At 38.5% G+C, this 576,716-nt stretch overlaps 2 protein-coding genes across 9 annotated transcripts; one reads left to right on the top strand and one right to left on the bottom strand.

Annotated features, from left to right (window-relative positions):
* Positions 1-132,676: 132,676 nt before the first annotated feature.
* SPATA17 (spermatogenesis associated 17) lies at positions 132,677-376,686 on the bottom strand. Of its 4 annotated transcripts, none has more exons than XM_027564451.1 (11): positions 376,551-376,685; positions 344,240-344,329; positions 342,134-342,215; positions 327,940-327,990; positions 310,964-311,067; positions 270,310-270,433; positions 228,366-228,569; positions 222,820-222,968; positions 196,605-196,740; positions 148,414-148,496; positions 132,677-133,473 (listed from the first exon to the last, which is right to left on the bottom strand). In XM_027564451.1, the coding sequence occupies exons 1-10, from the start codon at positions 376,616-376,618 to the stop codon at positions 148,416-148,418; spliced, it is 1,089 nt and encodes a 362-aa protein (XP_027420252.1). In that variant the 5' UTR covers positions 376,619-376,685; the 3' UTR covers positions 132,677-133,473; positions 148,414-148,415. The 4 variants fall into 4 exon arrangements, with proteins under 4 accessions (XP_027420252.1, XP_027420251.1, XP_027420254.1 ...); XM_027564450.1 differs by lacking the exon at positions 132,677-133,473 and adding an exon at positions 144,248-144,549 and having other exon boundaries at positions 376,551-376,684; XM_027564453.1 differs by lacking the exons at positions 132,677-133,473; positions 342,134-342,215 and adding an exon at positions 144,248-144,549 and having other exon boundaries at positions 376,551-376,652.
* A 229-nt stretch (positions 376,687-376,915) lies between these two features.
* On the top strand, positions 376,916-574,328 carry GPATCH2 (G-patch domain containing 2). Of its 5 annotated transcripts, XR_003514874.1 has the most exons (11): positions 376,916-377,091; positions 389,922-390,641; positions 396,291-396,352; positions 399,383-399,565; positions 400,030-400,109; positions 491,126-491,193; positions 512,065-512,104; positions 520,646-520,716; positions 552,874-552,962; positions 565,314-565,387; positions 570,394-570,465. XR_003514874.1 is itself a non-coding variant. In XM_027564445.1 (10 exons), exons 1-10 carry the CDS (start codon positions 377,036-377,038, stop codon positions 570,612-570,614), a joined length of 1,590 nt encoding a protein of 529 aa, XP_027420246.1. In that variant the 5' UTR covers positions 376,916-377,035; the 3' UTR covers positions 570,615-574,328. The 5 variants fall into 5 exon arrangements, 4 of the variants coding, with proteins under 4 accessions (XP_027420246.1, XP_027420248.1, XP_027420247.1 ...); XM_027564445.1 differs by lacking the exon at positions 565,314-565,387 and having other exon boundaries at positions 570,394-574,328; XM_027564447.1 differs by lacking the exons at positions 552,874-552,962; positions 565,314-565,387 and having other exon boundaries at positions 570,394-574,328.
* The last annotated feature ends 2,388 nt before the right edge of the window (positions 574,329-576,716 follow it).

Raw genomic sequence — 576,716 nt, 5'->3', positions numbered from 1 at the left:
GATCTGGATGCAGGGGTGCAGCAAGGAGCAACAGAGTCTTTAGGGAGCTTCCGTTTCAGTGTGGAAAACAGATCCTAAATGAGCGAACAGGAGCATAATCGCCTACACTGAAGAGCAAGGTTGTTCTGCCACTAATCCGCAGTGGTCCTCTAGGTGGCCATTTCATCTTCTAGGAATCCTTCTCTTCATCTGTGAATTAGGAATTATAATATCTGTGCTGCTTGCCACATAGGGCACTTGAAGAGAATCGAGTGAGATGAATCCTAAAGTTGTTAGAAATACTACACATTTAGGGTGATAACGTCTGTGCATATTCAAAGTGTACCAAGCCCATGGTTCAATAGAAATGTAAACAATGTCTTGAAGTTTCCATGCATCTGGCACCAGAGACTTGTTCTCATTCCCATTTCTCAGTTCTGTGCTAACTTTCAGTAATGGCGCTAAATTGAATATTTTATCAAAATAGTCACGAGTATCCTTCAAAATAGTTACAGAATTTTTCTCCTAACTAAATATGTTTATCTATTTATAAACATATAAACTAAATATAAACTTATATAAATATAAGTTTCTTAAATTACCTTAAGAAACAGAAGGGCTTCCCATGAGCCAAATGAAATGATCTTTTTTGAAAATTTAATTTTTAATTTTATATTGGAGTTGATTTTCAATGGTATATTAATTTCATGTGTACAGCAAAGTGATTCAGTTCTTCATATACCCATTCTTTTTCAAGTTCTTTTCCCATATAAGTTATTACAAAATATTGAATAGCATTTCCTGTGCTATACAGTATGTCCTTCTTGGTCATCTATTTTATATATAGTAGTGTGTGTATGTTAATCTCAAACTCCCAATTTACGAACTAGCCTTTATATTTGAGGTACTCCCTTAGAAAATAATAAAGGAAACAATTTGCTAAATTCACAGGTTTTCCATCTTAGAACTTTGTATGGAAAGTTTTCTCACATGGGCCATGTTTAGGAAAAAAACACATCCATCCTTAAAAAATTAAACATAATTTTTTTTTTATTGGAGAAAGGAAATTTGTATAGTTTTACAGTTTATCTCTTGGGTCTATTTAATCTTTTGGAGTTTAAAAATCATTGCCCTGGACACACCTGTTCTCTTTTTGGGTTCCTTTATTTAACCTTTGAATTGAGTAAAAAGTTGTCTAGGTTTTCTGACAGTTACAAAGATTAAAGCTGACCTTTACATTTTCCTTTTGCAAATTCAAAGCTTTGGTCACTTTGCCTTTTTAATATGAGATGATCACAGAAGATTGATCCAGCTACAAATGATGTAGGAATTTAAGAATCTCATTGAGGTTAGTTTCTATTAATTAATTATCAGGTGCATTAATTACACTATAAATGATAATTAGCCTTTTCTGTGACCTATTACTGGTTTTCTCATTGGTTTCATAATTTCTGCAAATGAATATTTAAGCTCGAAACTTTGAAAAGCTACCTGTATTAGTAAAATGTCCTACATTACTCAAAAGTTTTAAAAGTGCTTGATAAGCTGTCAAATGATGATATGACTATACATTAATAACAGCATTACTATATATTCAATTTTGTTGTTTGCTGATTTCTCTCCAAACAGCATCCTCACTGCTAAATCATGAGCTTTGCACTATTCCTCCATTGTCTCCTAACTTCTTTTTCTTGAAATTCTCTTCCACTTTCCTTTCTGAAACCCCCTTTGTCTATTCTGATTTGAAAACATGCATGTGCTCAATATTCTGTCTTCGGATTATCTCTCTTTTTTTGTTTGTTTTTCACCTATTCTTTTTTAATGACCACTTTTATTTCCTAATAATGTCTCTTGAAATATTTTATTTTACATGTAATTCACTTTTCTTATTTATCAGTTCAGGGAGTTTTAAAGTATCATTGGTGTGTAAGGTGAATCTATAATCTACAGTCCTACAGTAATCTTCATTACTTCAAACTCTAATCTCACATTTCCTCGTGTGCTCCAGATGACATTTTGGGTATGCCTGGATAGGTTCTATCTCATTTCACAAATCTGACTCATAATCTTTCTCCCTAGTCTAGTTCTTATTCATATTCTCATTTGTATTCCACATCCTAACCTTAGCACCCGGGGGTGATTTTGCCTCTTTCCTTTCCTTCACACTCTATATACAATCTCCAACTTCTCTGTGGACTCAACTGCTGAAACACCACTTTCTTTACGTCCTAGAAAACTTCCCTGTATCTTTAAAAGTGAGAAGGGAAAGTGTTAATTGTTTACTCACACCCGACTCTTTGCAACACCATGGATGGTAGCCTTCCAGGCTCCTCTGTCCATGGAATTCCCCAGGCAAGAATACTGGAGGGGGTAGCCATTCCCTTCTCCAGAGGATCTTCCCAACACAGGGATCGAATCTGGGTCTCCTGCATTGCAGGCAGATTCTTTACCATCTGAGCCACCTTAAAACCCTCCTTCATACTTGCCTGGACTTGTTGCAAAAGGCTGCTAATTGGTATCACCTTTGCAACATCCGAATTTCTTAAGCTGGCCTTCTAATCTTGTTCATGATCTTGCTTCAACTGACTTTCCAGACTTCTTTCCCATTCATTTTCTATGGTCCAGCCAAACATAGTTCACCTTTTCTTAAAACATTTCAAGATCTGTGTTTCTTTGCTCATCCACTGACCTTTGCCTTTAATGTGTTCACCACTCTTTCAAACTAAAATACCACTTTCTTCAAGTTCCACACAAATACTACCACTTTCACGAAGCCAACATGCTCTCCTCTCACTTTGAATTCCTACAGAAACTTATATGTTTTCAATGGCTCTCATTCCATACGGACTAATACAGTGGCCACATGTATGCATAGCATCTCCCCCTTTGCCCTTGGGGACTGTGTCTCTCACTAGCTGACTCCATACTTTGCCCCCGAAAGGCACACAGTACACAATTGTTGAATGACTAAATCTCTTAATCATGTCATTGGGTCTAGATGTGCTTATCTTAAGACAATTAGTCATCAGGCCAACTTCAGTGAACCTTCCCATTGGGTTTCCCGGATCATCCGTTCCTAAAGATGAAAGGCTGAGTATTCAATAATAGTGCTCATATTTTCCTGGACCACATACATTGAAGAGAGAAGTGGAAATAGCCCTCTAGGGAGTTTTGAAATGTTCTTGAAGGATGTTAAATGAATATAGGTACCTCCAGGCTTTTAAAAATTGTCTTCTGATATATGAAAAATGCCCATGTAAATTAAAAATCTATCATTCAGGGGATACTAATGGGAGCAAGACCTGTGAAGGTAAAACACACAATGTAACGTTGCAAGAGCCTTCATAGCAAAATGCAATGGCACCTTGGGACCTGAAGCAAATAAACTTCAGTGAGAACAATTACGTCAAGACACACTTAGCCATTATCGCTCCTCTTTGCAAGGACGGGACACGGACTGCTGGGTCTCTCTTTGAGTTGGATGATTGCATTTATCTGAGGTGGTCATACACTTACTTGTTAAATATGGCCCCATTTTAGAATATTAAAAATAATGTTATTTCTTGTTTTCAGACGCATGCTGTCCTTTGTACCTGATATGTAGGAGATCAGCTATTATTGAAAAACTGCAGAGAGAAGATAGGCATAATACAAACCCCGAGATGTGGAAAATACCACATGGGACAGGAATTATATTAAAGTCCAGTTTATAGGGGAAAAAAGGCAAAAGTGAGGCAGGTGGGTGCTTTCAAATGATGATTCAGATAATTGGCCTCACCATACTTTAAGTTTTTATGATTGACTATTTGAAGTTCCTAGTCTTATTTGTGTAAATCTATATATGAGAACGGAAGTTAAGCCAACTTTGTCTTTTTGTACATGAAAGCTCAGTTGTCGATAACCTCAAAGACCTGCTGCCAATTACATTAACTCCCGCCCCAATCTGATCCCTAAGGTGTATTCCTGAGAATCACGAATTCTTTCTTGCACGTTTATGGTTGGAAAATAACTTCTCATATCTAAAAGGAAATTAGTTCTAGAGTATGTGACTTAGAATATATACTACAGAATTTTCTTTTTTAGCAATTTTATGATGTTTTCCACATACCATAAAATTCATTCATTTAAAGTGCACAATGCAACGGATTTTAGTATATTTACTAAAATGTCTATGTGCAATCATCAACAGAGTCAGTTTTAAAACATTTTCATCATCTCCAAGAGAAATGTATACCTTTCAGCTATCATTACTCCATCCACCTCTTCCATCTCTCCTCCATCCCTAAGCAATCACTAATTTACTCTATGTTTCTATAGATTTCTCTATTCTGGATTTTCATTTGAATAAATCATAGAAAATATGATCTTTTGTGGCTGGTGTATTTCACTTAGCATGTTTTCAAGTTTCTTCCAAGTTGTAGCAAATATAAATACATTCATTCCTTTTTATAGCTGAATAATGTTCCACCGTAGGGCTTCCACTGCAGTTCAGCTGTCAAGAATCTGCCTGCAATGCAGGAAGCACAGGATATGTGGGTTCAATCCCTGGGTTAGGAAGTTCCCCTGGAGGAGGAAGTGGCAACTCATTCCAGTATTCTTCACTTTTGGCTATTATGAATAATACTGACCTAAACCATAATCTACAACTTTTTGCGTGGGTATATTTTCATTTCTCTTGAGTATATAGGCAGACCTTGGAGATACTGTACGTTTGGTTCCAGAGCGCTATAATAAAGTCAATATCACAATAAAGCAAGTCACAAACTTTTTGTTCTCCCAGTGCATATAAAAGTCATGCTTACCCTGTACTGTGGGCTTCACAGGTGGCACTTGTGGTAAAGAATCCACCTGCCAATGCAGGAGACATAAGAGATGAGGGTTCGATCCTTCTGTTGGGAAGATCCCCTGCAGGAGGGCACGGCAAGCTACTCCAGTATTCTTGCCTAGAGAATCCCACGGACGAGGAGCCTGGTGGGCTACAGTCCATATGGTTGCAAAGAATCACACACACTGAGCAATTGAACAGTGGCACCCTGTACTGTAGTCTATAAAGTAAAAGTGCAGACTAACACCATATATAAAAAAGTACATACCTTGATTAAAAAACGCTTGCTGCTAAAAAATGCAAACTGTCATCTGAAAATGCGGTGCAAAATAATGAGGTCTGCCTTTGTACATCTAAAAGTGGAATTGCTAGCTCATATGGCTTCCCTGGTAGCTCAGACGGTAAAGCGTCGGCCTACAATGCTGGAGATCTGGGTTCGATCCCTGGGTCGGGAAGATCCCCTGGAGAAAGAAATGACAACCCACTCCAGTATTCTTGTCTGGAAAACCCCATGGACTGAGGATCCTGGTAGGCTACGGTCCATGGGGTTGCAAAGAGTCAGACACAACTGAGCGACTTCACTTTCACTATGGTAAATCTATGTTTAATCATTCAAGAAATCACCAGAACGTCATCCAAAGCAGCGGCACCATTTTGTTTTCCCATCAACAGGCATGAGGGTAATGGTGTCTACTCATTCTCGACAACCTTTGTCATTGTTTGACTTTTTTGATTCTAGCCATTCCTATGGATGTGAAGTTATGTCTCACTGTGCTTTTGATTTGTAGTTCCCTGACAACTAATAATGTTGAACTGTCTTCACTCACAATGCTGTTACAGTAAAATGTATGGGTTTTCCCCCATATCAACCAATTCTCCAGCTCTCCAGACACCAATTCAATTCTGACACTAATTACCTAGAGATAACACAGGCTAAGGGCTCAGTCCCACTAGACTGCCACCACATCGGACAGCTAATCACAAGTTTCACATTGCCAACTGTACTTCTGACCAACTGGCTATAAATCAGGGGTTCCCACAGCCCACTTCTTCTCTTAAACAGTTTATTAGAAAATGGCTCATAGAACTCAAGGAAACACTTTACTTACTATCACTAATTTATTAAACAAGATGTTGTAAAGTGTATAAATGAACAGTCAGATGAGGAGATAGATAAGATGAGATTCAGAAAGGCCCCAAACACAGGAGCTTCTATTCTGTCTCAGGGATGTGTTCATCAACCCAGAAGCTCTTTAAAGCCTGTTGTTTAGGGATTTTTTATAGAGTTTCCATCTTGTAGGCATCAATGTCTAGCTCCACCCCTCTCATCTGAGGTTGGGGATGAGACTGAAAGTTCCAAGCTTCTAATCAAGGTTTGGTCTTCTTGGTGACAATCCCCCATGCTGAAACTATCAAGGGATCCACCAAGAGTTGCCTCAGTAGAAACAAAAAACACTCCTATTCTTCCTATCACTGAGGAAATTCCAAGGGTTTTAGAAACTCCTGAATCAGAAACGAGGACAAAGACTAAAATATATATATTTTGTTATATCACAATATTTCTGATATGAAGCATCTTTTCATCTGCTTATTGGCCATTTGTATATATTCCTTGGAGCAACGTCCATTCAGATGCTATGTCCATGTTTAAATTAAATTCTTTTTATTATTGAGTTTTAAGTGTCCTATGTAATATTCTGCATGTCAGGCCATTAATGGTTATATGATTTGAGAATATTTTCTTCCTTTCTGTTGTTTTATTTTAGTTTCCTGATATTTCCATTGAAAAAACAAAAGCTTTTAATTTTGATGAAATTCAGTGTATCTATTTTTCTCTTTTTTGCACATGATTTTGATCTTGTATCTAAGAACTTTCTGACAAATTTAAAATAATTAAGATCTACTTCTATATTTTCTTCTAAGAGATTTTATAGTTTTAGTTCTAACATTTAGTTCTTTGATCCATTGAGTTAATTTTTATATGATATAAGGTAAGATTCTAACTTCATTCTTTTGCATATGGCTATCCCATTGTCTCAGCACCATTTGCTGAAAAAAAACTAATTTTTCCCTATTGAATAGTCTTGTCATCCTCATTGAAAACTTTACTTATGGACTTTCAGTTCTATTCCATAGATATATATGCCTATTCTTGTGCAAATACCACAGTGTCTTGATTGTTATTGCTTTGCATTAAGTTTTGAAATCAGAGAGTGTAAGTCTTCAAACTTTGTGCTTCTTTTTCAGGATAATTTTGATAGGGATTGAGTTGAAGCTGTGGGTCAGTTTGTAGCATATTGTCATCTTAACAGTGTTAGTTTTTCACTCCATGAACATGAGATGTTTTTCCATTTATTTGGTCTTCTTAATAACTTTCAATATTTTTTTTATAGTTTTCAGTGTATAAGGCTTATGCTTCTTTTATCAAATTTATTCGTGAGCATTTCACTCCTTTTAAAAGCTGTTGTTGGGACTTCTTTGCTTGTCCAATGGTTAAGAATCCACTTTCCAATGTAGGGGACATGGGCATGACCCCTGATTAGGGAACTAAGATCCCACATGCTGCTTGGAAACTGAGCCCATGTGCCACAACTAGAGCACCTGTGAGCTGCAAAGACGATCCCACGTGCTACAACTAATAACTGATGCAGTCAAATAAATAAATATTTTAAAAAATGTTTTACAAAAAGAAAGCTATTGTTAATGAAATTGTTTTCTTAATTTAATTTTCAGTTCACTGATATTTCACTGAACTGAAATGTCATTGCTTGCTGTGTATTGATCTTATATCCTACAACCTTGCTGAACCATTTATTAGTTCTAATGGTTTTTTAGTGGATTACTTAGGACTTTCTGTGTACAAATGTATATATGTGTGGATAGAGATAACTGTGCTTCTTCCTTTCTAATTGGAATTCTTTCATTTCTTTTTCTTGGTTAATTACCCCAGCTGGAACCTCTAGGACAAATGTTGAATAGAAGTTGCAAGAGCAGATATCCTCATCTTGTTCCTGATCCAAAGGGAAGAGCACCAAGGCTTTCATCATTAAGTATAATGTTAGCTATGGATTATTAGTCTGGAGAATTTTTATCATCAAAAAATGTTGCAATTTGTTAAATATTTTTCCCTGTTTATTGAGATGACTGTGTAGCTTTGTTTTTTATTCTGTTGATATGATATTTCACACTGATTGATTTTGGATGTTAAACCAACATTTCATCCCTGGGATTAATCCTGCCTGGTTATGGTACATAATTCTTTTTATATGTTGCTGAATATACTGTAGACTTTACATTGGGCTTCATCCACTATATCAGTTCAGTTCAGTTCAGTCACTCAGTTGTGTCTGACTCTTTGCAACCCCATGGACTGCAGCATGCCAGGCTTCCTTGTCCATCACCAACTCCCAGAGCCTGTTCAAACTCATGTCCATTGAGTCGGTGATGCCATCCAACCATCTCATCCTCTGTTGTCCCCTTCTCTTCCTGCCTTCAATCTTTCCCAGCATCAGGGTCTTTTCCAATGAGTCAGTTCTTATATATAGAGTGAATGTGTGTATATATATATTCTCTTGTGCTACAAGAGAAACATAGAAATTACGCTAAAGGTTCTGAACTTTATATTTATTACACTGTTAGCATTGTTTATTGACTTGAACCCTGATCATTATTGAAAAGACTTGGAATCCTTAAGGATTACAAAGGTGCTCACTTAATGGTCATTTACTGCCTCTTTATCAATTCAAATCTCAAAATACATATGAGTAAAAAAGCCTAACCTACAGCTTGCTAGAACATAGTAGATCCTCAGTACATATTAGTAGATTAATTAATTGATTAGTCTGTGTTTTTGCAGTTGGGTCAAGGAACAAGCAAGCATCTTGAGCACATCCATCAACTTTCCATATAGAAAGCATTAGACTCGACAGGGAGTGGTAGGCTCAGAGTTGACTCAGAAAGCTAGAAGGGAAACAAAGTAAGCATGCCAAGTTCAGGTAACATAGCTTCAAACTTCTTGGGTAGTAGATTCATGGTGAGCTGATGTGACAAAGGAAATACAGAAACAGGAAGCACAACTTTAATTCCATCATGGATAGATGCCCTTCTTTGAGTTTCCACACTGTATAAGCCTCAGTCTTAACATTTACCACACCTCTCTGCTAATTTCCTTGCCACTATAGAATGTCTGCATATCAGAAGTGCTTAGCATATAGAAAAAGTGAAAGTGAAAGTCGCTCAGTCATGTCTGACTCTTTGCGAACCCATAGACTATACAATCCATGGAATTCTCTAGGTAAGAATACTGGAGTGGCCTTTCCCTTCTCCAAGGGATCTTCCCAACCCAGGAATCAAACTGGGGTCTCCTGCATTGTAGGCAGCTTCTTTACCAATTGAGCTGTCAGGGAAGCCCTGAAATACAGAAAGTGTGTGATAATTACTCTCTGAATAAATGAATAGTAATCTGGTTGATGCATTGGGTAGGCAACAGTCAGAGAGTGGCCCTGACCAAGTAAAGCAAAGTACTTCCCAGAGAAAGAGTCAGACCTTTACAAATGATTGTTTTTAAAATAATAGCAGCTACTGTGATCAAATAATAGATTTTGATGAATTTGGCCTAAGTAGAAGTAAAATTTACCCCCTCTATCAGATTGTGTAGATAATATGAGCAATACCGTTTTGTAGTCCAAAGATCACACCTCTGGGCTGCAATCTTTTCCTCCCATTTTTAGAAAACAAAAACCAACTCGCATCTAACCCTCAAAAACTATTTTTCAAGGTTAAAACATACACACAGAGATCAGGATTAAAGAAAGGATGCTTACACTTTCAATTAGCTCACTATAGTTTCCCAATTCTAGGACACCTTCAATTATAACAGATTTTTCCAGAATTAAAATATATCTACATATATATGTGCTTCCCTTGTGGCTCAGCTGGTAAAGAATCCTCCCACAATGCAATTCGGGAGACCTGGCTTCAATCCTTGGGTTGGGAAGATCCCCTGGAGAAGGGGATCTTCTTTTATATCTAAATATAAAAAACAATTGCAAGTTGGATCCTCATTTTGGAAATATCCACATGCATTTTAAAAGCAAAGAAATGTGGTCTGTCTTCACTTTTCACTTCATGAGATCCCACTAGAAAATCAAATAGCATTTAAAACATGTGTTTAATGTCGTGTGTTTTTATGTAATGTCATATTACTATGGCAATGAGGTACTTTAATGATAATACTGATGACCACAGTACTCTTTAAATCTCACTTGGATACTTATCCAACAGGGTTTAACTTGTGGGTAAATAAGATGTCTGATTACATCTATGCAAACCAGTAGCAATTATTTTTGCCCTTCAGAAATAAGAGCTTCCCAGCTTTGTGTGATTTCAAAGGAAAGCATTTTGGTCTTTTAAACACAATAATCAGCAGGCAGAAAATAGGAAAACAGCATTTAAATTTCTGGGGAAAGGGGTTATCTGTGTTACACGGAGTCAGGGGAAGGATAGCATAGGGCTTCCAACATGGGTGGCTTACAATCTTGGTTCTCAGTTCTTTTGGTTTCATAGTTTTATTTTTAAAAAATCAATAGATGGAAATGTTTATCCTCTAAATACACTGTTCAACTTAAGAAGCAGGGAGAATCCATTTGGGCTTAATAATATGTATAAGAGATTTTCATTTCATTCAATGACTTTATAGCCTAAAACCTAAGGTAGTGAACCCTTTGCATTTAACGTATCTGAAAGTCCAGTGAAATTTTCATAAGTATCCATTCCTACCCCCACATATCTACAAGAGATGTTCTAGTTAATCTTCTTTAAGGTCTTATTCACTTAATGGAAATGCTTAGCTGCATAATTGCTTTGAGCCTATTGCTATTCGGAATTGAAAATATAATAATCTAATGGTATTGTCTCTATAAGCGAATGAGAATTTCAGGAGTGGCTGTTGGTGCCACCCATGTGATCCAGAGAGGTTAATGCAGTTAAAGTTATTTCACAGTCCATTAAGGAGCTTACGGTGACCTCGCGACCTTTGCGCCAACAACACAGAATCCATTATCATCACAATGGAGGAGCAGTGGGTTCGGCTGACTTGACAATGGGCCCGGGAAATCCCAAGTTAGTACTTAGTTTAAAAAAATGCACTTTTCTTTCTGCTTCTTGGGTATGGCTATTAATATGCCCTCCTATAATTTGTAACATTAACATTGCTGAAGGTACAGAAAAGGACATTGAAATGAAGATGTCAAAACTGCTGACTTAGTTCAGTGCATGATAATATTGGCTATGCATTGAAGTAGTAGATATCTAACAGGAAAATCAAGATGAAGAAAGTCAAGAACTCAGTTAAATTAATGATAAATTATCACAGGTTGCGGGATTCACTTAGGCAAATCATAGCTTTCCTCCGTTTTTAATGCAACAATCTGAGATTGAATATATGAAGAGAAACACTTTTAATTTATAAGTATGAATGTTATGAATAGCATGAGTTAAAACAACATTAAAATATTTACTCTATCAAAATCCAAATTTCAGAGAAATATGACACACCACATATTCTCAAGAACATGTCACCGTGACAAATCATATCACTCTACAGAAACCAATCATTAATCCTTCTTCTGTACGTAATTTGGTGAAAGACACCCCTGTCATTCACATGTAAAAACAGATTTCAAGCATGGGGTTAAAAAATGAAGATTTTTATCAAACTACTGGTTGGAATGAAAGTGTTAATTAGCATTTTTGCCCTCTACAATGAACTTGACTGCACAATAGTCTCCTTTGAAGAAATAATAAGCTAGAAATTTGAATCAGGTATTGCAGTACTTTGTATCAATAGAAAAGAAATGCTAGATCAAAGAATCCCCATGCCCCCCAAAACTGAGCAAGATAGTCTCTACAGAATTGTTTCGATTGTAAATATACATGAAAAAAGATCCATTGATATTTCCAGAAACTGAAAAGGCAGCATTTTAAAATAATTTAAGGAAAGCATTTAAAGGTAATTAAAGAACCCAGCAGTACATTTCAAAGATAGTTATTGCTGATGGAAGCTCACACATCTTAGCTCATTTAAACACAATAAGGTTTCAACCTTATTACAGCTCCAAATGCCTGTAATATAATCACACTAAAAAACAGAAGCCAAGATCTTGAGTTAATTTTCAGGAGCACATTGTGATGATGTCTTTTTATGGTTTGCTATCCGAGAAAATAACTGAAAAAAACAAGTATCACCTACTTCTGGTAATTCAAAAGAAAATAATATGATCAAACAGTGTTTCTTAAACATAGCTCTATTTGAGATCTATTTTAATTATTCAAAGAATATATTCAATTTAGTATTTGAAACTGGTATTAAAAACCTGTTTCAGAGTATTTAGAGGTAAAATAGAAGTGTCTCATCAGAGGTTTACATCAAGATAGAATAAATATTCTTCAGAAATAATGTCATAGTAAGTATTTAATCATTTATTATTAAAGAAGTTTTACAGAAACTGTAGTCACTAAACATTAAGTTTTCCAAGATGCTGTTCCTAACAGAGAATATAATAGTATTCAGTTTTAAATCTTTATGTGGTTTTTAAAATTCTTCAATGTCAAAACCAAGCAGAACTTTGTATTTAAAAAGTCGTTGAATTTAATTCTTCAACTCATTGCATAATTTACAAAGCAAAAATGGCTAGATAATACACTTATTTAGCAGCTCTAGTTTATTAACCTGAAACATGTTGCATGATATTCACAGTTGTCAGCAAATGTGTTTTTATTTATGAAGTTCTAAGATATTTTAGAACTTCTTTCTCCCCAGCAAATATTTGTTACAGTGATTAATCTAATTTCCATTGTAATACATCTCCTAGTAAGCATTTTATTCCTTAAATGAGGCAGAATTCCAGACAAGAAGAGTAAAGATACAGGATGAGAAATTGACAAATAGAAAAATAAAATACAATAAATGGATTAAAAACAGTGTATGTATATATATATACACACACACACACACAGACTGAATATATATATATGCCTATATATATGTGTATATATATATAAAGGTGAAGAGAGAATACCAAGTAGCTTCATAATTTCATGTGAGCAAACTATGTCTAATTTTGATGGGGTCCTAAGATACAATATATAAATGATTCTTTACAATTTGCAAAACATAACATTAAAAATCATTCAAAATACATTAAGACATACAATGTACTTGCCACCAAAAATGTGCATAACCATTAGGCCGACTGTCTCATATTGTGATTGATGTTGTTATCGTTATTGGTATCAGCCTGATCAGACACTGAAGATTTAAACAATTCTTTAACTTTTCTTAGAAAATTTTCCCGGAGTGTTGTTGGATAGGAGACTTCTCCTATCAAGAAATCTCTCTTCATGAAAGGAAGAATTAATAACGGAAGAGGAAAAAAAGCATCAAAACTCTGTCAAAACATAAACCAAGGCTCTCTGGTAAGGGATATGTGGCAGAGTTAATATGCTGTTATGATGCCTCTACTTGACTGAAGAGAAAGTTGTCGCTGAGAGGCTGGCATAAAGCATGAAAAGTGTAAACTGTGGCTCCAAAGTGAGTCTCAGACTTCAGTAGCCAAAAATAAACTGGTTCTTGGCTGAAAGACATAAGTGCAATTGTGAAATTGATATCCCTCCTTGGCCGAGTCCCAGACAATATGTTGCCTTTCGGGGGCTGATCAACGTGATTGATGTGATCTGTGAAATCCAGGGGGGGCACTCCCCTTTAATCAAACCCACCGTCCTCGACAGAAAGGCAGCTGTGGGCTAACAAGTTCTTCAAACTTCCTCCCTCTAGGTCTCCTTAGAAATCTGACAGTCCAGAAGGAGAAAAAGGTGGCAAAAAACAGCCACAGGATGACAAACTCCACCCTGGAATTAGAAGAGAGAGGGGAAAAAAAAGACAAGCTATTTGGTAAGACATAAGATGGCAGCAACTGAACAGTTTATTGCTTTTCAAAGAGAAATTCAGACCTCTCTTTTAATGTCAAAACCAACTCACTAAAGACATTCAGCTAAGGTGTTTTTTTTTTCCTAAGAATATAGATTTTTTTTTTTCTGTTTCTCTCTAACAAGGATGATCAGTGTGTTAGAGTTCACATCCTATTTTTTTTTTTTAATTTCTCCCTTCAGTTTTCATGTTTGCATCATGTATTTTAAGACTTGTGGTAACTGGTCCCCAGAATAACCTGTGAAGATAAATTCACAGAAAAACAGCCTACAGTCTTCCAGGGAGCAACATGAAGCTTGCAGATCTGCCATGGGTATCAGTGTGGTGGATTCTAAACACAAGTTTCCTAGTCTTATAATCATGATCACTTATTCACACTCTCCTCAGCAGCTATCAGTGAAGGAATAGGAATATCAAACTGGAGTTTTTGCATTTCCTATGGTAAATGTTTCTAAACCTATAACAAATTGGTACTGATCGTTTCTTCTAGAATCATCGTAATGACTCAAATTGATTTTAGCTTAAAAGATCAACACCAGGGTATAATTTACTTTTTCAGGGTTTCCTTTCATGTTGAAAGGCTTCCAAATTGGTTAACCTTACCACCCTCTCTCGCCCTGTTGTCCTGTTTGCGCATAATATTCTGGTGCCAGATTGTCAGCTAATTATGTCACAAGCAATCAGCTAACAAAGCACAGGCCTCCTTGCCTGGAGAATGAACCTTGTTTCATAGATACTCCAAGGGAACAAAAAAAAATAGACTCCTTTCATTAAAGAAATCTGGAGTGAGGGTTTTATTTAAGCAAACACTTCATGTCAGCACAGCTGTGGTAGGGATGTTGATGGTTGGTTATTTCTTAAGCAGCTGCGTTGGTGGGGGTTGGGGGGAGTTGGGGGGAGTGGTGCCCTGGAGTGCCATGGAATCCATGGTTCATCTTGAAAGCACACATAGAAGAAAAACAAAGAAATGACAATGATGAGAATTTACTTTCAAGGTCTTTCACTAAGTGGGATAAACTAAAATTATAGACGATTCTTAGGAGAGTCACGGAAACATGAAGGGATGTTCAGATTAGGTGTATGGCAAAATCTTTAGAGGGCTTCCCAGGTGGCGCTAGTGGTAAAGAACCCACCTGCCAATGCAGGAGATATAAAAGGAGCAGGTTTGATCCCTGGGTCGGGAAGATCCTCTGGAGGAGGGCATGGCAATCCACTCCAGTATGCTTGCCTGGAGAATCCCATGGACAGAAGTCTGGGTTTCCCAGCTTGGTGACATGAAAGCCAAGAAACGACTAATATTCTCGAATATAAGACTTAGAAGAAATTAAAGAAAATGTGATCAACAGTTATAATTTCTACCATTATGGGGAAAATAGGGGGTAAATTTAAAGTGAATGAAAGGGATTGAGGGTAAAATCCTGATGTTGGCCTAGACAGGGGAGAATCTTTGTAATGCTAAAGTTTATGATTATTAAAAATCTGAAACTATTTTTCCCTGGGGAGTTCTGAAAATAGAAAAATTCATTTTGGTCCAGAATGATTGTACTGTCACCCTGCCTAAAGTCAAAGGAAGAAGTAACTAAAAATGTCCCTTCCTGCCTTTGCAAACAAGGTTATTGTGATGTTAGCTTATATTCTTCCAATGAAAAAATATCAACTGGGAAAGGACAGTTTGATTTTTGCTGATTGAATAGTGGATAAGTCTAAATTTTCCATTTGTAAGTTGCACACTCCATAGTATATTTTCTTCAAAGGACTCTTCCTCTTTCCTCTAAAAATTAAAAAAGTCAACAGAGACACAGGAGCTAGACTCAGACCTTCATGGGCTTCTCAAATCTGTGGTTGGGTAGCTGTTGTAGGGAGAAGGCAATAGCACCTCACTCCAGTACTCTTGCCTGGAAAATCCCATGGACGGAGGAGCCTGGTGGGCTGCAGTCCATGGGGTCGCTAAGAGTTGGGCACGACTGAGCGACTTCACTTTCACTTTTCACTTTCATGCATTGGAGAAGGAAATGGCAACCAACTCCAGTGTTCTCGCCTGGAGAATCCCAGGGACGGCAGAGCCTGGTGGGCTGCCATCTATGGGGTCGCACAGAGTCGGACACGACTGAAGTGACTTAGCAGCAGCAGCAGCAGCTGTTGTAGATGTTCATCTTCATGGGGCTCTTGAGGTCTGATGCTTGGGAGAAAATCTAGGACTTATAAGACATTGAAATGGTGTAATTATTCCTACTTTAGCGTAAGTTTGGGGACTTTCTAGGCATTATAGATTTTTGTTCTCTTTTGAAAACAGAATGGAGAGAAGCAAAGATGATCCAAAGTATTATAGTAGTTCATAATTCTATCTAGTTTGAGGCTGGAAATCTTTAAAGAAACAATGATCATTTTATACACTTTGCACATACGATGGCAATTATATTTTATTGCTGTTCTATTTGAGAAGCTCAAGAGGACAAGGCATGATTGCACATCTACAGTACATAAATTTTGAAATGAAACTTTTTAAAGTTTTACCAATTACAATATTTACATATACATATTAAACAGGTGTTTATATTGTCACACTGTAGGCAATACTCGAGTTCCTGGACTTAGAAACTCCTTAGGGTCCCTCAAAGACTCCCAGTCCTCGACTTTGTTGTAGTTTTAGGCTCTAAGTCACGTATGACTCTTTTGTGACCCCATGGACCCCAGGTTCCTCTGTCCATTGGATTTCCCAAGCAAGAATACTGTAGGGTGCTTCCATTTCTTTCTCAAGGGAATTTTCCTGATTCAGTGGTCGAATCCACACCTTCCTCCTTGCCAGGAAGATTCTTTACCACTGAGCCAACAGGAAAGCCCCAGTCCTCAGCTTAGGAGTCTCTGTTCTAAAGAAACTAGCAGTTGTCCTTTCAGGCATCTTCCATTCTAGAAGGCACCATTGTCTTTGGTGTAGAAGAGAATCTGTTTTTAGGATGAGTTCAAATTTGAAATAAATAACTGCAGTGATAGGAGATGGCTGGGAGTATAGAGAAAAATAATATGTTATCTGCAGTGATAAATTTCACAGTTGTTTAACTTTGACTAATTTTAACCATTTTGGGGAAATGTATTTATGCAGCCACTAAAATTAGAGATGAAGAAATCAACATCTAGAATCACTGAATTTATGGTTTTTCATAAATAAGCGTCTTTTAAAAGATGCTTGCTCCTTGGAAGAAAAGCTATGACCAACCTAGACAGCATACTAAAAAGCAGAGACATTATTTTGCCAACAAAGGTCCATCTAGTCAAAGCTATGGCTTTTTAGTAGTCATGTATGGATGTGAGAATCAGATTATGAAGAAAGCTGAGTGCCGAAGAATTGATGCTTTTGATTTATGGTGTTAGAGAAGACTCTTGAGAGTCCCTTGGACTGCAAGAAGCTCCATCCAGTCAATCCTAAAGGAAATCAGTCCTAAACATTCATTGAAAGGCCTGATGCTGAAGCAGAAACTCCAATACTTTGGCCACCTGATGCAAAGAACTGGTTCATTAGAAAAGACCCTGATGCTGGGAAAGCTTGAAGGCAGGAGGAGAAGGAGACGATAGAGGATGAGATGGTTGGCTGGCATCACTGACTCGATGGACATGAGTTTGAGTAAGCTCCAGGAATTGGTGATGGACAGGGAACCCTGGCATGCTGCAGTCCATGGGGTCACAAAGAGTCAGACACGGCTGAGCAACTGAACTGAACTGAACTGATGTTTTTTCAAGATATCTGTTTTAAAATAATTTATTTGTTTTTGGTCGCACTGGGTCTTTGTTGCTGCGCATGGGCTTTCTCTAGCTGCAGAAAGCGGGGCTACTCTCTTATTGTGTTGTATGGGCTTCTCACTGCAGTGGCTTCTCTTGTGGCAGAACATGGGATCTAGGGCATGTAGGCTTTAGCAATTGAGGCGTACAGGCTCAGTTGTCCCGTGGCATGGCATGTGGAATCTTCCCTGACCAGGAATCGAATCCGTGTCCTGTGCATTGGCAGAGGGACTCATCCACTGTACCACCAGGAAAAGTCCTCAAGATGTCTTTTAAAAAGCTAACACCGTATTTATTGCCTAGGTTCTACATCAAAGCTTAAAAGGTCTTCCTTCAGCCTCTGTCAGGCAGGCTTATTAGGAAGTAAGTAAATTTAATAAACACACAACTGCACTAAGTATGCGTCACCTCATTTGCATGTGTGTGCAGGTACCAGTGCAGTCAGGGTGGGCAAACAGCTGTCTGCTGTGGGGTTTGTGTGGGTATGTAAATGAGGTTTTCAGAAAACAGGTCTCTATCCAGAGAGCAAACCGCAGGCTGGCAGGGAGTTTCAGGAGCCACCCAGGACATCCTCAGGCACACCCCACTTAAAGCAACCCAGAGAGCGTGGTTAGTCTGCTTGTGAAGATCTTTAGACAAGGCTAAAGATGTCTCGAGAGAGAGTGAGACATACACATATAAGGAAAAATGGCTTATGGTGTAGGTTTTTAAATTTGTAAATCTTCAGTCTGATAGAAGACACAGCATTCATTCTGGAAGGCTCATTGTTACAAAAACTGGAACCAAAAGGGAAAGAGCGGGGGAGGGGGATGATAAATTAGGAGGTTGGGATTAACATATACACACTACTTCATAAAAAATAGATAATCAAAAAGGACCTACTGTATAGCACAGGACTTATACTCAGTATTTTGCAATAATCTCTAAGGGAAAAGAATCTGAAAAAGGATATAGATAGAGAGGTAATTGAATCACTATGCCGCATACCTGAAACTAACTTGAAATTGTAAATCAACTATATTTCAATTAAAAAAAAACTGGATTCAAAGCTCATTTTGCGGCAGAATGAAATATCTAAATCAATTAGCTGCTATCTTTGCTTTCAACGGTAATAAATATTTGCCACGTATATCATGTGGAGTATAATACCAAATAGGACCCCAATATCAGGAAGAGTAAGCAGTGTGGGGTCCTGTATATTATTTACACTTGATCTCCTGAGATTAAACCAGCTTTGAAAAAAAGGGGTTAATCCTCTAAGAGACAAATGTATAATTGAATCCTATAAACTTACCCTATTTCTATAGTTGGTAATAAAGTGAAATTGAGCCAGAGAACTGTGTTTTCTTTCTGTAAAGAAATAAATAACAATGGGCAGGGTTTTGTTTGGTTTTGTGTCTTCAAACCACACACCCTTTTACAGAAGAAAAAAAAATAGCAAAGTGTTAGAGTCTGTGGGGGATGGTGGGAGCTATCTTTATCTTTAATCTGAGTGAGCAGTTTCATAATGTTGTTATACCAGAAAAATATAAGATAAACATTTCTAATATGAACCAGTTCAGCAAACCACACATGTAAATACATTTGCAATGATCATACATTAATAGGAATGTTCACAGTTCTGCTAGTGTGCATTCACTGGAAATGCTTTCTCAGTGAATATTCCATTTAATAGTCTCAGTAGTGCCACACTCTGAAAGGTTTCGCATTCTGTTATGAGGGGGGAATCCTTCAATAGCTGTTACAGACACTGTCTGATGCTTAGTAGCTGAACGGGGCATATGCTGCCAAATTCCTATTTGTCCTTCATGTGAAGTCCATATTGACTGCTGCAAAAACTCTTTGTATGAGCTATTATTTTCAAATTGTTTCCCAACTTATACTGCAATTGAAAACTGGACAGCTTTTCAATTGCTCTCGCATTCCAATTGATTACCAATACAGTTGCTCAGAATTAAGAATATCAGTCTCTTCTCTTCCCTGGAATCATGTTGACTCCATGTGGCTTTCATTTAAATATTACAGGACAGATTGTGCCTGACTCTGTGCTCAGAGATTGTCCAAGGCAGTCAATTAGATTTATTATCTCTTCTCTCAACTCTATGGTATGTATCGCTGTGAAAAATACCAAACCCCAAACATGATGTTGCCTTCGCTCCAAGGTCTCCTAGGATTGGTATCTGAGGTTCATTTCTGCTGCAGCTCAAGGTTTGTGATGTATTCTTAGGGATGAGGTAGTTGTAATGATCAAATGACTAACACATTTCCTGAATAAATGCATTCTAGAAATGTTAGGTTATCAGATCAAGTGAATAAATATTTATTGAGTGATTACTATGTATAAGGCACTCTGTTAGGCCCTGGAGGATGGGGTCAGGAGGGCACATTGAAACATTTGAAATTCTCAAAAATACTGAAAAGTGAAATCAATAGAAGAGAGGGAGTTCTTTAATTTGTCTAAGGTGTTTCTGAGTGCTTTCAAAAATCACTTTGGAAGTCCTCAGAGGTCCTGTGATCATTAATAATCGTCACCATTTTCAGATGGAACAATTCAAGAAAGGAGAGGTTAAACACTTTTCTCAAGGTCACACAGCAATACAGATGCAAACGGGGAAACTGCTACCCCAAGCAGCTACCTCCTGGTTTGGTGTTTAAACAGGTTGGGAACAGTTGTTGGTGCTGGGGGACCAGGGAGGTCACGCTTTGGCTTGGCTGTGATTGCTAACTGGCATTTATGACATAATTAATTGACCTAAAACTGCTGGCATTTCAAATTACCATAACATAACTAGCCATAATATAACTATGGGGTGCTTTCTGAGCAAATGCTTCTGATCCCTCTGCTTTCATAAGACTAAAGAAGAATAGTATAGTATCTTCTTAATGTGTACTCCCCCCAACATTTTCTTGTGAAGATTTTCAAATACACAGAAAATTGAAAGAATTTTACAGCAAATATCTGTATACTCATGACCTCAATATTATCATTTATATTTACTATACTGGCTTTGTAACATATCGATCCATTTTTCTATTCATCCATCAATCCGTCTTCATTCTAGAAGCATTTTTAACATAGTCACTTGGGAGGTGGTATATTCAAGAACAGATGCCTTCTACCAGCTCTTGGATCAATGACCTTCTCACTAGATCATGCCATCCACTCTCTTGTCAAAAGCTCAAGGTAAGTTTTTAATGATTACTCTAGTAACTAGTGGGCTTGGGTTTTTCTTGTGGCTCAGTTGGTAAGGGATCTGCCTGCAATGTGGGAGACCTGGTGTTCTATCCCTGGGTTGGGAAAATCCCCTGGAGAAGAGAAAGGCTACCCACTCCAGTGTTCTGGCCTGGAGAATTCCATAAACTATAATACCCATGGAGTCACAAAGAATTGGATACAACTGAGTGACTTTCACTAGTAACTAGTTCCTAAAATGTGCATTTTAAATAGCTGAATATATGCCACAGTCACTACACTAACACCCTTAATCTTTTTTTATTTGGTTGTTTTGTTAAACCTGCCCCCAAATCTTTTTCTCAGAAATAGCTTGAGGTCTGAGAAGCTGTTACATCAACTTCCTGATACTGCTAATGTCTTAGCAGTCCATGGTTATATGCTTCTAGATATCCAACTACATTTCTATATTTGACCTGGTGGCTCAGAAGGTGAAGAATCCACCTGCAATACAGGAGACCCAGGTTCAATCCTTGGGTCAGGGAGATCCCCTGGAGAAGCCAATGGCTACCCACTCCAGTATTCTTGCCTGGGTAATTCCATGTACTGAGGAGCCAGGCGGGCTACAGTCCATGAAGTCACAGAGTTGGACCACAACTGAGCAACCGACATTCTATGAAAATTTAACTAGGGAAAAACTCATTTATAATTCCATATATGAATCTTCACTTACCTCCATTTTGCCATTCATGTTGAAACTGAGTCCTCCTAAAATCAAGTTCCTATGCTGATTTTGTAATTAACCATTCTATCTAACACTTTATTTCTTTTCTTGTCCCACAACTCTTCCCCCTCAACACTGAGGAATATCCAAGAAAAGGGGGCATTATAACTGAGCAGGACCCTATAGTGGCTTCCCAGGACAGACCCCTTGACTATGTCCTCCACTTGCCTCTTATTTGGAGGAAAAACTCTAGCCTCCTCAGCCTTCTCCAAGTTCCAAAGAGTAAATTTAATCAGAGAAGTGAGAAAATGCAGAAACAAAGGAAAACAGCCAAGCAAGACAAAATAAAAATAGTTCAGCCCCTAAGCAAAGTCAAAGACCTTTTAGTTCTTCCTCAAGGGCCAAAGATAATATTCTGAGCCGTATCCTTTGAGCTGTTTTGCAGGTACTGAAAACTCCACCAGATAGAAGGAGTTAACTGCATGATGACCACAAGTATGGTGGCCACCCCAGACCTGATAAAACCAAAAGATTGAAAACATAAACTCCCAAAATATCACCTGGTTATTCTCACAATCAACCAATCAGAGGATGCCCACAGCTGATCAAGTACCCCAAAACTCTCTCCTTCATCCTGTTTTTAAAATCCTTTTCCTGGAAGTTATCAGGGTGTTCAAGGCTTTTGAGCACTAGCTGTCCATGCTCCTTGCTTGGTACTCTGCAATAAATGCTGTGTTTTTTTTGTTTTTGTTTTTTCCACCACAACCCAGCAAATTGGCTTTACTGCATGAGACTGAGCAGACCCAAGTTTGGTTCAGGAGCATTATTTTTTAGTTTTGTTTTTAAATCATAAATATGATAGTGCTTCTCAAAAAAAAAAAAAAAAAGAAAACTTGAACAAAACAAAAATGCACAAAGCACTTACTTTAGAAAGCTTCTTTCAAAGGAAAACTTTCCACTTTCCATTTTGAATTGTATTCTCTCTGCCTGAGATTATACTGCTTTGCAATTGTGCTTTTTCACTTATTAGTAAATCTATTTCATGGTTTGTAAAGGATTCATGGACTTCCCAGGTTGTTCAGTGGTAAAGAATCCACACAGGAGACATGGGTTCAATCCCTGGCTCAGCAATATCCCCTAGAGAAGGAAATGGCAGCACCCACTCTAGTATTCTTGCCTTGGAAATCCCATAGAGAGGAGTCTGATGGGCTGCAGTCCATGGGGTGGCAAAGAGTCAGACACTACTTAGCGACTAAACAACAACAAAGTATTCATAGTTTTCCATCTAATGAGTGCATCATGTTTAATCAATCTCTTGTGGCTCAGCTGGTAATGAATCTGCCTGCAATGCGGGAGACCGGGGTTCTGTCCCTGGGTTAGGAAGATCCCCTGGAGAAGGGAACGGCTACCCACTCCAGCATTCTGGCCTGGAGAAGTCCACAGAGTGTATAGTCCATGGGATCTCAAAGAGTCAGACATGACTGAGCGACTTTCACTTTCACTTCACTTATGATGGATATTTAGTTTGTTTCTGTTTTTCAATTATTATGAACAATGTCAAGTAGACATTCTTGTTTTTCATATTTTGACCTTTTTTTGCTACATTTACAGAGGACAAATTTCTGAAACTGTGTGTGATGGAGACAATGAGAAGGGGGGATAGAGTCACTGGGGAAAGAGAGGCATCATTCATGAAGATGAGGACTGAACTGAACTGAACTGAACTGAAAGCCTTGGGGTAGGGTGAGATGATATCATCCAGGGAAGAGCATGAAAGCGAATAGTCAAAACCCATGGAATGTTCCAACATTCAGGGGATTAGCCAAAGCAGAGAGGGTAAAGGAGCCCAAGCAGGACAGGACAGATTGTGAGCTGAAAGTCTAGGGCTTGTGATATCTAGAAAACCTGTAGAAGAAAGTGTTTCAAAAAAGAAGTGGTCTCAGAGGAAGCTTGTTCGCGAGCCTCAGAAGATTTCTTAAACTTTCTGGCAGGCTGTGGTTACAAGGCATCAAGAGAAAAGGCTCAGCTTTGTCAACAATCAGTTAGATATCTGAGCCTAATCATATCAGAAGGGACTAGGGCCATAGGCCCTGAGAGAATTAAACCTATACTAAATCACCGCCTACCTATGACTTTAAGACAATTGAGAGGATTTTTGGGAATCACAGGTTACTGTCACATTTGTATTCCGGGTTATGGGGAACTTACCCGGCCTTTATATAAACTTATAGCTGAAACTCAGCAGGCCCAAACCGACAAACTGGTTTGGTCTCCAGAAACTCAAAAGGCTTTTAAGGTTCTTCAGACTGCTCTCCTGCAAGCTCCAGCTCTGAGCTTGCCCACAGGGTCAGAATTTAATTTGTTTGTCACCGAAAGAAAAGGTGTGGCATTGGGAAGTTTTGACACAACCCCGAGGGCCTCACCAGCAATCTATTGCTTATCTAAGCAGAGAATTAGATGTAGTTTCACGTGGGTGGCCCCACTGCCTAAGAGTAATTGGGGCAGCGGCTTTATTAGCACCTGAAGCTTTAAAAATAATTAATGGACGAAACCTTACTGTACTGACTTCTCATGATGTGAGTGGAATCTTACATTCTAAGGTTAATATTTGGATGACAGACAGTAGGCTTCTTAAGTATCAGTCGTTGTTAGAAGGACCAGTAACTAAGCTTAAAGTTTGTGGAAATTTAAATCCTGCCACTTTCCTTCCTGAGAAGGAAAATGAAACACCTGATCACGATTGTTCTCAATTCCTAACTTTGAACTATGCAGCTCGGGAGGGTCTAAAGGATACCCCATTAGACAATCCTGACATGGAAATATTTACAGATGGCAGTTCTTTTGTTCAGGATGGAAAGCGTAAAGTAGGTTATGCCGTGGTGACTGCTGAACAGGTTTTGGAAGCAAAATCTCTCCCCTAGGGAACCAGTGATCTGTTAGCGGAGCTTGTGGCCCTGACCCGAGCTCTAGAGTTAAGCAAAGGGCAGCGGATGGGCCTGATAACCTATGTGAGCTTACTTCTGCTGACTCCAAATATCCTGAGTCTGCTGTTGTATCCTCAAGACAATATATTCCTGTCCTGGGCTCACTCCTATGCTGCATTCCACAATCGGTCTAACTGCTGGGTCTGCAGAGAGCTCCCCTCTTCGTCAGTGGAAGGCTTCCCGTGGTGGACATCCCCATTTCAAGAAAAAGACTTTCTCCAAGTCTGTGAATACCTTCGACAACAATCACATGTGATGCCTCTTCTTCATCTGATGACATCTACCAACCCTAAAATGGACTGGTGCAACTTTGTACTTTAACTATGGACATAATGTGACTTTTAATTTTGATTCTGAATGTTGTGTTTTTGCTGTTTGCTCCCTGCATCTGTAATTGTATAACTGGATTTGTTTCTAGCCGCATGAAAGCTTTTAAGTTACAAATGGTTGCTCAAACTCGTGCTACTGCTGTAGCTTCCTCCAGCTACTATTTGGGGCCCCTGGATCAGATATCCTCAATATGAGGATTAGGAGAATATGTTGCCTCACCAATTTAGGGACAACGCCCCTTGTCAGCTTGGAAGTAGTTATGGAACGAGAACGACGCCCCTTTTCCCTAGGCAACATAATTCTCCTAAAAGAAAAGGGGGGAATGAGAGAGTCAGTTCCTAGGCAGGTTGATAGGGAGTCTAGGGGTCCTCAAAGAGAGAGGGGTCTGGAATTCTCAAGGAGGAAGAAAGGACAAACTTTTTTTCTTTCTCCACATTCCTTAGGATTATATAACAATAATGTATCCTGCCTGAGGACAGTCTCGGGATTAAGGACAGTCTTTGGATTAAACCTTCTGGCTAATTCTGTTATCTTAAAATGTAAATTATGGGAGTAGGTCTGATGAGGTCTTTACAACCTCCAGACATTCTTTGGATTCACTGGAGAGTATATAACTTCATTGTTAACACTAGCAAGCGGGTACTCTTTCTACCCCCTTCTGATGCCTATATCAGAAGCTTTCTCTATCTCCTTTATACTTTAATAAAACTTTATTACACACACACACACACACACACACACAAAAGAAGTGGTCTAAGTGTCCAGTGTTGCTGATGGACCAATTAAGATGAAGTCAGAATTGACTACTGAATTTGCTATGCAATTTATTTTTAAAGCTGCAAATGTCAAATACATATATGAAAGAGATGACTGGTCCTTCTATTATTCAAATAAATTAAATTCGAAAGATATAAACTTTTTGTTTACATATCACCAAAAATGGCAAAATTTTGGTGCTGTCACTTCAGTCTTGTCTGACTCTTTGCAACTCCATGGGCTGTAGCCCACCTGGCTTCTTTGTCCATGGGATTCTCCATGCGAGAACACTGGAGTGGGTTGCCATGCCTTTTTCCAGAGGATCTTCCTGACCCAGGGATTGAACCCATGTCTTTTATATCTACCTGTATTGGCAAATGGGTTCTTTACCACTAGCACCACCTGGGAAGCTCCTAAAGTAATAATATATAATATTAATAAGAATGAGTGGGAATAAGCAATTTTATACAGCTGTTGCTTCCATTTTTTTGAATGTTGACAATATCTAGCAAGATCTTTCATGTGTATAACTCAACTGAGTTTCTTCTTTAGGAATCTGATCCAATGCAGGAATGAGTCCAATTTAGCCCCTTTTTCTACCCAACTACTACATCCACCTCCTAATTGATCCCTCAGATTTTGCTCTTAGCTTCCTGTAGCCCATTCCTCGTATTTCAGACGGAGTGATCACTTGAAAATGAGTGTCAAATCCTCTCATTCACCAGTCATTTTCAATGGTTTCCTGATGTAGATAGTATAAAACTCAGGCCCTTTCCCATTACCCATATTAATCAAAATTTTAGGAATGAAGACTTAACTGAAATAAAAAGGTGTTTATGTCAGATTTGTCATGTTGGCAGCACAGGAGACAGATTCGAGAAGCATTACTGTTACGGAAAGGTGTGTGGGGTCTGGCTGCGTGCCACTCAAGAGCCAGTAAATAGGCCAGGTTGGTGGAGAGGAAAGTTTGCTTTATTTCAAATATCGGCAACTGTGGGTGGGTGAGGGGAGGAGAGTGGACATCCATCCAAAGGCTGATTCCTCTGCACCGGCAGCCAGTGGGGCAAGAGCTTTTTATAGACAGAAGCAGGAGGATACAGGCAGAAACAGCACAGTCATCTCTAACAGTCATCTTCAAATGGGTCATTGGTAGTCTGACCAGCGTCATCTTGATTGTTTTAGGCACAGTTAATCTTTAGTTCCAGGGTCCATTTGTTCACATTTCTCTGAAGCCAATTCTTGGAATTATGGCAGCTTATGTCATGGATATAGTCTGATCATCATGTAATTAACTTCTTCCACCTGGGCTTTCAGTATCTATAAGACAGCTCACCGTATATGGCTCAGAATATTATCTGTAGCCCTTAAGAAGGAACTAAAGGTCCTTGACTATGTTTAATGACTACATTATTATTTAGTCTCCTTTGACTGTTTTTCTTTGTTTCTGCCTATTCTCATTTCTCTGATTAAACTTATTCTTTGATTAGAGTCTTCCACAGACAAAGGACATGGGGCAGAAGTGGCTAGTGTCCTGCTCCCTTTCACTACAAAATGGGGGGAGCTTATCAAGGAAAAGGCTACAGTTAGTTACATGAGACAGAGAAGGCACTGGCACCCCACTCCAGTACTCTTGCCTGGAGAATCCCATGGCCGGAGGAGCCTGGTAGGCTGCAGTCCATGGGGTCACTAATAGTCGAACATGACTGAGCAACTTCACTTTCACTTTTCATTTTCATGCATTGGAGAAGGAAATGGCAGCCCACTCCCGTGTTCTTGCCTAGAGAATCCCAGGGATGGGGGAGCCTGGTGGGCTGCCATCTATGGGGTTGCACAGGGTCGGACATGAGTGGAGTGACTTAGCAGCAGCAGTTACATGAGATGTTTGTCCAGAACTATATCTGGAAGTGGTAAGAAGTAAGGGTACCTGTTAAGTAAGGGTTGATTGGGGTCCAAAAAGTTTGCATAGTTACAAGAGGAGACCTTGGGACCGTAAGATAGTAGGCTAGTAGGTGTTGTTCTGAATATGGCTAGTGGTGTTCTTAAGTCTGGGACAGTTCAACAAGGGTGTAAGTTCAGGTTCAAGAGACATGTCTGAGGCGAAATTCTCAAAGTCTCCCCAACTCTGTTTTTGTAAGCTTAAATTGCAACTACTCCATTATAATTTCAGTTCATCACCATCTAACCAGTCCTATTTCCCAGGACTCACTTTTTCTCATTTTCTTCTATAGTTATCATTTTCTTGAGAAATTTTTTCTATTTGACATTTCCTTGCAAAAGCCACACACTTTATTCAAACTTATGTGAAACTGTAAAGAGCAATTTCTCATGTTACAAAAATATTTTGGAAAATTTATTATCGCTTCTCTTGTATTTAATGTCATTTATTATGCTGTGCAGTTTGTTATATATAGCTATACATGTGTATATGTAGATTCTCTGTTTTCCATATAAGGGCTTATTAGAATGTTAACTTACTGATCCTTTCAAAAATGTTAGCTCTTTCTATTATTAATCAGTTTTACTGATTTTTCCCCCCAAATAACCATTTGCCTGCATGCATGCTTAGTTGTTCCAGTCGTGTCCGACTCTCTGTGACCCCATGGACTGCAGCCACCCAGGCTCCTCTGTCCATGGGATTTTCCAAGCAAGAATACTGAAGTGGGTTGCCGTGCCCTCCTCCAGGGATCTTCCTGACCCAGGTATCGAACCTGCATTTCCTTCACTGCAGGCGGATTCTGTACTGCTAAACCACCTGGGAAGCCCAAATAACCATTTTGGGGGTTGTTAATTATTAATTTCTTCTTTCCACTTAATTTTATTATATTTTATAGTGGTTTTTTTTCAGATGAATGAATGCTATTTAACTCATTGTTCACATTTAATACCAAAAATTATCTAAGGCTAAAGATTTTCTTTAAGATATCTTTATCATATCAATATATAGTGTTTCTATTTTCACTGATTTGAAAATAATGTAAACTGTAAGTTGAGTTGTAACTTCCTTCTATGAAAAAGATCATTCTTATTATTGTACAGAAAATAGTAAAGCAAAAGGATGATGGCAAAGTGACCAGGTGAGGTCACTGCTGTAGTCTGTGCCAGGTAGGCAGCATGCACGGAGTTGGGACAGATAGGAAAAGAAACAACTTTGAGAGAGATTTAGAAGGGTCACCAACTGATCAAGTTTTCATGACAACAAATTTTTATCACTCAAAAGCAATCACTTTCTAGAACTTTTGTTTATTATGCTCTAAAATATACTTTAGTATATCTTTCCAATTGCCTTCACAATATCCATTTTCCTTTCTTCCTTGATAACATAATCTTGACTTTGGTAAACAGTATACCCAGAAAACACATTCCCGTTTTCCATTGCTGTTAAAAGTGACCAAGTCAGTCAGCTCTGATCAAACCGACATAAATGGAAGTCTGCTAGGGGTTTGCAGGAACTTTTGGTTTCCTAATATAAGATAGAAAACACTTACCTTTCTTTCCTGCCTTAGAAATGAATGTAATGTGTGGAGAGATAGCAGCCATTTTGTGACCAGGAGTTGAGAAGCATAAAGATGAACACCTCACCTTAAGAATGTCAGAGTAGAAAGACAAGTTTGCCAAGCCTCGGAACCTACACAGCAAATATCTACTAACAAACTTCTTGTTGTGAGAGAAAATTAGATTCACTTTTTTGTAACCCATAGTTGGGATTTATGTTACTTGCAATTGAACACTTATCAACAGATGCATATATTTATTGCCAAGTATTCAACTTCCCAATGAGTACCCTCTATCCTATGAGACCTGGTTTTGCCTGCTGCATTTTTGCAAAGACCCTTCATGTAAAGAATACAACCCCTCAAAATGTGTGAGAGATTTCTGTATGTCCTACATATCACTGCTCAAGTTACCACATTCTCTTAACTTCTCGCAATATTTTCTCTACCTTATGTGTCCTATCGATTTTGTCAACCAAGTCCTGAGGTTCTTTCTTTTTTTGTGGTATTCTTCACCTCATGGGACCTGGGTAATGGTTTCCCCACTGGTTGCCCCATTCCAGTCTTTCTGTTTTCTAGACCAAGAGGTTTTCTATTCCTCTGCCACCCAAGGCTTTCCATGCTATTATTTGGTTCCTCTGCATATGACAGCAAAGATTACTCAGTACGTAAGAAATAAGCAAATTCTTCTGCCTGGAATGCTCTGTCTTCTCTAACATCTTCATGATCTCCTTTTACAGTCTTAATTTTCATATGAATGCTTTATTCTAATCAAACTGTTTTCCTGCCCTAAACATACCTATCAAATATACTTTCCTCTATTTCTATAAGAAACCACCTTATCTTCTTTTAGCTCTTCAAATCCTTCTCATTTTCCAAGATTCAGCTCAAATCCTACCTCCTCTGTCAAAGCTTTCTTGTTCACCACAACTTGATCTTCTCTGTCCTTCTCTTAAATCTTAGTTCTTAGTATCAGTTTTATTTTCATCTTCCATTACCTCTGTTCATCTCTGATGTGCCTCAGCTACGTTGGGCTAATCAACCATTCTCCGGACATGCGTTATCTTTGCTCAGTCTGTTCTTGCAGCCTGAAATGCCTTCTCTCCTCTTCCCTAACAGCCATGACCCCTGCTCAAAGGCTACTTCATTTTTAACTCTTTCTTCTTTCCTCTATTCAGATTACCAGATCTTCCCAGCAATTTGTCCATTACGCTGTTTTTCTTCATCTTATCAAAGTGCTATTTGTTTACATAATTTTTTTCCTTACGAAGACTTACAACTACTGAGACCCAGTAGAGCAAATGCTACGTCCTCGGTTCATAATTCGTCAGATTATACCTCTCTTTGTGAGAAGAAATTGTACTGATCATCTCATCCAAACTTCCAGTTTATAAAAAAGGTAATAAGCCTTCAGACAGGTAGTGACTTGTACAAACTCACAGAGTTCATTTCCATGGGAAGGCCCTATCCCCTGTCAGTGCTCCAGATAAAACAATGGAGAGATGGTTCCATCCCACAAGGAGCTGACCAATTTGGTGATGATGTCAGACACTTAATTACTAAGCCATAACTTTATTTTTTAAAAGAAAAATTCTGAACATCGTTTTGTCCTATATATTTTCTAAAGTTTCCAAAATGCAATAGAAGATTAATTCTATTTGGAGAGACAGTAGAGAATTTTTTAATGTTAGCAATAAATTAATTTCCTACTAATTTAAATTTTCAAAGAGATGATCCATGAAAAATGAGCCACCAAGATCATCTGAATCAAATGATATTTGCAATATTATTTTCATTTTGCACATTTCCCCATGGCCCATAAGTGGTACAAAATTAAACAGAATAAGCAAATGCATCATATTTTCATTCAAATTAGTGTGAATGTTGTTTATTCAGTGCTTGTTTGTTTTGAGAATAAAATAATTCTCATTCATGCCTCCATATTCATGTTTCAGTCCATCTACTCTTTATTTTACAAGAGAGACCATAATGGGAAATGCAAAAAACCCCTTAATTATTTAGTTCTGCCTGTTGTTTATTTTTTCTAAAATGGTTTGGTGAATTTTTAGTGCAGTGATAATTATGATTAGGGGACATTCCTTTCTAGAGTCAGAATTAGATAATGGGCCATGTGTGCCAACAACAAATTTTTCTTTCAACAGTTTCCCTGTTTTTGTACCGCTTTCTTAAAGACTCACTGTATTTTGTTATATAGTTGTGTATAGTGTCTACACCTGGTATATTATTGGCAATAAAAATTATTCTTATTTCTTTCATAACCATCATAGTAATTTCATATGTCTCAATCTATTTCTTATATATATATATTTTTTTTAAATTAATTTATTTTGGCTGTGCCTTGCAGCTTGTAAGATCTTAGTTTCCTGACCAGGGATTGAACCCACACTCTCTGCAGTGAAAGCTCAAAGTCTTAACCTATGGGCCACCAGGCAATTCCTCATATGTCTCAATTTAAATTAAGTAAAATCTATAGTCATTCATAGAAAAGAAAAAGAATTACTATTAGGCAAATTCAGAATTCAATGAGTTACTGATGATCAAATCCTGTTAGAGCTTAAAGAATCAAGTTTGATACAATTAAATATAACTTTGCAGTTTCTTAGTCTGGTTGGTTGGATTAAGTGCTGTTTCTTTGCAGTAACTTAAATCTGAAACTACTCTTATGTCATCGTCTCCCTTCAACAGGACCTGAATTTAAGTGGCTGGCAAGAACAGTAGCTTTACTTATAATAATTTAGAAACAAAGCTCTTTAAAAAGATGAGCACCTGATTTCTTTTACTTTAAACTCTTAGTTTAAAGGATACTGAATGCAGAAGGGAGAGGTTGGTTTCTAAAATACTCAGCAATTGAGTTCTGAGTTATTCTAGCTATTCATGCACTAAGGGCTTCCCCGATGGTTCAGCAGTAAAGAATCCACTTGTCAATGCAAGAGACATGGGTCCGATCCCTGGGTGGGGAAGATTCCCCTGAAGGAGGGCATCTCAACCCACTCCAGTATTCTTGCCTGGGAAATCCCATGGATAGAGGAGCCTGGCAGGCTTCAGTCCATGGGGTTGCAAAAGAATTGGACATGACTGAGCATGCACGCATGCATTAAAACTGGAAATTAAATTGATTGAGCAATAGTTACTAAAGTTGCTGGCTTTGGGGTAAGATTTATTAGAACTGAAAACTCTAAACTGGGTTTAGATCTATTTTAACCCTTGGTAAAAGGAATGGGTAATCATCCAAAGTGAATGCTAAAATTATTTGTAAGTATACATCCCCCCAAGTTTCAACTAAATAGCTCAGAGGTATAGATTTGGGGTAGTTTAGATGATACATCATAACTTGTCAAGCTCTGAACTGAGCAACAGGTGAGTAAGTGGAATCAGAGGGATAATGAAACCTTGAATTTATTTAACCCACCCCAATATTTTTGTTCAGTTGCTCAGTCATGTCCATCTCTTTATAATCCCATGGACTGCAAGACACCAGGATTCCCTGTCCATCACCATCTCCCGGAGTTTGCTCAAATTCATGTCCATTGAGTTAGTGATGCCATCCAACCATCTCGTTCTCTGTCATCCCCTTCTCCTCCTGCCTTCACTCTTTCCCAGCATCAAGATCTTTTCCAATGAGTTGGCTTTTCGAATCAGGTGGCCAATGGGCTGGAGCTTCGGCTTAAGCATCAGTCCTTCCAGTGAATATTGGGGTTGATTTCCTTTAGAATTGACTGGTTTGATCTCCTTGTAGTCCAAGGGACTCTCAAGAGTCTTCTCCAGCACCACAGTTCAAAAGCATCAATTCTTCGACACTCAACCTTCTTTATGGTCCAACTCTCACATCCCATACATGACTACTGTAAAAACCATAGCTTTGACTAGATGGACCTTTGTTGGCGAAGTGATATCTCTGCTTTTTAATATACTGTCTAGGTTTGTCATAGCTTTTCTTCCAAGGAGCAAGCGTCCTTTAATTTCATGGCTGCAGTCACCATCTGATTTTGGGAGCCCAGAAAATAAAGTCTGTCACTTTACTTTCACTTTTTAACCCACCCCAATAATTTAGGACGATTTGTTAGTTTCATTCTCTCTGCTCATTTTTTTTTGGGGGGGGGGAGTGAAAAAGTATTGGTTTTCTTAACTTTAGTTATCAGTGGATTAGGTGATTTAGTCCTATTGGTACAAATGATCCAATGGTCCGTATTTCACGGACCAGTGGGGATGAGGCCAGCAATAATTTCACTGCCTGTTAGATGTTCAGTTGAACACAATCCTCATACATACAATTGATTAAAGAGCCAAAGAAAACTGGAACCCCTTTCATTATAGAAAAATGCAGCCACACACTAACCCAGAAGCTAGACTTTGACACTGAGTAAAGATTGAAACTATTTTCTATCCTTCTTGCATTTTTTAAAACTTTGACTCACAAAATACCTGCAATCATTCGTTAATACACAGTACATTTTAACTATTTTTAATCTACAATAAATGCTTATAAATTAGCACCCTGGAGGTGTGATTGTTTGAATTCCTTAAGATCAAGTAAACTAACTAAATAAATAAACTAAATGTCTCTTTCTCTTTCCTGAGCAGGTTAAGTCGAACTAAACTGGAAAATGGATTTAAAATGCCACTGGTACTTGAGTACATCTCTGAAAAGAAAGTTGTAGCAGTTTGTGGGGTTTTTTTGGGGGGGAGGGTTGTTTGTTTGATTCAGTGATCTCTCCTGCAGTCTGTTTTGTCTGTAGGAGCTGACAGTATCTCAGGGCACCTGGCTCTGTTAGATGGATTGGAATCTCCAACTTAGCCATTTCCTTGAGGGGTGGCTACTTTCCCACCTCCTCCTCCCTCCTTCTTTCTCCTTTTTTTTCCCCCTTCCTAATGATGTTACATTTGTCCAGCAGATGATGTAGAGCAAGCTGAGGAGGATGAACGACTGGGCTCCATCGCTCCTCTCTTGGCAAGCGCTCACACTTCACACCAGCCCTCCTCGGCACCATTAATATTATATACAGATACCCTTGTCACCGATTTACCTTTGGCGATCCAAAATCAGGACGGCAGGGTGGAGGGGGTGTGAGGAGGGAGTGGAGGAAAGCCAGTTGATTTATTGTGGTGAATGTTAGGGAATAAAAAGGAGGTGATCAAATTCATATGAATGTCTTGACCTGTCTTCTTCAAAACCGCTTTTTGCTCATTTCAGTGCTTAAGCATTTTGTTGCCTGAAGCTTGAAAGCAGAAAGAAAGAGAAAGAATGAAAAAAAAAAAAGCATTGTGTTGCTTTGTTATTTATTTATTCTCTTTATGTACTGGAAAATTTTCAAGCTATCATCCATGTGTGAGCTTTAGGAGGGAACATGGAGATGGATTGTTTGTTTAGACTGATAGGCTCAGGGCCTCCCCGTCCTGGTGCAAGCTGGCAGTAGATGAAGGCATGAGAGTTTGTAGGCAGGGGTCTGAACTGATCGGCAAATATCGTCTATCCTGGCTAATCTCCTTTAACCCAATCCAGAAAGTCTTTCAAGTAGATGAAAAGCATTTTATTAAATGTGGTCCCTGTTCTGAAGGTAAAGAGGAAGATATACTGTCTCAAGTTCAGTGATAACATTTGCTGCTGCTGCTGCTGCTAAGTTGCTTCAGTTGTATCTGACTCTGTGTGACCCCATAGACAGCAGCCCACCAGGCTCCCCCATCCCTGGGATTCTCCAGGCAAGAACACTGGAGTGGCATGATCCTCCAAATTTCAGGCATGTTTTCTTGTGGGTGGGTTGCCAATTTTTCAAACAAAATGAGAAGTAATTTCTCTTCAGATTATTTTTATACTAAACTAAGGTAGTTAGCCAGAGAAGGCAATGGCAACCCACTCCAGTACTCTTGCCTGGAAAATCCCATGGACGGAGGAGCCTGGTGGGCTGCAGTCCATGGGGTCGCACAGAGTCGGACATGACTGAGCGACTTCACTTTCAATTTTCACTTTCATGCATTAGAGAAGGAAATGGCAACCCACTCCAGTGTTCTTGCCTGGAGAATCCCAGGGACAGGGGAGCCTGGTGGGCTGCCGTCTATGGGGTCGCACAGAGTCGGACACGACTGAGGTGACTTAGCAAGGTAGTTAGCAAGGTTCGGAAGTTCTTCTCTATGTTTCCTGTGTGTGTGTGTGTGTGTGTGTGTGTGTGTGTGTGTGTCTATCAGTAAATTTACACTGCTCATTCTGTGAAGTTTTGTCAACCCTAGGACTCAGAACTTCTATTTCCCAGGGTGATACAAACCACTCCCCATTAACTCATTTTGGACACTAATTGGAGAATGCTTTTAATTGCAGTCTTCCTGTCTCGTGCAGTGACAAGAATTTCTGAATCCACCAACATGTCCTTATTCAAGACTTTTTATTGAAACCAGTTGCTTAGTGTGAAGAACATAATGAGACTTTCTTTCCATTTTTTCAAAGTATTCTTTAAAAATTTGTGTGACAGCTTTCTAAAGTACTTTTTATATTTATTCCCTTTCCACAGAGACTCTCTATAGAATCAAAATCATTACATGACGAGTATACACAATAGAACCACTGACTAAACAGAGACATCTGTTGAATGAAGAGTAGAGAGTGAGGAGGTCATTACTGAAAGTTCTGCCTATTTACAGATCAAAATCGTATTTACATTCAGAAAAGCTTGGTGCTTGTAGTTTGAGATCTAAGAAAATTTTCCTTGTGTTAGTTTGCATTTATTGAGGGTCAATTACATGCAGACCTCAGGTACTGGTATTAGACTAACTCCTAATTTCAGTAGTTAGATCTCTGCTCCTTTGTTCTAAGCTTTGTTGTGACACCTTGGCTACATCCCTTTGCCCTAGCATCATCTATTCCCTTTTGTAAGTTAAAGCACAGATTGTAGGCATTTATGACATGTGTATTTAAAGTAATATTTCTGAGTCCTTTATATATTTGTGTATGAGTATGATTAATAAAAATTGTAGATTACCATGAATCTTTCTGAGACTGGAATGATAATTTTCACTAGCCATTCCTGTTTCAAAAGCTGCCTTGAAGGCTGAGCGTTTTCTCCAAAGTTTGTGCTCTACTTCTAAAATGGGGGGAGGGATAAATTGAAAGTTTGGGATTGATGTATACATACTGTTATGTTTAAAATAGATAACCAACAAGGACCCACTATATAACACAGTGAAATCTGCTCAATAGTCTGTAATAGCCAAAATGGGAAATAAATTTGAAAAAGAATAGATACACATATATGTATAACTGAATCACATTGCTCTACAATCATTTGCTGAAACTAACACAACACTGTTAATCAACTGAACTCCAATACAGAATAAAAATGAAAAAAAACATTCTTAAGGGAAATAAGTTAAATGAATAAATAAAAGCTGCGTGCTGGACTTATCTGTTCATGGTTTGATTTTTGCAGTAGGTGACTCTGACCCATTATTTGAAGATACACTCTAGGGCTTTCTAAACCTGACTGCTTTATCCTTCCTTCACAGAGAGGAATGGTGCGCCACCAAGATTCTTGAGGCTGATTGTGTCTACGTGGGGCATGTAGTCCTGGGCCACCTTCAGGGAATGCCAGGTACTTAACACAATCAGTTCTATTCCCTCTTGGTTTGCAGTTGGGCTTCTGCAGACCTACCAATGATGGAATGTTTTCAGTTCTGCCCTTAGACCCAGGCAAGTGGGTTCTGTGTTTGCATCCTAACGTGCACAGGTATGCTCAGTCATTTAGTTGCGTCCTCCTGTTTGCAGCGCCACAGACTGTAGCCCACCAGGCTTTTCTGTCCACGAGACTTCCCAGGCAAGAATATTGGACTGGGTTGCCTTTTCTTACTCCAGGGGATCTTCCTGACCCAGGGATGGAACACATATCTCCTGTGTCTCCTGCATTAGCAGAAAGATTCTTTACCACTGTAGCCACCCTGGAAGCCCCTGTATCTTGGCATATCACAAACACTGAAATACAAAACCAATTTTATTTTTCCTAAGAAAGTTTTTTGAAGAATCTGTAACTACCTGAGCAAATGGGCTTCCACTTGGAGCACTTTCTAGAGGAACTGGTACGTGGTATCATAGGTCAGAGAGCAGAGCTAAGAGCATACAAGTGTCTACAAGGGAGAAGAGCCTGCCCCTATGCTGGCTTGCCAGGGAGAGAGAGAGAGGCTGATTTTGCTTAAACTAGGCTGCTCTAATCTCAAGGTGGGTGTCTAGACAGATATTTAGAACAGATATTTAGAACTGCCTGAGAATCTTGAACGGGAAAAAATATGGGGCGGGAGGCCTATCCCTCCTAGCCCCCTCAAAGAGTTGGGTCCAGTCACTGTCCACTCTGTGTTTGGGCTGCTCCCTGCCCAGGTGCTATGGTCCAGGTCTTGCCCCAACAGATCCTTGTTTCCATCAGGCTAGCAGCCAGTGGAGCAGTGTTACAAGGGCATCGCCTTGGAGTGTGCTAAGCTCCCCAGGGTGGGAGCATCCCGGTGGGAAAGTGGGCAAGGCCTTACGCAGAGCTTGAGTTATAACATTTAAACAGAAGATCTATCTAGGATGTGAACCTCCACCTCTCCTGCTGCTTTGGACCCCACAAGTTTTAGTTGTTTCTAATTTTAAAGAATAATTTTATGTATTTGCTTTTTACTGTGCTAGGTCTTTGTTGCTGTGAGGGCTTTTCTCTAGTTGCAGTGAGGGGATACTCTCTAGTGATTCTCAGGCTTCTCCTCGTAGCTCAGTTGGTAAAGAATCTGCCTGCAACGCAGGAGACCTGGGTTCGATCCCTGGGTCCAGAAGATCCCCTGGAGCAGGAAATGGCAACTCTCTCCAGTATTCTTGCCTGGAGAATCCCATGGACAGAGGAGCCTGGCAGGCTACACTCCATGGAGTCTCAAGAGTCGGACACGACTTAGTGACTAAATGACCACCAGTGTTGCAGTGGGTGGGCTCTAGAGCACGGGCCTCCAGAGTTGTAGCTCCTGGGCTCTAGGGCACAGGCTCAATAGCTGTGGCCCATGAGCTTAGTTGCCCCTCAGCATGTGGGATCTTCCCGGACCAGGGATTGAACCCATGTCTTTTGCTTTGGCAGGTGGATTCTTTACCACTGAGCCATCAGGAAGCCACCACAGAGTTTAGAGGTGATCTTGAACTTTCTCAACCCCATCTGGATGCTGATTTTTCTTTGATAATAACTTTGCAATCTTTCTCTCTTCGTGTCCTCGATTTCACTTTGCATTTGCATCTTTTATCTTCTCATGTGTGACCTCCATGTTTCTAACCCAATCTTCCTGTGCTTAATGGTTTAATATTGCCTATGCACTCCTTCCTGTCCCGGCCTAGGAATTGCACACTATGTACCTACTCTAAATGGTTTAGCTAGAGTAATCTACCAACCCCTTACTGCAGTTAACTTCACATGAGTATTCCTCTGGAATGAATGGGATGGCAGGCCAGAATTCAGCAAAAAAAAAAAAAAAAAACAAAGAAAGAAAAAAGGCGTTCCCTAGCAGGATGGTTTCTTCAACTTCAGCTACATGTTTTTGCTGTAATGGTTGATAACATTAATAGCAGTTCATGAATCATTCTTCAGGTACCAGAGTAGAACTTGGCTCAGGCCACCCTGACACTTAGAAGTTGAATGCTAAATGGCAGTGTAATATTAGGGGCACTATTCAATTTACATTAAGCTGTCCTTGTTCGGTGGCTGTTCAATGGGGGTTCCCTGGGTGATTGTAAATGCAGGCAGCTAATGGTGCTGACAACTTAGCCAACATTTTTGCTGTGGGAACAAAAGTTGCACTTGCAAACTGTTCACATTGACAGTAATCCACTTACTTCACAAAATCATTGCAAATTAAGTCAATAGGTTTTCAGACAAAATGAGTTAAGAGTCAATATGAAGAAACACCACCATTTCCCCCTGTTTATCTCTGTTTTTTTCAATATGGTGATCAAATCTGTTGTCTCCTTAAAGACTAGAGAAAGGACGTTAATCAAATTTCCTCAACTTTTTAACAAATATTCGAACAAGCTTCACAACCTGTAAATGATGGTGGAGGCTTTCAGTCACAGATTGAGCTTTCACTGAAGCATCAGAACCTCAAAGTTTATGTTCGAGCTCACCGAAAGTGCTACTTGTTAAGGAAAAACTTGTTAAAGTTGCTGCCCACCAAAGAAGACCTTCTCTGAAAAATTATCTTAGGGCTAAAGAGAGCAGCTATTAGGTTGGTTGTTTGGGGCGCCGGGGGTGGGGGAGTGCGGATAGGAGGGTACATCTATTTACTTACCTATCTATCTTAGATGGTTGTTTCTGCTTTCTATTTCCCAGTGTTTCTTTAGCACAGGTAGTATTACTTCAGGGGCAGCTAGTATTATAGTCAGACCACAATTTACTATTGACTCTGCTATTCCCTAATGGCTCAGACCGAAAAGAATCTGTCTGCAATGCGGCAGACCTGGGTCTGATCCCTGGGCTGGGAAGATCCCCTGGAGAAAGGAATGGCTACCCACTCCAGTGTTCTTGCCTGGAGAATCTCAGTGGACAGAGGAGCCTGGCAGGCCACAGTCCATGGGATTGCAAAGAGTCAGACACGACTGAGCGACGTTCACTTTCTTTCCGCTTTTCCCTAGACATGTGAACTGGGCATTCTCTTTGCCTCCTCTAAATTATGGTCTCTCATTTCTAAACTAGAGATGATATAATTTTCTTCATAAGGATGCTGGGAAGAATAAATGAGATCATTTGGGCTCAGCATGACAGAGAGCAAAATCTATTAGAGGTAACTGAAGGTAGAAAATGATGAAGAAAGGTAGGTAGTGATGAAGAAAGTTCTAAGAGAGTACAGTAAGTCACCTACGCGTGAATCTTCAAGTTGCAAACTTTCAAAGACACAAAGGTGGATTCCATCAATGTCAGGTGTGAGTGGAACTCAGCTTGCCCTCCGTCTCCTATCGCTGACGATCCTTCACTCTACCGTCTCCCCCCTCCTCTCTCTCCTCCCGTCAGCAGCTCTTCTAGCCTGTTCACCCAATGCCAGCCTCTGTATGCCATCTGTTGTACTATACTTGCTCTACTGTACTTTTCAAGGTACTGTACTGTAAGCTGAAAAATGTTTTCTTTAGTTTTTGTATGTTTGTTTTTTTATGTATTATTTATGTGAAAAGTATAATAAACATACTATAGTATAGGACTATATAACAGATCATGTTAGTTGGGTACCTGGGCTGATTTTGCTGAACTTACAAACTCACTCTTGGAAGAGAACTCATTCATACGTTGGGGACTGAATGTATAGGTGCTCCTAAGCCTTCTCGAAACGCACTCCAGTTCTCTGGCCTGGAAAATCCCATGGACGCAGGAGCCTGGAAGGCTGCAGTCCATGGGGTGGCTGAGGGTCAGACACAACTGAGCTACTTCACTTTCACTTTTCACTTTCATGCCTTGGAGAAGGAAATGGCAGCCCACTCCAGTATTCTTGCCTGGAGAATCCCAGAGACGGCAGAGCCTGGTGGGCTGCTGTCTATGGGGTCGCACAGAGTCGGACATGACTGAAGCAACTTAGCAGCAGCAGCAGCAGCAGCAGCAAGCCTTCTTCTCAGCTATGTTACTACAGATCATAGTCTATATGCCCCACAGCTGTGGTCTCTATCTTATTTGATTCTCTTCACCACTGTGTCACAGTTTAATATAACATGTATACTGAAAGAGATCATATGGGCTATGAGGAATTTACCTTATGCAGATATGATTTCTTCTAAGGGAATATCACACATAAATACTCTCTTTATGAGAGTATAAATACACACATAAAGACAAGAGCAAAGACCTGGTCTGTCCTGCTCACTTCTAAATGCTCAGCACACAGACCAGTGCCTGGCATTTGCTCAACAAATGTTTGTTACAAGAAGTGAAAGATGCATAGACAATTGTGAGATGGGAGTATGGTTTAAAAGGCAGACAAAGCTACTGAAATTGGGAAATTTCCATCCTTGCATTATGCCCTTCATCTGGGACTGGCGACTTTTGTTATTTGTTCGAAAAAAGCAGTAATACTTTATAACATATAGGTCATTCTAAATGCATACATCTCACATTTAAAATAGAAGGAGGGAAAAAAGTCAACATGTCATAATAGGATATGAATTTAGTTGTGCTTAATATATCAAGTAATTATTGTTAATGTGATTAGAGATAAATTAATTTCCTTCAAGTTTTGTTTATAATTTTTATAAATGTCTTTTAATGTTTTAAATGTTAATTTTGTTATGAAGTCAGTATATTTAGATTAGGGAATTAAACTGAATTAATTTCAATGCCCAAGATTCTTTATTGCCAGTCACAGCAGAAGTCTCCTCTTGCCCACTTTATAATCAGCCATAATTATAGGTTATAACATGTTTATTTAGTTATTTAAAGCTTCTTGTATTTTGAAGTATAAAACAATGCAAGGAATATTTAAACTTGTGGCCAAGAAAAAATAAAAACACACTGTGGTCACAAAAGTTACTCGTGGAGGTAATTGGGGCATTATCTGCCCACCTACAGGAATGGATTCCTGAGGCTAAACGGATCTATCAGTAAGCAAAGATACATGTTTACGTTGCAATATTATAATGCTATATATAAAAGAAAATAAGGAAATGATTTGTCAACCTGCAATGATGGCCATATCTATGTCTTTGTTAAGCTACTGTGAAGTTGGAGAACAGCTTTCTCTTGGCTCCTTTTCAGCATTCCAAAAGCGAATGGCCACGGTCTGAAAAGGAAAAAGGGATTCTGAGAGATGGGAAGTATGGGAAGGCGACAGAATAATTGATGGAATTCATAGGAGAGGGAAAGAATCCTAACTGTATTAAGAACACAGCCAAATTGATGATCTCAAACAACAAAGTCATCTTACCCTCTAACACCAGACAAAAGAATGGAAGGAGACAGAGACATATTTGTTATGGGAAAGAAAGGAAACGAGAAAATTCTCAAGTGACTTTGTTCTCTTTGCTTGAAAGTTTCAATCAAGTTAATAAAGTTCATAGTGGATTCTGTGGAGCACTGGGCAGGGGGAAGTGGGTGCAAGAGTTTAGGAATGAGTAGAAAATTTGAGAATTTATTTTGTGGATGTAGCCTTCGTTGTTGTTTTTAGCCACTAAGTCGTTTTTGACTCTGCAACCCTCCAGGCTCCTCTGTCCATGGGATGTTCCAGGCAAGGATATTGGAGTGGGTTGCTGTTTCCTTCTCCAGGGGATCTTCCTCACCCAGGGATTGAACCTGCATCTCCTGCACTGGCAGCCCGATTCTTTACCGCTGAGCCACCAGGATGCAGCTTGAAAGTGAAAGTGAAAATCACTCAGTTGCGTCCAGCTCTTTTTCACCCCATGGACTGTAACCACTGTCCATGGAATTCTCCAGGCAGGAATACTAGAGTGGGATGCCATTTCCTTCTCCATGGGATCTTTTCAACCCAGAGATCGAACCTGTGTCTCCCACATTGCAGGCAGATGCTTTACCATCTGAGCTACCAGGGATGAAGCCTAGTTTAATACAGTTAGCTCAGAGAGGACCCAGCCTTTGCAATTGCAAATGTTACCAGTAATCTGTAATGGATCCGAATGAAAAGACAAGAAAATTTTTTAGTTAGATGAATCCATGTACAGGGATGGGACATAAACTCTAGCATAATAAATTGGGAATAATCTAAGGTGCTGATGGTAAGAGAGTTGAAATGGTGTCTGGTAGCCAAACTAGGAGAGAAAATAAAAGTAGGAAGGACTTGGAGAATCTGAGAACCATGGTAGTTAAATGACTGGAGAACAAAGAGTCTTTTCCGTGGAAATAGGGCAAGGTACCTGGCAAAAACAACCTATTGTTGGTTAAAAAATAAATGGTCAATTCCAGGATTTGTAATCATGGGAGTGGGTGGCTGACCTGTGATTGAGACAACTGCTGCGGTGGGGATCTCACTAATTGTTCCCTTTCTCCACTGGAGATAATGCTTGGGGTTGAGAGCTTGATGACAGAGAAGATGGTGACAAGCCATCCTCCAAACTCATTATTTTAGTTTTAGATTTTATCTTGCCATAAATCTTTATTTCCATAGAATAAATAGAGCTACACTGACATTCACAACTTGTGCGACTGGATCACATACTATCATGTCCCATGTTTTCCTTCTCATGTACCAGGAAAATACGTTGGGATGTTGAGGGTCATTTTATGCTATGGGAAAAGTGCTAGTTTACCTACATACTACCTACTACCCCAAATTCATGTTAGGTCACTGGATGATTCCACCATTACAAGCTCCTTGAAGGCAGAATCTGTCTTCTTTTTCTATGTTCCTGACACAGTCTCTGACACTTAGGAAATAGTTGATTCAAATTTAAAAGTTTTATTGAGGTAAACTTGATTTACAATGTTGTGAATTCCTGCTGTATAGTAAAATGACTCAGCCATACACACATACTCTTTTTCATGTTCTCCTCCATCATGGTCTATCACAGGATATAGAATATAGCTCTCTGTGCTGTCCAGTAGGACCTTGCTGTTATTCCATCTGATATAATAGTTTGCATCTGCTAATCCCAAACTCCCAATCCTTCCCTCCCATTCCCTTCCCCTCGGTAGCCATAAGTCTGTTCTCTATGTCTGCGAGTTAATCCTTCCCTCCATCGCCTTCCTCTCGGCAGCCGTAAGTCTGTTCTCTATGTCTGCGAGTTTGTTTCTGTTTCATAGATTTGTTCATTTGTGTCATATTTTAGATTCCTGATAAATTGTTGATGAAGAAAACATGGAATGAGTGAATGAATGAAGGTCAACAGCATGGATGGAACAGAAAAGAAAACTAAGCCAAGTTTGAGGAAAGTGGAGAAATGAAGATGGAACTCAGTGGATGACTTGCAGATGGAAAAAAAGTGGTCTAGTTAAGTGACTTGAACATCAAATGAGGGAGTGTTACTGAATTCTATTTGTGGAAGGAGCAATAGGAAATGGAAAGAATTCAGGTGTTTCCCTTTAGTTCTGGGGACAGGGCACAAATAGTAACTAGAAAAGGTGGTAAGAGAAGAGCCTCCATCAAAGCAAGCTACTGATATAAACAGTGTGGAAGTCCTTCAAGGAGAAATGATTCACGGTAACACTGTGCACCTCTTAAAAGAATATGACATTTTCCTTGGTGCCTGGCAAAGTGTATATTTTAAAGTTTGCTTGAGTGTGGCTTTGATCTTTCAAGAAGTCTAAAGGAAGATTAACGCTTGTGTACTAAATATTTCTGATAGAATTAATTTTTCAATCTTGTTCTTTATATTGCTGCAGTCTGCATAACTTGATTTAAAATTCTGGTCTCATGTGGCTAACTCCAAAGTACAATTTTGATTAATCAGAGAATTGGTTTAATCATTTGTTGCAAGAAATCATAAATTACTGCAGCTGAAGATTTCTATGAGTGTCTCTTGAGCCAGGTATATTTTGGCCTGCTTCTAAATATTTGATATCCTATACCATGTGATCATGTTCAAATAGGACTGAATTATGTATAAGCTCTGAAATGAAAAATAAAACAATGGTATGGAGATTAGACACAGGAAAACATATGAATTATATTAGGTTGTTATTATCTTACCTAATGAAAGAAGAATAAAATGCAAAATCATGGCAAATGCCAGAAGACTGGTTCATACATGGATGAAACTAAGATTTTATAAAGTGAAAAAGTGAGATGTAGAAAGTTCACAAATCATTGGCCTGGGACTGTTCATAATCTGAATTTTTTACCTATAAATATCCACTATGCAAGACAGACACAATTCTCCCATTATTATCATATTCTGTACAATAAGATAGGTTATTAGCTGTTTATTGTAGCCTAATACCAACCACCATAAAAATGGGTACAGTTGTAAGTGTAATATAACATCAAACAAGTTAAACAGCAGAACTAAGGTCTTGCCTTATAAAATATTCATAAAACAGGCTTCATTTGTTCTAACTAATGAGACAGCTGGTAAAACCCACTACAGTTCCTGACTGTGGATTCCTCAAATCCACGGCCTCAAATTTCTGGAACTTTAAGAAGAGATTCAGAATTCCTGAGAAAGTGGAATAAGCCATTTTTATTTTTGAAGAGAAGTTTCACCCAAATAAATTTCAACTGTCAGATCCCAGTGACATGCAGCAAAAATGAATACCAAACTCATGTTATATATCATGGACCTTTTTATGAAGAATTTTGTTTCCTGTGATGGGTCAGATTTGTAGAAGGAAAGGACAGGAAATCAATGCTGAGAGGAAGAAATGTAATAAAAGTTGGCTTTGTCTTAAGCATGTTGTTTCCTTCCACTGAATCTCGGCATCAATAGATTTTGTTTCTTTCTATCTCATCACTGCAAATAGACTCCTCCTGTTGCTTCTGTGCTCCAGAAATACCCTACGTTTTGGAGGCTCTCACCAACATTTCAGAAGAATCTCTGGTTCACTTCTTTCTAAACTCATTCTGGGTATTGACTCATGGCTTCCCTGGTGGCTCAGTCGGTAAAGAATCTGCCTGTAATGTGGGAGACCAGGGTTCAATCCCTGGATTGGGAAGATCCCCTAGAGAAGGAAATGGCAACCCACTCCAGTATTCTTGCCTGGAGAATCCCAGGGACAGTGGAGCCTGGCAGGCTACAGTCCATGGGTTGAAGAGTTGGACGTAACTTAGCAACTAAACCACCAGCACCACGTGGTTCAGACCTAGGCTTGTGAAGGGTGATCTGCCCGCTTGGGGACACTTTGGATATCACAGTGATAGGCAGGAGATGCTACCAGCATCTCATTATTCAGCCCAAGGAGGTTGGGTGTAGTCTACATGGGTTGTTTATGTGTATGCTTTTTGCTTAAGCCCTTGAAATTATGGACTCTATATTATTATTATTACTCTTATTACTTGGCTATGCCGAATCTTAGTTGTGGCATGAGGGATATGTAGTTGTGACATGGGAACTCTTAGCTGTAGCATGTGGGCTCTAGTTCCCTGACCAGGGATTGAACCTAGGCCCCCCGGATTGGGAGAGAGGAGTCTTAGCCACTGGACCACCAGGGAAGTCTTGACCCTATACTGCTCATTTCTGTTCCTCCAGCACCCAATCCAACAAATATTCCTTGAATGAAGGAAGAAGTGAATGAATGAGAAAAATAAGAAGTGTGTGTTGAACTATAGATGATGTTTGATGGGACTAATATTTTCTTAAATTTATTCTACTTTATATAGAAGATTAAGGGATCCTTTTGAATTTAAGATGTAGAGAAGTTACAAACATGTGAAGGAATAGGGAACACTGTTTTTTCAACCACCTCTAAGATTTAGTTACTTCAAGAATCATGGACTCTTTGACAGGTTTTGCAGTGAATGAAAATGGCCGAGGAAATGATTAGCTAACAAAAATCAAGAGGCTCTTAGATCCCTGCTTTTGAGAAAGTCTGTTTTCTTAAATGAGGAATATCAGAATTTGCTTCCGTGACCTGAGACAGGAACATGTTCAGAATCTTAAAAGCAACTTGAAAGAAAACCTTTCTGGAAGCCTATTTCTGTCAGAATGTTGTAATTTTCTTTAGAAACTCCAGCTGTTGCACAGCATGCAGTTAAATTAAGTGTAAGCACTGTTAAATAGGAGGTAACCATTAGAATATTAAAAAAAAAAATATGACTAGCATCCAATGTTTTAATCAAATAATTTGCTAATCACTCAGTATGGTGTAGTCTCCCAATCAGCCCCTTGGTTAACTCCATCCTCACTGTTTCTGTCCCTTCTCCTCCTCCAGTTCCTCCTCCCCTCTGCAGCCCCTAGCCCCTTATTTCTCTTTGCAGTGTTCCTGGGAGCCCATTAAGGAGTGCTTTAATCCAAGAGGATCTAGATGATCAAGAAAAATTAAGCTCCTAATAACAGCAAAATCGGAAGAAATTTGGACAAAATGACTCTCCGCATCACAGATTTTGTTTACTAGTGGGTAATTAATTCTCCACATATGTTGGGAACATCTGTCGCCGTGACCTGCCATCGGATCTGTGAAATGACTGCTGTGCAGTTCCCCCGCAGGTCATTAGCAGAACTCTGAAAGGAGCCGCCTTCCCCCTGCCCTCAGTCCGGGCAACTTTCTCTTGAACTGGGAGGTTCTCCATCTAAGTTCCTCAGAGTGAGATGGCCTCCATCACTTTTCCCTCTGTCCCCTGGCAGGCGTCTCTGGCCACCTCCGGTTCTCCCCCAACTAGGTGGGAAGCAGTCGGAAAACAGCTACCTGGTCAGAGGGAAAAAGAAACGGGTGCTCCAGGCGCTGGAGGAAGGCTTTCTAGGCTGTCTGGCTGGCTCCATGGAGGCAAACATCATCGAACACAGCTGAACGGGAGCCAACAGAAATCTGGATGTTTCTGACTTGTGACTTCCCAGTCTAATTGGTGAGAAATTGGCCTCAGATTTTTAGGGTACCGTTGCCAAGAGACCTTGCCTTAATAGAAACTAAAGATGGCAAAGATCGGCTGGGAAGAGGCTTTGGCAGGTACTAAGAAATACCAGGCTTTGGTTGGCACTCGAGCAACTCCAAGCAAAGGAGAGGGGAGGGGAGGTTAGTGAGGAGAGGGGAGTGTTTGTCCCCTCACCATGAGGTTCTGATAAAAGGCCAGCTCTCCTCCTGGCAGCCTTAGGGCCACCAAGTATCCTGGAAAACCAGAGATGAAAAAAAGCAGACAGAAATTTTTAAGAAAGATGGTGATAGGAGAAGGGACTCTACTGACCATTGATCAGCTGAGTTATGAAGCTTGCACACATTCTTAGCTTCCTCAGTGCCCTAACACATACTCAGCCCACTTTCTCAATTGTTTACTTGCCTGTCCTTCACCAGCACAGTAAACTTCTTAAATACTGGGAATTGGCCTTTCGCCTCTAAATATCTCTAGCATCTTACTATGTTCCCTGTTGCAGAGTGGATTCTCAGAAATGGGTGATAGGTGAAAAGGCGGATGCTACAGTCATTTCTCATTGTAATCCTGCAAAGTAGACATTCTTTCCATTCGTCTAATAAACCGAGACTCCGAGGGTTCAAGGTGAGTCAGAGTCCCAACTCAGCTATGTCTGCTTCCAGTGTCTGTGCTTTGCTCAACTATATCATTACTTGTTAATACAGCTGTTTCCTAAGAAGGCTGGTGATTTCTCTGAGAAAAGAGAAAGATAAGTTCTAGTTAAGTGATTGAATTACTCTTATTAAAATCTTTTTTAAAAGGCACTTAAATTGGCTTAAAACTGAGCATTCAGAAAACTAAGATCATGGCAAGTGGTCCCATCACTTTATGGCAAATAGATGGGGAAACAGTGGAAACAGTGGCAGACTTTATTTTGGGGGGCTCCAAAATCACTGCAGATGGTGACTGCAGCCATGAAATTAAAAGACACTTGCTCCTTGGAAGAAAAGTTATGACCAACCTAGACAGCATATTATAAAGGACAGACATTGCCAACAAAGGTCTGTCTAGTTAAAGCTATAGTTTTTCCAGTGGTCATGTATGGATGTGAGAGTTGGTCTATAAAGACAGCTGAGTGCTGAAGGATTGATGCTTTTGCATTGTGGTGTTGGAGAAGACTCTTGAGAGTCCCTGAACGGAGATCCAACCAGTCCATCCTAAAGGAAACCAGTCCTGAATATTCACTGGAAGAACTGATGCTGAAGCTGAAACTCCAATACTTTGGCCACCTCATGCGAAGAGCTGACTCATTGGAAAAGACCCTGATGCTGGGAAAGATTGAAGGTGGGAGGAGAAGGGGACAACTGAAGATGAGATGGTTGGATGGCATTACCGACTCAGTGGACATGAGTTTGAGTAAACTCTGGGAGTTGGCAATGGACAGGGAGGCCTGGCGTGCTGCAGCCCATGGGGTTGCAAAGAGTCAGACACGACTGAGCGACTGAACAGAACTGACCCATTTATGGTGGTAAAAGGACAGATCTTAAAGTCACCTCTATAGTTCGTTCTCGGTTCTGTTACCATGAGAAAGGATGGTAGGATTGCAGAGAGGGGCATATACACATGCATGCTCAGTCGTGTCCACTTCTCTGTGACCTCATGGACTGTAGCCCCTCAGGTTCCTCTGTCCGTAGAATTTTCCAGGCAAGAATAACTGGGATGGGTTGCCATTTCTTCCTCCAGGGGCTCTTCCTGACCCAGGGTGAAACCACGTCTCCTGTGTCTCCTGCATTACAGGCAGAGTCTTTACCATCGAGTCACCGGGGAAGCCCTGAGGAGCATATATACAAGGTATGAAAATCCCTTAGCACAATTGCTCGATTAATTGTGCAAAAGGGAAACCCACTGCTTCCTGTGTTATTTTAAAAAAACAAACAAACCTGTGCCATGTGGCTTGCAGAATCTTAGTTCCCCAAGCAGGGACCAAACCCATGACCCCTGCAATGGAAACACAGAGCCCTAACCACTTGACCACCAGGGAAGTCCCTGTGCTGCTTTTAAAAATTACACTCAACACACATCTTACACAACTAGCATTCTATCACCTGCTTATGATGACAGTTCTTGATCATAACTAACCAACCCCCCCACATCTGCCACTAGGTACTAGAATTATGCTTAGTACATTTATAATGATGTGAGTAGTTATTCCTAAGTGTTTGTTCAATCCCTACTTTCTTTTATAGAGAAAGCACTCCATGACAGCAGGGCTTTGTTATTGATTAAATCCAAAACCTCTTAAACTGAATCATCCAATTGCCTCTTCAAATTACAGTTTCTTAGAGCAACCCCTACAGAATTCCCACTCAGTACCCGGATTTTTTGTGTAGATAAATTTTGTCTGTTAAAAGAGCTAAAGAAATCATGGGGTCCTCCATATGAGAGAAGAGGCCTGTTACTTTCTATATTTCCAGAGGTCATAATACTACTGTCTAAATTTTCTCCTAATTCTCACACAAGTAGGGGGAAATTATATCTCAAACTATACATTCTACCCCTGCTCAAAGAGTATTCGTTTGGAAAAAACAAACAAACAAAAAAAACTAGTGTAAAAGGGGCTTCCCTGGTGGCTCAGTGGTAAAGAATTCACCTACCAATGCAGGAGACATCGGTTCAATCACTGGTCTGGGAAGATTCCACATGCCTCGGGACAAGCAGGCCTGTGCACCACAACTTCTGAGCCTGTGCTCTAGAGCTTGGGAGCGGCACCTACTGAGCCCATGAGCTGCAGCTACTGAAGCCTGAGTGCTTAGATCCTGTGCTTTGCAACCAGAGAAGCCTCTGCAATGAGAAGCCTACATATCACAACTCGAGAAAAATCTGTACAGCAGTGAAGATGCAGCATGGCCAAAAATATAAATTATATATATGGGGCTTCCTGGGTGGCTCAGTGGTCAAGAATCTGCCTGCAATGCAGGAGAATTGGGTTTGATCCCTGGGTCAGGAAGATGCCCTGAAGGAGGGTATGGCAACCCACTCCAGTATTCTTGCCTGGAGAATTCCATGGACAGAGGAGCCTAGTGGGCTACAGTCCGTGGGGTCACAAAGAGTTGGACATAACTGAAATGACCTAGCATGCGTGGTATTTCTATTATGGCAGCCTAGGTAGACTAATACAACCCCCTAGATACATTTTTCACACAGCAGCCAGAATGATCTCTTTTTTTATTCATTTATTTGGTGGCTCAAATGGTAAAGAATCCACCTGTAATGCAGGAGACCCAGGTTTGATCCCTGGGTTGGAAAGATCCCCTGGAGAAGGGAATGGCAATCCACTCCAGTATTCTTGCCTGGAGAATTCCATGGACAGAGGAGCCTGGCGGGCTATAGTCCATAGGGTCGTAAAGAGTCAGACAGGACTGAAGTGACTTGAAGTGATTGAACACTTTTATATATATATATATATATATATATATATATATATATAAAACTAACTTGAAAGCTGACTGGGAGCAAAGTTGGCCAATGTACTGAGCAGGACTTCTGTAAGAGGCTCTCTAAGAAACTGTAATTTGAGGAGGCAATTCAATTCAGTTCAGTTGCTCAGTCGTGTCCGAGTCTTTGCAACCTCATGAATCGCAGCACGCCAGGCCAGATGATTCAATTTAAGAGTTTACTGAGTATTTGTTTACTTGTTTATTTCTGATTTACTCAATAACAAGCCTAATCATTCAGCCAGGCCCTGGGAGCACTCGAGTGTCTAAGATAGCCCCAGTGAATTAGCTATTGCTCCCTCTTCAGGTGTACACCGGCCCCTTCATCTCAGTGTGTATCTTCACAAGCAGCCTGGTTGCTTCTGCTGAAGTTTTCATTTACTCATGGTCTCATGGGTATCTCTGTCATTCAGCTTACCCTTTTCTGACATTCCTGGCTGAGAATGTTGGGGTCATCCATGCTCGTGGAGAAAGGAGTGACAGATGGGCTTCGGCAGGCTCAGAGCTCTGCGCCCTTGACCTCCGTGACTCCATATCTTACGGTGTCACAGCCAGGGCTCTCTGCTCCTCCATTCATGTGGGTACTTATCTTGCTCCGTCATCCAGGGCAATGTGCCCCGGCCAAAGCTCAAGTCTCCTTGCCCTCTACCACCTAGATTCATCTCCTTGGATTTCAAACTCCAGGGTCAAACTATGGAGATCTTTGAATGACAGCCTGAGGAATTTAAATTTAATTCAACCAACTATGAAACCTGTTAACGGCCTTTGTGTAAGAGAATGATATGATACCTCGGTGACTTTAAGGTTAGAAAAACAGGAAAAGGAACAAGGAGAGAAAGGTTTAAAAGACAGGATAAGCATATGGGGTGTCCCTTGTTTGTTACTTGTTGCATCTCCCTTGCTGCTTAATACCATATTCTAGCACATATGTACAGAATCTAGAAAAAACTGAAGAATTTACTTACAGGGCAGTAATGGAGAAATAGACATAGATAATAGATTTATGGACATGGGGAGAGGGGAGGAGAGGGGGAGATGTTTGGAAAGAGTAACAGGGAAACTTACATTACCATATGTAAAATAGATAGCCAATGGGAATCTGCTGAATGGCTCAGGAAACTCAAGCAGGGGCTCTGTGTCAGCCTAGAGGGTTGGGATGGGGACGGAAATGGGAGGGAGATTCAAAAGGGAGGAGATATATGTATACCTATGGCTGACTCATGCTGAGGTTTGACAGAAAACAGCAAAATTCTGTAAAGCAATTCAGTTTAGTTCAGTTCAGTCACTCAGTCATGTCTGACTCTTTGCGACCCCATGAACCGCAGCATGCCAGGCCTCCCTGTCCATCACCAACTCCCGGAGTCTACCCAAATCCATGTCCATCGAGTCGGTGATGCCATCCAACCATCTCATCCTCTGTCGTCCCCTTCTCCTCCTGCCCTCAATCTTTCCCAGCATCAGGGTCTTTCAAATGAGTCAGCTCTTCACATCAGGTGGCCAAAGTATTGGAGTTTCAGCTTCAACATCAGTCCTTCCAGTGAACACCCAGGAGTGATCTCCTTGCAGTTCAAGGGACTCTCAAGAGTCTTCTCCAACACCACAGTTCAAAAGCATCAGTTCTTTGATGCTCAGCTTTCTTTATAGTCCAACTCTCACATCCATACGTGACCACTGGAAAAACCATAGCCTTGACTAGACGGACCTTTGTTGGCAAAGTAATGTCTCTGCTTTTTAATATGCTGTCTAGGTAAAGCAATTATTCTTTAATTAAAAAATAAATTAATAAAAAAAGACAGGATAAGAGTGGATACATCAGGGAAGCCAGATAAGGAGGAATTTCAAGAATAAAAGTGTGGAAACCAGTACTAACACTATTCTGAGAAGACCACACTTGAAATTTTAAATTATGTGATAAAAGATTCTCCTGTGACCATCTTTTCAGTAGAGTAGAAATAGAGGGTAGATGATGAAAGATGAAGAACTTAGTGGATCTTGAGGAAGTTAAAACAACACCTGTGGATCATTTGGGGAAGCATGGGGTAAAGGGAATGAAACTCACTAGGTGATGGCTTTAGGATATAACTGGATTCAGGGAAAATGCTTTCTCGATGAAAGCTGTAAGCATATTTATAGCTTGAGAAGAAGGTTCTAGTAGAAAAGAAAGATTTAATGAAGGAGTTTTTGTTGTTGTTGTTTTTAAAGGGCATGTTTGAAGGAAGATGATCCAAGAGAAGGAATGGTCAGTTTTAGGTATTCAGTAATAAACATATCTCAAGCAAGAACATGCTTTAGTGACCAAACTATTACATATTTAGAAAAACACATTCCAGTGTGTGTGTATGTGAGGCGGGAATTTCCCCCATGCCCACAAGTAGTTCTCTGACATGAGCCAGGTATCTGACGATTTAACTCATAGCCATTTCTGGCACTATCTTCGCAGAGATAGTGTCACCCCACAGGTTAAGGGCTCAGTCCTGCAAGACCGCCCCTTGACCACATTCCCTACTTCAGATGCCAGCTGCAAGCCTGGGTTGTCACCCATGCTTCTGACCAACTGGCTTCAGATGGGAGAGTCCAGTGACCCCTCCTTGGGTTTGAATAATTTGCTAGTGGCTCACAGAACTCAGAGAAACACTGTACTTACTAGGTTACTGCTTTACTATTTAACGATACAACTCAGTAACAGCCAGATGAAAGCGATGCATAGGGCAAGTATGGGGAAAGGTTGCAGCCCTTCCATGCCCTTGGGGGGCATTCCCCCACATCTTTATCAACCAGGAGGCTCTCCTGATACTTTGGGGATTTTTATGGAAGCTTCACTACATAGGCAAGATTGATTAAATCATTAGCCATTGGAATGATTCAACCTCCAGCTCTTCTCCCCTCTTTGGAGGTAGATGGGGTGGGATTCAAAGTTCTAACACTTAAAAAAAATTAAAGAGAACGTAAAGTCACTCAGTCTTGTCTGACTCTTTGTGACCCCATGGTCTGTAGCCTACCAGGCTCCTCTGCCCATGGGATTTTCAAGGCAAGAATACTGGAGTGGGTTGCCATTTCTTTCTCCAGGAGATCTTCCCGACCCAGGGATTGAACCCGGGTCTCCCTCATTGTAGGCAGACGCTTTACTAGCTGAGCCACCAGGGAAATAAAACAACAACAAAAAACGAACAAAAACCTCAATTAAATAGAGTGGAGAGACCACAAGAGGGCGCTCTCATGCCCTGTAATAACAGCCCAACAGGAAGAAGAAAGACTCCTCCTTTTTCCTGGTAAATCTCAGCCAATGAAAAGCTGACTATTTGCTACCGTCTCTCAACTTGTTTTCTCCCTCTATGAGTTCTCCTCTTGCAGTGCAGGGACTTGTTTGTGGCTTGAAATTGTTGCAGACCCCAAATTGCAATCCTCTGCTTAGCCTGAAATAAACCCATCCTTACTGTAGAAATATCTGGCAGTCTATTTGTTTCAGGCTAAATCACATGGTTGGCTCCTTTGGCAACCAGCTCCCATCCTTAGTGTTTGTCGCTCAGTCTTCTCCTACTGTTTGTGACTCCATGGACTGTAGCCGGCCAGGCTCCTCTGTCTATGGGATTCTCCAGGCAAGAATACTGGAGTGGGTTGCCATTCCCCTCTTCCAAGGATCGTCCCAACCCAGGGATCAAACCCAGGTCTCCCTCACTGGAGGTCCATTCTCTACCATCTGAGCCTCCACATGGCTGACTCCGTTGGCAACCAACTCCCATCTTTCAGTCAGTTCAGTTCAGTCGCTCAGTCATGTCCGACTCTTTGCGACCCCATGAATCGAAGCACGCCAGGCCTCCCTGTCCATCACCAACTCCTGGAGTTCACTCAGACTCACGTCCATCGAGTCAGTGATGCCATCCAGCCATCTCATCCTCTGTCGTCCCCTTCTCCTCCTGCCCACAATCCCTTCCAGCATCAGAGACTTTTCCAATGAGTCAACTTTTCACATGAGGTGGCCAAAGTACTGGAGTTTAGCTTTCGCATCATTCTTAAGTGGTTTCCAAAAGGCATCTCACTGACACAACCAAAGACACCTTCATCACCTATCATTTGGGAAATTTCAAGGGTTTTAGGAGCTCTGTGCCAGAAACAGGGATGAAGACCAAATATATATTTCTTAGAAATCATAATTCATAGAGATGCTTTGTCAATTTAACCACAGAATTTAGCATCTTGACTCTTCACAATGCATGTAAAATACGGGAATAAAGGAATTTCTACTTTTTATAGTTCAGCCATTCTCTAGTGCTTGTTTTATGCTAGTGTCTATAATTAACACCCAAATGTCTTGATGGATGTATGGAAACTATTTAATTCAGTCTTTTATAATCATTCCATTCATTTTATTCTTATAATGATAAGGGACAGTATTAACTGAAAAGTTCTCTCCTATTGGGATTAAGCCCGAACTAAACAAAAACACAAACATCCTAGGACTAACTAAGAGGAAGCTATTTTCAGCAAATATGGTGACTTTTGTAATGCAAACCAAGCTCTGCAGTGAGACACACAGTACCAGGGAATTCAGGAATGCCTTGTGTCAAACGCGGTGAGGGCTGCTGCTGCTGCTAAGTCCCTTCAGTCGTGTCCGACTCTGTGCGACCCCATAGACGGCAGCCCACCAGGCTCCCCTGTCCCTGGGATTCTTCAGGCAAGAATACTGGAGTGGGTTGCCATTTCCTTCTCCAATGCATGAAAGTGAAAAGTGAAAGTGAAGTCGCTCAGTCATGTCTGACTCTTAGCAACCTCATGGACTGCAGCCTTCCAGGGTCCTCCATCCATGGGATTTTCCAGGCAAGAGTACTGGAGTGTGGTGAGGGCAAAGCCTTCCAAATAGGAAGAATATTCTTTTTTGAATAAAAGATAAGGAAAGGGATGTCTCAGTTCAGTTCAGTCGCTCAGTCGTGTCCGACTCTTTGCGACCCCATGAATCACAGCACGCCAGGCCTCCCTGTCCATCACCATCTCCCGGAATTCACTCAAACTCATGTCCATCGAGTCGGTGATGCCATCCAGCCATCTTGTCCTCTGTCGTCCCCTTCTCCTCCTGCCCCCAATCCCTCCCAGCATCAGGGTCTTTTCCAATGAGTCAACACTTCGCATGAGGTGGCCAAAGTATTGGAGTTTCAGCTTTAGCATCATTCCTTCCAAAGAAATCCCAGGACTGATCACCTTTAGGATGGACTAGTTGGATCTCCTTGCAGTCCAAGGGACTCTCAAGAGTCTTCTCCAACACCACAGTTCAAAAGCATCAATTCTTTGGTGCTCAGCTTTCTTCACAGTCCAACTCTCACATCCATACATGACCACTGGAAAAACCATAGCCTTAACTAGACAAACCTTTGTTGGCAAAGTAATGTCTCTGCTTTTTAATATTCTGTCTAGGTTGGTCATAACTTTCCTTCCAAGGAGTAAGTGTCTTTTAATGTCATGGCTGCAATGTCTAGCTTATGCTGATTCCTTAGTCAGTAGTAGGGATACTGAAAAAGGAATGAAGCGCCTGCTATCCGCTGGTTCCGGCCCAGGAAGCCACCCTGGCAGCACCCAGTGCCACCACTGCCCAGCAAAGCTAGAGGAGCACCCATCTGTGGGATAAGGGAAGAGATGATCCAGAACTCATGTGCAGATGTGAAGTTCAAGGATGCCTGATTGTGACAATGGAAAAGGAGAAGATGAAGGAATTGGGAAGAAAGGGCTGGAAATATGTACTGGGAACCCTCGACTTTCACAGTCCTGATGACCAAAGAGCCAGCTCAGTTCAATAGGGAGTCCCAACCTCTGCTTTGTGCAGATTGAGACTTGTCCTAACCACCCTCCATCAAAGAACTTCAGAGGCCTCTATTAAACAAATGCTTTGGAGTAAAAGCAATTTTGCAACATTAAGCGAGGCAGGATTATGGCTAACCTTGTAGAAATGGCCACTCAGCTGTCAAAGGAGGTAACTAGTTGTCTATATCATTTTCAAATGAATAAATATTCAAGATGTGCCTCAAAAATATCCAGAGATTACACATATGATGGTATAGTGTAGTGATTCTTGGTGAACTTCAGTTCAGTTCAGTCCAGTCACTCAGTTGTGTACAACTCTTTGCAACCCCATGGCCCGCAGCATGCCAGGCCTCCCTGTCCATCACCAACTCCCGGAGTTCACCCAAACTCATGTTCATTGAGTTGGTGATGCCATCCAGCCATCTCATCCTCTGTCGTTGCCTTCTTAAAACATATGGATACGATTTTATTCATTTATAGCAAAATATTTGCAACTACCATTTTATGTATTGAAATACTTGAGAAATAATTTTATCTGCATTTCTTCTTGTAGATGCTAGATTCATATGAGTAGAATATAAACTCGATGAGAACAGGACTCTTGCTGGTGGTGGTGGTGGTGTGTTTGCGCATGTTTGTCCTGCTGCTGTACTCAGAGTATCAAAGCTGTGCCTGGCACTTGAAAGGCACTCAATAAATATTTATGGAAAAAATGATTATTGAGTTATGAGATGGTATTGTGTTTATACCTGTCACTCTTAATCTATTTACATGATGAATTGCATTGATTGATTTTTTAATGTAAACCAAACTTGCATACCTGGCAGAAATCCCACTTAGCAATTGAGCTAACACGCCGAGCTAACCAACTCACGTAATCAAGCTTTACTGATACTTTCAAGAATACAAGCAACCAACAGGCAGGAGCAAAGCAGGGAAAGGTCTGTGAAAACTTGCAATTCCCTAGGCACATCCTTCCTACATTGACCACAAACTCTCTGGGCCAGAATAATAGCTGAGGTCCTTAATCCAGCTGGGCTTCCCTGGTGGCTCAGAGGGTAAAGCATCTGCCTGCAGTGCAGAGACCTGGGTTCAATCCCTGGGTCAGGAAGATCTCCTGGAGAAGGAAATGGCAACCACTCCCATACTTTTGCCTGGAAAATCCCATGGATGGAGAAGCTTGTAGGCTACGGTCTCTAGTAGGCTACAGTCTTTGGCGTCACAAAGAGTCAGACACGACTGAGCAACTTCACTTTCACTTTAAGTGAAGCTAGTGGTTCATCTTACACATTGGAAAGTCTTTATGTTATGGAATATCTCCATTTTATATCTCATATGTTCTTATAGCCAAGGTGACGTTCTCCAGGGAGTCATGTCTCAAATATTACTAAGTTATATATCAGGTTGTTTACCATAAGCAATTCTAAATCAGAGACATCTAGTAAAGAACATTCCCTAGATAAAGACTTTACTTCTAACAAATATTATTAGTTTATTTACCAGGAGTTCCAGCTACACACACACACACACAGAAGGATTCAAGTCAAAAATCTTTTGTTAAAGAATTTCGCTTCTGTGTTCATGGTCTGAAATTTTCTTTCCTTTCATCGTCTTTGAATCAAGTTAATACTGGACTCATAAAGTAATGGGTTTCCTCCTCTTTTATATTCTAAATGAGTTTATGTAGCATTTGTGTCACATCTTTTTAAAATGTGTGTGTTTATCAGAGAAGCCAGCATGGCGTTTTCTTTGTGGGGAGGTTTGTTGTTGGTTTTTTTAATTAATTAATTAATTTTAATTGGAGGATAATTACTTTACAATATTGTGGTTTTTGCCATACATGGACATGAAAATTACAAATGCAATGTCTTTAACCAATATAGGACTATACAGATTTTCTATTTCTTCTTGAATTATTATTGGTAATTTGTATCTTTCAAGGAATTTCTCCATTTTATATCAATTGTCAGATTTATTGCATTAAACTTATTCATAACACTCCCTGGTGGCTCAGATGGTAAAGCGTCTGTCTACAATGCGGGAGACCTGGGTTTGATCCCTGGGTTGGGAAGATTCCCTGGAGAAGGAAATGGCAACCCACTCCAGTACTATTGCCTAGATAATCCCATGGACGGAGGAGCCTGGTGCAGGCTACTGCCCATGGGGTCGCAAAGAGTCGGACACGACTGAGCAACTTCACTTTGACTTTCAACACTCTCTTAATTTCTTTTTAATGTCTGAAGAACCTGTAATTGTATTCCTTCTTTCATTCTCAATATTAGTAACTTGCATTTCTTTTATTTTTCATTGAGTCTAGCTAGAGGAATATTCCTTTCATTGATATTTGAAAGAAATGACTCTGATTCCATAGGTTTATCTCATTTTTAGACTTCTATTTCACTGATAGCTATTTTTGTCTTTATTTTCTTTCCTTCTTCTTACTTTAAGTTGAAAGCTTACATCTTTGATTTTAGCTCAGTTTTCTTTTCTAATAGAAGTAGTTTAAACCATAAATTTCTCTCTGAACACTGCTTTAGCTACATCCAGTGTTAAACTGACTCTCTAGAAGAAAACAAGCTCTAGATTGTACAATCTGTCAAGATTTGTGGTATAAATATTTCCACTGTGGCCAATTTCAACTTACCAATGTGATGTCATTGAATGCAAAGACAAGAACACATGCATGCAACCGGCTTTCGTGAGTCAACATAAGCCAGTTCCAGTATGCCACTGGCTGCATCCACAAATGTTATGTTGTCTATTTTCATTCAGTTCAAACTGTTTCTAATTTCTCTAGTGATATGTCCTTTGAGTTCTGTAGACACATAGGTTATGTAAAAATATGTTGTTTACTTTCCAAATATTTGGGGATTCTAATTATCTTGATATTTTCCCATTATTTTCAATCTAATTCTTTTTGGGCTAGAGAACATAATATATTTCAGTCCCTCCATGTTTATCTAGACTTGTTTAGTGAGCTATGGCCTAGCATACAATCTATCTTAGCAAGTGTTTTATGCGCACTTGAAAAGGGCGGGCATTCTCTCGGTATTGAGTGGAGTGCTCTGCAATTACCAATCAGAGCTAGTGGGTGATCGTGTTGTTGAAGTCTTCTATGTACCTAAGGATATTCTGTTTCAGGGGTCAGCAAATTATCCTTGTATGACCTACAAGCTAAACATAATATTTACAGGTTGAAGGATTATTTAAACTTTTATACATACACACAGAGAGAAATGCAATAAATACTGAATGTGGTCAGCAAAGCCTAAAATATTTACTTTGGCATTTTAGAGAAAGTCTTATAATCTTTCATAATCAGTTACCAAGAGAAGAATTTTGAAAATTTCAACCGTAAATGAAATATTTATCATTCTCCTTTTCTCTTTCTCTCTTTCCTTCTTTTTCTTTTTTTCTTTTTTTGTCATCCATTCAGGTACATACTCATGTAGGAATGCTAATGAATCAATACTTACAGTTCAGTTCAGTTCAGTTCAGTCGCTCAGTCATGTCTGACTCTTTGTGACCCCATGAATTGCAGCACGCCAGGCCTTCCTGTCCATCACCAACTTCCGGAGTTCACTCAGACTCACGTCCATCAAGTCAGTGATGCCATCCAGCCATCTCATCCTCTGTTGTCCCCTTCTCCTCCTGCCCCCAATCCCTCCCAGCATCAGAGTCTTTTCCAATGAGTCAACTCTTCACATGAGGTGGCCAAAGTACTGGAGTTTCAGCTTTAGCATCATTCCTTCTGAATACTTTAGCATTAAGAAATGCTCTTTTTAACCCTGATAATATTTCTTTCTGGACGATTACTTTGTCTGATATTAATATTTCCACTTTAGTTACACTAATACTTTTTCTATTCTTTTATTTTTATCCTGTCTTTTTATTTAAAGTGGGTTTCTTATAAACAGCATATAGTTGAAGCTTTCTTTTTTTAATCTAGTGGAAAATGATTGACTTTTGATTAGATTGTTTAGATCTATAATTTGATTTTTATTTGTCTCATCTTTTTTTGCTGTTGTTCTTTATTTTCTATTTTCCTTGCTTTTTTGGGTTAAGTAGCATGTATTTTTTTTTCTCCATTATTATCTCATTAGCTAAACTTTTTTTTTAATGATTTCTCTAGGATTTATAGTGTGCATCATTCTGTTATCACACACTACCTTCAAATACTATTATCCCACTTAACATTTAATGTAAGAATTGTAATATAATTCAAATTCTCCCTTCATTTATGCTATTGTCTTACACTATATTCTTATACATGTTACAAACTGTGTCATATATTTTATGATTTTTATTTTAAATGGACAATTATCTTTTAGAGAAATTTTTAAATAAGAAAATTTATTTTATTCTTTTTCACATATTTCCCGTTTCTGGATATATTCATTTCTTTAGTTGATATGAGCTTGCATCTGGTGTAATTTCCTTGCTTCTAAAGAACTTGCCTTAATATTTATGTAGGGCAGGTCTGTGGGCAACACATTTTCTCTGCTTTTGTTTATCTTAGGTACTTTTTAAAATAAGTTAATATGTGTGAAATTTAAGACATATCTTATAATAGTGTCCTATATATGATGAAATTTTGTAATATTTGGGGGTGTTTATTATGCATCAGACACTGTTCCAATTGTCTTATTTAATGCTGTCATCGTAATTTTCCCATTAACTCTACACGGTGGCAGTACTATGAATATTAATCCCATTTTGCAGATGGAGAAGGTGAGGTATAAGAAGATCAAGCAGAGGCCGAAGGCCACTAGAGCTTGTGTTCTTAATCAAAAAAGACATACTACCGCTCATGTCTCTAAGGAAGGAGGGCAGACTGGGCCAACTCATGGCTGGAAAAGAGCTGCACTGAAAGGTTAATGAAGGTTGACTGCACCGCATGGTCGACTGTATTACGTGAGCATAACTTTCTTCCCTGATTCTAGCGTCTTCATTGCAAACTTCCTCCGAGCACTGTCTTTCCATCTTGGATGTTGGGTCCATTTCTACAGTGCCGAACACCGTGTGAAATACAAACAGAGAGGGAGCAGGTGCGAGAAGAGCATAGACCAGGTAAAGTTCAATATTTTGTTCCCTGAGTGCAGCTTGGCAACTTATCAGTTGACTTCTCGGACACATTCAGGTCTGATTTCTATATAAAATAGATAACTAATAAGGACCTACTGTATAGCACAGGGCATTCTACTCAATGCTCTATAATGACCTCTATAAGAAAAGAATCTAAGAAAAAGTGGATATATGTATATGTATAACTGGTTCACTTTGCATACACCTGAAACTAACACAACATTGTAAATCAGCTATACACCAATACAATTTTAAAAATAAAATTCTTTTCTCTCCTGTGATTCTTGATCCTGAATTCAGCAAAAATTTTGTTTTTCATTTTGTTCTAAAACCAGGGAAGGAGAAAAGTAAGAAGGGAAGAGAATTGTTCTAATCATCCAGCTATACCTTCCAAACTCTGGTTAAAGTGAACATTAAAAAAAAAAAAAAAACGCTTACACAGATGTAGTTCTTCTGATAAATCACTATTTAATCAGTCATAATTTCACATTAAGTGCTGAATAAATGCCCTTTGTTTCATACTTAAACTGTCAGTGACTAACACGGGGAGGGCAGACCAGTGCCTATCATTAGAACAGGGAAAAATCAATACCATTTTTAATTAAAGGCAGGCTGAGCTGAGCTGTGAGACAAGCAAATCTCCTTGTCAGTTCATCTCCCCTTTAAACTCTTTCAGAAGTTCAGCTCAGGAGTGAAAAGACGGCCAAATGCAGGCACAGAGTGACACAGTGCTTTGGGGGTGGAGGTGGGGGTGGGTGAGGCTGGAAGGGAGGCAAACAAAAAGAGAAAACAGAGGGAAACACAGAGACGTGTTTGCTTTTCCACCAGCCAGGCCCCTAGGGACCATCTTGTGTGTTGTGTGTGTGCTTTGTTGCTCAGTCGTGTCTGACTCTTTGTGACCCCAGGGACTGTAGCCTGCCAGGCTCCTTTGTTCCTGGGACTCTCCAGGCAAGAGTACTGGAGAGGGATGCCACTCCCTCCTCCAGGGAATCTTCCCGACTCAGAGATCGAACCTGGGTCTTCAGCATTACACGCGGATTCTTTAACATCTGAGTCACTAAGGAAGCCCAGGGGCCATCTTAAGGTGTGATAAAACCGTGGATACTGGCATAAGCTATGGAGATGATCTTGTTACTCGCAGGCTAGGAGAGAAATAAAGGACAGCCAAACAATTCTTGTCAGTCATATTTTATTATGGTTTAGAGGCAGCACTTGGCATTTTTAAAATAATCCCATATCTATTATATTTTATAACTTTGGATGTTCTTCCTTTGTATAGCAAGAGTCCAGCAAGAGAAAAACTGCAGTATTGTCTCACCAATGACAGAAGTGACCCTCCATCCCTTTGGCTGTATTCTGTGTGTTATAAGCAGGTCACCAGGGAGCCCACCTTCAAGAGGACGGAATTACACACAGTTATGAGGAAAAGGAAGGGGGTCATTGAGGACCTGCCCTGAAAGCTACTTTCCACAGACCCTGATACAAGATAATTGTATTCTAGAGCCATGTAAGAAAAAGAAAAGATAACATTTCATCCTAAAAGATGATACTGTTAAAGTGCTGCACTCAATATGCCAGCAAATTTGGAAAACTCAGCATTGGCCACAGGACTGGTAAAGCTCAGTTTTCATTCCAATCCCAAAGAAAGGCAATGCCAAAGAATGCTCAAACTACTGCACAGTTGCACTCATCTTACATGCTAGCAAAGTAATGCTCAAAATTCTCCAAGAGAGGCTTTAACAGTACGTGAACTGAGAACTTCCAGATGTTCAAACTGGATTTAGAAAAGACAGCGAACCAGAGATCAAATTGCCAACATCCATTGGATCATAGAAATAGCAAGAGAGTTCCAGAAAAACATCTACTTCTGCTTTATTGATTACACTGTCTGGATCACAACAAACTGTGGAAAATTCTTAAGGAGATGGGAATACTAGATCACCTTACCTGTCTACTGAGAAATCTACACAGGTCAAGAAGCAACAGTTAGAACTGGACATGGAACAACAGACTGGTTCAAAACTGGGAAAGGAATATGTCAAAGCTGTACACTGTGAAGCTGCTTATTTAACTTACATGCAGAGTACATCATGTGAAATGCTGGGCTGGATGAAGTGCAAGCTGGAGTCAAGATGGCCGGGAGAAATATCAATAACCTCACATATGCAGATGACACCACCCTTATGGTAGAAAGTGAAGAGGAACTAAACAGCCTCTTGATGAAATTGAAAGAAGAGAGTGAAAAAGCTGGTTTAAAACTCAGCATTCAAAAAACTAAGATCATGGTATGTGGTCCTATCACTTCATGGAAAATAGATGGGGAAACAATGGAAACAGTGACAGACTCCAAAAGACTTCTTGGGCTCCAAAACCACTGTAGATGGTGACTGCAGCTATGAAATTAAGAAATGCTTGCTCCTTGGAAGAAAAGCTATGACAAACATAAACAGTGCATTAAAAAGCAGAGACATTACTTGGCCAACAAAGGTCCGTCTAGTCAAAGCTATGGTTTTTCCAGTGGTCATGTATGGATGTGAGAGTTGGGCCATAAAGAAAGCTCAGCGCCAAAGAATTGATGTTTTTGAGCTGTGGTGTTGGCGAAGACTCTTGAGAGTCTCTTGGACAGCAAGGAGATCAAACTAGTCAATCCTAAAGGAAATCAGTCCTGAATGTTCATTGAAAGGACTGAGGCTAAAGCTGAAGCTCCAGTACTTTGGCCACCTGATGTGAAGAACTGACTCATTGGAAAAGACCCTGATGCTGGGAAAGATTGAAGGCAGCAGGAGAAGGGGATGACAGAGAATGAGATGGATGGATGGCATCACCGACTCAATGGACATGAGTTTGAGTAAGCTCCAGGTACTGGTGATGGACAGGGAAGCCTGGCGTGCTGCAGTCCATGAGCTCGTAAAGAGTCGGACATGACTGAGTGACTGAACTGAATATTTAATCAAATTCTGAGCATTTCCCTAGTGGCTCAGGGGTAGACAATCTGCCTACCAGTGAAGGAGACACGGATTTGACCCCTGCATTGGGAAGATCCCCTGGAGAAGGCAATGGCAACCAACTCCAGTAGTCTTGCCTGGGAAATTCCATGGACAGAGAAGCCTAGTGGGCTACAGTCAGAGGGGTCACAAAAGGGTCAGACATGACTTAGCAACTAAACAAAACCGTCAAATTCCCAAATAGGATACAGTCAGTGATTCTTGGGAGAGTCAGGAAAGATAGAAATGACAGGGAAAGTAAATAATAAAGGCTTATGGCACTTTGATAAAGGTTAAAGGATATTCAGAATCCTCATTTCCTTCTGGATAAGTCCGAGTGATTTTTCTAAAGGACGCTCAAGGGCCTCTCCCTAGTTTTCGGAGTTTTTTCTCAGCTGCCTATTCACTTTCTGGTTATTTCTATTTTCTTCTTAGCCTGAGAAGTCCAGCTCAGGGTGCTTTATAGTCAGTGCTTTTACCAATGAGGTTCTCTATGTTTTTTCTGTTTTTTTAAAAAAATTATTTATATTTGTGTTTGGCTGTGCTGGGTCTTCTTTGCTGTGCGGGCTTTTCTCTAGCTGCAGCAAGCAGAGGCTACTCTCCAGTTGTAATGCATGGCTTCTCATTGCGGTGGCTTCTCCTGTTGTGGGGCACAGGCTCCAGGGCACAAGGGCTTGAGTATTGCAGCTTGTGGGCTCAGCAATTGTGGCTCCTTGACACAGGCTCAATAGTCATGGCGCATGGGCTTAATTGCTCCACAGCACACAGTATCTTCCCAGACCAGGGATTGAACCTGTGTCTCCTGCATTGGCAGGCAGATTCTTTACCACTGAGCCATCAGGGAAGTCCTCTATGTGATTTTAAGTAATTAAACAAATCCATCTCAAACTGGTTTAAGGATTACAAAAGGATCCAGTGGCAGTTCATATAATTCAAAAGTCTAGAGATAAGTTAAAATATGGCCTAATCAAGAAAAAGCTCCTGTTTCTACGATTTTTTGAGCTCTGTCCTCAGTGTGTTGGCTTTATGTTTTGGCAGCTTCATCCTGGGGTTCAGGATGCTGACAGCAATCAGGGCATCATATGTCCTCAGTTGACATCCAGAAATCCTTGTATGCTCGTCAACCTGACTTGATGTATTGTTTTTGCATTAACCACTCATTTCTGCCCAAATCCCAAAGTTTCTGTGAAACCCAACAAAAATTGGCCCTGTTTATGGGTTAAATTAAGACCTTCAAACAGAACAAAATCCATTATGAAATCAACAAATCAGTAGCGCACTTTTTAATTGTTACTGTTAAACTGCTCTTTTTTTTTCTTTTAAATTTTATTTAATTTTTAAACTTTACATAATTGTATTAGTTTTGCCAAATATCAAAATGAATCCGCCACAGGTATACATGTGTTCCCCATCCTGAACCCTCCTCCCTCCTCCCTCCCCATACCATCCCTCTGGGTCGTCCCAGTGCACTAGCCCCAAGCATCCAGTATCGTGCATCGAACCTGGACTGGCATCTCGTTTCATACATGATATTTTACATGTTTCAATGCCATTCTCCCAAATCTTCCCACCCTCTCCCTCTCCCACAGAGTCCATAAGATTGTTCTATAAACTGCTCTTTTTTTAAAGGTGGTTGGGAATTTCAGGTTTACTATCCTCAGATCCAGGCAAGGGAACCCTCACCCCCACCTAGCCCTCAGCAGCCCAACGTTCCCCACACCTGTTCAGGAGGGGGTTTCTTCAAAATTTTCAAAGTCTAGCTCTCCTGTCTGGGAGAGAAGAGGAGCCCAGAGCCCACGCAGGGACCTGCGTGTTGCTTCTCCCTCTGGGGCACTCTCTGATGAAAGTGAAACCTGTGAAACTTGTCAGCCAAGATGGTGACGACGTGCTGAGTGCAATGACCCTCATTCACACAGGATACAAGGAGCAATTAAGGACTCTAGGCTGCAATGGGGGCTCTAGGCTGCAGGACAGATCTCCTGTGCGCTCCCTGCAGTCGGCAACCAGGATGGTTACCCACCTCCTTACAAGCTTCAAGCCACATGCCAGGCAGTCCTGGGGTGGTCCTTGCCCAGCCAAACCAACAGGCTCTTCCAACGGCATGCCTTCTCCAGCCGATCTTCAAGAGAGAGAGACAGATAACATTCCTCGTGGGCATGGAATCAGTCGCTTTTCTCACAATGGCCACTGGTTGCAGCGAGAAGGCAGGGGTGTGGCCATCACTGAGGAATGCAGAAATGACAGCCAAAGGTTCAAGAGCAGTCATGATCAGAAGATCTGTTCATGCATAAAATTCTGATTGTACAATCTCGCATAACCTGGAAATAAAACATTCTTCACATTTTCCTGCCCACAGTTTATGTCTTGCGTTTGTGGTCATCCTCAAAAAAGCAAAGTAACAACCTTTGAGAGTCACCGTTAAGTGACATTCATGGATGGCACCATGGATGCTGGTATTGAATAAATGGTATTATGGAACTGCAGAAGCAAAAATGACCTGTATTGTTTCAAAACAAATAGATTCTGAAAAGTCATGGCATGATGAGTAATAACAGTATTGCTATGTTTTAGTAAATTAGCTTGAATGGTGCATTTGACAATAAGGAAACAAAGGGATGATTTCTGGGCTTAAACAGGAATTGATGATACCTACACAGTAAGGAGAATCTCCATGGGCCCTGATTGAATGGTAAGCGAAGTGCCTCTTCCCTCTTCATTATTCTAAATCTTCATTGATAAACCACTGTATCTCACTTGACTCATGAATTTTCTGGTCAAATTGTTTATATAGACAGAAGCCCTATAAAATAAAACATTTGTCCCATGTTCTATACACTTTAGGAACACCCTATATATCAGATTGCTATCTCTGGAGTGGCTAGTTAGTTGCCATGGAATTTAATGTGATATAACATAATATATTATATTATATCACAGGAAATGGCCACCCACTCCAGTATTCCTGCCTGGGAAATCCCAGGGACAGAGGAGTCTGGTTGGTCCCAATCCATGGGGTTGCAAATAGTCAGACACAACTGAGCAACTGAAGACGCAAACACTTATGATATTATTCTATTACATGATATTATATTCTAGCCTAACATATTATGTCATATGATATTATATCATAGAATTTCTGAAGCTTGCTCACCCAAATTATTAAACACACACACACACATATATATAGTTGTTGTTTAGTTGCTAACTTGTGTCATACTCTTCTCTGACCCCATGGACTGTAGCCCTGCAGGCTCCTCAGTCTATGGGATTTTTTACAGGTTGCCATTTCCTACTCCAGGGGATCTTCCCAACCCAGGGATTGAACCTGCGTCTCTTACAGGTTCAACCACAAAATTCTTAATGCTACAGTGCTGGTATTTTACTGATCACAAATTCTAATTCCCAGTGCCCACACGATCATTAGAACTTCCTGATGGACCCCATGATCTCCTTTCAATACTGGCTTTACCTGCCCACTCTTACATGTAGGTATCCACTCTTCAAATCACAGTAGTCTCTCCTTCTTATGTTGCCCCTTCCCCACACCTTTTCCTCAGCTCCCAATTTCCCACCTTATTCAAATCCAACACTCTTTCAGGGATTGGCTCAAGTTCATCTTTTTTTTTTTTTTTTTAATCTAAAACTTTGAATTGAGAAGTTGCAGTCCCCCTGATGAAGAAGGCGATGGCACCCCACTCCGGTACTCTTGCCTGGAAAATCCCATGGATGGAGGAGCCTGGTAGGCTGCAGTCCATGGGGTTGCTAGGAGTCGGACACCACTGAGCAACTTCCCTTTCCCTTTTCACTTTCATGCATTGGAGAAGGAAATGGCAACCCACTCCAGTGTTCTTGCCTGGAGAATCCCAGGGACGGGGGAGCCTGGTGGGCTGCCGTCTCTGGGGCTGCTCAGAGTTGGACACGACTGAAGCGACTTAGCAGCAGCAGCAGTCCCCCTGAACAACCTAGAAATGGTGCTATCTATTGGTTATACCAGTTCTGGGAAGATGAACCACAGAAGTGTGCCAATTCCTGTTCTGTCTTAGGATTTTCTTTAATTGCTTATAGTATGCTCTATCCCCTTTCACATTGCTCTCCGCAACTGCACAAAATTGATTGTCAGTATGTGTCTATTGATGTGTGGGTCAATGGATTGTCTGGACTTTTAGATGGGCCTTTGACCCAAGAGGTGATTGGGATCAACCACAATTATCTTCATGGAGTCGGGTGAAGGGATTGGGGATAAGATGTTATATGTGTGAATGTGTGAGTGAGTGAGAAGATGGAGGGGAGAGAGAGAGAGAGAACACATGGGGCCACTGGATAATACTGGGTTGGCTAAAAAGTTCATTCTGGCTTTTCCATGATATCTTATGGACAAATCCAAATGAACTTTATGGCCAACCCAATACTATCCAGCATTTGTTGATTTGTGAAGAGTGTCCCATTAATAGATACACAGTAAAAGAAGACCTACACACAAAAGCAAACTAACCAAAATAAACTTCCTCAGTGGATTTATCATCTTTCCTCTGCAGTTATAGAATAAGACAATAGTTTCAGATGATGTCAATATTAACTAGTCCCTAATTTTTTAATTTTAAGATTAATTTCCATTAAGTTCAATCTGGCAATACTCTAGTGGTCTGATTTTCTGATGAGCACCAACTCTACTAGGAAAGGAATTTAGTATAGAGATCTCTGCGATAATTTTCCACTTGAGTGAAAGTTCTTTGAGAGTATGGCCATGTTATCCACTGTTTATTAGAGACTTTACAATTTAAAACAGTTTTAGGTTTATTGCGAAGATAGTACAGAGCCTTCCTATATACCCAAGCATGGAATCTCCTCTATTATTAATGTCTTACATTAGAATGGTTCATTTGTGACAAATAATGGACCAATAGTCATAAATTATTTGTAACTAAAGTCTGCAAACTAAAAATTGGCACTTACCATGTGCCTCTATAAGGATTAAATCACGAGCCACTGACTTTCAACATCACTGAAAGGTGTTCAGGGTGGAGATCAGGAATGAGGCACACAGTGCTCTGAGGAAAACCTGCAGAGAAGATTGTATGATCCCAATCCTTGTATCTTCTCATATCTAGAAAAGCACTGAAATCATTGACAGACACATCGCCTGTTATTTCGCTGTTGTTGTTGCTTTGTTTTGAGCATTTTCTTAGTTTCTGGTACCTGTCATACAATTCTGTCTTCCTCCAACTTCTAGTACCTCAGTTAACTCTCTGTTAACTGAATACAGCATGTGTTGAATTATGGTGCTCTTTACTTTGCTGTCATATTTACCTATAGTTTAATTTGCAAGAACAAGAATGTTCCTGGCTGTATCTCTTGTCAAGATACACACGCCACCAATTTTTTGGGCCAAATATGTTTACATTTCCCTTCCTGAACATTTCTCCTTCTCCATTTCAGTGGTTGACAGAGACGTCTAGAGACATTTGGGCAACCTTCTCCTGTATTTACTTAAATAATGCAAAGGGCCTTCTGATATGTCAGAAGCATCAAAGCAAAACTCCCAAAATTCAAATGACTCAAGGGCCAAGTTGGAGGCATGGACACTGATTTCTCTCTTCTCACTTTAGGCCTCACTGTGCCATCTCTCACCACCAACAGGAAACAAGACATTGACCTGGGAGTTGGAGAAGCAAAGCAAAGGCCCCAGCACCAGTGTGGGTAGATGTATGAAATTTATGTCTTGGGTCAACACAATTCACCACTGCCTCCTCCTCCCAGTTCTCCTCAGCCCTGCTAGTCTTGCTTGAATACACAATGAATTTCCAGGGAGTGTTTTGCCTTTTGATCTCCTCACTGATCTAATGCAATTGTCCACCCGCAGAAGCGCTGCGAGGTGCAGAATAAAGTAATGAAGCTAATTTGATTTGCACTTCACCCCCACCCTTAAGATCTACATGTCTTTATTGTATTAGATTCCTAATGAGATTCTCTGTCTGCACTCCGGCAAGGACCCTGGAGCACAGTGGCTGTGGGAGGGGTTCCTCTTAGGAGATTTTTCCCCATTTACATCCCATCTTTAATGGATATGGACCTGCCGGCCCTGGAGTCAGCAGTTGATGGTATTTTCCTTGCTGGGCTCTCCTGGGTAGGAAGTAGGGGAAGTGGCCACTGCTACAGAGAAGAGTGGGCGTCACCCCTTCAATTCCAGGGGGAGAAACAGGATGAAAGGTTAGTCCTGGGCTGAACGGCTCATAGCAAGAGCTCCAACCAAAATTTCGGTCTCAAACTGTGTTTCAGAAAGAGATTTGCACCTGGGATGGGAAGCCCTCCCTCTTCCATGTTACCACCCGCGCTATAAATGGGCTTCCCTCGTGGCTCAGAGGTTAGAGTGTCTGCCCGCAATGCGGGAGACCTAGGTTCGATCCCTGGGTCAGGAAGATCCCCTGGAGAAGGAAATGGCAACCCATTCCAGTATTCTTGCCTGGAGAATCCCATGGACTGAGGAGCCTGATGGGCTACAGTCCATAGGGTCACAAAGAGTCGGACTCGGCTGAGCGACTTCACTATTCAGTTGCTCTTGAGGTGGTTCTGTGGATGCCATATGAGCTCCTGGCCAAAATCTGGGTGGAGAGGGCCAAAATCTGGGTGGAGAGGGACCATCTGAGCAAGACACACATTTGAAGCTTATTTAGGAGAACCCTGCCCCTCGTTTGTCCCCGCCATCCGTGATGAGCTTTAAACCATTTCATGAATGTCTATTTCTCTAACCTCTCTTTATATCCAGCAGGATTTCCTCAGTGCCATCGACATTACTCTTTTCCTCTTCTTTAGATCCAAAACATTTGATTTCACCTGTCTCAAATTATAACCTATGGCAAAGAACAGAGCGTGACGTCATTTTGCTTTTTTTAGTCGGAACGCTGCTTTTGAACTGGCTGGCAACCTTGCTGGAAACTGATTTAATTAACAGAACACACTTAATGATACAGTTTAGTGAATTATTTTAAGAGCCGGGGTCGGGGTAGGAGACAAACATGGGTAATTCATCATTCACAAGTTTATTGTTCCAACGTAAAAGGGTTTTGGATGGTTTCAGAGAAGTGGGGAGCGGGGGGAAGAAACAGGAGTGCTACCTGAAGAATGACTTTTTAAAAAGCAAACTTTGCTCGGTTCTGTCTTAGGGCTCTCTCAGATCCTTTTGAAACCACGGGAGGAAAGGAGAAGGGAGGTGATTGGCATCATGATGACTTTTCTTGGGCGGAAGTTGGGGGGGGGAGTAGTTTATGTCTAATCTAAGGTCTTTAAGAGGAATCTATCAGCTTTGGTTTGGCTCTCAGTGGACAGGTGTCTGTATCATAGAAGCACCATACATAATTCACCACCAGAGAGCCCCAGAACTTAGCGAGAAGGCTAAATTACCTGTCACTTCCAGAGGAGGTGTTCCCTTCAGGTCAAGGTTGAAAGCTCTGGTAAACCCGCGTGCGGAAGCGCACGGGCAGCCCCTGTTTAAATGTCAACACTGTTTCTCAGATGTGGGAAATGCAGGCTGGCTATTTACCCCTGAAATTTGCCCAGCTCCTTCCTGGGGCCAATTAACATCCGATCACTCTGAAATCAGATCGGAAAGAAGGAAGTGAGGTTGCTTATTTTAATGATCAGAGACCACTCTGTTTATGGCACATCGCTGAATGCTGGAGCACCGTGAGGGTGCTCCAGAGGGGTGAGCTAGAACTTCCAGTGTGAGCCATTACCGCTTTCACTGAATACAAAAACATCTCTTCATTACCCAAGCCTAGTCCCCGGCAGACTCTGACTTCCGAACACAGTTCATGAAAGGCAGGTGCCATCTGGCTGTCATTAAGCTGCGGGTTGTGCCTCTCTCCTTGATTGACTACTGAATTGACTCCTTGATTGACAGGTGAAGTGGAGCCGGGTGGAGCCGGATGGAGCCTGCGTTAGGGACACCGGGAGAGCTTGTGTTTCACCTCTGTAGTTTTAGGGTACCCGCTGGAGGCATCATGCATGCATGGTTTTCCCCTCAGATTTATCACCTGTATTTCAGGAACTTTGTTTTTGAGGCAAGAAATACAAATAAAAATATATTATAAAACATGGACCCACCACACAAGTTGGGAGGTTGGGGAGGATGCTTATTTCCTGTATGAAATATTTTCTAGGTTTAATTTTCAGGGCAGCAAAAGAAGGCTTGTTGTATAGTATTTCTACCTTTTCTGTTACTTTAAAATGTTTTTATATTTATGAGGCAAATTTGTAGTTTCAATTAAGAATTGAGTTGTTAAAGTAAGATAAAAGGGTGAATGCTCAAGATTTCTGAGGTGTTTTTATATAGAAGAATGTTTTGTTATATTGACACCTTAATCAAATTAATAAAAATTGAATTTAAGCATCCACTCTGCAATACTTGAGAAATATATTTGGTAAGGCAAAGTTATTGTGTTTGGTAATGCTGGAAGGAGAAAAGTCATAGTCACAAACTTTTTTTTAAAGGAAGAAGCAAAATTGCAAGGCATTTGGGTGCCAGAATTATCATATGTTGCTCGATAAGCATTTGCTTGATTTTGTAATTGAGAACTATTTGCCCCAACTTTGAAAAATCTTTAGTGATTAAATTCAGATAGCTCTTAGCAGAGAAAAATTTCTCAGCTATATCTCAGTAAAAAATAGTGTTTTCAAATTGTGTGTGGGGGAAATTGTCATTTTAATTTGGTAAGCTCAGGAGAGGCAGAGATTAAAAGCATTAATTAATCCAACAAAGAGTATTTCCATGTTTTCTAGTGGTACAAATTAATACTCTGTTCACAATATTATTTTGGTATGATATACATAAAATTAACAATTTTAGGAGCTAGATTCCGACCCAGGGATCGGACCCAGGGATCGAACCCAGGTCTCGAACCCAGGTCTCCCGCATTCCAGGCAGACGCTTTAACCTGTAAGTCACCAGGGTAACCCGAGTCTTTAGTGCTGCTGCTACTGCTGCTAAGTCGCTTCAGTCGTGTCCGACTGTGTGACCCCATAGATGGCAGCCACCAGGCTCCCCCGTCCCTGGGATTCTACAGGCAAGAACACTGGAGTGGGTTGCCATTGCCTTCTCCAATGCATGAAAGTGAAAAGTGAAAGGGAAGTCGCTCAGCCGTGTCCGACTTTTAGCGACCCCATGGACTGCGGCCTACCAGGCTCCTCCATCCATGGGATTTTCCAGGCAAGAGTACTGGAGTGGGGTGCCATTGCCTTCTCCACGAGTCTTTAATAGACATGTCTAATTTAAAAAAATGAATTAAATATAAAAAAAAATTCTTGTTAACTGTTGATTTGAAAGTAAAAGCTCTTTTTTTCTCATTTACATATACCATTTGTGTGAGTATATACTTTATACATAGTTACACAGTATAAATTTTGTTTATATGCATATTCCAAGCTCTTGCTATATTTTTACTTCTAAATAATTCTGTACATAACCAAATGAAAATCATTTTAATTAAAAATTGTCTGAAACCAAACATCCCTTCTATACATATATGTATCTAGCTAGATAGATATGGCACATATAAGCTGCAGATCCCTAGATTACCTCACAACAAAGTCACTTCTGGGCATGTGCATACCTTTGATGTTGTTAATATGAAGTATTTGTAATGGGGATTATTACACAGGATCATCTCAGGAAGTAGGATATGAAAGAATTCTCAATTTCTATCATTTCAATACTAATTTCTCAGCTTAAGGTTAAATGTTTGGAAAAGCTCACTTCATGCTTCTTGTTGCAATTTCTGGGGGTTAGAGGGTAAGTATATGGCAGCTCAGATCTGCTTTCTGTTTTGCAAGGGTGCCTGCAGCTCCTTTGTTTGGAAAATGACTTGAATGGATCTCATAACTGAAAATACCATCTGCATATACTGACAATATCCATATTTATATTTCCTCTGTGGATTTTCCCCCTGAACTCCAAACTCATACATCCAACTATTTACCAGACATCTCCACTTGGAAGTCCACATTTCAAATGCAACAAATTCAAAAACAAACTCATATTGTGAACTTATTTTCTCTTCCAAACCTGTTCTTCCTACAGACTTCCCCACTATAGTTAACAGCAAATTTATTAATAGACAACATACAATATATAGCAAATAATATTTAGTTAGCATCAATCCAACCTTGAGTCTTCCTTGATGTCTCTTTCACAGTCTACATCTTCAATGATGAAATTTTATTATCTTTAATTCCAGATCTGTCTAGAATCCCATCACTCTTCATCAGTTCTACCACTACCACCTCAGTCCGGGTCCCCCTGTCTCCTCATGGATTGTACTAATCTCCTGATTGGTTTCCCACTTTTGTTTAACACCCCCACACATACCATACATTCTGTTTTACAAAAGCAGCCAAATTGATCTCTTTTTGTTAGAGTCCAAGGTCATACTGCTCACCACACAATGGGCCAGGAAATTGAGAGATGAGCTATTGGGGCAAGAAGTAGAGATTCCATTTGGAAATCTAGCAGACTGAGAAAATGGTGGACAAGTGTCCCAAAGAACCATTTTACCTGAGTTAGAATTCAGACGTCTCTTATACCAAAAGGGGAGGGCATGTGGTTAATTGTTGTAAACATCTTCACATCAGAATCATTTGTTCTTGCAGCTGTCCATGTAGGTCTGGTCATGATGTTCCTGTAAACCTCCAACAAGACATGTTATTCTCTTTTCTGAAACTTTTTATCTTTATATGAATGAAAAATTGTTATGCCTTTAAAGGTCAGAGCCTTGAGAATGAATTTTCCTACCTATTTCAAGCTAAAGGCAACATCCGTATCTTGTAGCAAAAGCAATAGAATACAGAGTTTAAAGTAAAAGAAATAGATCTAATATGGAGTAAGATTTGTTTTCCCCTATTAATTTTCAATGTAAGTTAAGCTCATACTGCTCTTCTACTCAAAACCCTCCAATAGCACTCGTCATGAAGAGTAAAGGCAAATCTCTACATTTGTCTAGTATCCTCACCAGACCCACCTCCCTTCCCCTCTGACCTCAGCTCCCACTGCTCTCCCTCCCAGCCCTCCAGGCCAGCCAGCCCTTCTCTCCTTGGTTTGCACCAAACACAGCTCTCCTTCTGGACCTTCAAGCCTTTCTTCCATCTTCCCTAGCTAGATAGCCACAGAGCCCATCCTCTCATCTCCAAGACTTTGTTCAAATGTTATCTTCTCAGGGATGCCCTTTTCTCTCACTCTGTTCTCTGCTTTGCTTTGCTCTATAGCACTAACCATGATCTAACATAACTTGGTTATTTTCCTTACTGTCTTCCCTCGCTAGGATGCAAGCTCCCTGAATGCAGATATTTTGTTTGTTCAGTGCTCTGTCCCCAGGTCCTACCTGTGCCTGGAATATGACTGTTGATGTTGAGTCACTAAGTCATGCCTGACTGTTTATGACTCCATTGACTGTAGCCCACTAGGTCTCTCTGTTCATGGGATTTCCCAGGCAAGAATACTGGAGTGGGTTGCCATTTCCTTCTCCAGGGGATCTTCCCAACCCAAGGATCAAACCCACATCTCCTGTATTGGCAGGCAGATTCTTTACCACTAAGCCACCAGGGAAGCCCTGGAATATGGTAGCTGCTACTGCTGCTGCTAAGTCACTCTGTGCGACCCCATAGATGGAAGCCCACCAGGCTCCCCTGTCCCAGGGATTCTCCAGGCAAGAACACTGGAGTGGGTTGCCATTGCCTTCTCCAATGCATGAAAGTGAAAAGTGAAAGGGAAGTCGCTCAGTCGTGTCCGACTCTTAGCGACCCCATGGACTATAGCCTACCAGGCTCCTCCATCCATGGTATTTTCCAAGCAAGAGTACTGGAATGGGGTGCCATTGCCTTCTCCGAATATGGTAGCACTCAATAAATTATTGTTGAATGGATAAATGCATTTCCTTAAGCAAGTGTAAAACTGAGATCTGATTACTTCTATGGTGTATACTCTTTTTGAATAGTATTTGAATATTTCTTTTTTAATGGACATAAAAAAGAAAATATTCTTCTTAGTATGCAGTTTTATGCGTTCGGTAAATGCATATAGTCATGTAACCCCTACCTCAATCAAAATATAGAACAATTATATTATACTTCAAAAAAAATCCTTCATGCTTTCTCTCACTAGTCAAACTTTTCCTCATCTTTAAACCCTGGCAACCACTGATCTGCTCTTCATTCTATGGTTTTTCCCTTTAGAATGTCATATAAATGCAACCATACTGCATGTGGCCTTTTAGGTCTGGCTTCTTTCATTTAGCATGATGCATTTGAACTTCAACCATGGCACTGTGAATATTACTTGCTTGTTCTATTTCAGGATGAGTAGTACTCTAGTATATGAATAAACCAGTTTGAGTTTTATGTATTTCCATGAGACCATGAATAAAGGGAATATATCATCAGGTTCTGTATCACAAAATCGGTTCTCTATGAGAAGACACATACTTTTGTAAGGATTATAGAACTAAATTTAGTGCTTGCTTTAAAACCAAGTATGGAAAAAGAGCTTAAGAAAATTAACAGTGATTTTCTTTGGTAAAAATTTTATTTTCTTTCTTCTAATTTTGTTGGTCTAGTTTTTTTTTAATAAAAAGCACAAATTGTTATAATAGAAAACTGTACTTTTGAAAAAAGATGGTACATTTTTATCGCTATTAAAGTATTCAGGGGATATGGTTTGGAGAAATGAAAACATACACTGTTTCCTTCTAAGTGGCATCAAACAATCTCAGTCAGCTACACTTTTAAAGAGGAATGAGAAAAAAATTGGGTTCAGCAAAAAGTTGACCGAACCCAAAGGAGAAAAATGGATGTTCATTTTAAGATTAAATTTACGACTTTTTTCAGTAACAGTTTTATACCTTGCCATCAAGAACGCTGCTGCTTCTTTAAGAAGGGAGGGTCTCCAAACACTTTATGAAGTAATAGATCATATATAAATAGGTTGTTTGCTCTCGGTACAGATGCCATCATTACTAACTACTTTCAGGCTCTTTGAGAGCTAAATAATTCTGTAATGCATCATTGAACATTTAGTTGCTTCATAGCAGATGGTTTCAGGGGTCCATCTGCTCACAGCAATGTTTTCAACAAGCCCCCTTCACCTTCACCAAAAGGTTCGGAAGCATTAGAATATTCATTCTCCACTACAGGTGCGTTTCCTTGGTTCCCCTGGATTAAGGAAAGGAGCCACTGTCTCCTTTATCCCCCCTTGAAAGGAGACGCTGCTTTGTAAGTGTAAGAAGTCTTACTGTGAGTGTCAGGGGAACAAGAGAAAGAGTATCTTGATTTAGAGAATTTTTAAACTCAGGTATCGTGTTATAGACTAAGTTTTTGTGTGTGTGTGTGTGTGTGTGTGTGTGTGTGTGTGCATGCATGCCAGTGAATATGTAGTGATTACTTACTTTCCTGGGCTGTGTTAAAAATGGATACTAGGCAGTCAAGTTTGTTTCATTGTTTCTGCCCCTAATAAATTCCTGTAGAGAATCAGCTGCTTTAGAATATTCTGGGGGGAAGGTACATTCTTCTGCCTTTGAGGCCATGGGGAAGTCCCTTAGGCAAGGTCAGGGTGAACACAGGAAATGCATAAAGGAAGTGTAGCTAAAACCATCTGGATAAGAACAAACTGAATATAATATCAGAATGCTGAGGCAATCTGGGAATACTAGTTATGGGGACACAGCTAGTTTTATTCCAGAAATCCCAAATGCCCCATTACCTATGTGATCACTGAAATTTGCAGTCAGACTGCTGGAGAAACAGAATGGTGACATGCAATGAATAAGACATGTTTTGCAGCTGCTCCCTAAATATGTAGAATTTTCTTTTCCAAATTGGAAAATACTAAGGAAAGGCAAAGTTGGTGATGAGGAAACACAGAACATTAAGTAGAAGACTTTTAAAAGACCACCAGAAAGTAACAGTCCACTTACGCTGATTGGGTCAATAGACAGTCCTGATCCAAATACACAGAACACATGGATTCAACACTGTGAACTATGTAAATATCTTTCTGGTCCTGAATCATTAGAAAGGTGTCACTTCATCACCCATTTGTCAGAAAAAAAAAAAAAACCAGTGAAGAGCCTGTTATTTCAGAGAACTGGTAAACGTAGAGAAGCATTCAGAGCCAAGAGTACTCTGTGTATTCTATTCAAGTGGCTGTATTTTAATTTTCTTTCTAGAAGGAACAAATGGATTCAGCTTAAGAGATTAAAGAAAATTGTTGGAGCTTTCCGAGTCAAATTTCAGAGAACCGTTTGAAGGCAATTTAATTATCTATCCTCATTTTTAAGAATACAAAATATTAGAGAAAATAAATACGTTTGTCTTACTAAAATGAATGGTACTTGGTCTGGGCAATTATCCTTGGTGGAAGTTCTAGTCTTATATTCATCCATGTGTTGTTAACATTTATTAAGTACCTACTAGATGCTTATAATTGGACAAGATTTACAGAGGAGACTCTTTATTTTCAACCTTCTGGATCTTCCTGCTTTCTAAGCTGAGGCTCCTTTGCTAAACGCTTGGTGTCACAGGTGAATGATTTATTACCAGCCTCAAGTCTGAAGGAGTGGCCTGTGCTGGAAAACCGGAGTTAGCACATGGCTGATATTGACGTCCATATCATCTTGATGATCCTGTCAAGAATATCCACTGAAATTGACTTTGCCATCACTCCTACTTTTGCCATCAAAGCAGAAATACTATACTAGACATGCTTTCTGTGTGGTGAAACTTCAGAATTCAGTTAATTTAATCCAATGTTCTTTTCTAGGCATTAATTGAATACTGAAGCGTAGTATGAGCTGTTAGCTCTATGAGGAACCCAAATGAAGGTCAGGACCTGTTCCACACCCTCAAGTCATTTAAAATCTGATTGGAGAAATAAGATAGACCTCCCTGAAACTGAAAGAAGCAACTGTAGGATGCAGTAAAGATGGGATATTCTAGACTGGAAAAAGGGGAAGGACAGGGGCGGGGAGGGGGGAGTCAGAAAAGCATCCTCTTCTCGTGCTGTCATGGACTCTGTCAAACACTTGACTCTTTAGAGAAGAAAGCGGGCAGACAAAGAAGCTTGGGTTCACCTTAAGGAATCTGGGATTGATTTTTTTAAATATGGAAGGAGCTGTTGATCTTTGTGTTTGATCTGTATGTAGGCAGAGCCCTAAGTGAATACACAAAGACAGGAATAAATGGAATGAAGTCAAGGAGTAGTTGAGGACGGAGTGAGGGACCTAGTTGAGGCTAAAGGACCATATTTTAAAGAATCGAGAAAGAATTGGAATCTGAAAGTGGTTGGCCTTATATCATAACAGTTGAATGTGGGGCACAGCTCAATATAGCACAACTGTTTGATACAGTCAAGACTGGCTGAGAGTCAGATCCATTCAGGTGATGAGAAGAACACCAGGGGCCCTCGTTATAATCAGTGTTTATTACATAGTCTTTTAGTTTAAATAAAGAACATTGATCACTAAGGATCTGAAATTAACACCTCAGGAAGCAGATTTGGTTTTAAAATATACAATTGTTATTTTAAGGTTAGAAGGAGGGAAATCATTTATTAGAAAGAAGTTTTAAGAAAAAGATAATCAGTATGAGTAGAGGGTTCACAGAGTCAGGAGATCCATTCATTTTTCAGATCAGAAAATAAAATATACCAGCAAACGAATTGAACTCTTCCAAACGGTTTGAAGGCAATAAAACCAGTGATATGACTAGCAGAAGCATTCATTCATCAGTGTGAATTCTCATCAGTGTGGATTTAGATCAGTGTGGAACTAAGATCATGGCATCTGGTCCCATCACTTCATGGGAAATAGATGGGGAACCACTAGAAACAGTGTCAGACTTTATTTTTTTGGGCTCCAAAATCACTGCAGATGGTGATTGCAGCCATGAAGTTAAAAGACACTTACTCCTTGGAAGGAAAGTTATGACCAACCTAGATAGCATATTCCGGAGAAGGCAATGGCAACTCACTCCAGTACTCTTGCCTAGAAAATCCCATGGATGGAGGAGCCTGGTAGGCTGCAGCCCATGGGATCACGAAGAGTCAGACACTTACTGAACGACTTTACTTTCACTTTTCACTTTCATGCATTGGAGAAGGAAATGGCAACTCACTCCAGTGTTCTTGCCTGGAGAATCACAAGGACGGCGGAGCCTGGTGGGCTGCTGTCTGTGGGGTTGCACAGAGTCGGACACAACTGAAGTGACTTAGCAGCAGCAGCAGCAGCAGATAGCATATTCAAAAGCAGAGACATTACTTTGCTAACAAAGGTCCGTCTAGTCAAGGCTATGGTTTTTCCTGTGGTCATGTATGGATGTGAGAGTTGGACTGTGAAGAAAGCTGAGTGCCAAAGAATTGATGCTTTTGAACTGTGGTGTTGGAGAAGACTCTTGAGAGTCCCTTGGACTGCAAGGAGATCCAACCAGTCCATTCTAAAAGGGAATCAGTGCTCCTGGGTGTTCTTTGGAAGGACTGAGGCTAAAGCTGAAACTCCAGTACTTTGGCCACCTCATGCAAAGAGTTGACTCATTGGAAAAGACTCTGATGCTGGGAGGGATTGGGAGCAGGAGAAGGGAACGACAGAGGATGAGATGGCTGGATGGCATCACCGACTCAATGGACGTGAGTTTGAGTGAACTCTGGGAGTTGGTGATGGACAGGGAGGCCTGGCGTGCTGCAATTCTGGGGTCGCAAAGAGTTGGACATGACTGAGTGACTGAACTAACTGAACTAATTAAGACTTTCATCCAGTGATTTTAAGGGATATTAGAAATTGAGTGATCTAAAAAAAAATGATATTTTAATTAACTTTTAGATTGGTCTACCTACTTATCTAAGGCCTATAGCTCTGTAGGGCTGGCAGTTCTGAAGAATAATGACAGGAAACAGTGCCAAAGAAATGGTTTTATTTATTCAAAGCAGCTCAGTCCCGTTTTGAAAAGAAAGCTTATGCAGGACTCCTGTCCACGAAACCAGCTCTAAAACAGGAGCTGCTTTAACTGACGCAGAGGAAACAAGCTTCAACCTTCACTACCTACTCTTAGCTCCCTTCCTGCAGACATCTTCCCAGAAACCCCAGTGCCATCCAATAAGCACACCTGTATTTTCCTTTTATTCACCTTTGCAATAAAGGACGATATCTTGCATCATCTCTAGTAAAATATTCAGTCCCAGGCTATCATTAGCATTCAGTTTGTTTGCAGAGTACAAAAAAGATATGACAAAAATGGCTTTTTCTTAAGTACTCTAAAATTAATATGTTTTCTTTACAACATTTGTATAATAATCCAAACATATGTATCTTTGTGCCAGCGAGAAAAACAAACAAAAAAGACACCGTTTTCCTTTTCGTTTTAAGTTGAGACAGAAGCCATTTAATTAAAGGCCACTGTCTAGAAATCCTATGTAAGCCAAATGTATTTGTTTCCTAAAGCTGCTAGAAGGAAGTACCCACAAACTGGGTAGCTTTAAAAAAACAGACATTTATTATCTCACAGAAGTTCGAGATCAAGGTATCAGCAACGCTGAATCCTTCTGAGGGCTTTTGCAGGGGGCTCTGCCCATGCTTCTCCCTTAGCTTCTGGTGGCAACTTTTGGCGTTTCCTTAGATTGTAGAGGCATCACCTGCTCTCTGCTTTCAATTTCCTCTTCATTTAGCATTCATTTATGCATATTAGTCTCTGTGATCAAATTGTCCCTCTGGACATGAGGTGATGGGACTGGATGCCAAGATACTCATTTTTTGAATGTTGAGTTTTAAGCCAGCTTTTTCACTCTCCTCTTTCACTTTCATCAAGAGGCTCTTTAGTTCCAATTCACTTCCTGCCACAAGGGTGGTGTCATCTGCATATCTGAACTTATTGATCTTTCTCCCAGCAATCTTGATTCCAGCTTTTGCTTCATCCAGCCTGCCATTTCGTATGATGTATTCTGCATAGAAGTTAAATAAGCAGGGTGACAATATACAGCCTTGACGTACTCCTTTCCCAATTTGAAACCAGTGTGTTGTTCCACGTCCAGTTCTAACTGTCGCTTCTTGACCTGCATACAGATTTCTCAGGAGGCAGGTAAGGTGGTAAGTCCCATCTCTTTAAGAATTTTCCATTGTTTGTTGTGACTCACACAGTCAAAGATTTTGGCATAGTCAATGAACAGAAGTAGATGTTTTTCTGGAATGCTCTTGCTTTTTCTAGGATCTAGTGGATATTGGCAATCTGATCTCTGGTTCCTCTGCCTTTTCTAAATCCAGCTTGAACATCCGGAAGTTCTTGGTTCACATACTGTTGAAGCTTGACTTGGAGAATTTTGAGCATTAGTTTGCTAGAGTGTGAGATGAGTGCAATTGTGTGGTAGTTTGAAAATTCTTTGGCATTGCCTTTCTTTGGGATTGGAATGATAACTGACATTTTCCAGTCCTGTGGCCACTGCTGAGTTTTCCAAATTTGCTGGCATATTGAGTGCAGCACTTTCATATCATCATCTTTGAGGATTTAAATAGCTCAACTGGAATTCTATCACCTCCACTAGCTTTATCATAATGATGCTTCCTAAGGCCCACTTGACTTCGCACTCCAGGATATCTTGCTCTAGGTGAGTGATCACATCATCATGGTTATCTGGGTCATGACAATTTTTTTTGTATTTTTCTTCTGTGTATTCTTGCCACCTCTTTTTAATATCTTCTGCTTCTGTTAGGTCCATACCATTTCTGTCTTTTATTGTGCCCACCTATGGATGAATTGTTCCCTTGGTATTTCTAATTTTCTTGAAGAGATCTCTAGTCTTTCCCATTCTGTTGTTTTCCTCTATTTCTTTGCACTTATCACTGAGGAAGACTTTCTTATCTCTCCTTGCTATTCTTTGGAATTCTGCATTCAGATGGATATATCTTTTCTTTTCTCCTTTGTCTTTAGCTTCTCTTCTTTTCTCAGTTATTTGCAAGACCTCCTCAGACAATCATTTTGTCTTTTTGCATTTCTTAACTCCAAATTAGCCTGAATATTTTAAAATCTTTTTTCTTATAATTCTATAATATTTTAGGATACTATATTATATATGTATATATACACAAACATATCATTTTTCCTATTTTTAAATTGAAATATACTTGATTTATAATGTTGTATTAGTTTTAGGTGTATAGAAAAGTGATTCTGTTTATACATATATATTACCTTTTTTAGATTCTTTTCCATTATATGCTATTATAAGGTACTGAATATAGTTCCCTTAGCTCTGCAATATGTCCTTGTTGTTTATCTATTTTATATATAGTAGTGTGTATCTGGAGAAGGCAATGGCACCCCACTCCAGTACTCCTGCCTGGAAAACCCCATGGACAGAGAGAGGAGCCTGGTAGGCTGCAATCCATGGGGTGGGTAGGAGTCGGACACGACTGAGCGACTTCCCTTTCACTTTTCACTTTCATGCATTGGAGAAGGCAATGGCAACCCACTCCAGTGTTCTTGCCTGGAGGATCCCAGGGATGGGGGAGCCTGGTGGGCTGCCGTCTATGGGGTCGCACAGAGTCGGACACGACTGAAGCGACTTAGCAGCAGCAGCAGCAGTGTGTATCTGTTAATCCCAAACTCCTAATTTACCCCACCCTCCTCCCTTTCCCCTTTGGTAATTATAGTTTGTTTTCTATGTCATCTTGACCTGACTCCGTTTGCACTGACCCAATTTTCAAATAAGATCACATTGACAGATACTAAGGATTAGGACTTCAGCATACTTGGGAGTGTGGATACCAATCAACCCATAAGAAAGAGTTCTGTCTATTTCACTGCTTCTCTGTACATGGATCACTATATATCCACATGCAAAGGGAGAGGCAGGTGCGTAGTCACATAAGGTGGGACTTCCAGTGCCTAATTCAACAACAAACAGAAACGTATACGTGTTGCTAACCTGGAAAGCAGCCTTTAAAAAACCTTTAAGGAATGATAGAATTGACATTCGGAGCAAGCTAAGATTAGAGATTCAGTAAAAACAATCAGACAAAAGTACTCTCAGGGACTTTTTCGATGTTTGCACAGGTTCTACTTGATCTCATGGCCATTTACATCTACAATTATGGTCCCGCACAAATGTTATTTTTTTAAAGTCTCTATCTCTTAACCAGAAAACTTAATGATAATATCAGGAGTTTTCTACAAAGTTTCATCTTTCCAAATACCACGGAGGGGCTTATCTGTGGTATTTGGTATGTTGGTATTTGGTATGTTGGCTGCATTTGCCCTCCTCTCCGGGTGCCTCCTCTATCGTGCCTCCCTTGATGATTGAGAGACAATTGTGTGTTAGACCCTGGGGTTGTGAAGAAAAGTAAGAGAAAACCTCATACAAGGGGCAGACAGGTAAATGGACGATTGAGATGAAGTGGTTGGTGGAGTTCTTTGGTAGCCTCATGGTCAAGATTCTGAGCTTCCACTGCCGTGGCCCAGATTCAGTCTGTGGTCAGGAAACTGAGGAGCACCCCAAGAAAAAAAAGATGAAGTGGATTGGCCATCTACCTGAGGAATGCTGGAAAATTATAGAATTGCAGCATATTTAGTGGGTGCCTACCATGAACGTGGCACCATGCCAGCCACTCTGAGATGACAGAAAGAGAAATCATTTATTGTGCTGGGTTCAAGACACATACACAGATGTCTGAGGCAGAAGTACCATGGCTGTGAAATTCAAAAGCCCAGACTTCAAACCCTGATTTTGTCGCTAAATGACTAGATCTCCATGAGAAAACTATTCAATATGTCTGAACATCAGTTAATTATTTTTAATTAATTCATTTTTTTTAATGTGAACTATTTTTAAAATCTTTCTTGAATTTGTTACAGTATTGCTTTGGATTTATGTTTCAGTTTTTTTGGGCCTCCAGGCATGTGGGATCTTAGTTTCCTGACCAGGGATTGAACCTGCACCCTCTGCATTGGAAGGTGGACCACTGGACCACCAGGGAAGTCCCTCAGTTCATTCTTTGTGTGTAAACGGGTACCATCTTGCTTTCCTCGTGATGGTGAGAATGATATGGAGCAGCCTCCTCAGTGACTCTCCAGGACCTGCTAGATTGCAGGGACTGGGAATTGTTCTAGAGAGTTTGACAGGGGAGCTGAGACAAGTCCATGCTGCTGCTGCTGCTGCTAAGTCGCTTCAGTCGTGTCCAACTCTGCGACCCCATAGACGGCAGCCCACGAGGCTCCCCCGTCCCTGAGATTCTCCAGGCAAGAACACTGGAGTGGGTTGCCATTGCCTTCTCCAATGCAAGAAAGTGAAAAGTGAAAGCAAAGTCGCTGAGTCTTGTCCGACTCTGAGCGACCCCATGGACTGCGGCCCACCAGGCTCCTCCATCCATGGGATTTTCCAGGCAAGAGTACTAGAGTGGGGTGCCATTGTCTTCTCCGGAGACAAGTCCATACTGAGAGGTAATGAGCTATCAAGTGGAAGAGTGTATTTGAATATATAATGAGTGTTCTTTACTTGTTACAGAATCGGGAGAGAGAAATCACTAGGGCTTCACTGATAAGTGGTGGCCTCACAGGACCGAGACAACTACTTTGTGAATAGAAAAATACAGGGACAGCAGTGCTTATTTATCTAGAACATTCAATTAATAGAAGATGCCCCACGGCACTTGCTAGGTTGGCTAACAGATAGTGAGTTGAGAAACACTTATAAAAATGAGAAACTTACGGAAATGAGCCTTAGACGAAGAGCTACAAACTATCATGTACAAAATAAGCTACAAGGACATATTGTACAACACAGGGAACATAGCCAATATTTTATAATAATCATAAGTGGAGTGCAACCTTTAAAAATTGTGAATTGGTATACTGTCCTTCTGTAGCTTATATAATATTGTGAAGCTACTATACTTCGATTAAAATTTTAAATTTAAAAAATAAAAATTTTAAAAATGAGAAATTTATAGAAATGAGCCCTAGGATATGAAAATTTATAAAGTTCTTACCTATAAGGTGGCTATATTTTGCCACATAGAACTTTAGTTACTTGTCACACAATGAAGCAAAGAGAAACCTTTGAAACCAAATGGAACTTAGTGCCCTGAAAAGTCCGCCATTGGCCAGCCCAAAATATGAGCATGTGTGAATTAATCAAAATTTCAAAACAATCTATCCTCAACTTTGTTAAACATAAGGTTTCCGAAAACCAAGGTCTCAAATAATAAGACAAAGTTGTACTTTCAAAGCTACAAAACATGTCATGGGCAAATGACATCATTATTATTATTTGATTCAAAACCACATTGAGTTCCTAACCTGCAATTCTACTACCAAAGAAGAGTTTCAATTCCTCTCTTACCCAGGAGAAGCTAATTCACCTCTGGCTTCCCAAAAAGAAATGAGTCTTTGCAAATTTAGGACTGCACAGGAGAGCTGGTGATCTGATTTGAAATATTGCAATTTCTCTGTTTCTAAAATGTGAGTGAAAGAAATGGAAAGTAGTATAGGCATTTCCGTTGTAATCTGTGTTAAGACACGTGGATTTTAATCCACACTCTGCAACCCCATGTACCTCGCAGCTTTGTATGTGTCTCCGTATAACCACAAAGCCAAATGAATAGTTTAAGAAATATCCAGACAAGCAACCCTTAAACTACTGAGATGATATCTCCTCTCCCTGTATTGTGCTGGTGGCAGTGATGGTAGCAGGGGTAACTTTTATGACATAGTCTGGTGATAACATAAGAAGAAGAAAATCACGAAATGAAGATTACAGGTTTTCACAGTTGCTGCCAACACCTAAGTCACATCTGTTATAACCACCACTTCATTCTCAGTTACTAATGCAGGTACAAACTGAGAGGACTCGATCTTAAAATCAGGCTCAGAGAACTCTTTGTAGATGATTTTCCTTGTGCTGCATATAAGGAGATCTAATTATATTTATGCTTCATTGATCATTCTCACTTCTTCGGAATACATTGGCTGCAAATTTGAAGGTTATTAGTGGAAAAAATGCTCTTTAAATAAGAAAACATCACTGCCAACAAATGGCTGACCTACATTCACAAAATGACTAAATTACAGTGATTAAATCTGAGGCAATTTAAACATTTTTGTTACAATAGGAAATTGAGCTTCTTCCCGTGTTTATTTGGTGGGACTAGCTGCTCATTTTAGCTTTTGACTCCATCTCTTTTCTCTCTAAAATTAGCAGGGCTTTGTTGTCTTAGAATAAGTAACAAAAAGGATGCTCACAGCTAAATTAAAACATTTTCTTCACTCAAAACAAAGTTTGATCCAGTCGGATGTGTGTGTACACTCCAAATTGCGAGAGACGATTGCCTGGCAAAACTGCATGGACATTCAGGCAGTCATGTTTACTATTTGGAATATTTTATTTGGGTAAGTGGAGTCACTTGGTTTCTACCATTAGGCTTTGCATCATTCTGTAACTTCTTTCAGGGCCACAGTCAAAGGAACCTGCCCCTGGACCCTAAAGTAGGATTTAATCTCCTTTTGAAACCTTCTCCCCTCTCCCTGCTGCTTTTCATTTATATACAGAGAATGCCCAACAGGCTCTGACCGATGCCGCTTTTCTTAACATTTGCAGTCTACCAGTATTAGTGCAGACGGAATCAGAGTCATTTCCTTTTCAGTCTGCAATGCCCCTGGTGCCAGACCAGCTGGAGAGGGTGACACGGCGAGGTGCCTGCTAATCTCAATGGCCCTGGGGTCTTTTCTCTAAAAGACATGGCAAGCAAACATGCCAAATGCTATCTGTAAAATGGTGCGGTGTCACTGCGGCAGAAAAGCACTCACGGTGGCATGTCTGCCACCATGGTTTTTGAGATCATGTAAGACTTGGAAAAGCACCAGTGGCAAGAACATTTGCCACTCTGAATCACGGGTCCCCTTTTTACAATACGATGGGGGAAGAACTAACAAAGCTTTTAATTCTTCTCATCAAATGCATGCAGACAGAGGTCTAAGTCGGAACCATGCAAAATGGATCGTCTTAATTATTGTCTAAGTGGAGAGACAGGCAAGTTCAGGAGAAAGTCACTTTGGAGACCACTAAGGATCAGCTCTCTTTCCAAAAATAGTAACAAAGATGAATTGTCTTCTTTATGATAGATAAAATCCTTAGCTAGGTGAGGTAAATAGAAATCCTATAACTAATACAATAAAACCAAATGTGCTCTGAAAACCTCTGAACACCACTGATCTTTAGAAAGGGTCATCTATTTTTTTTTTTTTTGCTATTTCTTTCTTTCCTTTTTTTTTTTAATGATTGTTTCTATGAAATTAGGCTATTTTCATTATAAAAAGTATGAAAAACTTTAGCTATGCTTTAAAATATTAATTGCAGAACTGCTGTAGTTGTTTAATTGTCCTAGGAGCTGTACCAAGTCTTGTTTCAAATAAGATAAAAGTAGGTGAATTTTGATGTCTCCATCAAATAAAGCATGCAAATATTTTCATGAATAACACTGTCACTCTCTTTTCTAAGATTCACTCATAAAATTGAAAGATTTTCATTTAAATAGCATCCCTTACACTAAAAGATAATAATGAACTTTTTTTGCCTTTCTAGTGTGTTCACAAATTACTAAAAATGAAACATTATAAATGAATTCAAAGTAAAAAGTCATAGTTTATAACAATTATAAAATAAGTTTAGTTTGGAATTATGAACTTTAAAGGGGTGATATTTATTACAAAAATACTTTTTTGTAATACTTTTTAATCTCATGAGAAAATTAACAAAAGAAATTGAGAAGATATAAATTAGTTTGTATTTTTAGTTATTCCAAGTTTGCTTTTTCATTTAAAATAGTCTCTTTCTTGAATTACATGATCACTTTCAGAATTTCCGACCATGTTCACAAGAAAATCATGTTACATTTTATCCTTACTCTAGGTAGTTGAAATTTTTTATAATTACTTTGTGATAAGTTATTATTTTGTAATCACTTGATGTGATATTACAGAACAGAGTTGCCAGCCTCATAAAACCATTTCAACTGGAAATAAAGCAATTTTGATTTGAACAAAATTTGAAAAATATTTTATAATTAACTTTTTTTTTTACTGTGCCTCTTGGCTCATTTACAGAGTAGAATTTCTAAAAAGAAAATGATACTCTTAATTAATGTCAGTTATTTGAAATATACAGAATGCTGGATTTAAAAACGAAAAAGTTGGATGACTTAAGGTTTCAAACAGTAAATGATGTGTAAATGTGCTTTTTTTCTTGAATGAATACATTCAAGTTCGGACCCTTAATAGTAGTCAAGAAAGGATTTATTGCCCAGTTAACATAGGCGGCAGCCCTTGTGAGCGGGCGCTGGGGGAAAGGGGCGAGGACCGAGGGAGCTCTGTTTTCATTTCCTTTTATTACTTGTGAAATGCTGTTCACCTTTAGTAGCCATCACTTTCGGTCTTAAATAGTTTGGCCCAACAACATCTGAAACCCCATAACCTCAATTTTTAAATGGTATGCTTCTCTGGCCCGGTTGGGCTGTGACATTATTTCCTCTGCCTTCCGAGTTCAGAAAAATTACTTCGAGCAGGTCCTGGTCAAGGCGGGATTATTACATAATTGGAAGGAGCGTGTTCCATTTTTCAGGAACCAGACGGTATTCTCGGGGTACGTGTGTTTTCCTTCCTCTTCCCCCATTTATACACGTGCCCTGTGTTCCTTTTGGAGAAAGACAAGACTTCTCGGCACCCAGTTCCCTTCCCATTTAATGAAGTTGTTAAAGTAGCAAGACTGACAGGTTAATTATCCTTTATAAAAGGGGGACAAATTGAACTGTGTCTTTCCATCATTTTTTGATATATCAAGAAGCTCGGAGGTGCCCAGATGCGGCTCCGGTGAATAGCGCAGCTAATCCACTCGGCAACTCTTCCTTGACCCTGCTCTGCCCGCCGGGGCCTCCCTCCATTGCAGCTGGTTTTTGTTTCACATTCAACAGATTCCACTTTATTATAAATTCAGAAGGATTTTTTTTCCCGCTTCTCTCTCCATATGTTGGCTGACAGCTCCCCTGAAATAACTGATGGCTAAATTTAAACTCTGATGAAAATTAACCCAAGTGTTAAATGCAAACAGGAGCTGCTTGGAAGAGAAAAGAGTTATCATGGTAGATGCCAAACAGTGGAAAATGTGTGTAAATTAATGGAGCCTCGCTGGTGACAAGCCGTCAGGCAGTTTGATGGCTCTTGCGAGTGTTTTAGTCCCACTGAAGTTGGCCAGAGGGCAGCACGGACAAGTCCTGCTTTTCAAAAAGACCGCGGGAAGCTTGACAGTAACGCTAACTAGATCATCGAAAGTTCATGGTCAAATAAGAGATTTTTTTTTTTTTTTTCTGCAAAGCTTTGCACTAAACAGAGTTTGCAGACAGGAGAGCCAGGAGTGAGACATCAAATTGCAAGTGCAGCAAAATGATCAAAAGAGGAAAAGGAAACCAGGGAGAAGTGATTTTAAAAACCAACGGATGAATTTGCTGATTTTCAAGTTAATACTGAGAAATTGGTTTCCTTAACAGTCATCAGCATTTGATTTGAAAGAGTTCCTGCTTAGAGAGCAATGCTTCGCTTACTTTAGGCGTTTTCACAGAAATTACATTCGTATGTCTCAATTTTTCAGATTAAAATATGTAATTTTAGCAAAGTCTGTTGAAAAGAAATGAGAATCTAATAAAATAGAACTCTGTTTTGTATTAGGATGTACAATAAAAGTCTGTGACACTCATAAAAGTCTAAGGAAAAAAAGTTCAGGTAGTCATTCATTTTTCCCCATGAATAAGGCAGTATTTTGCTTCTCTAAACATATAACATTAATAATGTGCTCCTACTGCTTAATATTAGCAGGATAGAATGGCGAGGTCACCAAACCATGAAACAGAAAAACTGCTTTCAGTCCAGGCTTAATGTCTTAATAGTCAGGGACCTGAACTGAGTGAACCTCAGTTTACCCCTTTGTAAAATGGGAACAATAGTCACTATAAGATCAAATTGAATTCAGAAGGTGAAAGCTAACTTTTCACCGAATAAGCCACAGGACACTCAACCAAAGGCAAGCTTTTGGACATCAAAGAAGAATCCTGAGCATGGGAGAACGAAATGAACACGAGATTTGGTCAGAAAAGTCTAGGCTCTGTTGCCGCCAGGCTGCTTGATCTTGATCAATAGCAGAAAGGGGTATCTAGCTCCCTCCCAGGATATTGTGAGCACTGAGTGTGATACTGCGTATAAAATGCCTTCTCTGTAAACTGGAGTCTTCCATAAAGCTATTAGCTCTATTTTATTGCCCTTCCTTCTAAACTTGCCCATCAAAGGAAGGCAGAATTCAAAGCCCACCTTCCTCACCTCCTAGCTCTCCAAACTCCTTTGCTCTGTGTGCTTTCTCCCCCCAGAACTCAGCAGCCTGTGATTAGAAAGGGAAAAGTTAGAAGACTGAAGTGGGTAGGAGGGAGGTCCAAGAGGGAGGTCCATATATATGTGTGTGTGTATATTTATATACACATACAGCTGATTGACTTTGTTTTACAGCAGAAACTAACACAACATTGTAAAGCAAATATACTCCAATACAAAGTAAATTAATTAAAAATATGAAAGAAGATTGAGGTTTTGAAGGGTCAGCACATCAGAAAGACAATGAAGTATGGTAAGTGAAAATTTGAGTTCCCAAAGCTGGTATGGGACAAGATATGTATTTTTTTTCCTATAACTTAATTCAATTCGTATCTTGAATCTCTTATTTCTTTTTTATGGCAAGAAACTTGATCTCATAATTTCAGGTCAGCTCATCAGATTTGCTCATGTATAGATCATGGTCATTTTAGGTCCAAATTCAGGTAAGTTTAGGCATTTTTTTGGGGGGGGGTCCTTCTTCCTCCTGTTCCTGGGGTTTTCATAGGGTCATGGCAGCCATACAGTGGAGTTGGGGTATCTGGTCAACAGTTGGGATCTTCAGTTCAATATTGTACTACACTGAGATGTAACTTCTCCCAACTGTTTTTGTTTTTGTTTTTTTTTCTTAAGAGTAATTTTAGGTCATGACAATACTGAAGGAAAGGTTCAGAGGTTTCCCTAGACTTGCTGCCCCTACACAACATCCTCCCCCAGGATGGAGCATTTGTGACAATTGATGAACCTACCCTGACACATCGTAATCACCCAGACTCCATAGTTTACCTCATGATTCACTCTTGACATTGTACACCCTATGGATTTGGGCAAATATATAATGACATTTGGGCTTCCCAGGTGGTGCTAGTGGAAAAGAACCCACCTGCCAACGCAGGAGATGTAAGAGATGAGGGTTTGAGCCCTAGATCAGGAAGATCCCCTGGAGGAGGGCATGGCAACCCACTCCAGTATTTTTGCCTGGAGAATCCCATGAACAGAGGAGCCTGGTGGGCTACAGTCCCTGGGGTCACAAAGAGTCAGAGTGACTGTAGCGACTTAGTATGCATAGATCATGGCATTTATTTGTCATTGTGAAACCATTCAAGTACAAGAAATCTCTGTGCATGACTTCCCTGGCGATTCAGTGGCTGCGACTCCGTGCTCCCAGTGCAGGGGGCCAGGGTTTGAACCCTGGTCAGGGAACTAGATGCCACATGCCACAACTAAGGGTTCACAGGCCACAATTAAGGGATCCTGTGTACCACAGCGAGGATCAGGCACAGGCAACTAAAGGAAATATTTTTAGAAAAGAATCCTCTGTGCTTCACCATTCATCTGCTCCCACCCCCAACTGTTTTTCAGGTGTGATATCTCCACATGGCATCTGTTGAGAGATAACATTTGATCTTTCCTGGCTGGCCCTGGCTGATTCTCCTTTTTCAGCCTCTGCTCATGTTGTTTGCCCATGCCCTTACAGAACTACCAGCCTAGCTCAGATTCCTCTGGGGCTAAGAGGGGCTTAGGGAATTTTTGATGCTTTCCTGCTAGTTGGTGGCTGCAGGAGACCCCACCCTCTCACTACTCCCTAGTAACACTTCCGCTAACACTATTCTAGTGCTCTGAGGCCACCCTGGTAGCAAGTTTCCTATACAAGACTCACTTCCTCTAGGGCTCTAGATGGAAATTGAATATCTACCCTATGCCTTTAGATCCCCAAATAGGGAATTATTACCAAAGAGGCTACTACCTTGCTTCTCCCAGGACACACACATGTCTCATTTCTCTCCTTCCCATTCTTCTTCTTTCCCCTCTCCAGATGGAATTTCACCCCCACCTTGCGTAGGCAAAAGAACAAAATAAAACAAATTCTAAATCATCATATATCTTTCCCAGCTTTTCCTATCTGATACTTGTTGTTTTTTCTGTTAAGTATCAGTCATGTCTGATACTTAGATTGAGGCTTTTGAACAAACAAGATAAGAATCTGGTGTCTTCATTCATGAGAGGTTTCTCATGCAGTGGTTGACCATCTTGTCCTGCTGTTCACATTGGGGAAGGTCACAGGCAAGCACATCAATTAAATATTTTATTTATAGGTTGAAGTTTTAATGTTTATATGCCTGCATTAGACACAGGGGCAAGACTCTAGATGACATAGTATTAAATAAAGGTAAACAAGAACTGGTTATAGAGAGAAAGGGTTGGTTAGAGAAAGAGTTGAAGACAGAGGGAAAGGAGATTAAGAAGTTAAGAAGACACAAAACTCTCCTTAAGATGAGCGTAGACTAAGTTGTGCAAGAGAAAGATAACCAGAGGACTGAAACTTGTGTTAAGACAGTGATGAATTTGAGTTACTACATCTAAAATGGAAGAGTTCTGAGTATTTCAGGCAAAGTGGATTCCCGAAATGGAGGGGAGGTAAGTCATGGAATGGATGAAGTCACTTAATGTGAGGTTATAAAGTTAGAAAGTTGGTAATCCTCTAGACTTGGAGTGTGTTTGTTTTATCACCCAATTCCTATGGTACCAATTATACATGCTTTCCAAACTTGTCTTTTCTTGTGTAGTTAGTGTCATTTTATGAGTTAGGGAGCTATATAGTGTTGCGTCCCTTGGAGTCAGAAACTGTGCCTTTTCTTGTTCCCCAGATAAAATTATAAGATATATCTATATCTATATCCTTATCTATTTCTGTATCCATATCTATCTATCTTGCCAGGGAGTAAAATAAACCACAAATATTACAAATCACGTTGCAACACACACTGCATTTGGAGTGTCTATTTGCACCCTATCCACTGCTTTGAAGTATCTATTTCCCTATGTAATAAAGCTAGACCATCCACTCAGAGCCACCAACCTGATTTTGCTTCCTTGAGTTTCTAAACCGCTTCACCTCCCAGTAGAGCAGAAGTGTGCTCATAAGTGTTGTTGGTTTAGTCAAGTGAGAACTAGGAAAGAAGTTTGTTGCTTGTGGTTGCTGTTCAGTCACTAAGTTGTGTCCGACTCTTTGTGATCCCATAGACTGCAGCAGGCCAGGCTTCCCCGTCCATCACTTTATTTGCTGCTTGCCAGATCATTAATATATTCTTGCACTTGACATAAGGGTTTTGAATTCATGACTTCTTTGGATTATATATCCATTTCTCAGTTCAAAGGAAATGAACAAACTGAAGAGCTGATGAAAGGAAAAAAAAAAACCCGTACACCACTAGTCTTCTGGTTATCTCACCTATCAGCAAATTCTATAGAGAGAGTCTTTTGTACAAAACAAGTTCTCAAAACAATTTTTATGGGGACGTCCCTGGTGGTCCAGCAGTTAAGACTCCATGCTTCAAAGGGACTTGGGTTCCATCCCAGGTCTGGCCCACTTGCCACCTGGTATAGCCAAAAAAAATTATGTATGTGAAATATTTGACATCTCCTATTGTATCTTGCAATTTATATGTAATTTTGCAGGACAGACCTGATCATCTACCCACATTGGGAGAGTTAGAAAGTAATTCTTTTTTTCAACTACGTAATGAATTGGTGCATGGACAAATATAAATGTCTTCTTTCATTCAGAGGCTCTCAAGACAAGAAGCTCAGTAGTATGTCAAGGGCATTTCCTCATTCTGCAAATGGCCAGAAAGACATGTTTATTTTACGTAAGTGCGTCCCTCCACTTCTGGAGCCCTGCCTTGAATTAAAAGAGGCCAGAGTACCACTTGGTTCTACATCCAAGAGGGCTTCTGGAGGACTGTGCAGCACGAGGGCGCTGGGGGGCTCTGGTGAGCGATTGTGGAAGAGGCCAGAGAGCGGTCCAGATGCCGGCAAGCTCCCCCGACCACTCCCCCCTCCCCGGACCCACAGGAATGATGGAAAGCTGTTGACATCTGACGGCCCTTCCAGTGGCCTCTGCCAAGAGAACGGGGAGGGGCTTGGTCCTCGGAGGACCCAACTCCACATCACAGATTGCACTAATTGGTCCTCTCGCTGGTATCCCGGCGGCGTCTGTGTGGCTGGCAATGGGCATTGAGCTGCGGTGGGGTAGGGAATGCGGCAGACCAGAGCTGACTCCGCCCTTTGAAAAACAGAAATCTGCATCATCTACATATTTTATTTTTTTAAAGAAAAATTTTGTTTTTTTCATGGAACATCTTCATTGTCTCAAACTTCAAACTTGGCGATTCCCACCTTCTCTCAGAATACTGCGACTGTCCATCGGTTTCTTGCAAACAATGTAAATTTCTGCTCATAGATTCATTTCAGTTACTTGTGTGACCTCTGTATCTTGAGTTATAAAAATGTCATGTCTGGCTCATGTGAAATTCAAGATTCGGCGTCTGACTTGGATTCCCACCCCTTTCTGAGGAGGACTAAGAGGAAGTCAGTACTTCAGATGCTCACCAGGGCTAAAGTTGCTGAGTGGCTGTGAATTCTGCCCTCTTTTCTGCCTGTGGGCATTTCCTGAGGACCCTGGACCCTGCATTTTCCCTTATAGACTCACAAACCCACACATGCACACACACCAGTCCTGGCTGCAGACGTGAGAAGATGGAAACCCACTTAGTTGTGTTTTTGTTCTTTTCAAAAAAATTTTTATTTTATATTGGAGTATGGTTAATTCACTACATTGTGTTCAGTTCAGTTCAGTCACTCAGTCTTGTCTGACTCTGTGTTAGTTCCAGGTATACAGCAAAATTATTAGTTATATATATATATATATATATATTTCTTTTCTCTTTTCCCATATAGGTCACTAAGGAATATTGAGTAGAATTCCCTGTGCTATACAGTAGTTCTTTGATAATTATCTATTTTATATGTAGTAATGTGTATATGTTAATCTCAGACTCCTAATTTATCCCTTCCCTCGGTCCAGTCTTCCCCCTTAGTGACCCTAAGTTTATTTTCTATGTTTGTGGGTCTGGAACTGACTTACTACTAATTAGGGACACTATTGTCCTTTCCTAGAAGGTCCATCCCATTCAGGGAACTTAATAAAATAAAAGTTAAATACATTATGGTATAGTCATATAGTAGAATACCATGCAACCATTTAAAAAGAGCAGGTGGCTCAGTAGTAAAGAATCCTGCCAATGCAGGAACTGCAGGAGATGTGGGTTTGATCCCTGGGTAAGGAAGATCCTCTGGAGGAGGAAATGGCAACTCACTCCAGTATTATTGCCTGGAATATCCCATGGATAGAGGAGTCTGGGGAGTTATAGTCCATGGGGTCGTGAAAGAGTTGGACACAACTTAGCCACTAAACAACAACAACAGTCTTATTGGATGAAGGGGCCACCCTATTCTAGGATAAATTCATCTCAACCAATGGCATCTGTAATGGTCCTATTTCCAAATAAGGTTGATAGGAGAGGTACTGGATGTTAAGATTTGAACATATGAATGTGGGGGGCTGGGGATGTAGTTCAAACCATAACAGTATCAATATGTGCCTGTGCTGCTAGCTCTGGATATGGTTACAGCAGCAGACAAGGTCAGGGTTGGAGGGAAGACCTTTGAGTGGCCAGAGAATCCAGGCCAGAGAGGACCACCCTTGCGTGGCCAGAGAGGGTCAACTACAGTGGCCTGAACATGTAGGTCTGGCTGCTCCTTAAACCAGCTGTCCCTCCTTCCAGGGACATCAGGGTGAGAGAAAGCACAGCAATAACTAAACTTCACAAACCACCCAGGGAGGCAGTAGTGGGGAGAAGCTGGTGAATCGTTCACCATCCTGACAGGCATCACAACGACATCAGTATTGGGAAAGTGAACTAAATGAGGATGTGAACTGCTAACACATTGTTAGCTCCCTGTTTCAATGCAGGCTGACATTTACTTTAAAAATCATATGGAAGTGGTTAACAAATTTTATTACAGCATTTACAAAACTTCACGCAGCTGCTCTTCCCTGAAAAGGAGGCTCAAAGACATTGAGCGGAGCTCAGACTCAGCCCTGAGATGCAGTGCCGGACAGTGGTTGAGGGTCTAAGTGACATAACCTTTTACAGCCCACTGTCCTCACCTGTAAAAAGAGGATGACGGTAATTCAGTAACTCATGCATTGCTCCTTCTAGCCTATAGGGCAAAGAGCTGTGCAAAATGGGAAAATATTTAAAAGGAAAAAGTTGTCCAAACCAAGATCATTGAATTTACAAGTTCTGTTTTTTCCCCCCTGAGCCCAGACATCTGTTACACCTCAGTTTCTCCTTCTATTTGAATATTCTGAGGATTAATAGAGACCAAAAGCCTTTCATTTTGGGATGGGAGACCATTTTGCAGAAACTGCAGTGTGCATATAAAGACATCCGCCAGTATTTATACTTTACATGTGTTCCAAAAGGATTAAAGAAATGGGATAATTTCTACATAGTTCTTGTAAAAGGCAAAATGGAGCTGGTGTCTAGCAGCCTGGTCAGTTTCTCAAAGACCAGAGCCATTCCAAAGATGTTTACTAGATGGAAAGAACTGAGGCCACCTTAGGACTCAGCATGAGTGTAGTACATTCACATCCATGGATCAGGAGTCAGGGACCAGAAAGGATTTTCTCACCAGATAAAAGCTGGAGAAGGTGTGAAGAAAAGGGAAACCTCTTACTCTCTCGGTAGGACTGTGAATTGGTCCAACCACTTGGAGAACAGTATGGGGGTTCCTTTAAAAACCAAAAATAGAGTTCCCATATGATCCAGAAATCCCATTCCTGGGCATCAGTTCAGTCGCTCAGTTGTGTCTGACTCTTGGTGACCCCATGGACTGCAGCATGCCAGGCTTCCCTGTCCATCACCAACTCCCGAAGCTTGCTCAAACTTAAGTCCATTGAGTCAGTGATGCCATCCAACTATCTCATCCTCTGTCATCCCCCTCTCCTCCTGCCTTTAATCTTTCCCAGCATCAGGGTCTTTTCCAATGAGTCAGTTCTTCCTATCAGGTGGTCAAAGTATTGGAGCTTCAGCTTCAGCATCAGTCCTTCCAATGAATATTCAGGACTGATTTCCTTTAGGATTGACTGGTTGGATCTCCTTGCAGTCCAAGGGACTCTCAACAGTCTTCGCCAATACCACAGTTCAAAAGCATCAATTCTTCGGCACTCAGCCTTCTTTATAGTCCAACTCTCACATCCATACATGACTACTGGAAAAACCATAGCTTTGACTAGATGGACTTTGACGGCCAAGTAATGCCTCTGCTTTTTAGTAAGCTGTCAAGGTTGGTCATAGCTTTTTTCCCAAAGAGCAAGTGTCTTTTAATTTCATGGCTGCAGTATTCACCATCTGCAGTGATACTGGAGCCCCCCAAAATAAAATCTCTCACTGTTTCCATTGTCTCCCCATCTATTTGCCATGAAGTGATGGGACCTGATGCCATGATCTTCGTTTTTTGAATGTTGAGTTTTAAGCCAGCTGTTTTCACTCTCTTCTTTCACTTTCATCAAGAGGCTCTTTAGTTCCTCTTTGCTTTTTGCCATAAGGGTGGCGTCATCTGTGTATCTGAGGTTACTGATATTTCTCCCAGTGATCTTGACTTCAGCTTGTGCTTCATACAGCCTGGCATTTTGCATGATGTACTATGCATATAAGTTAAATAAGCAGGGTGACAATACAGAGCCTTAATGTACTCCTTTCCCAGTTTGGAACCAGTCTGTTGTTCCATGTCTGGTTTTAACTGTTGCTTCTTGACCTGCATACTCCTGGGCATGTATCCAGAGAAAAACATGGTTCAAAAGGATACGTGCACCTCACTAATATAGCACTATTTACAATAGTCAGAATATGGAAGCAACCTAAATGTCCAGCAACAGATGAATGGATAAAGAAGATGTGATACACATACACAATGAAATATTACTCAGCCATAAAAAGGAATGAAATTATGCCGTTTATAGCAACAGGCATGGACCTGAAGATTATCATACTAAGTAAGTCAGACAAAGACTAATACCATATAATATTGTTTATATGCAGAATCTTTAAAAAAATGATACAAATAAACTTATTGACAAAATAGAAACAGACTCACCGACTTAGAGAATGAAGTCTTATAACTTATAGTCACAAGAGGAAGAGTAGGGGGAGAGATAGATTGGAAGTTTGGGATGGACATGTACACACTGCTATATTTAAAACAGATAACCAACAAGGACCTACTGTATAGCAGTAGAGAATTCTGCTCAGTGTTCTGTAATAACCTAAATGGGGAAGCAATTTTAAAAAGAATAGATACGTGTACATATTTAACCAAATCACTTTTCTGTACACCTGAAACTAAATAACACAATATTGTTAATCAACGATACTCCAATATAAAATAAAAATAAAACAAAATCATGCCAACACAATAAGGTTTGTACAAACTAATGTAATAGGAAGATAAGAAAATTTGCTGGGGCCCATGATTTGGAGTGGGAAGGGAGGAGACAAAAAGAGAACCCAGTCCAGGAAAAAGGAGACCCAAGAAGCCCAGCTGAGCCACTAAGGAATGGCCCTGGGCTTTTTACATTTTATAACACTTCTGCTTTGTCCCTGGCCTTTGAAGCAACCCTATTTCACTGAGATATTATGCGAACAAAGTAAGATAATCAGAGCAAAGGTGTTACAAGATGTAAACGGCTCAGTTCAGTGGAAAGGAATGACTGTGGGTCTCTCGAAAGCCTTTTCCAGGCTTTCTATAATCAGCATGATGATTTGAAGGCCATGATTAAATCTCTGCATCAAGCCCCTCCTCCCTTCTTCTCTCCCTGCTTCCAACTATGTTGTCCCTGCAGTTTGGGCTGCATTTAGTATTTTCAGGATGTTACGTCCCAATCCTGGTATAAATTGGAGCCCAGGAATCCCATGCTGCTCCCCAGACTAGCATGTCATTGAAATCTCCCAGAAGGTGGCCCTCTGAGAAAGTATACAGACAGTACCAGACACAATAGGGTAAGCAAGGTGGCCTCACCCCACCTAACACACCCCATCAGCTGACTAAATAGGTCAGGGAGACCTGACTCAGACTTGGTTGGTGGCCCCCATTCTTCATGCCCATCTTTTCCTCTTTTCTATAGAAGTCCATACCTTTGAAATACCAACCACTCTCTTTTGGATATTTGTTTTCTTTATTTTTTTTCTTGAATACAGGTCTTGGGTGAAATCTTGAGAGACTACAGAAGGAGTACAAAGTGGTTTCTTGCCCAGGGTAGATGAAGATGTGCTAAGGAGACCTAGCAGGCAAGGTAAAGGTGTGGAGGTATTGATGGAACGTGCCCCTGACTTGTACCCTTGAGGGGAAAAAAGGGCAGGGACAGAATGATCCCTATGAACCCAAGTGTCAAAAGCCAGAGACAGCCCATGGAGTTTCTTCAACCCGGCACGGCCCTGGCACACTGGACTGATGGCTGCGTGTGACCTGCGAGTAAGGAGAAGAATGGTGCAGCCCATGGAGGCCTCGTCAGCAGCGATCAGTATGGACCCATGACCGGAAGCTGAAGGAGAGAATGACATCTCAGCAGAGAGCAGAGTTGACACTTGACGTAAGGACTAATGCCCCTCCATGGGAGGTCTAAATCTCCTATACTTCAGTCAACTCCAGAGAAAGGGAGAATCTTGAGTGAAAGAATGTCTCCATCACTCCATCAGGGCATGACCAGAAAACAAAAACCAAATTCAGTTACAGAAAGAGAAAATTGGGGTGTCTTGCCTGCTTGGATTTGCAGACTGAGATTCATTCAGGGTAAATGAATGAGTTTACCTCCCCTTCCTTCTTCTTTTATCTCTATCTCTAATCACAGTTTTGGGAAAAGGCAGATGTTGAGAACAGACCCAGAAAAGGAAACAAGCCTGGAGGCCAGGGCAGAGGAATACCGGTTGCCATGGGCAGACGATGCCAGTAGCCTGCATCCTGGGCTCGGTTTGCCCTTAAGTAGGTGGCAGTGTGTAAGGACCGTCCTGTGTGCTCCATCTGACTGCCCGGGCGACTGACACGCCACCTTTTCCTGGTGTCTCCAGCACACTGGGCTTCTCCACCTTGTTCCCCTCCTGGCCATCTGTTCCTGCTGCTCCGGCAGCCTCTCTGCTGTCCCCCCGCCGGGGCCTGTCTGGGCAGGAGGGTGTGAGGGCCTCTGATGAGGTGGGCCCCGGCCCCTCCATCACTCTGAGCCGCGAGGAAAGCACCAGCTGTCTGGCTTCATTTGCATTTCTCTCTCCCAAATAATGAAATTAGCCATGAGTTTCCTGAGGTGATGCAAGACGCAAATTTCGGCGAGATGTGTCAGTGCGTGATGGAGAGGGAAAGAGAAGGTCAGGGAAGCATTCTGATAACAAATTCGCAGCCCGCAAACAGAAAGGGAAAAACAATAACAAATTTCACTGGAGACATACCTTTTAGCTCCGAGGAAAATGGACCATTTTCGCTCCGAGAAAAGTTTGATGAGGCCTTTAAAAGGTAATTTTCCCCCCTCTGGGAGAAAGGCACAGACATTTTATGAACAAACAGCAAAAGATGTCAGCTAAGGCTGAAGCAGTTCTCAGTTACTGAACATTTCTTTGGCCACAGACAGCATTGTCTTACAATTGTCATTGTAAGTGTCATTGTCATTTGCTGAGGTGCACCCGCCCGGCAGCCAGACGGGGCTGTCAAATATTGGTGAGGTGCAGAAGCTAGTTTCTTTCTCTAAACCACCATCCATTTGAACCCTTCTGATTACAGATAAGGCAAGAGTCTCCTCACTGGGGATGAGGGCTTGGTTATCAGCCTTCTGAAGGGTTCCTAACTTTGTCATCTCTTTTTCATATTTTCAAGCTAATTAACTAGATATCATCCCTGAGGAAAAATACAGTAACTCTTGGAGAAAGGTAGAAAGATGTGTAGATAGGTAGGAAGATAGATAGATGGTTGGATAGATAACAAATAGATGGTTAGACAGATGATATTAATAGATAGGTGATAAATAGAGATATAAAGCAAGTTCATGTATGAAGATCATTTAAGATTCCATCAGTAAATTCTCAAGAGTTCTTCAAACGGCCTTCTTTAAAGGCAGGGAAAATTGGACCACATGAACTCCTCAGACAGGTGGAGAAAAAGTGAAATTCTTCACCCCAGTGAGATGCATTTATTCTTCTCACTTGGAATGAAATTTAAATCCATTCCAGAATTTAAAAGCCTTCACATAATCCAGGCCCTGACATCTCTCTAACATCCTTCTTTACTACTTCTCATTCCCTCACTCATTCATTCATTTATTCACTCAACAAATATTCTTGAGTCCTTTCTGTGTTCTGGGCACCCTACTATGTACATGGGGTATATCAATGGACACAATAAAGATTTCCATTCTAGTTCGCAGGGGTTTGGGACCCACAACACAGTACTATTTTAGGTTGGCTTAGAAGATGATGATTGCTATGGGGTTGGGGAATAAAGCAGAGTAAGAGAGAAACGAAGTATGTGTATAGGGGACAAGATTTTAATTATAGTAGTTGAGAAGGTGACCTCTGAGAAAAAGGCTGAAAATAAATAAAGGAGGGATCCATGAGGATATCAGAAGGGAGAATCATGCAGGCAAAGGATGAAGTCATCTCAAGAGACTGGAAAAGGGTAGAAGAAGCTGGAAGCAGCTGGAAGCAGGAATGAGCCTGACACATAAGAGGAGGAATTTGGAAGGCAGTGTGGCCTGAGCAGAGTGAGAAAGGGACACATAGGAGGAGAGGAAACCACAGAGGCCCAGGGCCCAGAGTTTGTAGGGCTTCATGGGCTATTGTAAGGACTCTGGCAATGGGGCTCCAATCTGCCTTGATCTTCGCATGCTTTTCTTCTGGGTCTCTGTGAGTCCTTCCCCTTTTCATAAGGTTACCAGTCACTGGATTCAGGGTCCACCCTAAGGCCATGTGGTCTTATCCTCAATGAATTATACCTATAGAGACTCTATTTCCAAATGAGGTTACATTCTGAGGCCCTGATGGACGTGAATTTCAGAGGGTGGGGTGGGAAGCACTGTCTAGTCCACTGTGGACAGCCAGCAAGGTTTCAGACAGGATGGGTGCGCACTGAGAGAGAGAGGGACCAGAGATGATTCCCAGCAAGCTAAGCAGCTGGAAGCAGGACTTCTCCACTTACCCAGAGGGGAAGGTTGGGGGAGGAGCAGGTTTTCCGTGAACGTGGGGTAGGGTTTCCTCCACTCATAGCGAGGTTAGACTGTTAGTCATCCAAGTGAAGATGTCAAGTCAGCAAGTAGATTTAACAGCTAGTCTTGATGCCTTCATGAATTTGCCAGTACCATTTCATGTAGAGTAAGTGTTTGAAAATGCTTTATATTTTGGAAAACTGAAAGGACAAGATGTGTTTAGAATGCCCTGGAGGCCACGCTGGCCTCCACCACGTCAAGACTGCCCAGTTTGCCAGGGTACTTCAGGTGTATCACCACCGAGCGCTTTCAACTTCTGCCATTAACTGACTTTAGGCAAGCTATTAACGTTCGTCTCAGTTTCCCTTTCCAGAAAAAGAGAAGAAAAGTATACTTATCTTAGAAGACTGTTAAAATTGTAATAGATAAAATTATATATGTGAAGTGCTACCAGGAATGACATAAAACGTTGTCTAGGATTACACTCTGGCGTGAGGGAAACATGGGCTTTTGCTGCACACAATGAATCCTTCACTGAGTCTGCTTCTGTCTTTTCTGAGTTGTTTTCAGCAGACTCTTTCTCCGTGGATCCTCAGAATCTAAGTGCCTTAATAGCTGCCTATACTCTAGTCATTTGGTCTTTTCAAAAGGGGAGCAGACGAAGGGCCTGGCACAGATCAACTATCAGCGTACGCTCAAGAGATAAAATATGGTGGAGCAAATAGACTATTCCTTGTTGATAATGACAAGCTATGACAAAACTGACAGCTTATCAAAAAGCAGAAACATTATTTTGCCAACAAAGGTCCATATAGTGAAAGCTATGGTTTTTCCAGTAGTCATGTATGGATGTGAGAGTTGGACCATAAAGAAGGCTGAACACTGAAGAATTGATGCTTTTGAATTTTGGTGCTGGAGAAGACTCTTGAGAGTCCCTTGGACTGCAAGGAGATCAAACCAGTCCATCCTAAGGGAAATCAGTCCTGAATATTTATTAGAAGGACTGATGCTGAAGCTGAAGCTCCAAAACTTTGGCCACCTGATGCGAGGAGCTGACAAATTGGAAAAGACCCTAATGCTGGGCAAGATTGAAAGTGTGAGGAGAAGGGGATTACAGAGGATGAGACGGTTGGATGGCATCACCAACTCAATGGACATGAATTTGAGCAAGCTCTGGGAGATGGTGAAGGGCAGGGAGGCCTGGTGTGTTGTAGTCCATGAGGTCGCAAAGAGCTGGACACAACTGAGCAACTGAACAACAAATAGTCTCTGGGATGCTCCTTTCCAATCCCAGGCCTGACTACCATCAAGCTTCTAACTAGTCTTTATCCCTCCAGGATTATCTTCTGACTGCCACTGGAAGACTCTCTTTGAAATAAAAACTTGACCATGCCATTCTCCCAAGTTATATATTTGAATGACCTGCTCTTGCCATATGGCAGAGTCTATACTCAAGTCCTTCCTTCCACCACCGACTCAACCTAAAACAAAGTTATATCAAAAAGCAAGTACATGAGTGTCATTGGCTCAATTACGTCACCTTCTGAGGCATAGTTGCCTTGTCTATGCAACAGTTGTGACAAGCCTGACCTCACAGGGTTGCAATGAGGACCAGAAGTCAATGAGAAAGACAGTGAGCACAGGGTCCGGTTGGGGAAGAGGCATCTCTGTGGCAATAGCAGCCAGACAGCAAAGGACAGTCTGAGTTCCTGTAGCATCATGATTTGACAATTAAATCCTGCTGTCCGGATGTCAGGACAGGGCATCAAACTCAAAAGTGAAAAGCTGAGTAATAAAATTACAGCTCGTGGGTATGTTAAGGCACCTAAAACTCTGCAAAAATCAGTTAAATTAAAATACAGAATCAGTGGTATTTCAAAAATAGGATACATTGAACAACATCCTTCTGAAGAAGTCATATGCCCAAATGCTAAAATAGGAGAAGCACAGATATGGGAGCTTCTGAACTAGTCTTACATCCCACTGCATATTCCGGTTCAAGGCTGAAACTTTCCTACATGATCACACAGGAAAATTTTGCTTTAAATTTAATATTTTCTTAGAGTTATTCTGAAAAAGAGATGTAAAATAATATGAGTGATGATGTTCTGTTTGACTGAGACAAACTCTAATTTCTTCCAAATTTCCTGCATGGGATGCTGAGGGTTTAACTGGACTCCTCCAATCCTTCATCCAGAGCAGGTGCTGAATGTAATCATCAGACAGGCAGTTGCCTGGGTTGTACCAGGGAGGATGCAAATATGTCAAGCAGGGAGTCAGGTCCTTCTCTGGGTTTCCCTTTCCTCTCTCTGCTCTCCTCCTGCCTCACTGTCATCACTGGCAAAGATGATTTCTTCTTGACAGCTCTTCATGTCAGTCACAAGTCTAGGTCAGACACTTATCAATTGACCCAGTGTTAAAGGTAGACACTCATTTCAGCATCTGTCAATAGCCTCTTTTGATTCGTTTAGACCAGAGTCTGCATCTCTGTAGTGATTTATACCGACGCGTGCATGGACTTTTAAAGACAGGGAAACCTTTCCAGAACTCTAGGAATCTGCTGACGTGTGTACCCACTGCTTCTGTTGCTTTCAAACAAAGAAAGTGAAAGAGTTAGTCACTCAGTCGTGTCTGACTCTTTGCGACCCCATGGACGCATGCCCACCAGGCTCCTCTGTCCATGGAACTCTCCAGGCAAGAATACTGGAGTGGGTTGCCATTTCCTTCAAACAACGAACCCTAGAGAAAAGGTGAGACCTGGGGAATAACAATACCTAAGACCTTCAAAGATCCTGACTACCGTGTCTGCCTCTGAAGCCGGACTCTCTCCAAGGCCAACATTCAATTTTTCAAATGTTGTGTGGCCTGAGGTCTCACACCCATCAGACTGGGGAGGTCTCCATCAAGTTAGCTGAGCTAATTCCTGAGTGACGAGGCTGTGGAGTTGCATTTCCAGGGGGCAGAGGCCACAGAGAACCTCTACACTCCTTTGGAAAAGTGCCCGAAAATAAAGGACAAGGGGCCAGTGGGCCACGTCCCCCAGGGCTAATCCAGCCTGCTCTTCCCTCTGATCTGGCAAAATATCAGGAGAACCTTCCCACTCAAGCTCAGGTGTCTTTCCCCCCCTAACCCCCCTGGTTCCTAACGGGGATAACGCACATTTCTCTTTCCCAGGTGTTTGTCACAAAGCTGCCAATCCCTCCCTACTTGGGAGACAGGGAAAGAGATGAGAACATGTAAGAAATTCAGAGGGGCCGAGGAAATTTTCCTGACGTGCTCCTGCTGTGACACCACGGCAGTTGAAGAAGGCCTGTCATTGGGCTGTCAACCTTTAACCTCCCCCAGACGTATTCTGAAATGATGTGAGAAGCATTGCTGTGCTGTATCACCAGCTCCTTCCAGCTCTGCACGTCTGTCCTTGATGTCAGTCAAGAGTAGTTAACTGGTACCCATGGTGCCTTAAAAAAAACCAACCCTCTGCGAAATATCAGTAATGACTTTAGTTAGGGAGACTAGCTCTTGTCAAGTAATGACTCTTTGACATAAGGTATTGTTTACCTAGGCAACGTTCTCTTACTTGCATTTTAATGAACCTAATTAATAATAAGTTAGGAGTCCTCAGCTATTTCTTCACAGCTGGACCATATGCACTAATTACACTGCGCCTACAAACCTAAAATAATACATTTGGTCAAAAGAGATGGTTTAAATATGGAGAAAATCTTGATTTCTGTCTATTTTTGCTTTCACCCCTTAAGGATGTCGGCTGTGATATCAAAGCGATTTGCAAATAATGAAGACCGATATCGCCTTGAAAAATGTAGGGTTTGTTTGTGTTGTGTGGGTGGAAGTTTTCATTGGTAGAAATTTCCAGAGTTTGTGTGAACTGAGACCCTAGTTTGGTGCCTCCTATGTCTGCATTCTATGTGGAACAAACCAGAATAGTGCTCAAGGGGAAGACTAAACCTCAGTGGTAGTAAACAGCAATCTTTAAGGGAACTATTTCACTTATAAAGAATAAATAAGGGACTTCCTTGGTGGCCCAGTGGTTAAGTCTCCAGGCTTCCAATACAGGGGGTGTGGGTTCAATCCTGCTTGGGGAGCTAAGATGCCACATGCTTCATGGTTAAAAAATATATATATATATAAACAACAGAATCAATATTGTACCAAATTCAATAAAGACTTTAAAAAAAGCATAAATAACACCCAAAGGCCATTTTTGGAGCTTAGGAAAGTCTTTCCTGTGTTATATAAAGCATGTTTTTTATTGGCTTCCCTTAGTATTAAATATAAAGCATGTTTCGTATTGGCTTCCCTTAGTATTAAGTTTCTATTTAGCTTTTGCACTTTCCTCTGTAGAATCTTAGGAAGTAAAATAAGTATTTGGAATCAGGGCAAAATGACAAATCCCAAGAAGGCAAAATGCCAGGCCACTTAGATTTTCCAAGGACAGGACACCTCTGCTCCCCACATCCACCTAGCTTGCAAAAGCACAAGGTACCCCACTGACAACATTCCTCGGGAACATGCAAGAAACTTTACTGTCTCTGAGTTCAGTCCTACTGGTAATCAGACACAGAGCTGCTGAAACTTGTGTGTGATTATCTGCCTCTTTGGGGCACAGTCATGGGGACTGTCACAGGGATACGATGAGCTGAGGTTCAGCTGTTAAAGGAAAGATAATCTATGATATATCATTGATCACTTGAGCTCAGAGTCAGTTATTTTTTTTCCAAAATAAATTATGCCATTCAGCTCTTAGGTACAGAAAGATCCTGGAGGGAGCAATGCTTCAGTGAAGGCATTGCTCAGAATGCCTACGGAGATTCTTCTAGAAGTCACACTGACAACTTAAAACGTGAAGACCTCTAAGTGCGTTAAGTGGAAGGGAGATTCCAGCACCAGGGCTGTATTAGGAGGCTTGGTTCTCTCAGAGTGACTTCCGGACTTCACCAGGTCCCCATCCACCCATGTTTTAACAAGACATAGTTCAAGGCAGTCAGAGACAATTCGAGCTAATTGGTTGATTCAGCAAGAAACCTGGGAAAAGGTGATGCTGAGGTTGGAAGGCATCAGGCTGGCAGGGTTAGCAGATGCTCTCCACAAAGCGCCTTGGAGTGGAGGTGCACCCTGCCAGGCACCATATGTGTGAGGGACGCGACGGTGAGCGCGGATGCCTGAGCGAAGGTGACAGACCAGCTCTCATTTGCACTGAAAGAAACTTCCCTTGGAGTAGACACAAGTGAAATAATGTCCACAAATGGGGCGCCGCTTTAGGCTGCTGGCCACTTGGCAGCATTTTCCCTGGTGCAACCTTCTCCAAGGAGGAAAAAAGCCTACACTCTTCACCGTGACAGGACACCTGTCTCCGCGTCCCCTGGGGCTCTCAGAGACACAGAGGAGTTGCAGAGTGCAGAGAGGCAATCACCGGGCATGTTTGCAGAGCATCCCGTAAGCACATGCACATGTCTCCTGGAATCCTCATGGCTTCCCAGTTGAAGCAGAGGTGCCTTAGTGGACAGTGGAACGAGCACGCACATCTCACCCACGCCACAGCCAGGGCCAGTTTCACTCTGCCTTCTGAGGTTTAAGACAGAGAAACTTGGGAACATATGATCACAAAGTGTTATACTGAAAACTGCTCTTCCTTTTTCATGGGACAGGGGCCCTTCTCCGAGGATGGTTGCCGGATCTCAAATATCCCCTGCTGCAAGCTTCCCTTCCCTGCCTCTGCTGGGAACTTCTTTCCATCTCTGCCCCTCTTGCCTGATCTTAGTTTCGTTTTTTTTTTTGTGTGTGTGTTTTATAGATTTATTTATCTGGCTGTGTCAAGTGTTTTAGTTGGGGCATGCAGGATCTTCGTTGAGTCACTTAAATCTTTTCGTTACCATGCACAGACTCTCTAGTTGTGGAGCATGGGCTCTCTCTACTTGTGTCTTACAGGCTTAGTTGCACCACAGCATTTGGGATCTTTAGTTCCCTGATGAGGGACTGAACCTGTGTCCCCTGCATTGCAAGATGGATTCTTAACCACTGGGCCACCAGGGAAGTCCCCTGATCTTTGCTTTGAAAGCTGACTTTTTTGAGACCCCACCACATAAACACACACTCAGTTCTATCTCTTGAAAAAGAGAAGATGCTTAAAAATCTTCTCCAGTGTCACAAAAAAAGTGTCATGTGAATGCCCACAGATGAATAGTGCACAGCTATGTGGTTTTAGAGATTAAGCTCAGCAAAGACCTTCAGCAATTTGCTGGATGTGGCTTCCAAGTAGAAACCACTGTTGTCTTATTTATCCCCATCATAATCAGAAGACATGTTTCAAGCTCCTATGTGACTGTAGAAGAAGCAGGTGACAGCAAAGTTTCAGGAGCCCAGGAGGTCTCTGACTTCCCTCGGGATGCGAGAGGCTTGCGTGGGTAGTCAGTTATTGGTCGTCTCAACGAGGACATTGCCATCTGTTGTTGTAGGTGATCGGGCATCAGCAGCGCCCCCTGAGCCATCATCTCACTGCTCAGCATTGACCCGTGTCATCTACGTTGTCTATCTCATTTAGGTTTACAAATTGCCATTCATTCACAGATCCAAAGGCACCGACTGACTCTGCACAAGCAGAAAATGTTCCTTTTATCAGTTTGATCCCCCTGTGTACTTTGCAGGATAGCAGAAGAGTGAGAAATGAGTGGGTGCTGAATATTATTTACTGATTCCTCTAACAGGAAGTTAGAGCCCAGTTGGTATAGGTTCTAGCTAACCTCTTCACCTTTTCACTTCATGGGAAATAGATGGGGAAACAGTGGAAACAGTGTCAGACTTTATTTTTTTTGGCTCCAAAATCACTGCGGATGGTGACTGCAGCCATGAAATTAAAAGATGCTTACTCCTTGGAAGGAAAGTTATGACCAACCTAGATAGCATATTCAAAAGCAGAGACATTACTTTGCCAACAAAGCTTCGTCTAGTCAAGGCTATGGTTTTTCCTGTGGTCATGTATGGATGTGAGAGTTAGACTGTGAAGAAGGCTGAGCGCCGAAGAATTGATGCCTTTGAACTGTGGTGTTGGAGAAGACTCTTGAGAGTCCCTTGGACTGCAAGGAGATCCAACCAGTCCATTCTGAAGGAGATCAGCCCTGGGATTTCTTTGGAAGGAATGATGCTAAAGCTGAAACTCTAGTACTTTGGCCACCTCATGCGAAGAGTTGACTCATTGGAAAAGAGTCTGATGCTGGGAGGGATTGGGGGCAGGAGGAGAAGGGGACGACAGAAGATGAGATGGCTGGATGGCATCACTGACTCGATGGACATGAGTCTGGGTGAACTCCGGGAGTTGGTGATGGACAGGGAGGCCTGGCGTGCTGCGATTCATGGGGTCGCAAGGAGTTGGACACGACTGAGCGACTGAACTGAACTGAACCTCTTCACCAAGCCACACAGAGCAAACCCTTTGGCTTCATTTATTCACTGACAAAAACATTTAATTGAGCATCTATTATATGCCATGCCACAAATCACAGTCATCTGTCACTCCTAGACCCTCTCTCGATGGACAGACTCTTAAAATATACAGTTGATTCTCATTATTTTTTGTTATGTTCCGTAAGTCACCAGAAACTAGTGTTCTACATCTGCTAGATGGAATGCTGTGTGTGTGTGCACACGCACACACGCTTAGTCATGTCTGACTCTTTGCGACCCCGTGAACTGTAGCCTGCCAGGCACTTCTGTCCTTGGAATTTTCCAGGCAAGAGTAGAGGATTGGGTTGACATTGCTTACTCCAGGGCATCTTTCTGACCCTGGGATTGAACCCACATCTCCTGTGTCTCCTGCATTGGCAGGCAGATTCTTTACCACTAGCACCACCTGGGGAGCCCAGAACACTAGTCACCATCTAGCAAATATGGAATCTTTTCTTCTAGGGGAAATACAGGGTTCAGTTCCTGAGGTCCTATGACCACAACTTTTTCATCAACCGACCAATACATAACCTTGTTTCGTGTGTGTTTTGTTTAAAGACACCTTCTTTAATACTGTTGATTCATAATATTACTGCATTTACAACCAACAGCACTATAACTCATATCTAAATGAAGCTTATGCAACACATGTATTTTCTACATGAGGTACATCACAGCCAGCCTTCTTATACTTAGAAACACTGCACAGAACTTCAGCATGACACTTGGGATCCATTTTAAACAGCAAAAAGCACAAGAATGTGGGAAAGGCGGCACTAAATAGACCATGAAAAGAACACTTGTTTATAGTATGTGGAATATGGGGGCAGAGCTGTCACTTCGCCCAAATGCAGGTGACACCGATTTTCATCCCTCTTGTGCGTGTCCTTAAATGATCACAGAATACTGCAAGAATTGATTTGAGGGTCACAAATAAATGTTAGCAAGTAGGCAAATTCACAAATACAGAATCTACACATAATGAGGACTGACTGTACTTTACATGAAAAGGTATATTGAAAAAACCCATCGAGAGGCATTGTTGTTACAGGTCGTCAAAATGTAATTTTTTGGGGGAAGCAGTGCAAAACAGTATCGTTTATGTCTGCACAAAAAGAAACTTTTTCAGAGACAGAATTAAGTATGCTGGAGATTTGGGTTCAGTAATGTTCACTTGGATATCTGAGGCTATTGATTACTTGTCTAATTTGTATCATTTCTCTTGGCTCCTTAGATAAATTGAGCTGTTTTGCCATCTGATCTGCCCTCAATTATGCATTTTACATTCTCATTCTTTCAGCTTCTCCCAATGCACGGAAGTCCCTAAGTTCATTGAAACCTGCCCTAGCTTTCTCAGGGTGGGACTGCTGGAGAAATTTGAACCCTCTATCTTCCTCATGAATTGCACCTCATGGTCCTCACCTGCCTGGAACTCTGGCACTTTCCTAGAACAGAGGGTGGCCAGCTACAGGAGAGGGTTGCATTCACCCTGGGTTGAGCTTTTTTAACTCTAATGTTAAATGATTCTATTTCTGCATCTGTGAAAAGAGAGTAATGGTAACTCCCTGCCATCCTCATGGGGCCACTCTTATTAGGCTGGGGTAGGTTAGAGCATACTAGAGTTACTTACAAACTGTAAATAAATACTAAAATGATTGTAACTTATCTGGATCCTTTCTTGTCTTCTTCTTTTTGGTCTATGAGGCTTTGCACCCTTAGAAAAATAGCAAGCACTCTAATAACCCCATGACATTTTTTTGTGTGTGTGAATGGTTCTAGCAAAATTGAAGTGAATATAAATCTTCTGACTAACCTGGAGGTTTGGAGATTTTTCCCTTTCTTGTGCCCATAAGTAATGAATATTGTCTGGGTCTTGACTTCGCTTTCCTTATTTGTCAAACAAGCTTTTAGGTCTCGGAAGTTAAAAGCAGGGCTCTTTTGGCAGCCACGTCTCACGAAGCAGCAATTCAAATGAAACATTTGTCACCAGTAAGCACTTATTAAACACGGAGTGTGCAAGACCTATGCCTTGTGCTGCCGCAGAACGAAAAGAAATGCTAAGTCATGATCCTGAACTTTGAAGACAACATGTCAATAAAATATCTAGAGAAGAGTTGCATACACTTCTTAATGGCCAGGTGGCACAGTGGTAGAGAATACCCTGCCAGTGCGGGAGACGCAAGAGACACAGGTTCAATCTCTGAGTCGGGAAGATCCCCTGGAGGAGGAAATGGCAACCCACTCCAGTATTCTTGCCTGGAAAATCCCATGAATAGAAGAGCCTGGCGGGCTACAGTCCGAAAAGGGCTGCAAAGAGCTGGACTCGACCATGTGACTGAGCACACTAAATTTATTATTATTACTTTTAATGATTTAGGCAAAGGCAAACATTTAAGCAAAGCTTTTGGTGCCTCACAGAACTCTTGGTAACTTTTCATAGTGCATATTTGTCAGCCAGTGACCCAAGAAGCACACCTCCCCAACACTTGATGTCTAAGGATGCAAGGGAGGCTGGTGAAATGAAGGAGCCCAGTGTTAGAATCAAGCAGCCTTGAGTGGAACCCCAAATCTCCCACTAACTTAAGTCTGAGCTCTTAGCTACTCAACCTCATTGAGTAACTTCCTCACTTATGAAAATGGGAATTCTTATATCTCTTTCAGTAGGTTTTATGAGAATTAGATAACATTTTGTACTCCAGCACTCTGAGCCTACAAGATGACCAAATAAATATAGATTCCTTCCTCTCCACAAGCCCCAGTAGAACTATTTAGAGTGAGTTTGTTTTCATGGTCACAATCACTCATCAAAATTTTTTATGTTACCAGGCCCCCTACTAAGTATTGGGGATAAAGATAAAATCACCTATACATTCTGTCCTCAAGAAGTCTGCAACCTAGTGAATTTAATCAAAGACAAGTCACACTCACAGCAAACTGAATAAAACTTTATTTGGAGAGGAAAATGCTTCAAAAAGTCAATTTCAGAATCCCTTGTTTCAATCTTCTCTCCATGGAGATAAATGGTGATGGTGGAAGTTCGGCAGTACATTTATTGTTTTCCCACAGAGAATTTTTTTTTTTAATTTTCTGAGTTCTGCCAGAAGAAACTCATGACATGTTGTAAGTTTAATTATGTTCAATTCATTAACACAATTAGAGCTGTGAACAAATTTATTGACACAGCCAGAATCACTTAGGAACAGGCAGTATGTCATAGATTAAAAAACTTATTCTTTTAGGCCTCTAAACCCTGGGAATGAGAAATGGGAAATTCATCTTTAGTTCCCTGGAACAGTTCTAAGAGATCTGACCAGAGGTTGGCACTAATAATTCATGGCAAGAATCATTTACATTTTAAGAATGGTTCTTATGTCCCTTGGAACATAAATTGAATCTCCTTGAAATGCTATACTTTTCATTTGAACATAATAAGTGATCTGAATGGGGGAGATTGGATGAATATGGATTTGATTTTAGCTTAACTGAGCTGGCCTCCCTTACAATCAGGAGATGAAGGTTCGCTCCCGCTTCTCTAGTGAAGGCCAAAGAAATAGGAGGGGTTGAGAAGGACCTGGTGATCCAATGCTTTTCCTTCTGAATTAATCCTTTCCAGCTAAATGTTTGTCCTTCTGCTGCAGTTGATTTGCACATACAAGTGGTAAAGGAACCTGGTGCACGTGTATGAAGCAAAATTCACAAAGAAGGATTTTACAATTGAGGATAGTTTTAAGAATTTGCTTTTGGAATGAGAGTCAATATGCCCATCTCCAGGCCAAGAATTTTTAAAGAAGCCTCAGTGAAGTAGTAAATTTTTGTTATTGCTATTTACTGATAAGAAGTTAAAGAAAAGCTTTTTCCTTAAACACCATGACTAATCAGAAGTGTTTTCCCACCGCAACCATCTACTTCCCTGAACAATCCTTAGTTGGCATAACACTGTTGGAAGCTTGACTGTCAAAGAAAGTTTCACATGTATATTTTTGAGAACCAAGGCTAGGGCAGATACTTCACAAATACTGTACCTGAATCTACATCTACTTCCCAAGGCTTATTTGTGACACTAAAAAGTAAACAGATCTTCAGGTCACTTAGCTGACCGTCTGGGTTTGAAAACCACTCTGAAAGTGAAAGTTGTGTCTGACTGTTTGTGACCCCATGGACTATAGAGTCCATGGAATTCGCCAGGCCAGAATCCTGGAGTGGGTAGCCTTTCCCTTCTCCAGGGGATCTTCACAACCCAGGAATCAAACCGGGGTCTCCTGCATTGCAGGTGGATTCTTTACCAACTGAGCTAACAGGGAAGCCTGAAAACAACTCTACCAACTTAGTGACGATGGAGGCTGACCTTGAGTGTGTTTTAAAGTGTTTTTGTGCCTTGGTTACTGTATCTGTAAAAATGTCCATACTATCAAAATTGTGTCTCTCACCAATTTTTGTTTTCAGTTTAAATGAACTATGTGGAGAAACCTTAGAAGAGCAACCAATACTTTATAAACATTTACAAAATGGTAGCAATTGTCATCATGCATAGTCTCCCACCAGTCACACCCCCGTCCATGACGGAGGTTACAATTTCAATTGCCCTTTCCCTGGATCCTGGAACCCAGTGACCTAGCAATGAACCTGGGATTCTTGTGTTACTTCCCAGATATTCTTTGTTGTTTATCAAATAAATCCTTCCCACGTACAGCTAGCCAATCATCTTTGAAAATAGGACATTTTTAATTTGAAAAATATCTGCATTTTAGTCCCCTATTAATGCTGACATATAGTGCCTTTTAAAAAAAGAGATAGGAAAAAGAATTGTGGTTGCAAAGCTAGACATGTGGCCTTAGACACTCAGAGAGTCATGACCTGGACAATGCACTAAACACTCAGTAATAGGAATCTACATCCACAGGAGAATCTGACTGAAAAAACACACAGGAGACACCACTCATGAGGAGGCGGCAAGTTGTTATGGTTCAATTATAATATATTTCGAGTCTCACCAAATGGTGGGAAGTGGATGTTCTGTGAGATCAAAAATCAGCTGGCATCCTCTACGCGGTACCCAGCTGAAGCTGAATCTCGAATGGTAAAGATGAGTAAAATAGTTCAGGAGCAGACAGGTGCTGTCATATCAGAGAAAATTCTACTGAGATCAATAAAAATGATTAAGGGACTCAGAGAATTGATTTTTGAGAAAAGATTAAGAAAAATAAATGTGCATTTTGACACATAGCCAAGGAGGAATATGATAACACAGTCATCAAATGAGGTATATTAGATGCTGCGGAGAAGACATTCTCTAGGAATTCCCTGCGGGCTCTGAGGATACAGCCTTCCTCAAGAAGTGATGGGGAGCACTGCCACCAGAAGTATGGATCACTCAAGTGGCCAGAAGCTTCTAGAAAGTTGGTGGCAGGCAGTAGAAGTGGACGAGATAGCCATACATGTCTTTTTATTTTCAGTGTGATTTTAGTAATTGGGGGGAACAAGAGGACTCATGGTGGCGGAATTACAGATTCAACAAACCTTCCTATTTTTAGGTTGGTGCCATTCAAACTATCTCAGACCATATAGTTAAAATCAGGAAATGGGAAATTAACTGTAGTCTACAACTTGCTGTATCTCTGCCTGTTGCGGTTATGAACAAATCTGACTCCATCTTAGATTTATTGTGTTGCCTGTACTGAGTCATGCTGGCTGTACATCTTCTGTAAAAGAATGTTGTCTATAGCCTGAAATAGGAAGAACAGCCTATTCTCAGGGCTTTGACATTCGAGTCCATTTATATGGAGATAAAAATTGCAGAACAGAGAACAACATTATTTTCTTGGCGGCTTACAGGAAGTGACCTGACCCATGTGGACAGCTGCAAGAACAAAGAATTCCTACACCAAGAAGTTTGCGATTCCCCTCCCTCACCTTGCCTTTAAAAGAGTTCTGCTGAAACCCTCTGAGGAGTTCAGGGTTTGGGGGACACAAGCCACCTTGCATGGCCCTGCAATAAGCCTTTCTCTCCTCCAAACTCTAACGTTTTTGTTTGGCCTCGCTGTGCTGTGTGTTGGGTACACAAACTTGCATTCAGCAATATGCCCTTAAATACATTCATACTGTATGTGCACCTATAAACACATCTGTAGTATAAATATATACATAAAAAGCAGAGAGGTACATGGTATACGCACATAGGTATAAATGAAAATATATAAGTTGGAAGGATTGTATTTAGTGATGTACCATCATTTCCAGAGAGAGTTGGATGATGATGGAGCCCCTTAGTGAATCACCTCTGTTCTTTGTTCTGGCAGTTTCCAGAAATGGCTCCTATGCCAAGTATGAATCATCTTTTTCTGGCACTAGGAAAGCTATTTTCAGCTGAGCCACATTGCAGGGTCATTATTCTTAAGGCTGCGTTATAGGGCATCAGAGGAAATGACATAATCCAACTCAATTCACAAAGAGTAGCAAGAGGAGGCAGCTTCAGGCTACATCATCCCACCTATGTATTCTCCCCACAGTCACAAACTTCTAAATGCAGTCAACAGGAGAGAAAAATCTAACAGTAAAGGGGGGGAAATGGCCTGACATATGCCCTATTGGTATAAAACTTCCTTCAGGTATTTATTATCATAATGAATGTACATAATAATATACACAAAACAATATAATACATCTTATTTATATTATAACAATATATACTCTATGTTTGGCTGCTAGTTTTTATACCTTCCACATAGGGCATGAGACATTTAAATAATAGAATCATAACAAAATGGGTAGAGGATAAAATGATTGGAAAAGCACCAGGGAAAAACATGGACCTCTGTAATTTTGATGTGGCCTCCCATTCACTGTAAGGGATTACTTAGATTTACTTTCCTCATTATTGGAAGAATGCAGGGGGTTAACATGTCACCTTTCACTGCTCCAAAACTGAAAGGGAATTTGATTTTCCTCTCATGTGAACTGTATGTTGGCCTCCACTGAACAGTTCTCTGCAGGCTTCTTACTGGTGCGATGCCTTGAAGAGCTTAGCACCACTCGGCATAGATGCAGACTGGGCTAAGAGGCCATGGTTTTAGGGATGCCTGTGCCAAGTGCATCAAGACCAAAATTTAACCCTGGATGTACTCATGTCATTTTTTTTAAATGCAGATTCTTCTATCATATTTTTAACTCTTTCTGCAAGTGATGTTATCACTGACATGTTCTGCCCTGAAAAGATCTGAACAATATTGTTTGTAATTAACAGTGTGTGCTAAATTGATTCAGTTGTGTCCCACTCTTTGCGACCCCCTGGACTGTAGCCCACCAGGCTCCTCTGTCCATGGGATTCTCCAGGCAAGAACGCTAGAGTGGGTTGCCAGGCCCTCCTCCAGGGGATCTTCCCAACCCTGGGATTGAATCTATGTCTCCTGTGGCTCCTGCATTGCAGGCAGATTTTTTACTGCTGAGCCACAGGGGAAACCCAATTAAACCGTAATGAAACAAAAATAGCCATTCTAATCTAAAGTAGCTGGTGGGAGATAAACACAGCAATTATTCTGTGAATAAACAGAAGTTAGAAGGCAGGTCAATGATATCCAAAGCAGGAATGAAGTTTAGAGTTCCAGAATTTGAGTTTTCAGACAGGTTCTGAGCCACTCATGGTTTTGTTGATTTTCATTATTTCAATTTTGCTGAATCATATTGACACTTGAGCTCTTAGGAAGAATTACCCATGGCTTGTATAGTTCTGAAAGTTTTAATTAGAGTTACATTCTTAATTCTCCTCTTTCTCTTCTATTCTTCATCTTGCTTCATATTTGCTTCTATCCACCCTCTATAAACTCTAAAGTGAAAGTGAAAGTTGCTCCGTGGTCTCCAACTCTTTGTGATCCCACGGACTGTAGCCTGCCAGGCTCCTTTGTCCATGGACTTCTCCAGGCCAGAATACTGGAGTGGGTAGCCGTTCCCTTCTCCAGGGGATCTTCCCAACCCAGGGATCGAACCCAAGTCTCCTGAATTGCAGGCAGATTCTTTATCAGCTGAGCTACCAGGGAAGCCCATAAAATGGAAAGTGGAGAATACATGAATAGAGTTTGAATAGAATCTGTAGGTTAGGGGGAAAAAATCTTGATTCCTCCCCCTACCTCACTTTTAATCACTTCTGTTGTGTTTGAAACATCAAGTATTTGTAATAAAATATTACATGATTTATCTATGTATGTATGTATGTATTCATTTTAGCTATTTATTCAGAGACAATTTTTAGATTTATAGAAAAGCCACAGAAACAGTACAGAAAGTTCCGACACCACTCAGCTTTCTTGAATGTTAACATCTTACATCGCTGTGTATGTTTGTCAAAACTAAGAAATTAGCACTGAAATAACACCACTGACTAAGCGACAGACTGTTTGGATTTCACCAGTTTTTTTTACTAATGTCCTTCTCTGTTCCAATTCAGGATACCACAGTGCATTCATTTGTCATGTCTCCTTCGTCTCCTCTGGTCTGTGATAAGTTTCTTCGTCTTTTTATAACCTTGACAGTTTTAAAGGGTTCTGGTTAGGAATTTTATAGAATGTTCCTCAATTTTATTTTATAATAGGGTTAAAGGCTTGGGGGAAAATACCAGTGAAGTAAAGCACGCATTATGTCAGGGAGTGTACGTGAGCCATGTAATTACCACAAGTGATGTTAATTTTAATTATTTGGTTGAGGTGGTATCAACCAATTATTTGGTTGAGGCAGTTTTCTCCACTGTAAAGTTACATTTTTTCCCCCTTTCCATATTCTATTTTTTGGAAGTGAGTTATTAAGTCCAGCCAACACAGGGAAGGGGAAATTCCTGGGGCTTCCCAAGTGGCTCTAGTGGTAAACAACCTACCTGATAACACAGGAGACATCAAGAGGTGGGTTCGATTCCTGGGAAGGGGAAAGGGGGATTGAGTTTCCTCTCCTGGATGGGGGAATGTCTTGGAGGAGGCGGTGGATCTCTACCCATGTTATTTCTGATGCTTCTATAGGGGAGGTGTGTTTTCCCTGTTTACATATTTATATCAGTATACACTCATGTTTAAGTATTATATTCCTTGGATTATAGTCCAATACCATAAATTGGATAATTTTTTCCTCCAACCATTCTAGTTTTGTTACCGAAAAGCTCTTTATGGTTGACTCTTAAGTTTTTTTGACATGATCCAAGCTTTTTTTTTCTCCTCAAGACTAGAATCAGCTATTTTAGCAAGTAGGTGAATTCACATATACAGAATCCGTGAATAATGTGCATAGACTGTACTTGGAAGGTGCTTTGGGAAAGATGCTATAAAAGAGTAGTGTTGACTTACTGCCTGCCTTGAATAAGGCATCTAAACGGGGGCAAAAAGAGTTAAACAAATACAACGGTCCCATTCTTGTCCATCAATTTTGCCTTGTGGGATTCTACATACCTTACAATATGAAAAAGTGAAAAGTGGAAGTCACTCAGTCATGTCCGACTCTTTGCGAGTCCATGGACTATACAGTCCATGGAATTCTCCCGGCCAGAATACCAGAGTGGGTAACCTTCCCCCTCTCCAGGGGATCTTCCCAACCCAGAGACTGACCCAGATCTCCCACATTGCAGGCAGATTCTTTACCAGCTGAGCCACAAGGGAAGTCCAAGAACACTGGAGTGGGTAGCCTATCCCTTCTCCAGGGGATCTTCCCGACCCAGGAATTGACACAGGAATCGAGACCCAGGGGTCTCCTGCATTACAATATGAACATTTTCTAAATAATGAAAATTACAATTCACTCTATTGTATACAATTGTGTTTTTAATATGGACATGTTGAAGCACTGTTCATCTTAACAGGCATCTGGTCCAATGAATCAAAGTTCACATCTTTGAAGAGTAAAGGCACTCAGAGCACTCCCCAGTCCCTGTCTCTGTAGTCACAGTCTTATTTTTGAAGGGACTTGCCACCACGATGCTGCAGTGGCCAGATGCACTCCCTTGGCTTTTGGAGCCAGGACGCCTCAGATCTTTGCTTTTTCCCTAAGCCCCAGAATTACATCTATTAGTCGTGGAGTGACTGGGGATGACGCGAACGCAACAGAAGTTGATTGATGGAGCATGATGCATCTCTTAATTAAGCAGAAGCTCCTAATAAAAATGAACTTCCTGGATGATTTGTGGGGTCCTCTCCACACAGCCATATGTGCCTCACAGCAATAGGAAACAAGAGTGGCCCCCAGCTAGTACCAGCTGATAATGGAGACTGACATTTTGTTGCAAAAGGAGGAAATTTCTGTGGCCCCTTTGGTTTTGCAGAAGGAAAATTGAGAGCACTTGATATAACAAGCTGTTCATTGCATTTGCTATCCTTTGGCCTGAGAGGAGTCTGCTTACTGACTACAAGGCTTGGAGAAGGACTGGGAAAGTAAGGGAACAGGAGTGGGAGGTGAGGAAGGAGGTACACTGGCTGGTATGCCCTCAGTTTGCTGCCTATTAAAGTTTCAACTAAAGTAGTCCATGCAAAGGGCACCCTGTTTGTCCTGAGAAAATTATTATTCCAGACAAACTCTCAAGTGTGGTCAGATTACATTAGTCCTCTCTTCTTCAAGGAGCGCCTCCAATCTCTCCTCCCCTCTGACACCGTCATAATTAAGCACCTGCCTGACACTGACACTCGCTCCCTCGACTAAGGCCCTGGCTGACACCAGCACACGGGGCCAATGTCTGACGCACCGCCCTGCCCTTTGCTCCTGGCTGTTCTGAGGGTCTCCGTTGTCACATTTGGGTGCCTGCCCATTCCTGAAGCAGTCACCACCACGGGGAGGTCTTAGGAGGTGGACTCCGGGCGTCCACATTCCTAGCCAGACCACCCCTGACACCCTGTGTCAAATTCCAGCCCTTCCCCCCAGCCCCTTCTTCCCATTTAGCACCTTCCCACTCATACTGCTGCATTTTACTTATTCTTTGAGGTCTCTCTCCCATTGAAATGTAAGCTCAGTGAGATCAGGAATTGGGGTTTACTTTTGTTTATTGGAGTATATCGCTTTACAAAGCTGTGTTAGTTTCTGCTGTACAGTGAAGTGAATCAGCTATATGTATACATATATCCCCTCCCTCAGGACCTCCCTCCCACCCCCATCCCATCCCTCTAGCTCATCACAAAGCACCAAGTTGAGCTCCCTGTGCTATAGAGCAGCTTCCCACTAGCCGTCTATCACCAGGGAAACCAGTGTAGACGTGTCAACGCTACTCTCCCAATTTGTCCTAACCTCCCCATCCCCTCCGCCATCCACATGTCCATTTTCTACGTCTGTATCTCTATTCCTTTCCTGCAAATCTATCTCTACTCTTTATCCAGCTTATAGACAGTGCTATTGGCCCTCAGTACATATTAACTGAATGTAATAAATGACCTTTCCTAGAGTAATTCACCAAAGGTAAAGGATATGTCTCTTTAGTTCACACTACTCAAGCCCTTATGAGAAAGGTCTTTTCATAAATGTCTTCAGTGCTAAACATGAGGACTTGACTTTCATTTGTGGTGGTTGCTAAATACTTAGATGAGTCAGCCCGCTGCTCCTGGGCTGTCAGGATGGAAACACATTTTATTTTTCCCTTTCCAGATCCTTTCTTTGCAGCGAAATCTTCTGCAAAGTCCTCTATTGACTGTAGGGCAGAAAAGGTACCTGAAAATCAAAGCCATCAAATATGTTTTTTTTTCTTCCAACCTTGAGATCAGGCTACCATCTGGCTGCCCAGAACATTTGGTGTCTGGAAGAAATCTTGAGCCTGTGTTAATGTCAATGTTGTTTGGACTAAAGCTTTCTTTTCTTTTTTTTTTTTGGATAGTGGTGGCTAACAAACAATACATATTCATAAATGCTGATGAGATGGTAGGTCTAAGCTGACATGCTCTCCAGAGAGCAGACAGACAAGTGTGTGTTGGAGAATGGATGAATAGCCATGAAGGCCTGTGTATTTCCAACAGGGATTACAAGCCCTACTCTATGGACCAGTTTTTTTTTTTTTTTTTTTAACAAAGACCGTACTTCCTGCTGTGTACCTATAGTGAAGTTTCAGCCATTTTTTACTTTTGATGGACTATTTTTCATTTTGTTGTTTTAAAAAATATATTTTTTTTGGCAAAGGATTAAACAACAAATGTTTCTTCAGTATTTATTCTATAAAGGGCACTGTGTTAGGGGCCAGAAAAACAGTCATACAATGGGCCCACCCTCTCAACTGAGAATCAAGTATTAAATTTTACTTGGGGCCCAGGCAAGAATTAAAGAGGATGCTCCAAGAATATTAGTAAAATATTTAGCTTCAAGGGGTTTGTAGTCTTGGTAGGAAGCTAAGGTCGAATTCAGAACTAGAGAACAATGTGAGAACAATCCAAATTCACCACTGCAGTTGGTTGTGTTATTTAAAGTTCAGAGTTTGGAAAAGAAAAAGAAACTGTGTATATGACACTATGCACACAGGGCATTTTAGGAGGTTTTCAAAAGGGTAAATTATTGGTCTGTGGTAGTCAGTACCTTCCACTCTAATCTAGAAAATAAGATGACCTCAACAGTCACATATTTTTGCACAATTTACTTTATATTGCAAAATTATCCAACTACTTTTAATCCTTTTCTCCACTTACCTTGAAATCTTAAAAGAAGTAAAAAAAGATAAAGGGAAAATGAGTAGTGCTTCTAGACATGAAAGGTGAGTGTATTTAGATGAAGTGGGTTAATAAGGTTAAGGAGAGAGAGACAATAAACATCCATGAGAGAAAGGTGATTAAAACAAAGTATTAAGTCAAAGCTTTTCATAGCTGTGCTTGCACTTCTAGTCATCCAGACTGACTCAGGCTCTAGTTTCCAAGATAGCGTTTTCCTTTTTTTTTTTTTTTTAATTTAAACTTTTTATTTTCTTTTGGGGTATAGCTGATCAACAATATTGCGATAGTTACAGGTGGACAGCCAAGGGACTCAGCCATACATATACACGTATCCATTCTCCGGCAAATTCCCCTCCCATCCAGCCTGCCGTGTAACAGTGAGCAGGGTTCCCTGTGCTGTACAGGAGGTCCATGCTGATTATCCATTTTAAATATAGCAGAGTGTACACGCCCAGGGAGCTTGGGTTGTTTTCCATTTTAAACACCGCTCTTTCTTATTTTCAACTGATTTCACTGTCAGTTTCTGGAGAACAGAGACAGGATTAATCTACTCCTACTCCTTTGAATAAGTGACTCTGTTCACAAAAATTGGGGACCTTCTCTTAACCACAAAGTTGATATCATTCAAATAAATCATTGGAATTTGAAAGTAGGGAACTTAGCAGTGAAATGGGCTCTAATTTCCAGCAGGAGCTGGGGAAGTGGGGCCCTGCCGCCACAGAGGCTCAGGAGGGCCCATCTGTGCAGAGACCAACTCTGATTCCAGAAACCCTCCAAGTCTCCTTCTGTCCTTAATTTGGTCTTCAGAGTACATTTGCCATCTACGGGTCTGCAGAGTGGCGTGATTTCTCAGAGTGAATTAGAAAATTGGATTTTTGTAATAATTCTGTCATGGATAAGTCTGGGGAACAGTAGCTCTCTTTTCCAAAGCTAGTTAACCCCCTGGATAAGCAGAACATTGAGGCTCTCAGCTTCTTATGGGGCGAGTCATGGTGCTGATGAAAGGTCATGGCACTTGGAGTCAGACAGTCCTGACTTGAGGTCTGGTTCCACCACTAACTAGATTCGGGATCTTGAACACATTGTGTACTCTATCTGCAAAAAGATTATTATGGAAATTAAAAGTGAGAAAGGTGTAAAAACCCTAATCTAAAAGCCCCTGTGTTATCACAGATAATAGAGAATAGTTTCCTTCCTGTCTCAACCAAACAAGGAAACAATATTCTAGAAAATCTTACAGGGACCACAGGAACAAGCAGATTTTTTTCTGAAAAGGGCCAGATGGTAAATATTTTAGGCTTTGTGGGCAATACATTCTCTGTCACAAGTACCCAGCTCTGCTATTGTCCTGCAAAAGTAGCTGTGGACAAGACATAATCGAAAAAGCTCGACTCAGAAACCTTTACTTAGAAAAACTGGCAGCTGGCCAGATTTGCAAGCCGTGCTTCTGAAACTTGAATGAATGGGTCTCTGAACTCCCAAGGATCCTGTGAAGATGCAGCGTCTGATTCTGTAGTCTCCACGGTACCTGATACTGCATCCCTAACAGTCTTCCGGGGGCACTGCGGATGCTGCTGTTGATTGGACTCAAGGTAGCACCGGTGAGGACAGCCTAGGAAACTTTTCTGATCCTCAAACTATAGTGTTTATTTTATCCGACTGGTTAAGTGGTGTGCTGTTTAAGTCCTTCCAGGATGCTCTAACAGACACAACATACACTGGTGGCTTAAACAACAAATATCCGTTTCTCACAATTCTAGAGATTGAAAAGTCCAAGATCAAGGCTCTGGCAGATTGTGTCTGCTGGGAGCTTGCTTCCTGGTTCATAGATGGCTGTCTTCCTGCTGTGTCTTCACATGGTGGAAAGAGTAAGGGAGTTTTCTGGGGTCTCTTTTATAAAGGCACTAATCCCATTCATGAGGGCTCCACCCTGATGGCCTAACCACCTCTCCAAAAACCCCATCTCTAAATACCATCATGTTGAAGAATAGGTTTCAAGATATGAATTGGGGGGTGAGGGACACAAACATTCAGTCTGTAGCAGCTGACAACTTCTCAAAATTAGTCAACTAGCTCATATTAAGAATATATTTACCAGAATTCCCTGGTAGCCCAATGGTTAAGAATCCACCTGCCAACACAGGGAACATGGGTTTGATTCCTGGTCCAGGAAGATTCAACATGCCGCAGGGCAACTAAGTCTGTGAGCCACAACTACTGAGCTCATGTACCACAGTTACTGAAGCCCATGCACCTAGAGCCTGTGCTCTGCAGCAAAAGAGGAGTCGTGGCAGTGAGAAGTCTATGCACTGCAGCTAGGGCGTAGCCCCCACTCACGGCAACTGGGAAAAGCCTACGAGCAGCAACGAAGACCCAGTGCAGCCATAAATAAATTCATTAAAAAAAAAGAAAAAGTAAAGGTAACACTTCTCAATACATTAATAAAAGGATATATTTATCATTTCTTACTCTATGCATCTTTGATGATTTGTGTTTGAGTCTGGAGCTAAAATCTTAGTGAATTTAATGCTAATTTTGCTTAGGCCCAAAGCGGTTCTTCCCTGGTTAGGTTCTGTGTCATTGTCTCTCTCTCATTTTCATAATAGATGAGATCTTAACCTAATGGGACCATTCTAGAATTATACAAACTGTGAATTGCCTCCCACTTTCCAGGATGAAGTTTAGTGATATACTGTCCTCGCCTACTCCGGGAGTAATGATTTCCTATAACGGCCTCCTACACCCCCTAAAGATGCCACTCTATAAAAACAGTGAAGGGGGTACCAGTCAGCTGGAAGTGACGGCATGTAGTGGATGTTAATTGGCCTCCCCCAAAGTGGAATTAGGGCTTTCTGGTAACTCAGATGGTAAAAACATATCTGCCCAAAATGCGGTAGACCTGGGTTTGATCCCTGGGTGGGGAAGATCTCCTGGAGAAGGGAATGGCTACCCACTCCAGTACTCTTGCCTGGGAAATCCCATGGACAGAGGAGCCTGGCGGGCTACAGACCACGGGGTTGCCAAGAGTTGGTCATGACTGAGCAACTAACACACACACACGCAGAGTCAAACTTACTTGCTCACCCAGGTTCTGACTGCCTTGCTCTTTGATAGAGAATTTCCTTCTCTGAGGGTATGGCAATCATGGCTTTCAAATTCATTTTGGCTTCCTTGGAACAGAAACCCGATCCTGCTCAAAACATACCTCTAAGGTTTTAGCATTTCTTATCCCAAATAACTTCAATACAGTACTCCACAATTAATCCACCTTCAACCTCAGCTGAAACTGAAGTGGGAAGCATTGTAAATATGTCTGTTTACTGAAACATTCTATTCTGCTTTTGCAGCCTGATCTGCTGAGTTTATTTTGGATGTGGTTTAGCTTCTGAGCCTAGCAGAACAACAAGAACAACAACAAACCCAACATCTTCATAAGCTCAGATCTAAACTTGAACTTCATGGGAAATAGATGGGGAAACAGTGGAAACAGTGTCAGACTTTATTTTTTTGGCTCCAAAATCACTGCAGATGGTGACTGCAGCCACGAAATTAAAAGACACTTACTCCTTGGAAGAAAAGTTATGACCAACCTAGATAGCATATTGAAAAGCAGACATCACTTTGCCAACAAAGGTCCATCTAGTCAAGGCTATGGTCTTTCCAGTGGTCATGTATGGATACGAGAGTTGGACTGTGAAGAAAGCTGAGCACCAAAGAATTGATGCTTTTGAACTGTGGTGTTGGAGAAGACTCTTGAGAGCCCCTTGGACTGCAAGGAGATCCAACCAGTCCATTCTAAAGGAGATCAGCTCTGGCTGTTCCTTGGAAGGAATGATGCTAAAGCTGAAACTCTAGTACTTTGGCCACCTCATGCGAAAAGCTGACTCATTGGAAAAGACTCTGATGCTGGGAGGGATTGGGGGCAGGAGAAGGGGACGACAGAGGATGAGATAGCTGGATGGCATCACTGACTCGATGGACATGAGTCTGAGTGAACTCCGGGAGTTGGTGATGGACAGGGAGGCCTGGCGTGCTGCGATTCATGGGGTCGCAAAGAGTCGGACACGACTGAGCGACTGAACTGAACTGAACTGAACTGAAACTTGAACTCTCCAGAAAATTAAAGGAATTCACTTTCTGATTTTTCCCCTAGACCAGGAGATTCCTTAAACCTTGCTAACCTTTTTAGTTTTTCATGTTCTCCTTAGTTAGCAAATTGTCCTTAAATTCTTTTGCTGCAAAACAAACTCATCTCCCTTTTTCCTCTTATTTTAAACAGCTGCTAAACACTACTTATCCAGCAGCAATTAGCCTGAACTAATCTTCACAGTCTCCTGAGGGACACTCATTTTCCAGAGATTTGGGTGGGGATATTAGGCAGAGTGGGAGGGCCAGAAGGGAGTGTGGCTTGAAAAAATGCCATTTGTCTTTATTGATGCAAAGATAAAGAGAGCTATCACTTAACCTTAAGAAAGACATTTAAAAAAAATCTTTGCTTTGTATTGAGAGTACTCTTTAAAACTTACTCCACTACTGTGTTGCTTAACATAAATAAATGAATCAGTGTGGTCCCTTAGAGCTAGATTATCTTGGTCCATCTCACCTTAGTTTATAGATGAAGGCAACGAGGCAAAGATGGAGGTCAAATGATAAATAGTAAAGGATTTACTCAGGATTGGCCACACTGTGCACACCTCAAGGAAAGCCCTGGGTCTTTTCAGACTCCTGAGAGGTAACCCATAAGCCCTTGGGTTATTGTGCCCGGTGGGACTGCCCTCGTGTACCTGGGGACTTTGGGCCATGGCAGATGTGCTATGTGTTAACATAGCATCACTAAGCAAACATTTTGATTTATGTGGGCCCTGCGGGTATCTGATTGACCTCTGGAGAGGCTGGAGTTCAGCCACATCTATCAGACTGACCCCCAGTAAAGACCCTGGACACCAAGGCTCAAGTGAGCTTCCCTGATGGGCACTGCATACTGCCACGTATAGTTACTGGGAAAAATAAGTGCTATCCTTGTGACTCCACTGGGAAAGGACAACTAGAAGCTTGTTCCTGGTGTCATGTGGACACTGACCTATGATCATTCAAGGACAATTTCAAACCTGGGCAGGGGGTGTGTCTGTATTTAGAGATAGGAATGTGAAGAGTTGGATGGATTCACCAGCATGTTATAAATATACGTATATTGTTATTTAAGCTACATACACGTATTTGTATAGAAGCTATCATCTATACTGGTGATAAAGATGTGAACTTTGTCAAATGTTTGGAGGTGCTAGTAAAGAGTAATGTTCCCGAGCAGTCATTCAGGTACAAGCATCAGAAAGAACCCTTCGCAGATGAAAGAACACTATCCCAAGTATAGGAGCTGCATTAAAGTATGTATTCTGCCAGTTATCTTTTCGTGACATTTCAGCTCCCACTTCCTTGCCCAACCTGTAAGCTGTCTGCCTTTGTCAGCTGTCTGATGGGATGTTAAGTGTTGTCACAAGAGGGCAATAGAGAGTCGCAGGGAGGAAGGGCCTTGCTTCCTGGCTTCATAGGCAGGTTCCTAGAGTGGGGGCTGCTCCTCCAACTTGGGTGACTTCTCCAGCCTCAGGCTTCCACAGCACGTGCAACTCCTTCAGTGCCAGACTCCTATGGTACGTGTCGGCGGGGGCTGTGCTCAGTAATGTCTGACTCTTGGTGACCCCAGGGACTGTAGACCACCAGGCTCTTCTGTCCATGGACTTTTCCAGGCAAGAATACTGGAGTGGGTAGCCACTCCCTTCTCCAGGGAACCTTCCAGACCCAGGGATCAAGCCCACGTCTTTTGTGTCTCCTGGATTGTCAGGCAGATTCTTTACCTCTAGCATCACCTGGGAAGCCCCCTGTGGTATGAAGTGAAATGATAGTTGCTCAGTCATGTTTGACTCTTTGCGACTCCATGGAATGTAGCCCGCCAGGCCCCTCTGTCCAAGGGATTTTCCAGGCGAGAATACTGGAGTGGGTAGCCACTCCCTTCTCCAGGGGAATCTTCCTGACCCAGGATCCCTGACCCAGTGGGTCTCCTGCATTGCAGGAAGATTCTTTACTGTTTGAGCTTCCTGGAAAGTCCCCTGTGGTATAGGTGGCATCTTCAGTATCTGATTCCCGAAGCATGGGCAGTTTGGCCTCAGCAGTATGGGCAGCTTTCTGAGCACCCAGCTCTTGCACCACAGTCTTTCCAATGTCTGACTCTTGCAGTGTGTGGCAGCCAGCAGCACCGCCAGGAACCTTCACACCCCACAGCAGTTTTGCAGTCAGAGCAGCTCCAGAGAGCCACCTCCTGTGAAGAGCTTTCCCCAACACCCTAAAGGGTAGACTTACAGCAACTTTCTGCTGGTTTCAAATGCTGAGCCAGAGTCAAGTCCTCCAAAAGCCCCAGCAGGCAGTTTCTCTTCCTTAGATTTAGTGTATTAACCATGGGGCTAGTGGCTGCTTTTTTGTCTGTTATTCCTATATTCTTTAGAGTTCTTTGTACTTCTTACTGGGCTTCCCAGGTGGCTCAGTGGTAAAGAATCCGCCTTCCAATGCAGGAGTCGCAAGAGACACGGGTTTGATCCCTGGCTCAGGAAGATCCCTTGGAGGAGGAAATGGCAACTCACTCCAGTACTCTTGCCTAGAGAACCCCATGGACAGTGGAATCTGGTGGGCTACAGTCCATGGGGTTGCAAAGAGCCAGACATAACTGAGCGACTGAGCACACACACACATGCAAATATGCTGACTAGCCCACCCTTGGCACTCCAATCTTACACTATGGTTACTATTTTTCTATGTTAAACTCACATTCCAATTGCTACATGGTTTTGTATCCTGATTAGACCCTGACTAATACCTTCTGGTGTCTACGAGTCATTGCAAAGTAACTTATATCAGAGGGATTAAGGATTGCATAATTGTTTTTATTTTTTCCTATGAAATAAAGTAGCCATGTAATCTGCAAATTTTGTTTCCCTTGCCAAGCCTGCTATTAAAAATGCTCCTCTCGATGATAGGTCAGATTTATTGATGTATTACCACAGAGCTCTATTCAGAAAGCTCCTTCAAATCCATGGCTTTCACTAAGCACAGCACCAAAGCCAAAATGACTTCACTGTACAAGCCTCTTTTGAGAGCATTATATCAGAGAGCATGTAAAGCTTTGGGAAAGTGATCTCATTCAATCTCCTTTCTCCTTTTAATCACTCTCAGCTTACCAAAGTCTAAAAGAACTTTCAATGCCCTTTTCCATCTTCTGCTTCTGCGGGGCTGTCATCCTGGGCCTTTTTGAGCAAAGACAGGGTGAAAAAAAGGTGTCTAAATTCAACCTCTCAAAACATGACAGGGAGATTAGACATTTGAAAAATCTTCAGATTTCCTTGACAACTGTAATAAAGGTTTGAAGAAGAAGAAATAGCAGGAATGATGTGGTCACGTCCCCCAAAGCATCCTAAATATTAGTGAGTTTACAAGACCTCGTGCCTTGGAGACTCGTAGGGGCTGAAAGGTAGTTACATCCAGAGAGGCAGAAACAGACGACCTCTTCTAGACCTTGGGTTATTTGGAAATCTCCTTAAATGGGTTTAAATATTGTTTACTTATAAACTGCTATGTGAATAGACAGCCTGTTTGATCAGTTGCTTTAAATGATCTAAAGCCTTTTTGGAAGACTTTTTTAATGAGGAAAAATGAATGCCAGGTTTAGGACATATTCCATAATTTACTACTGTGAATGATTTTGAAGTAAATATGTTTATTGTTAGAGATCCCAGGGTGATAGCTAGTTTTCTGTCTTTCAGTAACCTGCATGTCTGCATGCTTTATTATTTGGCTGCATCATAATACTCCATGGGCTTCTCAGGTGGCTCAGTGGTAAAGAATCTGCCTACCAATGAAGGAGATGCAGGAGATGCAGGTTCAATCTTTGGGTTAGGAAGATCCCCTGGAGAAGGGAATGGCAACCCACTCCAGTATTCTTGCCTACAGAATCCCATGGACAGAGGAGCTTGGCAGTCCGTGGGGTCACAAAGAGTCAGACACAACTTAGTAAAACGAACAAAAACATGGAATAACAGTGGCATGTTTGTAAACTTCATGCCTTTGAAGTCATCTTCCCATTCGTTCATTCTTGTATGCATTCATTCCTGATTCATTTGTTTTTTAAAATAGCTATATTTTTTAATATTTTATATATTTACATAATGGAACCCTGTCATGGTCCACTGTTTTCAAATGTTCTCTTAGGAGGATGCAAAAAAAAAAAAAACAAAAACAAAAACGTAACTGAGCTTGAGTTACTAAAAATGGTATTTAAATAATGACTTGACTTGGAATGACTCGGATGAAACCAGCCTATAGCTTTGGATATTTCCCTTCTGCTCTGGGTTGGTTTTACAGTTTGTACCACGGGGACAGCATATATTTTTTTTTTCCTAATTCTTCTAGTGAATCACCTCTCTAAGCTCCTTGTCACACTCAGCATATCATTAGATTTCCTTTTTAAAGTGAATTTTGGATAACGAAACACCAGTGGACTTAAGAGAAGTTTGAGTCTGCTCCAATTTTTCTGTACCCAAGTAAAAAAAATATTTCTGAGACTTAATATATCATCTATGAGTTCTGCTGGATTTATCTGCTCGCAGTTTTAGATGTCTGAGAATAAATGCAAAACCACAAGCAAGCAATGGTCATTTGGCCAACCACTTGAGAATATATTCCTGATTCAGTTTTGTGACTCAAAGAATAGGGGATATAAATCCGCTCCTTATTTTCAGAATGAACTCACTGCTTCAGTCCTTCCACTGTGTTGCCTTTAATTAGCATTTCTAATCAATCATCTCTGTGTATTGTTCCACGTCCAGAAGTCCACATTAATAACACGTCTGCTTACTTTATAAGAATTTGGTGAGAAGTTTAATTTCAGGATGTGACTCCATCTGGCCTTGCCAACTGTAGAACTACAGAGGGATGAGTTGGTAGTAAAGGGAACACCATCTGTTTCTGAGAATTTAGTTGATCTCTGGCATGGTGAACAGGAACTCAACTGCAAGACTGAAGAGCCAAGATGGAAAACAGAAAAGTGAAGAGTTTATTGGGTCTTCTGTGTTATTAGGAGCACACTTTTCACAAGATGGATCAACATCATAACCAATGAGCAAAAGGTTTACATTATTCTGCAAGTCACTTGGAAGAAATCACATTCCATATATATATTTGTCTTTTCTGTCCTCCTCTTTGCTAACAACCAGTTGTTAAAAGGAACTATATACTTTATGTATATATATATATATATACATATATATATATACACACACACACACACACACACACACATATATATTTCTTTAAAGTAATAACCTGTTGATCCATTGAATCAATTGGGCACATACAATACAACATGAATCAAAAGTTTAGCTAGTTAGCTCAGTCTATCGTGGTGCTATGTTAATAATCCCAAAGTCCTAAACCTTACTTTTTACAATCATAGGAAGGGATTTCATTTCATAACCAGAACTCCATTCTTATCCTTAGCTAAGGAGCTCAGAGATGCCATGAAATAGAGATGATGCAACCATCACATTTAGTCAAGAGGACTTCTAAGTTCATGTCCTCGTTATGATGACCTAGCTGAATTATGGACTTCCCTGGTAGCTCAACTGGTAAAGAATCTGCCTGCAATGCAGGAGACCTGGGTTCAATCACTGAGTTGGGAAGATCTCCTGGAGGAGGGCATGGCAACCCACTCCAGTATTCTTGCCTGGAGAATCCCCATGGACAGAGGAGCCTGGCGGGCTGTGTGCAGTCCATGGAATCACAGAGTCGGACATGACTGAGCAACTAAGCACAGCACAGCACAGCTGAATTACAACCATGAACAGAAGCACATGACAAAAATCAGTGAGAATGGTTTGGTTACTGGATGAAACTGGAAGCAACTGAAAGCACCAGTGATAAAGAAAAGCAATTCAAATAAGCTTTTTCTCTCTAACCGTCTGACATCATCTTCAGGGACAGTGTTTGAAGGTGATGATAAAGGCCTCTCTGAACGCTCTTTTCCTTAGGCCTCTGTGACAGTCTACATTATTCCACTTTTTTTCCTTTACATTCTCTTCTCTCCTCTGTTCCTAGGCTTCCTTTTTAACTACTTTGGTGAACTAATTCCCTGTCAGTAATTCAGACTTAATCTACATCCTGACTGATGCCTAAATCTGTAGTTTTGGTCCTGACTTTTCACCAGAACCACCACTTCATAACTTCACATTCTATCAGACATTTTCACTGAAATATCATATACTCACTTCAAAGTAAACTTATGACAGACTTAATCATCTTCCCTCCTAAACCAGGCTCTTTAGCAAGATTTACATGGTACCAACACTCTTTGAGTCAACAGGACTCTTTATCAAGAATTCTTACCCATTTTGCCACCAAGGCCTTCTTTCAGGCCAACTATCTCCCTGGAGTCCCCCCTCCCCCCGCCCCCGACTGGAAGATTTACTCACGTAATAGTTCTTCCATTCTTATTAAGCAAAGGCATTTGGGCCATCGTTCTAAGTAAACAAACTCTTGTTATAGTGATTTCTAGCCATAAGCAGAGATACTTGATGTTTCTTTGGTCTGTGCCACCAGCAAGCATATACGGAATACATAAGCCAAGTGAGGAGAAATGCAGCGCTTTGTTATTGTTTGAAGGCAACCTGACTATTTTAAAAAATAAAATAAAACCTAACAAGTTTAACACAGATTTATCACAGATAGGCCCTCTATTTTCACACCCTAACTTCTTCCCAGAAGCTTGCACCCAGAGAAAGAGCCACAAACTTGTATTGATAATTATCCATCCATAAATTGCAAAGGCTTCCTGGTGCTGACAGATGGAGAAATATGTAGTCTGGGTGGCCTCTCTGAAGTTTGGCAGTAGATGAGCATGATCTCATGCAACAAAGAGAGAACATTCTCCAGTTCTCTTGGCAGAAGGTGAAGATGAGTGTAAAAGGAGATTAAGCTTCTAAGCAAGATCTTCTTCTAAAAACCTTCTTTCAGTATTTCATAAAGAAATAGCTCTCCTAAATGAAACCTGCTGTGAACAGAAAGCATACATAGCTGTCAAGGGAGGATATTCTGGACTGTGGGTGTTTGACACAAGCTGTGAAATATATAGACTTGAATAAAAATGAATAGAAACTAATTAATTCTTTCTTAAACCAAGCCAAACAAAAGTTCTGACATAATGTTTACAGATACCACTCAGTCATTCACTTTTACTGCCTTCTTCTCTTAATAATCTAGCACTGAGATTCTTGCCAAATGTGGGTATTTTGCTTCCAATGATCTGCTCAGAAACAGTAATTTTTAATGGAATCTGCATCATCAAGGGCATGGTTGACATCCTGTATAATTCCTTAATTTAATTCGAAGGAAACACTGACATCAACCTTGGACTAGTACCCAAACTAGAGCGTGTTCAAATTAATAAAGAGCTTTAATCCACTCTCCACCTTCATCTTCACTGAATTTTATCATATTGAAACCAAAATCCCAACAATAACAAATAGGGTTAAATTCATGGTTCAATTCACATTCCAAAGGCTTCCCAGGTTATTCAGTGGTAAAGATTCTGCCTGTCAATGCAGGAGACACGGGTTCAATCCCTGGGTCAGGAAGATCCCCTGGAGGAGGAAATGGCAACCCACTCCAGTATTCTTGCTGGGGTAACCCCATGGACAGAGGAGCCTGGGATCTCCTCAGTCCAGGGGTTTGCAAAGAGTTGGGCACAGTAGAAGCAACTTAGCACATCACACAGCACACAGCACATTCCAATTCAAATGGAATAGTGGCTGCATGGGGAGCCCTGTGGAGAAGGATTCTGAAGTCTGGTCAGTAGAAATGAAGATTGTGATTAGCGACGTCTGCCATGGAGAGGGAATAGTAAAGACAAACTGAGGATGAAGTTCTGGAACCTACAGACATTTAAGGAGAAAAGAAATCTCAGGTGAGTCATGGTATCTTTTCCAAACGCCTGAAGGACAGCATATGAACAAGAAACTCAATTCATTCTAAAGCACTGAATTAGTACCAATACATGAAGTCTTAGTCTTCAGATAACAAAGAAATCGTACATAATTTAAAAAGCCTCGAATGGAACATACTCTCCTGAGAGGCAGAGTTATTCTCAAGACTTCGGAATACTCAAGCAGGGATATGTATATCTTAGAAACAATCCCAGCAGGTGTGAGAAGTTTTCCTAAGAAGATTTCCTAAAAAGATCAATAATTTTTTAGGAAATTTACCACATGCCATCAAACCTCAAGCAATGAAAAAAATCACCTTCAAGAGCAGGGTTACTTGTATTAAACTAAAAATAAAGAAAAATATCTAACAATTTCAGGTAAATATGTTTAGTTCTTCCACTGAAATTTCATTCCAATTTGAGGCAATGTCTGCACCCTGTCATAGTATTTTAAAGTATTTTTTAATTAAAAAAATACATTGAAACTGGACATCTTTTAAAATCTCACAGTTCAAGATTCTGGTACTTCCCTCATGGTCCAGTGGTTAACACTTCACCTTCTAATACAGGGGTCGTGGGTTCAATCTCTTGTCAAGGAGCTAAGATGCCACATACCTCAAAGCCAAACAACAACAACAACAACAACAACAACAAAAAAAAAACAGAATATAAAACAGAAGCAATATTGTAACAAATTCAATAAAGACTTTAAAAATGGTCCACATTAAAAAAAAATCTTTAAAAAAAGATTCTAATGTGTAAATGTGGATATACCTGAATTAACAGTCCTTGCCAAAAATGCAACTTATCAAAGGCCCTGGTACCATAGATTTGAAACCAATTGGTTGCCCTGGAAGGTTAACTATATGATCAGTTAATGTCCCATCAGCAATCAGGGTCTTTGCCACAGAGTGAAGGAGATGGGGAGAAAATCACACAAGACAGAGATGAAAGCTGTGTAGTCAGAAGAAAAAAGCCTTCTTGATTATGCTGTGGACTTTCTGAAGTCTTTAATTCTCCCTCTAGCCCATCTTCAAACTGGCATGTGGGACGTCCTGTAGATGGATGGTGATGCTCATCAGGAGAAGCACGCACATATATCTTGTGGGTTGATTTTTTTATTTGCCAGCTCAAGAGGAGCAGGGAGATTTATTTGGAAGGATGGTAATGAAGGTGGGAAGGCACTAGTTAGACTGCAGTTTCTGTTCCCAATATGTTATTCTCACTTTTTTCCCTCTTCTTGGTGCTGAGCTGGTCTCTTTATTTCTGCTTATTTTTCTTTAAAGGGAGGATATTCTGGTACAATAAGCCAGTGACTTGAGAGAGAACGGCCGTAAAGATGTGGGACCATAGAATTCCCATGTGTAATTTTTGTCGAGATACTTCGAATGCTTTAATGGCATTCTACATTTTTATTCTACACACATGTACTTACACATAATTAGGGACTGTTTGAAATGATTGTTTTCTTTATTCCCAAAATGAGATTTCATGTTCCTTTTCTTGCTGTCTTGCTTTTGCCCTGCCTTATAAAATGAAGTCACTCGCTGCAATGAAAAAACAAAACAAAAACACAACACTTTCTTCCTTCATAACAGTAGGCACAAGGAAATGGGCTGGTTTTGCTGAACCTTAAAAAGTACAGCAAAAGAGATCACCATCACCACCTTGATCTGCGCCAAAGAGTGGAACTGTTCACTAAAAGGAAGGAGAAGATTGATATATGCTCTCGGTTCCAGGATGCTGTTTCCTGCGAAAGAAGCAAAGGCAGGGTCTCCGGAGGACTGTTAGCAACCACCGCCGGGGGTGCCGTTCCAAAATAACAGCGAAGAGCCTGAGCTGATGACCTGTACTAGGTCCAGTCCCAGTTTTGCTATTTTCCATATGACATTTGTTTAGTTACCTGTTCTGGCTTAATTTCATCTGAATATGGGGATAACAAATCCTACGCTTATGGCTTTGGAAATATTAATTAGAATAATTTGAACATTTGAACTACACCATGCAAATGATGCTTAATTATTAAACATCACTGATTTTCAATGTAAATATTGAGTCAAACAGCCAGATAGATAAGTACATTCAAACACATCTTGAATACCTGAAATCAACTGTAGATGGTTGAAATTTAGTAAAATAAATGTTTTATTATAGAGGTGATTGTTATTTACTTTCTCATTTACCCTTAAGGTTTACATCTCTCTGTCAAGGCTTGTCTCTTATTTTTCTTATTTTTGCAGTTGAATATTATCAAAATATAGGATCAGGGGTTTTTGAATGTAAAATGCTCTATTTCTTATGTGTGTTTGTAGCTTGAGTAATGAAAGCTAAAATGAAAATACAATTACATATGGGTTTTCACTTTATGAGATTACCCTGAACATTTTGTACATGTATGAAATTTAAGTCTTAATAATGTGGCACAAGAAGTCCCATGTCAAAAGACAGGTATGTACCAAATTTTCTTTTTGAACTTGTGAAGCACCTACCTCTGAAAATAACTCTACATTATTTATTGTGGTTAGGTGTCCAGGGCTAGTACAAAAAATCCAATCCAACACACATCCCAATTTCTCCAAAACGAGAACAAAATTTTAGAAACAAGTTTCATAGTGTTTCTATGAGGAAAAAAAAAATGAGATTGGAGACTTAACGTTGTGTAACAGAAATAGAAATAGATCTTCCAGCTGCTCCACTCCCATTTTCATTCTAAGCAACTGGTGGTGACTTCTGAGCCTTTCGCAGGGTGAGAGCAGGAGAAGATTTAAGATGGAAAGTCAGTTAGAGGGAGAGGAGAAAGATAGGGATGACAGGAAAATATGGGCATGGAAAGCAGTAGCTGTGTGTCCTTGTTTCAAGCTGTATCCCTTTTTTCTTTTCAGTTATCCTTAGGGAGTACTCTGGCAATAAAAATAACAACAATCATTTATTGGGACACTTACTGAACTAGAGGCATAGTCTTAAGTGATTTTAACATGTAATCAGTCCTGTTAATAACCCTGAGAGGAAAGTATTATTCTTCTAGTTCTTATAGATGAGAAAACTGAGGTTTAGAGAGGTTAAGAAATGATGCCAAGATCATGCAGAGCTGAGAGACAGAGCCAACCTTCAACAGCCATTAGAGTTGCCCAAACTGCCAACAAAGGGAAGAACCCAGGTCTGGTTGCACTTTGTACGATTTTCACAGTGTTTTGATAACTGAAATCTTTGTCAACACCTCAAGTAGAGAATTTTCTTGGAAACATGTCCAGCTTCTCTTGTATTGGGTCTGCCTTCTCATGGGTGGGGCAGGGGAGTAGCTGCCATCTTCAGAGAGAATGGTACTCTCCAGGGCTTTGGTTTGTCTGCCTCCCACCCCCTTCCACTCTTATAGGGGTTCCCTTGTACGGAACAAGTTAGTTTTCTCTTGCTGCTTTAAAGATTCTCTGTTTTTAACCTCTGATTATAAATGTGTCTTGGTGTATATCTCTTTGGGCTCATCTTATTTGAACTCCCTGGGCTTCCTGGATCTTCTTCCAGAAAGGTCAGGAAAGTTTTCAGCCCTTATTTACTCAAATAAGTTTTCTGCCTCTTTCTGTCTCTCTTCTCCTTCTGAGACCCCTATAATATGAAATTTGTTCCACTTCATGTTGTCCCATGGGTCCCTTAGGTTATCTTCACTTTTAAAATTATTTTTTTCTTTTTTCTACTTTGTTTGTTTAGTTATATTGCACTGACTTCCAGGTCACTCATTCTTTTTCTGCTTCCTCTGGGCTGCTGTTGAATTCCTCTAGTATTTTTCAATTCAGCTATTATATTTAGTTTTGTGACTTTCATTTGATATTTGTTATCCTTTCTATCCCTTTGTTGAAGTTCCCTCCAAGTTCATTCACTCTTTCCCTGAGATTGGTTAGCATCTTTACGACCAGCATTTTGGACTCTTTATCAAGTAGATAATATCTTCATTTCATTAAGGCTTTTCCCCCTCCTAGGTTTTATCTTGTTCATTTGTTTTTCATTGCATATATTCATTGCTTATGAAACATGTAGTGACTCAAGATGCTCTTTAAAAAAAGATTTACTTTGGCTTCTGGACAACGGTTAATGGAAGTGCCAATCGCCTTAATCTACAGTGTGATAAAGTTGAAGATAGGTTTCCATCTTTGGGATGATGTTACGGACTGAATGTGACTTCTACGCCCTCCAATTCATATGCTGAAGCCCTATCCTTAATGTGAATGCATTTAAAGAAAGAAACTTTAAGCAGGTAATTAAGTTTAAATGAGGTCTTAAAGATGCAGCCCTAAACCAATAAGGACTGGTGTTCTTATTAGAAGAGGAAGAGATTTGGTGTGTGCATGTACAGACGGGAAAGGCCATGCAAAGATACAGTAAGAGAGCAGTCTGCAAGCCAGGAAGAGATGCCTACCAGAAATAAACCATACTGACACTTTTATCTTGAACCTCCTGCCTCCAGTACTATGAGAAGTTAAATTTCTGTTGTTGAAGCCAGGCAGTCTGCGCTATTCTGTTACGGCTACCTGAGCAAACTAATACAGGTGATGATGTATTTTTTGTCTGCTCTAACACTAGGATAGAACCCCATCCCATTCTGAATGTTGTCAAGGTAGATGCCTTTGAACATCCACAGTGCTCTTGATGTGTTAATGGTCAATATTCACACAAAGTTCATTTAGGTGAATAAGATGGGTGATGGAGTTGTTACCAGTTTTAATCAAACACTAGGTCTTGCTAATTTCCTTGAGTAGCTCATATAGGGAATGTAGGAACGAAAGTATATATAAGTTGATGAATTGATAGTTAAATAGTTTTTCAGAAGAAAAACTGCTTTTTCTTCTGCTTCCCCCAGTTATATTCTCTAATAAGATGCCATATCTCATTCTTCTTTCTCGTCAATGTGAAGTCATTATTTGGTTCATCTGGATACCTCTATAGTTATCAGAAATGTATGTATGGGGTGGACAGGGGTGTGGGATGATGAAAAACGAATATATTACATAAATTGGCTACAGAGCACTTGAATCATTCAAGAGTTTGGGTATCAGTGAGACAGATAAAACTGGCATTCTGAATCATGAAATACTTTGCAGTTCTCAAGAATGTATCAACAGCAGGAATTCTTTTTCTTGGGTGTAGTGTTATAACACGAGAGAGAGAGAGAGAGAAGGATAGAGAGGCAGGTAGTTCACTACAGGTGAAATTTGCAGACTGGAGCAGGCAATTCACAATTTTGTATTACCCACAGTTTTGCTTCTGAGTTTCCAGGACAGGTAACTTTGGAGCACTAAGGCTATGCAATAGCTCATAATCTAATGCTGAAAGTTATTTTAAAAGAATGGATTCCCTGAATATTGTGAGTACAAGTAGCACAATTATAGTAAGATTCCAGTCTCTTAAGATTATTATTAGAAAAGAGCAGGAATTATTGATTCCATTACAATAAAGTAATAAATCCTATAAAAAAAAGAAAAAAAAATAATCGGGGTAGAGTGAAACTAGGTTTAGTAAAGTTAGAAACCATCACAACAAGAGGCCAAGTTATACACTCCCCACTTACCAATAACATCCTGTTTTTTTCTTTCATCAGTGGCTTCTAGAGTAAATGAAATTTCATAGTTGAATCATCCATTTTGTTATCTGGTACAAATTCAATGCAGGCTTCCCAGGTGGCGCTAGTGGTAAAGAATCTCCCTGCCCATGCAGGAGACATTAGAGATGTGACCCTGGGTTGGGAAGCTCCCCTGGAGGAGGGCACAGCAACCCACGCCAGTATTCTTGCCTGGAGAATCCCATGAACAGAGGAGCCTGACAGGCTACAGTCAATGGGGCCGCGAACAGTCAGACACGATGAAGCAACTTAGCATACATGCACGCACAGACTCAATGCATAAAGTTTCGGAGGACTCTGATCTGTTCTGAATCTATCTACTTCTACTCAACTGTTTACACTTCACAGCATAAAATAATTCATAACATCCAATAACATATTTTTCTATTCTACTTCTATGCCCCTACCCCCAAATGTAGCAAATCTCTCCTTGCAATAAATGTCTTATTTTTAAAAGTTTGTTATTATTAACTTATTTGAGTTTTCTACAAACCTGCACTTATTATCGGAGAAGGCAATGGCACCCCACTCCAGTACTCTTGCCTGGAAAATCCCATGGACAGAGGAGCCTGGTAGGCTGCAGTCCATGGGGTCGCGAAGAGTCAGACACAACTGAGTGACTTCACTTTTACTTTTCACTTTCATGCATTGGAGAAGGAAATGGCAACCCACTCCAGTGTTCTTGCCTGGAGAATCCCAGGGACGGGGGAGCCTGGTGGCTGCCGTCTATGGGGTCGCACAGAGTCGGACACGACTGAGGCGACTTAGCAGCAGCAGTAGCAGCACTTATAATTCCCAATATATTTACCAAATTTGGCTCTAAATGAATGGTAACTGTTTTTTAAAAGAAAAGGATAGAAAAGGATCGACAATGATTTTTTAAAAATGAATCTTTTTCAGATGTTGCTGTTGTTTGGTTGCTAAGTCATGTCTGACTCGTTGCAGCCCTATGGACTGCAGCACGCCAGGCTTCCCTGTCCTTCATTATCCCCCAGAGTTTGTTCAGATTCGTGTCCACTGAGTCACTGATGCTACCTAACCATCTCATCCTCTGCCACTTCCTTCTTCTGCCTTCAATCTTTCCCAGCATCAAGGTCTTTCCCAGTGAGTCAGTTCTTCACATCAGGTAGCCAAAGTACTGGAGCTTCAGCTTCAGCATCAGTCCCTCCAATGAATATTCAGGACTGATTTCCTTTAGGATGGACTGGTTTGCTCTTCTTGGTGTCCAAGGGAGTCTCAAGAGTCTTCTTCAGCACAATTTTAAAGCATCAATTCCTTGGCACTCAGCCTTCTTTACATCCAACTCTCACATCCATACACGACTACTAGAAAAACCATAGCTTTGACTATATGGACCTTTGTTGGCAAAGTGATGTCTTTGCTTCTTAATCCTCTTCGTATAAAACTTCACAAATTATAAGCTCTTACACAATACCTCATAAAACCAAACAGTTTAAAAAATTCTAGCTTAGACTATCATAATGAGAAGGGCAACATTACAGACTGAATCATAAGACTTGTCATGTAACTTTGAAGTAGGCAATGTTCAGACTTTTTCTAATTCTAGCAATTGTCTTACAAGTTCATGCTAAGGTTGGAATTAACAAATACTGGCCCAGGATCTCCAAAATACCTAGCAGATTGTTAATTGTTATTAAAGATTCAAAGGGCTAGGAGGAATACTCTAAAATTTCATAATCAAATGAATCAGATACTTGTTTTTCAATCAGAAGTCACTTACTAAGTGAAGACAATGAGCTGGATAGACGCTCACAAGCAGATGCTCCCTGTTCAGCAAAGAACTGCAAATGTCTTTTGTATCTGAGGGTGTCTACATGTTTGCTCCATGCTCACTGGTCTATGTCTACATGTCTCAAGTTCAACATCCCAGGAGGGTTCTAAGTGGTCTGACAAATCGCTGTTTCCCTCAGAGCACAGCCTTCATACCAAACTACTTTAAACCACTCATTCTTCAAACCATTTATCACTCACTCTTCATGCTAGCTGCCCTTTTTCTTGGGCTCCCAACACTGGCTCACCACTTGTGACTAGGGCAATGGTGTCAGGCCATTTCAGTGGAACCATTTATGGTACTTTTGGTCACCAGGGGTTATGGTTGTGACAGACATTCTCAGAGGTAAAAGACCCACTACACTATATATATATATTTTTTTTTTCTCACTGGAGTTAATTCATGAGTAGTCAGCTGTAAAATATTACATTTATTGAATCATCATAATTATGGTTTAAGTGTATTTTCTGTAGGATCCTCATTTGTATTTTCCTTTTAGACTTGGAGAGTTTTGAACGAACCAGAGATGGTTCCAATTAAGGGGAAGGGAGAGAACAGAGACAGAGACAGAGAGAATGGGAAACACTTCAGAGGCTGAGAGATTTGAGTCAAGGTTATTCAGGTGCCATCAAAGTAGAATCCAGGATTCCATGCAGTGGGGTCTTCTATTCAACACACTTCACACCATAATCTCATTTTTACATTTTGTCTTGTTGTCTAAAATCAAAACAGCAAAATCAAAAGAATAAACATAACAGGAGTTCTCAAATTCTCTATTTAAATATTCCTCACTTAGAGTTGGAGAAGGCAATGGCACCCCACTCCAGTACTCTTGCCTGGAAAATCCCATGGACGGAGGAGCCTGTGAGGCTGCAGTCCATGGGGTCGCTAAGAGTCGGGCACGACTGAGCGACTTCACTTTCACTTTTCACTTTCCTGCATTGGAGAAGGAAATGGCAGCCCACTCCAGTGTTCTTGCCTGGAGAATCCCAGGGACAGGGGAGCCTGGTGGGCTGCTGTCTATGGGGTCGCACAGAGTCGGACACGACTGAAGTGACTTAGCAGCAGCAGCACTTAGAGTTAAGCTCAGTTAAGGGTCTGAGCTGAACTGATCTGACTCATTTCTAAGCCTGCTAGAATCACCCTTTTCTCTGATCTCTGTCTACACCTCTGCAGGTCCTGGTCAACAGCATGGATGGTGTGTGCCCTTAGTCTCAGGGAGCACTCAGCCAGCCTGCCTGAGTCATAAAGGAACTACAGCAGAATGTCTTCCTAGAGGTAAGTGATTTGTTATATCATCTTTAGTCAAAGGATAAAAACACTACAGATATTTTGATTTTTGTTTTTTGTTTATCGCCAGTTCACTATAACTAAACTGAAAAGGCTTATGAATTCACATAGTGCCAACTTGAATGACCAGGTGCAGTAACTTTTCTTGTTGAAATAAAAATTTAACCCCAACAGGCACATATGTAGCTTCTATACCTGATTCTTACTCTCCCCTCATGTATCATCCTTTTTCCTTACACAGCTGCTGAGACCTTATTTCCTTTGGGGGGGAAAAAAAATGGGATTTCACCCTTTTCCCAATTCAGGTACTAACTAAACTTCTTTTTCTTAGTGATTTGAGTCAAGCCCATGCCAAATTCTTATGAAAAGAGGAACCAAGTACACTGCTTTTCACACTAACAAATAATTCCATTAAAATACATCTCATATGGCCTCACAATTGCACTTTTTAGCAGAATGATAGCCTGGGCCAAAGCCCATCACAAAAAAAGACATGAGAAAAGTGAAAAGCTCATCACGCCAGAAAACTCACACTGAGGTTGGACTAACCAATGAGTTCATCTTATGGTGCTAATTTTTCTCCATTCTAGCCTTTAAAGAGATGCTTCCACCTGGAAAGATGAATGGAACTTTAAAGATGGTGGAGTGAGCTGATGGGATACAGTACCTTCTGATTTAGACAAAGGTGCCTTTTGGAAACTATCAAAGTTTCCAAAAGTAAGTGGTTACACAGAAAAATTAAAGAAATTAAATGGAATCATCCTAATCAGGGAGTAGATTTTAAAATATATGTGTAATATATGTGTGTTTAAAATCTAACCTCACTCTGAGCAATTTCAGAGGCTGAAGTCTTACTGCATTAATCATAATGGTTAGGTGTGGGCTCTGCTTATCCTAAACTCAGACAGGCTAAAAGGAAGGGAGATTAATCTGATAAAGGCATCAGTACTTCTAATCGGACTGATGGGAAAGTGTAATACGGGTGTATGAGATGAGACAATATTGGGTGAATTATAGCGAAGTGATGAACTACCTTGAAGCTGAAGCAATCAAATAGATAGCTCTCAAAATTACCAAGGCATCTTTATTCAACACTTCGGGACAAGTATTCCCAACTCAGCCTTCTTTACAAAGAGCAGAAGCACTTTGTTGTATTTGGTGAAATGAAATCTTAATAGAAGAGCATCGGCTAAGGCTGCTACCCATCACTTACCAAAATTAAATGTTAGATATTAATTTCCTTTCTAAGAGGAGGAGATGACATTTTGATATTATTTTCAATTCACAAAATAGTTAAAAATCCCAGAGAAGAGTGAATGAACAGTTTTTAAAAATGTCTCTCACATATTTGTGCATTGTGCACTCTTTTTAATTAAAAGGAATGTGAAACATTTGTTGCTCATCCTTGTCTTATAAATAATTTAGCAAGCCATTATTTTGTATTCAGAAAAAAAAAAGATAATTGTCTATAAATTATTATGATTGAATACAATAAAGTCAAGATATCTTGTAATTGGTAGGGAAGAGCAAGTAGTTCCTTCTGGAGTATTTTGTTTTGCTCCTGTCTGATAGATAAAAATTTCAAAAAATGAGACCATAAAGAAATATCCCCCTAAAAGCTACCCCTAATCTCACTATCAAGAGATAACTACCATTAACAGTTTTGCCTTACACAAATGCATACATACATATGTAATATATAAATAAGCACATGCAATTCTGTTTTATATATATGTATATATACATTATATATGTGTGTGATGTGTACACATACATGCATGCACATATATATATTTAATGAAATCAGACTACACAGTTATCTTTGAATCCAGCTTTCTTTTCTTAAAAATATATTGTAGGCATTTTTTCAAATTAATAGGGAAAGATCTATGTTAACATATTTAACAATGTCACAGTACTACATTTTATGTGTCTATTTAACTTAACATACTAGTAAATGCTTCCCTGGTGGCTCAGATGGTAAAGAATTTTCCTGTAATGCAGGAGACCTGGGTTCAGTCCCTGGGTTGGGAAGATCCCTTGGAGAAGGGAAAGGCTACCCACTCCAGTATTCTGGCCTGGAGAATTCCATGGACAGAGGAGCCTGGTAGGCTACAGTCCATGGGGTCACAAAGAGTCAGACATGACTGAGCAACTTCACTCACATACCAGTGAATATTCAAGTTGTTTTCAACCTTGCCACTATGAACAGGATACATCTTTGATTTAAAACCTGAAGTCATACAAATATGAAAAATTTTATTTAGGCTACTTCATGCTGTGAAACATGAATACTAGACAAATACTCCAATGAGTAATGATACTTTATAAACCTTGAAACTGTAATCCCACTTGGCATTATATGTATGTTTTTGTATTAGCTCAGAATATTTCATATTTCCTCTAGTGTATTCCTTTGGAGGAGTCACAGAGTGGTTATTGCTCTCTGCATTTAACTATTGACTTCCGGTTGAAGCATCCAGTTATAAATGGGAGAGAGGAAACTAACTAAGTCTGAGGAACATAGTTGCTTGTATCTATTTTGTGTTCTTTCCAACAGACCACAGCCTTCCCCAGCTGTTCTTGGTGTGGGAGGACCCTGGGGAATTAACCAGCCTGATTCCACATTCCTGTCTCTTTGCTTCAACTGTAGTGCTCTATTCTGTCTTCATCCAATATCTCGTTTAACTTTGGCTGAAAATGTCAGAATACCTCTGATTAGGCTTCCTTCGACTGTAATCACTTCTGTACTCTAAAACACCTTAGATTAATTAAATGCAGTATTCATTGAGAGTTTATTTTGTGATCTTGAATTTTATGTGGCGATCTATGTTCTCTAGTCTGCAAACTGCTCATCAGAGACCCAAGATGCTATTTACTTGAAATTCCCTAAAGGTACCTCACAATTTAAATAACACATATTGAATATAGTATTTTAAACAATACTGTACCATACAGTAATGAGAAATATTTTAGGTTGTGGATACCATCAATACTTTCTCGTTGTATTATGTAAAACTATTTATCTACTGTTTTAATTAATTTAAAGAGGAAGGTCCTTCAGGTATTAGTTCTACTTTGAATTTATTTTGAAGAGATTTGAAATACAAAATCCATGATTTTCAAATGTTGAAAACCATTAGACTAGAATGAAAGTAATATATGGAGCTGTATTTCATAAATTATAGTAGCGTGGTTTTTTAAATGCTTCATAGTTAAGTCAATCTCATTTGATTTTTTATATTATTTACTATAGTAGTTTTTGAAGTACCTTTTAGTAAAAATGCATACCTTTATACAATTTGTCCAGCTTTTGAATACATTTTTCCATATTTTGAGAAGAGATCAAATGATGGCAATACAGTTTGGAAATCCTAGGAGGAAAAAGATCAACAATTACCAAATAGGTCTTAACTGATTTACAGTATTTTGTTATAATTTATATTAAACTGCTAGATAGATATCATCTAACTGCACAGCAAACCTCCCATCACATCCACACACACACACAAAAAACAAAATTAGCAGTTAATTTTTATTAGTTGAAAGCCAGATACATGAAGCTTTCTTAAGCACATAGTTTTGTTCTGTTTTTTAAGTTTTTAAGACTGCGTGGATCACAACAAACTGTGGGAAATTCTTAATAAGATGGGAATACCAGACCACCTTACCTGTCTCCTGAGAAACCTGTGTGCAGGTCAAGCAGCAACAGTTAGAACTGAACACTGAACAACTGACTGGTTCAAAACTGGGAAAGAAGTATGACAAGGCAGTATACTGTCACCCTATTTAACTTATATGCAGAGTACATCAGATGAAATGCCGGGCTGGAAGCATCACAAGCTGGAATCAAGATTGCCAGGAGAAATATCAACAACCTCAGATATGCAGATATGATATCATTATGTGTATATGGCCGGAAGCAAAGAGGAACTAAAGGGCCTCTTGATGAAGGTGAAAGAGAAGAGTGAAAAAGCTGGCTTAAAACTCAACAGTCATGAAACTAAGATCATGGCATCCAGTGCCATCATCTCATGGCAAACAGAAGGAGAAAAAGTAAAAACAGGGACAGATTTTATTTTCTTGGGCTCCAAAATCACTGCAGATGGTGACTGCAGCCATGAAATTAAAAGATGCTAGCTCCTTGGAAGGAAAGCTATGACAAGCCTAGAGAGTGCATTAAAAAGCAGAGATATCACTTTGCCAACAAAGGTCTACATAGTCAAAGCTATGGTTTTTCTAGTAGTCATGTACAGATATGAGAAAAAAAAAAGTGAAAATATTAGTCACTCAGTTGTGTCTTATTCTTTGTGACCCCATGGGCTGTGGCCTGCCAGGAATGTTCCATGGAATTCTCCAGGCAAGAATACTGGAGTGGGTAGCCATTCCCTACTCCAGAGGATCTTTCCAACCCAGGGATCAAACCCAGTCTTCTGCATTGCAGACAGATTCTTTACCATCTGAGCCACCAGGGAAGCCCATGGATGTGAGAGTTGGACCATAAAGAAGACTGAGCACTGAAGAATTGATGCTTTCTAACTGTGGTGCTGCAGAAGACTCTTGAGAGTCCCTTGGACAGCAAGGAGATTAAACCAGTCAATCCTAAAGGAAATCAACCCTGAACATTCATTGGAAGGACTGATGCTGAAGATGAAGCTCCAATACTTTGGCTAGCTGTTGTAAAGAGCTGACTTATTGGAAAAGATCCTATTGCTGGGAAAGACTGAAGGCAGGAGGAGAAGGGAGTGACAGAGGATGAGATGGTTGGACAGTATTACAGACTCAATGGACATAAGTTTGAGCAAACTCCGGGAGATAGTGAAGGACAGGGAAGCCTGGCGTGCTGCAGTCCATCAGGTCACAAAGAGCTGGACATGATTTAGTGACTAAACAACAACAGCCAAATAACAGTGTTGTGATAGTTTCACATGCACAGCAAAGTGACTCAGCCACACATATACATACATCCATTCTCCACCAAATTTCCCTCCCTTCAGGCTGCCACATAACATTGAGCAGAGTCCCCTGTACAGTAGGACCTTGTTCATTATCCATTTTAATATACCAGTGTGTACATGTCCATACCAAACTCCCTAACTCTCCCTTCCGGTAACCATAAGTTCATTCTCTAAGCCTGTGAGTCAAATACATAGTTTTTAAGAGTTGTAGATGACAGCCTGGAGAACTTCTGAGCAACACAAGGCATGGGCCCCTGTCTGCATAGAGCTCACAGTCTACATGTTTTACCTTGACCTGGACAATGGTGGATTTAGCTCCTTTGGTGACACAATTTTTCTTCTGCATTTCCCCTCAATGAATTGTCTCTAGCAAAACCTCTGTTTACTGAACATGTTACTTCTCAGTCTTTATACTTAGAGATGCCTCCACCTCAACAGCTTTATCTCTGTATCCTCATGGTTCATTCCTCCCTTTCATCACATCCCTGTTCAAAGAGACCTTTCGTGACTACCTGCACATAAAACAATACCCCTGAAACGCTCTATTATTTTAAATGGTCCTATTTTCTTCATAGCTATTACTACTCTTTAATACTGTATGTTTATTTTGTGTCCTGCATGAGATTATAAGCTTCATTCGGGGAAGTGCCCTGTTTTGTGCAAAAGAGTATTTGCTGACTGAATGAATGAAAAGGGAAGGGTGTTACATCCAAATACTTAAAACAGAGGGACACTTGCGGTAAGTATCACAGAACTGATTCACACAAATGCTGAGGAAGTGCGGAAGGAAGAGAGGACAAATCATTTTTTGTTGAGTAACCAGAGAAGCAGCATTTGACTGAGAACAGAAACGAATGCTTTTCAGGCATGTTAAACTGGCAGTCATTAGAGAGGTGAAACACTAAATGGACAGTGGATTTTGTAAGTAAGTGGTCAGACCATATAAAAGCATATGTTTCTCCTTTGCAAAGGATGTTTATCCTCAATGGAAATGATTCGGGGTAATTTTATTTAAGAAAACCTCCGAAGGAAGGACCTCTGCCCAGGGTCGACCTCTTTAGAGGGTTCCTGCATTCCAAACATACAGAAAATAAGTGTATTGAAGAATATGCAGGAACCTTTGTCACTAGTGATCTGGCTCTCCCCTCTGGCACAATAGAGCCCCAACTCTAAGTATCGACTTCTATGAGTAACGCTATTCAGGCCCCAGGGAAAAGCCCCACATCTGTTGCTTTGTGTTTATGGAACAAAAGCGACTAAGCCCAAGAGACATGAAGGACAAGAGGTTGTAACAGACACTGCTTTAAAGTATGAAAAAAATCTGCGTGACAAAAATGCTTAAGTAAAAGACAAATTCATTAGTTTGAGCAAAATCCTTCCTTTTGGATAGCATGAACGCAACAGAACTTTATATAATGAAGTATTATTTTCTTGGGGTGCTGAAATCCATATTCTGGCTTTCTTTCTATTTGATACTGTGATTCTAGGGGCACTCAGTAATCGACGTAGCATTTGCAAGAGTAGCACATGACACAGAGGGTATATTTTGAGATAGTAAGTAATTCATATTACTTTTAAACTTGAATGTCTGAGGGTAGGCATATGCGTGAAGCATTACTGTGATTTTTTACCGTTAGCAATGATGAATCCTGAAGACGAGAATAATGAACAACTTGTTCTATAAATATTTATGTGCAACAATAATCTAGGTTTCAAGACAGTAAATGAAAAGGTTAGTTTTGTGCAAATGATCTTAAACTTTTGATAATTGTAGCTATGTTTTTAATATATATTTTTATAACTGTATTTATATATTTAGTTTTGGCTGTGCTGGGTCTTCCTTGCTGCACAGGCTTTTCTCTGGTTTTGGAGAGTGGCGGCTACTCTCAGTTGCGGTGATTGGGCTTCACGTTGCGGTGGCTTCTCCTGTTGTGGAGCGCAGGCTCTAGGGCATGTTAGCTTCAGTAGCTGTAGCACATGGGCTCAGCGGCTGCCGTTCCAGGGCTCTAGAACTCAGGCTCAACAGTTGTTCTATTAGCAGCTCTGCGGCATGCAGGATCTTCCAGGACCAGGGATTGAACGCATGTTGCCTTCATTGGCAGGTGGATTCTTTATCACTGAGCCACCAGGGAAGCCACAGCTATGTTTTTTATCTTATTATAACAAACAATTTTTGTTATTTAAAATGTTTATTTCTAATTTTTTCCTCTTTAAAAAAAATGAAATATAATTGATTTATAATACTCTATCAGTTTTAGGTATACAGCATGCTGCTACTGCTGCTGCTAAGTCACTTCAGTAGTGTCCAACTCTGTGCGACCCCATAGACGGCAGCCACCAGGCTCCCCTGTCTCTGGGATTCTCCAGACAAGAACACTGGAGTGGGTTGCCATTTCCTTCTCCAATGCATGAAAGTGAAAAGTGAAAGTGAAGTCGCTCAGTCGTGTCCGACTCTCAGCGACCCCATGGACTGCAGCCTACCAGGCTCCTCCGTCCATGGGATTTTCCAGGCGAGAGTACTGGAGTGGGGTGTCATCGCCTTCTCCATACAGCATAGTGATTCAGTATTTATACAGATTATACTCCATTAAAAGTTATTATAAGATACTGAGTATAATTCCATGTGCTATACCATATATCCTGTTGCTTATCTGTTTTACAATAGTATTTAGTGTCTCTTGATTCTATACTCCTAGTTTTCCCCTCTCCTTCCCTCTCCCCTTTAGCAACCGGTGGTCGTTTTCTCCATCTGTAAGTCTGTTTTTGTTTTGCGCATACTTTTTTTGTATTATTTTTAGCTTATGCATATAAATGATACCATATAGTATTTTTCTTTTACTGTCTGATATCCATTAGAAATACATTTCTACATGAAATGAGGAACATTAGAGAATAAATAGATGAAGGGAAAGATCTTAATTAATCTTACAAATAACAGTCTTGTTCAAAATAATAACAACAACAATGTAATCAGTGATTATAGCTTATGGATAAGATAAATAAATGACAACAATATTATAGGGAATGGGAGGGAGGAGCTGGGAATAATCTGTTAAAAGGTAGGTGAACTGCCCATGAAATAATATAGTGTTATTTGAAAGTGGACTTGGATTAGTCATAAATGTATATTCCAAACTCTAGAGTAACCACTAAAAAAAATTTTTTTAAGAAGTAGAATTGATGTGCTAAGAGGAGAAAAAAATGAAATCATATAAATGCTAAATTAAAACTAGCAAAGCCAGAAAGAGTGGAAGGCAAAACCAAAACAAAAAACCAACAAAGAACAAGGTAATGAATGGAAAACAGATATAAATACATAGATATTAATCCAATTATATTAATATCACTTTAAGTGTGATTTTAAATATACTAATAAATAGTATATTTAAATAAACTAATAAAAGGCAGTTACTGTGGATACAAAACAAGACCCAACTATATAGTGGGTACATGAAACCTGTATGCTGTGCTTAGTCACTCAGTCATGTCCGACTCTTTGTGACCCTTTGGACTGCAGCCCACCAGGCTCTTCTGTCCATGGGATTTTTCAGGCAAGAATACTGGAGTGGGTTGCCATTTCCATCTGAGCTATCAGGGAAGCCCATATGAAACCTACTTTAAATTAAAAAAAAAAAAACAGATTAAAAGTGAAGGGATGGAGAAAGATATACCATCTAACATTAATTAAAAGAAAGTTGAAGTAGACACATTAATTTCAGACAAAACAGACTTCACGATGAGAATTATCTGGAATAAAGACAGGCATTACATGATAAAGGGGTCAATTCTGGAAGAAGACATAACTGTCCTTAATGTGTATGTACCTAACAACAGAGCATCAAAATATATGAAGTAAAAACTAATAGAACTGCAAGAAACGATAGACAAATTCGCTACTGTAATTGGAGTCTTCAATACCGCTTTATAAATAACTGACAGACCCAGCAGGCAGAACATCAGTAAGGATACAATTGAACTGAACAGCACCGTCACTCAACTGGATGTAACTGGCATTTATAGACTTCTTCATCCAACAATAACCACACACTCTTCTCAAGCTCTCATGGACTATTCACCGAGATAGGCCACATTCTGAGCCATAAATCGTACCTCAACAATTTCAAAACAGTAGACATCATACAAAGTATGCTTTTAGACCATGATGAAATTAAACTGAAAATTAATACCAAAAAGACAGTGTAAAATTTCTGGGTATATTTGGAGATTAAATAACACACTACTAAATAGTATATAGTCAAAGAAAAAAAAAGTCAAGAAAAAAATATTTTGAGTTAAAACTAAAATACAACCTGTCAAAATTTGTGGGATGCAGCAAAAGCAGTGTCTAGAGGGAAATTTATAACAGTGAAGTCATTGAGTAGAGAAGATGAAAGATCTCGAGTCATTAACCTAAGCTTCCACTTAGAAACTAGAAGCTAGTTTCTAGGAAACTAGGAAAAGCGTAGATTAAACCCAAAGTAAGCCAAAGAAAATAAAATCAGAGTCGAATCTGAAAACAGGAAATCAATAGAAAAAAAATCAGCAAAACAAAAACTAGTTCTTTCAACAAGTGACAAATACCTAGTCAGGCTAAGAAAAAAGAAAGAAGATACGACTTACAAATATTAGAAATGAAAGCTGAACCATCACTACTGATCCCACAACATTAAAAGGATAATAAAGGAATGTTATGAACAACTCTGTTCATAAATTTGATAACTTAGGTGAAATGGACCAGTCAAGGAAGTCACAGTCTACTAAAACTCAAACAGGAGAAATAATCTGAATAGGTCTATATTTATTTGTAAAAAATGAATAAATAATTAAAAACTTTCCAAAACAGGCCCAGATGATTTCACTGGTGAATGATACCAAACAAAGAAGAAACGATACCAATTCTTTGTAATTCCTTTCAGAGTACAGAAGCACGGGAAGCACTTTCTAATTCATTCTGCTTCATCATCTATAAAACGGAGATATCTTGCACGATTGGTATGAGGATTAAATAGGATAAAACACTTGGCATTTGCCATTAGTTTCTTCCTCTGCCTTTCATTCAAGGGTAAAAATCTGCTCATATTCTATCCACCATGTGCTTTTAAAAGTTAAATAAACTCCATTTACACATATGAGAGACTGATTATGGTACAATAATGTAGTGAAACAGGACTGAAAGAATTTTGATCATATCTTCCATCAGTAAAAATATTTAAAGCATCTTCAATATATTTTGGAGAAGGCAATGGCACCCCACTCCAGTACTCCTGCCTGGAAAATCCCGTGGACAGAGGAGCCTGGTAGGCTGCAGTCCATGGGGTCGCACAGAGTCGGACGTGACTGAGCGACTTCACTTTCACTTTTCACTTTCATGCATTGGAGAAGGAAATGGCAACCCACTCCAGTGTTCTTGCCTGGAGAATCCCAGGGACAGGGGAGCCTGGTGGGCTGCTGTCTATGGGGTCGCACAGAGTCAGACACGACTGAAGCAACTTAGCAGCAGCAATATATTTTGGTTATCTGTTTGAAATTATATATGTGTAAATACAATGTGAAATAGACATACAAATGTGATAAAAATAAATAGAAGCTGTAATATTTTCTTCCTTCATTCCTTTGGATATTTTTGTGTACTTAGTTCTGGGTCCTTCTAATATAATGAGTGAGAAAATAATGAATTCTGTGATATACTTTAACCTGTATGTTGCACTAACATTTGAACATCTACAGTGTATCAGCACCCTGCTACATAGCTTCCAACTAACGGTAAAACAAAGGGCTTCCCTGGTGGCTCAGCAGTAAAGAATATGCCTGCAATGTAAGAGACCTGGGTTCAATCCCTGAGTCTGGAAGATGCCCTGGAGAAAGAAATGGCAACCCACTCCAGTATTCTCGCCTGGGAAATCCCATGGACAGAGGAGCCAGGCAGGCTAAAGCCCATGGGGTTACAAAGAGTCGGACATGACTTCGCAACTAAACAACAGTGGTAACCAAAACTTAGCTGTGTCTTCCCAGGATCCCTCACAGGGAAGTGGGAGAGCCAGACAATAGGCATTGAGAGTTGTGTAGATAAACAAGGAGTGACTCTTCAAGTACCTGTACTTTACATCCCGTAATAGAAAATCTTTCACAAATTCTTTATCATTCTTATTTTATTTGAAACCCTACTTTCTATTGAAAGTGAAAGTTGCTCAGTCCTATCTGACTCTTTGTGACCCCATGGACTATAGAGTCCATGGAATTCTCCAGGCCAGAATACTGGAGTGGGTAGCCTTTCCCTTCTCCAGGGGATCTTCCCAACCCAGGGATCAAACCCAGGTCTCCTGCATTGCAAGCAGATTCTTTACCAGCTGAGCCACAGGGAAGCCCACTTTCTTACCTGGCCCTATTGAACCAATGACTGTTATCTCTGATACAGAAAGAGCTGGATTCGCCATTAAGTCAGCTTTGTTCAGTCGCTAAGTCATGTTCAACTCTTTGTGACCCCATGGACTGCAGCACGCCAGGTTCCCTGTCCTTCACTATCTCCCAGAGTTTGCTCAGACTCATGTCCATTGAGTCGGTGATGCCATCCAACCAGCTTTGGTTTCAGAAAAAATCGGGTGCTGGTTCTCATTTGTTTATAATATGCCTCAAATATATAAAACAGACCACCCTGCCCTGGGAAACTATTTATTAGTTCAAGAAACCACCAGCACAACACTTGTGCATTGTCACTTTTGAAATGGGGGGTGAGGGACGGCTTTTCTGAAAAATAACCTCATCAAGGAAAAACACTGGGGATGTAATTCTAAATCCTGCCACAGCCCTTGCTTGCCAGAGCAGACAGCTTTTGCCATTAGGATGCCCAGCCAAACACAAATAATCCACTGCCAAAATGAGCTCCTTGGGACAATTTAGGACTCTTTGGAAGTGAACGGCTCTTTGAGCTGGAATGCAGCCCAGGTCCATTTTCAAACCCAAGTCAAAATGACAAAGAGCAAATTTCCTGGGCCACTCACCCTCAAAGTGTAAGATTACTTTAGGTTGGCAGCTGTGCTGTTTATCTAGTTATTTAAGGCTTTTCATCAGATACTCACAACCAGCTTCAATGTTGGTAAGCAGGGCAGAGCTGATACACTAAAGTAGAAAAAACCTCCAAGATTAAAAGGGAAGGATGGAAACCAAAGGTTATGCACACATTGGTCAGCTTAAAATATTCTTTTTACATATTCATATTGCAAAGATTTTCCTTAGAGCTAAACACACACACACACACACACAGAAAAAAGGAGAATGGCAAGAACTTTCAGCTGACTAGACAATACAGGAAAATATTTCCTGAAAGAGACCACAGTTAAGTCTGGGTAGTACTTGGGATTTTCCATAGTCTATAAACAAGAGTTTATTGGCAGGTTGAAAGATCACCCAGAATTATTCCTGCATGAAAAGTCTGTGATGGCCCGAACATCTCCATTGTTTTGACAAAGAACATTCGTGCAATGGCTAAGAGTTCTAAGAGTTACTCTTTTTTTTTTCTGTTCACTATGAGTTTTCAGAAAGACATCCCAAAACAGTCTCTATTATTGTGCTCTTTTCAGCTCCCTTGTTTAGGATTTATTAAGTATTCATTCAATTAAATCATTTGTATATGTTTCCAAACAGCTTTTAGCTGAGTTGACAATACAACATCAATCTGAACCTAGAAAGGTAACCAAGTTCATCTGTCTGTTATGTCATGCTAGGAGTCTCACCGAGGGTATTTGTAAGGGTTCTTTGAGAACTTTAGGAGTTCTGTTCTGAGGCGGGTTCACTTTGGAGCTAAGCTGCCAGGGTGCTTGTTTCCTTGTTTGAAAGACAGAGATGAAATGATATAAAAATAATGACAGCCCACTCACAGGGCTGTTATTAGGATTACAAGAGTGCATGCTGCTGCTGCTGCTGTTAAGTCGCTTCAGTCATGTCAGACTCTGTGCGACCCCAGAGACGGCAGCCCACCAGGCTTCCCCATCCCTGGGACTCTCCAGGCAAGAACACTGGAGTGGGTTGCCATTTCCTTCTCCAATGCATGAAAGTGAAAAGTGAAAGTGAAGTCGCTCAGTCATGTCCGACTCTTCGAGACCCCATGGACTACAGCCTACCAGGCTCCTCCATCCATGGGATTTTCCAGGCAAGAGTACTGGAGTGGGGTGCCATTGCCTTCTCCAACAAGAGTGCATAGGTAGGTTTAAAGATCCCTCAGTCATGTCTGACTCTTTGCGACCCCATAGACTGTAGCTCGCTAGGCTCCTCTGTCCATGGAATTCTCCAGGCAAGAATACTGGAGTGGGTTGCCATTTCCTTCTCCATTAGGCTTACATGGGTTCATATTTACAAAGCAATTAAAACACTGTCTGGTATATAGCAAGTACTCAGTGTTAGCTATTTTCAGATAAGAAACTCTCAAAAACCCTTTAACTTTTATAAAAAGTAGTTGTGGAAAAATAACCCTAAACAGTTGCTTATTCAAAGGTCATTTATCTTTGGCTTCAGCGTGCATATTCTTATTTATAAGTAGGTACATCTAAATTCTAAAGTTGTATATTTGAGTTACTTTTAATTCTTTTTCCATTTTTATATGTTTCTTTTCCTTAACAGTTTTATCTTGTTCTTATTTAGTGCACGCTCCTTTCCCACCTTGATTATTAATGCTGAAGTGGGAAATGGTAGGCCAATATGTAAACTGAAGGGCCAATAATGGGATTTCTTGTTCGACTTTTCCATCGTGTTATGGGGTATATGGATTACAGCCATAGTAAAAGAGATACAGGACATAAAGATATATAAGAAGTAATAGGCCTAGATGCAGAAATATGGATGTACAGATAAAATGCGGCCTTAACAATTTAATTTCAACTATAAACAATAAGAACCTCATCTAAATAAAGTCACTGAAATGGAACACCCAACTGGAGACAATGTTGTAGTTAAAATCATCTGTAGCCTGTAAGTTGTTTTAATAACAGAGCTAATGAATGGTGTCAGGGTAGGAGGTTCCAGTAACATAACTTTCAAACACAACGGTAGCCCATTTTAAGTAGTGAAGTGCAGGTAGTGTCCGACTCTTTGCAATCGCATGGACTATAGCTTGCCAGGCTCCTCTGTCCATGGAATTCTTGAGGCAAGAATACTAGAGTGGGTAGCCACTCCCTTCTCTAGGGGATCTGAAGTAGAAGGAACCTAAAGTAGAAGGAATGCTTCCACTTTAAATGCAAGGAACGCTATATGGGACCGGCTCTAAAGGGAATGTTTAGGCTTCCACCCAGTTAGTGTGCCGGAGAATATGCTGCAAAAATGTTCCAAGATGATATTACAATGGCTTAAAGAGAACCACTTAAGTGGGGAATACAACTGAAGCCAGAATTGTGACATTATATGCCTAAATACTAAGGGCTTCCCTTGTGGCTCAGCTGGTAAAGATTCTGCCTGCAATGTGGGAGACCTGGGTTCATTCCCTGGGTTGGAAAGATCCCTTAGAGAAGGGAACAGGCTACCCACTCCAGTATTCTGGCCTAGAGAATTCCATGGAGTGTACAGTCACTTGGGATCGCAAAGAGTCAGACATGACTGAGGGGCTTTCACTTTCTAAATTCTAAGAGTTTTTGTAGGAAAGGAACTGAGTGCCTGTCTCTAAGTAACTAGATATTCTAAGAAAGATCTCAACAGTGGAAATAATTTCTAAAAGACAGGACACATTGCATTCACAGTTCTACTCCAAAGTTTTGGGGGTTTTTTGGGTCATTATGTCCTATGTGACTCTTTTGCAACCCCATGGACTGTAGCCTGCCAGGCTCCTCTGTCCATGGGATCCTCCAGGCAAGAATACTGGAGTGGGTTGCCATTCTCTTCTCCAGGGGATCTTCCCAACCCAGGGATCCAACCCACATCTCCTGCATTGCAGGCGGATTCTTTACCACTAAGCCACCGTGGAAGCCACTCCGAGGGTTTAGCTGGAACAAAATAGGGGCTTGAAAAGTATTACTTGACTGAAGGAATGACTGAATGATGGATAAACAGACTTTGGCCCTGGGGAAATCAGGCACCGTGGCCTGGTTGTATATGAACAGAGCTCCACTAATTCACTTCAACAGACACTGTCATATCCCAGTGCTGGAGTCACACAGCGTGAATGGACACCACCCCGGCTCCCAGGGATCAGGTGTGCAAGTCAGCCGCTGAATGGGGCCTCACCCATACCTTCTCATTTCCACTCATGCATTTACACCCCTTGAGAAGCACTGTCCAAGAGACATTTGGAGAAATAAAGAAGACTATTAATAATGATTACCTATTTCTCTCATTGATTCCACAAATGGTGTCTCATGTCAAAAAAGTAATTGGCTAGGAAAAATTCACATAGAAATAATTCTTGATTCATTGTCTGGGGAAGTGGCAGCTGGAAAAATTTTTTAAGATGGCAATAACTAACTTTAGTCAAGGTCCAGTGTTTCTTTGTTTTTTATTTAATTGTGGGCTCCAGTGAGAAAACAGTGATCCTCCTTCAAGAGGAGTACTAAGAGAAAATATCTTTTCCTCCACTTTTCTTGAAATTGTTCACATCTAAATTTTTGTGATGGAATTTATTATTATTTCTTGGTTAGGTGGAGGGGGAGGACCCTGCATCCCTTGTGTTGTTGTTCATTTTCTAATTACCTCCTGAAAAAGCAAAACATCCTGAAACAATACAATGGGTAATTTAAAAGGCATAGCTAGCTAAAATGAAGGGTAATTTTCTACTTATTTTAATGACTTTGAAAATACAAATTGTAGCCTTGAAATAAACTAGTAATCAGATCTTAAAATAAAAAAGTAATATTGCCTTGCCTTCATAAAAGCCAGTTTATCTCCTGTATACCATTTTCATCAAACAGTGTTTTCTACTTGTTGGTTTATTCTTTTACTGTGAGAAAGTGTGTGATAATGTGGGGTAGAAAAATCAAGAAATTAGTCTCACAGCAGGCAGCCTGCTAACAACACCATTTTCATCTTATCCTTCAAGCAGTGGCAGAAAACATATTAATTGCAGTTTAATTTATGCACCAAATATTTCATTTTAATTATACTTAATTTTTGTCAAGCTATAAAAATGTCAAGAGTTCTGACACAGTTTTTTTCTTACAAGATTTTTTAAATGAAAGAATTAAAACCAAATGCTGTTTCTGAAAGAAATTATGAAAGATTTCTAATTACTGCTTATGTTCTTGAAAAATTGCTAATCTACTAGCCCCAAAATAACATCAGGGAACATGTGAACTTGACACTTTATTACTCAATATTTGTAATTCTTAATAATACACATGCATCATTTATGTGGTGGAATTCTCACAGGAAGATTTTTTTGTTTGTAATTATAGGATATATCACTAACTATCATTGAATGGTGAATTTTCTTCATAGAAATGTTTTTGTGAATTACTCTCAAGAAAACTAAGATGAGAATGAATGAAACTGATTGCTGCTGATACACCACATTGAAGTAAAGGATATTTAGCATTAACAGAAGTGGAAAGAAAAATGTCAAACCACCAGAGCTAAACAGTATTAATTATATTCAGAAAATATTTATTAAGCTCTTACTAGGTGCAAATCCTACCCAAACATTAAGCCTCATATAAAAATGCTACCTCCTCCTGGAAATCCTTGCCTCTTAAGATGCAAATTACATCTGTCAGGTACTGAATGCTTTTGGTGTGAGAACATCTTTCTCACAACCCTCTTATGTTCTCTGTTTTGTGACAGTAATTCTGCTCCACATTTTATCTCCCCACTACATGATAAGGTTTCTGGGGGTAGGACCCAGGCTCTCTGTGTTTATATCCTCCATCTATCACATCCAAAAAATACTTGAAAATGAAAACCTACCAGTATGAATAAAATGTTCTGGGTATTATGTTTTGGGAAGTAACATTATGTTTTGGGAAGCCTCTCTATAAAATTTGTGTAACCTGTATCATTTGAAATTATTCAGACAACTTCTAGTTTTAAAATGGCGGAGTACTGAATTTCTTGCCTTATTTTACATTTTCAGAAATGGTACCCCCAAACACAGAGAACTATACAAATCTACAAAACTCCATCTTTCATGAAATCAGGAGACAACAAAGACCTCAAATTGTAACTTATGCTGAGAAACAGATAAAGGGTGGTGAAAGTGAAGGGTTAGTCAGTCAGTCGTGTCTGACTCTGCAATTCCATGGACTGTAGCCCTCTGTCCGTGGAATTCTCCAGGCAAGAATACTGGAGTGGGTAGCTATTCCCATCTCCAGGGGATCTTCCCAACCCAGGGCCTGAACCAGAGTCTCCTGCCTTGCAGCAATTCTTTACCATTGAGTCACCAGGGAAGCCCCACAAAGGGTGGTATCAGACCTAAAAGGAATAGAGAGGAGACACACTTTCTGTCTGGAGAGGGGGATATCCTTGCAATGCCATCCTACTCTTCCTTCCTATACCCGGACCCTTCAGGTACTGAAATCATCAGACATCTCAGAAGGCAGAGGTGAAGCACAGGCTTGGCTCAAAGTCTCTATATAGAACACTTAACTATTATTACAATTTTTTTCAACTAATATTTATTTAATACTGTATTAATTATTTCTTGATGCATAAAAAATGACCACAAATTCAGAGGCTAAAATCAACACACATGTATTATCTGTCAGTTTCTGGGGGCCAAGAATCTGGACATGGCTTAACTCAGTCTCTCTCCCCAAGTTCCCCCTAAGGAACCTCCCTTCCTATCTCCTCCTGGGTTCGGATGGTTTGTTTTCTGAGGGAAAACGTTGAAAAACAAAAACTGAAGCATTCAGGCATAGTAGAGGACAAGGGTTAGGCACCATACTGAGACGTAAGCAGAAGTCTTCATACTGAATGGTGAGAACACCCTTCTACTCCCTAGCCTGTTCCTAGCTCCCAACTCCCAAGCACTCTTGGCAGGGATTAGAGAACTGTTATTGGGGAAACTATCTGGCCATAAGTATTGGCCCCTCCACAGATGGTCACCTCTACAGTGAAAGCCAATTCAGTGCCTCGTTTTAAAATAGGAATGAACAGCCAAAGATCAAAAGATGTTTGAGAAAAGCCTCCAACCTAAAAGACAGAAAGATCAACAACAACTAAACAATTTAGATGAGCTTCAGACAATGAAAGAAGAACCAAATATTGCTAAAATCTAAAACATACATTATAAAAGACATTAATCAGAAAGGATATTGCATCCATTAAGCAAGTATAGGATGCTGGGTTTTTTAAATTAAAAAGATAAGTGAATTAATAATGTGAAAGGAGAAAAAAACAAGTTGATAGAAAAAAATTTGAATTTAACACCAAGGAACTTTCCCAGAAAGTAAAACAAAGGACAATAATATGAAAATGGGAGATACAAGATTTTTTTTTTAAAGTTGAGGGTAAAGGTAGAGAATTTGATCTCTGACTACAGGAGCTACAATAAACAGAATCGGAGAAAACAAAGAGAAAAGAATTGGAAAAGAATGCAGGAAAAATTCCCCAAAGCAGAAAGACAGATGGCAATGGCTTAAAATAAAGACACCTTTCAACTTAAAAATTCTGTATCTAATCAATATCAATTATGTGTGAGATTGAATTTTCAGAAATAAAAATTATACTGAGAGGCTGTTACAGGGCATGGGGAAATCTGACAAGAGGTGTGAAGAAAAGTGAAAGGGGGAAAAGACAATGGTTAATGCCAAGAAAAACAAGAGTAGTACAAGTAAGAAATATCTTAGAACACTTCTCAGTTTAATAGGAAACAATCTTTCTATAGTCAAAAAAGTAAAGTTTGATAATTTGCTGACTCAAAACTTAGAATTACATTCCAAGAAAACATGGAGATGATAGCATGAAACACCCAACTTCTCATCTTCTATAGTTGAAGATCAGTGACTATCATCTAAAACTGATAAATCAAGAAATAGCATATTATTTAGCTAGAAGATTAAAGAATTGAAAGTGGTGATCTCTAGAAAGAAGGACTGGACAGGAAGAATGGGAGGAGTGGGTCAGGAGTATTCCAGACACTGCATTATAAATGTCTATTCCACTTGAACTCTGTACATGTTTTACTTTGATATAAAGTTACAACAATTAGTGCACCAAAGTGTTTACTCTTCTCTTAGAATTAAGTTTCCTTTATACTTGGACAATTATTTATGACTTACATTCTTCTCAGTCATTGCTGCCCCATTATGATCAATTATATACAATACCTAACTATATTTATCTGAAAAACTTAAAGGTATGATTTCTCATATGTGGTTTTTCTTTTTTTTGCCATATTGCCCTTTCTGAGCATTTTAACAATGCTTGCCATAAGCAAGTCTATATAAGAAAGCATACTAAAATGCAGATGCGGTAGTCAATGGAAATTAATATATTTTATAATGCCAACTCCCTTTACAAGCTTTGGGAAAAATTATACACACATTTACTAGTCTATGTATAATACTAATGTCTATATTTGAACTAAAATTATTAAAGATGATGATCTATTTAGTGTCCTTTTCCCCAACCTAATCAAATTAAGAAAGCAATGTGAATTTCCTCACAAGCTATTTCATACTCAGATGCCCTTGAACTTTACAGGGTCTGGACAAAAAAACATGTGCTGGTAAAATACTTTGGTATTCAAAATACTAAGAAATGTTTATTTGCTTTTGCCATACAAAGTACAATTTATTACAGAACACTTACATATAACTCCTCATTTATTTAAAGTTTATAAGTTAAAGATTTTCATTTATAAAATTGGCATATAATACATAAAAGAATTTCTTCTCAATATTTAACACATTATTTCATTATTTTTGAACAATATAAAAATTAAAGATTGAGAAGATATAAAAATAGAAAATTTTAAATAATTATAGCCTTTGATTATACTGTTGGCATAATCATGCAACATAAGAGAAGGAAGTCTTTTGAATAAAGTTAAATTCAACTGTCTATTATTGTATTGACTTACAGAACTTTTGTTCTGCAAGTAAGAATTTATCAGAAACAAAGTGAAATCAAGTATTTCTCACCATGGCCAATATATAATAACTGCTGATTAGTTGATATCTCTTTTGAAATTGTACTTTTAAAGCTAAACCATTAATATATGTTCTATTCACAGTACATAAATTATATAAAGTTGATACTTACAAACACTTGATAAACTCAGACCTGTTATGTAGGTAACTATTCTTTTTTTTTTAATATAAATTTATTTATTTTAATTGAAGGCTAATTACTTTACAATATTGTATTGGTTTTGCCATACATCAACATGAATCCGCCACGGGTGTACACGTGTTCCCCATCCTGAACCCCCCTCCCACCTCCCTCCCCGTACCATCCCTCTGGGTCGTCTCAGTGCACCAGCCCCAAGCAACCAGTATCACGCATCAAACCTAGACTGGCAATTCGTTTCATATATGATATTATACAAGTTTCAATGCCATTCTCCCAAATCATCCCACCCTCTCCCTCTCCCACAGAGTCCAAAACACTGTTCTATACATCTGTGTCTCTTTTGCTGTCTCACTTATAGGGTTATCATTACCATCTTTCTAAATTCCATATATATGCGTTAGTATACTGTATTGGTGTTTTTCCTTCTGGCTTACTTCACTCTGTATAATAGGCTCCAGTTTCATCCACCTCATTAGAACTGATTCAAATGTATTCTTTTTAATGGCTGAGTAATACTCCATTGTGTATATGTACCACAGCTTTCTTATCCATTCATCTGCTGATGGACATCTAGGTTGCTTCCATGTCCTGGCTATTATAAACAGTGCTGCGATGAACATTCGGTTACTGGTACTGGCACAAAGACAGAAATATAGATCAATGGAACAAAATAGAAAGCTCAGAGATAAATCCATGCACCTATGCACACCTTATCTTTGACAAAGGAGGCAAGAATATACAATGGATTAAAGACAATCTCTTTAACAAGTGGTGCTGGGAAAACTGGTCAACCACTTGTAAAAGGATGAAACTAGAACACTTTCTAACATCATACACAAAAATAAACTCAAAATGGATTAAAGATCTAAACGTAAGACCAGGTAACTACTCTTATGAAAGTGAAAGTCACTTAGTCATGTCCGACTCTTTGAGACTCCACGGACTATATAGTCCATGGAATTCTTGAGGCCAGAATCCTGGAGTGGGTAGCCATTCCCTTCTCCAGGGGATCTTCCCAACCCAGGAATTGAACCAGGGTTTCCTGCATTGCAGGGGGATTCTTTACCAGCTGAGCTACCAGGGTAGCCCACTATTCATATAATGTTGGTCAAATTATTATTCTATTTCACAAATCATTTTCATAAGAAATATAAAATATATTCAGCATAAGAAAGGATAAAACAAGTATAAAACTATTAAGCATTCACAGCCTTAAGTTTGAAGTAGTGCAGGTTTGGTTTTGATGTGAACAGGCTAAAATAGTTTACTGCAGTATTAAAATGTCTTGCATCTATTAGCAACTTGATGATTAATATGAATTATTAATAGAAAACATCCCTAAATTAAGCTTGATAGAGTAAAAGAGTTCCAAACAAATCAAAATCTTCCAGAGGTAATTCATACTGTCTTTTTAACAAATAATACACAGAATGGTCTTGACTTTATTCAGTGTTATTAAGTAAAATTTTGACAAGTATGTATTCACTTTTCTTAGGAAAACAAAGGCAAAGTAAGAATTGTTTTATATTGAAAAGTCACATAAGAACTCCACTTTATCATAGATGTAATATTAACACATCTGTCATCTAAAAATGACAGAATGATCTCTGTTTATTTCCAAGGCAAACCATTCATATCACAGTAATCCAAGTCTATGCCCCAACCAGTAATGCTGAAGAAGCCAAAGTTAATGGTTCTATGAAGACCTACAAGACTTTCTAGAACTAACACCCAAAACAGATGTTCTTTTCATTATAGGGGACTGGAATGCAAAAGTAGGAAGTCAAGGGCTACCCGGAGTAACAGGCAAATTTGGCCTTGGAGTACAAAACAATGCAGGTCAAAGTTAACAGGATTTTGCCAAGAGAATGCACTGGTCATAGCAAACACCCTCTTCCAACAACACAAGAGAAGACTTTACACATGGACATCACCAGATGGTCAACACTGAAATCAGACTGATTATATTCTTTGCAGCCAAAGACAGAGAAGCTCTATATAGTCAGCAAAGACAAGACTGGGAGCTGACTGTGGCTCAATCACGAACTCCTTATTGCCAAATTAAGACTTAAATTGAAGAAAGTAGGAAAAACCACTAGACCATTCAGGTATGACCTAAATCAAATCCCTTATAATTATACAGTGGAAATGACAAATAGATTCAAGGGATTAGATCTGATCCACAGAGTGCCTGAAGAACTATGGACGGATTTTCATGACATTGTACAGGAGGCAGGGATCAAGACCATCCCCAAGGAAAAGAAATGCAAAAAGGCAAAATGGTTGTCTGAGAAGGCCTTATAAATAGCTGAGAAGAGAAGCTAAGCTAAAGGCAAAGGAGAAAAGGAGAGATATATTTATTTGAATGCAGAGTTCCAAAGAATATCAAGGAGAGATAAGAAAGCCCTCCTCAGTGATCAATGCAAAGAAATAGAGGAAAACAATAGGATGGGAAAGACTAGAGATCTCTTCAAGAAAATTAGAGATACTATGGGAACATTTCATGCAAAGATGAGCACAATAAAGGACAGAAATGGTATAGACCAACAGAGGCAGAAGATATTAAGAAGATGTAGCAAGAATATACAGAATGACTATACAAAAAAGATCTTCATGACCCAGATAACCATGATGGTGTGATCACTCACCTAGAGCCAGACATCCTGGAATGTGAAGTCAAGTGGGCCTTAGGAAGCATCACTATGAACAAAGCTAGTGGAGGTGATGGAATTCCAGTTCAGTTCAGATTAGTTTAGTTCAGTCGCTCAGTAGTGTCCGACTCTTTGGGACCCCATGGACTGCAGCACACCAGGCCTCCCTGTCCATCGCCAACTCCCGGAGTGTACTCAAACTCATGGAATTTCAGTTGAGCTATTTCAAATCCTAAAAGATGATGCTCTGAAAGTACTGCACTCAATATGCCAGCAAACTGGAAATTTCAGAAGTGGCCACAGGACTGGAAAAGGTCAGTTTTCATTCCAATCCCTAAGAAAGGCAATGCCAAGAATGTTCAAACTACCACACAATTGTACTCATCTCACGTACTAGCAAAGTAATGCTCAACATTCTCCATGTGAGACTTCAATAGGATGTGAACCGTGAACTTCCAGATGTTCAAGCTGGATTTAGAAAAGGAAGAGAAACCCGAGATCAAATTGCCAACATCTGCTGGATCATTGAAAAAGCATGAGAGTTCCAGAAAAACATCTACTTTTGCTTTATTGACTATGCCAAAGCCTTTCACTGTGTGAATCACAACAAACTGTGGAAAATTTTTCAAGAGATGGGAATACCAGACCACCTGACCACCTGAGAAATCTGTCTGGAGGTCAAGAAGCAACAGTTAGAACTGGACATGGAACAACAGACTGGTTCCAAATCCAGAAACAGTATGTCAAGGCAGTATATTGTCACCCTGCTTATTTAACTTCTATGCAGAGTACATCAAGCGAAATGCTGGGCTGGAGGAAGCACAAGCTAGAATCAAGATTGCTGGGAGAAATATCAATAACCTCAGATACACAGATGATACCACCCTTATGGCAAAGAGCAAAGAACAAAAGAGCCTCTTGATGAAAGTGAAAGAGGAGAGTGAAAAAGTTGGCTTAAAGCTCAGCATTTAGAACACTAAGATCATGGCATCTGGTCCCATCACGTCACAGCAAATAGATAGGGAAACAGTGACAGATTTTATCTTTTTGGGCTTCAAAATCACTGCAGATGGTGACTGCAGCCATGAAATTAAAAGACACTTGCTCCTTGGAAGGAAAGCTACGACCAATCTAGACAGCATAATAAAAAGCAGAAACATTACTTTGCCAACAAAGATCCGTCTAGTCAAAGCTATGGTTTCTCCAGTGGTCATGTATCCATGTGAGAGTTGGACTATAAAGAAAGCTGAGTGCTGTAGAATTGATGCTTTTGAACTGTAGTTTGGAGAAGACTCTTGAGAGTCCCTTGGACTGCAAGGAGATCCAACCAGTCCATCCTAAAGGAAATCAGTCCTGAATATTCATTGGAAGGACTGATGTTGAAGCTGAAACTCCAATACTTTGGCCACCTGATGCAAAGAACAGATTCATTGGAAAAGACCCTGATGCTGGGGCAGATCGAAGGCATGGGAAGAAGGGGATGGCAGAGGATGAGATGGTTGGATGGCATCACCGACATGATGGACATGAGTTTGAGTAGGCTCCAGGAATTGGTGATGGACAGGGAAGCTTGGAGTGCTGAAGTACATGGGGTCGCAAAGAGCTGGAAACGACTGAGTGATTGAACTGAATATTATTATGCTAGCCTGAAATGATTATGAGTAGGAGCTATCTTTTATGTAAAAGATTATGAGTAGGAGCTATCTTTTATGTAAATATTCTTTATTTAGCAATTTAGCTTTGGATATTAATGCATGATACTTTATACATTTCTTATGCTGACATATGTTTAGCTAATATAGATTATGATATGAATGTTAGTCATCATTAATAATATTTCTAGAAACCTATTAGTTTCCAAGAGCTTGGAAATTAATGGTTAAGTATTTTAATTCATTTTTTTCTGCTTCCAACCATATGGTTAGGGCCTATTCAAATTTTCAAACTGTTATTATGATTTAGTAGGTGTTAACCTCCCAATGTTCCATTAAGTTCCTATCCATCATGGGGGCTAGTTAATTAGCCTAAAGAAAAAATTTCCACTTCCAAGAAATCTTATGGTTAGAGCCTTAAGAAGATCCTTTTCATTTCTACCATCAATAGTAGATGGAAGAATTGGTTAGATGCAGGAAGAAAATTGCAAACAAAAACTACAGTGCTAATGTCTACATTTGGGGTTGGAAGTGAAAGTCATCATGAAGAGATCTGAAGCTCAGACAGATAGACCAGCCATGTCTGTTGAAGATTTCAAATATCAGATAAAATTTTCAGTCCCAGTAAATTTCTCTAGAACTCCTCCTCACTTATTTTTGACTTTACCTCAAGAATTAAAGTTGGATTCCTTTTCAGATCATTTTTTTTAAATCAAAGGATATGTTTCTCTTTTTAAGAGAGTCAGGATAATGAATGGAGGACACAAAATTGCTGAGCTACAGAAACAAAGGCTAAGCTTTATATGGGTTCTGCAAAGACTCACTGCAGTCAGGACCTCTAGGCTATGTGCAGAAAATGACTAAACAGTAACCTCAGTTACAAAAAAAATTTGGAGACCAGAAAGGGGAGCTCTCAGATCCTGCAATTACAGCAGAGCCCAACAGGAAGAAAGAAGACCCTTCCTCTTTTCTGGCAAGGACTCAGTCAATGAAAAGGGTCGGGCGCTTTGTCTACTACAGCCCTCCTGCCTCCCTTTCCCTCCTTAGAAGCATTCTCCTCCTGTGCCATGGGTGGACTTGCGTGTGGCTCACCATTTTTTGTAGATCCTGAATTGCAATTCTTTGCTGATCCCAAATAAACCCATCTTTGCTGGAAAATATCTGGCAGTCTGTCTCAGGTTAACACATGCAAAGAAGAGTTGTAAGAGGCAATACCAGGTTAGAACTGTAAGTTTTCATCTCTTCCATTATTAGTATTGGAGATCTAGGGAATTAGTTCAAGTGAATTGGGCTGCCTTCTAAATGAAACCTAGAAAGAGGCCTTGATTCAAAGAGATAAAAGAACCAAATCCACCAGCTCCTTATGTTGGCAAACAATGAATGTGTTTAGTGTTCTTCAAACAGGAAAAGGATCATGTTGATGTTCAATTGTTAAATCGTGTTTGACTCTTCTGCGACCCCATGAACTATAGCCCACCAGGCTCCTCTGTCCATGGAATTTCCCAGACAAGAATACTAGACTGGGTTGCAATTTCCTCCCCCAGGAAATCTTCCCGACCCAGGGGTTGAATCCTCATCTCCTGCATTGCAGGTAGATTTTTTTTTTTTTACCATGGAGCCACCTGGGAAGCCCAGGAGAAGGAAAAGAGGGGGAAAAATGACAAAAGACTATGGTAAGAAAAACAGAGTTGGATGAAAACCAGGTATCTGAAAGCCATCAATTATAGCAACCTGAAGAAAAATTTAAGTGTTGGAAAATATTTGCAAACTTCAACCAACTCCTAAAAAATACAGATTCTGTAATATACAGCCAAAGACAAAAGGATAAAGAGGCTAAAATAAGAGGACTATATATCCATAAAAACAACTAAGTCAGAGATATTAGGTCACGAGAGTAAATAAACTAAGATTACAATAGAAGAATTAAAATTCACTTTAGAGGTAATAATTGGCTATTCAAAGTTGAAGGAATGGTAAAAATTGTATTTTAGAATAAAGAAAATATTGTTTTTTAAAAAAGCACCCCCTCGTGGGTGTGTACACACACACACACACACACACAATCACTCTTGTCTCAGACACATTTTTTGTAACAGTAATTGATAGAAGATCATAAACTAATATTTATAGAGTTAAGAGAAAAAGGCTGTGAGCCCAGTATCTTATATATACACTGTCACTTTATAAATGGAAGCAATAGAAAGGCATTCTTATATAGTGCATTAATTAGGATTAGATTTAGCTGTAACTGTTAGAAAGCCCCCAATTAACAATGACTTAAACGAGAGAGTTTTCTTTCTCATTTACACAAAAGTGCAGGGTTGGTGTGATACTCCACAGTGAAAGGGGCCCAGCATTCTTTTATATGACGGCTCTATCTTTCATGGCCATGTTGATCCAAGGATTACAATATGATTGAAGATGTCAGTCAATCTCTAGCTACCAAACCCTCCAGAAGGAAGAAATGAAAAGAATGACATTTTTCTTTAAAGGGAGGCAGTCTACCATAGGACCTACAAATCTTGCTGAATGTGCTGAAATCACGAAGTCTGGATAATTCTTTACCCAGTGTGAGGGTCACTTCTCAGTATTAGGAATATGCAGCTGTCCACCCTGAGAAATTATACCTCTGTATATACGTGCAGTCCTGCAAAGCACCTGATCTCCCTCTAGATAGAGAAGTCTTGCTTATTGCTTCCCATGAAAGTGGTGGATTTCACACACATGGGGTTTCGTCCTGTGGCACACTGGATGAGCACGTGCAGGCACCACGGGGCTCTCTGTATCACCTGTGGGACTTGAGGCTCGGAGAACTAGCACAATTATGCTGAACTCCTTCTCCGCACTTGCTGTGAGGAGTGGTCTGTGACCTAGGAAGTTTGTGTCTTTTACATTTTATGGAGATCAAACCAGTCAATCCTAAAGGCAATCAACCCTAAATATTCATTGGAAGGACTGATGCTGAAGCTGAAGCTCCAGTACTTTGGCCACCTGATGTGAACAGCTGACTCACTGGAAAAGACCCTGATGCTGGGAAAGATTGAGGGCAGGAGGAGAAGGGGGGCAACAGAGGATGAGATGGTTGGATGGCATCACCGATCAATGGACATGAGTTTGAGCAAGCTCTGGGAGATGGTGAAGGACAGGGGAGCCTGGGAGCTGCAGTCCATGGGGCTGCAAAGAGACGGACGTGACTTAAACCACTGAACAACAACAACAAATGGAATTTTATCAGACTAATTTATTAGCTTGCATAGATCTTCTTTGACGAGAGTTCTGCTTTTAGCTATCTTGCACACCATCAGACTTTTTTATGTAGGGAGAGTTCTGAAAAATAATTCCTAGAGCAGAGCCCGTACTTTTACTTAGTTTCCATTTTCCAGTATCTAGTATCAGGACTACAATTAGCTTTAAGAGGTGGCGGATAAATGCAGCTTTAATCTCATACAATCATGTACCCAGCTATAAATCAGAGGTTCTGTTAGTACCTAATAGGGGTCAGCAAACTACAGCCCACTTTCTGATCCAAACCAGCCTACTTTCTAATTTTTAAATAAAGTTTTATTGGAACACAGTCAAGCCCATTCTTTTATGTATTGTCTGTGGTTGTTTTGTGCTATAAATGCAGACTAGAGTAGTGGTAACATAGACCATATGACCTTCAAAACCTAAGATATTTGTCATTTGGCTCTTAAAGTAATACTGATATCAGTAATAGCAATATGATATAGATATCATAAGCAAGGACATAGAAGATGACTTGAACAATCTTCAGGAGATTGGTAAATATGTACCACTGTATCCAACAATTGCAGAAAGGATATCTTTTTTAATGCACTTGGAACATTTGCCAAAATCGACCACATCTTGGACCATAAAGCAACTCTCAACAAATTTCAGAAGATTAAATTCAGAGAATGGTCTTTGACCACAGGTAAGTTGTTAAATTATTCATATTTGTATAAAGATTATTTATATTTGCATAATTATACAATTATTAAATTGCAAATTTAAAAAAAACTAGAAAATCTCCAAATGTTAAATAATTCAACTATATGTAAATAAAGCATGAGTCAAAATAAAAATATTTTTAAATTTGTGATGAAAACTTGTGAGATGTCACAAAATCCATGTTTTGAAAATTAAGGCATTATGGTACTATATTATATATATATATATTTCTTCATGTCATATCAAAGGACATAGCCTATGAACTTTAATGCCTCTGCTTTATTGAACTGTCTTAAATATTGAGGCAGTACTCTGTACATTGAGGGTGCTCAATAGTTGCTTTGATGAACTTTGAACATTAAAACAAGTCTTAATTATTTAGAAATTATAGTCATGCCTGAGAAATAACTGATTCCCTTTTGTAGATAAGGTAAAAGCCTTTATGCAAGGTTTTCTGAGTTGAACTGCAGATTTATGCAGAGTGATTTAACTGGGAATATAGATATCTTTGGTTTAATGCTTCAAAATGCTTGACTCAGTGCAAAATGTAGACATCTTATAAAACAATGCTGGATGATAAACAGAGAGTGATCCTCCCCTAGCAATAAACTAACATCTATGTATTAATTTCATAGAAACTCTTGATGGAATTTTAGTCACATAACCACAAACTATGATTTTCCTACATTGTATTACACATACGTTTGGGAAAATGATATACATAGGTATGCTTTATTACTACCTTTAGCAGGATTGGAACAGTATATCAACTTTTATTCCGGTGGTCCTTTTATTAGCTTCTTACCACTTGATCAGCTGATATCACTAATAATACATTTTTTTTTACAAACTAGAGTTTGCAAGTCCTGTCTTGAGACTATAATATTTCAAAAAACAGTCTAAGCTTTAGGGAAAAAACCAATTACAGAAAAGGCATTAAAAATGCCAAGCACCGGGCAGAAGCAATTCTGGATCAGTTTAAAAAAGTGATTGATGAAACCCTAATCCAAGCTGAAGGAACAGTTTCACGACAAGCTGTGACCATTCCACACACTTCATTAGCTGCCATAATTAGCCTGGTGTTTCAATTTGTTAGAACTGGTGGGGACAATTTTCCTCAGAATGCAAACATCAAAAAACAGGGCCCCTCAGACTTCAGAAGAGGCTGATGAGAGGCTTTTCTAGTCTCTGTTAACTAAAAGATTAATTATTGCTGATGGGAGGCTGTGCTGTGATTGTCAGTCTGTCTATGTGCATTACTTTTAGCATTAGAAGAAAGATATGGTTGACACCACACCACTCCATCAAGTAGCTCCACATTAGAGCACAAAGTCGGTTTTAATATCCAGGGTATTTTTGATTGATTTTTCTTCCTGTTTTCTGGGTCCAAGACTCACGCCTATTTATTTATATCAGAATTTGAAAATAGCCTCTAAAATATGGAAAATTTTGGTTCATGTACTTTGTCTCAAGTCATGCCTTCTTTTTCGAACCACAGATCAGCTCAAGAAGTGGCTTCATATAGTTCTACAATTTAGTGACAACTCTTAAGTGTGTTTATAAATTCTCTAAGACTGCATATGTTTTAACCAACATATTTTATTGTTGCTGTTGTTTAGTCACTAAGTCGTGTCTGACTCTTTTGTGGCCCCATCAACTGTAGCCCATTAGGCTTCTCTGTCCATGGGATTTCCTAGGCAAGAGTATTGGAGTGGGTTGCATTTCCTAACCAACTTACAAAGCCATGTTAATTTTACCTATCTTTATAAATATAGCACTATAATCTTATTCCTGGTTTAAAGAAATATACTCATTTCCCACAAAATAAATTCATGAAATCAAATTAAAAGAGTGGTAGGAACAGGACTACTACTTCGTTTATGCAGAACAAAAGTGATTTCTTTTGGTTCTTTGGCCATGGGCAAAGCTGATCCAGAGTCAAGAGTCTATACCTACACTGTCATTAAAAACTTCACCAAAGCCCTAGTTTAATCCCTTGGCTTTATTATTTAATTATTTATAGTAAGATAAATTGATGCTTTTGAACTGTAGTTTGGAGAAGACTCTTGAGAGTCCCTTGGACTGCAAGGAGATCCAACCAGTCCATCCTAAAGGAAATCAGTCCTGAATATTCATTGGAAGGACTGATGTTGAAGCTGAAACTCCAATACTTTGGCCACCTGATGCAAAGAACTGACTTATTGGAAAAAACCCCGATGCTGGGAAAGATTGAAGGCACAAGGAGAAGGGGATGACAGAGGATGAGATGGTTGGATGGCATCATTGATTCAATGGACATGAGTCTGAGTAAACTCCAGGAGTTGGTGATGGACAGGGAGGCCTGGCGTGCTGCAGTCCATGGGGTTGCAAAGAGTCAGACACGACTGAGCGACTGAACTGAACTGAATTATATGCAAAACCCCCCAAATTTCCACTCCACGTACCTTTTCTTTTAGATTCACTTCTTAGACCTAAAATGAGTGAGCTGGGAGGAGTGATTTAGTAGTTTAGTGGAGTGTGGAGGAAGCAACTAACGCCAAAGAACCTAGTGGTATTTTCAAATCCACTGAGTTGTAGTGAAAAAGTTTGAAAGTGAAAAAGCACAACAACATCAGATAAAAATGCTTGCTTGAGTTCTCAGCACCAAATTCTCCACAGGTTCCATGAAAACGAAGTTCCTTGTTAGACTAAATATTTGCTTAGCTATGTCATTTAGACCTACACAGTCCAATAGAAATACAATGTGGGCCATGTATGTCTAGTAGCCATATTAGAAATAATAACAAGATATAGGTGAAATTAATTATATGGCAATAAAAAATTTAAGCTAATATGTCTAAACAGTATACCTATATCATTAAAATATGAATATTTTATTCATAAAAATATGAATATTTAACCTTTTTTGCACTACATCTTTCAAATCCAGGGTCTTTTAGACTTACAGCACATCTCAAATTAGAGAAGGTACATTTCAAGTGCTTAACAGCTACACAGCTATCATATTGAACAATATAAATTTACAGCTTGTGGGGCTTACTTTCTCAGAGAGTAGTTCTTCTGCTCTTTAGTGAACAGAGCAATTCTGGAGTTCTATGGAATTACACACATAACACGTAGATCTATATGAACAGAAGCAATAGCAGCTGAATCAGTTCTTTACAGTGAAGAGTAAAAGTCCTTCTAACTTAATAAATGCACACTGCTGAAATGCATATAGATTATAAGAATTCTAACAATCAGTGAAGATAATGTAAGACTTAAGAAATCAACAGGCCATGCACATGACAGAGATCCAGAATAGACACACACAAGGCCATAAAGATAATGCCCATTACTTGGGTAGGGATGTATGATTATAATAAGAGCCACACTGGAATGAGAGCTGAAATTCTGCCAGCATGCATCAGTATGGGTATACTTGTTATTAACACGTCTTAGAAGTGCTTTCACTGTTTTCATATCTGTTACTAAATGGTTATGAACCCAAGCACTACCTCAAACCTCCTTCAAAATCCAGCAGTTAAATAGTTACTATATGCCCCAGCAGGAAGCCACAGGATTATTGTCCATTTTGATTGTTGAATGTCTGTGAGGTATAGCTAGGAAATAAATCCATTATTACTCATGCCTATAATACATACACAATTAGCTAAGCATATTGAACACAATTATTTATCCAGTAAACCTGTGGCTAATTTAGCCATATTGTTGTTTTTGATCTTCTCATCAAATTGCTTTTTAAAAAATTTTTAATTGGAGGGAAATTGCTTCTCTTTAAAACTTCAGAAAACATATTCAGAAACCAAATATCTAAATTTAGTAGCTCTAAACAGTCACAAAAACCATAAGGAAACTAATCTCAGTCGAGTCTGCCAAGCCATTTGCTACTCAAAAGCTATTATAAAGATTATTTCTTTTTGGATATTGCAGTGTGGAGAACCTTTTACTTCCATAATTCTAAATCTCTATTATTTAGACTTGATTTAATTTTTAAACAATAGAGGATATACCCAAAATAACACCTGTAGTTATACATAATATTCAAAATTGTGTTGAAGCATTCATCGTAATATCGTACCATAAAGAGACAGAGTCTCGAGGTTTAGAATATAAAACAGCACAGTAAATCCACAACCTCTAGAGCAGTGAAGTTGTCACCATTAGAAACATGAAGTAAATACAGCTGAGCACTTCTGCTGTTTGTGAAAGTACTTCAGAGAATGGGGCTCTTTGTCACAAAATTGGCTTGATTTGAGAAGTTAGAAATTAACCAAACTGTCATTGGCTCCATCCAAAGACTCTGCCTGGAATCATCTCCTAATGCACACATGAAGCCACATAGTACAGGGGAGAAGTCATGTAGCATGAGAATAAGTGCTGTTGATTTACGCCTTAGAACATAAAAGAAAAGAAATACTTCATCCTCTCCCAAATAGTTGATATTTTCTAACAAGTCACAAAGTAAACCACCGAGGCAACATTTCCTTTGAGTGACACAAGATGTTTCTGAGAGCAATCAACTGATGACTCTGATCTAGTATGTTCCTACATAATGACAGAAAAACTTCTGTGAGTCCTTTTCAGAAACCAGGTAGACTGCTTCCTGTCATCAAGATGATTAACATTTCTTTTGTTGAGCATAAGTTCAATTGGAAGGGAAATGTAAAGCTTCATGACTGGGTACTCTATCTGCAATCTTTGGAAACATATCTCATTTTACTATTTGATGAAAAGAGTTCCATGTATCCCCTAGATCACTTCCTACAAGAGCATGAATTACTGCCAAAGATGCTACCTCCAAATCTGGAAATGGAGGCATCTATACTCCTTTACAGTAGTCAACTTCAGAGAATTTTCATGAGAAAATACAAACAGGATAGAAAATAAAGTGTCCTGAAGATAAGGAGTCAACTTTAAGTAGATGCTTCAAAATATCTGAGAGAAATAGGAAGCCCTGGTTAGAGCAATATGATAAGGAATACAGTAGGTTTGTAATTACTTAGGTAATTGAATTATTATTATTTTTCAACACACTACTGCCATAGTAATGCTGGAAAGTCATGGCTTCTTTAGAACATGCATTTTCTCTGGAAAATAAGATTAAAGGAAGATAATTACACCTATTCTCTAATTCCAGATGAAGTACTTTTGCAGGCTGAAGTGGAAAATGACAATTTATGTCTGTATAGGGAGAAATCTCTGAATACCCATAAACAATACAAATTTCTGTTGAAGTTCACTTCTGCTTTAGTGTCCCTAAAATGACACATGTATCCACGGCTTTTGGTTGTCGCAGAGTATGTCAATAAGGCAGACTCCAAAAGACACAGCCTCAATGGCTGAAGGACAAAGGAGCTGAAATGACATGAGTTCAATCTCTAGAATCTCTATAGATTCTTAGAAAGTTTCCATATTCTTTTACTTCAACCTTTGTTCTCTGACAGAGCAAATTATTGGCATTCTGATCCCATTTGCTACATATACCTAGATAAATTATTTTTAATATTTGTTGCCATTAGAACAAAAAGTTTAAATCAAATTAATTTCAAAGATAAAAGCATTGCCATACTAAAAGTCTACCCAAACATTTCAATGTTTTAACTCGTGTTAATAAAAATATAGTAGTGTTTTTATTGAAATTTACTTCTATAAAATTTCATTTCTTTACTTGAAAATTTTATGTTCATTTCCACATTTTTATAAAATACACATTTGAGAGTAATAGTTGTAAACAAAACTTTAGTTTCACTTATTCTGTGAAAGAAATTAGTTTTCAATGAAACAAAATGATGGCATGCAAGTGTTGTGTACACTGTATATTTGTACTTTCTTCTGAAGAGAAGGTCCATAGCCTCAATTAGATTCTCTGGAGTCAGAGATCAAAAAGGGTACTGATATTAGTTTGAAGCCTTAACATCATTTCTGAATAATGTAGGAGTCTCCAGAATTAAACTAAAAACCTGCTTTGCTACTCTGTATTTTATTTATTTTTTATAGAAACATAGATGACGTGCAGTATTATGTTAGTTTCAGATGTACTACATAGCAATTTGACATTTGGATAATTATTAAATAATCTCTGTGATAAGTCTACTAACCACCTGTCCGCATACAAAGTTACTACAATATTATCAAGCATATTCCTTATGATACGTTATGTCTCTGTGGCTTATTTATTTTATAACTGGAGGTTTTTATTTCTTAATCCCCTTCACCTGTTTTGCCCTGGATTAATATGGCAGTTTTATTTTTGATTTTTTGAATTAAAAACAAATTTCCATAGTGATTGCACCAATTTACAAGCCCACCAGGGTTCTCTTTTCTCCAAGTTCTCACCAACACTTGTTATTTGTTATCCTGTTGATGACAGTCATTCTGCCAGGTGTGAGGTGGTATCTCAGTGTGATTTTAATTTTCAAGTCATTTCCCTGATGATTAGTGAGCATCTCATGTGTCTGTTGGCCATCTATATGTTCTCTTTGGAAAAATATCTATTAAGGTCCTCTGCCCAATTTTAAATCAGATTGTTTTTCTGATGTTGAGTTGTATGTGTTCTTTGTATATTTTGGATACTAATCCCTTACTGGATATATCATTTGCAAATATCTTCTCCCATTCAGTAGGCTGCCTTTTTGTTTGGTTGATAATTTCCTTCCCTGTGCAAAAACTTTTTTAATTTGATGTAGTGCCATTTGCTTACCTTTTCATTTGTTTCCTTTGTTTGAGGAAACAGATCCAAAAAATGTGGCTGAGACTGTACAAAAGTGAAGTCGTTCCATCGTGTCCTCTGACTCTTTGTGACCCCATGGACTGTAGCCCACCAGGTTCCTCCGTCCATGGGATTTCCCAGGCAAGAATACTGGAGTGGGTAGCCATTTCCTTCTCCAGGAGATCTTCCTGACCCAGGGATTGAACCCGGGTCTCCCCCATTGTGGGCAGATGCTTTACCACAAAAAGCATACATTAAAAGGATCATATGCCATGCTCAGGTAGGATTTATCCCAGGGATGCATGGATGATTCAATATTCACAATTCAATCAATGTGATACATTATACCAACAAATTGAAGAATAAAAATCATATGATCATATCAAAAGAAGTTCCTTTATTTAACATAAGCCATAGCAATCAGAGAAGAAAAAGAAATAGAGGAAACCCAAATTAGAAAGAAAGAAGTAAAACTTTCAGTGTTTTCAGGTGACATGATACTACATACAGAAAATTGTGAAAATGCTACCAAAGTACTAATAGAACTAATAAATGAATTCAATAAAGTTTCATAACACAAAATTAATAAACAGAAATCATGCATTTCTATACAGTAATAACAAACTTTCAGAGAAATTAAGAAAATAATTCCACTTACAATTACATGAAAAAGAATAAAATATTGAGAATAAATCTAACCAAAATGGTAAGAAACTTGCACTCTGAAAACTATAATACACTGATAAAAGATATTGAAGACAACACAAACAAGTGAAAAGATATACTGTGCTCATGGACTGGAAGAATTATTACTGTTCAAATGGTCATACTACCCAAAGTAATTGACAGATTCAATGCAACCTCCATCAAAATACCAAAGTGAAAGTGAAAGTGAAGTCGCTCAGTCGTGTCCGACTCTTTGCGACCCCATGGACTGTAGCCTACCAGGCTCCTCTGTCCATGGGATTTTCCAGGCAATAGTACTGGAGTGGATTGCCATTTCCTTCTCCAGAAAAGGCATTTTTCAAAGAACTAGAACAAATAATTTAAAATTTTGCATGGAAACACAAAAGACCCTGAGTAGCCAAAGCAATCTTGAGAAAGAACAAAACTGGAGGTATCACACTTCCTGACTTCTATACTGAAGGCTATAGTAATCAGAACAGTATGTTATTGTCACAAAAGGAGACATATAGATATAGAGAATAGAGAATTCACAAATAAGCCATGCTCATATGGTAAATTAATCTATGACAAAGAAAAAAAGAATATGCAATGGGGAAAAGAGAGCCTCTTCAATTAATGGTGTTGGCAAAATTGGACAGCTACATGTGAAAGAATAACACTTGTATCTCACACCATATACAAAAATACAGAATGGATTAAACAGTTAAATGTAAGACCAAAAACTACAAAATCCCACTCTATATTTTAAATCAAACTTCCCACATAAAATAAGTACAAGAAATGAGATCAGCAAAATTATTTCTTACAAATGAAAATAAAACCAAATGATTCAGTGGGGAAAAAGATAGTGACTTGACTTACACGAGTCATCTTTGGAGTGTAGGTAATCAGGACTTGAGCAGAAATGGCCAAGTCGACAATCATGTAACATACACTTGTAATGGATTCTTTGCCTTGCATTATTCTTGTTAATTATACTTCCACAGAGAAAACCATCGTGGCATAGAACATCATTATATGTAAGTTTCAACACAAGACAGCTGGTTCTTCATGTATTTCCCTTTCCCATCTTATCTAATGATGCCTTTCCTGAATGTGGGTGTGTGTTCACAGTTATGAAGAGAAGAACTAGTGAGCTCACCAGGGCAAAGACAGACCTTGAGTACCTGCTGCAGACACACTTCAGTTAATGTGTTCTTAAGGCAGCTAACTCTTTGACTATAACTTCAAAAATAAATAAGTAAATAAAGTAAAATAAAAACAAATACAGTGTCATCCCCTATGTTCATAATATATGATAATGATGAAAATAGTTATCTACCAGAATTTAAACATGTATAAATTTTGTTTACACATACATAAAAGATAGGAGATATTTGAAAAAGAGCATCTTTCTTTGTTTTCTAATAATAGATTTTACAAGGGCAGTATTTTAAGCTCTACTGCACCCTACAAATACAAAGAAGCTTTCTGGAAAATGCACTTTATTTTTATGTTAGCAATCATCAAAAATAAACCCTTCAATCTAACACTGATTATTTTAATGCTACTAAGTCCTACATTTATATGAATAGAGTAGTTACATTCTGAGATGATTTTCTTAATAGAACACCAAATACTGAACATTTGATATCTGAAAATATTCCAATCTGACAAATTCCTGCAACTTCAGATCCTTTGTTATTTGGGGCAATTACATCTATTGTAGCTAGGTAACATGACAGTTAGAAAGTTGAAGCATGGGAAATGTTATCAGTAATGTTTGGGGATAAAAAGCAAAAGTATATGTGTTAGCTACCAAAATACCTAATATATTTTCTCAACATCTTTTTCTGGGGTATTTTTAGAATTTTTATTTTGAAATTTAAGTAATACATGCCATGAACATGGAAACTTACTTTCAAAACTAAGTACACTAAAATTTTACATATAGCATTTTGAACACTTAATTATGCTATTAGTACTGGAAAATATATTCATGCTTGCAGATTAGATTGCTTCCACCCTCACACACTATTTATTTGGTATCAAAACATAAATGACAGAAATTTCTGAATTCAATTAGAAAAACAATATGCAGTGTCTCAAGAATCAAGGCAAAGCTTCAAAGAAGTACAACTTCAAATACTTTTTTAAAAAAAATAGAATTCTGAAAAAAATACTTCAAATTTTTCATGGTTTATAAGCTTTCACAATATAAATGAGTTTCTATGGAGTATGCTGACAAAACGGAAGTCATTTTCTTAACATATTATATACACGACATAAAGTGAAGGAAACACATAAACAGTGAATGCTAGTGCTCTTCATTATTTCTATAAGAAATGCCAACATGGCATTAGGTTAGTGAGCCTCAAAGAGACTTGCACAGACACCCTTCCAATCCAGTCTTCTCATGACAAATAATTAGACAAATAACAAAAACACATTCAGAAAGAATATATAATAAAACAAATAAAACACTGACTATATACATAAAAATTGTATTTTATTTACCATAAGAAAATTTTGGACTAGGATGTAATTTTTATATCATGGCTTAATTCTTAAAATACCAAACTTGCCAGTCATACATAACTTCACTTGGGAGAAGCAATGTCATTGGGGAAAATCTTTCCTAAGGAAGAGAGGGAGAAAACTAGGAAGTCTCCCCATTATTTGGCAAAAGTTGAGTGACTGCCTGGGTGAAAGGAATTTAAAAGAAACCAGGTGTCAGGGAGAAGATGAAGAGTTCTGCACTAGCTATAATAAGTGTGAGTTCTCTTTGGATAAGCAGAGAAAACAACTGAGAAAGTAATACAGCAACATTTTTCTCCTCTAATGCTGCTTACAGACAAGCTACATGATTAAATGAGGAAAGTAGAGAGAGCAAGCCATTTATAATACAACAGACAAATGACAATGCATTGCTAGTTAGACAACATAATAAGTACCATCTAATTTTCTCTTTAAAATCCATTTATTCTTCAAAACCCTAGATCATCATCAAGGGACTACATTTTCCAATTGAGGGATTACAGAGGAGGAAAATTATGTTTTATTAAATATTCCAATTTTTGTGAGCAAAATCTTTGCAAATAGCTCTTGGAATAGATATAATAAAAAAGTTAACGTTAACACTTGTACCTTTACAACCATCATGTGAAATATTTTCACTACTTTTGTACCTCAGAGTCTTTTTTCCTTAAAGTCAGTTGCTGCCCAGATTATCAAGTTATCAGTTTTCAGTCATCTGAAATTTTGGTTGTTAATATGTTAACATGCTAACAGAGGTAAAATTTTCCCTAATAGTTTACAATCTCATCATAATCACCTAAAAAGTAACTCACAAATTAATCCAGAGTTAACGATGCAAATATCAATCTGGCACTTCTATAATAGAATTTACAAACTGTAGCCCTCTCAAAAGCAGTCTGGGAGTATGGTTTCCAGCATCTTGTTAGGATAAATATGAATGTTTAAATAACCCCATGAAGAATGCTTTTAGGAGAAAATATATTGCATTTAGGTATAATTTGGAAAATATGCAGTTAAGTATGTTAAGAGAAATTAAATCCCCAACAATAATTTTCACAATGGAACAATTTCTTCAAATGAATTCTCAAGCAGGATATCTGGTCTGTGAAATCCACGAGTAGAGTTCCATGCACTCCTTGGCACACATTACATAAGTGATATGTAGTGATAAGGAAACACACAATTAAAAGAAGTATTTGACTTCTCCTTTATTTTTGTGGTATGTGTTGTTGTTGGTTCCCTTTGCCATTTTATAAGACTTAAAGACATTTTTTTAAGCACCAACTTGTAAATTTACCAAAAATTTTTTCAAAATACTATTTTATAGTGCTATAAAGTCAATTCAAAGATACAAAAGAATATAAAATGTTACCTGTAAGTTTAAAATCATCTTGATGGCAAGCTTTCACATATTTGTCTTAGTGTAGATGGTTGATAGACAAGTTAGATGGTTGATAAACTTCAATATTTAATTTGTATAATATTAAGGCGTAGTATAGGAAATATATTTAAATTAATAAAAACAAATTAATCTTTTAATTATCTAGGACTCAGCCGATTTATTAATGTTAGTTTACTATTACTTTCTTCTCTTGGGATTCCCTGGTAGCTCAGCTGGTAAAGAATCCACCTGCAATGCAGGAGATCCTGGCTTGATTCCTGGGTTGGGAAGATCCCCTGGAGAAGGAAACGGCTACCCACTCCAGTATTCTGGCCAGGAGAATTCCATGGACTGTACAGAGTCAGACACAACTGAAGCAACTTTCACTTTCTTTTCTTAACTAATTTTTATTGGAGTACAGTTGCTTTACAATGTCGTGTTAGTTTCTACTGTACAGAAAAGTGAATCAGTTATACATATATCCCCTCTTTTTTGGATTTCCTTCCCATTTCACTCAGCACAGAACACTGAGTAGAGTTCCCTGAGCACTGATACTATCCCTGAGCTGTTGGATAGCATCTTGCCCACAGTAGCACTTCTTTCAAAATTGGAGATAATCCCTTCAAACCCTGCTACTGCTTTATCAACTAAGTTGATGTCACATTCTATTGATACATCCTTAGTCATTTCAATAATTCTACATACCACCTTCATCAGGAGTAGTTTTCATCTCAAGAAACCACTTTCTTTACTCAGCCCTTAGAGGAAACTCCTTATTCATTCAAGTTTTATCAAGAGATGGCAGCAATTCAGTCTTCGGGCTCCACTTCTTCAGGCTCCACTTCTAAGGCCTGTTCTCTTGCTACCTGAAGTGACTTCCTCCACTGAAGTCTTGAACCCCTCAAAGGTATCCATAAGAGCTGGAATCAATTTTTGCCAAATTCCTGTTAATGCTGATACTTAAACTTCTTCCTATGAGTCACAAATGTTCTTAATGGCTCCTAGAATGATGAATCCTTTCCAGAATGTTTTCAATTGACATTGTGCAGATCCATCAGAGGAATCACTATCTATGACAGTGATACCATACAAAATGTATTTCCCAAATAATAAAACTTGAAAGTCAAAACTACTCAGTTCATGGGCTGCAGAATGAATGTTGTGTTAGCAGGCATGAAAATGATATTAATCTCATTGTACATTTCTGTCAGATCTTTTATATGACCAGGTATGTTGTCAATTAGCAGTAATTCTTTTTTTCAATATACTTTTAACATTTATTTCTCATCATCCCATGGAGTACAGTCACAACATGGAAACTTCTTGGGGGCTCCTCTGTGTTGACCATATCATATTTCAGCCAAGAAAGGTCCAAGTAATTTGGTTTCCGATCCCCCTGTATAACCACCCTCAACTCGCCACTGCCAACTAAACCCCTACGAACCACTACAAAACAATAAGACTTTTTTCAAAATAAAACCACTACTGATTTTCAAAGAAAAAATTCCACCATTGGATATGAAAAGAGCATTACCAGGATTTGATTTTCTTTCTCAATGGATAAATTTATGATCATATGAGATAGGAAAAACTACTTCTAATGAATCCTCTGGTTATTAGAGTTTGGGTGACATACAAAGTGATGAGTAAAGCATGTCTCTATGTTTCAATGAGCAGCAATATTTTGAAAGGAAATTTTTTTTCGGAGCAGTAGGCCTCAAGAGTGGGCTTACACTACTCAGTAAACCATGCTATAAACAGATGTGCTGTCAACTAGGCTTTGCTGTTCCATCTGCAGAGCATAGGCCGAGTAGACTTAGCATAACTCTTAATGGTCCTGGGATTTTCAGACTGATAAACGAGCACTGGCTTCAACTCAGTCACCAACTGCATTAGCACCTAACAAGAGAGTCTACCTGACCTTTGAAACTCCGAAACAGACAGTGACTTCTCCTTTCAAGCTATGAAAGTCCCTGATGGCATTTTCTTCCACTATAAGTCTGTCTTACTTACACTGAAATTTTGTTGCTTAGTGTAGCAAGATCTTCTTGACAACTTGCTGCAGCTTCTGTTAATACATTAGCACTTGGCAGCTTCACCTTGCAGTTTTATGTTATGGATATGGCTTCTTTCTTTAGACTTCATGAACCAGTCTCTGCTACCTACAAACTTTTCTTCTGCAGCTTTCTCACCTCTCTCAGCCTTCAAAGAACTGAAGAGAGTTAGGAGATTGCTCTGGATTAGGCTTTGGCTTAAGGGAATGTTGTGGCAGTTTGACCCTCTATCCAGATTAGTAAAACACTCTCCTTATAGGCCATAAGGCTGTTTCTATATGAACTAGAGCAGCACTTTTAATTTCTTTCGAGAACTTTTCCTCTTCATTCACAGCTTGGCTAACTGGTTCACGAGGCCTAGGTTTCAGCCTATCTTGGCTTTAGACATGCTTTCCTCATTAAGCTTAACCATTTCTTGCTTTTGATTTAAAGTGAGAAACGTATGATTCTTCCTTTAGAACATTTAGAGACTATTATAAGGTTATTAATTGACTTGATTCCAATATTTTTGTGTCTCAAGGAATAAGAATGCCAGAGGACAGGGAGAGAAATAGGGGAATGACCAGTCAGTGGAGCAGTCAGAACACACACAACATTTATCAATTAAGTTCATTGTCTCACATTAGCATGGTTTCTGGTGCCCCCAAACAATAAAATAGTAACATCAAAAATCACTCATCATAGAATAATCATAAATATATAGTAATAATAATACTAAAGTTTGAAATATGGTAATATTTACCAAAATGTGACACAGAAACATGAAGTGAGCAAATGCTGCTGGAAAAAATGGAGCTGATAAACTTGTTCAACAAAGGTTGCCACAAGCCTTCAATTTGTTTTTTAAAAAAATGCAGTATCCAAGAAGTGTGATGTGGCAAAGTACAATAAAATGAGCTACACCTATAGCTTTTACTATAATGTCACTGTGTGAAAATAGGGCTAATAATGGTTAAATTTTAAATGATACAGAGAGTATTAGAGATTTAGAAGATCATCATAAGTGGTCAAAATACATTAATGAAATAGAAAATTTAAAAGATCATCAATACAATAACAGCTAAATGTACAGTATTTACTTTGTTGGGTATCCTTCTACATAATTAATATGATTTCCTAATTCAGGCATCATAACAGTGTAAGGAAGGTAAAATAGTCCGCTTTCCAAAGGTGAGAAAACTCAGATACAGGGAATTTAAATAAACTGCTCAAAATCAGGCACATAAGCAGTCATTTGAAACTAGAAACTGACGCCAGAATAATCTGATAGAGCTGGTGTCTGTATTAGAAGAGGGAGGACACCAACCACAGCACTCTCGCTCCCTGGGTACACACAGAAGATGCCGTGAGGACACCAGGGCAGGAGAGCCAGCAAGCGGGGCCTCACCAGAAACCAGTCGCTCCCTGGATATACACAGAAGATGCCGCGAGGACACCAGGGGAGGAGAGCCAGCAAGCGAGGCCTCACCAGAAACCAGCCCCGAGAGCACTTTGATCTTGGACTTCCGGGCCTCTGGATTGTGAAAAAACAAATACAACCCACCCGGTCTGTGGTATTTTGTTATGGCAACCTGAGCGGACTAACATAGTAACCAAAGTACATATGAAGAACACAAAAGGCTGTATGACAACAAGAGAGTGTTAGAAAATGAATGGGGAAAAAAAGAGCTTTTCACAATCACAATAAAATATAAGTTTCTTAGGAATAAGTCTAATAATAAATGTGTAGAATCCATGTGAGAAAACTACAACTTCTACTGAGAGGTGTGTGCTCTCGGAGAAGAAAGTTCAACTTCATTAAAATCAAGGACATGCTAGCTAAAACGTAACATCGCATCTATCCAATTGGCAAAAAATCTTAAGGTTGACAATAATAAATAATGGAAGGACTACTGTAGTATCACTGTTGTGAACTAAATCTGAATAGTTCTTTGTAAAATATAATCTTATGGAACAAACTTGAAAATGTATTCAATATATATCCTATAATCAGTAATACGTTTCTCTCATGTGAACCAGGAGATTTATAAAGGAATCAACATAATAGTCACATCAAAATGGTTGATTAGAGCAGCTGCAAATAATGCATATTTTTCTCCAATAAAATGGATAAATTGTGGCAACTCACGTGTGGAATACTTTACAACAGTGGAAAAAATTAAATGCAAATAAAGGGCTTCCCTTGTGGCTCAGCTGGTAAAGAGTCCGCTGCGAGGCGGGAGACCTGGGTTTGATCCTTGGGTTGGGAAGATGCCCTGAAGAAGGTAAAAGCTACCCACTCCAGTATTCTGGCCTGGAGAATTCCACGGTCTGTATAGTCCATGAGGTTGCAAAGAGTCGGACACGACTGAGCGACTTTCATTTTCACTTTCACTATACATGGTAAGAGAGCTTACCAAGTGGTGCTAGTTGTAAAGAACCCACCTGCTAATGCAGGGGACATAAGACATGGGTTCGATCCCTGGGTAGAGAAGATTCCCTGGAGGAGGGCATGGCCACCCACTCCAATATTCTTGTTTGGAGAATCCCATGGACAGCGAAACCTTCTACAGTCCATAGCGTCACAAAGAATCGGACACAACTGAAGCGACTTAGCATGCATGCATGCATACACAGTAAGTGTGAGGTATAGAAAGCCGTTTGAAAAATACACGTGATTTGATTTACACATTTATACAAATACATTTATATAAAATGCCTAAGATATGCAAAACTAGCTATTGCTCAGGAATACAAATATGTAATAAAAGCATAAAAGCAAAGGAAGTATTTACAATTCAGGATAGCAGATCTCTCTCATTGGAAACAGAAAAGATGGAATCATTGAAGTAACACACAAGACTTCTAAATAACAGGAATGTCTTCTCTCTAAGCCAGGTAAAGATTTCACTAATTCATTATTTTATAAATAATATTCTGGTATTCTGTATCATCTTGACACATAATAAAGATATTTTTTAATGTACAAACTATTATGTATAAAATAAGCTATAAAGTTATACTGTACAACACAGGAAAAATGGCCAATATTCTACAATAACTGTAAATAGAGCACAACCTTTAAAAATTGTGAGTCACTATGCTGTACACTTGTAACTTATATAATACTGTACATCAACTACAACTTTAAAAAAAAAGCCTTAAAAGCCAAAAAAATTAAAATTCAACAGAATAAAACATATATATAATGTACAAAAGTTTGGTGCATTAAAGAACAGAGTTAATATAAAATAATAAAGATTCTGCAAATATTTCACAGCAAATTAAAAGCTAACTAAATGAAGTACATAATAATAGAACCAATCCCCTTTATAATAATTCCACAGAATTAACCATTTGTTATTATATCTAACAAAAATATTTCCAATATCTGAGATAAAGTATCGGTACTTTCAGAAAACTGGAGGTTTCAGGGTCTGTGACCTAAAAATTCTAGATAAAAGATGTTAAGATCTTTTTAATGCATAAATGACCTGGGGAAAGATCAAGGGGATTCCTTGGGAGAAAGAACTGACAAGAAAGTGCATTCCAGTGAGCATGATAGGCAGCTTCTGTCACATGGTATACACACATCCATAGAGTTCCAGAGTCTGGGCACAGTATGGCGCATGGTCAAAAAACAGACATCTGGGCTTTGGGTACAGCAAGAGGTTAGACCAGAGAACAAGGTATAAAATCCAGCATTCCTGAAAAATAATATTTTCAGTAGATGAAGTAGAAAAAGAAGAAGATCCTATTAGGGAGACTTTGAGCATATATAATCATCTCACCCTTAGATCTGAGTTGAGTAGAAAAAAGTAAATAATTAAGTTCAGGAATCACATTGAGATTAAAAACTTTCAGAAAGAAAATATATAGGCAAGCCGCAACTCCTCTAGGTGTCAAACAAAGATGGTGCCCTACAGCATAGGGCACAGCTGCACATCTAGGGCAAGCATCTTACCCAGGGTGATGTAAACGTTACAGACCTCAGAAGGAAACGTTTGCCATAGTCGCTCTTGGGCTGTACAGTTATTAATCTAATGGAGCGATCTCTCAATCTCTTTGTGACAATTTTTATTGTCACAAAATAAATTTTTTTTAAAAAACCATTTACCATGGTTCTTAGAGACGGGGGGAAGATTTGGGAGAATGGCATTGAAACATGTAAAATATCATGTATGAAACGAGATGCCAGTCCAGGTTCGATGCACGATACTGGATGCTTGGGGCTAGTGCACTGGGAGGACCCAGAGGGATGGTATGGGGAGAGAGGAGGGAGGAGGGTTCAGGATGGGGAACACATGTATACCTGTGGCGGATTCATTTTGATATTTGGCAAAACTAATACAATTATGTAAAGTTTAAAAATAAAATAAAATAAAATTTTTAAAAAATGTGTTACATTACGTTTGCTCATCACTCAAAGGTATTATTTTAGACTCAAACACAAACTGAGTACTTAGGTTGATGTTGTTTAATCAGTAAGTCTTGTTTGGCTCTTTGCGATGCCATGGATTGTAGCCTGACAGGCTCCTCTATTCATGGAATTTTCCAGGCAAGAATACTAAAGTGGGTTGCCATGCCCTCCTCCAGAGGATCTTCCCGACCCAGGGACTGAATCCACATCTCCTTCATTGGCAGGCAGATTCTTTACTGCTGAGTCACCACGGAAGCCCACTTAGGTTAATAATTAAAGACTAATATGGTCAGTTCTAATCTACTGAAAATCTTGGAAACATCACTGCATATATTAATATCATATTTATTCATGAATTAAAATTAAAATCAGAAACTCTTGAACTCATTTTTAAAACTATAATTGAAAATTTCCACACAATGTAACAAACCTATCTGAAACAAAATATTGATGAAAAAGCTAAGGAAGTGTAAATTTATACATCTCAACACTACACATCCAAGCTATTCTATAGGTTAAACACTATTTTTCAATATAGTGTAACACAATAGTGGTTCTGTCCTAAAGGCATAATAAACTAGAGTATATGCAAAAATGTATGCATATTCAAATGCACAATACTTTATAATAAAAAACTGTATACGCTTATATTTTCCCTGATGGTTGCTGACCTCTGGAATTCAGGTACAAGGATAATCAGAGGGAGAACACTGAAGAACTTCAGTCCCAGATAGATCGTCAGAGAGACAGAAAAAGCACTTAAACTGAATATTTGATTATTGAAGACCATCCTCCTAAGCAAAATATTTTCCCTCAATTACACTGAATTATTTAATTGTTTACATTTGCTAATGAAACGAAACAACACAAAACTAACAACGGTCGGGGGCTGTTTTCAGCAGACACATAATCATCCATCAGCGTGTACAGAAAGATTCTTAAAATTATATGAAGCTGGTCTGTTTAAAGAGAAAGGCATATTTTATCCCAATCAATGCATAAGAGTAAAATTACCCATAACTGAGGCCTGTTTCTCTGATGTACAGTTCAGCTGTAATGATCCCCACACACTGCTCCTGCACATCAATTATGATAATCATAATCACGGTCGTTGAGCTGGGTGTTCATTATTATCAGGATGCTGGTGACAGCAGATTCAATCACCGGGTGCCATGGGCAAGCAGTCACAGTCCCACCCAAGTTTCTGCAGACAGCGACGTGCCACATTAAATCTATGATGTGTTCCACATCCCACTCCATTCCAAACGCCGTCGACGGTAAAGGTCAACTTTATGTTCTGTGCAATATGCTTAGGCTCTCTAAATTAATTCTTTGGAGTACTAGATATTTTTATGCTTTGTAGCTTAAAAAATTCTGTTTAGGACCAAAATGCATGTGGAAATAACACAAAAGGGCTGATCTACTGCTGTAATTCACCTATAATAAGGCGTGGGAGGAGAAGCTCTGTCAACATGAACCATCTTAAAAGTCTCTTCTTGAATTTTGCAAATAAGGGAAAACATGAAGTGGTTCCTATAGTCAGTTGTCCAAAATGCATATGAAACTCATTCTTATTCAGATAAAGGCCTGAGACTATTGTTTCTGCTTCAGTAAATATGAACATGTTCGGATGTTTTGACAATCAAAAGAATGTTTTTAGTAGAAAATTTTTTCTTGGCCAACTCTTTTAGACCTAGTCAGATAGATGAAATTAATGGTGACTGATAGATTCTCCTTATTTAATTTCATTTCTCTTTCAGATATTGAGATCAGCGCAACAAAGAATTTATAAATACAAAGTCTTTGCTGCTGCTGCTAAGTCGCTTCAGTCGTGTCTGACTCTGTGCAACCCCATAGACGGCAGCCCACCAGGCTTCCCCGTCCCTGGGATTCTCCAGGCAAGAACACTGGAGTGGGTTGCCATTGCCTTCTCCAATGCATGAAAGTGAAAAGTGAAAGTGAAGTTGCTTAGTCGTGTCCGACTCTTAGCGACCCCATGGACTGCAGCCTACCAGGCTCCTCCGTCCATGGGATTTTCCAGGCAAGAGTACTGGAGTGGGGTGCCATTGCCTTCTCTGACAAAGTCTTTAGGTGAACTTAAAAAAAGTTTGACCATTTAAGACACAGACCTAGAATCTAACAGTTAACTTAGAGCATTTTACAGTTAGATAAAAGAAATATGAGTAAATTATATGATATGTATACTTTATTATTGATTTCCATAAATTCAAAAAATGATATATATGTATTATTTTTCATTATTGATTTTCATACTGTCAGGAAAATTATATTATTTGCTCTTAATCTGCTGACTTTGTGATGTCTTTATATACTGTTCATGTTAATAACATGAAAATAAAACAAAAATATTAAATACTATTTATTAACTGATTTAATATGAATATGATTAGAGAAATAAAACATTTTACTTTTCTCTCAATGTATACCCTTTATCTTAGTTGTATAACAAATGGTCTGACAGTTACAACCTCCATGCTTAAATAAACGAAAGAGAAAAAAATTCTCCAGGCACACAAACTTAAAACATGATGCAAAGAGTGGAGAACAGGAACCAAATATATTTGTTTCTTAATTTCAGTAAATCTAATGCATTCAACTAAATCTTATGTGTATTTAAATGTTTGTAAATAGTCCATCTTCCAATAGAAGCAGCATAAAACAACACCAGTCTTTTCCCTCTTCAACATTTTGAACTCGACAACTCACTAAAACAATCCTTCATCTACTAATAATCAATAAGTTGTGGTCTCATGTCTCCAAAATCAAACAAAGTTTTATCTAAAATAAAGAAAAATCAGTGGGCTTTTAATCATTTATTGGGCAGATCACTGAGCAGCAAGTCAAAACATAAAATATTTTCATAGAAACAATAGAATGGCTACCCTTGTACTTTATAGAATCTATTGGCTACACAGGAATAATTTGTCAATCTAATAAGGTTATTTTAAGAGATCAGAGGAAGCGGAAAAGAAGGAAATGAGGACTAAAATTAAATTTGCATTTAATATCTTTCTATGTGATTTTGTGCAAGTGGATTAATGATTTATTAAGACATAAGGAATCTCTACACTTTCTTAGTTTTCAGGATCTACAAGAACAATTATTTGTCATTAACTTTCCAAGTATGTGTACTTTCTAAAAGTATACAGAGGCAACAATGATTCCTCCAAAAGAACAAAATAAACTTTTTTTTTAAAGTGAATATCCAAGAGTCTCTATAACTTGATTAATCTAGTGAGACGAATGCATAGTCTTGAAATATGTCAAACATATGAATAAACCTATGGCATAAAACCCAAAAGAACCATATTATTTTAGGAAAGAGACACTGGCGCAAGGATTTTTCTTATATTGAAGTATCACAGTGTCCTAAGATAAGTCATTTACATTTTAAAGAAATGAAATGAGGATTTCCTTGAATTAAATAGAATGGTGATGGCTAAACAGCAAAAAATAAAATTCACGTCAAATAGAAAAATGAGTTGTAGATCACATTATGTACATTCAAAATACAAAATTAAAAGGTTTAAAAATCATATTTACCCTATATTCTGAATGGCTGCATATTAGGTAAAAAACAAATGCCTGGCATAGTCTTACTATGGATTTTTTATGTAATAATATTGTTATCAACTTTCAGGTTCATCAGTCAGTGGACCAGATTGAACTACTCATTTACATATTCCTTATGCCATGGAATTAATGTTTAGTGTTCTAGAAGACCATTAAAAAAAAAAAAAACACTTAGTAGCTACAAAAGAAAAAGCGACTTCCAAAGGAATCCAAGCACGAATTCCCTTTGACAATGCCATTATTTACAATGTCCTTAAAAAAGAACTTTTCTTAGAATTTGGTAAAGAAAGATCTCATTTCCCTTAAAGATCTAACATGTTTCTTTCACTTGAGCAGTAAGGATGCCTCTGCAACTCTTGTTCTCTGCATCTTAGATTCCAACAGGTTGTATTTCCTAAGTCTCTGACCACCATAGTCACGTGCAAGCATGCTCAGTTGCTCAGTCATGTGAGACTCTTTGCAACTCCATAGACTGCAGCCCGCCTAGCTGCTTTGTCCATGGGATTCTCCAGGCAAGTATACTAGAGTGAGTTGCCATGCCCTCCTCCCAGTCCCCCTTTATTTTGTGGGCATAGGTGCTCTTCTCATCTAAGATTGTTTCCCCTTGTTTAAATTTCTAGAATATGGCCTATGTTGTATTTACCACTTGATAAGGTGCCTTCGGGGTCTTTCCTGGTGGCTCAGGAGTAAAGAATCCACTTGCAATGCGGGATACATGGGTTTGATCCCTGGATTGGGAATATCCCCTGAAGAAGGGCATGGCAACCCACTCCAGTATTCTTGCCTGGAGAATTCCATGGCCAGAAGAGCCTGTCGGACTATATTTCATAGGGTCGCAAAGAGTCGGACATGACTGAAGCAACTTAGCATGCACGCACACAAGCAAGGTGTCTTAAAAGTCCTTTTGGTAGGAGACTGTGTGTAAATGAATAAATCCTCATTGACAGACTACTAATAGAAACAATAGGCCTGGTAGTGTATGGAACTCAGTAGCTCTAGGCCCTTTCCAGAATATAATTTCCTGCTCCACTTTATCTGTATAATTTTGATATGAGTAAGTTTGAGTTTCTAATTGCTAGACAATAGGTTAAAAACCCAGTAAGAACTTTCCTTGTTACCTCCTATTGTATAAGACATGTAGGTAGGGGTTTTCCCATTTTAGAAATTTTTATTTAAGTGCTAGCAACTATAATTCTGGAATCCAAAAGTAAATATTTATCTGCTTTTTCCTTTTCTATGTCATATATATAGATAGGGTATCACATATATCTCCCCTTTCTTCTTTCCTTCTTCCCTCTTACCCTCCCTCTTTCCTTTTTCCCTTCCTTTCTTCTTCCTTCTTTCCTAAATACCTATCTACATATACACGAAGGTTGCAAGAAAGCAAGGAAGCACTGATCTCCATGCCTGAGAGTTAGCTTAACTCTATTCCACAGATTCAGACTTGACCCTAATTGGCTTTGCCAAAGCTAATGATCCATGCCATTGACCACAGGTGGCCGAACCATAAAACACAAGGAGACGACAACAAAAAAAATCCACAAAAAAACTTAAACCTCTTACTGACACAGTAAGCTGCACTATCTTCTTATAAAATAGCTAAAAATAATTCTGTAACCATGAAGATATTAGTTGTAATGAGAGTATATTTGCTATAATCAGTGTCCATTTTTAGCATTTTCAAAGAAACATTATTTTCTTTTTAATATTGCATCAACTCACCTTGTTACAGATCCATCTCTTAGGATTTTCATCTCGGAAATGTTGAGTTCCATAAACATCAGGACCATATTTGCTTGATAAATGCATTGTCGGGACGTATTTTTTGTTTTTATGATAGGAAGAAAATGGCAAAAACCTGAAAGAACATTAAGGTAATTGTCTTAATTTGATTTGTAGAGACATTTGACTAAAAAACAAAGAATTTAAAGAAGTCATAAATTTAGGGAAAATAACACATGGCTTGGAATCAGAACAACCAGGTCTTCACTTCAATCTTGGCCACTGACTATTTCTGTTACTACCTTCTATGTATCTTCATTTCTTATTCCACAAATGGAGACACTAACATTTTACAGAATTTTGTGGGTCTCAAATATTTGCTAAATATAGAAAATGTTAATTAATTAATTGTGCCAAGTAACTAAAAACTCATCACATAAGTAAAAATGCCCTTAATAAGATGGTATTCCCCAAATGTAAAGGATGGCTACCATTGGCAACTCTCATTGAAATGGGCTTTCTTCACATCTTAACTTATCCAAATAATAAAGGCATTCTTGGTACAGAGTATGGATAAGGAAGCTTTTGAGTCAGTCAGACCTATATTTGCATCTTAGCTTTGCCCCTGCTATGTTTTCCCTCATGCTATGGAGTAAACTGGAAGGAAAGTGTTAGCTGCTCAGTCACATCTAACTGTTTGAGAATCCATGAACTGTAGCCCACCAGGCTCTTCTATCTATGGGATTTTTTTCCAGGAAAGAACATGGAGTGGGTCATCACTCGCTTCTTCAGGCGATCTTCCTGACACAGGGATCAAACCCAGGTCTCCTGCATTGCAGGCAGATTCTTTACCATTTGAGCCACAAATGAACAACTTAATATACACAAAACTTACGTGGTGCTGAAAACACCATGTAAGTATTCAATAAATAATGGTATTGCAAAAGTAGAAGTAGCTTATTGTCATAGCTCTCAGTATCAGCACCACTGTCATCACCGCCGTCATCATTATCATTATTAGTTTTAATTTTATTTTGATCAACATAAAACTAAAAATTTTAAACTCTCACAGAACATCTCAGATTATGATACATTTATAGTGTAACCTGATGAATTGTTTAATCCCCCATCAAAACCTTCTGAAATAAGAGTAAAGGGATTTTTTTAAAAAGTTATAAGTTCATAGGAAAGAGGACACAAGAGAAAAAACAGAAGAGGAAAATGCTAACAAATTTTTGGCAGGTGGAATGCAGATAGAAAAGTCGAGTTCCAAAAGAGGAAGAGGCCAAAGAGAAATTATGCCATTAGTCCTGCAGAATCCTGGAAGATTCTGGAAGCTACTGCAATGGGTGAGAGTGAAGAATAAAGCTGAAAACAGGTGAGAAACCTATGCAAACCCCCAGGTTTCTCTCCCAGTTCATATATTCATAAAAAGAATGTATTCTCAGAAATATTACATCAGAAAGCTCTGGGCACAGGCAGGCCAGAGTGAGGCACCAAATGGAATATATGAATTCTAATTCAAAGATTACTCACTGAACTCTTCCCTTGCTCCTCTTGAAGTGACCTGGCAGCTTGACTAATAGATTTCAGAAGACTAACTGTTTCTTCTCAAAAGATACTGAGAGTTCCCAGTGCAACAACTTCAAATATCAACATTTGGAAATTTCTTAATTAAAAGGTCATATCCCAGTGTCTATCAGTCAAATAAGCCACTCTCACACACAAATACACTTTTAATCTGATGGTTAGAGTTTCCTTTTTAATATGAATTTATAAATGGATTGTCATTTGGGGAAACTACCAAGATGGAGGGCTTTCCTAGTAACTCAGATGGTAAAGAATCTGCCTGCAATGCAAGACTCGGGTTCAATCCCCGGGTTGGGAAGATTCCTTGGAGAAGGGAGTGGCTACCCATTCCAGTATTCTTGCCTGGAGAATTCCATGGTTCAATGAGGCATTGGCTCACACGGTAAAGAATCTGCCTGCCAGTGCAGGAGAACTGGGTTTGATCTCTGAGTTGGGAAGATCCCCTGGAAAAGGGAATGGCAACCTACTCCAGTACTCTTGCCTGGAGAACCTCACGGACAGAGGATCCCAGTGGGCTATAGTCCATGGGGTCACAAAGAGTCAGACACGACTGAGCAACTAACACCAAGATGGAAGAAAAACTCATATCTAAATATAAGAGATAATCTAAGAAGAAACATATAATATAGGAAAGAGGAGTAAACATCAGAAAATTTTAATTAATATAATCAAAGGAGATATGGTATCAATAATATTAGAGCTAGATCCTGTTTTAAATACAAGAAACTTTTAGAGGGAAAAAAGCAAGCTCTGGGAAGTAAGTATTTAATTTACGACTAAATTAAATATTCTGCCAAGAAAAATACTTTGAAATTCAGACACAGAAAAAACGAAATTGAGGTTAAACAAATTTTGGGGCAGATGCTGATATTTTCACATATATTATCTTATTTAATTAAGACAAGGAAAGGGCCTTTTTAAAAATCCCAATTCAATTGAAATTTCTCCCACTATATTCATGAATTTGTTTAAAAAATAATAAGCTTAGGAAATGTGTTATTGCATAAAGTTTCACACCTCTCTACAATTTCTTTTTAATGTTTATTAAGAAATTCCTTTTAAATATTTTTCCGAAGAAAATACCTTCTACATCTATTTAAGATAAAAAATAAACAGAACACAGAGCTTTGAATATACAAAATTCCACAAGCATGTATTATATATGCCCTTGGGAAAAGAGCTCTCATGTAAGACAGATTACGGTCCTTCCAGTGCTAATTTGCACACGGGATGGACAACACTCACACAAAAAATTAATGTGGCCCCAATGTCCCTTAGTATACAGAGGGGGTGCTGGGAGCCGGCTGCTGCACTTACACTTTTTATCACTTCTGAATTGCATTTTAATAGTACATTTTTCTTTTGTGTCTGGGCAAAATTTGCTTTCTCAAGAGACTGGATGGCTGAAAAGATAAGGCTCAAAGACTAGGTATTTCCCTGCACCTGAATTAATTTTAATTCCATTGAGCCATAATGTTTCATTAGAGAAACATGTAGTGCGTATTAAGTGCACATGTGTACGTGTATAGCTGTATATATAATGAAACTATTTAGATTCATTTTATAAATAATATTTAAAAATCTATCTTCAAATTCAGAAGAAATTATTTAAGTCTCAGATAGATTGCTATATAAAAGTACAAACAGCTATGAAAACCCTAAAAATAAATTGAGCTTTCAATCAAAAGTTTAGACAATGATCAACTTTACTTTTAAAATGGTATCTTTTAACAGTTTTAAATATATATTCAGATGTGCTTTATTCTTGCAGACAGTACTTTTCAATTAACTGAACATTATATTAAAGAAGAAGGTGTTATGGGTTTGCCTATTAATTTTTATAATGTCATCAAAGACACAGATCTGGCAGAAATTCTTAAATTCAATGTGGAGATACAGTGGTATATACAAATAAGTCATTACTTGAGTGTCTGCAGAGTTAGAAAAGAATTGGTAGAGGTCTCAGGAAGCAAAAATTAAAATTAATCAACATATACAAAATATTGGAGAAGGAAATGGCGACCTACTCCAGTACTCTTGCCTGGAGAATCCCATGGACAAAGGAGCCTGGTGGGCTACAGTCCATGGGGTCGCAAAGAGTTGGACGTGACTGAGCGACTAACACACACATACAAAATATATGGAAGTGAGTTAGAGAATGAAAATGGTTGCTGAAGAAACTGAAAGGGGCTCAGCATAACTAGAAAATTGAGTTCTTTATGAAGGAAGCAAAGGAGATCATGAACAGCTTTATAGCAGAGATGAGATGGCCCTAGGAGACTATGTATAGAAATATATTACAGATCTTTATAAATTGTGAAACATTTTTCTCCATATATATTGATTGCCCAAAAGAGTAGTTATCCAAGTCATGATGAACCTTGACTTAGGTAAATCATTTCAAACTGGGCATGGAGATAATGATTCATAGATAGCGAGACACATAGCTAGGGAACAAGTCTCAAATACCTGTTCAGGTTTCAAACATGTCCTAGAGAAGCCTTCTCTCTATTAAAGGGTGACTAATGAAACATATGTATTAAGCTCAAAGCAGGATTAAGGGTACTTTATTACAAGTTAGGAATTTGACTCCAGATAACAATAAATTCTTCAATGAGTTAAGATCACAATAAATTCTCCACTGAGTTATGCAAAGCATGTGAATTAAGTCTTTTCGCCTGGGCTAGAGGCAGGAAAAAAGAGCCAACTAGACCAAGTTTGAATGCAGAGTGCATCTTGAATGCAGAGTTCCAAAGAACAGCAAGGAGAGATAAGAAAGCTTTCCTCAGAGAACAATGCAAAGAAACAGAGAAAAATAATAGAATGGGAAAGACTAGAGATCTCTTCAAGAAAAGTAGAGATATCAAGGGAACACTTCATACAAAGATGGGCACAATAAAGGACAGAAATAGTATGCACCTAACAGAAACAGAAGATATTAAGAAAAGGAGGCAAAAATACACAGAACTGTACAAAAAAAGATCTCAATGACCCAGATAACCACGATGGTGTGATCACTCAACTAGAGCTAGACATCCTGGAATATGAAGTCAAGTAGGCCTTAGGAAGCATCACTATGAACAAAGCTAGTAGAGGTGATCGAATTCCAGCTGTGCTATTTCAAATCCTAAAAGATGATGCTCTGAAAGTACTGCACTTAATATGCCAGCAAATTTGGAAAACTCAGCAGTGGCCACAGGACTGGAAAAGGTGTTTTCATTCCAATCCCAAAGAAAGGCAATGCCAAAGAATGTTCAAAGTACTGCACAATTGCACTCATCTCACATGCTAGTAAAGTAATGCTCAAAATTCTCCAAGCCAGGCTTCAACAGTATGTGAACCGAGAACTTCCAGATGTTTAAGCTGGATTTAGAAAAGGAAGAGGAACCAGAGATCAAATAGCCAACATCTGTTGGATCATCAAAAAAGCAAGAGATTTACAGAAAAACATCTACTTCTGCTTTACTGACTATGCCAAAGCCTTTCACTGTGTGGATCACAACAAATTGTGGAAAAATTCTTCAAGAGATGGGAATACCAGACCACCTGACCTGACTTCTGAGAAATCTGTATGCAAGTCGGGAAGCAACAGTTAGAACTGGACATGGAACAATGGACTGGTTCCAAAATGGTAAAGGAGTATGTGAAGGTTGTATATTGTCACTCTGCTAATTTAACTTATATGCAGAGTACATCAAGCGAAATGCCAGGGTGGATGAAGCACAAGCTGAAATCAAGATTGCCAGGAGAAATATCAACAACCTCAGATGTATACCTGTGGCGGATTCATTTTGATATTTGGCAAAACTAATACAATTATGTATAGTTTAAAAATAAAATTAAAAAAATAAAAACCAGAGACATCACTTTGCCAAGAAAGTAACAACTATTATTTTTATGTTAAAAAAAAAAAAAAAAACTGAGATCATGGCATATGGTCCCACCACTTCATGGCAAATAGACGGGAAAACAATGGAAACAGTGACAGACTTTATTTTCTTGGTCAAAATCACTGCAGATATTGACTGCAGCCATGAAATTAAAAGACTCTTGCTCCTTGGAAGAAAAGCTATGACCAACCTAGTTCTTCAGTTCAGTCGCTCGGTCGTGTCTGACTCTTTGCAACCCCATGAATTGCAGCACGCCAGGCCTCCCTGTCCATCACCAACTCCCGGAGTTCACTCAGACTCACGTCCATCGAGTCAGTGATGCCATCCAGCCATCTCATCCTCTGTCGTCCCCTTCTCCTCTTGCCCCCAATCCCTCCCAGCATCAGAGTCTTTTCCAATGAGTCAACTCTTCGCATGAGGTGGCCAAAGTACTGGAGTTTCAGCTTCAGCATCATTCCTTCCAAAGAAATCCCAGGGCTGATCTCCTTCAGAATGGACTGGTTGGATCTCCTTGCAGTCCAAGGGACTCTCAAGAGTCTTCTCCAACACCACAGTTCAAAAGCATCAATTCTTTGGTACTCAGCCTTCTTCACAGTCCAACTCTCACATCCATACATGACCACAGGAAAAACCATAGCCTTGACTAGACAGACCTTTGTTGGCAAAGTAATGTCTCTGCTTTTGAATATGCTATCTAGGTTGGTCATAACTTTCCTTCCAAGGAGTAAGCGTCTTTTAATTTCATGGCTGCAGTCACCATCTGCAGTGATTTTGGAGCCCAGAAAAATAAAGTCTGACACTGTTTCCCCATCTATTTCCCATGAAGTGATGGGACTGGATGCCATGATCTTCGTTTTCTGAATGTTGAGCTTTAAGCCAACTTTTTCACTCTCCACTTTCACTTTCATCAAGGGACTTTTTAGTGCCTCTTCACTTTCTGTCATAAGGGTGGTGTCATCTGCATATCTGAGGTTATTGATATTTCTCCCGCAATCTTGATTCCAGCTTGTGCTTCTTCCAGCCCAGTGTTTCTCATGATGTACTCTGCATATAAGTTAGATAAGCAGGGTGACAATATACAGCCTTGACGTACTCCTTTTTCTATTTGGAACCAGTCTGTTGTTCCATGTCCAGTTCTAACTGTTGCTTCCTGACCTGCGACCCTTAAAATCTAATGCAGGAAAGAGCAAATAGCTTGTACCAGTATACAACGGGAGAAAAACAAAGTTTCATGAAAAAGAGAAAACAAAAGAGTATGGGAACAGAAAGAATTGGGGAAATATCTAATCTGTTCTTTAACAGATGGGTCAGAGTTCACTAGGCAGAAATGAAAACCGCAAAAGAGGATGCAAAAGTCGTAGACTGGTATGAGTATAGGCTCAGAGGTAAAACTTGGAACCCACATGTGGGGTCTTGGATGTGTGTAGTTCGTTGGCCTTGAAAATAGAAATGATGCTCTTCATAGGGTGCTTATACTGACTCCTCTCAGAAGATGTAAAGCTTCTGCAGCCTTATCTCATCTTCCTTAATATCCCTATGGAATACTCAGTTACTTTATCCTTTGCTCACAGATTCTATCACCAAACTCTGTAACTGTCTCTAGGGCTCTGTGTGGCCCTCTCTATGAGGGCAGACTTGCCCACAGCACGTTGAAGGCTGATCCACACTGGGGACAGAGGAAGGGTGGCCCATTCCTCTCTCTCAAAACTATGCTGCTCATTAATACCAGTTTTCTAGAACCTATCTCCAGGGAGGGAATGGAGACGCATATATCGAGAACGGACTTGTGGACCCAGTGAAGGAAGGAAAGAGTGGGACAAACAGACGAAGAAGCATCGACATAGCCACATTACCATGTGTAAATAGATAGCTGGAGAGAAGTTACTGTACATAGCGCAGGGAGCCCAGCTTGATGTCCTGTGATGATCTAAAGGGGTGAGATGGGGGGAGGGGAGGAAGGTTCAAGAGGTGGGGACGTATGTATAATTATGACTGATTTGTGTTGTTGCATGGCAGAAACAAACACAACATTGCAAAGTAATCTTCCTCCAATTAAAAAATAAATTTAAAAAACATTATGTGGCTAAATTGGAAGCCTTGTGATCTTTTGATATCAAATGTCTGACATTTCCTTTTCTTTTATTGGAGGTTTCTTACTAATGAACTCTAAAGTGAATACAGGATACTTCAATGCCTTCACTCTCTTCATTTGGAAAAAAATAAACAAAAATAAATACTTTTCCATCATCACAGATTGCGTAAAAAATGATTTCATCTTCAAATCTGGAAACCTCCTACACTTCATAGTCAATAAAATATAATGAGATTCATAGCAAATATAGTCATATGAATTGTACTGTCTTCGTATTTGACTAATTGAATTTCGTAGACTCAAAGGATAGTTTACTTCTATCTTGAAAGCGATTCTAAGATGCTATTGTTTTTCAACTAAAAAATGACCAAAGAATCAGAAAAATCAATTGTCAGTTTTATTGTATATCCTATACAGAGTGGGAAATATGCCAATTTTTTTTTTATTGTTCTTATAGGGGAACCATATAACATGCTGAAGAAATCACAAGCTGCATTAATAAAGATCTTGGTCAATGAGCAGCCTGACTTGTCCCAATCATTGACAACACTGGGAGGACAGACAGGCCTAAACAGGATACAAGAGTCAGTGCTGGGGTTCACCCCAGGATCTCTGCTGAAAGGTCTGCTGAAAGATCTATCTAAAATACTTGCAAAAGGAGAAGCTGGATTAAGAGTTTTGTAATGTTCAAAATAGACCAGTTATTTAATTGCGTGGTATATAAAAAAAGAGAAGAAAAGGGGGAAAAATCCACTATAATCTAATTAACATAAAGGAATTCCCTTAATTCCAGAGGCAATTCCCTCTGGTTTACAAAACTTAATTTGACAAGCAAGAATGCCTAGGTATAAGAGTTTGCAAACAGCTGATGAAAGAATTAGGAGAGAAAATATGAACAAGGGCAAGTCAATTTAATCTAATAAACTAATCAACAAACAAAAATTTCCATGTTATCATAAAAGTACACCTGCTCAAATATTACATATTCTATTAGACTCTAGTATTTTAATCATTATTGTAATATAGAAAATAGAAAATTTAATGTTTTGAGGGCTGAGTTATAGCCAGTTCATTTCTGATTTCATTGTCAGATGACTTAGTTCTCATTAACCAACTGTAGGAATTTTTTTTAAGGTAAAGCATTTTTAAAAGCCACTCAATTGGAAATGTACAAAGTATTTATGTCAATTGTATATGAACTAGGATGAGATATGTTTTAAATTGGTAGTATGTATAACTGACAATGAATATTGACTAAATATAATGAATAGTGAATATATAACATTTCATGATACATGTAAGTGAAATCATTGTTCCGTACACCTTAAGCTTCTATAGTGCTGTATGACATATCTCAATAAAACTGGAAAATATGAATACTGAATAATTTTAGCCCTTCTAAAAAAACAGGTCAACTGTCCCATTCATAAGAAAGGGTTATAAAATACTGAATATCTCCTTTTTCCTTTATCACATAGAATAATATAAGTTTGAGAATGAATTTAGCAATTAAAGGTATCTTTTTATAATCTTCAATATGATAAATAAAGTGTTTTCACTGTATGTATTCATAATATAAATGTCCAGATAAACCTAATATATATAGCTCATTAATACCAACAGATGGATTTCAAAAATATAACCTATCAAGATGTTTTATCTAGTAGAGTTTCAGTTGAAGAGATGTTTGTAAAATGAGTAACAACTTGAAATAGGAATTAGGCAGACCATTTATGGATGAAGACAGCTTTCGTTGAGATTTTAATGTAACCACTGCTATAAGCATTTAATATATAAAGTGTTTCATACTTAAAGTAAAATTCATAGCAGAAATTGAAAACTCATAAACTATTCAAGCAGCAGTATCAATAACATAAATTTCTCCCCCAGGGTGGTGATATAATATTTAAATATAAAAAATGCAAATGGCTAGACTATCTGTTCAGCTAGTTAGTGAGCTTGTATTACAAACTTCTAAATTTAAATGGGAAGACCTATTTTGCCCTTCTCCTTACAGTTTTCTTAGCTTAAGAGGACTAGCATTCCCTGGATATATTATTATTATTATTATTATTAACAATCTCCAGGCATGCTTATTCAATAACTTCATTACATCTGTGCAACTTTCCAAAACATATTTTACAGAGTTGACTTTACTTTCCTCTAGCTAATTGTGGAAAACTTAACCAAAAAAAGAAAAGTCTCTACTAAAGAGATACTGAATTTAAATGCCCCAGCTCCATAGCAATCACACAGGCTCTTTTTTTAATAGGCCATTTACAACATTAAATGTTTTAAGTTCAGATATATTCAGGACTTGTATAATTGATATAAAAAACATATAATTAAGCAGAGAAATAAGGCTGTGGGAAACACTTGTACAAACTACCCTTAAGAAAGTCTAAGAATGAAATAAGCTGCCACTAAAAAGAAAAACTTGCTAGGAAAAAAATCAAATGTTCTTTGTTGAGTTATATCAGAGCAGCATATTGCAAACCAGTCAGCGGATAAAGGGATTCCACGGCTAACCGTGCTATCAACTCTATGAAGCCAGGACACCTCAGCTATGTTGTTCATCGCCTTGTTCTTGGCATCTAACTCGGTGTCTGGCACGTATTAGGCTGCAGTAATATTTGAGGAATCAATGAGTGAGTGAGTTTGCAAAATGCTATGTAGTATATGTCCCCTCTTAGTAGTTTATACTAAATAAAAATATATTTAAGACTGGAAAGCCCTGTAAATGCCAAAAAAAGTTTAACTATTTCAAATATAATTTCTCCCAAGTTTATTTGATAGGATACTCATTAATATTTTCCAGACTAGAGTTCAAGAGGCAAAGTTTGGAAAATGCTGTTCTGGGTAAGAAAAAGAAAAAAAGAAAGAAAAGGCTGCCCTATTACTGGGACTGCTAGTATAGTGCTAATAAAGATTAAAGAGCAGTCACACTTGACTTCATTTCCTCTTGTTTGATTTATCTTTTAATGAGAATGATTTTGGTGATCAGATGGATTAAAACAAAACAAAATTAGTTTAAGCTCAAGTCCAATATGTAAAAAAAAAAATGCTTGACAAGGATTATACTAAGTGTACAGCATAAATCTTGGGCTCTTTCTTGAGGACCTTATCATTTAGAACAAGTGTCTCCAATGTCTATGTCTGGAAAGGCCAGGCAGTAACATACATTATGCAAAAACTAAGAGTGCAAACTTTAATCAGTCATTGCCATTTGAGACTGGGGGACTGCTGTTTCTAGATCTCCTAATTTTTAATAAAAGCCAGAAAATCTGGACTTTAAAAAGATACAATTACCATTTTAAATTACTTTTCAATCAATATAACTTTTTGAAAATTGCAGGGTCCAACTATAACACACTTGGAAGCTTTACGCAAATGACAAGTTTGTAGTTAACAATCTCTCTTCAGAATTTATAAATGAGCATCTCCTTTGTCAATGACTTCCGAGGCTCTAACCAAGATACACTGTATCTCAAATTAGACTCAATCATCATTAATTATTCTTTGAAAATTGTGAATGTACTAAAGATATACAAAAATGTATTTAAAAGCAGAACAATTTATATTCTATGATATAAAGGTGGGCTTCATCAGATGTTAGTTTCAGCAAGATTCTAAAATGGAGTATTTAAAATAAGTTAAAATTAAATTCTACAAAAGTGGTGCCAATATATTTATCTATATGACACTAATACTATTTCACCTTAATGAAAATAAAGGAGATCAAACCAGTCAATCTTAGAGGAAATATTCATTAGAAGCACTGATGCTTAAACTGAAGCTCCAATACTTTGGCCACCTGATGTGAAGAGCCAACTCATTGGAAAAGACCCTGATGCTGGGAAAGATTGAAGGCAGGAGGAGAAGGGGATGACAGAGGATGAGATGGTTGGATGGCATCACCGAGTCAATAGACATGAGTTTGAGCAAGCTCCGGGAGATGGTGAAGGACAGGGATGTCTGGCATGCTGCAGTCCATGGGGTCACAAAGAGTTGGATATGACTGAGCGAATGCACAACAAAATTTCATTTAATATTCTATATTTTGATATTCTAAATTTTAAAATTAAATGTAAATTTAAAATATTTCACATATGTATGCTTGCATCTGACTCTGCAACCCCATGGGCTGTAGCCCACCAGTCTCCTCTGTCCATGGAATTCTACAAGCAACAATACTGGAGTGGGTTCCCATTTCCTCCTCCAGGGGATCTTCCCAATCCAGGGATCAAACTCATGTCTCATCCAGTCATTGGAGTGAATTCTCTTTTCCTTTAATTTGTAAAATATCTCCTGGAATTCTTTGCTTTCACCCAGTTTCCTGACTGACTCATTTTCTGCCATACCTTGAATTAATGGCTCGTACCTTAACTAGAACTTTGCATTAGAATCAGTTGGGCATACATTTCAAACCCATATGCCTGCTGAGTCAAAATATCTGTGATTGAGACTATGGAATGCATATGTATATAATTTTAAGCTTCAAGGTGATACAGGTAAGCAACCTAATTAAGAATCACTGCCCTAACATTAAAGCAATTCCCAAGAATCTGTACTAAATCTTTTCTCTCTGTAGTCTCTCCCCTCCCTGGAAGATGCTTCCCCCACCAAGATTTTAACTGTCACCTCTGATCATTTCTAAATTTTTATCTCTATAGACAGTGTTTTTCTTTAACTCAAGACCAGTATTTTCAAATGCTCACAAGGAATATCTACCTAGATATAGAATCAGATCAGATCAGTCGTCAGTCGTGTCCGACTCTTTGCGACCCCATGAATCGCAGCACGCCAGGCCTCCCTGTCCATCACCAACTCCCGGAGTTCACTCCGACTCACGTCCATCGAGTCAGTGATGCCATCCAGCCATCTCATCCTCTGTCGTCCCCTTCTCCTCCTGCCCCCAATCCCTCCCAGCATAAGACTCTTTTCCAATGAGTCAACTCTTCGCGTGAGATATAGAATAGGCACCTCAAATAGATCTTCCCACAAATTAGTCTCATATGCCAAACCTCCACCCCATCATGCCAACAGAGCTTCTTACATGTTTTTTCTTAAGTAAGGACATCACTATCTGACCAGTCACCTCACTCAGAAGCTATCAAGTAAAGGTACTAGAGGACCTCTTGCCCCTGCACTCCTCAACCTGAGAAAATCTTTGCTCGTGGCTACACTTTCATAAGACACTGTATTTATAATGTGGCACACGGTCCCCACCCACAGTTGTCATCCATTCATAAGTTAATTGAATATGTCCGTTGACTTAACATATATTTGTTAAGCATTAATTGTGTTTTAGGCCTACAACTGGTGTGGGACAGTTTGATGATATGAATTGAGCAGGACAGATTCTCTTTCAGGAAATTTGAACCGAAAAGCTGAATTAGCTGTGGATTCTAGAGCTGGAAGGTTATACTGAATCAGGCCTGGAGTGGCCATGAAAACTAAGGGCAAACTGAAGATTTATGGAAAACAACTAAGGCCACAGATAAAGCCAGTCAGTAGAAAGAAGACAGCGAGCAGAAATACAGAGAAAAGTGGAAATGCCACTTGAGAGAGAAAACGATGCCCTTGTAGCCCTAAGGGGTCACCTTAGTCCAGTTTGTCTTTGGTTTCTATGAGACTCTTCACTGCATCTTTTAAACACATCCTTAACTTCTTGAATCATCTTGAATGTATCTTTATTCCTTGCACTGAGGAAAGCCCTAAGATGCATCTATGCCCCTGCCCACACCATCCACACCATATCATGTTGGCCCCTATTTCTGGTTTAGGGTTTACAGGATTCCACCTATAAATCAGTTTACCAGCCTTTCTCTTCTCTGTACTATCTCTGTCCTTGTTCCTGGGCAAGTCTTCTTTATTTCAAAACTAGACTGTGGCAGTGGTACCCGGACTCCCATTTCTTTACCATGGACATAGCTAGTAGAGTGATATCTCTAAGATAACTGACCTTTTCACTCCATTGGTTAAAATACTGTGATGCTTTTACACCATGTTTTATATAGTAAAGTCCAGACACTTTATCATGGTACACGTGACCCTTTATTCTCTGGCTCCACCTCTACCTTCCCTCTCATCTCTGCCACTTTGCCTAAAGTACCAAAGCTCTGAGCTAAGCATCACTAGATACCTCAGAAGGCAAACTGAAACCCACATGAGCTCTGCGCTTGTTGACAGAGAGATGACTCTGTCCAGGCTACATCCTTCAGGTCACCTTCCTTGCTCTGCCTGGCATACTTCAGTTGAGCCTTCAAGTCTCTTCTGACCTTCAACGCACTTTTGAACCCTAAATTGAACTAGGAAAGGCTGGGATGTATAAATGCCATTTCCATATAAGAATGTGAGTATGTCACAGGACGACAGTCTTTCTTTTACAAAAGCAATTCCACATGCCTTGTAAACGGACCAAAAGCTAAGTGGCAAAACTTTACTTAGCATATGTTAGCTATTGCAGTAGGGGGAATTCTTAAAAAAATGATAAAATCTAACTAAAAAGACTAAAAGTGTGTTTTTATTATTTGTCTGACGGCATATAATCAAAAGTATATGCAAGATTTTCACAATACCAGTAAAAATATTCCGTTACCACCATTAATGTCAATGTCATGAATATTAAAATTCTTAGACTTAGGTGTCTGTAAGAACAGAATTCTAGGATTCTGTGGTCAGTTATTTAAAAAGCCATCATTTCCAAGGAAACAGCAGACATAAAGAGAGCATGTTTCTCACTGTAGAGTTGAAGTAATAAAGGACTCTTTTGTAGACAAATTCTAGAACTTCTTAATTATACACAGGCTTATTATCTGTATCCCCAGTGTTATAAAGTACCAGAACTTCATTAGAAAAATTAAGCTGGAAAAATGAAGGCAGCACTTTGTAAATTTCCACTGGAAATTAGCTGGGAGAGGCAGAGGAATACTGGATCAAAAGAGGGTAATCACGCTTAACCGTGCCCTAGAGCACCCGCGTGGATAATACGATTTGCACAGTAACTACCTCTCCTATTACTGCTTGTTTGGAGTACTCTGTGTTAATGGGGTTAGCTAATTTAGTATTTTAACTTAAAAAGGCTCTACTGATTAATAAATGTTGCACACTGTGCTAGTAATTAAAATAAATGGAAGAGTTACAAATAAAAGTTGAATTGTTAAGAAAACATTATCTGAAAATGTATGATAATCCCTATTTATCATAATACAATAACAGTTCAGAAAGTATGCAAATTGTAAAGGTCTAAAGTGTTGCAAAATCACACAAGTCAAAAAAGTTTTGAGATGCATTAAATTTCCTTATCATCAGTGTTAGTGATAAATAATATAACCATATCTCATCTATGGATACACCATGGTTTTTAAATGTCCTTTAAAAAAAAAAAGTTTAGTTCACTACTGTTCACCTACTCTGAATAATGAAGGTAGCAAAATATGCCACCCTGAAATAGGCCACTTTGGCCAAGGATTATTTTGAGCTAAAACCTCTTAAAAACAATTGGTACAAGAAAAGCGAACTTACTTTCTCTTTTCCGCCTAAAACCAGGAGATTACACTCCCACATAAAAGATGCCTTTTCTAAACCAAGAGGAAAGAAAATTCCTATCACCAGACATGTGAGGTCACAGTGTAGAGAATTCTGTACAAACAGACCTTGTTAAATAACTTTTATCTTCCTTTGGACTCCCCATATATATTTGCTGTTTTTTACAATTGCTTCTCATTGCTCAACTCAATATGAAAGAACATAGGGTTTGCCACTTCTTTGGGTGTTCATTTTCTTTATGAAGGCTATTGTAAAACTTCTATTAAATAAATCTGTATGCTTTTCTCCTTTTAATCTGTTTTATGTCAATTAAATTCTTAGGCCCAATTAAAGATCCTAAGTGGACAGAAGTAAAGTTTTGCCTCTTCTATAAAAATTATCAGAAAATTGATACCTTTCATTTTTCATTGGACTGTCTGTACTCAGGCTCTTATGAAAGGCTACACAAGTTTAAAATATAATATTCTGGGAATTCCTTGGTGGTCCAGTGGTTAGGACTATGAGCTTTCACTGTCAAGGGCCTGAGTTCAATCCTAGTCAAGGAACTAAGATCTAACATGATGTGGCCAAAAATACAGATAGATGAATAATTGAGTAGCCATTCCCTTCTCCAGGGGATCATCCTGACCCAGGGATCGAACTCAGTTGTCCTGAAATGCAGGTAGATTCTTTATCATCTAAGCCATCAGGAAAGCCCAATATATATATTATCCTCACAATATGATTAAATCTTGAACTTCTCTTTATAGGAAAACTCAAGCCACAGTCATATCGTTTTTTATTCCTCGAAGTGTCTGCAGAAGAACCTTGAATCCTTGGGGATCTAAGGATTTCCCTCAAATTTAGCTCAGGTTTGTAATTAACCTAAACACCAAAGTCTGATCTAGCAAGCTAGCTCCTTGATTTGAAGGACACTTGTATTAGTTTTGTATTTCTGCTGTAAGAAGTTACCATCACAGACTGAGTGGCTTTAAGAGTAGAAATTTATCATCTGAAATCTCTGGAGGCCAGAAGTCTGGGGTGGGTCTAACTAAAACTCAAGGCAAGGCATGGGAGGGTTGCATCCGTTCTGGAGGCTCTAGGGGAGAGGCCATGTCTTCACCTTCCCCAGCTTTTAGAGGCCGCCAGCATCTCTTGGTGGTGGTCTCTTCCTCCATCTTCAAAGCTAGCAAAGATGAGTTATCCATCTTTCATTGCCTCACTCTGATCTTTCTCGTAGTCAAATCTCTACTTTTGAGAACCCTTGTGATGACACTGGGCCCTCTGGATAATCCAGGATAATCTCTCCAACTTTAAATCCTGAATCACATCCACAGTCTGCTTTATCATATAAGGTAGCATATTCACAGGTTCCTGGGATTAGGATGTGGCCTCTGTGTGGGGTCAATATTCTGTCTACCAGAGCAGAGACTGGCACCAACTCCCACTGCAATGTCCTAACTCCACTCCATGCTGGATATAGTTGTAGTCTGCATTTATTATAGTCTCCTATATTAAGCCAGGATATTTACAATTAATAGAAGGTATTAACATATAGGATCTTAGCACCACTCCTAAGTCTTTAGAGAAGTTGGTATGAGCCTACATCACCTGATTCATGATCACTCCATTCCACCTCTGCTGTCTTAGTGAGTAAACTAAACACTGCTCTGGTGCTGTGGCCTTCCATTTCTTCCTTCTCTTAATAATGACTTCTTTCCCTACTTCATCTAGGTAACTTGCATGGTCCCATTTTACATCTGAAAATAATCCTTTAAATGCTCTGTGAAAGACCCTAAGTCAAATATGCATTGCTCTTTCCACTCTTTTTATTATTTTAAAAAACATGTATTTATGTATTATTTTGGGCTGCATTGGGTTTTAGTGGCAGCATGCAGGATCTTTGCTGTGGCATGTGGGATCTTTCATGAGGGCTCTCTAGTTGTGGTACACGGGCTCAGTAGTTTGATCACTGACCAGGGATCGAACCCATGCCCCTTTCATTGGAAAGTGGATTCTTACCATTGGACCACCAGGCAAGTCCCTGCACTTTTAAAGAAGTAAATAAACAATTCTTTCTTATGCTTTTAAGTGGATTTGAACAGACTTAGTAAACCAAGGGAGGTAGGAAACCTCTTCATGGAAATAGAAGAGGGCATGGATATAAAGATGAATGGTAACAGCCCAGTAGCTCTGGACAGAGAGTTTCTTAGAGAACGTGGTGGCAGATTAGCTAGAGAAATAAGCCCAGATCCGATCCTGAAGGGCTTTGAGTCTTGCAATAAAGAATTAAGATTTATCCTGGAGTTGATTTAAAAAAAAAAAAAAAAAAAGCCACAAAAAAGCATTTTGGGGAATATTAACTTGCTGAATTTTCCCTAGTGTGGTTGTGGTAGATGCACTGAATGGGCAGACCAGATGGGATTTATAGCATTTAAAAAAGGAAATTACAAGTCCTAAACCAAATCAATAGTGGAAAGGAAAAGAGGGGCTGGATTTGAAAGATACATGAAAGGTAGAACAGACAGGATCTGGGAACCAATAGAATTCTGGAGAGGGATAACAAGGTGACTGACAAGTCTCTACTTGGGTAGAGAGGTGGTGCTGCAATACACTCTCAAGACAAGAAGCAGCAGGCCAACGTGGGGTCCACTGAGTTTGGGACACCTGGAGGAGATGCAAACAAAGATGGCAGTTGAAAATATGAATAAGGAAGGTAGGAGAAAGATTTCTGAGACTTAAGGGTGGAAACCAGGGTCACATGGTTATAGCTGAAGTCTCTCAAACAGAAGCAATCACTCAGAGAGATTATGTACAGAAAGGAAAAGGAAGTAAAGAGAAAGAGTTGACTGCTGAATCCTGCCTTCGCCTTAGTTCTGCCTCTCACCAGGAGAACTGCAGCATTATCCTAGTGGGTTCCTTCCCTCCAGCAGATTTCTTCTCAAATACATGTCTCACAGTCAATAAATTCATATTACTTTCATAACATCCTCGTACTCAGAAGCCTTTAATAGTTCTCCATTGCTGCTGCTGCTGCTAAGTCGCTTCAGTCGTGTCCAACTCTGTGCGACCCCATAGATGGCAGCCCACTAGGCTCCCCCGTCCCTGGGATTCTCCAGGCAAGAACAGTGGAGTGGGTTGCCATTGCCTTCTCCAATGCATGAAAGTGAAAAGTTAAAGTGAAGTTGCTCAGTTGTGTCAGACTTTTAGCGACCTCATGGACTGCAGCCTACTAGGCTCCTCTGTCCATGGGATTTTCCAGGCAAGAGTATTGGAGTCGGGTGCCATTGCCTTCTCCAAGTTCTCCATTATCTACTGATAAATCCTCAAATCCTTGGCCCTAAAGCCTCCTAAAAATTTCCTTACTATGCCTCCCACATAAAAATGAGTTCCTGTCATGAATCAGCCATGGTATACATGTCAATGTATGGCAAAAAAACCACCACAATATTGTAAAGTAACTATCCTTTGATTAAAATAAATTAATTTTTTAAAAATGAGTTTCTGTCAAATTGGTCTTCTCATTTTTTCCCATACCATCAACCTACGTTTTATCTACTTTCTCGTCTTTTCTCTGCCAAAATTTTAACCATTTCTTTACAAAGAACACATTCAGTTCCTTTTCTGTGAAGAACACCTTTCTAGATTATCAGAGAATGAATAAATTCTACATTAAAAAAAAATCATGGCACTTACTGTCTTTAACATATGCTTGACTATTTTCAAGTGCTTACTTCTTTAGAACTTCATTAGGGTGTTCAGTTCAGTTTACGCCAGTCCAGGTTTGATACACGATGCTGGATGCTTGGGGCTGGTGCACTGGGACGACCCGGGGGGATGGTATGGGGAGGGAGGAGGGAGGAGGGTTCGGGATGAGGAACACATGTATGCCTGTGGCGGATTCATTTCGATATATGGCAGAACCAATACAATATTGTAAAGTTTAAAAATAAAATAAAATTTAAAAAAATAAAAATAAAAACAAACAAAAAAATAAAGCTAGAAGCATAGAAGTTTCATGAGAGTAGAGACTTGATTTATTTAATTCAGTGGTATACTTCGAGAGCCTAGAACTATTCCTGACATGCAAACATTTGGTGGATCAATAAATACTCCTTTACATGTCTTATGCTATTTGAGAGCTTCTCATATAAAGGTTACTGAGCAATTATTTACTAATTGCTTATTTAATTTCTTGGCTTCATAAAAATAGATACATAAATAAGGAAAATAATTTTCTTCTAGAAGGCATGAGAAAAATAGAGTTTGTTTAGTAATAAGAACAAATAAAGTTTTTAAATGACTTCCAAAAAAACAAAAAACCCCTCCATACTCTATATGTACAATATTATTGTCCCACTTTCTATGTTTATTTTAAAGAATATATTAAAGACTGTGACCTTAATTGAAAATACAGTCTTTGTGGGTTTTATAAGATGAGATCATACTGGAGTTGGGAGGGCCCTTAATTCAGTATGACTGGTGTTCTTACAAAAAGGGGAAATATGGACAGACACATACATAGGAAGAATACGTGAAGAAGGTGGGAGAGATTGGAGTTCTGTTTCTACTGATACAAGCCAAGGACCACCAAAGATTACCAGCCATCACCAAAAGCTAAGGGAGAGACTGGGACAGAAGAAATCACCCCTGCTGAGAACTGGATCCAGGACTTTGGCCTCCAGAACTGTGATTGGAAATTTCTGTTGTTTAAACCATCTAGTTTATAGTAGTTTGTGACGGCAGCCCTAGAAAACTAGAAGCTTAATGAGAAATCTTCCATGACCGATGAAGAGTTTTGCTTGTGGTCCTCCTTAACTTCTGGTTCTTAGGGCAAGTAGATGAGATCCAGCCTGTCGATGCAATCTGTGATTTCCTATCCATATAGTGTGATGTCTTAGGCACAGAACTATTAGGCTTGGAGTAGACACAAAACATGATGATAATTATCTTCTATTAAGACTCTCACGTGTTCTTGGCATACTTGTTATCTCGTTCAATCCTCATTACAATGTTTAAGATAACATTTATCTCCCCATTTTACAGACAGGGAAATAGAGGCTCAGACTGGCTAAGTTACTTACCCAAGATTATATACTGCTGTTGTGTAATGGAGTCAAGATTTGAGCTCATACAGATCTAGTCACAAAGCCCATCTTTCTACTTTCACCACAGTGCAATTTTCACAATGATATGAAAATGAAACAGTTAAATATATCAAGTCCTCTGATATAATGCTACTTTTTGAATCCCTAAGATTGGAAATGGAAAGTTCCATCTTCCCAGTTTGGATAGAGGGTTCTCAGTTAAGGTTCTTGGATGACAAAGGCATCACTCTTACAGATGAAATTGCTAATGTGGCGGGGGGGGGGGGGGGGGGGGGGGCGGGGGGGGGGCGGGGGGGAGGGGGGCAAGGAAGGATTCTCTGCATTAAAAAAACCAAAAAACTATGTATCTCTGTGATAAAAGTAGACTTTTGTCCTAATTTCTATCACAGAATTATTATCTTAAAGACATAAAACCTAAACTTCTAACATTTCTTTTGCCTCACAAGATACAATTAAGTTATGCAGAATGTAGAAACCAAAATAGTTTCAAAAGAAGCTACAAAACAACAGTTTCAGTTCTCTGAAGTTGAAGTTTGCATGCTCAGTTGTGTCTGACTCTTTGCAACCCCATGTACTGGAGCCCACTAGGCTCCTCCCTCCAGGTTCCTTCTAAGCAAGAATACTGCAGTTCTCTGAAAAAGTGGATTATTCATAGGCTGGTTGTTAAAACCCATTACTAAAGCTTTTTGCTAAAAATATGATAGCTTCAAATCGATAAGTAATTTCTTTAATATTCCCAACTTAGTTTGTCCCTGATTGGTTGGTTATCCTAAAAGCACTTTAAATCTGGAAGTTTCAGAGTAAATGGTCGTTAGCAACACTACAGAGGTTGAAAATGTTTACAAGTATTACACAGAAAGTACAAGCTGAGCACCTTTCTTTGGGGATGGCATTGATACCTGCTCTTTCCAGGTTTATCAAGGAAAATACTAAGAAAGGACACTGCAATATGTTTGATATGCAATGATTTCTATAGAAATATCAGTATGGTTGGGTTTCCCAGGTGGCTCAGTAGTAAAGAATCTGCCTGCCAATGCAGGAGACGCAGGAGACATTGGTCTGATCTCTAGGTTTAGAAGATCCCCTGGAGAAGGCAATGGCACCCCACTCCAGTACTCTTGCCTGGAAAATCCCATGGACGGAGGAGCCTGGAAGGCTGCAGTCCATGGGATTGCTGAGGGTCGGACACAACTGAGCGACTTCACTTTCAATTTTCACTTTCATGCATTGGAGAAGGAAATGGCAACCTACTCCAGTGTTCTTGCCTGGAGAATCCCAGGGACGGGGGAGCCTGGTGGGCTGCCATCTCTGGGGTCATACAGAGTCAGACACGACTGAAGTGACTTAGCAGCAGCAGCCAGTATTCTTGCCTGGGAAATCCCATGGACAGAGGAGCCTGGCAGGCTACGGTTTATGGGGTCACACAGAGCCAGACATGCCTTAGCAACTAAAACAACAATATATGTGGTCAGTTATTTGTTTGAGAAGTTAATGTTATTTCATAAACCTTGGCATCACTGAAAATAGAAAATAATTCTGAATAATATAACTCTAGATATTCATCACTAAACTGCATATTTGCTTGGCTGAGTCTGAGCAGCATTAATCTTCTATAATCTCTTTACTAAAAGAAATTTACCACCCCAAAATAATTGGGGGAAAAGTGTTTATTATTTTTTTATTCATTATATGTTGGGTAATAATCAATTATTGAAAGAATCTGCTGAATGCTTTACAGCTAAAATCTCACTTCAAGTAATCACTATAAAATGAAAAACTTTATGAAAATTACTTGAGATGCTTGCCAATTTTATCTTTCATATGAGTTTATTCAAAACTATTTAGTTTTCAAGAGTCTCTTCAGAAATGCATGATTAAAATAAAGCAGATTATATATTCTTTTCTGACTGATAAAACTATCCAAAATCCACTGTGCTAGATAAGAGGCAATTCTAGTTTCTTTATAAACCAAAGCGTACTTAGTAATATATTTTAGAATTATTATTATATAACATGTAATATGATTAGTACATATTATATAAATAAGTAATTGCAGTATGTATTATGTAGTTAACTTATGTAATTATTTATCATACATATTAAGTTATAATAATTAAAATAATTTCAATTACAATAATATAATTGCCTATTATTATTTATTTATTATATATTGTAAATTATTATTATAAGACATTACAAAGATAATTTCAAGATACTTTATACAATAATAATAATTTTAAAAAGCTTTTCTAGATTTTAAATTGTCTTTTTATAAATTCCATATAACTACTGATGACAAATGCCTGAAGTGAGAAGAAGTACTTTGGAGAAAGAGGTGTGAATTTAGACACAAATCAATGATGCTAATATAATAATCTAAAATTGCATATGCTCTTAGATCGCCCTTTATCTTTCTCAATCATCTTCCTCGATATAAGGAAACTAAACACTTACAGAATGTGGTCCACTGGAGAAGGGAATGGCAAACCACTTCAGTATTCTTGCCTTGAAAACCCAAGAACAGTATGAACAGGCAAAATGATAGGATACTGAAAGAGGAACTCCCCAGGTCAGTAGGTGCCCAATATGCCACTGGAGATCAGTGGAGAAATAACTCCAGAAAGAATGAAGGGATGGAGCCAAAGCAAAAAGAATACCCAGCTGTGGATGTGACTGGTGATAGAAGCAAGGTCCGATGCTGTAAAGAGCAATATTGCATAGGAACCTGGAATGTCAGGTCCATGAATCAAGGCAAATTGGAAGTAGTCAAACAAGAGATGGCAAGAGTGAACATCGACATTCTAGGAATCAGCGAACTGAAATGGACTGGAATGGGTGAATTTAACTCAGATGACCATTATGTCTACTACTGCGGGCAGAAATCCCTTAGGAGAAATGGAGTAGCCATCATAGTCAACAAAAGGGTCCGAAATGCAGTACTTGGATGCAATCTCAAAAGCAATAGAATGATCTCTGCTCGTTTCCAAGGCAAACCATTCAATATCACAGTAATCCAAGTCTATGCCCCAACCAATAATGCTGAAGAAGCTGAAGTTGAATGGTTCTATGAAGACCTACAAGATCTTTTAGAACTAACACCCAAAAAAGATGTCCTTTTCATTATAGGGGACTGGAATGCAAAAGTAGGAAGTCAAGAAACACCTGGAGTAACAGGTAAATTTGGCCTTGGAATATGGAATGAAGCAGGGCAAAGGCTAATAGAGTTTTGCCAAGAAAATGCACTGGTCATAGCAAACACCCTCTTCCAACAACACAAGAGAAGACTCTATACATGGACATCACCAGATGGTCAACACCGAAATCAGATTGATTGTATTCTTTGCAGCCAAAGATGGAGAAGCTCTATACAGTCAGCAAAAACAATACTGGCAGCTGACTGTGGCTCATATAATGAACTCCTTACTGCCAAATTCAGACTGAAATTGAAGAAAGTAGGGAAAACCACTAGACCATTCAGGCATGACCTAAATCAAATCCCTTATGATTATACACTGGAAGTGAGAAATAGATTTAAGGGACTAGATCTGATAGATAGAGTGCCTGATGAACTATGGACAGAGGTTCATGACATTGTACAGGAGATGGGGATCAATACCATCCCCATGGAAAAGAAATGCAAAAAAGCAAAGTGGCTATCTGAGGAGGCCTTACAAATAGCTGTGAAAAGAAGAGAAGTGAAAAGCAAAGGAGAAAAGGAAACATATAAGCATCTGAATGCAGAGTTCCAAAGAATAGCAAGGAGAGATAAGAAAGCCTTCCTCAGCCATCAATGCAAAGAAATGGAGGAAAACGACAGAATGGGAAAGACTAGAGATCTCTTCAAGAAAATTAGAGATACCAAGGGAACATTTCATGCAAAGATGGGGTCAATAAAGGACAGAAATGGTATGGACCTAACAGAAGCAGAAGATATTAAGAAGAGGTGGCAAAAATACAAAGAAGAACTGTACAAAAAGGATCTTCACGACTCAGATAATCACAATGGTGTTATCACTCACCTAGAGCCAGACATCCTGGAATGTGAAGTCAAGTGGGCCTTAGAAAGCATCACTAGGAACAAAGCTAGTGGAGGTGATGGATTCCAGTTGAGCTATTTCAAATCCTGGAAGATGATGCTGTGAAAGTGTTGCACTCGATATGCCAGCAAATTTGGAAAACTCAGCAGTGACCACAGGGACTGGAAAAGGTCAGTTTTCATTCCAATCCCAAAGAAAGGCAATGCCAAAGAATGCTCAAACTACCACACAATTGCACTCATTGCACATGCTAGTAAAGTAATGCTCAAAATTCTTCAAGCCAAGCTTCAGCAATACATGAACCGTGAACTTCCAGATGTTCGAGCTGGTTTTAGAAAAGGCAGAGGAACCAGAGATCAAATCGCCAACATCTGCTGGATCATCGAAAAAGCAAGAGAGTTCCAGAAAAACATTTATTTCTGCTTTATTGACTATGCCAAAGCCTTTGACTGTGTGGATCACAATAAACTGTGGAAAATTCTGAAACAGATGGGAATACCAGACCAGCTGATCTGCCTCTTGAGAAACCTGTATGCAGATCAGGAAGCAACAATTAGAACTGGACATGGAACAACAGACTAGTTCCAAATAGGACAAGGAGTACGTCAAGGCTGTATATTGTCACCCTGCTTATTTAACTTATATGCAGAGTACATCATGAGAAACACTGGGCTGGAAGAAGCACAAGCTGGAATTAAGACTGCCAGGAGAAATATCAATAACCTCAGATATGCAGATGACACCACCCTTATGGCAGAAAGTGAAGAGGAACTAAAAAGCCTCTTGATGAAAGTGAAAGAGGAGAGTGAAAAAGTTGACTTTTAAAGCTCAACATTCAGAAAACTAAGATCATGGCACCTGGTCCCATCACTTCATGGCAAACAGATGGAGAAACAGTGGAAGAAACAGGGTCAGAATTTATTTTTTTGGGCTCCAAAATCACTGCAGATGGTGATTGCAGCCATGAAATTAAAAGACGTTTACTCCTTGGAAGGAAAGTTATGACCAAACTAGATAGCATATTCAAAAGCAGAGACATTACTTTGCCAACAAAGGTTCGTCTAGTCAAGGCTATGGTTTTTCCAGTGGTCATGTATAGATGTGAAAGTTGGACTTTGAAGAAAGCTGAATGCCGAAGAATTGATGCTTTTGAACTGTGGTGTTGGAGAAGACTCTTGAGAGTCCCTTGGACTGCAAGGAGATCCAACCAGTCCATTCTAAAAGAGATCAGTCCTGTATGTTCTTTGGAAGGACTGATGTTAAAGCTGAAACTCCAATGCTTTGGCCACCTCATGCGAAGACTTGACTCATTGGAAAAGACTCTGATGCTGGGAGGGATTGGGGGGAAAGAGGAGAAGGGGACGACAGAGGATGAGATGGCTGGATGGCATCACCAACTCAATGGACATGAGTTTGGGTGAACTCCAGGAGTTGGTGATGGACAGGGAGGCCTGGCGTGCTGTGATTCATGGGGTCGCAAAAAGTCGGACATGACTGAGGGACTGAACTGAACTGAAACACTTACAATGCACCTGACTTATTAAAATGATAGTTTCATATCAATGTATAAAAATAAAATTTAGTTCACTTTAAGAGAAATGTTTTTGTTCTGTTGGATCAAATTTTAAAAGCATGAGAAATATGGATATTTTCACTGGATAATGAAGGAAATTATCTTCACAGATATATGGAAAATGATCACTTATCCCCTTAAAATGCCATTCAATCTTTTCTTTTTTCCTCTGAGTAATATATACGTATTTGCGTAATATGTATGTGTATAAAATTAACATCATCATCAACACCAACCTTATCTAAAACACTTGCATATCGAAAAATGGATGTCTCTGAATAGGTCAGGGGCTGTTTACCTTTTAACACAAATAAAATGTTAGCAAATAGAAAATATTTTTAAAAACTTAGGGGACCAAATATGGTACAGCTACTTCTTTTAAGCTAAGAACTTACATATTGTCATTCACATTTCGTGCCCATTCCTGCTTCTGGAGCTGTGCTCTGGCCTCGGTCAGCCCATCAATGGGTTCCGCCACCCGCAGTGTCGGTTCCAGAGGCTTGTAGCGCTGTTCCAAAACTTCCGAAATGTCGCGGAATGGTCCCTGACAAGACAGGAGGACGTAAATATTTTATGATTTATGATCAAGCCTACTCAATATCTACAAAGAAAAGCAAGTAGCATTTACTAAATTATTTTTAAACGAGAACTTATTCTTATCTGAATTAGAAAACGCACAAGGTAAGAGCATCACATCCTTAAGAAACGTTCAGACGAGTTCAAGTGATTATACTAAAAATGTTTGAAATTAGGCAGAATTTCCCCTACTTACAAGTTTTCATACAAGAATCAGTTAACTTGCAGTTATAAAAGTTGCTATGTTTTCTAATTTTAAAAAGCACATTTCTTATAATTTAAAAAGAATTCGCTCCCTTTTTGAGTAAGCAAAAATACTAGGAAAGATTCTTGGGCACAGCTTTCAAACAGATAGAAATAGGATGGCAAGTTTTTTTTTTTTTTAATTAAAATAAAGTTTTTAGGTGAATGCCAAATCTTACATTTGGTGGCCTCCCTCCAGATAAGGAAGAGCCATATTTTAAAGCATTTTAAGTGTTTTTATATAAAATTCTAAATTCTATTGCTTAATAATTGTTCTGTTGGATCCAATTTTAGAAGCATCAGAAATATGAATAATTTCACTGGATAATGAAGGAAATTATCTTCACAGATGCATGGAAAGTGGTCATTTACCCCCTTAAAATAACCTTAAATAATTTTATTTAGTCACAAATAAAATATTTGTGATTTCTCATTTAATGGGACAAATATATAGCAAAGTCCTTAAGCTGCAATGGTACGAAGTAGTTTATAGCATATTGCACCTTTAAATTAGCAGTTACTTACAGTAGTTACTACAAGCTACTGGTTGTCTAGTTAGTATCATATGAAACACACTACAAAACAGAAGCAGCTCAAGATTGTGCTGTGCAATCAATTACATTTTGTTTTTGCTATGATTGTTGTGCAGAAGTGATATAAAATGGATGAAGATTTCTAATCATATCCCTTATCCTTAAAGATCTCTTCTTTAAATAGGTTATCACTAACAAGACACAGCTGGAGTTACTGCAAGCACTGAGGGAAGACTGTGGGGCTAATAAAAAGAAATGATTCACGCCTCATTTATGTTCACTTATGTTTTACATTAATAGAAACCAATAATAGGAACCAGTTACCATAAAAGTCATGGACCGTAAATAACACAAATGGCAAATAAGTATCATCTAGTACTTTTCGCAGCTGGACAGGAGGATTGCTATATTTGAAAGTAGTTAATGGATTTTTATTGGAACTTTAGTTTTTAAAGATACAGTAACATGATGACAAGTTCACAATTAAGAACTCAAATAGGGTATTGTTTAGATTTTTAATCCTCCACTTGACAAATGTGTGATTTGAACAATATTTGGCTGTGCTGTGATTTGAACAATATTTGGTTGTGATTTGAACAATATTTGGTTGTGCTCTCAGGGGCAAATTACTGCTCTAGACCCTTACTCTTCAAATGTTGAGATGGAATAATAACTATCTCACAAAATTGCTCTTGAGATAATGCAAGACAATATAAGTAACACTCAGCATTGTACTTAGAACATATTAATAATAAATACACTAAAATTGTAATCCTAGCTTAATTATTATTATTTTACTACTCCTAGTTTTGAGAGAAGCTTGAAAAGATTTTGAACAATGGTAGCATCTAATACATAAGCAAAAAGCCAAGGCTATGACTTTGAAGGAACTGGTGTTCACAAGCGGCAAAGTCTTCTTGGTGGTCAAATCCTGCCTTCTGACCTTTGTTGATGTATCGATACAATACATACCCATTTTTAGGCCTATTCCACTACTTGTTCTGGAACTTGCTCTTGCCAACAAGATTAGGAAATGAAAGAGGAGAAATTTTACTTAAGCAGCAAAATTTAGAATAAAAATAGACCCACTCTTCTTTTCTCATTCACTAGAATCTTCAGGACCACAATCCTTGATAATGTCCATCTTTCTATGTGTTGCGGTGCCTGGTCCATACATTTATATCTTAGACAATGAATACCTTGCCTTTGAGCTGAATAGAATACATTCCTGGTTAGCAAACTTGACAGCTGCTGTCAAGGTTCTCTTGTGCCAAGGCTTCTACTGACCTGTGTTTTTGTTGACAGGCTCTTTTAGACCTCAAGGGATCACTTGTACGAATCATACCTGGAGTGAGATGGCACCCCAAATTTCAGACAAAACTTCAAACGTCAGCTCCTCTCATTGTACTCATTTTCAAATACTCATTCCTAGAGTGTGTAGACCATTCAGGATTCAACCTGAACCTGCCAGTCTTCTTGGACTCTTAGCTCTAACTCTCCAATATTTGAGAATGTGAGTCCAATTATAAGTCAATAAAGTCTTCTATATTTTTTAATAACCCACATTACTTTATAGTCATCTTATATTTATAAATTTTTCTCAAAGCTTAAATAATATTGGAAAAAAATTAACTTATTATCGTCTCACACATCTAAGAAATTCACCTCATAAGTACAGACAGACTGTCAGAGTGTAAATATTATTATTTGGACTGTAGCATATATCATCTCATGTGTCCCTAGTCACGCATGTACATTTTTATTATAGGTAAGTACAGGAAATTGTTGGCTTAAAGCTCAATATTCAGAAAACGAAGATCATGGCATCCAGTCCCATCACTTCATGGGAAATAGATGGGGAAACAGTGGAAACAGTGTCAGACTTTATTTTTCTGGGCTCCAAAATCACTGCAGATGGTGACTGCAGCCATGAAATTAAAAGACGCTTACTCCTTGGAAGGAAAGTTATGACCAACCTAGATAGCATATTCAAAAGCAGAGACATTACTTTGCCAACAAAGGTTCGTCTAGTCAAGGCTATGGTTTTTCCTGTGGTCGTGTATGGATGTGAGAGTTGGACTGTGAAGAAGGCTGAGCGCCGAAGAATTGATGCTTTTGAACTGTGGTGTTGGAGAAGACTCTTGAGAGTCCCTTGGACTGCAAGGAGATCCAACCAGTCCATTCTGAAGGAGATGAACCCTGGGATTTCTTTGGAAGGAATGATGCTGAGGTACTTTGGCCACCTCCTGCGAAGAGTTGACTCATTGGAAAAGACTCTGATGCTGGGAAAGATTGAAGGCAGGAGGAGAAGGGGACGACAGAGGATGAGATGGCTGGATGGCATCACTGACTCGATGGACGTGAGTCTGAGTGAACTCCGGGAGTTGGTGATGGACAGGGAGGCCTGGCGTGCTGCGATTCATGGGGTCGCAAAGAGTCGGACACGACTGAGCAACTGAACTGAACTGACTGACAGGAAATTGGTTTCCCATCCTGTGAAAACAGGACAGGAAAGAAGGGTGGGGGGAAAGCAAGAAAGGAAGGGAGTAAGAAGAAGTCAAAGATGATAAGAGAGAAGGTGAGAAGAGAAGATGAGTGAAGAGAGAAAGTGAAAGGAAAATAAGAGAAAGAAGGAAAAGAATGCATGATGGGGTGGGGCGGAGAATCAGGGATAAGAAGGAAGGAGATGGAGAAAGAAGGAAAGGGAAAGGAAATTACTAGCAGGGGTAATTATTTTGTTGTATGTTAGATAAATGTATTCTATGATTATGTGCACATGTGTGATTATGTGCACATATGATTATGTGCACACCTATATATGTATATGTGTATGTACATACACATATATATAATAAAATCTTCCATACAGATGTGTATTCCATATATATATGACTGTATATCTTTATGTAAATGTATACATATATATCTTCATACATATACCACTGTGGTACAGTAAGAAATATTTGGTCTTTGTCCCTGGCTCCTGGCATAGAGCTCCTAGAATCTTTGCAATTTCCCAATGACAGGAGTATCTTTTGTTGCTCGTGGCAAGATTACACCCAAGTTTATGCTAATAAGATGACTTAGGCTAGAGCCCCTAAGTCTCTCAGCCTCCGGATGAGACCGGTCACCAGAAAGACCAAGTGATCAGAAGACTGGCACTTCCAGCCCCACCTGTGATCTCCAGGGAAGGGAGCACTATAGAGACTGAATGAGGAGAGACAGAGACAGGAAAACAACAACCATGTGAGTGACCTTGGTAGAGGATCTCCCCACCCTCCTCTCCTTCCACCCATTGCCGAGCTTTGATACAAAATTATACCCCCGCTGACACTTTGACTGCAACTTCATGAGAGGTCTTCCTCAGTCAGAGGCACTCACCTAAGCTGGACCTGCAACGCTGACCCACAGACACTGAGCAAAGAAATGTGTGTTGGTTGATGCCATCAGACTTTGGAGTAACTTGTTATACAGCAATAGATACACAGGGGCAAATCTGTATGTGAAGCTAGTCCGTAGCAGTTCTGGAAGCCTGGCTGCGTGAACCAAAGTCAGTCCATTTCCAGGTGGATGCTTCCTGGAGGCAGTTTGTCTAGTCCAGTTTAAATAGGGGTGGGGGCGGGAAACAGCAACAGAAGTGTTGTTCTTTGGGATTTTCAGGACAGTGACAATCATCAAAACTCCCCCCACTCCACCCTTTAGCCCTAGAAAGTCATGGATTGATCCTGCTATATCTTAATCCATAGTGAAGATTTTTTTTTTTGTCTTTGCTTGAATTTTGCATTTTTGGTCCCCCCTCCTAATTCTCCAAGTTATACTTTTTCAGTGACTCCCATCCAAATTAGGTTGATAATTGTATATGATTACACAAACCATCAGGCTTCCCCAGTGGCTCAGCAGTAAAGAATCCACCTGGAATGCAGAAGAGGCAGGAGACATGGATTCGATTCCTGGGTCAGGAACATCCCCTGGAGGAGGGTATGGCAACCCAGTCCAGTGTTCTTGCCTGAAGAAACCCATGGACAGAGGAGTTTGGCAGGTTCCAGTCCATACGGTTGCATAGAGCCGGCCACGACTGAAGCAACTTGGTACGCACACTTGTACAAGACCCACCAGATGAGAGGCTGATAATATATAGGATTTTTCTAGCAACAACAGGTTATAACAAATGCCATTACCACAATATTGTTACATAAAAAAGATACATACCAGCCCCAAATTCTGTGTGTTATTTTCATAGTCAGAACAATAAAATTCAGTACCAAGGAAACATTTGAATATTTCTTTGGTATATATTTAAAATGCACTTCATTTTTATTATTGAAAATTAGATTTGGGGGAATTATCTGGCAGTCCGGTGGCTAGGACTCAGTGCTATCACTGCCGAGGGCCCAGGTTCAATCCCTGATCAGGGAATAAGATCCCACAAGCTGCACGTCATAGCCAAAAAAAAATTAGATTCAGTAAAAAGTAATTTTTCTTTCTATTCACAAAGACAAAACAAAACACAGTAACTAAAAAAAAAAAAAAACAAACAAACAGAAAGAATACGATCACTGGGACAATTCTGATTTAAGATTAATGCGTACCTGACAGCGTTTCCTGTCAATAGGGGGCAGAATTCCGGACCGAGGAAAGGACCGGGCGCTGGTGCAAGCGAGCCAGTCGCTAAGGCAGATGGAGCGCTTCCGCTTCACTTCCGGGCGTCGGTGTGTTAGAGGCTTAGCCTTCTGCAGCCTCAGCTCCCATGGGTCAGGATCTTTTCTGAACGGTGAATTATATATTCCTGGAATCTAAAGCAGAACCACATCATTTTGGTTTTATCTTTCATTTTCACATAAAATAAAGGGAAGATAAAGTTGTCCCAGACAAATTTGACTATTTTAAACTATATAAGAGGTGGACTTCAGATTCATATAAGTGAAAGAAAGAAGTGTTAGTCACTCAGTAGCTCAGTTGCTCAGTGTGGGACTCGTTGCGACCCCCACCACGCTTCTCTGTCCATGGGATTGATTCTCCAGGCAAGAATACTAGAGTGGATTGCCAGTCCATTTCCAGGGGATCTTCCTGACCTAGGGATCAAACCCAGGTCTCTTGCGTTGCAGGCAGATTCTTTACCCTCTGAACCACAGGGAAGTCCAATTTGTCTGAGATTACAAAAGACCCTTTGTCTCCAGGCCAACAGTTTTGGAACCATTCATGGTTGAAAACTAAATACACTAAGAACAACTGAGCTATAGTTTCTGCCACACATGACATATTTGAGATAATTGTACCTGAGAAAAAAATAACAGAAGGACCTTAAGGCATTCATGTTGTTTTTTAACCATTAGCTATGTATATGTATATTTAACCATCTCTAGAAGTCATACATTCACACACAAACTCAAATATATAATGTTTGAACCAGTTTCAGGTACAAAGTATGAACTTAATAAATATTTGATTATTTGAATGATTATTCATTACACTGGAGAAGGCGATGGCACCCCACTCCAGTACTCTTGCCTGGCAAATCCCATGGACAGAGGAGCCTGGTAGGCTGCAGTCCATGGGGTCGCGAAGAGTTGGACACGACTGAGCAGCTTCACTTTCACTTTTCACTTTCATGCATTGGAGAAGGAAATGGCAACCCACTCCAGTGTTCTTGCCTGGAGAATCCCAGGGACGGGGGAGCCTGGTGGCCTGCCGTCTCTGGGGTCGCACAGAGTTGGACACGACTGACGCAACTTAGCAGCAGCTGCAGCATTCATTATACAACCTAACTAATGCTAGTCATTTTAAGTTCCTTAAAATAATAATCTAAATGGTATATATATAAAAATACATGTGTATGTACATATGTGTGTATATATATATGTGTGTGTGTGTGTTTATATAATCATTCAAAATAACATCCTATATTTTTTCATTATTGGAATATAATTGTTTTACAATATTGTGTTAGTTTCTGCTGTACAACAAAGTGGATCAGCTATATGTATACATCCTTTATTTAATGAGTTGTATCCACATGGTTCTATAATGTAACATTACCCTTGTTGTTTTATGACTGGCCTTGTCACACTCTGCATCAAAATAGTCAAGACTTATTTAATACAGTTCCTGTTATGCAATAGTGGTTCCATAGATGTACATGGAATAAAGGTTAAATTCAAGTTTATATTCCATTTTCTGAAAATTCAATGATGTTTGAATACACAAACCATATAGAACTACAGTGTTTTTACTCCTTTCATACATGCAAATGCATATTCATGAAGAAAACCTATATTTTAAAGGACAGAATGACTTGTTTGGTTGTTCTGTAGACATTCAATGCAAAGAATGTATCCATTTAGCCTGTTTTTCCTAAAAATGTGCTTTTCTCTTATGCCACTATCAGATTCATAAATATTTCTAGTTGTTATATTTACCTCTTCAGAATAAGCAAGTCTAAAGTATTAGGATGAACTACAGTATTGCCTTTGAAGAGCTATCCTGGGGAACAGAATATTTTTATATTTCATAAGATAAAATATATTTTATTTTATATTTCCAGTCTAACTCCTCAGTAAGTATTAACCTGTGTGTGTGTGTGTGTGTGTGTGTGTTCAGTTGTGTCCACATGGACTAAAGCCATGCCAGGCAAACCCACGGACTATGGAGTGAGTAGCCTTTCCCTTCTCCAGGGGATCTTCCCAACCCAGGGATCGAACCCAAGTCTCCCACATTGCAGGCGGATTCTTTACCAGCTGAGCCGCAAGGGAAGCCCAAGAATACTGGAGTGGGTAGCCTATCCCTTTTCCAGGGGATCTTCCCAACCCAGGAAGTGAACTGGGGTCTCCTGCATTTGCAGGCGGATTCTTTACCAACTGAGCTATCAGGGAAGACCTATTTCATAAGATAAAATATATTTTACTTTATATTTCCAGGCAAACTCCTCAGTAAGTATTAACCTCTGTGTGTGTGTGTTCAGTTGTGTCCACATGGACTATAGCCATTCCAGGCGAACCCATGGACTATAGCCCACCAGGCTCCTCTGTCCATGGAGTTTTCCAGGCAAGAATACTGGAATGGGTTGCCATTTTCTACTCCAGGGGATCTTCCTGATTCAGGGATCAAACCTGAATCTCCTGAATAAACAGGATGCTTTACCACTAGTGACACCTGGAAAGCCCATATTTAAGTTCAAGTTCAGTCGTTCAGTAGTGTCCAACCCTGTGCGACCCCATGAATCACAGCATGCCAGGCCTCCCTGTCCATCACCAACTCCTGGAGTTCACTCAAACTCACATCCATCGAGTTGGTGATGCCATCCAGCCATCTCATTCTCTGTCGTCCCCTTCTCCTCTTGCCCCCAATCCCTCACAGCATCAGAGTCTTTTCCAATGAGTCAACTCTTCGCAGGAGGTGGCCAAAGTATTGGAGTTTCAGCTTCAGCATCATTCCTTCCAAAGAACACCCAGGGCTGATCTCCTTTAGAATGGACTGGTTGGATCTCCTTGCAGTCCAAGGGACTCTCAAGAGTCTTCTCCAACACCACAGTTCAAAAGCATCAATTCTTTGGTGCTCAGCTTCTTCACAGTCCAACTCTCACATCCATACATGACTACTGGAAAAACCATAGCCTTGACTAGACGGACTTTTGTTGGCCAAGTAAGGTCTCTGCTTTTGAATATGCTATCTAGGTTGGTCATAACTTTCCTTCCAAGGAGTGTCTTTTAATTTCATGGCTGCAATCATCTGCAGTGATTTTGGAGCCCCCAAACATAAAGTCTGAAGCCCATATTAACCTCTATCTAATTTTGAACTGTGGTGTTGGAGAAGACTCTTGAGAGTCCCTTGGACTGCAAGGAGATCCAACCAGTCCATCCTAAAGGAAATCAGTCTGGAATATGCATTGGAAGGACTGATGCTGAAGCTGAAGCTCCAGTACTTTGGCCACCTGATACAAAGAACTGACTCATTGGAAAAGACTCTGATGCTGGGAAAGATTGAAAGCAGGAGGAGAAGGGGACGACAGAGGATGAGATGGTTATATGGCATCACTGACTTGATGGACATGAGTTTGAGCAAGCTCCGGGAGTTGGTAATGGACAGAAAAGCCTGGCGTGTTGCAGTCCATGGGGTCGCAAAGAGTCAGATATGACTGAGCTGACTAACTAATACCACAGGAAGGGAATTATCAAGCCATAATAATTTCCCACAGATTGATTTGTCAAGGTATCAGCCAATGTATTCAGAAAAGGACAGAGAGAGAGCCAAGGAGTGGTACATGAACTTGGGCAAACTCTGTGAGATGGTGAAGGACAGGGAAGCCTAGCATGCTGCAGTCCATTGGGTTGCAAAGAGCTGGACTTGACTTGGTGACAAACAACAACAAGAGTATCAACTCAGACGAGATTTCAATCCCATCTCTAGTGCTTCCTTAATTGCTTGGGGATAAGTCTATCATAGTGCCTATCACATTGTTTCATAATTATCTTTGTGTGTGTCGGTCTTCCCTAAGCAAGCAGCTGGAGAACAGGGACTCTGTTTTAGGTATTTCTGCATCTCCAGATGCTGGGAGGGATTGGGGGCAGGAGGAGAAGGGGACGACAGAGGATGAGATGGCTGGATGGCATCACCGACTCGATGCACATGAGTTTGGGTGAATTCCGGGAGTTGGTGATGGACAGGGAGGCCTGGCATGCTGCAATTCATAGGGTCGCAGAGTTGGACACGACTGAATGACTGAACTGAACTGAACTGAGGGCCTACCAAAGTGCTTGACACTCAAAAAATGAATGCTAAATGCTTATAGAGAAAAACAATGCACTGTTCAGAAAGGCCCATGAAGTCTATTTTACTTTTACTTTCCCAAGCCACATAAATATCTTAGTAAAATTTGACTTTATTTCAAAATCTTACTGACTTCTTTTAAAGTTTTAGATTATATCCTTTTCACTTTCCTTTTGAATACATTGTGATCTAGAACCAAATTATTCTGGACCTATTGAGTCACCTCCAACTCAATTTTTCCTATGCTAAGGAAAAAGTTAATGTAAGTATATTTACCTATTTTAAAAATGTTTTGAATTGACTCTTCTTTGAGAATTTTTCCCTATATAATTCATACAAGAAAGAAAGTATTGAAAACATTATAGGCATTGTATAAGCCATTTTTAATGTCATGTTAACATATTCTTACTATAATACTAAATACAGAACAAGGTGGACACATAAGCAGATATTTTTAATGATGCTAATGTAAGAAAATCTATACACACATTCAAAGTAGCTTTCAGTGGATAGTAACTTTTAAGTGGATGGTAATTTTCATATGATTTTTTTGGGTGATTTTCTAAGATGAGACTATAAATCAATTGTAATGAGAAATAACAATAAATATTATACTATTATATTTGATATAATAGTATAAAAAGACTAAATAGACTAAAAAGACTAGTCTGACATAAAGCAGAATTAAATCTTCATAGTTTATGAAAGACATACAAGAGAATAGAATACTGTTTTGTGATGATCTAGTTAACTGAAGTCCATTAGTTTATCATTTCCATAATCTTACAGATTAACATGGCAAAATAGATACAATGTAACTAGATTATAATTTATCATTTAAAAATATCTATCTACCTGAATAACAGCAACCCACTGTTAGCTTTACCCCATTAGAAATCTTTGATCTCCTTCACATTTGCATGCACATGTATACATAGGCTAGATGGGAAATGCAAATAGATCAGTAGACATGATAGCTTTCTTAAATTATATTTTGCAACCTATATGGAGACCTCCTCATGTGTATTCTCTTTGCAATTTCAATCATATATAGATGAAAAATATATTTTAATTGAATGGAAAATGTATCATTTAAAATCTTCAAGGTGTCAGTATTTTAGAAATTAATTTAATACATTTGCCTAACTTTTGTCAATGAAAATGGTCCAACCCCCGCAATCCCTATAGCAAGCAGATACCCTATTTATATTAATACAGTATTCATTTAATTATTATTTCCTTAAGTAAATAAAACAGCCTCAACTACTGTCTCCATGGCTATATTTCATTAATTTGCAAGCCACTTTGTGACTAAGGGTTTGTTGTGGATTTCTTAAAAAAATATTACTATGAGTCACAGTAATAAGTAAAAAGTTAATCCTCAGGGACTATGACATATTTTTCCGTTTTCACATTTTTCACAACTTAGAAGGGCTACTGCCAAGCTTGCTTTGGGGACTTCATTTTCAGCAATAATTTTCTAGAGTGACCAACACTATGGGGAAATCTGTGCTAACTGTTTAAAAAAAAAAAAGAAGCCTACAACTGAGTTATTTGCAGTACTGTCATGCTAACATTCAACTCAATAAGACCCAAGAAATCTCAGGAGAGGACGCTGCTAATAGCTTCTTACTGACCTCCCTGGATCAGGCCTGGCTGCTGACTGGTGGCCCAGTGGTGAATACGGCAAATGAGGTGTGAAAGCACTGATTTTTTTTTTTTTTAAGGCTATGATTCTGACTCGTCAAAAGGAAAGGAAAAAAAGGCAATGAGTTATATAATAGATATATTTTTTTCTTGAATTTCCCCTTTCAGACCCTCCATCATGGGAACTTAAGCATGACCTGGAATATTAATTATGTCAGGTTGAACAACGAGCAAATGTACCATTTGTTACCCAGTCACCCTTAGAATTACATTAATATTTTGAACCATTCCATATTTTTAACAATCTATCAGTTGGCTCTCCTCTGTTTCTATCCTTATACCAAAGTATTCTAAGAGAAAGTACTTTAAAAATGCAATTGATTTGAAAGCAAATGGATATAGTTGTTATATTTGGCACATCTACGGCTGTATTTCGTGAAAAATGTTTTTATGGTCATTTTCCACTCATACGCTGACCTTTATTTTGTAATTGCCTGGAGGAAGCCATAGTCTAATTTTTTTCTCTTCTCCTTGTTATTGAGGTTTACTTGTAAAACAAGTTTCTGAAAAATAAAAAGAATTTTAAACCAGACCACACACACCTATAATTTCCATAGACAGATACTAGTGCTTCAATTTCAGATTTTATCAGATGAGAAACAGTGATTTCTCATGATTTCAAAAGTGAGTGAAATCACTCAGTCGTGTCTGACTCTTTGCAACCCCATGAACTATAGCCTGCCAGCCTCCTCCATCCATGGAATTTTCCAGGCAAGAATACTGGAGTGGGTTGCCATTTCCTTCAAAGTAACTGCTTATTCCAGGAATGAAGTACTCTACAGGGTAGGTGGGAGTATTTAACTTTTACTTCTGCAAACGACAATTACATAGCAAACAGGAGCCACTGATTGCCATTAAAAGAAACAAAATTTAAAAGTATTTTTTCATATATACAATACTATATATAAAATAGGCAAATAATAAGGAGCTATCTTATAGCACAGTATACTCAATTTCTTTTTAAAAAAATTTTTTATTGAAGTATAGTTGATATACAATGCTGTGTTAGTCTCAAATATACAGTAAAGTGGTTCAGTTATACATACATATGTACATTCATACATATGTATATTCTTTTTCAGATTCTTTTCCCTTATTGGTTATTGTAAAATACTGAATGCAGTTCTCCTCAATATCTTGTAATAACCTATAATGGAGAAGTATCTGAAAAAGAGTATATATATATATATATATATATATGCACAACTGAATCACTTTGCTGTACACTTGATACTAACAAAACATTATAAATTTTATTATACTTCAATTTAAAAAAGATCTTAAAAGAGTATTTTCTTGCCCCATTAGTTAGATTCTGTGAATACCATGAGAGATGAGCTGTTCTAAATGGAAGACTGTCTAAAATACGTGTGGGTTCGAGGTTTCTGTAAAATGTGATTTTAAAAAATAACACTAGGCAAGCACAGAAGAGTAGCAAAGGTCTCTAATAACTGGACAAGTGGAAGTGGGCCAGGGAACGGTGAATGAAATACCTGCCAGGGTGGGGACCACCGAATCAGCACTGACCAATGCACTTCATCATAATTATCGGGACATACTAGTGCCAGGGGATTTATAAAACTCCCACTCAGCAAACAATCGCTCTACCATTAAGAGATAGTCAAGAGTGTTAACACTGTCACGGGCCAACACTTAGTAAGATATTCTACTTTCAATTACTCTTGCTGAGAACGAAAAGGAAATATGGTCATTTCTCAGACAGACAATAGTCATGTTAACCCTCAATACAGCACTGCAGAAGGAATAACAATTTCATGGAGACATTAGGGATTCACAGAGAATATATTTGGAATAGTTCTTACCTATCCAAAGCAATATTTTTTAAAAAAAACTTTTACTGACTACAAATGCTTTTTCTCGTCTTTCACTCTATGAAGACATAAAATGTTTAAATGTCTTCAGTCAAAAGAAAGAGGGGTCATGCCATGTTAAATGCCAATCCCAGGTATAGCTGGCTTTATTAGTTAACAAATGGTTTTTATGAATCATTAGGATATCCTAGTCATTATTATCATATGTTAAAATATTCTCATGAAATGTTGATTTAAATGAAGAAATTTTAATAAGAAAACATTCTCTATATATTAATTCAGTTCAATAAATATTGAGCGTCTACTAACTTTAGAAACACTTTGCTGGATCTCAGGTGGGTACAGAGATGAATAAAAAGTGATCACTCCCGTGGAGCTGTTCTTGGGCGGAGGAGGTGGGAGGGATTAGGAAAACAATTTTGTTACTGATAACAACATAACCAGCCTGTGGTAAGTATCCTCTAGTAACCTGTATAAGAAGTATACACCAAAGGTTATGGTAAAGGTATGTATCCTTTAGAAAACCCTGTGGAAAGAGGATCTGAATTTGTTCTAAAGATGAGTAGAATTTTCACAATAATAAAAGGGAAAAAAGTAGTCCAGGCTGAAGGAATGGTAAAAATAAAGACATATGGAAAAAACATCGGGCACATGTTCAATGAACATTACTTTGGCCGCATGAAGCCATAGTCAGAAATGAGCCCGTGAAGATAAATCAGGACCAAATTCTAGAAGGCTGCAAGAATGCACTTAATTCTACATAGAATAGGAATCTCTTTGATTTTTGCAATCTCCTTTAGAAAGCAACCTCAGGGGGAAGTATGAAGCAGGACCTACTGGCACACAAAGCCTACAGAAACAGACCCAGCAGGAACAGAAGCAAAAACACAGTTTAAAGAGACAGAGCAAGCATCAGAAGCAGACTCTAACACGGCAAGGATACTGGAATTGTCAGACCAGGAATTTCAAACAATTGTGATTAATAAGTGAAGGCACTGAACACACAAAGTAGGCAGCATGCAGGAACAGATGGGCAATGCTGGCAGAGACAGGGAAATTCTAAGTAGGAATCAAAAAGAAATGCCAGTGATCAAAAACATTGTAACAGAGTTGAAGAAGGCCTTGATGGATTTATTTGTAGACCAGGCAAGGCTGAGGAAAGATTTCTGACCTGGAGCATATTTCAAAAAGCAAACTTCCAAAAAGCAAAAGAAGAATAAAGGAAGGAAAGAAAGGAACAGAAGAATTATTTGAAGAAACAATGGCTGAGGATTTCCCCCATATTAATGTCAGACACCAAATCACATATCCAAGAAGCTCAGAGAACACCAAGCAGGATAAATGCCAAACAAAGCAAACAAACATCCCTCAAAACCCTACACCTAGGTGGGTGCATCATATTCACATTTCAATAAAATCAAAGATAAAAAACCTTATATAAGGCAGAGCAGATAAACATCTCACTTAACAGAGGAGCAAAGATAAGAATTACATCCAATTTTTCCTCAGAAACCACACTAGCAAGATGAGAGTGGAGTAGAATATGCAACACAGAGTGAACCCTCATTATGGAGTCTGGGTGATAATGATGTGACACCACCCGTATGGCAGAAAGTGAAGAAGAACGAAAGAGCCTCTTGATGAAAGTGAAAGAGGAGAGTGAAAAAGTTGGCTTAAAGCTCAACATTCAAAAAACTAAGATCCGGTCCCATAACTTCATGGCAAATAGATGGGGAAACGAAGCAGTGAGAGACTTTATTTTCTTGGGCTCCCAAATCACTGCAGGTGGTGACTGCAGCCATGATATTAAAAGATGCTTGCTCCTTGGAATAAAAGCTATGATCAACCTAGACAGCATATTAAAAAGCAGAGACATTACTTTATCAACAAAGGTCCATCTAGTCAAAGCTACAGTTTTTCCAGTAGTCATGTATGGATGTGAGAGTTGGACTATAAAGAAAGCTGAGTGCTGAAGAATTGATGCTTTTCAAGTGTGTTGTTGGAGAAGACTCTTGAGAGTCCCTTAGACTGCAAGGATATCCAACCAGTCCATCCTAAAGGAAATCAATCCTGAATATGCATTGGAAGAAATGATGCTGAAGCTGAAACTCCAATACTTTGGCCACCTGATGTGAAGAATTGACTCACTGGAAAAGACCCTGATGCTGGGAAAGATTGAGGGCAGGAGGAGAAGGGGATGATAGAGGATGAGATGGTTGGAAGGCATCACAGACTCAATGGACATGAGCCTGAGTAGGCTCCAGGGATTGGTGATGGTCAGGGAGGCCTGGAATGCTGCAGTCCATGGGGTTGCAAAGAGTCGGACAGGACTGAGATTGAACTGAACTGATGTGGGAGGGGGTAGAGAGTACAGTCATCCCTTGGTGTCCTTAGAGGATTGGTTCCAAGATCTGCCTCCCCAATCCTGCAGATATCAAAGTGCAAGAATGCTCTGATCCGTTATATAAAATGGTGGAGTATTTGCATATAAGCTGCACACATACACACTCATATGTCAAATCATCTCTACAGTACTTACAATGCCTAACACAATGTAAATGCTATGTAAACAGTTGCCTGTGCACAAAATTCAAGTTTTGCTTTTTATGAACTTTCAGGAATTTTTAGTACTTGAATCCATGGTTGGTTGAATCTACAGATGCAGAATCTGAGGATATGGAGGACTGATTTTATAAGGCAACTTCTGGCTCAAATTTGCTATGAACCTAACATTGCTTTAAAAAAAAAAAAAGCCTATTTTTAAAAAGTTGAATACATGCTTCACATATAATACAACAATCCCATTCCTGGGAATCCACACAAGGGATATGAAAATATATGTCCACACAAAGACTTGCATGCAAATATTTATAGTAGCATTATTCATAGATGCCAAAAACTGGACGTAATCCAAATGTTTATCAAGAGGTTAATAAATTAACAGAATGTAGTTATCCATTCAATAATAAAAAGAAATGAAATACCAATATATGCTGTCACATGGAAGAATCTCAAAAACGTTATGAAAAATAAAGGAAGTTAGATGCAATACCACATATTGTATATTGTGTTTATATAAAACACCCATAAAAGGCAAAAGTAGGTAAAGAAATGTGTAGAGCCATGAGGAACATGAAAATCCTTCTGCTCGATTTTGCTGCAAACCTAAAACTGCCCTAAAACAAAGCCTATTAGAAAAGAAAAAAAGGTAAGTGGCATCATCAGCTCTCAGTATCTTAAGCCAAAAACCTGAGAATCATCCTCAATGATGAGTGATCTTCCCTCATTGCTTATAGCTACTCCACCAACAAATTCTAATTCTTCTTTCAAAATATATATCCAATCTGTAAACTTCTATTAATATCCGTGGCCACCACCCTTATCTAACTTCAAACTTATACTTTGTCTCCCTCCATCTGCTCTGGTTTGAACCCCTCTTATCCTCTACAGGGAAACCAGAGTAAAATTACAAATTTAAAAATTGTTTTTGTCTCTAAAATGCTATACATGGCTTTTCAATGCACCTAAGAAAACCTAACAAATTCTTAACAAAGTCCTTTTTTCGGTTCCAACCTCATTTCAGCCACTCTTCCCATCCCTCACACATGCCATCCACCCTGGCTTGCTTTTATTTGCTCAAAGCATGCCAGGCTCTTCCATGACTCAAATTCATCAAAAATGTTTTTCTTTTCATCTGCTTACTTGCCTGGCCAAACTATACTCATCCTTAAAAATTCACATTAAATATTACTCCTTGTAATATTGGAAAGACTTGTGGTTTCACACACATTGTTCTACTATATCCTTTCTCTCAAAGTTCCCTGTTCATTTTCTTCATGGCACTTATCACTTTTAATTTTACACATATTTGACTATTTGTTCTTGAATGTCTGTCTCCCCAACTATTAGAATTTAAGCTCCATAAAGAACAACATCCATTTTCTTGGCATTTCTATACTTAAGTTTGTAGTTCTCAACTCTGGCTAAATGTCAAATTCATTTGGGGAGTTTGAAAAATACTAATGTCCAAGCCCCACCCTAGACCAATTCAATTGGAATCTTTGAAGCACATGTCCAGATATTCGTTTAGTTTTGTTTTCAAAGAAGAGTTGAGAACCCTGACTCATTACCTTTCTCAATACCTGGCTCAGAGCAGACCATCAAGCCACGTGTACCCCAATGTTCATCGCAGCACTGTTTATAATAGCCAGGACATGGAAGCAACCTAGATGCCCATCAGCAGATGAATGGATAAGAAAGCTGTGGTACATATACACAATGGAGTATTACTCAGCCATTAAACAGAATACATTTGAATCAGTTCTAATGAGGTGGATGAAACTGGAGCCTATTATACAGAGTGAAGTAAGCCAGAAAGAAAAACACCAATACAGTATACTAACACATATATATGGAATTTAGAAAGATGGTAACAATAACCCTGTGTACGAGACAGCAAAAGAGACACTGATGTATAGAACAGTCTTATGGACTCTGTTCCAGAGGGAGAGGGTGGGAAGATTTGGGAGAATGGCATTGAAACATGTATAATATCATGTACGAAACGAGTTGTCAGTCCAGGTTCGATGCACGATACTGGATGCTTGGGGCTAGTGCACTGGGACGACCCAGAGGGATGGTATGGGGAGGGAGGAGGGTTCAGGATGGGGAACACATGTATACCTGTGGCGGATTCATTTTGATATTTGGCAAAACTAATCCAATTTGTAAAGCTTAAAAAAAAAAAAAAAAAAGCCATGTTAATCTGCATAACTGACATAAGACCAGAAGTCTGTGAAGGAGGTGAAGCCTGCTTAATTACCCAGAGGGAAGAAAAGAGACTCGTGGGAACAGAAGAGTGACATGGACAGAGGGCATTTTATAGAAACAGAGGCAAAAAACATGGATAACAGGTTAATCAAGAAGAATATAAGGGAGTGTAGAGTTGCGGGAAAATCTTGCCTTTAGGACCCGGGCAGAGAATTAGCAAGAAGAGCAGTAATGTGGGAATATTCACCTCTGTTTGGCAGATATTAGGACTGAGCTTCCCACAAAGCATTCAGGTTCAAAGGTCTAATGTGTTGTCATCAGACTAGGTCTGGAACTTAAGAGAGCAGTCACAGCCAGCAACCAGAGTGTTTCTTGAATGAAAAATGGCTGGAGGTATGAAAATGGATGGAGTCACTAAGGGAGAGCAGAGAGACTGAGGGAATTTTTTTTCCAAGGAAGAAGTCTTAGTGTGTATTTATAACAAGTAAAAGGGAGAAGAGAAGCTCATGAAGTGAAGGGCACTGGAAAGAGAGAACGGCGGGGGCTGGAGGGGTTGGGCATGACGTGAGGGAGAAGATGGCTTCGCGGAGGAGGTCACCAGGGTCAGATGCCAGGGAGGGTGGAACGGCATAAGGACAGACACCGCACACCTGGAGTGGTAACTGGAAGGTGACAGCTGACCTGCAGAAGCAGATTCTGTTCTTGTGGCAGAAACATCGTGACTCATTGAATGTGAGGAGGAAAAAAGAAGAGGAGGCTGGTTTGAGGTTTCCAAAATACAGCATTATCATGATGACTCAGAAGATCTTGGGACTGAAAGAATATCTTCCCCCTCCCCAGTCAGGATTTTCCTTTAACCGTATTGCATTATCAAAAGATTTTCTGAGAAAGATTTCCTGTAAAAGATTTCCTGGGAAATCTTGCCCATTATACGATTCCTTTCTCTCTTTATCTCTAAATATTACTGGTCCCTGCAAAAACTGATGAAAGTGCCTTGTTTTCTTCCCTAGGCATCTCTCTAGCCCTGTTCCTTCCCCCAGTCTGTAGCAAGCCGCACCCACCATCACCCCCACCACCCTATGACCCCCAGTTTGGCTTCCTTAACGTTTTCTTCTGTCTGCTACCTTGGCAGGTTCTCCAGATTTGGCTTTGATTCCTCTCTTTCAATTTGAGTCACAGCCTCAAATATAAAATACTGAAATTACTGTTAACATGGACAGAAGGCCATCCTTGAAAGAGACCGTCGTGGAGGGCGTGGGGCGGGCGGGGAGGATGCCCAGTGTCGAGCAGGATCTTGAAAGAAAAGATGGGATTTGTTTGGTGTGTAAAGTGGGGAGAAGTCATTCCCAGCAAACAACAACACAAACACAACATACAAAGGAAGAGAATCTTAAATAACTTTGATATTAAAAAACTACAAATAGTCCCATATAATAACAGAATAAACAAGATCCACAGGAATTACTGAAAAAAAGTGAGAAGAAATGATCAAAGAGTGGGAGGAAAACCTGACCATATTGTCACCAAGGCCAGAGGAGGCCACCAGATCACTGGAGTGACGGGCAGCATGCAGACCTCTGAGAGGCCCTGTGGATTTACAGCTTAGAGATTCCTGCGTGACTAGATCAAGAATTATTCTCAGTAGAGCAGTTAAAGTGGACACCCCATTCACAGTGATCTGAAAACTCCCTACTGTGACTCCTCTGATACACGATTACCAGACTCCTCTGATACACAATTGCCACACATTCTGAACTGGCTTATTACACACACGAATGGAACCTGAATCCCCTAAGGAAAATAGAGGAAACATAGCAAATGATGTTTTTATGATCACCGTCCCTCTACAAACTTTTAGTTACACATCTTTTTTACTCTCTTTGGAAACTCCATGTTTTCTCTTGCTTGGTTCTTCAACAGAGGATTTAGTTTGAAGATGATTTCATAGTTGTGGGTTAAAAGGTGACTTCCAAGAAATTAGTAACTAAAAGAAGAATGCTTGGCATTATAGAAACAGGCAAGTAAATGAAAATTTTCTTTTGTTAAAGAAAATGTACCAATGGAATGCAGCATGTGTCAAGCATCATTTCCAGTGTTCTATGGGACTCTGCAAAAAAACTGATATTCCATGAGTCATTGAAGAAGGATTATTTCTTAAGGAAACAAGAGAAATTCATTTTACATTTTATCAAAGTCTTATCAAAATTTTTAATTTTATCCATGCTTCTTGGCCATAGAACGCTATGTTGCCTTAATCTGGTTGGCTACAATCTTGCGTCCAGATCCTAAAGACCACCTCGTTTTCAGCCCACTGTGTTCTCACACAGTTTTGCTCTGAAGACCTGTGGCTTCTTGGATGGAAATTATTAACTAGTACCTACCAGATACAAGTTATACCTGCCACTTTGTGACAACTGAGCTGGGTGATAATGATTTTTGTACTTTTCTGTATGTTTCCAAGAAATAAAAATTTTATTTTAGCTTTTTTTAAGTTATCTTTTTGCTTTCCTATTTTTGCTCTGGTCTCCTCAATGGTAGGGAGCCTAGAAAATTCCATCCCATATGCTTCATGACCCTATGATCTTTTATTACTACTTAAACTATAAGTCCCTCTGGTGGTAATATAATTTGATAACATAATTTTTTCAAAAGAAGTTGGTCAATTAATATTTTGATCAAGAAACTGATCTGTTCTAAAAAAAAAAACATAACAGTCTAGTCTCTGTTTTGGGTGATGTACTACTGGGTTGTTTAGAAGTTTGTGTGCATTTTGGGGTTCTTTTTTTCCAAATTCCAAATTTTCCAAAATTTTTCCAAAATTTGATGAAATAGTACTACCCTTGTACTTTTTAATCCATAATTCACTGCTGAAATAAAAAATAGGCACAGCAACTTAAATTTCTCCACAATAGGATATGGTCGGATCAAGCAATTATTTGTCTATTTGTTTTTTGGTGAAACTGAGTTTGCCCAAGGAGTTTTCTGCTAAATTAATCACAGCTCTCCTTTACATTTCTGGTATATCCATCCTCAGCTACCCTGTTACTCTTCCCAACACTCCTCATTCCCTTGCCTAGAATCTTTTCAACATTGCCCTGTGGAACCCATCTCCTGTGTATGCTAACCCACTCGGCTATGGCCTCAAACTTCTCAATAAATACATTTTCTACCTTTTTAAAAAATTATAACTGAAGCTGCCTTCTCGTCTAGAGCACCACTTCCCTTGCAGCCTTCCTGAGCAAAACATTCAGATCCAGTACTTCCCTGGATCGCAGTGACCAGGGATAGATTTGCATTATCTCAGTGCCCCAATGTCACTTTCAAATCATGCAGCATCTAGCTTCTAGCGGTCTGAATATCTCTTCTTTTGCCCTTCCTTATGGTTATTATATACAGACTCGCTAGGCATTCCTCCATATTCATGATAGCCTTTGGCATGTCATTCAGGCTTTCCTTCTACTTTGCGTTCTGGCAAAATTTTAAGTGATTTTCATGTATAGACAGCAACCAACAGTTATCTTCACTGTTGAAGTGAGTTCTTCGACTCCTTCACCTTCACCGACCTTCATCCTGATACAACGTTAGCCATGCCCTACGTATCCTCATCATTCAAGTCTGCTCTGTGTTAATAATTCAATAAGCGTAGACACAAACATCTCATCCTCTTAACTTCCTAGTCTACTAGATCCCACATTCTTAGTTAACCATAAGATTTATTCCCCAAAGATCTCAAGAGGAGTGATCTCTCAAGTTTTTCCTAATCTATTACCTCTTTTTCCCCTCACTTTTTTCTCCTAGTAATCTGAATCACATGGTTGGTTATTTTAATGACTCAGGTTCCTAACATCCACCATCCTGGCCATGCCCCAAACCATAATCCATTCAACTATGCAGTAGAACTTACTGGTTAATTAATTAAATCTGAATTCCCAACTCTATCTTTTACTTCTTCTGTGATCCTAGCCTGTATTACTTAAATTCACTGTAACATGGGTACTGTTCTAAGTCACTTCAGTCATGTCTGACTCTGTGGGACCTCATGGACTGTAGCCCACCAGGCTCCTCTGTCCATGAGATTCTCCAGACAAGAATACTGTAGTGGGTTGCCATTTCCTCCTCCAAGGGATCTTCCCAACCCAGGGATTGAACCCAGGTCTCTTACACTGCAGGCAGATTCTTTACTGTCTGAGCCACCAGGGAAGCCTCTGAAATAACAGAACTATCCCATCAGGCCATGTGTGTGCTTGTGTGTTTAGTCGCTCAGTCGTGTCCTACTCTTGCGACCCCATAGACTGTAGCCTGCCAGGCTTCTCTGTCCATAGGATTCTCCAGGCAAGAATACTGAAACGGGCTGCCATTTCCCTCTCCAGGGGATCTTCCTGACCCAGGAATCGAACCCAGGTCTCCTGCACTGCAGGCAGACTCTTTACTGATTGAGCTATGAGGGAAGCCCCATTAGGTCATATGTAAGTATAAATATGTTACCATAGCTAAAGCACTTTGAAAAGTGCCCAGGACATAGAATTTACTCAATAAATGCTAACTTTTTAAAAGAGGCAGAACCATGTACTCATTGCAAATGTGAACCCTGGTCTAGACCATCACACACTAACATTGACCTTAGGTCCTTAATGTCTCTGTGCTTCATCCATGAATTGGGGATAACTGTCTACCTTATCGGAGAAGGCAATGGCACCCCACTCCAGTACTCTTGCCTCGAAAATCCCATGGATAGAGGAGCCTGGTAGGCTGCAGTCCATGAGGTCGCTAAGAGTCGGACACGACTGAGTGACTTCACTTTGACTTTTCACTTTCATGCATTGGAGAAGGGGTGGCAATGAGAATTAAGAGAGGTAATTCATGTTAAACAATTAGAATACTTAGCTCATAGCAGGTCTTCAATGACTGTTAAGTGCTGTTACTGTTATTCTCCATCCTTATAAGCTCAGGCTGCTGATAATTGCTGGAATAAATCATATAACCAGGCAGACTGGAGACACTACCTATTCATCGACTTCAAATCTAGCTGGTCCCTCAGAGCCCCTGTCTGTCTCTGATTCTTCTCAGCATGATTTTATAAGATCAATTGGGATTTTGAAGTCCTCAAAATACAAATTTACTTCAACTTTCAATCATCCCTACAAAAGTATCCATATATGATCCTACACTTGTTTCATTCCTTCTGACTTACAGGGTTAAATTCTCCTTCCATCTGTTACAGCCTTCAACTTTATGCTTGTCAACACATCCTCTCCCACTTTTATTGGGTCCACGCTTACTTAGTTATTTCATCTCTCCTGTAAACTTTCAATCCAGCTCTCACTGCTAATAAAACTAATACTATTGATTTCCATCTATTCTTTTCTCAACTTGTTCTGAACTCAAGCAGGGATAAGTGGGTTTAAATACTGGGCTGTTTATCACCTTTCTTTCCCTTCTTTGCCAATTATATGTCCTGACCATTTCATAATGACTCTTGGCAAACATGGTGTCTCACTTCTGTGACCCCATGGACTGTAGCCTGCCAAGTGCCTCTGGAATTCTCCAGGTCATAATACTGGAGTGGGTAGCCATTCCCTTCTCCAGGGCATCTTCCCAACCCAGGGATTGAACCCAGGTCTCCCACATTGCAGGTGGATTATTTACCATATGAGTCACCAGGAAAGCCCAAGAATACTGGAGTGGGTAGCCTATCCCTTTTCCAGTGGATCATCCGAACCCAGTAATAGAACCAAGGTCTCCTGCATTGTAGGAGGATTCTTTACCAGCTTAGCTAAGCGGGAAGACCCCTACTGAACATGTCAATAACTATAGCTTCAGTGTTATCATTTGGGACATTGTTATGTCCCAGTTCTTTCACTGACATTAGCATTCATCATGAATGAAACATTCATTCATTCATCACGAATGAAACATAATGAAAGGAGGAGGAGCCAAGATGGTGGAGGAGTAGGATGGGGAGAACACTTTCTTCCCCACAAATTCATCAAAAGAACATTTAAACGCTGAGTAAATTCCACAAAACAACTTCTGAAGGCCGGCAGAGGACATCAGGCACCCAGAAAAGCAACCCAAGTCTTCGAAAGGAGGTAGGAAAAAATAAAAAAGATAAAAAAAGAGACAAAAGAGGGACGGACAGAGTTCCATCCCAGGAAGGGAGTCTTAAAAAGAGAGAAGTTTCCAAACACCAGGAAACCTTCTCACTGCTGAATCTGTGCCAAGCTTTGGAAGCACAAAGGGCAACATAACAGGGAGGAAAAATAAATAAACAATTAAAACCCGCAGATTGCGAGACCTACAGTAACTCCCCCAGCGGAGAAGCAGCGCAGATGCCTGCACATGCCATTAGCAAGCGGGGGCTGGGCAGGGAGGCACAGCACGGGCTGCATCGCTTAGAGTAAGGACCTGGACTGAATACCCTGAGCGCTATCTGAGCGAAATAATTTGGGCTAGCAAACCAGACTGTGGGATATCTACCACGCGAAAAGCCAGCCCTAACCTAAGACACCGCCAGGCCCGTGCATGGAACAAAGGACTGAACAGAGATAGCCGGCTGCAGACCATCCCCCTCCGGTGACAGGCAGCCAGAACCGGAAGGGGACAATCGCAGCCCCAGAGAAACATTATCTATAAAACTGTAAGCAGGCTTCTTTGCTAACTAAAACTTCTTGGGAGTCTGGACGGTAAACATCTGCCTGAGAAGGTGCGCCGGTTGTACACCTAGATAACTGAGCAGCAGGGAGGCGATAAGTCGCAGCAATCGCGCTCGCCAAACACCTCATCACCTGAGCTGCTCGGACCTGGGAAGGGCACGAACGCAGGCCCAACCAAGTCTGCGCCTCCGAGGACTACCCGAGTGCCAGAACCTGAGCGGCTTGGACGTGGGAGGTACATGCAGCCCAGAGCCGGCCACAGATGGTTCCCGGAGGAGCAACCTAGAGCCTGAGCAGTGTGGGCAGGGAGGCTACACCGCCGTGAGTGGGGGCAGACCCAGTGTGGCTGAGGCACTGCGAGCACACGCCAGTGTTATTTGTTTGCAGCATCCCTCCCTCCCTCCCCACAGCGCGACTGAACAAGTGAGCCTAAAAAAACAAAAAAAAAAAGAGTGTCCTCCACTGTCCCCTTTGTGTCAGGGCGGAAACCAGACACTGAAGAGACCAGCAAACAGAAGAAGCTATAACAGAGGGAATCACCTTGGAAGCTACAGGCAATAGATTAAAACCCTGTGGTTACTACCGACTACATAGGAAGGGGCCTATAGATCTTGAGAAATATAAGTCAGACCAAGGAACTAGCCAAAAATGAACTGAACCCACAATACTCACAACAAAACCAGAGAAAGTCCTAGATATATTTTTTATGACCATTCTTTCTTTTTTTTAATTAAAAAAAAAATTCTAAGTCCTCTATTATTCCTTTAATTTTCACTTTTATAACCTATTACTTTGCAAAAATAAAAAAGACCTTTTTTTTTACAGCAAACTTCATATATATATTTTTTATAATTTTTTGACCTTGTTTTTTTTTTCTTTTTTTCTTCTTTTCTTTAACATTGTATTTTTGAAATTCCAAACTCTACTCTAGATTTTTAATTTTAGCTTTTTGGTATTTGTTATCCATTTTGTACCTGTATTTTCTTTATAATTTTTGCGACTTTGTTTGTTTTTGTTTTTTTCTCTCTTTCTTTTTCTTCTTCTTTTTTTTAACATTGTATTTTTGAAATTCCAAACTCTACTCTAGATTCTTAACTTTTGCTTTTTGGTATTAGTTATCAATTTTGTACCTATATTTTCTTTATAATTTTCACGACCTTGTTTGTTTTTGTTTGTTCGTTTTTTCTCTCTTTCTTTTCCTTCTTCTTTTCCTTAACATTGTATTTCTGAAATTCCAAACTCTACTCTAGATTTTTAATTTTTGCTTTTATGTATTTGTTACCAATTTTGTACCTTTAAGAACCCAATCTTCAGTACCCATTTTTCACTATGGAGCGAGATTACTGGCTTGACTGCTCTCTCTCCCTTTGGACTCTCCTTTTTCTCCATCAGGTCGCCTGTGTCTCCTCCCTAACCCCTCTCTACTCTACCCAACTCTGTGAATTTCTGTGAGTTCCAGACGGTGGAAAACACTTAGGGAACTCATTACTGGCTGGATCTGTCTCCCTCCTTTTCATTCCCCCCTTTTATCCTCCTGGCCACCTCTGTCTCCTTCCTCCTTCTTCTCTTCTCTGTATAACTCCGTGAACATCTCTGAGCGGTCCAGTTGTGGAGTGCACATGAAGAAGTGATTACTGGCCAGCCCACTCTCTCCTCTATTGATTCCACCTCATCTCATTCGGGTCACCTCTAACTCCCTCCTCACTCTTCTCTTCTCCATGTAATGCTGTGAACCTCTCTGGGTGACCCTCACGGTAGAGAAACTTTTCATCTTGAACGTAGATGTTTTATCAATGGTGCTGTATAGAAGGAGAAGTTTTGAAACTACTGTAAAAATAAGACCGATAACTGGAAGCAGGAGGCTTAAGTCCAAACCCTGTCTCCAGGGAACTCCTGACTCCAAGGAACATTAATTGACAGGAGCTCATCAAACGCCTCCATACCTACATTGAAACCAAGCACCACACAAGGGCCAACAAGTTCCAGGGCAAGACATACCAAGCAAATGCTCGAGCAACAAAGGAACACAGTCCTGAGCTTCAAGATACAGGCTGCCCAAAGTCACCCCAAAACCATAGACATCTCATAACTCATTACTGGACACTTCATTGCACTCCAGAGAGAAGAAATACAGCTCCACCCACCAGAACACCGACACAAGCTTCCCTAACCAGGAAACCTTGACAAGCCACCTGTACAAACCCACACACAGCAAGGAAATGCCACAATAAAGAGAACTCCACAAACTGCCAGAATACAGAAAGGACACCCCAAACTCAGCAATATAAACAAGATGAAAAGACAGAGGAATACCCAGCAGGTAAAGGAACAGGATAAATGCCCACCAAACCAAACAAAAGAGGAAGAGATAGGGAATCTACCTGATAAAGAATTCCAAATAATGATAGTGAAATTGATCCAAAATCTTGAAATCAAAATGGAATCACAGATAAATAGCCTGGAGAAAAGGATTGAGAAGATGCAAGAAAGGTTTAACAAGGACCTGGAAGAAATAAAAAAGAGTCAATATATAATGAATAATGCAATTAATAAAATCAAAAACACTCTGGAGGCAACAAATAGTAGAATAACAGAGGCAGAAGATAGGATTAGTGAATTAGAAGATAGAATGGTAGAAATAAATGAATCAGAGAGAATAAAAGAAAAATGAATTAAAAGAAATAAGGACAATCTCAGAGACCTCCAGGACAATATTAAACGCTACAACATTCGAATCATAGGGGTCCCAGAAGAAGAAGACAAAAAGAAAGACCATGAGAAAATACTTGAGGAGATAATAGTTGAAAACTTCCCTAAAATGGGGAAGGAAATAATCACCCAAGTCCAAGAAACCCAGAGAGTCCCAAACAGGATAAACCCAAGGTGAAACACCCCAAGACACATATTAATCAAATTAACAAAGATCAAACACAAACAACAAATATTAAAAGCAGCAAGGGAAAAACAACAAATAACACACAAGGGAATTCCCATAAGGATAACAGCTGATCTTTCAATAGAAACTCTTCAAGCCAGGAGGGAATGGCAAGACATACTTAAAATGATGAAAGAAAATAACCTACAGCCCAGATTATTGTACCCAGCAAGGATCTCATTCAAATATGAAGGAGAAATCAAAAGCTTTTCAGACAAGCAAAAGCTGAGAGAATTCTGCACCACCAAACCAGCTCTCCAACAAATACTAAAGGATATTCTCTAGACAGGAAACACAAAAACGGAGTATAAATTCAAACCCAAAACAATAAAGTAAATGGCAACAGGATCATACTTATCAGTAATTACCTTAAACGTAAATGGGTTGAATGCCCCAACCAAAAGACAAAGACTGGCTGAATGGATACAAAAACAAGACCCCTACATATGTTGTCTACAAGAGACACACCTCAAAACAGGGGACACATACAGACTGAAAGTGAAGGGCTGGAAAAAGATTTTCCATGCAAATAGGGACCAAAAGAAAGCAGGAGTAGCAATACTTATATCAGATAAAATAGACTTTAAAACAAAGGCTGTGAAAAGAGACAAAGATGGTCACTACATAATGATCAAAGGATCAATCCAAGAAGAGATATAACAATTGTAAATATATATGCACCCAACATAGGAGCACTGCAATATGTAAGACAAATGCTAACAAGTATGAAAGGAGAAATTAATAATAACACAATAGTAGTGGGAGATACCACTCCCACTCACACTATGGATACCCCACTCACACCTATGGATAGATCAACTAAACAGAAAATTAACAAGGAAACACAAACTTTAAATGATACAATAGACCAGTTAGACCTAATTGATATCTATAGGACATTTCATCCCAAAACAATGAATTTCACCTTTTGCTCAAGCGCACATGGAACCTTCTCCAGGATAGATCACATCCTGGGCCATAAATCTAGCCTTGGTAAATTAAAAAAAAAAACAGAAATCATTCCAAGCATCTTTTCTGACCACAATGCAGTAAGATTAGATCTCAATTACAGGAGAAAAACTATTAAAAATTCCAACATATGGAGGCTGAACAACACGCTGCTGAATAACCAACAAATCACAGAAGAAATCAAAAAAGAAATCAAAATTTGCATAGAAACGAATGCAAATGAAAACACAACAACCCAAAACCTGTGGGACACTGTAAAAGCAGTCCTAAGGGGAAAGTTCATAGCAATACAAGCATACCTCAAGAAACAAGAAAAAAGTCAAATAAAAACCTAACTCTACACCTAAAGCAACTAGAAAAGGAAGAAATGAAGAACCCCAGGGATAGTAGAAGGAAAGAAATCTTAAAAATTAGAGCAGAAATAAATGCAAAAGAAACAAAGGAGACCATAGCAAAAATCAACAAAGCCCAAAGCTGGTTCTTTGAAAGGATAAATAAAATTGACAAACCATTAGCCAGACTCATCAAGAAACAAAGGGAGAAAAATCAAATCAATAAAATTATAATGAAAATGGAGAGATCACAACAGACAACTCAGAAATGCAAAGGATCGTAAGAGACTACTATCAGCAATTATATGCCATTAAAATGGACAACATAGAAGAAATGGACAAATTCTTAGAAAAGTACAACTTTCCAAAACTGGACCAGGAAGAAATAGAAAATCTTAACAGACCTATCAGAAGCACAGAAATTGAAACTGTAATCAAAAATCTTCCAGCAAACAAAAGCCCAGGTCCAGACGGCTTCACAGCTGAATTCTACCAAAAATTTAGAGAAGAGCTAACACCTATCCTGCTCAAACTCTTCCAGAAAATTGCAGAGGAAGGTAAACTTCCAAACTCATTCTATGAGGCCACCATCACCCTAATACCAAAACCTGACAAAGATCCCACAAAAAAAGAAAACTGCAGGCCAATATCACTGATGAACATAGATGCAAAAATCCTTAACAAAATTCTAGCAATCAGAATCCAACAACACATTAAAAAGATCATACACCATGACCAAGTGGGCTTTATCCCAGGGATGCAAGGATTCTTCAATATCAGCAAATCAATCAGTGTAATATACCACATTAACAAACTGAAAAATAAAAACCATATGATTATCTCAACAGATGCAGAGAAAGCCTTTGACAAAATTCAACATCCATTTATGATAAGAACTCTCCAGAAAGCAGGAATAGAAGGAACATACCTCAACCTAATAAAAGCTATATATGACAAACCCACAGCAAACATTATCCTCAATGGTGAAAAATTGAAAGCATTTCCTCTAAAGTCAGGAACAAGACAAGGGTGCCCACTTTCACCATTACTATTCAACATAGTTTTGGAAGTTTTGGCCACAGCAATCAGAGCAGAAAAAGAAATAAAAGGAATCCAAATTGGAAAAGAGGAAGTAAAACTCTCACTGTTTGCAGATGACATGATCCTCTACATAGAAAACCCTAAAGACTCCACCAGAAAATTACTAGAACTAATCAATGACTATAGTAAAGTTGCAGGATATAAAATCAACACACAGAAATCCCTTGCATTCCTATACACTAATAATGAGAAAACAGAAAGAGAAATTAAGGAAACAATTCCATTCACCATTGCAACAGAAAAAATAAAATACTTAGGAATATATCTACCTAAAGAAACTAAAGACCTATATATAGAAAACTGTAAAACACTGGTGAAAGAAATCAAAGAGGACACTAATAGATGGAGAAATATACCATGTTCATGGATTGGAAGAATCAATATAGTGAAAATGAGTATACTAGCCAAAGCAATTTATAGATTCAACACAATCCCTATCAAGCTACCAACGGTATTCTTCACAGAGCTAGAACAAATAATTTCACAATTTGTATGGAAATACAAAAAACCTCGAATAGCCAAAGCGATCTTGAGAAAGAAGAATGGAACTGGAGGAATCAACCTACCTGACTTCAGGGTCTACTACAAAGCCACAGTTATCAAGACAATATGGTACTGGCACAAAGACAGAAATATAGATCAATGGAACAAAATAGAAAGCCCAGAGATAAATCCACACACATATGGACACCTTGTCTTTGACAAAGGAGGCAAGAATATACAATGGATTAAAGACAATCTCTTTAACAAGTGGTGCTGGGAAATCTGGTCAACCACTTGTAAAAGAATGAAACTAGACCACTTTCTAACACGATACACAAAAATAAACTCAAAATGGATTAAAGATCTAAACGTAAGACCAGAAACTATAAAACTCCTAGAGGAGAACATAGGCAAAACACTCTCTGACATACATCACAGCAGGATCCTCTATGACTCACCTCCCAGAATATTGGAAATAAAAGCAAAAATAAACAAATGGGACCTAATTAAACTTAAAAGCTTCTGCACATCAAAGGAAACTATTAGCAAGGTGAAAAGGCAGGCTTCAGAATGGGAGAAAATAATAGCAAATGAAGCAACTGACAAACAACTAATCTCAAAAATATACAAGCAACTCCTACAGCTCAATTCCAGAAAAATAAATGACCCAATCAAAAAATGGGCCAAAGAACTAAATAGACATTTCTCCAAAGAAGACATACAGATGGCTAACAAACACATGAAAAGATGCTCAACATCACTCATTATCAGAGAAATGCAAATCAAAACCACTATGAGGTACCATTTCACGCCAGTCAGAATGGCTGCGATCCAAAAGTCTACAAGCAATAAATGCTGGAGAAGGTGTGGAGAAAAGGGAACCCTCTTACACTGTTGGTGGGAATGCAAACTAGTACAGCCACTATGGAGAACAGTGTGGAGATTCCTTAAAAAACTGGAAACAGAACTGCCTTATGATCCAGCAATCCCACTGCTGGGCATACACACTGAGGAAACCAGAAGGGAAAGAGACATGTGTACCCCAATGTTCATCGCAGCACTGTTTATAATAGCCAGGACATGGAAGCAACCTAGATGTCCATCAGCAGATGAATGGATAAGAAAGCTGTGGTACATATACACAATGGAGTATTACTCAGCCATTAAAGAGAAAACATTTGCATCAGTTCTAATGAGGTGGATGAAACTGGAGCCTATTATACAGAGTGAAGTAAGCCAGAAAGAAAAACACCAATACAGTATACTAACACATATATATGGAATTTAGAAAGATGGTAACAATAACCCTGTGTATGAGACAGCAAAAGAGACACTGATGTATAGAACAGTCTTATGGACTCTGTGGGAGAGGGAGAGGGTGGGAAGATTTGGGAGAATGGCATTGAAACGTGTATAATATCATGTATGAAACAAGTTGCCAGTCCAGGTTTGATGCACGATACTGGATGCTTGGGGCTGGTGCACTGGGACGACCCAGAGGGATGGTATGGGGAGGGAGGAGGGAGGAGGGTTCAGGATGGGGAACAAATGTATACCTGTGGAGGATTCATTTCGATATTTGGCAAAACTAATACAATATTAAAGTTTAAAAATAAAATAAAATTAAAAAAAGAAACATAATGAAAGAAACATTACTAGTCAGATCGACAGTGAGGTGTCAAAGACATTTGTGTTCTTAGAGCTATCTCTTGATCGCAAATAATATGATCACAAAACAATGTGTAACTCCATGTAGAATAGGATTTCTATTGTTTCAGAATTTCAGCTGATGCCTCAGAGATGAAAATACTTAATAGACAAGTACCCAGCCTGACTCTTCTCTTGCCTTAACAAAGCACACACATTGCCTAAAAGCTACCCAGAAGAAGAAGGCAAAGTGCCCCTTGCCTTCTTGTGAGAGGATCTGGCATCTTAGACTTGTGCCTTCTACCTCCTGGTGTTTAAAGGAATTGAGTAGCTAATGATGCTGAATATGTTGTCTACCATTGTTGTTGTGTTTGAGACCCCATGGACTATAGCCTGCCAGGATCCTCTGTCCATGGGATTTCCTAGGCAAGAATATCGGAATGGGTTGCATTTCCATCTTCAGGAGAACTTCCCAACCCAGGAATTGAACCTGCATGTCTTGCATTGGCAGGCAGATTCTTTACCACCGAGCCACCAGGGAAGCCCATGTTGTCTACTAGATACCGTCAAATAAACAGAACTTCAAAGATATGATTTCAGCCATCATCCAGGAAAATGTTCTTAAAATAGGACCTTTCTCAGCTGCCTTCAAACTATAACATAAAGAGAAAGTGTGGTTTTGAAGGCAGCCAGATCTGAGTTTGAAATTCATCTCCATGCCATCTAGTTGTAAAACCTGGTTTGATTTGGGACATGGCACCCCACTCCAGTACTCTTGCCTGGAAAATCCCATGGATGGAGGAGCCTGGTAGGCTGCAGTCCATGGGGTCGCTAGAGTCGGACACGACTGAGCGACTTCACTTTCACTTTTCACTTTCATGCATTGGAGAAGGAAATGGCAACCCACTCCAGTGTTCTTGCCTGGAGAATCCCAGGGATGGGGGAGCCTGGTGGGCTGCCGTCTATGGGGTCACACAGAGTCGGACACGACTGAAGAGACTTAGCAGCAGCAGCAGCAGCAATATAAAAATAAAAATCAGTTACTAAAAATTTTTACAGCTTTCAGAATAATTATTTTTAATACAGTTTTTTAATGCAAAGAAGAACTAGTGAATAACTGAGATGGAGATAAAAGTTTCCTTTCTTATTTTGAATCTGAAATTATTATAAATCAGAATTAGGACATGTATATAAGCCATTAATTTATTAGTCAATCGACATTACTTATGAACCTTAAGTTCAACTTACGAACTTTGGTATTGGGGATGTTAAAACAACACAATTGCTCTCTTTTTTAAGTTCACCTACTTTAGGCCAAAGTAGATGTAACCATAACATCAGTGGTAAATGTTATATTAAAACACAGAGAGGGGAAAAAAGGAACAACTCTGCCTTGAAAGGTTAGGGAAAGCTCAACAATAATTCTGACATTATTTCAATAATAGTTGACAGAGAAGTTGCTTTTGGTATGGCTATATAATTAAGAATGCAAGCAAAATAAATAGAATCATTTTAGTGAAGTGAGTTCAAGAGTAATACAGATGATCATAAGGCAACTTATGAACATAAAGCGTAAATACAAATAATTAATAGGAGTACAACAAAATTATATTATCTTAATGACCACAGGACTGGAAAAGGTCAGTTTTCATTTCAATCCCAAAGAAAGGCAATACCAGAGAATGTGCAAACTACTGCACAATTGCACTCATCTCACACGCTAGTAAAGTCATGCTCAAAATTCTCCAAGCCAGGCAGGTGTCAGCAATACGTGAAACATGAACTTCCAGATGTTCAAGCTGGTTTTAGAAAAGGCAGAGGAAACAGAGATCAAATTGCCAACATCCGCTGGATCATCCAAAAAGCAAGAGAGTTCCAGAAAAACATCTATTTCTGCTTTATTGACTATGCCAAAGCCTTTGACTGTGTGGATCACAATAAACTGTGGAAAATTCTGAAAGAGATGGGAATACCAGATCACCTGACCTGCCTCTTGAGAAATCTATATGTAGGTCAGGAAGCAACAGTTAGAACTGGACATGGAACAACAGACTGGTTCTAAATAGGAAAAAGAGTACATCAAGGCTATATATTGTCACCCTGTTTATTTAACTTATATGCAGAGTACATCATGAGAAATGCTGGGCTGGAAGAAGCACAAGCTGGAATCAAGACTGCCAGGAGAAATATCAATAATCTCAGATATGCAGATGATACCACCCTTATGGCAGAAAGTGAAGAGGAACTAAAAAGCCTCTTGATGAAAGTGAAAGAGGAGAGTGAAAAAGTTGGCTTAAAACTCAACATTCAGAAAACGAAGATCATGGCATCTGGTCCCATCACTTCATGGCAAATAGATGGGGAAACAGTGGAAACAGTGTCAGACTTTACTTTTTGGGGCTCCAAAACCACTGCAGATGGTGACATGAAATTAAAAGACGCTTACTCCTTGGAAGGAAAGTTATGACCAACCCAGATAGCATATTATAAAGCAGAGACATTACTTTGTCAACAAAGGTCCATCTAGTCAAGGCTATGGTTTTTCCAGTGGTCATGTATATATATGAGAGTTGGACTATAAAGAAAGTTCAGCGCCAAAGAGTTGATGCTTTTGAGCTGTGGTGTTGGAGAAGACTCTTGAGAATCCCTTGGACTGCAAGGAGATCCAACCAGTCCACCCTAAAGGAAATCAGTCCTGGGTGTTCATTGGAAGGACTGATGTTGAAGCTGAAGCTCCAATATTTTGGCCACCTGATACGAAGAGTTGACTCATTTAAAAAGACCCTGATGTTGGGAAAGATTGAAGGCAGGAAAGAGAAGGGGATGACCGAGGATGAGATGGTTGGATAGCATCACCGACTATCTACCGGAGTTTGGGTAAACTCCAGGAGTTGGTGACAGACAGGGAGGCCTGGCGTGCTGCAGTTCATGGGGTCGCAAAGAGTAGGACATGACTGAGTGACTGAACTGACTGAGCTGCATGATCACAGTTTATTTCAAATTGATATTAGAACTGAAATTCGCCTGCAATGCCTGAGATCTGGGTTCGATCCCTGGATTGGGAAGATCCCCTGGAGGAGGGCATGGCAACCCACTCCAGTATTCTTGCCTGGAGAATCCCCATGGACAGAGAAGCCTTGTGGGCTACTGTCCATGAGGTCGCAAACAGTCAGACACACCTGAGCGACTACGCACAGCACATATATGGTTTAATTCAAAAGTAAATGGAAAAATAAATCCCAATAAATTTAAGAAAAAAATTAAAATTCAACTCATTAGAGAGACAAACTAATAAACATCTTGAAAACATAACTTTTCTCAAAACTAAGAAAGATTATATCATTTTGGCAAATCTTTCAGTATAATAATAGCTAATTAAGACATGCAGTTTATTTATTTTAGGTCCCAAGGATAGTCACAGATTAAGATTTAAAGATAAATTCTTCCCTTTTCCTCCTTTCTCCACACCTTCCTTCCATTTTCTCATCCTTAATTTTCTTTCTGTTGTGATACTGTGTGGATAACATAACTCACTTTTTGACTGAAATACTTCCAACTGTCAAGACTTACAGTAGATAGAAATAGTAATTGACAAGACTATTGGTTACACAGGAAACTTGCCACTTTATACTAAAATTCTCAAAATCATGCTCTACACATCAAAATGAAACATTTTACATACATTGAAAATTAAAAGAATGCAATTCCTCTTTGTTTTTTTGTGACTATAATAAAAACATAAAATACTGAGAACACTTTCTGTGTCATTTAAAATATTTATCTAATTTATTCTGCATAGAATCTTAAGGTCATAGATAATTTCTTGTGTGGGACTATGCATGCTATGCTCAGTTGCTTCAGTCCTGTCTGACTGTTTGTGACCCCATGGACTGTAGCTTGCCAGGCTCCTCTGTCCATGGGATTTCCCAGTCAAGAATACTGGAGTGGGTTGCCATTTCCTTCTCCAGGGGATCTTCCCAACCCAGGGTTTGAACCCCTATCTCCTGTGTCTCCCACACTGCAGGAGGATTCTTTACCCCTGAGCCACCAGGGAATATTGGACTATACCTTAACTTAAACTCAAAAGTTAACAAATACTCATGTTCTTAAAAGTGATCTTGACCACATTAGCTACATTAGACAATGATTGAGTATCTTAACCATTGACTTAGTTAAAAGTTCATTTTAAGGAAACATTTGAAAGTATAATTTCTCTCCCTATGTTCCTACTTTTAATACAAAGTGTGTTTGATTATGGGCTTCCCTGGTGGCTCAGAGGTTAAAGCGTCTGCCTGCAATGTGGGAGACCTGGGTTCGATCCCTGTGTTTGATTATTGGATATAAAGGGTGGGGAAAGAGGTATGGAGGAAGAGTAAAGGAGAAAAGAGAAGGGAAGAAAGGAGATGAATTTTACCAAAGCCTGAGATTTTAAAATTTGGCCACCAGGTACTCAGTTGAAAGATTTCTGAAGTTTTCCAATCCAGAAGAGGGAATTAAATAGGGAGAGCAGGGCTTATCTATATATAGTTATTCTTCTGGTCTTGCAGAAGAGCTAGGATGAATCATGAGCTAACAAATTCCACTTCTGCACTGTGTATCAGTTATAACAGCATCTAACTTAGAACTGGTCTTAATCTAAAGTATCTATGAAAGTGAAGTGAAAGTCTACTACTAAGTTGCATCTGAATCTGTAATCCCATGGACTGCAGTCCGCCAGACTCCTCTATCCATGGGATTTCCCAGGCAAGAATACTGGAATGGGTTGCCACTTCCTACTCTAGGGGATCTTACCTACCCAGGGATCAAACTCGTGTCTTCTGCTTGGCAGGCAGATTTCTATTACTGAGCCACCAGGAAAGCCCATAAAGTATTTATGAAGTATCCTAAAAACAGAAAAGTAATCAAAATAAGAGGAATAATCTTCAAATCTACAATGTATTACAGACCCAATTATTTCATCAGATCTAGTTAAAGCAATGGTATTAATTTCCTTGGATTTCTAGATTTTGGGTTCATTATATTATTAATAAAACTAGTGATATCAAAAGGAATCACCCCAAACTCAGTCTTATCTAATCAATGAAGAAATGGATAGGACTGATTGAAATTAACTTACCAGCAACATTAACTGTATGCAAAACCAATAGAAATAAGTACATAGTAGTTAGCTGTAATTATTTTCCATAAAAGATTTATATACAATGCAATTTAAACTCTGGTGTGCTGGAGACAAGGATAAGTGGAAGAACATTTTACACTGAGGTAGGAAATGGGAATTAACTTTTGTGACACATTTTGTCCTAATTCTTTCTTGACTTGAATTGTCTATTAAAACTGTATTGGATACCATTTCTAAGTAAAAAACAGACACACATATATGTACATGTTATATATAGTTATCTATAGTATATATCTATCCATGCATATAAAATTACTGGAAGAACATAAACCAAATTTTTAACAGTGGTTATCTTTGGGGATGGTATACTATGAACAAATTTATTCTTCTGCTTTTATCCTTGTATTACCAGGTTTTGGTACTGAATATATTTTAAGATTGTGATTAGAGAATAGTCCCAATAAACATTAGTTAAATGTTATTTTTTAAAAAAAACAGTATTGAAAATTGTATATGAGTCTGAATTTGTATGTTTGTATACATACATATTGGTCCTCTCAATATGTATATATATAGCTCAGTTGGTAAATCATCTGCCTGCAATGCAGGAGACCCGGGTTCGATTCCTGGGTCTGAATATCCCCTGGAGAAGGAGATGGCAATCCACTCCAGTATTCTTGCCTGGAGAATCCCATGGACAGAGGAGCCTGGTGGGCTACAGTCCCCGGGATCACAGGAGTTGGACATGATTTAGCGACTAAACCACCAAATCACCAAACATATATATCCATATAAATACATAAGATACATATGTATATAGTTTATTTTTTAATATCTAATGAGAACTCTCTCTATTCCATAACCCAATACATTAAAAACTTACCAACGTACTAGATGGAAGTAAATGGACTCTGAGTTTATAAAATAAAATGTAAAAGAAATAAGAGAGATCCAAAGAAAATCAGGCGCTTAAATTTTAAAGACAGGACTAAAATAATACAATTTATTTAAAGGTCTGGATGCTAGATTGGCTATCTGATTAAGCAGATGATTATTTAAAGCACATTAAAATAAAAGTTAAATCTTATGTGAGCAAGATTAACCAGAGCAGCAGGGTTTGCACACAGTACAAAAATGAAGTCCAACCACAGGTGAAATAAGAGTGAAATTGATGAGCATAACCTTCGGGGCCCTCCTTTATGGTAGGCCCTCTCCAAGACAAAGGGAGGGACCCTGGCAATGTGCTCACATGGTTGTGTTTTTGGCAAAATTTGAAAAAAATAAAACAATCAGTTAATTCCACTGATTCTCTATATTCTGCCTTATCCTTTATCTGCCTGGGTTGGGTGGCATGAGAGTGGCTGTGGACATGTTCGGGATCAAGCTAGAAAGAAGGCACTCATATATTTAAGTTTAGTTGGATATATTTGCATATATTGGAGAAGGAAATGGCAATCCACTCCAGTATTATTGCCTGGAGAAGTCCAAGGACAGAGGTGCCTGGCAGGCTACATTCCATAGGGTTGCAAAGAGTTGGACACAACTGACTAACACTTTCACTTTCATATATTTAAGTTTAGTTGGATATATTTACATATATATTTGTGGATCATTTTTTTTCTGGTACTTTCAAGTATACTTAAAATTTGTTAGTGATCCCAACATAGGAATAACTTTCAGGAATGTTCCTGCAACTCACTGTGCAGACTCACCAGGCATCACAAATAAAGACGCAGATCTAGAGACTGCAATGCAACACAAACTCCCTAAGGTGTGTGGCCCTGGAAGTATGTGGGTAGTGGACAAGAAACAGGGTTTGAAAAGGGGTATAAACTGCCAGAAACTGGACCATGGAAAATCATTCTAAAATTCACATGTGTGATAAATGGAGAATTTGATTCTCATCATTTACCTTACAAATGGAAGTTCTCCCTTTTCAAAACTGAGCTCAATAATGCAGCATGAGCAAATAGAAATACATCATTTAACTTGTTTTGTAGTAATAAGAAATTTAGGTCAACATTCCTAGAGAAAAGAGTGAATAAAATTTTCCTTCTCACCCTAGAAAATATAACAAAATTACTGTCAAAAGAAGCAATGAAAGAGTATGAGGCCAAAATACAGAGAACACATATTATAGAGCAGTCAGGCAGTTAATAAAACTACTGTTCTGTTTTGAGATTTTGAATTCTGGTATTGTACACATTCGGAGAAGGCAATGGCACCACACTCCAGTACTCTTGCCTGGAAAATCCCATGGACGGAGGAGCCTGGTAGGTGGCAGTTCGTGGGGTTACACAGAGTTGGACAGGACTGAGTGACTTCACTTTCACTTTTCACTTTCATGCATTGGAGAAGGACATGGCAACCCACTCCAGTGTTCTTGCCTGGAGAATCCCAGGGACGGGGGAGCCTGGTGGGCTGCTGTCTATGGGGTCGCACAGAGTCGGACACGACTGCAGTGACTTAGCAGCAGCATTGTACACATTAACACCTGAAATGTGTACGAAATGATTTTTGCTCACTAAAAAAGGATTCCTCTTCTTGTATTTGTAACGGTACACTATCTTTTTTTGCATCTGTAACTATTACTTTTATTTTAACTTACATATACTATTGGCCCTGAAGAAGTTTTCATACAAACCCAAGGATTTCCTTAAATGAAACACTGTTTGCACTCCCTGGTACTTTCCCTGCAGTTACACACACCATTCACCTTCAGAGACACAACAAACCCATGTATCACAGAAAACATAGGAAAATAGAGACCCATCATCTAAAAACTCATGCTGCTCCAGAGATGTGGCTGTCGTCAACAAGGAAGTACCTCATGAAATTGTATGAAGTGAAATGAAAGTGTCAGTCACTTAGTTGTATCCCATTATTTGTGACCCCACGGACCATAGCCCGCCAGGCTCCTCTGTCCGTGGAATTCTCCAGGCAAGAATACTGGAGCGGGTTGCCATTTCCTCCTCCAGGGGATCTTCCCAACCCAGGGATCAAATTCAGGTCTCCTGCATTGCAGGAAGATTCTTTACCATTTGAGCCATACTATCTTCTTAAACGTCAACCCCCAAATTGTATAAGCTTCAAGCCCCACAACACATAAATCCGCCCCAGTTCACATGTACAGGAGAGATTTATAGGATATTTGCTAAAAAGAAAAAAAAAATCTTTTAAAATACAGTATATTGAAAAGAAAAAAATATAAATAATAAAAGTAGCTAGGCACTTTTCTACTTAAGAAGTCTTTAATTTTATTTTTGCTTCTATCCATATTTTTGCCTGTTTCTTAGATGTGGGTGGTTTGATAACGGCAAGGAGACAAGAGTGGAAAAGGGACTCATTTTGGGGACACAACAAGATATTTTCTTTCACTACTTCATCTGTCTCTTCAAAGAGTTCTGATAATGGATAATTTTATCCCTTTCATATATTACAGGATAATAAAAACTATAATGTTAAAGAGGAAGGAAATAAAATGTAAAAGTTAATAGCTAATTCATTCTTCATGGTAGTTCAGTCCTTGGCCTTTTCTGAACAGAGACTGCCAATAGTAACAAATTACATGATGATTTTGTGATGTGGACAGTTCACTTGGCACCAAGAACAAATGACCAAACTTCAAGACCTGCCTCTTAAACTGCAAATCCAAAGATCGTAGGTCAAATCTTTATTCACTACATAATCTTCCCGAAAGAACGTATCTGCCAAGTGTCCAGGGAAAAATGAATACCAAACAATGGCATTTTAGTCACCAGCAAGATAACTGCTACTTTATAGAATATTGTGAGGATAAACAGAATAAAAGTGCTTTGTGCTACTCACAGGAAGTCACCATAGAAATGTACACGATGTTCTGGCTTGCTTTACCCTTTCATATGCAGGACCCAGTTTTTCTCTATCTTTGTACATGAACTCACTTAGAATCAGTTTCTTATAGACTAAGCCATTTCAGAGAGAGGGTTAAAAAGAGAGTGCAATGAACTGTGGGTAACTCAAGGAGCAGTACATAATCAGAATGCTGGTGTTTTCAAGAAGGATCACTGGATGGTCATAAACCTAGAGAGAGAGGAGAGAGACAGAGATAGAGATCAACCTAGAAAGTGGGAATGAACAAAATTAATGTTTTGAAGTGAAAGAATTGGTTTTATAAGGATCAAGAGGCCTAAAATGAGCCCAAGAGAATTTCTTACAGGGGTATGTTTTAATATCACCCTTGAGTTTCCCAATCATTGCTGTGGTACACCTTTGTCTAAGGACAATGCCTTATGAGATGACTCCCCAAAGGCACTTTCCAAACACATCATGTATGTGAAGACACATCACACACACACACGTACACAGAGGCAGGTGCACACGGAAACACAGCAATTCATCTGTTATTTCATCACTCAAATTAAAAGCAAGGAATCATATAAAAAAAGGGCGGGGACGGGAGTTGCTCAGTCCTGTCTGACTCTTTGCGACCCCATGGACTATACAGTCCATGGAATTCTACAGGCCAGAATACTGGAGTGGGTAACCATTCGCTTCTTCAGAGGATCTTCCCAATCCAGGGAGTGAACCCAGGTCTCCCACCCTGCGGCAGATTTTTTACCGTCTGAGCAACCAGGGAAGCAACACATATTAAATATTTAATATATGTAAGGCATAGATCTTCCCACTTATGATACTGGAAACATAGAGTTGAAAGCAATAAATGATTTGGAGGCTTTACTACATTTCTTAATTTATGCATTCTTTCATCTTCTAAGATTTGTCTTATAAAGATGCTGTACATATCAACAGACTACCACTTAATTTCTGGCATATCAAATTTAATTTTTTAAATGAAGATATTTTCCTTCTGTATACAAATAAGATTCCATGCAATTTTAAAGGCAAAGTAGCTGAAACCATTTATTTCTCTAAAAATATAGTAATTAAAAGTAAAGTTTTGTCAATATTAATTAGAGTATGGTGTCTTTTTAAAGGATCATAAATAACTGAAAGTCATTCTCTCAGTATTGATAAGATAATTTTAACTGCCCATTAAAGGAAAAACATTAAAAATCTATTATACACCAATGACATGAAAGATATTTCCACAAAACATGTATTTAATTAAGTATATAATTTTAATTAAGCATATATATTTTTCATTCTAGTTCTAATTTGAATATGTATAAACTATTAAATTCCATAACTAAAATAAAATGTGGAAAAAGTGAGTGTCAGTGACTCAGTCATGTCTCACTCTTTGTGATGCCATGGAGTGTGTAGCCCACCAGGCTCCTTTGTCCATTGAATTTTCCCGGCAAGAATACTGGAGTGGGGAGCCATTCTCTTCTCCAGGGTGTCTTCCAACCCAGGGATTGAACCCAGGTCTCCTGCATTGCAGGCAGATTCTTTACCATCTGAGCCACCAGGGAAGCCCCAAATAAAATATGCCTACTTTTAATATACTGAGTTGTAAATATATTTTGTATTTATTTATCCTTTGATTGGCATATTAAATTTTTAAAAAGGGTAATATTTTCAGGAAACTATTTCAGGAAAGTAATATAATCAGGAAACTATTAATGTCTATAATTTTATATAATAATCTATATTTCTAAATATTAAATTTTCTGAATAGACCTTGAGTTTTACTTTTGTATCTGTAACTTTGCTCACCTCCAGGGAGATCCTTAAAAATCTGGCAACACTCAGAGGCAGTATCTTATAATGACTCCAACAATAGTCCTTTGCATATATCTACCAGTAGGTGGAGCAGACAACATAATTTATTACCCAAGAACAAGGACAAGGGAATGAAAATCTGTTTATTTGGAATAAAACAAATTTGCAAAGGAGGTTTTCTTCAAAGGAAATATGTCCTATATGTGTTAGATTTAGTTTGACTGGTTACTGAATCAAAATAAATAACTTTATTAAATAATCAATCTTTGCAGAAAGATAAATTAAATTTACAAATGTAAGCAGTGTTTGCATTTTACTTACTCAAATCAACTAAAATTAGCTTTCTTTTCATAAAACTTTTACAGAGACAGAGATTTTTTGATGTGTTCATTTAATAAGGGCACTAAATCCAATCCTGTGTTACAAGTGATGAGGTGCATAACAAACAGTATTTTCTGGGAAATATAATTGACTAATCTTATTATGTCTGTAGCAACAAATTAACCTTATTACTACTAGTAAATGGTGATTGATTATTTATGCAAATAAGTTACCATGTTCAGTTTTCTCATTGAAATAAACATATACAAAAGGTGCTTTAGTATGACTTGAACTTTTTAATTAATAAAACCCTGAGGGGTCTATTAATTCACTCATTGTAATATTAGTTATTTACCTGAGTAATTCCTATTAGTGTTAATACATTTGCTTGCATAAAGATGCGATAATTATTACCATTAAAAATCAGTAATAGATTTTGGAACTATTTTAAGATGTATATTAGATTTGTACTAGAACTATGCTTAAAACTGACTTTAAAACTATGCTGGCAGTATGAGTACATCAGTATATCAGCATAATTATCTTAAAATTAATACATTAAGTAACACATGACTTCATTTATTATCTATATCAGATCAGATCAGATCAGATTAGTCGCTCAGTCGTGTCCGACTCTTTGCGACCCCATGAATCACAGCACGCCAGGCCTCCCTGTCCATCACCAACTCCCGGAGTTCACCCAGACTCACGTCCATCAAGTCAGTGATGCCATCCAGCCATCTCATCCTCTGTCGTCCCCTTCTCCTCCTGCCCCCAATCCCTCCCAGCATCAGAGTCTTTTCCAATGAGTCAACTCTTCGCATGAGGTGGCCAAAGTACTGGAGTTTCAGCTTTAGCATCATTCCTTCCAAAGAAATCCCAGGGTTGACCTCCTTCAGAATGGACTGGTTGGATCTCCTTGCAGTCCAAGGGACTCTCAAGAGTCTTCTCCAACACCACCGTTTAAAAGCATCAATTCTTCGGCACTCAGCCTTCTTCACAGTCCAACTCTCACATCCATACACAACCACAGGAAAAACCATGGCCTTGACAAGACGGACCTTTGTTGGCAAAGTAATGTCTCTGCTTTTGAATATGCTATCTAGGTTGGTCATAACTTTCCTTCCAAGGAGTAAGCGTCTTTTAATTTCATGGCTGCAGTCACCATCCGCAGTGATTTTGGAGCCCAGAAAAATAAAATCTGACACTGTTTCCACTGTTTCCCCATCTATTTCCCATGAAGTTACTTGTGATCAAATATTAAAGGTCAGTATGACAAAATATATTAACTTGGAAGATACAAATGAAAATTCCTGACATGTTTACAATATTCCTGTCTTAGGGAGGTGATTTAAAAACATCGTTTCCCTGTATTGCCCTCAGGTCGGTGAAGCCAGGTATGAAATGTAGAGGTAGGCGGCATCATTATGAAGACTTCTAACTAATTTTCTTTAATAATTAAAGGAAAGCAAAGAAGGGAAATGAGAAAATGAGAGGTTCCAATAGCTAAAACAAATAGAAGAAAGTCAAAGTGTAGAGTCTTAGTTTATCCTTGACAGCTCAAATTCTAAAAATACAATTGTTATCATTTACTGAATGTTCTCTGAGGGCCTGGAAACATTTTAAACATATTAAATTTAATCCTCATGATGTTTTTAAGGTGCACAGTGAAACAGGCTCAGACAATTTTAGGTAATATCCCAATGATTCTTCTCTGAGGCTATGGTGCAGTAGAGAGTGTGGGCATTTATATCAGACAAAGCTGAGCTGGCAGCCAAGCTCTCACTTAGGGTAAGAATCATTTCATTGGATGCCAGGAAGTTCTGGGGACAAGTGATCACTAAACTGAAGTTTATATACACAGATATTACTAGCAGTCAGCATGGGCTAAACAAGGAGAAAAATGGGATACCGCATTGTTGGCTTGTATTGTTAACACAAACACAATAGTCATTTGCTTGAAAATTTATAAAGGTCCATGAGTCAAGTTACCTAGTTGAGTTTGTGAAATGATTTGTTAAACCAGGCACTTAATTTAAAACTGAAAAGAAATCAAAATACTTTAAAAAATAACATGTATAAAATATCTACCATATTCTCTGACACATGGTAAGCACTCCATGGATATATGCTACTGTATTATTTTTATTAGTAAAACCGCTAAGCCATTATGGTCTTTCCAATTTATTACATTATATACCCAATGACTAAACAACTCTGGATAAAACAGAAGTAACAGATGCTTCAGTTAAATCCCACTTCATCATTTTTAAAATTGCTTTCTCTATCACACTACAAATCATAAGTATAAACCACACAGAAAGTTTATAAGTATAAAGGGAGTTCAAAATTTTCAAAAGAAAAAAACTGTCACCAAGAATGAGTACTAAGTTTAAAGAATTACAGGATTATATTTATAGCTACGCTTAGTCTCAACAAAATTGAAATTACCATTAGTAATTAACATTTGAAAAAAAAAGTTTTGCTAAAAAGATTTGGAATTCTGTATCTTTAAAATGTAGCCCACTAATCACACAACTAAAATGTTTACAGTGCTATGGATTTTATAATAAAAATTGAAAACACTTTTACTTTTTAGTTTTCAAATTATCTTTAAATTAGTACCTGGGTATTTAGAGTGGAAAGACCTCAGTTTGAACACCAGAGCTTTTACTACTAATTTTGTGTCTATGGCCAGTCACAAAGTTATCTGAATTTCAGTTTCCTTGCCTGTTAAATGAAGACAATTCAGCTATCCAAATTAAAGTACTTATTAAGATAGTAATCATTACTGAAAGTATTGTTATTTAGACTACCAAATAGAAGCCAGAGGTACAAGAGACCTGTGTTCCAAATGTACACAGCCAGCCCAGTATTTACTATGATTTTGACCTTAGATACCTCTAAGGAAGACATTCAGTCTTAGATTCACTCTCTCCCACTGGGATTGGACTGGCTTTCCTGTCTGAAGAGATTTGCGTGTGCAACTCAGCGAGAACCCTAAAATTGGGCTTGAAGTCTAGGAGAAAGAATAAAACCCAAGAAATTGCTACTTTCCAGCCTCAGGCTCCCATTGTGCTTCCCTATGGCTCAGCAGGGAGAAGGCAATGGCACCCCACTCCAGTACACTTGCCTGGAAAATCCCACGGACGGAGGAGCCTGGTAGGCTGCAGTCCATGGGATCGCTAAGAGTAGGACACTACTGAGTGACTTCCCTTTCACTTTTCACTTTCATGCATTGGGAGAGGAAATCGCAACCCACTCCAGTGTTCTTGCCTAGAGAATCCCAGGGACAGGGGAGCCTGGTCGGCTGCTGTCTATGGGGTCGCACAGAGTCGGACACGACTGAAGCGACTTAGCAGCAGCAGCAGCAGCAGCAGCAGCAGCATGGCTCAGCAGTAAAGAATTCGCCTGCAGTGCAGGAGATGTAGGAGACTTGGATTTGATCCCTATCAGGAAGATGCCCAGGAGAAGGAAATGGCAACCCACTCCACTATTCTGGCCTGAAAAATCCCATGGATAGAGGAACCTGGTAGGTTACGGTCCCTGGGGTTGCAAAAGAGTCAGATATGACTGAATGAGCACAGCTTCAAGCTCAAGTAACAAAACACTTCAACCCCTAAATTCATGCTTTTTTAAACAACAACAACAACAATCTTATTCTTTGTGAGCAAAACATTCTACATGCAGTGTATATTTTCTTAGTAACCATGAGATCTGAGGCACTGAAACCTACCCACGTATCAGAAAAGAAACATCTTACTATTCCAAATTCCACATGTACATCTCTATACGAAGATGCAACTGCTCACGCAGTTTGGTTAAAAGCTATACCTGAAAACTTGCATCAGAATTTAGAAAGGATGGTTTTAATCTCAACATTCGCTCAGTTCACAGAGACAACATGAAAGCGACCTCAACTTAATAACTTCTTAGTTCCTGATCAATTCACAACACAACCATGAGCCACTCAGTCTGGATTTGGAAACGGATGTTATGCCCTTGGTGGTGAACTTGGACCTTTCTACCAGCCTGGCCCAGCTGCCTCCACGAAGCTGCTGTCACGGGGCAGCCGGGGTGCCTGCGTGCACCTATAGAGCAGCACAGAATTGAACTTGAAGTAGTGTCTTTGCGGTATCTTTTCAACAAGTCATGTCCCATTCAGCCTGCTAGTTTATCTCTGTCAGGCCGGGGGCCCCAGTGGTTTCCGTGAGCTGTCAGGGACAGGTAGACCAACCTGCTTTGTGCTGAGGAGATAATGCATCTTTCGAGCCTGGTAATCTCTTTCTTTCTCCTCCCTTTCGAGGTCTGCCTTCTTCTCTTCCCTTTCTTTCATCTCTGCAAACTCCTCCAGGGCCTCCCTGCAGCGAAAGATTGCGGTTATTTGTGATACGAAAGATACGCTAACCTTTTAATTCTTTCACTGATGAGAATCAAGTCAGTTTTTGAGGGGCAACCTTCCTCCACATTCATCAAAATCAGTGGAGTAATCGATCTTACCAGCACATTCTAGGTGAATCTTTGCAATCCTTAAAAAGCATTTAAGTGATCTTTCAGTGGTGAAATTCTGAAAGTCAAATATCTACATATTATAATCAGTAGCTAAAGGACTATATTAAATGCAAAGTAAGTTAATTATCATTTTCCTTGGCTGAAGATTAACCATTTTAGACTTAATAAAACATCTGATTTCCTTTAAATTTGGTATTTACAAAGCTGTAGTTGTTTATTTTACACACTTATGGGCTAATTTTAAAAATATGATAGCGTTTTTCGCATATATATGGAATTTAGAAAGATGATAACAATAACCCTGTGTACGAGACAGCAAAAGTGACGCTGATGTATGGAACAGTCTTATGGACTCTGTGGGAGAGGGAGAGGGTGGGAAGTTTTGGGAGAATGGCATTGAAACATGTAAAATATCATGTATGAAACGAGATGCCAGTCCAGGTTCAATGCACAATACTGGATGCTTGGGGCTAGTGCACTGGTACGACCCAGAGGGATGGTATGGGGAGGGAGGAGGGAGGAGGGTTCAGGATGGGGAGCACATGTATACCTGTGATGGATTCATTTTGATATTTGGCAAAACTAATACAATTATGTAAAGTTTAAAAATAAAATAAAATTTAAAAAAATAAATTAAAAAAAATATGATAGCGTTTTAAACATATACTTAATTCAGTCTAAATTTACTTCAGTTAAACAGTTCAAATATTACCAACAATAGTACATGTACTATCTTGTCTTTGAAAGGCTGACATTTTATTCATTTATATCAATAATTAGAATAAAAGTCAAACTGTGTACATAAAAGTTCACAGCATTCTAAGTGTAACAAATCCCATTAAAATAATGAAACTTTTCATCATTTATATATGTGTATCTAAGAAATTTAAACACAAAATTAGCTCTTAAAATATACTACGTGAAAAATACCTACTAAATAGAATAATAATATCAAACTATGGGAGAATAATCCTTTCTTTTTCAAAGAACAAGTTTAACCACTCACATTAAAATAATGTTTTGAAATTGTACTTTATTATTTTTTTTAAATATGTAACATACTGTCTAGTTCTATAAGTAAAATTTTAAGTAAATCTTCTAGGCACATGCCTCAAAGATAGCAGGGAAAGTAGAGAGGAGAATTCCAAAAACTAAAGAAAAAAAAAAGAGTCCCATTCCTACTGTCATGACCAGAAATATTTTTGTTGCAACGTTCTGTTAAAGTCTACTAATACAATACTTCATACAAGGTTACTTATGAAACACACTGACGTTTAAAAATCACCATGCCCTGCTATTGCAGCAGAGCCATTTTTTCCAACATAAGATTAAATTGCAAAATAAATGAATTACTTGGAGTGGCATGGCCCTCATTTTGCCACCCTTCTCTTGAAAATTGCTTATTAATATGAAAAAAGGAGTCAGAAAATAGCCTGTTTTACTTTATGCATAGTATTTTGGGGGCTTCTGTACCCACAGAGCAGCGCTGGCTGCACATTTAGATTGTGCTGGCAAGCTGGTACAATGACCTTTCTGACCTGCATCTCAAGGCTATTATTAATCGCTAAGTAACCTGGTAAAGCCAAACAAATTTGTTTCCATTGAAAGGATCTCTATCTGTGTCTGAGAATTTGTTCTGTACCAAACAAACCTCATTAACTGTGTCCATTTTTGACAAAGAACCAGGAGTTAGAGGGATTGGTGACCTTTCTTTGTCCTTAGGTACACATTTCAAGGCAGTTACATATGAATAACTGAGAATTTTTACCAGGAAAAATAGCAATCAGGTGTTACATAAAAAAATGAGCACATCATTAATTTTCATCTTTACTCTTGATATTATGTAAAAAATAAATATCTCTTCTATAATTCCTCTTATAAGTCTTTAAGAGAATTTAAAATAGCCAATGAACTGCCACTCTTAGGATAATTACTCAAATACGCATGATCCAATTTTATGTTACCCCAAAGATAAGCACAGCAATATTCTGAATGATCACAAAAATTAAAAAAACACATCTATAAAGAAGTTTGTGTAAGTAATTTAATGAATATGAAGAGATCTAACATAAGAAAAAAAAAAGGCCCAATAAAATTGAACACATACACAAACAGGTAAGGTACAAAGAAGTAAATAGGACTTGGATACAAAATCAGCAGTGGAAATTATTTAAAGAAGTAAAAACAGTTCATCTTCAGGATATGGAAACATAAAACAATCTGTGTGTACTCAAGAAGCTTGACAAGGAGAGTTAAAACTGACAGGAATGTAAGAGAATGTTAGTTTCCAGTATATAAGCACAGAGTAAATCCAGAAGGAACTGGAAAACCCTACAAAAAAACCCAAGAAATTTGAAAAATCCTAGAAAAAGTAATTGAGGGTAATCTCAAATCACAAAATTAATTAATTTAATAAATTCATACAATTACCTAAAAAAATCAATCTTATGCTGATTTATTGCTCTACTTGAACAAGTACAGTCGTATTGAACACCTCCATTATATTCATGTTAAATAGTCTTTGTTAAATAACTAAGTAGGAAGAGCTGAATAAATTATTTATCCTTGATATACAGGTTTTTTGTTATAGCAATAGAGAAGATATGGCTCAGTGTAAAGGATGCAATAGAAAATTATGATCCTATTAAAGATTAAAAGCTGGAAACCACTGTAACTAGGGTTCCTACAAAAATATAAAATTCACCTATTTTTTCAGTCCAGCAGTTTTTAAAATACTTTTTAAACAATTACAAATTTTTCCAAATAGCTTCAGACTGTTATGAATATGTTTTTACATTTCAGGTATATAGTCTAATTTCTATCTGAAAAAAAATCCTGTGATATATATGGGATAGGTATAACTAATTGCCCTGTTGTTCAAATATGGAAATACGTAAAGAGATGAAATGAGCCAATCTGAATCACAAATCAGTTAATGGCAGAAATGGAATTAGAATGCCTAGATTTGCAGAGCCTCTAACCTTATATTTGATTGTAGTCGTCCTAATACAAGAAATACTATACAGGAGATATTTTTATTGAATGAACCACACATTTTCTTTCATCTTATGATCTTGTGTACTACTGTTTAGTTAATGAAACTTGGATAAGTCCCGAGACTTTCTGCACCAGTTTTTATATGTACAAACATTTTGAGATATTTGTAAAAATAAAGGCAAAAATTACTGAAACTATCTAAAGCTTTACATATTTGAACACATTTTGCTAATGATATCTATAATGATAATAAAATATTTACATAGTCTAACATGATAATAATAATAAGAATAGTAATAGCCATTTGGAAGCAATATAGCAGAGCAGTTAACCAACACAGACTCTGAAATGACACCTGGTTATAAAATTTCTCCCGGGCTACTTACTAGCTGTTTAATCTTTGAGCCTTAATATCCTCATCTGTAAAATGCAAATATATTATCAGTCTCAGGATCTTCTCCATCAAGCTATTGTGATGATGAAATTGATTAATCTCTGTTAAAGTGCTCAAAGTAACGACTAGCACACAGTAAGGTGTTACATTAGAGATTGTTTCCTGTAATCGGGGTACTAGGCTACTTGCTTTATCTACTCCATTGAATAGGAATCTTTTATGCTTTTTAAAATCTCCTCAGTGAGCTCCTCCTTTCTCTTTCCACACTAGTGTGCACCTTATGGATAAAATTCCGTGAGGCGGAGCACAGAGTCTGGCTTCCTACAAGGCTGGAAGCATGGGACAAACCTTGAACAGTGGCAAGTGAGGGACAGAGAAGATTCACGCAGAGAATTTTCTCCCTTTTTTCTGCCTTACATGTACTGCTTTAAGAGGTCTCCTGGCAAACTGGGAGAAATCCTGTATGGCTAAAAACAGCAGGCACACCGCTGTGCTGGGTTGAGTCACTCCGGGATGTGATAGGAAGCAGGGTCTGGGATGAAGGAGTCATCCTGTGGTGTTCCCTTCGGTCCTCACTCAAGGATCAAAGCACCCAACACAGCTGCCCTGAGTGTTAGTAGCAGACAGCTTGAACTAAATACATTCCACTGGAAAAAACAGCTACCCCGTCCCAGGTTTTGCCACCCTCTACCCCAGCTTGCACCCAATAGCTGGTGACGGAAGGAATACAGAGGCCTCTGTGTCTATCTGGCACTACACTCAAGGCCCATCTGAATCCCAGAGCTTCCTGATACTGATGGAGACTTCTGATGCAGGTCAGCTTCTCCCTCTGCTTTCCTCTTCTACTCCTTTCAAAATGTTGTTCCCCAAATGCCCCCCAACAACACTCATGAGCCAAATTACTGTCTCACAGTCTGTTTCTGAGACACAGAAACACTCTTTCTCTTATACTCTTACACTCTTTCTAAGACACCTCACTCTCCCTTTTTCTCACCCTCACTGCCCTAGACTAGGACCACCCAAATAAAGGATCGGTAGTTTAATCCTTGACTTACATTTTGTTTCCAAGAGCTTCCTGGCTAAGACATCTGTGTGTTCATTCAGTTGTGATCGACTCTTTTTTTAACCCCATGGACTGTACACCACCAGGCTCCTCTGTCCATGGAATTTTCCAGGAAAGCATACTAGAGTGGGTTGCCATTTCCTCCTCCAGGGGATCTTCCCGACCCAAGGATCAAACCTGAGTCTCTTGCGTCTACTGTATTGACAGGTGGATTCTTTACCACTGAGCCCCCTGGGAAGCCCTTTAAGATATCTACATACCTCATTTAATCCTTCCACAGTCCTGTGGGGCAGATATCACTCCTCCCATTTTATAGATCAGGAAAGGAGATTCACAGAGATGAGATCTATGCCCACACGCTCAAACTAGAAAGTGGCAGAGTCAGAATTTGAATCTAGGTCTGAGCAAAATCCACATCTTTAAGCACAATACTATATTCATATCATACATTTTGCCCAATCCAATATTTTACTTAGATATCAATAAACTTTTTTTTCTGAGATGGTAACTTTGATGGTAGCAAAAAAATCCATATTAGTTTTCCAAAGTCCACAAAAGGGAAAAGCTGATCTGTTTTGAAAAAGTTTAAATTAATTGCAACTCTTCTTCATCATCAGATGATAGCATTAATAACTGGGGAGTTAACCCTGAATATTCACTGGAAGGACTGATGCTAAAGCTGAAGTTTCAATACTTTGGTCACCTGATGGGAAGAGCTGACTCATTGGAAAAGACCCTGATGCTGGGAAAGATTGAAGACAGGAGGAGAAGGAGCAACAGAATGAGATGGTTGGGTGGCATCACCGGCTCAATGGATATGAGTTTGAGCAAACTCCAGAAGTTAGTGAAGGACAGGGAAGCCTGGCGTGCTGTAGTCACGGAGTCCCAAAGAGTTGGACACAACTTCGCAACTGAACAGCAACAAAGTGACAATGGAATACACAAACTTTTGCATTTGCAGCCACACATGTCCTCTCTTCTTAACATACATTGTCCACTTGCCATTCTTTGAGTGTGTAAAGAATGCTAACGTACATCATTGTTGTTCTTTAGCTGCTAATTTGTATCCGACCTTTTGGCGACCCTTTGACTATTGCCCACTGGCAAGGATACTGGAGTGGTTGCCATTTCCTTCTTCAGGGGATCTTCCCGACCCAGGGATCAAATTCGCATCTCATGCGTTGGCAGGTGAATTCTTTACCACTGAGCCACAAGGGAAGCCCAATGTACATCATACTGGTGTACAAAAAAAGACTGAAACTGAAAAGATGCTTAAGAGCTAATCAGCACAACACAACTAACAGACCAAAAAAACCACAAGGCCTTTTGGGAACAGCCCTGCTTAACTCTCCATCTCACTTCACACCACATTCTCCTGCCACTCCTATGCCTTAGTCACCGTGGCCTTATTTATTTCCCAGCAAACAATTTACCCAATGGCCCTCATTTCATTTCCTAGCAAACAATTTACCTCCGGACTTTCACTTATAAAATTCTATTTTCTGCTTTGAACTCCCTTTACAGCAAGCTGAATTTTCTCCCATTGTTGTTCTCACTCATAGTACCATAATTTAGTTTTTTCCTCTGCAGAATTTAACATTTTTAATTATGTCTTCATGGATAAATTTGCTTATTATCTTTGATCTGAAGATAAGCCAGAGTATTTGCTTATTTAATGTACCTCACCCACTAGACTGCAAATTTTCTAAAGACTATGTCTGTTTTGTCCATGTCTATTTGAATGAATAAATAAATAGATTTTACAAAGATAGTCTTAGACAGTAGACCCATTACGCTGGATATAATTAATATTGTAAAGAATTTACCCTATTGTCTTCACATAAGTATGGAAGTTGTCATCGTATGAATGATGATTGAAACCTAAGAGAAGTGATTACAAAAACAAGTACATGAGCCGGCTCAATTCTGAGCCCAAATGAAGCTTCCTGAAGGTTAGGGTTAAGATGTACTCATTGATGTGCCCCTCCCAAAATAGCTGGCCTAATATCTAGTATAAATTAGGTGAGTCTCCTTTTTATTTATTTCTCAGCTGACTACTAGTACATTTCATCACTTCTGATGGTTTAATTAGAAGAGGGAAGAAACCACAATGACAAAGCCTCTCTTAGGGAGGGGAGGGGAGAACCTGGACTCTGGCTCTTTGCCAAAGACGGTGGATGGTTCTCAGGATGTGATTCCCTGAACAGCAGCATTGACTTCACCTGGGGACCTCTAGCAATGCACACTCTCAAGCTCCAGCCCAGACTGATTCAGTCAGAAATTCTGGAGGGTAGGACCGTGAGTCGATCTCTTGCCCGTTAAAGTCTGAGAAGCACGAGTGTACAGTGAGGACAATGTAAGCTCTGTTAGAATGTAAGACAGTTTGATTCTACTCATGAAGACATCATGAAGAGATACCATTATATTCAGTTAATGATCTTAATATGAGTATCACCATATTAGCTAAAGCACTATGAAGTACTACAAGGGGGACGGGATATATATATCACAGTTCAGTTCAGTTCAGTTCAGTTCAGTCCAGTCTCTCAGTCGTGTCCAGCTCTTTGTGACCCCATGAATTGCAGCACGCCAGGCCTCCCTGTCCATCACCAACTCCTGGAGTTTACTCAAACTCATGTCCATCGAGTCGGTGATGCCATCCAGCCATCTCATTCTCTGTTGTCCCCTTCTCCTCCTGCCCCCAATCCTTCCCAGCACCAGAGTCTTTTCCAATGAGTCAACTCTTCACATGAGATGGCCAAAGTATTGGAGTTTCAGCCTAACCATCAGTCCTTCCAATGAACACCCAAGACTGGTTTCCTTTAGGATGGACTGGTTGGACCTCCTTGCAGTCCAAGGGACTCTCAAAGAGTCTTCTCCAACACCACAGTTCAAAAGCATCAATTCTTCGGTGCTAGGGATGGGACCAGATGCCATGATCTTAGTTTTCTGAATGTTGAGCTTTAAGTCAACTTTTTCATTCTCCTCTTTCACTTTCATCAAGAGGCTTTTTAGTTCCTCTTCACTTTCTGCCATAGTGGTGGTGTCATCTGCATAGCTGAGGTTATTGATATTATATATCACAGTACTTTCATAGAAATCATAATTTTGACAGAGGAATTTAAAAATTATACAGAAATTTTTTTAAAAGCACAGCTGTCCCCAATTCCATAATTTCTCAAATAAAAACAAAAAGCTATCACCTGCACCATCTTTAAGAAGAACAATTATAAGACAGTGAATTTAAACAAGTCTCTAGTATCCTTCAGAGAAGGCAATGGCACCCCACTCCAGTACTCTTGCCTGGAAAATCCCATGGACGGAGGAGCCTGGTAGGCTGCAGTCCATGAGGTCACTAAGAGTAGGACACGACTGAGCGACCTCACTTTCACTTTTCACTTTCATGCATTGGAGAAGGAAATGGCAACGCACTCCAGTGTTCTTGCCTGGAGAATCCCAGGGACACAGGAGCCTGGTAGGAGGCCGTCTATGAGGTCGCACAGAGTCGGACACGACTGAAGTGACTTAGCAGCAGCAGCAGCTAGTATCCTTACTCTGTTTGATGGCAGACAAAGTCAGTGATATCTTCTATTTATAAAGCCCTCGAAATAAAACTAGCTGAATAGCACAGTTTCTGCTGTGGTATGTTATGTCATATAAGTATTTTAGTTAAATTTATTGAATGTACTTATGTTGTATCTCTAATGATTGTCTGCTCTCAATCTGTACATATTCATGTAACCAAATAAGTAGGTAATAAAAGAAAAAAGAGAAGGCTAAGTCTAAAATATAAGTAAAATCACTAACCACAAATAAAGCAATTACAAGCTTGAAGTTGGTGTATGACATCCAAAAATATTTTGAGACTGATAAAGCCTTAGAACAGATGATTTGAAAGTCATTAAGATACCCCAAATGTTTGCATTTGAAACAAAAGCTTCACTTTCAGGCAGTCAAATAATTTAAATCACTTATGCTATCTACCTGGCTACCTGGGCCCTGGAATGTTGGACAGGTGCTGTAAATCTCATTAGGGTATCATTTTCAAAAGGGGAAATACGCTTTAGAAGTAAGCACTCCACAGTACATAGTCCTTGATACTCAAGAACTCAGGCTGCTACTGAACACTACACCTCACTCTGAAATCTAAAGTCGAGATTTTCACATTTTGAAAAGATTTAGAAAAGTGCTCTCATAACACACTTCTCAGTTACTCTTGAAAATCCTTTGTTTGCAATATAGATCAATTTCTCTTCAAAACGTTTAAGCTACTTTAGGAGTTAGTATCATGAAGAAAATTAACACTCATTTGCTTATTCACTCAGGCAGTCATAAGTATGTTTAAAATAGTAAAAGAAATGAAGATGTAGGAAGTCCAGTCCCTGCCTTCAAGTAGCTTGCAAATAAAATAGCGGACAACTAACTAGCCTATAGACAGAATAAGTCTATGAAGAAATACATATGCAATTCTTGAGTTCAGCGAGCTTGCCTCTGATTAGAGGGGTTGGAAAAGGCACTGTGGTCGGGAACTGAACAATGAGCAGGCTTTCCCTAAAGACGGTGAGCTGCGGTGGAGGGGAGTGGTAATGAAATGAGGCTGGATGACGCACAAAAAACTCCAGCTTTCTTTGGTAGACTTGAGCCATCAACAGCAAGCAGCGGGTGGGATCATGCACTTTAGAGCAGAAGAAAGGCTTCCTGACCAAGGGAGAACGGGCTCTCGAAGGGTAATGCTAGCAAATTTGTACTCTATAGACTAGATATTTTGAGGATGAAAAAAACTAAAAGAGAAGATAATGGTCAATGTTATAAAATTACAATACCATGACTTCACTCTGATCATAAAAAGGGAGCATCCAATTGCTCCATTATTTCATTTGCCTACTTTGCATGATTTTAAAAAGCAGTAAGACTCCATTCAAAAATCATTCATGAAAATCAATTTTTTTTCTTCTTCTGGCTCTTTTGAATAGACTTAGTTGAAATGACACTTTTGTATAGTATTCTTTCTAAAAAATATGCACATATATCACTGTAAAATTATTTTCTTTTTACTATTCTGAATAACTTCTATAAAAGGAAGTAAATTTTTATGTAATATATATGACGGCCAATAATTGAGAGTAACATTGAGCTAAGTACAACAATAGGCATAATAATAAGAATATTGACTTAGTGCATCATTTTCAGGAGCTCCAAGTGCTTCACAGGCATTCATTCTTTACAACATCTCACTGAGGCTGGAAAAGGGGCAGGTATCATGAACAAGGTTCCTGCTCTTTGTGAAATGAGATGACTTTACAGATGGTGTCTTTGAGACACAGCATGGGAGCTTTCCCGCAAAAAGGTAGATCGAGGCACAATATATTCTCTGTCCCTTGAGAGTGTATCATCACAATGAATCAGTCAGCCATGGAAAATGAGGACCAAGCTAGTGAAGTTTTGTTTTGGGTAGAGGTCAGAGTTGAGTAGCTAAAGTCCCCACCTCATATGAGAATACCTGCAAGATCTTATTTACTTTGTGATTACTCCAAAATCACACACTGTCTCTTAATGAAATGCGTTAACTTCATTTTGAAGCAAAAATAATTGCAGCTGCTTTTGCATGCAATCCACTCAACACAAATGAGGGATGTCTCTAAATTAATCTTGATGCTATCATAAAGCAGTGACCGACCACAGGATGACGACAACTATTTCAAAGCAGTATATCACATGTAACTTCAGTAAATTATCTAATGAGTTTGAGAAAACTATTTATTGACCAATGAATTTATAACTGATCTTAGATATCACTTTCATGAATGCTAAACAAAATCTTATCCTATGTACTATTAGGCAGGGTAAGAAAAGATTACAAAATAGTAGTAGAAAGAATGGAGATAGAAAGAAACTGGGTAATTTTCTCTCTCAATTCTCTTCAATGTCACTCCTGAGAAAGGAAATAGATAGATTAAAAGGGAAACAAGAGGGGAAAAAGCTTAGAAGCATTACAAAGCAGGGATGAAAAAAGTATTTTTTAAAAAGTGATGGTTTTTTGATTCACTGCTTTTGTAGTATGATACCAACTGCCTATATAAAGACGTTATCACAAAACATCTATTATATATATAAATATATATATATGTATTATTTATACCTCTCTCTTTATACACATACACTCTTTAGGAATTCCTATTCTACAATAATATTTTAACTAAGATGCATGTTAACAATTTTTTCAAAGATTCATTTTATATATTATAACTATTCCAGAATACAATGCATTTATTTGGGGTATGCCTAATTCTTAAGCTAAGAATAGACTCTAAAATATAATCCTAGTGTTTATACTTGACAGATTTCTAGGACTTCTAAGTCATCTTTTCCTATGGAACCCTTAAAAGGAAGGTAATACAACAGATTACATTGATCAGATTTGTATGTATTTTATCATTCAGGCAGCAGTAGGAATGAGGAATGAGAACAGAGGGCTTGAAAATAAGTGAAAGAGCTTGGTCATCAATAGAATGGAGAAAATCATCTTGAGTATGAATCTCATATTTCTGGCTTGGGCACTGAGATGAAAAATGGTCCAATTCACCATAAGAAGAAGAGATTTGGAGGGGGAATTATTAGTTCACATATAAACACGCTTAATTTGAGATGTCTGTGGATCTCCAAATGTGGATGCAGTGTTGGCAGGCATTTGAGTAAATGTTTATGATAATCAGAACATTCTGGGTTGGAGAATATTCAGATTTATAAATCATCAGAATACAAGTGGTAACAGAAGTCACTAAAGTGGAGGAGATAGTCCAGAGGATAAAGAGTAAAAAGACAAGTACATCAAAGAGAGAATACTGATATTCAAGATCAGGCAAATCAAGGTGAGTACATAAAAGAAGGGCTTCACCACTCATTCAGTGGTAAAGAATTCACCTGCAATGCAGGAGCAGCAGGTTCATTCCCTAGGGTGGGAAGATGCCCTGGAGAAGGAAATGGTGATCCACTTCAGTATTTCTACCTGAAAAATCCCATGAACAGAGAAGCCTGGAGGGCTACAGTCCATGGGGTCGCAAACAGTCGAACACAATTAGTGACTAAAATAACAACAACCACACAAAATAAATTAGACATGAAACAATCAGAAAGATAGCAATGAAGACAGGAGTGAGTGGCATCAGAGAATGTAAGTTATAAGAAAGCTTAGAAAAGAAAGTGATCAACAGTGTCATGTGCTTCAAAGACATCAAATAATGTGAAGGCCAAATAGCCCACTGGATGGTATTTTCAATAAGCCTTTAGCAACAGACCCATTTTCTCAATGCTGCTGCTGTTGCTGCTAAGTTGCTTCAGTTGTGTCCGACTTTGTGCGACCCCATAGACAGCAGCCCATCAGGCTCCCCCGTCCCTGGGATTCTCCAGCCAAGAACACTGGAGTGGGTTGCCATTTCCTTCTCCAATGCATGAAAGTGAAAAGTGAAAGTGAAGTTGCTCAATTGTGTCAGACTCTTCACGACCCCATGGACTGCAGCCCACCAGGCTCCTCCATCCATGGGATTTTCCAGGCAAGTGTACTGGAGTGGATTGCCATTGTGATAGACTTTCACAATAACTTAAATATATCTTCAAGTATGAGTGAAAAAGTATATTAACAAGATATGAAGTACCCAAATCTGATTTTCACTACACGAAGTTACTCTCAGCCAGCAATATGAAAAGCAAAAAAGGAAGTGTCCTTCACCTGCCTCCTGTCAAAGGATCAGCTAGGGTAAGTGAGAGAAAAGAACTGCCAATCCATTCATTCCTCAAAGTGGGACAACCAAGAGGCTAAGTCCACAGACCAGCATATTTGAGTCCCTTGCTTTCAAATGAGTACAGTTTACTGATACATTCTGGCTTCTTTCCACCCTTGCCCCAATGCCCCCAAGATATCACCACAAAAGATGAGAGACTTGAAATTCAGAGAGCTTTTTTCTGTTAAAAAAAAAAAAAAAAAAAAAGGTTTACAGAAGCCACTGTTCACGACATTACTCAGTGTCTCCTCTTGAAGATTCATATATGAAATTTCCAGAAACTTCTAGAAAAGCTGTTTCTTACATATACAGCAATATTTTCTCCATCCTGACAATGGGACATACTTAACTAACTTTATCCTCAGATCAGTCATATCATTAGAATTGTCATTCTGTATTTTCCTTTACCATGGTTCTTATTTTTTACTCATAAATATCTTTCATACATTGCTTTAAATTCATGGTATAAAGAGTTAAATTGGAAAAATGTTTAAAAATATCTGTATATATAGATATACATAGCAAAATTATACCCAATATAATAAGCTTTTTCTTTTTATTAAATCTATCTCAGGGATAAAGTTATTTTTTCCTTTTTATATACTTCACTTTAAAAATGTTTAGAAATAGCAAATTGTTAAAGATAATGCCTTCTTGTTAACAATAAAAAGGCTGTGATCAACAGTTGATATCATTTCATATTTTAAGGTGATTATATGGATTATGTTTTTAATTACTAATTATGGATAAGTAGTAGTTTTAAAAGGAAAGATTACACATGTATTTTAAGTTAGACACTCAAGTATGTTATTATCTAAATTCTACCAAATTAATTGCTATCATCATTGTATCTTCATATATAAAGTGATTATACAGAAGAAAAAGTCCTGTGCATAGTTAACATTACAGATTAATTTTGTCCTTGAAAAGTAAAATGTTATTTTCTTTACATGTTAAGCTAGCCCTTACTAAAAGAACCTGTCATCTAGATACAATTCGATAAAGCCAAACTGCTATCATTTAGTTGGTTGAGATAAGAATATTATATTTTTAAATACAGTTTATTGAAACATCATCTTTTGGTAATCGTATTTATTCTCCTTATTTACACAATGTCTATGGTGTGCCACTATGTCCTTGAAATCGGGAACAGGGACACCCTACTATGAAAAAGTGGCCTCACTGCTGGAGTTCATAAATTTTGTCCAGCTTTGGATGAGTTCAAAGAATTGCCATGTAAGAAAAGCCTTACAGAGGGAATTTATCTGATTATGGCAGTAATAATTACCCAGCTGTTTATTGCAGATAGAGAAATAATTCATGTAGGCAATAGGCCGTGGTGGCAATGACACTCTGCATTTAGTAAATATGCAAACTGTTCACTTCTAATTAACCAAGCTAGAGGATGCCCTTATTAAATGTATAAACTAAAAGTGCCTTCCTGACAAGTGATGAATTGTTACATTGCACAAACTCTTGCCACAGAATTATTGGAGTGAACTTGGGGCTTAACTTCATTAAGAGATCTTGTGGGATAGTTAAATGAGGATGGACAGCATAACAAGGCTCACCTGACAGCCAATGATATGTTAGAGTCGAACGGAACTGCACCTTTCCGTCTTCCCTACTTAACTGCTCAGATTCACGAGAGATAAATTGTGAAACTGTGTAGTTCATTTGAGTTCAAATAATAAAAATAAATGCAATAACACGACAGCCCATTTGTGGAGGCTGCCTGACAGTTTACCTACCAAATGAATCTATGAAACAGCCGCATTTTATGATTCAAATATCTTGCATTTATCAACAATGGAAAATCTACCACTCCTTTCATTAACTCAAAATAACTTGTTTAATAAAAATAAGTGGTTTTATTGACTAGCTTTAATATAAAATATATTTCAAGGAGGAAATCAATTGACTTTGAATGGGTTTTATTTAATCTTACCAAATAATTATGAGATAGTGTAGTGTCTATATTCCACTCTTAGCCTTACTTTAACTATTCATTCTTTAACAAATGTCTATACAAATATTTCCACCCCAATTAAGGATCTTATGAAAAATTATACTTAGAGGAAAGCTGTAGCAAAACTAAGCTATCTCTAGCTGAAGTACAGAATAGGTGATAATGTCTACCTCACAGGTTTATTGTGAAAATGGAAGGGGATGATGAGGGTCAAAGGTTTAGCACAGTACTTGGTATACCATAAGTGATCAATATATCTTGTGCCTGTGTGCATGCTAAGCCACTCGGTTGTGTCTCTTTGTGACCCCATATGTGATGTATACTTGATTTGTGTGCTGTGTGCTCACTCAGTCATGTACGACTCTTTGCAACCCCATGGACTGTAGCCCGCCAGGCTCCTCTGTTCATAGGATTCTCCAGGCAAGAATACTGAAGAGGGTTGCTATTTCCTTCTCCAGGGGATCTTCCCAATCCAGGGATCGATCCAATGTCTCTCGCATCTCCTGCATCAGTTCAGTTCAGTTCAGTCGCTCAGTCGTGTCCAACTCTTTGCGACCCCATGAATCACAGCACGCCAGGCCTCCCTGTCCATCACCAACTCCCGGAGTTCACTGAGACTCAGGTCCATTGAGTCAGTGATGCCATCCAGCCATCTCATCCTCTGTCGTCCCCTTCTCCTGCATCAGCAGGCAAATTTTTTACCACTGCGTCATAATGTACTTGGGTTCATAGGGTTGCAAAGAGTTGGAAATGACTGAGCAATTAACGCTAACATAATGTGCTTGAGTGACAATACTTCTATTTGATTGAAAGATTAATCCCTAGTTTTCAATGGGAGGTTTGTGCTGAGGTCTAAGACTCTACACTTGCTCTTTCATCTGCATCCCAGAGCCTCTGAGAATATAAAATGTGTGAATTGGCATTTCAGATGATATCAGAATATTATTGTAAATGCTTGCTTAATTATACATTTACTGTAAAATATGAAACAATATATAAAAGAATGAACCAACTTGCAAAGCAGATATAGAGGCACAAACAGAGAGAGTGTGGGCATGGAGCGGGGGACGGAGTTGGTTAGGAGTTGGAATTGACATGTATACACTTTTATGTGTGAGATGAGTGGCTGGTGAGAGCCTACTGTATAGCATGGGGTGGGGGGAATGTACAATCTGTTTGTAGGACATATATTAAGTTAACCTTTGAAATACATTCCAATATACAGTAGGTACAGACAAATACTGTTTGACTCCATTTATCCTAGGTACCTGGAATGGTAAAATTGATATAACTAGAAAAGTACATTGACAGATTACAGGGGATAGGGGATAGGGAGAGGTGATGGGGACGCAGTGTTTAAGGGACACAGAGTTTCAGTTTAGGAAGGCAAAAAATTCGAGAGATGGATAACGGTGAGAGTTAAACAACAATGTGGTGTACTTAGTACCGTTGAATTGTACAGTTAAATATGGTTAAAGCAGTATGTTTTATATTATGTGACTTTTACCACAATAATAAAAAAAAAAGTTTTTAAAAAGAAGTATTATGGATGGTAACAATGATCCTATATGCAACACAGCAAAAGAGACACAGATGTAAAGAACAGACTTTTGGACTCTGTGGGAGAAGACGAGGGTGGGATGATGTGAGAGAATAGCATTGAAACATGTATATTACCATATGTGAAATAGATCGCCAGTTCAGCTTTGATGCATGAGACAGGGTGCTCAGGGCGGGTGCACTGGGATGATCCTGAGGGATGGGCTGGGGAAGCAGGTGGGAGAGGGGGTTCAGGATGGGTGACACATGGCTGATTCATGTCAATGTATGGCAAAAACCACTACAATATTGTAAAGTAATTAGCCCCCAATTAAAATAAATTCATTTTTTTTAAAAATAAGTAAAAAGAAGCATTATGCATTTTAAGAGAATCAGACTTTGCCACTATTGAGAGTCTAATATGGATCCTCCAGACTTATAACACATAACAAATATTTATGTACTATAGTAGAATATATGATCCCATCTTCAAAATATTTATTCATTCACACATTTACTTATACACAGTATAAGTGTGTATATATTATTATTCAATGAATACTCTATGTTAAAAACTCCAGGAAATAGAAAAATGGTCAATATTACTATAAAGATAAAACTTTCATATCTTAATAGAGAATACTAGAATCAAGGGTTTAAATAAAACTGCTTTAATTAACAATGAACCATGTATATGAGTTCTGAGGGGCTTCCCTGGTGGCTCAGACGGTAAAGCATCTGCCTGCAATGCAGGAGAACCAGGTTTGATCCCTGGGTCGGGAAGATCCCCTGGAGAAGGAAATGGCAATCCACTCCAGCACTCTTGCCTGGAAAATCCCATGGATGGAGGAACCCGATAGGCTACAGTCCATGGGGTTGCAAAGAGTCAGACACGACTGAACGACTTCACTTCATGTATATGAATAATCAAAAAGGGGTTTATAAAGGCAGTATACATGCAAAACAATTTAGGTTCCATACCTTGAAGAAAGAATATGATTGAAAAAAAGTAAAGAAATGACAATAAATTCTAGCAGTGAGTGCTTGCTAAAATAATTACGTGTGGCTTTCTGGGCCTCCCTGGTGGCTCAGCAATAAATAATCTGCTTGCCAATGCAGGAGACGTGGGTTCAATCCCTGGGTTGGAAAGATCCCCTAGAGAAGGAGATGGCAACCCACTCCAGTGTTTTGCCTGGAAAATTCCATGGACGGAGGAGCCTGGTGAGCTTTAAGGGTCATAAAGAGTCAAACACAACTGAGTAACTGAGCACCCACAAGCACACAAATGGCCTCCTAAGAAGTGAACTGAAGTCTCTCAGTCGTGTCCGACTCTTTGTGACCCCATGGACAATAGCCTACCAGGCTCTGCCGTCCATGGGATTTTCCAGGCAAGAATACTGGAGTGGGCTGCCATTTCCTTCTCCAGGGGATCTTCCCAACCCAGAGATTGAAGCCGGGTCTCCTGCATTGCAGACAGACACTTTATTCTCTGAGCCACACTTCAGGATAGGCCTTCTAGGAAGACAGTAAATGTATGCTCCTTTGCCTTTCTGAAATCAGCCAAATGAACAAACAGAAACAAAAATATATGGGAAAAAAACAAGGAACAGTCAAATTCCCATTATAAACTCAAGAGAATAACTAGGAATTGAATAAATGGAGAATATCTGTCATATTCAATTGAATTTGAAAGTACAAACTCAGGGTATTTCCCTTAATCACAAAGTAGTATGTGGGAAATAAATGAACAGGTGAAGAACCCAGTAACTTTCCCCAGCAAGAGGGATGAAGACTGGGGACTGACTGAGTGGGATGCAGGACTGAGGGAGAGAATTTGAGGCCAACAATTTCCCCTGATGCTGGCAAAGACTAAAGGCAAAAGGAGAAGAGGGCGGCAGAGGATGAGATGGTTAAATAGCATCACTGACTCAGTGGGCATGAATTTGAGCAAACTTTTGGAGATACTGAAGGACAGGGAAGCATGGTGTGCTGCAGTCCATGAGGTCACAAAGAGGTGGAAGAGCTGATGGCGAAACTGGGCTGGAGGAGAACGGGGAAAAAGTAGCCCAAGAGCTGCTGAATAAAGTAAACCGAAGAAAGAAGAGACAGCCCACGAGTGATGGAACTTCACCCCAGTCTTGATTCATGACTTCAGTTTCCACAGGAGGTCAGAAGACTGGGAGGACAGTAGCAAGAGCACCGCTGCCCAAAGCTCCAGCTCACTCTCCGCCCCTCGTTAGATGAGTGAATGCATAAGAAACAAACCATTAATATAACTTAAGTAACTTAAGAATTTGAGATCCAATTACAGTTATCAGGAAGGTATAAAATTACTAGGTCTAAATATGTGGTTTTTAGTCACTAAGTCATGTCCGACTCTTTGCCACCCCATAGCCCACCAGGCTCCTTTGCCCATGGGATTTCCCAAGCCAGAATACTGGAGTGGGTTTCCATTCCCATCTCCAGAGGATCTTTCTGACTCAGGGATACAACCCAGGTCTCCTGCATTGCAGGCATATTCTTTATCAACTGAGCCAAATATATTGCTTTCCTATATGTAAAAAAGAAATACTTAGAAAAAGAAAGAAAATACATCATTAGCAAATAGAACAGAAAAATATGAAATTCTTAGAAATAAAATTATAAAATTAGCAAAAAGTATGTAGCCTCTGTATAACAAAATTTTATTAATAGACGTTATTTTAAAAATCCACACAAATGAAGAATGCCTCATTCTTTGGCAGGAAAACTCAAATTATAAAAATATTTTTCCTTACACTACTTAAAAAATATTTTCCCCATACTACTTATATTTTCCCTATATTACTTAAACCCATTTGAGATCCTAATTTGATATTTTTGAACCATGCCAACATGACTCAGTATTCAGTTGGATAAAAATTAATCAAAAATAGCCACCACTGAAAACTAAAAGTAATTTATAGCTACTTAAGCCATGTGATACTATACAGGATTACAAAGAGAGACAGAAATCAAATGGCAGTGATAGTCACGAAATAAGCCTGAGTACATGGGAGGACTTTTAATACATGATAAGATGCACTTAAGAGTGAGAGATAAGTGAATTACTGAATAAATGCTACTGGAATAACTGGTTAGTCATTAAAAAAAAAAATCTTAAGCTGGATTTCAAACTGCTTATATCAAGTAGATTCCATATGGATTCAACATTAAAAGAATGACAAAGGAAACCTAAAGGACAAAAGAAACACTAAAATATCAAAAGAAATATGAGTAACTACTTTAGTCATGCAAACTAAAAATCAAAAATGAACTTATTGAGAAAAGCAACCAGAAAGAATTAAAAGCTGGCATATTTCAAAATCTCCATAAATATGGAAGTGAAGTGAAGTCGCTCAGTCGTGTCCAACTCTTTGTGACCCCATGGACTGTAGCCTACCAGGCTCCTCCCTCCATGGGATTCTCCAGGCAAGAGTACTGGAGTGGGTTGCCATTTCCTTCTCCAGGGGATCTTCCCTACCCAGGGATCAAACCCGGTTCTCCCTAAATATAGAAAGACCACAGCAAACAAGGTTAGATAATTGCATCACTGGCATCTGGTCCCATCACTTCATGCGAAATAGATGGGGAGTGGAAACAGTGTCAGACTTTATTTTGGGGGGCTCCAAAATCACTGCAGATGGTGACTGCAGCCATGAAATTAAAAGACACTTACTTCTTAGAAGGAAAGTTATGACCAAACTAGATAGCATATTCAAAAGCAGAGGCATTACTTTGCCAACAAAGGTCTGTCTAGTCAAGGCTATGGTTTTTCCAGTAGTCATGTATGGATGTGAGAGTTGGACTGTGAAGAAAGCTGAGCGCCAAAGAATTGATGCTTTTGAACTGTGGTGTTGGAGAAGACTCTTGAGAGTCCCTTGGACCGCAAGGAGATCCAACCAGTCCATTCTAAAGGAGATCAGCCCTGGGTGTTCTTTGGAAGGAATGATGCTAAAGCTGATACTCCAGAACTTTGGTCACCTCATGCGAAGAGTTGACTCATTGGAAAAGACTCTGATGCTGGAAGGGATTGGGGGCAGGAGGAGAAGGGGACGACAGAGGATGAGATGGCTAGATGGCATCACCGACTCGATGGATGTGAATTTGACTGAACTCCGGGAGTTGGTGATGGACAGGGAGGCCTGGCGTGCTGTGGTTCATGGGATCGCAAAGAGTTGGACACGACTGAGCGACTGAACTGAACTGAACTGAATGACAAAGGGTTTGTTTCCCAGCATTCACTGGGATTTTTCACATCCATATGAATAATAACAATAATAAAATGAATTAGGCAAATGGAACAAATATAAATAGGCAAGTCATCAAATAATTCAAATGGCCAATATATATTCGAATTCCTAATAATAAAAAAAAGTCAGATAAAATTTAGATAGAATTGTTCACTTTATTAAATTGGCAGTGATTAATTTTAAAAAGTCAACCTCCAGTACTGGCAAAAGAAACAGAAACTTCTACATACTGTTTTAGAAGTATAAATTGATACTTTTTGCATGGAGAATTAGCTAATATGCATCAAACTATAAAATGTTTAAAATTTCATCAAGTCCCACTTATATGTAGAGAAAAAAAGATAACAGTACAAATGCACCAAACATCTATGTAGAGGAATGTTCTATTAAATGGCCACCAATAGGAAAAATTTTCCTAAAAATATTATGGTAACATATCATATACATATACACACACTATAGGCGTTCAAAATTTTGACACAAATTTGTATCTATTGACATAGATGCTACTTGTTATAGTGAGGGGACATTACCCACCCGCCTTGTTTTCTTCACAGGAGAGATGTTTAATCTGATTAGAGGATAGGCCAGCCTAAGAGCAGGTCCCACCTTAGAATGAGGAAAAGATGAGCTGGGGGAAGACTGGAAGAAGGGAGAGTGACGAGTCTGTCCTTTCCAACCCAAGGGGCTGTGGACAGAAGGGCCTGTAGGAGAGGGGTCAGAACCGAGTGACCCGTGCCTGACTGAACTCCAGGGCAAAAAGTCTTGGAGGCAGAGAAGAGGTTTGGCAGATTGAGCAGGATGCCAAAGACAACTGTAGTTTTCCTGCCTCCTGTTTGGGATCCTAGAAGGGTCTCAGTTGTGCAAGGCAGCCCAAGAAAATAAGGGGCAGCTTCAGGCCAGGAAAGGGAATCAAATAGTGTGGCCAGGTAGGAAGGGTTTGCTTAGCACTGGGGCAAGTCTTCCTCGGCTCCTATATTATCTTGAGTGGTCCCCAACCTTTTTGGCACCAGGAACTCATTTCATGGAAGACAATTTTATCATGGACTGGGGGAGGGGAGGAATGGTTTAGGGATAATTCAAGTGTATAACATTTATCGTGCAGTTTATTTCTACTATTACATCAGCTCCACCTCAGATCATCAAGCATTAGATCTCAGAGGCTGGGGACCTCAGTAAGGAGAAGGAAGTTTATATATATACTTTCAGGGACAAGAAAGATCTACTTTGAGAGCCAGGGGTCAAGTCATAATGACCACAATGGCAAAAATACAAACAACCTTGAATCAGAGTCTGCAGGGTAGCTAGCCTTGGCCAAGGTGTCATTTGAAGCCTGGGGAAGATCTCAGAGAGACAGACAGATGATGCAGGGTCAGGTCAGCTAAGCAAAACCACCCGAACTAAATCAAGCTATGATTGGTTACATCAAATTGCAGGTTTTAGTTGCACATACCAGCGGAACGGGCTTCCCTGGTGGCTCAGACTGAGAAGAATCTGCCTGCAATGCAGGAGACCTGGGTTCCATCCCTGGGTTGGGAGGATCCCCTGGAGAAGCAAATGGTTACCCACCCAAGTATTCTTGCCTGGAAAACCCCATGGACAGAGGAGCCTGGCGGACATAACTTAGAGACTAACACTCACTTTTGTTCACCAGCAGAACACCTAACAAGACAGATAACTGCAGAGCTTCAGACACCCGCCACTGCTACCTGAAGATAAGTCAGGTAGGGCCACAAGTCCCTTATACACCCATAAAACATGTTGGAGAGGATGAGGAGGAGCTCAAGAAATTATGAAAAACTGACATCTTAAAAGATTCTTTACACTATAGGGCCAAATGTGACTTTCAGTTTCCTGCTCTCACCTATCCAAATACTGGGGCACCCCCAATGACTAAAGGGTAAAGAATCCACCTGCAATGCTGGAGACGCGGGTTAGATTCCCTGAGTCAGAAAGAGGCCCTGGAGAAGGAAATGGCCATCCATTCCAGTAATCTTGCCTGGGAAATCCCATGGACAGAGGAGCCTGGCAGGCTACAGTCCATGGGGTTGCAAAGAGTCAGACATGACTGAAGCAACTGAGCATGCACACAATCCAAATGCTAGAAGGATGGAATGGAGTTGAGAAATTCATAGACAATATTAAAGGAATAAAAAGTTGTTACATATTATGATACAGCTGAGTACGATTTCATTTAAAATAAAAACAATGGCTAAATTCACAATTCACAGCATATTATATAGATGAATTTTGTAAATCTAAATATATATCTTTTTAGTAACATTTATACACTTACATAGACTCAGTGAATATCACTAAGAATATTGTTTTATACCATACAAATTATAAATACATACATATTTAATTATGTTGAGGTATGATCATCATAGTCTCTTTCTATCACTGGTAAGATGGCTGTTGCTGCCTCAGTCATTCACAGAAAAGGAAAAAAAAAATGGAAGGAGAATTAGCTTGTCTCATGGGAAGAACTAACTCATCTTGCCACTCTTAGCCAAAAGTTTTAGAAAACCTAAATAATAACAGAAGTTGCCAGTGTTGGACTGCAAGGGTTAGAATGATCAAATCTATGGAATTTTCCATAGGTCACCTCACTGCAAAGTCAACATTTATGTCCATTATCAATTTTTTGCCTCTCAGCTTGAAATCTATCATTCTTTGCTTGATTTTTAAAATTGGCTCTTTGGATCCATAAACATTTTCCTTTTGCTGGCTAGCACACCATTAGCCTGAAAATAGAGGGTACTGGAAGGCTGTTTCAAGGCATAGCAGAGGCAGGAGTTTCTCTTCTTGGTTCCAATACACCTGCTTCGTTGCCTCCCTGGCATGACTGCCAGCACCATGCAGGGCATGGTGGTGCCCATCCAGTGGTGCCCAACCTCTAGTGGGCTTTAGCTTATCTGTCCCTGTCCATGAGCAAAGCAATGGGCAGTGTTCTGCTCATCTGGGCCTGGCCCACCAACTACAAAACAGCTCTGGTCTGTGATATCTCAGTTCAGTTCTGGCGCTTAGTCATATCCCACACTTCGCAACATCATGGACTGCAACACACAAGGCTTCCCTGTCCATCAGCAACTCTCGGAGCTTACTCAAACTCGTGTCCATTGAGTCGGTGATGCCATCCAACCATCTCATCCTCTGTTGTCCCCTTCTCTTACCGCCTTCAATCATTCCCAGCATCAGGGGCTTTTCAAATGAGTCAACTCTTCGCATCTGGTGGCCAAAGTACTGGAGTTTCAGCTTCAGCATTAGTCCTTCCAATGAATATTCAGGACTGATTTCCTTTAGAATGGACTGGTTGGATCTCCTTGCAGTCCAAGGGACTCTCAAGAGTCTTCTCCAACACCACAGCTCAAAAGCATCAACTCTTCGGTACTCAGCTTTCTTTACAGTCCAACTCTCACATCCATACATGACTACTGGAAAAACCAAAACGTTGACTAGATGGACCTTGGTTGGCAAAGTAATGTCTCTGCTTTTTAATATGCTGTCTAGGTTGGTCATAACTTTTTTCCCAAAGAACAAGCATCTTTTAATTTCATGGCTGCAGTCACCATCTGCAGTGATTTTGGAGCCCCCAAAAATAAAGTCTGTCACTATTTCCATTGTTTCCCCATCTATTTGCCATGAAGTGATGAGACCAGATACTGTGATCTTAGTTTTCTGAATGTTGAGTTTTAAACCAACTTTTTTACTCTCCTCTTTCACTTTCATCAAGAGGCTTTTTAGTTCCTCTTCACTTTCTGCCATAAGGGTGGTGTCATCTGCATATCTGAGGCTATTGATATTTCTCCCGGCAATCTTGATTCCAGCTTGTGCTTCATCCAGTCCAGCATTTTTCATGATGTACTCTGCATATAAGTTAAATAAGCAGGGTGACAATATACAGCCTTGATGTACTCCTTTTCCTATTTGGAACCAGTCTGTTGTTCCATGTCCAGTTCTAACTGTTGCTTCTTGACCTGCATACAGGTTTCTCAGGAGTTTCAAGTCAGGTGGTCTGGTATTCCCATCTCTTGAAGAATTTTCCACAGTTTGTTGTGATTCACACAGTCAAAGGCTTTGGCATAGTCAATAAAGCAGAAGTAGATGTTTTTCTGGAATTCTCTCGCCTTTTTGATGACATCTCAGAAAACTCCACAGTTGAGTGGGCTGCCTCCTCATCCTCTCCAATGAAGTATGAATCTCATCATTAATGGCGGAGGGTGGCTCTTCCAGAAACATTCCTTCTTACAATACCCTTCTTTAAGCCTAGAGATGGCAACTTCTCTCAATATTTACTATTTTTGTTGTCTTTAGAGTGCTCTTTTACCCTGTTAATGTTATTCGCCTTTTATCAGTTATTACGTCTTAATATTAAAAGTATCCTCTCACAATATACCCAACACTCAACAGTGGAGGAGGAAAGGAATAAACAAACAGAAACTCCCCATTAGGAAAAAAGGGGAAAGACAGCAGTTACTGAAAGTGAAAGTGAAGTCACTCAGTCGTGTCCGACTCTTTGCAACCCTATGGACACCAGGCTCCTCCATCCGTGGGATTTTCTACGCAAGGGTACTGGAGTGGGTTGCCATTTCCTTCTCCAGGGAATCTTCCTGACCCAGGGATCAAACCCAGGTCTCCCGCATTGTAGACAGACACTTTACCATCTGGGCCACCATTATTGACCCATAGCAAACATCAAATATGCTACACAGCTTCGGTTTGAGGGGTGGATTCCTGAGGAGACAGTGTTCCTGGTCCAGCATCTTCCATGACCACAAATGAGCTGGGCTTTGGACAGGATGACCATTCTATGCAAGTTGAGGCCTTATGATTGCCTGAGGGTAGCTATGCTGCAGCTGGCCAGGCTGAGATTTTTCTAGAAACAAATACTCTTGACAACAGAGTAGGCTTTGGGTTTTTTGCTTCTGGTCATTTCCATGCACAAATAACCACAACCAAAGATCTTATCTATACATAGTTTTCAAGCCCAGGGACTTATAGTCTTAGATACTGACTTCTATGGACACACAATCTTTCAGCAGCCAGCGTGTTCATTCATCCAAAGCAACAGATTTGGGCGGGAAGATGGCAGTTTGCTAATCTGCCAAATTTTTCTAACTTGGGTTTTATTCTTTAAAGGTTTGGTTTGGCTGGTTTAGTCTGATCCTGGCAATTTTGACACACTAATACTTTGTGATTCTGTTTCCTTTTTTTTTTTTTCTATTTCTCTCTCATGGTATCTTGTTTTTCCCTGGTACTTTCACTGTGCATGGCCCTGCATTTAAAAAGTGGTTTGTAAGAATAATTTTAGGCCTAGAATTATGGGATCTTAGTCTAGGACCTCCTAAGTTCAAATATAAGACTTGAGGTTTCTTGAATCACTCAGGTAAATGGCAGTTTGACATTAAATCTCCTATTAGGCTAGTTTATTTCCATTGTTACTTACTTACTTTAAGGTTATGGCTTTGGAGAATTCTGGATGAAAGAATAGGAGGAAGTTAATCCAGTACCTTGGCCACCTCATGTGAAGAGCTGACTCATGGGAAAAGACTCTGATGCTGGGAGGGATTGAGGGCAGGAGGAGAAGGGGATGACAGAGGATGAGATGGCTGGATGGCATCACTGACTCGATGGACGTGAGTCTGGGTGAACTCCGGGAGTTGGTGATGGACAGGGAGGCCTGGCGTGCTGCGATTCATGGGGTTGCAAAGAGGCGGACATGACTGAGCGACTGAACTGAACTGAATCTGAATTCCTACACTGGGTGGCCCTGACTTAGACTTTGGTTTCTGCCTGATCATGCAAGGCTGCCCAAAGGTTGTTCTTTCAAATACAATAGCTGCCTTTAAGGCAAGAGCATTTCTGAGTGTAGACTTAGATCTCATCATCTCCTATTTTTGGCCAGTCAGTTATTTTCTGTGTTAATAGTTCTTTGATGCTTAGATGTCATCATGAGGATGGTTGGTCTCAATTATCAGCCATTATCAGACAAGATGACATCCTCAGTCTGATCTTTGCCTTGAGCTCACATACTTGCCAAGCCTTAGATTTGTCTCCAGCCATGCCCCTAAACTTCATGTTGTGCTCAGTCACATATGACTCTTTTGCCATGGACTGTAGCCTGCTGGGCTCCTCTGTCCATTGGATTCTCCAGGCAAAAATACTGGAGTTGATTGCTAGCTTCTCCTCCAGAGGATCATCCTGACCCAGTGATCAAACATGCGTCTTCTGTGTCTCCTGCATTGGCAGGAGGGTTCTTTACCACTGAGCACTTGGGAAGCCCTTAAACTTCACAGCCAGTGCCTATAAACACTTCAGTTTGAGATATGGAAGCAGCTGGATTTTTCAGTACCACAAAGTTCCAAATGATAAAACTCTCATTAAATATACACTGTGCACAAAGAGCACTTCCCTTAGCAAAGCAGTATTACCTTCTGTCTCCACTTACAGGTTGCCTGCTGACTACAAGTCCAAGTTCACCTATTTTTTTTTTTCTTTTTGCTTTTCATATGCATTTGCTGAAAGAGGCTAAGAGGAGGCAGCAGACACCAATATTCTGAAATGTACCTATTTCAGCTAATGTCAAAGACTCAATTGTTAATAATCTATAGCAGGGGTCCCCAATCCCCAGGCCGTGGAGTGGTACAGGTCCATGGCCTGTTAGCAACCAGGCTGCACAGCAAGGGCTGAGCAGCAGGCAAGGGAGAGAAGCTGCATCTGTATTTACAGTCGCTTCCCATCACTTGCATTACTGCCTGAGCTCTGCCTTCTGTCAAATCAGTGGCAGCATTAGATTCTCATAGAAGCCCAACTGTGAACTGTACATGGGAGGGATCTAGGTGGCACATTCCTTGTGAGAATCTAATGCCTGATGAGCTGAGGTGGAGCTGAGGTGGTGATGCTAGCACTGGGTGGGGGGCGGCTGCCCCTGTCTCCCATTATCCCCAGATGCAATAAAACAAGCTCAGGGCTCCCACTGTTTCTGCATTATGGTGAGTTGTGTAATTATTTCATTATATGTCACAATGTAATAATAATAATAGAAGTAGAGTGCATAATAAATGTAATGCACTTGAATCATCCCCAAACCATCCTCGCCTACCAGGTCCATGGAAAAGCTGTCTTCAACGAAACCAGTCCCTGGTGCCAAAAAAGGCTGGGGACCACTGATCTATCACACACAGTTGATTAGATGGGTTCTGGACAAATACTTTACACTACATAATAATGGTTTCTAATCTTACACTCAGTTACCTCCAACAGTCAAATTCCCATTTTAACTGGTTACTTTTAACACTTCACTTCATTGGTCATGACCAAGTCATATGGTACCTCCACTGCAAGGAAGTCTAAGAAAGTGAGTTTTTAGTCTTTTAGTCTCAAGAGGAAAGAAGGTGGTTTATAAGAAGTTTGGAATACATTTTAAGTGAGCCTAGTTCTGCTATATGGCACAATTGAAATATAACTGATATAACTTGCAATAATTCAAAAGAACAAAGAGGCAGTATGTTTTGACTAGGGATTTGGGGACTGACATGTACACACTGCTATATTTAAAACAGATAACAAACAAGGATTTACGATATAGCACAGGGAACTCTGTTCAATACTATGTAATAACCTAAATAAGAAAAGAATTTGAAAAAGAACAGACTCATGTATGTATATATATATATATAATGGAATCACTTTATTTTATATCTGAAACTAACACAACGTTGTTAATCAATTCTACTCCAATAACATTTTAAAATATTTTTTAAAGAGTTAAAAAAAAGAAGACTGAGTTCAAATTTCCAGATCCACACTAGTTAGATATGTGAACTTATCCAACCTACTGAAACCCTGAGTTTTAGTGTTTCACCTTTAAAATAGAGTAGTTCAGTTCATGTCCGACTTTGTGACCCCACAGACTACAGCAGGCCAGGCTTCCCTGTCCATCACCAACTCCCAGAGTTTACTCAAACTCATGTCCATTGAGTTGGTGATGTCACCCAACCATCTCATTCTCTGTCGTCCCCTTCTCCTCCTGTCTTCAATTTTTCCAAGCATCAGGGTCTTTTCCAATGAGTCAGTTCTCATCAGGTGGCCAAAGTATTGGAGCTTCAGCTTCAGTATCAGTCTTTCCAAAGAATATTCAGGACTGATTTCCTTTAGGATGGATTGGTTGGATCTCCTTGCTGTCCAAGGGACTCTGAAGAGTCTTCTCCAACACCACAGTTCAAAAGCATCAATTCTTCGGCACTCAACTTTCTTTATAGTCCAACTCTCACACCCATACATGAGTAGTATACATCCCCAAAGGGGATCTGTGTAGACAAATAACATATAAGACACCACAGACATAAAAGGTACTTAGTGGGCTTCCCTGAGGGCTCAGTGATAAAGAATCCCCTGCCAAGCAGGAGAGTTGGGTTTGATTCCTGGGACAGGAAGATACCTTGGAAAAGGAAACTGCAACCCACTCCAGTATTCTTGCATGGGAAATCCCACGGACAGAGGAACCTGGTGGGCTACAGTCCACAGGGTCACAAAAAAGTTGGAGACAACTGAGCAACAGAATTTCACTTTCAAACATGATTACTGTGACTGCAGTCTATTAACTGAGCTGGTTATTATTTACCATGTTGAAATTTGTCCACATAAAATTTCAGCTTGTTACTTAATTATGACTTTTCTGATTACTACATACTAGTTCAGTTCAGTTCAGTCACTCAGTTGTGTCTGACTCGTTGCAACCCCATGAACCGCAGCACGCCAGGCCTCCCTGTATATAACCAACTCCCGGAGTCCGCCCAAACCCATGTCCATTGAGTTGATGATGCCATCCAACCATTTCATCTTCCATCACCCCCTTCTCCTGCCCTCAATCTTTCCCAGCATCAGGGTCTTTTCAAATGAGTCAGCTCTTCACATCAGGTGGCCAAAGTATTGGAGTTTCAGCTTCAACATCAGTCCCTCCAATGAACACCCAGGACTGATTTCCTTTAGAATGGACTGGTTGGATCTCCTTGCAGTCCAAAGGACTCTCAAGAGTCTTCTCCAACACCACAGTTCAAAAACATCAATTCTTTTGTGCTCAGATTTCTTTATAGTCCAACTCTCACATCCATATATGACCACTGGAAAACCCATAACCTTGACTAGACAGACCTTTGTTGGCAAAGTAATGTCTCTGCTTTGTAATATGCTATCTAGGTTGGTCATAACATTCCTTCCAAGGAGTAAAGTGAAATTGAAGTCACTCAGTCATATCCAACTCTTAGCGACCCCTTGGACTGCAGCCTACCAGGCTCCTCTGTCCATGGGATTTTCCAGGCAAGAGTACTGGAGTGGGTCGCCAGTTCCTTACTCCAAGGAGTAAGTGTCTTTTAATTTCATGGGTGCAGTCACCATCTGCAGTGATTTTGGAGCCCTAAAAAATAAAGTCAGCCACTGTTTCCCCATCTATTTGCCATGAAGTGATGAGACCAGATGCCATGATCTTAGTTTTCTGAATGTTGAGATTTAAGCCAACTTTTTCACTCTCCTCTTTCACTTTCATCAAGAGGCTCTTTAGTTCTTCTTCACTTTCTGCCATAAGGGTGGTGTCATCTGCATATCTGAGGTTATTGGTATTTCTCCCAGCAATCTTGATTCCAGCTTGTGCTTCCTCCAGCCCAGCACTTCTCATGATGTACTCTGCATATAAGTTAAATAAGCAGGGTGATAATATACAGCCTTGACGTACTCCTTTTCCTATTTGGAACCAGTCTGTTGTTCCATGGCCAGTTCTAACTGTTGCTTCCCGACCTGCATACAGGTTTCTCAAGAGGCAGGTCAGGTGGTCTGGTATTCCCATTTCATTTAGAATTTTCCACAGTTTATTGTGATCCACACAGTCAAAGGCTTTGGCATAGTCAATAAAGCAGAAATAGATGTTTCTCTGGAACTCTCTTCCTTTTTCCATTATCCAGTGGATGTTGGCAATTTGATCTCTGATTTCTCTGCCTTTTCTAAAACCAGCTTGAACATCTGGAAGTTCACGGTTCACATATTACTGAAGCCTGGCTTGGAGAATTTTGAGTATTACTTTACTAGCATGTGCTGCTTAGTGCAGCTAAGTCACTTCAGTCGTGTCTGACTCTGCGACCCCAGAGACGGCAGCCCACCAGGCTCCACTGTCCCTGGGATTCTCCCGGCAAGAGCACTGGAGTAGGTTGCCATTTCCTTCTCCAATGCATGAAAGTGAAAAGTGAAAAGTGAAATAGAAGGCACTCAGTCGTGTCTGACTCTTCGCAACCCCATGGACCGCGGTCCACCAGGCTCCTCTGTTCATGGGATTTTCCAGGCAAGAGTACTGTAGTGGATTGCCATTGCCTTCTCCAGCGTGTGAGATGAGTGCAATTGTGCGGTACTTTGAGCATTCTTTGGCATTGCCTTTCTTTGGGATTAGAATGAAAACTGAACGTTACCAGTCAATCTTATTGTTATTTACTAAATACACATAAATATGATATACCAATGGCCAGAAATTTTTGGTGAATCTTATAAAGTATTTTTCCATTTATGTTTGCAACATGTAAGCAGCTACTTGGTTATAATGACTTTTGTCTATACTGTAAATGTCTTTAAAGAGGAAGTTATTATTATCAAGCATGTATGGAATATTGATAGAGTAGACAGACTCCAGATTCTTAGTGTGTTCATTAGTATTTTCTCCACTTAATATTAATTCTGACTTTCTAATAAAATTGATGAAAGTTCTGGAGAATCCATATGTGACAGCAAAGGAGGGGCAAATACCAACACTACCTTAATTGATATTTTCACTTTAGGAGTTCTGGCTTTGATTCTGGGGCCCTGCACTTGTTATTGGTCTGAAAGGACAGGCTGATTTTCTTTGTGTTTGCATTTCTTTGTTAATTAAAGCGCAATTGGAAATGTGCTGCCAGACTAGTTTTAAAAAGCCTTCAACCCCAAAGTAGTAGAAGTCTAGTACTGTGCTTCCCTGATGCAGAATGTTGCTGCTGCTGCTGCTGCTGCTGCTAAGTCACTTCAGTCGTGTCTGACTCTGTGTGACCCCATAGACGCCAGGCCACCAGGCTCCCCCGTCCCTGGGATTCTCCAGGCAAGAACACTGGAGTGGGTTGCCATTTCCTTCTCCAACGCATGAAAGTGAAAAGTGAAACTGAAGTTGCTCAGTCCTGTCCAACTCTTCGTGACCCCATGGTGGGATTCTCCAGGCAAGAGTACTGGAGTGGAGTGCCATTGCCTTCTCCGATGCATAATGTTAAGCAATCTCAATGTTCTTCAGTTTTGTCATTAGCATAATGCATTTGTAGACTGTGTATGATTTCCTGCCAGAGTCAGATCACTTAAAGACAATCAAGGTGGCCATACTGGGGTTTACAGATAACCATTATAAGGATGAGAAACTATGTTCAAATCTTCTGAATTCAGTTTCCTAAACACTAGATGCATATTTATAAAAATCACTCAAGGTTTTGTTTTTTGGCTTTATCCTTGAAAACAAATGCAACTCAGCAGATTACAAGGATAATATTTAACACAAATATTGATATAAATATTATGAAACAGCAAGCTGTTAATTCTGGATTCTGACTGTCATCAGTGGGAACAAACCCTGACAGTTTAACAGGAAATATACAGAGAGAGAGGAACTGTCAATTTTAAGATTTAAGAGAATTTCTTAGAGTTCAACAGGAAATTGTTCACACAAAAAGAAAGCAAAGGATCAAGGACAGAAAGTCAGAGTGTAATAAACTCAGTTAAGCATATGGCTGTATGGATTCCAGAATAACCAAGGGGACCGAGAAAATAGGCTGTTAACGCCAATATGGAAGAGCAGCCTAGGGACCTTGGAAGCACTGGAGGGTGTTCTTATCAATGTCTTGTTTCATCAGCCCCACCCAGATCAGAAAAAGCTGATAAGGCATTTAACAGCCTTAGACTTCTCCAATCTGGCATTTTGGTAAGTGTATCAATAAATATCAGACATGACTGAGCGACTGAGCGACTGAACTGACTGATCAATGAATATAAGAATCTTAAATATAATATTAAAATTGGAATAATGGTCATATTAATGATAAATACATTAGTCATTCTTCTCCAGTACTAGTGATTTGTGGGGGTGTTGCCACTCTGAGACAACCTTTTCTAGCTCTGGGAATATAAAGCAAACTTTATGCTTCAGGGATATACAAGTTATTTCAAAAGTATCTTTTAGTATTACAAATATTTTTTAAAATTTCATGACAGGTTAGAGCACTACTAACTTTTAGATAAATTAAGGATTTAAAATACATAACTATAATATAACGTGTGTATACAAAATCTTTATTTATACCTATTATTATATCTGTCCTAGTCATGGTAAATGATACTTTAATACAATATACTTTCCTATGAACTCCTTATGCTATAGATTAGTCTTACTTAAATTTCCCTAGCATTTTTATGGAATTAAAAGTGCTTTGAGTTTTGTGGGAAATATATAGATTTGTTTCCTTCTAAACATATTTATTATCACATGAAGCAAATGATCTTGGATTTAAAAGGAGATTGGGAATCTTCTAGCTTGTCATCAAATGCAGAGATTTTTTTCTACACAAATGTGTACCTGATACTGAAGATGAATCCTTCTGTTGGAATATTTTCTATCTCACAAGTCAGTAAGTCAGTCTATTATTGAGTAGTATCCAATTATTGGAAATATCTTTTTCATGTTGAATGCAAATCTACTCATTTTTATTTTTATATAATTTTTATTTATTTATTTATGGCGCACTGGGTCTTCATTGTTGTACACAGGCTTTCTACCCATTTTTCTTAAATTTTTCCCTTTTGATAAATGACAGTTCTTTAAAATTTGTAGGCTGACATTATGCCTTCCTTTAGACATAATGTTTTCCAGTCTCAGAACTCCAACTCTTGATGATTTCTAAATCCCTTAAATTCCTGGTTGTTTTCTGTTGGATGCAGATTTTTGGGTCAACATTCAATATACATAGCGGCATGCAGAATTAAATACTATGCATCAAACACAGTCCAACTGAGAAACTTTTCTAAGATTTTTCTATAATTTTATTCATTTTGTGAATATTCAAATAGTATAATATACTGAAAAGAACACCATTTATAAGGCCATAAGATCCAGAATCCCATCTCAGTTCTGCTACAATTTAGCAACTGAAACTTGGGGTACACAGCCACAATGGTCACATACTTTTGTGTGTGTGTGTTTTTTTTAACACGTATGTGCAGAGAATGGTGGCATCCTGGTTTCAATCACTTAGGTCAGGGGTCCCCAACTCCCAGGCCATGGACTGGTAATGGTGAAGCTTCATCTGTTGCTTCCCATCACTTGCTCCCCACTGCTTGCATTACCACCTGAACTACCCTCCCCTCATCCCTCGCGCCTCCATCCCTGGAAAAATTGTCTTCCAAGAAACTGGTCCCTGGTGCCAGAAAGTCTGGAGACTGCTGTCCTAGGTAAGAGATCAAAAGTGTGCTCTCTGAAGAAATGAGAGAAAAGGCAAAGGATTCAGAGTGGTCATTAGCAGGTGTGAAGTACAAGGCCATTCTTCTATAGTTTACTCAAATGCAGCTATAGCTTTGTCTCCCTTGATAGAGTATCAGAAATTTCTTCTTTGGGGAAAGTAACTAGCCTAAAAGAAAGACTTCTACACACTGGCATTTGGACATCACCCCTGAACCCCACACCACAGTGAAATGGGACAGCTTCCTTGTCCAATCACTTTAAAAGCAACTGAAGCCTGCCAATCAACAAGATCTGCACATGTATGTCCATAAACTGGCACGCCACTTTCTCATGAGCGTGTGTAAACTAATAGGGGAAGATCACCAATTGCATAAAGAAAGGCTCCAACATAGAAGAGAAGATGAAAATAACCAATTAAAAGAAAAACACCCTGGAGAAAATCAATAACACAGAGACCGAATAAAAGTGAACCTCTGAACTTGAATTATTCTCTGTGCTGATTATTTTTCACTGCCACACCTCCAATCCATTCTACATACTTCTGTGCCCTGCCCTGGGACCAAGTCCTGCAAACTGTATCACTTTGGCAGGTTTCCAGATGGGTTAAGTTGGTTGGTTGTTTGTTTCTGGGGTTTTCTTTGGCTGTACCATGCGGCATGTGGAACTTCCCCAACCAAGGACTGAACCCTCACCCTCTGAACTGGAAGCACAGAGTCTTAACCACTGCACAACCAAGCAAGTCCTTCCAGATGGGTTTAGTCTAACAAAACACTAGTGTTCAGGAGGAAGAAGTTAGTGGTATTTCTTCCTCGTTTCTCTCTCTCTTTTGGTGAGGAGAGGCAATAGCTGAATTCTTGGCAATAACTGAATTTCTCTACAGGTAATAAAAAGGTCATGGCCAGGGGTAGGAGCTTTAAATTTCTCCTTGGCTTTCACTATAACCATTAAAGCTACTTCTTCCTTTAATCCTTCCACCCTGGCAGTAGCAAAGTCTCACTGCGGTTGCACTCTGGAGTCTAAGACTTTTCTGAGCCTTCACCCTGTTCACATCTCTGCAAGTTCCCTCCTTTTCTTCTTCTTTTTTTTTTTTTTTAGCAGTTTGAGAGCTTTAATCTTGCTTTTCGGTTTATTGGGGTATAGTTGCTTTACAATATTGTGTTAGTTTCTGCTGTACAATGAAGTGAATGAGCTATATTTTTAATACTATGTTAGGAATAAATCCTGAGGTGAATTTCACCTCCTGCCAAGACCCAATGTGCCCCAGTATTTCAGATAAATATGAGATATTTTATTAATAAAATAAGAACTGAGAAATATGAGATATTTTATTATTTAAAACACAATGCTACAAAAAAGAAATGATCATAATAGTAGAAATATTTCATGAAAGTTAAAAAAACTATTGCTAAAATATTCATCAATATTTCACTGGAAGGGTAGGAAGGAAGTCTCTCACAAAAATAGAATGGGAGAGGTAGAGGCCCAGGGTGAAGGAGGGGACAGAGAAGTTTAAGACACTCAACTCATAACTCGTGTAGGTTCAACATCCAGCCAGTAAGAACCACATGAAGAAAGAATAAAAGAAAACAGAAACAAGGAAATGAGCCCAGAAAAAAGTTAAGAAAATCAACATGCTGAAAAACTAATTTCTTTTGATGTATCACAAATTTATATTTAAAGCAGACCTATTGCTAGGCACTATTAGCAACCAACAAGTACACTGAAGCATTGAAGTTGGGAAAATATATTATTTTTAGCTTGAATTTCAAAAAAAGTCAGTTTCTGCAGTTGAAGTTAATAATGTTTTATTAATGCTACCAATCTGTAACTCTGTTGCTAATTTTTAATTTCATTATGTAATTTTCTCATTCATAACCTGGGGCAATTTTTGCATATACAGCTAGATATTATAAAGAAACATGTCTACCAAATGCAAATTCAGCCTTAAATTAATCAATTCCATTTATCTTTGTGATAGGTCCACCTTGGTTATAAAAGTATGTTCTTGTATATGTACAAATATATTTATTTTTTTATTGTTAACTATAAAATAGTTCAACTATTTCTACTAATGAAAGTGCAGATGAAGTTAAGTCCAGTGTTGTCTGGTCTTGAATTGTGTAACACAATTCAAATGCAAAACATATTTTGATATAGACTATATTTTACTAATTTATTTTCTGTAAATGATTTTACCTTGCCCCAAAATGGAGGAATGCATTTGAAATCCAGAAACTACACATTTTAATGCTTGCTGGTATAAGTAATTGGGCTATATCATAATTGCTTTGATGAAATAGCAAAGTCTAAAATATAATCTTGAAAATGCATCACATAAAAATATCACCAATACAGTATACTAATGCATATATATGGAATTTAGAAACATGGTAATGATAACCCTGTATGCGAGACAGCAAAAGAGACACAGATGTATAGAACAGTCTTTTGGACTCTGTGGGAGAGGGAGGCAGGGGATGATTTGGGAGAATGGCATTAAAACATGTATAATATCATATAAGAATCGAATCGCCAGTCCAGGTTCAATGCAGGATACAGAAGCTTGGGGCTGGTGCAGTGGGATGACCCAGAGGGATGGTATGGTGAGGGAGGTTCAGGATTGGGAACAGGTGTACACCCGTGGCGGATTCATGTTGATGTATGGCAAAACCAATACAATATTGTAAAGTAATTAGCCTCTAATTAAAATAAATAAATTTAAATTTAAAAATATATATATTGCCCTAAGTAAATGTAAAGTAACTTTTGTCCTAGGCAAATGCTGAAAATCAACACGCTGACTGAACAAACACTATATGCAAGTCGCTGTACATGGAAAGTACCCTCTAAAGTGGGGTCCTACAGTCCCCATTCTGGAATTCATCCCTGTGCAGTCCTCCCCCTTGAGTGGGATGAACCTAGTCTCTTGGTTTAAATGAACAGGAACACAGTGAAAGTGATGAGATGTCCCTTCTGACATTAAGTTATCAAAAGAGCGTGGCTCTCATCTTGGCCATTTCTCCTGTTCTCTTGTTCACTCACTCTGAGGGAAGCCAATTTCCAAGTTATAAGCTGTCCTACGGAGACAGAGGTCCACAGAGCAAGAAACAGAGGGATGCCAGTGGCCAGCAGGCAGAGGAATTGAGGCCCATGTGAGTGAACTTGGAAGTCGATCGTCCCCCAGTTGAACCTCCATATGAGACCCCATCTCTGGCTGGGAATAAGAGGGTAACCTCATGAGAGCTGAGGACTAGAGCAAAGTCCCTCTCAGATTCCTGATGGACAAAATGATGAGGTCATGAATGTGTACTGTTTTATGTTGCTTCAGGTGGAATTTGTTGTGAAGGAAAAGGGTAAAGTTCTGATTCCAATGATTTTCAATGAAAAACAGAATAAAGTTACAACCTCCCCCCCCAAAAAATGTTGCATATTCTTCTGTGAAAAAGAAGAAAACTTTATCTCAGCAAAATTAATATCCTGATTGGTGATTTTAAAACTTACCAGACTATTTAAATGTATTATGAACAATGTAATTGAATGTACATGCCAAAACACAGTTATAATCATGCCACTGCTCTTCTTAAAAAGGAAGTCCTCTCCAATCTTAAATGTGGCCTAAAATGCCCTAGTGTGGTATGGTCCCTTCTATATTTATCCCTACCCAATTCTTCCATCATGCTCCATGAACTAACCTCAGTCAAATGTTATGTATTAATATCATAATTTCTACACAAACTTCAGGGCTTAGGTTCATGGCCTCTGAGAAGCAACCTGAATCCCTAGCTTCCACTCCACTGGTGTAGTGACCTACACCAAACACTTCTGCCCTGGGTGTTCCTCTACTTTACACAGTGCCACATTTTTGCTGCATTCATAAAATTATTGATGTAACAGAAAGGAAAATATATTGTAATTTACAATAAAAAGTTAACTATATATTTTCAACTTTGAGATAGAATAAAATTTTCTCTACTCACTTCTCTCTTAAACTTCTATAAAATAAGAAAAGGCAATAAGAAATAGAAAATATAATTTTATCATCAATACAATCAATAAATACTTGTAATAATATATATGATGAAGTGCCACCAAGAATAGTGAAAATTCATCTAGGATTGGAAATATCATAGAGATACAATACTTAAAGATGCAGACATCAGACAGATGTGCCAGATGCAAAATTCTTAAGACTAGGTGGCATATCCTGATGATAAAAATAGCACTTCCCACCTTACTCAAGAGAACAAGACTGTGGAGCAAAGTTTACTACTACTAAGTCACGTCAGTCGTGTTCGACTCTGTGCGACCCCATAGACGGCAGCCCACCAGGCTCCGCCATCCCTGGGGTTCTCCAGGCAAGAACACTGGAGTGGGTTGCCATTTCCTTCTCCAATGCATGAAAGTGAAAAGTGAAAGTGAAGTCGCTCAGTCGTGCCCGACTCAGCGATCCCATGGACTGCAGCCTACCAGGCTCCTCTGTCCATGGGATTTTCCAGGCAAGAGTACTGGAGTGGGGTGCCATTGCCTTCGAACAAAGTTTGGCTAGGGCTAATTCCATGAACTATTCCAGAGACAAGCCGAGGAGGTAGGACTAAGTGAGGAGATGCACAGGAATGCCATCTATGCCACAGATCTCTAAGAAAGGAGAGTCTAAAAGCAATCAGTAGTCCTATAAGTGCCAATCACTGTCAACTTAAAATGAACAAAAACGCTAAGCCAGTTTACATACACAGAGACACATATCATGTAGGGCTGTACTGTGAGCCACAGGGACCTCTCACCCTTCCTAGAGCACGGCCTTGGCCCTTCCCCTACACTATCTTTTTACAATACCCATTTCCAGATAAAAATAACGATGATGACAGTAACAACAAAGAAACTATAAATATTCTATCAATAAATACAAGAACAAAGATGGGGTAAATGATTAGGAAACTAATCACTGAGGGAAAATATACACCTTAAAAACATGCGGCCTCTAAGGTAGAGACGGTGAGGGACAGAGAGATGGTGAGGGACGGAGAGGTCTGGGGCGCCACGGTCCATGGGGTCACGAAGAGTCGGACACGACTTGGTGACTGAACAACATTAACCAAGGTAGAAATAAAAGAATAAGTCAGTGTTATGATACAGAATATGAGGCGAAACTAAATTGCCAGCATGGATGCACCAGACTCTCTAGTGGCTAGAGACATTCTCTGTAAAATGAGGAACAAAACAAGGATGCATGGAAATACCTACTGAACAGAAGAAACAGGCCTTTCTAAAACCACCTTTCACATATTTGTCTCTTTGAGGATCTCCTCCCATTCAGGGTTAGGACTTGTGTGAAGCAAACAAGACTTGCTTCAAAAATATAACATTTAAGGATACACTTACAGGGTTGAGAAAGTGCAAGGTTGGTACCTCATGACCTTGACAGTAAATGCCTCCTTAATCCTGGTGCCTTTAGAACCTCCCCTTGCCTCATTCAGGCCCAGTCCTGCTCAAATTCTCCCTCTTGCATTTTCCACTAGCTCTTTCCTCCTGACAAGCTCAAGTATGCCATTTACAGATAGCCAGCTCATCTCTAGAATCTGGATTTCTTAGATAGAAATTAAGGGCCTTCTCTGGTGGCTCAGGCAGTCAAGAATCCACCTGCAATGCAATCAATCCAATTCCAGCATCGGAATTCCTAGATCCAATTCCTGCATCGGAAAGATCCCTGGAGAAAGGAATGGCTACCCACTCCAGTATTCTTGCCTGGAGAATTCCATAGACAGAGGAGCCTGGCAGGCTACAGTCGGTGGGGTCGCAAAGAGTTGGACATGACTGAGCGACTAACACACACAGGAAGAAATTAAATATCACTCCCTTGGCCCACCTGTTTCTGAGTCTTCCAACTTCTCTCATTAACTAAACCCTATTTCAACCTCCACAAATCTTTATTGTTGCTTCCAAAGAAATCAGTTTTACAAATTCCCCATACTTAATCTCCAAAGACCAGACCCTTTTATACCCACACATATGGAAGAAAGTTAAAATTTGGGAAGATAGTTGCCAGATTTTTCTTATGATATATATGATTGTAAGGTATCAGACAACACCTGCGTCTTAACAACTTAGTATTGACTATTTTCTCTAGTTTAAAAAATATTAACAGTAAAATGAGATAATGTATGTGAAAACTGAAAGTAAAACTATTACATAAATGTCAACTGTGATTCATCACTATTTCCTTTTTACCTAAATCTACTATAAACATATGTCACTTCTAAGTTGCTAGAATGGGGCAATATAAGAAGAAAAGACTGGCTATTTTTGAAGAAATGTGAAAACTTACTACACAGAACTTTGGTAAAGATGATTGAACAGTGTTACAATAACTTAAAATCTATAGAAGACATCGTCGTAAGGCCTAAATTCAGGTGTTTTCTATGTGCTTAAAGAAATGAAAACTGACAGTAAAGCAGTCCATTTTAACGTGTTGTGTAATATTTTCTTCTTTGAGAGGCAAGTTCTTGACACTGAACACGTTTTGAGGATTGCCGTACATAAGGCTTCATCTATGTAATTATTTATGGATAAATCCATTTCAAAATGAGGTAATTTTACTGAAACTAAGCTATTTGCATAGTACAAGACAGGCCTGCTATACCCACAGACATCTAATTTACAGTCAAAAGTACAAGATATTTAAACATACAGAAGCCATAAATGGATAAGATAAAAAGAAAAAAAAATCTCTATCTTATCAATAAATTTGTGCCTAAAATATCATTTAGCTTTAAAGAAACTATTCCTAAGTCTGATAATGATCCACACCCAGAGTAACCTTTCTAAAACTGTCATTAGTGAGCTGGTGATCATACTACTCACCTAATCGCATCATTGGTCTCAGAAACAGCTTTCAGGTACTCCTTCAGATAATAATAATTAAAGCAGTATTTCCGGATCTTATACCCCCGCCATCGCCTCTGAATCTATTGACGTAAATAAAAAGATAAAATATGCCAGTGAACATTTTTAGAAAAAAAAATTAATAGTTTTTCAAAATCAGGTTAATGATGGATGATGATTAAATCTTATCAAATAAATTCTTAGACTTTTATACTATTGTAAAGAATCCGCCTGCAATCTGGGAGACCCCTATTCAGATCCTGCGTTGGGAAGATCCCCTGGAGAAGAGATAGGCTTCCCACTCCAGTATCCTTGGGCTTCTCTGGTGGCTCAGACTGTAAAGAATCAGCCTGCAGTGCAGGAGACCTGGGTTCAATCCCTGGGTTGAGAAGATACTGTGGATGAATGCCTGACAACCCATTCCAGTATTCTTGGGCTTCCCTGGTGACTCAGATTGTAAAGAATCCACCTGCACTGTGGGGAGACCTGGGTTCATTCCCTGGGTTGAGAAGATACCCTGGAGAAGTGCAGAACAACCCCCTCCAGTATTCTTGCCTGGAGAATTCCCATAGATGGAGGAGCCTGGCGAGCTGCAATCCATGGAGTCACAAAGAGTCGGCCATGACTGAGAAGCACACACACAAATGTAACAGTTTGTTGTGTAGCTGCTAGCTGTGTTTCTTTTTCGACCCCATGGACTGTAGCTCATCAGGCTCCTCTATTCATGGGATTTCCAGGCAAGAATAATGGAATGGGTTGCCATTTTCTTTTCCAATAACAGTATATATAGTTGCAAATATAGGTTTACTCATAGATTTATAATAAATATTATAAAGACAAAAACATACTCTAGGTTACTATAATTTATTTTATAACATTTATAATGGTTTTAAAAATACTGTGTGAAATTAACTATTGAAAGATCAAAAGTTTGCTTTACTGATTCCTACCACTTCCACTTCCTGACCAGATGGATTTTTTATTTTTTTAATAACCAACTGGCTGAAAGATTGTATTTTGTCTCATTGAAATAAATGTTTTTAATGGACTTTTTAAATACAGTTGTATCAAAATCTTTAAAGAAAATGTTTTCTTGTACCTTCATCATCACATTTTAATTCTTCTTTAACTAAATCACTGCAGATGGTGAATGCAGCCATGACATTAAAAAACACTTGCTCCTTGGAAGAAAAGCTATGACCAACCTAGACAGCATATTAAAAAGCAGAGACATTACTTTTCCAACAAAGATCCATCTAGTCAAAGTTATGGTTTTTCCAGTAGTCATGTATGGATGTGAGCGTTGGACTATAAAGAAAGCTGAGCACAGAAGAATTGATGCTTTTGAGCTGTGGTGTTGGAGAAGACTCTTCAGAGTCCCTTGGACTGCACGGAGATCCAACCAGACCATCCTAAAGGAAATCAGTCCTGAATATTCATTGGAAGGACTGATGCTGAAGCTGAAACTCCAATCCTTTGGCAACCTGATGCAAAGAACTGACTCATTGGAAAAGACCCGGATGCTGGGGATGATTGACGGCAGGAGGAGAAGGGGACGACAGAGGTTGAGATGGTTGGATTGCATCATGAAATCAATGGACATGAGTTTGTGTAAACTCTGGGAGTTGGCAACGGACAGGGAGGTCTGGTGTGCTGCAGTCCATGGGGTCGCAAAGAGTCAGACATGACTGAGCGACTGAACAACAACAATGACATAAATACTCTCTTCGCCTTATTTATAGATGAGAAAATGCTAAAAGGAAAATATTCAGTTTTCCCCATAATTATACAGCTATTATAATTGTACAGTTTTCCCATAATTATACAGTTATTAGTGATGGACTTAAGAATCAAATTAGAACTTCAGGGGGCCTGTTCTCTAAACCATTGCAACACAGAACTGTGAACAAGGGGAACTGTAATTTTCAATGAACAAATATTTGTTTAAAGTATCTAGTTTTTTAGATAAGAGAAATGTTGGTGTCTAAAAGAACATACTTATTAAATGGGCTACTAAATGCCTTCAAAGCCCCAATAATCATAAGAAAAATCAATCACTTTAAGCTTTACCTTTGCTAATACAATCGCTATTAGAAAAACTCAAAACAAAACTTTTAATATGTAGATCCTAATTTTGTGGAAAACCGAAAGTCTATAGTATAAAATACCTCAACTTCTTTAAAGGAGTAGAAGAAGAAGAAATAGAAAAAATTAGAAAAAAATGTTAACTTAGCCTTGCAGAAAGACTAACTTCATTCTTTAAAAATTTCAAGTAGTTTGCATATTCATAAATTATTCACACACTCCAATACTTTGGCCACCTGATACAAAGAACCAACTAATTGGAAAAGACTCTGTTGCTGGGAAAGATTGAGGGCAGGAGGAGAAGGGGGTGACAGAGGATGAGATGGTTGGATGGCATCACCAACTCCGTGGACATGAGTTTGAGCAAACTCTGGAAGATAATGAAGGACAGGGAAGCCTGGCATGCTGTACTCCATGAGGTCACAAAGTTGGACACAACTTAGTGACTGAATAACACACATGATGAACAATTTTCTTTGGATATGAAGTCCTTCCAATGTTTTGCACAGTTAGCTGGGCTAGGAACACACATCTTCTTTAAACATCTTTTTTTTTTTTTTTGTCCATAGGAAAAAGTGACTAATAAGAGACTGAACTTTGGTCCACTGAGTTTTATCTGAAAAGCCTAAGGGTTTTAAGCTAAATACGTTGAGTTTAAAATCTTTATAACTTGATTCAATGCCATTCTCCCAAATAAATGTCTTACTTGAATTGTGATCCCCTAATTTTCTCTGTTTTAAAATATGGTCAGTTAAAAGGTATTTTACAATCTGAAATATTAAATGTGAAGACTTTGAAGAAATGTTTAGTCAACCGCCTAGTATAAGAATGACTAAAATAATTGAAGAGATGCTAAGCCACTTATTGTTCATATTGTAAGAACAATTAAATAGAGAAATTAGTTCTGGAAAGTAAAACTAAGTAGAGTAACAAGCTAGCGTAACAATGCTAGCATAACAGTGCCTTTCTAAATATTTTTCAAATGATCTTATTTTAGAGCTTTATTCTCTAAATTAAGAAAAATTAATTTTTCTAGAGTTCTATTTTACCATCTGAGCCACCAGGGAAGCCCAATTTAGAAACTATCTTCCTCTAATTTGACAAACATCATATTATGTCTGGCAAAGAAATGGGAGGGATTGATATAAAAAGCATTTTCCTAATGAAAAAGAATAATCTATTGGAATACATATACATATATAAATCATACATGCAAATAATGACTATTTTCCTGGCTTATTTAACTTAATCATTACAGTATCATTCTGAGGTGGAGATTATCATTAGCTTTCTTTGATAGAAGAGGAAATTGATGCTTAGAGAGCTTAAATAAATGCCTGAGGTTATACATTAATAGCTAGTTGGATGGCTTCACATGAATCTCAGCTTACTTTTATTGCATATACAGTAATAATTATATTAAACACAGGAATACTTACAAACAAAAGCGCTGATAGACTATCCATCATCAGCAATAGAAATGACTCAGGAAGCATGGAAAAATATTAGGATATCAAACAGTGTTAAGGGGTGGACTACCTACTACATAGAAACGTCATTAAATTCTAAATAAGATTAGATATGTCAGAAAACATAAAAGATGCATGCTGAAGTCCTGAGAAGGAAAGATGGTGGTTTATGTTTAGGTCATGGCAGAGTAGTGGGGAGAAGCTGAAAGGGCTTCACTTGGAGAGAAGCTGAAAGGGCAGAGTCTGCAGCTGGCTGAAAAATCTGTGCCAATAGCCAGAGAACTAAAAGAAGCCCATGGGATGGACTCCTTCCCACTCCACAGGGAGCAGGCACCAGAAACAGCACCAAACACATCCACAGAGTCCACAAATGCACTCTCAGAGAGTCTCGTAATCCCTCAGTCCCTAGACATCCACCCAAAGTCACGCTACAATTCCTTTCCAGGTATTATGCTAACTGCCTTAATTTTCATGGTATCCTTGTGAATAGGGCACGATCTCCATGTTAAAAATAAAGAAACTGAGGTTAAGTAACTTGATCTAGGTCACAGCATAACCAGCAAAACAGTAAATGGCAGAATTGGGATACAAACTGCTCTGTCTTATTCCAGAGACCAGGCTCTTTCCACTAAAACATGTGATGAATGTCCTGTATAAAGAGAAAGAGTGTGTGCATGTTCTTTCATTTAAAATGCATAGTAATTTTTTTTTTTTTACATTAGAGGAATTCCAGTTTAACCAATATTTATTTAATGGACATGAGTTTGAGCAAACTCTAGGAGATGGTAAAGAACAGTGAAGCCTGGCATGCTGCAGTCCATGGGGTCAAAAAGAGTCAGACACAACTTACTGACTGAACAACAATTGATATAAGATATAATATAGGCTGGCGTTCCACTATACTTATTGCTATAGGAACAAATATCATCTTAAATTTTGCCTAAATTTCCTGTTGATATCCCAGTACTAGTGAATAGACTTTTACTTTTTTAAAAAACAAAATATTTTCAAGAGGCAAGATGATTTTGGATAATGTTCTTCTTAATTTCAAGGTGAGTGGGTCACAGTTTCCCAAAAAAGGGCTAGTGTTCACGTCCTTCAAAGTAATTAGCAACTTTCAGAAGTGATAGGTATAAAACAATTATTGTCATTGATCAGCTCTGAATAGATAATTTTAAACAAAGTCACTGCATGCTCAGCAGATTACAGCTTGTTAACGGGCAAGTTCTAAATGACCTCTTAAGCTAGTCAAATCAATGATGCATATTCCTCATTAAGTAACATCAAAATGTAAGTGGTCTTATAAATAATGTTTATTTTAAGCACTAAAATAAATGGCAAAACCTTGATATATCAAAAGCCATCTGTTCATAGAAAATATTTTCCCTCCATTGGGTTTATTATTATTCCTCAAAATTCACAGTAATCTTAATGTTGTCAAAAGAGAGAAAAAACATTTTCACACCTAAAATTAAAATCAAAATACGAAAGACAATATATCACTGATGATAACGTGCCTAGGACTAAAGCTCTAGTTGTACATGAGAGCATATAAACAGGACTCTCATTCATTACTTTTACTTATTTGAATGTTGAACATTCTGCAAAGACTATACAGTGAGCCCAGAAAAGTGGGTTTACCAAATTTTCAAAGATAGGGTGTTTAAAACTAGTAATATCAAAGTTTTCATTCTCAATGTCACCATATTATCATGTCAATATGTAGAAAAATAGACATGTTTTTAAACTAGAAATATATATATTTTAAACTAGATGTTTTTAGCTATCTGGAGATTTTGGATAATTATTCCATATGCAGTTTCTTCTCTTCAATATTCTGTTTCCCTACTCTACTGGTCTTTGTACTTCTTTTCTCTAAATTTCTTTAATCATTCCACAAAGACATTGGTACCAGAAGTAGTAGGAGGGAGAAAGAAATAATTTTTTGCATGGGGATGGAACATTTAAATCTGCCTACCATCCAGCAAAAGCTAGGATTTATCTAGAGGATCCCTTTCCCTCTTATTCCTTAGGCTAACATTTTGGGATAGCTTCTTCCATGTGAATAACATTGTGTCTTACTTGTTTTGTATTCTTATAACCCAACATATAATCTAGTAAATAAGAGGAAATCAGGGCTTCCCTGGTTGCTCAATAAAAAAAATCTTCCTGCCAACGCAGGGGTCATAGGTTCCAACCCTAGTCCAGGAAGATATGATATGCTGAAGGACAATAAACCCATGTGCCACAACCATTGAGCCAGGGTTCTAGAGTCTATGAGTCACAGCAACTGAACTCATGTACTGCAATTACGGAAGCCCATGTGCCTAGAGCCCATCCTCCACAACAAGAGAAACCATTGCAATGAGAAACTGGCACCCTGCAACTAGAAGTAGCCTCCCCTCAGCACAACAGCAAAGGCCCATGTGCACCAACAAAGACCCAGTGTAGCTATAAATAAAATAAATAAGTAATTTTTTTTTAAAGAGAGAATCAGTATTTCTTCCCTGAATTATTTTACCTATTTATCTGTGGTGTTGGAGAAGACTCTTGAGAGTCCCTTGGACTGCAAGGAGATCCAACCAGTCCATTCTAAAGGAGATCAGTCCTGGGTGTTCTTTGGAAGGACTGATGCTAAAGATGAAACTCCAGTACTTTGGCCACCTCATGAGAAGAGTTGACTCATTGGAAAAGACTCTAATGCTGGGAGGGATTGGGGGCAGGAGGAGAAGGGGATGACAGAGGGTGAGATGGCTGGATGGCATCACCAACTTGATGGATGTGAGTTTGAGTGAACTCTGGGAGTTGGTGATGGACAGGGAGGCCTGGCATGCTGCGATTCATGGGGTCGCAAAGAGTAGGACACGACTGAGCAACTGAACTAAACTGATTTATCTCTATCTGATTTTGGAGTCATTATTCTAAACATAAATACTTCATAGTAGTATAAATATGAAAACAGGGTTATAAATAGTTTAGTAGATTGAGATGGATCCTTATATATCTGATATATATTTAACCATTTTCTGATTAAAGCCACAGAATATAAACTTTCCTTGTATTTTTCCTACTTTAGACACAAAAAGGAAACAAAAGAAAAAGGTCAATTGATGCTTTGAGTTAGATATTTGTAAACAAAAATTTTTATTACATAAAAGAACCAATAAATGTGGTTACTTTGAAAATTGATTATTTTAAGTTATCTTTAATTCTAGTGTCCCTCTTATTATTACAGCTCTTACTTTCCTTAAAGTGAGGATTTCTTTCTGAACTAAAATGTGTTAGGGCACTAATTTCAAGTGAAATCATTTAAAGCAACTGCAACAATAAAGGTTCAGATGCCCCTGAACACCATTAAGAAAGTATATGTGGTTGATTCAGGACAAGGACCAGGTTTCTAGGGTAAAAGAAATTCTATCTTAAAAAATTAATTACATCTGTAGTTCTTTAAAACTAAGTTTTAGATTATCACCATTTTTCATTCCTCACAGATCTTTGAAAACAAGAGGGAAAAGTCTAATGGAACATACTTTTGAAAAGAGATCTCCAAGATACTACACATTAGCACTGCTTACAATCTGTGTGCATATGAGATTATTCTGGTTGTCCAAGGACAGACAGACAAATGAGAACTCAAGATGTATCAGATGACCCAAAGGAGGCTTTTCAAAGGTATTGCAAGGAATCAATAATGCTCAGTTTGCCTTTGTGAACTTCCAAAGTCTGTGCCAGTTATGGCTCCTCATTAGGCTGAGTTTATTGAAGACCAGTAGAGTCCAAGAGTTAATGGATAAAGAGAGAGAGCTGCAGTTGAAGAATAGCAGTCCCGATAACTATTTGGTAGGGCTTCTAAAGTTTTAACCAAGTTGGAATCCTCTTTTCCATTAATTTTTCAGGGTCCAAAACAGACATGGTGGAAGTTCAAATACAACCAAATTATAGTTTTTGGATCACAAAAATCTATGTGATCTGCATCTTGTAGTCCAAGTAGGAAAGAAAAGACAGATTCATTTTTAGTTTGCTACATCCTATATGGAAATTCATTTAAAATTGTATCAAGAATAGTATTGAATCTGGGGTTATGATGGATGTCAAATTCTGTGTTAACAATAGCAATATGTGAAGACTACAGCTCAAATATTCATTTATAAGGTGAGGTTTTTCATACTAAGCCATCCCATTTGGCCTACAAGGGGAAGCACGTGACACTGAACTGGGATGTCTCAACTTAGTTTTCTACAAATTATCACTAAATTTAGAATTCCCTGAATGGAATGTGCTACCAGTAAAAACGTTCATGAATTATCAGGGCAAGGGGTTCAGTTTACCAGAGTGAAAGTAATAAAATTTCCCTAAGAGCTTGGTCTAGGGTTCATATAATAGCTCTCATCCAGATTTTTGAAGAAAGGGGAGAAAGACTAGAAGTAAAGGCAAGACTATAAGTGGCTAGATACAACAGGAATGTGGGTACCAAACCTCCTGGGTTCAATTCCTAACACTGTCACTAGCTATGTGACATTGGGCAAGACATCTTTCCAATTTCCCAACTTCCAAAGTGGAATTATGATATCCAGAGAGTTGGTCAGAAAGTGAAGAGGAACTAAAGAGTGTCTTGATGAAGCTGAAAGAGAGTGAAAAAGCTGACTTAAACTCAACGTTAAAAAAAAAAAAGAAGAAGATCCTGGCATCTTGTCCCATTCAATCAGTTCAGTTTAGTTGCTCCGTCGTGTCTGACTCTTGGAGACCCTATGGACTGCAGCACGCCAGGCCTCCCTGTCCATCACCCAATCCCGGAGTTTATTCAAACTCATGTCCATTGAGTTGATGATGCCATCCAACCACCCCATCCTCTGTCGTCCCCTTCTCCTCCTATCTTCAATCATCTCCAGCATCAGGGTCTTTTCAAATGACTCAGCTCTTCACATCAGGTGGCCAAAGTACTGGAGTTGCAGCTTCAGTATCAGTCCTTCCAATGAATATTCAGGACTGATTTCCTTTTTAGGATGTACTGGTTGGATCTCCTTGCAGTCCAAGGGACTCTCAAAAGTATTCTCCAACACCACAGTTCAAAAGTATCAATTCTTTGGCGCTCAGAATTCTTTATAGTCCAACTCTCACATCCATACATGACCACTGGAAAAACCATAGCCTTGACTAAATGGACCTTGGTTGGCAAAGTAATGTCTCTGCTTTTTAATATGCTGTCTAGGCTGGTCATAACTTTCCTGCCAAGAAGTAAGCGTCCTTTAACGTCATGGCTACAGTCACCATCTACAGTTATTTTGGAACCCCCCAAAATAAAGTCTGACACTGTTTCCACTGTTTCCCCATCTATGTGCCATGAAGTGATGGGACCAGATGCCATGATCTTAGTTTTCTGAATGTTGAGTTTTAAGCCAACTTTTTCACTCTCCTCTTTCACTTGCATAAAGAGGGTTTTTAGTTTCTCTTCACTTTCTGCCATAAGGGTGGTGTCATCTGCATATCTGGGGTGATTGATATTTCTCCCAGAAATCTTGATTCCAGCTTGTGTTTCTTCCAGCCCAGCGTTTCTCATGATGTACTCTGCATAGAAGTTAAATAAGTAGGGTGACAATATACAGCCTTGATGTACTCCTCTTCCTATTTGGAACCAGTCTGTTGTTGCATGTCCAGTTCTAACTGTTGCTTCCCGACCTGCATACAGGTTTCTCAAGAGGCAGGTCACGTGGTCTGGTATTCCAATCTCTCTCAGAATTTTCCAGTTTATTGTGATCCTCACAGTCAAAGGCTTTGGCATAGTCAATAAAGCAGAAATAGATGTTTTTCTAGAACTCTCTTGCTTTTTCAATGATCCAGCAGATGTTGGCAATTCGATTTCTGGTTCCTCTGCCTTTTCTAAAACCAGCTTGCACATTTGAAAGTTCACGGTTCATGTATTGTTGAAGCCTGGCTTGGAGAATTTTGAGCATTACTTTACTAGCCTGTGAGATGAGTGCATTGTGCAGTAGTTTGAGCATTCTTTGGCATTGCCCTTCTTTGGTATTGGAATGAAAACTGATCTTTCCCAGTCCTGTGGCCACTGCTGAGTTTTCCAAATTTGCTGGCATACTGAATGCAGCACTTTCACAGTATCATGTTTTAGGATTTGAAATAGCTCAACTGGAATTCTATCACCTCCACAAGCTTTGTTCATAGTGATGCTTTCTAAGGCCCACTTGACTTCACATTCCACAATGTCTGGCTCTAGGTAACTGATCCAACCACTGTGATTATCTGGGTCATGAAGATCTTTTTTGTATAGTTCTTCTGTGTATTCTTGCCACCTCTTCTTAATATCTTCTGCTTCTCTTAGGTCCATACCATTTCTGCCCTTTATTGAGCCCATCTTTGCATGAAATGTCCCTTGGTATCTCTAATTTTCTTGAAGAGATCCCTAGTCTTTCTATTCTATTGTTTCTCTCTATTTCTTTGTACTGATCACTGAGGAAGGCTTTCTTATCTCTCCTTGCTATTCTTTCGAACTCTGCATTCATATGGGTATATCTTCCCTTTTCTCCTTTGCTTTTCACTTCTCTTCTTTTCACAGCTATTTGTAAGGCCTCCTCAGACAGCCATTTTGCTTTTTTGCATTTCTTTTCCATGGGGATGGTCTTGATCTCTGCCTCCTGTACAATGTCACGAACCTCCGTCCATAGTTCATCAGGTACTCTGTCTATCAGATCTAGGCCCTTAAATCTATTTCTCACTTCCACTGTATAATCATAAGGGATTTGATTTAGGTCATCCATGAATGGTGGTTTTCCCTACTTTCTTCAATTTCAGTCTGAATTTGGCAATAAGGAGTTCATGATCTGAGCCACAGTCAGATCCCGGTCTTATTTTTGCTGACTATATAGAGCTTCTCCATCTTTGGCTGCAAAAAATATAATCAGTCTGATTTCGGTGCTGACCATCTGGTGATGTCCATGTGTAGAGTCTTCTCTTGTGCTGTTGGAAGAGGGTGTTACCTATGACCAGTGTTGGACCATAAAGAAGGCTAAATGTCGAAGAATTGATGCTTTTGGACTGTGGTATTGGAAAAAACTCTTGAGAGTCCTTTGGACTGCAGGAGATCAAACCAACCAGTTCCTTTAGTCAATCCTAAAGGAAATCAATACTGGATATTCATTGGAAGGACTAATGCTGAAGCTGAAGCTCCAGTACTTTGGCCACCTGATGTGATGAGGCAACTCATTAGAAAATAAGACCCTGATGCTGGGAAAGACTGAAGGCAGGAGGAGAAGAGGACAACAGAGAATCAGATGGTTGGATGGCATCACTGACTAAATGGACATGAGTTTGAGCAGGCTCTGGGAGTTGGTGATGGACAGGGAAGCCTGGTGTGCTGCCATGTCCGTGCAAAGAGTTAGACACAACCGAGCAACTGAACAAAAGAAAAGAGAGTTGATCATTTCAGGAAATAGTTAAAAGTATTTAAAATACTTAGGTGCCTGGAGAGTGGCAACTGTTAGGCAACTGCCAAGTCTTAATGTTGCAGAGTGGTAAAGAATCCTCTTGTCAATGTGAGAGCCACAGGAGACGTGGGTTCAACCCCTGGGTCAGGAAGACCCCCTGAAAGAGGAAATGGCAACCCATTCCAGTATTCTCTCCTAGAAAATTCCATGGACATGGAGCCCAGTGGGCTACAATTCATAGGGTCACAAAGAGACAGAACTAAGTGACTGAGCATACATGCACAGCATTATTATTTGCCAATGGTTCTGATTTACTAAGATTTGTGAATATGTGGTATTGCAAGCTCTTTCCTCAGAGACATATAGCTCTTACTGGCAGTTGGTTTGACTAAAGTATACCCTAGTTATCTACCAGCTATATCCATTCATGCTTGGGTAGTAAGTATGAGAATCTGGAACCATTCTATTGCAGAAACAGGGGCTCAAAGACACAGTTGAGGCTGAATGGATGTATCCCTAGAAATGGAAGAATTAGCTATATGTGCCATTCCATACAATAGGCTTCCCTCTAGATGGGTTCAGCAAGTAAACAAAAGCCACAGAGAAGCAAAAAATTCTGGATGTCGCAAACTGTAAATCAAAGTACTGGAGAAAAGGAACACGTAAAAGACCTTTAGGATGGATGAAAGAATTCCACTAAATAGCACTTTTTTTTTAAAGCTACATGTGGGTATTTTTAAGTGGAGTTTCTACACATAAAGTAATACTGCTGTTCATCTTTATATTAGTACTATTATTAGAACACTGATTCTCTGAGTCGTCTGTTTGGAGGGTCTGAGGTGACACCCTAATGCTTAAGTCAATGCTCACTAGCATCTGAAATGGAGAGTCAGTTCTATAGTCTGTAAAAAGATACACTATCACACATGTAGATGAACCAGGGAGAGAAAGAAATTGAGCAAAGGAATCAACTCAGACAGTTGCATAAGATACTAAAAGCTGTTCAAAGAGCAAGAACTGAAAAAGAATATGTTGGAGGACAAATGTGAACGAGATCCACAATGGAGTAGACAAGATGCTGGAGGAAAAGCAGAACTCTAATCTGGAGTAAATTCAAATTAAAGACCAGAAAGGCAATAAAGTGGCACATGGAGAAACACGAGGAATAGGGCCCTGGGAGCTAAGATAAAAATTTACTGAGCAAGTTATTGCTGTATTAATTGACCGTCACTGGCCGAGCTGCAAATCAGTAGCAGGGGTTTTGTACAGGCACAGAGTGGGTGCTAATAGCAGGTGATATCATAGCAGACCTCCTTCAAGCCTGTAAGTCTTATAACACTTTGGCAAGGTCCCAATGCTCATGAGACCTTCCATTCACATGTGAATTACACTGACCAAATATTACCTTCCTATGTGCAGTTTACCTACACCACCCAGCCTAATCAAGCACTCAAGACAGCCTTAAAGATCTCCCAGTAAGGGCTTAAATAATTTCCAACAAGGCCACCAAGGGACTTAGACACGATTTTTTTGTCTTAAAGAGTACTTGAAGCAAACAGTTTTTGTTTTTGTTTTTACTCCTTGTTTAAAAAAACATGAGCCAATATTCATTGATTAATTCAGGCCATTTATTTAAACATCTAGTATAAGCCAGGAACTGTAGATTCAAAGACTAAGAAGATAGGATCCAGGCCCCAAGGGATGTACAGTGTGTGGGGAGTGGATACAGGCCTGTAAATTAGTAAGGATAATAAACTGTTACAGGTTCTATAACAGAAGTATGTTGATGGTAAAACAGGGACATAAAAAAAGAGAGTGATCAATTCTACATGGGTAGGGGGATCGTAAAGTCTTTAGAGAAAAGGTGACCCTTTAAAAAATAAATGCAGCAAATTGAGATATGAATTACTATGTCATTAAACAATCACATATATATAATTTATTCTTCATTATATAAAAGTGACATCTATTTAGGAATGGATAAGCCACAAATGAAAATTTTGAATTCCTTCTCTTTTCAGAAATGCTCCAGTGGCCTCTCACAATTGAATATAATTTGTCATGCTTGGAGTCAATAGTCAAATACATAACTTGCAATTGACTCAGTATATGAAGCAGAGTAAGACAAAAGTTTTTTTTTTTTTTAATTTTCTACTATATGATTTAGGTGCATATATAAAAATATATCTGTATGAATATTGGCCGTATATATTTTCTGTAGTTGTCAGTTACTCTTAGAAATTCTTTCTCCTGTACACTTACTGTCACCCATATTTAAATTATTTAAAGGGTAGCTCTTTTTAGCAAAATTATTTGGTAGCTTATAAACTGAAAAGGCATAGTTGTAGAGATTAGAAGTAAAACGTCAGCTGCTGGTATCCAGTTAGGTTTGTAAGCTTCAGATGCGTACAACATAGAAGGTATGTGGACCACGCATTGGTCTCTTTAGCCTCTCACTCCCGCAGAGAGCAAAATTTTCAGAGCACCATCTTGCAAAGAAATCCACTTACAAATAGATGTGCCCATGTCCACTTACAAATAAGTTCAGTTCTGGCCATGTGATCACTCCATGCTAAAAATTAATCTTTGTTAGGCAGTCACACCAGCCTCTATGCAAGTGAGCCTTAGTCCTGATTCCTCGTTACCAAGTTACCAAATTAGCTCATCCAAATCTCGGAAGGAAGTCTTTGAACGTCTTTGCAGAGAAGCGTTTCTATTTCAAATTTCCCACAGTAGTATTTACACACTCCACAGAGCCTCGCAAAAATTCCTCAGTGTCTTCAGTGGATCATTTCAACCTCTAGGTAATGCTCAAGTCTTCCTTCCTTTCACTTAATGACCACTGCATTCCCACCTTTACTCTTGTCTCCTGGAATGTGTCAAAAAAAAAAAAAAAAAAAAAAATCTGGATGTAGCCAGGAGAGATTTGACTTGAAAGAATTACTGCAAGAAACTGGGGGTGAATGACTCCTGCAGGAGATGGAGGTGGACTATTGAGACACAGAGAATCTTTGGCCGTAACAATTGCAAGCATGGTGGACGTTAGGCAAAAAGAGTTTTTCTTTTATAAGAAGGTATGAACATGGCTGGGAAGAACCTGATATGGGCAAGTGGAAATGAAAGGGCAGCATAATCAGATAGCAAATCAGAGGATGCTTTACCCCAAAGCCCATTCTCACGAGGAGGAACTAAGGAGACTCCATGTGCTGACTGAAGTCAAGGGCCCTGGGAGAAGGAGAGAAGCTTACCCACAACTTGCTTAATGAACGTGTTTTTTTCCAGTTGATCAGCAGGGACAAACAGTTCAGCTAATCAGTTGTGAGGTGAAGGAGGAATTTGGGGGACTGTGTCTAGCTTTGCTATGGGTGAACAAGGGGGCATCTGTGCCTCTTATCTAAGTCATGTGGGGAAGGATTTTGTTTGTTTGTTTGTTTGTTTGCAGTAAGCTGCTTCTGAAACACAAGAGTTGGGGGACGGGGAGGGGGTCAGTAGGTGCATACAGGTTTGCTGTTTTCTAAGATCACAGGACCAAGACAGAGTTCAACATCTTCCACTGATATTAATCAAAGAAAAGGTGAGACTGGGCAATGCTATTAGGTGTAATTGAGCAGGATCCTATGGGGCCTTCATGGAAAAGAACCCCACCCCATGTCCTCCAACTGCCTCTTATTTGTAGAAAAACTCTAGCTTCCTAGGCCTTCCCTGAATTTCCAAAGAGTACATTTAATCAGAGAAGTGAGAAAATGCAGAAAGAAAGGAAAACAGTCAATCAAGAAAAATATTAATAATAATTTAGCCTTTAAACAAAGTCAAAGAACTTTAGCTCCTACTCAAGGATTATAGCTAATATTCTGAGCCATGCCCTTTGACATGGCTGTTTTGCAGATACTGAAACCCCCAACCAGGTTGAAAAAGTGAACTGTATACTGCCCACAAGCATGGAGACCCCAGACCCCAAGACCCGCTGGACCTGGAAGGTTTTCTTGACTCCCAATTACCTCACCAGTAACCAGAAGAATGTCCAGGCAGAAGAATGTTCATGAGCTGACCACCCACCCCATAACTCCTCACCCTCACACTGTCCTTAAAAACCTTTCCCTGACAGCCTTCAGGAAGTTTGGGCCTTTTAAGCACTAGCTGCCTGGACTCCTTGCTTGGTTCCTGCAGTAAACACTGCACCTTCCTTCACCGCAACCTGGTGTCCGTAGATTAGCTTCACTATCTGGGGGCAAGTGGACCCAAATTTGGTTTGGTAACACTAGGAAATACAGATTTTAGTATGATGTTAGAATAACAAAAACACTGCCTTCTGAGTGGCTTGGACTGATGTGGATTTCTTAGACATGCCTGTTATTATTGTTGTTGAGTTGCTCAGCTGTGTCCTACTCTTTTGTGACCTCATGGACTGTAGCCTGCCAGACTCCTCTGTCCACGGGATTTCCCAGGCAAGAATACTGGAGTGGATTGCCACTTCCTTCTCCAGGGGATCTTCCTGACCCAGGGATTGAACCTGCATCTCCTGCATTTCTGGCGGATTCTTTACTACTGGGCCACCTGGGAGGTCCTAGACGTGCCTAGTCAAGGTAAAAGGAATCTTAACAATTCCAGCCAGATCTGAATTCAGTACAAAATTTGGGGCTAAATAGGAAACATGAGAATGTGTTTTTCTAGCCCTGACTCCTGTGCCTCTGTCTCCCCTGATGGCCTCTGGGAACCTTTGAGCCTTCCATCATCATTTGCTTTAGATTCTGTTATCTATTGCTTTTTACTTTTCAGACATACCTAACAAAGGTGCACAAAAAAGAAAAAAAAAAAAAAACTAACATTATTTTAAGCTCAGAAGTTAAGCCTTTAGCAGAACTGTACAGAGAATTAGACTCTCCTAAATTCCCAGATTCAAGCATTCTTGTTAAAAGAGGAAAAATTATTTTCTTATATTACTGTATTTCTAAGAGAGGTAAATATAGCCCAGTGCACCTGGAGTTTCTCTTCTGGCTCAGGAGAAGCAACAACAACAACAAAATCTACTTTTTCCTCTTCCTTTTTTTCCCCCTTAACCTAGGGAAACACAGAGAGGTAGACAGATACTGGAGATCGCCCCTGGGCTGGGCTCCCATACAGTCACACCTGCATTAGAAAGCCCTTTCCCAAAGCAGTATACGTCATCAAAATAATGCAAATTTAACTGCCTTAGTTCAACACAGGACTTTCAGAGAGTATTTGCCTATCTTGCTTCACCCAAAATAAAATCCATTATCAGTAGAAACAAGAATTAATAGATCAATGAAAGAGAATATGAGAAGGTAAAATTAAAATTAAAACATGGGTTTTAAGGACATTAATGAAATTCACCTAAGTAATTTCCCCATTTATAACAGCTTCACAATTAAACTATTATCATACTGATACAAAAGAAATAATACTTTTGCTGTGGCTCTTCCCCTAATCTGTGCAGAAACCAAGGAAGCTTCATAATCACAAAATTCAGCTTCCTATTAGGCAAGTAACACATAAAAATGAACACAGAAATGACAGAAATAAAACGTCTAAGCTGGAAACTGACTTTATTACTGTGAAATCATATGAATAATTTCTAATTGATTTGTATTGGGCAGGAACCTTATATTCCAGAAGCATGCTCGTCTATTTATCACAATATTCTATATGACATATGGAAACTAATACATTGCTTCATTAATATTTACAGTCTTTCTCTAGTCATGGCTCACAGATATTTAACATTCTAAAACATAAGCATTGATAATTATGTGTTTTACATTTTACTCTAATTTTTAATACTGCCAAGACTATTTAGTATAACTAACTTTTTAACTATGTACTCTTTTCTCTCTTTACCATTAGCATATCAATCAAATTTACATTATTCTGGTTTGCTCATTTTATTAAAAGCGAATTCAGGGCACAATTGACTTTTCATTTGTTTAACAAGTGAAGAAATATTTACCCTGACAGCCATTGCATTGTAGAGATTCATCTTCATAGTGTAATACGCTAACTGTGAATCAAGAAAAAAAAAGATGGCATACATTTTAGTTTTACACAAAGACAGTGCAGCCTATTTTTACATATAAAACATAAGAATCTTTATACATAATACATAATAAGAGTCCTAGGCTTAGAAAAATGAAATCAAACTTTGTATTGAAGAGATAGGCTTCCTAATACATAATGCAGGCTTAACCAGAAAAATCTATGGTAGTCAAACTAGGAGCTAATGGAGATATATGATCATAAAATGCTCTCCGCTGAGTTTGATAATCAATGGTGCTCTACTGAGAATAGAATAACAAAGCAGAAATATTCACAAGTGCTGGTGACACGTAGTATTGTATGATTTATTCACTGGGGTTCTTTTAGCCAAAACTCACAGAAACATAAAAGGAATTCATATTTCAAGACGTCTGGTTTAATGAAAAATTCAAAGAAATGCTGTCTTCAGTCGAAATCGTTCAAGGATATGGATGCAGTGATGGAGCAAAATTGTGCCTTCCAACCATCTGTACAAAATGTTATGTACTTAGCTGCCTCCTGAGTAATCCTTGGGAATTTTCTTTCATTTAATATTCATTTTAACACCATAAAATCATAAATACAATGATATCATGTTATAGCAAATCCCCTGATATAATGAAGACTTCCTAAAGTCTTGGTTTCTTTCTGGTACAGACACATTTATCTATTCATATACAAATCTCTGTGACAGTAAATATTTAGCAACAGAGCTTATTTCAATGAAAATATTACTTTAAGTAAAACTTTCACATCTGTTCTTTCAATTAAAAAGATATAATTAACATAATTCATGACAGTACAATAAACATTGAAATACATATTTTTTCTACACAAAATACAACTTTATCCATTTTTATTTAATGAAAACTGATCAGACTAATAGAACTTGAGCCTGGATAATAATTATGAGGTTTCAGCAAAAATCAGAGGTAAGTGTCTTAACCTTTCATATAGGGGTTTTCTCCCCTGCAACAAACAGGAATTCATATAAAAGGGTTTCACTGTAATTAGTATTGTTTGAATTGCCTGATCTGATCCAAAGCAAATTGTCTGTGGAGAGCAGCAGGGCTGGATTATTTATCAACAGTCTGAGCAATTAGGAAACAGTTGGCTGCAATATGTTATTTACAAATGAACACAATGATGTTCCTTCATTTTAAATTCTCTTTCTTCCTTATAGCAAGCATGGCATAATTCCTGATGTTTGAGGTGAATTTAAAATATTTACTTAAATATAGCATTTCCATGGGGCAAACATAACCATTAAATATTTTTATACAGAAGAAACACAGTGAAAGCTTTATGTTTGAAAAATGATATTATTTATCTTTTTTCATGTTCCTCTTCAGTTAGCAGCAGGGAGCTTTCAAGCCACAGCCCTGAGTTCAATTCCTAACCTTGCTCTTACCAGCTGGGTAGCTTGAACGTGGTACTTGAAGTCTCCCAGTCTTGACTTCTATCCTCATAAAATGATACATCACATACTTCATGGAGTTGTGAAGAATAAAATGAGATAAAGAATTTAAGGTGCAAAGCTGATGGTCATTAGGAAAGGGATTGTCACTCTTATACATTTTGTGGCTCAAAGTATATAATTTAACTGTAAGTAAAATTCCAAAGAGGCTTCCCTTGTAGCTCAGTCGGTAAAGAATCTGCCTGCAGTGCAGGAGACCCTGGTTCAATCCCTGGGTTGGGAATATCCCCTGGAGAAAGAAATGGCAACCCATTTCAGTATCCTTGCCTGGAAAAATCTCATGGACAGAGGAGCCTGGTGGGCTGTAGTCCATGGGGTCGCAAAGAGAGTTGGGCACGACTGAGTGACTAACACGTACTTACTTAAAATTCAAAAAGGTATAAGAAGTTAAATTTTATTCTGAAGGAAGAAGAGAGAAATACGTTTGAACCTAAACTTTAACTAATTTTATATTTAAAAGGTAGAAAAGTACTTTGATTCTAAATTATCATTCTTATATGAAGCCCAGATTGATGTTACATTTATTAATCTTTAGCCCAGGTGCTTCTGAAAATACCAGCAAAACTTGGCAGAAAACATTGCATGATTCATTTATATGAAGTACCTGGAATAGTCAAATTCACAGAGACAGACAACACAATAGTGGTTACCAGGCACTGGAGGAAGAGCAGATACTGTTTACTGGGTACAGAGTTTCCCCTTGAGATGATGGAAGAGTTTTGAGCTGGGCAGGGGTGGCAGTTGCATAACAATGCGACTGGACTTAATGTCACTGAATGATACAGTTAAAAATAGTCAAAATGATCAATTTTATGCTACATATATTTTGTCACAGTTTAAGAAAAAAACACTAAAAAATAATTTTGATTATGACTTGTACATTTTCATAAGGTATCTATGAGACGCACTGGACACTTCCAAAGTTTTAAAAATGTCATCTTAGTCTCTATATTTCTATTCCGAGCCATGAAGTTTGTTATGCTAATATTTGCCCTTTTGGTTACATGAGTAGTTAAATGATATGTCATACCAAAGCCTATGTTCTTAATATTATTTTTCAGGTTTCTGTCTGTCCTAAAAGTTTTTTCCATTCATTCCATGAACTTGGATAAGCAAAGCATATCCTAACTGCTAAATATTAATAATATATCTAGGAACCACAGACTATAGTAATTCATTAGCAGATATTCTCAAAAGTTTCCTTACTATAAATTAATTTTATATCTTACTGTTAAGGTACCAAGTCTATTTTAAAGAGGAAAACTAAAGATCTGGGGTGAAGCTCAAGCATAAAATATGGTAATTTCAATGTCATGAAAACATTTTAGACATTCCCAAAATATTTGTTGAATAAATGAAGAAAGGGAATGAGACAGGGAGAGGGAGAAAAAGGAGAGAAAGACAAACAGAATTAATATGTTGCATTTACAACAGATAGAGTAGAAAGAATTCCTGGGATGAAACACAGCATTTGAACACTGAATTAACCACTTGTTCACTATACAGGTTTTGTTATGTCACCTAGCTCAATTTTTACAAGGCTTCTAAAATTTTTTCTGGAAGTTGTTTTTCTTTAAAAGCAATTTTCTGAGTGCTTAATATCCATGTGGACCTTTCAGATGGGGCTGCTATTTGATGGGAATGGATCTGTGATATTGATGGGAGCATATTTCATATTTGAGTTTCTTTTTCTATCAGGTGAATTACAGAGCGGAGCGAGGGCGAGGATAAATGAGAAACACTCTCTTACAGGTCAAGTGATATTCAAAACTCACCATATCAGGTCCCAATTTTGTTCTCCAATTCTCTCTCACCATTGTCATTTTGTAGTCGCTAAGTCGTATCTGACTCTTTGCAACCCTATGGACTGTAGCCCTCCAGGCTCCTCTGTCCTTGGGATTCTCCAGGCAAGAATACTGGAGTGGGTTGCCATGCCCTCCTCCAGGGGATCTTCCTGACTCAGGGATGGTACCCAGGTCTCCTGCACTCGCGGGCAGATTCTTTACCACTGAGCCACAGGGAAGCCTATCTCTTACCAGGCCACTCCTTTAAACCTCAATCTGATCAAATTATTATATTTTCTTCACTTCCACACTCACACTACTCCCTTTGCCTGAAACGTCTTATCATTCTTTTCTAACTGACAAATTCTCTTTGTTTTTCTTGCACGCATTTACAGGAGAAACTACCTTTTTTCCCCCACTCCAAGAAGCAGCTGGCATTCTCTCAGCTCCAGTGGATACCTACCTGCAAAGCAGTTCAGACAAGGAGGAAGAACTCCTGAAAAAACCACAACCACAACAAAAACCCAAAGAACAAATAAACAAACAAAAACTCACTGTTAACTCTTAAACTTATTACATTTGTCGCTCTCCCTCCGTTCTTGGAGTTGTCAATCCTCCTCAGGTACACGCTTCCTTTCCTCTTTGTCGCCTCCCTGCCCTGCTCCAATAAACCAAGCAAAAGATCTTACTCTTTACAACTCCAGCTGTTATCTTGAGACTTTTCAAATCCATGTATCCACAACACACTCAAATACTTGTTCTCACAACTGCCCCGGCTTTCTCAGTCCCAATGCTGTCCACTTACTTTCACAGCCATGTTCCAGACCCTGGGAACTAGACATGGTCTGCCTCGTAAGTCTTAAACTCAGCAAATTCTCCTCCTTAAATCCCTGATGCCTTAATTTCTAATAAAGGTTTTTCCACCTAGTTTAGATAGACCTAGGACAGGTATTTCCTCTTCCTCAGTTTCAAGTTTCTTTTTCACATATTTTTATATACAATGGCTGTATTGATGTTTTGCTACATGAACATACCATAAACTAACCAATCTTTTCTGTTACTGTTAAGGCTTTAAGTTGGAGGCCAAGCAAATCTGAGTTTCAAATGCTCGATCATTTTCAAGAACAGAAAGTAATACATATTTACAATAAATTTAAGTGATATGTGTGTGTGTGTGTGTGTGTATGCTCTGCTGTGTCCGACTCTTTTGTGACCCCATGGGCTGTAGCCCACAAGGCTCCTCTGTCTATGGGATTTCCCAGCCAAGAATACTGGAGTGGGTTGCCATTTCCTCCTCCAGGCGATCTTCCCGACTCAGGGATCAAACCCACATCTTCTGCGTCTCCAGCACTGGCAGGCTGGTTCTTTACCACTGATTATCCGAGAAGCCTAAATTTGAATGATGCATCTACATAAACCTGACCAGATCAACTGGCTTTATTTGCTAGGCCAGGCAATACAGAGGAACTATTTGCAGTAAAGTGATGACACTGGAAATTTTAGAAGCCATGCACATATGGATAACAGATCTGGGGAGCCTGTGCCTTTGTTATTTTCCACATCAGCGCCATCCTCATTTTATAATTTTGAGTATGATCATTAAAATGATTTATTATCAAATAATCATGAGTATTTTGTGCATATGCTTTTCCTTGTTCACTGACCACTGATAGCAATATGGTCATTATCAACAGCTGATTATTAAAATAACCTTTCTTCTTCCACCACACACACAAAATTAAAAGCCAATTATATTGCTTCTCAAAGTTAATATATCTTTAAAAGCAAGTAAACTAAACTTATATTCATATAATTATAATGAAAATGTTAGTAAAGTTTTAAATTAATATTAGGAAGTCAGAGTCTTAAGTTATCCAGTCTTTGATATTTAAAATGCCAGATCCTGAGGGGGAAAAATAGATTATGTTTCAGTTTTCTGCTCTAACATTAAGAGAGATAAATGTTGCCTTAATGTATAACTGACTGGAAAGCCCTACAAACAGATTTGTAAAATGAGTTAGGCTATATATGGTACATTCATTCATCTAATGAAAAGAAATAAAAATATCTGTACAAGCAACCATGTCAATCTCACCAGTTTTAAAAATAATGACCAAAATTTTATGCATTTTTACTATTAAAAAACAAACCTGCTGGTATTTATCATGACATCACATAATGAGAGTTGATAGTAGATGATATCCTTTGTTCCATTTAAAGCTAACAGAATTTTTCTATTTTTACTTTTCTAAATATTAATCAAATAAAAAACTTTGTAAGAAGAACAGTAAAATGATAAGTATATACGTATTGTGAGCCTTTTTGGCAATAACATTATTTGAAGGATAATCTATTTTTTAATGAGAGTTATTTTTATAAATTAAATGGTTCTATCATAGGCTGGTAATATTACTTTAACAAAAAGTTTTAATCAAGTTCTGTTAATATGGTGGCCACATATGTTATTTACTGAATGAGCTCAATTTAAAAACATAACATTGAGCTGTTTACATCTATAGTTTTATATATATACACACATATATTTATCTCATGATAATGTATATAGAATTAATCATCTATATTAGGGTAGCTGCTTTCAGAGTGTATACTTGATATTAAACACAATATAAACTATGTCATGGTAAAACATGGGCTTCCCAGGTGGCACTAGTGGTAAAGAACCCGCCTGCCAATGCAGGAGACATAAGAGATGCGGGTTTGATCCCTGGGTCAGGAAGATCCCCTGGAGGAGGACACGGCAACCTACTCCATTATTCTTGCCCAAGAATCCCATGGACAGAGGAGCCTGGAGGGCTACGGTCTACGGAGGCGCAAACAGTTGGACACAACCGAAGCAACTTAGCATGAATGGTAAAAGGAAATTGAAAAGGATAACAAGATGTATACAGTTGTCCTGTATAGGTTATATTGGCGAATTCACTCCGATAACACTCAAAGTGCTAGTTTTCCAAAGGAGACAGATGATATATTTCAACATTATTCTGGTATATCATCTACAGAAATGACTGTACTCATCTCACCATTTATGAAACAAAACAAGGAGTGCTAAGGACAGGCTACTTAGAACATTATACAGTTGAAAACAAGAAGGGGACCGAAACAGTAGGACCAGTCGAGTACCCAATGGGAAGAGCAGGCTGCAGTGAAACACAGCAGGAATCCAGCAGGCCTGAGCACACACACCGGGTGACCGAAATCCACTGTTAATGGAAAAGAAGAGTCAGAGCACATCCTTATTAACAGGGAAGATTTTCAAGGTTATGAATCAATAGTCCTCAGTTCTTCAGATGGACAAATTTGGGTTATGTTGCCAGATACAGCATTATAACAGTCAGCAGGAAGACATGAAATGGAGGTTGAAAATTAAAATAAACAAAAATAGCTGTCATCCAGGAAGGAAAAAGGAATCAAATCACAAAGGAAAATTGGAATGGTTCTGTTATCTCTGGTCAGTGAGGGAATGATAGTGGAGAATGCATAACACTTCAGGACTGGATAAGTCAGCTGGTGTTGCTTTGAAAATTATTTAAAAGCTGGATGGAAATATTTTGGTATAGTAGAATTTTAAGGGAGAATTTTAAGGTTCTGTCTAAAAATACAGAACCCATCTAAAATAGAGATCCTAGGATTTCTGACTTTCCACAATTTACTTTCCGTTTGACCTTTGCCACATGTGAGACTGTTGATAACTCCAAGATTTCTAACAGTTTTCTCCTTTGGTTCCTGTGATATTGTGTCTCTGCTTTTCTGTTTATTATCTACCTATAATTCCCTTCCTCTACCTAAATCCTACTAATGCATTCCATAAGCCTCAATTCTTGGCCTTCTGCTCTACTGTTCAGATACTTTTCCATCAGGTAGAAAATCCTGCCATCTTATGCTGATGGCTCTAAAACCTTTATCTCTAGTTCTGCTTCTTCAGCTAAAAGTTCTCTTTAATAAGCATTTGTTCAGTGCTAATTATAATGTGCCAGCGACTCTGCTGAGAGATAGCAAAGTCGCCTTACAAGATACCACCACATGGAGGTGTCCTAACATCATCACAGACTCAAAATCTCAGAATTTCATCTTGTAAAAGCTTCACTGAATGTCCAACTCAGAATGTTTTCTTATCAACATCCATGCTTTTGTTGTCATTACAACCATTAATCAGCTTTGCTGAGGAAAAAAAAAAAGAATGCAGCTATCTCAGTAGCTTATAAAACAAAATGCTTATTTCTCACTCCCATTACCTGTGGGCTAAGCTTCCCTGTGGCTATGGTCCGCAACATATGGCTTAGCCCAAAACCAACGCGATGGGGAGGAATCATTCCTTTACAAGGAAGGGGGTAGGGAAGAATTTTTGGCACATATGAATACTACCCACCTGCTGTGTTGGCCATAGTGAGGTCTCCAACTTATGGCCCTATGAGTAATTAATTCATCCAGTTAGCAAAAGATTCTGCAGACTTTCTATGTAGCATTTACTGTGATCGTTTGAGATATAATAACTAGAACAGTCATTGCCTCTCAGGAGGTCGCAGTCAAATGAGAGATGTCAGTAAACAAACGGATCACAGTGACAGAAATACCTACAGGAGCAAAGCATGAGGAAGGCACACCTCCTACCATTCCACGCTCAACCTCAGGAGATCAGGGAAGGGCAATCTTTAAGTAAAGTCTTGAGGCATGAGTAGGCATTCAGACCAATGGGAAGCAGGTCACAGTGAAGAAGGGCATCCAGGCAAAGTAAATAGCATTTGCAAGAAGCCTGTAGGACACAGCATATCTTAGCAACGGCAAATGGTTTATTTACAATGTTGTCTTAGTTTTCGGTGTGCAGCAGGGTGCATCAGGTATGCATACCCATATATCCACTCTTTGTTTAGATTGTTTTTCCCATAAACAGGTCATTAGAGAGTATTGAGTAGAGTTCTCTGTGCTATACAGTAGGTTCTTATTAGTTATCTCTTTTGTATATAGTAGCGAATAGAGTATATTTATACAGGTGTAGCAAGAAGTAAGGGTAGATAAGAAGGGATCATGAGACAATGAAAATCCACCATGTCATGTCAAAGAGTGTGAATTTTACACTGTGTGCTATGGTGAGGATTGTAGGCATGCGAGTAAAATTACACTTGATTCCTAGTTTAGGTCAGAATCAAGAGACTTTTCTGAGGGACAATGCCAAGTAGTTGATGACTGAAAGGAGATAGAAGATGGGGAAAAGAGTGTGACGAGGAGTCGAGAATGAGTTTGGATTTCTGGCTGAATGGTTGTGCCATTTACTTGAATAAAGGTCTATAGAAGGAGGAACAGTTTTGGAGTGCCTCGGGGACCTTTAGAAAAAGATTTTTAGAAGGTAGGTAGCATACGGATATACAGGGATCAGAAACTGGGGACCTTAGTCCCATCTTTTAAACTCCTTGAGTCTCCATGTCTTCATCTATAAGAAGACTGAACACCTGCATTTTCTACTTGACAGACTATTACTGGAAAATATGAAGCAATGAGTGTAAAACATGTTTTTAAACAAGAAAGGCCCTTAAAAGTGTAGGAAATTATTTGATAAAAGTCACATTTAGCTCCTTACCAATGTTCTGCTAGTCCTCAACCTCTCTCCAGCCACCTGTATCAACATCCTCACCACTTCCTGTTACACCACGCACATTCCCAGTTTCAAACCTTCATTCACGTGGTTCCTAATTGAAATATCCTTGCCTCTCCCCAACCTATAGTTTCCTGATCCCCAGAGGTTCAGCATAAATCTCACCACTTTGACCTTCAGAGATCACATTAACTTCCCACCTGAGTACTTATTATCTGCCTGTGTGTGTTTGGTGGGGGAGTACCTTTTAAATTGACTTGCCTTTTTAATTAATTTTCTGTATTTAATAGATAATATATTCACATTGTTTAAAATTCAAAACCTACCAAAGGGTTTACAGTAAAAAGTCTATTCTTATGCTTAGTCCTCTAGTACTTGGTTCTCTTCTCCTCCAGACAATTAATATCATTTTCCTGTGATCCTTCCTCAGAAAAGCAAATTAAAATCAGTGGCTTTCAGATCATGCCCTGCTGGCTCAGATGACAACAGAGGCCACCAGGTAAGAGACCAACCAGTTCTGTTTTCAGTTTCCAAAACAGCTGTACTGATTGCACCTGTTTTTAGCACACGGGGATTAAAAAGTTTGCTAAATTTTAGGTAAGGGGGAGTTCTATGACAAAAGTTTTAAAATCACTAATTATACCATTCATTTTACAACCTAATATATACTATATGGCATTATTATTATTATTGTATGCAGCTGTCAGGCAAAAAAAATTATGCAGAATAAATTTGGAAATGATGGTTTAAAGATAGCTGCTATAGGACTATATGTGTGACAATGTATACTAATGTGCGTGACAGGATAATTAACATAGATTCAAACACTATCCTTAATTCACGCTCCACTCCCCACTCACGAGAGTAGCAGTTCCTTTTACGCATTTTTGCTTCAGTCAGTTTATATGTGAATGTCCATCCCCAGCTTTGCTCCCCTAAAACCTGAGCTCTGAGAAATCATACTGAGGGGATGGGGGATACTAACGGGAGAAACATGGGCAGAAAAAGATAAATAATGAAGAAAATATTCCACATGCCTGGGAAAGAGTGGGGCATTAACTTTTTGTAACAATACAACATTTTGCATTCCTTTTGCTCCTGAAAAAGTGAAAGAAATTGTTAGTCGTTCGGTCATGTCTGACTCTGCGACCCCATGGACTGTAGCCAGACAGGCTCCTCTGTCCATGGGATTATCCCGGCAAGAACCCTGGAGTGGGGTGCCTGCCATTCCCTTCTCCAGGAGATCTTCCTGATCCAGGGATCAAACCTGGGTCTTCAGCACGGCAGGCAGATTCTTTACCATCTGAGCAACCAGGGAAGTCTGGGATGTGGCTAAAACTCTAGGGATAAATTTGGTGGCATCTGGGGAGAAAATGGGATTCTGAACACCAGGGAAGATACCAGCTCTGGCAAAAATTCCCTTTCCCTTTATGTGGCGGAACTGTCATGGAGTCCTTGAAGGATGAATCCTGGGACTGAACACACGAGCTTGGACAATAGGTATCTTATGAATGAAGATTGGATAAAGGTGAGGATTTCTGCTCTGATGGCACTACTTAAGTCTCACAGGACCTCTGTATAAACCTGAGAAGGGAAATCGCCAATAATGACTGAGACTGAACTGCCTACCTCTCCATGTAAGGGTTTCGGAAACAAATCAAATTGGGTTTGAACTTTTCTCCACTTATCTCTAACAATGTATCCTTGGGGAAGTAGCCATCTCTGGGCCTAAAACTATAACATGGTGATAATATTCACAGGACTGGCATAGACTTTAGTTGGTATTATTGTTGTTGTTTAATTGCTAAGTCATGTCTAACTCTTGGGACCCCATGGACTGCAGCATGCCAGGCGCCTCTTCTATGGGATTTTCTAGGCAAGAATACTGGAGTGGCTTGCCATTTCCTTTCCCGGGGATCTTTCTGACCCAGGGATTGAACCCATGTCTCCTGCTTGGCAGGAAGATTCTTTACCACTGAGCCACCTGAGGAGCTTAGTTGAGTATATAAAATATATACTCAATATATAAATATATAAAAATATATACACGTTGAGTATATAAAATGCTTAGTACAATATTTCACTCTCACTAGTCAGCCAGTAAATGGCAGCTATTTTAATCTCATTTAGTAATTATATGCCAAGATCGGATTATGTTATTTACTGAGATCTTTATGTTCTTTATGCCATGCACACAATGGCAAAAACAGGTAAATAAGTAAAACAGATGTGTTCAAAAACACCGTACAGATTAACAGATTTAAAAACCATCAAGAACCAATTTAACTGAGGAAAATCTCCATTTCTTTTCAAGAACCCAAAGATAATTAGATCCAAATCTGGAGAATAACTTGGTGATCATGCTGAGTGACATTCTCTGTGATCCAGTCAAGACCCTAAAGTAACAAAACAAATTTTTTTGGGTGGCTCATTACTTGAACTTTTAAAGATTTAAATTTTTTTAGCAACTCCAATATCATTAGAACAAATATAGATTCCAAAGTTGAATATTTTGACAACAGTCACTTAAATGTATACATGTTCATATGCTTGATTAAAAGGAGATGTCAATCATTCATAACCATCTGGATGGTGACTTGTGAGTAGAAATAGCAGCATGAAAGTTAAGTTGGTAATGTTCATTGAATGCCATATGCATAAGTATACTCTACAGTCTTGTCTACACAAAGACATAGATCTCATGATGAATAATAATAAATAATGAGGTTAAAGATGTTCATTATTCCATAGAAAACAACTTAATTTTTGATCATTCTGTTTAAGTAATCTGACTCTATTAAAAATTGACTTGCAGGAGCTCCGACTCACCAAATCTGGGAAAATTTGAGCAGAAAACCAATTAGTGATAATTTATTATAATCCATTAAACAAAATAGGAACTCATGGGTTAAAACTGTTATAAACGAATGAATGAATAAAGAGGAAAAAGGCTCTTTCTTGTACAAAAATGCTAACAAGAAAATGTAGAAGAAATGACAAGGTTAAGAAAATCACTATTTGACAAATATAATTCTTCCTCTAGTAAGAATCATAATGACATGGTAAATCTAGAATAAAAAATTCTGGTGACGAAGAAGATATATACCCAGTCTTAAAACACTGCCTCATAAGACAAAAATAGCAAGTCTAAAAGTGTGAGATACCACCTTAAATTATCAAATTTAGCATCAACTGCCATGAGACAAACTGACATCATATGGTTCCTAATGTGATGTACTGACATGTATTGTAATATAAAATGTATAATCTCACTATAACAATGAAGAAACATAAAACAAAACTGAGGAATAATATAAAAAATAATTATTTTATACTCTTCAAGAATAAAGGTCATGAAAAGCATAGATAGACCAAACACATTAAAGGTAACTATGGAGAAACAACAACTAAATACAATGGGAAACACTGGTTTATACCCTGGAAAAGATGTGTTTGCTATAAGTTAAATCATTGGGACAATCAGTGAAATATGAATAGAATCCAAAGAACAGACAATTGACTTGTATAGACGTCAGTTTTCTGATTCTGATCATTTTAATATGGTTATGTAGAAAATATCCACTGACGAATTGAGAGGTAAGGGGCACTTTCTATAACTTTGTCTAAATGATTCAAAATAGCAGTGGAAGAAACTCCAAAAATACATATAGAGAGGTAAAAGAAAATTATATAGTGCATTTGTTCACTTGAATATAAGAATACAGGAGAATTAAGAATAATTCTTAGGAGATAATAGGAGAAATTAAGGATATAGGAGAAATTAAGAATAGAGGAAAATTCCTTGTCCTAGTAGCCTTAAAATGATGTAAGAGATTAGTGTTCTAGACAAGAAAACCCATGCTAACAATTCATTAAATTAATGAAATATCCTTTGTTGCAGACACGTAAGTGAGCTATTCAGCCAGGTAAATTAAAAGAATAAAATTTCCCTTGGTATTAGTGGATTCTTAAAATCTGAAGTGACATATATTAATTAACTGGGAACATATAGTATTAAACAGGAACTTAAGAGAATCATGATATTTAGAGAATCTATCACTAAAATAGGTTCCCCAGTAGGGACATCAGATCTACTCTATAAAAACATCACAGTGATTTTAAACCTAGCTGTGAGAGAGATCCAATACTTGTAAAAATTTGTGCCAGCACCTTAAAAAAAAATACTTTATTTCATTAAATCTAAAGTATTAGGCTCTTCTCTAAACAGTTCCTTTATTTTATTAACATGTTTTACAATTTTCTCACCAAAGGTGAATACATTACTTTTTTAACTTTTAATTGGAGGATAATTGCTTTAAAATGTTTTGTTAGTTTCTGCCATACATCAACATGAATCAGCCATAGGTATACATATGCCTGGCGTGCTGCAGTTCTTGGGGTCACAAAGAGATGGACATGACTCAGTGACTGAACAATAACAATACATATATTCCCTCGCTCTTATTATTTAGTTGTCTACTTATTTTTTCTTTTTTCCCTCTATATCTTTTAACTTCATTTAAATGCCTCTAATAATAAATTAAGAACAAATTTAAACTATTATAGTAGAAAGCATAACAAATCAGAAAATTAGTGAAGTAGGAGAATGATTAGAAACCTCCTCATTTTATATTAAAAAAAATATTTTTCCTAATTTCTAAAATCTCTTAACTGAAGTATAAGTTGGCATGTTATCTCATACTTCTGCAAGTCTATTGGTGGATATAGATGACTGCGTTACGCTACATTTATTAAGGTAAATCTTCAAAATCTCCCAAGAGTCAATCAAAGGGAATGATAAGTAGCACAGAGAGCAACTGCCTTACATTTTTCCTTTGTAGAATTAATTTGGGGCACTTTAACCAATGTTTACTAACTGTTTGGTGAGCCAGAGATTAGTCTAAATGTTGGTGGACTAAAAATGAACAAGCTACAATGCTTACTCTGAAAAATCTCACCATCTAGAAAATGGAAAGAATCTTCAACAAATAAGTACATACAAATACATATGCTGTAAAGAGTACTTTAACAAAAATAAAATATCTGATATAGTTTGGGTACAAAGAAGTTAGCTATCAATTTTTCATGGAAAAATCAGGAACGTTTTCTCAGAAGTCTCATTCTAAAAATTAAGCTGAATTTTGTTCTCATATACATATTATTAATAACTCTAAAACTACTATAAATGTGACTGATGTGAATAAGTTTCAATAAATTATATAATCCAAATGCTAACATATATAAATTTCATAATATTTACCTTCACAATTACTTGATATTGTTGTCTGCCTAAGTAACCTCTCCATCGTTTCTGAATAATTGTTGCTACTCTGTGTAAATACCTAGGTAGAAAATATGCTTATTAGTATGCTTTCATTGAAACAATGATATATTTTCAATTTCTGCCTAGAACATTCCTTTCCACATATTCAAGAAATCAAATTCAAAGCCAAGTTTATGCGTACTTTTAAAGACAGTATGGCGGAGAAGGCAATGGCAACCCACTCCAGTATTCTTGCCTGGAGAATCCCAGGGTCAGGGGAGCCTGGTGGGCTGCTGTCTATGGGGTCACACAGAGTCAGACACGACTGAGCGACTTAGCAGCAGCAGCAGCAAAGACAGTATGGATGTTCCCAAAAAAACTAAAAATATAACTACCATATGATCCAGCAATCCATTCCCGGGTATATATCTGAAGAAAACAATAACACTAATTTAAAAAGATACATGCACCCTAATATTCATAGCAGTATTATTTACAATTACCAAGATATGGAAGAAACCTATGTATTCATCAAAAGATGAATGGATAGCGAAGATACTATATATTATTACATACAAACACGCACACACTAGAATATTGCTCAGCTATAAAAAAGAATGAAATTTTGCCATTTTCAACAACATGGATGGAACTGGAGAGTATTATGCTTAGGGAAATTAGTAAGACAGAGAAAGCCAAATACTATATATTATCACTTATACGTAGAATCTAAAAAATAAAACAAGCTAGTGAAAATTAAAAATAAAAGCAAAAAAAGAATTTCAGACATAGAGAATGAACTAATCAGTGGGGAGAGGGAAGAGGGGGAAATAGACAGGGGTAGGGAATTAAGAGGTAATACTATGTACAAAATAAATAAGCTACAGAGATATACTACAGCTCAGGGAATATACCCAATGTTTTATGACTACGTGCTATGCTTAGTTGCTCAGTTGTGTATGACTCTTTGCGAGCCCATGGACTGAAGCCCGCCAGGCTCCTTTGTCCACCGGGATTCTCCAAGCAAGAATACTGGAATGGGATGCCGTGCCCTCCTCCAGGGGATCTTCCCAACCCAGGGATCGAATGCAACTTTCCCGCATTACAGGTGGATTCTTTACCTTCTGAGCCACCAGGATGGAATATAATCTATAAAAATTTTGCATCACTATGAAACTAATTGAGTAAATTACTTAAAAAAATAAATCAAAAGTAAATTAAGAATAATAATACAATGAAAGACTATAGAACAGGTCACAGTGACATGTTGACAAATAAGCCAGGCAATATTGATATGAATCACTACAAGTACTTTGAAATAATTCTTGAAGTCAAGAAACACTTTCCTTTTTCATACTCATGTTACTCAGTCTATCCCCAGTAACGTCATTTTAGTCTGTTGAATTAAAAACTACTCTGCTGCCATGTTCCTATTTGGCAGAGTGGCCAAAAGAGAAACCTCATTTCCTGCTTTTATTTCCATGTCTGGCTCCTACTAGTTAATATAAGAAAGACTACAGTATAACCCCTAGCTCACCAGCTGACTTATAATGGGCTAGTCATATTCTTTCTCCATCTCATCGAGGGCAGTATTTTTCAGAATTGATGAGAAACTGAAGGAAATTTGAGCACTGAAGAAAAAGTGGAAACAGTTAAGATAGGGATCAGCTTTGGTCTCTGTCCTCAGAATGGTATCATTTTGGTACCATTTGTCTTTATTTACCAACATGTTGGAGAGGATTGGAATAGTTTCTGTTTTGCTTCGTTTTGCTCTGTTTTTCTTTCTTACCAGTCAATAAATTCATTGCTATAAAAATAGGTTCAGCCATTTGTCACATCCTATGGAAGCTGCAGAAAATAATCTAATCAAGTATACTTATAACACTGAGAATTTTCCAGAGATATGGTCAATATCATTTAGTATTTTGATACATACGAAACAAGGAGCAAAAAGAGCTATGTCTTTAAAGGACATCATATAAGTTATTAACTTCATTACAAGTAAAAAAAAAATTTGCAATGAGAACTACATGAATAAATTACATTTTCTAAGGAGTATATTTTTATGGTATATCTGAGGTTTCCATGGCAAAATCAATATACCTGATATATGCTCGAACTTGACATCCTCGAAACCAGCTCTGGATTTTAATTGCTGCATCATTCTCCTTTTTTCGAAATATATCCACAACACTAAAAACAAATTTTTTTAAAGCATTTCATTAGTAACTAATATAATTATAAACCAAATCAACCTGTTAAACTTAATTTTTAATTTCTTCAAAAAGGATAATTATAATTCAAATATTATTTTAAATGAAATTAAAATGCTAAATTGGAGAAGGAAATGGCAACCCACTCCAGTATTCTTGCCTGGAGAATCCCATGGACAGTGAAGCTTAGCGGCCTACAGTCCATGGAGTCGCAAAGAGTCGGACACGACTAAAGCTACTTAGTACAAAATGCTACATAAAGAAAATATTTCAGAAACAATGAGCTATGTTTAAAAAATTAGTCTTTCTCTGAGAGACCATGTGTTTTCAATAGCTTTACTTTTTTTATTTTTATAATCATCTATTTGCAACTAATTAATTTGCCAGTGGTGTTTATAAGGAAATTTAGAAAGCAATGTGCTATTTTGTCATTATTTTTAAACATAATTATTTGAATTTATTTTTTTAAATGCCACTACACATATCACACAAGATTAAAATCCTCACATATTTCACTCACTGCATCAGTTAAATGAATTGCCTCTAAGTAAAATGAATTCATCATTTTGCCTGTTCTGGATAGAGTTCTGAGAAGGTCTAGTTCAATTAGGGAGCCAGGGGGCAGGGTCATAGGCCTCATAAAGAGACAAGAAATTCAGTCTTTAGATTTTACTGACTTACAAGGAAGAAAAAGTTTTACTCAAGACAGATCTCCATCTTAATTTTTTCAGTCATTACAATTCTCTCCCCATCCCCATACAAGGAAGAAAAAGTTTTACTCAAGACAGATCTCCATCTTAATTTTTTCAGTCATTACAATTCTCTCCCCATCCCCATTTGATAAGGTCCTATTGCTTATGGAAATTACTATGAAACAGAGTAATTTCTCTCCTATAACATTGGCTGGCAAAAAATTAGCACTCTGTCTACTGAATAAATAAAGAATTGTTAGTCACTTACTTTTCACTTTTAAAAAAATTCTCTCAAGAATTCTCTCAAGATTATTTTTTCATTTTCATTGCTAGATTAAATATATAGATTTCACTGAAAATGAAAGCGTTAATTGCTCAGTCGTGTATGACTCTTTGCGACCCCATGGACTGTAGCTCACAAGGCTCCTCTGTCCATGGGATTCTACAGGCAAGAACAATGGAGTGGGTAGCCATTCCCTTCTCCAGGGGATCTTCCCGACCCAGGGATCCAACTTGGGTCTTCTGCATTGCAGTCAGATTTTTTACCATCTGAGCCACCAGAGAAGCCCAATAAATTCAGACAATTAGAACAAAAACAGAATGGAAAAAAAGAATACTTCAAACAATACTATGAAGTTGACTGAGAAAAAAAATGGCAATTAAACCATCAGGGACAAAGAGTTAAAGAAACAAGCAGAAGGATTATCTGTCTACTAGATAACAAGGAAATAGTTATCTAGAAAGCCTAATTGAAAAGAATTTACAAAAGCAGAGAAAGGAACAAAAATTATGCATCAAGTCAGTGACCCAGATGTTGAAAATAGTAGTGAAAAATTATACACATCAGTGTAAGGGTTACTAGAAGTAAAGCATAAACTGTAAAACCTACACAAGAGAATAGTCACTCTACCAGATCAAGAAAGGCACCGAGATAAGACTACTGTTGTTGTTGCTGCTGCTGTTGTTGTTTAGTCACTAAGTCGTGTCCAACTCTTTGTGACCCTCATGGACTGTAACCCTCCAGGCTCCTTGGTCCAAGGGATTTCCCAGGCAAGAATACTGGAGTGGGTTGACATTTTCTTCTCCAGGGGATCTTCCCAACCCAAGGTTAGAACCTCCATCTCCTTGCAATAAGATTTACTGGACATAATTGTGTGGTGACACGCTAGACAATTAGGAGTAAAAGAAAAGAAAGCTTGACTCCAGAGACATAATGGATATAATTCCCTTTTTTTTTTTTGGCCACACAGTAAGTGGGATCCTAGTTCCCCAATCAGCAATCAAACCTGTGCCCTCTGCATGGAGTCTTAACCACTGAACCAACAGGGAAGTCCCAAAGAATGTCATTCCTAACACTCAACTTTTGTCTTCCCAGAGCTGCTTCCTCTAGGGGACTGCATGCCACCTGCCACATTGAATCTCTATGAAGAATGCCGCTTGCAAACTCCCTGACTATATTTTTCAGGGTATGGACATCCACCCCATTTTAGGATGACGGAGCTGCTGAGGACTCAACAGGAGCCTGTATGCTCTTAGAAACTTGAAGCCTGGGGTGATTATGGGTAAAAGACAGCCAGATGTCTGAACAACTCAGTTAAAAGAAATAAAGAGAATAATAATATCCTGTGCATGCTTAGTTGCTTCAGTTGTGTCCGACTCTTTGCGACTCTATGATCTACAGCTCTCCAGGCTCCTCTGTCTATGAGATTCTCCAGGCAAGAATACTGGAACAGGATGCCCTGTCCTCCTCCAAAGGATCTTCCAGACCCAGGGATCGAACCTGCATCTTTTGTGTCTCCTACAATGGCAGGCGGGTTCTTTACCATTAGTGCCACCTGGGAAGTCCAATAATGTCTTAAATAAATTAATACTTCATGTGCCAGCACTATTCCAACGATTTTACATACCACTGAGTTAACTCATACATAATTCCTTTCAACACCTCAATGGAGTAAATAAGCATGCCTATTTGACAGAGGAAGATACTGAGGCACAGGTAAGTGTAGTGATATGCCCAAGGTCACATATTGGTTGGTGTCAGAGTCAAGTGTTGATTCTAGGTAATCTGGCTCTTGAGGCTGCATTCCTAACCATCACTGTCCCTAAAGGGGAAGAGGAATGATAAGAACAGGAGAAGGGAGGGAAGTAAAAAGGAATAAAAAGCAAGAAAGAAAAGGCAAGAGGCAAAAATGCATGTAAGCCTTTTCCAAATATAATATTGAAATTTTGTGGCATAAAATAGCACCAATCTCCTTAAAATTATAAAATAAACTAAAAGATGAAGATGTGGAAAAAACACCAAAAAAACCCAAACATTTCTCACTATACTAACTACCATGAGAATGCAGTACAATAGCTTGCTCCTTGGAAGAAAAGTTATGACAAATCTAGACAGCATACTAAAAAGCAGAGACATTACTTTGCTGACAAAGGTTTATATAGTCAGAGCTATGGTTTTTTCAGTAGTCCTGTACAGATGTGAGGGTTGGACCATAAAGAAGACTGGGCACTAAAGAACTGATGCTTTCAAACCGTGGTGCTGGAGAAGACTCTTGAGAGTCCCTTGGACTGCAAGGAGATCAAACCAGTCAAACCTAAAGGAAATCAACCCTGAATATTCATTGGAAGGACTAATGCTAAAGCTCCAGTACTTTGGCCACCTGATGAGAAGAGCTGACTCATTGGAAAAGACTGATGCTGGGAAAGAATGATGGCAAGAGAAGGGGATGACAGAGGATAAGATGGTTGAATGGCATTATTGACTCAACGGGCATGAGTTTGAGCAAACTTCAAGAGACAGTGAAGGACAGGGAAGCCTGGCATACTGCAGTCCATGGAGTGCAAGTCCAAAGTGTCGGACATGACTGAGTAACTGAACAACAAGGCACTCATGTACGTGGCCAAAAAGAAACAATTTGGTCTTTGAACACATACAGAAAACTTTCACCTACACAAGTTCAAAGTCACAAAACTTCAGAAATGTTTGTTAGAGCTGCACACATATACACATGGTAGTAAAATTATAATGGAATGATGAAAATACAAATCTCAGGACAGACATGGAGCAATTTCTAAGACCTGTCGTGTCTTCATACACTGGGAATTCCATAACAGGAAAACTAAAGACCTTGTGCTATTGTTACTACATCTGAAAGAAAGAAAAAAAAAAAAAAGAAGCAGAAACTTTGAAAAAGATCAACACAATTGAAGAACAGCAAAAGACAGCCAATTTACAGAAAGGAAAATACAAGCAATTTTCACTTTAGAAGCCCTTGACCTGGGTTCTAGATATATTTTCACTTTGAGACCTATATATAACAAACCCATCTTGTAAATGCCAATGTATATTTCAGGAAAAATTATATTGAAACAAACACTTCCTTAGATCTAGTTTCAGAAAACATTCCTTTAGTCAAAAAGGTGAAGGGAGGCATTGATGAATGGTTTCCAATGTTAAATTTTACTGTAAAATGTCATCACTTTTCCAAAAAATGTAAGCACATTATATTTTGTTCTGAACAGTGAAGTGGTTAATGTTACTTCCACAAAATATGTTAATTTTCTGCTCCTTTAAGGCAATGTGAAAGAGGAAGTATTACCTTTATCTACAAAGCTATTTATAGAATTGTACAACATACATAGAAAAACACGTAAAAGATTGAAGTAACCAAAAAATGGCATTGAAGTGTCTTTAATAAAGTGCATTTAGAAAACTGTTTTTTTAAAAGGCACAAGAAGATACTTAAGATGACTCAGGAAATTAGTTTTTATGATTTATCATTGTACTATTAAAATTACAGAAACAACCAAAATAAGCAATAGATATAGTATAGTCAGTTAGTTCAGTTCAGTCGCTCAGTCGTGTCTGACTCTTTGTGACCCCATGACTTGGAGCACGCCAGGCCTCCCTGTCCATCACCAGCTCCCGGAGTTCACTCAAACTCACGTCCATCGAGTTGGTGATGCCATCCAGCCATCTCATTCTCTGTCGTCCCCATCTCCTCCTGCCCCTAATCCCTCCCAGCATCAGAGTCTTTTCCAATGAGTCAATTCTTTGCATCAGGTGGCCAAAGTATTGGAGTTTCAGCTTTAGCATCGGTCCTTCCAAAGAACACCCAGGGCTGATCTCCTTTAGAATGGACTGGTTGGATCTCCTTGCAGTCCAAGGGACTCTCAAGAGTCTTCTCCAACACCACAGTTCAAAAGCATCAATTCTTCAGTGCTCAGCTTTCTTCATAGTCCAACTCTCACATCTATACATGACTACTGGAAAAACCACAGCCTTGACTAGATGGACCTTTGTTGGCAAAGTAATATCTCTGCTTTTGAATATGCTATCTAGGTTGGTCATAACTTTCCTTCCAAGGAGTAAGCATCTTTTAATTTCATGGCTGCACATCTGCAGTGATTTTGGAGCCCCAAAACATAAAGTCTGACACTGTTTCCCCAGCTATTTCCCATGAAGTGATGGGATCAGATGCCATGATCTTCATTTTCTGAATGTTGAGTTTTAAGCCAACTTTTTCACTCTCCTCTTTCACTTTCATCAAGAGGCTTTTGAGTTCCTCTTCACTTTCTGCCATAAGGGTGGTGTCATCTGCATATCCGGGGTTATTGATATTTCTCCCAGCAATCTTGATTCCAGCTTGTCCTTCTTCCAGCCCAGGGTTTCTCATGATGTACTCTGCATATAAATTAAATAAACAGGGTGACAATATACAGCGTTGACATACTCCTTTTCCTATTTGGAACCAGTCTGTTGTTCCATGTCCAGTTCTAACTGTTGCTTCCTGACCTGCATATAGGTTTCTCAAGAGGCAGGTCAGGTGGTCTGGTATTCCCATCTCTTTCAGAATTTTCCACAGTTATTGTGATGCACACAGTCAAAGGCTTTGGCATAGTCAATAAAGCAGTAATAGATGTTTTTCTGGAACTCTCTTGCTTTTTCCATGATCCAGCAGATGTTGGCAATTTTATCTCTGATTCCTCTGCCTTTTCTAAAACCAGCTCGAACATCAGGAAGTTCACAGTTCATGTATTGTTGAAGCCTGGCTTGGAGAATTTTGAGCATTACTTTACTAGTGTGTGAGGTAAGTGCAATTGTGCGGTAGTTTAAGCATTCTTTGGCATTGTCTTTCTTTGGGATTGGGATGAAAACTGACCTTTTCCAGTCCTGTGGCCACTGCTGAGTTTTCCAAATTTGCTGGCATATTGAGTGCAGCACTTTCACGGCATCATCTTTCAGGATTTGAAATAGCTCAACTGGAATTCCATCACCTCCACTACCTTTGTTCATAATGATGCTTTCTAAGGCCCACTTGACTTCACATTCCAGGATGTCTCGCTCTAGGTGAGTGATTACACCAAGTGATTATCTTGGTCGTGATACATCCATAAAATGGAACACTATTTTGTCCTTGAGCTTTCCAAGTGGCTCAGTGGTAAAGAATCTACCTGCCAATGTAGGAGATGCAAGAGATATGGGTTTGATCCCTGGATCAAGAAGATCCCCTGGAGTAAGAAATGGCAACCCACTGCAGTATTTTTGATTGGAAAATTCCATAGAGAGGGGAGCCCGGCAGACTATAGTCCATGGGGTTGCAAAGAGTTGGAAGTGACTGAGCACACACACATTTTGTCCTGATAAAAATTAAGTGGCTCAGTATGTCTTCACATAGACACAATATGTAATGTGAAAACAAAGGAAGATACAGATTAGTGTAATATGATCCCATACTTATAGAAAACAATTTAAACTATATTAATATGCAAATGTATACACAGAAAAAGTCTTACTTTGAACAAAGTTATTAAAAGTGATTGCCTTTAGGGACTAAAATGTGAAAGGAGAAATTTATTAATTTCTGAATTTAGCAAGTCATTTTATAAGAGTTGTATAATATTTTCAAATTTTAAAAAGTTTAATCTGTATTGAAATAAACATAATCCTTTAGAAAAATATAAATGCATTTCAATGTTAAGGAAAGTATTAGACATATCTAGGCATTAAAACCTAAGGAACTTGCCTATTTAATATAACATGAACCACAGCCTAACTTAGTTAAAATGTTAGGATATTTGCCAGCTCTTTAGCTTTGTACAAAGACCTTAGCTTAAACTGTGCCACTTACTGGCTGGGTTTACCTTAAGCAAGCTTTTTAATCCAAAATTCAGTTTCTTCTGTAAAATTTCAATAATAGCAATCATGAGTATGTTTGCAGGCATATCATAAAGAACTTGAAAGACTGATAAATAATGTGTTTTCAATAAGCAATAATGATAATTATTACATTATTACATAATGGTGGGCATCTATGTAGATTGCAATAAGAAAAAAATATACCAGTCTTGTCATTATCTTATTAATTAATCAAAAAATATTTACTATATGTAAATTATGTGCTAAGTTAGTATGGTATTTACTATTGAATAAATTTGATGTGTAACATTTTGCTAAGTTTAAGGTATAAAGCTTATTACATAGACACATTTACATATTGTAATATGATTGATGATATAGCAGTATTTATCACATTACATGATTATAGACATTATACACAATATTACTGTCTATATTTATTATATGCTTTGGATCTGGATGGCTTACTCACTACTCACTTCGAGTTTGTACCCTTAAACACCATCATTCTTAGCCATCGCCTTTTTCTGGTAACCACCATTTTCACCTCTTTTTTATATGTCTAATTTTTTTAGATTCCATATATAAGTGATCTAATACAGTACTTGTCCCTCCGTCTGACTTATTTCAAGTAGCATAATGTGCTCAAGGTCCATCCATGTTGTCACAAATGGGAAGATATCTTTCTTATGACTGAACAATATCCCACTGTGTATAATACCATATCTTTTTTACCCATTCATTCATTTATGGGTATTTGAACTGTTTCCCTATTTTGGCTATTATGAATAATGCTGCATTAAGTGTGGAGTTCATATATACTGTCAAAAATCCTGTAGTCATTTCTTTTAGCTTATACCCAGAAGTGGAATAGCTGGATCATATGGTAGATCTATTTTTAATTTTTTGAGGAAACTTTACATTGTTTGCCACACTGGTTGGGCCAATTTACATTCCCACCAACAACATGTAAGGGTTCTCTTCTCACCACAGACTTGATAGCATCTGTTGTCTCTTGCCTTCTTGATAATAGCCATTTTAACAGATGGGAGATGAGGATATCTCATGGTGGTTTTTATTTGCATTTGCCTTATGATTAGCGATGTTAAACATCTTTTCATGTGTCTGTTGGCCACTTCCATGTCTTCTTTAGAGAAACGACTATTTAGTTCTTCTGCCCATTTTTTTAATGGAACTGTTTGCTTTTCTGTTATAAGCCCCTGTTGAATACATGATTTGCAAAATTTGTCTCCCATTCTGTACATTCTTTTTAATTGTTTATGATACTGTACAGAAGTTTTTGAATTTGATATAGTTGCATTTGTGGATTTTTTTCTTTGTTGTTTATGATTTTGGCATCATGCTCAAAAAATTATTGCCAAGACCAGTATCGATGAGCTTTATCTCTAAGTTTTCTTCTAGTTTTACAGTATCAGATCTTGTATTTAACTCTTTAATCCATCTTGAGTTAACGTTTGTGAGTGTTGTGAGATAGGGGTCCAATTTCACTGCTCTTCATGTGTTTCTCCAGTTTTCCCACCATCATTTATTGAAAAGACTTCGCTTTCCCACTGAGTATTCCTGGCTCACTTTTCAAATATTAGATGACCATATATGATGGGATTTAATTTTAGGGTTTCTATTCTGTCCTATCAGAGAAGGCGATGGCACCCCACTCCAGTACTCTTGCCCGGAAAATCCCATGGATGGAGGAGCCTGGTAAGCTGCAGTCCATGGGGTCGCGAAGAGTCAGACATGACTGAGTGCCTTCCCTTTCACTTTTCACTTTCATGCATTGGAGAAGGAAATGGCAACCAACTCCATTGTTCTTGCCTGGAGAGTCCCAGGGACGGGGGAGCCTGGTGGGCTGCCGTCTATGGGGTCGCACAGAGTCGGACACGACTGAAGCAACTTAGCAGCAGCAGCAACAGCATTCTGTCCTATTAGTCAATGTGTCTATTTTTGTGTCAGATCAACATTGCTTTTCTTACTATGACTTTCTATTATACTATGAAATCCAGACGTGTGATACCTCCAGCTTTGGTTTTTTTGTCTCAGGATTGCTTTGGCTACTCAGAGTCTTTGTGGTTCCTCATAAATTTCAGGATTGTTTCTTCTATTTCTGTAAAGAATACCTTTGGTGTTTGGGTGGGGATAGCACTGACTCTGTAGATGGTTTGGCGGTTATATGGGTATTTTAACATATTACTTATTCCAATCTAAGAATACAGGATGCCTTTCTATTTGTTTGTGTTCTTCATTTTCTTCTAGCAGACTTTTGTAGTTTTCATTGTGCATATCTTTTACTTCCTTGATTAAACTTATCCTATGGGTTTTGATTTTACTGTGAATGAGATTCTATAATTTATTGTTTTTTCGGCTGTTTCATCATTAGTGTAAAGGAATTCAATTGATTTCTGTCTAAATTCAAATCCTACAACTTTACTGAAATTGTTGATTAAGTCAGCAGCAGTTCTTAAGGAATTCTTTGGGATTTTCTATATATAGTATCAGTTGTTGTTCAGTCATTCAGTCATATCCAACTCTTTGCAGTCTGATGGGCTGCAGCACACCAGGCTTCCCTGTCCATTACCAACTCCTGGAGCTTGCTCAAACTCAAGTCCATTGAGTCAGTGATACCATCCAACCATCTTCTCCTCTGTTACACCCTTCTCCTCCTGCCTTCAACTTTCTCAGCATCAGGGTCTTTCCCAATGAATCAGTTCTTTGCATCAGGTGGCCAAAGTATTGGAGTTTCAGCTTCAGCATCAGTCCTTCCAATGAATGCTGCTGCTGCTAAGTCACTTCAGTCGTGTCTGACTCTGTGTGACCCCATAGACAGCAGCCACAGGCTCTCCCGTCCCTGGGATTCTCCAGGCAAGAACACTGGAGTGGATTGCCATTTCCTTCTCCAATGCATGAAAGTGAAATGAATATTCAGGACTGATTTCCTTTAAGATTGAATGGTTTGATCTCCTTGCAGTCCAAGAGACTCTCAAGAGTCTTCTCTAATGCCACAGTTCAGGAGCATCAGTTCTTTAATGCTCAGCCTTCTTTACGGTCCAACTGTCACATGCATACATGACTATTGGAGAAATCTTACCTTTGACTATACAGATTTGTTGGCAAATAAATGTCTCTGCTTTTTCATATGCTGTCTAGGTTTGTCATAGCTTTTCTTCCAAGGAGCAAACATCTTTTAATTTCATGGCTGCAGTCACCATCTGCAGTGATTTTGGAACCTCCCAAAATAAAGTCTCTCACTGTTTCCATTGTTTCCCCATCTGCCATGAAGTGACAGCACAGGATGCCATGATCTTAGTTTTTTGAATGTTGACTTTGAAGCCAGCTTCTTCACTCTCCTTTTTCACCTTCATCAAGAGGCTCTTTAGTTCCTCTTCACTTTCTTCACTTTCTGCCATAAGGGTGGTGTAATCTGCGTATCTGAGGTTATTGATATCTCTCCTGGCAATCTTTTTAACTAATTATTTTAATTGGAGGCCAATAAGAAGCTGAACGGTTCTATGAAGACCTACAAGACCTTTTAGAACTAACACCCAAAAAAGATGTCCTTTTCATTATAAGGGACTGGAATGCAAAAGTAGGAAGTCAAGAAACACCTGGAGTAACAGGTAAATTTGGCCTTGGAATACGGAATGAAGCAGGGCAAAGACTAATAGAGTTTTGCCAAGAAAATGCACTGGTCATAACAAACACCCTCTTCCAACACAAGACTCTATACATGGACATCACCAGATGGTCAACACCAAAATCAGATTCTTATATTCTTTGCAGCCAAAGATGGAGAAGCTCTATACAGTCAGCAAAAACAAGACCAGGAGCTGACTGTGGCTCAGACCATGAACTCCTTATTGCCAAATTCAGACTGAAATTGAAGAAAGTAGGGAAAACCACTAGACCATTCAGGGATGACCTAAATCAAATCCCTTATGATTATACAGTGGAAGTGAGAAATAGATTTAAGGGCCTAGATCTGATAGATAGAGTGCCTGATGAACTATGGAATGAGGTTCGTGACATTGTACAAGAGACAGGGATCAAGACCATCCCCATGGAAAAGAAATGCAAAAAAGCAAAATGGCTGTCTGGGGAGGCCTTACAAATAGCTGTGAAAAGAAGAGAAGTGAAAAGCAAAGGAGAAAAGGAAAGATATAAACATCTGAATGCAGAGTTCCAAAGAATAGCAAGAAGAGATAAGAAAACCTTCTTCGCTATCAATGCAAATAAAGAGAGGAAAACAACAGAATGGGAAAGACTAGGGATCTCTTCAAGAAAATCAGAGATACCAAGGGAACATTTCATGCAAAGATGGGCTCAATAAAGGGCAGAAATGATATGGACTTAACAGAAGCAGAAAATATTAAGAAGAGATGGCAAGAATATACAGAAGAACTGTACAAAAAAGATCTTTACAACCCAGATAATCACGATGGTGTGATCACTCACCTAGAGCCAGATATCCTGGAATGTGAAGTCAAGTGGGCCTTAGAAAGCATCACTACGAACAAAGCAAGTGGAGGTGATGGAATTCCAGTTGAGCTATTCCAAATCCTGAAAGATGATGCTGTGAAAGTGTTGCACTCAATATGCCAGCAAATTTGGAAAACTCAGCAGTGGCCACAGGACTGGAAAAGGTCAGTTTTCATTCCAATCCCAAAGAAAGGCAATGCCAAAGAATGCTCAAACTACCACACAATTGCACTCATCTCACACGCTAGTAAAGTAATGCTCAAAATTCTCCAAGCTAGGCTTCAGCAATATGTGAACCATGAACTTCCTCAAGTTCAAGCTGGTTTTAGAAAACGCAGAGGAACCAGAGATCAAATTGCCAACATCTGCTGGATCATGGAAAAAGCAAGAGAGTTCCAGAAAAACATCTATTTCTGCTTTATTGACTATGCCAAAGCCTTTGACTGTGTGGATCACAAGAAACTGTGGAAAATTCTGAAAGAGATGGGAATACCAGACCACCTGATCTGCCTCTTGAGAAATGTGTATGCAGGTCAGGAAGCAACACTTAGAACTGGACATGGAACAACAGACTGGTTCCAAATAAGAAAAGGAGTACATCAAGGCTGTATATTGTCACCCTGTTTATTTAACTTATATGCAGAGTACATCATGAGAAATGCTGGGCTGGAAGAAACACAAGCTGGAATCAAGGTTGCCGGGAGAAATATCAATAACCTCAGATATGCAGATGACACCACCCTTATGGCAGAAAGTGAAGAGGAACTCAAAAGCCTCTTGATGAAAGGGAAAGTGGAGAGTGAAAAAGTTGGCTTAAAGCTCAACATTCAGAAAACGAAGATCATGGCATCCGGCCCCATCACTTCATGGGAAATAGATGGGGAAACAGTGGAAACAGTGTCAGACTTTATTTTTCTGGGCTCCAAAATCACTACAGATGGTGACTGCAGCCATGAAATTAAAAAACGCTTACTCCTTGGAAGGAAAGTTATGACCAACCTAGATAGCATATTCAAAAACAGAGACATTACTTTGCCAACAAAGTTTCATCTAGTCAAGGCTATGGTTTTTCCTGTGGTCATGTATGGATGTGAGAGTTGGACTGTGAAGAAGGCTGAATGCCAAAGAATTGATGCTTTTGAACTGTGGTGTTGGAGAAGACTCTTGAGAGTCCCTTGGACTGCAAGGAGATCCAACCAGTGCATTCTAAAGGAGATCAGTCCTGGGTGTTCTTTGGAAGGACTGATTCTAAAGCTGAAACTCCAGTACTTTGGCCACCTGATGCGAAGAGTTGACTCATTGGAAAAGACTGTGATGCTGGGAGGGATTGGGGGCAAGAGGAGAAGGGGACGACAGAGGATAGATGGTTGGATGGCATCACTGACTCGATGGACGTGAGTCTCAGTGAACTCCGGGAGTTGGTGATGGACAGGGAGGCCTGGCGTGCTGTGATTCATGAGTCCAACACGACTGAGCGACTGATCTGATCTGATCTGAATTACTTTACAACATTGTAGTGGTTTTTTTTCGCCATTCATTCACATGAATCAGCCATGGGTGTACATGTGTCCCCCATCCTGAATCCCTCTCCTACCTCCCTCCTCATCCCATCCCTCAGGGACATCCCAGTGCACTGGCCCTGAGCACCCTGTCTCATGCATCAAAGCTGGACTGGCGATCTGTTTCACATATGGTAATATACATGTTTCAATGGTATTTTCTCAAATCGTCCCACCCTCACCTCCTCCCACAGAGTCCAAAAGTCTGTTCTTTACATCTGTGTCTCTTTTGCTGTCTCACATATAGGGGCATTGTTACCATCTTTCTAAATTCCATATATATGCATTAATATACTTTAGTGGTATTTTTCTTTCTGACTTACTTCACTCTGTATAATAGGCTCCAGTTTCATTCACGTCATTAGAACTGATTCAAATGCATTCTTTTTATTTTTTAAATTTATTTAATTGGAGGCTAATTACTTTACAATATTGTAGTGGTTTTTGCCATACATTGACATGAATTAGCCATAGGTATACATGTGTTCCCCATACTGAACCCCTCTCCCACCTCCCTCCCCATCCCATCCCTCAAGGTCATCCCAGTGCACCAGCCCTGAGCACCCTGTCTCATGCATCAAACCTGGACTGGTGATCTATTTCACATATGATAATATACATGTTTCAATGCTATTCTCTCAAATCATCCCACCCTCTCCCTCTCCCACGGAGTCTAAAAGTCTGTTCTTTACATCTCTGTCTCTTTTGCTGTCTTGCATATAGGGTCATCATTACCATCTTTTTAAATTCCATATATATGTGTTAATATACTGTATTGGTGTTTTTCTTTCTCACTTACTTTAGTCTGTATAATAGGCTCCAGTTTCATCCACCTCATTAGAACTGATTCAAATGCATTCTTTTTAATAGCTAAGTAATATTCCATTGTGTATATGTACCATGGCTTTCTTATCCATTCATCTGCTGATGGGCATCTAGGTTGCTTCCATATCCTGGCTATTATAAACAGTGCTGCAGTGAACACTGGGGTACACACGTCTCTCAATTCTGGTTTCCTTGGTGTGTATGCCGAGGAGTGGGATTGCTGGGTCGTATAGCAGTTCTATTTCCAGTTTTTTAAGGAATCTCTATACTGTTCTCCATAGTGACTGTACTAGTTTGCATTCCCACCAACAGTGTAAGAGGGTTCCCTTTTCTCTGCACCCTCTCCAGCATTTATTGTTTGTAGACCTTTGGATAGCAGCCATTCCAACCGGCATGAGATGGAACCTCATTGTGGTTTTTATTTCAAATGCATTCTTTTTAATGGCCGAGTAATATTCCATCATGTATATGTACCACAGCTTTCTTATCCATTCATCTGCCGATGGACATCTAGGTTGCTTCTACGTCCTAGCTATTGTAAACAGTGCTGCAATGAACATTGGGATACATGTATCTCTTTCAATTCTAGTTTCCTCAGTGTGTATGCCCAGCAGTGGGATTGCTGTCTCCCAGCAATCTTGATTCCAGCTTGTGCTTCATCCAGCCCAGCATTTTGCATGATGTACTCTGCATATAAGTTAAATAAGCAGGGTGACAATATACAGCCTTGACATACTCCCTTCCTAATCTGGAACCAGTCAGTTGTTCCGTGTCTGGTTCTAACTATTGCTTTTTAACCTGCAAGCAGATTTCATAGGAGGCAGGTAAGGTGACCTGGTAGCCCCATCTCTTTTAAGAATTTTTCACAGTTTGTTGTGATCCACACAGAGACTTTAGCATAGTTAATGAAGCACAAGTAGATGTTTTTCTGGAATTCTCTTGCTTTTCCTATGATCCAGTTGATGTTGGCAGTTTGATATCTGGTTCGTCTCCCTTTTCTAAATTCAGCTTGAACATCTAGAAGTTCAAAGTTCATGTACTGTTGTAACTTAGCTGGAGAATTTTCAGCATTACTTTATTAGCCTGTGAAATGAGTGCAGTTTTGTGGAAGTTTGAGCATTCTTTCAGAGAAGGCAATGGCACCCCACTCCAGTACTCTTGCCTGGAAAATCCCATGGACAGAGGAGCCTGGTGGGCTGCAGTCCATGGGGTCCCTAAGAGTCAGACATAACTGAACAACTTCACTTTCACTTTTCACTTTAATGCATTGGAGAAGGAAATGGCAACCCACTCCAGTGTACTTGCCTGGAGAATCCCAGGGAGGGGGGAGCCTGGTGGGCTGCTATCTATGGGGTCTCACAGAGTTGGACACTGAAGTGACTTAGCAGCAGCAACAGCAGAGCATTCTTTGGCATTGCCTTTCTTTGGGATTGGAATGAAAACTGATTTTTCCAGTCCTGTGGCCACTGTGGAGTTTTCCAAGTTTCCTGGCATATTGAATGCAGCATTTTCACAGCATCATCTTTTAGGATTTGGAATAGCTCAGCTGGAATTACATCACCTCCACTAGCTTTGTTCATAGTGATGCTTCCTAGGGCCCACTTCACTTCCAGGATGTCTGGTTCTAGGTGAGTGATCAAACCATCACGGTTATCTGGGTCAGTAAGATCATTTTGTATAGTTCTTCTGTCTATTCTTGTCACCTCTTAATATCGTCTACTTCTATCATCCATACCATTTCTATCATCAGCAAATAATGAGTTTTACTCCTTCCTTTCCAATTTGGATGTCTTTCTTTGTCTTGCCTAATTACTCTAGCTAGAACATCCAGTACTATACTGAGTAGGAGTGGTAAGATAATTTCCTTGATCTCGATCTTAGAGGAAATATTTTCAATTTCTCTACATTAAGAATAATGTTAGCTGGGTTTGTCATGCATGGGCTATATTATTTTAAGGTATATTCTTTCTATACTCAGTCTATTAAGGGTTTTTATCATCAAAAGATGTTGTATTCTGTCAAATGCTTTTTCTGAATCTACTGAGATGACCATATGATTTTTGTCTTTCATTTTATTGATATGATGATATATTATATTTACTGATTTGCATATATCAAATAGTCCTTGCATCCCAGTGATATATCCCACTTGGTCATAGTGTCCAAAGTGTTCTTGAATTCAGTTAACTAACATTTTGTTGAGAATTTTTTTCACCTATGTTCATAAGGGATAGTGGTCTACAGTTTTCTTGTTGCATCTTTATCTAGTCTTGGTATCAAAATAATGCTTGCAGAATGAGTTTGGACATCTTCTTCAACATTTTGGAAAAATTTGAAAAGTATTGGTGTTCACATTTTCTTTAAATGTTAGGTAGAATTCTGAAGTGATCCCATCTGATCCTGGAGTTTTCTGTTAGAAGTTTTAAAATTACCAATTCAGTCTCTTTACTCATTATTGTCTGTTCAGATTTGCTTTTTTTTTTTTTTTCCTAATTTAATCTTGGTAGGTTGTTTGCTTCTAGAAATGTATCCATTTCTTCTAGGTTGTATAATTTTTGGTGTAGATGCTCAATAGCAGTCTCTTTGGATTCTATGTATTTCTGTAGCATCAGTTGTGATATCTCTTCTTTCATTTCTAAATTTATTTGAGTCCCCTTTTTGTCTAGGTTTGTCAATTTTGCTTATCTTTTTTTGAAGAATCAGTTCTTAATTTTGTTGATCCTTCTTATTGCTTTTGTGGTCTCTAGTTCATTTATTTACATTCTGATCCTTATTTCCTTCTTTCTGCTGACTTTGAACTTCATTTGTTCTTTTTCTAGCTCCTTGAGGAGTAAAGTTTGGTTACTCAATTGAGATGAAATTTCTTAATATATACATTTATTGCTATAAACTTTCCTCTCAGAACTACTTTTGCTGAATCTCACAGTATTTGATATGTTATGTTTTAATTTTCATTTGTTTTGAGACAATTTTTTATTTCCCTTTTGATTTTTCTTTTGATCCAGTGGTTGTCTAGAAGTATGTTGTTCATATTTGCAGATCTTCTCACTTTTCTCTTGTTGATTTCTAGCTTCATACTACTGTAGTCAGAGGAGATAGATATGATTTCAATCTTTTAAATTTGCCAAGTTTTTTTTTGTGTGTGTGGCCTATTATATGATCTATCCTGAAGAATATTCCATGTGCTCTTGAGAAGAATGTGCATTCCACTGCTGTTGGATAGAATGTTCAATATATGTCTAATAAATTCATTCCTTATAAAGTGTTGTTCAATCCCAACATTGCCTTGATTTTCTCTTTGGACAATCTAGCCATTGCTAATAGTGGGGCTTTAAAATCTCTCACACTTTTAGTATTATTGCCTATTATATTGCCTTTCTGAATTTTCTTGTAGCCCACTGAATTCCTTTATAACACTTATTTTAAATTCTTATTAATTTGTAATATGCCATGCCTTTGGATTTGGCTGCTGGAAAATTGTCATTTAATTTTGTAATATCATGCTACCCTTACTATTTATGGTGGCTGATGAAAAGCATCTCTACTGTTGTATTTGAGGTAGACTTTCTTATTTTGCATGCTAAGTCACTTCAGATGTGCCCAACTCTTGGCAACACAATTGACCACATAGGGTCCTCTGTCCGTGGGAGTCTCCAGGCAAGAATGCTGGAGTGGGTTGTCATGCCCTTCTTTTTTATTTTGTCAAGGCTTTATTTACTTTAATTCTAACAGTTCACCAGGTTAATAATTAGGAGGCTTCCTTTTGTTTTCCCAAAGGTAGTGCTATAAACACAAGTTTCTTGTTCTTACTGGCACTGACTTGCCCCTAAGGTTGGGCGCATACACCAAACAATACAGCAAAGGTAGTGCAAAGCCTGGAGAGATGTGTGCTTATTACGTGGAACTTTAAGTGTGTCCACAGCTCAGTAGAAGGTCCCTTAATTGTGTGCGTGGCGGGGGTGGGAGGGTGTCCTAGAGGGGCATGGGCAGTCTTTTTGCTGCCCAGGAGAAAGACGACGACTTCCTTCATTTTCTGTGCTCTGCTTACCTCCCTTTCTTTTACCTCCCACGGCCACTGAGTGTCCTCAGAGAGAACCTGGTGCCTTTAGTTGCAACACAGACAGGACAGACCCCCTACTCACCACCATCATCCTCTACCTCTACCTCCTCTTCCAGAAAGGTTGCACCAGCTCACTGACAGATTGGGATCTGCCTTCTCTGCCATGACTCCTCTGCTGCCACCAGATCCAGTGCCACTTCCCTTGCTCTGCCACCTCCTCTGCAGTCCAATCCATCCATTCTCAGGTGCACAGATGGATGGATACCCCAGGTTTTCTAGTATGCTGTGCAGAGGTGCTCTCTTTTTTTAATTTCTTTTCTTCTTCTGGTAATGTATGTCTGATTAGTTTTAAATCAAAGTGGAGAGAAAAAGGAAGAACCTCTGCTGCCATGATGCTGCCATCACATTTAGCAAGCCATTTAAACCAAAGACATAGTCTGTACTCTCAAACTAATAGAAGTGAAAAATAATTTAACAGTAAAGAAAACCCTGTGAAAAGTGAAATACCATACAGGAAAAGGGAAATATCATGTCAGAAGTAAAGATCTGGAAAATATAAAAGCAGAAAAGGGTTTTTTTTTTTTAATAAAAAAATCAGTAGGGAAAAGATGGGAGTCAAAGGAAGCATTTGAGTAGGTTCTCAGAGGATGCACAGCAATCCTAATCTGTGTATCTAAGATATCTTAACGTCTGTGCTGTGATATTCCTCAGGTACTTTAAGTCAACAGATCTAAAATAACTTCTCTCATCCTTCCTCCATACACAGCCACCCTCTGTTCTTCTCTTTTCAGTTCAGTTCAGTTTAGTTGCTCAGTCATGTCCGACTATTTGCAACCCCATGAATCACAGCATGCTAGGCCTCCCTGTCCATCACCAACTCCCGGAGTTCACTCAAACTCATGTCCATCGAGTTGGTAATGCCATCCTGCCATCTCATCCTCTGTCATCCCCTTCTCCTCTTGCCCCCAATCCCTCCCAGCATCAGAGTCTTTTCCAATGAGTCAACTCTTCACATGAGGTGGCCAGAGTATTGGAGTTTCAGCTTTAGCATCAGTCCTTCCAATGAACATCCAGGACTGATCTCCTTTAGAATGGACTGGTTGGATCTCCTTGCAGTCCAAGGGACTCTCAAGAGTCTTCTCCAACACCACAGTTCAAAAGCATCAGTTCTTCAGCACTCAGCTTTCTTCACAGACCAACTCTCACATCCATACACGACCACTGGAAAAACCATAGCCTTGACTAGACGAAACTTTGTTGGCAAAGTAATGTCTCTGCTTTTGAATATGCTATCTAGGTTGGTCATAACTTTCCTTCCAAGGAGTAAGCATCTTTTAATTTCATGGCTGCAATCACCATCTGCAGTGATTTTGGAGCCCCCCAAAATAAAGTCTGACACTGTTTCCACTGTTTCCCCATCTATTTCCCATGAAGGGATGGGACCACATGCCATGATCTTAGTTTTCTGAATGTTGAGCTTTACGCCAACTTTTTCTGCAAGCCATTTCTCATGAAAGACAATATTATTCAATCAGTCAGAAACGGCAAGACCAATTCTCTGCATTAGTTTGTGTCTTCACCTTTTAAAGATTAGCTTCTTGCAAAACCATTGTTTCCCAGGCACTAGTTTTCTACTCTGTTCCATCCTTCCAGCCACTGTTTGAATGGTCTTTCTAAAACCTGAATCTAATCAAATCAAAGTCAATTTTTTCATAAAACCCCTTTGTGGAAATCCCACAAAACACCCCTAAATCTTCTGAATGACGTCTAAGGTTCTTAGGATGTCATAGTTCATCCACCCGGCCTCAGACTTCATCTCCCATGTCTTCTTTTACCACTTCAATCCTATGACAGAGCCATTCTATTCCTATAGTTCCCAGAATAGGCCATGTGCTCTCTTGCCTTCAAGCTATCACAAAACTATACCCTGTTCTTGAAATGACTTTTGCAACTACAACTTCCAAAGGGATGTATCTTTATAGTACTCTGAAAATTCTTCTGTATACTAATCATAATATTTATCTTCTTGAGAGAAAGGCTCACCTTTTATTTTATCTGTATCCCAACATATACTAAAGTATCTGATTCATAGGAGAAGCTAAACTAATGTCCGTGGAAGGACAGAGAAAGGAAAAAAAGAAGGAAGGAAGGAAGATAAGATAAGTAATAGCTGAAGTCAAGGCAGAAGGCAAAGTTCTTAACTAGTTTTCAGAGTTCTGTGTACAATACAAAGGGATATTAGATTCCCTGAATATTATCACTGAGGCCTTGGCATCACATATCTCCAAAATGTAATGGTCTTTGGTTCAAAAAAATTTATAGTGAAAGATGTCAAACAACAGGAAAAAACATAAGGCCCAAATAAAAGACATAAGTATTTTACAGTTCCCTAGAAGTTACTGGAAGAGCATCAAGAAGGGAGATCATGATTAAACAGTGTCAAATGCCATCAATCAGTCATGAAAACAAGGCCACTATTTCATGGGGTTTCAGGGTTAGAAGGAATCTTTCATTTTTCTTTTAACATTTTTATCCTAGTCAATATTCTATTCTAGTACAGGAAATAAAAATGTCATTTAGGGCAAAAATAGAGAAGATAAAGTAACACAATGTCTAGTAGAGCAGGCAATTCAAAGAAGACAGAGGGTAAAGAAGATAAGGAAAGAAACATTTATTCAAAAAGGCTGATATAAAGTCAAATTCATGATAATAGATAAAATGGTTTTTCATGGTTATTTAACCCTTTTTACCATTAAAATTTTTTATTGGAAAATAACTGCTTTACATTGTTGTGCTCGTTTCTGCTATATGACAACATGAATCAGCTATATGTATACATATATCCCCACCCTCTAGAGTTCCCCTCCCAGCGCACCCCCCAATTGCACCCTTCTAAGTCATCACAAAGCATCGAGCTGAGCTCCCTATGCTATATAGTGGCTATTCACTAGCAATTTACTTTATAGATGGTAGTGTATATACATCAATACTACTCTCTCAATTCACCCTACCCTCTCCTTCCCCTGTTTCCATGTCCACAGGTCTGTTCTCTACATCTCTGTCTCTATTCCTGCTCTGCAAATAGGTTATCAGTACCATTTTTCTAGATTCTGAGCCTTTAATATTTCAAATGCCTATAGTAAATCTGGTTGACCCTTGATAATGAGGCTGTTCAGGGCACCAACACCCCACTCAGTCAAAAATCCTATGCATAATCTTACATCAGCCCAAATACCCGCAGTTCAGTTCAGTCACTCAGTCGTGTCCACCTCTGTGACCCCATGGACTGCAGCATGCCAAGCTTCCCTGTCCATCACCAACTTCCGGAGCTTACTCAAACTCATGTCCACTGAGTCGGTGATGCCATCCAACCATCTCATCCTCTGTCGTCCCCTTCTCCTCCCACCTTCAATCATTCCCAGCATTCAAACAATTGGGGATTGTGCATTATTGTAGAACGCATCTGTTGAAAAAAATATCTGAATATAAGTGGACCTGGGTAGTTCAAACCCATTTAGTTCAAAGGTAAACTGTACTCTATTAATGAAATTAGTGAAAACATTATTCTCTCCTTCACCAGCAATAAACAGCTGACATCCTTTACAAAGGAGAGAGAAAAAGTATACGGTATACAGATATGCCTAATACTTTTTTCAACTAATATATTAGTTTGAGCTTACCCCTTACATGTAATTATCACATAAGATAAGCAATCACATTATCTGTCTTGAGTTTATGCTTTTTAAACTCTCCCAGTAATAATGTTAACATATAATACTTAGTCAAAAGGAAGATTAAATAATTTCTTTTTGGAGTTATTAAAAATCTCTGCGTTTTTAAAACAGCCATTTAATTAAAAGTATATATATATATATATACTAATAAGAACCATACATTAAATTAAAGGGAAATGCTTTGAAATAACTAGTAGTTAGCTTTGTGCTAAATTTTAAGTTATGGGCTGAAATTTGACTTCTACACACATTTTTCTGTTGCCATTTTTTAACTGCTTAAAAATGAAATTTACAGATACTTGGGTTACCACTGGGATGCTGCATACTCATACAATATGTCATGAACTGCTAGACATTTTATGTTTAAAATGAAAAATGTGGGTAACACTTTATTTTAATGGTATATTAATTAGTTCCAAATTACAATGAAAATCCTATAGCTGTGAATAAAATATGACATCTAAATGAATTTGAAATAAATTTATTATGATCAGTATTATCACAATGAATACTAAATGAATTAATAATGATGAAAGACCAAAAGCATTACCAGGAATCTAATAAAACACTGAGAAAAAGTGGGAAGTTTCCAGTCACTTCATCATCAACTAGAAATAAGTATTATAACCCTGTATAACACTATGTGCATATATATCATTAGTGGCCAGAAAATAACTGACAATAATTAAAAAATGAAAAAAATGTGTGATTAAATATTTTTCCTTAATATGCAAAAAATCTGCATTTTACACATCAAAATACTATGCTTAGTCTGACCTTAGCTGTTGAATAAATGCTAGACTAAAAACCCAATACCCTTTGCTTCTTATTGTCATTTAACTTGTAGCTATTTCAGACATTAGGAATAAAATTCCAGTATTAGCTGTCAACCTACTCCAGTATTCTTGCCTAGAAAACCCCACAGACAGAGGAGCCTCCTGGGCTACAGTCCATGGGTTCACAAAGAGTCTCACATGACTGAGCAGCAGGTAAGACATGGCATGGTTATAAGACATATTGATGTCCAAAATGATTATTTTTTCCGTATCACTTCACTATTGGGTCTTAAGGATTTCAAACTCCTTAAATGCAGGAATTATGCTTATTTTCTACTTTGGATTCTGATTATTACCTATGTTTCTAATAAAAGGTCAGTTACTACTGGATGATGAGAAATAGGACATTTTAGATGGTACAAGTTCAATGAATCATAGGTTACAAACACACTGGCATTATTTATTTATTTATTTTTCTGGCTGCATGGCATACAGGATCTTAATTCCCCAACCAGGGATTGAGATTTTGCCCCCTGGCACCCCTCTCCCCCTGTAGTGAAAGCAGTGGAAACTCAGAGTCCTAACAACTGGATTGCCAGGCAGTGTGTTTAAGAGTTAGTCACTCAGTCATGTCTGACTCTTTGTGACCATTGACTGTAGCCCATCAGGCTCCTCTGTCCATGGAATTCTCCAAACAAGAATATTGGAGAGGGTAACCATTCCCTTCTCCAGAGAATCTTCTTGACCCAGGGATTGAACCTAGGTCTCCCACATTGCAGGCAGATTTTTTTTTTACTTTCATTAATAGTTTTCATTACAGCTCTTGTTACTATTATTACCTCACAGTCCAATGAATCAGGGGTTGCTAATACATAAGCAATTTTTTTCCAGCTGCATGGCATGCAGGATCTTAGTTCCCCAATCAGGGATCGAATTCATGGCCCTCTGTAGTGAAAGCAGTGGGAGTTCTAATAACTGGACTGTCAGGAGTGTGTAGCATTAGATCATCAAGTAGGAATTATCATAGCTTGTCATGTAGATTTATACATGTTAGTGTACTTTAAAAATTTTTTATATTTACTTTTCTTCCTCCTCCTTCTCACTTCACTAAAGAAATCAGCAGTGGGCAAGGAAAGCAAAGATCTTTGTGGAGTGGGGTGGGGGGAATAGGAGGACCCCATGGCTCAGCATGGAGTATCAGAGCCTGTGTGGGGTACAGTGGGCATCCACACGGAGGGGCAGCCTGGGGTACGATGTCCCATCTGAGTAAGGAGAGTGTTCCCATGGAGAAGAGGCGTGGCTTTAGGGTGTTGAGGAAGGGTGAAAACAGTGTACAGTTGGAAGGTCACCAGCACAGGGAATCAGAGACCAAGAGTGATGAAAAGGTATCTGAGTTAGCTGGGAACCGGCAGTTCAGCACAGAGAGGAAACCCTCACACAGAATTAAAGGTGGTATCCCTAAAAGAGGAAGTAGTTACAGTGACAGGAGTTTGATTATACACAGAGGGATTATTCAAATAAGTGAATATGTTAAAAATAACGAGCCAGGTTTCTGTTAGAAAAGGGGCAAAAATACTAGAACAAACTCTGTAGTGCTGTATTTGAAACAGAATTGTTAACATAAACTCATGGATTTCAATAGCCACATGGATGGGTTAATGGATAGATCGATCAACACCTAGACTTCTAGATAAAGTATAGATGTAAACTCTGTGCCAATGCATGCATACACATATTTTCTAGCTCTGTCCACGTGACAAGGCCTGAGAACAGCAACGCCCAACGACACAGGCATCTACTAAAAGAAACAAGAGGTCCTTGAAAAAATGAGATAACCCCAGGGTTGCGACAGGAAAAGTAAAAGCTTAGCCTCGACGTTTTTTTGTGTCAGAAAGCAGGAGAATATTACCATGAGCAGGACACAAAAGGAAGTGGCTCCCATTAGACAAATCTGGGATAATGCTAGCATAAAGATAGGTAAGGGTAATGGGGTCTAACCCATGGATTAAAATAGGATCACGTGTCCATAATGATATAAATAAGAAAATAAGTAAATTGAAAGTTAGAAGAGGAACAGAATACATTCATAGCCTCAAATCAATTGCTTTTAAAAAATACCTATTACAAAAAAAAAAAGAATCTCACAGTGGAGAAGCCTAGCAGACAAAATCTTAATGACATTATCCAAATGTCTCTCTATCAGTAATTGGATGAATCAAGATGATACAGTACCTGGTAGATGTACTAAGAAGACTCCAGCATCATTTCTGTGATATTTCTGCCATAGGTACATACCCTGAATCTACTGGAGGAAAAATTAGACAAACCTAAACTGAAGGAAATTCCACAAAATAACTGACCTGTGATCTTCACAGGTGGCAAAGTCATGAAAACTGAAGAAAATCTGAGAAAATATTCTATATTAAAGATAACTGAAGAGACAAAACAAGAATTTTTGTTATAAATAACACTATTGGGACAATTGGCAAAGCTTGAATGGAGTCTGAAGATTGGATGGTAGAAGTGTACGAACGTTCATTTCTTGATTTTGATGGTAGTACTGTGATTATATAGAAAATGTACTTATGTGGAAAAAGAATTTGGAAGGCAATGGGCTATCAGATTGCAACCTACCCCGATTTCAGTCAGTTCAGTTCAGTCACTCAGTCGTGTTCGACTCTTTGCGACCCCATGGACTCAGCATGCCAGGCTACCCTGTCCATCGCTAACTCCTGGAGTTTACTCAAACTCATGTCCATTGAGTCGGTGATGCCATCCAGCCATCTCATACTCTGTCATCTCCTTCTCCTCCCGCCTTCAATCTTTCCAGCATCAGGGTCTTTTCAAATGAGTCAGTTCTTCACATCAGGTGGCCAAAATATTGGAGCTTCAGCTTCAGCATCAGTCCTTCCAATGAATATTCAGGACTTTAGGATGGACTGGTTGGATCTCCTTGCAGTCCAAGGGACTCTCAAGAGTCTTCTCCAACACCACAGTTCAAGAGCATCAATTCTGTGGCACTCAGCTTTCTTTATGGTCCAACTCTCACACCCATACGTGACTAGTGGAAAAACCATAGCTTTGACTAGACGGACCTTTGTTGGCAAAGTGATGTCTCTGCTTTTTAATATGCTATCTAGGTTGGTCATAACTTTTCTTCCAAGGAGCAAGCGTCTTTGAATTTCATGGCTGCAGTCACCATCTGCAGCAATTTTGGAGCCCCCAAAAATAAAGTCTCTCACTGTTTCCACTGTTTCCCCATCTATTTGCCATGAAGCGATGGGACCAGATGCCATAATCTTAGTTTTATGAATGTTGAGTTTTAAGCCACCCTTTTCACTCTCTTCTTTCACTTTCATTAAGAGGCTCTTTAGTTCTTCTTGGCTTTCTGCCATATTTAGTTTTTGTAAGAAGTCTCTCTATACCGTATTGTAAGTTTAATGTAAGTTTGAGATTGTATACACACACACACACATAAAAGAAAGGCATCTCAATAATGTTTTAAATTCTTCAAATACTTTTCATAGTTTAAAATATATTTTTAATATTTAAAGTATACTCAAGAATAAGGAAAATTATGATGTATAAGGAGAACCATCTTATAATGATAAAAATGTTCATTTATCAAGCAGATTTGATATTTTTAAAGGCATATACAACTAATAGTATAACTTTAAAATACATGAAGTAAAACCTGACAAAACTAAAAGGGGAAATAGACAAATTTAGTTTGGAAATTATAGTGGGGAATTGCAACATGTCTCTCTGAATAATTGATAAAACAGCTGTCAAAACATGAACATTTATCAGCCAACCTAATCTAATTGACATTTATAGAACACTCTACCCAGTAATACATATTAGGTATATCTTCAAATTCACTGATCTTTCATTTGAAACATTTTAGTCTGATATTAAGTCCATTTAGTTACTGCTGGTACCAAGACAAATTTCTGATTTTTTAAAAATTTGTTTTCTGACACTTTACCAAATTCATCTTATTTACAAGACGGTTTTTTAAAGGATTATTTTACATCTTCTCAGTTGTATAATTTCATGATCTGTAATCAACTTTTATTCCTTCCCTTTCAATACTTACTCATTTTTTTCTTTTATTACAGTATTGACTACTATTTCCAGAAAAAAAAGTTCCAAATAGTAGAATCAATATGCATTTTTCTCTTGCTTTTGAATGAAATCTATATTGTATTTCATCAATACACAAGATGTTGGCTATTGGTTTTAGAAACATATTCTTTATTACTAAGCACATTTCCTTTTATTTCTCATTTACAAACATTTTCAAACACTTAAGAACTTTATCTGAGTGACGGTTACACAGATATACATTAATGTAAAAGTTATTGAGCAAAACACTTATAGTTTACGTACTTCATTAAATGTATATATCAAAATGTTAAGAATCTTTACAAAGAAAGGACAAATACTCGGAAATAGATACTAAATTTATCAACTGCCTTTTTTATACCCACTGAGTAGATCATATATCCTTTGATCTACTTTGATCTTAGATCATATGATCCTTTGATCATATATCCTGAGTAGATCTTTTTATCCTTTGTCCTCCTGTTGTGACTGCCTATAATATTATGAATTTACTGGGTGTTAATTAATCTGTCAATTATTTAGTCTTCTTAGCTGACATGTCAATAGGTTTTATTGTCTCTTTCACAGATGAGAAAACTGATATCAAAAGTGTTTAAGTCAGGTAAGAGCGTAAATTTAAGAGCTTAAATTTAAGTCTAAAGTGACACAGAATAGGATTTTAACTCTTCCTGCATGCTGGCATAAATCCTTCTTGCATACTTGGCAGAAGCCTTGCTAAATGTCACTGGTCATAACAGAGTATAACTGAACAGAAACAACCAGCAATTAATTAGAATCAGAGGAAGGAACTCATGTCTATCTGATTACGCTATTATCCATTTAGGTCACTAGGACCAAAATGATTGTCCAAAGAAAAGGACACCAAACCAAGTAATCAGCCTAAGAAGGCAGTCAGGAACCTTTGACTATGTTGCAGTTAGAAACAAATTAAGTTCATGGGAAGAGTGGATTCCAGAATCAGGCCAACTTAAAGAACATCATACTTCAGGTTGACACAAGGTAATGAAGTCCACTCTAATCACTGGTCTTGTACTGGAGAGTACTTGCCATATCAGGTGTTTTCCTTTCCTCAAGCTGACCTTAGAAAGGCAGGTTAGGCTTTATGTATTTGATGTACTTACTTCCATGCTGGGACTTGAATTAAAGTCCCCAGACTCCAAGCATGGCTTCCCTGATGGCTCAACAGTAAAGAATCTGCCTGCAATGCAGGAGACATGAGTTCAATTCCTGGGTTGGGAAGATCCCCTGGAGAAGAAAATGGCAACCTACTCTAGTGTTCTTGCCTGGGAAATTCCATGGACAGAGGAGCCTGGCGGGCTACAATCCATGGGGCCACAAAAGAGTTGGACACAACTGAGCGACTAAACAGCAAGCAATCCAAGTATAACTTTGGACTGAGATAGATCAGACTTCATTAGATCTTTGTTCTTACTGAACAAGTAATTTACACTTTAAAGATTTCATTTTCCTCCATTGTAAAGTAGGAAAAATAAAATCACGTCATATGATTATTGTGGAAATCAACATAATATTTGTGAAAGTATTTTACAGAGTTCTCAGCACATAGCATATATTCAATCCCATTTATTTCTCTTTTTACTCTCTCCTCTCTAGCCTCATGCATTCCCCATGCCCCATTTAAGAGGGTGAGAGACCTGGAAATTTGACAGTTGACCACCTGGTCACTATAGTGTCTCTACCAAACTTCCAGCCCTCTTCCTGAGCACCTGCTTTCTCTATATTCCCCTACACATACTTTTCCCTATCGCTAAATTAATTAAAAGATGTTTTGACATCTATTAGGTTAATCTCTGCTTATATATCCTTAGAAAACTATATACTGGAGTGGGCAGCCATTCCCTTCTCCATGGGATCTTCCTGACTCAGAGATCAACCCTGGGTCTCCTGCATTGCAGGCAGATTCTTTTACTGTCTGAGTCACTAGGGAAGCCCACATACAGTTCCAAACTATTTCAAATGTTATTTTTTTTATATAAGCAAATTCGACTGAAGTTTTCATAACAAGCAAAAGAGTTCACAAAGAGTTAAACTAATAAATGATGTAATTGGAGAAGGAAAGCAGAAGAAAAAAAAAGAAAACAAATAAAAATGCTTTATCCAATTTAAAAATAAGTCCAAGTTTTCTTTATAGACAGAGTCAGATCAAGTCACTCCTCTATCGAAAATCCCCAATGACCTCCTACCTTAATCAGGGTAGAATCCAGTATCTTTACTGTGGCTTAAAAGCCCCACATGATCTGACCTCCAACACTGCTTTGCAACACATATATGCAGGCTTCTGACAACAGGGGTATAGCAGTTAATGTTACAGCCCCTGAAGGCTGTAACATCTCTTAGATCTCTACCTAGTAGGCCTGCTCATTCACTTTTATTAGGACTCTGTTCAAATATCTCCTGATCAGAGGAGCCTCATCAGCCCACTCTATTTAAAACAGCATATTTAGTTCGCTTCTTGCCTACCCTGCTTTATTCTTTGCTATTATAATCACCCTAAGATAAAATATTATACGTAAGTTTATTTATGTTCTGTTTACCTCATGACTTTTTTGTTCACTGCTATATCCTCAATACATGGAACAGTCCTTAACACATAGTAGGTGCTCTGTCAGTATTTAATTAATCAGTGAATAGTTAATCCATAAAGAGTACTGAGAATCTAAGTAGAGTGCATTAAGTCCCCATAAGAAATGTTCATGTTAAAAAATAAGTTTCTTCTGAATAATGTTAAAATCTAAAATAAAATAAAATATAGCTTATACATGAAAACTCATGACAGAGGACAAGAATTACAAAGTAGCTTAACATAGGGTGATGGCTTTATATCAATATGTGTGTATATGTATAGCTGAATCACTTCGCTGTACACTTGAAACTAACACAACATTGTAAATCAACGATACTCCAACGTAAAATGAAAAATTAAATTATAAAAAAGAAACTAACTTAACCCATCACAAATTTCCTGGATTCTAATTATTTAAAACCTTAAAATGTTCTGCTTGCAAAGAGAAATACACAAAACAATATGATTAACTCGTATCCGATCAAGGCGGCTCAATATTGATGTTACAAGTTGTATGTTACTGCATTAAATTTGCTTAAAGAAATAATAAAAACAATTTTTAACAACTGCAAGTGGGATTCAAAGGTGTAACATTTTGCACATCCAAAAAAACAAAAAAAAGAGAGAGCCAATAATGAAGAGAGATGCACTAGAATACATATATAATCTAAATAATATGACATAAAAAAGATACCACACAGTGGAAACTCAGTGGAATTCAGTGGAAGTGGGACATTTTGAACTCATTCCTTTTAGTATTTGACACATTAAATAAGGATATGGGGGAAATGAACTACGATTAATGAACATATCCCAAACTTTTTTTTCCACAAATAGGACAGTATAAATGATCAATAAGTCACAAAGAAATCTCAGTAGTTTGGAAGACTAGAAATGAAACTAGGAAGTAATTTGAAAGTTGAAAAAAAAAAAAAAAAAAAGGCCAATACTTAGACATATAACGACTGGGTATTATCTTCTTGCTGCCCAGTAACATCCTAGACAGGATTTTTAGCCTCTTTGATGAGTAAACCACCAAATATGAACACCCACAAAACATTTCTTGTGGAGCAACTTCCCAGAGGGCTTGGGCGGGGGGGGGGGGGGGGGGGGGGGGGGGGGGGCGGGGTCTGATAATGCACGTATCTTTCCATACCCCTAGCTTTCTCATTGTATCAGCTACTACCATACTTCTCCCAGGTGGCGCTAGTGGTAAAGAACCAGCCTACCAATGAAGGAAATATAAAAGACACAGTTGGATCCCTGTGTGGGGGAAGATCCCTGGAGGAAGGCATGGCAACCCACTCCAGTATTCTTGCCTGGAGAATCCCATCGACAGAGGAACCTGGTGAGCCACAGTCCATAGAGTTGCACAGAGTCAGACATGACTGAAGCAACTTAGCAGGCACCATACACCTCACTTCTTGGAGTTCCAAATCTTTCCCCTCTGTTAGGCAAAGAAGCTCATCTCTTCCTCAGTGGACACCCAGGCCCTGGAGGATTTAGGTGCTAATCTAAGCACTTAGTCATAGTTTATTTTTCCCAACAAAGTCGTGTTTTAACTTCAGAGGCAATTTGGTGTCAGCTGTTAAACATGCTTGCCACTGTCTTGTTACCAACTGAGAAGGAAAACATTAAAACAAGCCAAGAAGAATTAAAATGGTTTCTTCCCGCTCTGTTGCCTATATGATAATAGATTTGGCCAACCATGTGCTTAGGCCGTTTGGACTTCTGGATTTTGGTGCTTTTTGCCCCTTAATTCATCAAAACCAGTGTGGTGCAAAGAAAATCTTGGCTAGGGTGGTAGTGAAGATCATAGGCCTTAGAGTTGGGCTTTTGGTTTTGAGACTTAGCTGTATGACTTCATACAAATTACTAATCTGGCTGAATCTCATTTTCCTTGCCTTGTATAAAGAAGGAATAAACATACAACTTGTACAGATGTTTATGAATTAAATGATAGGCTCATACACCATTTTTTTTTTTTTTTACAATGTCTCCCTTCTTATGCAAAATGGGGCCTGACAGGAACCTATGTGAGAAATGCAGACATGCTGGCCAAAACTGAGACCCAGAGAATCAGTCTGCATTTTACCAAGACCCTCGGGTGATTCTGATGTACACAGTGTGCAAAGAACTGATCTGGTCAATAACACAGGGGAAAAAGAAAACAATTTCTTAAGAAAATTACCTGTTGATTTTTTCATATGTTAACATTTTATATGCGTTTTTCTTCTTTGCTATTCAATACCTTGTTCTTTTTTAACTAGACAAACTTGGGAATTTCAATTCCTTCTTTAAAGACTTTCATTCATATTGAAAATATTAATATTAATAATAAATTCTCCAGGCCAGAATACTGGAGTGTGTAGCCTTTCCCTTTGCCAAGGGATCTTTCCTACCCAGGGACTGAACCCAGGTCTCCCGCATTGCAGGTGTATTCTTTACCAGCTGAGCCACAAGGGAAGCCCAAGAATGTATTAGGTGAGATAAATGTTAGAATAAGAACAGCTCAGCAAGATTGTCTTCTTAGCATATTTTCTATTGGTCTGGTATGTCACTATATTCTACCAATGTCCTTTTCACTTTTTTGGAACTTCTCTTAGCTTAGAAAATGTCCTGAGGCATTGCTTCCAGAAGACCATTGTTCAAAGGAACCTTTTGTAGGATGTTTAGGTGTAGAGAGATGGATAGGGCCGCCAGTGTCTTCTTCAGCCCTCTTAACAAATTGGTATTGATTATCCTGTCAGAATAGTTTACATACTGCCACTCTGGGAAGACAAGTGAGTCATAGAACAGTTGAGTTCAGCGACATTCGTGACATAATGGAGGTAGATGGGGGACACTCCGAGCTCACCCAGCTAAGGAGACAGGGTGAGCCCAGTGAGGCCATCAAACTTTCCATAAGAGGACACAAGTTTCATCCCATTGTGGCGTGATGATGTCAAAGGAAAACACTTATCGTACAATTTTATTTCTACTGGAATTTTACTTAAATTATCTCCAGATGATAACCATGGCCCCCTGCATCGGGAATCCCCCTGTATGCTAACACTACTTTCAAAAATTCGTGATTCTGTTTGCAGACTACCAACGAGGAAGAGAAGTGAGGGGTACTCAATTACGCAATGAATTCACAGGACGTTCCTGCTGAGGAGTAACGGGATGGGGGTGAAGCCAGGCCTTTTCGCGCTCCCCTAACTGATACCCTACCTGTTCCTGTAGTAATATTGCTGTGCTATGCTCTTCGACCGGGCTTGCAGCCTGGCTAACGTGGCCATAGCCTCCGCCTGCCCGCTGCACCTCCGGAGTTACTCTCGGTCTCCTAGGCAACCGGGCTAAACCATTCCGCCGATCCCCGGGATTCAACTTTCGTTGACTTCACATTTTTTTCCTCCAACACTCTTTCAGTGTCCGAAACACCAGAAAGAAAAACTAAGAAACTTTGCTAATTAAAGATTTCAAATTATTGACCCCTCTCCCTTCTATGAGGAAAAAAGAGGAGATTTTCAGAGAAAGAAGCAGTGGAGGTGGGGAGGGGAACTAATGGTTGCTCCGAGCTTCCGTTTTCCGCCTGCTGTCGGCTTCCGGAAGCTCAGCTCAAAATGCTGAACTGCTCCTGGGAAGTCGCTGGTGGTGCGGTAGTTGGAGTCTGTTCTCGGGCCTGAGCCTCGAGGCCAGGCTCTTGGGTGTCGTTAATGTTCGGGGCCGCCGGGCGCCAACCGATCGGAGCTCCAGCCGCCGGGAACAGCTGGTGAGGCTGGCCGCCCTGGGGATGGGCGATCCGGAAAGGGTGTGATGGCCGGGGCCCGCTGGACCTGGAATAGAAGGGGGAGGGAGTTGTGATGGATGATCTGAAGACCTTTAGGCCTTGCTCTCTTTTCGTTCCTGGGATGGACGCAGTTTAAGGAAGGCGTGGAAGTGTGTGCTAAAGATTTGCGAAGGAATACAGTCAATGCTTGCTGATTGCTTGTCTACTACGCCACAATAATGTAGGAGGAAAGCTTTCTGTACGCCCGGAGCAATTCATTTCTTCGTTGACTGTTGACAAGACGAGGATTACAGAAGAATCTATCTTACTATAGGCATTATTTCCTCATTTTCCTTTTTAAATTTGCAAGATTGTACCAGGTGTTTTCGAAGATCAGTTCCCAGAAATCTAGACTTCTGGAAGTTTAGAAGTGGAGGAGACTGCCTTCCTACCCCTCTTTTTTCGGAGTAGGCGTAACCTACCAGTTTCTGTCCCTTGAACGTGCCATTCTAGTTCAAATGAGATGTGCATTGGATGTCCCCTGAGAACTTAAAATGTCAGGGTTAAATTTAGGGTTCGACTGCAGTGTTATACCGCTAAACCACTTTAGAATAATAAACTGCTTTGACTTGGCAGAGTTCTTTCACAAATTGCTACGTTTTATCCTTATGAAGGCCCTGTGATAGGAGATTATCACAGGCACAGAATGGTTAAGGGACTTGTTCCGTGTTTCCATGCAGCCTTTAGCCCTAGAGCTGGAAGCTGGGTTTTGGATTTCTAGTTGAAAACTATTTCTACTCCTGTGTTTCTCACAAGACGTTTTCCTCCAAGTATACCCAAGACGAGCAGTGAAACAAAATTTCCACTGACGTTCTCAAACCATAAAGTTGAACAACACGTGAAATGCAGCTGAAATGTGTCAGTCCATTCCTAGATTCCGCAACAAATGAGAGTCTGAGGGATTCTAGTAGTCAGTGATCTCCAAGAATTTCTTTTGCATCACCTATCATTGAAAAAAGAATATCTTGCTTAGAATGTTTTGAATGAGATCAGATCGTTCTGTAGTTAATTTTATAATGAATAGACTTGGTTATGCTCCTTTGAAATTTTTTTTTTAGTTGAAATATCGTTAACTTACAATATTGTATTAGTTTTAGCTGTTCAGCACTGTGATTCAATATTTTTACAGATTGTACTTCTTTAAACATTATTACAAAATAATGGAGATGGGGCAAATTAGGGGTATGAGATTGAGATACAAGCTACTATGTACACAATAGATAAGCAACAAGGATACAAGTTATAGCACAGGGAATTATAATCATTATCTTGGTTATGTTCCTTTTAAATACATTTTCCTGTGAGAATAATAAGGAGCACTTTTTTTTTAAATGAGCATTTTATTTTAATGGTAATTAGCATAAAATAAAACACATAATTCTTAAGTGCTTAGTATTTTTAGTTTTGGCAGTTGTATATACAGTGTAACCACAACACAAAGCAAGATACAGGACATTCCTATCATCCCAAGCAGGAGTCCCTCTCCAGATTACCTTTCTTAATGTTTCACCATTCAGCATCTTTTTAAGAGGGGGAGACAAAATGTGCCCTATAGATTGGTCTGCTCTTGCTGTAGTGATACTGGTTTGTAGGATAGATGACAATATAATGCAAAAATATGACTTTTTAAACTCCTCTTCCTCCTTCTATCCAAATCGTGGTCAGGTACCTCTTTGTAAGGGAAGATCCTTTGGAGTAGGAAATGGCAACCCACTCCAGTACTTTTGCCCGGAAAATTCCATGGATAGAGGAGCCTGGGGGGCTATAGTCCCAAGGTGTGTCACCAAGAGTCAAACATGACTGAACATACATACACACACACACACACACATATACATCCTTTTTGTAATATAGAGAAACTTCTTTCAGTTCTCTATTTTACTTGAGATGGAATACATCCTTTCTTATGGCATCAGAGTATAATATAGTGCCTAGCATGTTATTTGTGTTTTTGAATAAAATTCTTGAATTATCCCTGATTTGACAGAACGAGTGTTCCAGAAATTTGGATCCTGTATTTTCTAGTTTATCTGTGCAACTGTCTTGTTATTCAGACTTTCTTAATGGAATTTTCTTTTTTATTCATTCATCAGACATTGACTGTACTATACATGTGTGTTTTATCCCAATGTCGACATCTCAGTGCCAGTCAGGATGCTACTTAGTTGGTGTAGTTAATTGGTACCAGCTTTTGCATATATATGTCATCTCAGGTATTGGGTTGCCAAGAAGTTTGGGCATTTTTCTACAGTGTTACGGAAAACCTGGACAAACTTTTTGGTCAACCCAATAAATCTTTTGAAATAGGTGCTGTTGTTCTTTGTATTTTAGAGATGGCAAGACAGGAGCAGATATTGTTTAAATATTAATAACTTAGCCAAGCATCATATTTGCAGTATGATTCTAGTATATCTGGGCTTCCCTTGTGGCTCAGCTGGTAAAGAATCCGCCTACAATGCAGGAGACCTGGGTTTAATCCCTGGGTTAGGACGATCCCCTGGAGAAGGGACACTTCCAGTATATCTAAAAAAAAAAAATTCTTAGTTATTCTAGTATATTGCCTGTGCGTCTGAGTGAGATACCATATCACAAGGAATATGTAAACTGGAAAGGATACGCACAGGTTTGTTAACTAGGCCTGATGTAGTTAACTCCCACCTTGACTTCAACCTTTTCTCCAGTGTCTAGGTTAGTTTTTCAATTTTTAGGCACCACGTGGGTAAGTGTAGAGGATTTCTCTCTTAATCTTTTGTTGAAAAGTAGAACTGATATTTTATAAGTTAAAAGCCTAAGGAAGAAAAGCTTTATACAGTTAAAAAAATCCTATGATTATTGTGTGTGTGTCAGGAAATATGTTTTTTGTACAAGTTGTTCTTGTAAGTCTTGATAGTTCATATTTTTATAAAATCTTTATAGCTGGAAGTGTCTCTCTCCCCTTCCTGCCACCTCATACACATTTTTGAAAGTGGGGTCGAAGAGTGAAGTAAGTCAGAAAGAGAAAGACAGATGTTGTATATTAATGCACACATATGGAATCTAGAAAGATGGTACTGTAGATGAATGTATTTGCAGGGCAGCAGTGGAGATGCAGACATAGAGAACAGACTGGACACAGCAGGGAAGGAGAGGGTGGGATGAATTGAGAGAACAGCATGGAAAATACATTACCATATATAAAGTAGAGAGCTAGGGGGAAGTTGCTGTGTGACACAGGGAGCTCAACCCAGTGCTCCGTGATAGCCTAGAGGGGTGGGATGGAAAGGGAGATGGGAGTGTTTAGGAGGGAGGGGACATATACCTGTTGCTGATTCATGTTGTTTTGTAGCCGAAATTACAATATCGTAAAGCAATTATCCTCCAATTAAAAAAAAAAGAAAGTAGGGTCTATCTGTTTCTATACTTAAAATGTTAACCTTCCTTTTCAAAATTGATTTATTTAGTAAATAAATCACATTTAGAATTTGACATGCTGTTACTTTTTACTTTATTAATAATTTTTATTTAAAAGTCAACTTTTGAGTTTTTTGGAAAGATTTTAAAGTTTGAACTCACAGATTTTTAAAGTTAATTATTGATAATGGAACTATCAAATCATTATTGATGTATCAAGCTGTAGTATCTATTTGTTTCACATTATGTGTCTTTGCTTTAAAAATAGCCATTACAAATAAACTATATTGATTCTGGACCTTTTCTGCTATAATTTCATCTCTATTTGGTATTCTTATTTTCTTTAGGTCTGGAAAACTGCATAGTGAAAACTTTAGTTCTGGAAAACTACTTTTCAATAACTGCTTTTTTTTTAATCTGACCGTTTGTTTTAGAGTCAGTTTCATATTCTTAGGTTTGTCTGAATCAGTTTTCCATTTCAGTTTGAAATCTGAATTGTCCAAATTTTCAGTGAGGTCATATTTTTCCTTGTTATTTGCTCATTCATTTAGTCCTTGATTGATTTGTTCACCTAGTTGTTGTTGAGTTGCTCAGTCTTGTCCGACAATTTGCAACCACATGGACCGTAGCCTGCCAGACCCCTCTGTCCATGTGATTTCCTAGGCAAGAATTCTGGAGTGAGTTGCCATTTCCTCCTCCAGGGGAGCTTCCCAACCCAGGGATCAAACCCAGGTCTCCTGCATAGGCAGGCGGATTCTTTACTTAGACTTTTTTTTAAAACATCTATCTGTCAAGCATTATTTTAAGTACTTGTAATTAATATTCAGTGGTCTTCATTCTCATTCCTATTCTAGGAATTCAGAATATGTTATATATTCAAAAGTATTGAGCAGTCACCATGTATAACCAATGCATGAGACTCATTTCCCAAATATTAGAAGGTTGCATAAATGTGTTTATTATATGCTATGAATATTATTAACATATTATGAATTTTTTTTTAGACTTTAAATTATTTTGTTTTAGACTTTGACTTTCTTTCACTTAGGCAGTTTTTTATTCAATGGTTTACATCTCGAAAGTGAATACAGTGTAAGGAAAAAAGTTTGAGTAACTCCTGGTCATTAAATGAAGAAAAAGAATCAAAAGAATGATCTTCAAATTTAAATAATGAAGGAGCAGTCTTATTAAATCACTGTTTGGAAAGTTGAGTTAGAAAATCACTATGTGAAAATAGAATTCGATTTTTTTTTTTTTTTTTCTGAAGCCTTCCATGTATGATTGGTTTTTTGTCTTGTTGGCAGTAGGGTAAGGAGGAAGGCAAGGTTTCTGAGGGTTCCCCTGTGACAGAAATGACAAAGTAGCAGCTGCCAGCAGTGCCTCCAGTTGAGAGCAAGTCAGTAGAACTTTTGCTCCCACCATGGGAAATGAGTTTTTCTGTTTGATGGCAAATCTTGTGACTCTGTACTTAGAAGGATGATATCCTGTCTTTTCTTTTTTCTTTTCTTGTATCTGTATATTATTAGGATAGGAATAGGTCAAACACAGCATTACTTTTTTTTTTTTTTAACTAAGAGTTGTTTTTTTTTTTTAATCAAAAATCTTTAAGGAAGTGCATGGATTTCTTGAAATTCCATGCAAGATTTTTTTCAAGTGCCTATTATCTTCCCTCTTTCCATCATTCAGAGAGGTTCAAGAATTCAGAAAGGTTGACGGTCTTAGCTTTTATTATGATATACTCAGTGTTCATAGTATAGTTTGTATCTTAAAAGAACAGTGATTTGATTTTTTTCAGTAACAGTTTCCTCTTGTGTGTAGAGGTTGTTACAAGATGAAGTAACTGCTCTCACACTTAAGTACTCATTCTTATCCTCCAAGAATCCTTACAATGTACTCATTATACCCATTTTTATGATGAAGAAATAGAATCAAAAGATAAGTAATTTGTCCAAGGTCCTATAACTGATGAATGTAGTATAATTTAGCTTCCAAATTCTTGCTTTGAATGTTAAAGCTCATGTTCTTTACAGTTTCTTCCCAGCCTTTTTCTCCCTCTAGAGATTTCTATTCTATGTTTATTGTCCAGTGTCAATATAACATTATAATTAATTATTTGCATGTTTCAGAATAAGGTAGTTTCCTGCCACCCCATGCTACTCTTTTAAAAGAAAGAAAAGGTTACTTATGATTAATGGTTTTATACAGATAGGTCATGGAGAAGGAAACGGCAACCCACTCCAATGTTCTTGCATGGAAAATTCCATGGACAGAGGAGCCTAGTGGGCCACAGACCATGGGTTCGCAAGTGTCGGACACAACTTAGCAACTAAACCACCACCACCACCACATATAGGTCAAGTAATTTCTAAGTTAGCCCAAGTGTTACCATTTAATGTTAGAATTACTCATAATTTCTTGTCCTAAAATACATAAATAGAGAAAATTGAAGATATTATCTCTTCATAGGTTACTAGACTGAGATTAAGACTTATTTTAACAAATAATATTACCTTTAAGAAAGAAAATCTGTAAATCCCTGTAAGCAGCAGAAATCTTAGTCAAGCTTTAGATAATTCTTAGGAATCCTATTTTGTTAAATCAATTACAACATTTAGCCCTTGATATATGGACTTCCCAGGTGTCTCAGTGGTAAAGAATCTGCCAAGCGTAGACGCAAGTTCAATCCCTGGGTTGGGAAGATCCTCTGGAGAAAGGTATGGCTACCCACTCCAGTCCAGTATTCTTGCCTGGAAAATCCAATGGACAGAGAAGCCTGGCGGGATACAGTCCATGGGGTTGCACAGAGTTGCACACGACTGGGCGACTGACACATTCACTTGTGTTTTTTTTCCATGCTATATTTTTCTCTTCTGGGAATAGTAGTTATTGCTTAATACAAGCTTCAAAAAAGTAATAGCCATTGACAAAATAGTTAGTTGTTGGTTACTGAGGGGCATTTGTTTTCTGGGCTTTCTTGGTCTTCAACTCCTGCTATGCTTTCCTCTACATTATTGACGCCCTTTGAGGCCCTTTGTCCATTTGTCAACTTGTCAGTTCTTCAAGGGCATAGGAGAGGTAATTTAGAACTAGGGCAGCTTTCTCACTTTTCTACCTTGAACCAAAAACATTCGTAAAAACCCTTAAACTGAGTTGCAAGGTTTTCTACATTATCTGATTTTCCTCACTCCAGATCAGTGGTTCCCAAACTTCATGGCACCAAAGACTGGTTTTGTAGAGGACAGTTTTTCCATGGACTTGGGGAGGGAGGCCTAGGGGGGATTGTTTTGGAATGATTCAAGCACATCACATTTATTATGTTCTTTATTTCTAATTTAATACTGCCACTGATCTGACTGGAGGTACCAGTCCATGCCCAGAGGTCGAGGACCTTGCTCTAAAACATATGTTTTTTTAGGAAGGCCTTTTTCTGAATTAATTAGAACTTCGTGTTAAAGGAAACCAGCAACAGCAACTGACTCATTTAGTGGATATTTAATGTTGCCTGGAGGTGGACAAACAAACAAACTTGACCTTTGGCCAAATAGTCTTGTGTAAAACGGGCATATCAGATTCTGGATTGATTATATGTCTTAGATTGCTCAGCATAATCTAATATGACCTGAAAAAACAAAATGCTTATCAAGTCATTTCCTCTGATAAAGTCCAACTTTATATAAATAATGGGGCTGTAATTTTATTCTGTTCACTTGGACTAGCTTAAGAAAATGATTAGTGAGCCGTTCTCTTAGACATTATACTCAGTGCAAACTAAGCCCAAAAGATTTCATTTCCAGTGGGTCCCAAATGAAGAGGAATTGTTTTGTAAATGTGAATACAAAGCTTTGAAGTTAGCTAAGTGGTGATTCACTGGATTTTACTATAACTCAGCCTTTAAAACTATGGTTGCTTAATAAACAGATTTTTGTGCTGGAAAGTTCCATATTTCCAGTGTTTACCTCCATTAGGAAAGGACTTATTTAAGAAAATATATTTAGGATAGCATGTTTCAGGGCAGTGGTCTTTAATAATTGCCAAGGCGAAGGGAATAAAGGAGCTACTGATGATGTGATGGTCTCTTATAATGACTTTATTTCTGTGAAGCTTGTTGATGCCAGTTTTACCTGAGAGATGTGAGTGAAGCAGCTTGACCAACTGTAATAGTACTGGCTCATTTACAGATATTTTGGTTGAGATTGACTTGCAAGACTGGTGAGTTGAAACTAAAGGGGAAAAGGTGATTTGAACACTGAATGTCACTTAAATTTGTTTTTTTCCATTTATTTATAAGTTGTTGTTCTTTTTTATTTTTTTTCCTGAAAAGCTTTTTAAAGTAGTTTTAGTTGATTGGTGTTTGAACCACATGATGGAATATGTTAGATTCTTCTCATTAAGATATTTTTTAGTTTCTCCTGAGAAAATATAAGATCAGATAAGACTGGCACAATTTTAATAATGCTTTAAAGAAAGTTTGCTTTCATTTTTAGTAATACTGTTGGTTGTATTTTGTTAAATTATGTTAGAGCAGTACTAATGAATTAATTTAAATGAAATTAGTTGAATAGTATCAAAATTTTACTGGATTAAGTCTCGTGTGCTAATCTTTTTCTAATGTTAGGACCATTACATTTTCTCTGCCAAAGTAAAGCACTGAATTGTCACTTCCAAAATAACCTGCATTTTTAGTTGGAGGTTATATTCATGCATTGAGTTAATTTCATGTTACTATTTAGAACCAGTCTTTCACCCATGATAAGGAAACAATTTCTTTAAAAAGTAAATTCCTCCAGAATCAGGTGATACTGAGTGTTCTTTTAGACAAAGAATCTTTATTGTATTACATGTTACACTGGCTTGTTGTTTGATGTTCAGTCGCTTAGTTGTGTCTGACTCTTTGCAACGCCATGGACTGCAGCCCACCAGGCTTCCCTGTCTTTCACCGTCTCCCAGAGCTTGCTCAAACTCAGGTTCATTGAGTCAGTGGTGCCAACGGACCTCTCTTTAAGAATTTTCCACAGTTTGTTGTGACACACACAGTCAAGAGCTTTGGCTTAGTCAGTAAAGAAGAAGTAGATGTTTTTCTAGAATTCTCTTGCCAGCCAGATGTTCAAGCTGGATTTAGAAAAGGCAGAGGAACCAGAGATCAAATTGCCAGCATCTGTTGGACCATAGAAAAAGCAAGAGAATTCCAGAAAAACATCTGCACTGGCTTACAGTGAGTTATTTTAAAGATGCAGTATTGTTTTCAAAGATAATAATCCTCAGACAACATTTCTTCCAAAGAAGTAATGTTAAAGGAAAAGAACAAAATACTCTTTGCAGTAAAGGGAAAACAAAAAAGCAGTTATAAAAACGTATAGGTATTGGAAAAAAGATCCGTTTAGCTTATCAGTGTAGTTGGAATTTTAGCCCTTGTATTGACTTACTACTCGTTTCTCTGTGATGCGTATTTCTCTTCATCAAGTTCAGTGTTCTGAAACCCCAGTACTACACAGAACCTTTTTAAAGGAAAAAAGAAAAAAGTGTTAGTGCCTGGAAAATTCCATGGACAGAGGAGCCTGGTGGGCTGCCGTCTATGGGGTCACACAGAGTTGGACATGACTGAAGTGACATAGCAGCAGCAGCAGCAGCCTTGCAGAGTTCAATTAATTATGTGTCACAATTATTGTTGTTATTATTATTGTTATTGTTGTTATTCTGTCACTGAGTCAAGTCTGACTCTTTGTGAGCCAATGAACTGCAGCATACCAGGCTTCCCTGTCATCCTCTACTTCCTGGAGTTTGCTCGAATTCATGTCCATTGAGTCGGTGATGCTATCTAACTATCTCATCCTTTGCCACCCTCTTTTCCTTTTGCCTTCAATCTTTGTCAGCATCAGAGTCTTTTCCAATGAGTTGGCTCTTTGCATCAGGTGGCCAAATATTTATTTGAATCACCATGTTTTTGAAAACTGTGTGTCTCTATAGACTTTTTGTTTTCTCATTCAGAATGTCAAAGGAGAGAGATACGGAAAATACAAACCCACATTAACTGGAAGACAATGTCCTGTTACTTAATTGCTCACAGAATTCATTTTACTGAGGCATCATTGGTTCTTTGAATTCAACTCACTCTCCCCACCCTAATGCGCTAATTTTAGTCTGTCATCCCCTTTTTGTGTTCAGGAGAATATAATGCTTAACTGTGAGTCATCAGCTTTATATAGATACATATTAAATCTGTCCCTATAATAAATAGTATCTCCTGATACTAAATCAGTCATAAACAAAAATGCAAACTGTATGCTGGAGTTATGGAGGTATTCTTGGGTGTAGTTAGGGGAGCACTCAGGCTCTGGAACCAGATTGTCATAGTTTGAATCCTGCTTTTCCCACTTCCTACATGTGTCACTTTGGGCCAGCTGCCTTAAATCTCTGTCTCTGAGTATTTCATCTCCCACCTTATAGGGTTATTATGTGAGAATGAAATGAGGTCCAGTAAGTTGCCTACATATGAACAAGTTTGTTCCTGAGAGTGCATTCATAAGTCAAACAGACTTAGCTTAGGTACCCAACTAACCCGATGGGCTGTATGGTACTGTACTGTAATAGATTTCCAGTGCTTTTCACACAAATAATACACAAAAAATAAAGAAAACTTTTTAAAATCTTACAGTACAGTGCCTTGAAAAGTGCAGTAGTACCAGCTACATCACCGCTGCTTTTACACTTGCTTCTGAACATCCTGTGCTTAAAACGAAGATACTATAAAATGCCATACAGTAATGTACACAAAAGCACAACTGCTTGTAAAGGATGCATGCACATGACAACGTATGCCAGACATGTGAACTAACTCATGTGATTAGCCAGCCACGTGAACATACGTTTGCATCTTTGAAAGTTTGCAACTTGAAGGTTCATATGTAGGAGACATACTGTAATGCATATGAAACACTTAGAAATGGGTCTGGCTCATAATAAGTACTCAAGTTTTGGAAACCTTATATGTACCTCATATTGTAAGTGTTAAATCCAGTTGAATCACCTGTGTGTTCATTTTCAAGTTATTATTAAAAGGAAAAGACTAAGTTGAAAGTTGTTAAAGGGATCTTGTGAGGGCCTGAGATTATGGACTATGAAGACTGTGTGTATAGACCATAGATCAACACGCTATCTGGCCATCACTTGTTTTTATAAATAAAATTTTATTAGCACACAGCTATACCCATTCATTTCTGTATTCCTGATGATTGTTTTGGGCTTACCATGGAAAAAGTTGAGTAGTTGTGATGGAGACCTAATGGCCTGCAGAGCTAAAATATTTTCTACTGGGTCCTTTATGAAAATGTGTCTTGCTGTTCTTGTTGTTCAGTTGCTAAGTTGTTTCCAACTCTTCGCGACCCCGTGAACTACAGCACGCCAGGCTTCCCTGTCCACTGTCTTCTAGAGTTTGCTCAAATTCAAGTCCATTGAGTCAGTGATGCTATCTAACTGTCTCATCTTTTGCTGCCCTCTTCACCTTTTGCCTTCAGTCTTTCCCAGCATCAGGGTCTTTTCTAACAAGTCGGTTCTTCACATCAGGTGGCCAAAGTATTGGAGCTTCAGCTTCAGCATCAGTCCTTCCAATGAATATTCAGGACTGATTGCCTTTAGGATTGACTGGTTGGATCTCCTTGCTGTCCAAAGGACTCTCAAGAATTTTCTCCAACACCACAATTCAAAGCATCAATTCTTCAGTGTTCAGTTTTCTTTATAGTCCAACTCTCACATCCATATATGAGTACTGGGAAAACATAGGTTTGACTACATAGACCTTTGTTGGCAAGGTGATGTCTCTTGCTTTTTAATATGCTGTCTAGATTTGTCATAGCTTTCCTTCCAAGGAGCAAGCATCTTTTAATATCATGGCTGCAGTCACCATACACAGTGATTTTGGAGCCCAAGAAAATAAAATCTGTCACTGCTACTACTTTTTCCCTTTCTATTCACCATGAAGTTCTGGGACTGGATGCCATGATCTTAGTATTTTGAATGTTGAGTTTTAAGGCAAGTTTTTCACTCTCTTCTTTCACCTTCATCAAGAGACTCTTTAGTTCCTCTTCACTTTCTGCTGTTAGAGTGCTAGCATCCACATATCTGAGGTTGTTGATATTTGTCCCGCAAAGCAGAAAGTGGAAAATAAGCCACCCCTGCTATGGACTCCAGAAAGTCTATAAACCTCTGTAATGGAGAATATTTTGATCCTAGATGCTTCTAGAACTCAGTTTAAGAAATAATTGTGAATGATCTTCATAAGAAAGGTGCATATTTGAATTACCTCTAGTGTTTCAAAGATAAAATCATATATCTGCGTCCTGTGTCTTACCAACATACTTAGAATCTTTGAGAGTTGGGTTTGGAAAGAATTGATGTAATTTACAAGGGTTCCTAAAGAATACTGATGTTTATCCTTGCTGACTAGTGGATGATTTTCTCACATAGTTCAGTGTTTTGGTCTCTGTTTTTTTAAGCCCTAAGCAACTGCTTCAGATTGATTGTAAACAAATCATGGGCCATAAGAGACCAGTGAGGCTCCAGGTTAAACATGAACATAGTTTCTGCTTCACTGGCTTGTGAGATTAGCCCAGGGCTTCCCTAGTAGCTCAGCTGGTAAAGAATCTGCCTGTAATGCGGGAGACCTGGGTTCAATCCCTGGGTTGGGAATATCTCCTGGAGAAAGCAACAGCTATCCACTCCAGTATTCTAGTCTGGAGAATTCCATGGACTGTATAGTCCGTGGGGTCGCAAAATGCCAGACATGACTCAGCAACTTTCACTTCACTGCAAATATATGTCCTATGTTTGGTTAAATTTTTTTTTCACATGTATTACAAATCTTGAATGTACCTGCCTGCCTGCCTGTCTGTCTGCCTTGCATATCATGGCAGTGCCTGAGTAGAGCATGTGGTGAGTAGAGGATTGTATGTTTCCTTAGAAATTGGTGTGTGTGTGTGTATGTGTGTGTGGTGGGGCAGCAGGGGATTGAGAAAGTTCTCTCTACTCCTACATCTGCTCTAGAAAAACTGGCTCTAGGAAAAGGACAGCTGTAGACTAAAGTATGGAGATTTAAGGGGAAATAACTTTTCCATAATTGGACAATAAAAATATAAAATTACTGAGCTCTTTCATTGTGGGTATTATGCTTACTCTATCTTGAAGTAATTCCTATGTTTAATAAAATAACTTATACAAGAAAAAGCTTAAAAATGAGTCAGAATATTTGGAACTGTATTTTCTTGAATAGAAAAACTAAGTAGCTTTTAAATATTTCTTTGTATTAACTATTAATTCTAGTCAGATTTAGTGTGAATTGTGGTTAACTCTGACTACTTAATTTTTTTTTTCTCTCCTTAAAAAAAACGTAGGCATTTCAGTCGAACCATGGAAGAACTGGTTCATGATCTTGTCTCAGCCTTGGAGGAGAGCTCCGAGCAAGCTCGAGGTGGATTTGCTGAAACGGGAGACCATTCTCGAAGTATCTCTTGCCCTCTGAAACGCCAGGCCAGGAAGCGGAGGGGGAGAAAACGGAGGTCGTATAATGTGCATCACCCATGGGAGACCGGTCACTGCTTAAGTGAAGGCTCTGATTCTAGTTTAGAAGAACCAAGCAAGGATTATAGAGAGAACCACAATAATAATAAAAAGGATCACAGTGACTCTGACGACCAAATGTTAGTGGCAAAGCGCAGGCCGTCATCCAACTTGAATAATAATGTTCGAGGGAAAAGACCCCTCTGGCATGAGTCTGATTTTGCCATGGACAGCCTTGGGAACAGGACTCTGCGCAGGAGGCGGAAGGTCAAGCGCATGGCTGTGGACCTCCCACCGGAGAACCCCAACAAGCGGACGATGACCCAGCCCCTGGAAGGCTGCAGAGATCAGGACATGGACAATGACAACAGAGCTTACCAATATCAAGAGTTTTCCAAGAACAAAGTCAAAAAAAGGAAATTGAAAATAGTTAGACAGGGACCAAAAATCCAAGATGAAGGAGTAGTTTTAGAAAGTGAGGAAATAAGCCAGACCAATAAGGACAAAATGGAATATGAAGAGCAAAAAGTCTCAGATGAACTCATGAGTGAAAGGTGACTTTTCTATTCTCTAAATATAAAAATATGTCTCCAGTGTTTGTGGTTGATTGTGTTTTAGATTTTAATTGATGCTATTTGAAAGTGATTATAAGTTATAATAACAGTAGTGATACTACTGTTTAACCACAGTTGTTTACTTATAATTTATGATGTTTCACACAAAGCAAAATTGCTTGTTTGATTTATACAGAGTCTTTTGATTGTGTCCTAATGACTTAATTTTCAGCTACAAAGAGACAAGGAAGTGGATTTTCAATGGGAAAGAATGCTTTTGAATAACAACGCATTTATAACTCTTAGCATTGCATTTATAATTATGTTTTTGTATAATTATAGAGCTTTAGCCGTTGGTGCTTTTCAGTGTCATGATCCATTGGTGTATTCTAATTTCTGAGAACCAAACCTTGATACCACTTCACAGTGTGTGACTAGATATTTTAAGAAGTCTGTAGATTGCTAGGAATTCTGATCACTTATGAACTGTAAAACCCAATATATAGTCCAGAAACTCCTGACCTTGTTTTTACACAAATGGGAGAAGGAGCGATCTTCTGGCAATTAGTCTAATCAGTCCATTCTAGAAAGCAGGTCTATCACAATGAAGAGTTGTTAAGGACTGTTTTGACACCTTCAAAAGGTAAGTGATCACTTTTCTTTTACACAGAACTAATGTTACCTATAGGAATGAGAAAACAGTGACCCTGTTCATCCTTTTAAGTGTATCCTTAAAATCAAATGCAAAACTATGATCAAGAAAAAATATTCTTTAAAAATGGTCTGGAAAGAATATTTGATTTTTAGTTGGTAAGATTGGCATCATTTTAATCATGTGGAGTGTGAGCTATGGATCTCTCTATATATATTTATATGTAATTTTTTTCTCTCTTGTAAATGTGGTTACAGATACGAGTAGGACCTACTAAAAGTTTGTAGCATGTACCTTTTATTAAAGGTGGTTTGCTATTTATGTAATTTTTCTAAAAAACTAAAAATTACTTAAAATGTTTTAGGAAGATTGTGAAAACTTTTCTTACCTGCATTTCTTCCAAAAAAGTTGTCATTTTCTACTGGAATGAGAATTATTTGTATGCTAGTATCGGACCATTGTGGCTGAGGACCATCCAGCTTGACTTGAAAGTAATTATCTTGCTCAGTTGCTGGGAAAGAGGATGTGTGGCATTTGAGGTAAATCCTCAATTCTGGATTATTCCCAGGTTACCTGCTTTCTAGATTGATTGTGGAAGCCCCTCCTTTTATCGATGTGTGCCTTTTATTGACAGTATGCCCTGGACGAGAACTGAGATGAAACTCTTTTATTTATTTTCATTGTAAAGAGTGAGTATTAGGTTGTAATCAGGCTACCCAGCAGTCATCACTCTACGAGTTTCAAAAAAGGATGTTTTCACTCCTGAATAAATTATTTTTTTTTCCTTGTATTTTAGACTTACTTATACAACTATTTCTTATGGTCACTTAAGAATTAGGTATATATTCCTTCTGTGGGAAGATTTATAGATAAGAATGGAAAGCTTTTCTCTGTGTGTGATTTAGGGCTTCCCTGGTGGCTCAGATGGTAAAGAATCTGCCTGCAGTGCCAGAAACTTGGGTTTGATATCGGTCAGAAAGATCCCCTGGAGAAGGAAATGGGCAACCTACTCTAGTATTCTTGCCTGGGAAATCTCATAAACAGAGGACCTGGTAGGCTACAGCCCTTGGGGTCACAAATGACTTAACACACATTTGAATAACTACTGTGTAATGTTCACTCATCCCAAGACAAACCTGATTCTCTCCAGCCTCATAATCTGGGATAGCCACACAAGCATATGGTGATAAAGAAACGTGCTAAGCAGAAGGTACTGGTGATTGGAAGCCTTGTTCAGATATTGGAGGATTTAAGGCAGATCATCCCAGGTAGACAGAATAGCTCATCCGGAGGCGTGGGCTGTGAGGCAAGTGTAATGTATGTGAGCAAGTATATGTAGTTCCTTATTACTGCAATTTGAAGTGGGAACAGAGGCTACAGCAATAAGTGTGCTTTGGAGGCCTGTGAGCTCTGGTAGTGTGAATTTCGTTATAAAAGTAATGAAAAATCAGGAATTTTTAGCATAATTAGATTTACATTTGATCAGGATCCCTAATCTTGGCCACAGTGTCTTGTTTGGTTTTGGCTGACCTTCAGACCATCCTTGATGGTGATGTGCTCAGTCACTCAGTCGTGTCTGACTCTGCGAACCCATGGAGTTAGCCCACCAGGCTCCTCTGTCCATGGGATTCTCCAGGCAAGAATACTGGAGTGGGTTGCCATGCCCTTCTCCATGGGATCTTCCCAACCCAGGAATCGAACCCAGGTCTCCCACATTGCGGGCAGATTCTTTACCATCTGAGCTACCAGGGAAAACCATGGTGATGATAGTAGAGGAATAAAACCGTGGGAGCAGTTTTAAGAATTGGAATCAGTGAAGGTTGGCTGACTGTACTTTGGGGAAGATAAATGAGAAGGAGAACTCTCAGATGATGCCCAGGTTATCAAGAAGAGAAAATATAGGCAATGAGCAGACTGGGACAGGATTTTAGAGTTGGTGTACATGTATTAAATCAATAAGCATTCATAAGTCTGTTCTCTAAATACTGTGCTATAAAAGTCATACTAAAAAAAAGTGGGAAGAGGTAGCTTTGGGAAATGAGCCATAATGACTATCAGCTGTTGAAAGTGAAAAATGCCTTCTACAGGGGTTCTTTTTCTGATTTGTTAAGCACACTAATAGCCACATGATGTGAGCACTACTAAATATCAGTTAGATGAGATGTAAATAAGAAAGCGTGTTGTTGAGAACACAGGGAAAAACATCTCAAAGCAGGACAAGGATTGTTAAGGACTAATTGCTGGTCTTAGGGAATTCCGATTTTCTTATATGTTTAAGAAGAGCTCTAGGCAGAGAAGAAAGAGACAGGGATACTGCTTGGAGAAAGAACATAAGGATCAGAGATGGAATGGAAAGAATTTAGGTGGGGGCCTATCCATGAAAAGCCTTGAAATCTACATTTAATCCAGTAAATGTGAGGCTGTAATTTAAGAATTTTAGTAGAATACTGTGTTTTACATAGACATGTACATACACGTACATATATGTACCTGTGTGTTTTATAAACTTTCTTTAGACTAGGTCTGGATTTACGGAAAGGTTGCAAAGATAGTACAGAAAGTGTAGTCTGTATACCCTGTTCCCTCACATCCCACGCCCAGTTTCTCCTGTTGTTAGTATCATCCATTTACTTTGATATTAATGCATTTGTCAGAACTAATGAGCCAATGTTGACACATTATCGAAAGTCAGTACTTTATTAGAATTTCTTTGGTTTTTATTTGCTGCCCTTTTTCTGCTCCGGGATCCTGTCCAGGATATTATAATATTAGTCAACCAGTTATGTTTTGAAAAGATGTGCCTGGCTATCTGTAGAATAGATTAGAGGGGCTAAATCTGAATTCAGAGAGATTGAAAAACCATTGTACAAAAAGAAAAGCATATAGGTTCACACACTCCTTTATCTGTAAATCTAAATTCTGAAAGCTGTGAAAAACTAATGAATTTGTGGCCAGACCTAACTTGACCTGTATTTAATGTGGATATTCCTTCATTTAATTGAAAAATGTATTAGTATATTTGATTACAAAGTGCTATCCCAGATCTGTTAGGCATTTTAGAATGAACCTTTCTAAAAGTGTAAAAAGTATGAATTTTGAATAATTTTGCCTCAAGGGTTTCAGAAAAAGAATTTAACCCAAGGTATGTACAATAAGGAGAAGGCAATGGCACCCCACTCCAGTACTCTTGCCTGGAAAATCCCATGGACGGAGGAGCCTGGTAGGCTGCAGTCCATGGGGTCGCTAGGAGTCGGACACGACTGAGTGACTTCACTTTCACTTTTCACTTTCATGCATTGGAGAAGGCAATGGCAACCCACTCCAGTGTTCTTGCCTGGAGAATCCCAGGGACGGGGGAGCCTGGTGGGCTGCCGTCTCTGGGGTCACACAGAGTCGGACACGACTGAAGTGACTTAGCAGCAGCAGCAGCATGTACAAGAAGGTCCTTTATAAGTGTGTTGATGGGGGAAGACAAGAAAGCACTACTCAGTCACAGAGGAAAAAAAAATCTATAGTAGCTTGAACAACTAAATAGCAGAAAGATAATGTTTCTGAAGTGTTTTTATTACTCTAATATCACTATGTATAGAAGAGCATACCTGATTGTAAACAAGAAAATAAGTATGGATGGGATGCTTTTAGAAAGTATTTGCTTCATTAACACATGTGCAATATAGTTGCATACATTCACTTAATTTGAAGAAAGTTAAAAAGGTACTAAATCAGAGGTCCTTAGAAGAATATGCCACCTAAATTCTTAACCTTTTTGTTCATATTTTTTTAAACAAAAACTGAAATATTTTATATTCAGAATTTAGAATTTCATTTGTAATTTTAATCCTGAACTCTCAATTGAAATATTTTAAAACAGATTAATATGATTTTTTTAACTAAGATTACAGAGTTCTTCCTGTTGATGAAAAAACATAATTTAAAAAGCACTTGGGGTGAATTCCTGATCAGTTAGAATTAAGAATTACAGTAAAAAGAGAGTATATGAGAATTTTTTTAAGAACATCACTCAATATTCTTTAAAGACCAGACCCCTTATCATCTGACCTTGTCCTTGTGATTTTTTTAAACTAACTAGATTCTCATATTGGAGAAGGCAATGGCAACCCACCCCAGTACTCTTGCTTGGAAAATCCCATGGATGGAGGAGCCTAGTGGGCTGCAGTCCATGGGGTCATGAAGAGTTGGACACGACTGAAGTGACTTAGCAGCAGCAGCAGCAGATTCTCATATAAGCATTGCTTCTAGTAAAACTAACAGTGACTGTTTAATTCATGTCAGTGGAATATTTCCTATTGTTTTCATTTATATGTTAAGTTTGACTCTGTCATACGCTCCAACTCTGTTGAAGTAATGAGAACCTGTTGTTTTTTTAATCCTTCCTCCTTAATAATTGTCAGTATTCATTTTCTCTTCACAAAGACCTTAGCTTTGATTTAATGGATTGTTACCATTGTAAACTTCTTTCCTCCTTGCCAAGTAATAGAGTTGTTGGGAATTCCTAGGTAATGTCTTTCAGGAATATCTGCAAATGTGGTTATGAAAAATAATTCCATCCCAGGCCCTTGTATTTATTTCACATGCTGAAGAAAGGCTGAGCTTGCTTTTGACTGAGACTTCCCCATTTTATTGAGCAGTGTTGTTCAGGGCTCAAAGCTGAATTGCGTGGAATAAGAAAGGAGCAGTAAGCATTTGATGAAAGCAGATAATAAAATGCATCAATTGTGTCAGCACCTCGTAGCAGTCACATCTGGCTTGCTGTCAGAGTCCCATTAGATTCCTGTGGTTTTATGTGCCAAAAATAATATGCTCTGTAGTTAATGGAACTGGGATGTTTGCAGTTTGATTAAAAAAAATCATCTTATTTTCTTGCAGATCTTTGTCAAGCTTAAGTTCCATCTCTGAGCTGCCATGTCTCTTTAAAATTTGATGACTGAGAGATCAATTGTTCTTTTGATCTGTTTTTTTCTTTTCCCTTATTTTAGTGATTCCAGCAGTCTCAGCAGCACTGATGCTGGTTTGTTTACCAATGATGAAGGAAGACAAGGTACTGAGATACTATTTTTTTTCTTGCTTTGGGAAAAACGCCTTCATTTTAAAGTTGTGCTTATTACTAATTATTTCGTGAGTTGATGACTTCAATCCATTTACCTTCGTGCAATCCACACACTACTTAGTGGACTGGGATTTACTTCCTTTCCATGCTATGTCTTCATAACCTAAAGTAATTGATTATCTCCAAAAGCTAGTCTGGGGAGCTAATAATGTTAAGGAAGGATTATCTTCCTTGAGAAAGCTTTACATACCTCAGTCTTTTCAATTTTGTCTCTTAGCAAGTTCACAAGACCCTGGTTCTCATTCTCCACATGATTCAATATGTATTTGATTATGTTTAAGCATGAATAAAAGTGGATTTGCAAGTCATTTTTCATTTTTATTCAGCTGTGACATTCATCCTATCCAGTTTGTAAGTAATTAGACCATTTTCATGAATTTAGTATTGTACACTGTTAAACAGTAGTCTTGCAACTTACATCTCTCCCATCTTTGAAATTTCCTGAAGCTTTTCATACTTCAACATGGCATTATTTTGAAACTCCCTGCTTTGGTTAGAAATTACGAAATCCTTAAAAAGGGAACAGGATACATACAAATACAAGTGTTTTCTTCCTTTCTGGAGATCTTTAGAGGAAAGCAGTAACACCTAAGGGGGGAAGAAAAACACAAAATTTATTTTTTTTTAAGTCTAAATAGTTTAATGATGTTATGAAACAAAGAATAAAATAATAGATGCCCCATAGTTTTCTTTCTTAGTCTTTTCCTCCTCTTGGCAATACAGATTAAGTAAATTAAATTATTACTCTTTCTGCTTACTTAAAAGCCATTTGTCCCCGGTAAGTAGATACATAACTGTTTTCAAGACCATAGACTTCGCAGAAACATGTTAGAACCTTAGGGCTGAGAGTAAGCATCACTACCTTAATATACATGAATTTTTGTTAAAATACCTATGTCTACTCGAAGTTATATTATAAACACTGGTTTTGGTAATGAAATGAAATGGGAAAACTTTTAAAAAAAGGACTCTGACAAGCCTCTCAGTCTTTGAGAAGCATTGAATGGCTTCGAATAATCTGCTAGAATTTATTGTGAGCCTCCTATGTTTCACATTACTAAGAGTGTTTTGTTTTGTTTTTACATTGAAGTTCTTATTTTATTCTGAAAACAACCCTACAAGGTCCCCTCCCCATTTCTTTGCTTTTAGACAATGAAACTCAGCCTACTACATTTGAAGTAATTTCCCCATTGTCACAAAACTGTGGAATTCTGTCTGGTCTCTCTGACTTTAGAATCCAAGTTCTTAATCTTTAGCTATTTGATTTCTTTATTAAGAATAAAGTGCATCACATCAAAACTAAGATAACCCCATTTTTCTATGATAATGTTGTCTAATTGGAATTAAGATCTAGGGTAGATGGTTTTAAGTGATTCCCCTTCATTTATTATGTTTTTACCTGATCTGTGAACTTTTAGTATAACTCTCAATGAAAGTACCAATGTATATGTGCTTTGGATTGTGCTTACTTTTTAAAAAATATTTTCTATGGAATCCTCAATTGAAATAAACAGGTGACTTTGATTTCCCAAGTTTTTTATATTTTTCATTCCTTCATAATTTGAAATACAGCATTTCCCATAAAATCACTTTCAATTAAAGTTTAAGGGCATTTTTATGTTTTAAAAACATTTGTAGTAAGAGATTTTGGAAATCAGAAATGTTCTGTAAAGGGAAAAAGTTTACAGCAGTTATGATGACCCTCTTAGGATCTAGAATTAGTAGCTTTTCTAAGAATCATGAAGAAGACTAATGAATCTCAGATCTTATTCAAAATGCTATTTGTCTCTTATTTTTAAAACCATCTGCTTTCTCTCTTTTTTCTTTTTTTGACTGTTTATACATCTTTTTATTATTTCTTAAAAAAAAAAAAATCACAAAATACTGTCGATTGACACAGAGGGCATATTTTTCATGCTGAATTTTAAATTGATCATTACTCCATGATTGCACTCAAGGATGTTCCCCAAAGTCAGACTTCCTATGAATAGTGTTCTGTTTTAAAAGTACTTTGCTTGTAGTAGTTCAGTGTAGTTTCTCTGTGAACTCTGTGGTGTTGTCACTTTTCATTTAAAATCAACTTTTTCACAACTATTTCTTAATGAACTTAATCAGATTAATTTCATTTAGTCACATCTGTTCATGATTGTTTCCCCTTTTGCACTCCATACAAATCATGAAATTAAGCTAATTATATACCATTATCAGCTGCAAAGAACAGGTTCTACAATTTTATACTTTTTAATTCCTGGCAGGAGATTAAGGCTTGTTTTTCCTTAATATGGAAAGAGTAGTAACTTAAATGGATTTCCCTACAGTTTTTGCCAAAGAATTAACCAGTGTATTATTGTCTTCACATTTTTAAACTGGTTCTGAAACATAACGTTTTATGTTCTTGTTGATGGAAATTCTTATAATGTTAAAGAAATGTTTAAGTGAAATTGTCATACAGAATAAAAAGTCTTCTTTATAGATTATATCCAGATGAAATACAGGATCCTCAGTTAAATTTGAATTTTAGATGAGTAATTACTTTTCAGTATAAATATGCCCCATTTTGTATTTGGGCTTTTTTCCTGTGGCTCAGTGGTAAAGAATCTGCCAATCTGCCTGCCAGTCGAGACACAAGAGTCTGATTCCTGGGTCAGTAAGATCCCCTTGGAAGAAGGCCAGGTAACCCACTCCAGTATTCTTGCCTGGAGAATCCTATGGACAGAGGAGCTTGGCAGGCTACAGTCCATGGGGTACAAAGAGTCGGACATGACTGAGTGACTGAGCACATTTTACATTTGGACATATATTAAAAATTTATGCAACCACTATATATTTATAGTAAAAATGAGTCATTTATCTGAAATTCTGGTTTAGTTACTGTCTTTTATTTTTTAAATCTAAATCTGACAACTCTGTTTCTTGGGATGATAAAACTGAATCCTTGGGGGATTTCTTGTATTTGCACAGGTGATGATGAGCAGAGCGACTGGTTCTACGAAAAGGAATCAGGGGGAGCTTGTGGCATCACTGGAGTCATTCCATGGTGGGAAAAGGAAGATCCTACTGACCTAGACAAAAATTTGCCTGATCCCGTCTTTGAAAGTATCCTAACGGGTTCTTTCCCCCTTATGTCACATCCGGGAAGAAGAGGTCAGTAGCACTGCCTGACTGGTGGAGAAGAGGGGATCTGTAGTCAGTTAGGAATAGTCATGACAGAGGAGGTGCTAAGTAGAAGTGAAAGACTAGACACAAGATGCTGTGAAGAAACATGGTGACCAGTAATTCAGCTCCCATACTTCTTTGCTTTTATTAAGAAGGTTAACTTGCTTTCTTGCTAGGCCCGTGGTAAAAATGTTGAAATGATAGATAAATTGAGAGGAAAGAGAAGCCCTGGATAATACTCTGACAGTTAAGTAATTGATTGTCATGTGCCGGCTGCCTTAGAACCCTACTAAGCATTGCTTTGGATCTTTTAAGTGTGAATTTCACCTTTTCCTCTCTACTGTTCAATATATTTCTTCCTCCAACTGACTCTGATTTCTGAATTGATAGGATCTTATTCTCTGCTCCAATGATCATAGACTCTCCTTCAACTGAGAACTTTGATTTTCCAGGTTTCCAAGCCAGACTGAGTCGCCTTCATGGAATGCCTTCCAAGAATATTAAAAAATCGGGAGGGACCCCACCTTCAATGGTAGGCATGCTTTCTTGTTTATTTGTCATGTTTGGAAATGTATCCATTTCTGTGGAATAAAAAGCCACATCCTCATCCTTTATTCGTATTCTAATGTTATACTTAAAAATAATCCATTTTTTTGTAGGCTACAAACTGGACCAGTGAGATTCCCCTATAAACCAAATCTTCTAATGCTAATAAATTAGTTACGTTTTGAACATCTGGGGAATGACTTTCGAGGGAACCTGGCTCCTGTCCTCTTCCCCTGGAGGAATATCACTGAAGTGAGAGCCTCTTTGATGAAAGCATGGGGCTGTTTTTGCTGGAGGACTGGTATTCTTCCTTTAGTCAGAAGTGAACCTGATGGGCGAGGCTCTTAGGGATCTAGGTTGGCCCAGGGTGGGTAGAAACTACTGTAAATTTTATATATTTTTCTCTTTTATGATTTTTTTTTACATTGAAACCATATATGTATCACTTGCTTTGCCAAATTGCTCACAAAAGCTAGAGAATTAAAAACTTCCAGATTTCACATCAGTATTCCTTAATGTTTATATTGTGACTGGATAAGAACTCATTTTTACATATCTGACTGTTGTAATTTAAAAACATGATGCATTGACGTTTATGGTTCATTTTTAGAGAAATCGTACATAGCCAACATTATTTAAAATATTTGAATTTTACTCAGGGTATTTTAATAAGGGCTAAGATGAGTCATAGGTAAGGTTGATAATCTACTAGAGTTTGTATTTTGTTCAAGTTTGCATTCTACTTGGATAATCTGCTCTGTATTGAAAACTCATTGTATTTTATAGAATAGTTTTTATTGTACTTGGAAAAAGTCATCTTTAGTTTTAAACTAGTCACGGTGATACCTAGTCTGTGCTAGTGGAATCATTTACTCTTACCTTTTAAACTATCTCCTCTGTCTGATACCTGAAACCAGTTAAAATGATCATTTTGGCTTAGACCATATTGAAATCATGTGAAAGCTGGTATTGCAACCAATACTGTATGACTGAATCATATTGTCATGTTTAAAAGTGAGACCTGCTTACACATCCTTAGAATGGAAAATGTGTGTGTCACTGTGAGTGTCAAAGATACTTGCTTGTGCTCATTTTTACCAAGCAGAAGGGAAAATGTAACATTTCTATTGATGATATAGATACTATACTACATTCAGACCATTTGAGTTCTTCAAAATGGTTCTATTGAAATGATTACTATTTTTATTAATTTCCAATAATTGATGAAAATTGTGATTCAATACATGTATTTTTATATTATTGTATAGATTCATTGTTAATTCAGCATTTAATGGCTAATTTAAATATGATCATTGGAAAAGAAACTTGAAGTTGACATTTTCTTTCCCTAAAGTTGTTATAGCCTGAAAGATTCCAGCAAATGTATCAAGCAGGAATATGTGACATCTTTTAGATTACTTGTCTAAACCGGAGAGATTAAAAGTGATAAAGTGCGACTTTGAGTCTCTTTACCTTTGCATATTTAAAGCGATATTTTAAAGGTACAATAATGTGGTATTTGGTCATTGTAAGTAACCGTTTTTGTGCTATGTCCTTTGGAGTGAAACTTCGTGATTTTTTTTTTTTTCCTGAATTACACAAATGCTTTTATTTTATTTTGTATAATGACTGTCTTTTAGACCTGAATAAGTCACTTTAAAACCTTGGCCTATGAACTTTGCCTTACCAATCATGAATCTAGATGAATGCTCTCTAGTTCTTGGTTCAGTTTTACCTATTTTTATATTTGGTTCACTGCTTGCTTGAGCATAGCTGGGATTTGTAGCCCATTTTCTAGGCTTATTGCAATCTCACTGTGGTATTTTATAGAAGCTATTACAACTGATAGGCTAGCTTCATGGTATTGATGATACATGGCTTAACCATAGTAAAAGCTGCCTTTCGTCTCTCAATTGTAAAAAGGTGATTAAGTTTCACTTGATGGAGATATACTATATATGTGTGTTTATCATGAAACTAGTGCATTAGGCCATAAACTGTTTTTCTGGTCCATGTTTTTTGTATTCAAAATTTTATTGAAGACAATGAGCTCCTTCCAGTTTTCTTTCTTTCAATTCTGAATTGTCCTTGTTTGGATTTTTAAGTACTGTAATCTTTTTTTTTTTTTTTTCAATAAAATATCTGACTTGGGCAAGAAAGGTAAGAGTTCCAGTTTGTGCTGATATTTTTAAATTCCTGTGCTAAGTTTTCTTTCGTTGTTGTTGCTTGTACTGTCCACATTACGTGTAACAATCTAGTGTTAAAAATCATAACCTTACAAAACAGTCATCTTTAAACGGTAGCTGTAACATCCAGTAGTAAGAAATGAAATTTGATTGCTTAGACTGTCACTTAGAAAGCCAGATTGCCTTACAGAGAAGTGAGTTTCCCGAGCAAAGCTAGACACATGTAGCTGCAAACCCATTAAATGGAATGGCAGCAAGGAGTTTCTTAAACAGATGGGTGATGACTACACAAATATAATGTTCTCTGAGAGAAATGACAGAAGGAGAATCTCTACTGAAATATTAATGTAAACATTTTTGGAGAAAAACTTCCAATCAGATTCTATTATTCACCATAGTAGTGTTCTGTACACTTCACTGAATTAGTGAATGCTAAAGCACTGCTCCTCAGGTAAACTGCAGGGTAGGTTCCTGTGCACTTAGGTCGTGACATCATGCAATCGATACATAACCTTATGTGTACGTTTGGGTTTTAAAACACCTTACTTGATATATATTATTGATCTGTTAACATTGAACTCATGACCAACAGCCTTATAAGTCACGCCTGAGCATAGCTTATCTAATACGTGTATTTTCTCCATAAGGCACATGCCCGCCTTCTTGTGCTTAGGAACAGTAGACAGCACTGCCACAGTATGGCTGGGGACCACTTAATATAGGGAATCACCAAAAAAAGCACAAAAAGGTGGAAAATGTGCCCGTAAGTAAACCACAAAGACGACACTTGTTGACAGTGTTAGAGCTGAAACAAGAAAGCAGATTGTTGCCTTACTTGACCTCAGTGGGGAATGCACTTGTGCCTCAAATGATTCACATTTTTTTCACCGCTTTACTCATGCCTCTGAATGACCATGAAAGCACTGTATAAGCGTTGACTTAGGGGTTACAAATAAATTTTAGTAAATACGCACAGTTGCCTATGTAGGACCTATAATTAAATAGGGGTGAGCATTGACTCTAGCTGGTTTTGTAAAAGAGCAGAGTGGTACTGCCTAATATAAAGTTTACAGACTTTGAAGTCAGATATTGGTAAATCCCCACCCGGGTTCTTCTTTTTGCTTGTAATTACAATTTGAATCTTATTTCCTCTTTCTGTTAAAGAGAGACAATGATTACTTTGCAGAAGTGTTATCAGGATTAAATGCGATTATGTTCCCATAATGGGCCCAGTACCATCTCTGTTACAGAGTATTTATGAAATAAATGATCATCACACTTATTAGATATATGAAACACAGAAGCTCATGATGTAGAGAACATTTGTATCATAGGTTCAAGTACAGGATTTTAGACTTTAAAACTTACCTGTTCATATTTTAGATATAATATCCCTTCATATTTAATATTTAAAATGCTTTAGATTACAGCCTTTTTATGTTTTTTTATACCTGATTCATATTTGAGCCAGTCTTTGTCTTTAATGTGGTCTGTGCAGAATAATTTTGAATGAATTTTAGATTGACAGACACTGCATTAAATCTTAAAACTCAACTGCAAACTAAAAAGATTGTTTTAAGCTTCTTTTCTCCATTCCCCCCTTCCTCCTACCACAATTATTAAGCTATTAATATTTATTTGTAGAAAGACCAGTAACGGTCAGGAGATTTTGGTCCAGAGTTATCTGATTCTTAAAAGTAATTTTCTTCATGTGCATGAAGGGAATCCAGACAAAGTCCTGAGAATTTAATGCTGAGAGGAATTAACTGTTGCTGTCTTCTGTTCGAATAAGGCACTAATTTATTGAAGCCTAGCTCACCAGCTTCTTACATTCACCTCTTTTAGGAGAATTAAGCAAACAATAATTCCAAGGAATACCCTTTGGCCGTTATCCAAGAGATTTAGCTTGAGTCTCTTGTATTTTCAGAATTTGTGCATCAAGTATAATTCAGAATAATAATCTTGAGAATAATGATCTATCCCAGAATCAGTTTTGGGATACCACTGTATTTGCAAAGTGAATCTGATTAACTTGAGTTAAGCATAGCATTTAAGTTAGATAGCATGTGCTATCCCTAAGCATCATAATTAATCAGTGCATTATGCAGGTGAAAGATCTTTATGTTCTTTTTTTGAAAAGGGATGGTCTTTCTACAATGTTACATTTATCTAAATTAGCATTCAAATTGAGTAGTCTGTTGAAAGATCAGAAAATAAATGGCTCCATTTAAAATACAGTACCCAATATCCAACATAAATATTACATAAAGAATTGTACATAAGGGTTCTATCTTAAGATTTTATAATTATTTCAGTCCATTTTTTTTGTATGGCTGTAAAGAGAAAGTGTGATGGTGGTGGTGGTTATTTTGTCAAATGAATCTGATTTTACTGACTTTATTTAATATACATTGATGAAGTTTAAATATTTGAAAAAATGTGAACATCAGTCCTTTACCTAAATTGTCATGCTATACAAGTAAGCATACTGCTTATAATCAACAATGTAGTAGCTTATATCTCTTCAGACACTTGAGTCAATTCATTCTGTAAGAGAAAAAGAATATTATGTTTTTTCTTCATTTATGAAGTCATAGACAGGATTTCATGAGTGGCATATTGATAATGTTACTGTAATGATTTACTCTATATGTCTTACACAACTGTTGTTTTATTGTTTCTTAGGATGCTAGAGTAGGAATATTTAGTCTGATTTATAGCCTTTTATAACGGGAGGGCCATTTTAAATGGACTTGGTTTAAATAAGGGAACTACATAAACTTTCTTTTAGCCTAGTCTGAGATTTTATGATAGAAACAGACCTAAAATGATTTTTAAAAACATTCCCAGCATTTGTCCTCAACTGTAATTTGACCATGTGTTAGTTATCTATTTTTTTCAATGGAATTTGATAATTAAATGCTTAATTATAATCTATGAATTGATACTCATTTGTATCTTTAAAGAATTTTTGGATACCTTACAGAATAGAAAAAGAATATATATTTAGAATTTTTATATTTTAAATATAAATTACATCATGTATATTCTAATCTATAACTATGTATGATAATAATTTAGTTTTTATCTGATCTTGAAGATTTCACCCTAGAAACTGATATTTTTTTCTTAGAATTTCTTTTGAGATAAAGTAGGTTTTGTATCATAGAAAAGTGACTGCTTAATAGATGTATAACAAATATTTCTTTTACAGAAGACTTTTTAACAGTATCTCTTGTTTGAATTAAAATTCTCTATTTTGGTGTGATTATTCACAACTTTATATTTCATGTCATGTAAATTTAATATCCTTGGTTGGTATTTGAAAATATGAATTTAACAATTTTTATTCTCTTCCATGAAAAGTAGTATTCATATTAGTATTAATATTTACTTTTATTATATTACACTTTACTGGTATATATATATATATATATATATATACATAAATTCAAATAATGCAGGTATATAGTAATGCATTCATTCATTCAACAAATATTTGAATGCTTATTCTGTTCTCCATATTTAATCTTAAAATTCCTTTAGAAAAAATTGCATAAGCATATGTTCAGTCTTGGTATTTTACTGTTATCAAATGTGGCTACTTACACATTTTCCCCCCATATATTTAAAGTACTTATGCCTCCTTCTCCAACAACTTATTACTAGAATTGCCTTGACTTCGTATATTGTTGTTTTGGTTTGTAATACCTCAGAAGCCTGGAACTCGGCAAAGCAAATGTTAGCAGTGAATGCAAGCACTTAGGATGATGCTTACTATATGCCAGACATTTTCCCACATTCTATTTATTTATTGTAATTCATTTAATTCTAAGAAAATCCCTATAATAGGTCAATGTTTACGATTTACACATTTAACTTTTCCGTTAGTAAGCCAAATTTAACGCAGTCTGGAAGTTTATTCGTCATGTTACTAATAAATAAAAATAGATTATCTTCACACAAAAAAATCTTCCTTTCTAACAAAATCCTGTTCGAAGTGTGAGTTAGTTTGAAATCTTTGCAGTATTCTGTGCTATCTTGAATAGTGAGCGCAATCAAGGTGTGTGCCATAGTAAAAGTAATAATTGAGATGTTTTACTGCTTCCAGCAGACGAATCACTGGACCCACATCCTCTGTTCTGATCCTTCTCACTATTTCTCTGGTAGTTTATGATACGTTCTTCTTGATCTTTTGCATCATCCATTTCAGGTCTACTTCCTTGCTCTTTGTTTCAGGTGGTTCTCCCTACATGCCTTCCAAGGTTCCTCAGTATCTCTCCAGCCATAAACAGGGTGCCTAGTAGCTCTCACATTTCTTCTTCAGTTCAGCTATGATAATATCCTTTCTATTTCTCTTATTCCTTTCCTTCCTCTATTGGAGCTTGGCAAAGTTCTGGGTAGACTTCACACAGGAGGAATATCTGCAAGTATGAGTTGGATCTCACTAACTTATTGGAGATGGAATTGGCAGACAGAAAAGTGTGGATGGGCAAGGTGTAAGTTTGAAACAGCATGGAATATTCAGGAAATTGAATCCAGAGTTGCTAAAGTACAAGTACTTGTGTTGAGTATGTCATAGACAGGATTTGGTTAGCAAGGTAGACAGGAGTTAGATCATTTCAGACTTTGTGGTCCATGGGAATGCGTGTGAACTGATGTAATCTCTGAGGAATTAAGGCAGGCAGTTTTGTCCTGTTGCATGGGCAGTGGTATAGAGTGTACATTGTCTGATTACAGGTTAAGACTGTATTAGGAGTCTAAAGCTGTCTGCCTGCTTTCCCAGTAGGTGGGATCCACACACAGTAGGCTAAACCCTTTATTTTACCAGACTTGATATTCTGATTGACCTTTGGATAGTATCCATTCATTCAACAAACATTTATGGAGCCTCTACTATATGCAAGATACTCTTCTAAGCCTTGGGTTTACACTGGTGAACAAGGCAGACAAGGTTCCCTGAAGCTTATATTTTAGTAAGTAAAAATAAACTTGATTGGGGAGGAGGATGAGTAAGTAAAAATGGCTGTGAAGAAAAAGATCCCCTGGAGGAGCAAATGGCAACCCACTCCAGTATTCTTGCCTGGGAAATCCTAGCGACAGAGGAGCCTGGTGGGCCACAGTCCATGGAGCTGCAAAGAGCTGGACATGACTTAGTGATTAAACAATAACAGTGTAATAGTGAACCACAGGATGTGCAGGTGATTAGAGAGAATATGATTCCCAGGCTGGAGTAAATGTTCAGTTAAGTTCAGTCATTCAGTCATGTCTGACTCTTTGCGACCCCATGGACTGCAGCATACCAGGCTTCCCTGTCCATCACCAACTCCCGGAGCTTGCTCAAACTCATGTCCATTGAGTGAATCTACAGCCTTGATCAATTAGTGCCTTTCTTCTCGTTGCTTTTATTAACAATATGGAAAAAGAAACGGGATTCTCACACTTGTTCATTCAGGAAGTTCGGTTATGTCCTGGACATCTCTCCTGACTCCAGTCCAGATTGACCACTGGTTTTAAATGTCACTGAAGGTGGGCCTGCAGGTAGCAAAAGGACACTTTTATTTATAAAGTACAGTATTAATTCTGATGCTTTTGAATATTTGTTTTGTATTTTTACTTAAAAAAGTTTGCAAGTGTCAAATATTTATATAGCATTCTGGTCTTCCTGTTTAGATTAAATCATAATGTTTGGATATGTAATATTTTAATATTATATAGTCATTCTGCTTGTATGGCTACTTGAATATTGTGCAGGGCAACTAGTCTTTTTATTATATTTCTAAAGATCATGAAATGCCGTGCTTTCTTCTTTTTCATTTTCTTTACTTTGGTGCTTGCATACAAATTCAGTTTCAGATCATTCACATTTATTAATAAAGAAATGGCTTAAGATTGATTTTTTTTTTAAAGGAAATTATTTTGGACTTTTTAATGATTCTTCTTAAAAGTATTGGATTGAAAACACTTGAGATTTTTTTTAAATACTTCTTTTAAGATGTTGCTTAACATTAAAAAATTTTTTTCTTTTCTTTTTTATCCTAAAAAGCTTTGCAATATGTTGTAAAGTGCTCTTTTAAGAAATTAAAACTGCTGATTGGTAACTATTGGACTCCATAAATGAAGATTAAGGACCCATTTCCTTGTTGCTCCTTTTTTTTTTTTTTTTTATGTATGGCCTGATTTTTATTGAGAAAAATCTTGCACTAAGATACGTGCATAGGTAATATAAATGTATAGTTTACAGAATAACCAAAAATCAAACCTTTTTCTCAACAGCTGCCTTCAGAAACAGGATTTTCTAATTCCTCCGTGTATCTCAAACTTCTTATATTAAAGATTTCCACATGCATATGTATTCCTAAACAATATGTCAGCTTTTCCTGTTTCAGTTCTTTATGTAAGTTGTATCACATTGATTGTCCTTTTGTGAGATATATATTTTTAGTGACGAATAGTTGAATCGAGTATTAGTTTCATGTGTACAGCAAAGCAATTCAATTATATGTGTACATTTTTAAAGGTTATTTTCCATTATAGGTAATTACAAGATACTTAATGTAGTTTCCTCTGCTATACAGTCAATCCTTGTTTCTTATCTATTTTATGTATGGTATTTTGTATCTGTTAATTCTGTACTCTGAATTTATCTCCACCACCTCCCTTTTTTCCCTTTAGTAAACCATAAGTTGGTTTTCTGTGTCTGTTTTTGTATAGAGATTCACTTACATTATTTTTTACATTCCATTCCTTGTTGCTCTTTAAAATTGTGACATTGTCAGAGTTTCCAATTTTTTTCTTGCTTTCCTTTTTTTTTTGAATCAAAATCAGGGAAACAGAAATGCTGCAAACACTTCACTTTCTTCAAAGCTTCTACTCTGGTTTTCTGCCTTTTATGTTGCTGATAGAATTATTTTGATGGTCTATAAAACTCAGCTTTCTAATTTGCCTTCAGATATGTCAAGTATCTAATAGCAGAAAAGTTCAAAATCAATGATGGGTAGAACACTTCCAAATAATATTTAACAAGTGCTTTCTATATTGAAGTCACCTGCAAATCCTCCAACTGAAGGTCAATTTGAACAACTGAGAATTCACTCAGAAGTCTTAGAAATAAAAGGGGTCCCTATGCTATAGTCAGCCAATGATAACCAGATATTTTTTACATGTCATCCAGTCCTGTTTGGATTCTGACAAACAAGAGACCATTGCCAACAGGTATATATACTTTAAGCCAATAAAACTTGTAAAATGTTTGTTGCTGTTAAATCACAAGTGTCTAAAATATTTACCAGCACCTTAATAGAGGAATAAACTAAAAGTTTAATGATGTCTTTGTGTACCAAGAAGTGATGACTTATGCCCCTCACAGTATAGCATCTTCCTCTTAGAACTTCATATTTAAACCTGATCTTTGTTTATAACAGTTCACCATCATAGTAATATTCAATGGCGTGTCATAGTAATATTCTTGGCCTTTTTGAAGTCTCTCAGATGTGTATAGATTTTGAAGTATATAGTATAGATTTTAAAGTGTATAGATCCCTGGGTTGGGAAGATCCCCTGGAGGAGGGCATGGCAGCCCACTCCAGTATTCTTGCCTGGAGAATCCCCATGGACAGAGGTGCCTGGCAGGTTGCAGTCCATGGGGTCGCAAAGGGTCGGACACAACAGAGTGATTAAGCACAGCACACAGCAGCAGACTAGAAATGTTTCTTTTAAAACTACATAATCCTGAAAATAAAATTATTACTTAGATATTATGTCATCCCTTTTAGTTTACATATATCTGACACATTCTTCTAATTTTTTGATCTTTAAAACAAGAATGTTTTAAAGAAGTATAATATATCATTTATTGGATGAAAAAGTAAGTGTATGTTACCTCTCACTCAGAAACTTGACGTCTTGCTTACTTGTGTTTTCAGCCATAGACTTCTTCGTTCAGTTCTACGCACATGTAATGAAAGCATGTGGTGTCTTCACTGTGGGGAAATAAGATATGTCTTTGTCCCCCAGTAGCTTGCAGTTTGGTTGGTGAAAATTAATTGGGACATGGAGAGAGAGAGAGAGAAGAGAGACCTATTTGCTACGGGATGCACTGATCCTGTTATTTTTCATTCTTCAATTGCACTGCTCCTAAGTTGTTTTTCATTGTTCAACTAATATTTTAGTTTTATGTGTTATCTTTGTTTTCCTCCACTCTTTCCACATCTAGACATGTCTGTATCTCACTCCTTTCCTTGTCTATATTTTTAGCCCTTTCTTTCCAGTTTTCATCTATCAGTGCCCTATCGTAGTTACTCATAAGCTTACATTTTGACAGTACCTTAGTCTCCTTCCTGGGCTTTCTTCCAGTTTTCCTCCCTCTAATCCATATGACATGTGACTCCATGTAAACATTTTAAAACATGGCTAGACCCTAGCCAAAAAAATAGTTTTTACCCCCTTTATCATCAAAGTCAGGTTTGTAATTCTGACTTTCCCTGTTCACCTATGACCTATAGATAACACTTCACTCTTTTCCAGATGGTACTAGGTCATAGCATCCCTACCTCTCCCTCAACCTGCCCTTACTGAGCCATGTTCATTCTTTCTATACTTTTGCTCACAATAGTGCACCCGTCTTCTTTCTGTTAGATTCATGTTCTGCAAGGAATAGTTCAGGCTCGATACCTTTTCTTCAAAACCTTCTCTAGCTCATCACACTTCAATGATCACTCCGTCTTCTGAAACACCATTCTTTCATTCATTCACTGGTGACCTTTCTATTTTACACTGTTACTCATCTTCATGGGGCTTCCCTGGTGACTCATTGGTAAAGAATCTGCCTGTCAATGTAGGAGATGCAGGAGACACAGATTGTATTCTTGCCTGGAAAATTCCATGGCTACAGTTCGTGAGGTCGCAGAGTCGGGCACGATTTTGCAGCTAAACAATTCATCTTATGTTTGCATTGTATCCCAAGCACATAGCACCCCAGTGACAGGAGTCCAGCTCCTAGCCCACAACATGCGCTTAATGATATTTTAAATGTTGATAGGGTCTACTGGGTATTTCCTTATACTTTTTAGGGAGTTTTCCACCACTACAACCCTTTGTCCAATTGCTAGTACAACCTTAAGTAACATCTTTTCCTACCAATGTTAGTATCTAAGTTCTTCGGGTTTTTTTTATTTTTTATTTTTTAAAAAATATTGGCCATGCCGCACAGCTTTTGAGATCTTAGTTCCCAGGCTGGGGATTGAATTCAGGCCCTTGGCAGGGAAAGCACCCTGCCCTCACCACTGGACCTCCAGGGAACTCCTTCATTGTTTTTAATTTGTCCTTTTATGCACTTCATGATGTGATGCAGGTAAGATTCCATCTGCAGGGCACTAAAAAGCTGCTTGGATGCCCCGTGTACAGATGCTCACCTTTTGGTTAGGGGATCCTTAAATGTTGTTATCCATAGTGATTTCCTTTGGATGTGCTGCGCTCATTCATTCAGCCATATCTGACTCTTTGCAGCCCTCTGGACTGTAGCCTACCAAGCTTCTCTGTCCATGGAATTCTCCAAGCAAGAATACTGGAGTGGGTTGTCATTTCCTCCTCCAGGCAATCCTCCTGACACAGGGATCAAACCCGTGTCTCTGGCCTCTCCTGCACTGCAGGCAGATTCTTTACCACTGAACCACCTGTGAAGCCCAATAATCTCCTAATAAGTAATCTCCTGTCTCAAGCAGGGTAGGATGTTGGGGGCTGGGGAGTGGGGTGGGCTCGTGTTTGACTCCACTCACCAGCATTCTGATTACAAAGCAGAAGCCTGGGCACTTTGTCTACAGACTTTCACTGAATTCTCTTAATTCTATTAAAGATATGTCAGTGGCCCTTTCTTTCACATCATCTTACCATACATTTTGTGCTTCAGTTGGGATCTAGGGAAGGGGTGGTGGGGTGGTAATGTTCTGTGACTGATTGGCCAAGGACTGGGACCAAGAATCAACTTTAAAAAATAGGTTTTTGAGCAATTCCCTATTTAAGAGATATCTGGAGCCTCCAATTTCTGAAACTTTCTGGAACCTGTTGCTTCAGTCCATTTACTTTCTTGCCACCCGCTCCCTACCCCATTGCTGGAGAATGTTGAGTGGTCAGCTGCGCGATCGTTTTGTTTTCTTCTTCTGTGATTTTGTGAACACAGATTGCCTGGTGGTATCTTCTTTCCTGTCTCCTTTGTCCTTGTGAAGTTACACCTTTTTTATTCCATACTGTCGTTTTAGTGGGGCTTTGAGAGGGAGCTGAAATGTATGATTCGTGGGTGGGTTATGTTTATTGGTAAATGCTACCTAGTATTTTCTTTTGACTTTGTTTTTTTAATAGTAATAGATTCACAGGTTTTAAGAGACAAATATCACAGGAAGTGCCCTATATCCAATTCTTCCCATACCCATCTATACAAATACAGCATCAGTTAATCTGCACTGTGATTTTTAAACTTTAAAAAAAAGTCTAAGAGATTATAAATTATACCTATTTTTATTCTTTTGTTTGGCTGCATAATGTTTCATTTTAGTATATTATTAAATAATTCTGCTTTTATTTTGTGTAACTAATATGAAAGGACAGAGATATTTGATTACTGTTAATTATATTAGCTAACATTTATTGAGTTTTTGTTTGCCAGGTGGTATTCCAATCTATGTGTGTTAATTTATTTAATGTTCAAAAAAAAAAAAGCCTATTGAGATAAATATTCTCCTCTCCACTTTATCAGCCAAGAACAGGGGCAAATGGCTTAAATGACTTATTCAGGGTCACTGCTTGTAATTGTTCATGTCAGAATTTAAACTCTGGCCCTGTGACCCACTCCTCAAAGACTTAGCCATCAAGCTATGCCTCTTCCCCTTGAAGGGTAAAAATATTTCCAATTAATTTTTAATTTGTAAAAAATTGACAGGCCTAATGGCCCACTGAAATAATACATCTTAGTTATGTATAGTTTGGTCAATCTAGTGAATATATTGGGTACGTAATTACTCTGTGTTTAGTTGATCAAGTTAAATCTACTGAATTGGATATATGTTGTATTTTTCAATGTAATAATTTTCATCATGTAACTATGCTGTCCATGTCTCTTATCAACTCTTCTGTTTTTTTCTCTCCTTTCCTTTGGTACCTGTTGATTTAACTTACTAGGCCCTTGCTGACATTTATATCTTTTCTTTCTCATCATCAGTTAGGTTCTTCATATCCAAAAAGGTGAGTGACAGCAATAAATATTTAAATAGGATGGAATATTTTGTAAAGAGCATCTTTACAAACCCCAGCATCCTGTGATTTAAGTATTACTGTAATTTCATTGTATGGACTCAAGTGATTTTCAAAGAATTAGCTTCATCATGAAGGATCAGAGCCAGGTCTTCTGAACGCTGATCTTCTTACACATGAAAATTATCAGAAGTCACACTCTTTTCTGTCTGTTTAGCCGGACCTGTAGTGATTTAGCTTTTTTGAGTGTTAGCTTTTGATCCCATGAGACCTGACACTTGAATTTCTTGTCAGCTTGAAAAGGTGGTCTATTTCAAAATTTGATTGGGCTTCCCTGGTGGCTCAGCTGGTACAGAATCCGTCTGCAATACAGGAAACCTGGGTTTGATCCCTGGGTTGAGAAGATCCCCTGGAGAAGGGAACAGCTACACACTCCAGTATTCTGGCCTGTATAGAATTCCATGGGCTGTATAGTCCATGGGATCGCAAAGATCAGACATAGCTGAGAGACTTTGACTCACTCACTCACTTATTTTGAGGAAAGATTTATGAGTTTTTATTGTTAATTCTTAAGTTGTTGCAAATTATGTTCATGCAATGAATTTGGCATTAGCTTTCTTCATATTTATTAGCATCACAACTTTCCCCTAATCCTCCTTCCTCAGTTAGCATCTTAAAGTATTAGCACAGGTCTAATACAGTCTTTGGAATTGTCTGTTTATAGGAAAAACCAATTAATCTGACTCCTTGATTGAACATCTTGTTTCTTCAGTAAATTGTTTCATATATATTACACTTTCTTCAGCAAATTGTACATATATGTTACTAACACATTTTAAACACCTAATTATATATGTTGATCATATGGTTGTTCTTGAAATGCCTTTACTTTCCATTGTAATGTTACTTAGAGGTGCTGGCTGTCTAGCTGACTGGATGAATTTTCTTTCCTCCTATTTTTCTCACTAGAAAATTCTAAGTGTCACAGTCTGGCACTATGAAACCAAGGGCAAGGCAGACACTTTATATATGAAAAAAGGGCCTTTACAAACACATACATACATACACACACACATTTTCTTTTTAGATTATATTGTTTCTTGTAGGTGGTTCTTGATTTCATTTAGACACTTTGAGGACATACACTTGTTTTCATAACAGTCATCATAAACTTAAAGTGAATTAAGATATGAATATGCATGAAGAAATTAGATGTTCTAACCATGAATATATGGCATCAGTGTGTCTAGAGTGAATTACAGACTTTACTCATTTCTGGACCATTTGTTTTATATATAGATTAAATATAGATAATTACTCATTTGACAGGTTACTTTATTACTCTGATGTATCTCAGAGTACCACGTGCAGTTATAGTGTGATTATTGTAATAATTTGGATTCACTAATAACCAAATGAACATTTCATTAAATTAAAATTTTAAAAGTGGAATTTGATTTTGTTTAAAGTCAGTTTTACTTCCAGTAGTTACTTTGATTTCATAGCGGAATTATACTTTTTAATTGAAATTTTTAATTCTTTTTAAGCTCACATGTTAAATGTAAAAGTGTTTTGTTACTATTCTGAATTATAGTTAGAAACTTCTGTAGGTTAGTCATTTCATTTTCATCTTGTACCTCACTTGTATGAGAAAAAGATTGTGAATTCAGTTTAATTTGTTGGGGGCAAATGTGTACCAGATAATGTACTAAACTTAAAATTTATTTTTACATGTATAGAGCACTTAGCCAAATACCTAGCTCTCTAGATGTTTTAATAATTGTTTTCCTATATAACTCTAATACTTTGTCTCTCAATAGTATATGGTTTAGATGTATATTAAATGGTTAAACTGCTTAGAAATAATTTGCACACACATTAATATTCATACCCAAGGGAATAAAATTAAAACATTCTAATCAAGTATCATGTTTTAATCCATATTTTTTTTGTTTTACTTTATTTTGTTTTTTTATTAGGGGACTCGTGTTGCTAGTTCAAAGTGATCTTTATATGTTCTTTTTGGTTCACACAGTTCTTTAGAAAAGCAGATCTATTCTGGCTGTGTAATGCATTTTATTTAATTTTATAGTTTTTATGGTATCGTATATTAGAGATTGCCAAAAATATAGAAAAATTTTAGAGAACATTTTTGGATTTGATGGATTACCACTCTTGAAAGGGAAACAAAACACTAAATATTTCTAATCCCGCATTATTTACCGCATGGGTGGTTAAATGCTACTTTAAGCCTCATAAAATTAAAAGGGAGAAACCTGCCAACTGTAGCAGGAATTGGATTTAGGAAGAGTGGTACAGAGCCAAAATATTGCTACAGAATTAAATGTCAAAAATCTTCTTTAATAGTAGATATATAGTTCACAGTGCCTGGTTATGATTAATACATTTAATCTAAATCACTGAAAGTTGCACTCTCCTTTTCCATAAAATACAATAGGACACAAATCAGTTTTACTGTAGATGGATAACAATTGGAAAATAATGCATCTTCCCGCCCAATAAATTGTCAGTTATACCTTTTAACTAAAATCAATTCATCTTTCCAAAATTTATTGCAATTTCTAATAATAAATCTCCTCAAATGTTTATTCATTTGGTTTTTGATACATTTGTGCCACTTTTGCTATGGTCTAATGTTTTCTCTTTTGATTCATTGTAAATTAGAAAATCTATTTTGAGTCAGTTTTCTAGTTAAGAAGTTAAAATCTATAACCTAGCACCTTTTTCACTCTCCACTGTACATTTTAATACCCTTGAACTTGAACTTAAATGCAATCCAGTAATTCTTTTCCGAAAGAGATTAAAAGACTTTTCAGTCTTAACTTCTTGAGGAAAGGCCAGATTCATAAAAGAAGCGCTTTGGCGATTATTAGATGATTGTTGTCATAGATCCATTTTTAGAATCCAAATGTGGGGAGAAAGAGACACACAGAGTCGCAGCATGATCCCATGTAAGTACCTGGTACAAAGAAGAGGGAATACTCGTTTGGATTAGGGTCATATTGGGAGCCTCCTTTTGTTTTCCATTGATAGCAGTAACCCAAAAGGAAACATAGCAATCAACTATATTCTGTGTGTCTGACACAGAGGTCTTCCCATCATTAATCTCCAGATTTACTTTTTAAATCTCTGTGTATACATTTTCAGATTGTTCTTTTTTAATGTATCCTAAGTGTGAAACCAGATTGGTTTTCCACATGGTATTTTAGAATGTAGTTGTTCTTGTTTTTTAATTTAGTACATGATGCATGAACATTTCCCATTCTTTGTACTCTTCATATTATCTTTAGACTTAAAGTAGATGTTCAGATACTAGATGGTGAACACTGAGTTTGTCATTTTAATTGTGTACCTTTCTTTATTTATTTCACAGTGAAGTCAGATTGGTATCCCCCTTTCTTTTCCACCTGCACCTTTACTGTGCTATTACATAAAATTTAAAAATGAAAGTAAGAATCAATTTTCTTTCCCACAAATCTACGAAAATGTGCTTGCAGTCAGCATGTTCTGAGGCTTGATGTTAAGTTGACACTTTTTATATCAGTTAAAATTCTAGAATATATTTTTGAAGGTGATACTATTAGGAATGGAAGTGACATTAATTTGAATCAAACCTGTAACTCACTGGCAAATTTGTATCATCACTAATATATAAGATGTCATATGATTAATTTAGCAGGTAAAAAAATGTAATTTGTATAGCCAGAATAGCTGAAATAGCATTCATTAATTGAGCTAACTGGTAAAGAAAACACATGCTTTCTAAGGCAAAGATCAGACATGAATTACAGGTTTTGTTCATCTAAAAGTAGTGCTGCTTTTTTTTTTAATCTGTGAACTTATTAATTTTTTGATATATGGATTCTTTAATATAAAGTGTGTTAGTCATTGGTACTTACCAAATTAATTTCTATATTAACAAATTAGAAGTTTTAATAAATTTAGCTAGCTGTGAAAACCTTAAAAGTAATCTCTGACTTATGTGTACCTTCTAATTTGATTTTCACATCACATTAGATATGAAAGTAAATCAAATAATGCTCTTTTACATAAAAAAAGATCAGCTGAAACATTTATGCTTCTCTTTTAAATACCAATAACAGGTTTTAGTGGTATTCCTCTGGTGGTTTCATAAACATTGGCTAATAATACAGAGTCAATTTATTGCTTAAGTGTTAATAGTTTTTTTCTATTACTCTCATTAATGAAGATTTTAACAATAACTGTAAGATCACAGTTGTTACCTTTGCATGGTAGCATTCAGTTTTGCAAAGGGTAACAGCATTTTTTTTTTTTTCTTTTCAAAAAAGGAAGTTAAGATTCTGAAGAGAAAAGTAACTGACTTAACTAATAAGCAGATCAGGGTCAATAGTCTAATTCTTGGTCTAGAATCCTCTTCTGTTTTCCCCACCTGCCTCTCCATAGCCTTTCTAGTTAAATGTGAATTCATCCTGGAGACTGAAGTTTTTAACATTTTTAACCATAGTTTTTGGAATTGCCAGGTAAACTTCACCATTTTCAAGCAAAAGGTATGTTTTTAAAAAGGTGAATTAGTAATTATTTTTCTCCAATTCTCTAGTTCAGTGTCTTTGACCATTGATGTATCCTAACTAGTCTCCTTATTTAGTCTTTCCTTCTCTACTTACTTTCTTGCCATCATCAACTTTCCTCAATTTCTAACGTGATCTCTGTGCCCCATTTGACTTCTAACATTAAACCTACTACTGTACCAAAAGCGTGTAAATTCCTTTTCTTCTTGTTCGAGGTCTTTGCCATTAGGACTTCCGCTGTCTTCCCATCTTCACATCCTAACTCCCCCTCAGTTGATGGATTCTAAATAAGTCTTGAACTTTCCAACATCTGTCAATTGGCTCCTGCTGTTTTTACCATTTGAAATATCACCATTTTCATGTCAGTCTGGGGAAATCTTGCCCATTCATCAAAATACATTTTCATTCAAATCTTACCTGTAAACTTCCCTGCCAGGAGGCATCTCTCCTCTCATGCAGAGTCCCCACTGCCGTCACTTTATCAGTCAGAGAACCGTGTGTTAGCCCCTGCTGGTAACAGTTCAAGCCAAAAGCACAGAACCAGAAATCAGAATACCTTCTCTCAGATTTACTGGCTATATGACCTTGGAGAAAACACTTTTGAGCTTCAGTTTCCTCATCCCTAAATAGGGATAATAAAAGATAACATGAAATAAGATATGTCATAGGATTTTGTGAGCTGTAAAGATACTATTATTACACATTAACTTCAGGAGTCCAAATTCAAATGCCTTCAGGGGCCAGCAGATAATATATACATATATGTGGGAAGTAACTTGGTGTCAGGGAGACAGCTGCACACTAACTAAAGATATTCAGATTCAAAACATTTTAAGATTTGATAGCCAACAAAGGAAAAAAACCAAAACACCGCACTTGATACTGGCCGTGGCAGTACCATAAGGGAATAAAACACTTACCATTTATTCTTGTCTCTTTGATGGCATGCCCAAATCTTTAATTGAAGAAAGTATAGTTCATACAAATGAATGCCACTTATTTTGACTATATTTAAAATCAAAATCATTATTGAGTTGAAGAATAGAAAGGTATTGAGATTTTCTATGTACCAGGTCCCTGAAATCCAATATAATGAATGACATAATGTCCCTACTCTCAAGGGTCCTATAGGTGTTTGCGTGTACACAGAGAAAAGTTCCACTACAGAGACTTAAACCAGTTGCACTGTTGAGACCAGAAAAAGAATAGTTGCTTTTACTAGTGGTTATCAAAAGGGTATTTGAGCTGTGACTTTGATCAGGTCTTTCCACAAAAAATAGGAAAGGTAGCGTTATATAGTAGCATGGTTAGGAGATTTGGAGTTAGAGCTCTGTTTGACTCACTGTTACACAGTCAGGCAAAGTTACTTTGATCACTTACTTCCCTCCATCTTTTACTTACTTTCCTTTATGTGACCTTTTCCCTTTCCTTTATGTGACCTTTTCCCTTTCCTTTATAGCACCTAACTTAATTTGAAAAAATTTTTTTTCTTATCATCTGTCTCCAACTGCTAGAATTTATGCTTCTAGGGCCTGGGACTCTTGTCTGTCTTGTTGGCCTCTCTCTTTTGAATCTAGAACAATGTTTGACACATTGTAGGAGCTCAGTTTATTAGTGAGAGTACTGAATGAATGAACGTGGGCTTCTTGTGAGGATCAACACAGATTTGTTTGTAGGTATCCCTTTTGCAGAAACTTAGGTCATCCAATTCTAAGTCTAGTAATTTAGGTCAGCAAACCAAAGATGAAGAGTTGTAAAAATGCCTTGCTGTTTAAGAAATACTGAGTTCTCAGCTGTGTGTTAAATTTAAGGTACATCCGTAGTAATGTCAGGACTTCTGACAATACAAAGACCATGAAACTAATTTTGATCATACTTCTTCAAGCCGAAACATTCTCTTCCTCTCCAATTTTTTTCGTTTTATAAATGTATGAATTAGATGTTAATATTAATATATAATTTTTTAGATTTTAAAAGTCTACCAGATTCTTAGCATTTCTTCCTACATAGTCTTAAATTTTCCTTGCAAGATCCTTTTCTTCAGGTAAGTTCTTAGAAGGTATCTTAGTGTCTATCACTGGTAAATTTGCTGTTTTAAATCTGCAACTGGATTCATTTCACTTTTGTTTATGAACAGTAGTTTTTCTGCATATAGAAATCTGGGTTAAATCATTTTTCTCAGCACTTGGAAGGTACTCTGTGACTGCCTCCTGGCATTTGTTGTTGCTGTTAAGCAACCTGTTGTCAGACTCACGTTAGACAATGTGGTTTTGTTTCCCCCTGCTCTGGCTGAATTTTTTTTTTTTTTGTCTTTGATATTCTGTAGTTTCACATTATGCACAGATGTGAATTTACTGACCCCACTTTTATATTGTCTTTCTTGCAACTAGTAATTTCTGTCTTTAACCAGCTTTTTAAAAATTTCAGCCCTTATCTAAATGTTCTCTTTTGTTTATTATGCATCTTCTATTTCTCTAGGACTCCAGATAGATGTGTGTTGCACTTTCTCATTTTACTCTCAATATCTCATAACCCTTTTCTCCTAGCTTCCATTCCACTGTTTTTATGTCCCACACTGTAGGTAATTCCTTCAGCCTTGTCTTAGAGGTAACTGTAACTCATCTACTGTTTAATTCATCTGTGCTGTTAATGGGGGGAATGGGAGTAGTCTAAATACAGTGACTGTTTATGAGACATTAGTAGTCTTTCATTTACCCATGTTTTACTGCATCCTATCCAAGGAGTTTAGTCTCAAAATTTCTAATTTCTCTTGCTTTTATAATAAAGTTATCCATATATGGCATTCTTACAATGATTGGTGTATTTCAGTAGTTTATTTCTGTTGTAGTATAAACTCTACAATCTCTAGGTGTACCTGTTTATTGTAGTTAAGTATATTTTATACTCAAATGTTAGTTGAGAATAAGGCTGAATAAGTAACCAAGGCAATTATTTAAATCATTAAAGTTTTCTATGTTTAATAATTTGTTGACTGGTTATATACTGTGAATTGTTTACATTCTGCCACTTGTTTCTAGTCTTTGATAGGACATGATGTAATTCATTGTTTTTAGCCCTGTGATATTTTGATGTGAAACATTCATCTTTTAGCCTCACTATATACATATATATATATTTTTTAACAGGTATTTTTGCTTTTTTAAAAGTAAAATTTTATAAATGTAGTATTGCCCTTTCTGTTATTTTTTTTGGTCTTATCACAGAAATATTTTTTCTCTTATGACTTTTCATAGCATGTCAATAATTGAGAAAATGTAAACCAATTAGCCATGTCCAAAGAATGTCCTTATATGGAGTCAATCTTTATATTCACTGTCATTACCAAAAGCATTTTGACATTATGGTATTGTGATAGCTTTAAGAAAATTTTTCTGAAAATGCTTTATAAAGTGCTTTTGTACCAAGTGCTTTTATACTTGGTACAAAATTTAAAATACTATCCAATTATAAGTTATGATTAGTAATAATTTGGGTAGTGCTTTTCTCCCCAGGAGTGTCAAGCATTGTATAAGTTACTTTTTGGACTTTGTCTATTCTGTGGCAGTTAAAGAAAAGGACCCAGGGCAATGGAACAGGAAGAGGGTGACAGCGAGGAAGAAGCATATGAAAGAAAAGAAGTAGGAGAGATGAATAGGGACCAGCTCAAGTAATAGCGCCCGGCCAGTTAAGGCTGCTGCGTCTGTTTGCAGTGTACCTCACGTGACTTTTACTCATGACCTCCTGATTCCCACCTCTCAGCTACCTCAGATATGTTTTGATAGAAGTGAAGATGGTCAAAGACTGTAGAAAAGGAAATTTGACTTCAAGCTGAAAAAATAGACTCCATGTTTGCAAACTTGAATTTTAGGCTTTAACTGGTTATTAATAAAACTGTTGCTCTGCAAGGCACTCCAGAACTAGGCGTGCATGTGTGTTCCCGTGAGTGTCCACATGTACGCACACACACCTAGTCACAAGAGGCATACACTCCTACACATCCCAGCAAGGAATGAGGAGGGCTGGAATCCCTCCGGAACTCCGGCCCTGTCTTGCTAGTAGCCTCTTGTATTGGACGGAGCACTGGGCATTGGAATCAGCCTGAGACATAGATTGTTGTTTTAATCCCTGCAACTAATTAACCACATGAACTTGTGTAAGACCTTAATCCCTTTCAGCTTCAATTTCTCTTCTTGCCTTTGTCTTGCAACTTGACATTTATCAGTGCCTTTTTATGCAAAGTTCTTGTGCTCTGTGTTACTACATAGTTCTAGTGTGCCTATCTGTAACCTGAAAGTTTGAAATCAGTGATTTCTAAGATGCTTTCTAACCCTATATCCTGAAGACCAGTCAAGACCTGTAAAGGATAAAAACAAGAGAAACACACTGTGAAGATGGGAATTCTTTCCAGCAAGTCTAAAGCAGTACTTCTTAGTCACCCAGCAAGTCTTGGAGAATGGGTGTGGTGAACTTTGTTAAAATGTAAATTCTGATTCTGTAAGTCTTGGGTGGGGCTTGAGATTTTTGCATTTTTAAGAAGCTTCTAGAAAATGTTGCTACATCTGGTCTGAGGACCCTTCTTTTAAGTAGTGAAGCTTGAGAGGATGATTGTGGAAGGGGAATTTTTAAAAGAGAATGATGACAAGAGTAAAGAATGATTACTGAAGGAAAGTTATATACTAATTATAAAGAGAAATTATAGGCAGGGTGTGAGATGCAAATCTTTACTGTGATTTTGAGATAATTGGGAGATTTTGGCTCTGGTCGTACTTTAGTATACTAAGGCAAGGGCACCCCACTCCAGTACTCTTGCCTGGAAAACCCCATGGATGGAGGAGCCTGGTGGGCTGCAGTCCATGGGGTTGCTGGGAGTCGGACACAACTGAGCGACTTCACTTTCACTTTTCACTTTCATGCATTGGAGAAGGAAATGGCAACCCACTCCAGTGTTCTTGCCTGGAGAATCCCAGGGACGGGCGAGCCTGGTGGGCTGCTATCTATGGAGTCGCACAGAGTTGGACACAACTGAAGTGACTTAGCAGCAGCAGTAGCAGCAGCAGCAGTAAATATAAACGTGTCTTAATCCTTATTTGTTTGAAACAGAATTTTTAAGGATATAACATTTCCCTATTAACTTTCAGATTTGTTAGTTGAAAGGTTATTTTACCAGTGATCAGAATTATGATTATTAGTTTTCATTTCTTTATAGTATCTGATGGGGAGTATGTGGAAGAGAGGGATTCCCAATCTAAAGATCATTTAGATTTATGATGTGATTGACCAAATTAAACTTGTACACATATGGTAAATTTATTTAAGAAGATAGAGAAACTGTATTCTTATGTTTGTCTAAGTCTAGCTTTCTTGTGTAATACATTTTCCTAAGTGAAACACATGATTATTTCTGGCTTTGTACCCTGAAAATGTGTGTATATACTGGTAAAATTATTTTAGCAAAAATAATAATGATATATTTGACTTTTTTTGTACTCAAAAATCTATTGTGTATTTCATATTTTAACCCATCTTAATTTAATTGTTGTTCAGTTGCTAAGTCATGTCCAACACTTTATGACCCTATGGACTGCAGCATTGCAGACTCCTCTGCCCTCCACTATCTCCTGGAGTTTGCTCAAAAATCTTAATCAGCCTACCATATTGAATACCAGTTAAAACTGTGGACTCTAATCACTGAGATTAGGGGATACTTTCATTTCTTTTATTTCTCATTTCATTTGGAAAAATCACAATAGCTTGCTAATTGTATATAAAAATAGGACTTTTTATAAACAGCAGATAGGTGGTGCCCTGGTTGCAGGCTTTGATGGATTCTCAATGAAATTCAGCTTATCTGTTGCTTGTAAATATATTTCAGTAAATTTTGTAAAGATTGCCTTAGCATGAAGTCTAAAAAGTCAAAGTCTTAATGGTAAAAATGCAGCATTTGCATTCACCTTTAGGTGTTATTTAGCCCCAATACTATACCTCAGCATTTAAACTCTTGATGATTTTTATGTACTAAGTGCATAGATTTACTGCTGCAGTCTGAACATTTTTAAATTAAAATATATCTTTCATTCTGAATGTATTGATTTACACATCTCTGTGTCAATATTAAGTCAAGCGAATTTTCCAATAAGTTGAAAAGATCTGGCAGGGCAAGTTAAATTTATTAGATTTGCTAGAGGTTTTTTTTTTTCCCTTGTCTGTGTTTAGGCATCTCTTTGCGTTTTTACTCTTGATTACAATTTTATTTTTAAACTAGAGCTAGAGTTTTCGTAACACATTTTCATGCCTTTTCGCATTTTTTGTGACTTTTATCTTGAGTGAACTTCCATTGGAAACCTTTACATTCCTTACTGTGTTCTTGGCCTTCTTTGCGACTGTTTCTTTAAACAGTATATTTTTATTTTTTAATGTTATTGTAAAATTATTTTTGTTTGAATTTTATTTGAATTACAAAATTAAGTCATATTCCTTTATATACTGTTTTGTGAATTTTAAGTTTAGGAGAACTTATACTCTTAAAAAGATCAGACTGAGAAATGAACTTACCTCAGTTTATTAAAAATAAGAGTTTTGTGAAGATTTAAAATGGTTAGGCATGATACACCCTAATTTCTAAGTGTGAATAAAGTTACTTTCTGATATTATAAGTGAAAATTCTGTTTACATATTTTAACTAACCTAGACTTTCAGTCCGGAGAAGGCGATGGTACCCCACTCCAGTACTCTTATGGAAGGGGAATTTTTAAAAGAGAATGATGACAAGAGTAAAGAATGATTACTGAAGGAAAGTTATATACTAATTATAAAGAGAAATTATAGGCAGGGTGTGAGATGCAAATCTTTACTGTGATTTTGAGATAATTGGGAGATTTTGGCTCTGGTCGTACTTTAGTATACTAAGGCGAGGGCACCCCACTCCAGTACTCTTGCCTGGAAAACCCCATGGATGGAGGAGCCTGGTAGGCTGCAGTCCATGGGGTTGCTCAGAGTCAGACACGACTGAGCGACTTCACTTTCACTTTTCACCTTCATGCATTGGAGAAGGAAATGGCAGCCCACTCCAGTATTCTTGCCTGGAGAATCCCAGGGACGGGGGAGCCTGGTGAGGTGCCGTCTGTGGGGTCGCACAGAGTTGGACACGACTGAAGCAACTTAGCAGCAGCAGAATATCAGTCATCATAGACCTAGGTTGAATGAGAGGATCACTCTTCTATAATCACACACTAAGAAGACAGACGGGTAGCATGAGATGATGATAGATCCAAGTTCAATGATATATTCATCTGATTACTTTTCACATTGATATTTTAGACTGGCATAAATACACTCATCTCTTATATACCATCTAAACTTGACTTTAAAGAACAGACTGTAATCATTATATTTAGTATCAAAATACGTGAATTTTGTGTTAAGGGGAAGGTGGCAGTGTTACTCAATCAGTAAAATCAGTATAAATGGATAAAAACTTAGACACAAGGAGAAAATGGCAAAAAAATCATACCCGAAACTTTAACCAGAATTTAGTGAACTAATCAAGCCCTGGATGTAATAATTCTATTTTAAGTACCCAAACTTTTTGTGTGTCTTGATGGTAATGTTTGCAGTTTAAGCCAATAATTCTTTCCCTGCCTTTAAATCAAATCTGCCCTGTGCTTTGTGATCCCCTCCCCCGCCCCCCCCACCCAGTGGAGTAGGGTGTGTAGTGTAGGGTAAAACCTGCCTCTAACTACCTTGGCATTGATAACCAATACTTTCATGACTTTTTCTTGACTTTGACCACTTAGCAACCAAGGAAATCCTAATCACCATGTAACAAAACTGAATTTATCTGTAGAAAAAAATAACTGGGTGAGTTCATAGAACTATAGCTCTAAGTTTTTATAATAGCAAAAGCTAACAATAATTGAATACGATGCCAGACTTTTTCACACAAGCACAGTCATTTAACCCTCACAAGCCATATAACTTGGTCTTATATCTCACTTTTACAGGTTGGAAAAGTAAGACATGGTTAAGTAATTTGCTCAAGATCATATTATAGCAAATGGCAGGGCCCAAGCTTGAAACTAGGTCTCTCTAAAGTCAAAGGTCACATTCCTAAGTATTATACTATACTGCCTCCTCATGCAATAAAACTGTTTTGGTTTTATAATCAGTTAAGTTGCATTATCCTTACTTTTACAAAGACGATTCAGTTTTCAAAATAAAATTGGGAACTTTTCTTCCTTGAAATATTAGCAAATTAAAATAATATTTTATTTAATCTTTCTAGGGGTCCTTTTATTTCTGGACTGGTACAGATCTCTAGTAAATCTGTGCTAAGCTATTGAATATATATGCTTGTATAAAATAGAACCTTATGTCAAAATATTTGTGCATCATCCATTTAGCAAATATATTATGATTTGTATTTTGTCGGGCATATTAGCAGTAGTTAATCATTTTGCACATTCCTCTTTTGGAAATTTTTTATAAAACTTTGTACAGCAAAAACAAAACAGGGCTAAAAATCCAAACTATGATCACCACTGCTTGTGATATATTCAGTCATCTGCTTAATCCTTTTCCCCTTCGCATTGTCAATACCCATCTAATTCCACTTTAACAACAGTAATTGGCTGATGGAGTAGAAGATATAGATTTGTTTTCTTGATGACTCCTTGACTTTTTTTCCTCTGGTAATACTAATAGAATTCCAAATCCGTACTGGTGTGATCATGTCATGAGTAGGTCACCAGTCATGTCAAGGTCCTATTGGAAACCTCATAGCCAACATCTTAATTTAGACTTAGCTATCTTTTTCACTTGTATGTGCAATTGTAAGCAATTTTTTTCAAGTCTCAACTCTCCATTATAACAGAATTCATTTAGTTCAAAGGGGGATAGTTCTGCATGTGAATTACATGGCCGGCTACTATTGAGTACATAGAATATATAAAAATCTAGGAAAACCCCATTAGCATGGATGTGTACATGTGACTCTTTTTCAAGAGTCACATAGGTTGAACAAAGGTAGGAAGAGTCTTACCCAGTTTCTTTTGCAATCATTATTTTATAATACTATGTAATTTGCAATACTGAAACATTAGCGATTTAGCAATATTAAGTTCTCGGAACCTATACTTTCACTTTCAATAGATTATTGAATTACCAGCCAATTTGTCATCACTGTTCCAATTATTTCATTCCACATGACAGGAACAAGATGTATTCATAACAAGAAAGTGCATTTTAAAATTATTATGCAACTTTGATTTAAGGGGATAGAAGATACATGATCCAAGCAAAAGCATTCCAAATATTGATGTATATAAATGTGTGTGTATATATATGTATGTATATATATATATATATGCACACATATATGTATTCATCAGTGTATAGGTATCTGCCTTTTATATATTTCCATTTTTTATGCTCATAACATTGACTAGTAAACATATTCCTATCAACTTATACTATTTTCTGTGTGTAAAAGGACTCATTTTATTTACCGTGTTTTGGATGGTATAGAGGATAATAACTTGAAGTTAGGTTTGTATTTTTAAAAGTTGAAATTTTGAAGAAAACATGAACTAGAATAGGAACAATAGGGTAGGCTATTAGCTTTTAAGACATGTAGAAATGGATTTCTGTAAGGCCTTAAAGGAAAGACAAGCTGATTATTCTAAAAGTGAAGGAAATCTGCTTATTATAACATTTTTAAAAATTTTGCATTTTATAATTAGTTCAAATATTCTTTTAGTGAAATCTGGAGCAGATCTTTACACTGATTTTTGTTTGTTTGTTTGTTATCCTCCAAGCAAAGAGATTGTACACATCCAGGAGCGAAGCTTTATTATCATACTAATAGGTTTCTGGTACTTCCATGTATTTGTTTGGAAGCCCAAAGCAATCAAATTGGAAGCACATAAAGAATCAGTAACAGTTTTCTCATGTCATGATGCATTGATTTTTTTACATCAGTTATATTTTAAATCTAAGCTACCTGGAATTTTGACCTACAAATCCAAATTTTATTTTAGTTAAGTAAGCTTACCTAGTTTCATCTTTTTCTTAATACCATTTGATTATTTTTTTTAACAAAACAGGTGATTTGTTTTCTTTTTAAGGCAATGATTGAATATACTAATTTTTGAGAGGATTTTTATGACATTTTCATGCTTGTATCATATTCTTATGATAACTAATGGCTACAGCCTTTTCCAGATATAAGGGAGAAACAAAACTAGCATAACAAAGCAAAAAAAAAAAAAAAATCCCAGTACATTGTAACTGAAAGAAGCATTGGCCATGGGTCAGATCTGAGATCTAACCCCAGCTTTGCAAAAATCAAGTGCTGTGATTTTGAACAAGATGGCAAGATGTTTAAGATGTCTTTGTCTCCTCATGTGTAAGAATCAAGACGCCTTAAGATTTTCCTTGTTTTTTTTTTTTTTTAGCCTGTGAATGTTATGATTCTAAGTGCAAAAGTCACCATAGGCCCAGTCAGTCCTTAGACACCGGAAAAGGGCTATGTATTAGGCCTGGCGTGCTGCGATTCGTGGGGTCGCAAAGAGTCGGACAGACTGAGCGACTGATCTGATCTGATCTGATTAGAGTCTCAAACTTGTGTGTAAGTTAGTCAGAAATTAAAGAGGGGAAAAAATGGTCCTTTACACTTCAAGTATGCACATATGAGATTGAATTTTGTATTTACCTTATCTCTGAATTGATCTTGATTTTTTTACTTTTCTTTGTACATTGCTGGAGAAAAGCATGCTCTTTGCAGCCAAAAAGACCTGGTGGCAGGTTGGACCTACTACTTGTTGAGTGTGTGATTTGGGATAATTTACTTAATCTTTCTGCTTTTGCAAATGAGGATAATAATATATATATATATATTACAGTGCTTATGGGAGAAGAGAGGTTGAATGAATATCTTATTCTAGCAACATGGCTAACCCATCATACATGCTAAGAAAAATTCATTTTTTTCCCCTCTCTCTTATAAGCTCTATGATTACTTCCTTTATTGTTTCATTTCACTTTGACAAGTTACATGCTAGCTGTTCACAGACAGATAAACCATCCAGAACCTAAATGCAATCATCGAATGTCATGGTACATTTCTGGCACCCGGGGAAGGGCACTTCCTGCACTTAGACGAGTCTTGGAGCTCTGGGGAGTTGCAAGCCAACTCTTAGTTCCAGGCTTTCCCTGGGGCAGTTATGGGCTTCTTGGTTTCAATTCAGATTTCCGTGGCCGCCTCTGGGGCACTGTCTGGGATGGGACTTATGGAAATATGGACCACTAAGAAAATAAGACCACTGTAATTGAATATATAAAAATGTTTAAAAGGCACATTTTGTAGCACTACCCTTCAGAAGACTTTTTCTTGGTCCCTGTGTTTCTGTTATGTGTCTGTTTCTCAATATTTGAGAAACCCCCTAATCTAAGAAATAATATTTCAGTCATGCGTACTTCTAAGAATAATCAGGATTTGTCTTAATATCCAAGCTGTGGCTCTTGTCCTGTACCTGTGTCCAGAAGGTACATATTTCTTTTTTTTTTAAAACTCATCTCTTCAGGTATCACTTTGGCAAAAAGCAAATCATTCTCATGTTCTCTGCAAAATAATTAAGTAAACATATTTAGCTCAGTCATTAATTGAGCTTTACCTATAACTTGTTCTGTGAGCATTAGAATCAGACCATTAACATTATTTGAACATATTTCTGTAATATAATTAACAGCCAGGATGGGTTGATTCTGAAAAGGACATCGGACAGTTTTGACACTGAGAATTAATTATAAGAGAAGACAAGATTTGTGCTCCAGCTAGAATTAACTAGCAGTACAAAATCTAAGCAGTCACCTTGGGCTCTTATAACAAAAAATGACACTCCTTTTCTTAATATCTAATAAAGTTTGTTTAGACAACTCACCTGCTTGTCAGCTCTGTCTTCTTCTATTTAATTAAATTTAGAAAATAGTTCTTTGCTTTGCTTTTGCCCACACCAAAGTTCGTATTTGTCAAATTAAAAAAAAAAAAAATCACATTTTATGTGTGTTTGTGTTTGAATGGTTCAGATACTTATCAGAGGTCATTCATTCTAGGAGGAAAGGGATGACATTCAAGTTAACATTTCTTCCCAATTTTAAAGAATATCTCTTTAATTAAAGAGCTTGAAAACTGTATTAGTTGTTTGCAAGAAATGGCTTCCATAAAATGCTGCCACTCTATTTTGCTGATTTTTTTTTTCCTCCATGTGAGCACAATTATTTTAATGCTTGTAATGCAACTTTTCTCATTTTGCAACAACAAAGACCCTCTTCAAATATCTTACATTGGTTAATCCAAGAAACACTGTGATAGTGGGTTAATTTTGAGTGCACAAAGAGCCATTGGAGGGTACAGAGAGGGCATCTGTTGGATAAGCTTTCAATATGATGAGAATGATAACAGATCTGCCACTTGTGCAAAAGACAAGTGATCTTTTACAGTATTTGACTTTAAAAAGTGTCATTTTATTTGTTTAAAAAGCATATTTCAGATGAGTGGGTCCTGAACTTTACTTGTCAGACTGCCTTTCTTCTTGTACTTATAATATTTTGGATATAGATCTAATATGTTAGATCTAATATAGATCTAATATTGGATATCCGAAATAATATATTTTGGGTCTCAGGTTTGAATGTATCTTACGTGGGTACAAAATTGCATTAGAATTTCATTTTTGTGAAGATGCCTGAACAGGCTGTTTGCTATTTTCTTCTCACTTTTCATGGTTACCCTTCCCCTCCCCCCAGAGAAGTATTAATAGCTTTTTTGTCCTGTATGTATGGCCAAATCTGTACCCAGTTGTCGGGAAGACATATCCATGTCTCAGCAGCTGACCTCATCTCAGAACAATTCTGGTATTTTTTAAAAGGCATTAGGTGATTTGAACGTGTGGCCAAGGTACCAGTACTCTAGGAGAAAGAATCAAGAAGACTTGTGATTTTAATTGGTTCACTGTTTTTTAATTCTCTTTTAAGGTATTCGCTGTAAGACCTTGTGGAAGTTATTTTTAGTATTTAGTAGGATTCTGTTGTTTCATTGGGGTTGTTGGGCAGATTAAGGGATTGTGGACCACCTTGCATAATGGTTGTTCAGTCTATACAGGTGCCCATGATGTCTGGAAACATAGATGACGTGTTTTTATAGATTGAAGGTGTTCTTGATAACACTATGTAGATTTGTCTTTGTGTCCAGACTTCATGGAAACTTTATACATGAAGAGACAGGTTTGGTCGTTATTTCTTCCTTGGAGTGACCTGAAATCTAGCTTCGCAGTATAATTGGTTCTGGTTTCACTCTCTGGCATTACACAGCATAAGGTCACAAGACCTAAATTTAAGTTTCAGTTCTTCTACTGGCTATCTGTGTAACCTCTCTAAACCTCAGTTTTTTCACCCATAAGATGGGTGTTCAGGTAAATGAAAGGTACTAAGAGTTGCCACATTATGGCATTTGGAATTGGAAGAATTCTACATCTTATCTTTTTCATTCTAGATCATCAGTTATTTTTCACATTTTCCCAAGCCCTTTCACCTTTCTGATTGTTCTCTTTTAAATGTGCTTATATTTCAAATATGGTATCCAGACGTAAAATACCATTGAATTCATGGGATATTTTTCTTTTTTTCCTCTGGACACTGTGACATGAGTTACTTTAGTGCTGCAGCGCAAAGTGGCTCAGTCGTGTCCGACTCTTTGTGACCCTTTGGACTGTAGCCCACCAGGCTCCTCTGTCCATGGGACATGAGTTACCTTAAAACAGCCTAGAAGTGCTTCATTTGGGGATGGAGGTGGAAAGGAGTTTTGCCACATCACATTTAGGCTAATATTTTTGTTGAGCATATCTATGAATTTGCAATTAAAATCTCTAATTTACATAAACTTCTATCAAGGTAGAAATCTTCCATTTTCTCTAGAGCAGTAACTGTGTGTGTTGTGTGTGTATAAAAAAACACACATCATAGTGTTCCTACTACTTTATTTCTGTCACCTGTCGTGATCTTGTACCATTAAGTTTAAGAAACAAGCTTTCTATGTTTTTATTCCAATACTTTGATAATAATGACTAAACAGAAGAAACCAAGGATGTGTGTCACCGGAAGCTTCTTTGCAGATTTATTCCAATCTGTTAATCAATTATCTCTGTATAATTCCACCTAACTCTTCACCAGCCATAGTCTACTCTTAATGCAAAAAATCCTATTAAAGAGTTTGCAAGATACCATTCTGAAGTTATAATATTTTTCCATCTTCCTTTCAGGATAGTAGCCTTGCCAGTGAAATAAATGCCATTCTCCTGGCAAGACTTATTCTTAGTGAACCCTTATAAGCTCAGTGATTATTGTCTTCTTTCCAGGGCCTCATAAATTCTTTGTTTAATAGCCTGATATAGAATTTTACCTCCACTCGTCATCACTTTGTTGATTATTAGTTTGTAAATTTCCTGAAATTTTATCGATAAAAAGAAAATGCAAATCCAGGATTATTTTTGAAATATTTGAATATTTATATGAGCCTGGTGATTTGAACTAATTTAAAAACAATAAATGTTCTTTTGTCTCTGTCTTGAGCTGCAATATTTGCAGAGGATTTAGAATAGAAATGGCATTTGGGCTGGCAAAGGGAATTTAAAAAACCACTAATTTCCCTTTCAAGTACCTGTTCTAAGCTGTATTTGTTATTTCATTCATTGCTTGAAATGCCTTTTCAAGGTAAATATTGTTACCTACACATTAACTGATGAAAGTGAGGCCTAGAGAGATTACATAATTTACTCAAAAAATCACATTACTGGTTAAGTTTGAAACACAGATTTGAACCTAAATCTTTTTGGTTCCAGAGCATATGTTCATTCTCTTATACAATCCTAACATTAGAACTCAGGATTTTCCATTTGTAGCTTTTCATCTGTCTTCTTATTACCTAAAACCTGTTTTCTTCTCTTCATAACCTCATTACATCATAGAGACTTCTGTGATTCCTTCACTACCTCTTACATCTTGCTTCACGCATTTGTTAATGTGTGATGGTACGTCTTCAGAACTGTTTGTCCTGTGTAGTGACTCTCCTGGTACAGAGCACATTGAGCTGGACAGACTGTGTCTGTTAGGATGTGGTATTGAGTAGAGTATGTGCCTCAGAACTGGACAGATCGTGGCTCCAGTCAGCAAATGGGTCTTCAAGTTTTATAACCTTTGTAAGTCCCTCTATCCTTATATATAAAGTTTGTTATAAATATTAGATTACATAAACTGTAATGAAGTACTTAGTACATTTTTAGGAAAGGACCTGACACATGGTAGTTAACTCATTAAGTTATATTTCCATTGAAATTGCAAAAGATTATACTGATTTGAGAAATTGTTTTATTATTGCCTCAGTAGCCACTGAAAAACCAGATCTTTTGTACTTGATTGTCAAGAATATTCCTCTACACTGTATATCACTGATTCTTATCTAAATGTGTCTTTTTTGTTTTGCTATTTAAATGCATATTGTTAATTTTAATAGTAACTGTACTTGCCAAAGGCACAGCCACGTGTAGGTTACCAGAATCTTTCCTTGAAATTAGTCTGAGACGTCAGTTACTAGTTTTTAGGAAACTCTAAGTATAGCTCCCTGTGCTGTGCAGTAGGCCCTTGTTGTTTATCTATTTGTGTATATGTCAATCCCAAACTCCTGATTTATCCCCACTCCCACCCTGCTCTCCCCTTTAGTAACCATATGTTTGTTTTCTATGTCTGTGAGTCTATTTCTGTTTTATAAATAAGTTCATTTGTATCATTTTTTTAGATTCCACATATAAGTGGTATCATATGATATTTGTCTTTTTCTGTCTGACCTTGATCTTGTTGCTGCTGGCTTTTGCCTTTGCTCTCCTACAGTCTGTTCTCAAAGCAGCAGCTAGTGACCAGTTTGATGGAAGTCCCATTACATCATACCTTTTCCCAAAACCCTCTAAAGCCTCTCTCTCACTAGAGTAAAAGCAGAAGCCTGCAGTAACGTAGAAGGCAAGGTGCTGCCTCAGTACAACCCCCTTCCCCTACCTTCCCCCCAGACCTCTCTGACCTCCTCCTGCTTGTCTCTTTGCTCGCTCCTCTCCTCTCAGCAAGACTGGCCTCCTCGCTTTCATGCTCCCAATCTAGCTGTACTCCCTTCTTGTAATGTTCCTCCAGTGGGTATGCCCCACGCTCACCCTCTCACTCGTTTGAGGCCTTCTCTGACTAAAAACCACATCCCTCTTGTCCCAGCACTGGATCTCACTTACCTGAACTACCATCTGTATTTGTTTATTGTATGTTTCCTCTTGTTAGAATATACGCTCCAATGAGGGCAGATACTCTTGTCTGTCTTGTTTCTTTGCTGTGTGCCCATAGCCTGAAGTAGACATGCAGTCAGTGTTTGAATGAACTAAGAAATGAATGAATGAATGTGCACTGTAATGCAGTTTTGAATCATGCATTTTCCCTTAACATATAAGTGTATATTTATAACCATAGATATTAATAGTGATATTATTCCATCCTGTAGATGTGAAGTGTTTCCTTTGTTTAGGTTCTCATTTTTAAATTGTTATAAGTAATACTCTGATGAGCATCTTTGTACATGAAGGATTCCTCCTTTTAAGATACACATACATAACACACTATTATTTCCCTAGAATAAATTACTTCAATGGAATTGCTTTGTTGAAGACTACAGGTATTCTTAGATATTTAAAGCCAAAATATTTATACCAATTTATCAATAGTGTCTAAATAAATCTGTTTCATCAGTTACTCCTCAACGTTGCCCATGGTCATTTCTCCTGAATTATGTTTGTATGTTCACAAAGCCAACTGGATGCAACAGAATATTACTTGAATTAAACCAGCTAAGGTAAGGTATCCCGTACATCACAGCTGCATCGTTTTAGTATCTTTGTGCTTCATTAGAGATGATTTTTTTTTTAAATGCATAAAGCACCACATTAAAGATAGTGCTGATCATGAATTGATAAAGAAGGGCCAATACTCTGATGCCAAAGCAAGATATAATTAAGAGCTATATTTGCCTAATGAGAGTTACATTTTACAGTTCTATATTCATACCATAAAAAACCTTTTAGTATTTAACTATTTGCCTGAAAATAACTATGATATTGTGAGTCTCAAAGTAATCCTCCAACCACATTTCCCAGTGAAACAATTGTTTTTAATTACATTTTAAAGATTGTGAAGTTTCTTAGAAGAAAATCTCGTGCACTAGCAAAAGTCTGTTTCATATTTTATCTGTCTACTTTGTGTTAAATGCAGTTATAGTATATCAGTGTTTTTATTGTATATTTAATTGCATACTTTAAAGATAATTCATATCCATCTTTTAAGTTCTAACTTAAGTATCACCTTTGGATACTTGCCTGTCTTTATCTTTTCCAAAGGCAGGTTTAATGAGCAATGAAAGAGAAGAATGAGTATTTTGTTATATATTTCATTAGTGATTGGACTGATGAATCAATTTTCCATATACTGGATGTAATATCCATTCATATTTCTTTGACCAAGTGTTGATTTGTATTCACTGTGTATGACAAAGATAATATAATTCCTTATCTTTCATCTTGTTTGTAATTTACTATTGCAGTATACCGAATGGAAGCCTAGCGGTGTAGTGGTAATACACACTCAGTTTTAGAGCTAATGATAGACGAACATCTACAGATTAAGCGTTTTACCCTCCTCACAGCAACCGGATGACTGTGTGATTGGTAAGACCAGGAGAGCGCAAAAAGAAAATTTAGCTTTCCCTTGTTTTTATTTCATATCTTTTTCTCTGTATTTGAATTGGTGAAGCCAAGGCTGGGTGACAATTAAGTATATAAAAGATTTTTCTGAATTGAGAAGAAATCCTCACTCCTAAAATGCTTATGTAAGAACTGGGAAAAAAAAAAAAATTGGTTCTTTCAGCTTCTTCCACTTGCCATCACTTTGACTAGAGCTGTGAGACTGGTTGGACCATATAATGAAGCATAGAACATTCTTTTTGATATAGCTTGTCTATATGTTAAGTGTCAAGCCTTAAATCTATTCCGTAGAACAGTTAGTTACTGAAACTGTTGTGATATTGATGAATTATTTAATACTTAAAGAATAAAAACAAAAATCTAGTATATCATGGATACTTCTTTGCTAGTTTGTAAGGTTAAAGTAACTGTTTAGCAGTGAAACTTTTTGTGAAGTGTGCATACATATATCTTTTTCTTCCTAATTCCTGAGAGTATGAAGTAATGTAGTTTTACACAAATCTTATGTTAAATGAAATAAAACTCTTGAAAGTATTGTTTTGCTCCTCAAGAATTTCCCTAAATTTCATGAGGACTAGTGACTGTTTATTTTAAAAATTGAAATCCCCTATTTTGGAATATTTATATATTCACTTACAGAGTTAATTTCCTTCTTTATCCTACTAACATACATTAGTTATAAATAAATATACTTGACATATTTGAGTGTTTGAAGCTCAGCATTCATTGTATGGGTTTGTCTTCTTGTACTGAAGCAGTTCTGGGGACTTGAGTCTTGTGAGGACTTTAAGGGCCTCTTGTATTGTCAGTAGTGAAATGTTCAGTGTGTAAAATCTCAAATAATAAATCAGTAGTCAAATTAGCAGTACCTATTAAAGATGAATGTGAAATTTAATGACAGGCCCATTCATGACAGTACAATTCTTGGTTTCTGTGCTCATGACCCTTTAAACATTAATGCTCTTCCTTTTTAAAATATTGTCCTCAACTGTCCCTGCTTTTAGGAGCAGAGAGTGGCTTTTAAGTTCACACTTAGGAAAACTTTTAATGTAAAGTGTGGAAAGAAAAATTAAGGATATGATGAAGTCATCTGTTCAGGCTATTATATAAACATATCAGCCAACACATTAAAAAAAAAAAAAAAAAAGGTTTCTCTCCTAAAATGTCTTCTGGAAATATATTAATAACTTAATATATGAGTGTGCCCAGGTTAGAAAGGGGCTTCCCTGGTGGCTCAGATGGTAAAGAATCTGCCTACAATGCAGGAGAGCTGGGTTCAATCCCTGGGTTGAGAAGATCCCCTGGAGTAGGAAACGGCTATCCACACCAGTATTCTTGCCTGGGAAATCCCATGGACAGAAGAGCCCATCAGGCTACAGTCCATGGGATTGCAAAGAATTGGACACTACTGAGCAACGAACACTTTCACTTCACTTCCAGGTTAGAACTTGGCAATATTTGTCTTTCTTGATTTTTCTTTCCGCAAAGGGAAAACACCTCTGAAATCGATGTAGGCATAGGGAATTTCATCTCTTTGATGGCTGAGCACAGATACAACTACTGTATTGTCTGGACGTGAACCAGAGAAAAGTGGTAGCTAAAACAGAAACATGGGAGAGTCTATTGCATTGTGAATATGCTTTCAAAGCGTTGCTGGAAGGTAAGCATAGACGCAGTGATACAATGTGTGGAGTCACACTGAGCATTTGCTGTGCTAGAGAAAACTAATGGAAACATTCACTTGGGGTAAGACAAATGGTATTAAATGAGAAAACACACCATGAATTGCAAATGGGGCTGAGTTAATTTGTTGCTACAGTAGTGTTGCCCTACTGTTAAATGAAGGCTGGGTAATTATCTTGCTGGCAGAGATAATGTCAAAACCTCATTTCTCCTTACATGCCTCGTTTTTACATGAGGGCTAATTGAGCTGCAAGGTGACAACTGATTATATATGGCTATCGTCGGGTCCTCTTGCTCAATTTGCAAAACTGTTCCCCGTTTTTGAAGTGAGGATGTTTATCAGACTTCAAGGAAAGTATTAAAGAAACTTTTTGAACTGCATGAGTAATTTGCAACATGCTTTTCTATCTGTAAATTATTCTGGAATAAATTATCCTTTTCACATATTCTCCTTTAAAACTTTCTCTTCACTCCTGTGACATGTGTATACACTGTAAAGAAGAGTGCCGTACTAATTTACTTTTTATTTTGGAGAATATTATAGTTAGGTTCAGTCAAAATGGATTTGTTTTCTATTTCTGTAATTTCTGGAAATGTAGGCTTTTTTTAGGTATTGAAAATTCAACCTCAGACGTTCGCATAATAGCAGAAAGGTACTTTGTTCATCAGTTGAATTAAAATTCTTTTTTTTTCCCGTTGTAAGACTGTATTCATGAGCCTGTGTTTTATGCCTCACTACCACAGTAGGTCTTCATAGAAAGAAAGATGTTTGTTCACCTTTGAACCAGTCTTATTAACAGCACTTTATTAACATATTAACGAGGCAGCATTTTATACAGTAGAATTTTTTATTTGTTAAAAATATGAAGAGGTGAACAGTGTAACTAGTTTTTGTGTTTACTGATGTTCCTGAATACAGACATAATTTATTGTCTCAGGGTTAGTGGCCATATAGCTATAGTTCACACAAATGGACAAATTATTGCTCTGTTGGAGAATCCCCTGGCTTGGTGTGAAATTCTGAAAAGAAATTCCAGCTGAGACCATTAAACAAAAGGAGCAGGGAGGAGAGGGAGAGTACCCCTTATTTGTGGGCCAGTTTACATTTGACAGTAAAGATTAGACACATGGGGACTCTTTGGAACCTAAAGGTCCACTGGAACTCAATGGAAATCCCATAACAGCTTAGCAACTGGACCAGGGTCAATGTCCATAACAGCAACAAGAAAATAGTGCGTTGCGTAATATTTTATAGTACTTCCATAGTTTTCAAGATTTACTGCTAGAAAACAGTAGGAGGAATAGTTCATCTTCACTGTTTCCTTGTGTGCCAGGTATCTCAGTTTATCTTTACCATAATTTTGTGGGATAGATTGATATTACCCATTTTCAACAGATGAAGAAACTGAAGCACAGAAAGCTTAAGTAGCTTATTCAGGATCACCCTGCTAGTAAGTGGCTCTTGTATGTCCAACTCTTTTGCAACCTCATGGACTGTAGTTTGCCAGGCTCCTCTGTATGTGGGATTTCCCAGGCAAGAATATTAGAGTTGGTTGCCATTTCCTTCTCCCAAGGATCTTCCCTACCCAGGAATCGAACCCAGGTCTCCTGCACTGCAGGTGAATTTTTTACCACTGAGCCACTGGGGATGCCAGTAAGTGACTGAGTTGATACTAATCAGACCCTGTGGTTTGAGCAAATATGTCTGCCTAGCTCACGAATGAGAAAATGGAAGGGCAGTGAATTGAACCGTGTGTTTCAGATTAGACAAAGAGAAGTGTTTCTTGGTGCAAAAACTATGACAAACCTCGACAGTCTTTTGAAAAGCAGAAAGATCCGTATAGTCGAGGCTGTGGTCTTCTCAGTGATCTCGTATGGTTGTGAGAGTTGGACCATAAAGAAGGCAAAGCACCAAAGAATTGATGCCTTTGAACTGTGGTGCTAGAAAAGACTCTTGCGAGTCCTTTGGACTGCAAGGAGATCAAACCAGTCAATCCTAAAGGAAATCAACCCTGAATACTCATTGGAAGGACTGATGCTGAAGCTGAAGCTCCAATATTTTGGTCAGCTGATGTGAAGAGCCAGCTCACTGGAAAAGACCCTGATGCTGGGAAAGATTGAAGGCAGGAGAAGAGGGCGTCAGAGGATGAGATGGCTGGATGGCATCACCAATGCAATGGACATGAACTTGGGCAAACTCCAGGAGATGGCGAAGGACAGGGAGGCCTGACGTACTGTAGTCCACGGGGTCATGAAGAGTTGGACATGACTCAATGACTGAACAACCAAGATGCAGAACTGTGGTCCACATACCAGTCTTTTGACTCTACGTCTGTTGTTGTTGCTCTTGACTTTGTTGTTTTCCACTCATGTTCTGAAGACCAGGCCCTGCATTTTCTTGATCAGTGTTTTTCTGTCCTCATAGTTTTCCAACTGTGTTCTGTGGAGCCCTGGAGTCCCCTAAGTTGCCTCAGGCGTGGCTAAGGTGCCAGAAAGTGGTTAAGAAGACGGGAATCCAACCTGCTGTCTGTCATAGTCATTCATTCAGCCTGAGGTTCTGAACAAGAATTTATTAGGAAAATTCCCTCTGCCTGAAAAGTTGTGAAATAAGCTCTACTACATTAAACATTATTACTGGAACTCTGTGTGCACTTGCTGATGAAGTTAGTATAAAACACACACACACACACACGCACACACGCACATATATATATATATATTTGAAAAGAGGCATCGTTGAATGCCACTTTGCAGTATAATTTCCACATCTCTTGTTCCCTTCATCGACACTGGAGCATTCTTCAGTCACTGAATTGCTAAGAGTTGAGACTGACTTCTAGGTCACAGAGTGGCTGTTGTTTTCCTGTACCCTGGCACCTGTTGGCAAGGAGATGAATACGTGTATGCACAGGGGTGGGGATCAAAACTGAGCATGCCTGATAGAAGAGGTACATTCATTTTTGAGATTCCAGTACACTTGCTTAGAGAAACCCAAACCAGAAGCAGTTCTCAGAGAGAGGACTCTTCTGTCCTTAAGGGCTTGACATGCCCAGAAAAGATCTTAGGGGTCAGTTCAAAAGCAAAGCAAGTATGTAGCCAAACCCTGCAGAGGAGGGGTGTCTTTGAGCTGGGCACCCCAGAGACTGGGCATAAAGATGATGATCCAGTTGATGGGTGCTTAGTCTGTAGATGAGTCACTCACACCTTCAGTGAGTCTTCTGGTTAACTGCTGTCATCTCAGAAGAAACTGGGGGAAAAGAACATTAGGAGAAGAGGAAATGAGTACCAGTCTGGGAAGATCCAGTTTTGAAAATGAACTTGGCACCAATCAAAATATGAAGAGAAATAAGGGCATCTTATACAGTTAAAAAAGAGAGAGAAGGCCCTTCAGCTGAATATGGTAGGCTTGCATGAAACACATTTAATACAACACACACACATGACAAATGTCATCATAAATCTTCCTGCTGCTTGAAGTGCCACAGATTTTTCAGTTTTTTACCCTCCAAATTTAATTTGATACCAGTGACTGCTGTGCATATGTTTTTAAATAAACCTTTTCCTCATTTCTAATGACATCAGAGCTCCTCCTGTCAGCAGAGCAGTGGTGTCAGTGATTATTTTATTAAGTTTGGTAGCAGATGCAGTTATTTACCCCCACGTTGAGTTGTAATTTTAAATGTCTGCTTTGATTCTGCCCATAAGGAAAAAATCAAGTATATTGCAGAAATGACTTTGAAAACTGTAGCTATCCCCAAAGGTGTCAATAATACACACACAGTATCTTTTTTTCTTTTTTTTCCAAATGTGAATGGAATTATTCATATTATCAAAACTTTTTTTTTCTTTTTTCTTTTTCTTAATTTGAGACAAAATTGACATACAACATTGTGTTAGTCTTCGGTGTATATTTTTAAATGATTACCATGATCAGTTTAGTCAACATCCATCAGCATACATAGTTACACATTTAAGACTTTATTCTCAAACTTCTGGTATTCCTTTGCCTTGTCAAGGGAAGTTGGGCTAATCAAGCTTTTTTCCCCTCTACCCTGTCAAATACCCATACCACAGTCAGTGACAAGGTTAAGATGTTAAAATGGAGCTATCCTTATGGAATGTTAAAATGATATTTTAATTCATTCAGTTCAGTTCAGTCACTTGGTCCTGTCCAACTCTTTGCGACCCCATGGACTGCAGCACGCCAGGCTTCCCTGTCCATCACCAACTCCCAGAGCTTACTCAAACTCATGTCCATCGAGTCAGTGATGCCATCCAGCCGTCTCATCCTCTGTCGTCCCCTTCTCTTCCCACCTTCAGCGTTTCCTAACATCAGGGTCTTTTCCAAGGAGTCAGTTCTTCGCATCTGGTAGCCAAAGTATTAGAGTTTCAGTTTCAGCATCAGTCCTTCCAGTGAATATTCAGGACTGATTTCCTTTAGGATGGACTGATTGGATCTCCTTGCAGTCCAAGGGACTCTCAAGAGTCTTCTCCAACACCACAGTTCAAAAGCATCAATTCTTTGGCGCTCAGCTTTATGGTCCAACTCTCACATGCATAAATGACTACTGGAAATACCATAGCTTTGACTAGACAGACCTTTATTGGCAAAGTAATGTCTCTCCTTTTTAGAATGTTGTCTAGGTTGGTCATAGGTTTTCTTCCAACTTTAACTCATTAGTGCCTGAAGAAAACGAAGATTACTTTAAGTCAGTGACTCTTAGGCACAAGCAATTTTGATCCCTGTAAGAGACCAGGCAGTTGTGACCAGAACAAGGAGGGGATTGGTGCTACTGGCATCTAGTGGGGAGAGACCAGGGGTGTTGCTAAACATCCTGCAGCACGCAGGACCATCCCACAGCAAAGAGTTGTGCTATGTGCACATGTGCCCGGTCATGTCCGACTCTTGGCCACCCTACAGACCGTAACCCGCCAGGCTCCTCTGTCCATGGGATTCTCCAGTCAAGCATACTGAGTGGGTTGCCATTTTCTCCTCCAGGGGCTCTTCCCAACCCAGGGATGGAGCCCACGTCTCCTGCATCTCCTGCAGTGATAGGCAGATTCTTTAGTGCTGAGGCACCTGGGAAGCCCAGACGCCCTCTGTCCCCAAATGACATACATTAGCACAGGGACTGAGAAACTCTGCTGTAAATGAAGCCCGTGCACAAGCCATGGCTCATAGTTACTGGGCCATTGTATTTAGGGTATTTGAGTTATATCATCATTTATTTAAGCTGATCTGGGTGGAGCTTAGCCCCCCGACCTGAGACTAAACCCATGCTCCTTGCAATGGAAGTTCAGAATCGTAACCACTGAACCTCCAAGGAAGTCCCTCACTTAATGATTTATTTAATAACATTTCATCTTTTTAAATTAATTTATTTTTATTGAAGTATAGTTGATTTGCGATGTTGTGTTTCAGGTATACAGTGAAGTGATCCACTTATATGTACACAGATATCTTTTTTTCAGATTCTTTCCCTTATAGGTTATTACACAATATAGAGTATAGTTCTCTGTGCTATAGGTGATGCTCAGTCTGATGAAAGAAAACATATGTTTGAGAAAGTGTGTTTATTTGTGTGGGTGTGTGTGTTATAACTGAGATTAAGACAGTGTGTTTCTGTATTCTATTTGGAAATCATTTGTTGGAGAAATTGAAATACTAGAGTTTTTCACTCACTGGGCATTATTGAACCCCACTGTATGCTAGACATTGATGAGTAAAGATGGAAAGGAAATACTCCTGACAAACTGGCATTTGAATGATGAGGAAAGTCATAGGGGAATTTGCAGAGCCGTTTGTGCTAACCGTAAGGACTTTCCTGGGGGTGCAGATGAGACCGGAAGGGCGGTGATCAGCCCTCCTAGGATGGGTGTGGGGAAAACTCCCTTGAAAAGATCTCTGAGCTGAGCTGCAAAGGACAAGTCAGATGTAACCAGGAACGGAAGGAAGGAGGAAGAAGAGAAGGCAAGCCAGGCACAGAACCGCCTGGTGAGGGGCCGGGGGGTGTGGGGCTCTCTCTGTCCTTGGATTTTTGTGTCTTTCCATCTCTGTTGCTCTCTCGTGTGCTCACAGTTCCGTAGCTCTCTGGCTGTCTCTCACCTGGGGCTCTTGCTTGCTGTCTGGTTTCTCTGGCCAAGCGCGATCTCTGGTTTGTCCTTGAATGGTGCTTCCTGGTCGTCTCAGTGTTTCAGTCGCATACAAGCTTGGGCTCTCCTGGGCCCACATTCCCTCTGGCTTTCAATCCTGCCTTGTTGTCAGGTATTTTTAACCTCCCCATTTCCCATTCCCTTAATCCAGTATGTATGTTTATAATGTGGCAAGATAAAGGTAAGGCGAGTCCTTTATTATTAAGGACAGAGGAGTATAAAGTGGGTGATAATGAGAAACAGGACTCCCGGAAGGTAGTGGCCAGCTCTCAATCAAGGATTAGGAAAAGGAGTTTGATGTTTCATGTCACAGGTAGAGAGGTGCCATTGAAGGCCCTATATTCAGAATATATCTAGAACCAGTCAGTTCTCACCACCTTGTAAAGAATTCAGAGCAGGGAGGTAATCGAAGCTTACAGTGGAGAATAATAGCTCATGGCATAGCATGGTGGGTGGGAGGTTTATTTTGGTATTAGCTGATCTGGTTCACATTCTGGGTGTGAGCTGAGGTGGCATTTAACCTCTTCCTGCCTCTGCTTTCTCAGCTCTAAAATAATTGTATTGTTTTCCTAGAATTTTGTTGTAACTTTCAAGATGTGGAGCAGTTTTTAATTCATTGTTGAATTATTTCTTTATATGTACTACTATGGCAGGGTGGGGATGTGAGTCTAGTTGGAGTTGAGGAGGGAGACATTGTATTTGAGAGAGAATCAGTGGGTCTGATGAGCAAGATTTGATTCCCGCCAAGCATAATTCCCAGGTGGCGCGGTGGTAAAGAATCCGCCTGCCGACGCAGGAGACACAGGAGATGTGGGTTCGATCCCTGGGTAGGAAGATCTCCTGGAGAAGGAGATGGCACCCCACTCCAGTATTCTTGCCTGGAGAATCCCATGGACAGGGGAGCCTGGCGGGCTGCAGTCCATGGGGTCACAGAGAGTCGGACACAAGTGACTGAGGACGGCACAGCAGCACAAACGTAGCTGGATGAAGTGAAGGGAAGCAGGGCTTTGTGAATTGCATTCATTATGTGTTTCCATTTAAAGTTAACCCAGAACTACTTTGGGATTGCATGGGGTGGATATGTGAGCTCTAAACAGGGCAGATATCACAGTTCAGTTTTTTTTTTTAATGATGCTGAAGAACATGATTATGTGGCACGATGGCTGATGAAGTTCTTGGGTTCGTTCTTGACTTGTTAATAGTCAGTTGAATGCATTTAGTCAGCTTAAGGGCTTTTATTGTGCATATAAGTTCAGCAGCAGATCATTAAATTTGTCCGTTTGCTGTCTGACTTTATTGTTATTTAATGTTATTGTAGATTAAGCCCTATTAGTAAAAGATACCTGATTCACATATATTCAATATTAAAATATATATAATTTATTTAGAGCTTACCCTATGTCAAGCCTAGTGCTGCTTGTTTAAATATATTACCTCCTATGTTCAGAAACCCTTTAATGACAGTAGTGATGAATGCTGTGTAGATCATGTGACTTTCAGCCTCAGGAAGGTGAATGACTTCCCCAAGATTATGGACTTGGTCTCTATAGAGCCCTATTTCTAATCGTTTATTGGTATGACTCTAAAGCCTATACTTTTTCCACAATAATCTCAAGACATTTTGTATAATCAGTCATCATTTTATGTTCAAGATGGTGAGATAGCATGAAAATGCTCTGAAAAAGTCAGTGGATTAGAAAATCATCAGTTGGAGGATCATAAGAGGTGGATTGTGATTCAGAAGCATTTTACAGATTATCTTGTATCTTCAGCTTATTAACTTGTTGAAATGGTAATAAAGTTTGATTTCTGCTTGTTTTACATGCATGAACAGCATGTACTGAAAATTTTTAGAATTCACGATTATATCTTAGGTACAGTAATGGGCAGTTTGCAAATGAAACAGAACAGGGAGCCCAAAACAAAACCACATAAATAGTGCCATTGGACATATGACAAAGGTGGTATTATTTGTCATCAGGGAAAGGATAGACTTATTAGTTGGGGATGAAGGGACATGAGTTATTCACATGGGGGAAATAGAACTGGAGTTCCCTATGTCACAGTTCGTACGAAAGTCTGTTCCAAGTGGATCCAACACTTGGGTGGCGTGGCAGAACTGTAACACTTGGGTAGAGTTAATATTGGCACACAGCTTCCTCAAACCAAAAGAATTTTTAAAACAAGATCAAAAGTAAAGTATAAACGATAAAGGAAAAGGTGGATTGATGTCATCATATTAAAATTATGAACTTTACATTTGTGGAAGAGAGTGAAAACATACACTCCGTGCCCCATGGCTCAGGCAGAGAAGAACTTTTAGGGACACAATTAACTACCAACTTCAAAGTCTAAAGTATATAAAGAATATTAATTAGTGAATAAAAAATAAGCACCTGATAGAAAAGATGGGCAAACAAAAAGAACAGGGTATTTTTCGAAGAGGAAGTATAAATGGCCTATAAATGTGAAATATGTTCAACTTCATTAGAATTTAGGTAAATGTCATTGAAATCACACTGAAATATGACTTCGTACTCATCAGATTGATAGAACTTGAAAATAAACAGTACAAGTTGTTAGCAAGATAATGACTGATGGGATCCCAGAAACATTGCCTCTGAGTGTACCTTGTTACTACTATTTGGAAAAACGCAATAGCCTTTAAAGAGTACCTGTCTCATGAATTTGCAGCTGCCCTGCTGCTGCTGCTGCTGCTGCTAAGTCGCTTCAGTCGCGTCCGACTCTGTGCGACCCCAGAGACGGCAGCCCACCAGGCTCCCCCATCCCTGGGATTCTCCAGGCAAGACCATTGGAGTGGGTTGCCATTTCCTTCTGCAATTCATTAAAGTGAAAAGTGAAAGTGAAGTTGCTCAGTCGCATCCAACTCTCAGCGACCCCATGGACTGCAGCCCATCAGGCTTCTCCATCCATGGATTGTCGAGGCAAAAGTACTGGAGTGGGTTGCCATTGCCTTCTCCTGCAGTTGCCCTAGATACCCTCAAAAATAATAGCAGTTCACAGTAACAGTCTTTGTAAAATGAAAACTAGACCCCCCCAAAAAAACACCTATAAATGTGTATTAGTGAGAGAGTGGATGAATTAGTGAGAGAGAGTATATTCATTGAATACAGTACTATATCAACAATAAAAATGAGTGAACTACAGTTACATGCATCAACAACAATAAGTCTTAAATATGGGAAGAAAAAAGCAAGTTGCAGGGTTATACAATCATACAAGTATGATTCCATTTATATGAAGTTCAAAGATTGACAAAAACCAAACCATATTGTTTAAGGAAGCGTGTATATGTGTGTGAAGTCACTTCAGTCATGTCAGACTCTTTGTGACCCTATAGACAATAGCCCCCCAAGGGTCCTCTGTCCATGGGATTACTGGAATGGGTTGCCATGCCCTGCTCCAGAGGATCTTCCTGACCCAGCGATCAAGCCCACACCTCTTATGTCTTTCTCCTGCGTTGGCAGGTGGGTTCTTTACTGGGGAAACAAAGCAGTAGTAAAACTAATGAATAAAAAAGAACAATTAAATCAGGATTTAGGGTAGTGGTTACCTCAGGAGAAGAGGGATGAGATAAATGTTAACAGTGTGGACCGAGGCATCTGGAATTTGTTAACCTTCTATTTCTTGGCCTGGATTATTGTTCCTTAAACCGATCCAGTGTTTTCATATAGTGTTAATTATGTATTTATAAAATGAGCACGTATGTTATTCTTTATTTTTGTTTCTTTTCCATTAGTAGTTAGACTCATGTTCTGGGCAGTGTGGGGAGTGGGGAGATAAGCTTTCTTGGAGAAAATATAAAGTTGTAAATTCATTCAGTACATAATCTCAAAAATCTTTTCAGTTTTAGGAAGGAAGGAGCAGTCTTTCATCAGACTGAACGACTTTTTCTTCTGCCTGGGGTTTGGGGTTTTGTACCAAGTAAAGAATTTGGAGTAAGATCTGTGATTAAGGTCTAGCTCTACAACTTAGCTGGCTGTGTGGCTTCCCTTCCCTCTCTGAGCCTCAGCCTCTCCTTATGTAAAATGGATATTAATCCCTACCTTACAAAATTGTTATGGGAGAACATATGTAAAATGAGTTCATAGTGGTTAAGGTGAAGGACAAATATTAATGTTACTTTAAAACCTGTATCTGTATGAGATCAGAGTTCCACTCACCCTTCTTTGTTGCTGAATGCCCTAGCTAACACCTAACCAAAATATGAGTTTGATTTGCTGAATCTGATTTGAAAATCAGAAGTGTCTCTTTTTTGAACCTCTGGTCAGCAGAGGGGAAAACTGAGGGGGGGAAGGGCTTTCGGCATCTGATTCTCTGCAGCCTTCCAGCAAGTGACAACCCAGGACAACTAAATGAGGTGCTTATGGTTACATTATGGTTTGGGAGAAATGGTTTAAGAAGTATCACAAGCATTTTCACTTCTTACCTCACAGTGTTCCTGAGGTGAGTCTGGCTGAGACTCAAAATGGGACCAAACCTCTGATCATGCACGTCGAAACCCTCATACCCTAGCATAGAAACAGGAATCGGATGGGAAATAGTGTCCTCTTGAGCTGACCTTATAGTCAGTGTGGCAGAAAGCTACAGGATACACAAAACCACTAAGAAACTCGCCACTTAGAACTTTGATTCCTCTATAACCTTATAAAAAGAAATCATTGAATATCACTAAACTCTGGGGAATAAAATAAGATATGAACAATCTTTATAAATAGTTGAGGCTTTATTTTAAATTAAGAGTTTAGCTTACCTTTTTTTTTTTTTTTCTGCATTACTCGCAACGTTGATTTTTAAAAGAGGATCTGAAACAAAAAAAAATACCTATCTCAGTAAATCTTGGTTTTAGAAATCCATTAACAGCGAGGATGTAGAAACCACGCAATGGCATAATACCAAGTGTGAAAAGATTCAGCTATCATAAATTTTCAAGTCACCTATACACTGATGAGTGAATCATACATTTCAGAAGACTGGAAATCATGTAAGTTTCTGCTTGTTTTTAGCACTGGCTGTAAACCTTGAAGGCTCATTAGTACGGGGGAAAGCTCTCAGAAAGTTTTCCAGCAATTTTGGAGGAGAAATTTAAAAAAAGAAACTGTTTATATCTTTAAATAAAACTAATACAGGAGAAAAGACTTAATTTCAGAATAAAAAAGCTTGCTTGTATTTTATTATTGCCTTTTTTCACTGAGTCAAATTCATTTAACTGGCATGTCTACATTCAAATACCAACTGTATGAGGTTGTTTTTTTTTTAATATCTTGAATAGAAGCAATATATGTCTTTATGTGTAATTTTCACTTTCTTGCTGATTCTACCAAAGTGCTGGGTTTTTAAAAAAATTCATATAGGGTTTATATTCTGCCTGCTTTTAAAGCAGATTTGCAGTTAGACTAGTTTGATTTCTGAAGAAGAGAAGATTATATCAGATTAAATGAAAGAAATGTGCCTTGTTAATGGGTGTGTATATTGAATCAAAAACATGGTAACTATAGCATTTATAACAATAACACTAATGCTCAGATTCCTACACCTCTAATAGTGTCATGATTCCGTTTCTGTGGCTGTAAGTAACCTTTTAGCGTTTGCCATAGAGCCAGCTGTACTATAGAGAGGATGTAATCAATTGCCAAGCAGTGTAGCATTTTTAATGTGATCTCAAGAGATGCTCAAGTGAAGATAAGGCCTGAGTATTTTATCCTGGAGGCTTCTGTGACTTTGGGGGCTCCGTGAAGACTAGGCTGCCCTAGCTGGTGACCCCATAATTTCCAGAAGCAGGTGGAGGTGGCAATTACAGCTTCGGCCACTATCTTGAACTTTCTGTAGTAGGTGATGAATTGCAAATGGCTAGCCCCTGTGCACAACAATAAACTCAAATAAATCTTCAATGTGTAATAATGACAAGACCGAAAGACTGGCAGCTATAACAAGGCTTCTGTTGTCACCCACTTCACTGTAGCCTTGATATTCATCATTATCAGCTGGAGCTAGCCCAGGAGCTGGACAAGAAGGTCCGAAGAAGGATGAGTTGTTTGCGCTGAAGCGTCCAGTTGGTCCCATCTGGATGAGAGCAAATGGATTTTTTTTGCCTGTTCACTAGGCCAGAGCTGTCCATCATGTTAGGCAGGTATCTGATCACTTCATGCTGGGGGACAATATGGCTTTACACTGCTCGGTTCTCTCTTGGTAGCGCAATATAACATTTTTACCCTGTTTGAAAGCTTTTGGTTACTTTTCAGTTGCCTTAAAAATGCCATTCTGCTTCACAAAACTGAGCTAATGATATTTTTCATTGTTAACAAATGGCTTCTCAAATGGGAACATAATTTTCATTCAGCCTGAATCACATTTGAAATCTGTCCTGACTCCTATGAGGTTATGTTGAATAATATTTTTATATTTCCTTCAGCATAATATAACTTTTAACACTTATAATTTCAAAAGCAACAAAATAGAAAATACCAAAAAACTGTTGGAACTTTAAAATTATTGTTTAAAGTGGCACTTAATACTCCTTAAACAGTTTACTATTGTTGATATAGATAGCATGCATATTCTTAGTAGTGTGGCCTGTGGCCTTACTGTCAAAATTGACAACTGAATACTGTTTGATTTCAAATGAAGCCATATTCACTTGGCTCCTTCAACATTTTAGCTCTGTGATAAGATTAATCAATATAATATTATTCTTAGACTGATTGTTCTACCCCTTAGAGACATATCCAGTTTTGTTTTGTTTTTTAATAGAGTTGGCTCAGAATTCATTTATGGAGACCATATAATTACATGTTTTGTATGTTGCCTTTCTTGTGGTTATGATGTTCTCAAAATGAAAATTGGCAAATTTAGTAACTGCAAACTTGGATGATTGATTTCCCTTTCTATTAATCCCAGCAGTCTTTAATAAAGACTGTGAACATCCTCTTAGTCTGGTTTTTTTAACCTTTTATTTTTCTGTTTACTTTCCATCTTTTCAAGAAAAAGATCATATAACTATTTCTTAACATTTTAGATTTGCTGTTGGCCTTTAAGAAAAATGAACTCATTAATAACAGACAGTGGAATCCTTTGAGCTCCTTTGCTTTTGATTTATGATATTCCTGCCATTATCACTTCAGTGTATATTTTTAGATAAACCAATAATTGCATAATTCAAATTCACTTTAACTCCGGAGATGATGAAAAAGCAAGACTTGTAAGGTTTCCATTTCTCCAAAATGCAGGTTCACTCCCACGGTTCAGGCCAACTGACATGCCATCGTTCATTTTGTCTTGCCTTCCTAATAAATCTGTAAGCCTTGAGGCGCCAGACTCATGCAGATTTCTTTGCATTTGAGTGTCTTGATGGAATAACAACTTCCAATTTCAAAGCCAAAGCATATTGTATTTCATCTCTGTAGACCTCGCTTCACCCAGTCGTGGCCACATGAAAATATATGTCAAGAACATTGTTTTCTCATATTGGAATTTAGGCAATTTGTTTTCAGACTATGAGCAGTTTCAACCTATTTTTGGAACCCCTTTGTGGCCTGACCGTCCGTTCTCACATAATTTATGGTGGCACGGTAGCATATGGACTTTTCATCACTGTCCAGATGAAATTCTCTGTTGAACATAGACTCTTCTCCCTCTGCCCTCTGGTGGCTCCTTTCTCTACCTTGGCTGTCTCTGGAAGGGATCCACCAGTAAGGGATTTGTATTAGGCCACATATGCCTTCTGCTAGAGAAGTTACTAAATTAAAAGAAGATACTTTGCATAGCTTAAGTATGGATATGGATAAGTCATATGAACCTGCTTAGGAATCTAACAAATAGCTGTGTATTTAAGTGTCTCCTGTCTATGAAAAAGGGGTACTGGAGTTCAGGTTGCTTCAGGCACTCGAAAAAGTATATGAAGTTTCACTCATACATATTAAGTTGGATTATGAGTGTGGCAGTCCGTATATCCTCTAGGCATCCCCCATCTAGACATACCACTCATGGATATGTTAGAATGGGATATTATTTAAGAATTGATTTTAATTTCTTATGAAAACCCTTGGCATTTAATGCTGAGAAATATTACCAATGTCATCTAAGACTGGTAACAGAAAATTTTACCTGAAAGCAGATGATATTAAGTGATTGTAGTTTTTTTGGTGGTCTTCAAGCATGCTATTTTATTTTCTAATCATCAGATGCTATACAAGTTACATAACTCCTCTAACTAGTGCTCGTTTCCCCCTTGTAAAATGGGTGAATAATGGTACTCCTCTCATAGCATTTTATGGTGTAAATGGATATAAACTGTCTCACATGATTTCTGGCACAACATTTTCAAAAGTTATCGGACATAATTGTTCAAAATACATCATAGAATGACATTTGTGTTCCTGTTTCTCAGTGTATGGCTCAGACTGCTAAAACTACTTGGCATAGGGAACTTTGGGGGCACCGTTTTCAAGGTTCAAATAGAAAGGATTAGCAGTCTGGATTCTTTGACTTCATTACCCTAGAGCCCTGTACGCACTTCTCTGTTTATCAGAATCCCCTGGGGGCTGGTTATACCAGAGGGTGGACACTGCTCCCAGGGATTCTCATCAGCCAGTCTGGGTTACAGTCTGAGAATATGCATTTAAAGCAATTTCCAAGTGATGCTAAAGCTTCCAGGAGCACTGATCTAAAGAAATTCTTTCTTTCACTGATACTGAGATGGAAAGGGACTAATTTGTGAGACTCTGTGTTTGCTACTTAGTGACCTTGGCATCAAGTAGAACACCTGTACAGTCTACAAAGAGCTGACTTAGTTTCCTGATCAGACATCTTTTTCTGTACCTGACTTACCAGCCTTGTACTCCTGACTGGTCCAGGTTTCTCTCTCTGTGTTCTTCAGTGATTAATGAAAAATTATCATTTTCTTAAGAAGTTTGGGGTTCTAAAACAATTTAAATTGAAATATACTATTATATCAAATTATGAATCTTTTTAGAGATTTATGATATAACACAGAAGTATGTGAAAAATTATCTGTCCATGTAAGCAAAAATTATCCTTAATGTTTCTGATTGTATGCTACATAATTACACTTACTAATCATGTAATTGCATATTTTAATTATCATGTCTTACTTGCCTTCCTACATGTATTTAAATAATTATATTAGTATAATATATAATTATAAAAATACAGCTCAGTATCATATTTTATTGCTCATAGTGAAAATATTTGTTCACTAAGATTATATAAAGCAGAGAGTCATCTTTGACTGGCCAATAGAAGTAAATGGTTTTAAAAGATCACATTTTAAAATTAGTTTATTTCCAGTACAAAGTAAGCTATACTTTATTTCTAAAAATAAATTTTGTGAGTTTCTGTTTCTGAAACAAGTTATTAAACACTTTTAATTTATCAATAAATCTTTGTTAGTCATTTTAAACAAAGAAGGTAGCAAGAAAATTTGACCTTCAGTTGTGAATGAATATCCTTCACTAAAAAGAATTATACTTAATGATGGTAGCATAATCAGTTTGTATTTAACACTATTTTGCTGCTGCTGCTAAGTCGCGTCAGTCGTGTCCGACTCTGTGCAACCCCATAGACGGCAGCCCACCAGGCTCCCCCATCCCTGGGATTCTCCAGGCAAGAACACTGGAGTAAGTTGCCATCTCCTTCTCCAATGCATGAAAATTAAAAGTCAAAGTGAAGTCGCTCAGTCATGTCTGACTCTTAGCGACCCCATGGACTGCAGCCTACCAGGCTCCTCCATCCATGGGATTTTCCAGGCAAGAGTACTGGAGTGGGGTGCCATTGCCTTCTCCCAACACTATCTTAAATGATTTTTTTTTTTCATGTGATTAAAGTCTATCTCCCTTCGTGGGAATGACAGCTTCGAGGACAATGATTGTCTTCTCTGATCCACACTGTGTGCTTAAAGTCCAATCATTCCCAGCACTGTGAGCAGGTACCTGTAAATATTTGATGTGTAAATGAAATCCTAGAAATTATTATTATTATTACCTTTTATTGAGCATCAACTAGATGGCAAGTCTTTTGCTAGGTAACTACACATGTCTTCAATCCTCATCACAACCTATAACAATAGATATTAGTTATTGAGGAACCTAGCCTTGGAGAGATTAAAAACCTTCCCCACGTCACAGCTAACGAATGGTAGTTCCTTGTCTTTATGCTACAGAGCCTAAGCTCTTGGCACTAAACTGTGCTGCATCAAAATTTCATATTCTGAAGGATAAAATCGGAAGATGTAGAGTATTCAGAGAGAAAAGAAAGGAACACTTGAGATGAGCATTTAGGAAGATTGGAAGCTGACTGGGAATACATGGATACTCCTTGCGGAGCTCTCCCATTAAAGAACTAATCAGAAGGAAATGAGGTTTGATTTTTGTTTGCATATAATTTAAAGCAATTGGCATTCAACTAAAGCGTGACTGTTTTGCACCCAACTAACCTGTGACCCTAAAGGCAGTGAAAGTTTTCAGATATTAAACTTTTCCCTTTTTCTAACTCCTCTAATTTGCGTAGGACTAGTTAGTTTTTGGATTCACTTGCTGACGATGTCTTGTATGTTTTCTTTACCTTAGTGGACTAAGTTGACTCTTTCCTTGTTCATCCTCATATGTAGTTCTGAAGGGATTTATCTTACCAAGGGATATGAGTGACCAGTAAATGCTTGTTGAATGATAAATGATTATTCATTTATTAACAAAATAGTTAATAAATGACAAGAGGCCATTGGAACTTCATGTTTCTCTTTGAACAGTCTGGTGTGAGCTGTAACTCGGATGGAGTGAAACCACTCATTTGTATCATAAGATCAAAGATGGAAAAGGAAGATATCAAATCAAGCAAATTTTGCTCAGGGGATCCTGATCTTTCTCTACACTGTAGTAGGAATACCTTAAATGCTTCTGGAGCATGTTCACCCCAGAGCAACATTTACCATCTTCATTTCATAAATGTTGGCTATGACTGACAGTCCTGAAACGCATATTCTAATATTTGAGTGAGGATATCTAGGGAAGAAAGTTTCTAGCCTGAAGGGAAATATAAATTTATAACCAGATTGATAAAAACCTTAAAATATTTATCTGAGTTATCATTTATCCTTTGGTCATTACTTGAAATGAATTAATATCTCCCATGGTGCCCAGCCCATAATAGGTGCTCAGGAAATGGTTCTGTAATTGAACTGAGAGACTGTGGCCTTAGATCAGTGCTGCTTGAAAAGACCTAGAGAGACTAAGCCAACATTTAAATATTTTGAAAGAAGGTGTTTAGATACTATTAGACAAAGCTTGTTTAGAAGGAGAAAAAGAACAAGCAGTTGTATACAAAGACAAATGCTTATCTGTGCCTGGCAGTTAAACCTCTTCAGGTGTTAACTCTTAGCATGATTTTTTGTTTGTTTGTTTGTGGGTGGTTTTTTTTGTTTTTTTGTTTTTTTTTAAGAATGGAGCACTTTCTCCAAACCACAATCCTCCCAATCTTGGCAAAAAAAAAAAAAAAAAAAAAATCCATAAAAAATTGAATTAAATGAACAAGTTCTTGAGTCCATTTTATAAAGCCTGTGAATATGCAAAGTATTTTTTTTTCTAATTTTATTTTATTTTTAAACTTTACATAATTGTATTAGTTTTGCCAAATATCAAAATGAATCCGCCACAGATATACATGTGTTCCCCATCCTGAACCCTCCTCCCTCCTCCCTCCCCATACCATCCCTCTGGGTCGTCCCAGTGCACTAGCCCCAAGCAAAGTATTTTTTATTTTGCATAGATACAGAGAAGCAGGTGTCACTGAGTGTTTCTGCAGCACATGTTCACCATTCTTTATCATGTAAAGACTCACTGCTAAGAGAATCTTTATTTCACCCGTAAGACCATAAGAGTTGGCCTGTATTCAGACCCACCATTCATTTCACCCATTTGTCTAGCTCTTTAGTCAGAGAAAGATACTGAAATGTCATCATTGGCTTTATAAGATAACAAATGTCTGTTCAACATTTATCCGTGAACTTGGAAAATATATATTAGAATCTAGTGTAACATACTTTTATAGTTTTCTGGTGCATCACAGCTTGTAAAAAATTCTTATGTACTTTAAACATACTGTAAACATACATCAGGGCCCCTCAAAATTCTAATTCGGCCTTGTGATTCTCTGGCTTCTTGGTTTAACCAGTTGTGCTTGGTGCGATGAGCAGCACAGAAAAATGGTGGATAGTGTAACTGCCAAGAAGGCTAAAATCAAGAGTGAGGTCTTTAAACAACTAGCTATTAAATCAAATTACTGTTTGTTAAATGTATAACTATTCATTGAAGAACAGATAATTTCTGATTGGGCAAGTCTGTGTTTTTTTTGTTTTTTTTTTTAAGACAAATCCTTTTGTTTTCCCTTTTTGCCAGAAGACCATAGTAAAGATGCATGTTTATGCTCCCAGACTCTGGGTGCTTCCCCAGGGCCCTGCATGAGGAGGACTGCAGAGGTCAAGACCTCGCCCTAAACTCCTTCCAATCCTTTTCCCAAAATCTCCCATGTACCTCCTCGCACTGTCACTGCTGGTGGCAGTCTGGTGTGACCTCAGTGTTGCTCTCCACTCACATGTTTGAGCTGGAGGGTGCCCTGATGACTGGGAAAGATTGAGTGCAGGAGGAGAAGGGGTAACAGGATGAATGGTTGGATAGCATCACCGACTCAGTGGACGTGAGTTGGGGCTTCCCTGATAGCTCAGCTGATAAAGAATCTGCCTGCAATGCAGGAGACTGCAGTTCAATTCCTGAGTTGGGAAGATTGCTGGAGAAAGATTAGGTGACCCATTCCAGTATTCTTTGGGCTTCCCTGGTGGTTCAGACAGTGAAGAATGTGCCTGCAACATGGGAGACCTGGGTTCAATCCCTGGGTTGGGAAGATCCCCTGAAGAAAGGAAAGGCTACCCACTCCAGTATTCTGGCCTGGAGAATTCCATGGAGAGAGGGAGCCTGGCAGGCTACAGTCCACTGGAGTCGCAAAGAGTCAGACAGGACTGAGCACCTTTCACTTTCACTCTTGAGCAAACCCCAGGAAATAGTGAAGGACAAACAAGCCTGGTGTGCTGCAGTCCATGGGGTTGCAAAGAGTTGGACACAACATAGCAGCTAAACAACAACAACCAATAAAACTGTGCTGAATTGGTCATTTCCTCATATCAGTTCATTTATTATACTTTTGTAGAATATTTCAATTTCTGTTTACCATGGCTCAATTTCAGGCTTTGCTATGAGTGGCGCACAATATGCCAAATATTGAAGAAAACATTTGATGTAACTCTGTTCCCATAGGTCAGGTTAAAGGATCTTTCCATTGCAAGTGGGGAAAATGAGCCTTCAGTTTAGTTGCTCAGTCATGTCCGACTCTTGTGACCCCATGGACTTCAGCACGCCAGGCTTCCCTGTCCATCACCAACTCCGGGAGCTTGCTCAAACTCGTGTTCATCGAGTCAGTGATTCCATCCAACCATCTCATCCTCTGTCGTCCCCTTCTCCTCCCACCTTCAGTCTTTCCCAGCATCAGGGTCTTTTCTAATGAGTCAGTTCTTTGCATCAGCTGGCCAAAGTATTGGAGTTTCAGCTTTAGCATCAGTCCTTCCAATGAATATTCAGGACTGATTTTCTTTAGGATGGACTGGCTTGACCTCCTTTGCGGTCCAAGGTACTCTCAAGAGTCTTCCCCAATACCACAGTTCAAAAACATCAATTCTTTGGTGCTCAGCTTTCTTTATAGTCCAACTCGCACATCCATATATGCTGCTGCTGCTGCTGCTGCTGCTAAGTCACTTCAGTCGTGTCCAACTCTGTGCGACCCCATAGATGGCAGCCCACTAGTGTCCCCCGTCCCTGGGGTTCTCCAGGCAACAACACTGGAGTGGGTTGCCATTTCCTTCTCCAGTGCATGAAAGTGAAAAGTGAAAGTGAATTCACTCAGTCATGTCTGACTCTTAGCGACCCCATGGACTGCAGGCTACCAGGCTCCTCCGTCCATAGGATTTTCCAGGCAAGAGTACTGGAGTGGGGTGCCACTGCCTTCTCCAATCCATACATGACTACTGTAAAAACCATAGCTTTGACTAGATGGACCTTGGTTGACAAAGTAATGTCTCTGCTTTTTAATATGCTGTCTAGGTTGGACATAGCTTTTCTTCCAAGGAGTAAGCGTCTTTTAATTTCATGGCTGCAGTCACCATCTGCAGTGATTTTGGAGCCCAAGAAATTAAAGTCCCTTACTGTTTCCATTATTTCCCCATCTATTTGCCATGAAGTGATGGAACCCAATGCCATGATCTTAGTTTTTTTAATGTTGAGTTTTAAGCCAACTTTTTCACTTTCCTCTTTCACTTTCATCAAGATTAAAAACACTAGCACGATCATGCTTTGTGTTGATGTTGCCTCTGATGACTCACAGTGGACACACCCAACCATTACTCTGTCCTGAATTTTGATGAGTTGTATTCTTTGACCTCTATATGTGTCTTTCTTCTTCACAAAACTACAGCAGGTAGAAAATAAGGAAACTGAGGTAAATAAAACAACCAGAGTGGTGTGTGGCTCACGGCAGGTGCTTGGTGATACTATTAATTTCTTTTCGTGTCCCCCAAATGCCACCTGCACCAGCTCTTTCAGTTCAGGAATGGCTTATGCTTTTAGTGAGGTGTGCAGATGGCTGCTTCTCTCAGACATCACTCTTCTGCCCTGTGCTACCAGTGAGAAAGCAGAGGGGGAAAAAAAAAAAAACTTGAAAGAAAAGTGAAAAAGCCTGTGGAAGAAAAGAGCATGCTGGCAAATTTAGGGGAGAATACTAAACCATAGGCACCATCAGAAGTTTCCACTTCAGGAGGGTTATATTAATCCTTAAGGCTTTTTAATTGCAAGAAACACAAACTCAATTTAGCCTGCCGTATGCAGTTGAAAAGAGAAGCTTCCTGGCTCAGGTAACTGCAGTGCTGGATGCACAGACTTACATCATGGCATTGGGACCAACTCTGACTCCTTAAGTTTCTGGCTCTGCTTCCCACCCCCCGCCCCCTGCCCAAGATCGACTCCATTCTTAAACAGGCCCTCATGGAGGCAGGATGACTGCAACCCCTAGAAGCTTGTAGCTTACGTCTGTAATCCCACCCCTTCCCCTTGGAATGAGGAATCTTCTCTTCACAATACTTCCAAAAATATCCTGGAATAGACTCTTAATGACCTTGCCTAGGTCACATCCACGTCTTTGAACCAAACACGGTGGACATGGGATGGAAGTTGTGACCGTCCAGGCGTGAGCTTGAGAAGCAGACAGAGCTTCGCTGTACCTTGTACTCTAAGGATGGAATAAGGGTACGCCCATGTGGAAAAAGACAAGAATACTATTAGAAGAAAGAAAAAGTGATTTTACCCAACCAGCAGGCTTCAACCAAGCAAGTATTCCTTAAGAGAGAAAGCTTATGTGTATAAACTAGACCCTCTTGACCTCAGGACACATCTTAGAATTCTTTACTGAAAAGGAATCTTACTTCATTTTTGAGTATGAATGATATATTTGGACCATAGGACATGCTAAATATGAAAATCAGGAAGTTTGGTCTTCATATCGGAAACCGCTTTACTCTGCCCAGATGGAACATCTAAAATACGACTCACAAAAGGGGTAAGTTAACAGAATGTTAAGGTAGCTTAACATTTTATTCAAATGAAATTTGGATCTTCTTTGCTTCTGCTGTGTCATTCACCTGAAAGGTTTATGTCGTGAACTGACAGATCAGATTATTGTGTGATGTAATGAGTTACCCAATCCATTGTCCTGCCCATTGTAGTCATAAATAAATATTGTCAAGGATTAAGAAGAGAATTGGATTTTCTCCACGTGTGTGCGTTTAGCTGTTGCCAGTTTCTAGGGTATTTATGAGGTTGAACAAAAATATGGAAGCTTAAATTTTCTGATTTTGTTTGCTTGTTTTCTTCGTATAGGGTACATTGTAGAAACTTGCTGAAAAAAATGGAATGATCCCTTTTCTCAGATCAAGGACTTTGGGTTTTATCAGACTTTGAGAGACTCAACTTGTCAGACCCCTAGTGACTCACAAGACTGTAGTTTTTAACTGCTATGACAGGACATCTGTACACTGTAAATTTGAAACTGCAGGGGAAAGAAACAAGAGCCGTGCTGATTTGTCTCAGAAAGTACAGCCACCCAGTCTTTTCTTACTGCGGGGCTGTCTTGAGTCCAGTGGGATCAGAAATATATGAAATAGCCTAGGCTTATTGCAGAAATAAAGTCACAGATTTGAAGAAATTGATAGCATTTTCCCATGTCATGTTCTTCTTCTCTGTCTTAAAAGATCAAATCTTAGAATGTCAATTAAAAATATATTAAAAATAAAAACTTAGAATGAAAGAACTAATGTCAGTATAGTAATGTTGCAAAAGTTACTAATGGACCTTAACCAGATTTGCTTATGAAGGAAGGAACTTACATGTTTTCCCCAGGTTTGTATAAGTTCTGCCTTTGTAACCAAACCCTGTGCAGTGTTTAAATCCAATGGAATCATAAATGTTGTCCCCTAAGAACACAGGACACTTTTGCCTCTTAAGTACTGGTATTTTCCTTGAGTCTCCAGAAAACCAGATGACAATAAATCTTTGTGAGAGTCCCCTGTTTCAAGCTCATTGTTAGAATCGCCACCAAGAGTAGATTTGGGGGTAATTACCTCTGAGATAGGTCTGAAGAGAGAGATTGGGGAAGCACAGATAGAAGATGACACTTGGAGCCTTTTTTTTTTAATTTTCACCTTCAGCTCCATAGTCCTTGAGGACACCTGCTTCAAATTTTGTAGACAATCGGTCCCTCACTGCTAGAAATCAAAATGCTTTTTCATATTATTCATTTCATTAAAGGCTTATCTTGAATGTTAAGTCAAGTACTTTTACCACCAGAATGTTTCAAAGTATTCTCACGAACTAGAATCAGAATTGCACAAAGACTTGGTCTGTCCTGCAAGCACTGTGAGCTTTGGTGTAATAACGTTAACAAGAAGGGTTTGCTATTTAGAGAAGAATGATCACTGCTCTATTACCAAAAAAAAAAAAAAGATTAAACAACTTAGCAGGTTATTATTTATCACTGCTAGCAATATAAAAATTCATGTTATTCCACCAATAATTACATAATATTTTGTTAAAAAGCCAAGAACTCTAATGCTTTAGGGTCAATTGTTATCACAAGGTTCTAAGACACTTACCAGGAAGAGGGTAGCCTGAAACTATACACCCAATGCCTCCCAATAGGGCCATGGAGGGGGCACTAAGCTGCAGGCTTTTCTGCCTGCTTTCTACTTATCTGTTTGTCCATCTGCTTTTCTTTCCCTTTCCCTCTTCCTTCTGCCCTCCTTCCTTCCTTAAATTTCCATTTAAAAAGTACCTGAACCCCTTTGTGGAAGTACTCTCCTTTTCAGTTGTAAAATTGAAGTCTACTATTTAGGTTTTAAATAGCCTAACCTCCCCCACAAATTTTAATGTTAAAAAAAAACAAACCCAAAGAAATGGAATTGTCATTTAAATATTGAAACTTTTTAGGTTGAAGCTGATATGCTAATTTTTCTCCTTAGCAATTTTTATGTTCCACATTTTAATTCAAAACTAGGTGCTTGTCATCAAAGTAGTGACTGTTTCAAAAATACAGTAAACATAGATGTGCATTCATTAAGTTTTTACATAAATACATATACAAATAAATTGTAGAAACAATCAAGAAATCAAGCCTTTCAGGGTTATCTATTGCCATTGTTCCCTATGCATTGGAGCTCTCACCATAGCCATTACTATAAAACGTTCCCTAAGTACATAAAGGCTCTGATCGTTAAGATTTTTATTGCCAGCCACACATACAGAGCTGCAAATTGCCTTGTTTCAGATTTATTATGTATTACTCCAGAAATTCTATAAAGATCAAAAGAACTGATTACAATGTTGACCTTTGCATTAACTCATCTGAATTTAAATTCAAGTGTTTGATTTGGGAAAATAAGTCCATTTATCATAGCTCTGCTACTGAGGGGATTGCCCGGCCCTGATTGGGAGTGCTGAGACCAAATTTATTTATCGAGCCAGGGCTTGAAAATTGTTTGTAGGACAAGAGGAACGAAAGTTTGACCTGCCATTGTTACAGTACCGGCGGAGCAACGTGGACATTGCCCTTTTCAGATTTCAAGTAGTGCATCAGTTTAGTCTTGATAGAATCTCCACTATTAAATTGAGCAAATATATATGGTTTTAAAAATAAAAACTTTTTGATTTAAAATTAATAACCCCCCCCCCTTTTTTTTTCTTTTAACTGAGAAAATAACCATTTCTTCAGCATAGAGGTTACATTTTGGAAGAATTACTGGGATGCTTCTCATTCTGAAGTTAGCCTTTATGTTATACTTGAACTCTCACTTGTCACGTTTTTTTGTTTGTTTGTTTTTCTGAATTACTGAGAGAAAAACTGTTAGTAATGTCTTCCTGTGTAGAATTATGGATTTAATTAACTCTCCACTGACTCAAAGGACATGAGTTTGAGTAAGCTCAGAGTTGGTGATGGACAGGGAGGTCTGGCATGCTGCAGTCCATGGGGTCGCAAAGAGTCGGACATGACTGAGCGACTGAACTGAACTGAACACCTATTGAACTGTTCACTTTTCACTACACAAAAGTTCTAAATTTTACCCATGCACTCACTACACCAACATTCAGTCCCCAAACTGCGGCATGTCTTTTCAGCACTGATAAACCAACTGGTCTGCCTTTTGATGGTCAGAGTTCTAGAAACTGACTTGATAAGGGAAAGGATAATGGCAGTCAGCACAAGGCATGGGCTTGAATCTATCCCTGAACCGATGCTTTTCAATAGCATATCTTCATAACAGTGTGAAAAATTAGGGTCCGGCTAAGTGTACCAATGATGGACATGACTTGACCTATAGTGACCTGAAGAGCCAGTTGGCAAAAAAGCATGCAGTGTGGTTTAGGATTTTTGCCCAGCTTAATGCTGAAGGTTCAGCTCTTCTGCTCTTCATGGTGATTAACTCTCCAACCCAAATCACTTCAAAATGGAGAGGCCAGGGTATCACCCATTTGCTAAGTTTCAGTGGGTAGACAGGAAACAATTACAATAGATCCTTGACGTCCACAAGAGATTTGTCTTGAGACATTCAGGTACTGCAAATGGGAAAATGTAACATAGCATGCAAGGAAACCCACCCAGTCCATCCTAAAGGAATCAGTCCTGAATATTCATTGGAAGGACTGATGCTGAAGCTGAAACTCCAGTACTCTGGCCACCTGATGCGAAGAACTGACTCATTGGAAAAGACCCTGATGCTGGGAAGGATTGAAGGCAGGAGGAGAAGGGGATGACAGAGGATGAGATGGTTGGATGGCATTACCGACTCGATGGACATGAGTTTGAGCAAGCTCCAGGAGCTGGTGATAGACACACAAGCCTGGTGTGCTGCATGGGGTCGAAAAGAGTTGGACACAACTGAGCAACTAAACTGAACTGAACATAGCATCTTATGTTCCCTGTAATATCCATTCCAGTAAAGAAAAACCAAAAATATGAAGTATGCCTTAGGCCATTAATGATTCTGTACACACAAAACCCCAAAGTGTAAAGCTATTAAAGTAAAATTTCCCACCAAAATAAATTTCACACTACATAAAAATATTATTTTAGTAACATTAATCCCAAATTTATAGAATCTGCCAGTTGCATGATGTGATGGCATTTAGAGAAAACACTGAGATACGAATTCTCAGCCTTCTTGTTATGAACTTGCTCCATGCATGTGATTCGCATTAGAACTGCTAAAGAACTGAGGTAGGAAATGGCAACCCACTCCAGTATTCTTGTCGGGAGAATCCCATGGACAGAGGAGCCTGGCAGGCTACAGTTCATGGGGTCACAAAGAATCGGATACGACTGAGCAACTAACACATTCACTTCATTTTCAGCCACCTTTTGGTGGCCACCTTCTGCTCTTCTCCATCAGAGTTCTTCCAGGTGGGATCTGCCTGCAGGATCATTGACTTAGTCCCATTCAGCTTTTGCTAAGAGGGTAATGATCACAGTCCTGTGCTCAGAGAGTAGCAGCCCTCAGTGGTGTGTATGGGTGGGAGGGGAGAGGTCCCTAGGATGGCAGGGACCTACCTCTTGCACACCTGTGTCCCTAGCACAGGGCCTAGTGTGATCAGTAAATACTTGTGGAATGCAAAAAAAAAAAAAAAAGAGCTGCTTCAGAATTATGAATGACTATATCACATGCCTTTTGGGACTCTTGAATAAATTCTATTTCAAAACTTCTTAGTTTAATTTTTTTTTTCTAAAGGGTGTAGAATCAATGTGTTTTATGATGAAAAGGTAAGGCTGAGATACTGCTTTTATACTTATTTCATCTTTATACAGTCTGAAAACCAGAGGTCCTGGTAAGGGAGAGATAGTCTGTGATTATAACCCAGTGTTTGTCTGAAGGAAAGAAATCTACAAAGTATTCAGATAATATAATCTGATCATTTTTTAAAGTTTTCCATTTTTTAAATTTTTTTACTTTAGTTTTTTTTTTTTTTTTTTTTTTTTAGTATTTTATTTAGGAGGAGTTTCTAATTAGGGTGAAATTCTTGAAGAATAAATTCCTATATCATTGTCAACTTGAAATTCTTGAAATTATCCAAATTATTGAATTAGTGGGAAAGTTGTATTTACCAAATTAATTTATGCATTTCCTTTTTGTTCTTATTTAACTTGTATGGACATTGAAGTCCTAAATGATTTAATTGTACTTTAATGAATTTGATTCTTCTGTTTGATGTGGTTTCATGTACAGTGGTGATGATTATTTTATTTCCTATATTTTAGTATTTTGAGTAATGTCAAGATATTATAGCAGTGAGAAAGTAGTGTGGAGGCAATGAACAGGGATTTCAAGAGAGATCACCTGTGTTTAGTACAAGGCACGTAGCCTTATACATTCTTTGCCTTTCTTAAAACTCTTAATTAATTTCAGTTTAGCAAATACTTACTAAGTGCCTACTGTGTGCCAGATATCGTCTTCAGTAATTTCAGGTACAATGATTAATTGAAACAGATTCTACTTACTGTCAAGGGATTTGCTGTCTCGGCGTTGTTGTTGTTCCTTAGCAAAGTCCAACACTTTGTGACCCCATATACTGTAGCCCACCAGGCTCCTCTGTCTTCCACTGTCTCCTCTAGTTTGCCCAAATTCATGTCCATTGAGTCTGTGTTGCTATCCATTTCATCCTCTGCCACCCCCTTCTCCTTTTGCCTTCAGTCTTTCCCAGCATCAGAGTCTTTTCCAGTGAGTTGGCTCTTCGCCTCAGGCAGGCAAAGTAGAGTTTAGCAGGGTGAGCTTATACTTATTCTACTGTGGCCAGGTAAGTTCTTTATTAATGGAGTGAACAAAGGGCCAAAGAAATCCAGAAAGAAGGAAAGAGCCAAAAAACCCGGACTCCTTTTCTTTTATTTCTAACCTATATTTAAAAAAAAAAAAAATTGGAGAAGGCAATGGCACCCCACTCCAGTACTCTTGCCTGGAAAATCCCATGGATGGAGGAGCCTGGTGGGCTGCAGTCCGTGGGGTCTCGAAGAGTCAGACATGACTGAGCGACTTCACTTTCACTTTTCACTTTCACGCGTTGGAGAAGAAAATGGCAACCCACTCCAGTGTTCTTGCCTGGAGAATCCCAGGGACGGGGGAGCCTGGTGGGCTGCTGTCTGTGGGGTCGCACAGAGTCGGACACAACTGAAGCGACTTAGCAGTTAGCAGTATATGAAAATGATCTGAAAACTCAACTTAGAATGACAGAATGCTTTTGATGTAAAGGATTTTAAAGAAAATATTAAATTTTTTTTTACAGATTACAAAACTGAGGTCCAGGGCCGTAAAGTGACTTATCAAAGCTCATACACCTGAGTTTTGTTTTTGTTTTCTTTTTTAGAGTAGTCACTGATTAAGGATTTAGTGTACTCACAGAGGCTACCATTCAGGCTAAATCTTCCTAGTGACTGGAGAGCAAACAATTAAGTTCAGAATTGTATAGTATTTTCCATAATTGCTAATTGCCCCACTTCCTGGATAGCTCAGTTGGTAAAGAATCCGTCTGCAATGCAGGAGACCCCAGTTCGATTCCTGGGTCGGGAAGATCCACTGGAGAAGGGATAGACTACCCACTCCAGTATTCTTGGGCTTTCCTTGTGGATCAGCTGGTAAGGAATCTGCCTGCAATGAGGGAAACCTGGGTTCAATCCCTGGATTGGGAAGATCCTCTGGAGAAGGGAAAGGCTACCCACTCCAGTATTCTGGCCTGGAAAATTCAAAGAAAGAAAGACAAGATTTCAAAGAAAGATGAGAAAAACGTAGACTGATACCAATAAATGATGCACTGTAGGAATTTAGTCTTATGTGTAAGCAAGATTTGGATTCGCCAGGTTCCTCTGTCCATGGGATTCTCCAGGCAAGAACACGAGTGGGTTGCCTTGCCCTTCCCCAGGGGATCTTCCCAACCCAGAAATCAGACCTGTATCTCTTAGTGCATTGGCAAGCTGGTTCTTTACCACTAGCGGCCACCTGTGGGGTCCAAGGTTTGGATAGGTGGAGAGTGTAAGAGGCACCCTGAAAATAAAAGAAAAATGAAATAAGAGGCTGGAGTGAATTTGAAGTATGAGTGACAATTCCTGGCACAAAGTCTTGATAAAATATTCAGTGTTTGTGTGTGTGTGTCTACTATGTGCCAGAATGTTGTACTTCCTTTTCCCCTGTTTTCTCTGTTCTGAATCTTTACAGAAAACCTGTGAGATCGGCAATAGGCCCAATTTATGGATGAGACTAGTTGAGGCACAGAGAAATTATTTCCTTAGCTACGTGGTTAATATGTGGCAGAGCCAAGATTACTTCATCTTGCTGGAAAGTATTCATTCTTTCTTTCTTCCATACCATGACCTTAGTTAAATGACTCCTACATTCTCATGTGTGAGACTAGAAAAAGGCTGTCACTTCCCAGTAGCCATAGATAAATGAGTAGACAGTAAAACATAAGTAAAAATTGAACTTCATGAAAATAAGCTGATCTGAGAAGGATGATAATGAATTTTTTATGGATATAATGAGTCTAAGGTGATTCTAGCATTTCCAGGAAGATATATCTAAAGGATTTCTGGAAGAATTGGATTAGTTGTTGGAAGTATGGAACACCAGATGAGAAAAGACAGTATATATGTGTGACCAGTCAATAAAAAGATAATGACTGGAGCTTCCCCAGTGGCTCTGTGGTAAAGAATCCACCTGTCAATGCAGGAGACACGAGTTTGATCCCTGGTCCTGGAAGATCCCACATGCCGCAGAGCAGCTAAGCCCATGTGTCACAACTATTGAGCCCATGCCCTAGAGCCTGGGAACCACAACTACTGAAGCCGGTGCCCCTAGCGCCTGTGCCCTGCAACAAGAGAAGCCATCACAGTGAGAAGCCTGCACACCACAAATACAGAGTAGCCCCCACTCGCCATAACTATAGAGAAAAGCCCGCACAGCAGCGAAAACCCAGCACAGCCAAAAACAAATAAGTAAAAGATAATGAGTGAGGCTAAGAGGTGATGCACTTTTCCAGAATGTGAGTGTGTACAGAAAAGAAAGAGCAAAAGATATGACTCTGGAAAATTGGAAGTGAGTGTTTCCATTGCCAGAGATAAATGTGTAGGTGTGATGGTTTTGTCTTCGTGTTTGGCAGGGTTTTCTTTGGTTTTTATTGTATGCTGATGCATCATTGTTACGAGCCACCAGATTTTATTATGCCTTAATTATGTCTGTCTTCTATAATCCAGAAATTTTCTCATGCCTGATGATACACATGTGGGTTTGAAATTTGGATAATTATATAGAGGGTCACAGTGATTAACCACACAAACAGAAAATTCTGCATGGTTTGCAGTAAACCATCAAAGAAAGAAGAAAGTGGGGAGGGGGTGGGCGTAAAGTTATTTTGGGAAGGAAAAGAGGTAGGTGAAATGATAAGGAATAAAAAACTTTTTACACATTTTTGAAATCTGAAATCAATAGAGGCGATGAAAGTAAATCAATAAGAGTTTGTAGTAGGCTGCTGCTGCTGCTAAGTCGCTTCAGTCGTGTCCGACTCTGTGTGACCCCATAGACAGCAGCCCACCAGGCTCCTCTGTCCCTGGGATTCTCCAGGCAAGAATACTGGAGTAGGTTGCCATTTCCTTCTCCAATGCATGAAAGTGAAAAGTGAAAGTGAAGTCGCTCAGTCGTGTCTGACTCTTAGCGACCCCATAAACTGGAGCCTACCAGGCCCTTCTGTCCATGGGATTTTCCAGGCAAGAGTACTGGAGTGGGGTGCCATTGCCTTCTCCATGTAGTAGGCTACTTATTCCTTTCTTGTCGGTTTTACTTCTGATTCTGAGTATACTGAATATCCACCTAAAACCTGAGTCAGCTGTGCATCCATTCATTCAACAGATGTTAGAGGTACTGTTTTAGATACACAGATTGCCTTTTGAACACTTTTCTTTGGCTTGACTTAATTTTGCCCATTAACCTAAAAAGAAAATAACTTCCTCCTTATTAGATTGTTACCTCAATGTGAAGTACTCATCTACTCAAGTTGAGTGAGTAGACACTTGAGACCGAGTTAACAATCTAAAAAGATCAAGTCAGGTGATTAGAATTAAACAGTAAGAACAAAAATTTGACTAGCCCTAACAATGCGGTCTGGAGAAGGCAGTGGCACCCCACTCCAGTACTCTTGCCTGGAAAATCCCATGGATGGAGAAGCCTGGAAGGCTGCAGTCCATGGGGTCGAAGACGGTCGGACACGACTGAGTGACTTCACTTTCACTTTTCACTTGGATGCATTGGAGAAGGAAATGGCAACCCACCCCAGTGTTCTTGCCTGGAGAATCCCAGGGACAGCCGAGCCTGATGGGCTGCCATCTCTGGGGTCGCACAGAGTTGGACATGACTGAGGCGACTTAGCAGCAGCAACAACAACGCAGTCTGATGTAAGATGTCAACTAAAAGAGATTGAGGCTATAAAATCTGATGTACTGCTATGACTAATACCCATCATCTGTTGAGTCCTTAGTATTTGCTAATAAGCATTTTTCTAAGCATTTGGGATGCATTAATGCATGTAACTCTCATAAGAGACCTGTGAGGCTGTTATTACTATTGCCCTGTGCCCTCCTGCACAGAAGTATAATGTGAAATAACTTATACAGCTAGAAAGTGGCAAAGCATGAATTTGAACAATACAGTATGACTCAAATCCACACTAACCTCCATTGCTGCTGCTGCTGCTGCTGCTGCTGCTGTGTCGCTTCAGTCGTGTCCGACTCTGTGCAACCCCATAGACGGCAGCCCACCAGGCTCCCCCGTCCCTGGGATTCTCCAGGCAAGAACACTGGAGTGGGTTGCCATTTCCTTCTCCAATGCATAAAAGTGAAGTCACTCAGTCATGTATGACTCCTAGCGACCCCATGGACTGCAGCCCACCAGGCCCCTCTGTCCATGGGATTTTCCAGGCAAGAGTACTGGAGTGGGTTGCCATTGCCTTCTCCGAACCTCCATTATTGAATGCCAAGTTGAGCTACATAACTGAGCCAGCTGTCTGTAATAGCCTAAGCTGAGTGTAGTTAGTACCTTTACAGCCCATGTTACAGTAAATATTGTGCCCCAGCCAACTGTGTGGTCACATGGCATCTGCTCACCCAGTGAGAATGGTGAGAGAACAGAAGCCGTCCAGATTTAAAGAGGCTGCTTAATCCAGGTAGTGGTGCTGCAGAGGGTACCCGTTGTGAACTTTTATTATCTCTAGACATCCTGAATTTTTTCACAGGTGATAAATAGTTTTGTAAACAGAAGAAGCAGTTTAAGGCAGAATTTCATTTTGAATATGAAGTGTAGCCTTGTTTTCATATGGACCATCGAGGTCCTGATCATAGAACATGAGTAGTTTCTAGGTAAAAAACTAACACTTTAGTCAATAATATTTTTAAATTGCAGTCTAAGGTTTCTGATTTGAGAATTGAATAGTATTTGCCCATGTTTTTATGGCTGCTCCTACATCTTCAAAATGAAAGTGGTGTAGAATTTTTTTTTTTTTAATATGGAGAGGGGGCAATTAACTGTAAGAGCTGTAAGAATCTTTTTGATCTTATTTTGCATTCATTGGAATATTTCTATATATAATTAAAGAAGCACATTGAATTTTCCCACTAATTATGTTTTATTCCCATTGTCATTTACAAAAGATATATGTCTGTATTCAGTAAGCAAGAGCTTTTTGAAAACGTGTACCTAGGATTTTGTTATATGTAATTCAAAGCAATTAAAATGTCAACTCTGGCCCTGGTTTGAGATTTTCATGTAGGTGTCCAGGTAGAACATAAATACTTAAATCCGCAAGTGAATACTGTTTCATTTCATATCTAACCACGTACCAGATGTTATGCAGTGTATGGGAGAAACAAAGCTGAATAAGACGTAGTTCCCAGTCCTTAGATGCTTATAGTCTATGGGAGGGTTAGATAAGTAAACAGCTAATTAAAATACAACGTAATAAATGATAAAAGTACAGTGTTTACAATACAGAGAGGTTGTGGGGAAGCCAAAAGGGTGATCTTATATCATTATGGATATAAGTACATGATAATATTATAGGACTTATGTAAGATACAATGAAAGGAACCAAAATATTATTTGGTACACAATGACAGTTTTTAAATGCATTAGGATATTAATATGTATCATGTACCAAGCTCATTCATTTGTTCCTTTGCTCTGCCAAAAGGTTTGATGAGTTATTTAGTGTTACTCTCTTTTATGAAAAATTGTGTGAACTGAGATATTTCAGTAAAAAAGTAGCTTTATCGCTTCATAAATATAATGTCTTGGTTAGCACCTTTGGTACCATTTACTGTCTGTGGCCACCATATACCCAGGACCAACACTTCCACCCTAGCCCTTTTGGTATCGTCTGCCCATGAAGACTGACAATTGAGTTTGCTGCCATATATATTTGCAGAATCAGTCAAGGTTTCCAGTTTTGCCTTTTCCGTTTCCACTTGGTCTGAAACCTTTATTGAAAAAGAAATGTCTCTTCTATTGATTCTCTATCTTGCTTCAGCTTTTTAAAATTTTCTTCCCCTGCATTCGGTTTTAAGCTTCTCCTCTATGCTTACGACAATCAAATTTTCCATGCTGTAGAAGCATCTCTTACGGCTCCCTGCTGGTGTTTTTCTTCCATTGTCCTGCTTTCTTCCCTAAAGTCTATTAGCACAGTGGTGCTCAAACCTCAGTGAGCATCAGAATCACCAGCAGGGCCTGATAAAACCCAGGTGGTGGGGCTTCACCCCCACAGAGGGTCTCATGCGGTAGGTTTGAGGTGAAGCCTGAGAATTTTGATTTCTGACAGGTTCCCAGGTGATGTTGATACCTCTGACTTGGGGACCACACTTGGACAGCCGTGGCAGAAAGCAGTGCTTTTTAAAGTGTGGTCTGAGGATCCCAGGGACTCCTTCAGGGAGTTCACAAGGGGAAAACTGTTTTCATAATAATACCAAGATATTATTTGTATTTTTCGCTTCATTTTTTTCACAAGTATATGGTGGTATTTTCCCGAGTCTCCATGAAGTGTGTTATATATTCCTGGGTTAAAAAAAATTAAGGCATTTTTAAAATTCCAGTAGGATCGATATCTGGTCCCATCACTTCATGGGAAATAGATGGGAAACAGTGGAAACAGTGTCAGACTTTATTTTTTTGGGCTCCAAAATCACTGCAGATGGTGATTGCAGCCATGAAATTAAAAGATGCTTACTCCTTGGAAGAAAAGTTATGACCAACCTAGATAGCATATTCAAAAGCAGAAACATTACTTTGCCAACAAAGGTCCATCTAGTCAAGGCTATGGTTTTTCCAGTGGTCATGTATGGATGTGAGAGTTGGACTGTGAAGAGAGCTGAGTGACGAAGAATTGATGCTTTTGAACTGTGGTATTGGAGAAGACTCTTGAGAGTCCCTTGGACTGCAAGGAGATCCAGCCAGTCCATTCTGAAGGAGATGAGCCATGGGTGTTCTTTGGAAAGAATGATGCTAAAGCTGAAACGCCAGTAGTTTGGCCACCTCACATGAAGAGTTGACTCATTGGAAAAGACTCTGATGCTGGGAGGGATTGGGGGCAGGAGGAGAAGGGGACGGCAGAGGATGAGATGGCTGGATGGCATCACCGACTCGATGGACATGAGTCTGAGTGAACTCCGGGAGTTGATGATGGACAGGGAGGCCTGGCGTGCTGCGATTCATGGGGTCGCAAAGAGTTGGACACGACTGAGCGACTGAAACTGAACTGAGGATCGATACACATAAAACAAAGGCTCTTTGGAGTCCTCAATCATTTTTAATATAGAGCTTGAGAACTACCAGCATGTAGAAATGAGCACAGCTTCTTAAAATTAAGGTCACCAGGACACTGAATTTTCTGACTCCTTTCTGCTGTTTGTCCTCTCCCAGACCAGTCTGCCCTGGACACACTGCCTTCCAAGCTACTACTTGAACATCTCTTCCTCGCTTCCCGGTCTTCCTATGTGATACTTCTGACTAAGGATATTCCCACCTCACCTCTCCTTGGCTTGAGTGCTCCATCCAATCCTTTAGACTCAGCTCAACTTAGTTTCCCCTTCCCCTCCACCTTCTCCTTCTTTCTTTCCTTCACAGTATTTTCCAGCAGTCTGTGGTATTGGTGCATATTGGTTTGTTTTTAATTCAGTGTGTCTCTCCATCCTATCAGTGCAGAGTTCTCCTCATTGTTTGCTAGTATATCTCCTCCTATTCCTTAACCCAGGGCACATGGTAAAGGCTCAATATTTTCTTCGTTTTCTAATATTTTTATTTTACTGGAGTAGAGTTGATTTACGACGTTGTGTTAGTTTCAGGTGTACGGCAAAGTGATTCAGTTACACATACACATATGTTCATTCTTTTTAAAATTCTTTTCTCCTACAGGTTATCACAGAATATTGAGTAGAGTTCCCTGTGCTATACAGTAGGTCCTTGTTGGTTATCTATCTTATAAATATCTGGTTCCTTTATTCAACAAGAAAATAATGTAAAGGCTCAGTATTTTCTTGCTGAGTGAAGGAACCAGATACTTTTAGACAAATATTGGCTCGGCTACTTGTGAAGCAGGTGGTCTTAGGTGGATTGTTTCATCTCTCTAAGCCTTATTCATGAGCTTGAGATAATAATTAGAATCTTGCAGAATTGTGAGCATGAGAAAAAATTTCTAGGCGGCTTCCAAGAACCTGGACAACCTAGAAAGTGCTCAGTCAGTGTTTGGTGAAATTAGTAATAATAGATTCTATTTACTGCATACATATTGAGTTCATCACAGAGGACAAAAAGAAAAGAATAAAACAGTCTCCCAGTACTTGTTGGTTTTCACCGTCCAGTGGGGTGTGCTACTTGGCAGGTATACTGATTGTGCAGCCAGTTCCGCGGAGTTGGGTTGTAGTGACATCCTGAAGGTATTTCACACACTACCCATGTGAGAAGATAACTGTTTGAGATTCCATGCTGTGGTTTACTATCTATGGAGCTCATGGTTATTACCATGAGGCAACTCAAGAATAGTTTTAGTGATATCTAGTCTCTTAGGTATATTCATGCTTCGATGCTACCATGGCTTTATGGATAGCTTCCTTCTAGAATGAATTTTAGAGGCTTCCCAGGTGACTCAGACGGCAAAGAATCTGCTTACGATGCAGGAGACCCAGGTTCAATCCCTGGATTGGGAAGATTCCCAGGAAAAGGTAATGGCTACCCACTCCGATATTCTTGCCTAGAGAATTCAATGGACAGAGAAGCCTGGTGGGCTACAGTCCATGGGGTTGCAAAGAGTCAGAGATGATTGAGTGACTAACACTTTTGTTTTTCAGAATGAATTTTAAGAGCATATCCTGCCATACTCTTAGAATATATGCTAATACTTGCTTCTGTCTATGAATTCATTTAATAGTGTGCTACTCCAGAATGATAATTGAGCAGCTTTCTTTCTTTTTTCTGGGGTTCCTTCTATATTACTTTTGACACTTGAGTGAAAGTGTTCTAGGAATTCATTAAAGATAGTATTAGCATCTTTTTCATTTTCTGTATTTTTGGAAAATTATGAACTATTCTTTAGGCAGAACACCTAGTAAATTATAATTCATTTTTCAGATGACTCAACATACTTCCTACCAAGTTTTGGGTTTTATACTATTTAATTTTATAAAATGGTGTTAGAATAGTTTTAGTTATACAGAGGGTGACATGGCTTCTAAGACAAACTATGCAGATATTTGAAAGACTATAGTATTTAACCTGTTTGTGAGTTCTTCTTAATATATACTAAGTTGTTTTGCAACTATTGCAAAATGCAAATGGGCTCTAGTGTATGTATCCTTCTGGTGAATTCAACACATGGGTCAGTATAGACAAATGTACCAAGTTCTGCTGGTGATACATCGGTAAATTAGACAGTAACCTCTGCTTTCCAGAGGTGGTATTTTCACATAGAGGAGACAAACATATAAATTTTAATATGAAGCAGTCCATTACATGATATAAGAAAGAGGCGATGAAGTATAGGGATTCAAAGTGGAGAGAGAAATTATTTCTGTTGTGTGTGATCAAAGAATCCTAATGTATATCTGTGAGTGTGTGTGTGTGTTTCATCTGGGGCATGGGAGGCAGTGCATTCCTTTTATTACTTTAATAACATGAATTTGAATAGTTTGCCAGTTCAGGTTTCTTTCAGGCCCTTAAAATTGGCCAAGAACAGCAATTCAGCTATAAAACATTCAATTTACGGACCATTATTATAGATAAGATACTTAACTCTATTTTATTTAAACTCATGACCTTTCCACTAATTGAAAAGCATCAGAAAAGCACCAGCTTATATAGTAACTAATGATGTCTTTGTGGAAATTACTGAATTAAATTTTGTGATTTAGACTGGCTACCTTGTGGTTTTCACTTCATTTGTAAACTAACTCTTCTTTATAATTTGATGTGTTTTGTATATTAAATATGTACCAGCATTTCAGATATGTTCATGGGGAGCAATTGCTCAACTGTTTCAAGTAATTCACTGAAAAGAGTGCTTGATGGTCCCAGTGATAAACATCTCCATTGCACTGTTCCCCTGCATGCATACTCTCCTTGCTTCCGACTCACAGCAGTCCTACAAAAACTTATTCTTGCTTACGTCTATTGTAATATTTATTGTGTTATCTTATTATTGAGAGTGTACTTTGCATTCGATGTTTTTTTAAAATTGGAAGATAATTGCTTACAAAATATTGTGTTGGTCTATACCATTCATCCACATGAATCAGCCATAGATATACATATGTTCCCTCCCTCCTGAACCGCCCCCCTCATATCCCACCCCATCCCACCCCTCTAGGTTGTCACAGAGCACTGGATTGAGCTCCCTGTGTCACACAGTGAATTCTTACTTGCTGTCTATTTTATATATAGTAATGTATATGTTTCCATGCTATTCTCTCAACCCGTCCCACCCTGTCCTTACCCCAGTGTGTCCACAAGTCTGTTTTCTATGTATTCATCTCCATTGCTGCCCTGCAGATAGGTTTATTAATACCATCTTTCTAGATTCCATACATATTACATTAGATTTTGAGACAATTAATACAAATGGTAATAATTAAGAGATACGGATCTGTGTGTTTCACAGATTATCTCATTTCATTCTCATAGTAGCTCTATAAAATAAGTACTGCATTAATCCCCATTTTATGGAAGAAGAAGTTGAGGCAGTCATACTGCTGAAACCTGGAGGAATCAGTATTTAGACCCAGGCCATCTGGCTCGCAAAGCCCACACTTTTAATCGTGATGTTGTTCTGCTCCTAAAAACTGGAGAAAAAGAAAATTGATGAAATCTACTTTTTTATATACTGGAGAAAAAGAAAATGAATGAAACCTATAATTCTAGTTTATTATTTTAAACCTGGTGGATGATCCTATCCCATTGTGATCACTGCAGTGGACAGCAAGAATTACTAATAGGACTGCTTATCACTTTGTTTTCTAATCTTATTATAAAAGAGATGCTTTGGTCACAGTTGATTTTGTAACCTCCAGATGGAAAAATGTGATTTACATTATGTGGAATTTTGCTATAAAATACTAAGAAAGCTTAAACTACAGTTAATGCTTTACTACTTACTTATAGATCACACAGAAAGATTTCCATCTAGCGTGGTGTAAGGATAACTCTTCTACTCTTGAGTATTGAAAGGTTGATGTCAGTTTGTAAGTGTAGTGGGGCTAAAGATGAAGACCTGGACAAAAGAAAATATAGCTTCTTTGTTTATTATATTTGATATTTCTCATGAGTTTCCACATATTAGCGGGGTCAGTATGGGGAAGGAGTGTGTCAGTTAGGATGCAGGAGTCAAGGGAAGTGAAGCAGATTTGCCAATTACCGTACCTCAGTATTAAGTATTTCTTCCAGCTAGGAAACTTAGTCTCTTCCTAACAAATGCTTGGTCTTGCATTTCTCCTCCCCTCCCATCTGCTTCTCCCCAAGAGGGCAGTCGGGAGTTTATGTGTCCTGGGGTGATGGAGATGACTTTCAGCCAAGCATCATCCTACTGACCATGCGCTACTCCTTGGTCCCTACTGACCTCTGGCTGGCTAGTCTGATCTGCACCCCAGCACTTCACTCACTTGTGTAAGTCTAGTTGCATTTGGTGTCTGGAGGTACTATGCTGGTACCCGTCACTGAAGCCCATATATTCCAGCCATTTGTCTCTGATCTTCAAGCTCCTCTGCTTCTTTGGGTCCCAAGACTGTTCATCCACTGGTTCCCTATTAGTTTACCGAAACACCTGGATTACCCGTCCAGCACCCCAGGCCATGGGGGACCACTGGCATTTTCTCAGGCTATGCATCTAGCCCTATGCACCCTCCACCAATGCAACATTTTTACTTCTGTTCCAATTTGGGCAGAGTGCCAACTCCAGCTTGGGACTCTCCTAGAGACTCCCCTCCTCACCAGCTTGCTGGAACTGGGCAGACATTCCTCAGTTCCCCCTCATTTTACCCCACAGGAGCGGGGGCAGCTACCACAGTGGTTTCTATCTTACCCCCCTGCTTCAGCCTCCGTTCTCCTTCCCATGCTCTACAGGAGTGGGAAGGCAGGAGCCTCTGGGCCCAGCCGTCATCAGCAGAAGGGCTTGTCTGTTTCTGTTGCAGCGAGAGGAAACTGTTTTGCATCTCCCAGGCTCTTGATAATAGGGACCCTGAAGCAACAGGAGTTGGGATTTACTGAAGATGAAAGTACAGTGACCTAAATTATGACAATACCATCTTTTGTGTGTTTCGATTGAAAGCACCCTTTTCTTGTTGGAGTCTGACAGTACCAACCAGTCAGGATACCCTAGCTCAATGTTTGGAGCTGCAAACATAGAGTGTGTTTTATAGAATGAACCAAATTCCCAGATTTCTGAAACTTTATTACCTATCCAACTCTTACTTCTTATTACCTATTACCTTACTTCTTCTTACCTAAACTCTTATTACCTATCCAACTCAGACTTCTAGTCTAGTCAGCTTGTATATTTTCAGTTTGTAACATGTTAGCTAGCAGGGTTCGTATTATGCAGTTCTTTAGAATCTTGTAGATAGGGGGTCCCAACTCCGCTCACCATCTGTGGCCTGTTAGGAACTGGGCTGCACAGCAGGATGTGAGCGGCAGGTAAGCAAGCAAAGCCTCATCTCTATTTACAGCCGCTCCGCATCACTCACATTACCACCTGAGCTCCGCCTCCTATCAGATCAGCGGCAGCATAAGAAATATAATGTGCTTGAACCATCCTGAAACCATTGTGCCAAAAAGGTTGGGGACCACTGTTCTGTTCACCCAACGGAGTGCTGGGCATGTCAAACAGAAGTTCGGTATCTCCTGTTTTTGAGCCACTGGATGGCTCTTATTTTTTGTTTTGTTTTAAGAATAAAGGTAAAACTTGCTGGATACAGTTAGCATTATTGCTATTATTATTATTATTAATTAAGATTGGGCTCGGAGCATGTAACAAGATGCCCAAATAAACGATGACTTGATCAAAAGAGAGTTTTGTTTTGTTTCTTCCTAGTGTCATGAGGCAATGGCACCCCACTCCAGTACTCTTGCCTGGAAAATCCCATGGACGGAGGAGCCTGGTAGGCTGCAGTCCATGGGGTCGCTAAAAGTCGGACACAACTGAGCAACTTCACTTTCACTTTTCTCTTTCATGCATTGGAGAAGGAAATGGCAACCCACTCCAGTATTCTTGCCTGGAGAATCCCAGGGATGGCGGAGCCTGGCGGGCTGCTGTCTATGGGGTTGCACAGAGTCGGACACGACTGAAGCGACTTAGCATAGCATAGCATAGCATAGTGTCATGAGAAGATATTTGATGGCTTCGTTATCCAAATTAAGGATGGCAGTGTGGAAGCCTTTGATTCTTTTGATCTTTCACTCCTAGTCAAAAACTGGGTGTTGTTGCCTTCACCCCAGACATCCTGAAGTACAAAGACTGTACAAGGTACATACCAGCTAGTAAATCCCGCTGAAAGAATCTTCCATAGAAGCTCCATCGAGTGATTGACATACTTGTTATTGGCCAGGCCTTATCTCACATGACCACCTCTGTCTGTCTTACTGATTTTTTGATGTAACCAGAGTTATGCTAGATATTTACTTCTTTCAATTTAAAAGAATTTTAAATTCTTTGAATTTAAAGCTAATTCTACTAACAAATACCCCCAGATATGAGGGTCTAACTGTGTTTTTTTTTTTCACTTGAAATACATATTGCTGCTGCTAAGTCACTTCAGTCGTGTCCAACTCTGTGCAACCCCATAGACGGCAGCCCGCCGGGCTCCCCCATCCCTGGGATTCTCCAGGCAAGAACACTGGAGTGGGTTGCCATTTCCTTCTCTAATGCATGAAAGTGAAAAGTGAAAGTGAAGTCGCTCAGTCGTGTCGGACCCTCAGCAACCCCATGGACCACAGGCTTTCCAGACTCCTCCGTCCATGGGATTTTCCAGGCAAGAATACTGGAGTGGGGTGCCATTGCCATTAGTCAAAGAATATTATTGGTCAGAGTTGCAGGTTATTATTTGTGTTTTGTATAGCCATTCATTGAGAAAGATAGTTTGTAATATGCTAAGATTATATTGTTATCTATTCACTAATATTTGATTTGTTTTTCATTCATTCATTTATATATACTTATAAGAATAATTTGCTTGTTTGTATTTGTGATCTTTTTCTTTCCCCTCTCAAGTTGTAGTTATGTGGTTTTAAATTACAGACATGTTTTAGTGCAATTAACAGTATAATAATCTAATCTTGATCTATATTATACAAGACTGGGTGGTTGCCTGAGTCTTTACTTAAGGAGAACAGCTTGTAGAATATAATATCTTAAGTGTTTTATTTGCTAAATATAAACCATGTTAAGATAATCAGTTTTTAAATATGGAAACTCTCAGTATTTTTCTCATAAATTACTATCAGTGTATCCTTGATATTTTTAGAAGCAACCTTTTAAACGTCAAAACCAGCTGTAATTTTTTTCTTTTGATGTAAATTAAAATTTCATGCATCACTGTCAGCTTATAGTAGAAAGAAATAAGCTAGTTTTAAAAAACAATTTGAAAATTTTGCATTTTTAAAAGGGCATATGCACAACTGATAGTGTTATAATAAATTATCAATAATTAATGTGGAAAGAAAATAATTTTAGCTCCTGAAATGTTGGTCATGTCTTCCAAGATTCAGAATAATTTAAGTATTTTAAATAATAAATTTAGTAAAATTTACTATTAAAAATAATAAAATAGTAAAAATATTTACTAAATGTTTACTCAAAAATTTATGGTAATTTTATAACTAAGCACTGAAAAGTTTTCCTAGTCTGCTTATATTCCCAAAGTAAATTTTTAATGTATGTGATAGAATTTCTGTCCAAAAAACTTTCATAACTTTTTTACATTATCAGTCATGTTCGCTGAATATCGTGACCATCTTCACTGCCATGTTACCCCTCAATCTCTTCTACCACCAAAAACAAGATTTTTTTACATGTACCAAGTTTTCCAGCATATTGTAATTCTCGTTAGAAATGGGAATTATTAACTATCCTTTTTGTTTTTTAAGTGTGTTCTTTATATAATGTGTAAGCTAAGCTCCAAGGAGGAAACACTGTCCAGCTTCTATTTCCTGATATGACTCCTTATTTTATTTTTTAGATTCTGCAGAATTGTGAGAGATGGAAAGAGAAGCTTCAAAACACCCATTAAAATTTTTATTTATTGTTTGAAATTCCTTTAAATAGTTGGACATTATTTTTAAAAGCATTTTGAGTGTCCAGAGAGATAAAGGAATTTTTATAAACAAATTCCCTGGCAGGAGCTGCTTTGTGTGCTATATATTTCAGGCTAATAATAAGGGCTTACTGTGGGTCAGTATGTCATATCCCAGTGGTGTCTGGTGAGATGGAGGGTTATCTTATATGTCAGCTAGCTAACCCTGTGAACAGTTTTGAGCAGGCAAGATAATGGGACTGAATTCTGAAATGAGGGTTGAAATGTACTGGAATATTGTCACACATGAGAACAATAACTTTTTTAAATAAATGTAGTCACCTTCTGACATCATTAGGCATATTTGATAATAATTCTTAATGGGGTATATTTTAAGTGGATAGATTGGGTCAAGTATGAAGAGAATCATATATAATGGTATGTTTAAGATAAAAAAAATCACAAACTCTATCATGCACAAGAGATTTTTATTAATAGAAAGTTGCTGAGAAAAAAAAATTGAAACTTTTTTCTTCTCTATTATGATTACTAAATCAACAGTACCTATTACTAAGTAAGTTTTCAGCTTCTTATAATTTTAAGTTTTGAATATAAAATTACTTCTACTCAAGCATAGATACAATAATATAGAAAATTTTTAAATTATTTTGTTTTACTGTGTTTCCCGATTAGTGTCTTCGTACACCGTTACATAAAATGTTAATGTCTTTTTTTTTAGATCACTAATTCTTTGAAAGATTTTTAAATTCAGTCATCCTTTGCATTTCCCTTAAATATTACACTTAATTTTGAGAAAAAGTTTGTGTGTGTGTGTTTATAAAATGAACCTTAAGAAAATACTTTAAATGTAGAAGTGAATTATTTGATTTGAATTGAACAAGATAATCCACATTAATACACTTATGGCTTATAAATTGGAATTTTAGGAAATGTATAGATTTGGTGTGTAATCTAAGAATGTTGAAGTGGGATAAGATGATACAGATTTTTACACCATCTTATACACCTTTTATTACTTTAGCATCTATTCTTATAAAAGGCAGTTTTGTATGCACAATGGATTTTGTGTAAACATATGTAGACATATCCTTATATTCTTGAAGCCCATGGTATTGTGAGCATCATAAATGAGTGATTTAAGAAGCCTTTGGTCAGCCAGCAGAGGCCACTCACAGCTTGCTACTAAAACAGGACGGCAGAATGAAACTCTTTCTTTAATCACTATTGGCCATCATTCTGAGCTGGTTAATTTTTAGTTCCTTACTCTAAAAAAAAAAAATTACCATGGAGCAGTGTGAAAAACAGTTGTCACTGTATTTGTTCTTTAATTATATAGTGATTAATCTTTTCTATTAAATCTTTTAGATCATCATTTTGTAGACCAGAAATGAGGATTTATACACTTAATAATTAGAAGCATTATTATTCTAATAGGCCAATAATTCTAAATTCTTAATTATTAATGCTGACTTATTTTAACTAGGAAAAAACTGTTTAAAGTGAAGATTTAAAACAATTACATTGTTTAGTCTTAGAATGAAAAATATAAGAATTGCTAACGTTGTCATATATCTACATGTATGTTTGTATATTTCTGTATCTTCATCAGCTTAGCGTAACATGCAATTAAGAATTATTTTAAAGATATATATGTACTGGTGTTACTTGAAAAGGTACTAAGATTACTTCCAGATTACCTGGAGTCTGTGTGCAGTCACTACTTGACGTGACGCTAGCAGCTGAAAGGTTAGCATCTTTCTTTTGACACATACGATTTCTGCCAGGATGACTAATCCTCTATTGAAAGCCTTGAGCTTCTCTGTGCTTTATCTCCTGTGATTTTTTTTTTAATTATTCTTTTTTTGTTTGTTTTTTAATTTAAATTTATTTATTTTAATTGGAGGCTAATTACTGTATTGTATTGGTTTTGCCATACGTCAACATGAATCCGCCATGGGCATACACGTGTTCCCCATCCTGAACCCCCCTCCCACCTCCCTCCCCGTACCATCCCTCTGGGTCATAAAACCTTTCTGGATTGAAGGTGTAATCTCACATTTACATTGTTATCTGCTTTTGAAGGAAAAAAAAAAAAGCCCAGCTTCTCTAATTGTCCAAGTTCCTTCACATACTCTCATCATGAAATGTTTACTCCTCTCCAGTGCAGTTTTTAATTTTTTTCACTACTTTGCCTGTAATGACTTGTAGTGGAGCCATTTGTTATTCTTGTTAGTCTGTCTGTAACATGGACTGACAACCTTGTTTGAGATGCCATGCTCAAACTTGCCTGCGTTTAAAATAGCCCCATGGGGTACCCCGAAGTCGCAAGTAAAGACCAGAATGTCCTTGGATGTATACTTATAGGCTGAAGAGTTTCCAACAATATAATCTCCATTCAAGTCAGCATCTCCTGTGGCAAATTCCCCAACACAGGAAACATTTATTTTGGTGTATTGTCTCCTCTGTGTGGTCCTCTGTCGGGGGCAATTGGGAATAGAACAACTGAGGTTCAGATCTAGCTCTGTTTAGTCTTTGTAATCTGAGTGTTATGTGCCCTCACCTCAGTGAGTATTACTTTCTTCATCTAGTGTTTGAGAATAATGATGTCTACTCACTTTAGCCATCTTGCCTGTGAAAACTTACCTTATAAGCCGGCAAAACTGATAAAAGACTGATGACAATGTAATTGTCATCATTAATCACAATAGTGTTTCTACAAATTCTATTAATTCTTCATGTGTCATCAGTGGTCATTATCACACTTTCTTTGTTGGGTTGTTCATGCTTACATCGGCCCAAGAAGGGTTAAAAATTGCATAGTAAAAGTATAATGGAACAGTGTGGACCCTTTAACCTTGACAATCAGGTAAAAGTCATCAGATTCACTCACTGTGTTACATCTCTACTATGAAAATGAAAGTCATTCAGTCCTGTCTGACTCTTTGTGACCCCATGGACTATAATAGAGTCCATGGAATTCTTCAGAATACTGGAGTGGGTAGCCTTTCCCTTCTCCAGAGGATCTTCCCAATCCAGGGATCAAACCCAGGGCTCCCACATTCACTGGACAGATTCTTTACCAGCTGAGCCACAAGTGAAGCCCAGGAATGCTGGAGTGAGTATCCTATCCCTTCTCCAGTGGATCTTCCCAGCCCAGGAGTTGAACCAGGGTCTCCTGCATTGCAGGTGGATTCTTTACCAACTGAGCTTTCAGGGGAAGCCTTACATCTCTACTATAATATAATCTAATTAACACAAAGGTTAAGAAAGTAGTTGCTGCTAATAAGACAGTTTTTTTTACCCCTGAAAGTCTTAACCAGTGTGAACTCAGCTGATAAGAGCAAAATTGGTTGTGAATGTCTTATACATAAAGATATGAATAATGATGCGAACCTAGTACATCTTTTTGTAATGTTACTAGATTTTATAAAATCCCCAATTCTGAGGCATCTTCTTAATTGGAAAACCAAACTCTAGTGTACAAATTTAATAATTTACTACAACAGTTTTTGCAATCTCAGATAATTCAGTTGTTCTCAGAAATGATCTTCCATCCTGTATATTCTTTTTTTTTTTTTAATTTTATTTTATTTTTAAACTTTACATAATTGTATTAGTTTTGCCAAATATCAAAATGAATCCGCCACAGGTATACATGTGTTCCCCATCCTGAACCCTCCTCCCTCCTCCCTCCCCATACCATCCCTCTGGGTCGTCCCAGTGCACTAGCCCCAAGTATCCAGTATCGTGCATCGAACCTGGACTGGCAACTCGTTTCTTACATGATATTTTACATGTTTCAATGTCATATTGTATTTTGTTTATTCTTTCCAGAAGGACATTGTCTGAAGCTAATACTTCTGGTGGGCTCAGATCCAGCACCTTATCTGCACACATAGGGCATTCTAGTTTCGCCTATTACTTTTTTAGTTTCTTATAGCCAGTGAAGAGGATTTTTTGTAGTCTACTATGTGAATTCACAGGGCTTCCCTGGTGGCTCAGTGGTAAAGAATCTGCCTGTCAATGCAGGAGACACAGGTTCAATCCCTGGGTCAGAAAGATCCCACAGAGAAGGAAATGGCAACCCAATCCAGTATTCTTGCCTGGAAAATCCCATGGACAGAGGAGCTTGGCAGGGTACAGTCCATGAGGTCACAAAGAGTTAGACACAACTTAGCAACTAAATAACAACAACATATAAATTCACGTTTACTTTAATAGTAGTCTAGACAAATGAAAGTAAAATATGGATTAGTGCATGAATTATTTACTGACCTTTCTTAGGAAAAAACACCTGCAAATTGAAGGAGTCTCTTAACACAGGACTTTATCATGATATCATAAAGATTAGTGATCTTTGTAACAATGTAACTAAATCAATGTAACAATCAATGTAGATCAATGTAACAATATAACTAAAATTACCCAACTGAATGGAATACCACTCATTATATAGTAAATTTTGACATGATTTTATGTGCACAGTAATAACTAGTAAATATCTGTTGAATTGTTTCCAGTAGAGCAGTTTGGGGTTTAGAACAAGGAGGAATCAGCTATTGCATCAGAAGCTGGAGAGGGATCACAGTGGGAAGCAGAGATGAGATTAGAGAGGGTTTTGAATGCATTTCTTATTAGCTTTAGTTTTGCTTTCAGTGAAGAGCTATGGATGGCTCTGGCATGAGAAAATCAACACATTGAAAAGCAGTGATTTAGAAAGTTGAATTTGGTGAGTTGGTAAGGTGAATTGGAGAAGGGAGAAAGAAATTGCATACAACTCCCTTCTCACAGGTGATTTTCTTCCCCCTTATTCCTCTGAAATCAGATCACTGCTTTGTTTCCCTTTAATCTTATAAATGATATCCATTTATACTACCTGAATTTGTCCCTTTGTTGTGTTTACTTTCAAAGTTATCCTAAAGTAATTTCCACTCTTGTATATGTTATATTAAAAGTGATTCTAATGTTATTTTCTTGAATGTTTTCCATCCCCGAATAAATTGTACCTTTTGTGAATTGTGACCATTCTGTAATATTATATATGATAATAGATAACACAGTGAAATATTTTATTCATTCTCCCAACTGTCTTGTACCAGTTTTTTAGAACACCAATATAAAACTCAGTTGCCCTCATGGGAAATATTTTGGAGAATCTTTCTCTATTCTCCTGTGTGTGATTAAAAGATGGACACTTGACACATTCATTTTAACAACTATGAATTAAAATCAACTATTCTAAGATGTTTAGAATATTATTTTCTTCCACTTATTTTTAAATGAAGATGAAAGTATAGACTAGCAACTACAGTAAGTTTCCTTCTACCTCTTTGCTTTCGTCTCCTTAACTTCTTGTCCCTAGGTTTTAAAGTTCTATTTTTAAGCTCCTTTTTGTTGAGTTGTTTTCCTTAATATCTGTCACATGTATTTGACTGACACATTTGTTGAATGTACCAGGGGGGCCTTCATGCAGAGCCTGCTAAACTTAAAAGGCTTGTTTCTTTCTTCTGAGAAGTTGAGTCAAATTAATAACAGTCCTTCGAGAAGTAGGAAACTTCTGGGTCTTGACAAACTGGCAGGGAGGCTCAGACAATGTCTCCCTGCAGCCTGGAGGCCAGGCAGATTTGATTGGGCCGTCCTCACAAAACTGAAAGGCCTTCTTTTGAATGGCAGCCTGCCAACCTAAGTGTTTGTCAGTGTAGGCACTGAAGCAGAATAACATTTGGAAGGCAAATAAAATATAATTGTAAGAGAGAAAAGTTGGAGGAGAATGGCTCTACTAGAGGCAGAGAAAGAAGCCTGGACGGATGGTTTCTTGGGTTTGTTTGGCAACATAACACGTCGTGAATTTATAGAAGGAATCTTACTTGTGGAGAACATAAGTGAGGTATCATCCGTATTGAATAAACTCATTATTAATCTCATAGGACCATCGTGCCTCAGGAAGTCTACCTGATTTGGAAAGTAACTCATTCAGCCATCTTAATTATAGAAGAATGGGATGAGATGCAGTGGGTTTGGTAACAGTAACAAAATGAAAATGAGATATAAAGCCAACTGTTTTGTTTATCTTTGAGAGAAAGTCATAATATCTGTGTTAATAAATCAGTGATAGAAAAAATAAGAAATTTCTTTTAACATCTCTAATAAAATTGAGAAAGATACTTTGTCATTGAAATAATTTGGCTAAATTTCCCTTATATGGGTTCATATTGACCTTATGAATTTTGATGGTGTTACTTGTACAGCTATTACATTTTCATCTGCTGCTTCTGCTGCTAAGTCACTTCAATCGTGTCCAACTCTGTGCAACCCCAGAGACGGTAGCCCACCAGGCTCCCCCGTCCCTGGGATTCTCCAGGCAAGAACACTGGAGTGGGTTGCCATTTCCTTCTCCAATGCATGAAAGTGAAAAGTGAAAGTGAAGTCGCTCAGTCGTGTCCAACTCTTTTCGACCTCATGGACTACAGCCTACCAGACTCCTCCATCATGGGATTTTCCAGGCAAGAATACTGGAGTGGGGTGCCATTGCCTTCTCCAACATTTTCATCTGCTGCTGCTGCTCAGTCACGTCAGTTGTGTCCGACTGTGTGACCCCATAGACGGCAGCCCACCAGGCTCCCCCGTCCCTGGGATTCTCCAGGCAAGAACACTGGAGTGGGTCACCACTTCCTTCTCCAGTGCATGAAAGTGAAAAGTAAAAGTGAAGTCGCTCAGTCGTGTCCGACTCTTTGCAACCATGGACTGCAGCCCACCAGGCTCCTGCATCCATGGGATTTTCCCGGCAAGAGTACTGGAGTGGGGTGCCATTGCCTTCTCCGACATTTTCATCTAGCACTGCTATATTGTGATCTTCTGAGGTTGATAAGTTGATTGTAAATAACAATAGTGAAGACTGAGACCCCTGTGATCTTTTAGCATTAAAGTTTATTTCACAGTCTATAAGGTCAGAAGTTGACACAAACACTATACTACCCAGAGACCATTCATTCCTATCGAACTTTAATTTTTTAAATAATTTGCATATAAGCATAGTAATGAAAAGAAATATGCTTACTTTATTTAGGATTGTAGTCACTATTGATATAGTAATATTTAACAAATGAATCATAAAATTTCAGAGCATATAGTGTGGTGTTTAAGGTTATCATCAGTAAATATTGGCTAATTAATATAAATAATTAATTAATTAATAAAATAAAAACTAATATAAATGTTTGTCTCTAGCGTTTTAACAAACAACAAGAATTGGATTGTGGAGATACTGTTTCTCATGAAGAACAGAACACCTGTTTCCTATCTGGCCTTGTGAAATAAAATCAACTTTTTGTAACAAACTTTATAACATGAATATCTTATAGGATGTTTAAAGAGTTATGATTTTTTTTTAATTTGTCATTTCTTTCTAAGACGTTTTTGAAATAACTGGAAGGCATCTTTTTTAAGAGAATAAAATAATCACCATACTTGAATGTTTACTAGAAATTAATAATTTGACCTGATAATTTAAATTGCTTCATTTTATTTTTAGAAAGATTAACCCTGAATTATGATTTTTAGGAAGAATTCTATAAAAATGTTTCTTGATATTTTATAATTCTTTGAAGTAACTACTAATAATCAATTGTATTAAACACATGTTTTCAAGTTTAAAATACACTGAAACTCTAGAATAGCCCCGATTTTCATAAGCTGAATTCTAAAATAAGATTTTGTTGTTATTCAGTCAGCAAGTCATGTCTGACTCTTTGCAACCCTATGGACTAGAGCATTCCAGGCTTCCCTGTCCTTTACCATCTCCCGGAGTTTGCCCAAGTTCATGTCCATTGAATCAGTGATCCTATCCAACCATGTCATCCTCTGTCACCCTCTTCTCTTTCTGCCTTCAATCTTTCCCAGCATCAAGGTCTTTTCCAGTGAGTCAGCTCTTTGCATGAAGTGGCCAAAGTATGGGAGATTCAGCTTCAGCATCAGTTCTTCAATGAGTATTCAGGGTTGATTTCCTTTATTCAGGGTTGATTGACTGGTTTGATCTGCTTGCTGTCCCAGAGACTCAAGAGTCTTCTCCAGCACTACAGTTGGCAAGTATCAGTTCTTTGGCACTCAGCCTTCTTTATGGTGCAGCCTTCACATCCGTACGTGACTACTGGGAAGACCATAGCCTTGACTATATAGACCTTCGTCAGCAAAGTGTTGTCTTTGCTTTTTAACACACTGTCTAGCTTTGTCATAACTTTTTTCTTCCAAGAAGCAAGAGTCTTCTAATTTCATAGCTGCAGTCACCATCTGCATGATTTTAGACCCCAAGAAGAGGAAATCTACCACTGCTTCCAACTTTTCCCCTTCTATTTGCCATGAAGTGATGGGACCGGCTATCATAATCTTAGTTTTTTTAATTGAGTTTTAAGCCAGTTATTTCACTCTCCTTCATCACCCTCATCAAGACGTTCTTTAGCTCCTCTTTGCTTTCTGCCATTAGAGTGGTATTGTCTGCACATCTAAGGTTGTTGTTATTTCTCCTGGCAATCTTTATTCTGCCTTGTAATTCCTCCAGCCCAGCATTTCACATAATGTGCTCTGTGTATAAGTTAAATAAATAGAGTGACAGTAAACAGCTTTGTCGTACTCCCTTCTCAATCTCTCTCACCTTTTTGGTAAAGGTGTCTAATACCTAAAGTAGCAAAAGATTCTCATTATTAGAACATTTTACTCCTGAGTCAGACCAGTGTCATTGACCTGAAAAGACTATATATAGATCTCAGTGTTTGTTTCATTTAAAAAAATCCTAAATTATGCCTATTTGAATATCTTTAAAAGTAAAACCAAAATTGACTTGAAATAATGAAATGGGATATTTACATCTTGTTAAAAAGGGGGGCTATGTACTAGGTAAATATGTAGACTCATTTAAATATCTACATTTGCTATTATAAATCTTCTGTGAGTTGTTTACAGCAATTGAATTGTGCTCATAGTTTCTACATATGATTTCTGAGAAATATATAGTATGATTATTTCTGACTAGATTGAAAGCTTACATTTGTATTGTGGTATAAATTAGTTATAAATTCTGTTTTATTGTATTCAGTTGCATTGTTTTTCATTGGGCAATTTATCACATGGGTGTATGTGAAATTCTTTCATTTATTAAATTTCAGATTATGTATCTCAAGCCAGAGCAAGACTTAAACATTTTTCCATAAGTATAGCTGCAGGTAAACAAGCAATTTTAGCCCTGAAAATAGCTTCTGCTTCTGTCAACATGTTGTTTATTTTTTCTCTGAGATAAAAAGTTCAGTTTTCTGATATTTGTACCCAGATAAAGTCAGTAAACAAGATTAATATAGTGTGGAAAAGGTTGTCAGCAGCCCTGGCAAAGGAAATAAGTTGCCTGTACATAGAACATACTGTAAACTGAATAAAAGTGTCAGGTCCACCCTGAGATAATGTGATCATGAACCTCTAACAAAGCATGACATAGGCACAGTCGGCTTTTCTCATAGCCACGGTGTAGAAAATGGATTACTGTATTCCAGGGTTACCCACTGGAGTAGCATGAAAACCTCATTCTGAGATGAATGCAGGATGTAGTCCTGGAGTTGAGCCACATGTTTACCTGTGGTGCTCAAACCATAGGGTTATTAATGTCATCATCTGTGCACATTTGCAGTATTTGCAATTCTTGGAATTTCAGTGTGTGCTGGCATCCTTGTTACCCAAGTGAAAGAAGATGAAATACATTTTTGAAAATGTTCGTTTCTTTTCAGAGGCATTTGTTGCCTCATCGTGCCTTTCTGGATTCTGTATGTTAAGTGGCACTCCTGTAATTATAGAGGGTTTTGTTTTTATTTTTTAATATGATGAAGCATAACGTAAAGCCTTAAGTTGTAACTTTATCTCTTGTCAGCTGTGGTTGTGGATTCTTTCTTGCATGATGCTATGTTTATGTCCCTGCTGAGAACCCTCGATTAGACAGAAAAGTGTGACATTTTCTTGGCAAATGGGAATAGCTTGCATTATCAAAAAAGATGAACCTTTAATTCTTTATCAGGTTTTTACTTTGATTTAGAAATAAAGGCATAAAATCTTTTCTCTTAAATGAAATTATTGTTCTATGTAAATACACAGATAATTCCTAACTTTATGGGAAAATTATAAAAAGGACTATTCACTGCTCCCTCAATTTAAATTTTTGTATGCATTTTTTACACACAGTTGATTTATAATGTTGCATTAGTTACAAGTGTACAGCAAAGTGATTCAGTTATATATATTTGTATGTATATATTCTTTTTCGTTGTAAGTTATTACAAGATAATAAATATCTTTTCCTGTGCTGTACAGCAGATCCTGTTGCTCATCTGTTTTATGTAGAGGAGTATGTACATATTAATTTGTATGCATTTAAGTGTGTGCATTATAATACATGTTATTTACATTTAAGAATTAAATACAAAGATGTTGTTCCTAGCAAATACCATCTTCTCAACACTAATTAAGTAAACCTCTTTTTTTTACATACAATTAAATATATTTGCATTTGTGTAGTATTTGGAAATGAGACTCAGTGGTCTAGTTCTTCAGAAAGTTGTTTTTTTCTATTATAAAGATACTTTTTAAATAGTCGTAAAATTCTAGCAGAGGAACTATGCTAGACTGAAAGAAGTAGTTCATTCTTACCAGGAATTTAGTTATACTTTTGGTCCATGCAGTTGTGTCTTAGATTTTGAGAACTGTTACATTCTGCATTTCAGAGTGGATGTCTTCAAATGAAAACATCCCTATTATTCACTGCCTTTTTACAGACTCACCTGTGACTGGTTTTGGTTTTAAATCTCCTTTCAGGTGACAACTCCTGGCCCAGTCAGTAACAAGAGAATGGTTCACTTTTCTCCAGATTCTCATCACCACGAGTGAGTGTGCACTGTATAATCTTGTTGGACTATTCTGCATCTTTTGGGGGGGGCGGGGAAATTGGTAACTATTGCTAGTAAAGACGGTTTAATTTAAATACACCTTGAAAAAGAGTAAACATCATCTGCCAATAACAGTAGTCTAATAGAACAATTTAAATGAAACCCATGGCAGAAATTTAAAGAAAGGTTTTTAAATACTGTCTCTCTTTTACTTGTGATAAAATTTGAAATTCATGTGTTATTGAAATTCATAGATTATCTTAAAGCATTTACACTTTCATTACATTAAGTAGAATCAGGCTCTCACTTCCTTCCTCCCACAGTCGTTTCTAAAGTATTGAAATGAAGAGTGAGTGATTCTTTCTCTCATTAATTCTGTACCCTCTGCTCCTGTCCAACATGAGCTGTGAAGGACCCAGAATGTATTTTTCATTTAACAACAAAAAGAAGAGACTAATTTACTAGATAATTGAAAAAAAAGTAAAGCTTTGGCTTAGTGAGTTTGGACATGAATTTGAGCAAACTCTGGGAGATACCACAGCACAAGTGTCCTGATGTGCTACAGTCCATGGGGTCTCAAAGAGTTGGACTCAACTTAGCGACTGAACAACAGCAAATTAGTGAGTTATGGGGTGGCTTTCTAGGTGCTGATTCTGTTTCTAAATACATCTTTGTTGGAAAACCTTAAATAAGTTGTGTATTTTGTCCCAATACCCTATTGTCTCCCATGAAGCTGGTTGAACTTGAGAAAGGCCATTAAAGTATGGAGTGATATGAATTAATTATTGAATGAATTTTTTTCTGGAAAACAATTATATTAGTACCCACTAGATCCTATTTTTTTAAATCTACTTTTGTAAAATGGGAGTATAATTGCTTTATAATATTGTATTAGTTTCTGCTGTACAACAGTGTGAATCAGCTACATGTACACATATATCCCCTCCCTCTTAAATTTATTTACTTATATAAGACATAAATTATTTGTTCATATGTAGCTTAATTTATAAATTTTGTTAATATAATTTATGTGAGATAGGATTATTTATATAAATTATTTTTATATATTTATTTTTGTAGCTTACAATATCACAATCTTCCCTTTTAATAGCTTATCTTATTCATTTTTTATTATCCTATAAGACCTTCTCTATTTTTTTCCCTCAAACAGAAAAGAAAAATGGATAAAGCATTTTTTAATCTCAGAACGACAACCATTTGTATGTTTTCATCTCAGTCTTTGTTCTGATATAAAACCAATACTCAAGAAAATAGATCTGGAGCTATATTTAAGTCAAAAATTACATTTGATAAAAATGTTCAATGCTCTGAGGGCAAACGATCTCTTTATCACCATCATAGCCTGGTACTAGTTACTGAATGAGTGAAGACATGGAAGTTTGTATTTAAAATAGGACAAACTTGGTAATGTCAGTCGAGTGTTTCGTCTCAAATTAGCAGGTCTGACCCTCATTTGTAATACCCTGACATCCTTCCACACCCATCTCCCAGTGGTTCTCAATCAATTAAAAAAGAGTTTCTGGGGATGGCACTTAGATGCCACTGTTTTCAGAGTTTCCCAGGTCATCCCAAGGTGTTTGATTACCATTCTCTCAGTGCTCAGGATAATGTCAGTCAATGACTAAAGTGGTCTATAATGGTCATTGTTCTACCTTGCACTCTACATGCTACTAGTCCACTTTATTTTAGTAATCTCGTCTGACCTCCTCTTTTCCATATCCTGCTCCATTATTTTAACTAAAACTCCATTATATTGTATACGTATCTTTCTGCCTCTGTTCTCTCACTATTTCAGTACACACTACTTACTTCTGCTACTTAATTTCAGTTCTGATCCTTTTATTCCCCTCTGAAAACTTCCAGTATTCTTCTTGACAGCAGAGAAACCTTAGCATCTGATTAAACACCTTCCACATTATGGCTCCAGTTTCCCGTCAGCTTGTTCCATTGCCTCTCCCTCGGAACACCCGCGTTCCGGCCGTCTGCCTCTGTTCCCTGAATATAACGTACTCTGCTTCACTGGCTTCTATAGCCACTGACTTTCTTTGCTCAATTCATTTCTTCCTACCCATATCTGTCAAAACCTTATTTGTTATTCAAGGCTGTTTGAAAAACCATTTATTTATAAGATGTACTAGGCACAAGTAACAGAATATGAAATTAACACTAGCTCAAACCAAAAGGTTTTTTTTTCCCCTCTCACATGAAAAGTTAGGAGGAAGAAGGTTCTAGAGTTTGCCACTAGCCATAAAGATATTATCAGGGGCCAGACTGTTTCTCTTTTTCTGTTTCGTCATCTGTATTAGTGTACTATTAGGGGTATTGTATCAAAAGGCCACAAACTGGTGGCCTAGAAAACAAATGTATTGCCTCATAGTTATTTTCTTTTTCCATACTTTTTATTCTGTGGCAGAATAACATTCCTCTTGTGTTCTTGTACTCTCCCTTTAATTTTTTATATTTAAAAGTTTTTTTTCATTGACGTATAGGTAACACACAGTGATGTATTGGTTTCAGTTACTGAAGAGGCTATCTTCTCCCATTGTAAGCTCTCACCTCCTTTGTCATAGATTAAGCACCCGTGTAAGTGTGGGTTCATTTCTGGGCTCTCTGCTCTGTTCCCTTGATTTGTGTAACTGTTTCTGTACTGTACTGTTTTGATTACTATAGCTTTGTAGTATAGTTTGAAATCAGGGAGCGTGAAACCTCAAGGTTTGCTCTTTCTTCCTTAAGAGGGCTTTGACTGCCTCACATTTCTGAAGGCTGGACATTCACAATCGAAGTGTCAGTGGGATTGGCTCCTTCCAAGGGAACTGAAGGAGAATCTCTCCCTTGTTCCCCCTTGGCTTGTGGTTGACTGGCAACCTTTGTCCTTCCCTGACTTTTGCTGCATCGCCCCAGCCTGTGCCTCCAGCTTCCCACAGCCTTTTGCCTGTACCTGTATCTGTGTCTGACTTTCTGCTTTTTGTAATGACACAGATACAGATATATAACAGCATTTTATAAGGTTGTATTGAATTAGGGCCTACCCTAGTGACCTCATCTTAACTTGATTACCTCTGAAAAGACCTGATCTCAAAATAAGATCATGCGTTTTTTGTACTAGGGGTTAGGACTCCAACATATCTTTCAGGGGCATGCATTTCAACATAGCATCTTCCTGGTCTTTTTCTCTTACATACATATTTACTGCCTCATAGTCTCAAGATGGTTCCACATATCATGTCTACATTCAAGATAGGAAGAAGAGGAAAGACCAGGCCAAGCAGCTTTCCTCAAGAAGCAAAATTTCAAAATCACTCACCCACCTTCCCTTAATTCTCATTGGCCAGAACTGGGTTACTAGGTCACTTAGTAACCTAGTAAAAACTGCAAGGGAGTTTAGGAATATAGATATCTAGCAGAGGTTTAAATCAGGCATGATAGGTTACTTGAGTATGGCACATGAAAAAATGAAAGTCTTAGTTGCTTACTCATGTCCAACTCTTTGGGACCCCATGAACTGTACCCCACCAGGCTTCTCTGTCCATGGAATTCTCTCTATTCTAGAGTAGGTATCCATTCTCTTCTCCAAGGGATTTTCCTGACCCAGGAATCGAACCCAGGTCTCCTGCATTGCAGGCAGATTCTTTCCCATCTGAGCCACCAGGAAGCCCCCTAACAAAGTAAGGATTAGAAGATGAAACTATCTGTTGCGTAGAGCTAACAAAATGTGTCATATTTAGCTCATTGACTTTTTTAACACACACTCTTCCTTCCATGCATACATACCATGTGAAATGCCTTTCTTGCCTTTTCCAAAGAAGACCACTTCAAAGTCTCATCCAGTTACTTATCTATCTCAAAACCTCATCGAAGTCCTCCAAGTGACATGAAATTTCAATCAGATCTGGCTATGGCTCCTTGTAGTATGTGGTATGTAGTATAAATTAAAGATGCCTGCATACAAAATATAGAATTGCAGAAAATACAGGGTACTTCACAAAAGTTCTGATTTACTGAAGAAAGCACTCAGTACTCAGTTTTTGCCACAACACAGACATCCAGTTTGGCAAACAGTCCTGATTTGCTTTCTTGGAGGACTTCCTTGTATTTATACTGTAAGATCACAGCTGATCTGTCCATTGCAGGAGATGCCCTTTAAGGATGCTACACAGTTTTTGCAATACATTTCTCTTTTCCTTTTCAGCTTTAATGAGGTATAATTTACAAATAAAAACTTGCAAAATATTTAAAATGTACATCATGATAATTATACGTACATACACACACATTGTAAAAGAATTCCCACCATCAAACTAATCTATCCCAGTTCACATATTTACTTTTTTCTTTTTCCTGGTGAGAACATTTAAGATCTATCTCCTGACTTCCCATCATACAATATTAATTATAGTTGCCATCAGTGTACATTAGCTCCTCGGGCTTTATTCATCTATAACGAAAGTTTGTGCCCTTCTATCAGCCTCTCCCTATTTCCTCCACCCCACTCCTCACCCCAGCCCCTATCAACCACCATTCTAGTCTGTTTCTACAAGTTCAACTTTTTTTTTTTAAGATTCCATATATAAATGATATCATGCACCATTTATATTTGTCTGTCTGGCTCATTGTACTGAGCACAATGCCCTCCAGGTTCATCCATGTGATCATAAATGGAATTATTTCCTTTGGTTGTTTCCATGTCTTGGCTATTGTAAATAATGCTACAGTGAATATGAAGGTGCTTATATCTTTTCAAGTTAGTGGGAAAAAACAAATTTGTCAAGCTAATGATTTTGCTTCCTTTGGATAAATACACAGAAATGGTACTACTGGATGGTATAGTAGTTCTATTTTTTAATTTTTTGAGGAACATTTATATTATTTTCCATAGTGACAGTGCCAGTTTGCATTACCACTGTCAATATAAAAGGGTCTGCTTTTCTCCACATCATCACTAGCATTTGTTTTTCTTGTCTTTCTGATGATAGCATCTTAACAAGTGTGAGATGTTCTTATTATGGTTTTGACCTACAGTCCCCTGATGATTCGGAGAAGGCACTGGCACCCCACTCCAGTACTCTTTCCTGGCAAATCCCATGGACAGAGGAGCCTGGTAGGCTGCAGTCCATGGGGTCGCAAAGAGTCGGACACGCTGCAGTCCATGGGGTCGCAAAGAGTCGGACACGACTGAGCGACTTCACTTTCACTTTTCACTTTCATGCATTGGAGAAGGAAATGGCAACCCACTCCAGTGTTCTTGCCTGGAGAATCCCAGGGATGGGGGAGCCTGGTGGGCTGCCATCTATGGGGTCTCACAGAGTCGGACACAACTGAAGCGACTTAGGAGCAGCAGCCTCAGCCCCTGATGATTAGTGATGTTGAACACCTTTTCATGTACCCATTGGTCATTTGTTTGTCTTATTTGGAAAAAACATCCATTCAAATTCTTTGCCCATTTTTTAATTGTGTGATTTGGGTTTTTTTTTGCTACTAAGTTGTATGACTTCCCTGTGTTGTGTATCTTGGATATTAACCTTTTATCAGATGTGAAAGTGAAGTGGAAGTGTTAGTTGCTCAGTCATGTTTGACTCTTTGCCATCTCATGGACTGTAGCCTACCAGGCTCCTCTGTCCATGGGATTCTCTAGGCAAGAGTAGTGGAGTGGTTTGCCATTCTCTTCTCCAGGGGGTTTTCCCAACCCAGGGATCGAACCTGGGTCTCCTGCATTGCAGGCAGATTCCTTACCATCTGAGCCACCAGAGAAGCCCATTATCAAATATATGATTGCAAATATTTTCTCCCATTCAGTAGGCTGCCTTTTCATTTTGCTTATGCTCCCTTTGCTGTCATCGAAGCTTTTTAGTTAGATGTAATCCCACTAGTTTATTTTTACTTTTGTTGCCTTTTCTTTTGGGGTTAAATTTTAAAAAAATCATCGCCAAGACCAGTGTCAAGGAGATTACCCCCCTACATTTTCTTTCAGAAATCTTAGGATTTAAGTTTTATGTTAAAGTCTTTAATCCATTTTGAGTGTTTTTTGTGTATGGTGTAAGATAGAGGCCCTGTTTCATTCTTTTGCAGACGGCTGTCAGTTTTCCTAGCACCACTTATTATAGAGACAGTCCCTTTTTCTTTGCATATTCTTAGCTTCTTGTCATAAATAACTTGACTATATATTCATGAATTTATTTCTAGGCTCTCTGTTCCATTGATCTATGTGTCTGTTTTTAACCACTTATCATACTGTTTTGATTGCTGTAATTTTTGTGCAAATATATATATATATATATATTCAGTTTGTATAGTTTGAAAATAGTTTCAAATCAGGACGTGTGATAGCTTCAACTTTGTTCTTCTTTATCAAGATTACTTTGTATATTTAGGGTTTTTTGTGGTTCCACAAATATTTTAGGATTTTTTTTTCTTCCTATGAAAAATGCCATTTGAATTTTTATGATTCCCTTCAATCTGTGGACTGTATGGATATCTGTGCATAGTATAGATATTTTAGCAGTATTAATTGTTCCCCCTCATGAATACAAAATCTCTTTCCATTTATTTGTGTCTTCTTCCATTTCTTCCATCAATGTTTTATTTTATTTTTTTTCATATGTGGCCACATGACTTTTTTTTTTTTAAGTTAATTTTTTTTTTAACACTACATAATTGTATTAGTTTTGCCAAATATCAAAATGATTTATAGTTTTGGGTGTATAGAAGTTTCACCTCTTTGGTTAAATTTATTCCTAAATGTTTTACTCTTTTTGATGCTGTTGTATATGGGATTGTTTTCATAGCTTTTTTCTCTGATACTTTGTTGTTAGTGTATCCAAACACAGCCAATTTAATTTATGTACACTGATTTTGTGTCCTGTAACTTTACTGAACTTGTTCATTTGTTCTACTAGCTTTTTGGTGGAGTCTTTAGGATATTCTATATATAGTATCAAGTCATCTACAAAGACAATTTTACTTCTTCTTTTCTGATATGGATGCTTTTACTTTTGTTTTCTTGCCTGATTTCTCTGTCTAGGATCTCCTATATGTGTTAAATAGAAGTGGCAAGAGTAGTAGGCATTCTTGTCTTTTTCCTAATCTTAGAGGCAGAACTTTCAGCTTTTTACCATTGACTGTGATGTTAGCTTTGGACTTATCATATATGGTCTTTACCATGTTGCAGTACATTCCTCCTATTTGTTGAGTATTTTTATCATTAAAAGATGTTGAATTTTATCATATGTTTTTTCTGCATCTATTAAGATAATCATGACTTTTATTCTTCATTTTGTTAATTTGATGTATCACATTTATTGATTCAGTTCAGTTCAGTTCAGTCGCTCAGTCGTGTCTGACTCTTTGCGACCCCATGAATCGCAGCACTCCAGGCCTCCCTGTCCATCACCAACTCCCGGAGTTCACCCAGACTCACGTCCATCAAGTCAGTGATGCCATCCAGACATCTCATCCTCTGTCGTCCCCTTCTCCTCCTGCCCCCGATCCCTCCCAGCATCAGAGTCTTTTCCAATGAGTCAACTCTTGGCATCAGGTGGCCAAAGTACTGGAGTTTCAGCTTTAGCATCATTCCTTCCAAAAAAATCCCAGGGCTGATCTCCTTCAAAATGGACTGGTTGGATCTCCTTGCAGTCCCAGGGACTCTCAAGAGTCTTCTCCAACACCACAGTTCAAAAGCATCAATTCTTCGGTGCTCAGCCTTCTTCACAGTCCAACTTTCACATCCATACATGACCACAGGAAAAACCATAGCCTTGACTAGACAGACCTTTGTTGGCAAAGTAATGTCTCTGCTTTTTAATATGCTATCTAGGTTGGTCATAACTTTCCTTCCAAGGAGTAAGCGTCTTTTAATTTCATGGCTGCAGTCACCATCTGCAGTGATTTTGGAGCCCAAAAAATAAAAGTCTGACACTGTTTCCACTGTTTCCCCATCTATTTCCCACAGTTGTTAATTTTTTTGGATGGTTTTTGACTACTGTTCAATCTCCTCCCTAGTTATTAATCTTTTCTAATTTTCTGTTTTTTCATGATTTCAGTTTGGTAAATTGTGTGTTTCTAGGAATTTTTTCCATTCTTCTAGGTTATCTGATTTGTTGGAGTACAATTGGTTATAGTATTTTCTTATGATCCTTAGTATTTGTTGTGTGATCAGTTCTAATGGCTCCTCTTTCATTTCTGATTTTACTTATTTGATGCTTATTGATGATAGCTTTCTAATCAAATTTTAATGTTTAGTATTATCAAAATATATTTACGTTTGTTCAGTTAATTGTGTACCAATGAGACTAGTCTCATGTAGGAGATGCTCTTGGTTGTCTCACAAATCTTTGTGATTAGCCAAGCCACCATCTTTGTTCTCGGTGGCTCCTAGTAATTGAGGGTGTGCCAAGATCATCAGTGTCCAAAAGGGAAGGATTACAGGCAGCACCTCAGATACAGGCTGATTATAAGCCAGACTCTCAGTCAGCAACTGGGAAAGTATGTAGCTAAGCCCCTTCCATGGAAAAACAAAAATGGATGTTTTGCCTGCTCCCTCTGCACTCATCTTGAGGGGACACTGTTTTGCCTGCTCCCTCAGCACTGATCTTGAGGGGACACTGTTTTGCCATAAGTGGACATGGTTCCTGTGCCTGTTTAAAAACTGCTTCTTTGTTTGCTGTAGTCCTGTGGACCAGTGAATGCAAGCTCCATTGGCTGACAAAACCAGGAAATCCAGGGGTCTGTCTCTCGGGTGGCAAGTACAAAAGCAGGGCACCAGACCTGTGTACAAATTCCTCCTAGAGAAGTACTGGCAGCCTGTTTATATTTTGCAGCGAGCAGGAGTGAGAAGGCAGAGGAAGTGCCCACCACGCCCTGAACTCTGAGGAGGCTCACAGATGCATGCTAAATTACACTGTAGAACCTCAGACAGCAGCTTGTAAAGTGTGCAGTCAGAACTGTTCCAGGAAAAGACTGGAAGATGGACATTTCTGCTCCCTGTGGGCTAAGCCTTGAGGGATAGCCACAGCGAGTGCTCACGTGACCATTAAGAACTGCTTCTTTCTGCTACACACCTTTGACTCTCAGAACTGGATGCTTTGGGTGGGAGTCTTAAAATTGCCTCTCTTCCACCTTAGAAAAAAAAAGATGCCCTCTCAGTTCTAATTTTATTTTGGCACGTTGCCCTGAGGTTTAAAATCCTCTTGGGTTCCAAACAGGGGGTCATTCATATTGTACTGATATTGATGTTGACAGATTAAATCAAATGACTAAGTCACAAAGCTTAATGCAATTTAACTAGATAGTTTCTAATTCTTTGTTTTCAGCATCTGGTAGATGATTTAAAATACCCCTGAATCTTGAAGTCATTGTGTGATATTTTTAGGCATAAAACTCTGAAGGAGTTCAATAATCAAGTGATGGTTTTAACCAAATTCCTTTTATTTTATTTCCATTTACCAATTTGTGTGAACAAGGTTTCTGAGCACTCAAGGTATTAAAAATACAAATAGAATTGATGCCAAAGTAATATTCATCAATGGGTACATGAATTAATTTGGGAAAAAGCTTATTAATGATAGTTTTCTAATAAAATTTTATTTTTATTTTTAGTATTATCAAAATATACTTATGTTGGTTTGTATGTTTGGTTAATTGTATACTAATGATAACTTTTTCAGATCTTAAGTAATTGATGGTTATCAACTAACAGCAATTATTATTAGCTTGACTAACTTATAAACTTCTTAAAATTTTTGTTCCAGTATTATAATCACAAATCTTTAAGAAAATGTTATAGGCGTGTATGTGTATATATGTGTATGTATGTGTATATATATGTAAATATGTATGTGTGTGTGTGTGTATTCCCTGAAGAAGGGAATGGCTACCCACTCCGGTATTCTTCCTTGGAGAATTCCATTGACAGAGAAGCCTGGCAGGCTACAGCATGTACGATTGCAAAGAGTCGGACACAGCTGAGCACGCAAAAGTGTCAGGTACGACTTAGAAGTTGAGCACTCAGGCAAATACATATGTGTGTGTGTTGCAGAATACTATGATAGGGTAACTAAGAAAAAGCTTTTAAGAATAAAATTATATTACATTAGGATACACTTCTGTGAGGGAGTGAATTGGAAATTCAAGGAATTGCAGGAGAAAATTAAACCATGTAAAATTTTCAACTTTTAAAGAAATGCCTTTCCTAGTATCTTTTTTTAATGGATTGATGGCTGGTATAAAAAGCACAGTGATATTTAGATTCCAATGTATATATTCAAAGAGTGGTGCAATTATTTGACTTTAAAATAACAATATATATATGTAATATAAAATGAGTCCTTTACAAATATTTAGATTACAGTGAAAATTTTAGATGTCTGCATAAAATATGCAAGCAGAAGATATTTTCATAACTGTTTCAGGCACTATGTGCTCAAAAATGGTTGGAGATCACTCTTTTGGAGACCCCTGTCAGGAAAAAATAACGAAATATCCTACAAATAATGGTTTAAACAGGTAGCTGTTTAGTATACTGACATAATCAGAAATCTAGAATTAGAACATTCTAGAGCTATTGAGGAGGCCATAACAGTATCTGCTACAATATCCTTCAAGAAATCTTTTTTTTTTCCCCTCAAATTCCCACCAGCAATTCTCAGCACCTTCTCTATTCTGTCTTTAGGTCTTTATTTCTACTGGATTATAATATTTGTTACATTATTTTCTAGACTGTAGTTATTATATGCATATAATTCCTTTAACGGACCATGAATTTGCTAAGGATAGAAGCTTTTTCTTTTTCTTAAATTTCTCAAAATATACAACACAATGCACATATCGATAGTCATCGGCTTAGGACTTCCCTGGTGGTCCAGTGGTTAAGAATCCACCTTGCAACGGCAGGGGTCACAGGTTCAATCCCTGATCAAGGAACTAAGATCCCACATGTGGTAGAGCATCTAAGCCTGCACACCCCAGCTAGAGAGAGCCCATGTACCACGGTGAAAGATCTCACATGATGCAACAAAGATACCATGTGCAGCAGCTAGGACCCAGTGCAGCCCAGACCCAGTGCAGCCAAATAAATAATAAATTAATTAAAAACTCATTGGCTCTGCGATCAAGGTTATCAAGTTCCACTACTGCCTAGTAATAAAGAGACAACCCCAGTTCCCTTCCTGATGCTTGCACAGGGCATAGGGAAGGCATAGATGAACTGTGGTTTTGTGTAATCCTACTGCACTCTCCTCAGAGCTGTAGTAACCACCTGAAAATAGTTAAAATCACCTTTAGAAGCTTCTTACTGGATAGTAGGCGATAATTACGACTCAGTTGATGACTCCTCTAAGTCGGTATTTGTTTTGTTTTGGAAGATGAACTACAAAAAAAGAATCTGATATATGAATCTCAAATTTTTTACTTCATAGAATTTCAACAATTTTATTTTTAATAAATGTGGGGAAGTATTTTACAGGTTCTACTGCAATAGCATTTGGGAATTTTCAGTACCAGTGATTGCATAGTTAATAAAGTTTTGGTGTGGGGGACTTTGGAAGTGTCAAATCTAAGAACCAGAGCTGCTGAGCTAGGGAAGAGAAAGGGATAGTTTTTTAGGGTTTGTTTTTTTTTTTGGAGTATATTTGCTTTACAATGTTTTGTTAGTTTCTTCTGTATAGCAAAGTGAGTCAGCTATACGTATACATTCATCCCTTGCTTTTTTGTATTTCTTTCCCATTTAGATCACCACAGAGCACTGAGGAGAGTTCCCCGGTTATGCAGCAGGTTCTCACTAGTCATCTATTTTATACATAGTAGTGTATGGTTTTAAAGTAATAGAACAGTCCCCAGCATGGGACTCAGTGTGGAATAACTCACCTCACTGGAAGTTTTCAGTGCAGTATATGAGAATAGTGGAGCTAAGTCATTAAAATTTGAATAGTTTCCAGAAAGATATTTTACAAAATTTCAGGTATAAAATAAGATTACTTGTAGAAATCTGATGAACAGCCAACTTTGCTGCACTCATGTTAGATTATGGAGCCTTGGTTTTAAAGGTAAACTCACATGTGCTCTGTACAGATATTAAAAAGCCTTGTAGAGTGTCATAACTATAAAACTGTTATTATTTTCACTATACTACTTGTTTTGTGTGCTATGCTTAGTTGCTCAGTCGTGTCCAACTCTTTGTGACCCTCTGCCAGGCTCCTCGGTCCATGGGGATTCTCCAGGCAAGAATACTAGGGTGAGTTACCGTGCCCTCCTCCAGGGGATCTGCCCAACCGAGCGATCGAACCCAGGTCTCCCACATTGCAGACAGGTTCTTTACCATCTGAGCCACCAGGGAAGCCCATACTACTTGTTTTATATTCCATCTAATCATTGTTTCCGTGGAACATGTACTTCTGTGTTGAAAGTCCAGTTGTTAATAATATACGATGATGTGTGTGTGTTCATTCTCTCGGTAATGTCTGATTCTCTGCAACCCCATGGACTGTAGTCCACCAGGTTCCTCTGTCCATGGAATTCTTCAGGCAAGAATTTTGGAGTGGGTTGCCATTTCCTCCTCCAGGGGATCTTCCCGACCCTGGGATCGAACCCATGTCTCCCATGTCTCCTGCATTGCAGGCAGATTCTTCACTGCTGAGCCATCGGGGAAGCCAATGATATATGATAAGTTTCTTTTAATTAAAAATATAATGCAGACAAATGAAATATTCATTAAAATAACTATGGAGAGGTACACAAAATGTGACAAGAATCTCAGTCTGACTAAAGGAGAGAAATTAGTCTCTAATGTCTGATTAAAAATAACATGCTAACTTTTGAAATTCACATTTAATTATTGGGTTGACTTTTTGAAGATACAAGTATAAAAATCTGCAAAATAAAAATCATTTTATGACTACCTAGTTTTAAAAAATATTAAACGTATCAAACGGATTACTTTTTATTCACTCCATTTTCCTTTATATACTGACTGTAAGTGGTCCAGAATTTTTTTCTTTCCAATATTTTTCTAATTATTTATGAGATACTTGTTTTTAAATTGAGTAAATATAATTTATTAATTGATTTTTACATTGATACTTAAATTTTGCATTTATTTCATTTGAAAGTCTGGGAAATTTATGTGAGAAATTGTGTGTAAATCCAAACTTACTTTAAATGCACACAAGTAACTGCTTACAATCCTATGATAAATTCCTTTATAAAGCAGATATTCACCCTTTATTTTATCTTCTGTGTAAATATCGAGTTTGCTTAATGTAAGATTTGCCCAGATTAAAGGTTAGGGTCATTGGGAATACATTAACATACGTTTACAGTTTGTAATTTAGCATCTATGTCTCTATGGCGAAGATAGCTTCAGCTTTAGATGGTGATAAATAAAACAGACTGGATCAATTCCTCTTCTGATTTGCTGTGATTCCCTGGGAATCTTGCTATGTCAAGGACATTCTTAAGTGAAACTGGCTTTTTTTTTTTTTTTGGCCCTTGCAAGTTCATTGGAGTGAGGAATGCAAAGACCTCTAGTTCAGTATTCTGGGGACCTCCTCTCTCCAAACCAAGACCAGACTTCTCTCTGCTGCCCAGGGCTGCATAGAATACACTTTGAAGACAACATTTTGAAAATCACAGGCAGAGATAGAACCAAAAGCACCAAATTTCACGTGTCATCCTAGGTCACGTGTGACGGTGCTGCAGAACTCCCTGTCAGTGTCTTCTACACTGACACATGTGCCTTGGTCTTTTGGCGTCCTCAGTTATAGTTGCTACGAGGATGTAGTTCTTACGTGCTCTGTGGCTTCTTAATACTCTCTCTTCTCACCTTTATTTTTATTTCCATTTCTTGACCCTATTAAAGGGTATTGAGTTAGGAGTTTGACTGACATTTCTTCTTCCCCATTCCTCTCTCTCCTCTCCTAAAGTCGCTCAGTCGTGTCCGACTGTTTGTGACCCCATGGAGTGTAGCCTACCAGGCTCCTCTCAGTCCATGGGATTTTCCAGGAGTGGGTTGCCATTTCCTTCTCCAGGGGATCTTCCCGACCTAGGGATCGAACCCAGGTCTTCCACATTGTAGGCAGACGCTTTACTGTCAGAGCTACCAGGGAAGCACTTCCTAAACACCCCTAAACATAAATAAGTTATACACTTATTCATACTTCAGAGTCTCTTCAGTAAAATACTGATGGTTCACAGGGAAGATGTTCATTGTAAATTATATACACTTCCAAAGCTAGTTCAAATTTTCGATGATAACCTATTTATACTAGTGCTATCCTATAGAACTTTTTGCAGTAATGGAAATGTTCTGTATCTGCACTGCTGATTATGGTAGCCACTAAACATGTGTGTCTAGAGCACTTGAAATGTGGCTAGTACAACTGAGGAACCTAATTTTTCATATTAACTTAAATAGCCATGTATGGCTAGTATCCATATTGTTGTTGTTTAGTCACTAAATCACGTCCAACTCTTTTGCAGCTGCATGAACTGTAGCCCACCAGGCTCCTCTGTCCATGGGATTTCCCAGGCAAGGATACTGGAGTGGTTTGCCATTTCCTCCTCCAGGGGAGTCTTCTTGACCCAAGAATCGAACCCAAGTCTCCTGCATTGGCAAGCAGATTCCTTACCACTGAGCCACCTGGGGAGTCCCAGTATCCACATTAGAGAGCACAAATTTAGACCATGATGTGTACACAGCACACTAAGCATAAAATTGTGCTGTTGAGTCAAAAAATAGAAGCTCTATATAAAAATAAAAATCTGTATTATAAACTGCTGTAGCTCTTTCCTTCTGAAAAGTACATGTTTAGGAGAAGAGAATTTGAAGTTGGTTTTGTCCTTTTGCATAGGTGTAATATTATTTGACTTCTCACAAAATCCTATACATTTCTGCTACTTGTAGTTCAATCTTATAGGTGGGGGCAAGGGATTAAATGAGAAAGAATTAGTGTGGAACTCTGCATCTGCAGAGATTTTAGTTCAAAAAACCTTGTTCCCTAAAGATTTATTATCTACTTCTTACTTAAAAGGAAAACAAAAAACCAAAACCCCCTTCTACTCCACAGTTACCAACCGCATTGTTCTACTAAAAAGAAGGCTGTAGAGAGGGCTCCGTAGGTGATGGCTATTCCCATTATCAACGGGGTGGTGGTTGTTGTTCAGTCACTTAGTTGTGTCCAACTCTTTGTGACCCTGTGGACTGCAGCACGCCAGGCCCCCCTGTCTCTCAGCATGGTAGGTGAGGCTTAAATGAAATCACATGTACCAGGCTTAGTTCTTAGGTATCCCCCAAAGGCATCCATGTCCCAGAGGGAGAAGAGAGCCCAGAAACCACAGTTAGCCCCCCGGAATCTTGAGAACAGACAGACCGTGCAGCCCTGTCTCAGCCTGACCACCCAGGGCAGTCGATCAGTTTCATTCTTTTTGTGCCCCTTCCTCCCAGATGTGTCTTTCACTGTTAACCCCCTCGTAAGTCTCCTTGGGAATCTTGGCTCTGGTGAAATAAGCTCCTCTATAACATCTTCCTCTTTCATGCCCTTCATTTCCTCTGCTGTCTTTATATAAATCTGACTCTTTGGCTTTCAAGGACAATATTTCCTCTATATTTCCTGTTTTGCTTATGTTTTCACTAAAAAATTAAGTAACTTTTATGTTTCATGAGGACATTAATAAAGAGCAAAAAAGGAAACAGAACAAAAGAGATAGACTTCCCCTCCCCCAAATTGTAGTAACTGAAGGCAATGAAGGAGAATGGTGGTTAAGAATATAGGGTTTGCAAGGAAACCAGAATTGAAAGAGACACGTGTACCCCAAGGTTCATCGCAGCACTGTTTACAATAGCTAGGACATGCAAGCTACCTAGATGTCCATTGGCAGATGAATGGATAAGGAAGCTGTGGTCCATATACACAATGGAATATTGCTCAGCTATTAAAAAGTACACATTTGAGTCAGTTCTAATGAGGTGGATGAAACTGGAGCCTATTATACAGAGTGAAGTAAGTCAGAAAGAGAAACACCAAGATAGTCTATTAACACATATATATGGAATTTAGAAAGATGGTAACAACAATCCTATACGCAAGGCAGCAAAAGAGACACAGATGTAAGGAACAGGCTTTTGGACTCTGTGGGAGAAGGCGAAGGTGGGATGATTTGAGAGAATAGCATTAAGCATGTATATTACCATATGTAAAATAGATGACCAGTGCAAGTTTGACGCATGAAGCAGGGCCCTCAAAGCCGGTGCTCTGGGACAACCCAGAGAGATGGGTCGGGAGGGCAGTGGAAGGGGGGTTCAGGATGAGGGGACATGTGTGCACTCGTGGCTGATTCATGTCACTATATGGCAAAAATCATCATAATATTGTAATTATCCTCCAATTAAAATAATTAATTAAGAAAAAAAAGAATACAGGGTGTGGAATTGGACAGACTTAGTCCCAATCTTGACTCCAGCCAGCTCTGTGGCCTTGAATAGCACTACAACTCTTCCATAAGGTTGTGAGGTTTGAATGAGTTAATCTTTGTATGACCATTAGCTTGGTTCCCCGTACATATCTGACATTTATTATGCTATTTTCTTATCACAGCCTGGTCTTCTTCCAACTCTTCTCTTTTCTTATGCTCACTGTCCTCATACTGTAATAAAGATTGCATTCCAAAACGCCTCCACTTTCTGATTCATCCTCCTTGAGGCTCCCTCTTCTTTCATATTTATTCTCTGTCCTTTATTATATCATCTCCAGTCTCCTCACTGTGTATGCGTTTTCTATGCTGCTTAACAAATTACCCCCAACTTAGTGACTCAAAGAATACCCATGTACTGGCTCACAGTTCTCTTGAGTACTGTAATCAAGACTCTATGTGCTGACAGAACAGTATACAAATAAATCAACGTAAGAGAATAGAGAACCCAGCAATAGACCCACTTTAACAGCAGTATGCTCGATTGATTCTTTAAAAAGGATAAAATCAATTCAATGGAGGAAGAAAAGCTTTTCATCAAAATTTAAACTTTTGTTCTGTAAAGCACCCTATTAATAAGATGAAAATATAAGCCACGCACTGGGAGAAAGTATTTGCAAATCACACATCTGAAAAAGGCAGAGCCCAGCTGGGTGCCCTGCTCCGTGTCTGATAAGGTTGAAGTCACAGCATGCATCAGCTATGTTGTCATTTAGAGGCTTTTTTAAAAAGGAGTCCACTTCCAAGTTCTTGAAGGTTGTTGGCAGAATGCAGTTCCCTGCGGCTGTACTACTGAAGTCCTGGTTTTCTTGCTGACGACACGTCAGCCAGTGATCTCTCTCAGTTCTTGGAGGCTCCTTTCAGGTCCTAAGAACATGGTCCTTCGACTACAAAGCCAACTATGGAGAATCTTCATGTTGAAACGCTCATATTTTGAATCTTTCACCAGGAAGAGTTCAGTCCCTTCAAAGAATCACCTGCTTAGCTTAAGCCCACCAAGAATGATCCTCCTTCCTTAAAGCCAGTTATGTCATAGCACACACCCTAATTATAGCACTGATTATCCCATCATAGGCATGGGTCCTTTCTACACTCAGAGAGCAAGCTGTACAAGGGTATGGATCACTGTGGATCTTCTTAGAATTCTGCCTGCCATCCTGCTCCATAAACTCCTAACCTGGGATGAATCAGTCCATCTACCCACTGCCATAGCTCGTCCACTGAGCACTGCTGAATAAAATCACAAAATTATGTGATTTGTTGCTACACAGATATATATTAATAATTTTGAACAGTAGATCTTTCGTCAGTGCTTTCACATGACCTTCCATAACAACATTTCCTGTTTCTCTTGTCCCCAAAAAGTTATTCTATGTCCTGTCACCAAGTCCCTGTAATAAGCTGCCCACATCCTCTCCCCTGCCCCAAGAACTTGACTTTGTCTTCAACTTTCCAAAGTAAGGCTATTTGTCCACAAATTTGGATGAACTTTTCCAAATCAGGTAGCCAGAGTATTGAAGCTTCAGCTTCAGCATCAGTCCTTCCAGTGAAGAAAAGCGGACTCATCCGAAAAGACCCTAATGCCGGGGAAGACTGAAGGCAAAAGAAGAAGCGGGCAGCAGAGGATGAGATGGTTAGATAGCATCACCGACTCAATGGACATGAGTGTGAGCAAACTCCAAGAGATAGTGAAGGACAAGGAAGCCTGATGTGCTGCAGTCCATGGAGTTGCAAAGGGTCAGATGCGAGTTAGCTACTGAACAACAACAACAATCCAAATATACCTTCTTTGGCTCTCCTTTTTCTTAGTGTTAGAGGAAAAGAGCTTTCCTCTGTCCAGGACTGATTCCAGCATCTCTGTGTTCTGATTGGAAGAAGTTTTTTTTTTTTTTTTTCCTTCCAATAGCGTCTTTTCTTATATACTACATTTTTAAATTTTAAATTTAAATTTTTAAATACTTCTTTCTATTTCTTTCTGATCTTTCTCATACTTTGAAAGCCTAACTTATAGATAGCGTGAATTATCCTACGCCCACTTCACTTCTTCACATCCCATTTCTTTTACACCCACTTATATAACACTATAGTTCAGATTCTTTCTACAGCCCTTCCTGGAAACTTTTTTGGGAAAGATCACCAGTACATAGCAAAGATCACCAAAAACTAGCAAAGGAAGAAAAACAGGTTAACTCTCAACTTTGGGAGGGGCAAAAATAAAAATTCAGCCGCAGAAAGTGTTCATGTAGTCGTAATATCTGTACTCACTATTGACTAATCAAATGTGGTGTGTATAACTTGAAATAGAGGATTGGGAGCTATGAAAGAGCTAAATTTACAGTAAATAGAAAGTCACTTATTAATGTCTAAAATTAACCACAGCATGCCAGTATAACCATATTCTGTAGAAACACATCATTAAATACCAAAAGAAAATGCAGAGTCAGTGGTCTCTCTAAACAGAGCTTAGGGGTTCAGGATAGATGAAACAATGCTGTTTTTCAGACTTTTTTGTTGATTTGTTTCATTTAAATGCATGTATGCATTTGATTTTTTTAAGCATTTTTCTTTAAAGGAAAAGGCACAGTCCAAGCAGAGGGGAAATTTTTCAGGCAAGTTTTCAGGGAACTGAACTAAATGATTAGTTTCTGGTTGCTGATTAATCCACACGTCATTTACAAATACCAGTAAGTGTCGATTCCCACAACAAAAGTGGAATCTGACCTGCCAAAGGGCATCAGTGTCTATGAGCTTGAAAAATAAATGTTCAGGTAAGAGCATAGCCACATCCTATTAATGTCGAGGCTGTTTATTCCCAGGTTTTAATACCACAGAGGCCAGAGAATACATAGAAGTGTTGGAGGCAACCAGGAAATGTGCTCATTCAATGTAAACCCCTTTGTCCTTTGTACACTGAGCACCTTGGACAAATAAACATCTCAGCCTCAGTCATTCTTGCACCTGGAACATGAGCAAAACCTTGTAAGGTTTTTCTGAGGATAGAAAACAACACATACGTGTCACGTGTCTGTAGAGTGCGTGGCACATGCATGTGTTCAGTACAATGGTTCATGAAAAAATAAATAGCATTAATAATGTTGGGGGCTTCCATGGTGGTTCAGATGGTGAAGAATCTGCCTGCAATGCAGGAGACCCAGGATCAATCCCTGGGTCAGGAAGATCCCCTGGAGAAGGGATGGCAATCCACTCCAGTTGTCTTGCCTGGAGGATCCCATGGACAGAGAAGCCTGGTGGGTTACAGTCCATGGGGTCTCAAAGAGTCAGACACGACTGAGCAACTGACACACACCCACACGCAATCATAATGTTAATACCGTTCCCTATATTTGTGGGGTTTTACTGGTTTTTTTGAGCTTCCCAGGTGGCACTAGTGGTAAAGAACCTACCTACCAATGCAGGAGACTTGAGAGATGCAGGTTCAATCCCTGGGTTGGTAAGATCCCCTGTAGAAGGGCACGACAGCCCACTCCAGTATACTTTTCCTGGAGAATCCCATGGACAGGGGAACCTGGCGGGCTGCGGTCCAAAGGGTCACAGAGATTCAGGCACGACAAGCGACTTACCATATACGCGTGCACACTGGTTTATTTTCCACATTCTCTCTCTCAATTTCCTTGATGTTTAGTTAGTTTCTAAGCAGAATACTGGTCAGAGGACTGAGCACACAACTTAGGATAACTCCTGTTGAAAAGGTATCATGAGATGCATTAAAAGTCCAAGTTGCCTCCAGAACAGTATGGGATAAGTGAGGCAGGGCGAGGCATAGTGCAAGACCAGAACGCTTCAGCTGCGCCATGACTTTCGTATTTTCAGTGTTGTTGGATTTGCTGTGAACCAGAATCCAGGTGTTATAACTATGGAAGGAATGGGTTCAAGGCACCTTCAGCTGATGCTTTAGAATTCACATCAAGGGCTTTATGTGACTGTTCCTGGAGGCATAGGCAGAGGATGTAATGTTCTTGTATTTTTCCTGTTTTTTTTTTTTTTAAACTCCAACAATCAAAAGGTCATCATTTGTTGTAATGATGCTATAATTAAGTTGTGGTAAACGATAGCATTTGTAGATTTTCTCACCAGAATTGATTCATAAAATGAATACAGTCCCAGCAGTTTATGTTAACATAATTAAATGGAAATGTAATTCTAACTGAGTTTGCTTATTTAATTGAAAATTACTGGGTTATGAGCACTCTTACATTTCTATCAAAATTGGTGTAAACCTAGAATTACATGAACTATCCATTCAGATGCAGCGTATGTAAGGCTCTGTTGCTAGGTGGCAAATATGTTTCTTACAGCACATGCAGACTGATCATGCGAGAGCACATGCTTTTAGTGAGTTTCCCGCTAACTGCTTTTCTCTTTCCTCTGCAGCCATTGGTTTAGCCCTGGGGCTAGGACAGAGCATGGCCAGGTAAGGAACATTCTAACCCAAAAGGAAGTTACTCAGTCTTTCAAATATTTAACTATTTCCCTTTAAGATAGTAGATCAACTTTATGAGAAAGGATAACATCCTAGCTTATTTAAAAAGGAGTTCACTGTGCCGGTGCTAATGCACTGACCAAGAGAGTGACCGTCAGTAAGCATCAGAGTTGTTTACCTCACTTCTCCCTTCCTCAGCACACATGTCACCTCCGTGGAAAGGATCTAGAGTTCAGTTTAGAGTTTATAGGACTTCCTCATTTCCATATGTTTTTCACAAAGGCACGAAAATAGTACCTATGCTTTAAAAAATTGTTTTATTATTAAACTAGATTAGCCAGCAAGAGAATATTTTTATTTTTTGAAGTTTATAAGATGATAAGAGTTTCTTACACTTTATGCTGTATTCTAGGTGAGATTTTTCTTTTTTTTTAATTTCTTGCTAGTTTCATGGCAGCACAATGATTAGATGACTTAGCAAGAACTTAACATTCATTCTGATTAACTCTACATATAAAATAAGTTGTCTGTTTTCTTTGTCTGTTGAATGTGCTGGTACTCTCTCTGCAGTGTGGTAAGCTAATTTAGGGCTTAAAATATTGGTAGGTTTTAAAGCATATATGTTTTAGGCTTTGCATTCTTGCTAAGCCTTTTTTCTTTTTTCATTGTGGATTATAAGAGTTATTTTTTGAGTGAGTCAATAATATATGCATAGAAAAGCCTCAGATTCTCAGGGATCATTTCTTCTGAGGGATATGTAAGTAGGTAGATAGAAGAGGAGATTGCACTTGGTGGTGGTAACTCGTAACATTACTATATGTATTGGTGATATCTTATTTCTTAGGTTGGTCAACAGGTTCTAGAGTTGGTTGCATATGCCATATTTCTTTTTTCGTATAAAAGGAAAGTGCCACATACTTCATTATAAACTATAATGTATTTCTTAATACACATGTACCTAATCAAAGAAAAATATGTCAGTGCAGATTTAATGATTTTTTTTTATAAACTCGGCTCTTTTCCTTGAGAGTGATGTGTACTTTTAAATTTATTTCTCACATTAATAATAGAATATGTACTACTATCTCTGGACTTTCCTGGTGGCTCAGTGATAACGAATCTGCCTGCCAGTGAAGGAGACGTGGGTTCGATCCCTGGGTCAAAAAGATCCCCTGGAGAAGAAACTGGCACCCACTCCAATATTCTTGCCTGGGAAATCCTGTGGACAGAGGGGCCTGGTGGGCTATAGTCCATCAGGTTGCAAAGAGTTGGATGCAACTTAGTGACTAAATGACAACAACCAGTATATGTTTCTAAAGTTTTGCAGGTTAACTTGACTAAGTTGCTTCTGGGGTATGTCTATTCAGAATGTAATTATTACATAATTATGTCAACTATTCAGCATTCCCAAATGGTTCATACCCTCTGTGTTTATATAAGATTCTGCTTCCAGTAGTAAGTCACCTCAGGATATAGTTTATCCCCAAATAAGATTTTTTAAATAAATAATTTTATATTCTCTGTTGTTCTCTAGTCACTGAGTCAAGTTTCCCTGTCCTTCAGTATCTCTAGGAGTTTATTCAAACTCATGGTCCATTGAGTCAGTGATGCCATCCAGCCATTTCATCCTCTGTTGCCCACTTCTATCCATGCCATCAGTCTTTCCCAGCATCAGGGTCTTTTCCAGTGAGTCAGCTCTTTGCAGCAGGTGGCCAAAATGCTGGAGCTTCAGCACCAGTACTTCCAATTAGTATTCAGGTTGATTTCTTTCAGGATTCACTGGTTTGATCTTCTTGAGTCCAAGGGACTCTCAAGAGTCTTCTCTAGCACCACAATTGAAAGTGAAAGAAAGAATCAGTTCTTTGGCATTCAGCCTTCTTTACGGTCCAACTCTTACGTCCATACGTGACTAAGGGAAAACCCATAACTTTGACTATACAGACCTTTGTCGGTGAAGTGATGTCTCTGCTTTTTAGTACACTGTTTCATGTAGGTTTATCATGGCTTTTTTTCAAGGAGCATTTCATGGTTGCAGTCACCATCTGCAGTGATTTTGGAGCCCAAGAAAATAAAATCTGTCACTATCCACTTTTTCCCCATCTATTTGTCATGAAGTGATGGGACCAGAGGCCATGATCTTTGTTTTTTGAATGTTGTTTTAAGCCAGCTTTGTCACTCTCCTCTTTTACCTTCATTAAGAGGCTCTTCAGTCCCTCTTCGCCTTCTGCCATTAGAGTAGTATCATCTTCATATCTTAGGTTGTAGGTATTTCTCCTGGCAATCTTGATTCTGGCTTGTGATTTATCCAGCCCAACATTTCACATGATGTACTCTGCATATAAATTAAACAAGCAGGGTGAAAATATACAGTATTAATATGCTCCTTTCTCAGTTTTGAACCAGTCCATTGTTCCATGTCTGGTTCTAACTGTTGCTTCTTGACCTGCATACAGATTTCTCATGAGGCAGGTAAGGTGGTCTGGTATTCCCATCTCTTGAAGAATTTTCCATAGTTTGTTGTGATCCACAGAGTCCAAGGCTTTAGTGTAGTCAATGAAGTAGAAGTAGATGTTTTTCTAGAGTTCTTTTGCTTTTTCTATGATTCAGTGGATGTTGGCAATTTGATCTCTGATTCCTCTGCCTTTTCTAAATCCAGTTTGTACATCTGCAAGTTCTTGGTTCATGTACTATTGAAGCCTAGTTTGAAGGATTTTGAGCATTACCTTGCTAACATATGAAATGAGCACAGTTGTGTGGTGGTTTGAACATTCTTTGGGACTGGAATGAAAACTGACCTTTTCCAGTCCTATGGCCATTGCTGAGTTTTCCAAATGTGCTGGTAACATTGGGTGCAGCACTTTCACAGCATCATCTTTGAGGATTTTTAAATAACTTGATTGGAATTCTATCACCTCCAGTAGCTTTGTTCATAGTAATGAGGCCCACTTGACTTTACACTCCAGGATATCTGGATCTTGGTGAGTGACCATGCCATCGTGGTTATTCAGGACATTAAGACCTTTTTTGTGTACTTCTGTGTATTCTTGCCACCTGTTCTTAATATCTTCTGCTTCTGTTAGGTCTTTGCCATTTCTGTCCTTTATCGAGCCCATCTTTGCATGAAATGTTCCCTTGGTATCTCCAGTTTTCTTGAAGAGATCTCTAGTATTTCCCAATCTGTTTTCCTCTCTTTCTTTGCATTGTTCACTTAAGAAGGCTTTCTTAACTGTCCTTGGTATTCTCTGGAACCCTGCATTCATTTGAGTATATCTTTCCCTTTCTTCTTTGCCCTCCACTTCTATTCTTTTATCAACTATTTGTAAGGCCTCCTCAGACAACCACTTTGGTTTCTATTTCTGTTTCTTGGGATGGTTTTGGTCTAGAATTTGAGAAATACTAAAGTGATGTTATAAATCTGAGCTTTAGATTATAATCTAACTGCAGTAAAAACTTTTTTCTGCAGTTAACAAATAGCTAATATGATATAGACAAGAAAGTTGATGCATCATTTTAAAAATTTTTAAATATTTGAAACAGATTTTTGGATTAGCCTTTGGCTTAAGCTTTGATATACCATTTCAGATTTTAATCCTGTCTAGATAGGTTATTAGTTAAGGAATACAGTTGATTCTTGCTTGTTGTGGTAGCTGTAGTCTATGAGGTTGGTAAGAACCCTAAAGTAGCAAATATTGAAAAAACTGCTTCCAGGAAAAATACAGGGTTAGGTTCCTGAGAACCTCTGGCCACATTTTCATTAACTGATCAATACATATCCTTGTTTGATGTGTATTTCTGTTTAAAGACACCATATTTAATACATGTTATTGATTTGTTAGCATTGAACTCATGGCCAGCAGCGCTGTAACTTATGCCTGAAGGGAGCTTGTCTAATGAACATATTTTCTCTATAAGGTCCGTCACAGTTCTCTTGCACTGGGGAAGACCAGACTGCAGGTCAGCCCTGTACTAGAAGGCTATTTGAAACAATGAAGGTGAACATCACAAGTAGACAGAAATGCTTTAAAAATAAATAAATAAATAAATAATGTAGCATTGAACGGACCAGGCAAAAGACACTTGTTTACAGTAAGAGAGCCGAAGCAAGAAGATAGATATCGTCTTGTCGGACCTCAGCTGAGAACATGCAGTAACGGGAATTCAGATTTCCCCCACTCTGTGCATGTCTGCCAATGACTCCAGAAGCACCAGAAGTACTGATTTGAGCATTACAAGTACATTTTAGCAAATGGGTGAATTTGTGAATACAGAATCAGTGAATAATGAGAAACAGTTGGCACATGTATGTGTGTATATAGAAGCACATACAAACTACTCATATTTTGAGGGATTTAAAATGTCTTATTTCAGCTTATAACTAGCCCAGTGAAAGTGTTCGTTGCTCAGTCGTGTCCAACTCTTTGCAACCCCATGGACTGTAGCCCAGCTCTGTCCATGTGGATTCTCCAGGCAAGAATACTGGAGTGGGTTGCCATTTCCTTCTCCAGAGAATATTTCCAACCAAGGGTTCAAACCCAAGTCTCCCACATTGCAGCAGATTCTTTACCATCTAAGCCACCAGGGAATCCCAGTGAACTATTGGCTAAATCTTAGGTCCAAGTGATAAAATGCAAGACCGTGAAGAAATAAAATCCTTCAATATATTGTTGAATGAATGACTATCAGCATGCATGATCACCCCTTTTCTCCCCCATATCAACTTACCAACATAAAGAAATGATAGTGTTAACCTCACTTTTGAAATCCCACCCCTCACTGCTTTCCCCCCATCTTATGATTCCTTTTTGTTCTCTAATAAGAAGTCCCATTTCATTTACACCATGCTCACCTAACATTTCTTTTTTACACATTTAGTAAATCACTATTGTCCATCAGTCGTTACCTATCAAGTACTCTTTATTTTTACAAAAAGAGATATTTGTTTAAAAAGAAAAAAAAAAACATAACTTTTCCTCTAAGGTGGTTAAAATGTGGGTAGGAAAGCAGTAATTATAGTGTATTGATAAATGTTGAAGGAAACCACTGGGAGGGCGTCATAGAGACCACAGAAGCGACATGTGAAAGTTGGTTTAGAAGTGGAAGTAAGGAGACAGAAGCAGCTCTAAGCAGCCTCATTTGTGTGTGTGTATGTGTGTTTTAATGGTGAGGATTTTCGTCCTTGAATATCTAATAGTATGACATTTTGAATAAGTTTACTAGTATCTTAAGGAGCCATAGGTCATTGTTTAGAGATTATTTAGTTCTCCTCTTAAGGTGAGGACCTTGTGAAAGGCCAAGTATGGAGAGATTTGAAATTCTTTTGTAGACATTTGAGAAGGTCCCTGAAAAGTGGCTGCTAACAGAAACAGTCTTGAGCTTGAATCCTTTCTGAATATCAGGAGATTATTGCTGTGGAGCAGGAATTCTGCTCTTTGCTTCCTTCTTCCTCTTGTGTTAGGAATGTGAAACTTTTAATAATCTTTTTAAAATAATCACGAATAGCCACAGAAATCCTCAGCTCCCTTTCTGCCACAGGAGCAGCCATGATATGCGTGACACATTTCTCTTCCTTGTTTTTGTTCAGCAGTTTTTAAAATTGTGTACCTTTTGTAAGACCTCACATTGTACTAGCTTTTGTGTTTATGAATGTCTGTGTCATTCTTACATGAGTCATTTTTTAATATACATCTGCAGGTCACTAAATAAGGGACTTGTCTCTCCGCTTGGCCTAAGTCCAGCAATCTGAGAGCTGGAGGTAAGAAGCACTTCGCACCATATTCAGAAGTTCTGTTATTAACTGGAGTTGACATTGTTGAGTCAGAACCCTGAACACTGACCTCACTTGTGACACTGATAGGAGTCCAAGGAAGACAGGAAACGTTAGCAATAAGAGAAATGAAGACTCTCCCCAAACCTGATGAGCTACTCGTGCTTGTCAGAGCAGAGCTCCAGGCCTCTTGTGTCTTAGCATCAGTTCCTGATCTGATTCCCCCTCCCCACCCCAGCCCTCTGCCACCCTTTGTTTGTTTGTTTGGTCTTTGGGGCAGAGCAGACACATGTTTGTGTCTTGTGGGAATCTTTCAAAGGCAAATAACATGTTTTCTGTTCAAATAACTCTGGATTAATTTTTTCATCTTTGCCCCCTTACAAGATCTAGGTTCCCGTATTAACTTGTTAAATTCATGACCCAGAGATCTGAGCCTGTATTTTTTCCTCTGAGCTTCATTTTGTGTGATGACTTTTTAAATATAGGTGAATTATATTAAATGATTCCAATATTTGTCCCTACAAAGCCCATCAAAGCTATACATTTGAGAAAGAAATTCTCATGTGACTCTAATAGAAGGATCTCTGACCTCAGAGTTCCATACATAGTCTAACATTTATTTTGGTCATTGTAGTTGCATTTTTCTTTAATTAAATTGTTGAATTCCTTTATTTCAGAAAAGTATGTTTGGGACTTTTTGTGTTCTTTGTTTAAACTGTTTTAACACAAATAACAGGAATAGTGGTCCCATATCTATCTTTTATCTAAAAATTAGAAAACTTAGTTAACTACTATATTAATTGAAAGCGGTGGTAGAGATTTTATCATGTCACCTCTAGCTATCTGTGTCACAAATGTTGGTTTGAATATGTTTTTTTACAAAGGCACTAGAATTAGAAATGCCAAAGTAATTAATTTTTTTATTTTATTTTCAGAAGCAATTTAGTTTTCATGGTACGAAGTGTTTCTACATTGAAACACTTTCAGATTAATGGACTTAAGATAAACTGTTGCTATTTTCTATAAGTAGTAATAATGAGATACTGTTTCAGCTACATATCAGATACTAGATTTCATTGCCTGTTTCTTTATCTCATTCATTCATTCATTCAACAAATATTTATTAAACACTAAAAATGTCCCAGACACTGTGCTGGGCTTTGGAGACACAGGCAGATTGAATAACTGAAGCAAAGTGCCAAAGGTGAGCAAGAATATGGTACACATTCCAAACTAACAAGTTTAAAATGGCTGGAATATATTATTTAGAAGTAAGGAGGTTAGGTTGGGGTAGGAAGAAGCATAATAAATTGCAAGTTTAGAAATACAATCAAATTATGTAGGGCCATGAGAGCCTTGTGTAAGATTTGGGAGGGGGGTGTTATCTAAGGAGTATAATGTAATAACATCTAGTTTTAGAATGACTGGCTTCAGTGTAGAGAGTGGACTTAGATGGGAGCAAGGCTGGAGGCAGGGAGGCCACTGGAGAGACCACTACTGGAACGTGGTTCGTGGGGATGGAAAGAAGCAGATATTTAGGAGAAGTTTAAGGTAGACTTATTGAGTTAAGACATTCCTGAAATAATGATCTAACAACATTCTTTGTGATCTAATTAAGTTCTATTCCTTCTCAAAGATGGCCAAATGTGGCTAGTAATTGACTCTAAATGTTGTCATTAGATAGTTCAAAGCAGTTATATTATTAAAAGTTATTGATACCGGTCAGACAATAGCCACTGACAGTCAGGTTCATTAATTATAATTGTAGCATTTGAACCACTTACTCAGCACTTTTTATGTTCTGGTCTTAGTGCTAACTGTTCTACATGGTTTATCTTATTTGACACTCACGGCAGCCTTACAGGTGGATAGTATTGTTATCTCCATTTTCCGTGGAAACTGGGACTTAGAGATAATTACACAGCTTATAAATTGGTAGACCTGTTTTTAAAACCCAGCGACTTGTTACTGGTACAGCTGGGATTCGAACCCAGATCTATCCTGCACTGTTACTGCTCTAAGATTTCTATTTTTATTAGGGTTAATTTCTAATATGCTGCACAACTTCTCATTAGCCCAGTCTTGCATATAATCACATTTCTGCATAACCGAGATAAGCTACAGTCTGAGTATACACACAGCAAAAAGTATTGACTACTTGCTTTTCTTTCTTTCCAATTAGTTAGAGTAAAGCAAGTGTGAAGGGGAGTTGGGTGGTGAGGCATTTTGAGGAGGCAGTCAGATATATATTTTTTCTAATTATATATTTCCAAGCCAGTAATTTCTTTGAAAAGGAGTGTTTTTAAGTGTTTATTTACCATGTTAGACCACTAAATACGGAGAAGTAAGATTAGATATTTTATGTCATCGGAGGTGACAAAGCCCCGAAAAACTCACAGCTGAATGCAGTGGTAGAGCATTGGAGAAGAGAGGTTACGTGACTTTCACCAGGACTACCCAGAGAGCCAGAATTAGAACTGAGTTCTAGACCTCCAGCTCTAGGCTGTGTATTAAGTGACTCTGAGCACTGTTCAGCTGTCAAGGAAGCATTGGCATCTCCTAGTGACATTTTCAGAAGCATGTCAGTAGCATCTCTAGCAAAATTAGTCATCTTCATTTTAAGAAAAACCGGTAAAAAAAAAAAAGAAAAAAGTAATGCAAGTGAATAAATACAGCCCCTTTGAATGAGAAGCATACTTTTCTACTTACGAAATAATGTAATGAAAATATTTTTGTTTCTACAACTTTGTTTTAAACACTTTGGATAGCATCAGCTCCTGAGAGATAACCGAGCTGAAAGAGGACACAAGAAAAACTGTTCTGTGAAAACAGCCAGCAGGTAAGCAATTTAAAATCACCTTTTCTCCTGATCATTGAATCGTGTAATTTTTTTTCCCATGCCAATATGAATGGTGGTTTAGTCACTAAGTAGTCTCGTACTCTTGCAACCTCATGGACTGTAGACCACCAGGCTCCTCTGTCCATGGGATTTCCCAGGCAAGAATACTGGAGTGGCTTGCCATTTCCTTCTCCAGTGGATCTTCCCAACCCAGGGATCAAACCCTGGTCTCCTGCATTGCAGGCAGATTCTTTATCCACTGAGCCACCAGGGAATCCACTATGAATATGATGAGTTATAGTTAGGGTGCCTTTGGCTCTAAAGTGTCAGCATTATTTTATGTGTCATTTATCAGAATCTACTTCAGGATTACTAGTAATGAATAGAAATACATCATTTTATTTGTATTTTTTAAAGGTGATGAAAAATAAAGAACGCATTTTTAGAAGAAAATCTCTGTTCATAATCCATAGCTTATGAATTTTAGATAAGGATTAGGAATAATTATTTTTAACTATAAAAAATAGAATTAATCTTTTCCCCAAAACTTAAATGGTTTTGTGAGACAGCAACATGTATATTATAATGTATATAAATAAGTATATAGAAAATACACTCTTTTTTAAAAGTGCTTAGGGTTATATTGCTTAGTCAATGCTATTTTTTTTTTTTCATATTAGAAAGAAGTGCCCCCAGTTTATTGTTTCAGACAGCGCATTTCCAAATTTTGCATGTGGTGTTTCTAAAGACTTCATTTGTACTTTGGTGAAAATAGCTATCAGAATATTGATCAGAACAACTGCCCTGAGATTTACACCAACCCAACTTTTAACAAGATAAATGACCTTGGCAGCCCTCTCTCTGTCTCATTGTTAGGGTGCTTGCCACTGTTTTTAACACTCCCAAGCAAGCTATGTAACTTCCAAGTACCATGTTGTACAAACTAACCCTGACGGAGAACCCACTAGGTATCTGCAGAAGCTAACATAAATCCTATTTAGATGGTCAAAAACTATCACACATAATAAGTTGACTGTCAGGTCAGTGATAGTCAACATAAAACTAATATAGTTACCCCTAAGAAGGTCAGATCCTAAAATTATAAAGTATGGATTAAAGAAATTTTAGACAGATTATAAATAACTATGGATGACATGTTTATAGAAATAAAATAAGCAAGCAACAGATCACTGTTAGAATTGTTCAAGCAGAATTGAATCAAAAGCATATAATTATTAGAAATGAGAAGTATGATTGTGAAATGGAGATAGAGCTGAAGAAGTAGGCTAGAATGTAGCATAAAAATATTGAATAAGGTGATGGAAAAAGGAAAGAATGGTTAAGAGACACAGAAAAGGTCTAAGATATATTTGATCAGAGGTTTTGATGGCGAGTATAGAAAGGCTGAAAAAAAACATGATGTTGAAGAGATGTTGGCTAAGAATTCCCAAAACAGCTAAATGTTATAAATCTATACAGAAAGCACAATGAATACCAATTAGAATAAACAAAAGGAAACCCACACCTAGTAGCATGCTGTAGTACTCCTAAAACAAAGAGATCTTAAAAGAATCCAGAGATAAGAGATGAATTACTACAAAGGAATGTACCTCATCAGATTTCTGGGTATCAACAATGATACCAGAGACAGTGGACAAGTCTGCAGAGTACTGGGTGAAAATACATTGTCAGCATAGAACTGTGTACCTAGAAAAAAACATCTTTCACATACGAAGATGAAGTAAAAACAGTTTAAGATTTTAAAAAACTAAGCAAGTTTCCTCCCGACACTTGCTAGAAGACTTTTTAAAAGATGTATTTCAAGGGAATGATCTCCCCAGAAAGTCCAAGATGAAAAAATGAATACTAAGCCAATAAATGGTTAAAGATTTCAGTAAATTTAAACAACTATTGTTTATATAAATTGATAATTATAATGTGTAATTTGTAAAGCTTTTCAAAAAACAATCTAAGATAATGGAAAATAATGCTGATGATGATAAAGTCTAACTTAAAGTCCTTGAATTGTTTGGGAATGTTTACTTCATTGGTCAGTTAAGAGATGACTTGATAAGATTATATTAAGTATTCATGGCAAAATATCATAAATAACCAATAAATCAAAAAAAATAGAGTATGTAAATTCCAAGCCAGTTGGCAGAGGTGGGGTTGAATGGAATAAAATATTACTCCCCTTAAAAAATCCATTTAAAAAGTCAAGAAGGAAAAAGAAGCATAGAGAAAATGGGACCCAGAGGGGAAAAAAAAAATTGAAAACTGAGTCAAATCCATGTATTAGTAACTATAATAAATATTTATGGATTAAATTTGTCTGTTAAAAACAAAGCTAAGCAGATTTGGTTTTTCTTTTAAAGTGCAACTATATGTTCTTTACAAGAGACATACCTGAAATAATGCCAAAAGAAAGTTGGAAAACTAAAAGATGGAAGAGCATGTATCAGGTATACTGTAAAAGAGAGCTCTCATACCAAACAAACCGACTTGAGAACACAAGCCTTAACAAGCTTAAGAAAATCATTATTTAATGATAAAAGGTTCAACTTACCAAAATTGATATTTTATTAATATACATTATATTATATTATATTAATATATAATGAATATATATTAATATATTAATTGTATTAATTTGTATTATAATATTAACATTTATCTTATTAATAAAACCATTAATAAAATAATGATTTTATTCTTTTGTACATTAAAATATATAAAGTAAATATTAATATCAATGAATGGAGAAACTCACTAACCCACCATCTTGGCGCTCCCACTTCAATAGAACATTCATATTACTGATAGCTTAAGCCATCAGAAAATTTGCATAACAAATGATTAACAAACTTGTTATTATATAAGCTCTTTCACCCACATACATTCTTCTCAAAGACACATGTGATATTTTCAAAAATTTACCACTTAACAGGCCAAAGGTACTATCAACAAATTTTAATGAATATGTATCATAAAGAACATATTCTTTAACTTGAATATGATTAAGGTAAATCATTTAGAAAAATAATTTTTTAAAGTTTGAAATTAAAAATACAGTTTAAAATAACTCATTTCAAAAAAATCATAATGATAATACCTTAACTTGTGGGTGTGTTAAGATGGTAGTTAGAGGAAACTTGACTACTTGAAAGTTTTATATTAGAAGTTTGGTCCCAGTCCTGTTGCAAGTTCAAGATTCTCAATTATAAGATTACTGATTCTAAACTATAAGATACCTGCTTCTGTCTTCTAAGATCAACCCAGCAGGTATTTAGAAAGAGAAAATAAGCAGAAATCTACAAGACATTTCCAGTATTAAAGTAACCATGGATGCGTGCTAAATTGCTTCAGTCATGTCTCTTTGCGACCCCATGGACTGTACCCCGCCCAGGCTCCTCTGTCCATGGGATTCTCCAGGCAAGAATATTGGAGTGGGTTGCCATTTCCTCCTCAGGGGATCTTTCCGACCAGGGATCAAACCCGCATCTCTTATGTCTGCTGCACAGGCAGGCAGGTTCTTTGCTGCTAGAGCCACCGGGAAGCCAGGAGGGGGATGCTATTTTGAACTTGTGTTCGTGAGATGAGAATACACAAAATGTGCTTGTGTGCTCTGACCTGAGGCAAGAGGCAGTTGAGCCTGAGTGAGGGAAGAAGAAGATGTGAGCAGAACCTTTGGAATTCTTTCATATCATGGGCCATGGCCAAGGGACATATGACATCCGCCCCTTACAGAAAGACTCAGGTCTCTGGTCCAGGTGTTTTCAGGGACAAAGTCAGGGCAGCTCACAGTGCTGTTTTTGTGAGGAGCTGGGAAAGCTTGATGGGACCAGATGACAAATTATCGTGTCTTCACTCAGCCCCCTGTAAACCGCAGGGCTAGAGGATTACAGTTCTCATTTTCTCTGAGAATGAGGAAGGGGAATGTTCTTCTGACAGAGGAATTATTTTGTGGGGAAGACTGTGGTGACTGTGGTTTTCTGGTGCTTGGACCTCTGCACTCGTAAGTCAGGTTCATTCACCTCCAATTCCTGAACTGCTTTGGACTGACACAGAAGACTGCCCTTTGCCTATAGCATTGCCTCACAGAATCCGTTAATAAGACCTTTGAGGAGAAAACAACCTTTCAGAAATAACAACAACAGCAATATATTGGACTACAGACTCCAAGAGAAATCGGAAATGTTAGGACAAGTCAAAAAATTTTTGATTAGTGTTATCAATATTAACTAAAGGAGGTATGGGAAGAAAATAACAATATAAAACAAGAAATACAACACATAATTAAGAACCAAATATTTAAGTCTATTTCAGTTTTCCTCAGCAGTATTTTTGAGTTTTCGTTGTATAGGTGTTACACATATTTTATCAGATTTATCCCTAAGCATTTTACCATATTTTTTGGTGTATGAAAATGTTGCTGAGGGAAATTTTAAAAGGTCTTTGTAACTGGAGAGATATACCTTGTTCATGAGTCAAAAGACTCAATATTCTTAAGATGTCAGTTCTCCAAAAATTTATCTACGGATTCAGTATAGCCCAAACAAAAATACCATGAGGCTATTTTGTAGAAATTGAGAAGCAACTGCTAAAATTTATATGAAAATGCAAAGGACTTAAATAGCCAAACTTTTTAAATAGCCAAATAACACTACCTGATGTCAAGACTTAATTACAAAGCTGTAGGAATCAAGAAAATGTGGTATTGGTGCAAAGATAGAAAAATAGATCAAAGAAATATACCCACGTATATCACATACAGTAATATATGATTGGTTGGTTCTTGACAAAGTACGAAGTTACTTTAGTGGGGAAAAAAAAACTATTTTCCACGAATGTTACTGGAAAAACTGAGTATCCATTTGCAAAAGAAAAAAATGATGAACTCTAGTCTATACCTCATACCATAGAGCAAGCTAATTTATGGAGACTAAAAGTGGATCAGTCGTTGCACAGGCATGAGGTGAGGGCCAGGGAGGTACTGGAGGAATGGATTACAAAGGGGTATTAAGAAACTGTTGGAGTGATGGGTATCTGCATTATCTTGATTATGGTGAAGGTTTCTCTTGTATATACATATGTCAAAACTTAGGAAATTACACACTTTAAAAGTAGTGCAGGACTTCCCTAGTGATCCAGAGGCTAGGACTCCAAGCTTTCCCTGCAGGGGTCACAGCTTCAGTCCCTGGCCAGGGAACTAAGGTCCTGCAGGCCTCACAGCATGACCAAAAAAAATCGGTGTGTCTTGCTTATGCCAACTACACCTCATAGAGATATAACAGATATATATACTTAGTAAATGGAGAAGGAAATGGCACCCCACTCCAGTATTCTTGCTTAGAGAATCCTGCGGACAGCGCAGCCTGATGGGCTGCCGTCTGTGGGGTCGCACAGAGTCGTACACGGCTGAAGCAACTCAGCAGCGGCAGCATACTTAGTAAAATCTTAACGGCTTTCTGTTCCATTCCAAGTAAAAGCCAAAGTCTTGGCCTTGGCCAGTAAGGGCATATGTGATCTGCGCCTGCCCTCCTTTTTTTCCTCCTTCACCTCATCTCCTCCCACTTGAACCACGTTACTTGCCTGCTCCAGGTGCAGCAGCTTCTTTCCTGTTCTCCAACATGCCAACCCCACTTGCGTCTCAGGGCCCTTGCACATCTCTTCCCCCCGCCTAGAACACCCTTCGTGTGGCTTGCTCCCCACTTCCTTTAAGTCTGTGTTCAGTCTCTACCAGCTCTGCTTTCTGCCGTCCTTCTCGCCTCTACTACCCCTCATTGTCTCCGTTACCTTAAAGCTTCATGAGGGCAGAATCTTTGGTTTACTCACTGGCGTACCCCCAGTATCAGAAACAATGCCCATCATGTCGACAATAAATATTGCTGCATAAAATACCGCTGAATGAATTTGAAATTGATTCTATGGAAGTAGACTGAATCCTTGTCTTGGGGTCTCTGTGCAGCCTCTGCAATTCTGACTTCTGATCCTGACTTCACCACTCACCAGCTGGGTGACCCTGAGATAATACTCAACTTCTGTGTCCCTCAGTTTATTTATCTGTGAAATAAACTAATTAGTTGTGTTTATCTAATAACACTGTTGGAGAAGGCAATGGCACCCCACTCCAGTGCTCTTGCCTGGAAAATCCCATGGATGGAGGAGCCTGGTGGGCTGCAGACCATGGGGTCGTGAGGAGTTGGACACAACTGAGCGACTTCACTTTCACTTTTCCCTTTCATGCATTGGAGAAGGAAATGGCAACCCACTCCAGTGTTCTTGCCTGGAGAATCCCAGGGACAGGGGAGCCTGGTGGGCTGCCGTCTATGGGGTCGCACAGAGTTGGACATGACTAAATCGAGTTAGCAGCAGCAGCAGCAATAACACTGTTATAAGGAATCTATGAATGTATGCCCATAAAACATTTAAAATATGAGTTCTTAATGTTAACTGGTATTATAAGTCTGTTTACATCTGTGTGCTTCCTAAGCACTTGTTCAATTTTATTTTATCCTATTTTTCTTATGCATAATTTAGAACATTAAGTCATTCCATAAGACGTAACAGAGTACAGTAGGCCCCAGTTCTGTTTTTCCACATTCTCTAACTTCTTACTCCAAAAGAACCTACTTTTAACTGTTAGCTCTTCCAGTATTGACCTAAATTAATTACATGCTTATATTACTGTTTTTTGAAGGTTTTAGTTTAGAATTACCTATTGACTTCCTGTTTTGCCCTACACACACACATACACACCATATTTGCATTTCTTTCCTTCTTTTTCCTTAATGATTATATCATAATATCCAGACCAAGTTAATATTCATTGTTTGCATTAGTATGATTATATATGTAGATATTATTTATAGATGTATAACTTTCCTGTTGTGGACATAATTATCTTGTTTTTCATTGGCTTTGTTTTCTAAGTTTGTGCCAACCGCAGTTTATCAACCACCTCTACACAGGAGTGTAACTCCCCTCAAATCTCTTTCTTGATGGCACCGTTTTTTTGGAGCTGTCCATTGTCAGATTCATTGTGAACTGCTCGCTGTCTGGACCTGCTGTACATCTGATGTCCTAGGATCCCTCTTGACTTATCACCCCTAGGGATTTCCTCATCTCTCTCCTATCTGGAATTTCCTTTTCCCTGAATCCCATGCCATTTTTTTTCCCTGAGCTTTCTGAAAAAGAGAACAGGTGTGGTTATATTTGTGAGACTCTGCATCTCTGAAAATGTCGTCTTTATTCTAGTCTCTCGTTAATTGATTTCACCAGGAGTTGAATTCTGCTTTGGAAACCTTTTTGCCTCCGAGTTGTGAAGACGTTGCTCCAGTGCCTTCAGCTTCCAGTGGTTGCCATTTTCTCTCTTCTCCTTTTATTTGGCTGTTGGAGCACCCTTAAATGACCCTCCATTTTTTTTTTTAACTTTTTTATACTTTTGCCTTCAAAGATTGCTGGGCAGTTTTATTAATGGTATATCTCAAATCTTTTATGGATTTAAAAAAGTTCTCTAATACATTGCATTTCCAAGAGCTCACCTCGCTTCTTTGAACATGCCTTCTCCACGTGCTCTCAGTCTTGTTTGATAGAACTTGTCCTTCTGAAGTTATCAGTGGTATTAGGCATGAGGCAACCTGTAAAGCTGAAACAAACACAAGGAAAGACTCAAGTTTAAATTTTTTTACACATTTATTAATTGCAAGATGAAAATTTTTTGTCTTCTTTATCTGTGTGAATTTTTCTGTTCCTCCCTTGATGCCATTTTTTTCCTTGGTATTTTTAATATGGTCTTGACTTTTCTTACCCCTTTTGGTTGAGTGACTGCACTCCTCTTTTTCAACTTATGGAAACATATAAAGGTTAGAGAAGAGAACTGTAATGCATTGAATCAATAAATCTTAGGACCATTTACTTCCGAAACATACCAGGCACATAAGAAAAGATAAAAGCGCAAGAGGTCTGCTGTTAATGACTCAAAGCTGAGATTTTGACATGCAGGACTACAGGATGCGCTTGAGGTGGGCATTCCTCACTGAAGCTCTGAGTGTACAAAGGGCTGTGTGGTTGTGGCTTTAACCTCTGGAATATAAGCCATCTCACCCTCAGCTCCCAGGGGAATGGTCAAGAGCTCCATAGAAGGGTTTTGCCGACATATTTACCAATGCCACACCAATGCCACTAACTATAATGCAGTTTGGCAGTTTTCTAGGTTTGCAGTTTATGGCATTTCTCCTTTTGTTGCCAGATCCACTTTAATGTTCATCTCGGCTCTTTAAATCAATTATGGGTGCTGGGGAATTGTCTCTTTTCCAACTCCTTAGACTGTTTTATGTCCGACAGTACCAAGGAGGGAACAACCTGAAAGTCTCCTTTAAACATCTAACCCACTTAGTTTCAGTCCATTATCTCAGGAAGTTCTCATCAGTGATGGACTTTGTTTTCCAAGGTTTCCTGTACCTCCGCCTCCCCAGAGGGCAATGCTCCTTTGAATTTCCTACTTGTTTCTCATTTGCAAACGTCCACTCACCAGCTTCGTTCACCAGCAACAGTGCCTGTCATCACATGCCATTCCATCATATCCAGAGAGTTACTCATGAAATGTTAATGCATTTTATTTGTTCATATACTTATTGTAAACATAATTAACATTGCCATTCTTTTATGATGTGATACTTCATAGGTCCTATATTCAAAGTTTTGACTGATTCACAAAGATTAAAAAAAAAAAAAAAGGTTAAAATGTAAAAAGGGAAAAAGATAGGTTTATATAATTTAAAACCTTTGTGACTCTTTGTGACTCCCTGGACTGTAGCATGCCAGGCTCTTCTGTCCATGGGATTCTCCAGGCAAGAAAACTGGAGTGGGTAGCCATTCCCTTTTTCAGGGGGTCTTCCTGACCCAGGGATCAAGCCCAGGTCTCCCATACTGCAGGTAGATTCTTTACTGACTGAGCCACAAAGGAGCTACATAATTTAAACAAACAATGATTATTGACAGAGGTATAATTTGATCTAGTTGATTCCAGTGGTATTGATCTTAGACGTCTTTTAGTTTGTTGCTTCATTTTTATTCTCTGTGGGGAGCCCTTATAGGATAGGTGTGTCAGATATTGAGTGGTGTGAACTTTCTTCATCATGACAGTATCCTCATGTGTTCAGTAAATGTGTTCTCCCCATATTTTGCATTGCAGTGCTTAAAGTTACATCTTTCCTGTCTTACATTCCTCTTTTGTTTAGATTTCATTGGTTATTCCCATCTAATGTTTCTGTTTGATTAATCTGTGGGGTTTTATTTTCCAATCATCCTTCCATTTCTTCAGTGTTCTCTGTTCATTTTCTTACTATGACATTTCATATTAGTCTTACTGTGTATTATCTCTCCTATTGAATGTGGGGCTTCCCTGGTGGCTCAGTGGTAAAGAATCCACCTGCCAATGCAGGAGACGCCGGCTCAATCCCTGGGTCAGGAAGATGCCCTGGAGAAAGCAATAGCAATGCACTCTAGTGTTCTTGCCTAGGACAGAGGAGCCTGGCAGGCTACAATCCATGGGGTTGCAAAAGAGTCAGACATGGAGTATCCTGCAGACCCGGAATTGAGTTTAAATGAGCGACGGAGAGTTCTGGGGTTCCCAAGACTGATGTTAAAAAAAAAAAAAAAAAAGAGTCAGACATGACTTGGTGACTAAACAACAACAGTATTGAATACATGTCTAGAGTTTCTTCATGCCCTTCTGTTGTTTTTTCATAACTTTAAGCCTTTGAACAGAGAAGGCAATGGCAACCCACTCCAGTTCTCTTGCCTGAAAAGTCCCATGGGCGGAGGAGCCTGGTAGGCTGTAGTCCATGGGATCACAAAGAGTCGGGCACGACTGAGCAACTTCACTTTGACTTTTCACTTTCATGCATTGGAGAAGGAAATGGCAACCCACTCCAGTGTTCTTGCTTGGAGAATCACAGAGATGGGGGAGCCTGGTGGGCTGCCGTCTATGGGGTCGCACAGAGTCGGACACGACTGAAGCGACTTAGCAGCAGCAGCAGCAAGCCTTTGAAAACAAACTCAGAGAAACAGAGAGCACTTTCAGCATATAAGTGCATGAAAGCATATACAACTGTTGCTTTTAAAAACCATCATGTATTAACTATCACTGTCAATATTTAATAAATAACAGCCATGGTTTTTGAGTTATCGTTGCATGCAGCTGCTTATTAGCCAAAGTGGAACACACACACACACATAAACACACACACACTCAGCTAAACATTTAAACAATGCGCCTAAGTATTTTATGGGCTTCGTAGGTAGCTCAGTGATAAAGAAGCAGCCGGAGACACAGATTCGATTCCTGGGTCAAGAAGATCCTCTGGAGAAGAAAATGGCAACCCACTCCAGTTTTCTTGCCTGGGACAGCCCATGGCCAGAGGAGCCTGGCAGGCTAAAATTCATGGGGTCACAAAGAGTTGTACACAACTTAGCGATTGAGCATGCACACACCTAAGTGTTTTATAAAACTCCTGCTGCTGCTGCTAAGTCGCTTCAGTCGTGTCCAACTCTGTGCGACCCCATAGACGGCAGCCCACCAGGCTCCTCTGTCCCTGAGATTCTCCAGGCAAGAACACTGGAGTGGGTCGCCATTGCCTTCTCCAATGCATGAAAGTGAAGAGTGCTAGTAGCATCTAAAGTTATTCTTTCACCTGTATCTTTCTCTTAAATTCCAGACTTGATATTCAACCCCCCTTTTTTTTAAATTTCAGTATTCAAATTTATGCTTCTCAAAATTAGATCTTTTTCTCTCTTTTTACCTCATTTGAATTTACAATTAAATAATTCCACATTGTTTCTCATTCTCATAACCTTTGATTAGTATGAGAAAGTTCAATATAGACTTCCCAATTGAAAGTCAGTAAAAGATACATAGAGCAATGCCTGACACTAACTAAAGTGCCATTCATGAAAAGATCGTGCTTTTTTAAACCCATTAACCCATTTTTATGTTAGTGATTAGTCGTTATCTTTCTAAGAAAGTGAAGGTTGCTCAGTCATGTCTGGTTCTTTGTGACCACATGGACTATACGGTCCATGCAATTCTCCAGGCCGGAATACTGGAGTGGGTAGCCTTTCCCTTCTCCAGGGGATATTCCCAACCTAGGGTTTGAACCCAGGTTTCCCATATTACAGGCAGATTCTTTACCAGCTGAGCCACCAGGGAAGCCCATCATTCTAAGAAGCCATTCACAAAGACTGATAGTAGGTCAAGTCAAGGTTTTAGATCTGGTAACCTTTTTCAAAAATTTGTCCTGCTCCCCTACTTACATGATTTTTGCCATTTACATTTATTGTTGTGATGCACAAAAGCTAACTTATCTAGTGGTCTGATACATAATTTGAAATCAAGTAAAAATATTTTTATTGCTGATATTATTAAATTGGACTTATATTTTTAAATATCTTTTAGAAACTTCTGTTTGTTAATTCACTTTTACTTAGTTCTTAGTAGTATTATATTTGTCATCTGCTTAGTGTTAAATCAGTGCAAAGAAACAGAGGAAAACAATAGAATGGGAAAAACTAGGGATCTCTTCAAGAAAATTAGAGATACCAGTGGAATATTTCATGCGAAGATGGGCACAATAAATGGCAAAGATGGGCACAATAAATGACAAAAATGGTATGGACCTGACAGAAGCTGAAGATATTAAGAAGAGGTGGCAAGAATACACAGAAGAACTGTACCAAAAAGATCTTAATGACCCAGATAAACACAATGGTGTGATCACTCACTTAAAGCCAGACATCCTGGAATGCGAAGTCAAGTGGGCCTTAAGAACCACCACTATGAACAAAGCTAGTGGAGGTGATGGAATTCCAGTTGAGCTATTTCAAATCCTGAAAGATGATGCTGTGAAAGTGCTGCACTGAATATGCCAGCAAATTTGGAAAACTCAGCAGTGGCCACAGGACTGGAAAAGTCATTCCAATCCCAAAGAAAGGCAGTGCCAAAGAATGTTCAAACTACTGCACAATTGCATTCATCTCACATGCTAACAAAGTAATGCTCAAAATTCTCCAAGCCAGGCTTCAACAGTATGTGAACTGTAAACTTCCAGGTGTTCAAGCTGTATTTAGAAAAGGCAGAGGAATGAGAGATCAAATTGCCTACATCCATTGGATCCTAGAAAAAGCAAGGGAGTTCCAGAAAAACATCTGCTTCGGCTTCATTGACTGTGCCAAAGCCTTTGACTGTGTAGATAACAGCAAACTGGAGAATTCTTCAAGAGATGGGAATACCAGACCACCTGACCTGCCTCCTGAGAAATCTGTGTGCAGATCAAGAAGCAACAGTTAGAACTGGACATGGAACAACAGACTGGTTCCAAATTGGGAAAGGAATATGTCAAGGTTGTATATTGTCACCTTGCTTATTTAACTTATATGCAGAGTACATCATGTGAAATGCCAGGCTGGATGAAGCACAAGCTGGAATCAAAATTGCCAGGAGAAATATCAGTAACCTCAGATTTCCAGAGATACCACCCTTATGGCAGAAAGCGAAGAACTAAAGAGCCTCTTGATGAAAGAGTAGAGTGGAAAAGTTGGCTTAAAACTCAACATTCAAAAAACTAAGATCATGGCATCCAGACCCATCACTTCATGGCAAATAGATGGAGAAACAACGGAAATAGTGAGAGACTTTATGTTTTGGGGTTCAGAAATCACTGCAGATGGTGACTGCAGCCATGAAATTAAAAGACACTTGCTCCTTAGAAGAAAAGCTTTGACAAACCTAGACAGCATATTAAAAAGCAGAGACAGTACTTGCCAACAAAGGTCCATCTAGTCAAAGCTATGGTTTTTCCAGCAGTCATGTATGGATATGAGAGTTAGACTATAAAGAAAGCTGAGTGCCAAAGAATTGATGCTTTAAAACTATGGTGTTGGAGAAGACTCTTGAGAGTCCGTTGGACAGCAGGGAGATCAAACCATTCAATCCTAAAGGAAATCAGTCCTGAATATTCATTGGAAGGACTGATGCTGAAGCTGAATCTCTGAAGTTTGGCCACCTGATGTGAAGAACTGACTCATTGGAAAAGACCCTGATGCTAGGAAAGATTGAAGGCAGGAGGAGAAGGGGACAACAGGAGTTGGTTGGTTGGATGGTATCACCAATTCGATTGACATGAGTTTGAGCAAGCTTTGGGAGTTGGTGATGGGCAGGGAAGCCTGGCGTGCTGCAGTCCACGGGATCGCAGAGTAGGACACAACTGAGCGACTGAACTGTACCGAACTAGTGGTAAAGGACATGAAATTCCCTGGATGCTGTGTGCTCTTAATTTTTTGTGATATCGATTAGTAATGAGGAGGGGTAGTGAACTTTTTTTTTTTGCTGTCACCTTCTTACCCAATTAGTAGTAAAAAGAGTCTTCTAAAATGAAAAATGGCAATAGATTTAATCAGAGGATCAAAAATCCCATCACAGCCACAGACACACACACACACACATTCATGTCAACCTTCTTCCATCAAATTAGAAAAAATATTCTTATTTACATTAATACAGAGCATATTTGTTTTCACATCATGATACAAGTCACTGTGTTTTGTTGGAAATGCAACAAATAAAATTGCAGCTGTTTTTTATTTGATCTTCTAAAGATCCAAAGATGTTCAAGGATTCAGTTTGCTCAGCCTTCCCCATAGTGTCATCTGTTATTTGGGAAGGAGACCTAATTTGCAACAGATATAAAACTATTTGTCATTTTGCAGGTTTGCCAAAAATAAATGAAACTATTAATTACTACATTCTTGAGCAGCTGTTAATAAATTGGGATAACTGTTCATTAGAGTACTGGTTAATGACATAGACTATATTTAGTTAGTGTTGCTTTTCACAGAAATGTATGAACAAAATCAAGTGTATCAGCAACTAAATGATGCTTTATTTTAATTATTTAAAATGAGAATTACCTATCCTATGGTAGGAGAGATTTAATTTAAAACAAATTCTCTTTTGTCATATAAAACTAATAATTCAACACCATATTTTAAAGCAAGTTATATCAGTCAACATTTTGTGTACTTAATATTTACATTCCAAAATAATGGCTTGAAACTGCTTTTAAATGGTAATTTTAAAAAATTATAATCCTTTATTATTTTTTTTCTTTCCAAACCTAAAATTGGCATTAGATTTTATTGTTCTAAAACAGTTTACTCAATCTTCCAGATAGAAAACTATCTTTCAAAAAAAAAAAGAAAGAAAGAAAACTATCTTTCAGATTATTTTAATTCATTCATCAGTATGTGTGAATGAACAATTAGCAAGTATTCACATAGTCACTTTAATTTGAATCTATGCATTCCATATTTATTTAATTGAAATACATTTAATAGCAAATGTGTTCTAATTTTTTTTTAAATTCAATAGGTTCTAGGTAGAGGAAGTATTTAAAGTGGAATAATTGGAAACATCCCACATATGCAGCATAAATGCTTTCTAAAGAATTTAATTAATCTATTTTTCTTTATATGACCAAATTATTTTAAAAAGGCAGTATTCTCAGAAAGTCGGTCCTGCCTTGTGTCCTTTTGGCATCCTAAAGTTCTAAGCTACCTTGCCAAAATTTTAAACTAATGATTATAGAGAGTTGTTTTAAATTGTGATTACACCTAAAGAAAATTATCAGCAATTAGAATTTTGAGCAATTGCTTTTAAATTTAATGTGAATAACCCACACAGAAAAGAAAAAGGGGTTTGCCATTTGGAATATGTAATACGTTCAGGGCATGGTAAATAAAAAAGCAATCAAGTACTCTGGGGAAACATTCATTTTTACTTCCCTGTTTTCTTGGGATCTGATAGATGAGCTAGATATTTTCAAACGACTAAAAGTATGCACAGCCTCTCACCTCTGGAACAGCAGTTGAATTTGGCCATGGTCACTAATAATGAAGAATAGTTAGCATATGAAAGCTGTTGCAGTGACCTGTAGCTGAAATAAATTTGTCGTCTGAAGTCCACTTCCTTAAAGACCGGTGTCTGTTTCGCGGTTGGCACTCTCCAAATTGGTCCTGTGATTAAACGGGCATGGACACCGAGCTCACCTTTACCTCCTAGAGATGGTTCCCCAGGAAGTGGTGCCTGCACACCCGCGGGGCCACGTCGCAACAGCTTGTAGCACTCCTGCGGCCTGAATTAGAATTGCATTACAGGGACATTCGAGGATCTGTTCATACAGTGCATATATGTGCCGGAATACTTCCCAGGACAACAGGCACAGTCTTGATACAAAAGGATCAGTTAGGGAACTGATTCGTAAAAGAATTGATATAAAAATTAATGTTTTAAACCAGCAGTACAGTAAGCAAAGCATCTACTTGATAATTTGTACCTTCCAATCTCCAGAATAAACCTAGTAAATCCATCTGCCACATAGAAAACACTTTCAATGTAAAATACTATTTTATGTCTATAGAAGAGAAATTATATCCACTCTTATTTCTGAGGTATGTAACTCTTCATTATATAACAGGAGTCATCTGCAATCTAAAAAATTTAATGCAAATATAAGTAATTAGAATGTTTTAATGTTTCATCTAATAATTTATGAACAGGTTCATATATTAAACTATTAACTATCACTTTTTAGCTAATAGTAATGACCTTTCACTTCTAAGCCAATTTAAAAATAAATTCAAGTATCATAAAATAATGTCCCACAGAGTTAGAACTATGTTTTTAAAAGACAGTTTCTTCATAATCCGTGGTATTATCCTTGCCCTTACTCTTTAGAAATATTTTTCCATCACTCCAGAGTGATTTGTTTGTATACTAAGATATTTTGGGGGAATTTACCTTTTGTTTATTTCATATACTTCTGATCAATTCCAACTCATGCCCAATTATATTACACTAAATTAACATAATTCAACAGATGTTGATATTTAAATGTTTTCTGGCATTCAAATCTTGGACAGCTGTCTTCGAGCTTGGGGAAAAGGCAAACATTTAGAGTTAAATGCTGAACATATGCTTAAATTACTAATTAGAAAGATGGAATAAAAACTATGCATTATCCTTTCTAAGGACAATAAACCTCAGAGAGGGATTTCTATAATCCTTTTGTATCAAGTTATAGTCCTGGGTGTGTACAGACTAGATAACATGGACTTCATGGATAACTTTATTTAATTTCAGATTTGATCACTTAAAAATCATGGAGAGTCTCACTAATATGTGAAAAACCTATGATGACTTCATACTTGCAGTCTTAAGAGTTGAAAAGATGCCTTTGCACTTGCAATATCAAGATGGCAAAAGCAGTTTTTGACAATATTTTATTATGGAAAATGTCATCACAAGCAGAAATACAGAGAAAAATATAAACTGGCTTAGGTAATATATCAACTGGCTTAGGTAATTACATGTGGCCAGCCTTATTTCGTCTTTATCTTATTTCAACTGAAATATGTCAGTATATTTCTCTAAAACATAACAGTCTCAAAGAAATCCCATTGTACCATTATCACATCTATTAAAAAAGCAATAATTCTTTAATATATAGGAATATATATATGTTTATGTGTGTTTAATTATAGCTGATACGCAGATGTCTCCACTTATTTTATAATCTCTTGTCTTACACATTGTTTGAATTGGGATCCAGATGAGATCTATCTGTTAAAATTGTTTGATATATATATGTAACTTCCCATTGATTTATAAGCCTTCCTCCCCTTGCATTTTTTCCTTGAAATTTTTTGTTTGAAGAAGTCAGCTTGTTTGTCCTATAAAGTTTCTCACATCTGAGGAATGTTGCAGATTTTATCCACATGGTGTCATTTAACCTCTTCCTCTGTCCCTTGAGTTTTCTGCTGTGGGTATTTCGAGCTAGAGAATCGATTTGATTCAGGTTCAGTTTTGCTGTTTTGTTTTGTTTCTGCATAACTGTTCGAGGGATGGTGGCCTAGACTTCCCTCTCTATGCATCTCTCTCTCTGTGATTTGTTAGTCATAAAGATCGTCGCCCAGATTCATTCACTAAGGGTCATGGGATGACGATATGTTAATTCTGTCCTCACACTTCGGTTCATTAATTGGATTACTTCTGTTTCAAACTTAGCCCCTTCCAATACTTGATTACTGAGGTACAGATCACATAGGAAAAGCAAGACGAATACTTGCTCCTTTCCCTTTAGTTATCAGTTTTCAAAATTAATTGATTTCTTACACTTTCCAGAGGTGACTGGTGAAATTTTATTCTGTTTCTTTAACTCATTGATTTGAACAGATTTCATGTTTAAATACGTTTAACTCCATTTGTTATCGTCCTAATTGATATTAAATTGGCCCATTTTTGGGCGATGGGAGGTTATTTAAATGGGTTCCTGAATCTTTCCTTGCCAGGAGATTTTGCTTTCTTCTTTGCTGTCTGTTATATTTATATTTTCTAGGCTTTCTTGGACCTTTTGCAGCCTAGACCAAGAATCAACCATTTCTTTAAGAATTACTGATTCATTTACTGGGAAACAGTTTTAGAAACCACAGTCTGCATATGAGGGGTGTCATTATTTCTAGACATTTATAATGAAATGACTTAAAATTTTTTAACATGTTGGCTTATACTAGTAGTTCCAGTTCAGATGCAAGACTTCATTGTAAAATTTTCTGTCATTGATTTTAATGTCCTTTTTCAACATTAAAAGTATTACCTCTAGTGACACCGTAATAATTGTTCATTTTATTGATCATACCATACATACATAATAGTCTCAGAATCACCATACTGTCATGACCACTAATAAAATTATTACCGAAAATAGTTTAGGTTTTTTCTTTTTTGTATTCTTTTTGTACCTAGTATTATATTTCACTAGAAATGCACAAATTCATGTATTTTAAAGTCACTTGAAATAGTTTCCAAGGATAGATATATTAATCCATAGTTAGGTGTAGAGACTGTTTTTTAAAATTGTTTTTGTTTTATAACAATAGAAAAATTGTTACAGCTTCCACAATCAAATCTCATCAGGAAATTTCTTTCAAAGAAGTCTGACTTGTACTCAGTTTTCACCACTTATTCCTACCTCCTCATACAGGTGGCTATTGCTTTTTTTTTTTTTTTTTTATGGTTTATCTTTCCTTTGGCTTTGTTTTTCTATTTTTAAGGTAAGCAGACCTATCTTCCTTGCCCTACTTTTCCACTTCCTTTTTTCTCTCACTCTTACTCTCACTTCAATATACTGTTTGATTTTTAGGAAGGTTTATTTTTTCTAATAATTACCTTTTCATTAATATTTTTATATAATAACCACAGGTACAAAACTTGTGGATACTGAGTGCGAACTGTATTTTATTTTAACTCATTTAATTTCCATAGTTACCCTTTGAGATAGAGACTCTTATTATCCCCATTTTGCATATGAGAAAACAGAGGAGTTAAATAACTTTCCCAGGTCAAACTGTAGATAATTTATACAACAGTCTTTATTGTTTTTTCCCCCAAGTCTTCTAAGGCATATAAAAATTCACTTGACCATTTTCTCAAATCTAGTATCTTGTTTTTAAGAAAAACCACTGTCTTCTGAAATAGTAATTTTTTAGCATTATTCAGATTACTTATACATTATTTAGAGAAAAAGTGACATTTTGACTGATCACAGCTAATATGACTTTTGTTTGGTCATTTGGCATTTGTTTTCTGAAAAGTAAAAAATTGTCAGGGCTTCCATGGTTTTCCAAAGAAATTGATTATGTAAATCAGAAGAGGAAAGGATTTAGATTTGCCATTAATTTCTGTTGACTGTTTCTTCATGGACACTTAGAGGCAAGAGACCTCCCAGATACAGAGGCAATAAACCTGATTTACCAAAATTTCATAAGATGTTTGGTTCAGAGATCTTGATGCAAAACTAACCCTTGATATAGACTAATGCATTCCAAGTTTGCGAATATTTCAATTGAATTGAACTGGGAGAATCCTGAAGTACTCTCCCTCCTGATTATTGAGCATTAGTGTTCCCATAGTCATCACAAGCGTCCCTAGTAGCTTACCTAGCTCTTACAGTATATTTCACAGTCTAGTAAACATTTGCGAATAAGTCAGGTGGCTAAGTGGTAAAGAAATCTCCTGCCAATGCAGGAGATGTGGGTTTGATCCCTCGGTGAGGAAGATCCCCTGGAGAAGGAAATGGCAACCCACTCCAGCATTGTGGCCTGGAAAATCTCACAGAGGGGCCTAGCAGGCTGCAGTCCATGGGATAGCAAAAGAATCGAACACAACTTAGCGACTAAAGAGTAGCAGCAACAGCTGCAGAAATTTTACATTCGGAATGTTCATTCATCTGCCAGAAACTATCATGGAAGAGGAGTAACTGAAAGCATTCTTTTCACAAAGTTACACTTAATGAAATGCAAAATTATGTAGAAAGGTAAAACACTTTACCGCCAAGGTGCCTGCATGTATTATAAAAGCTGGTTTATGTGTGCAAGCTTGGTTTTGCAGACATTTGTATCCCAGAGCCCAAAGTATGGACCAAGTAAGTTTTCTAGTTTTCTATTTCCATAAGTAAACATTTCTTTATTTTAGAATATTGATTATCATAAAAACAAGTCACTCCAAAAACTCTGGCATGCCTTGGTAAATTTCATTCAAACTGTTTAATAAATGCCCGAATTATAAGGCTTGCAAGAACCAAGGGGATTTTACTTAATAAGTCAGATGTGGACCCCACTGCCTTCAAGGACTAAACAGTCTGGCTAGAGTATTAATTAGCTCATGTACTTATATATAGCTGTAGTTTAAGGTAGAAAACATTGTTTTCTCTGAGCAGTGGGAGATTATTCTGGCAGTGGCAATTAGAAAAGACTGCATAAAATGGAGGTGGCATTTCACCTGGGTCATAGACTCTCAACTGAATTCTGTTCGTAAGCAATAATTTAACCTAAATTCAAATAAGTTATATTAAATGGTAATGTTCAGTGCATGTTCAGTCACTTCAGTCATGTCTGACTCTTTGTGACCCTACGGACTGTAGCCTGCCAGGTTCCTCTGTCCATGTGATTCTCCAGGCAAGAATATTGGGGTGGGTGGCCATGCCCCGCTCCAGGATATCCTTTGGACCCAGGGATGGAACCTACATCTCCTGCATCTCCTACATTGCAGGTGGATTCTTTACCCACTGAGCCACCTGGGAAGCCCAAATGGTAACATTGTCTGGCATATTCCAAAGTAGTACGTCTTTCAGAAGTTTGAGACATTCTGACCCATTATTTAAAAATTCAGTTTTTATTACCTCCTCAACCTGGAGGTTAAAAGTGACAACCATATTTTCCTTTGCTTTTCTATATTCATGCTCAGCCAATGTACATTACAGCATATAGAATTATGATATTACTGTAAGTCCCCTCTCAACAAGCAAAGTCATGGAGCCTTCACAAAACTAAGCTGCACTCAGTCTTAAGCCTGTATCTGCCAACTCAGTCATGCAAGGGAATTGTAGACTCTACTAGAACGAGCAAAACCTCTCAACTTCAGGAGCTGCCTTGGAAAGGGATCTACATTTGATTCCATCTCTTCATTAGTGCAATAACTTTCTGCCTACAGCTGCAATGAAATCCAAAAAAATTATGATCATTTTCCCAATGAGTTTAATCATCAATTTAGTTGATTAACTGATTAATACAGTCAAACAGGCAGCTCCATTCTTTTTCTCCAGAGAATTTAAAAATAATTGTGAATGGACAGATTGGTTGGATTTATCAACACTCGATGCTACAAGGAGACGCCCCTCCCCCCTCTCCCTCCTACGGCCCAGCTCCCGCCATGTTGAATCGCTTACAGAGCCCCAGATACAGCATCTCATGTGTGCATCTCATGGCATCTGTGCCTCTTCAGATGTCTTCTCCCAGCAAGGGGCCTGGAATGCCTTACATGCTGGTTTGGAATTCTCTTTGCATATTGAGGGGAAATCATTTTCCCACATGATCAGTAGACTTTAACCCCTATGAATGAAATGCATATGAAAGCAAATGAAAGCCATATCTTTTTTATTTCTCAATCCTGTTTTATGGCATAGGGCATGGCATGCATTACATTTTCAGTAGATGCTTATTAAATGGAGTGTAATAAACTAAGTTGAATGAGGTACTATGGTATAGGGGAAAAAGTGATTCTTTTGAGGCAAGCATTTCTTGGCTCAAATATGAGGACTTTACTTCTCATTTACCTGATCTTTGATGAATAACAGTTTCTGTGGATCTCAGGTTCTTCAGACGTATATCAGGTTTATGTGACGATTAAAAAAGATAAAGTATGTGAAAATATTTGGCATAGCACCCCATATATAACTGAAACAGTCAATAAGCTTGGATGTTCCTGGTAATTTAGATAATAAATTCTGTAAGACTTAAGAACCCAACATGTGTTCAAAATAATTTTTAAGATAATAAAATATATTCTCTGTCCTGCCCTTTTCACTCCATTATTCCCTGAAGCTAGTAAAAGAAAGAAACTCAGCACTCATGTTCCACAATGCTACTGAACTAAAAGCTCCATTTAGAGTCAGAAATCATCAAATAGGACAATAGGTAAAAAGTCAGTTCAATAAACAAATTCAAATATTATATATGGTATTGGATGAAGTAGATCTGAAAATGAAAAGTGCATGGACTTCACTTTTAAAAGTTAAAAATATTATGAATACTCATAATAGTATTAATCACTAAAAATGGCAACTATCAAATACCATCCTGGGAAGCATTTCATAGTGTCTGATCAGAAAGGGAATGTGGGATTCTATCTGCATCTATAGTCTGATCTGATGGTTCCTTTATGTCAGATGCAAGGTGCTATCAAGAATAGACACATAGCTCATTGCATTTAATGGAGATATCTAAAAGAATCATTTATTTTGAGTAAGTCTCTCTGAGTGTCAATACTAGCTTGATCATTTTTTAAGGGAATTAGAATAAACTTATTGTTGACTCTATACTAAATATCAGTGCAATTGCAATCAGATTCCAGAAATGTATAGTTACAGGTATGAATCAAGTAAATCAAATCAGTATCGATAGCTTCCCTGATAGCTCAGTTGGTAAAGAATCTACCTGCAATGCAGGAGACCCCGATTCTATTTCTGGATTGAGAAGATCTGCTGGAAAAGGAGTAGGCTACCCACTCCAATATTCTTGGGCTTCCCTTGTGGATCAGCTGGTAAAGAATCCGCCTACAATGTGGGAGACTTGGGTTTGATCCCTGGATTGGGAAGATCCCCTGGAGAAGGGAACAGCTACCCACTCCAGTATTCTGGCCTGGAGAATTCCATGGACTACATAGTCCATGGGGTCACAAAGAGTCGGACGCAACTAAGCAACTCTCACTTTCACTGTGGTGTGAAGAATAAAAGAATATTCCAAGGTGCCTCAAATATCATAGATTCTGCTTGAAGAGACAATATCAAAATTTGAACTCAGGTGAAATAAATTTTCTGCAATTTCCCCAAAATGGTGGCCTGCTACTATAGATAGCTATGTGGGTTTATTACATCATATGCTGCTGCTGCTGCTAAGTCCCTTCAGTCGTGTCCGACTCTGTGCGACCCCATAGACATCAGCCCACCAGGCTCCCCCGTCCCTGGGATTCTCCAGGCAAGAACACTGGAGTGGGTTGCCATTTCCTTCTCCAATGCATGGAAGTGAAAAGTGAAGTCACTCAGTCGTTTCCGACTCTCAACGACCCCATGGACCGCAGCCCACCAGGCTCCTCTGTCCATGGGATTTTCCAGGCAAGAGTACTGGAGTGGGGTGCCATTGCCTTCTCCGATTACATCGTATAGTACTTTCTTATTCATGTGTGTCTACTGCATTAGGCTATGAGCCCCTCCATGGTAGGAGTTGTCTTATTCTTGGTGTTTCGTTTAGCGTCTTGTGAATTACATGATTCAAGGTCAAGTTTTGTTAATTGTTAAATGAGTGTTTTTGAGTGAATTTAAATAACAGTTTAAGAAAGTGTTTTCCAAAAAAAAAAAAAACGCATGATTGATTGCCAAATGAAATGTTGAGGCAACAGTTGTTACCATAGTTTGATTTGTTTTAGTTCAAAAAACATTTGTCCTGTTTCTCAGAGATGACAGAGGCAAAGCTAGGTTCTGCGAATTAGACATGGTGCTTGGCCTCTAGTTGTTTCCAGTATGTATTTAACTGACATCCACTCTAATCTGAAAGCAACTTGAGGCCATACCATAGGATAAGTGTAATGACAGAGACGCACACAGATGGGTAAGAAATATAAATAAAAAGCACTTGGAAAAATAATGAGCCTAGGAAAGTTTGAAGAAGAGAAAAAACATTTAGATTTAAATGCAGGGAGAACTTTGAAGGGTGAAACGGCAGGCTCTCAAAGATGGTAGAATTAGGAAGCTTTTTCAAGTGCGTAGAACCCATTGTCTTACGTGTTCGCTCATATACATAGACCTGGTGACTGGCACTTCTTAAAGCAAAATCTGAAGAAATTAAACAAATATGGGAAGGATGATGGCAGTGCCAGGGAAGCTAAGATGTAGCAGCAGTTCTCCCAAATAGAAATGTAGAAACCTTCCTGAATAATTTGCTCTCTGAAAAGATTAACTTTCCTCCCAATGTGAGAATGTCCTCATTCACATACACTCAGAACATTCTAATATCTACCTGAATTGCATACAATAACCCCCCGCCACCTTTCAGGTACCATTTGTTTATTATAATGAAGAGGTAAAAAAAGAAGAAGAAGAAGGATTTAAATGAGCTGTTTAGGGATATAGAAGTGATATCACCAGAATCACAGCCCCTCGAGGCTTTAGCTAAGGTACGGAACACACGATGGAGAAGCAAGTCGCCTTTGAAGTGGAAAGTACTGAGAGATGGCCAAGAGAAGGTCCGCCGTGGCAGTGGGTTGACCTGAGAAAGTCAGTGGGCTTCAGACTCGTGAGAGGTTCATGGGTTTTTAATGAGTTTTTGAAATGAAAATGAGCGCTTTATTCTTAACATGCTGTGACACCTTTAAAGCCAGCAGAATCACTCTAAGGAAAAATTTAGCTTTCCTATTAACTACCCAAAAAAATTCCTACTCATTATTTAGAAATGACCTTGATTTATACCCTTATTATATTGATATTATCTTTATCACATTGATAGTATTGAGATGAAACGAGCTTATACAGTCGTGTGTGTATTTCGTGTCTGTTTCCTGACACTCTACACTAGGCATTCTCCCGGCTACCTACCATCACGTCCCCTGTGCTGTGAGATCCTGGGTAAATTGCTTTATTTCTCTGTGCCCTGGGCTTTTTATCTGTTAAGCGGAGATGATGATAATAGTAAATTGAATAGCTAACAGTTTCCAGTTGCTTACTGTGGGCAGGCTTTGTGCCAAGTGTTTTACACAAACAATCTTTAAAATAAAATCTTCAAAAAACCTTTGAGGTAGATAACTAATCTAATCACAGTTCTTGAAGGTAAGGAAATTGCGGCCAAGGGAGCTTAAGTAACATGCCAAAGGTTAGGAAAAGTCCTTCTCACACATTGACAAGATACGGTAATAAGTTGGCTCTTTGAGAGAACTAGTTGGGAAAACAGAAATGGTGGTGTCAGACATTAGGGTTAGGTGAGGACTCAAGCAGATCAGGCCAACAGAACTAAAGCTTCGTCTAATACTTCAGCTTCCACAGTGGGAAAAGTTCCACCTGCCTTTGGCAAAGAAATACCTTCAGCTGCCAAAACCACTTGCATTGATTAATCCTGTTTGCTGTTTTCTGATTCATCTCATTATAATTTGTATTTTTTTGTTCCATGCTCATTGTAAAAATAAAGTCCAACATAAATGGGAGGCATAGAGAAGACAGTTTCCAGCAAATGGGAGATAATCGTCACCAGTATTTGTGGCATGGTTTCCATACTTTTCAGCAAACACCTTTGCATGGTCATTGACTTGGAGATATTAATTTAGTTACCATGAAGATGGAGAAGGAAATGGCAACCCATTCCAATATTCTTGCCTGGAGAATTCCACGGACAATGGAGCCTGATGGGCTACACAATCCATGGAGTCACAAAGAGTCGGACACGACTGAGTGACTAACACACACACATACCATGAAGAAAAATAAAACAGGATGAGAAGCTGGAGAATGAAAGGGGATGCTTTTCAGATAGAACATATCCATAGATATTTGGATAAAGCTTTTTTTTTTTAAGTGACATTATTAAATTCTATTCTTTGTGATACTGTAAGTAGAAAGGGTGGCCTATGTGTTTAGAATATTTTAAACTTTGCACAGAAATTTTAAGATAGGTGTTTTCTATTTTAGATTATGAATACTAGTTTGGTATCAGTCTATGGTGTTTGGTATTAATGCCTCCATTAATAGTTCAGAATCAGTTAGGAACCATGGATCCTCTTACTAAAAAGTACACACGTTTTGCATTTGGTTTCATGAGGCTCCCGGCCCACCTGAATAGTGAAAATCATTCCGTCGTGTCCGACTCTTTGTGACTCCTGTGGCCTTCCAGGCTCCCCTGTTCATGGAATTCTCTAGGCAAGAATACTGGAGTGGATTTCCATTCCCTTCTCCAGGGGATCTTCTCAACCCCGGGATCAAACCCAGGTCTCATGCATTGCAGGCAGATTCTTTACCATCTGAGCCACCAGTGCAGCCCTGAAGGCTCCCACTATCTCCTCCATGTCCCCACCTCCCATTCTCTCCCCCCTACGCCCCATTCACTACAGTTCATCCACACTTGCTCTTCTCTGAGGACCCTGGAGAGTCCTTAGCTAGTGACATTGGTCCCTGAGTTCCCTGGAAACTCCTGACACACAGCTTCCATCCCTCAAGGAGCTTCAGAGGGGAAGCCTTAATTGGCCTATAACCTGGCACGGAGGAAACACATAGGAAACGGTGCCAGCAGCAGCCACCAGTTACCTGGGTACAGCAGAATAAAGCAGATTGGGCAGAAGTAGATGTGGACTTGACCTCTCAGAAGAGATGGAAGAGGCACAGACAGGACAGATCCTTCAGAAGCTGTTGGGAACTGCACACTGGCAGGCAGGTCACTGTATCCAAGGGCTGGAGCCTTTGACAACAGGTGACCTGAGGTTGATGGATGCAGAGTAAAGAGCCACCCGAGCAGGTAGGTAGTGGGGTAGCAGGTAGGCATGGGGACCAGGAGTAGCTGATGCTTGAAGAAGGTCAGCCCATAGTGTTAGAGAGGGACCTGGTGGCTATGTCCATTTTAGCATCTGGGGAAGTCTGGGCAATGACCTAAAACATCAGAAGGTTTATAACAATACAGGGTATGTCCAGAATAAAGCAAGAGTTCGATTCCCAGGACACAAGTATTGCATTCAGTGCACTGAATTATAACTTAACGTCCCCCTCTCTGAAGTCAGGATTGTTCCAAAGGGAGGGGAAATGGGCTTGAGATGGACTAGGGTGTCACATGACCAAAGAAATGAGAGAGAAGGTGCCAGAACCAAAAACTGATCGGGTTATGAAGGACATACCAAATGCAAAGGGTTTTCATGCGCAAGATGGGGCTTTGAAGGAAAACCATGAAGAACAAGGATGTAATGTGATCCTAGAAGTTACGAAATAAATTTATGCTCAACGGTACTTGACATTGTGCATATTGGCACAGAAGGGAAAGAGCTAGATACTGATGTTTACTTGTTCAGTTAATACGCTGAGACATACTGACACCAAATAAAGGGGAATAGAGGGTAATTTGGATCTAGCAGGGGGTTCACACGGGGCTGGGTTTGCACTGCCTGCTCCTCCAGTGACACCACAGACCCGCCTCATCTCTGTGCAGCTGATGCCCTGTCCAGCCTTATATTTTTCTAACTGACAGTGAGTGTTCTTGCCAAATGCCAGGGCCCATAGTCACATCTGTTTGTCTCTCTCTGCAGCTTGTCTGAGGCTGCTCGGGAACACATTTTATCCAGGGGGCAGCTTTCAGGAGGCCTCATTCTCTGAAAAGCTCTATTTGTAAATGCGCCTACCGCGAAGGGACAAGTTGTTATTGTCTTTCCTTTTAATATTATTGTGTTTGACACTGCCTGTTTCAGCCCTTGTCAGCCCTTGTCAAAAGCCAGGTTCTCAGGTCCTCCCTAAGATTTTTTGTTTCTGCTTTGTGTTTGTTTGTTTGTTTTTTCCCAGACTTCTGTTTGGTTTTTTTTTCACTTTTTTTTCCTCTGGATAAAATGCCCCATTTCCTCCCACCACCTCACTTAAAAGGATGATAGCGATCTGCTATATTTAAAATGAATAACCAACAAGGACCTACTGTGCAGCACAGGGACCTCTGCTCAATGTTATGTGGCAGCCTGGATGGGAGGGGAGTTTGGGGGAGAAAGGATTCATGTACATGTATCGCTGAGTCCCTTGACTGTGCCCCTGAAACTATCACATCAGTGTTAATTGGCTATCCTCCAGTACAAAATAAAAAGTTTTAAAAAGATTAAAAAAAATGTTTAAAAAAAAAAAAAAAGAGAAATGATGAGATAAACCAAGTGAAGTCTGTTTCAAAAGCAAAACAAAATGAAAAGGTTTCTTTTTGAGCTCTGCTTTCGGATATTTAACAGGAAATTTTTCAGCATGAGTACAATGGGAAACGGTGTTTCAAATCATAACTCAGTGACTTTGCTTATTTAATCCATCACAGAAAAGCATCATTTCTTTATCCTTTCCCCTTAAAGATACATGTGTGTCTACACCGAGTATTTTAAGGTGTCATTAGTCATAATGTGATCAGGTTCTGACTTTTCTCCTCGCTTTTCTACCCAAGCCAAGGCTCTAACTGAAACAGGTAGACTGATAGAGCTGATTGGTTATTTCCTTACAAAAAGAGCTTAACATTTTTGAACAATTTTGAGTCTCTTCATACGACAGTGTATGGTCATTTTTCAAAACACCACAGCAGAAAAACAAACAAAACCCCAAAATTGCCGGCTATCCCCTTGAATAATAATCCGTGTGTTCTGCTTTGCAAAGACAAATGACTCATTTAGGCTAAAGCAACTAGGCTGCCTTTGAGACGTTCATTGATTTTTAAATTAAAAAATAACTGCTCTGTTTTACATTAAGAGTGACAACTAAATAACGGAGTAGACCTTATTTAGTGTTATTTGTAGGAACTCTATTGCACCTCTCTGAAGCAGGGCGGGGAGGGGGACATGCTTCAACAAGGTAATCTTAGTGATCAATAATCCCGATCTCTCAATGTGCTGAAGCAGGTAGTCAATTCTTGATAGAATTACTGAAATACAGCTGGCTGTTTTTCTCATGGCTCAGGTCTTTGGGTTCAGTGTACTGACTTTATTAACTTTAACTTTATTCTCCTTGAAAGGTCTGTCTCTTTTACTTTATGTAGCTATGTTGGGGGTAGGGGAGGGGAGCTGAAGGAAAACCATCTATCGCATTTGTTCTATAAAGACACCCACAAAGGGAATTGGGGGCCCAGCAGATGAGAAAAAGGCTTAGAAGAGGGAGTTGTTCTTGAGATTTGTTTTTCGCTCTCTTTGCAAGCAGACCTCCCTAATAAATTTGAACAGTGTAAAAAAATTAAAAGTTTTAAAGGCAACATTGACTTGGGAGAGTGATTTTTTTCAAACAATTAGAAGACTCCAGTTCCATACAACTAGTACAAGAACACTGTAAGTAGAAGTCAGCCTTCTTAAGAGTCACAAAGAGCAATTATTAATACTATGTATCCAACCCTCAAATATTTCTTCTAATGATTTCTAAAAGGTTATTTCTTAAAAAGGACTCCCTTGGCTAATTTTTTTTAAGTGCAGTTTGAACTTTAAAAATAATCAAAAACAAGCTTAGTTTTTCAAATAATCCAGAATCAGGACTTTTCATTGACTGCCTTCCCACCCCTGCCCACATCTTCACTCAGACATGTTCACACATAGGAGCTTCACTGTGTGGCCATTTGATATTATTCTTCATTATAACAGAGACTAATACCCTGGGAGGATCTGTGTGTCTGAACTACCCGTAAACCTGGTTACCCTCCCAACCCCAGTTCATCAGCATCCCATGAATCTGACCAGCTTTCTTCTGCTCTATGACCTTTCATGACTCTGCTGCTGCTGCTGCTAAGTCACTTCAGTCGTGTCTGACTCTGTGCAACCCCATAGGCGGCAGCCCACCAGGCTCCCCCGTCCCTGGGATTCTCCAGGCAAGAACACTGGAGTGGGTTGCCATTTCCTTCTCCAGTGCATGAAAGTGGAAAGTGAAAGTGAAGTCGCTTCAGTCGTGTCCGACTCTACATCAGCTATAAAATCCAGACGGCTTCCGGGGCATGTATGACACACGGCCCATGGTCCAGCCCAGTGTTCTTCTTCCATCGTGTGAGACAGTCCCTTCTGCAAACACTGCTCCCCAGACATCCTGAAGTTACTCATAATTCTCAGAACAGAGCAAACCCTTTACCATTTAGGAATACTTTCAGCAATAGGTATAGAAAACCTGTCCAGCAGTGGCTTAATTTAAGAATATTCATTACGTTTTAACTGGAGGATCAGAGGTAGAGAGTCCGTGGGTTGGTTTTTGCGGCTCGCTCAGAGAAGGGCCACACTGCAGAATTCAGATTCCCACTTCATTCCTGACTCTAGAATGTTTCTTTCCCCTCCTCCTCAGCTGGTCCTGGTGTCAGAGACTGTCAGGTACATGCTGTGTGCACGAGGCCAGCTGCTCCAGTCTTTTTCTAGTGGGGAGGTCCCAAGAGGGACCAGAGATGTTGGAGGATAATGTACAAAAAGATGAAGTCAGGTCTCTCTTACAGATATAAAATGAATAAGCGTTTGAGATTTTCTTTAACCCATCGATTAATGAGGGAGCCAAGCAGATGTTATAATGGGCTCAAAGAGAAACGAAAGAAGCACCAATGTATGTGAAGTAAGGAAGACTGAATGACTGTGCAGATGGATATAAATGCGTTTTCCACAGGAGGAGGACTGTCCTTCCCGAGGACAGAATTCATCTGTATAACTACAGACGAGAATTATTCTCTGTTGTTTTCAGTTATCTGTTACTTAGATAGCGCCCACAGACTCAGAATCCCATGACTAGAAAGGTATACCCTATAGTTTTCTACTGAAGCACAGATTTTTTTTTTTTCCCTACAAAGAAAAATGGTATATTCAATAAACGTGTTCAGGTTTATGGTAAGGACTGAATACCGTAATCTCTAATAGTATTAAGAAAGCTCATTGTGCCTGCCACTACCTCTGCTGTTCCTAATTATTTCACATACTTACGACTTAATCTCCTCACTTGGATTTAAAACTCTTCCAGTAATAAGAACTAAACATTCCATTTCCTTTTGTATCTTCCACCTCCTTTTTCCTACTCTTCTCATTTCACCTCCTCTATAAGGTCTTATGCTAAGTCAGTAGTGGATACTAATAACTGCTTGCCAAAAGTGAATTCATTAATTGTTTTATAAAAATGATGCTGGCTTTATAAAAAGGACATAATTTTCCATTTTTAAAATGTCTATATAGTTTTTAAAAATAGCTATGATTGTAACTTTTTTTTTTTTCTTGGCAATATGAGCCAAAACCCACATCTCAAAATCCAATAAAGGGACTTCCCTGGTGGTCGAGTGGTTAAGACTCTGCCCTGCCAACTCAGGAGGCGTGGACTCGGTCCCTGGTTGGGAAACTAACATCCCACATGCTGTACAGCACAGTCAAGAGAGAAAAGATTGTTTAAAAAAGCAATAAAAATGCCACAGTTATGCATGTTCAGAAACACTTCAACATATATATATGTGTATACGTATTTCTGCAAAGTTAGTCATTAGTTGAGTGAACTAATTTTTTACGTATTTTAATAATTATATTTATTCCATAAAAGAGAACCAGTATGTACTCAATACAAAATGGAAGAGAAAACTAGTTAAATATATACCCACTTGTTTTTACCTATATTGATAGATTATACACCCACTGGATTAGCCAGATCACTAATTGTACTTTGTGTGTTATAGATACACTCTATATATCAAGTAATTTTACTCTCCAACTCCAATTTTTCATTATATCTAAATACCTGGGTGTAAATGTATGTTTTTTCTTATTTTTTTTACCTGAATTCATTTTTTCCTTTTACATTTTTCTCTAAAATATCTAGTTTTCAAATCGGACCCTATAAAAAACTTCAGGATACTGCCACATATTTTTCTGAATTACTAAAATGTCATGTTTCCTAATAAACTTGCTGTATTTATTTCTGCTTCATGACTCCTAGACACCATCCTAACCCCATGTCAGGGATTATAATCCAGGAAATTAACACAAGAGTCCCCTATAGCCTGAAATTTTTGAAGCCTTTTAAATTTTTTCCATCTTATTAGTTTGTCTTCATTTCCAATTGAACCATTTCTAACTGTACTAAAAGTCTTAAATTTAGGAGTCCATGGTTAAACAAAAAAATCTAATTTGGACTTACTCCAAGAATAACAGAAGGTCTGCTTCTTAGTTCTTATAAATCATGTCTTTACAAAGGTAATCCAATAGCATGTTAGCCTGTCTAGTATCAGTAAACCAGCATTAATGCATTCAAATTATGTTTCCTCACCTAGCTAATAAATAACTAAAGAATTCTAATCATGTGAATTATAAGGAAGAACATCACTGTTTCCTTCTATCTACGTAAAATGTTTTAAGAGAATTCACTGCCATATAATATCCTAAAAGAAATTGATCATACTTTTCCTGTAATAAATGTTGTTCTGACAGTAAAGCATTAGTAACCAATTGATAACCTAGCAACAATATTGTGATCTCTTTAGATAATTAATCTTAGCTATTTTCCTGTCAGAAGCAACAGTGCTTGATTTTATGTTGAGCCAGAAAGATTGCCAGTTTTGAAAATTAAAAAGCATTCCTTTTATATTATTCATTCCAGTAACAATTTATGATGGCGCATTTAGCGGCTGAACGCTTGTCAACAAACGTAATTATGTTTCGATATAAACAAGATTGGTGGTTTGGCTAGGCTGCTCCATCTTTGTTGAGAATGTTTTGATTTAGGTTCAGATTATACAAGCTGTGTATTTATGTGTCATTTTTTTCCTCCTTTGTTAATAGTTTTTTCTGATAATTACTTGTAGGCAAACAAGCATGCATTTAGGATCTCTGTGCACAGGAGATATCAAACGGAGAAGAAAAGCCGCACCTTTGCCTGGACCTACAACAGCAGGTAAAAGAAAGCGGGCTCGGGGCAGAGCACACATACAAACTTTATACATCATCAGGAGTGAAACACGGATAATCCTTAGCTTGCACTGAGGAAGAAGCACAGTTCTAAGAAACCAGTAAAGCAAGTCATTTGCCTTTGGTGTCAGGATGTATCGAGTGTTCCTTGCATAAGTTTTTCTGGCAGCCAATCACTAGAGTACTCACTTGCTGTTGTTGATTAGTTGCTAAGTCATGTCCATATCTTTTGCAACGCCATGGACTGTAGCCCGCTACACTCCTCTGGCCATGGGATTTGTCAAGCAAAAATACTAGAGTGGGTAGCCATTTCCTTCTTCAGAGGATCTCTCCGACCCAGGGATCAAACCTGCATCTCCTGCATTGGCAGGTGGATTCTTTACTACTGAGCCCAAGTACTTCCTACATGTGTACTTTAACACTTAAGCTTCTCAGGCGGTGCTAGTGGTAAAGAACCCAGCTGCCAGTGCAGGAGGGACAGGTTCAATCCCTGGGTCAGGAAGATCCCCTGGAGAAGGGCACAGCAACCCACTCCAGTATTCTTGCCTGGAGAATTCCATGGACTGAGGAGCCTGGTGGGCTAAAGTCCATGTGGTCGCAAAGAGACAGACATAACTTAAGCAACTTAGCACACACACACACATACCCGCAAAACTGTTTGAGGTATTACAGAATACAGAAACTTCAAAGGCTGTCTTTGGCTTCAAGAAAATTATAGACTTGGAAAAACAAAGCATAAATAGATGAAAAGGCAGATAACCCCAGAAGAAATTAATATTAATTATTTCTAAAGTACTGAAGCACTCTGAAAACACAAGACCCATGTTTCAGTAGATGGCAGCCTGGCCATGAATACAGCAATCTGGTTCCTAGACCCAGTTCTGCAGCAATCTTAGATTGGTCTTTCCTTACTTAGACAAGTTAGAATTAGAATAAAAAATCTCTCATCATTTCCACCTCAAAATCCATGTCATTCGAATGAGTGTAGCATAGGGAAAACCACAAGTGTTGAGCTGAGACAAGACACTAGATCAGAGGAAACAGGAGGCCTTCCTGAAAGACAGCAAAGACCTAAGCATGGTTGGGATGGATATAAATAAGATTAGCATGTATTACAAGGTCTCATGCAAGAGCAGTGGTAAGGGAGGCAGAGATGAAGACCTTCGATAGGGAGCCAACTGGTTATTAAAGTATAGACACCTACATGGGAATAAGGGCTTCCCTAGTGGCTCAGTTGGTAAGGAATTTGCCTGCAGTGCAGGAGACCCAGGTTTGATCCCTGGGTAGGGAAGATCCCTTGGAGAAGGGAGTGGCTACCCACTCCGATACTCTAGCCTAGAGAATTCCATGGACAGAAGAGCCTGGCGGGCTACAGTCCATGGGATCACAAAAGGTTGGACACAGCTGTGCAACTAACTTTCACTTTCAATTCAGTTCAGTTCATTCGCTCAGTCGTGTCTGACTCTTTGCGACCCCATGAACTGCAGCATGCCAGGCTCCCTGTCCATCACCAACTCCCGGACTTTAGTCAAACTCATGTTCATTGAGTCAGTGATGCCATCCAACCATCTCATCCTCTGTTGTCCCCTTCTCCTCCTGCCCTTAATCTTTCCCAGCATCAGGGTCTTTTCCAATGAGTCAGTGCTTTCCATCAGGTGGCCAAAGAATCAGAAATTCAGCTTCAGCATCAGTCCTTCCAATGAATATTCAGGATTGATCTCCTTGCAGTCCAAGGGACTCTCAAAAGTCTTCTCTAACACCACAGTTCAAAAGCATCAATTCTTTGGCGCTTAGCTTTCTTTATAGTCCAACTCTCACATCTGTACATGACTACTGGAAAAACCATGGCTTTGACTAGACAGACATTTGTTGGCAAAGTAATGTCTCTGCTTTTTAATATGCTGTCTAGATTGGTCTTAACTTTTTTTCCAAGGAGCAAGCGTCTTTTAACTTCATGGCTGCAGTCACCATCTGCAGTGATTTTGGAGCCCCCCAAAATAAAGTCTCTCACTGTTTCCATTGTTTCCCCATCTATTTGCCATGAAGTGATGGGACCAGATTCCATGATCTTAGTTTTTTGAATGTTGAGCTTTAAGCCAACTTTTTCACTCTCCCCTTTCACTTTCATCAAGAAGCTCTTTAGTTCTTCTTTGCTTTCTGCCATAAGGGTGGTGTCATCTGCATATCTGAGGTTATTGATATTTCTCCCCGAAATCTTGATTCTAGCTTGTGCTTCATCCTGCCCGGCATTTGGCATGATGTATTTGCATATAAGTTAAATAATCAGGGTGACAGTATATAGCCTTGACGTACTTCTTTCCCGATTTGGAACCAGTCTGTTGTTCCATATCCAGTTCTAACTGTTGCTTCTTGACCTGTATACAGATTTCTCAGGAGGCAAATCAGGTGGTCTGGTATTCCCATCTCTTTAATAATTTTCAACAGTTTGTTGTGATCTACACAGTCAAAGGCTTTGGCATAGTCAATAAAGCAGAAGTAGATGCAAAAAAACCTTTCACTTTCAATATGGAAATAAACCACAATGAACCATAGTAAGTCTGTGATTCAGCAAAATGACTCTGAGAAAATGTTTTCCATGTAGGTACTGAACACGGGCTTCCCTGGTCGCTCAGTACTAAAGAATCCTCCTGCAGTGCAAAAGATGTTTTCTTTGATCCCTGGGTCAGGAAGATCCCTTGGAGAAGGAAATGGTTACTCACTCCAGTATTCTTGCCTAGAAAATCCCAAGGACAGAGGAGCCTGGCAGGCTACGGTCCTTGAGGTTGTAAAAGATTCAGACACAACTTACCCACTAAACAATAGGAACACAAGATCAATTACAAAGTTACTCATATAGCATTGGCCTATTGCCTGGGATCCTTAACCATTCAGATTTATAAACCATCTCTCTCAGCCTCATTTGGGAATTCTTTCATTGAAAGAGTTACTTTGGCCATGATGAATTATACAATATGAAAATAAGATTTGTATCAACAGGAGAGTAAGCAGTGAGAATGGGAAAATATAGACATAAATACAGATATAGATAGATGTCTTGACATGATTTCAAGGAAATAGAAGATATGAAGCTTAAATTCTCTATTTCAGAGACCTTTTCCATAGTTCAACACTAAAAAATTGAAGAATAACTTAAAATTGGAGCACCCATAATACAGTTGTTCATTCACATAAAACATTACCTGAGTTGCTAAGAGTCAAATTCACTTTCACTTTTCAGTTTCATGCATCGGAGAAGGAAATGGCAACCCACTCCAGTGTTCTTGCTGGAGAATCCCAGGGATGGGGGATACATGCATGAAATTATGCATGTATTTGTAAGTTTAATATCTGATCTTCATCCTCTTAATTTTGTTGAATTTTTGGAATTTGGAAGTAGGAAGCATCTACATGCAGAATATGTTCATAGGGATGGAGGTTCATAGCATTGTACAGGAGGTGGTATCCAAAACCATCCCAAAGAGAAAGAAATGCAAGAAGACAAGTGGTTGTCTGAGGAGGCCTTATAAATAGCCAAGAAAAGAAAAGGAGAAGGGCAAGATATACCCAAATGAATGCAGAGTTCCAGATAATAGCAAGGAGAGGTAAGAAAGCCTGCTTAAGTGAAAAATACAGAGAAATACAGGAAAACAATAGAATGGGAAAGACTAGAGATCTCTTCACGGAGAAGCCAATGGCACCCCACTCCAGTACTCTTGCCTGGAAAATCCCATGGACGGAGGAGCCTGGTAGGCTGCAGTCCATGAGGTCACTAAGAGTCGACTTCACTTTCACTTTTCAGTTTTATGCATTGGAGAAGGAAATGGCAACCCACTCCAGTGTTCTTGCCTGGAGAATCCCATGGACGGGGGAGCCTGGTGGGAGGCCGTCTATGGGGTCGAACATGACTGAAGTGACTTAGCAGCAGCAGCAGCAGCAGAGATCTCTTCAAGAAAATTGCACATATCAAGGGAACATTTCATAAAAAGATGGGCTCAATAAAGGACAGAAATGGCAAGGACCTAACAGAAGCAGAAGAGATTAAGAAGAGTTGGCACATACAGAAGAACTATACAAAAAAGGTCTTAATGACCCAGATAGCCATGATGGTATGGTCACTCACCTAGAGCCAGACATCCTGGAGTGCGAAGTCAAGTGGGCCTTAGGAAGCATCACTATAAACAAAGCTAGTGGAGGCGATGGAATTCCAGCTGACCTGTTTAAGATCCTAGAAGACGATGCTGCTAAAGGCTGCACTCAGTATGTCAACAAATGGAAAACTCAGCAATGGCCACAGGACTGGAAACAGTCAGTTTTCTTTCCAGTCCCAATGAAGGGTAATGCCAAAGAATGTTCAGACTACCATACAATTGCACTCATTTCACATGCTAGAAAAGTAATGCTCAAAATCCTTCAAGATAGGCTTTAACAGTATGTGACCCAAGAACTTCCAGATGTTCAAGCTGGATTTAGAAAAGGCAGAGGAACCAGATCAAATTGCCAACATCCTTTAGATATAAAAAGCAAGGGAATTCCAGAAAAACATCTGCTTCACTGGCTATGCTAAAGCCTTTGACTGTGTGGATCACAACAAACTGGAAAATTCTTCAAGAGATGGGAATACCAGACCACCTTACCTGCCTCTTGAGAAACATGTATGCACATCAAGGAGCAACAGTTAGAACCAGACATGGAACAATGGAACAATTTCAAAATTGGGAAAGGAATCCATCAAGGCTGCATATTGTCACCCTGCTTATTTAACTTATATGCAGAGTACATCATGGGAAATGCCAAGCTGGATGAAGCACAAGCTGGAATCAAGATGGCCAGGAGAAATGTCAACAACCTCACATATGCCAATGATGCCATTCTAAAGGCAGAAAGTGAAGAGGAACTAAAGAACATCTTGACGAGGGTGAAAGAGAAAAGTGAAAAAGCTGACTTAAAACTCAATATTTTGAAAAAGTAAGATCATGGCCTCTAGTCCCATCATTTCATGGCAAGTAGATGGGGGAAAAGTGGAAACAGTGACAGATTTTATTTTTTTGGTCTCCAAAATCACTGTAGACAGTGGCCGTAGCCATGAAATTAAAACACACTTGCTCCTTGGAAAGAAAGCTATGACAGACCTAGACAGCGTATTGAAAAGCAGAGACATCACTCTTCCAACAAAGGTCTGTATAGTCAAAGCTGTGGTTTTTCAGGTAGTCATGGACAGATGTGAGAGCTGAACCATAAAAAAGGCTGAGTGCTGAAGAATTGATGCTTTTGAATTGTGGTACTGGAGAAGACTCTTGAGCATCACTTGGACTGCAAGGTGATCAAACTAGTAAATCCTAAAGGAAATCAACCCTGAATATTCATTGAAAGGACTGATGCTGAAGCTGAAGCTCCAATACTCCTGCATACTTTGGCCACCTGATGCAAAGAACAGACTCATTGGAAAAGACCTTGACCCTGGGGAAGATGGAGGGCAGGAGAAGAAGTGGGCAACAGAGGATGAGATGGTTGGATGGCATCATTGACACAGTGGCCGTGAGTTTGCTCTTCGCTGGGAGATGGTGAATAACAGGGAAGCTTGGCATGCTGCAGTCCGTGGGGTCAAAAGAGTCGGACAAGACTTAGAGACTGAACAACCACAACAAATATTTATGTAGATAAATATTTACCACTTATTGAGTGCCTACTATGTACCAAAGCCTTTATTATTGTTTTTTATCTTTGCAACAACTTGGTGTTTCACATGTTATTATCATTCACTGTACAGCATAAAATGAAGATTCAGACATGTGTGGGCTTCTTCTTAGCTATCTGTGAAGGCAGAATGATTGAAGGGCAAAGGGAGGATTCAAGCCAATGTCTGTATTACTCCTAAACCCATCTTCTTTTAGTGACAATATACTTAGGTCCCTTTGTAAGAATATATAGGTAAAGACCATCATATTCCATGTTTTTTATGTAATTATATATAGAGAGAGACTATTATATAGTTTATTTTTTATACAGACTATTATATATCTGAAGTGCCAAAAACATTTATCTAAATTTGCTGTGCAGAAATACAGAACATTCATTAGTATATCTCTAATGTATGTCTTTATACAGGAACATATAGCCACTTTTAGATTAAATACATGTCATAAGTTTTTGAATTCAAATCATGCATAAGGCGGGTGTAGGATTCTTTAATACTCCCATTCTGGTTGAATGGTCTCCTGAATTCTCTTATCTTTCAATGATTCAAACATTTGTGGCAGAAATGGTACAAGAACAATCTTAGGAATGTGACTAAAGCACTTCAGAGCCAGCAATAAGTAAGGGAGACTGTCAGGGTCAGGTCCTAACATATGTGAAGTGCGAAGGAAAATACGTAATGGTTGGGAAGAGGATAATATAATTATATCTACAGGGCGATTTTGATGTGACAACTCAACAGCATCAGAAGAAATCATTTTTTATAGAGTATGGGTATAAAGATTAAACTTTAGCCTAAAACATTCCTAAGCATCTACCAGCATATTCCAAATGTTATTTTTCAAAATTTTTGTGATTCTCCTTACAACTCAAGAGTTTGATTCTATTACTACATTGTTTTACTTAAAAAAACATAATTCATAGAAAGTTAATGCATTTTTGTAATTAATCAAATAGTATTGGAGTAGGAGAATTATGTTACTCATGCATTTTTAAAAATCCATGCATAACTGTTCATCTCAAGGAGGAAGAGAATGACGTTATTTAAAAATCCTTAGTTTTAAAAAGAATATCTTCTAATACTAATGAATCAACTCTAAGGTGAAGATTATTATCCAAATTCACATAAGAAATGCTTTTGCATAAATACACTTTGTTAATGAGGTTATGAATCCTAGATCATCTTGTCTCCAAAAATGATATTTTTCAAGTTCTGGAATATATAGTCAGTCACATAACAAAGAATCTTATCTTCCTAAGCTTCCAAGGTAGGTTAGAATGTAGAATGATTTGAAGGAAACTATTCCTCTGAAACTGAGATGTGTTTTCACAGTTCTTTTACCTTTAGTCAACATTCAACCTAAGCTGGAAAAAGGCAGATGAGGGTAACACTTTCTGATTTGAAATCAAGAATAAGAATTAAAGGCTGATGGTCTGAATATTGTTCAGTGATCCCCTCTGGTATATATATGAAATAGGATGGGGACAAAACAGCAGGTTTAGGAAAGGTTTAGCAAAAAAATTGTTAGAAAACTATAACTAGGCACTTTAACTTTATAATCCCAAACTATGTTTATACAATAATTTAAGATGCTAAAGATAAACAGTTACATATTTTGTATTCATAATAAGTCATATTTTTTTGAAGATTTAAAGTCCCCTGTGAAATTAATAACCCCAAATCTGATCATTTTTACCTGCTAGTGTATTGAAAATTTCACTCACCCTGTGTAGCAGTAACACTGAAGCATGATTTGAGTCGCTTTGTAAAGCTATAGACCAGCCAGCAGTGTTACCAGTTGAACATGTATTAATTGTGACAGGAACACCGAATTTATTTCAGTGCTTTAGCTTATTTACTGCTCTTTCACCTTTGTATTTCGTATTGACAAAGTAAAATGAATATTGATAAGGTTAGGTATTGATTTTTAAATGTACGGCTTGTTCTCTGCCTCATTCAAAGTCACACACCAAAAGATAGTGGAATGTTTCAGTAGCACAGGATGTAGACTTACTGTTATAAAAGAGAGAATTGTTGAAGCAAGAAGGTTTGCCGGCAGAGTGCATTTTATAGCTTGAAAAATGTCATCAGTAAGGGTAAAGAAAAGAAATGAACAAAATAGGAGGGATATTATTAACACGTGTTTAAAGGCCATCAGCAGTGTTGGTTAGGGTCTTGTGTTGGGGTAGAAGTCATGGCTTACTGAGGTTTTGATAGTTAAAAAGATTTCAGTATGTTTATTGAGATATTGTGGCTACCGTATTTTTTAAATGTTCTGTCTTCTATGCATTACTAAATTCATTGTGATCCACAGTTAGTACTTGCTATTTCTATGTTGTTTTCTATTGAAATATTACCATAGGGAAAGTATTCACCATAAGTAGTAGACTTTCTTCTCTATGTTTTAAATTATGCAGAGAAATGCCTACTGAAGTTCAATATTTCAGTATAGATATTGCTCCAGAGTAACTGTGTCTTTGTGAACATGCAAGTTCTTAGCAGGGAGTTACATTATAGCTTTTTATGGCTCTTGTTTTTTCCTCTGCATCCTACTGATACTTCAATAATAAAATAATCTTTATAAATATTGAAGGTGATAAAGGCAGACTGTAAATCATAAAGGGTGAAGATTTTTCAAAGGTATTCTTTTAAGTCATACTGAACATAATCAGGAAATGTCTGATGTACTCAAGCTCCTTTCCAAGGTGCTATAACTATTCAGTTGCTCAAATTTATCTTATCAATAATTATATTTTTACTTTCTTTTATCCCTGGATCTGTATGACCACTGTAGATTATCTTATCTCTTCCCGGATTTTAAAACAGGCAGACTTGGTGGGGGAAGGGGGTTGTTGTTATTCGTTTTGAAACCAAACCACATCTGAACATATAGCAAAAGCCTAGGAAATACATTACCCTCTGCCTCTTGGATATATGAACCACCTTTCAGTTATGTGTCTTAGAAGCATTTTAAACAGCTCTCCATTGTCGTATGATACAAGAAACACTCAAGGAAAGAGTAAGCATACATATTAGATAGACAGTAATTACAGACATGCACCCTGATGTTCACTGCAACACTATTTACAATAGCCAGGATATGGAAGCAACCTCAATGTCCATTAACAGAGGAATGGATAAAGAAGATATCATATATATATATATATATATATATATATATAATGGAATATTACTCAGCCATGAAAAGGAATGAAATCGTGTCATTTGCAGAGATGTGGCTGGAACTAGAGGCTGTCATACAGAGTGAAGTAAGTCAGAAACAGAAAGATGAATACTGTGTATTAACGCATCTATGCAGAATCTAGAAAAATGGTGTAGATGAACTTATTTACAAAGCAGAAATAGAGACACAGACATAGAGAACCAATGCTTGGACATCAAGGAGAGGAGGGAGGGGGTGGGATGGATTGGAAGATAGAGATTAACGTATACATACACTGCTGTGTATAAAACAGATAGCCAATAAGAAACTACCATATGGCACAGGGAACTCTACTCAGTGCTCTGTGATGAATATTGGAAGGCAAATCCCTAGAAGAGGGACTGTATGTATATGTATAGCTGATTCACTTTGCTCTACAGCAGAAACTAACACATTGTAAAGCAACTATACTCCAATAAAAAAAGAAAGAAAATAATTTCTATTCCTGACAGTATGAAAGACTAGTAAGAAAATATTCAAACTACAGAATACCTGGACATGCTGAATACAATGTAAAACCATCTCTTTAGATGCATTACTGAGGCTGCGGGAAAAAGAGAACTCATTCTAAGGAACCAATCTAGGAAATCTGGAGGAATGTTGGTTCCTTTTGGAAAGAGCCAAGCTGGGGAGCAGAATATCTGAAAAGCTCTGTCCTCAGAACAGGGAAAACTAGAAACAAAACTCACTCACAAGGACACGAAAATAAAGAATCTGGTTTCTACCTGGGCTCTAACTGGAAACTCTGAAGATATGTAACCAAGAGCCTACCCCTACATGCTGCTGCTGCTGCTGCTGCTGCGTCGCTTCAGTCGTGTCCGACTCTGTGCGACCCCATAGATGGCAGCCCATTAGGCTCCCCCGTCCCTGGGATTCTCCAGGCAAGAACACTGGAGTGGGTTGCCATTTCCTCCAATGCATGAAAGTGAAGAGTCCCTACCTGAGACTCTAGTTTAAAACGACACTATGCCAAAACTTAGCATCAAAACTGGTCTTTGAAGGAAATGCAAAACCGCTGTAGAGGTACTTGCCTTCAACCCAAGCCTCAAGAATCACTACAAATGAAAACCTACTGAAGATGGTCTCACAATCCAAAGCTAACAACTAGTTGTAAAAACAGATTAAAAAATGAAAGGGAATAACTAGAAAGAGAAAAGACAGCTGTGGTAAAAAAAAAAAAAAAAAACAAATCTGAGATTATTTTGTTTTGAAAAAAAATCTTAAAAATCATAACTTCACTTGATGGGTTGAATAGCACATTAGATACAGCCAAACGAACAAACTACAGCAGCAAAAAAAACAGTGAATTTGAAAAGTAATCTGAAGAGACTACCTAAAAGAAGCATGGTCTCAGTTGCTCAGTCGTGTCTGATTCTTTTTGACCCCATGGACTATAACCTGCCAGGCTGCTCTGTGATTCTCCAGGCAGGAGTACTGGAGTCGGTTGCCATGTCCTATTCCAGGGGATCTTCCCAACCCAGGGATCAAAGCCACATCTCCTGTGTCTCTTGCATTAGCAGGCAGGTTCTTTATCACTGAGCTACCTGGAAAGCCCGAAAGCACAGAGGGATAAAGCGTGGAAAATGTGAAAGCGTGGTCAGGGTACTTGGAGGAGCATGAAGTTCAGTGTATGTCTAATACAACTTCCAGAAAAAATAGAAGAATGAGGTACACTATTCCAGGAGAATATTTATAGAATTCAATAATAACAGAATTTTTACAACTGAAGAAAACTTACATCTTCATGTACAAAAGTATAAGCCTTTATCAGGAAATAGTAAATACAAATGAAGTCATACCTAGACACACCATAATAAAACTTTAGAGCATCAAACGCAAGAGAAGAACTTAAAGGCAGCCAAGGAGAAAAGATATAACTTACACAGGAATGAAATTACACTGGCAACAAACTTAAAAAGAGTGACACAATCCAGAAAATAAGAGATAATATTTTCAAAGTGCTGAGATAACTGAATCAACCTAGAGTTTTCTATCCCAGTTAAATTATTTCCCAAGAAATGAAACTGAGACATTTTCAGATAAAGACCCATCATTACTAAATAACTTTTGTAGAAAAAAAGAGTCCATAAAAAAAAAGAATAAAAATCAAGAAGGAATTGGGAGCAAAGTAATTGTTAAGTGTGCATAAAGCTAAACTTTACACTGAATGTATAAAAGTAATGGTGATGCTGGTGACAGTGACCATGGGTGGATTCATTTGGGTGTAGAAAGGCAGATGGAGTAGCATTGAAACATATACATGAACCTGTGTAAAATTAGAAAGCCAGTAGAAATCTGCTGTATGACACAGGGAGCTCAAATCTGGTGCTCTGCAACAACCAAGAGGGGTGGGATGGGGTTTAAGGTGGGAGGGAGGTTCAGGAGGGAGGGGACATACGTATACCTATGGCTGATTCATGTTGATGTATGACAGAAACCAACACAATATTATAAAGCAATTATCCCCCAATTAAAAATAAATAAATTTAAATAAGAAAGTAAGATGGAGCTAAAACTCTGAACAAGATGTAAAATGTGAGGGAATAATAAAGCCAGGTATGCATGTTGACGTTTAAAAATTAAAGAATAGAGAAATAATATATAATTTTCAAGCTAGTATAAGCAAGCAGTGGATGCCAGAAAAGAGAAAGTAAAAAGTATAGAGAAAGCAAGGTAAATATCTTTAAATAGCATTGTAAAAATAACCCAGATATATCAATGATCACAATAAATGTAAATGGAGTAAATGCATCAGTTAAATTCTGGGATTATTATAATGGATAAATGAACAAAACTCAGTACACGCTGTTCACAGTATTAAATATCAGCCAAAGAAAAAGTAGCTGGGTCAATAACAAAGTGAATTTTGAGGTATTTCAGGAGGGTTGAAACACTCTTCAAGCAGACTTGCTATGTTAATTTAGATGAAGTTTTTTCCAGAAAATTTGTGAATATATTAAAATCTCTGTCATTTGGGACAATGTGGCAGAAGAAATGACATCATAGAAACTAATGATGATAGAATATTTTAAGATCAATGTTCAGTCAGTGAAAGGGTGACATTAAGATTCAGGTGTCCTAAATTCACAGTCTAACTGGGGCACTTTCTAACTGGGTGACTTTGATGCATTACCTCTTTAAGGGCTTCCCTGGTGGCTCAGCGGTAGAGAACCCACCTGCCAATGCAGGAGACATGGGTTCGATCCCTGGGTCAGGAAGATCCCCTAGAGAAGGTAATGGTGACCCATTCCAGTATTCTTGCTTGGGAAATCTCATGGATAGAGGAGCCTGGGGGGAGGGGGGCTACAATCCATGGGGTCACAAAAGAGTTGAACACGACTTAGCAACTAAACAACAATCATTATTACCTCTTTAAACCTTAGTTTGTTCTGTAAGTGGAGCCAATAATAACATTGCAGGTTGCTGAGGAAGATCAAAAGAAATCACGGCCACAGAAGCACTGGGAATCTCTGAGAGTCACAGACATTATATTGTAAGTTATCCAACTGTGTCATTGTGAGTACTATGCTGTGTATTGTCCAAATGCAAATTGAGAGAAGTTGATAATGCAATTGACATGTAACCCAATTAATTTTTTAAAAATAATTTGGACCATCATCTCCACTGAAGTTGTTTGCTTGCCATTAATTCTCGTAGGAAGGCAGTGTGGGTAATGGAAAGTACGTAGGTTTTTAGAATAAACTTCACCAAGGTTCGAATCTTAGCCTACTATGTGGTGATGGTCAAGCAGTTCATCTCTCCGAGGCCCATTATATCAGTACTCCCCCCGCCTTGCACAGTTGTTATGAGGAATGGAGATTATGAATGCCACACTCCTAACAAGTAAAGCACAGACCACGTACATAGTAGGTAGACCATAAATAGTCCTGATCATATTAGCAAACAAATATCCCCGTGTGCCTTCAGAACCAATAGTTTTTAAACTTTTTTTTTAGTTTTCTGAAAACACTATTCTTTGATATATTAATACAATCGTCCCATAAGAAATGTATCTGTATAAGCAAAATGTGTGTGCTCAGTCGTGCCCAACTCTTTGTGACCGCATGGACAGTAGCCGGTCGGGCTTTTCTGTCCATGGAATTTCTCAGGCAAGAATACTGGAGTAGGTTGCCATTTCCTCCTCCAGGAGATCTTCTGGACCCAGGGGTCGAACACACCTAGCTCCTGCGTTGGCAGGTGGATTCTTTACCACTAGGGCCACCTGGGAAGCCCCTATAACCAAAATATCTGTCAATAAAAGCTTTCCCTTCTCCAAACATGTCAATATCAACCGTGTCTTTCATTCCCTACTATGCGAAGTTTTTTTCACTTAGTTAAAAAAAAAACAAGAAACTAATTTTACATTTCATTGTTTAAAAAGTAAGAGCCCTGTATTTTTAAGCAGTTGGCTATTTGAACCGATTTTATTTTGCAGAATTCACATGAAAAGCTTCTGCCTTATTGCCGATAAAGTGTATAATGATCTCAGTGAGGCTTTTCTATATTAAAAAATGAAATAATTAAAACATTTGACAAAAAGTAGTAACCCTCACCACTTTCTCACAGCCCAATCTGTGCTCAATGCTGTTTCTTAACAGCAATCAAAAACCCATGTCCCTAAATTAGTTACTGAGACCAGAGGACAGTATGAGAACTGGCAATTCTAATAATGTCACAAATAATAATAATAACCATGCTCTTCAGCTGACTAGTAAAGTAATGGGGAAAGAGGGTGGGAAGAAAGAACGAGCACAGGCCACTGAAAGCCTTCTGAATACGGGGTCAGGACTGAAGCGATGCACTGTGTTATGTGGGAAGCAGCGTGTGTCACCTCCCCTTCCATTGGCTGTTTATCCAACATCAATACAACACTTTAGGAGCCAAATTACTAAACAAGCTGCCAATTAGGCTTGCAGTCAGCTGGATAGATTAGCAGCTAAGAGAGGCTGATACAAGATTTTCATCTCTTGAGCCAATTACGCAAGTGAATTACTATCCACAATACTCTTTGGAAGATTTGAGGGGAAAGGACCGACTCAGCTGTAATAGATATAAGAGATCCAGAATAAAGGGGGCTGGAGCGGGAGCTTGCAGAAGGGTTAGCAGGCTATGTATTGCTAAAATTGCCCGAGCAGGAGGAGAGCCTCCCAGGAAAGGACTTAAAGGATTTAGCACCGCCAGGAGCAAAAGAAAAGGAAATTATGGTTGTCGGATGCTGTGCTGAGACGGAGTTGTTCCACTCCCATGTCTTAATCTCATAAAAGAAGGATGAGAGACCAACAGTAGATCTCACACCAGAGTCATTTTCCATGAAAAATGAAGTATCTGTTTTTTCTTTTTTAAAGTTATATGGAATAGCCATTGTTTTTTGTTTGTTTCAGAAATCTTTTGCTGTGGGGAAAGATTTAGCATTTAAGAAATCAAGTGGTCTTTTTTTTTAACATGATAATAATGCTTAATTTTAATTAAGAGAAATAAACCAGCATTAAAAAGATAGAATGAATTATTTTCTTCCTGTATAAAAACTAAGCATGAACTTACGGTTACCAAAAGAGGAAAGGAATGGGGGAGGGATAAAATAGGAGTTTGGGATGAGCAGATTTTGATTTTCAGTCAAGCTGCTATATATAAAATAGATAACAAAGCCCTACTGTATAGCACAGGAACTATATTCAGTATCTTGTGATAAACCATAATTGAAAAGAATGTAAAAAAGAATGCAAATATACTATATATGTATGTATAACTGAATCACTTTGCTATACGCCAGAAACTAACACAACATTGTAAATCAACTATACATCAATTTAAAATATAAATAAAAAAGCAGGGTGGAGTTGAGTGGCCACTACTGAGCCACCACACTTGAAATGCCAACATTTTAAAACTACAGTCATGAATCAGTTACTTGCTGTTCATTTCAGAACTCAAAACTAACCTGCAGTTTTTGCAGAGATGGTTTAAATTGACTTTGTATTTTCTCTTAAATATTTAAGTTTAAACTTGAACCTTTGCAATCTCTTGTATCAAAAATATAACAGATGTGTAGCCTGAAGCTTCTTTAGACCTCTGATCTGACTTTAGCTTATCAATGGATTAAATTAATTTTTGGTGATCACAGAAAAATTAGGGATATAAGACAAAATGCTAGTACGCCATGTAACCCGACACGCCTGAGAAGTAGCTGTTCAGAAAAAAATTCGATGCCTTGTTGTTGTCATTATCATAATTTTAAAGTAAAAACTTAAAAGAAAAACCTTAATTGTCTTTTTGTTATTAAACAAGTTTTAACAAAAGGCTTCTCTTTGTTTTGTTTCTTTGGTAATTAAGAAGCCCATTTTTATATTTTATATGTTTACGTATTTTTTTGTATAATTAGATAAATATATAAAATCTCTGTGTATTTTTATTTTGCGTTTGTCAAGCAGTAAATATGAGTCCAGAGTTTTCCTTTGGTGCCAATCTTTGGCCATTCAAGCTGCTGGCAATTGAAGGGTTTTTGTCTGTTACATGTTAAGATACTTGCTTCAGTGAGCTAAAAACCAATCTGACAAGTCCAAAACCGACTCGTTATTGTGGTAATCCAGTTCTCACTCCCTGTAATGAAGTTAGCAATGACAGCAATGTATTCTGTTCTCAGTCTGAAGATGCTCTGAAGATTAAGAATATCAAAATGTTCAGTAAAGGTCTTGCAAAAATCCACTGATTACTCTATAGTTCATTATAAAACTCACCAGTTTTAGTTATAAATTATCAGTTTCAGTTATATAGCTCATCTCTATCACTTTGCAATTCCCTTCTGTAAGTTAGAATCCTAAAGAACAACCCACTCACTATTCTCCAGAAAACCAGATACAAATTACCAGATTAAATATACTGTTAGTTCAACTCTGACATGTCTTTTGTTACCAGAGACTTCCCAAGTGGCTCAGTGGTAAAGAATCCACCTGCCAATACTGGAGACTCAGAAGACACGGGCTCAATCCCTGGGTTGGGAAGATCCCCTGCAGGAGGAAATGGCAACCTCTGTAAAGAATCTGCCTGCAATGCAGGAGACCTGGGTTCCATCCTTAGGTTGGGAAGATCCCCTGGGGAAGGGAAAGGATACCCACTCCAGTATTCTGGCCTGGAGAATTCCATTAACTGTATAGTCCATGGGGTCACAAAAAGTCAGACACAACTGAGCAACTTTCACTTTCCAGTATTCTTTCCTGGAAAATCCCATGGACAGCGGAACCTGGCAGGCTACAGTCCATCAGGTCACAAAGAGTTGCATGTGACTTAGCAACTGAGCAGCACATATACAGAGAATGGAATGAAATACGTAGGTAGAGTTTTAAAGAACAATAATAAATTGGTCACTACTGTAGCCACTAACCGTATCAAGAAACAGAACACTATACACTGCGGTCCCATAGGTAATATTTTTGTTATTGTTATTGGTGCTTAAAAGGATCCTTATATACAGTCTTAGAGAAAGAGGAGGACGAAGAATCCCAATTTGGGGGGTAGAGGTGGGGTAGAAGGTGCTGTTAGAAACCCAAATCAGGAAAAAGATGGACGATGATGGGAAAGGGATGGAAGGGGATGAGGGCACAGGAGAGACAGCTGACTCTCAAGCCTTTGACAGCAGTGAGTGATGTCAGCACCTGCACATTTCAACTCTCAGACTATCTCGGAAAACACAGCCCTCATTTCAAAACAAACATGCTGGACCCAGGACGGAGCTCGGATGCCACAGGCATCCTGCAGACCTTCAGAAAGTGGGCCATCTTCATCCCTGGAACCCTAGGGATGGAATTATGGGCAAACACTATAGCCCAGAATTCTATAACAGACTTTCAAGGAAGCCCCAATATAGGAGATGGTACTGAATATGTTCTCCCTAAAACCAAGATGGTTTTAAGCTGCTGTTTAATCCCTAAGTCGTGTCCAACACTATTGCGACCCCGCAGACTGTAGCCCTCCAGGCACCTCTGTCCATGGAATTTTCCAGGCAAGAAAACGGGCAGGTTGCCATTTCCTTCTGCAGGGGATCTTCCCGACCCAGGGATCAAACCCGCGTCTTCTGCATTGGCAGGCGGGTTCTTTACCACTGAGCCACCAGGGAGTCCATACTTCCACCCCTTTTCTTCCTACACAGTCTGTAACATCAGCTCGCTTGATGATCACTCCCTTATTTATCAAGGAAGAATAACCACAAGAAATGGTCTGGTAATTTGAGTTTTGATTGCTTTGTATTATGCCTGTTTTACAGATCAGAAAACAGAAACCCAAAGAGGTTAAATAACTTAAAGAGCTGAAACTAACCACGGTCTTTTTTCCATTGAGCCTTCTACTACAGCAAGCTCTTTATCCAAAGATGAATAAAGAACCCTCCGCGGTACTTTGTTGAAAGGAAAACTTCGAAGAATGTGGTTTTCTTAGCCTAAGAAGGCCTTCATCTGTGTTCATACTAACATGGGATTTTGTTTTGTTTTTGTCATTTTCTAATTCCAGGATTTGTAGGAGAAAACGCCCAGCCAATCCTAGAAAACAACATTGGGAACCGAATGCTCCAGAATATGGGCTGGACCCCTGGGACAGGCCTCGGACGAGATGGCAAGGGGATCGCTGAGCCGATTCCAGCCCTGCAGAGGCCAAAAGGATTAGGACTTGGGTTTCCTCTACCAAAAAGCACCCCTGCAACCACTGCCTCCAATTCAGGAAAATCCGCCTAAAGAGGAAAAGCAGAGGCGCTGTTTAACAAGTTTTATTCGCTCGCTATAGCCCATTGTTCTAAAATGACAGCATAGCTTCTGTGGTTGAAGCTGAAACCTAACATCAAAGCCTCAGACTTGTCCCTCTAGCTTCCTAGCTGCTACAGTTCTGCCAGAGTGATAGAAATGGGATTTCATCACAGTCCATGGTGCTAAAGTAAAAACCTTCACCTTTTAAAATTTTTCAGTGACTCGCATTCTAGGTGTAAAGAACAGCTCGTTTCTCTTATTTATTTTGATCTTGTATTGTCAGTAATTTCTCATGTTTTAGCTTGATTCATTCCTGTGTGCGCTTGATGCCCCAGTGACTGAGCACGCCTACGTGTTTCTAAAATAGGATTGGCCGGAAAGGGTTGTATTTCACCTCATCCCTGTCTGTCCTAACAGAAAACACCTGTCATCACATCAGTGAAGTCCTAAGCACATCTTTTTTTTGAAAGGCTGGCCAATTTCGTATTCCTTGAATTTGACTTTTTTGTTAGGATTCCTCAACAGGGTGACACCCATTCATCTTCTATCCTTGGATACTGTAGCCTGAAGTTCACAGCTGACAAACAGCAATTAATGTTGCCCTCTGACATGTCGACAAAAATAAACCTCATCATTGTGATCACCACAGTGCCCTCAACATGACTTTACTGCAGATCTTATCAATTTTACCTCATTTAGAACATAAAATAATTACGGAAAGAAAAATGTATTTTTTAAATTCACCATGACTGAGTTGTAAACTCTATTAATAATCTAGACTTCCTTCTACCTCTTTGTTCCCAAAGGTTGATATTTTTTTTAAGATCAACTCAACTGTAGTAAACTGATTTTAACCGTCGGAGTAAGTTAGAATATCGACTCAATTTATTTGAAGATTTTAATGGCTCTCCCAAGAATTCAGATGTCTGGGCAAAGATCCAGCCCATTTACAAGGAGTACAACAAAAAAAAATGAACGGTACTGTTTGCCCTTTCTAACACCTAAGCAGTTACTTTAAAACGAAGCAAAACAAGTCATTTGTATTATGCGCCTAGTATTGTTACATCTGAATCCTCTGCTTCATAATGTCCAAGATTCTGAATTGCTCTTAGTTTAGATGTTGTTCATTAGTAAGAACTAATAATGATATTCTCTTTTGTAATGACCTTTATTGGTTGAGTGAAGGCCAAGATAACACATGTGAATCAACCCTCTAATGTTTTTTAAGCTTTGTTTTTCTAGGGCGGTTTTAGATTCACAGCAGAATCAAGGGAAAGGTACAGCGATTTCTGAAGTATCCCCTCCCCGCACACATGCGTAGCTTCCCCCATTATGTACATCCTCCCCCCCAGAGTGGTATATTTGTTACAGCTGTCGAGCTGTAACATTGACACATCAAAATCACCCAAACTCCACAGTTTATATTACAGTCCACTCTTGGTGTGGAACATTCTATGGGCTTGGACTAATGTGTAATGACATGTCTGCACCATTGTAGGATCACACAGAGTAATTTTACTGTGATAAAATTCCTCTTGGCTCCTGTCTAACAGGCTTTTGGGAATTTGACAGTCGCCAAGAGTCTTTCACAGTGGGGAGAGGAGGTTTGTGCGTGTAATAGACCTGTCCCACGTGGTCCTCAAAAGAAAATACTGCTCGTTGGGGAGAGGAAGTTCAGCGTGCTATTTGAAAGGCTTACTGGTTTGCCAACTTACAGGTTCCTTTTAAGAATTATCTTCTTAAAACAGGGTTATCATGGTAAGAGGACAAGTTGGTTAGGGAACCATAGGCTACCAGGTGAGTTGCTTTTCTTATGCCCTTCTTAGCCTACCAGGTGAGCATTCTTATTGAATAAAGTAACTTGTTTGATGCTTTCCTAAATGTCTGTTACTTGAAAATTCGCCATTTTTAAAAAAAAATATTTTTTATTGAATACTCATTCTATCTACATAAGGTGCAAAAAGCTGGGGGAGATTGTCTATATTTCGGTTTGAAACTTCTTTATGGTAGCGTATAGCACTCTAAGGCCTGTTCATAAGTTTGTTTTAATCTCACTGCCTGAAGATCTTTTAAAATCCTAGAATTTTGAAAAGCCAAATTTGGAGCCACAGGTAAAACACTATGAGGTTTTTGTGAGACTGACTGATCCCAAATTCCCATGGACTTGACCATTCTTTTTCACTTCACCATGGTCTATCTCTCACAGTGAGGAAGAGCAGACCTTACATGAGCTGGCACGAGGGACTCCTTAGCTATATGTTGCAGCTTTATAAATATTTTTTCTTGTTCTCCTGGACAGGCATCAATCTGCTGAAGAAACTTTCTAAGATATCACTGAACTCAGGTGTTCTCCAACTCCACCTCCCAAAATAATTCATCTTTATATTTTCCCTTAATAGAAGAAAGGTCTCAATATTGACATCTTGAGCCCTGTCTGTGACTCACAGAAGATTTCAAACATGTCTTATTCTATAGGAGTGTTTACGGAATACATGAATCAATACTCAAAGCAGAGAAGTGGTGACTTCCCAAGCGTTCCCCCTGCTCTCACACAGACTTCCCTTCACCTTTCAGTGAAATTTAAGAATGATCATTGCACACCTGAAGTTCTGCTCGGACCTGCACTTAATCAGAGAACACAATTGAAAAGTGGAATTTTTAATGTACATCAAATATCTTTAAGATAGGAAATTCACTAATTTACGTTTATTGTAAAGTTAATTTTTACCAGTTCCTATGCCTATTCATCCAAAAGAATTCATGTTTTAGAATGTATCAATCATATCTCCATAAAAAGTAAGATTTTTCTCTTGTCCTTCATAAAGCCAACACTTCTATAGAATCTAAGCCTCGTATCAGATTAATTGCTTGTACTAAAACTTTTAGAGACTGCATAAGTCTCGTCCATACTATCTAAATTATCTATTCCCCAGCAAGTAGCCGAGAGACTGAGTGTGGCTACATTAGCAATTCAACATTTTGGCTTTATATTCTTGTTATACTTGATATTAACCAGATTGTGTATTGGTGTCATTTACTTCCTCCCTTCCTTCTTTCTCCCCAAATACAATTTTTAAGGCAATGTTACCCCCCTCAAATTTGTTTGCTTTTATTTTTTAATTATATGGTCTCCTTTAAAAGAAAATCCACTGTTAACTAACATTTACCAGTTAATTGGTATCAGCATTTGAAAACAGACTTTATAACTCATACTGTTGCTATCAAAGAGAAGTTAAGACAGTAGGGTTAAAGATATGCCTAATGTATACATATAGGTATGTTTACACGGCATGACTGTGCAATTTACAGACATGATTGCAAAATAATTGCATTTTATTAATATTTTAGCATTGTGAATTGATATTCTTGCAGTTAATTGAACTGACAATTGCTTCTCTTCAATATGTTTTCATTTTGAGCAGATATTTCATGAAAGAGAAAAATCACTGCTGACATGCTTTTTAAAACCATTTCCTCCTATACTCTGTTTTTCTTTTTTAAAAAAATGGTATTGTAAAATGAAGTTGTTTAGCAAAGAATATTTTGGATTTTTTTTTCTTTTAGTAGAAAGATATAATAATAGTACAACAAAGAATGAAAGAATAAACATTATGTTTAAGAATGTTATTTATAAGCAGTCATTGTCTTTGTGCTTTAAATGTTTCCCTCTTTAAATAATAAAAAATAAAGTTGAAGGACTTTTTTTTTTTAATTACTGAAAGTCACTCAGTTGTGTCTGACTCTTTGCAACCCCATGGACTATATAGTCCATGGAATTCTCCAGGCCAGAATACTGGAGTTGGTAACCATTCTCTTCTTCTGGGGATCTTCCAAGCCCAGGGATTGAACCCAGGTCTCCTGCATTGCAGGCAGATTCTTTACCAGCTGAGCCACCAGGGAAGCCCAAGAACACTGGAATGGATAGCCTATCCCTTCTTCAGTGGATCTTCCCGACCTAGGAATCGAACCAGGGTCTCCTGCGTGGCAGGCTGGTTCGTTACCCAACCGAGCTACCAGGGAAGCCCTGGTAATTACTACTCGTTGACAATTAACACTGAACAGTGCCGTTAAGCCGTTAATTGCTCAGTCGTGTCCAATTCTTATTTACCCTGTGAACTGTCACCCACCAAGCTCCTCTGTCTCCAGGCAAGAATACTAGAGTGAGTTCCCATCTCCTCCTCCAGGGGATCTTCCCAACCTCGGGATCGAACTCAACTCTCTTACATCACAGGCAGATTCTTCACTGTCTAAGCCACCAGGGAAGCCCTAAATTCATTATTCATGTTTCAGTCCTAGAGAATGTCAACATTTTCTAAAAAATTTTAGGGGAAAAAATTGGTAAACACATTTGATTTCATTTATTCACAGCTGATTGTGACCTGTTATACCACATTTCCCTGGTTTTGTTCTCTCTGATGCTGGGTTAGACTAACTGTGTTAAGGTCTCTTTCCACCCAGAGATTCTGATTCTAAAGGAACAAGTGCAAGTTCTTTCTGATAGTTTGAAATACGGATCAGAACCATATGTGTTACTCCATTTCCTTCTGGGAAATTGTGCTCCCCAGAAACCTGCTTGGATATTTTAAATATTTTATAATACTCATTAAAGTGTTGAGTTCTATTGCTTATAGGAAACATCTCATTATGTTAATAAAATACTCTCTTTTCTCCCCCCAAAAAACTGAATTGTGAGTTGTTAGAGTCAGTGGATTTTTTTTTTTTTTTATCCAATAGGTATTAAATACTCATTTATTTCACAGGCTTGCAGTAATATATACTCAACTGACAAGTGGACCATGAAGGCTCCTTCTGCTGGATTCCTACTAGGCAAAGACTCATTACTTCACCCACCTGACATTTTAAGTAGATCCAGATTTGTCTCTAGCGAGTCAATGCCATTAACTGCCAGGAGTATGATCTACAATTGCCGCTTTTCGTTTTATCTGTACATTAGAGTTGTCTTCTGTCTTGGAATTGTCATGGAGTTTAAATCATTGTCAGATTCACCGACCTCACTCCCGTGGCAGTGTCCGAACGGCCCGTGTTTACTCCTTCATCTTTGAAGGATGAAGTTAGGCAACAATTGAAGGCTATTTTTGTGTTTCTTTAGTCGTTTTTCTTCTTCCCTTAGTTTGAATATTCAAGATACATTAATGGCATTTTAAATCTATGTATATACTTCTTGATCTTTCAGCTATAAAATGGTAAAGACAAGACTGTATTATGATAGCATCCCAAGCAAAAAGAACACTCAGACCTTTTTCCTACTGGTTTTCATCTTCTGATTAAATTTCAAGGAAATGTTTATTCCTTCCTAAAGGTAGCATTCTATAATAAAAGCAGAAAAGATGAAAAATAGTATAGTAGCTCATTACATACTTAAAAAATATGCTTTCCAAAAGCAAACAAATTCTTACTTAAGTAGATTTCTTCCAAGGCCAGAATTTCATAGTTAGGATAAGCAGATGAGTTTCAAGGGGGAGAAATTAAGGCTTCATTAGATACCTGTGTGGCTAATCTAAGTCTCAAGTGCTTTTTTGATGGCTGTAATTGATTGTGGAAACTACAGATAATCCATGCTGCAGGTAGAGGGAATGGGATTCACAAAACAATTTTTAAGTGAACGTGAAGCACTTGGCAGAACACACTGAGATTGGGAAATGTCAAGTTGGAAACCACAGTATTTCTAAAACAATGACCATGGTGTCTTTAGGCTTTCAACAGTCAGCCGGGTGGTCCAGAAACTGAAGGCCTGGCTCTTGACCGTCCCCCATCTTTATACCCGTTTCCTTTTATCACATCACTCCCGATTCCTTTCCACACATCTTCATCTCCTTCACCTAAGTTTAACATCACAGGACAGCCTTGCAAAATGGAAAGCATCGCAAGCACACAGGAAACCTGCCTGATTTGACTCCCGTCCCATTGTGTTTCTCCATTATGTCCCTTAACAACTCAGCTAGAAACAAGCGGCAGATTTTTTCCCCACTCACTGAGTAATTGTCTGCACCGCAGTGACAGATGTGCAATATAGCAGCTTCTTTAGGAAAAAATTAACAGTTTGTCCAGCATGTCAGCTCGCTCTTTTTAGTG

The sequence above is a fragment of the Bos indicus x Bos taurus genome, chromosome 16 (genome assembly GCF_003369695.1).
Source record: "Bos indicus x Bos taurus breed Angus x Brahman F1 hybrid chromosome 16, Bos_hybrid_MaternalHap_v2.0, whole genome shotgun sequence".
In the NCBI taxonomy this organism is placed as follows: Eukaryota; Metazoa; Chordata; class Mammalia; order Artiodactyla; family Bovidae; genus Bos; species Bos indicus x Bos taurus.
The sequence above is the reverse complement of the archived record's forward strand: the minus strand, read 5'-3'. Positions and strand labels throughout refer to the sequence as shown.

Excerpts from the sequence above, each read along its gene's own strand:
- GPATCH2 (XM_027564445.1), top strand. The coding sequence starts at position 377,036 with ATGTTCGGGGCCGCCGGGCGCCAACCGATCGGAGCTCCAGCCGCCGGG. Across the intron at positions 491,194-512,064 it reads CCAGATTCTCATCACCACGA|CCATTGGTTTAGCCCTGGGG; the intron begins GTGAGTGTGCAC and ends TTTCCTCTGCAG. Across the intron at positions 520,717-552,873 it reads TCTGTGAAAACAGCCAGCAG|GCAAACAAGCATGCATTTAG; the intron begins GTAAGCAATTTA and ends AATTACTTGTAG.
- SPATA17 (XM_027564451.1), bottom strand. The coding sequence starts at position 376,618 with ATGGCCACGTTAGCCAGGCTGCAAGCCCGGTCGAAGAGCATAGCACAG. Across the intron at positions 270,434-310,963 it reads GAGACCAATGATGCGATTAG|GGAGGCCCTGGAGGAGTTTG; the intron begins GTGAGTAGTATG and ends CTTTCGCTGCAG. Across the intron at positions 148,497-196,604 it reads AGAGATGGATCTGTAACAAG|GATTTCCAAACTGTATTGCC; the intron begins GTGAGTTGATGC and ends TTTTCCTCCTAG.